The 538,587-nt window shown below is 44.4% G+C and overlaps 9 protein-coding genes across 26 annotated transcripts; 4 read left to right on the top strand and 5 right to left on the bottom strand.

Annotated features, from left to right (window-relative positions):
* The first annotated feature begins 77,558 nt into the window (after nt 1-77,558).
* LONRF1 (LON peptidase N-terminal domain and ring finger 1) lies at nt 77,559-98,659 on the top strand. Its single transcript, XM_035112593.2, has 12 exons — nt 77,559-78,533; nt 82,381-82,499; nt 84,720-84,842; nt 85,115-85,261; nt 86,089-86,317; nt 86,402-86,498; nt 87,690-87,804; nt 89,034-89,155; nt 90,686-90,844; nt 90,924-91,086; nt 93,354-93,506; nt 94,644-98,659. Exons 1-12 carry the CDS (start codon nt 77,900-77,902, stop codon nt 94,800-94,802), a joined length of 2,220 nt encoding a protein of 739 aa, XP_034968484.2. The 5' UTR covers nt 77,559-77,899; the 3' UTR covers nt 94,803-98,659.
* Nucleotides 97,078-169,530, bottom strand: PAICS (phosphoribosylaminoimidazole carboxylase and phosphoribosylaminoimidazolesuccinocarboxamide synthase). Of its 2 annotated transcripts, XM_060278813.1 has the most exons (19): nt 169,285-169,530; nt 155,858-155,944; nt 151,306-151,785; nt 149,402-149,491; nt 149,190-149,294; nt 144,756-144,839; nt 134,789-134,860; nt 132,682-133,041; nt 119,712-119,777; nt 118,315-118,502; nt 110,570-110,609; nt 108,408-108,605; nt 103,909-104,087; nt 102,550-102,729; nt 102,337-102,450; nt 100,788-100,871; nt 100,518-100,698; nt 100,133-100,291; nt 97,078-98,781 (listed from the first exon to the last, which is right to left on the bottom strand). In XM_060278813.1, exons 1-19 carry the CDS (start codon nt 169,406-169,408, stop codon nt 98,615-98,617), a joined length of 2,958 nt encoding a protein of 985 aa, XP_060134796.1. In that variant the 5' UTR covers nt 169,409-169,530; the 3' UTR covers nt 97,078-98,614. The 2 variants fall into 2 exon arrangements, with proteins under 2 accessions (XP_060134796.1, XP_060134797.1); XM_060278814.1 differs by lacking the exons at nt 132,682-133,041; nt 134,789-134,860; nt 144,756-144,839; ... (3 more) ...; nt 155,858-155,944; nt 169,285-169,530 and adding an exon at nt 118,089-118,105 and having other exon boundaries at nt 110,570-110,600; nt 118,311-118,502; nt 119,712-119,844.
* Nucleotides 111,484-189,096, top strand: PPAT (phosphoribosyl pyrophosphate amidotransferase). 2 transcript variants are annotated; one of them, XM_035112602.2, is made up of 11 exons: nt 111,484-111,704; nt 173,072-173,138; nt 175,185-175,391; nt 176,645-176,757; nt 177,488-177,633; nt 179,314-179,386; nt 181,631-181,782; nt 183,110-183,237; nt 183,788-184,009; nt 184,581-184,701; nt 185,092-189,096. In XM_035112602.2, the coding sequence occupies exons 1-11, from the start codon at nt 111,577-111,579 to the stop codon at nt 185,265-185,267; spliced, it is 1,533 nt and encodes a 510-aa protein (XP_034968493.1). In that variant the 5' UTR covers nt 111,484-111,576; the 3' UTR covers nt 185,268-189,096. The 2 variants fall into 2 exon arrangements, with proteins under 2 accessions (XP_034968493.1, XP_060134792.1); XM_060278809.1 differs by lacking the exon at nt 111,484-111,704 and adding an exon at nt 169,664-170,064.
* Nucleotides 189,097-194,986: 5,890 nt separating this feature from the next.
* AASDH (aminoadipate-semialdehyde dehydrogenase) lies at nt 194,987-242,231 on the top strand. Of its 5 annotated transcripts, XM_035112319.2 has the most exons (16): nt 194,987-195,194; nt 195,538-195,858; nt 196,352-196,603; nt 201,440-201,560; nt 210,551-210,861; nt 213,902-214,094; nt 218,658-218,899; nt 219,561-219,667; nt 220,048-220,220; nt 221,539-221,731; nt 222,720-222,835; nt 224,171-224,933; nt 232,152-232,315; nt 232,942-233,067; nt 233,756-233,887; nt 235,744-242,231. In XM_035112319.2, exons 3-16 carry the CDS (start codon nt 196,374-196,376, stop codon nt 236,131-236,133), a joined length of 3,261 nt encoding a protein of 1,086 aa, XP_034968210.2. In that variant the 5' UTR covers nt 194,987-195,194; nt 195,538-195,858; nt 196,352-196,373; the 3' UTR covers nt 236,134-242,231. The 5 variants fall into 5 exon arrangements, with proteins under 5 accessions (XP_034968210.2, XP_034968207.2, XP_060134790.1 ...); XM_035112316.2 differs by lacking the exon at nt 195,538-195,858; XM_060278807.1 differs by lacking the exon at nt 195,538-195,858 and having other exon boundaries at nt 194,987-195,375.
* On the bottom strand, nt 234,697-383,879 carry CRACD (capping protein inhibiting regulator of actin dynamics). 6 transcript variants are annotated; one of them, XM_060278801.1, is made up of 13 exons: nt 383,728-383,879; nt 329,482-329,583; nt 323,654-323,737; nt 291,494-291,659; nt 281,695-281,830; nt 274,259-274,423; nt 271,423-271,491; nt 267,134-267,319; nt 262,239-265,791; nt 260,502-260,692; nt 257,467-257,665; nt 244,482-244,641; nt 234,697-242,660 (listed from the first exon to the last, which is right to left on the bottom strand). In XM_060278801.1, the coding sequence occupies exons 3-13, from the start codon at nt 323,718-323,720 to the stop codon at nt 242,639-242,641; spliced, it is 4,914 nt and encodes a 1,637-aa protein (XP_060134784.1). In that variant the 5' UTR covers nt 323,721-323,737; nt 329,482-329,583; nt 383,728-383,879; the 3' UTR covers nt 234,697-242,638. The 6 variants fall into 6 exon arrangements, with proteins under 6 accessions (XP_060134784.1, XP_060134782.1, XP_060134785.1 ...); XM_060278799.1 differs by lacking the exon at nt 383,728-383,879 and having other exon boundaries at nt 257,467-257,599; nt 257,636-257,665; nt 329,482-329,580; XM_060278802.1 differs by lacking the exon at nt 323,654-323,737.
* A 3,516-nt stretch (nt 383,880-387,395) lies between these two features.
* Nucleotides 387,396-432,684, bottom strand: CEP135 (centrosomal protein 135). Of its 3 annotated transcripts, none has more exons than XM_060278805.1 (26): nt 432,546-432,684; nt 431,080-431,235; nt 430,029-430,219; nt 428,037-428,204; nt 426,776-426,917; nt 426,124-426,208; nt 424,159-424,287; nt 423,062-423,277; nt 415,372-415,437; nt 414,528-414,678; nt 411,864-412,057; nt 410,212-410,355; nt 409,917-410,060; nt 408,412-408,477; nt 407,579-407,730; nt 406,786-406,901; nt 404,794-404,948; nt 403,678-403,733; nt 402,699-402,867; nt 401,793-401,903; nt 399,791-399,976; nt 399,232-399,441; nt 398,680-398,882; nt 397,590-397,694; nt 396,431-396,568; nt 387,396-389,339 (listed from the first exon to the last, which is right to left on the bottom strand). In XM_060278805.1, the coding sequence occupies exons 2-26, from the start codon at nt 431,190-431,192 to the stop codon at nt 389,318-389,320; spliced, it is 3,432 nt and encodes a 1,143-aa protein (XP_060134788.1). In that variant the 5' UTR covers nt 431,193-431,235; nt 432,546-432,684; the 3' UTR covers nt 387,396-389,317. The 3 variants fall into 3 exon arrangements, with proteins under 3 accessions (XP_060134788.1, XP_060134787.1, XP_060134789.1); XM_060278804.1 differs by lacking the exon at nt 432,546-432,684 and adding an exon at nt 431,722-432,211; XM_060278806.1 differs by lacking the exons at nt 428,037-428,204; nt 432,546-432,684 and adding an exon at nt 431,722-432,212.
* Nucleotides 432,685-433,384: 700 nt separating this feature from the next.
* EXOC1 (exocyst complex component 1) lies at nt 433,385-471,006 on the bottom strand. 5 transcript variants are annotated; one of them, XR_009558168.1, is made up of 21 exons: nt 470,868-471,006; nt 468,475-468,608; nt 462,653-462,783; nt 460,749-460,908; nt 458,747-458,934; nt 457,593-457,820; nt 456,451-456,583; nt 456,233-456,342; nt 449,223-449,276; nt 447,523-447,672; nt 446,583-446,688; nt 443,121-443,165; nt 440,442-440,605; nt 439,247-439,357; nt 439,082-439,158; nt 438,607-438,835; nt 437,917-438,100; nt 436,645-436,844; nt 435,350-435,544; nt 433,756-434,356; nt 433,385-433,443 (listed from the first exon to the last, which is right to left on the bottom strand). XR_009558168.1 is itself a non-coding variant. In XM_060278796.1 (20 exons), the coding sequence occupies exons 2-20, from the start codon at nt 468,596-468,598 to the stop codon at nt 434,204-434,206; spliced, it is 2,742 nt and encodes a 913-aa protein (XP_060134779.1). In that variant the 5' UTR covers nt 468,599-468,608; nt 470,868-471,006; the 3' UTR covers nt 433,755-434,203. The 5 variants fall into 5 exon arrangements, 1 of the variants encoding a protein (XP_060134779.1); XR_009558169.1 differs by lacking the exon at nt 443,121-443,165; XR_009558170.1 differs by lacking the exon at nt 449,223-449,276 and having other exon boundaries at nt 433,386-433,443.
* A 3,169-nt stretch (nt 471,007-474,175) lies between these two features.
* Nucleotides 474,176-481,683, bottom strand: EXOC1L (exocyst complex component 1 like). The gene is made up of 3 exons (XM_035114126.2): nt 481,236-481,683; nt 476,671-476,801; nt 474,176-475,078 (listed from the first exon to the last, which is right to left on the bottom strand). The coding sequence occupies exons 1-3, from the start codon at nt 481,354-481,356 to the stop codon at nt 474,809-474,811; spliced, it is 522 nt and encodes a 173-aa protein (XP_034970017.1). The 5' UTR covers nt 481,357-481,683; the 3' UTR covers nt 474,176-474,808.
* Nucleotides 481,684-484,571: 2,888 nt separating this feature from the next.
* Nucleotides 484,572-535,959, top strand: LOC132592607 (cGMP-dependent protein kinase, isozyme 1-like). The gene is made up of 14 exons (XM_060278256.1): nt 484,572-484,852; nt 487,664-487,775; nt 491,483-491,560; nt 497,252-497,340; nt 498,785-498,935; nt 499,483-499,566; nt 511,539-511,603; nt 515,249-515,326; nt 516,600-516,660; nt 517,128-517,182; nt 530,610-530,659; nt 531,965-532,024; nt 532,944-532,991; nt 535,097-535,959. The coding sequence occupies exons 1-14, from the start codon at nt 484,572-484,574 to the stop codon at nt 535,322-535,324; spliced, it is 1,440 nt and encodes a 479-aa protein (XP_060134239.1). The 3' UTR covers nt 535,325-535,959.
* The last annotated feature ends 2,628 nt before the right edge of the window (nt 535,960-538,587 follow it).

The following is a 538,587-nucleotide window of genomic DNA, read 5'->3' as shown; positions in this document are numbered from 1 at the left end:
AAGTTCCTCCTTAGTCTGGTCCATATGACTATCGGACGAATACATCGTTTTCAAACCTTCTAGAAATAGTTTGACATTCTTCATGCAAGGATTCTTTGTTGCGATTAACGGTCTTAGCCACTCCCTGGCTGCCCCGGTAAGGTGTTCCACAATAAACGCTACCCTGTGCTCCTCATCAGGGAACTCAGCGTGGTGCAGCTCAAGAGCATACACAATCTCAGTCTCAAAGCCCTGATATTCCCTCGGGTCTCCATTGAACTTGCTTACTAGGGTCCCGGCTCTCCTTCCTGGCAGCACTTGGACTTGGGGTGCCCCTCCCGCCTTGTTTTTCTCTGCATCCAGCTTGTTTTGGAGGTCTACCGCCACCGCCCTTAATTCCTGCTCTCTTTCCTGTAGCGCTCTCACCTGTTCCGCAAGTTGTAACCGGTCGTCCTGGACCTTCCTAGTCTCTTCTTTAGCTGCCTTCAATTCCCCCTGCGCCTGCAGCGACAGCTGCTGCAGTTCTTGCTGGGCTTGCTCCGCGATCTGCCGCCATTTCTCCGCCTCTGACACGCTCATCCCGGCAACTCCAAAGTAGCCCAAAAAGGATTAGGAGGTTGCTGTCACAGTGGCCGGAGCGGACTACTTCAGAGTAACAACGCTACGCAGCTCTGCATTTTATTCTTTTATTGGTGCTGCGTATTTACAGTGCTAAAGTCATTGCTATTTACACGGAGTGATGTGATCAGTCGGTTTCAGAACCTCCTAATGGCTTTTGGCGCGTCTTTCTCCAACACAAAAGCTTTGGCAGACCCATCCTCTTTCCCCTCCTCTTTCTGCGTAGTTCTGGCGTTGGGGGGATGGGTCTCCCTCCCTTATTCGCCCCTTCCTGTCCCGCCTGGGACCCTGGCTCCTCTACCTTGCCTGAGCCTCGGACCCGACTTCCTGCTTCCCTACTGGAATCGGAACTCTCTCTGCTTTCCCCTGTGCTCGGTGATTGGCTTGAACTCAGGAGGGGAGGGACTTCGCGATATCCCCTGTCCCTCACAGTTTTATTGCATGGTTTTACTGCTTTAAACTGATTTGATATATATTTTTATGATATAGTGGTAAATAAATATTTTCATAAATAACATTTTCCTTATTCTCATCTTGTCCACTTTCAGGCACTCTAGAGAAAGGGGGGGAGGAACTACTACCTTGCATGTAACTTTTTCTCTTCCTGGTTCTTCCACTTTCCTCACAGCAAAGTCAAGTCTCTAAGATGCCACCTCGTAATCCCATTTAAGGCCATGCCCCACCTCTGTTATCTCTTCTCTATAAAATAGCAATTAAGCATATGGTCCAAATAACATATAGGTGGTATATAAACCCAGTCTTCTCTGTATGTATCTATACTGGTATTTCAAGCTGCAAAAGCTAGTGCTTTTAAATCAGTGTGGACCATTGCCATGTGATCTTATCCCTAAACCCCATTACTCTTATAAAGAGCTGGCCTCGCAGACTAAGCACCCTCATATTTTGTTCTTATTGGTCAGTGCTAAATCCCCCAGAGTAAGCAATCATAGCCAATGCGTTTTCCCCCCTGTGTGTACACAATTGCATCCAGTAAAGATCCCAAGATGAGTATTCTCCAAATTAGAATACATATGTTAAGTTATAGGTTAGCGTGCATTTGTGTACAGATATGATAGCAAATCTAGTAGCAGTCCATGAAGCATATTTTGATAACTACCAACTGGATAGGGTATTTGAAGACATTAGGGAGCCCACCTAATTTTTACGCTGAACTAGCTGGCTATAGTACAAAACATTAGGAAGAGATCTATCCCTCTTCACTTGGCACAAGAGAATAGCATAGCACAGCTTGTAATAATAACCTGTTCTTTGAAAGTTCCCACAATTACTTTGAAGCAAGTGGCACAAAGTGGGGGGAAATATACCCAGGATGCTAACCAACTGCTACACTCTTGCCTGCATCACTTGATAGGTGTGTAGATTTTTCTAAAAGTATTCTTGGCTTTGGCACCTCTTACCTGTAGGACAATATATTTGTCATACCAGCCAGATTTATATACAGGCAAACTAGGGCTATGGAAAGATCTCATGCTGGGACCTTCAATGTTTATCACCCCAAGCTTGATGTGAGGATTAGCCAGTTAGTATCCATAAAGCTCTCTGAAGATTATAAAGCATTTTGTTGCATAAGTGTTAAGCATTAAATATGATAATCAGATATTACTGACCAAGAGTCCTTTATATTGTTTTCACAAACCGTAACAGTGCTTTCAGTAGGCTTCTTTTTTATTTATCAACTGGACAAAATCTGTCCCATTAAGGCAGAAGCTGTGGAAGTATTTCTCTCTGTTTTCAAGCTGAACTGAATGTATACTTGCCAGCTTTGCAAAAAAAGGGGGGGACACAGCAAGGTAATTTCCAAAAGTACTAAAGACTGCATTTAATGCTTTGCTTGGTACATTGTCAAATGCAGGCAACACTGGCGTCAGTCTACCTTATCAGTGGGCTATGGGACAATCTATTTAGCTCTGTTGTCTCAGTACATGCAAATGTACATATCTCCACTAGCGTCATGGACTGAGCGCCATGTAATGGTGTTGGGACAAAGTAGGCAAGGGAATGTCTTTTAAAAGCAACTGTTAAGCCTTTGTATCCATATGTTTTCTCCAAACACCTGTGTGGGATTTGTATCTGGGGAAAGTAGTGGAAGAAAAGGTTTAAATTTCATCTTCTCCAGTGCAGTGGTCCCAATACAGTGTAGGAGTTCCAACAGCTGTTTTAGAGGAAATATTATTTTTTTAAAAACCAAGAGATTATCCTAGATCATCCAGGCTGGTTCTCATAAAAGGAATGCCTATAGGGCAGCATCCTGGATACCCACTTGGGCACTATATTGTTCTGTGCACTCCAGTGGTAAGAGATTTCATGAGTGCCAACATAGACCCCTAGTTTGGTTTCCTTGGAATGAAGCTTACCGGAAACAGCGGTGTATTTGGTTTTATTTATACAGGTACATATATACAGACTGAACATAAGGTGGAAGGATTCATAGCATTAACACTTCAACAGATCTTGCTCCTCCATGAGGTTTTTTTTGGGGGGGGGGGTGGTGTCCATAGCTATGGTTTCAGCAGAAAGAGCAAGTCAAGCCTCTCTGTCTCTCATCAGGTCAAGAGGACAGTGGCTCCTGGCAATTTCTCTTTCATACTAGTCATTGACATCTTCAGTCCAAGTAGGGAATAGAGAAAGCCCGACTACCCCTCAGCCTACCTAACGGACTTGGCTGCAGCATTCACTTAGCATAGAGCTCAACAACTCTGTTCAATCCTCAATGACAATGTGTAGATCACTGGACACTGAGGTATAGCTCCGAGGGCCTTCTGGCGGTTCCCTCACTGCGAGAAGCAAAGCTACAGGGAACCAGGCAGAGGGCCTTCTTAGTAGTGACGCCCGCCCTGTGGAACGCCCTCCCATCAGATGTCAAAGAGATAAATAACTACCTGACATTTAGAAGACATCTGAAGGCAGCCCTGTTTAGGGAAGTTTTTAATGTGTGACATTTTAATGTATTTTAATCTTTGTTGGAAGCCGCCCAGAGTGGCTGGGGAAACCCAGCCAGATGGGCGGGGTACAAATAATAAATTATTATTATTATTATTATTGCTGCCAGTTTTTTTATACTGGGAGTAGATCGCAGTCTCTTGGGAGTTGGACGGGCCTGGTATAAAACAACAACAAGCAGTTGTGTAGCCTCATGACATGTGAACAATCCCCTGGCAACCGTATGACTCAGCAAGAGGAATCAGTATTTTGAAAGTGCTGCTTCATACAACGAAGAAAACTCCTCACAGTTCTATCATTCACAAAGCACATCTTTGTTGTTTGAAGGGCACATGCCTATCTGAAAAGATATGCTAAGCACATCTCCAGAAGCTGAAACCGGCCGGAGCTTTTGGGCATATGGTGTTTACCATGATTGCTCCAGATTGTGGCTTTGGATATTCTGAACAAGTGTGGGGAGAGGAAACACATCCCATATGTGCTGCCTTTGCCTCTAGTTGTTAAGAATATTCACAGCCACTCAAAAGTTGCAACTCTAAACATGCTTCCTAATCCCACACTGAATTCAGTTGGATTTAGTATCAAGCAAACATGGATATTCATAGTATTTAATAGAAAACCTCTGCAACCAGGCAACTGTTTTTGTCATCTGTTAGAGCCTGTTTTATTGGTTAAGTTAACAAATTATTTTCCTTCTTTCTGTAATACTTAAACTATTAGGAGAAATAAATGTGACCTCTTCAACACACACAAGATCCAGCGCTTCATGTTGAAAGCACTGGTCTAAGCAACAGTAAAGCGTTTTAGTTTATGTGCCTCCTCATTCCTGGAATTCAACAGAGATTACTCCATTTCTGGCAAGGCAGTTCCAAAAAATATTTGCCTTGTAAACATGCTAGAGTTTTGAAAACACATACTGTATATTAAATCATACTTAGAGCCAAGCTTTTGCCTTCTGATTAAGGCTGACAATTTTCAGTGCTTTCTGTATGGTAAGAATGTTTGCCACTTGTGATTTAATTTTTGTATATCTAGCTTTCCTTTTCTCTTTTGAGATGCTATATATTTAATATCACTGCAGTTTTGAGTGTTGCATAATAAAATCAAAATCATGATTTTCTTTTTGCAACATGTACACTTATTATTTAATAACTGTATTGCTTCTCAGCTGCCCCCTTTCAGCTCTGCCCACTGGAATGTAGAATATCTGATCCAATTCATTTTGGAAACTTCTGTGCCATCTTGAAGAGGCTCATTGGCTTCAAGTCAGTGTTCCAAGTGCATAGATCGGCTTCTGACTACTTTGTATGTACGGGAGGGTTCAGAGTTTGATGGATTTCCCAGTCGGAAAGCAATGACTAAAATATGTCAGTCATGACCAGGGAAATTTTCAAGACTTCCCACTTTAGAAGAAGGAGGTTCTTTATCTGAGAGCAAGCCCTGTACCAGCAGTCGGCCAGGCCAGCCACTGGCAGCTCAGAAGGGTCCCTTGTCAGCTTGACCTGACTGCATGGCCTTGCTGCAGCCCTCACTCCTGTGTGGCTCTTTTAGCAGTGAGCACGTGGTGCTGCCACTGTTGAAATAGAGTGAAGCTCTGTAGTGGCCAACTGCCAGTCTAATTTGCCCAACATACAATGTGCTGGTCTGTCTCAAAAGACAATGGGAATGAAGTCAAACCATTGGAGAATCACAGCGCCTGCTGTGGCTGCAGAGGCTGATCCATCTATAGATCTTTAATTCGGGTTCAACTATACACAGAAATATGTGTTGCTACTGTTAAAGAAACAAAAGAAGAGAAATAGCAGCCACTGTATGTGAGAGGGGGCGGGACAGGGGCCTCTTGGCAGTCCCATGCCAAGGACCCCCTGAGGTCTGGAAATGGGAGTTGGAGTCTAGCAATACTTGGAGGCAGTGGCGAACGGTGCTGCTTGGCTGCCCGGGGCAGTACATACGCAGACCACCCTGGCACATGCGTCGTGACGTCATGACGCACGCACCAGACCGGACTGCGCATGTCCACACATGCGCAGTCCGCGGCGGCATGTGAGGGCGGCTGCAGCGGCTGGCACGCTCTGCGAGGGCAGCAAGCAAGCTCTGCGAGGGCGGCGGCGGGCAAGCTCCGCTCGGGTGGTAGCAGGCAGCGCGTGAGGGTGGAGGGCGGCTGCAGCGAGGGCAGCGGTGTGCTCGGCCAGAGGAGGCCAGGGGCCGGCCAGGGGCCGGCAGCGCTGCCCCCACCAGACTGGAGCCAGGGGAGCCCCGCACCCTGCCCCTCCCTTGCTACGCGCCTGCTTGGAGGGCCACAGGTTCCCACCCTGCTCTGTTTGGTCACCATGCTGGTGAGTACTGTTCACCTCATACTGACTTCAATAAGTTGTGTTGACTTATTGAGCTAGAGCAGGCACATCCAACAGGTAGATCCCTACTCGCTGGATCATCACCTTGTTTAAAGCCACAAAGACCATCTATGGGCCAATAAATCATGGCATATGCCCCCTACACTCAACAGATGGTAACACACTTCTAAAAGATAAAGAAGCTATTGCACTGCGCTGGAAAGAACCTTACCAACATCTCCTTAACTGCAACTCCCCCGTAGCTGCTGAGGTCCTCTCACAAATTCCGCAAAAACAAGTTAGAGATGAGCTTGCAGTATCTCCAAATCTTTGAGAGTTGTGTACAGCTATTAACCAATTAAAAAACAACAAAGCCAGTGGACCTGATGGGATACCTGCCGAAATCTTCAAAGTGGGCAGAATTGAACTTACACAACAACTTCACAAGCTCATCGAAAAAATCTGGGAAAGAAGAAATCCCAGCAGACTTTAGGGATGCCAAAATTATCAATCTCTTTATAAAAGGTGACAGAACTGATTGTGGAAACTATTGAGGTGTCTCTCTATTAGCTGCGGTCGGCAAAATTCTTGCAAGGATCTTAGCAAACCATCTGGTAACAATATCTCAGGTGACCCTTCCTGAATCCCATAATGTTTTTTCTGCCTTCTAGGGGGGACAGTGGACATGATTTTCACCACTCGACAGCTTCAAGAAAAATGCAGAGAGCAAAACCAACCCCTGTATATGGCGTTTATTGACCTGACTAAGGCTTTCGACACTGTAAATCGTAATGCCCTGTGGAATGTCATTCAGAAAATTGGCTGCCCAGATAAATTTGTAAACATCATTCGGCTCCTCCATGATAATATGACTGCAACAATCGCAGATAACAATGGCTCTCAAAGTGAACCATTCACAGTGGGATCAGGTGTTAAACAGGGTTGTGTTATTGCCCCAACTCTATTCATTATTTTCATTGCCATGATCCTACACTTTGTCAACGGGAAACTCCCCACCGGAGTAGAAATCATATATCGAACAGATGGAAAGCTCTTCAATCTGAGCAGGCTGAAAGCAAAAAGTAAGGTTACCATAACTTCTGTCATAGAGCTTCAGTATCCTGATGACAACGTAGTGTGCACACGCTCAGAGGATGACCTCCAAACCATCCTAAATATCTTTGCAGAAGCTTACGAAAAGCTTGGCCTATCACTCAACATCCAAAAAACCAAAGTGCTGCACCAACAAGTACAAAGCGCCACAAATCCAACTCAGTGGTGTAACGTTGGAAAATGTTGATCACTTCTCCTACCTAGGCAGTTACCTTTCCACAAGGGCCAACATTGATGCCGAAATCCAGCATCGCCTGAGCTCTGTGAGTGCGGCTTTCTCCCGATTGAACTGCAGAGTGTTTGAGGACATTCACAGGGAAACCAAAATGCTTGTTTACAAAGCTATTGTACTACCAAAATTACTATATGCTTGTGAAACATGGACCACTTATAAACGCCATCTCCAACTCCTCGAAAGATTCCATCAACGGTGTCTCCGAAAAATTTTACACATCACTTGGGAAGACAGGCGAACTAATATCAGTGTACTGGAAGAAGCAAAGATCACCAGTGTTGAAGCAATGATTCTTCAACATCAACTTCATTGGACTGGTCATGTTGTGCAGATGCCTAATGATCGTCTTCCAAAGCAACTACTCTATTCCGAACTTAAAAATGGAAAGCATAATGCTGGTGGTCAACAAAAGAGGTTTAAAGACTGTCTCAAGACAAATCTTTAAAAATGTAGTATAAACACTGACAACTGGGAAACACTGGCCTGCGAGCGCTCCAGTTGGAGAACAGCCTTTACCAAAGGTGTCATGGGCTTTGAAGAAACTCGATCTCAGGATGCAAGGGAGAAATGTGCTAAGAGGAAGGCACGCTTGGCAAATCCACACCATGATCAACTGCCGCCTGGAAACCAATGTCCCCACTGTGGAAGGACCTGTGGATCCAGAATTGGCCTCCACAGTCACTTACAGACCCATTGTTAAAACCATGTTTATGGAAGACAATCTTACTCGGCTACGAGTGATTGCCGAAGAAGAAGACCGGTAGATCACTGGACATCTGTGGCAGATCACTGGTAGATCCCAGGGCCATCTCTAGGCCCGGGTCCGGTGGCGTGGGGCGCCAGGCCACCAGGGGCGCCACTGCGCCCGCAGAGAGGCACGGCGAAGGCGGCCCCAGGTGCACCTCTCAGCTGTTCAGTGGCTTCAGGCCGCTCTCCGGAGCCGTGCAGGCCTGGAGCCGCCTCCGTCGCGCGCGCAGGGGCGTCGCAACAGTGGGCGGGCAGCGCCCCCAGGACCGGCCCTATGGCCAAGCTGGGTGGCGCAGAGCGCTGGCCCTCCAGGCGGCAGCCGCACTGCGCCTGCCCGCTACGCTGGGAAATGGGGCGGGGGGCGCCGGAGGGATCCATCGTGCCAGGGCACCAGGTATGCTGAAGATGGCCCTGCTGGCTCCCCCCAAAGAAGCTCAACAACTTTGCCTCCCCTAAAAAATGCTCAACATTTTAGCCCTTCATCCCCCCCAAAAGACGGCTTTCCTCCCACCTCAGAAAAGCTCAACAACTCTGACCTGAACCCCTAAAAATGGGACTTCCTCCTTCCTAAAAAATCTCAACAACTTTTGACCTGAACCCCTTAAAAACATGGCTTTCCTCCTCCCTAAAAAAGCTTAACAACTTTGACCTAAACCCCCCAAAAGGGGGTAGATCACTGCCAGTTTTTAACTCTATGAGTAGATCGCAATCTCTTTGGAGTTGACCAACCCTGAGCTAGAGCAGTTCAATACGTCTTGTCTAGCACTGTGACAGATTAATGAATCCTGCATTTAGTCCTGACTCTCACAGTCCCATGACACATGCTTCCTACTGCAGCTATGAATGTAATTCCTTATTTTTCTAATGCAGTAATTTGTTTCCTTCCTTCTTAATCTGATTTTTCAATTTCCGCAGAACTATCTTGAAGGGTTAAGAGCATTAATAAAGTTCAAATGTTTTTAATAAAATGGGTGCCTTTAATTATACCCTTTATTTTGCACTATAAATTATGGCTCTAATAAGAAGAGGAACAGTTTGAAAATGAGTGACTCATGCTCCCTGATTTTATGGAAGTTTACTAGTTGGTACGTTAAGTCACTGAGGAATAAGGAAACACTAATTATATTGTCTGAGACTGACCGGCCTCATTCTTCAAGCAGCTAACTGAGTTGCTTTGTGCATTTATATCTACAATAATTGGATTCTGAGAATCAGAATAGATGCTTTAATTAAATTGTAGAGTAAGGATGGCTTTTTAAATGTTATACAATGTATCACTTTTTTAAATACATGAGGCTTCTACATTTGCCTCCCAATAGTTTTATAGGTCAAAGCCTTGTTTGAAGAAGCTAAATGCCATGCATGAAATGAAGCATGCCCGAACTTCCAAACACACTTGTCAGTTGCTTCCATATTTAAACGGGTACTGTATTTGGATTTTCCTTGCCTTTTTTAGAATCCCATGAAGGGAGCAGTGCCTTGCTTATTCAGGCTGCCTCTCCCTTCCTCTTACTAACCTCTCCTCTGGTGGTGAGTCACTTCCGCTTTGAGACTGCTAAACCTGCTGCTGTAAGGATGGGCTAATACCTGGCAGCTCCTTCTCCTTTCCCAGGGGGCATGGATATTTGGGGGAGGGAGGCAAGAGGTAAGCTGGTACCAAGCGCCTTTTCACCTTCCTCTGCCTACAGTTGCTGGTAGGAGAGTGTCTTGTCACTGTCTTGTGGATTGTAAAACACAGTGGGAGCTCAAATACAGAGGCGCTATCCAACAATTAGTCATGCTCTTTTACATAGTACATGTGCAAGGTTTTTGTGTCAGCGGTCATGTGGGTAGGTTCTTTTTCGCTCTCTCTCGCTTCCTCTCTTCTTCCCCAACCTTACATTGATATGTTGAAAAGGTTCTATGAACGGAAAACAGAGACACTGTATGTACTTTTGTAATTCAAGAAAATCTTTAATAAAAACATTTTAAAAAATACTTATACTCTTCGGCACTATGGCCCCTCCATGCTAAATGCAAATTGGCAGAAATCGCACTTCTGAAATGTCTTGTGCAAACTACCCCTGTATTCAGGTAACAGCTTTCCATGTTCTCCCAGCAGTGGCAGCCAATTATGTGGAGCAGGGTGAGGAATTCTATAATTGTGTCCCAAGTTATATTATCCATGATGATGGGAGGACCAAGACACACACAGCTGCAGTTTTCAGCAGCAGCCACCCATACATAGAGCATATTCTGTTTGGCTCTATGGCAAATTTAAGGCAATGATGCAAATAATAACTTCCAAGACATAATGGCTGAGAAGTGCAATAACACGCAGTGCATTATGGGAGGTTATGCTTCTAATGAAGTACAACATTTTTGCATACAAACTGCTAGGAGCTGAGCACTAAGGAGAAATAACAGGTCAGATAATGCAAGTGAAGTATGGACTATACCTTCTCATGCCATTATTATTAGCAGGCAATGTGACGCACTGCTGATTTGAAGGTATTTGCCCCTTTGTAAATTCCCTTTACAGCAGATGTTAAAAAGAAAGCCTCTGTGGTGCACACAGAAACAGCTTTCTACAAAAACAACGCAGTCAATAGCCAAAGTGCTCTGATTCCCAGGAGGGAATTACACAAGACGTCTTGAATAAGAACATACAGAGCTAGACTGTAATCACTGAAGAGAGAGAGAGAGGTGTGAAAGCTTCTTTGTATGAACTCTTAGCCCACAGGCACTTAAGAGCTTTCCAACTTTTTCTGTGGCCTGGTTACATTTCACAATTCCTGTGATGTTTAGATGGAGAACACCATGTAAACAGAAGTCACACAGTTCACCTGCTCCAATACAGGTAGTTCACACAAAAAGAAAAAAGCAGAGTTTGTCTTGCTCAGAACTCAGAGTCTTTGCCAAGGCTGGCCAAAGATATTTTGGTGCCCAAAGCACAGCAACACAACAGCAAATGGCATCCCTCCAAGTCAAGGGACATATTTTACTTTGGTACCTGTGGCCAGTGTTTAAACTGAGGTATGAAAGCCAGCAGCTAAACGACACCTTAAACCTAGGTTATGGGCGCAACAACAGAATGTCTAGGCATGCTTTTTTGTGAACAAGAACACAAAGCTGAAAATGAATGAACTGCAGCTAAAATATTATGTTTATTTTTCACATGGTCCTTCTGCCCACCCACCCTACTATTCTTTAGAGGGTCTCTTCTACAGTCTTCAGAGAGTAGCTGGAAGTGGGGTGGCAAAAAAAGGTCCTCCTTTCCGTCCACTCTGCAGTTTTAATGTGAAATCTTAGGCGCAGTGCTGTGCCCAGAGCTCAGAAACTGCTCACACTAATGCAATTCCCTGTTGCAAAATGCACCTAGAACAATGGGAGTTTCGAACATTGCCTGTGGCAGAAGAATCCCAGAAACACGCCAGGCACTCCTGTCTTCCACTGCCTCCCGCAGTTTGGTCAAACTCATGTTTGTAGCTTCGAGAACACTGTCCAACCATCTTGTCCTCTGTCGTCCCCTTCTCCTAGTGCCCTCCATCTTTCCCAACATCAGGGTCTTTTCCAGGGAGTCTTCTCTTCTCATGAGGTGGCCAAAGTATTGGAGCCTCAGCTTCACGATCTGTCCTTCCAGTGAGCACTCAGGGCTGATTTCCTTCAGAATGGATAGGTTTGATCTTCTTGCAGTCCATGGGACTCTCAAGAGTCTCCCCCAGCACCATAATTCAAAAGCATCAATTCTTCGGCGATCAGCCTTCTTTATGGTCCAGCTCTCACTTCCATACATCACTACTGGGAAAACCATAGCTTTAACTATACGGACCTTTGTCGACAAGGTGATGCAGGGCCAGCCCTACGGCCAGGCTGGGTGGCTCCAGGGCGCCCGCCCGCCAGGGGGGCGCTGCACAGCTGTGCCCACCCGCCTGCTGCAGAGCGGCGCCCGCCCACCTGCCGTGGAGCTGCACCCCCGGCAGCTGCGCTGTGTGTTGCGCCCGGCCGCGCACTTTCCTACTTCATATAAAACTTTATTATTATTATTTTTCAAATATATTTATTGAAATTTTTACAATAAAAAGTAGAGCACAAAAAATACAGAAACATACAGAAAAATACAGAAAATCCTAAGAGAAAAAAAAAGAAAAAATGAAAAAAGAAAGAGAAAAAATACATAAAATAAAAACATATAGTTAACTTAAACTTATTAATATCTTTCCATCAACTTCCTCGTCCCTCCCTTTCCCGATTCTTATCATTAACTTATTCGCAGCAATCTTATTACATGCAAAATTACTCAACAGTTTCATATTCTTCATATAATCCTATTTCTTTTAAACTTTAAGATTTAAATTCCTTTTAACTTCTTCCAGTTATTTCCTTTAGCCTCTATTTACTCCCTAAAGAATATATCATTTTCCCCAATCCTTATTTCACATAAATTTTCACAAATCATTCTTTTATTTTCCCCCTCCCTCTCCTGGGTAGCAATTCCCTCATCACCACCACCAGGTCCATAATCCTTAATCCTTAATCTTTAATCCATACCATATCTCAAACCTCAAAAATCTGTCCTTTAATTGGTATTTTGTAAAAAGTTTTTCACCCCACTCCCTCCCTTGCACACTCCCTCCCATGCCATTTCCCCCATCTCTCCTTTTGTTGATTCAGATGATCTGCCCATCTCCCTCCCTCCTCTTCATTTTCCTTGTCCCCTATCATCATGAAACTTTTGTCTGGGTTGTGTCTCCCCTCTCTCACTAGAGAGGCACAAACCCAGTCCCAAACACCTTTTTCTGTCACCACTTGATTGTCACTAACTGGGGCCCGGTCTCCCTCTCTCACTGGCAGTCCAGGACCCCATGTTTCTTCTTGGTCTGGAGAGTTTTGCATCAAGTAAAAGTCTTTCAAAACCTCTCTCACAGGTTGTTCTTCATCCAACTGCTCCTTCTTCTCTTCTTCCTGTGGATTTTCCTCTTTATCTTCTTCTTTCTCCTGTTCTTGTGGTTGTAAAATTGTCATTAAGGGCTGCAAGTTCCTGTTGGGGTTACACAGCTCTTGAGTCATCTCCTGGATAAAATCCAGAATCTGTTGTGTGCTGACTTCCTCAGGCTGCATGTTGGATATTTAGTCTGTCTAGCTCCTTTGTCTTCTCATATTACAACAGCAGACACGTAATATGGTGCCAGGGGTGGTACTATTCTCTTTTGTTCACTCCGTCCATTTTGTCCATAATACATGCACCTTTTAACTTCTAAAACCAAGGACTTTTCCCATTCCAAAGTTTCAAACCAGTTCAAATCGCAACTATATATCCGAAATTCACAATACTTGATACAGTCTTTCCCTTCATCTCGTCACTAATGCCGCTGGTAGTGGCTTCAAGGGTCCCGCTCCCAGGATACGTGGGGGGGGGGGATCTTTTGATCTCACTATGCCTTGCAGAGTTCCCAAATTAAAGTACTCTCTCCCCCTGGCTCTGCAACCTGAGGGGAGGGTTCGAGTTCACCTTCTTAAGAGAGTTCTTAGCCTTACGCAAACCGGCTGCAGGCTAGTTAGCTGCTGATTGTTGTATCGGTGGGGGGGGGAGCGACCTCCGTTCCCTCGTATTTTTAACTCCCCTCTCGTGGCCAAATTCAAATAGCTCAAATCTTGCTTCTTTTTACTCACGACCAAATTCTTTTTCTCGGAGGTATCTGGCGCTCATTCGTCTCCGGATCGGAACTTTCCGCCATCCAAGTAGCACTGGACCCAAGGCTCCGTCGCGCTCTCTCCGCTCTCGGCGCCCCCAAAAGGGGGTTTCCGGGCAGCGAACACGACTTTATGGGGCACAGCTGGGAAATCCAAGCCCCCAGAACGCTCAATCTGGGATTTTACGGGTGGTCGCGGCGCTCACGCGACCCTCCCCCTTCTTGGTGGCAGTGGGAGTCTCGGAGACCGAGACGAACCCCGCCGAACGGCGATGGCGGCAAACCGGAAGTCCATATAAAACTTTATTATTAATTATTATTATTTTTATTAATAGTAGTAGTATTACTATTAATAATAATAATCAACACCCTTAAGAATGAACACTTTTCTTTAGTTCTTTAATCTCTTCCTATGTATCAGAACCATTCAGAATAATTTAAAGGGGAACTTGGATGGTTGAGTCTGGGGTCCAAATTAAGTTAGTAGTTAATGAACTTCAGTTTCTCCACCTTTATCTTAGTTCACTTGTTGAGACTTTGCATAGCCTCACCTACCTCTGGAGGAAGATGGAAGATAGCTGGATGCCACCAGCATACTGACAATTCCTCATCCCAAATCACCAGGGCCCAATCTCTCCCAGCACTTTCATGTAGATGTTAAAAAGCATGGTGGGCAGGATTAAACCTTGCATAATAACCCCATAAGGTAAAATGAAGAGCGGCAGTCCCTCAGCACTACTTGTGACCCAGCTGGTCACTTTTAGATCTCCATGAGTGACACTCCTATTAGTGCTATGTGGTCCCGAGATTGGTCTTATGTCTGCCAAAACCAGGGCTTTTAGTGTGGTGGCACCTGCCCTTTGGAATGAACTTCCAGTGAATGTCAGCCAAGCAGTTGCAGTAATAAGGTGTTTTCTTAAAATTCATCTGTTCACCTAAACTTTCCTTGAAGGGAGATCTAGCTGTGATCTATTGATTTTGATTTTGATTTTTTTATTCATTACACATCAATAGATCTCTGTCGTTGTGCACACCCTGTGGAACACCCTCCCATCAGATGTCAAGGAAATAAACAACTATATGACTTTTTGAAGACATCTGAATGCAGCCCTTTATAGGGAAGTGTGAGGGACAGGGGATATCGCGAAGTCCCTCCCCTCCTGAGTTCAAGCCCATCCCCGAGCACAGGGGAAAGCAGAGAGAGTTCCGATTCCAGTGGGGAAGCAGGAAGTCGTGTCCGAGGCTCAAGCAAGGTAGAGGAGCCAGGGTACCAGGTGGGACAGGAAGGGGCAAATAAGGGGGGGAGACCCATCCCCCCAACTCCGGAATTACGCAGAAAGAGGAGGGGAAAGAGGATGGGTCTGCCAAAGCTTTTGTGTTGGAGAAAGACGCGCCAAAAGCCATTCGGAGGTTCTGAACCCGACTGAACACCTAGCTCCGTGTATATAGCAATGACTTCAGCACTGTAAATACGCAGCACCAATAAAAGAATAAAATGCAGAGCTGTGTAGAGTCGTTACTCTGAAGTAGCCCGCTCCGGCCACTGTGACAGCAACCTCCGAATCTTTTTTTGGGCTACTTTGGAGTTGCCGGGATGAGTGCGTCAGAGGCGGAGAAATGGCGGCAGATCGCGGAGAAAGCCCAACAGGACCTGCAGCAACTGGCGCTGCAGGCACAGGGGGAATTAAAGGCAGCTAAAGAAGAAACCAAGAAGGTCCAGGAGGACCGGCTACAACTTGCGGAACAGGTGAGAGCGCTTCAGGAAAAAGAGCAGCAATTAAGGGCGGTGGCGGTAGAGCTCCAAAACAAGCTGGATGCCGAGAAAAACAAGGCGGGAGGGGCCCCCCAACTCCAAGTGCTGCCAGGAAGGAGAGCGGGGACCCTAGTAAGCAAGTTCAATGGAGACCCGAGGGAATATCATGGCTTTGAGACTGAGATCGTGTATGCTCTTGAGCTGCACCATGATGAGTTCCCTGATGATGAGCACAGGGTAGCGTTTATTGTGGAACACCTTACAGGGGCAGCCAGGGAGTGGCTAAGACCGTTAATAGCGACAAAAAATCCTTGCATGAAGAATGTCAAACTATTTCTAGAGGCTTTAAAAACTATGCGTCCGATAGTCATATGGACCAGACCAAGGAGGAACTGCATAATTTAAGGCAAAGAACAATGACAGTTCGCGAATATTGGGCGAGATTCACCATGCTAGTGCACAGACTGGGGTGGGAACTGCACTCGCCTCCGATGGAAGCGGCGTTCTACCTGGGGTTGAATGAGGATGTGAAAGATGAGCTCTCGAGAGGTCCAAAGCCCAGTAATATGGATCAGCTGAGCAAAGCGGCTCTGGCGGTGGGGGTGAGACAGGAATCCCGGTGGAACGACAAGCAAGCAACGCGCGCAAAGCGGGCTTGGTTCCCACGGTCGCAGGAGAAGCCACTCCCCCAACAACCCTTCCAAGCCACGCCTGGGACCAGCCAGGACCAGGAACCCATGCAAATTGATAGCGCGCGCGGGGGGGCTTTTCAAACCCCAGCGGCGACAAGACGCAAGGAGGGAAGGGGCGGGAATTGCTTTCTCTGCAACTCCCCCCAGCATCTCGTCAGAGACTGCCCACATCGCAGAGAGTGGCAAGGAAAGGCGGGAACGGTTGTGCCCTCCCCCACTGACGCAGCACCACAGCAGGGAAACGGGAAAGCCTGGTTGCAGGAGACAAGGGGCAGCAGCCAGGCGCAGTCAGCAGACAACAGCCCCAGCCTGCCCACCCGCACAGCGAGGAGCAGAGCCAGCCCACCCCTCCCAGAGCAGGAGTGGTTCTAGAAGTGACGCTAACGCTCCCAAATGGCTATCCCCTGACAGTCCTCGCCTTAATTGACAGTGGTGCATCTGCCAACTTCTTCTCGAGAAACTTTGCAGGAGAGCACCAAATACAGCTTCTGCAGCTGGACTTTCCTTTGCACGTAGCCACCATTGACGGCAGGGAGCTGCTGGGAGGGGCCATCACTCATCAAACCCCCCCCATGAGAATGACGGTGGGAAGGCACTCTGAGACACTGGCATTCAACGTCACCACCATCTCAGACCCCCCCATCGTCTTGGGCATGAGCTGGCTGGCGCGCCACGACCCCTCCATCAGTTGGCACCAGAGATGCATCACGTTTGGGTCGGACTTTTGTCTGGAACATTGCATGCAGCACCAACCAGGGGAGGGGCCTCCAATAGCCACGGTGGCCACCATGCACGTCAAAGGGGGTGAGGCGATACCCAAGCAGTACTGGGACCTGCAGGAGGTCTTCAGCGAAGCGGAGTCCGACCACCTACCCCCACACAGGCCTTTCGACTGCCAGATCAACCTGGTGCCAGGGGCAACTATACCCCCAGCCAAGCTGTACGCCATGTCAGATCAGGAACTGGAGGATCTGCGCGCTTTCATCGACAAGAACCTCAAGCGGGGGTTCATCAGAGAAAGCAAGGCAGCAGGGGGCAGCCCGGTCTTCTGGGTGGACAAGAAAGACACGCAACAGCGCCGTCTTGTGGTGGATTTCAGACGACTGAATTCAGTGACAGAGCCAGTGGCTTTCCCCATGCCCAGAGTGGATGATCTCCTGACAGCGGCACGCAGGGGCAAGATTTTCACCAAGCTAGACCTAAGGGGGGCGTACAACTTGATCAGGATCCGGGAAGGCGATGAATGGAAAACCACGATGTTCACGCCTCTGGGCTCTTTTGAATATCTGGTGATGCCCTTCGGGTTGCAAGGGGGCTCAGCATGCTTCCAGGCCTTCATGCACCACGTCCTGGGGTCCCTCCTCTTCAAGAACTGCTTAGTCTTCCTAGATGACATCCTTATCTATTCCAATGACCCAGTGCAGCATGTGAAGGATGTCAGGGAGGTGTTGCAGCGCCTGAAGGAGAACCACCTGTATGTGAAGCTGGAGAAGTGCAAGTTTCACACCAAAGAGGTGGACTTCCTAGGCTACAAGCTGTCAGACAAGGGGCTGGCGATGGACAAGGACAAGGTGCAGGCCATCCTGGACTGGCACAGCCCCAGGACGCGCAAAGATGCCCAACGCCTACTAGGCTTCGCTAACTTCTACAGGAAGTTCATCAAGAACTTCTCGCGTGTTACGGCTCCCATCACGGACTGCCTGAGAGGCAAGCAGAAGTTCCGGTGGACACCGGAGGCGCAAGCAGCGTTCGAAAGCCTCAAAAGGGTGTTCGCTTCAGACCAGCACCTGTTCCACGTGGTGCAGGATGCGCCCCTACGCCTGGAGACAGATGCTTCAGACAAGACTTTGGGAGCGATTCTGTTGCAACTGGACGCCAACAGAGAGTGGAGACCCTGTGCCTTCTTCTCCAGGAAGCTGACCCAGCCAGAACGCAACTACACAGTGTTTGATAGGGAACTTCTCGCGATCCACGCTGCGTTCCAGCACTGGCGACACTTCCTGGTGGGCGCCAAGCACCCCATCCAGGTGTGCACAGACCACAAGAACCTGGAGTTCTGGAGAACTGCCAGGGTGCTCAACCAGCGGCAGATACGGTGGGCAGAGTTCTTCTCGAACTTCAACTTCTCTATCCACTACATCCCGGGGGAGCAGAATGTCAGGGCGGATGCCCTATCCCGCAAGCCAGAGTACATGGAGGAGGAGTTGCCACCAGCACCCAGGCACATTTTCCCCCCATCAGCATGGTCCTGCGGAGCAGCAGTGGTGAGCGAGGCAGAACTCACAGCACTGACAGCAGCTGATGAATTTGCCACCCGCATCTTCAGAGAACTGAGAGGGGGGAGGGAGCAGGCAAAAGACTTCACAGACCGCAGGGGGCTGCTTTTCTACAAGGGTGCACTGTACCTGCCCACCACCCAGCTTAGACGTAAGGTCCTCAAGCAGATGCACGACAACCCAACGGCGGGTCATTTTGGAAGGGACAAAACCGCTCACCTAGTCATGAGACACTTCTGGTGGCCAGGGGTGCGGGAAGATGTCAGAGACTATGTACGGGGCTGTGACACCTGCCAACGAGCAAAGGTGGTCAGAGCAGCACCAGCAGGGTTGCTGGAGCCATTAGCCACCCCGTACAGGCCGTGGGAAGTAGTGTCAATGGACTTCATCACAGACCTGCCGTCGTCCAGGGGCAAGACCGCAGTGTTGGTGGTGGTGGACCTTATGTCCAAAATGTGCCATTTTATACCGTGTGCCAGGGCGGTCTCTGCAGAAGAGACAGCCAAACTGTTTGTTGACCACGTATTCAGATTGCATGGATTACCTTTAAGGGTTATTTCGGATAGAGGCCGCCAATTTGTTTCCAGGTTCTGGAGGCGGCTCATGAACCTCCTGCAGGTGGAGGTTAGCTTGTCGACGGCTCGGCACCCGCAGACCAATGGACAGGCAGAGAGGGTCAACGCCATTCTGCAGCAGTACCTGAGATGCTACGTCAGCCAGAGGCAAACGGACTGGGTGGATCGCCTGCCACTGGCAGAATTTGCCTACAACAATGCGGTGCACGTCTCCACAGGGGTGTCGCCCTTTAAGGCCAACTACGGGCGCGACCTCAGATCTTTCCCGGAGAGGGAGGGGGAGGAGGAGGAGGGCCCGCAGGCAGAGGATTGGGCAGAGGAGCTGGAGACAGTGCACCAGCAGCTCAGAGAACACTTGGAGAGGGCCAAGGAAGCGTACAAAAAGGGGGCAGATCGCCACAGGCGACCGGGGGAGGTCATCAGGGTGGGGGACAAGGTTTGGTTGTCCTCGGAGGGCCTTCCCACCAGAGGGAGGTGCAAGAAGCTGGCACCCAGAAGGTTGGGCCCTTTCACGGTCACGCAGCAGGTAAACCCGGTGGCATACAGGCTGGCACTGCCAGAGGACATGAGGGTGCATCCAGTGTTTCATAGATCGCTGCTGTCGCCGTACAGGGAAAGCAGCAGGCTCCGAGGCAGCGAACAAACCCCCGAGGGAGGGGGGGAGAGGGAAGGCAGGGAGCAACTCAATGAGGCCACGGCCATCCTTGATTCACGGAGAGGGGTGGGGGGCCTGGAGTACCTCATGGCATGGGAGGATGCTCCACCGTCACAGAATGAATGGGTCCCAGCCACTCAGATACAGGAGGAATTCCTGGTAGAAGAATTTCACGCCCTCTTTCCCCACAGACCCAAGCCCTGGCACATGGAAAGCGAGGGGGAGGGGGAGGAAGCACGGGAGAGCAGTTCACCATGGCGCTGGGAAGCGGAGTTTGAGGAACCAGAGGACGAGGTATGGGCGTCACCGAGATCCACCCAGTCAGAGGAAGAAGCAGATTGGCAGAACATTTTTACCCCCACCAGCTCTGACGCCACGGACTTTTTAGGATTCCCGTCCTCCCAGGCGGAAGGGGGGGGCTCGCAGGACTGGGGGGAGGTGTTCACACCAACGGGCTCGGGAAGTACTGAGTTCTTAGGCTTCCAGTCGTCACCGACACCTGGGGGGGACCTGGGGAGGGGAGAAGGAGAGCTTGGGAGGGGGGTGGATGTGAGGGACAGGGGATATCGCGAAGTCCCTCCCCTCCTGAGTTCAAGCCCATCCCCGAGCACAGGGGAAAGCAGAGAGAGTTCCGATTCCAGTGGGGAAGCAGGAAGTCGTGTCCGAGGCTCAGGCAAGGTAGAGGAGCCAGGGTACCAGGTGGGACAGGAAGGGGCAAATAAGGGGGGGAGACCCATCCCCCCAACTCCGGAATTACGCAGAAAGAGGAGGGGAAAGAGGATGGGTCTGCCAAAGCTTTTGTGTTGGAGAAAGACGCGCCAAAAGCCATTCGGAGGTTCTGAACCCGACTGAACACCTAGCTCCGTGTATATAGCAATGACTTCAGCACTGTAAATACGCAGCACCAATAAAAGAATAAAATGCAGAGCTGTGTAGAGTCGTTACTCTGAAGTAGCCCGCTCCGGCCACTGTGACAGGAAGCTTTTAATGTTTAATATTTTAATGTGTTGGAAGCCGCCCAGAGTGGCTGGAGCAACCATATACTGTAAATAAATTATCATTGTCATTATTTTATCAGTTTTTATTGTTAGTTTTATGCTGTTCACCACCATGGTATTTCCCCCTCTAATGTTGGCTGTGTATAAACAATTGAAAGTTTTAAAAAAACAGGTAGAGACATACACAGAACTTCTAAGATGCACTGCCTCCAACTCCCACCTCCACTAAGGTACCCCAAACGATGCAACGCTCAGTATTACTTAGTGAATACTAGTACTCAGAATATTCCATTCTTACATCTATGTAGGCCAAATGTCAAACTGGCTTAGAATAAAAATATCTAATAGGAGGAAAGGGCAGGTCTGGTGCTTCTGTTTACAATGCCATGCAGTACAGTAATATGTAACCTTTTTGGTTTAATGTGTCAAATGAAAATTGGATGTAGTAATTTAAACAGGCAAGAATAATATATCCATATAATTAGCACAGCACTGTCATCTTCATCTTGTGTTAAGAGAATTGACCCCAACACTTCAAAAACACTTCAAAGGTTACATTTAATTTCTTCCACCATGCTGAGACAGAGTTTATTCAAATACATTGGAAAAGAATCGAGATGGTTGTCAAGCGGGAAAGAAGCCACATTAAATAAATATATATATAATCTCAAAGCCCACTGTGCTCATCTGTTCTGCTGAGACATCTGTTCTCGAATTCTGTTGCTAACAAGCTGTGAGTACAAATAAGACATTTCAGCCTGAAATAACTACCCTATAATTGGCATCCACACTGCTGGGGCTGAACTTGAACATTAAGTTAATTTCTTTTTTAAAAAAAAATAAAATTAAATAACCATATTATTAAAGCCTCTCTGATAAGCCTATAGAAATCATCAACTTTTCTATGGTGTTTAATTGCTGAGAGAAAGAGTGTTTCATTTTTAAAACTTTTATCTCTTTGCCTTATTATGCATGGCATTTATACCCCATCTTTGAGCAAAAAAAAGGCCCCGAGTGGTTTGCAAAAATCAGTATAGATTTGGAACAGTGGTTTGCAGAGGGGCATAGTTCAGAAGGCAGAAGCGGGGAAATTCTGGATGGGGATCAGCTAGGAGAAGAAACAATGGAAGAGAGAGGGTTAACAGATTTACAGTCTCTGGACAGCATTCCTCCACCCAGCCCATGGTCAAGAAGAGCTCAGAAAGTCTCAGAACAGAAAGCACAGAGGGTACAACTCAGATTACAAAATGTAGGAGTGACGTAAATTAATAGGGACAGAAGGGGGTGTAGTCCTTAATTGGGAGCACCACCATTTCTAGGAGATGTGTTCTCGCTGTGATTATTAACTGGTAAGATATTCCTTTCTTTGATCTTCTTATCTACTGCGGGGGCGGGGAGGAGAGCTGATTCCCCAAAGCCTGACATTAGAGGTTTTTAAGCAGGTGTTGGGATGGCCACCTATTAGAATTGCTGCAGAAATGGATCTCCTGCATCAGCCAGGAGGTGGTGGTGGACATCCCACACTATGATTCTGTTGACCAGCAATCCAACTAACAAAAGAATGATTAGCCAGCAGCTGTAGCAATATGTATCATCGCTTCATGTTTGAATTCTCCTTGGATTTGCACCTTTTAAAAAAAATCTGGTTATTGTCAATGTTTTAATGTTGATGTTTTATTAGGCTTTTAATATTTTGTTGAGAGCTGCCCAGAGTGGCTGGGGCAACTCAGTTAGATGGGTGACATTATTATTATTATTATTATTATTATTATTATTATTATTATTTGTGTGGGCTCAGGTCACCTCCAAAGAATTTAATACATCAGGTAGGCCATATTCCCGATGACATCAAACATACAAGAGTCTGTTCTAGCTGCAAAAAATTCATTAATCTTCCATGCTGAACCTTTTGAAACTTAACAACACTGTGCCGCTGCTACTTGTACCGTGTTTCCCCTTTTTAAAGACACCGTCTTATAACTTTTTTCCCTCAAAAAAACACAGGGTGGCTTACTTTCGGTGGGATGTCTTTTTATTATTATTACCAGTACGGTTTTTACGGCTCAGGGCTCTGCTGGGCTCTCCAGTTCCGGGTGGCGGGGCGACAGGCATCCTTGGCCGGGCCAGGCAGAGGCCGCTGGCTCAGGCGCTCTGCCCACCACTGCAGGGCGCTCCAAGCTCCTTGGCTGGGCCAGGCAAGGAAGAAACAGTGAGCCCAGTGGTGGCGGCAAGCACGGAAGCGGCAGGGACGGCGGTGGACGAGAAGGCAGAGTGCAGGGGTGCAGCCAGCAAGGCAGGAGCGCAATCAGCTGTGAAGCAGTGCTCTTGGAGCGCCGCTTCACAGCTGATCACGCTCCTGCAGTGCCGGCTGCATGGAGTGACTCTGTGTGGAGGTGCCTGTTGGGGTTGGTTTCCGCAGCGCGAAAGTATGGCTTATTTTTGGGGTATGCCTTATATTTCTCAAATGCTTAAAAACCCTGCCATGGCTTACTCTATGACTACGTATTAAAAAAGGGGAAACAGGGTATCTCTATCAGAGCTGGCAACCTTTCAGGCACCAAATGACAAGAAAATACTACCTCCAATTGATTTGTTTACTTAAGATGTTCTTGGCTCCTGTCACCATAAGCCACACGGTACTTAAAAGCAGCCACATTTAATTAAGTTTCTAGGCACCAAAGCCCTCTAATCTGGACACTTCTGAAGCCTGATGACTAAGTGCCAAACCATTATTGATGACTAAGTGCCAAACCTGTCCTCACAGATGTGAATTTTGGATAGGAGCCTCCCTTAAATCTTGGCAACAGAATTCTGGGTTTACGCAGCCTTGCTCATCATTGCCAGTCATGTGGGACCAAAAAAAAATAGATTCCCCCAAAAAAAATTCCCAGCAGAAATGGTTTTCAAATTGCCTAAGTTCATTAGTAACGATGAATGGATACCCGTTGCAAATACAACACTGGCAATCATGGCCATTTCAAAGATTCCAGTTTGCTTGCTAAATCCAAGTACAATATGCCTACTAGAGTGAACATTTTCTGATTCAAAGTGAAAATGCTCTGATGTGAATTAGCTTAATTTGCATAAGGAAAATTCCAAGTCAAAATTTTCCTGAAAATCCACATCGCTGATGATAAATATTGGGCAGTTTTCTTCTGCATCTCTTGCATTAAGTCCTTCTCTGTCTTCCCTGTTGGAAAGGAAGACTGTGCCTTTCCTTCATTTATAGGGACTGAGCACAGCAAAGTGAATAGACTGCTGAATTTCAACCAGGCCAACCTGGATTCAAATTCCAGTTTAGCCATGTCATTTACTAGGCAGGTTTTACAGGCTTGACCTCCGTGGAGGCAGTTTGGTATACAAATTGTGTATTCGAACCCTTGTATTGCCCTTGAAGCAATTTTCATCTTCCATTCCCACCATGAGCCCCTCAAATTAAAATAAAAAATGGCCACTGGTTATAGGAGCACTGGAGTGATCCTATAGTTAAGTCAGGTGACAAAACAAGTTTCTGCCATTATATGAGCAAGTTTGTTTGTTCTTCCTCACATAATTCATTCTTAAAGGTAAATAAATGTATTGTGGGAAAGGTGGATTGTGCTCTTTTAATGTTACTTTTCTCTTTGGTCCTTTTGTAAGTGATAGCTCAATGATGCTCAAGTACACACAATCTGTAGGAGGGCTGGCTAACCTATTGTTCTCCATATATTCCTGGACTTCATCTCCCATCATCTCTGACTGTTGGCCATGCTGGCTGAAGCTGATGGGAGCCTGAGTCCAACATTATCTGGAAACCATCCCTGCTCAGTAACATTGAAGCCCTCGCTGCTAAACCATGCCACATTCATCACGGAGTCTGATCATTCATTCATTCATTCATGAGGGAATTGGTTTGTTGGCAAAATACACTTCAGGCTCCTTGCCCAATGCGCAGATAATCAGAAGACCTGTTCTTTCAGGTAACAAAACCGCTAGCAATCTTTTATGCAAATGTTTTCTCCTCATCTGATAGCTGATGCTGAGCTCTCCTGCATTGGGGATAGTACTAGCAGATGCTGCAACACAACGAAAGGTCCCTTGACACTAACAAAACAAGCCAATTCTGCCTCTGAAGCACAGAATTCGATTTCTTCCCATCTGTTTCTTCCGTTCTGATAATAGTCTGAGTTACAAGTCTCAACAGATCTGCTGCTGTCCCTTTCACAGGGCTGAAAAGGCAAGATCAAATTACATGCTGCCAACAAAGTCAAAGGTCTTTTCCTTCGAAAGAGATGCAGCACAGGTTTGTCCATGGACTGAGAGCTTTGAGCAAAGCCCTCTGATGCATTTTAAAACCTACCTATAGCTGTTCTCATGAAAACATGTTACCTTGTATTTGTAGGCTGCAAATTGTGTAGGCTGGATCAAAATCACCCTCCCCCCAAAATAATATTATCTTCCTTGTTAAAACAGGGCCCAATTTTCTTATGCTTTTCTTTTCTTTGGCATTTTTGCGAGGGGGGGTTCCACTTACTTTATAGGGTCTCAACAGGAACTGCAGCTAGTATGAATCTGTGGAAAGAGCCACTCAGCCACTTCCCATTGACCCCACTTTGTCAAATGCCTTGGGAAGGCTGTGATTGGTGTCACTCCCAATACATTCTGTGAAGTGTGGTTAGTGGGAAGCAGGGAGAAAGCCCTGCAGCAATGAAAGTGGCGTGGTCGAGGGAGGTGCTTCATTTTTACGTTTTAAAAAAGAGAGAGTTAAAAATAGATAGCCCTTGATCACCTTATAGATTAAGTAAAAATTTAAAAAAGCAGCTGCCCTTGCAAAAAACATCAGAGAGTTTTGCCCCTTAAGTTTTCCAACTGCTTTATCTTGCTTCTACTCACCCAACAAATGGACAAAAAGAAAACATTTTTGAAATTTTCAGCACAGCTCTAGCTTGATACAGAAACAGCACAATCCTGTTTCTCAGTTAGTTTGCCTGGAGAGCCTTAGGTGTTCAACTAAGCCTCCAAACTGCTGGGTCTAGGTTCTAGAATATATGCTGGCATTGGGTGTCCTATGGCTGGTGCATCAGTAGAGTAATCCCACCACTGAAAGAGGGATTTGAAAACAGGTGCTATAGAGGGAAGAGCAGGAACATCAATATACTAAGCTCTTTGAGACCCCCAAGAGATGGACTCCTATGATGGCACATTATGCCAGCAAAAGTGGGTTGCATAAGTAGAAACACATACCCCACTGAACACAATGGAGAAGCCAATAACACTGTCATTCTGCTCTGCACAAATGTCATAGATTATTGGATCCTACCTAAACTATGCCAATGTTATGCTTACATTAGCAACCCGCCAGAGTAGCAGGTTCCTTGGATTGCACTGCCCAGCCAAACTACCCTGTCTAGCAAGTTTCAGTTCATACACCATCCCCACAATGACAACAATGGAACACATTTGCAACGGAACTCTCCATGCATTTTAAAAGAAGTGGGAGATGTTTAGAAGAAAATCCTAAAATGATACCCATGCGCTCCAAAAGAGTCTAGCAAAACAAGTGCTCGTATTTCTAGCTCTCTTCCCTCTTCTTTTTAGGCTGTAGATTAATTGTTTAAAAGCATTAGGAGCACAAATTTCTCAGGAAGTGACGCAGGAGACCTGGCTTTCTTTACATGTGGTTTCTACGTATTAATTTTTAATTTAACCAACTATTTGGGAAGCTGTGTTAGCAGCAGTCCTAACAACAGTTTCTTGCCTCAGACTGTCACCCCCACATTGCACATACTTAATAAAACAATAAAATTAAAACTACAGAACTATATGTAGAAGACCGTGTACGGTGTGTTAAGTGTGTTGCAACTTGTTAAGTCAATGGACTTCCTAAGCACCATGCTTGACTGTGAGCCATACTTACTAGACCCAGCACATATTTCATGTGTACTGTACATTGCTATAATATCAGTCACGACAAATTCTAGGAGCTGTTCATGGAAGAATAGGCCCCTGTTAAGCCTACAGCAAGTAGTTTTTAGAGATGCTTTATTCATAGAAGGCCTTAAGCATTCTGTAATAGCTTCCCTCTTATATTGTGTTGGATTCTTTCCAGTCCCCTGTTAGCAAAACCACACAAAACAATCAATGATCTGAATGACGGAAAGAAAGAGAAGGAGGGGAAAAAATCAGCACAGGACCCTGCTGTAGCTATATTAATTGAAAGCAAGAGCTTCATTTCTGAAAAGTTAGAAGAGAAAATTCGTTCACAACAGCTCTCCATTACAGACAGTTGCTAAGGCAACTGCTGCTTTCAGATTTATTATGCTCTCCAAAACCTATCCAGTATAATATTACAAGCCCCATAGGTGGTAAGCTGCTACATAGCAAGACTCCGTTTTGTCCAATGATCATTATTTAATTGGCTCACATGAGAATAGGAGCATCAACCTGACGTCCAGTGAGATTTGTTTCTTTCTTTTTTTCCTATAGAAGAGTTAAGCGCTGGCCTAGGCAGTTTTTTACTGTAGTAAGGTGCTATATATTGAGTTCCCTAAGGAAACTTCTGCGTACACTTAGAACTGGTTTATTTTTAAGAGGGGAGAGTATTTTCAAGCAAATAACCAAAGACTGAAGTATTCATCCAAATGATTATAGAAATTATTCCAATATGTCAGTGTGTAGAGCAGGGTTTCCCAAACTTGAGTCTCCAGCTGTTTTTGGACCACAACTCCCATCACTCCTAGCTAGCAGGACCGGTGGTCAGGGATGATGGGAACTGCAATCCAAAAACAGCAGGAGACCCAAGTTTGGGAAACCCTGGTGTAGAGTATAAAATCATCCAAGATTCCATTTAATGATGTACTAATGTTCATGTGATGATACCACAAAGTGGAGTATTGATACAGGTAGGTAGCCATGTTGGTCTGCTGTAGTCAAAACAAAATTTTAAAAATCCCTCCAGTAGCACCTTAGAGACCAACTAAGTTTCCTATTGGTATTGGTGCATGCACATGAAAGCTCATACCAATAACAAACTTAGTTGGTCCTCCCTTTGAGGGAGAACACAATATATGATACTCTGTAAAAATATTAACTGCTGTCACTGAACACTAACTCATGCATGAAACATTTCCCTTTCTGCATCTTTTTTTGAAACTGGAGATGGGAATGTTGTAAATACATCCTTGCTGAAAACATAATTTTCCATCTGTGTGACATTAGACTGGACAGAGCCCATTTGTCTTGTTGGCTAAACATATCATGCAACAATCACTGTGATATGAAATTATTTAATAGGCTGTTACAAAGGCTCTAATAGTGGATAAAAATAGCATGTGCTTTGATAAATCATGCTTATGTGCTATCTGTATTTTAGCCAACACGTTGACTATTCCCTGCTCAGAGATGGATCCTTACTTTTATGTACTACTGGAAAAGAAAGGGTAATGATTTGCCAACAGTAGTTTATTACATTTGCATCTTCCTGCTCTTCCTCCAAGAAACAAGCAGCATTTTATTCTCACAAGCAACCAGTGAGGATACAAACAAATTAATCAGAGACAATGATTTGATTGAGACCATCCAGTCATAACTAGGCAGGAATCCGAGACTTGATTTCGTCCTTTCAAACCAATTACTTTTTAAAATTATACCACATTGGCCCCAGTTTGCCTATTTTTATGTAAAATTGAGGTGATTTGTGTCAGAGGCACTGAATTATGCTCAAGATTGAGGGGGCTCATGTGCACGTGACATCACACATGTGACACACCTGTGTGATGTTGTGAGTGTAAGGAAGAGGCCATGAGGCCTGGTGGGGCCCTCCGCCACCACAGCCCAGCCCCTCAAGATTGGGGGGCTCAGCCTCCTCCCAACATACTTAGGGGAGGGCTGAGGACAGAGTTGGTGCCTATGGATTGTGTGCAACTTGATTCAACAGGATTGCTCATCTCTTCCCTTCTAGAAAGAAGAGTGATGAAGTTGATTCCTCTGTCTGGACTTCTGCCAATCACATGACAAACACCAGTGACTGACTGGCTTCTTCCTTTCCCAGTATCATGGCTGGATGACAATGTGGTTTAACATTTTTATAAACACCTGCCAATAATGGAGCACAAAGGGAGCCAGGAGGCCACAGACTGGGGAGTTGGTTGCCACCAGGAGCTGCAAAGGAGGTGAGAGGTTTGGGACAACAGGGGATGGCATCTATGAGGGCTCTGCAAGCTTCAGACCTCCAGCCTCAGGCTAAGTATCAAGAGGCTGGTCCAGCATTCCAGCTGGTGGTACAGTAGCCTTGGACTCAGCAGGCTCCTTCTCCTCTTGCCTTAAGATAAATTCACATGTGCTTTTTGGGCTTTATGATCATTTGGGCAGTGCATCAAGAGACATAGTGATGGCCATTACTTGAGATGGAAATGTAAAAGGTTTTAAAATATTCATGAAGGATTGGACCATCAGTAAGTTTTTAACCATGGTATCTACATTTATAAATATTAAATAATAATAACCAACAAATCTCTGCATGTACCTCTCTCAGTTAAAGGCGAACCCTTTTATTAAGACAGAAATTTTATGTCATGGAACTTTGTTGATCTTCAAGCAACTACAGATTCTTTTGTTATTTTCGCTGCAACAGATTGGCCTTCCCAAACCGTACATTTAAAGCACATGGTGTCCCCAAAGAATCCTAGGAGCTGAAGTTCGTTAAGGCTGCTGATCATTGTGGAGGGTGAGCTACAGTTCCCAGCATTCTTTGTGGGAAGCCACTGCTGTTACTAAGTGCTATAAATCTGAGTGTGGGGTGTTGAGAATAAACAACCACAGAAAGACCACTCCCTCCATGCTGTTCTTGTGAGCTTCCAGAGGTATTTATCCTCCTGCTGGACTGAGTAAATCTTGCTAGTGGTGCAGTAGGGCAGATGCTTTGTTCTTCACTATACTGCCAATTAAATGTCCAAATGAGTAAAGTGTACCCAATTCTGGCAGTGCTTAAGAGCATATAGAGAGCCTGCTGAATAGCTCATCTGGTCCAGCATCCTGTTCTTACAGGGGACAAGCAAATGCTTGTTGGAAGCCTGCAAGCAGGACATGAGCACAACATCACTCTGCCTGCCTGCAGTTCCTAGCAACTGGTGTTCAGAAGCATACACTTCTTTGGATGCCCTGCCAGTGAAAGGTCATGGCAACATTTCTAGATTTTCTCTTCTATCTCTTACTTTTTATACAATTGTGAGTCACATGAAAGCCAAAAGAATGTAAGTAGGTGAGTTTGGGTTAACAGCATGGGGATGACAATGACTAACCATTAGTCCTCCTTTTTATATCCCTGAGGACAAAAACAAAAAGAAGCCATTCAGACAAACCAAAACCGATTGTCCACCAAAGTTTAAACATCATTGTGTTACCAGGTTTTCCATTACAAACTTAATCCGTTCCGGAAGTCTATTCCAAAACCAAAGCGTTCTAAAACCAAGGCATGCCTTCCCATAGAAAGTAATGCAAAATGGATTAATCCATTCCAGGCTTTTAAAAACAATCCCTAAAACAGCAATTTAACATGAATTTTACTATCTAACGAGACCTTGATCCATAAAATGAAAGCAATAATCAATGTACTGCACTATAAAATAAATAAGACAGTGTTGTAGATGATTAAAAAAATTCTTGAAAAAAAATTCTTACCTGCACTGATGATAGTCATTGTTTGGACAGGGGGCTTTTATCCATTTCTGCAGTCACACAGTCAATCAGTCAGTAGCTGAACTGGGTTCCACACAGTCACAAAAACAAGTCACAAAAACAAAGTCACAAGCCACAGTCACAAGTCAGTCCCATAAAACGAAGAACAAGTCAGTCCAAAAAACCAAAAAAGCCACACAAACCAAAATGAAAAAAATAGCAAAAACAAAAGCTCCAAATATCACCTCTGTGTTGCATGGGTGCAGCATTAATGCATCATCCTATATTGGGAAATATGTACTTGTTATATATTTATACAGAAGTAAGGATCAGCATGACTTACTTCCTGGTAATAATGCCTAAGATTGCAATCTTATTTATTTATAGACCATCCTGCCCCAAGGATTTAGAGCAGTCAGCAACAATTTAAAATATAAAATCAGAAGGATACTAGACATAAAATCAAACACAGAGAACTTCTGACTAGTTTAATGTGGGGTGGAGGGAGGGAAATACTGGGTTTATGCATTATACGTCCTCTTCCAGAACTATCTGGCTCTCCTTAGACATCTAAACCACTCCACCAATTTCTTTCAGTTATCCACAGCATGCAGTCAATATTTAGCTTAGCTTTACATAAGGTTTGTTCATGTTAATCTATTGCTCCATTTCCATTAAGCAATCAGTGGTGTGGTTCAAAGCTCGAAAGGCCATCTGTGGCAGCAGCTGAGCATGAGCATGATGCTAATTCTAGGGTGTTTGACATATCTTATTCCGGTTTAAAGGTTAAGGGTAAAGGGACCCCTGACCGTTAGGTCCAGTCGCGGACGACTCTGTGGTTTAACCCACAGCGCCACCCACGTCCCTTTTATTCAGGTGCAGCTCCATTCAATTTCAGCAGAAGCAAAAAATGACCCTGTAGATGTGTCCAACACTGTATTAAGCTACATACTGGACTGCAATGAGGGCAGGGATTGGGTGAGAGCTTTGTCCCCTGAATACTCTGTAGCTCAATGTCAGGAAGCAGCTCAGCTTCTCCCACATGTTAAGGTGAAACAAAGCAGCACAAAGCCATTGGGTTAATTTGTTGCAATGATGCAGGTCCTCAAGTTGGGGGCTACAAAAATGTTCTTTTAAAGGTCCAGTTTCTCCTAAATTTGAATAGAATCATAGAGTTGGAAGAGACCACAAGGGCCATCCAGTCCAACCCCCTGCCAAGCAGGAAACACCATCAAAGCATTCTTGACATACGGCTGTCAAGCCTCTGCTTAAGGACCTCCAAAGAAGGAGACTCCACCACACTCCTTGGTAGCAAATTCCACTGTCGAACAGCTCTTAATGTCAGGAAGTTCTTCCTAATGTTTAGGTGGAATCTCCTTTCTTGTAGTTTGAATCCATTTCTCTGTGTCCGCTTCTCTGGAGCAGCAGAAAACAACCTTTCTCCCTCCTCTGTATGACATCCTTTTATATATTTGAACATGGCTATCATATCACCCCTTAACCTTCTCTTCTCCAGGCTAAACATACCCAGCTCCCTAAGCCGTTCCTCATAAGGCATTGTTTCCAGGCCTTTGACCATTTTGGTTGCCCTCTTCTGGACACGTTCCAGCTTGTCAGTATCCTTCTTGAACTGTGGTGCCCAGAACTGGACACAGTACTCCAGGTGAGGTCTGACCAGAGCAGAATACAGTGGTACTATTCCTTCCCTTGATCTAGATGCTATACTCTTATTGATGCAGCCCAGGATTGCATTGGCTTTTTGTAGTTGGATTAGCTATGCACTGAGCGACGCACAAATTCTGTAGGGTAGCATGATGTCAGGATTTTATTTTATTTTTACTTTGCACAAGGCAGCCAGGAGGTAGCTGGATCAGCCCAACCACTTATTACGGTAATCCAGGGGTGTCAAACTCAAATTCATCGGGGGCCGCATCAGCAGTTTGGTCACCCTCAAAGGGCCGGTTGTATCTGTAGGACTATGTGTCCACTCTTTATTATCATAAATTATTGTCACTGCATTAAAGACCTCCAAAGAAAGAGATTACACCACACTCCTTGGTAGTAAATTCCACTGCCGAACAGCTCTTACTGTCAGGAAGTTCTTCCTAATACTGTTGTGTTAGAAAAATCTGGAGTATAATGTCCAGATCTCACCCTCATCCTTCAAGCAAAAATTCACAGAAATTCACAGAAACATATAAATAGAACGAAACAGTTAGTGCTGAACTTCAGCTCCCATCTACAGACTGCTGTTAACGTGCATGAATATTAAAACATGTTGTGCATGTTTATTTATGTGTTGGTTTGATATCCCACCTTTCTTCCTAGGAACGGTATCTACCCGAGATTCATTTTCAACTGTTGCTAATATATTATTGACCGAATTTAACGTTTTCTAAACAAAGACAACAAAAATCACCCTCTTTGCTTAAAAAATAATAATCGGTGCAGGACAGAACTATTGCAGAGGCTTAACTGAATACTTATTGCAGGCATCCCCAAACTCGGCCCTCCAGCTGTTTTGGGACTACAACTCCCATCATCCCTGACCACTGGTCCTATTAGCTAGGGATGATGGGAGTTGTAGTCCCAAAACAGCTGGAGGGCTGAGTTTGGGGATGCCTGACTTATTGGGAACGCCTGAAGAGCCTTCAACAATCTGCAGTGGCGGGTTGCAGGAGAAATGTGCACAAGTCATTCTTGGGGGCAAAGGAGAGATTATTCTGGGGAGCCCCTCCCACCTTTGGTCGGGACATGCTCTGCGCGGAGCTCCTGAAAGAGGGCGCACGGCAGACTACAACTCCCATCAGCCAGCGCGGCCCCGGGGCCGGGAATCAGGGGAACTGGAGTCGCACAAGAACACCCGGTGGGACGGCTCGTTGGGTGCCCTGCAGCGGGCGACTCTTGTGGGCTCCCAGCCTCCGGCCCGCCCACTGCTGTGAGGCGCTTCGCCTCAGCGAGAGGCGGGCGCTGGAACTGCGCCACCGCCGCCCCGCAACGCGGGAACCCCAGAAACACCCCAGAGACACTCGAGTGGAAGTGATCCCTGGAGAAGTTTCAAAACATCCTCGCCTGGTCCAAAAGGCCTCCAAGGCAGAGAGCGGCAGGCAAAGCACAAATGAAAACACTTCACACAGACCAGCACCTCCTGGCTAGGGAGGCTCCCCTGAATTCTCGAGCGGAGAAAAGAAATACCTCTGTGCCGCTGCCACCGGCCTCTCGCTCCTTTTCCACGTCTGGCCGCTGTTCCCCTCAGGCTCAGGACGCTGCTTCTCAGGCTCCGCTTCAACTCCCGCGCAACCGCCGGAGCCGGAAAAAAACTTTCAGCCAATGGGCTGCCTCGCTCCGAACTCCGTTGTCCAATGGCGAGGCGAGCACTGAGAGGCTGAGATTAGCAGCGTCACTAGCCAATGGGGCCTCGAATTCAACTTTGTGTCCCGCCCTTTCCTCCGGAAGCAGCGCCCAGGCCGCCCACGTGACTGCGTGGGCGAGCGGCTGCCCAGCGGCGAGCGGCGGGCGGGCCACATCACGAGGTCTGCCGGGCCGGATTAGGCCCCCGGGCCTTGTCTTTGACACCCGTGCGGTAATCTGTTACTAGCCAGACACAGGACACCAAAAAAGGCAGCCCAGAAAGTTTACTAAAATGACACAATTCAACCCAAGCTAAGCACATTTAAGTGTAATTGATTATAGCATGAGAAAATTAAGCACGGAGCTTCACTTTGGCAAAGAGTGATGTTGCATGCATGCAATGCAAGACATGCCCCCCTCAGTATTGCGACAAATATCAAGGGGGCCAAAGACATATCAGCCTCCTAGGGTTGGCACACCTAATACACATCTTTTTCGTCTTGGTTTCTTTGGGAAAGACTGTAAACGTTTAAAATCAGTGCCAGGTTTATGTATAGGCTTATGTATATGTATCAATTTCACCCACACATCTAAACCAACCATCTCCCGCTTTCCAAAAAACTTACTACATTTCCATTCGTTTTCTAAAAATGGCTCCATTTGTAAAAAGAAATGTGCTTTGGTTTAGTCTGGAAGCATTGTTCTCCGACTCAAAGCAGCTGAGCTGAGCTGTGCAGGTGTGAGTGGGATCATACCTGCGCAGAAGCTCTCCTTCTGCACACTTGTAGAGGCAGCTCCTGTAAACAACCCCCTTATGAGGCAGGAAACCTAGGTTTGCTACTCAGCATGAACTCAACAGGGAGATGCCACCAACCCTGGCTCTCGGATGTGCCTGTTGTACACCTTTCCAAATCTGTTTATCTGACTCATGCAGAGAACTAAAATATATAAAAGGCAAGGTGAGCCTTGGCTCAAAACAATGATGTTCTGCACTTACAGTTAAGAGCCACATATGTTCCCACATCCAAAGCAGTTGAGGTCAAAACTTTTCAAAATAGCAGGAGACATCTTCAACAGTTTATGTAAGATAGAAGCAAACAGAAGTTTCAAATCTGTGATATGACCTTCATCACCATGGGATGAGAAGTATAAAATACCACTCTGCTGGTATGTCAGCAAAACACAATTGGACTCAGAATTTATTTCTCCTGTAAAATATATTTGCCAACCCTCCTGCATGCAGGTACGACCATCCGGGTTCATTTAAAGACCATAAATGAATATATATGTGGCAATTTGCAAATTGAGCTCCTGAAAACATGCATTATTCATGAATCAGACGATACTGAGTCATGCCCGGTATAAACTGAAAAAACAAAATGAGAAACAGGGCATGGAAGGAGTTTTCAAGCACCCAGAGTTATTTTTAAATTTAATCCTGGCCTCGGGGGTTTGCAGTCTTATTTTATGTTTTACGTCAGAGCCAGGAGCATTTCACGCAGGAGAAACGGCTTCTTGCTGACTTACTTTGGGAATTGTCCTCAGCCTGGCTTGCAATGCTGACATTGTAGCAAATGAACAGCAAGGGGAATGGATTCTGCTTTTTTAATGATGATGTGCCTGCATAATATCAGGTCAGGATGGAAAATGAATTTTTTTTGGGGGGGGTGGAGAGGGAGAATGGCATATGGCTCTCAGGAGTGCAGTGCAATAAGAAGAAAAATGCATTTTAGATATATGCAACTGAACCAGAAGTTTGCAAAGCACCTTTAGCTTATGCAACCAAAGACGGACCAAGGTGGCAGGGGGACCTTTTTAAAATTTGTGTTGTATTTATTTTTAATTATTAAATATTTTATTGTGCTATTTATTTGCATATTTCTCCAAGCACCGTTTGTAGAAGACTACAAATGCAAGAAATGGATGTGAGGGCGATCTGGCTGCGACATCTGTCACCCCATTGATCGCCAAGGTTGATTCGGCTGATCTGGCTAGCTAGGTGGTTGTCCCCTTCCTCCCTGACCGCCCCATGTGCGTCCCTGCCGAAGCTGCGCATTCGGTGGCAGAGGACCACCCCAGATAGAAGGAATGTACCGTTCGTCGGTCAAGGGTATGCGATAGCTGCGCTCCCCTGCTAGAACCTCCAAACAAATGTAAGAAATTAATAAATCTGATAGATATAAGTATGAACCTTTTTGCAACTTTCTTTTGAAATGTCTTTATATTTTCAACTACAGTCTTTTTTTTTTTGCAAGCTAATGTGGGACCGACTTTGAAATAACAGTATATGAAGCAATAAACAAACATCAGGAGAAGGTGGATCAATAAGGCATAAGAGCAAACAGCACAAACATACCTGTTTGAGTACACATATTTTTAAAACCCCAGTAACAAATTGACGTCTTGAAATCAATAACTTCTGTGTGGCATTTTGCATCATCAATAAGCCATTTAGAAACCAGCAACATTTTATTTTTTTTATAAATCATCTTTGAATATTGGATTGGCTGTCAGTTGATTAAAAAAAAACCTCATCCATGGATAATGTTTCCCAGAGCTTATTGTATCATTATTTGACAGTAAGTTGTCTATTTTTCTATTTAGCTACATTTTTAAATTTAACCACTATTTCAAGAAGAGAAAATCAACTCTCTCCTAATTTGTAATAATCAAAAGGCACTCAGGATTCTGTGATTTTCTTAATGTGAGCAAATATCCTTACTTAATATCTCTGAATTTTAGGTGACCCCCCAGCAACATTCATTTATTACTTTATATCTAAGGAGCTCCGGTGGCGCTGTGGTCTAAACCAGTGTTCCCCAACCTTGGGCCTCCAGCTGTTTTTGGACTATAGTTCCCATCATCCCTGACCACTGGTCTTGCTAGCTAGGGATGATGGGATTTGTAGTCCAACATCAGCTGGTGGCCCAAGGTTGGGGAACACTGGTCTAAACCACTGAGCCTAGGGCTTGCCAATCAGAAGGTCGGTGGTTCGAATCCCCGCGACAGGGTGAGCTCCCATTGCTTGGTCCCAGCTCCTGCCCACCTAGCAGTTTGAAAGCACATCAAAGTACAAGTAGATAAATAGGTACCACTCCGGCAGGAAGGTAAATGGCGTTTCTGTGCACTGCTCTGGTTTGGCAGAAGCAGCTTAGTCATGCTGGCCACATGACCTGGAAGCTGTCTGTGGACAAACGCCGGCTCCCTCGGCCTATAGAGCGAGATGAGTGCTGCAACCCCAGAGTTGTCCGCGACTGGACTTAACGGTCAGGGGTACCTTTACCTATCTAAGGAGCTCCAGGTAGTGTACATGATCCCAACACCAGCATTTTATCCTGACAATAGCCCAGTGAAGTTGGTTAGTCTTGAGAGACAGCGATTTGGCTCTAAAGCTGCAAACCTATACACAGTGTTCATTGTTGAGCTTATTTCAGAGCAGGCATGATTAGAATTGCGCTACCAGGGGGCTTTGTGACTGAGTGGGATTTGAATCAGAGCCTTGCCATGCCTTAAATAAATTTGTTGTGCCATAAGCTTTTGAGGACTCAAGCATGTTTGTCAGACGCACCACTCTGTAGGATGCTGCAGTTGTATCCTCTTCCAACAGTTTTCTTCAATCTTGGGTGTTGGATTGCACATTTTTAAATACCTGGCTACATTCCTACAAATCTCTTGAGTGTCTAAAAATGTATTATATGGGAAGATTGGAGTATACAAAGCTGATCAAATGGGGGTGGGGGTTGTTTCATAGTTTATGAGTGTAGGGCAGTTCCTGCTATTCTACTACTGCATCCCTTACCACACACACAAAAAGATATGCTCTGATGCAGCTGACTCCAGCTAGAAGGATCATAAACAGCCAGCAGCATTAAATGGATCTTGACTAATGTTTGAATTGCTGAGAGACTCATTTGGAGTAGCTCCATCTCGTGAATATGCCAGCCGTGTGGCTAAGAAAACAGCTGACTGCCTCTTGAGATTATAAAAATCTGTTTGACCCATTTAAAAAAAATCAATGTAATCCCAACCAGAGCAAAAATAAAAACTAAAAATTTATTTTGTGACTTTGGCCCTTCTGCAAACCTTGTACATAAAATAGTTCTTTTCCATCAGTCAGCACATATGTAATACCTTCTCATGTGACTTGGGGCAGGGGACCACCCCTGTGCTACATGGGAGGTGGTCTTTAAGCCACCAAGATTCATACCGTATTAGTGGGGAACATGCAACACTTTCCCACAAAACTTCATGCCTGTTTTTATATGTGACCAGTGGGAGTCACAGAAGTTTCATTGAGTCATAGAATCATAGAGTTGGAAGGGACCCTGATGATCATCTAGTGACTAGTCCAACCCGCTGCAATGCAGGAATATGCAGCTGGGATCGAACCTGCAACCTTGGAGTTATCAGCACCACACTCTGAGCTATCTCAGCTTTGATACTGGCTCATTCTATGCCATTAGGTCAGACTTCTTGGAAGAATTACAAAATGTCAGGCTAAGAGATTATGATGCTCCAAGGACTGGATGAGAAAGTCGATGCAAATTACCATCACCTGATGAACAAACATGCAACTATTCTTCACTTCTCTATCAAGCTTTTTTGTCTCCAAATATTATACGTTTTGACAAGATGGGGGCCTGTATCGAAGCGGAAGTCTTCCAGATGGAGGAAGAACTTGTGTGAGGCCTAAATTCATTGCATTTGAAAGTACAGGGCCACAATCCTATCAGAACAGCACTTTTAAAATCCACATTGTTCTCAGTTGTAGATTTAAGAATGTTTTTAAATCCCTCCTACTGAGAATCTGTAAGACTTGAATATATATTTTTGGCTGGACATCTTCCAAAGGTGGTGAGAAATTTTAAGCCCCAGTCAAGTCTTACTTTATAATTTGAGAAAGTAGAATAATATACCAATGGCAGGGTGGGGAAACTGAAAGGGAAAAGGGAAATGGATTTCCAAATACACTGAGATAGAATCATAGCATTGTAGAGTTGGAAGGGACCTGAAGGGTCATCTAGTCCAACCCCCTGCAGTGTTGGAATCTTGTCCAACATGGGTCTCAAACCCAAGACCCTGAGATTACTGTAAGAGCCTCATGCTCTACCAACTGAGCTATCCCAGAAGGCATCTTTTCAATTTTACAAAGAATTGGGATCAGTGTGTGAAGCCAGCGGCCACAATGCCATTCACACATATCCCTTGTACAGTATTCCCAAATATCTTTATAGGACTAGGAAGAACCATGTTGGTCCTTTGCATCACACTGAACTGGTAGCTGCTTTCAGTTATGATTCCCTGTTTGAGACCACTGATTCTTTACATGAGGGGTCAGCAACCTTTTTCAGCCATGGGCCGGTCCACCGTCCCTCAGACCATGTGGTGGGCTGGACTATATTTTGGGGGGAAATATGAACGAATTCCTATGCCCCACAAATAACCCAGAGATGCATTTTAAATAAAAGGACACATTCTACTCATGTAAAAACACGCTGATTCCCAGACCATCCGTGGGCCGGATTTAGAAGGTGATTGGGCCGCATCCGGCCCATGGGCCTTAGGTTGCCTACCCCCTGCTTTACATCAATATATATGGCGTACCCATTGCTTACAGAAACCATTCTCAGCAAGAATTCATTCTTATACTACATCCAAAGGAGTATGCTCCCTGATTCATCTACCCCGAGTCAACTTACAAGAAACATAAGCATTCTGAAGCAGTAAGTGATTTTTAACTAACGCTTGAATAACAGCACCAGATCATGCATATCCCAACAGCATGACTCATAAAATCACATAATGCCTGGGGGATGTTTAATAATCGACATGGCCCATTTAAATTGACAGCCCAGCCCAAAGCAGAGCAGAACAGACAAAATTGGTTTTGCACAGCTAATTTTGTATATCCTTTACTTATCACACTCATGAGAACGTATAGCTAGCTTTGGACAGTCACAGATCAGCTGCCTGAACAGCTGGGATCCCCCTTTTTGGAGTCATCATTTGTATAGTCTTTGTTCCAGTACTTCAGCTCTTGAGGAGAGCATAACTCATCATCCACATGCTGTACTGTACTTCACATGGACTGTATAATAAACAAGCTATAGATTTTCATAAATTGCCTAACATTTCCGCTTACCAAAACATTTGATTAACCACACTTGTCCTTCAAGGATGAAATTCCCCGGAGCAGCAATGGACAAAGGGGTGGGACAAGCAGCCCCTCATTTCAGATCAGGTGGTGTTTTTTTCCAATGTTTCTGGTCAGTTCACTGGTTCTAGACAATGAGTAACTATTGTTATGAACCATTACATTGTGCAGTCAATGCACATACTAGAGACATTTTTTAACCCTTTGGTTAAAAAAACAAACAAGCCACACACCCCAAATGTTTACCTTGAATTGAAACAATTGCTATTGTTTTTATATAACCGTGGTGATTTATGCAGCATAGAAAGCAGGAAATGCAACATTCGAAAAGGTGGAGCACAAAAGATGACAGATTTGCATAGAATCATAGTGTTGGAAGGGAACCTGAGGGTGATGTGCTAATTTATATGTACATTACTGAAATAAATGCACTTTTCGACGATATTCTAATTTTCCGAGTTTCACCTGTACATATGGAAATATAGTGAGGAAGACTGACTTGCAAGCCTGCAAAGTCTGCTATCCAGGCACAGTTGATGAGCAACTTCAAGCCCCCTGCTCCTTCTTGTATTTCTTTGGACTTGGACTCACCATCCCTTCAAACAGAGAAAGAATGCCTATAAACAGAGCAGCAGTGGCAGACTTGAGGCTTGCCTGATCTACATTGTTTTTTACTAGAACCCCAGCAGATCTACCAACCAGATCTGCAACCATGTGCAAAGGGCATGCAGTTAGAATTTAAAACAACAGTGCCTCTGAGCACTGAGCATAGGAATTTGTCTCCAGCATCGGATCCAAACTGAGCTTACAGTTCCTTCATGCAAAAGTCCACTCCTTCTTAGCTTTCAGCAGCCTAATTTGGGTCATTTTGGCTGTGTACACACAGAAATTTAGTTGGTTCAGTACACCCCACATGTGCCAGTTTTGCATGTTTGCCTGGGCAGGCCGGTCTTCCTGTTTTATATACCTGCTGGGATTGACAAGGCCCCAGTGTTTTTCTTACAATCCCCTTCTCAATGAATTAATCAATTTTAATCTAGCAGGTAAATTCTCAAAACTTTCTTTTTTGTTAATTCGAGCAACTGCTCTCACTTCATTAAAACAGTATTTCTACCTGCAACACATTTGAGCAAAATTGCTCCTCTTCCTTTCACAGATATTTTGTTTCCATTTCCAACTGTAGCTGCACTGCCTCTGATGAGTTATCATTTAACCCTTTGGGGGGAGAATTAGCATCAGATGTCATGTGCATGGAACTTGCCAAATTAATTAACCAACTAGAAGCGTTACTATTAATAGCACCAGTTTTCCTATAACTTGATATGGCTGGATAGTTCTGATGAACTGCAAAAGCATTTTTAGTTTGCTTCCTGTTGCCACCCTGGAACCTCTCTTTTCTGCTTGTATATGTTGATAATATAATTTTGGTTACTGAGAACAAACAAGATTGTACAAAAACAAGATTGGGTGCAGGCCTGGCCAGGACATAGATGTCCTGTGACAAAGGTGACCTGTGTGCTTGCTTGATTAACAGCTGTTAGGAACTTCAAGGTCCCTGCTCTCCCTTCTTGTGGCCTTTATATTGGACCTGGAGACTCCAATAGAGAGCATTCCATGTCAAGAAGGAGGGCAAGTGGGCACCCTATCAAATGACAAGGCAGGAGCTACATGGAACGGGGCCTTTTCACTAGTGGTGCGCATTGTATGCCTTGCTCTTCCCAGACCTGCTCTCTTTTGGCCTGTATTTTGGAGCTTTATAATTTAGGAAGACTTTGGAAGAACTGGTTGACAAGTCTTATCAGTCGCTGACGTATGAGCGGATTTTATTTGCTGCTATTCTGGGCTCCTGGTGCACCAGGGTTTACACCAGCATAATACAGTTGGCCAGGAGGCAAGAAGGAATACAATTTACAAACTTTCCCATTATCTGCATAGCAGGGGGTGTTAAGTCAACAGTGCAAAGGCTAAGCTGAAGTGTTTCCTGTTGGTTACCTGCTTTCAGCAATAGGGGTCGCTGTTTGGTAGTACCCGATTGGTTAGCTGTCTGATTCTAGAGCTCCCTATTGGTGGCTCTTCGGTAATGCCAAAAATACAGAGTCCATTAATAAAACACAGTGTTCATTAATAAAACACAGTGTTCATTCATAAATCTCCATTGCTACATATTGGGTGTGTATTTCAGTGGTTGAATGTACAGGTTTATGGCCATGCTGTAGTGTAGTGCTTATGCGACTGCAAATAAAAGGAGGCTGGGCTCATCGTCCCAGGGTTTTTTGGGCGGTGAGAGGTGACAAAACTGATTTCCAATAAGTGCCCCCCCTTATTTCCATAACAAGTCCTTGAGTCTGTACTCTGCATAGTGACACCAGGGACCTAGAAAGTGCAGGGCTTGTCAGTCCAACCCCTGCCCAGTCTCATCAGGGCTGTCCTTGAGGCAATAGGAGCAATTTGGCCAAATTGGGCCCCGCGGGCCACTCCTAAGGGGCCCGCTGCACCAGGGCAATCTAGATGGATTTTATTTACTGTATATCTATAAAATTTTGCAGACTTTGGCTGTGAACTGGGGCCCTACAAAAAAAAGAAAACACCTAAAGTTGTGCCCCACTTCTTCAAATAGGATCCCACTGGCTAGCCCTGAGTCTCATAGTTGCTGGGCCTGAGTTGTCCTGCCCTTGCATGAAGCCTTGGGTTTGCAATTTTGGGAGAGGGGAGACTGTGGCACTGGGGAGATGGCAGGCTGGCAAGGCCCCCCTAGATTTAGAGGCCTTAGGCTTCAGCCTACTTAGCCTATACATAAATCCGGCACTGGGTAGCAGCTATCAAGCCTGTGCTTTTTAAAAAGAAAAGAACATTTTCCCAATAGAACTGAAGCACCACTAGGTGGCAGCACTTACACAAAGATAATGAGGTAACTCAGAGCTAGGGCAGATTAAGAAGAAACAGGAGCAGTTTAAACACTGACTGCATTGAGAAAGATCAATACAGTGGTACCTTGGGTTACAGACGCTTCAGGTTACAGACGCTTCAGGTTACAGGCGTTTCAGGTTACAGGCGCTTCAGGTTACAGACTCCACTAACCCAGAAATAGTACCTCAGGTTAAGAACTTTGCTTCAGGATGAGAACAGAAATTGGGCGGCCATGGCGCAGCGGCAGCGGGAGGCCCCATTAGCTAAAGGGGTACCTCAGGTTAAGAACAGTTTCAGGTTAAGAACGGACCTCCAGAACAATTTAAGTTCTTAACCCGAGGTACCACTGTACTGAGGAGGTTCTGAGGAGATATTTATAAGATTATGAATAATACTAGTATCTTGAAGCCCATTAAATTAATGGGTGCTAGAACATACGATCCCCCCCGCCCATTCCCTCTCTCCCCCTCCCTTCTTTTCTCCACCCACACGTGCCAGGACTCTCCTGGGCTGCCACTGGCGCTGCTCCTCCGCCGCTGCTCCGCCTCCTCCTCCTCCGCTGCTGCGGTCCATGCCTAGGCAGGGGAGGGGGGAGGGTAGGGGCGGCCAGGGCCCTCTTTCCTTCCTGCCCTCCCTGTGGGCTCGAGCCTGCTTTTGCGAAGGGTTGGCGGGGAAGAATGAGCAGCATCCCTCCGCTGCCACCGGCTTCTTGCTGAACGCGGCGGAGGTGCGGGGTAGCGGAGGAGATGCTTCACGGAGCAGAGATAGAGGGGTGGGCGGCGGGCGGCTGCCACCTGCCCCTCCTTCCCTACTCCCCCCCGGGCTGCTCTTCCTCCCCCCCCCATGCGCTGCCCCCGCTTCTGTCTGCCTCTGACCCTGCACCATGAGGGAAACGGTAGGCAGAGGGGTGGGGGGGGAGCGTGTGTGTGTGTGCATGACGCCCGCTTGCTGCTGGTCGCTGGGGGGGCGCCAGAGGGGAAGGAAAAGAAAGCAGCCTACTCCTCCTCGCGCTTTGAGGCAGTGAGGCGCTTGTCCGGCCAGGAGCGGCGGTTGGCAGCCACAGGGAAATGGTAGGCAGAGGGGTGGGGGGTGGAGAGAGAGCATGTGCGTGTGTGTGTCCAGTCCCTGTGTCCGTGGGGCACATGCGCAGTAGCGCGGACACAGGGACACAGGGACTGGACGCAGAGACACAGGGACTTTATTATATAGGATCTTGGCAAATAGATTAAATCAATTCATTTCTGGGGAAATACGTCAAAGATGATCAAGCTGGATTTGTGAAATGAGAGTCTTAAGAATAAAAATAGTGGTTAATATAATTTATGAAAACCATTTTTTAAAAAAAATCAACCAGCCAGGAATGACAACGTTTAAATACACCTAAACAATAAGCTGGTGAAAACATATCAGCAGAAATGTACAAGAAAATCAAGGTACCCACATAATTCAGAACAGTTTCTAGCAATAAAAACACACAAAAAAAAAATAATCTTGGAAATTTAATCTTGATCCCAACAAAAATTCTTAAACAACACATCTTGAGCAGCAGGTTTTTCTGGATTAACAGCAAGATGGTTAGCAGTAGTAGCTGGAGTCAGCCAGGGCATCACCCTCCCAGGCCTGGTGGAAATAGGCCAGTAGACTCACAGGTAACAGAGATGGTTTTAGGGTAGTGTGACCAGTTTAGCTGCACTGGGCACTGCCCTGCAGGGCACCCCGCAACAATACTGTAGAACTGAGCACGAGAAGCGGGGAGTGACGAATTTTAGCGCCACACAGGGCACTGCTGAAATTTGAGAGCCCAAAGTCCACCACTGCAGGTGAGATGGTTTCTAACCACTCAGTTGGCTTTTAGAGGGCCTGGGTGGCAGGTGGGAATGGCTGCAGTTAGGAATTAACAAAAGGGCCATTTGTCTAGAACTGGGTTTCCCAAGCTTGGTTCTCCAGCTGTTGTTGGACTACAACTCCCATCATCCCTTGCTAGCATGGCCAGTGGTCGGGGATGATGGGAACTGTAGTCCAAAAGCAGCTGGAGACTAGGGCTGTTTAGGGAGGCTTTTAATCTTTAATCGATTATTTTATTCTTCTGTTGGAAGCTGCCCAGAGTGGCTGGGGAAACCCAGCCAGATGGGCGGGGTATAAATTATTACTACTACTACTACTACTACTACTACTACTACTACTACTACGCAGAGGTGAACAGGACAATGTCCTGGCAACTGCTACTACTTAAGGGTCTAAAACTTCTAAATGATGATATTATCAATCACTTCACGGTCACTATCAGCAGCAGGCAAGCCAAAATGCATCCAAATTAAGACTTTGGGTTTGGAACTTGGCTACCAAATGGTGGTATTCTGGACAATCCAAAGTACAGTGATAAATGATAGTGAATACAAATAATCTGCGACTGCCAGAGTGTCAGCAGGCCTACTAGGTGGCAGAAGCGGCAGCAGCCTGGTGGCGGCAGAATCAACAACAGGGGATGGGGCAGAAGCAGTATGATGAACTTGTGAGCAGGATTCGAGCTATGAGCAACAAAAGTAATTAGATTGTAATATTGTGGTTATGATTTGATAGGAGATAGGGTGCAGCTGAAGGGAAGAAACAACAGCTCCATGGGAAAAGGGGTGGGAAGTCGAAAAAAATAAGAGAAAAGACGAAATTGTGTTTTGACCACATATGTCAAAAATGTTGAAACTTAATAAAATATCATTTTAAAAAATAAGTAAGTGTTGTTAGTTGTTTCTGTTGTTGTTGTTGTTTAGTCGTTTAGTCTTCGTGACCCCATGGACAAGAGCACGCCAGGCACTCCTGTCTTCCACTGCCTCCTGCAGTTTGGTCAAACTCATGTTCGTAGCTTCGAGAACACTGTCCAACCATCTCGTCCTCTGTCGTCCCCTTCTCCTAGTGCCCTCAATCTTTCCCAACATCAGGGTCTTTTCCAGGGAGTCTTCTCTTCTGTTGAGGTGATCAAAGTATTGGAGCCTCAGCTTCAGAATCTGTCCTTCCAGTGAGCACTCAGGGCTGATTTCCTTAAGAATGGATAGGTTTGATCTTCTTGCAGTCCATGGGACCTTGTTTCTGTACCATGGTCCAATTAGTGTCCTCTTCAACTTCCACCAGGAACCTCCTTGTCCCCCTCAAAAGCCTATCCCAATATCTCTGGAACCACACCCCAGGACAGATGAGTGATGCCCAAATAAAATATCCTCCTCAAAACAAAAATGTGCTGTGTGTAAGCTGGCCTGATTTCACCCAGTAATGCACTTTATGACCTAAAACTTGAGATGAATACTTCTTCTGTTTTTTATTGTTCTTCCCCGAACCATATAAGCATCTGGTTTATTCTAGTGGTTGCTATGAAAGGAGCAAAACAGCACAATAAAATGGGGGCTTTTTCCACAGGATTGTGAAGTAAACATTGCTGCAAAAAAACATTGTGCAAAGATAAATACGTCGCTGCCAACATGTGGCAACAGAACTGGCATTCTGCAGCATCGGGACGCAAGACCTGTGCTCCATATTTTAAAAGTTTGGCAGAAACACAGCAAAGAGTTGGATAAGGACTCCGGCAAGAGCCTCACAAACATAACAAGTTTAAACAGGATTCAAGCAGGCTGGTGGTTTGCATTGCATAAGCATATTTTATAACCACGAACAGAAATTGTTTAGACTCGAGGACGACAAATAACACAGGCCTATGAAGCTGAAGATACAAACGGCGATTCATTTATACCTTGGCAAAACAATAACGTCAACGGTGGGCTACTCATCATTAAATATGAATATAACTGGATGAGGCTTCAGAAATAGCTACATAATCACAGTGCTTAACAGGGAAGTAGCTTTTTCAGATTAATGAATTGGGAAATAAAGTCAGTGTAGCTCATTTGAAGAGAGGAGGAGGAGGTTTTCTTCACCAAGGCCCTGTCTTCTTTAGCCATGTTACTGCACCAGGTACACTGATAGCACAAGTCAATGATTAAAAACCTACCAGTTTAAGACCGGAGTTAAGGCTATCTTATGATGGCCCAAGCCCCGCAAAGCAAGGAAATTGGAAGATAAGGCTAATGGCTTAAGAGACATGCCACATGATCAACAAGGATGTTGTGCGATGTAATGTGCTTACAGTTTACTGTGGTCTAAACCACAGAGCCTCTTTGGCTTGCCAATCAGAAGGTCAGCGGTTCGTATCCGCACGATGGGGTGAGCTCCCGTTGCTCTGTCCCAGCTCCTGCCGACCTAGCAGTTCGAAAGCATAAAGATCTACATTGGCTCTCAGTACGTTTCCAAGCACAGTTCAAAGTGTTGGTGCTGACCTTTAAAGCCCTAAATGGCCTCGGTCCAGTATACCTGAAGGAGCGTCTCTACCCCCATCATTCTGCCCGGACACTGAGGTCCAGTACCGAGGGCATTCTTGCGGTTCCCTCGTTCCGAGAAGCCAAGTTGCAGGGAACCAGGCAGAGGGCCTTCTCGGTGGTGGCGCCCGCCCTGTGGAACGCCCTCCCATCAGATGTCAAAGAAAAAAACTGCTACCAGATTTTTAGAAGACATCTGAAGGCAGCCCTGCTTAGGGAGGCTTTTAATGTTTAATATATTATTTCATTTCATTTTTCTGTTGTAAGCCACCCAGAGTGGCTGGGGAAACCCAGCCAGATGGGTGGGGTATAAATTAATTTATTATTATTATTATTATTATTATTATTATTATTATTATTATTATTATTATAGATAAATAGGTACCGCTGTGGCCGGAGGTAAACGGCGTTTCCGTGCACTCTGGCTTCCATCATGGTGTTTGGTTGCGCCAGAAGCAGTTTAGTCATGCTGGCCACATGAACCGGAAGTCCGTCTGTGGACAAACGCTGGCTCCGTCAGCCGGAAAGCGAGATGAGCACCGCAACCCCATAGTCGCCTTTGACTGGACTTACCCGTCCAGTGGTCCTTTACCCCCCCCCTTTTTTTTTTACCTTCCATGCACCCACTCTTTTCCTTGGTCTTTCAGGCCCAAATCCAGGTGGGGAGGATGGGAGTGCCTGAGACCAGCCAAGATGCCCGTTGTTGTCTTTCTCCTGTATTGCCTTAGGAAGCACCTGAGCCCTACTGTACCGCAAGAGAAATCTGCCCGTGAGTTGACCCATGAGTTGTCTGTAGGCTCCTTATGCAAGTTTAATGTGTTATTTCTGAGTTGTGGTTTGTGTATGTCTGGGTATGTAGGGTTAGGGGTGTGGGAGTTGTCAGAGCGTGTGAAGTTAGTGTGTGTTGGGGTGTGAGGTTGCAGGGGAGTATTGGGGTTCTGGTCGTATATGTGTCAGGGTATGGGGAAGCCAGAGGGACGTTGTGTCAGAATGTGTGGAGCTGTTTACTGGAGAGTGTAGGGGTTGCAAGAGATTATGTATCTGGTGGTGGAGGTGGCTGGGAGTGTTTGTTGGGGTGTGGGGTTGTAGGGTGGAGCAGGGCGTGGGGAGTTGCACTGAGGGGAGTTGCAGGGACAGTAAGGGCCATGTGGGGCTGTGGCAGGCGGCCCCTCCCACAAGTTTTCTCAGGTTTCCATATATGCTCATAGGCCCCAAAAGGTTGGCACCCCCTCATCTAACCACTGCACCACATAGTTACAGTATTTCATAACTAAAGCAAGAGGCAATGCCTCTGTGACCATTGAAATACTGGCAAAAATATACCCCAATGCTGTGTATGCACCATATTATTTGTCCTTGCTGCCACAAGCTTTAATGGATAATAAATTGGCAGTTTTGCCTGTCCCTGCCAAGTGGGTGGCACTGCCTTTCAGCTTTTCTTTCTTCATCTCAGTGTTGGCCTTGTAACATTCAACGAGGAAGAAGATGGGGACAAAATCAGAACTAACTGGCTCTATCTCTCGTTAGGTTATGCCTGTCTTTGGCTCCGTCTTCACCACTGCTGCAGGTTTTGCATTCGAAGAAGCAATTATAGTTTCTCTGCCCAAAACTATTTCAGTTCTAGGGATTGGGAAATGTGATGCTCATCAGTGCAAAGCGATTGCTTGTAGGAAAGAATCTGGATGCCACACAGCCAACGAGTAACAAATGCACGTGTCTGTTGCATGTAAAATTGCTCAAGTGGTTAAAGGCTAGCCTCTTCGCTCCCTCCATGGCTGTTTCCGTTTCTGTAGCCTCTGACTTTATCAGCCAGTCCACTTTTTGCATGCTTAGCGTGTGGAAAGGATTATACCAATAAACCAATTAAAGGATTGGAGGTGAAGGAGCAATGCAGAATGAGCTAAATTGGTAGTTAACTGAGTAGCAGGCTTTTTATACACTGCAGGAAACATCTAGGAAGAAGATGCTCTAATCTAGTACATCGGCATTATGCAAGAGATGTGAACTAGTTCTCTCCCTTTGGTGGTGGCAAATCAAACTCAGATGCACCGCAGCTTTCACGTCATCCATTCCCACTGAGTGAGACCACCTAAAAGATGTGACCTTGTTGTAGCATGCATGCCAAAATAAAATAATTTACTAAAGCATCCTCCTAAATGTTACAGTGTTCAGAATTCCAGACACTCTGTTCCATTCCTCCCTCTCAACAATCAACAGCCAACAGCATGCTCTGACCTCACTGAACTGCTTTGCGAGCCTCACAGCTGAGGTTTCTCTCTTTCTCTCTTTCTTTCTTTCTTTCTTTCTTTCTTTCTTTCTTTCTTTCTTTCTTTCTTTCTTTCTTTCTTTCTTTCTTTCTTCTCTCTCTCTCTCTTCTCTTTCTCTCTCTCTCTCTCTCTCTCTCTTGCACATCTTGCCCCCCCCCCATGCCTGCTGCTGGTAATGCTGTTTTGGCTTAATCAGGAACAGCATGCAGAGAACTGAAAACACTATTAGTGTACAGAATGATGCCGTAAAACAGCAGCATTGATATTTTTCTGATCATTCTGAAAGCTTTGGTCTGCTGTCTGGAAACTTATCAGACTAAGGGCGGATTGGTTTTTAAGGTTAAGGACTGGTTTTGATAACGCAGATGGACACATGACGTTTTGCTTTTTATGTTCCTAATGTTCCTTGTCTTTTTTTTATCGCTTAATTTTTAATCGTTTTATGCTGCTATATTGGTGAAACACTGCTCATATGTCCTTATGTAGTGTTTCACCTTTGTTTTGTTTTTTACTGCATTCAAACTCCAACTCCCCTCCAATGCTAAAAACATTTTAATTAACAAGTATGCCCTGTGATGTTTTAGAATGATATACCGTATCTAATACCATTCTAATAGGGGGAAATATATGTTAAACAGTCGGCGTAGATCCAGCCTAAGTTACAAATGAGCAACCCTGGTGAGAGCATTCAGTAATCATGATGCCATTACTTTAAAATCCCTTTTCGCTGGTTGCTATCCATAGAATCTTTGACAGTGCAGACTATAAATTATTTTATAATTCAGAATGTCTTTAATGTGGCCTTTATTGGATTGTTAAATTGGAAAACTTAATAATTGTGTTATATATATATATATATATATATATATATATATATATATATACACACACACACACACACACACATATACATACACACACATACATAGCTGCCAAGTCTCCCGTTTTCCCCGGGAAAACCCCTTTTTTACTTACCTTTTCCCGGTGGTCCCCCGTATCACTTCGTCTCCCGTTTTTCTCCATTATTTTCTCCTGCCGGCGGCCATTTTTTTTCTTTCCGATTTGCCCTTCTATGGGCACCAAAAATGGCCGCCGCCAGCTTCAAAAGCCGCATGTACGCATGTCCCATAGCTGCCAAGTTATCCCTTTTTTACAGGGATTTTCCCTTATGCTGAATAGGCTTCCTCGCGAGAAAAGCGAAAACTTGGCAGCTATGACGCATGTCCGGAAGTGCATAGATGTTGGCGGCGGCCATTTTGGTGCCCATAGATGGGGCGGAGCGACACCGGAAGTTGCGTTGGAGCATTTCCTGACATGCGCACGAGCGATTTTCGAAGCCGGCGGCAGCCATTTTGGGTGCCCATAGAAGGGCAAAGCGACACCGGAAGTTACATCGACGCAACTTCCGGTGTCAAATGGCTGCCGGTCCCGGATTCTGCAGTCCGGAACTTGGAAGGTAAGTATATACACAGTACAGACCCGCAGAGAAAGGACTCTGGTTATTATCTTAATGTAGTTTCAAATGGGAGGTCATATAACTTTTTAAAATGTATTTGTTTATTTTTTTGCTTGCTCTTCATTAAAAATAATCACGGAGTTGGTTAGCAAAGATTAGAAGTAGCCAACATTTACTGACCATTGCCACCTGACTAAACAAGCCGATTTTTTAAGACAGAGTCTGAGCAAAAGGACCAGGCTCCTGTTGTCCAATTGGATTGACTTACAAGTTTCAGAGAGGGATCTGTGGTGCAGAATTCTATGTGTCTACATCAGGCACCCCCAACCTGCGGCCCTCCAGATGTTTTGGCCTACAACTCCCATGATCCCTAGCTAACAGGACCAGTGGTCAGGGATGATGGGAATTGTAGTCCAAAACATCTGGAGGGCTGAAGGTTGGGGGCATAGCTGCCAAGTTTTCCCTTTTCTCGCGAGGAAGCCTATTCAGCATAAAGGAATTTCCCTTTAAAAAAGGGAGAACTTGGCAGCTATGGTTGGGGGTGGCTGGTCTACATGGATGTAAACCCCACTGAATTCCGTGGGAAAGAAAGTGCATATAAGAATGCAGCCACAATCCACCGAGATGTTCTCCTGTGTAAATGAGGGCAAACCAAGAACATGGTTGTGTTGAGAAATTTTGAGCAGTGTTATGGAGCCCAAAGGAAGGCAGTGCTTCGAACCACTGAAAGAGCATACAAAAGTCAGTTTAGAAGCATGGCCAAGGAACTGAAACATATTCTGAGAATGGAATCTGTCCGCATCTGTTGGAGATTGCTTGGGGCATTTTGGTGCTTGGAGAAAATCCATGGCAATGAAAATATGTTAATAAGGTGAATGAAATGATGGCCAACTTTCTGTCCTAAAGGTAGGGTGGGGCCCTGGTTTCAGGTGTCTCAGGAGTCCTCAGATGACTTTACCACCCAAAGAAGGAATCAACATTGATCTTCAAATGCACGTTTTAATGTTTTTGTTGCTATATTTTACATTTAAAGTTCTCAAACGTTCACAAAATTAGTGCCATTCAGATGTTCTAATGCACACACATCGAATATACATGGAGAGGGATGTGATCACGACTGCAAATCACAAGTGGTACCTCTGCTGTGCACAAAAAAACAGGAACAACCCCCCCAATCACGTGTATGAGCCTGTACAGTGCTGTGTGTATGCACATGAGCAGGCTGCAGATGTGAAAATTGATACCTTAGGATGGTGATCTTGCCAAAGCAATTCCGCTCCTCCCTACACAGTGCATTATCTATTGTAATCTTCATCCGGGACAGTTATAAAAGCACTTCTACTGAGGTGTTGCAATACGTAAATTTGATTGGTGCACTTGGTGGCCTTCGAAGTGTGCTTCAGAGAACTCTGGGTGGAGAAGGGGGACCACTGGAAGCTTAGTGGCAAAACCAGAAGTGGCAGATAAGCTTCCCTGAAAGACAAGGTTGCCTACTGAAGTGTAGGTGGGCTCCCACGAGGCAAGACACAGTGATAACAGCAAGAACCTTTACTGAACTAACAGAACTAGACAACAGGGGCAAAGCAACTGCTTATATATATATTTCTGAAGGTCTGGGCCACTCCCACTCCCACTCCCAACGTGATTGGCTGTCTCAACTTCCAAGCTGCGAATCATGACTCAGAGTTTAAGGGCCAATGGCAGAGACCCAAATCCTGGATTGGATATCATGTATCAAATCAGAACACAGGGGCTCAGAATCCTTAGTCCAGACTCAAGCTCTGGCAAACACAGACTACTGAATACATGCCTACCACCACCAAGGGTCTCCTAAAACGCAAGGAGTTGCAGGGAAGCGTTAGGTGGGCTTTAGGGTGAACTTCATGTGGAGCAATAGTGAACCCCAGAAGGCCAGACTATGTGTAAACTCAAAGCCATCCTAAACAGGTACCACTCCCTCTTAAAAGATGACTGATCTGGTGAGTGGAAAGGAGGGAGCACTGCTATTTTTCTGGGGAAAGAGGCACAATACCTGACCTCACCATGAACGCCTCCCTTGGTCTCTTAGAATGGCAATGGCGCCCACCTGAGATGGACCAGAAATGAGTTCCAGTGACTTCCAGCTGAAAAAAAAGCCCTGGGAAGGAGTGATTTCAGTAGAATAGTACTGATGGTTTGGACTATAACACCCATCACCCCTAATCATTGTCTATGCTGGCTGGGAATAACAAGAGTTGTAGTCTGAAACAGGAAGCATGAGGCAAGGGAAGGCTGATATACACACTTACTTGAGAGTAAGTGCAATTGAACTTAGTGGGATTTACTTCTGAGTAGACACCCACAGGATTGCTCTGTAAGGCTGCAATTGTAAACATGCTTACTAGGGAGCCAGGCTATTAGACAGAGTGGAATTTACTTCCAAGTAAAAATACATAGGACTGCACTGTAAGGCTGCAATCCTATGCATTTCTGCTTTGGACAGTTGGACTTACTTCCAAGTAGATATGTATAGGATTGGATAGAATATAATATTAATAGTCTATGGCAAGATTGCCCCTACGGTACTAGCTTCTAATATATTTTCCTTCCCATCTCTTATAAAACATATTGCATAAAGAGTTTTGCAACTGTGTGTGTTATTCAATGAACTGGAACGATCAGAGTACAGAAAATTACACCGCAGTTATGGCCTAAAAAGTTATGTTAAAAACAGGATTTTTTTTATTGATGATAGTGACAGTAAATAAAGGAGGTCTGGGAAATCACCTAAAGAAGGTAATGATCCCAAGAATGATTTTTTAAAAAGCAGAAAAGTTTAGTCAATTGTTGAGAGGGCAGGACTCACTTGGTAAGCAGAGAAATCTGCAAAACAAATCCTTTACAAGTGAACAACAAGAACATTACGTCCAGTAATGTGCTTCAAGGGTGCACCTCCTGAGCAATGTTGCAAACGTAACAATGAAATTTATTGTTTAATTTTTAGTAGGGATCTGAGAGAAAAGATGCCTTCCAGTAGAGCGTAAGTGGAGTTTACCAAACAGATCTGTCACAAGAGGTAGAAAGAAAACACAGTGCCTAGAACTTAAAGGAAAGGAAAGTGTTGTTCTGCTACTTAAGACAGTACATGCAATCATTTATTTTTAACTTGGTCAAATAGTACACGCTATAGTTTATTTTTTCCTTGGTCATTGTCATAAAATCTCTCTTCTTGGTTATGTAACCTGTTCACATGTATGATTCTTTTTTTCCCCCTAAGATTTTATTATTATTTTAAACAAAAGTGTAACCATAGAGCAATACTGATGGCCCAGTGATTCACCAACTCTCCTTCTCACCTGAAATGGGAAGGTCTGCCTGGGAACCACATCTCTGTCATCCAAGGTTCCCTCCTGTGGTTGCTAGACTCCAACTCCCATATTCCCCAATTATTGGCCATGTTGGCTAGGGCTGATGGGAGTTGGAGTCCAGCAACATCCAGAGGGCAACACATTGGCTGCTTCTAAAATAAATTAAAGGGCAGGGAGGGAAGGAGGGAAGGAGGGAAGGAGGGAAGGAGGGAAGGAGGGAAGGAGGGAAGGAAGGAAGGAAGGAAGGAAGGAAGGAAGGAAGGAAGGAAGGAAGGAACTGCCACAGCAAAATAATCCAAGTACGGTAACAACGGAGTCACCGCTCAAAGAGACAGCTAAAATAATGCCATATATAACTAGGAAGATGGCATTGATTATAAGCAACCATTTCCTTAGAGTTTTTTGACATCTGTCTGCCTCAAGAGACAATAGAGTGTGCCTCTGTGGGTGAAGTGACCTCCTCAGGGCACAAGCCTCAGCAGTGTGTATGGAAGTCCTGGGATGCCCAAACCACAAGACATCCCCTCCCTGATGTGGTCCAAAGGAAAGCGGAGCAATACGTTTGGCATCAGTTCAGCTTCAGGAGTTGTCAGAAAGAGACATACAAGGTGCCGTCGGTTTAACCATCTTAGGGATTCTACTCCAGATATGTGTAGGGTTTACTCCTTAGCCTCTTCTTATCCTGAAGACATCCTGCAAGGCGGCGGAGGTCCGGATTAGAGTTTTCCTTCTCCTAGATGGGCAACCTTTGCAGGTTGATGTCTGTCCTCACTTCCTCTTCTGTCCTCACTTCCATCTAAAGCACATACAGAAACTGCCTTCTTGACCATTGGACCCACTATTGGTCTCATCAGCTGATTCCTCTGGAGCCTTTCTTCACATGCTGGGGAAGTCCCTAACTCCCTGAGGGTTTGAGGCCCATCAGCTACCCTTACCTGGTTTAGCTGGCCAGTAGAAGCCATTCCTGGGGTGTGGCCACTGCCGTATGCTTCTAGGAGGCACTGGTGAGAACTGAGTGCAGGCTGGACAAACTGACCCAGAAGGAGCATGACATGTCCCTCACCAAAGTTACTACCCATCCCTTAACATCCCACACATCCTTAGAGTAAATGTTTAGCATACCACTAACCTAGAGGTCCACTGAGGGGAAAACATGTTCCAATACTGTGAAGACAATCCTTTTTGGCCACCAAAGCAGCTCCAGAGCAGATGATGTTAATGGTATGGCCAAAAAAAACCAGGTATCATATCCCAGGATTAAAGTATTAACTTTGTGGTTTAGTGAAGAAAATAATTATTTATATCATTGACATCCTCAGGATTCAGACTTTGTGCAAGTGAGCCTCCCTAGGAAAAGGTCAAAATGAGGAGTAAAGATAGGCAGAAATATCAGTTGATGTTGTTTGTTTTATATTTCCTGTCTGGGGACAGAAAAGGAAGAAAGATCCATCACGCAGATGGAAATAAAAATACTTGGAGCAATGAAGCTGAGGAAGCATTGGGTCGGGTGAGGAAATATCATCCCCACTCAGCCATGTGCACCTATTGATAGAAGGTTTCCTACGTTAATCAGGATGGGAAAATGTGGCTTCCCCACATGTTTAATTTGGCTCTCATTTTTTTCCATTTTAGGAGTGAAAGTAGCCAGTAGTAGAAATGCTCACCTACATTTTCTGTGATGTCATGAAAGGCTGTGGAGTAGTCACCTGTCATCTGTCTAACCTTTAACAGAACCTGCCCTGCTTGTCATAACTGCACAGAAGCTGAAAGTGTACAGTCGTACCTTGGGCAAAGTACGCTTCAGGTTGAGTACTTTCAGGTTAAGTTCTCCACAGACCCGGAAGTGTTTACTTCCAGGTTCCGCTGTGCGCACATGCACAGAAGCGATCTGCGCGCTTGTGCTCTATCGGCGCTTCATGCACTATCACCGCTCGGGTTAAGTACTTTTCGGGGTGCGAATGCCACCCCAGAACCAATTAAGTACTTAACCCGAGGTACCACTGTAAATGTTAATTTTTTTCATCTACAATACTGTCTTATTTATTTTATTGTACAGTACAATGATTATTGCCTTCATTTTATGGGTCAATGGTCTCATTAGACAGTAAAATTCGTGTTAAATTGCTGCTTTAGGGGGTGTTTTTCATAGTCTGGAACGGATTAATCCACTTTCCATTACTTTCAATGGGAAGGTTCGCTTCAGGTTAAGTACACTTCAGGTTAAGTACGGACTTCCAGAACCAATTAAGTACTTAACCTGAGGTACCACTGTATAAGGGACGTGGCTGGCACTGTGGGTTAAACCACAGAGTCTAGGGCTTGTCGATCAGAGGGTCGGCGGTTCGAATCCCTGTGATGGGGTGAGCTCCCGTTGCTCGGTCCCAGCTCCTGCCAACCTAGCAGTTGAAAGGACGTCAAAGTGCAAGTAGATAAATAGGTACCGCTACAGTGGGAAGGTAAACGGCGTTTCCATGTGCTGATCTGGTTCGCCAGAAGCGGCTTTGTCATGCTGGCCACATGACCTGGAAGCTGTACACCGGCTCCTTCGGCCAATAGCGTGAGATGAGCGCCACAACCCCAGAGTCGGTCACGACTGGACCTAATGGTCAGGGGTCCCTTTACCTTTTTACCACTGTATAAGGAGCTCTGCTTTCATCCAGAAGCAAACCTTTCTGCAGAGAAGCTGGGATCTGCAGAGCAAGTTCTACATTTAACTGGGTTTGTTTGCTTTTTGGCGAAACTTTTTTTGCATAGCTTAACTTGCAGAAGAAGTCTGTAATTGGGCTTTGTTTGGAAATTAGCAGTGTTTATTTGCACTGCCCAATGTTTATTGATTTTATTTGTCTTGATGGAGCGCTGTACTAAGATGTGATATAAAGCAAAAACACTAGGAATACACAAAGCAGGGAGGTTCAAAAACTATGTCTTGCCATAGACTTATGGATGGCTTAGAAATATGCTCTTGCCTTGTCCCTTCAATCTGATCTGTCTGGCAGCCTTTTCTGTCTCCTTCTCCTTAGGGCAAGATGGTTCTCGATTAGCCACTGGGAGGGGAGGGGCTGCCTCACCTAGAAATAATAGTGAACTTCTGAAGAAATACAGTGGTACCTCTACTTACGGATTTAATGCGTTCCGAACGCACATTCGTAAGTCGAAAAAAATTGTAAGTCAAATCCCATAGGAATGCATTGGGAGAAAAAATTCATAAGTCGAAGCAACCCTATCTAAAAATTCATAAGTAGGAAAAATCCTATCTAAACCGCATCCAAGATGGCGGACGGAGGTCCGTTCATAAGTAGAAACATTCGTAAGTAGAGTTATTCGTAAGTAGAGTTACCACTGTAAATGCTTTGTGGGGCTTTTGATTCAACTGTTGGAGGGGGGGCCCAATACAGAGTTGAAGGATGTGGAACAGATCAAATCAAAGTAGCAAGGTAGTAAAAAAGTCTTAAACACACACACGCAAGTGTATGTATTGCATAATGGTTGACAGTTACACAAAAACAGTGCTAGGTCAAGTGGAACACGCTCTCCTCTCTGCATCCTGGGCATACAAGTCATAAGATAGGGATGAAGTCACACCTAGTCTACCATCTACCCATACAACCTTATATAGGCTCATAAAAAGTATGTGGTACTGATGGTGATGGTTTTTAATACTCACTGTTAATCAGGGGAGCCCAAGGCAAATATGGTAGTTCTCTGTCCCCATTTTATCATCACAACTGCCCTATGAGATATCCCAAAAGAGATAGTGGCAGACAACATTAAACATAATGGCCAAGTAGATATCTGAACCCGGGTTTCCCTGCTCCTAGTCTAAGCTTGGGGGAAACATACAGCTGAAAACTCCCATGTTTGTGTTTTTTTTAAAAAAAACCAACCACTTCACACACACAAAAATCCTAGCATGCTATGGGTTAAACTAAGGAAGAAACTTCCACCTAACAATTCTAGTTTTCCACACGCAAGGGTTTTTGATGTTGGATTTAATCATGTGATCCCTCACATGCATCATGAAGTGGCCATAATCCCCAGAGGGCTGTACCATGTGGTTGTTGTCCCCCCCCCCTCCCAAATAGACAGATCAGCTGCAGTAACAATGCTTTTAAAAGCATGGCTCTTAATGGTATGCTTAACAGCCTTGTTCCTAAACCACTGAATCCAAAATATTTAGATTTCCTGGAATATACTTGCCGTTTTTCAGAGGTTGCTTAAGAGGCTAGCCAGTCTGCCAGTGGGTGATAAATGAATGGATTTACAACATAGGATTACATTTTTAAATACTTTGGAAATCAGAGTAGCTATTCAAGAACATTTCTTAAAATGTCGAGGCAGGAAGCAAAAACAACCATGTTTTCTACGTGGGGGGGGGGGAATGCTTCTACGTAGCCTTTAATCATTGATACAAAGGTTATCAAAGGTTGTTTTGAGTTTAATCCGGGCAGCCAGAAGATCACAGCAAAAACAAAAGTCTCATTTTTTATTATTATTACTTCCTTATGTAAGTGACTGGCAGAGATCCAGCTCTTCCCTTCTAATACATTCCTGAGTCAACAGTGCATCAGATGCTTGGGAGAAATTATAAGAAAAGAAAAGAAATGTGCAACCATCTTCAAAAAAATTCCTGGGAGGGAGACACTTTGCTTTTTATTGGGGGGGGGGGTGCAAGGAGGAGGGAACAGGACATTTTCCATATCAGGCCAATTTATATGTGTTCTCTCTCTCTCTCTCTCTCTCTCTCTCTCTCACTCTCTCACACACACTTTTAAAACAGGATGTTTCCCCAAATGATCCATTCAGATACTGATTTTAATGCCAAATGGCAGTAAAAAAATATTTTTAAAAAACTGGGTTGGGGGAAGAGATGGAATCTGAGAATGAAGGGAAGAATCAGGATAAAAATGATAGAAAAGAAGAAGCAAGAACTGCTAGCGGGGAAAATCTTTGGCAGTGAATTCAGGCTCTGGAATAAGAAACTTACGAGAATTCTGCATCAACAAGATAAAAACATACTGGTTTTATTATTGTAGAGGAGAAACAGCTTAGGCATGCATCTCTTCTAAGTAATTCTGTTACTGAGACACTGACAACATCAGATTGTGTACCATGCAGTGTGGCAGAGAGGACACGGTTAATCTCCAAAAATAAATAGAAATGTCTAGAACAAAATGTGGTGCACATATGCAATAGCTTCATTTAGAAACACCCAGCAAATCTCTTGACCATATCCCTAGAGCGAAAAGGTTTCGAAATTTGAGAAACTGTCATGAGTACACGCTACTTCCTGCCCAAAGAAACACGCAAACCAACTCCCAGGCCCTCCAAGTGTCTATATTTTCCAGGGACGTCCCTGATTTGGAGAAGCCGTCCCAGTTTCTGATTTGATCCCCGAATCTCCCACTTTTCCTTAGGATCCCGATTTTCCTTGGAGAAATGTTGGGAGGGTATGGAGTTACTGTCTGAAGGCAATCCTGTATAGGGAAGGTTTTTTAATGTTTAATATTTTATTATGTTTTTATATATGTTGGAGGCTGCCCAGAGTGGCTGGGGCAACCCAGTAAGATATGTGGGGTATAAACAGTAAAATTACCAGTATCATTATGGAATGGGATGTCCCTATTTTCACCAGAGAAATGTTGGAGGGTATGCACTCCCACAAACATAACCAGGCAATTTCCCCCCACCCAAAAATGACCAAGCAATATGCATCCCAAAGGACAAAACCCACACAAATGCCGGTACACTTGGATAATTCTATAGATCCAAAAGCAAGCCACACTACTAAATAGGCAACACTCTTCAGCGCTTCCTAGGCCTGCCCAGGCACCAGAGGATCCTTTTTTATTTCCCCTTCCCCTTCATGCTCTTAAAAACCACCCCCAGGCATTTATCTGGGCTGCTATACCACCGTCCTTGCTTTCCTATGGTCAAGAGTGCCTCTGAGCTTCTGTATTCTGGGGAGAAAGAGGGGAAAGCTCATTGAGTGGCTGAAACCCGGAGCTCCCCCTCCCCACCTGCACAAAAGTAAAAACAAGCAAACCAAGAACAAAACTTTTTTAAAATAAATAAATAAAAATTATCAGGGTGGGCAGCAGGCCTATGGGGGAAGGGGACACAACCAAAGGAGATCTCTTGGGGGGGGGGCATGGTTGGCAATCCTGTGTCTTAAAGATAAAGAACCGTAAGAAGGGAGAAGAGGGGCCTTAAAGTTTCCCAGTTAGTAGTTAGTACTGATTACCTGATTATTAATGTCACAGGTTCACAAGGGTTGGGTGGACAGACGAGCCCCTCGCCTATGCCGATTCCAGCCGTGTTGAGCAACTGTTTCTGTACAACTTTGCCTGGGCCAATACCTGGGAGGGCATTATGTCTCAGCATCAGAATATCAGTGCTGGGATTCTCATATCTGGTCCCAGAGGGTCCAGTGCTTATGCAGCAGCTCACGAGATCAATTTGCAAGAGTTTCTTTGGACATTAAGATGCTCCTAGCCAGACTTCCGGTTTCTATCGCCACCGAAACGGCAGCACCCTCTGCGAGCTCCGCAACAGGGTGGTTGTTGAGAGAGGATTTTTGGGGGTAACGAGGGCTGCGTGACCCCAAAAAAAGCCAAGGGGGTGACTCTTGGTTGATCGTTTCCAGCGGCGTTGGACGGGACTCTCGGCATTCTCCAGCCAGCGGCAAGAGAGCGAAGAGACCCAGACGCAAAAGGGAATCAAACACCTCTCAACAAGAAGCCCCTAAGCCTGAATCGGCGTGAGAGCGGTAAAAACCCCTTTTATTATTATTAAACCCGAGACGTGTTCTCAGCACTGAAAAACTATAAGGGTGGTGAAGAGACACGGAGGATAATTGGAGTGCATAAAAGGAAAAGAAAAGATAAAACAAAAGGTGCTGAGCTGAAAGGAAAGACTTTTTAAAACCGGGGGACAGTGATTGCTAAAGGAGTTTACTATCTCTGTATTAAAACAACCGGGCACGAAAACTAGAGGCTCAGTTTCTGTTTTGAAAGTTGAAAAGAGAAAGACTCTCTGGAATAGAGCTTAAAATTGGAGAACACAGATTACTCTTAAGATTACTCTTAACGAACTACTTGGAATTGCTGCAGACGACTGCACAGCGTATCGCCCGCAAGTTGTAATAACAATGAAAGGGCTTCGCACAATGACGGAGATAGTTGGTGTGGGACTTTGAATGGTAAGCTACTAAAACTGCGAAGTGAATTTAAGAGCGAGAGAAAAGCAGAAAACGTTACCTGAAACAAAATGGAGCAGCGTGGGATAAGAATGGGCGGAGACTATTAGGCTACTGGGACTGTGACATCAGAGGCAGAGAGAAGAACTGCAGAGAAGAGAGAGACTGTGTAGAAAGGTGGAACGACGGGAGAACAGAGCAACGACATCAGTGGCCATAGCCAGAAATGCAACAAGAGTGCTGCCAAAGGGAATAAAGTGGCAGAAAGAACTGCAAAGGGACTTAAAACTTAAAAAAAGAGAGGAGCAACGACATCAGAAGTCAAGTCGGAACTGTATTAACTGGATCGTGTGGAGGTGGGAGAGGATTAAAATGGGAAGTAAAAAACTTAATCAAAGCACATTGCTTAACCTGCAACAAGCAAGAAGGAACTCTGGGCAAGAAGGAGATATGGAGGTGAAAGAACTGATCCTAAGCTTGAAGGGAGATATAATGGAGATGAGAAAAGAATTTGTTGAACTTAAATTAGATGTAAATGAGAAAATGAGGGGGTTGGAGGAAAAATTGGATAAAATGAATGAAAAAATAGAAGGGAACTCAAAATCTATAAGAGAATTGGAAACGCAGGTTAAAAAAATAGAGGAGGAAAATAAAGAGTTGGGAAAGACAACCCAAGAAAATAAGGATAAGGTGCAGCAGGTGGACGACTTGACTAAAAAAACCTTGAAAGAAGTAAGGGATGGCAAAAAAGAGTGGGATAAAGCTAGGAAAGAAAGAGAGGAACAAAGGATACGTCAGGAAGCCACATGGGATGCGTTGGCCTTGCTACAGATGCAGGCCCAGGAGAAATCGCTCAGATTGAGGGGTGTCCCAGAAGAGTTAGAGGGGAACCTGCAAGAGGTAATAATAAAAGAAATAGCGGCATGGCTAGAAATAGAAGAAGAAGTGGTGACAGGAAATGTGGAGTCACTCTTTAGAGTGAACTCAAAGAAAGCTAAGGAAAATAACTGGCCGGGGGACTGTCTAATCACCTTCTACACAAAAAGACTGAGAAACAGAATGTTGCAGAAAAAAAAGGAGAGGAATTTAAAAATTGGAGGACAAAGAATTATAGTGATGAAGGAGGTGCCTCCCCGCTTTTTGAAAAAGAGGGAGAAATATCAGTTTCTTGCCAAAGCACTCAGAGCCAATTCTATCTTTTTCAAGTGGGAGTACCCTCAAGGTTTATCATTTAGCTACAAAGGGAGGTGGAGAAAATTCGTAACCCCTGAAGACGCTGATATATTTTATAGGAGATACAAATCACAACTAGGTGGAGAAAAAACTCCAATAGAAGGAGAAACCGATCAGGAAAAGGAGGAAGGGGAAGAAAGTGTAGACATTGAATAGAAGAGCTTCAACTGGTTGTTTTTTCCCCTTTTTTCCTCTCTTCTCCTTTTTTTTTTAAGTTAAACCAGTAAATAAACGAACAAATAAATAATTAAAATTTGTGAAAGGTAACGCGTGCTGGAATTAATAATATGAATCTTAAATTAACTACATGGAATGTTAATGGCTTAAATGACAAAAAGAAAAGGAATAGGATAAGACATGTATTAATCAAACAAAAACTAGACATTATATGTCTCCAAGAAACACACATCAAAAAAGAGCATCAAAGATTGCTGATAGACCCAAAACTAGGAGTGGAGTTTATTGCAGCCGACGAAAGGAAAAAAAGAGGGGTGGTGATTTATGCTAAAGCGAACCTAGAACCACAACTACTATATGCAGACCAAGAAGGCAGGATAGTAATAATCCAAATTAAATATTTGGGAGAATCAATTGGTATAGCGGGTATATATGCACCCAACGAAAGAAAGGCGGAGTTCTACAAAAAGGTTGAGGAGAAACTATTAGAATGTATTGAAGGGAAAATGGTATTAATGGGGGACTTTAACGGAGTCTGTAATCCAACGATAGATAAAACCGGGACTGGGAAAGGGAAAAAGATGGGGAAGTTGCCCCAGACGTTTTTTGAGATGGTGAAGATGCTGGATTTGATAGATGGTTGGAGGGTCAAAAACGAATTTGAGAGGGAATATACTTATTTCTCCAATGCAAAAAATGTGGCAAGTAGAATTGATACAATATGGTTGACATCAGAATTGTTAGGAAGGATACAAGAGGTTAAAATTTTACCTAAAACCATGTCAGATCATAACCCAATAACCTTACAGTTGAAACCAGAGTGGAAAGTTGGAATGAGGAGGTGGAAATTGAAAGAATCATTGTTGTACGATGAGAAAATAATAGAAGGAGCCAAAGAAACATTAAGAGAATTTTTTGAATTGAATAACAACAAAGAAGTGGAAAATAGAACTGTGTGGGATGCCAGCAAGGCAGTAATCAGGGGTTACTTTATAAAACAAAATGCCATAGTAAATAAAGCCAAAGAAAAAGAAAAAAAGAAAATAATAGAAGAACTAGAGAAAAAAGAGAAAGATCTAAACAAAAACCCGAATAATGAAAGATTAAAGAAAGAAATTAATATGCTACGAGTAGACTATAAAATTAAAATAGAACAGGAAATGGATTGGAAGATAAGATCATGGAAACAGAACACCTTCGAATTTGGTAATAAGCCTAGCAAATATCTGGCTTGGCAACTAAAGAAAAGGAAAAGTGAGAGAATGATACATAGAATAAGAGAAGGGGGAAAGACAATAGATAAGCCACAGGAGATACTGAAGAAATTTGTGAAATATTATGGAGAATTATATAAGCAAAAAGAGGAGGATAGGGAAGAAATAAAACAATATTTAGAATTACATAGACTGAAAATAAATATAGAAGAAAAAACAAAAGAGATAGAAAACCCAATCACAATACAGGAAATAAAAAGCATAATGAAGAAAAGCAAACCAGGAAAATCACCAGGTCCAGATGGACTTCCGGTTGAGTATTACAAAAAGATGGAAGGTATTCTCCTCAATCCGTTAAAAGACCTGATGAATCAGACATTAGAAAAGGGACTAACACCAGAGTCCTGGAAGGAAGCATATATTACGTTATTACCAAAAACAGAAGTAGACACAGAGATAATAGCAAACTACCGTCCGATATCCCTTTTAAACAGCGACTATAAGATCTTCGCAGGGATAATAGCACAAAGAATAAAAAACATCCTTAAAGAAGTAATACATCCAAACCAGGCAGGATTCTTACCAGGGAGGAAGATTGCGAGCAATACAAGAAATGTAATTGATATTTTAGAATATCTGGAATTTAAAATTGATAAAAAAGCAGCATTATTGTTATTAGACGCCGAGAAGGCATTTGATAATGTCTCCTGGGAGTTCTTAAGAAAGCAAATAGAGATGATGGGATTTAAAGAAAAAATACAAAATGCCATAGGAGCTATCTACAACCAACAAAAAGCTAGGTTAATATTGAACGGAAATGTGACGGATAGCTTCCTGATAACAAAGGGCACAAGACAGGGGTGCCCATTATCCCCCCTGCTATTTATAATGGTATTAGAAGTATTATTAAATAACATCAGAAATGAGGAAATGGTGAAGGGGATAACGGTCGGCAAAAGGTCATACAAGGTTCGTGCGTTCGCGGATGATATAATTATAACATCACAGGACCCTATTAAATGTATCCTGAAAGTATTGGAAATCATTAATGAATATGGGAAGGTAGCAGGGCTAAAAGTGAATTATAAAAAAACCATGTTATTAACAAAAAACCTGGATAAAATGGAAAAGGAAGAGTTACAACAACTAACAAGTCTAGAAATAAGAAAGAAAGTTAAATACCTCGGGGTTTGGATTACAGCAAAGAGCCTAAACCTGTATGAAAACAACTACAAAAAAGTGTGGAACGAGGTAAAAAAAGATATGGAGCAGTGGAGTAAGCTACAATTATCACTATGGGGCAGAATATCAGTAATCAAAATGAATGTACTCCCTAGGTTAATGTATTTATTTCAGGTAATACCAATACTGGGAGGAATGAAATGTTTTATAGAATGGCGCAAAGACATCACGAAATTCATTTGGAGTGGTAAGAGACCCCGTATTAAATACCAACTACTCACTGATAAAAAAGAAACGGGGGGCTTCGCGCTGCCTAACCTTGAATTATATCACGCAGCAGCAGGGTTGGTATGGGTGAAAGAATGGATAACCCTGGAAAACCCAGAACTTCTAGACTTGGAGGGAGCTGACAATCGCTTTGGGTGGCACTCTTACTTGCTACATGAGAAGGTTAAAGCCCACAGGGGCTTCTTAAATCATTTGGTGAGAAAATCTTTATATACAATTTGGATAAAATATAGAGGAATTTTAGAAAAAAACATACCTCTGTGGGCCTCCCCAATAAATATGATAACAGTCAAAAAAACAAATATGGACGAGAAAAGAGCTACCTACCATGACTTATTGGAAATAAATCAAAACGAAATTAAATTGAAACAATATGAGGAAATCAAAGATCACCTTTCGGTATGGCTCCAATATTTTGAAATAAATCAAAGATTTAATGAGGACAAAAAATTGGGTATTGCTAAAGAAAAATCTAAATTTGAAAAAATCTTAATGAATAAAGAAGGGAAACATATCTCACAGATATATGATTTATTGCTCGAGTGGGACCTTATAGAAGAACAAACCAAAACATCAATGGTGAGATGGGCCCAAGATTTTGGGTATAACATTCTCATGGAGCAATGGGAGAGGCTGTGGATAAAGGACATGAAGTTTACCGCCTGTTACAACCTAAAAGAGAACATCTTAAAAATGTTGTACAGGTGGTATCAAACACCAGATAGATTAGCCAAAATGTACAAAAACCAATCCAATAAATGCTGGAGGTGTGGAACAGAAGCAGGTACACAGATACATATGTGGTGGAAATGTCCCATGATAAACAAATATTGGAGTATGATCTATGAGGAACTTAAGAAAATGACAAAAATAACATTTAAAAAGAAACCAGAGGTATTCTTATTGAATATAATACCTGAAAATGTAAAGAACGCTAACAGAACGCTGATGATGTATGGAATAGTGGCGGCAAGAATTCTGCTAGCGAGAATTTGGAAAAGTAATAACATACCCAGCAAACTCGAATGGCAATCGTTAATGAAAGAATATGCACAGCTTGCAAAATTTACAGGAAGGATTAGAGGACAGATGAAACAGAAAACTAAAAAGGAATGGAGAATATTTTATGAATACCTAGAATCAAATTAAATAATAAATAACTAAGCCAACCAGCAGAGTATACCTGAGCCCAAAACAGAACATCTGAAGACCAATGTTGTAGATAAATTAAGAATCGTGTCATGAAAATGAATGTAATTGATGAGATACAGAGAAGTAACTGGAAGTCAAACCTCAACCCTTCTTTTTTCTATTTCCTTTTTTTTTTTCCCTATAGCCTTTCCCCTGGCTTATCTTTTTCCTTGCCTCGTCGTCTCTGAGCTTGCTAGACGAGGTATATATCTTTATTTGTGTGTACTTCTGCATATTGTGATTTACTGTTGTGCACTGTGATTTTTAAATGGAAACCAATAAAATTTTTCTTAAAAAAAAAAAAAAGATGCTCCTAGCCACCCGCACAGCACAATTGCTTTGTGTTTCCAGGGGTTACATTTGCGTGTGTAGACCCATGGGCGTACCCAGGATCAACACTAGGGGGGGCAAGGGGAGGGGCCAAGGCACGGAAGGGGAGGGGCCACAAAGTGGGCGGGGAAAGTGCAGTCAGAGGCGCCGGGCTGATGGGCAGAGGCGGAGCACAGCCCGACAGAGCGCACCGTGGCGCGACCTCCCTCCAGCTGGGAGATTGAGAGAGAGATTGAGAGAGAGAGAGAAAGAGAGATCTGGAACCGCGCAGACGCCCCTCTCTCCTTGCGACCCTGTTCTCAGCAACTGCCGACCCCTGCACGGTTTTGCATGCGGGCAGGTGACGGAGCCAAGCTCCTCCCGCTGCCTCGCGATGGCCCAATCGAAAAGACCCTGGCCAAAGGCGGGCGCCTTTGTCACAGAGAGGAAAGCTGGGGAGGCGCCGGCAATAGTGCAGCCGCCGCTGCGCCAGGAAAGGGGGCAGCAAGGCAGGAGTTCGCCAGGGCAGGAAGGCCCCGCTGCCGCACTCCCTGGTTCCCCGCCGTGCATGGCTTTGCCTGAGGGCGTGACGGGGAGCTGGAGGGAGAGCGCGGCGCGACGGGCGGGAACGGCGAACTCGCGCTCCGCTGGGCTGTGCCCCTCCCTAGAAGCAGGGCTGGTGGGCGAAGACAGAGCCCAGCCCAGCCCAGCGGAGCGCGAGTTTGGCGTTCCCACCCGCCGCGCTGCGCTCCCTGGTTCCCCGCCGTGCTTGGCCTTGCCTGAGCGCGCGCCGGGGAGCTGAAGGGAGGGTGCGGCATGGCGGGAATGGCGAACTCGCGCTCCGCCGGGCTGTGCTCCGCCTCTGCCCACCAGCCCTGCTTCTAGGGAGGGGCAGCCTGCGGCCCCCACTTGCCCCGCGGTGGGTACGCCCTTGTGGGGGGGGGCAGCTGGCTTCTAGAGTAGGGCAGCTGCCCTAACCTGCCCCGTGGTGGGTACGCCCTTGTGTAGACCTTTTAACCACCACCCCCAAAATAATTTCAGACAAGACTCAAATTTTAGGTTTGGTTTTTTGGCAGAATTTAGGCCACAACTTTATTGATTACAATCAAGTGAGTGGTTGCATAGTGTCAGAGGGCCTGATATGGCTACTCTAGAGTAACGACTCCAGCATGGTCTTTTAAGGCTTTTATTAAGTAAAAATGCATCCTTAAGGTGAGGTGTCAGAACCTCCGAATGGCGATTGGCGCGTTTTCTTCCAGCACCAAAGCTTTGGCAGACCCAACCTCTTCCCCCTACGTTTGCGTCGCAATTCGGGAGTTGGGGGGATTGGCCTCCCCCCCGTGCGTCCAACTTCCTGTTCCACCTGCGGCATGGGCTCCACAACCTTGCCTGAGCCTCGGACACCACTTCCTGACTCTCCGCTGGAGGCAGAGCTCTCCTTACTCTCTCCAGCGCTTGGGGATGGGCTGGAACTTAAGATGGGAGGGACTTCCCTGTATCCCTTGTCCCTCACATCCACCCCCCTCCCAGGCTTCTCTCCCCCCCTCCCTAGGGGCTCTCTGCTTGCTGGGGACGAGTGAAACCCCAAGAAGTCTGTGGCATCCGAGCCTGTGGGTGTAAAAATTTCCCCCCAATCCTGCGATCTTTCTCCTTCCCCCTGAGAAGACGGGAATCCCAAGAAGTCAGTGGCGTCAGAGCTGGTGGGAGTAAAAATGTTCTGCCAGTCCTCTCCTGCCTCTGACGTAGTCGACCTCGGTGAAACCCACACCTCTTCTTCCGTATCCTCAAATTCCGCTTCCCATCTCCATGGAGAGCTGCTGCCTGCGATCCCTTCCTCCCGCCCCTCCCCCTCTCCCTCCCTTTCCATGTGCCAGGGCTTGGGCCTGTGGGGGAAAAGGGCGTGGAACTCTTCCACTAAAAATTCCTCAGGTACTTCCGTGGCCGGTATCCACTCATTGTGGGACGGCGGAGTGTCCTCCCATGCTATCAGGTACTCCAGCCCTCTCACCCCTCTCCTTGAGTCTAAAATCTCAGTTGCCTCATTGAGCTGTCGGGCGTCTCCCGTCTCCCCCCCTCCCTCTGGAGGCTGATCGCTGTCCCTGAACCTGGTACTTTCCCTGTACGGCGACAGCAGCGATCTATGAAACACTGGGTGCACTCTCATGTCCTCAGGCAGTGCTAGCCTGAAGGCTACCGGGTTGACCTGTTGCGTGACCGTGAAGGGGCCCAGCCTCCTGGGTGCTAACTTCTTGCATCGCCCCCTGGTGGGAAGACCTTCCGAGGATAACCAAACCTTGTCCCCCACCCTGATGACCTCTCCCGGTCGCCTGTGGCGATCTGCCCCCTTCTTGTACGCTTCCTTGGCCCTCTCCAAGTGTTCTCTGAGCTGCTGGTGCACCGTCTCCAGGTCCTCTGCCCAATCCTCTGCCTGTGGGCCCTCTTCCTCCTCCTCCCCCTCCCTCTCCGGGAAAGATCTGAGGTCGCGCCCGTAGTTGGCCTTAAAGGGCGACACCCCTGTGGAGACGTGCACCGCATTGTTGTAGGCAAATTCTGCCAGTGGCAGGCGATCCACCCAGTCCGTTTGCCTCTGGCTGACGTAACATCTCAGGTACTGCTGCAGAATGGCGTTGACCCGCTCCGCCTGTCCATTGGTCTGCGGGTGCCGAGCCGTAGACAAACTGACCTCCACCTGCAGGAGGTTCATTAGCCGCCGCCAGAACCTGGAAACAAATTGGCGGCCACGATCCGAAATAACTCTTAAAGGCAATCCATGCAGTCTGAATACGTGGTCAACAAACAGTTTGGCCGTCTCTTCTGCCGAGACCGCCCTGGCACACGGTATAAAGTGGCACATTTTGGACATGAGGTCCACCACCACCAACACTGCGGTCTTGCCCCTGGACGACGGCAGGTCTGTGATGAAGTCCATGGACACTACTTCCCACGGCCTGTGCGGTGTGGCTAATGGCTCCAGCAAACCTGCTGGTGGCGCTCTGACCACCTTTGCTCGCTGGCAGGTGTCACATCCCCTTACATAATCCCTCACATCCTCCCGCACCCCTGGCCACCAGAAGTGTCTCATGACTAGGTGAGTGGTTTTGTCCCTTCCGAAATGACCCGCCGTTGGGTTGTCGTGCATCTGCTTGAGGACCTTACCTCTCAGCTGTTTGGTGGGCAGGTACAGGGCTCCCCTGTAAAAAAGCAAACCCCTCCTTTCCTCAAAGTCTTTAGCCTGCTCCCTCCCCCCTCGCAGCTCTCTGAAGATGCGGGAGGCAAACTCATCTGCTGCCGTCAGTGCTGTGAGTTCTGCCTCGCTCACCACTGCTGCTCCGCAGGACCATGCTGATGGGGGGGAAATGTGCCTGGGCGCTGGTGGCAACTCCTGCTCCATGTACTCTGGTTTGCGGGAGAGGGCATCCGCCCTGACATTCTGCTCCCCCGGGATGTAGTGGATGGAGAAGTTGAAGTTCGAGAAGAACTCTGCCCACCGTATCTGTCGCTGGTTGAGCACCCTGGCCGTTCTCCAGAACTCCAGGTTCTTGTGGTCTGTGCACACCTGGATGGGGTGCTTGGCGCCCACCAGGAAGTGTCGCCAGTGCTGGAAAGCAGCGTGGATCGCAAGAAGTTCCCTATCAAACACCGTGTAGTTGCGTTCAGGCTGTGTCAGCTTCCTGGAGAAGAAGGCACAAGGTCTCCACTCTCTGTTGGCGTCCAGTTGCAACAGGATCGCTCCCAACGCCCGGTCTGAAGCATCTGTCTCCACGCGTAGGGGCGCATCCTGCACCACATGGAACAGGTTCTGGTCGGACGCGAACACCCTCTTGAGGCTTTCGAACGCTGCTTGCGCCTCTGGCGTCCACCTGAACTTCTGCTTGCCTCTCAGGCAGTCCGTGATGGGAGCCGTAACCCGCGAGAAGTTCTTGATGAATTTCCTGTAGAAATTGGCGAATCCTAGGAGGCGTTGGGCATCTTTGCGCGTCCTGGGGCTGTGCCAGTCCTGGATGGCCTGCACCTTGTCCTTGTCCATCGCCAGTCCCTTGTCTGACAGTTTGTAGCCCAGGAAGTCCACTTCCCTGGTGTGAAACTTGCACTTCTCCAGCTTCACATACAGGTGGTTCTCCTTCAGGCGTTGCAATACCTCCCTGACATCCTTCACATGTTGCACTGGGTCAGCGGAATAGATAAGGATGTCATCCAGGAAGACTAAGCAGTTCTTGAAGAGAAGGGACCCCAGGACGTGGTGCATGAAGGCCTGGAAGCATGCTGAGCCCCCTTGCAACCCGAAGGGCATCACCAGATATTCAAAAGAGCCCAGAGGCGTGAACATCGTGGTTTTCCACTCATCGCCTTCCCGAATCCTGATCAAGTTGTACGCCCCCCTCAGGTCTAGCTTGGTGAAAATCTTGCCCCTGCGTGCCGCTGTCAGGAGATCGTCCACTCTGGGCATGGGGAAAGCCACTGGCTCTGTCACTGAATTGAGCCGTCTGAAATCCACCACAAGACGGCGCTGTTGCGTGTCTTTCTTGTCCACCCAGAAGACCGGGCTGCCCCCTGCTGCCTTGCTTTCTCTGATGAACCCCCGTTTGAGGTTCTTGTCTATGAACGCACGCAAATCCTCGAGTTCCTGATCTGACATGGCGTACAGCTTGGCTGGGGGTATCGTTGCCCCTGGCACCAGGTTGATCTGGCAGTCGAAAGACCTGTGTGGGGGTAGGTGGTCGGACTCCGCTTCGCTGAAGACCTCCTGCAGGTCCCAGTACTGCTTGGGTATCGCCTCACCCCCTTTGACATGCATGGTGGCCACCGTGGCTATTGGAGGCCCCTCCCCTGGTTGGTGCTGCATGCAATGTTCCAGACAAAAGTCCGACCCAAACGTGATGCATCTCTGGTGCCAACTTATGGAGGGGTCGTGGCGCGCCAGCCAGCTCATTCCCAAAACGATGGGGGGGTCTGAGATGGTTGTGACGTTGAAAGCCAGTGTCTCTGAGTGCCTTCCCACCGTCATTCTCATGGGGGGGGGGGGTTTGATGAGTGATGGCCCCTCCCAGCAACTCTCTGCCGTCAATGGTGGCTACGTGCAGGGGAAAATCCAGCTGCAGAAGCTGGATCTGGTGCTCTTCTGCAAAGTTTCTCGAGAAGAAGTTGGCTGAGGCACCACTGTCAATTAAGGCGAGGACTGTCAGGGGATAGCCATTTGGGAGCGTTAGCGTGACTTCTAGAACCACTCCTGCTCTGGGAGGGGTGGGCTGGCTCTGCTCCTCTCTGTGCGGGTGGGCGGGCTGGGGCTGTTGTCTGCTGACTGTGCCTGGCTGCTGCCCCTTGTCTCCTGCAGCCAGGCTGTCTCGTTTCCCTGCTGTGGTGCTGCTTCAGTGGGGGAAGGTACAACCGTTCCCGCCTTTCCTTGCCACTCTCTGCGATGAGGGCAGTCTCTGACGCGATGCCGGGGGGAGTTGCAGAGAAAGCAATTCCCGCCTCTTCCCTCCTTGCGTCTTGGCGCCGCCGGGGTTTGAAAAGCCCGCGCGCGCGCTCCACCGATCTCCATCAGTTCCGGCTCTGGGCTTGGTCTGGGCGGGTCTGGGGGCGGGCCCTGGGGTGGGGTTTGGTGATGTGGTCTGTCCTGGGAGCGTGGGAACCAAGGTTTTGCTGCGCGCGTCGCTTGTTTGTCATACCATCTGGATTCCTGTCTCACCCCCACCGCTAGCGCCGCTTTGCTTAACTCATCCATAGTCCGCGGTCTAGGACCTCTTGCCAGCTCATCCTTAACGTCTGCGTGCAAACCCAGGTAGAAGGCTGATTTCACTGGCTCACTTTGCAGATCCCACCCCAGTTTGTGCACCAGCATGGTGAATCTCGCCCAGTAGTCCCTAACTGTCGATTTTCCTTGTGTTAAGTTATGAAGCTCCTGTTTAGTGGCCTCCATTTCACTGTCACTAGCGTACATTATTTTTAAAGCTTCTAGAAATAATTTTGCGTTCTTCATGCAAGGATTTTTTTGCGCGATGAGCGGTCTTACCCATTCCCGGGCGGCCCCCGTCAAATGCTCTATGATAAAGGAGACTCTGTGCGCGTCATCTGGGAATTCTGCTGCATGCAATTCCAGCGCATAATTTATTTCTGTCTCGAATCCTAGGTACTCCCTAGGGTCGCCGCTAAACTTGGTGACTAGGCTCTGTCCCCTTCTCACTTGGACTAGCTGCGGCTGGGGCGCCCCCCCACCTCTAGCGGCTTTCTCCTCTTCCAACTTTTTCTGCAGGTCCAATACCATCACCCTTAGCTGTTTCTCAGTCTCCTCTTTTGTCCTCACCTGGTCCACCAGCTTGTTCAGCTCCTCCTGCGCCCCTCGCGCTTCCTCCTGAGCGGCATGCAATTGCTGCTGTGCCTGCGCTGTGAGGTTCCGTAGCTCCTGCTTCGCTGCTTCGGCCTCCAGCCTCCAATGCTCAGCCTCTTGAGCGCTCATCGCTGCACTCCAAAGTAGCCAAAAAAAGATTCGGAGGTTGCTGTCAGAGGGCCTGATATGGCTACTCTAGAGTAACGACTCCAGCATGGTCTTTTAAGGCTTTTATTAAGTGCTGATTATTTACAGTGTTCAGAGCAGTAAAAATGCATCCTTAAGGTGAGGTGTCAGAACCTCCGAATGGCGATTGGCGCGTTTTCTTCCAGCACCAAAGCTTTGGCAGACCCAACCTCTTCCCCCTACGTTTGCGTCGCAATTCGGGAGTTGGGGGATTGGCCTCCCCCCCCCCGTGCGTCCAACTTCCTGTTCCACCTGCGGCATGGGCTCCACAACCTTGCCTGAGCCTCGGACACCACTTCCTGACTCTCCGCTGGAGGCAGAGCTCTCCTTACTCTCTCCAGCGCTTGGGGATGGGCTGGAACTTAAGATGGGAGGGACTTCCCTGTATCCCTTGTCCCTCACACATAGGCTCTGGTTCGGCTAGCTCCCTGCACCCTTGCAGGTAGCGCTGACTCTGGGCACCAACCATAAGTCAGCCTCGGGTGAACACCTGGGACAGTGGCAAGCAGGAGCCCCTGCTAGACCTCCTCCCAGATATCCCCTGGACTCAGGCCCAACGGGCACAACCCCTCACAGGGAAGACCAACCATGAGTCTGTGGATTACTTTAGCGGAATACCCAACGCATAGGGATGGCTAGGCATCCTGCCACCCCCATCACCTGAACCAGAGCCTATCCGCAACCTTACAAGTTGTGACGATTTGCTACGCAGCAGGCAAAACCCAAATGGCATCAGCCAAGTGGGGAAAATTCCTACCGTGCCCCTCTCCCAACAACAGGCAACACATGATGGCATAGCAAGGTCAAGCACAAGCCCTAAATATAGAGAGAGGTGGGCGGGTGTTCCGATGCACTGAGCCCAAAAGAGGAAGCTCAGGGACACGTGCATGGGCTTAAATAGAGGTCCCTTGATCAATTTGACTGGCGTCCTTCTGGCCCAATTGCACCCAGGATCGAGGGACCTCCAATAGGGTGTTGTGGCCATCCAAACATTCCCACCCACAACACCGGGTCTGGTTGCCAGGTCGCACCGCATCACGTGCCCTCTTGTTAGGGAGGACCCGATTTAAGGAGGTAACATTTGAAAGGGAATTTTTTTTCAGATAAGAATCACTGCTTTGAGGGTTGTTGTTTTGGGTGTGTGTGGCCCCCCCCCACAAAAATATTAAATAAATAAATAAAAGTGGGGTATATACATCTGAAACTTGCAATTTTTCCCTGTGCAGCAACTCATCTGTAGTTGAGACTCCAGTTGCAGTGAGGAATTGAGTGGCTGAAGGTGCTCTAAGGCCACACCGACACCATAAATCTACGCACCATGATACCACTTAAACAGTCATGGCTTCCCCTGAAGAAATCTGGAAGTTGTAGTTTAAGGGTTTGGGGAGTTGTTATGAAGCCCCTATTCCAAAAGAGAATTAGTTCCCAGAATTCCCTGCAAAAAGAGATTGACTGTTAAACTACTCTGAAAATTTCAGCTCTGTGAGGGGAATAGAGGTCTCCTAACAACTCTCAGGACCCTTGACAAAACTACAGCTCCCAGAATTCTTTGTGGGAAGCCATGACTACAGTATTTAAAGTGGTGTCATAATGCTTTAAATCTACAGTGTAACTGTGACTTGAAACAGCTATGCAATCTACTCTGTGCCAACTTGTTCTCTAATGGAATCATTTTCTCAAATATGGTCCAACAGCTGGTTTTTATGCAGAGAATAGGAACTCTTTTACAGTTTTGTAAGAGTTAAAATTATATCACACATTTTTTTTTAAAAAAAATGCTTATGTAAAAGGAAATTAGAATGCTTAAATATGCACTCCTTGCCTGTTTTACCTGATAAAAAGAAGCCTTGAGTGCATTTGGTTATGTTTGAGTGCCCTGTACATTATGCAACCCTGCTTTCAAAGGAAATAAACCATTTGTATGCTTTATATAACAGAACAAAAAGCTGCAGTCTCAGTTGACAGATCTCCATAAATGAATTGTATTCTGATTGTAAAGCAAAATGGTTAGAAGTTAGAAACTGCTATCTTTACGACATATACATACAATCTTAATTCTTCGTGTTGGGCTTGGAAGGGGTGATGTTGGGGGAGTTCTCCACAGGATCCAAAGCTTCCCCATTTACCTAAGCTACCCCAGGCAAAGGGAGAAAAACTACACCATCCAAAAGAGAGAGAGGGAAAAAACGCCATCCCTCCCACCTCCCGCTCTATTCAGCATGAGCCTGGCAGGGGTTAGGAAGTAGTGATTCATTTACCACTGACACACACACCCGGCCTCCATGGGATTGCTCTGTAAATGGCATTCTGAGCTCTGTAAATGGAATTCTGGCAGCACTAACAGATTGAAGTGAGTAAAAAAAAGCATGAATAATACTTAATAGGACTGGGCGTAGTTGGAATGACCAGCCAACCAGTAAACACATATATACGCACACACTCCCCACTAGTCCAGATTTAGTTATGAAAATGAATTAATTTAGGACTAGTGTGGCAACTGACATAATTCTGCAAATCTTCCTCATGACATTTCCATGTGCTAGATTTTGTTAAACATTAAAGCTGCCTCTAAGGATTGTTCTCTGTGTGCATTAGCAACGTCACACACTATCCAATAGGTGCTCATGATAGTCATATAAGTACCTGTTGCAGAAGTATTTGACACACAGTGGGGGCTAATTTTGGCTGTCTCCCCCAGAGAACTGCTTGAACAGCAATTTACAAATAAATGTAAAATTAAACTATGATAGGGCAGGAAAGGGTGTTTTTTTCAACTTCCTACTGGTTGTTTAATACAGTACTAACTGCAAAATGAGGGCCGATCAATTAAGACAGAAATAAAGTATGATGGAGGAGGGCAGCCTATGAATCCAGGAGCAGGCATGCTAGTGTCTTTTCCTGCCTTTCCTCACTTTCTCATGGAGAGAAGTTGGTCATACATGACCATTATGGTGCAGGAGAGGACACTGGACATGGCTGGGTGTGTCGATCCTTGGTTCACACTATTCTTGTTCTATTTCAAGCCTAAGGGCCTGATACAGTTAAGTGTAATAAAAAATTGTTTTTGTTTTTGTTTTTAAGGGTTTGAAGGTATAGCAGGAGTTACAGGCAAACACAAATAACAGACAAAAATGTTTTTGATATTTGCTAAAAACATACCAGTAAACATTCTGGTTGTTTAACCTTTCATTTTTTCAAAAGTTTTAGAACGTAAGAAAAGCCATGCTGGATGAGGTCAAGGGCCCATCTAGTCGGGTACCATGTTCTCACAGTGACCAATCAGATGCTTACAGGAAGCCAACTAGACAGATCTGAGTACAAAAATAATCAGTGGCTAGTATGACAGGTACTTCAGACAGTGGCAATGGAACATTTTCATGACAGGTACTTCAGACAGTGGCAATGGAACATTTTCAGTGGCAATGGAACATTTTCATTGCCAGCCTCTTCCTCCACGAATTTAATGCAAATTCTGTGGTTTAGCTAAATGTTGTGCAAAAGGTACTTTCTTCTGCCAATTTTGAATCTGTCCAAATTAAGCTTCACTGGTTGTCCCCTATTTCTAATACTGAGAGACAGAAAGAAATGTGGATGTCATCCCTTCCCGGGGACAACTGGAGCTGCCATCTCTTTTCTGGCAGGGCTCCTGTGTGTTGCAGGAGAAATCCTACAGGTTGAGCATTTCCTGCTGCAAAACCTCTGTAAAGGAAAATAATAATAAAAGGGACATCGGGTATTTCCCCCCTGCCTTTGCATAGTGTACGGCCCAAGCCTGGCAAAGGAGAGTTCCCAACTCCTGCGTCAGTGGATCATTGCGCGTGGGAATGCAAACTAGTCTTTAGGAAGTCAGCAGAAAAAGAGGAGGAGGAGCGCTAAATTCCTACGACCCAACCCTTCCCTATCTGGGCCGACCATCCCGCCCGGCAGCCAGCCACGCCCCTCGCCGCTGCCATCCGGCAAAAGAAAGTTATGGAACCAAGCGCGAGCACGTGGCCTTGTTTTATAATTTCCTCGCCCCGCCCTTTTCCTTTGTCGCGCTCCTCGCGGTGGCCCGCCGGCCAATCACAAGTAAGCCTTGCGCGGAAAGCCGGATGACGCTCCGTTTTATGTAAGGCCATGGCGTCGCCCGCGACGCTCTTGCGCTGAGAGAGAGAGAGATAGGGAGAGGAGATTGGTGTGGTGGGGGGCGCGGACTAGGCGGGGCACGTTGGAGAGATGGAATCCGGACCTTAAGGTGTGGAGGGGGGGGGGAGAGTGCGAGGTGCGGTTGAGGGGATTTGAAAAGAGGGCGGAGCCTCCCGCGAGCGCGCTCAACCCCCAACAACGTCCGAAAAAGGCTGCGCCTGTCGGAGGAAGGAGGGAGTTGGGGGCGCGCGCGCGCCCGGCCTCGTCAACCGCCAGCCGGCTCTGTCGTCGGTGCTGTTACCTCAGAGAAGCGGCGGCGCTTGGGGTCGCGCGCCACACCCCCTCCGGTGAGCCGGACGGATTGGAAATGGCGTCCTCGCCGGTTCCTGAGTCGGCCCCAGAGCCGGGGGGCAGCGGCACCCATTCGGAGCGGGAGCTCCTGCTCCGTCGCGGGGAGCTCCTGGCGCTGGGCAACCACCTGAAAGAGGCTCTGGAGACTTACTCGGCGGCGCTGCGCCTGGGCTCGCCCAGCTCCCGCCGCCGCCTGGGCGCGCTGGTGGACTGCCTGGTGCTGCACTACCGTCTCCGGCAGAGCGGCGAGAGAGCGGGCGACGCGCCGAGGGAGGGCGGCGGAGGGAGAGCGGCGGCGGCGGCGGCAGTGGCGGAGGAGCAGCCGCAGGGGACCGCCGGCCGGGAAGACGGCTCCTCCGCGGGGCTCTTCCGCTGCCCCGGCTGCGAGGGCTTCTTGGGCGAGCCGGTGGTGGCGCCGTGCGGGCACGCCTACTGCCGCCGCTGCGTCCACGAGCACCTCCGCGCCCGCTGCCGCCGCTGTGGGGACCCGCTGGCTTCGTCGCCCGTCGCCGTCGCCCTGGGACACCTGGCAGAGAAGTGGTTCCCGGAGGAGTGCAAGAGGGCTCGCACCTGGCGGCGCCTAGGAGAGATGCTCGTGCAAGGGCAGCTGCGGGAGGCCAGCGAAGCCGCCAGCCAGGCCCTCGAAGACGGTAAGAGCGACGGCCGCTGCTCGGGCCTCTGAAGCAGGAGGGGTGGGAAAGGGGGGTTCTTGTGGGGTAAAAAGGACCCTTTGACTACAATCGTGCGCTTTGGAGAGCCTGATCGAACTCGAATGTGCCTTGGAATGGCTCCAGACGATCGGAATCGGTCCCGTGAAGCGCACCGGTTTCTTGATGGCTTGCAAGCATAAAGGACCGGCTTCCTAAAGAGGCCAGATGCTCCATATCGCCCTAACGCAATACTTCTGGGCGAGCTGAAGTCACGCATTCAGCCGGGAAGTGAGTGTTGCATAACCTAAGCGTAATCCAGATTCCTATATGTGAAACAGCCCCCGGCGCACTTCAGTTGGAAACTGTAGCTAGTTTTCCAGTGAAATTGTGCACATCAGATTGCGAATTTAACATGGCCCTCAGAGGTGGCAGCCTGTATGCAGGACTTTTGGAAGTTCCTGGAGAGTTGGCTTTTTGCAAGAATTTCACAAGTGAAACTCATACTGCAGATTGTCTTTCACCTTTTCAGTGAGTACTTAAGGTGGAACAGTGAACCCTGATGTTTTCTAGGGGGCATTATGGGTTTGAGGTATCATGTTGGTTATTTTGCATAATGTGGATAAAGGCTTTGTTGTGAGTGACCTGAAGAGATTCCCTACTTTGGAGCTGTGAGTTTCCTGTTACCCTTTGTTTTGTAGGGAGGTAAAAATGCTTGTTTTGTTTTTCTGAAGCTATTTTGTAAACTTTTCCAGAGTTTCCAAAAGCTGGCATTTAGATGTACTGTATAAGCAAAGAGGAATCTTTGAAGATGCATTATATGGGATTAGCTTTGTTAGTTGATGAAGTGCTATGGGACTGTCAATTTCAGAAAGGTAGTGAAAAAGTTTAAGCGTCTAAATTTTGGAACCTATTTTCAGAGTATATTACATAAAATTTGGAACCTTGAGTAAAAACCTGTCTATTTCTAAAAGAAGGGATGCAAATATGGGTGAAAGAGCACTCATTCACGGGCTTAGCAACTGTGTTTTGGAGGTGGTGGTCAGAAGAGACTTGGCTGTGAAACCTGTAACACTGAGGACCAGTAATTACTCATGATGAATTCACTTTTACCAGAGGCCTATTTTCAGTCTTCTAAAGTGTTACTGAGACAATTCGCAGGAGGCAGGCTAGTTGCATAAGCAGATGGGGGCGTGGAAGGGGAAAAGGTTGTATAATGCTGGTGACATCACAGATGGGAGTGTTGAGTCTTTCACAACACTGTTTGGTCTAGAGATATGACTAGGTTAATATTCTGGAAGCACTTCACAGTATGTTCAGTATTGAGTACTACTAGTAACACTGTGACATAAACTAAGGAAAGTTTAATTGTGCACATGCTTTTATATCTCTGAAAGATGTTGAATCTGGGCTTGGTGATTGTGTAACTATTCTGGTTTTCTGGTTGTTCAAATCATAATAGGGGTCTAAATTCTCATTCGTTGAGAACACTATACTGTATTCTGTCTTGCACTTTTGCTTCTGTGGTCCTGGTATCTTACTTTTGAGATGCAGAGCAATGACCAACTGAAATCATTGGGCATCCTAGTTTCTAATTTAAAAGCCTAATCCCAATATGTTAGTACTACATGTCCTTAATTTCAAGTCAGTAAGAATATGGGAGGGAACCTCAAGGCCTAGTGAAGAAGTCTTACTCTTGATGCTTTCATCCAGTAGGCTAGGCTAAATTTGGGAAGTGGCCTATTGTGCCATATTTATATGACCTTAGATTCAGTTCCTAATCTCCAGCATGTGGCTTGATCAGTATAAGTGTCTGAGTACTATGTGGGGCATCTGATATAATGGAGCTATAAACAGCCATAAAGACTTAGAAAGGACTTCAGCTGGACTTGTTTGAGTTGTTTTTGGTCTTTCTATGTGTACTAGGAGAGTGTCTCACTGTCCATTCAGATGCATTTGAATACACAGGATGGGAAATGCTAGATATCAGCATTAATTACTGTATTGCTATAGGCAAAACTAGCAACTTTGATGCTCTAGTTCAGCACGGAGTTGAATTTCTGATATTTAGTTTCTTGGCCTGTCTAGTGCCTGAAGTTCGTTGTGCTAATGTTGGTTGTAAACTCGTCTGCCTCCTGCCAGTATCTCATGAAAATGCTACTGTATGACTCAGGAGCTTCTTTTCTTTCTCCTTGCAGTCTCTCTCCGACCCTAAAAACCACCCCCACCCAATATTTTCTAGAGGGTTATGGGACCCTTTTGAGCAGATTTGCAGGGCTGTTAAGGGGCAGAGAGGAAGGTGAAATCTAATTACATGAGGACACTTGCACAACTTTGAATATACATATAGGGCAGTATCTACAGTATGCTGCAGGTCTTAGCAATCAGCTGATCTTTTAGACTGTGTGTACCACTCAGTTGTGCAACCTCAAAGCAGGGGTTAGTTTCCTTTTTTATATGTTCTGTGTTAGTCCCTTTCAGTATGTGCAAACTAGCTATTAAACACTGTCAGCGGTCCTTTACCTTTACGGCATATTAATTTTAGTACTAATAATATTTTTGGAATTGAATTTGTAAGTCATAGAAAGGAAGGCACCCCAGAATTGGGGCTTAATCCTTTATGAAAATTGGATAATTCTTTTAGGAGTGTTAAGTTAGGAGTTATTTACATACTTGTACTGGGAGCAGGGGTATAGCAATTGTATATTTTTTAATATGCCACCTTGGTGGTACGTTTGCCTCCTAGATTTAAAATTGCTATTATAACTCAATGTACAGTAATTAGAAAAAGTATACTTTAATACAAAATAATAATCATAAAGTGTGTTTACTCAGCACCTTGCCCACATAATCAAAGAAAAGAGAAACTTGGAAGCAGTTGATCTCGTTTCATAATTACATGATGTGCCTAGATGCATTTTGGGGCATGATCAAAATGTGTCTTAAGATGTTTGGAAAACTGAGGCCATATCATGTCAGTGTCTAAAACTCTTGAGGTATTTCAAACTGTTGGAATTTAAGGGTTAGAAACAAAAAAGTTGACAACTTGCACAAAAGTAGTGTTGTCTTCTTGAACTGTCAAGCTCTATGGGAGTTAAACAGGCATCTACCAGTACCAGTACCGGTAAATGTGACAAGGTGATATCCACAATCTGTGTGGTTTCAAGTAGTTCATTTTGTTTTCAGAGTGGAAGATGTGATTACAAATTCACTGATGTTGCATCTACTACGGCTGTGCCAATATTATCCTTTTAAGCTTGTAAGCAGTTAATATCTTTGCTTTCACGTCTAAGTAAACTTTACTGCTGCAAGCATAAAGGCTAGAAATACAGTGCCAAAACACTAGTAGACAGAAAACACTGAATTCTGTCCTTGCTTACCCTATAGACTAGGGTGGTTCAAGGATTTGCAGACTGCCCAACTTGGGAGGAGTTTGAAGGAAGATTGGTCTTGTCTTACAAACTATGTCTATACAGATTTTAAGACCACATTGGGTCCACAAAACCAGCCTAAATTTCTGTTTGGGCTTTGTACTACGGTAGCATTCAGATATTTTTATTGGTCTCTAAGCATATAAATAGTTCCTGTAGTTAGGTTAATTGCATTAGGGTCTTTCAGAATCTTTACTATCACCTTATTTGTAAGGGTGTTTTAACATTTGGTAAGTCACAAATCTTTACTAACAAGCTTGTCCACATCAACAGCATGAAATAATGAACTACTTTTTTGGCCTGGCTTCTTGGAAAATGTTATTTTCCACATAAGTCTGCACTGCATGTGTATTTTGGATTATAAAAACATGAGCAGTTTCTATTCAGCTACATGACAAAATCATTGGTTTTTATTTTAGATCCTAGTGATTTGATACTACGGGTTTATAGAGCTGAATCCTATGCTGGCCTCCAAGAATTTAAATCTGCCCTGGATGACCTGGATGCTGTTACTGCTAAAATGCCAAATTGGTCTGAGGTAAGTCTAAATGCAAAGTCCTATTAAGTCATCCTCAGAGTTGATTTCAGTGGTCTTACTTTCAAGTATGACTGATACTGAATATCACATACAGTGTACTTGTTTTATGAAAAATACAAAAACAAGATGCTAGAAATTATGTCAACATTTTCAAACCCAAACCCACCTTTATCCCAGGCATGCATTTGGGAATCATTTCTTATTTTTCCCCATGGATTTGCATGGTGGTAGTACTGCTGTTTTGACCCACCTTGGGTCAGGTTCACTACATGGATTGAGTCTTTCAGCAGGAACACTTCTAGCAGAAGCCCTGTTCTGATTGTAATTATGTTTTCAAGCACAATTGTGCAGAAGTTGAAAAGCTTTGTCGAGATAAAAATGTGGGAGTGTTTCAGCTTCGTTATAAGCACTTCAAGTCAAGTTGAATGATCCCTCCACCCCCAGTTCTGCAACTGGTTTTGCAGTTGGTTGGTTTGTCTATGTGCACATGCACATGCATATAATTTTTCATGAAACAAGAATATATACTGCATTCACACTGTGGATGAATAAATCAATTTTGCATGGTGCAAACAGGTGGTTTTCAGCAGTAGCTGTACATATATGGTGCAGACTAAGGGCTTGTTTGGGGACACGGGTGGCGCTGTGGGTTAAACCACAGAGCCTAGCGCTTGCCGATCAGAAGGTCAGCGGTTCGAATCCCCACGACGGGGTGAGCTTCCGTTGCTCGGTCCCAGCTCCTGCCAACCTAGCTGCTCGAAAGCACGTCAAAGTGCAAGTAGATAAATAGGTACCGCTACAGCGTTTCCGTGTGTTTCTCTGGTTCGCCAGAAGCGGCTTTGTCATGCTGGCCACATGACCTGGTAGCTGTATGCCGGCTCCCTCATCCAATAACGCGAGATGAGCGCCGCAACACCAGAGTTGGTCACAACTGGACCTAATGGTCAGGGGTCCCTTTACCTTAAGGGCTTGTTCACTCTTACGTTTGACCCATTGCTTTCCCTCAGGGAAACCTGCGGTTTAGTGCTGAATCGGAGCAAATGGCAATCTGGTTTTCAGTGGATTGCCTTTTATTTCGATTTATCACTAAAGTGGGGGTTTTCCAGGGGAAAGCAGCAGGGCAAAGGAAAACTGTTCGGACCTGTTCCTAGAAAGCATGGGATAAGCATCCATGCTTTCTAGGCACAGGATAAATAGAAATGTGGATGAGTATGGAAGGGTAAAACAAGGTCTGAAAGAAGTGAATGGAGCATGGGCGTACCCAGGATCAAAACTAGGGGGGTCACACCAGCCACGCCCCCCACCCCCAGCCACCCAATTGGCTGGCTGGCGATGGCATGGCCGGGATCCCCCAAGGAGGCGTGGTCAACATCCACGCCCCCCCGAGGGGAGGGGGCCGTTTCAGCCCACACTCCTTCCATATATGCAAATGAAGTGCCGCGGAGCATTGTGGGGCAGCACTTTCTGTGTTGTGCTCGCTGTGACTTGAAGGAGTGTGGGCTGAAGTTGGCCCAGGTCCAGGTTTTCCTTGACGGAGGCAGCTTCGCTGCCGCTGCTGCTGATTCGCTTCAGCCTAATAGGCTGGGGCGGAGGACAGCTGGCAGCATCCCTGCCTGTCGTGCCATGCTCTCCAGCTGCCCGCTGTGCCTGGCCCTGCCTGGCAGGGTGCCGGACCATGGTGGCTGGTATAGTTAAGACGGCCCTGCCCGCTGCGGCAAGATCGTGTACCCGACCGAGAAGGTGAACTGCCTTGACAACAGCGCGCGCCGCGAGCTGTTTTATACAATTCCCCCCCCCTTTTTTTTTTTGCTTCTGGGGCAGCTGCCCCCCTGCCCCGCGCTGGGTACGCCCATGGAATGGAGTATGTTAAGGCTGTATGCTGTTTATTCCAATTGGTTCTACGGACTGTAGGAAGTAGTGATGGTAGAATGCATAGGATGTGCCATCCTTTGTTTGAGTTCTCTGCTGTTATCTGTCTCATTGCAGGTATTACACTAACTCTTAAAACCATTAGCGCCATTGTAGGTTCTATTGGTTTCACTGAGGCTTTCTTCTATAGCAACTTGTAAGATCCCAATCAAATAATTCAGTGGCATGCATAGGAAGCAAAAGCTCTATTGTACCCAGTAGGGCTAACTTCAAAGGCTCAGGCTTCTAAATCTTTCTGTGATGCAAACCAAATGATTAACATTTAAATACCTTTGAATCACCCTTTTTTAGGTCTACTTTCGGAGAGCAAGAATACTTAATAATGCTGGCTCTAAAGATGATGCCTTACAGCTCCTTCTTCATTGCCTAGCCCTTGATGAAGAATTTATTCCGGCAAAACTAGAAGTTGAGAAGGTATTTATATATTTTAAAGCAATGCTTAGTTTTTGCTTTCAGTTCTAATACTTTTCAAATGTTACTGCCTGTGAAGAGGAAGTTACCAATGTTTGTGTAGAAAACAAAACTTGCATTACAGTTAATTTTTCCAGAGATCTGAAGCCTGGTGAACTACTTAAAAACCTCAGCTGGTTCACTGTAGTATATTAAAAAGTTAGAAGAATGGGATGATTGGATTTACAAAATTTTAGTAATAGCTGGCTAATTCCTTAATATTGTCCATTTCACAGATGCTGTGTGATTTGTTATCACCAGAAAGTGTGAGAAAGAGTCTGAAGGAATCTGCTATGAATTCTTCGCATGTTCGAAGTAAACCATTTATACATGGTTCTGAAATGGAAGAGTCCTGTGAAAATTTACAGCACAGTTCAGAGCCAGTAAGTAATGATTATTATTTTTCCACACATGATATTTCAAATGTTGCCATGCACAATATGTAGGTTGTGCTGTTGACTTGCTTCTTGTTTCATCTTATTCTAGTTTGATGCCACATAATTTTGAAATTTCAGTGTTGATAGGGAATGTGGAAAGAATCTAGAAAAATGTTCAACATTGTGGAGAGGAGAATGTTATTTATATGCTAATGAAAATTATGGGAATGGTTTTTTAAATAACAATTATGAAGTAATATTTTTTTTAAAAAGTTTTTCCTGTATGTGCTTCTGCTCCCAGTCAGAGTTGTTTAGTGGTGCAAGTTAAACAAACGACGAAGCAGTTTAGAGCCAGAATTTTAAGTTTGCTTGAGTTCTGAATTCCAAACAGTTCTTTGTTTCTAGGGACTCCTGAGGTTCTATTTCACCACAGTAGAATGTTGTGCAAGTCTGTATTTTTAGGATATTGCTTTTTATACTCCCATGTGTTTCTGCATTCACACATGGAAGTTGTGACATGGTAAGGTCCCATCTAATGATGTGCCTAGTTTCATAAGTGAGAATGGAAGTAGAATTTTAGAAATACAGAATGACAGCTAATATTCACTTAGGACCAGATATTATTAGTTCCCTGCAAATCATATTAATAATGTGAAACATTCTGAAGTAGTCCACATAAATTTCAAGGTGGCCCTTTGCACTAGGAAATGTGCCTGTTCTGGATAACAGGGAGGGTTTATCAAAAAAAATTGTGACTCTGCTGGCGGATATTGTTGCCAATTTATCTGAAATTTGATAAAGATTCCATTCCCCCACCCATTGTTTTTTGGTAGAATTTAGAAATGCAAGAGCCTGTTGGAGGAAGCCTGCATCGTGCACAGTCTGCCCATTCTCTCAACTCAACAGAAACAAATGCCAAAGACGATGGATTAAAAAGGGTTTCTTCTGAACCTCTGCTTTCCAGCGAAGAGAAAGGTGCTTTATTAAAAAGAAAGTGGTCCCTTTCAGAACAAGATGTTAAAGTTATTGAAGATGGAAGGAATAAACATAAAAAACAAGGAGGTAACTATTTAGTCATGCATATTGATGTCTGATAAATTCAGTATTTCATGCTTTGATAATACATATCCTGTTTTGTTTATTTAGAAACTACAAAAAGGGATGCCACCTTTCCATTCAATTATGGACCAGTTCCAGAGGATTTGATTGATGTTTCAGACTTTGAGTGTTCATTGTGTATGAGGTAATACAGTGGTTTCTTTAATCAACCTTTTTATTACCCATTTGATCATCTTTGTCTTTGATCTCTTCTCCATCTTATGGCAGCTTTTATTTTAAGGTTCTTGCTCTAAAGCTGCTGAAAATTGCTTCTGTGTGCAAATTGCTCCATGCTGTGCAAAGAGCGAAGCACAATATTTAAGTGTCTTGCTACATGTGCTACATGCTCTCAAACTGTGGTCCTTAGACAACCAGTGATTCATAAACTTAATTCAAGTGGTCTGTGCCATGTCTTTGGAAAACCAGTAACAAAAGCAATTAAAATAATACAGCACGTAACACAGCACATTACAATTCCTACAACAAGCATTAAAATTAGTAAGTGGTCTGATGAGACAGCAATGTTCCATCAGCCCCATCAGTTAAAATGTTTGGGAACCATTGGTAAAAGATAGTATTGATGTCAGTTGTGCATTTTTGGCTAGTGCCAATGAGTGAACTCTTCACTCAATCAGGTTGGTACATATGGTGGAAGACTTACAAATATTTCTCTTGGGCAGTAATGTATTGTTTAATAGACATAATAAGGGAATGTTTGCAAGAGAGTTAGGGTTTAACCAAATGACCCCCTAATATTGCCAAAAGTACAGTTTTGGCAACTACTTGTCAAGCCCTGTCAAGAACATAAGTCTGGTTATAAACAGTCAAGCCTACAGGTTCTGTGCAATTCGCTTGCATCTGACTGCCCAAGACAAGACTCCATGACATTTCTCTTCAACACTTCTACCACACAGACATTTCATAGAGCTTGGAAGTCTAATGAACATGCATTGTCACTAATGCCAAATGTCTGCTAGGAGGAATAACAGATCTATTTTATTTTTTAATTATTCTAAGCCTACAACAGCAAGGTGCTTACAAGATAAAAGCATCCTAATGGAAAGAGGATATGCACCTTCATGAATATAGTAAAGGGGACATCAGGAAAAGCTGGATGTCAAGGAAATGGTGTTAAGAGTATTGTGTCGGATCCTAAACTAATTTTTCCCAGAATACTGCTAAGCTTGTGAAGCTCACAGAGGAAAAATTAGTGCAGATAACACAACTACTGGCTGAAAAATGAGAGTTTGTTTTGTTCTGACTTGGCTTAATTTACATGTTTTAATGTTTGTCACTAAAGTGGCTGTAGCATGATTAACTTCTTAATTTTTTTCAGGCTTTTCTTCCATCCTGTGACAACACCCTGTGGCCATACTTTCTGTAAGAATTGTTTAGAACGATGTTTAGACCATTCTCCTCAGTGTCCTCTCTGTAAAGAAAGCTTAAAAGAGGTAATATTTACCATACACAACATTGCTGTTTTCTAAAACAAATATTTGTAATGTGGGATATATACGATTAAATAAAAACTTGGTGGAAGCTAAGTCTTTGTTCGGATGTTTTTCTGCAATGGAAATGGTTTTCAGTATTCCAGTTTCAGAAGCTTCTTTTGTTGAAAGTATCATCAGTAGGAATTAGGGCTGCTAATTTTTGCTCAAGAATAGGACATTTATTAGCTATAGAAAGTGAGTGCATGTGGTAGTATATGTGATTTATATTTTTATTTGTAAACTGCATTAACTCTGATTTTATCATAGAAAGGCAACATATAAATGGCAACACAAAAAATACTGTACACTGATGTCAGTTGCCAGAGAGAGAAAAGCAAACAACAACAATTTTATTATCTATACCCCGCCCATCTGGCTGCATTTCCCTAGTCACTCTGGACGGCTCCCAGCAGAATAGTAAAAGTACAATAAAACATTAAACATTATAACTTCCCCACACTTCCCTTTTCCTATGTCCATCAGAAGCCAGCTAGCTGATTTGAGTGTGATTTTAAAATGTATATCTCACTCTTCTTTATAAAGTTTGGCTGTCCACAATAATGAACACAAGAACAGTCTTGCTTGATCACAGTATGGTCGCCCAACCCAAATGAGTGGCAGCATATGTTCCCAACAACAGCCAACAACTACATACAGAATAAACTGCTGCTTCCTCTCCTCAGCCTTCCTGCAGAAATGGCGTTGCCTACCTTGCAAAAGCAAAATGGTCTCTTTCAACTATCAGTGGGCATCAATAGAGCCTTGTCACTTCTGGTTGAGCTAGCTGAAGTGCAGAGCCAGAAAGTGAAACCTTAAGTGTGCATTGTGAGGTTTATGCTACAAACAGGTTGTTGCACAGGATGGCCATATATTGGGCTAAAATTGTGATTGAGGCATAACTTTTTAATTGATTGAATTGACTAATTATCATGTTGCTAATTAACTAATTAACCCTAGTAAAAACTCTGTTGTAAGAAAATTTGAGGTGCAGTGGATTATTATAAATACAGTAGTTCTAAAGTGAAAACTGTATTCAAGGGAAACAAAGTGGTCAATGTAGGATTGTTGTCTCACCCTGTTTTCTGCTTGATGTCTAGAAATTGAAAGCTGGTATAAAATAATAATTTGGATTAGCAACATCTTTGCAGTAATTAAGCTATAATGACTTAAGATTTTATTTTTACTTCTAGTATTTGGCAAGTAGACAATATAGAATTACACAGCTGCTGGAAGAACTAATAGTAAAGTATTTACCTGCTGAGCTATCAGAGAGAAAAAGAATTAATGATGAAGAAACGGCTGAATACTCAAGGTAAGTTTATAAACTGACTTATTAACAAGTTTAGGAACAAGTACTAAACCATTTCAGTTGTGCCTGCTTTTGAAAAGCTTTCTTCCCTCAACTACGTTTTTACTTAACTCATTTTTTGAAGTGTAGTCTCAGTCTACTTCTACTAGATGGATTTGTTACTGAATCACGACACTGAAGAGAGCAAACAGAATAACATGAATTTGGTACAAGCAGGTACAGTGACCTGTTTGATGCTTGCAAATGCAGGTGGTTCTTCCTGCTTTTTCTTGCAAGAGTTCCTCTAAAGGAGCTCAACATCACATGTTATCCTCACAGCAATGATTCAAAAGAATCAGTGAACTTTATAGCCAGGTAGCAATATTTCAGGCCCAAGCACTGCATAGTAATGGCATATTTTTTATTTTTAAATACAGATCTATTCCAATTATGTATAGAGCAAGGACGGAGGGCTTGATTTTAAGAGCAAAAGGTATGCATAGAGCAGGGGATGTGGAGCCTCCCTGTCCATGGCTTACCTCCTTGTTGTCTGTCCTCTGGTGTCAGATTTGCTTCTAGTACTGTATTCTGGCATGAGGGATGGGGAGAGAACTCCTGGTTGGAAGGGTCCCTCACATCCTGCCCATACACTTCTCTTTCAAAATCATATTCTACTTCCTCTTTATACATGGTTGGCATATGATCACATGGATGTTATTAAAAAGCTTTCTTTCCTGTTGATTTTTGTTATTGCTTAGAAACGTGAGGTCATTCTAATCCAGGCATCCCCAAACTGCGGCCCTCCAGATGTTTTCGGCTACAACTCCCATGATCCCTAGCTAACAGGACCAGTGGTCGGGGAAGATGGGAATTGCAGTCCAAAACATCTGGAGGCCCAAAGTTTGGGGATGCCTGTTCTAATCTGTTTTAGTATTTCAACATTTGTATGTTTTAAAGTAGGGTTGTGATTTTTCCCCTTGATATTACTGTTGTATCTTTTGTAAGCCACCTTAAGGTTTTTCACAATCAGTGGTGTCTAAATTTTATGAAATAATAATTAATAAAATAGTACTTTGGTTTAGAATTGCAAAAAAAACAGATGAGAGAAATTTTTATGCTAATTGAATATCCACATTCCATTTGGATGACTTAAAAGAACTTGAATTAAATTATTTACATAAGTCTTAACAATGCTTTTTTCTGGGGGGGACGCATACCCCTAAACATTTTGTGAATCTTTGTACTTTTGTCCACTTACTGTATTTATTTCTCGATTTAAACTATGGAATGATGATTTTCTTGAGTCAAAATGAGAGTACCCATAAACATTTTTTTAGAAAAAAGCACTGAGTCTTAAGCCTTGTTTCTCTTCATATTGTATACATCTTCATTCCTGTTGATTTCAGGCCTTGTGCTATAGCTTAGCTTTTGTAAGAGGTTAAAGGAGTATATGTACAAAACACAACCTACTATTTACCTGTAGCAAAAGGGAATGGTTGGAGCAATGTAGGTTTTAAAAATACTATTATATATTTTTTTGTATTTTGTCTTCAGCTTGACCAAGAATGTTCCAATCTTCATTTGCACTATGGCCTATCCAACTGTGCCTTGTCCCCTCCACGTGTTTGAGCCAAGGTATCGACTGATGATTCGAAGGAGTGTAGAAACAGGGACAAAACAATTTGGGATGTGTATCAGTGACCCTAAAAATGGGTATGTATGTGTTCCACAATTTATATCTATATAGTGTTTCCTGACACAGTGGATACTGACACAGTACCTCTTTTTCTAGCTTTGCAGATTATGGCTGCATGCTGTACATTAGAAACCTTGACTATCTCCCAGATGGACGGTCTGTTGTTGATACAGTTGGATTAAGAAGATTCAGAGTTCTGCAAAGAGGGATGAAGGATGGCTACTACACTGCAGACATTGAGTATTTAGAAGATATAAAGGTATTGGTTTTCACATTCACTTATTGCTTAAAACAGGATTTTAATAATGCATTTTCTAGACATTAGATATACAGATTATAGCCTACTTGTTCTAATGCAGGCATCCCCAAACTGCGGCCCTCCAGATGTTTTGGCCTACAACTCCCATGATCCTTAGCTAACAGGACCAGTGGTCAGGGATTATGGGAATTGTAGTCCAAAACATCTGGAGGGCCGAAGTTAGGGGATGCCTGTTCTAATGTAAAGCTACTTTGTATATAAAGCATGTGCATTTAACATCCCCTTCTTAATCAGAATAGAAACTTGCAATTTACAATGGATGGTAAGAGGTTTTAATTCCAGATTTTAGGTGAAGACATGTTTTAGATTAGCACTGCAAAAATATATATTTAGGGAACAGGTGTCAACTTCTGCTTGAAAAAATTGCTTTTCTGCTCTACTGCCTTGTGGTTGATTCTGGCTATGGAGCCCAACCAATTTCTAGTTTAAATGTTGAAAGGAACACACAACAAATAAAACAGGTGGTCTTACCATTTGAGTACTATTGGATACTTGAAGAAATAGTTATTGTCAAACTGCCACTTTAAGCAAAAGTATCAAAGGTTATAGTTTTAGGTTACATTAAATGTGTCTTAAAACACTATTGATCTCATCCTATATAATAATATGCAAGTGTCTCTGCATCCAGATTCCGTGTGTCCCGTTTTCGGCGCTACTGAGCATGTGCCCCACGGACACAGGGATTGGACGCAGAGACTGGACGCACACAGAGCCGGGGGGGCGGAATGCGGTTCTCTCTCCCTCAACGGCTTCCCCTCCAAACTGCCGTTCCGCGCCTCGCCTCCTGATTAATGGCGCGAGGGGAAGGGACCGTGAGGGATTGAGCCATGAGCGCGCGTTCCCCGCCGCCGGCAGGGCGTTCGTGTCCCCGCCGCCACCGTTCCCCACCCCCACCCCATCGCCGCATCCCAACCCCTCCCCCCACCCGGCGTGTGGCGGGCTCAGCTCTGGGTGGGTTGGGAAAAGCGAGGAGGAGGAGGCTGCTTTCCCCCCTTTTTTTCTCTCCTACGCTCCCCCCCCCCGACGACCAGCAGCAAGCGGGCGTCACGCACACACACGCTCTCTCTTTCCCCCCACCCCTCTGCCTACTGTTTCCCTCGCGGTGCAGGGTCAGAGGCAGACAGAAGCGGGGACAGCGCATGGGGGGGGGGGAGGAAGAGCAGCCCGGGGGGAGGAGATGTTTGACAGGGAGCAGGGAAGGAGGGGCGGGTGGCAGCCGCCCGCCCCTCTTTCCCTGCTCCGTGAAGCATCTCCTCTGCTACCCTGTGCCTCCGCTGCGTTCAGCAAGAAGCCGGTTGCAGCGGAGGGATGCTGCTCATTCTTCCCCACTAACCCTTCGCAAAAGCAGGCTCGAGCCCAGGGGGAGGGCAGGAAGGAAAGAGGGCCCTGGCCGCCCCTACCTTCCCTCCTCCCCTGCCTAGGAATGGGCGGGGGCAATTGCATGTTCTAGCACCCGTTAATTTAACGGGCTTCAAGATACTAGTTCATATATAAGAGCTTTCATCTTGAAAGTGCTGTTTAGGTGCAAGCATCCCCTGTACACATGGAAAGTTGCTTTTGACATTGGAGCTCATGAACTTTCATGAGAACTCTGTGTTTTGCCTTGCACATGGAACTCTGAATGTGAAAGACATGGCTTATTTGGACAATCCTCCAGAGTATGGTTTTGAAAAAATCACAAGTTCAAATGTTCTCCATTCTTTTCTATGCACAGCTTAATGTGTTGTTTTCTGGTCTGTTTTCCAGTTTGCCATTTTACCCAAACAAACATGCTATGGTTTCATCTTACTCTCCCAAATAGGGTTGCAGACCACTGTTTCATCCTGGTTTGAGAGGCATCCTGGAACCATAACTTGTTTAGATGTAATGGCTCTCATTTGGATTCATTGATTGATTATTTAAGGCAATACGGTAATTTCCTAAGCCCATGCATGAAGGCGGGGGGGGGGGAGGCTTGAGCCTAGGAGGTGATACCCCAAAACATGGTTTGAATTATTGACCCAATCTAGTTTTTTTGTGTGAGATGCTTTGCTGCTAATGGCAGTATTTTGATGAACTACTTCAGCACTGAATTTTTTCCCATTCTCTTTAAATATAGACTGAACTCAGACTCACGATTTTTTCTTTTCTATGTAAATTAACTTTGAAAGTCTTCACATATACAGCTTAATTGTTTTTTGACTATACTGCACTTTCTTCATTCATAGGTTGAAGATGAAGGTGAGATGAAGAAACTTGGAGTGCTTCATAATTTTGTATATAGCCAAGCTTGCAGTTGGTTCCAAAGCTTAAGAAACAAATTTCGTAGCCAAATACTTCAGCACTTTGGTCCAATGCCAGAGAGGGAAGGAAACATACAGGTATTCAGACAGCATACAGTATCTCTCTAGCAATTCTTGGCTTGATATGGGTTGGTTTGTTAGTAAAGGAAGCAGTAAAAAGATTGGTACAGTAACTGATATGGTGGTGGTAATCATTGGGCAAAAAAATGGACAGCAGCTAAAAGAGAAAGAAGCCAAGATGGTGCCAATTAATATTTATTCAAAGAACTGCAAAAAGCCCAGTGTGTATTTTAAATATGTGGTTGTGTTGCGCAATGAAGCCAGGCTTTTAAAAAGCCAGTTCTTGAACTCCTTCCTCTAGAACAGGCATCCCCAAACTGCGGCCCTCCAGATGTTTTGGCCTACAACTCCCATGATCCCTAGCTAACGGGACCAGTGGTCGGAAAAGATAGGAATTGTAGTCCAAAACATCTGGAGGCCTGAAGTTTGGGGATGCCTGCTCTAGAATATTCTTCTATTTACACTATTTACACTTAAGCAATAAATGTTCCTTAACACTATTTTGAGGTTGTTCACTTTCTGTGGCAATAAGGCAACACAAAGTTGCATGTGGCTAGTGGGATGGACAAGTGCTGTTGTCACAGTGGCTGTCAGCATAGGCAGACTGAAGCTTTGCATTGCCAAGCGGCTTTGAGATGTCCAGGACATTTCAACTAAAACATCTGATGGATAGTGTCAACCTGTCTATAATGGTAGTGAAATTTACAGCAGGGAAACGCTTGGCATCTTGATCTTGTGCTGTAAGACACAGCTGCCTTAGGGCAAACACTTTCAGTCACAGACATAGAAGACAATATTTAAAACTTCAGATTGAGATTACTGCTGGAAGTTGTTTTTGTGCAAGCTAGCTAATAAAATCACCTCATTTTACGCTATCAGGAAATCTTGAAAGCCTAGGACCTGGTGGTTGAGACACAGTGATAATGACAATGGAAAATGAAACTGTTGATGCTGTATTGTTTTTAATATTTGGTTGGAAGCCACCCAGAGTGGCTGGGGAAACCCAGCCAGATGGGCAGGGTATAAATAATAAATATTATTATTATTATTATTATTACAATGTATTTTGATCTCTAGAACCTGTTCATTTCACATCTGTGTTGTAAGCCATTTGTTACATATAGTACATTCTAAATTTTTGTTCCTTATTTTTAGGAAATGGCTAATGGACCCGCATGGTGTTGGTGGCTTCTAGCTGTCCTGCCTGTGGACCCTAGATATCAGCTTTCTGTGCTGTCTATGAGATCTTTGAGAGAACGACTAATAAAAATTCAAGATATATTGATGTATTTCTCTAGAGACCAGTCCAAATGACTGACTGACTGGATCTAACTGAAACAATACTCTATTCTAGCTGTAACTACAGCTGGAGTTCTTGCAGCATTTGCACTTTTAGTACTGGTCTGAGAACTGTATCAGAACTGCTTTCTTTCTTCCTTTATTAATCAGTTCTTCACATGGGTCCCCTCAACTTGAAGGGCACCACTAAAATTGCACACAGAAAAATTAAATCCGGAAAAAAACTATGGGGAAATTCTACTTTATTTGCACTATATACAAGTGAGAATGTATCATCCTCTGGTGTATTTCCACTGATTAGTTAAGAAGCATTGGAAAGTGTAAGATTTTAAAATGTCCAAGTTTACAATATTAAGGATGCATTCAAAATCTTGCAAATCAGAACTTGCCTCCGATACAGCACCCTGTTGCTATTTGCACAAAGTATTTAAAACGTAGTATTGAATGTTGCTATAAAAAACTTCTGTTTTGTGAGTGTCTTAACTATAAATATGGCACAAGTTAACTTTCTTGCATACTTTCAAAATAAAAATGATTGTATGAATTTGGAGCCATGTTAAAGAACAATTGAAAAATAGGTTGGTCAAGAAGTTATTGAAACTGTGAACACATTACCTATAACTGTGCATTGTGAGAGACTGGATTAGATACAGATGACTACTAGGTGACTCTTTGGAGTGGTTGCTTTGAGCACTAGTCTTTCCAATATATAACGAAAATATGATTTAATGCACTAAGTATACAACAGTGATTCCTAAACTTCTCTGACAAATGAGCAGATTTGAAAATACTATAAGTGACTGCTTCTCTTTGCTCCATGAGTCAGCTGCAGTTCACTCACCATACCCTTCTAGGCAACTCATGAAAGTTTGGGAACTACTGAAGCATTGCTACAAAAGTTAAGGGTCTAACCAGTTTTTGAAAGTTCAAAAACATTTGGTGCAAATAGGACTTCCATGCCTTATTCATATCGCTATTACACAGCAATGCAAAGGTTAGCATTCTGCTTGCCAATAGGTACTTTTGTAGTTTTCAGTTTGTGTATGTCTGACTTGTATGTGAAATCATTTTGTAAAACTCTTGCTTTTGCTAATATTTAATTTTCAATAAACCTAAAACTTATATTTTTTTTAACTTACAACTATTATTTTTTTCTGTCTCTGTTGGGCTTTTTATATAGCACCTCTGGCCCTAAAGGATAGTTACCAGAAACCTGAATTGTTATATGTGGATCACAGTAGTGTCCAATCCCTACAGCTTGGCTATGTTCTCTTATTGGCTCAACATACAAAAAAAAAATGGGGGCGGGAATGGAACAGTCTTTTGATTCTGTTGTTGGTACTTCATAATCATCAAGGACCTCTTCCTGTATAAGCCCATATCATTGTTTTAAGGTATATATTTGATCAATAAGTACACTATCCTGAAATATTAAGGCCACATCCATACATAGCTTTGCTGCAATCTGGGAGTCTTGGAACTACCGTATTTGAGTGGCATTCAGAGGACACACTTGATGTTGATGGAATGATCTCTTGGGAGTAATCTCAGGAAATGCAGGTCTCTGAAAATGCAGTGGAATAGATTGGCGCCAACTTTTCTGGGTAATCTGCAGTGAGCAGGTTCTAAGAACAATTGCAGTTCTACACTGATACAACCCCATTTGCCATCATACCTACCTACTGTTGCAAGCAGAGATTGAAAGATAAATTTGGGCTTATTCCAGCAAGCTGAGTCATGATGTTATGCCTCTTATTGTTGGAAGACCTTAGAGGCAGGTACCTGGACCAGATTTTTTTTAGTTCATACATTGTGCAGTTATTTGTATCGTTGCTCGGTAGAATGAGATTTTTACCTTTCACCAGTCTTAATGGGTAAAGCCCTTTATGACGGAGCAGGAGTGTATGCTCCATTTTCGAGTGCATTGAAATTCTCATCCTATAATGTTGCTCTTAATGGAGTCCTTTGCTACTGAATGAGTTACCATCAAATATTTCTAGGTGGCCACATGCTATTCAATAGTAGGTGACATGGAACATGCTGTCAGCTGTGATGGTTTCTGCTCCCTGTCTTCAGAAAGCTTATACTTTAATTCAAAGCATGATGGGAAAGAAGTTTAAGTGGAGCTAGGTAAGCAACTGCCTTGCCTTGCCCTTGCCAGCAGCTACAATGCATGCACTATGGCTTAATTCTTCTGTGGATCTTGCTCTTGCCCCATGCATGTGAGCGGAGAGATCATGGTAGTTGCCTCTTAGTAGCCAGCAAGCCCAATCCGACATGTGGCCTTACCTTGTTGGGTCTATTGCTCTGGACTCTCCACCCATAGCACCCAAGCCTTTAAAAGCATGTTTTAAAGTTTAAGGTCCCTGGTTATATGATTCTTCTGTTGAGGCTGAGAAGATTAAAAACAAGGCAGCCCTGATGTTTGAGCAGACCAAACCAGTCAGCACTGAACCCTTCCTCCAGGTGGGCCTATTATGTCTGCACTGTTCCCGTGACTTCAAAGTCCCTCCACCACCCTACTGGGGACAGGAAGTGTCTTAGGTTTTGTTAAAGGAGGATGCTACCATGAGACCTGAGGTAATGCATCATTTTGACTCTTCGGACTTCCGATGAATTTAGTAGCTTCTCTGCTGTTCCTGCTCCTTTGCCCAAGCAAATTCCTCCTCCTGCACCAATAGTCTCTGCAGCTTGCTCCCAACCAAGAGGCCCTACTGGGTTCTATTTCCCCTGAGCTGTTGCAGGCTGCATCACAGCCACCTCAGGTGTTGCCAGCTCAGTCTTCCTTACCTATGGCCTCCCCATCTCTCCCTAGTACCTCTCGGCTTGTGCACAAGGACAAGGATGGTTCAGGGTGTGGAATATAAGGGTGTTCACAGTATAAGCTGGTGAGAGCTGCAAGCAATCTTCCTCACTCTTCAGGCTTTCAGTTGCATTCTGGGTTTTGTTAGTCTATTTGCCAAGCCTTGGTCCCTACAGTCAATAGGACAGCAAAGGCATATCTGAATATCTTGTTTTTGACCAAAGGCCAATCTCTTTCCCTCAGAAGCCCAACATACATAAGTATATATTTTCTAATCCAGGCATAGCCAAACTGGTGCATTCCAGATGTTGTGAACTACAGCTGCCATCCCTGATAATTAGCCAGGCTGGCCGAGGCTCATGGGAGCTCTGATCGAAAACATCTGCAGGGTTCAACATTGGCTACCCTTGTCCCAAGCACTTTTCCAAGGAAGCCATTGCCAGGTGGACAGTGTATTCATAACCCTCTAAGAAGCAGGCAGATTCTAGAGAGATTTGAGAGATGTGTGATACTGAACAGCTAACAACTGCTTTCCTACTTGATTTACACTACTGTATGATTTAAAAAAATACACTAGTGAAAGCTTCTTTTATTCCTATTTGGTAAACACTTTCCCTCTGAATACAGACTTCACAATACTATCTCTTGAAATAATGGCTAGCCTTTCCTCTGCAACATTGTTGCATGTTGAACAGGTTCTTAATTAGAATCTAGGTTAAGACAGTTGCTGTTATTGCTAGCTGTTCAATAGAAACTTTGAGAATTAACATTCTGTTCAGGATTACAAATCAATACAGGTAACTAGCTCTGTTTAATAAGCTATTAAGATGGTTCAGTTAAAAACTACTCCATAATACTTGTAACATTTGTGAAGTTCTACAGCTTTCAGAAAACCAAAGAATAACCTTATGTGCTTGGAACCTGCAGACTCATCTGTTTATGACAGAACTGGTGAGTGTGTTCTTGAGTTAGAAATGGTATGCCAGATTCTGATAGCTGGCAGAACACAGAACGAATAAGTGGTTTATAAATTGCACTCTCTCATCTTTTTGTCAGCCTGCTTGAGCGAGATCCATGTATTCAACATACTTGAGCGCAACTTGGCCCACACAAAGTGGTTATTCAGCCCAAATATCTGAGCAGCAAACTGGGCAGCACCTTCGGGTAAAAGAATTGTGGAACAGCCAAGACCTGTTTAAAAATAAAAAGGGAAGTTATAGCCTTTGTTTTGATTTTACAGCTGTCCATCTATATACAACTGCAGGCAAATGCAGTCACCATAATTAAGCTAAACCCTGATATAATTTTCAATTATAACCAAACCTCAGAAAAGTGGGTTTGGGAGGAAGAGATTTCCAACCACGAGAGGGCAGTACAACACTACTCAAAGTTGTCCTGGTCCAATTCTAAAACTGCTCTGAAGAACCATGATGTATAGTTTTAACTTAAGTCAAGTTTTGAGTTGTACAATGCATCTAGTCTAATGCAGATCTGAAGACTGAAAGTCCTGCTTTTCTGTTTGGAGCCCTGATAGCTCTAGATATTTTTAAAATGTGCCAGAAACATGCTTAACTGCTCAGGCTCTAGGTATGGTTTTCAGGAAATACACTAGGACTCTCTCTTCAAAAAGCTCTTACTATCCTCCCCCCCCCCTTTCCACTCCAACCACTATTCAACAAAAGTCGTAAACTACACAGAATAAAGCAGATATGCCTTATTAACATGATTGGAAAAGTCTGAGCAGAATGTACACAACGATGGCTAAAACTCTAAAATCTATATTTGGGCAATACCTTTTATTGGGCCCATTTTTATTACTATTTCCTAACTGGACTTTATGAAAACACAAAAATACATAGCATAGTAACAAACAAAAACAATACCGTCCTAGTTTAAAAGGCCATAGATTGCTTAATTAGCCAAAGGCCTGGGAGAAGGAGGTGGTTTTTGCCTGGTGCCTAAAGATATGTAACGGCATCAGGCAAGCCTCCCTGGAGAGAGCATTCCAAAAATAGGGAGCCCCCCCAGAAAATGCACATTAACTTTGATGCAGGTGGCACTGTGGGTTAAACCACAGAGCCTAGGGCTTGCTGATCAGAAGGTCGGCGGTTCGAATCCCTGCGATGGGGTGCACTCCCATTGCTCGGTCCCAGCTCCTGCCAACCTAGCAGTTCAAAAGCACGTCAAAGTGCAAGTAGATAATAGGGACCACTACAGCGGGAAGGTAAACGGCGTTTCCGTGTGCTGCTCTGGTTCGCCAGAAGCGGCTTTGTCATGCTGGCCACATGACCTGGAAGCTGTATGCTGGCTCCCTCGGCCAATAATGCGAGATGAGCGCCGCAACCCCAGAGTTGGTCATGACTGGACCTAATGGTCAGGGGTCCATTTACCTTTACCTAAGCCCCGATTAAGTGACAAATGTGTCTGGAGTGAGCAGTTTTGATCAAATTACGGGCAACGGAATAGCTATGCTTTGACCTTGAAATATGCACTGCCTCTTTGCAAACAGCAATTGGTTTCAAGGGCAGGTACCGGTACTTACCACTGGGCAACCTCAGAGATGACCATATATCCTGAGCACCCCAGTCGGCCGAGAGTGGAGGACAGTTTACAACAGGATATGCTGTGTTTCCAGACATCACGGGTCCCAGACCATTGCTTCTGCCAGCTACTGCTACAAACACTGTAGGAATTCCATCACCTAATAATTGATACAAAAAATACTTAGCATCAAATACTATGCATGCCTTCCTTTATCCTCTTCCCAGGAAAACTGTTCTTATGAGAATAGAAATAATCTCCTGTTTGTTATAGTCAAGAGATAGACTGAAATCAGTGCATTTAAGTAACTTAAGTCCACTGATTTCAATGGGTCTAAGCTAAATAACAATGACCATCACTCTAGGTTTAAACAAAATCAGTTTTACCTTCATATTCAGCTTTGATCCTAAGTGTCTCATCTGGTCCTTTGTGAGCAGAGGTCACTCGTAATTCACAAGGAATGCCAAAGTTTCCACAAGCCTTTTTTATTTTTTCGCAGTGGGCAAGATCTGAAGTGGATCCCATTAGCACAACCACTCTGCCTTGGCTCTGTGGTTTCAACAAAAGCTAGCAGAAAGGAAAGTCAAAGGACAATTTTAAGTATTTGCATGAGAGGCAACGAGAATTACCTGTCTCATGCAGGCTGGTGCCAATACCTCCACTCTTTCAGCCACCCATTCAAAGTTCCTCTTCACCATCTGCAGAGCTTCAGGAGTCACTTCTTTGAGGTCGCGGTAAGACTAAAAGAAACAGAAAACAAAATGCATTCCACTGGTTACAGCATCTGACTATGAAGGCAAGCCAAGTTGAGTCTTAATTCAATTGAGGTGCTAAGAAACAACCCAGTTTCACATAATCACAGTAGTGCGTTTTATTTATCATTGGTAAATTTGAATAAAAAAAAACACCAATCAAATGAATTCCATACATTTAAAAATTATTTTCATATTTATTTCACTATTAAAAAAATCAATTACTCACATGGGATTGATAATAGCATTATTTTATTAGTTACATGAGGGTCATTTGGATATTTTTTATAACAAATTATGAAAATTACATTTGAATGTGTGGAATTCATGACATTATGATTATTTTAAGCTATGCTCCCAACAATCAGCAGCCAATTATGCACACACACACACCCAGATCTTGTACCCAAGGTTGGGTCACTAGGTACGAAGGTAAGAAGAGTTGAAATTTAAAACCTCAGTGGATTTAAAAGCTGGGGCTGGGGTGAGCATCCTATTCTGCTTGTAACAGGTGCCAGAGAGAATAAAGACGTTTCTCAACACAGCAAGAATAAAAGTTTTCAAAGACGGTGCCAAAACACAAATTACCACCTTGCTGTACAACACCAAGCAGAGGATTTTCAATTATTGTGAGAATAGAGGTTCATGGTGCCTTCACTCTCCTTTCTCCCTTTAAATACTTTTGGAAGACAAGTGTCTAGTGTACAGTTTCAGTGGCACAGCTCTGCCCCATGGAGGAGGCTATGTACATTCTGGCCCCGTGCTAAGTACATAGCACTCTCTTTATAATGTGCCATACAGGTCAAAGCTTAAGGTGGCCCCTTCACTATACAGTGGTACCTCGGTTCTCAAACGCCTTGGTACTCAAACAACTTGGAACCCAGACACTGCAAACCTGGAAGTAAGTGTTCCTTTGAGAACTGTTTTCGGAAGCCGAACTTGCTCCATAACAGTGTTATGCTTCTGATTTGAGTGCCACGCTTCCGTTTTGAGTGTTATGCTGAGGTCTGTCTGTTTTTGCGATTTATTTTGAGTTTTTGTGGCTTTTTGTTTTGTTTTGACTGTGTGGAACCCAGTTCAGCTACTGATTGATTGTGTGACTGCAGTACATTGTTTATTGCTTTCATTTTATGGATCAATGGTCTCATTAGATAGTAAAATTCATGTTAAATTGCTGTTTTAAGGGTTGTTTTTAAAAGTCTGGAACGGATTAATCCATTTTGCATTACTTTCTATGGGAAAGTGCGCCTTGGTTTTGGAATACTTTGGTTTTAGAACAGACTTCCGGAACGGATTAAGTTTGAGAACCAAGGTACCACTGTGGTTAAGGCAACCCAGGCTATGAAGCTGCAAGCACAGAGTTTCTGCAGCAGTAGTAGAAGAGCAAAAGATAGGAGCTCAGAATACTGGCTTAAAAAAAAACACACAAAAAAAACCATAAGCATAGAATTACCTGCTTGTCTTTCTGCTGTTTTCTGTCTCCAGATGGCCACAATCGCCAAGAATCATTATCAATGACATCAGCAAGAACAATCTCTTTTGTGGCTACATTCACACCAAACTCAACCTAATAATATCCCAAAGGAAGGTGGGGAAAAGTTGAAGTTAGCTAATTTATTGTTGCTTTCAAATTGACACACACTTTTAAAAGATCACTTTATTATACCTTCATGTCCACTAAAGTACAGTTCAGGGGCTGCCATGCTTTTTCAAGTATTTCAAAAATGGCTCGAGTAGACTGGGCCATAATGTCAACTTCAGTCTGCCCAATTTCAAGGCCGGCAAACTTGAACTTAACTTCAATGAGTTGCTCTTCAGACCACTGTGGATCATTGGCTGCATCATCCTGATAAAACAAACAGTGCATTTTATTTAGAACAGCTTCGCATTTTCACCAGGCACCCAGTTCAAAAAAGCACACCATCACTTTCGGGGGGAAAGAACTGGAAATTTTTGGAATGTGTTATTGGCTCAAGTACATCGTTTTTACTTGATGCATCAACTCACTACTTTTGAAAAAGTTGGTATCTCTGTGTTAGTTTTTGTTATGTGAATGGTGCCACTATGCAAAACTGGACCATGCATATTCCATGCGAGTCACATGAGCACTCCCTCCCCCCCCCAAAAAAATCCAGGATGTCCCAGTCAACAGGTATGTGCCATGGACCCCCTGGGTGGGCTACGCGGATCCCTGAGGTCCACGCAGTACCAGAATTACGTATAAGCTAAACAAGCTATAGCTTAGGGCCCAACTCTCTTGGCCCCCTCCCCCCAAAAAATTAAAAGGAAATAAACGATGTAAATTTCCAAAATATAAAATAAAAATAAAATAAAATAAAACCTACATACAGCAACAGTGTTTTGTGTTGTGTAGGCTCCTATGCTGTAAGTAATGGGCCCCGCCTGCTAGCCTGCTCCCTAAAATATCACTGGTTTGCTCATTTCTATATATAGGGTGCCTACATTCTGCATGTGCAAATGGCTTTAGATACCTATTAAGTCCATAAATAGCAGTTCGAAAGCACGTTAAAATGCAAGTAGATAAATAGGAACCGCTACAGCGGGAAGGTAAACGGCGTTTCCATGTGCTGCTCTGGTTTGCCAGAAGCGGCTTTGTCATGCTGGCCACATGACCTGGAAGCTGTACGCCGGCTCCCTCGGCCAATAATGCGAGATGAGCGCGCAACCCCAGAGTCGGTCACGACTGGACCTAATGGTCAGGGGTCCCTTTACCTTTAAGTCCATAAATTACCATATAGCATATATTCAACGCTAAAAACAGTGACAATTTGTTGTTGACAAAGGACAGCTGGGCATATAAAGGGCCCCATTACCTTCAGTAGCTTAGGGCCTCATCACACCTAAACCCGGCCCTGCAAGGACCACCAATTTTTTACTATATTACTGGTTTTAACATATTACTAAAGTGGAATGACTTCAGTCGTTCCCAAAAGTCTATTAGAATCAGCTGATGTCTGGTATCCCATGACCACCACCACACCCAAGCCATATCTACATTACCCACCTTATAAAACATCTCAATCTTAGGTGGGTTAAAGCGGTAGCCTTCCTCAACGCCAGGGTTTCTCTTCAGGAAAGAACCTGTAGCAATTCTTCTGCAAACCCATTCAATTGGAATCATTTCACAGTGAGCAGCGATGAATGCCGTGTCACTATGTTTCCTCACAAAAGCAGTTTTAATTCCTGAAAAGGGAATTAAACAACTCATTAGTCCTATGACTGAAACATGCTTCTAAACCAAGAACGGTGTGTGTGTGTGGGGGGGGGGGGAGAACCATAATCTATACGCCTATAACACAGAAAATACATTTCAAGAGTTTGGCACAGCAATCTTGACCTGCGCAAAATTGACGGGTGAAGCATACAGAAATAAGCAATGTTAGGAGACAAATACTATAGATATAAGAAGCAAATAGCAGCTGGGGGGGATACACAACTTGGAGCAGGAAAAGAAAAGTTACTTTCCCCCTTTAATCTTTGCTATGTCTGGAGTACAGTTATGGATGGTTCGAAGCCAAGGAGGTTTTACAGTGCAGCAAGCCCAAGCATATTAGTTTAGAAGCCCATCCCGGGCTTCCGGGTTCAGCGCCAGCGTCGATCGGCGGGGTTTCGTCTCGTCTCCGAGACGGCCCGTCTCTGCTAGGAGTGGGGAGGGCAGCGAGAGCAACGCTGCGCCCCTTAGAACCTCGGGAAGGGCGTCCCGAGGGCAATTTGCTCGGCACAGACCCAATCCGGACTCCCCAACTCTTCGGTTAGCTCTAATAAGAGCTCCGGAGCGAGGAGGGTAGAAGTCGCGGGGGCCATTTTGAGCGGCAACGTTATTCTAGCAGGGAGAAGCTTCAAGCCGAAGGCGGAGAGCGCTGGATTCTTCCGAAAATAAAACGATTGGAAAAGACTGTAAGTAACCTCACGATTTGGATTATAAAACAATTTGGTCTGGGAGAGAGGGGAGAAAAGAGGAAGCCACCCCCCCCCCCACGGCAACAAAGAGACAGTAAATAGAAACCCGAAGCCATAAACAGAAGATTTGTAATTCAAAAGGATCCCTCAAAGGCATCAAAGAGAATATCCCCTTTGATGCAGGGTGAAAAGGGGAGAGAGACTGTGGTTTATGACTGCCCTGCAGCAATGAGGTAAAGCCTAAGAAAAACCTTTCTTTCCCTCGGGAGCCGGCAGCCTAGGCAATTCAGTGAGTTGATCAGGATTTATAAGTCAAATTTTACTTCACTTTGTGTTTCTGGACTTTGTGGAATTTCTTTTTTGGCTTAAGTGCTTGTGAAATGTGAGTTCGAACTTTATTGTTAACAAGACTTGAAGAATGCAGCCAGCTTGTTAAAATGGAGTCGAGAAAATAAACTGTGATCATATTCCACCCCACGTGATAAGTTTTGACCTTGGCAGGACTGAAATATGTCAACAAAAAAGTGTTCCCCTGAGTTCCAGCGGTCTGTTTTGACCTTAATGTGGGAAACAAGAATAGAGTTATGTCAAGAGGAGACACGACGACAGGAGTTACAGCAGAAATTTCAGGAGGTGATGGCGGAATATGATTTTCTAGGAGATGAAGCTTTTGACACTGAAAAAGAGCAATGTGAGAATGACAATGATGGGGAAGGAAAAGATGAAGATGAGGACTGTGATGATTCAACACAAAATGAAACACACCATGAAAAAAATGATGACTCTACTCTACAAAAAGTTGGATGGAGTGCCCTGCCTTTGAGGGGGGCACGATTGGTATTATTGGAACTCCAGAACGCCCACAGGGAAGAAGGAAAAAATATGCAGAGAAGAGAAGAAATTCAGGGGTCCTGTATGGTGACCTGGATGGCAAGAGACTGTAAACAGGGGGTGGGGTGAAGGGAAAGTGATGTTGTGATTATAAGGATGGATTAACAGGTTTATAACTGGTCTGCTGATTTTGGAATTTGCTGGATTGGGGGGGGTGGAGCCGGTAATCGGGGATGTAAGGTTAAATTGAGAATAGTTATAGTTTTAAAAGTGAATGGATTTTGGAAAATGTGAAAATATGGAGGCTTATAGAGGGAGAAAAAAAAAATTAGGCACGGGAAGAGAAAATGGGAGTTTGAATTTTCAGTGATTTGAATATTAGATGAAAATGTTAACAATTGATTTATAAGTTGTATAAGATACAAAGGTGTATTTTTATAAAGTAAGAAACTGTTGCAGATGATAAAAAAGGGATGAAAACCGGGGAAGGGGGGGAGGGGAAGCCCATAAAATATGGTTTTTCAACTATGAATGCAAGAAAAATTTTTCTGTTTTGTATTGTTTTTTTCTTTTTCTTTTTTTTCTTCGCCCTTTCTTTTTCCCCTTTTTTTCCTATATCTATTTTTCTCTTTTTTTGGTATAACAATAGATGGTTGGATGGATGTCCTCCTGCGTACTGCCCTGGTTTGCTGGAGCTCCCTGGTGGCAGGGGGGAGCTTTGGGGTCAGGGGAGGGGGAGGAGGACAGAAATCCAAGCATAAAATGGACCATTTCTGACTGTTCACAAACATGGGATACTTCTGTGGCAGGGGAGGACCCATGTGGGTGGGTAGGAAGGAGGTGGAAAAGGGGTTTAAGTATGTACCGTTTTTTTGTTTTTTTGTATTTTGTAAAATTAATAAAAAGTATGTTAAAAAAAAAAAAAGTTTAGAAGCCCATCCCATTGTGTCCGTGAGCTTTACTTCCACATGCATAGGATTTCAGTCTCAGCATTCCATGCAAGTTAATACAAGATGTTTGGCAACTACTATGGCTCTCTGAACTCAAACCTGTTAGTTGCTGTCAAGGACCAGGTAGCAGGAGAATATTATGGATCTTTGAGAAGGAGCAGGTAGTATAGTAAATAAACCTTTAGAGCTGGTATAGATATCAGTTGGCGGAAACTGCAGGAGGGGAGAAAACTCATGTCCTGCTTGCAAGTTTCCCATAGGCATCTAGTTGGCCACTGTGAGAACAGGATGCAAGACTAGATGGACCATTGGCCTAGTTCATCCAGCTCTTATTAGGTTTTAATATTCTTTGTGGAAGAGTGGGGGGAAAGGTTAAATGACATAGTTTACACAGCAATCTCTTCCCAAAAGGCATACCATCACATATTCTGGCAGCGCAGCATTAAGTTCAGCTTGGGAATCTGCAGCACTAATCTGGAAGAGATACAGACGTTCTCGCCTCCAAAAAGGTAGGCAATGTTTAAACCAGCAAAGTTTCAATGGTTCAGGGGGGGTTCACTTTGAAACAGGAGAAAGGGCTCTAAACGAGTTAATTTTTAAACCAAAGAGCTTGCTCAATACCGCCATTTCCTCATAGCACACTGGCCTGAAGCAAGTTTGAAAAGCTCATTCTAATATAATGATGCAAGTTTTATTAGAACTTTTGAATAACCTATAGTTTGCAAGGGCTATTCTTTATCCTACAGACTTTAATGTACAAAGGTTGTAATACCAGGCTACTGGCCCATGACTGCAATCATGGCCCACATTCTTCAGAATAATCCACACAGAGAGATAAGGCATAAGGAGACTGATAACACTCACATATGCCACAGAAATTTGCCTGTGCAATGGGATCTTCAGTTTCTTTTCTCGCTCCTAAAATCTGCCCCAGAGCCTCCATCAACCCTTCAGATTGGGGTGGGGGGGGGGGTACACCAGGTGGTGGGAGAAGCCTTGCTGTGCTAGTGGATATTCAACTGCACTGGCATTTGGTCTCATCTGAAGTGTAGTAGCTGGGGAGTCCCTGGTTCAACTCTCACCTCAAGCCACAAACTCACTAGGTAGCTTTAAAATACTTCCCCCCCAGCCTCTGCTATCTCCCCATTAGCGATATTTGGATAATACCAGGATACCTTCTATGGCATTTGTAAGACTTAATGTATGTGAACTACCGTAGTTTGAATGCTCAAAATGTAGTATGAATACATTTAGGGTTGCATCTATTTTGAACAGACAATGCGGAATGCTTTCAAATGCTTAAAATTCATTTGGTCACAAATAAGGTGCAAATACATGCTAAAGCAGGCATCCCCAAACTGCGGCCCTCCAGATGTTTTGGCCTACAACTCCCATGATCCCTAGCTAACAGGACCAGTGGTCAGGGATTATGGGAATTGTAGTCCAAAACATCTGGAGGGCCGAAGTTTGGGGATGCCTCTGCTAAAGCCTACTGCCTGAACAAGGCCTTTAAATGTTATCAGTGGTACTGGAGGACACAGGCATTCCATGTAACGTATGTGTAAGGAATGAGTAGCTTTATCATTTTTTACATGGGTGATTTCCCCCAGAAATGTGGTGTTGCAATCTTGAGAATGCATCCCCTGTGGTCAAAATAGTACCTACTTAACACATACTAGATTCCATATTACCAGGTGGACAGTGTATTCATAAGTTGCAAAGCGATGTAACCTCATAGTGACCGGTTATGGTTTTATTGCTTTAAATTGTTTTGTCAGTAAGTGGTTTCCCCCAATGCAGCTCCATAATTTCCACCACTTACCAGCCTCCTGCAGCAACTGAAACACACAGCTTGTTGTTGTATTTGAGATTGCTGCCTTCCCTTCCATGAGATCCTTTCTAGCTGCATTTCCGGCTGTTATCTGGTCTTTCGATTGAAGCAGAACACATCCCGGGAGATTTGGCAATTCATAGACTTCTTTTGTTTTTCCCTCATTTATTTTTTTGCCAAGTTTAAGTTCTGGAGGAGGATGGAAAAATAAAGTTTTAATTGTTAAGTTCTGAAAGCAGCTTTGCAATCCAATTAGGAAACCTAGCAACTTCATCTTGGAACCCTATTGCATGGTTGTTGTTTTTTTCCAGAAGTAATTTGCACTGTATTCAGTGGATCTTACTGTGAGGTAAACCTCAGTCTCTCCACAAAAGCAGATGCAAATCAGATGGTAAGGATCCCAGTTCAACTAATATGCATGCAACTTTCACTGTAAGGCTAGTTGCATTCACATTTCCAGATACACAGTATTCAAAATGATAAAAGAGACAAATCTATGAAAACTTCAATGGAGCAAAACCTTGGCAGAACTTGCTTATAACCCTACAACCGAACATCAGATGTAATTCTGAAGATGGTCCAGAAACTGCAATTAGTTCAAAATATGGCTGCAAGGGTGTTAGCTGCTACTGGGTGTTACAGCCACATTGTATGTGTGGTTTGCAAACTACACTGGTTCCCAGTTTATTTCCAGACTCGCTTCTGGAAATAAAGTTAGAGATTGAATAGGCCCTTTAGATTTTCTTGCTGTCTGACATACAGAGGATGGCTGCAGAGAAAAGGACCTACTTGCTGATTAAAACCCTCATTATGAAATGCTCTCCCTGGGGGACCTACTTTGATGTCATTTCAGCACCAGAGGCCTTTTATATTACCAGGTTTTTAATACTTTTTTAAAAAAAATCATTTGTACATTCCTTTTATTCTTACTGTTTGTTTCTGTTCCTGATGCCTGCTTTTTTACTATTAATTTAACATTAGCTTTATTCCAATTTTAACTTTTCATCTACACTAGGAACCTTCAGAAGGATGCAGTATAAATCCCTTAAACCAGGCTTCCTCAACCTCGACCCTCCAGATGTTTTTGGCCTACATCTCCTAGGATCCCTAGCTAGCAGGACCAGTGGTCAGGGATGATGGGAATTGTAGTCTCAAAACCTCTGGAGAGCCAAGGTTGAGGAAGCATGCCTTAAACCAAATTACGGTATATTGTACAATAGAAACTTCATTCTTCACGTGTGGATCCTATAAATTGTACTGTTTAAAGTCTTAACCTGTATATTAAGGTATTTCTATAGCTCTGTTAGAATAGTTAATGCTTTGATAATATAAATGTTTTAAGATATTTGTATTGATCTAGCATATTTTCTTTTAATTGTTGAATGGTTTTGTGTACATTGCGGCAGCCTTTGGCTATGTGCAATAAAACTGACCGACTGACACGTGTGGATCCTTACATAGTCCATTAAAACTTGGCTGGCTGGAACTCAGGGCATGAACTCAGGGAATTTGAGGCAGACACTCAAATTCCAGTCATATCTATGAAAACGCCCAAGGGCATTTTAACCTGCACCTCCTGCACAGAAAGCATGCAGAGGATCTCATGCAACACTACATGCATCAAAATAACTGCATGCACTCCTTGTTTTATAGCAAATTTCAACTGCTTGCCCAGCACACACAGACTGTGAACACAATATGAGGCATGTGAAATCAACACAATTGCATGTGTTGTTTCTTATACAAAGGAACTGGGGGGGGGGGAGCACTGGATTATTCACCTTAGTCCTCAGTAGAGCTAGATAAGCACAACTGAAGTGAAATCTGACTAAGCAACATAAAACTTTTGAAACTCCCTTTCTCAAGCAGCAGATCTGTACAGTGCCCACAGAAGAATCTTAGGAGAAAATGTCCTCCATGCAACAGGAATCTGCCTATAGGTATAACGCATATTAAGGCTGCGTACCAGTTTCCCCCCGCAAAAAACTTTTGAAACAAAGCCCGGGGAGTACCGAAGACACGATTCCCCTACAATCTACATGGGGAGGGGGGATACAATTCTACTACGCAGGCAGGTCCGTCCCTGGCGAGGGGCAACTGGTGGACGCCGCCGCCAGCTCTTTCCCTCCGGCAGCACGGGCGAAGCGACTCACCTGAGCGTATGGGAGGCATCGCACAGACCGCCTGGGACGCCTAGGATAGAACAAAACCAAGTTAGCAACGCGCGAGGACAAGCGCAGCACGAGAGGGAAGCGACCCGAAAAAGAAGCGCGCGACATTCCGAGTCCGGAGGCACTTTTGGGGCTGCGTAAGAAGGTGGGGGGGGGAGGACAGCGGAAGGGGGCGGCCAAGGGGGGCGGGGCGCGGCTGCAGAAACCCAACGCTTCCATCTCATTGGAAAGGGAAGGGGTTGGGCCACCTAAAACTCTCCGCCGGGGCCACATCCTGCCTTCCAGCCCCCTTTCCTCCACCCATGGGATGTTTTTAACACACACCCCCACGACCCTTTGGTACCGCTTCTCCAATCTGAGGCGAGCGCCCGCCAACGCCCCCTTCCCCCGCCTCGCGCTCCGTGGCGCGAAAACCGAAGTCCCCTCCCCATCCCTTTATTCCCTTTAACTCCGTTTCCGAAAGGGGGGGGGGGAAACGCCTTCCGCCGCGCGCAAAGCCCAGCTTCGAGCTCCCTCCGCCCTCCGCGGTGTCTTCATCACTTTGGCCACCCGGAGCCCCTGGGCAAAACTCGCCCTCAGAAGCGCGTGCGCGCGCCGAGAGTGGAAAACAAAGTAAACTTGTGTGGGAAGAGAGAAAGAGTGAGAGGGCGCTAACTTGTGTCCACAGACAGATGCAAAGTAGCCCCCCACACACGGAAAGGCGACCTCTCTTGCTCTGCTCTGGGGTGGGAAAACCAACACCACCACGCGGGCGCGCGGAGCAGCCCCTAGGCGGGGAATTCCCCCCCCCCAGCCCCTTCCCTTCGTAATGTATGCATGTAAATGAGGCGGGCGCGAGGGGTGGGCACGGAGAGGAACTTGCGCCTCTGAGGCCGCCTCCTCCTTCCCCCCCTCCCCCCAAACCTAGGAGGCGGCGGCGGCGGCAGGAGGCAGCAGCGGCAATAACAGAAGCAGCTGCGCTGACGACAACACGTGTTCGCTCGGGCACCATGGAATTCGAGGAGCTGGGGATTCGGGAGGAGTGCGGCGTGTTCGGGTGCATCGCCTCCGGCATGTGGCCCACGGAGCTGGACGTGCCCCATGTGATCACGTTGGGGCTGGTGGGGCTGCAGCACAGGTAGGGTACACGGCGTGGCGGGGGGGCTGGCGGTCTGGGGAAGCGGGGGGGAGGGTGGGTTGCTTGGAAGGCCTGGGCGCAGGTTGTGGGGGCTCGATGCACCCTGTTAGGGCAAGCTCCCTATAAAGGCAACTGTTGCATGCAGCCGCGCGCCAGTCCTGTATACAACTGCTTGGGGAGAAAGTGCATTTAAACCGGTGGGAGCGGGATTGGGGTTTTGGGGTTGTGCATTCCTAGGATCGGGCTGCGCCGAGAGGCAGTAAAGAAGCGCACAGCCGTGTCCCACCTCATGCACGCGTATGCTGAGTGGAATTGATTTCTTGGATTTTGCCTTTGTAAATGTATGCAGGATTGCATCCTACGGCCCTCGAGGGCTTTTTGCTGCAGTTCCCTATATTTAAGTCCGGTAGTTGCAGGTAAGTTTAACACTGCAGCGGTATGCAAAACCAGGGCTGGCATCAAACTTGCACAGCATCCAGATTCTAATTATTGTCATAGAACCGTGTGAACTCCCATTATATCCTGCCACAAACTCTATTGTTTCGCCTAAGCACTTGGAACAGCTTAATTTCCTGCTTGGCTAATGCATGCTAGAGCAAAAGCAGTCTTGTTTATCTCGAAAACGTGTTATCTGCCCTGCATATGTAAATGTTTTTACATATGCAGGGCAGGAACTATGCAGAATGCATGATTGTTGCTGTGAACACACCGTGCATTTAAAGCCCATTGCTTCCCCCAAACACGCCTGGAAACTCCGATTTACCCCCTCGCAGAACTACAGTCTCCAGCACCCTTAACAAGCCACAGTCCCCAAAATTCTCAGAGCTGCAAATCCTGGAGTAATTTAACAATCAACCCCTCTTTTGAGGGAACTCTGGAAATTGTAGCTCTGTGAGGGGATTTGGGGGGCAGGCGGTCTCTTAACTCTCAGCCTCCTTAATAAACTACAGGTTCTAGAATTCTTGGGGAGGGGAGAGCCATGACTGTTTATTATAAAGTGGTATAGAATTTTAAATGCAGGGTGTGACTGTAGCCCAATTGCTGCTCATGGGAAATTAGAGGGGTGCGAAGAGAGATAAAACTGTAGCCACAGTAGCTCCAACTCTTCCCTCAAGAAGTACCCATTTAATTAGGCACTACACTTCCAATGTGCTGATCATATCTGACAATGGCTCGTAAGGTTCTGAGCACCTGAACACTGCAATCTTATGCACATTTGCTGGGAAGCAAATTCTAGGAAAGTCAGCAGGACTTGACTTTTGAGTACAGGTAAATGTGCACAGGACTGCACTGCACATCTCTGCTTGGGGCTTGCTTTGTCATCAAAATACTCGCTAAACATTGGCTTGCCTAATCTGGCCAAATATGACCAAACACCCTGAAAATAATAATGGCACACACCACAGTGGTAAAAATAGAACAATATAATAGTTCATTTTGTGTATGCGCTAATTTTACCCTAAAACTGGAGGTGAGCTGCATCCCTCTACTGATAAACCCTACCCCTACATATGAGGGATGTGGGTGGCGCTGTGGTCTAAACCACAGAGCCTAGGGCTTGCCGATCAGAAGGTCGGCAGTTCAAATCCCCACAACGGGCAGAGCTCCCGTTGTTCGGTCCCAGTTCCTGCCCACCTGGCAGTTTGAAAGCACGTCAAGTGCAAGTAGATAAATAGGTACTGGCGGGAAGGTAAACGGCGTTTCCGTGCACTGCTCTGGTTCGCCAGAAGCGGCTTATTCATGTTGGCCACATGACCCGGAAGCTGTGGTCAGCCTATAGAGCGAGATGAGCACCGCAACCCCAGAGTCGTCCACGACTGGACCTAACGGTCAGGGGTACCTTTACCTTTGCCCCTACATATAGATCACACTTCCATAGCTGCCCGACCTTTCCCCCTCTTTTCTGACTTGTCAGTCCTTAATATCTCTTCATACTTGTGCATGGACCATTTAATGTGCCGTGGTACCCTGGGGTGCCTTGAATGATAGTCAGGTGTCACGGGCAACATTGGCCTCTGTCCCTCTTTCCCTTCTTTCTCTGCCCAGAAGACTCCCAAGTAGAGGGGAGAAGAGAGGAGGCTGAGGGAACAGTCACAAGGAAGGGTGTTTGAAAAAGGGTGAGAGGCTGCCAACTCTGCAGGCAAGGGGTGACATAACATGGGTGCTGCAGAAAGAATGTAGTTGGTTAAGGGAGCCGTGGACTCAAAAAGGTTGAAAACGTCTGTAGTAGAGTATATATCAACTTGACAAAGTAAAGTATCCTTGGATGCATTCACACATTACGCTAAATCATAGATCAGTACCACTTGCACAAGAAACACTAGCTTGGTTTGTGTGATGCAGTAAGCCAAGCTTTAGTTTAGCAAGAGCATGTGGACTCCTAGAGAGGAGCTCACAGACACTTTGCTCCACAGTCCTCTTTGCTGCTGTCTTGCACTAGGCCAAGGTTTAGTTTAGCATGCACACCATCCAAACAAGGGACTCATGGTTAAGCTCTGTTCCCCAACCACAAACTGGTTAGCGTTAGCCATGGTTCAGGATAACAAAATACTTTCAAACAGTGGTTAGTGATCCTGGCTTGTTTCAGTTTCCTAAACCATAAATTACCTTGGCCGTAGTTCTTGGCTTGAACATTATGGTCTGGTTTAAATGATCGTTCCATGATTTTTAAAGCCAAGAACAAGTATTGAAGCAGACAGCCCATCCCCTTACTTTAGCACTTCATTTATGGTTTGCATTAAGCCAGAATTCCCTGTTAGCCCAACCTGGGGAATTCTGACTTTAGCATCAGTAAACAGACCAGGAATACAAACCATCCTGGTGATGCAAGTCAGAAGCAAAACACCAAAGAGGTGCAGAAGGGCCTTATCATTTTAGCAGCGCTTGCCCTTGGCCCCCAATGCTCATTCCAGGTTTCACAAACAAGAAGAGGCACCTGGGGCTTGTGCTCGCAACACAAGGCTTGTGCTCGCAACACTAAACTGTGACTTTGTATTACATATGAATAATCAGGCCAATACGCTTGCATAGTTTTAGACATCGAGACATTTCGTTTTTAGCAACAACATATGCTTGCTTCATATGTGACTTGAGCAGAGAAATGAAAGGCGATGGCCCCGTTGCATCTAATTTGGCCCTTTTGAATGAAGTCAGGGTGCAATTTGGAGAAAGACCTCTTAAAATCAAGCTGCAAATGATCTGTTGTATATGTTGCTGTTTCACACAAAATGGCACCAGTTCTGCCATAAATCATATGATTAGACTGGAGATAGTGAAATGCAAGGGGGGGGGGGACTTTGAAGGCATCTAATTTGAGAAAGGCACATTAAAAATAATGGTTGCTTAAGTGTCCATAAACTTTTACATATGGGATGGCATAGGTTTCAGTCTCATGAAGTGAGTGAATAGGCCTTTCAGCCAACAACAGTGTCTGATTAGGAAATCCTTCCTAAAAATAATACAATACTTGAAGTTTGGTATGTTAGTGACCTTCGGAAACATTTCCACAATTAGTGTTTGGCTTCACCATGTACCTTATAACGGGAGCAGAAGCTTTTCTGGAGGTGGGGGCACATCTTAACGGTGTTTTCTTTTTGGGCAAGTCCTAAAGTTTTGTGTTGAGGCCAATTTCTACAAAAAATGTCACAGGTCTCAACCATGTACTGGCAATAACCGATTTATGTGCATCCAATCTATGCATGACTGTGCATGCGCGCATAGGCCAGAAAATGAGGTGGGGTGGGCTTATGCACAGTCCGTCAATGTGCATGGTGACCCAGAATGCAACTCCCATGCAAACAGGGAGTTGCCTGTACATTAGGATGCAACTCAACATACTTGAGGAGTTCTTGGAGGTACGCTAAAGCCTAAATACTAATAACGTCCTTTATAGGACTCATGCTTCATGTGTTCATATACAAAAGCTGTTGCAATGCCTGAAACATACATACTTCATCTGCTATGCAAAACCGCCACAAGCTATTGATCTATCAAATCTAGCCTTTTTGTTACTTGCAAACACGAGATAGGGTTGGTTAGTTATAAAACCTGTTACAAAACTAGGCTGTCCAACAAAGAAAGAAGACTGAGCAATATTATGAATATCTTGATCCAGTCACTTAATCCATGTTAATTAATAAAAGTTGGGTGGGGTGTGGGGTGGGGAGACGTCATGTGAGTCCTTGACCCAAGCTGTTCTGCAGCATGCCTTTTGGAACAAGCTTTCGGTTTGTTAATTTTTTTCCAACCGACGCTCCATTTTGGCAAGAATGAGATGTCCACAGACTATGGGAGTTTCTGAACACATTCCACTTACTCCCAATCAGAACATTTGCGAGGCTGCCTCCCAATCTGAACATCTGGCAGCCAGCATGCATGGTAACATTTTAATGGAACAGCCATGAGTTTTGTTACAAGGAAAAAGGAGGGAAGCGGTGCCCTCACAGTTTGCATTAACCACTGTTGCAAAATAATAATAATACGGTAATTCTCAGGGTGTGTGTTTTTATATATATATGTTTTGGCCCTTTTTGCTTTATGTCATTGTAGAGTAAAGAGATACTTCATTTCAAAAGATAAGATTTCTTGTGCTTTCAGAAAATGTGCTTTATCAGTTCATTTCTGGAGAATAAAAATCCTCACCTGACCTCGCCTACATAAGTTTTAAGGTCCTTGGGGAAATGGCTACAATTTTTTCCTTTTGCCTGAAATTTTACAGGGTCATTTTTGACATTAAGGGTGGTGTCCAGGATTTAAGTCCCAAGCACTGCAACATTTCCTTGTAGTGGAGTCGCTCCACCCCATTTTGGTTGTCCTTTTCTGAACCTTTTCCAACTCTACAATATCTGTTTTGAAGTGAAGAAACCAGAACTGGACACAGTATTCCAAATGCAGCCACACCATAGATTTGTATAATGGCATGATATCAGCAGTTTTCAATTACTTTCCTAATTATCCCTAACATGGAATTTGCCTTTTTCAAAGCTGCAGCACATTGGGTTGACATCTTCATAGAGCTGTCCCCTATGACCCCAAGGTCTCATTCCTGGTCAGGCCCTGCCAGTTCAGACCCCCCCCCCACAAGCGTATATGTGAAATAAAAGATTGCCCTAATGTGCATTGCTTTAAACTTGCTTCCATTGAATTGCGTTTTCTGTTTTACCACCTACTGAGGAGAAGATACTGTCCGAGACCTTTGAATTACTGTAGAATGGGAAATTTTACTAAAGGATTAAGTTTCATACCATATAATGGAAAGTGGGGTGCTGGAAACAAATTTAGACATGCATGGGCTTCTGACAAACTAAAGTATTTGACATTTCAGGAATGCAAAGCACAGAGCAGTTTTGTTGTGATAGCTTGTATAATTAACAGCAAAACCAACAGTTCACTGGCAGCTTAAAGATTACAAAACTATTGTGGCACAAGTGACTGTGAAGTTGAACTGGCTTTGTCAAATGTGGGTTTTTTTTGTGTGTTTTCTGATCCATGAAAGGTTCTGCCAGGATTCTGTGTTAATTCCTTATTTAAACAACAGACTAGCACAATTTACAACTCTGGGGAAAAAACTACAGGAGAAAGCAGGGATTTCTTCATTTTTATGAATTTTCTATGCAATTAAGTTTGTTGATCTGGCCAATAATTTCACTGTTTCTCTGGCAGCAGGTGTGTGTGTGTGGTTTTGGATCATTGGCTACTAGCTTTTCACTGATGTCAACCAAGAGTCGCTTTACTTCTAAGCATCTTTTACCAGCTGTGCAAAAGCTGGGACTGTTTCTGGATCAGAACTTGACCACAGCAGTCAAGCATTGGTGACTTAAAGATTTGATCAATGCAATGCACTCTATGTGGGGCTCCCCTTCCTCTTGATCCAGAGGCTGCAGTTAGTGCAGAATGCTGCAGCACAGTTGGTGACAGGAGTGAGACCATGTCAGTATACAGCACCTTTGCTGGAGATCTGCACTCATTCCAAATCTGTTCCTGGGCCAAGTTCAGCTCTTGGTATATAATTCCCCTAACAGCTTGGGACCAATTGACTGGCAGGATCGCCTTACATCACACGTGCCCTCTTAATGGTTTTGATGTGTAGACCCACCACTGTTACAAATGCCACATAATACTTGTTCCCCACTTATAAGAAATCATTCTTTTAGTGTAAAAGGTAAAGGTAAAGGGACCCCTGCCCGTAGGTCCAGTCGCAGATGACTTGGGTTGCGGTGCTCATCTCGCTTTACTAGCCAAGGGAACCAGCATACAGCTTCCGGGTCATGTGGCCATCATGACAAGGCCGCTTCTGGCGAACCAGAGCAGCGCACGGAAACGCCATTTACCTTCCCGCCAGAGCGGTTCCCATTTATCTACTTGCACTTTGATGTGCTTTCAAACTGCTAGGTTGGCAGGAGCTGGGACCGAGCAAGCAGCGGGGATTCAAACCACTTCACTGTATTCTTTTTGGCATGTTCTTTAAATGTTTTTATTGTTTCCAACTGTTCGCTATTTGCAACACTAATGTTTCTAGTAAACTGCTTAGAGAGGTTTTGTTAGCGTCAAGCAGTATGCAACTTTTTAAAAAACCAAACATGTTTATGGGGGGGAGCGGAATTAAACCAACCTGTTGCACTGCAGGGATGCTGCTATTCATCTGTGTTCTGCTGGTATCTTGCATTTCTTCCTGCTTGTAAAATCTCTCTAGAAGCATCCTTCGGCTCTTGATTACAGTATGCATGCTGTCAGACACACTTTGCGACTGGATGGTTAAGTTATCAGAAACACTTTTCTTAAACTGAATGGGTGAGGGTTCTATAAAAGGGGGGAAAAGCAATTTAAAAGATTAGTGACGAGGTGACCCTACCTTAGCTCATTTGAATCTAGCATGCGTCAATAGTCAAGCCATGAGGACCAATGGAATGATGTATTTGTTAAACTTGCTAGAGTGTGAACAGTAACATTTATTTATCACAGTGTATCCTTCCATTCCTCAAAGGAGCTCATAGAGGTAGGTACTGTACATGGGATACTTTTGTGAGTGGGATCTTCAACGAAAGGTTGCCATGTGGACTGCTCATGTACAAAGTGCCTGCCAGCCATAGCCCTTCCATTCCCCTTCTCCCCAGTTATCTGTTTCTTCCCCCCACTGGCCAGAAATCTGTGGCCATGAACATGCTCAGTTCTCCTTGGGTTATGTTGGGGTTATGTTTTTTGTTATATATATATATATATATATATATATATATATATATATATATATATATATATAGATTGTACTTCTGCAAACTTTGGGATTTTATGTTGGTATGCCGTTGTCTTTTTGAGCTTGCTTGTTAATGAGTTAGTTGCATCATTGATGTAAATCACTGCTGCTTATATAGCTTCATGGCTGCGTTTGCATGTAACGCTAAATCGTGGTTTTCCGTGCTATGTGCATGAGTGCCAATGAGTCCAAGCAAAGTACTGGGCTCACACATTACACCCAATGCATTTCCTCCCAATGCAGCAAAGAGGTAGATTTCTGCTGACTTTATTTGAAGATTCATGTCTTAACATTATGGACCCGGCTGTGTAAGGTGAGGAAGAGGGAGTGTGCAAGCCTGGCACTTTCTTGGGCATGAACCAGAGTATACAGTGGCTCTAGACAGCATATGAAGAAGTATTTACATCTGCTGTGGAAGGCAGAGGAGCATGTGTACCATCTTTTGTATTCTGCAGGAATGATGTGGGCTGGTTTGGATAGGGCTGCATGTAATTACAATTCAGCCTCATGAATCCATAGCTATGTTTGTCAGGCAGCTTACCTGCACGCACAATAGCATCCTTTGCAACCTGTACACACAAAAGGCAGATTTCTTTATCCATTCTTGTTTCCTATCCAGATGTTTGTTCTCTTCAGGTTTAGTGTGCACAAAGCACTTAACACAGATGGAAATGAACACATTAGAGATTTATTCTCTTGTGAATTTGTGCCATCAATCTACCCTTCAAAATAGTGTAACAATGCAAATAAATTCTTACCATCTTGAGAGGCTTTTCTTTTGACGCTCAGTGGGGCTGTGTCTGTGGTAACTTCTGCAGCTGTCTCTTTAAAAAGACAAGAAGTGTTCTGTGACAAAATGTTAAGAAAGATGGATCCTAATAATAAATACATAGCTAAAGTGTTGGCTCGAAGAAGACAACTTGAACCCCTAAGGAAGAAGCAGACTGGGACATCAGTTTTTATTAGTATGTGGATTATTAATAATGGCAAAATGAACGTCATTCTTATTTATATGTAATACTGTCGGCCCAAGTTCAACATGTAGCCAGACAGATTCTCAGTGTAAAGTGAGGTGGGCCTCTTCCCACAAGTTTTTTCTTAATATGCCAGTGAACTTGAAGGAGGGGTGGAATCTTTTCCATCTATGCAAAAAACCTGGAGTAGGGAAGGTATATCTCTCTCTCTCTTTTTTTTTTCAATTTAAAAAGTAAACTTTATTGAATCATTTTTAAAAGCAAGTACAATAAAATTATATGTGCACAGAATCCATACAACAAATATGAAAATAAAACCACTTCCCAACTCTTAACGTGTCGCTTATTTCTCCTATTCACTATATTCTTGCGTTGTCATTTCTCCAATTATATCATATTAATATAATTCCCTTTCCTTTTCACTTGATTCTTTTAACAAAAAACCCCTATTCTCCTCTAACTTAAACAGACCCTTAACTCAGTTTGGATATTCTTCTTCCTAAAATATTCTTCCACATATTCCCACTTTTTAATCAATTTCTGTTTCGATACATTTCTTATTACGGCAGTCATTTTATCAAGATTCATAAATTCAACTAATTTTATCTGCCATTCTGCTACCCCTGGTGCCTCTTCTTTTTTCCAATTCTGACCTATCAATAATCGTGCTGCTGCACATCCATAAAGAAAAATATCTCTTCTATCCTTAGGAAGGTTTTCTGGGAGCAGACTTAATAAAAAGTATTCCGGTTTTCTTTTAAAAGTGACTTTCACTATTTTTTTTAATTCCTCATAGACATCCCCCCAAAATTTTTTAATTTTTATACAACCCCACCAGCAATGCATATAATCACCTATTCTGTTACTGCATTTCCAACAATTTTTATCGGCATTTTTATATATTTTGGCAATCTTATCCGGAGTAAGGTGCCAACGATAAAGCATTTTCAGCATATTTTCTTTGATTCCTTCGCAGGCCGTGAATTTCATTGTTCTCTTAAACAGATATTCCCATTGTACTTTATAAATTGGTTTGCCCAGATCCTGTGCCCATTTAGTCATAACACACTTTATTTCCTCATCTTTTAGTTCCCATTCCAAAAGATATTTATAAACTTTGGATAATAATTTGGTCTTATTGTCAATTATTAATTCCTGAGTCTTGGATTTCCCTTTAGGGAACCCTTTGACTTTATGCTCCTTAAAAAGGCTTTGAACTTGGATATATTGTAGCCAACTAGCACAATTTGACCTAATCTGCTCATATGATTTCAATATTAATTGGTCTCCTTTCTTTTCTAATACATCTTGATAAGTTAAACAATTTCTCTTTGGGATTTTCCCTCCCACTGCTGTCATTTCTAGTGGGGAAGCCCACCACGGGGTTTGAGGTTCCAATAGATTCCTGAACTCCAACCAATTTTTAAATAAGGTTTTCTTTAAAACATGATCTGAAAATTGTTTAAATTTATTTCCCTCTCCCTGAACCAGGTAAGTGTGCCATCCAGATGTATTTCTAAATCCCTCCACTGTCAATATTTCCTCATCTTCCAATACAAACCATTCCTTGAGCCAGCAAAGGCAGGCAGATGCATGGTAAAGCCTAAGATCTGGAACCCCCCAACCCCCTCTTTCTTTTATATCCGTAAGCAATTTGTACTGTATCCTTGGTTTTTTCCCCATCCAAATGAAATTACTTAAATCCTTCCTCCAATTATCGAAAATTTCCTTTTTACCTATTATGGGCTGCATCTGAAATAAGAATAACATCTTTGGGAGTATTGACATTTTAATTGCCGCAATTCTTCCTGAAAATGAGAGTTTCAAATCTTTCCATCGATCAATATCCTTTTTAATCTCCTTCCAGACTCTTCCATAATTATTTTCAAATAAATTTATATTATTTACGCCAATTACAATGCCCAAGTATTTAAATTTTTTTACTATCTCCCATCCTAAAGATTTCTCCAAATTATCCAATTCATTTCCCTTTATATTTTTGACCATCACCTTAGTTTTTTCCCCATTGATTCTAAGCCCCGATATCTCCTCAAAATTTTTTAGAACTTCCCTCAGGCCTTTAATCGTTTCCTCTGGATCTTCTACCATTACCAACATATCATCAGCGAAAGCGCTGATCTTATATTCTTTCCCCTTAACTTTAATTCCTTTAATTTCTTTGTCTTCCTTGATATCAGTTAACAGGAACTCAATTGACAGGACAAACAGCAACGGGGAGAGGGGACACCCCTGCCTTGTTCCTCTTCCTATCTCAAATTCCTCCAACACCTCCCCGTTTAAAATTAACTTTGCAAATTGTTTACTATATATCGAATTGATTCCTTCAAAAAATCTCCCATTTATGCCATATGTCTCTAGCGATTTCTTCATAAACGTCCAACATAATGAGTCAAAGGCTTTTTCGATATCAAGGAAGACAAAGCCCGCTTTTTTCCCCGGGGTCCAGTCTAGGTATTCTATCAGATCCAAAAGGATTCTTATATTTCTAGACATCATTCTTCCTGGTAAAAATCCTTGTTGATTCTTCCCTATGATTCTGATCAGAATCTTTTTTAATCTACTAGCCAGGATATCCGCATAAATTTTGTAATCTGTATTAAGAAGAGAGATCGGCCTGAAATTTCCTACCTGCTTAAATTCCTCCTCATCTTTCGGAATCAAAGTCACATATGCCTCCTGCCACGTCCTTGGCACCGAGCCTCCTTCTAAAATACCATTCACCAATTTTTGATATACCCCTCCTAATTCTTCTTTAAAGATTTTATAATGCTGGCTTGATATGCCATCTGTCCCAGGGGACTTGCCTAATTTAGCTTTGTTAATAGCATCATGTATTTCCTGTAAAGTCACAGGGTTATTAAGTGCTTCTCTTTCTTCCTCCGTGATTATTTCTCTCCTCCTTTCCCTGAAATAATTATTTAATTTTTCTTCATTTATCCTGCCTTTATCATATAATTTTTTATAATATTTAATAAAGCATTTTTGAATATCTTCTATTTTTGTTAACCTTACTTCACCATCCTTAATCCCACTAACTATCCTTTCCTTTTGGATCTTTCTTAATTTCCATCCTAATAATTTCCCCATCTTATCTCCCCACTCAAAATTTCTTTGTTTAGCCCATTTTATCTTGTTTTCTATTTCCTGGCCTATCAATGCGGAGAGCTCCTTCTGTAATATTTTAATTCTCATCCCCAACTCTTTATTATTTGGATCGTCCACTAATTCTTCCTCTTTCTTACCAATTTCTTTCTTTATCTCTTCTATATTTTTCTCTCTTTCTCTTTTTATTCTGCTCTTTTGTTGGATATATAATCCCCTAACAAAGGCCTTCCCCGCATCCCATACTGTTGTTATGTCTACTTCTTCTGAAATATTATTTTTATAGAATTCTTTTAACAATTCTTTCATTTTTTTTACAAATGCCTCATCGTTTAAAATCCTCTCATCCATCCTCCACCTATTAAATTTCATATTTTTCCCTTTGATTTTTGTCATAATTGGGTTATGGTCGGTTATTGATTTAATCATTATTGCGCATTTATTTGCTTTCTGAATTAAGCCAGGTGTTAGCCAAATCATATCAATTCTAGATGCTGATCTTTTGGCATGGGAAAAATAAGTAAATTTCTTCTCAGTCGGGTTATCCCTCCTCCAGATATCTACAAATTCATAATTCTTAATCAGATTTAGAAAATTTTCTGGTAACTTCCCTCTATCCTTTTTCCTTTCCCTTCTATTTGATCTGTCTAGCTCAGGTTGTATTACCCCGTTAAAATCTCCTAATAAGATTATTTCCTCATCCAAAATATACTCTCCCATCTTTTCTCCCAATTTTTTAAAGAAATCTTTTTTACAACCATTTGGCGCGTAGATATTTATCACTACTACATTCTTATCTGGGATAGTTAGTCTCACTCCCACCATCCTTCCCTCTTCATCCTGAAATAATTTCTCCGATTTGATATTTTGTTTGACATAGATTACTACCCCCTTTTTCTTTTTCTTATTGCATGAAAAAAATTCCGTTCCTAATCTTTTATTGACTAATATTCTCTCGTGTTTTTTAGAAATATGGGTTTCTTGGAGTGCAATAAGATTCCAATTATTCTTTTTCAATATGCGTTCTATCTTGTTACGTTTACACTTATTATTTAACCCATTGGTATTCCAAGAAACAATATTAAGATCCATTACTTTATTAAACTTCACACACAAAAAAAGGATTCTAAAAAAAATATTTCTACATAGGCAGATTATTCTCTCGAAACAGCTTTAGTACAAAGTAAAATAAATTTTTCTAAAGAAGAGGTTATGATCCAGTTTGGCACTTCTGCTATTACTCTCAGGGTTACTTGTTCACCTAAACTTACAAAAAAGAAAATTCAACAGATCAGATTATCAGTTCAGACTATTTTTACTAATCTCCCATTCAATCATTCAAGTTCGTCTCCCCCTTCCTCCCCTTCCTTAAAGAGCTCTTTCCTATTTCTATTACAAAATCTCTCCGCTTCTCCCACCGATCTGAATGTTCTTTTTCTACCTTTAAATACAAAGGTGAGCCCCTCGGGATACTCCCAAGCAAACCAAATACCCTGTTTTGTTAGGGCCTCTGTCAGGTCTTTGTAAGCCTGTCTTTTCATCCTGAACCTTCTAGGTATCTCCCTAAATATAGCTATTGTCCTTCCTTCTATAGTTAGATTTTCCTGTTTTTTCTTTTGGAAGATTTTATCTTTCAGAAATATGGAATTCAGAATTAACATGCAGTCTCCTGGCCCCTTAATATTCTTTGCTCTATCAATTCTTATTCTGTACACTTTCTCAATATCCATTGCTAAGTCCTCCTCCTTCACTTGCAGCCATTCAGCCAGTCCTTTAATTATCTTCTCTTCTACTTGTTCACCCACTGTCACAGTGGCCGGAGTGGACTACTTCAGAGTAACGACGCTACGCAGCTCTGCATTTTATTCTTTTATTGGTGCTGCGTATTTACAGTGCTCAAGTCATTGCTATTTACACGGAGCGATGTTGTCAGTCGGTTTCAGAACCTCCTAATGGCTTTTGGCGCGTCTTTCTCCAACACAAAAGCTTTGGCAGACCCATCCTCTTGCCCCTCCTCTTCCTGCGTAATTCTGGAGTTGGAGGGATGGGTCTTCCCCCCTTGCTTGCCCCTTCCTGTCCCACCTGGGACCCTGGCTCCTCTACCTTGCCTGAGCCTCGGACACGACTTCCTGCTTCCCCACTGGAATCGGAACTCTCCCTGCTTTCCCCTTTGCTCGGGGACGGGCTTGAACTCAGGAGGGGAGGGACTTCGCGATATCCCCTGTCCCTCACATCCACCCCCCTCCCAAGCTCTCCTTCACCCCTCCCCAGGCCCCCCCCATGTGTCGGTGACGACTGGAAGCCTAAGAACTCAGTGCTCTCCGAGCCCGTTGGTGTGAATACCTCCCCCCAGTCCTGCGAGCCCCCCCCTTCCGCCTGGGCGGACGGGAATCCCAAAAAGTCCGTGGCGTCAGAGCTGGTGGGGGTAAAAACGTTCTGCCAATCTGCTCCTTCCTCTGACTGGGTGGATCTCGGTGACACCCATACCTCATCCTCTGGTTCCTCAAACTCCGCTTCCCAGCGCCATGGTGAGCTGCTCTCCCGTGCCTCCTCCTCCTCCCCCTCCCTTTCCATGTGCCAGGGCTTGGGTCTGTGGGGAAAGAGGGCGTGAAATTCTTCCACCAAGAATTCCTCCTGTATCTGAGTGGCTGGGACCCATTCATTCTGGGACGGTGGAGCATCCTCCCATGCCATGAGGTACTCCAGTCCCCCCACCCCCCACCTTGAATCCAGGATGGCCGTGGCCTCATTGAGTTGCTCCCTGCCTTCCCTCTCCCCCCCTCCCTCGGGGGTTTGTTCGCTGTCTCGGAGCCTGCTGCTTTCCCTGTACGGCGACAGCAGCGATCTATGAAACACTGGATGCACCCTCATGTCCTCTGGCAGTGCCAGCCTGTATGCCACCGGGTTTACCTGTTGCGTGACCGTGAAGGGGCCCAGCCTTTTGGGTGCCAGCTTTTTGCACCTCCCTCTGGTGGGAAGGCCCTCCGAGGACAACCACACCTTGTCCCCCACCCTGATGACCTCCCCTTGTCGCCTGTGGCGATCTGCCCCCTTTTTGTACGCTTCCTTGGCCCTCTCCAAGTGTTCTCTGAGCTGCTGGTGCACCGTCTCCAGTTCCTCTGCCCAATCCTCAGCCTGTGGGCCCTCCTCCTCCTCCTCCTCCCTCTCCCTCTCTGGGAAAGATCTGAGGTCGCGCCCGTAATTGGCCTTAAAGGGCGACACCCCTGTGGAGACGTGCACTGCATTGTTGTAGGCAAATTCTGCTAGTGGCAAGCGATCCACCCAGTCCGTTTGCCGCTGGCTGACGTAGCATCTCAGGTACTGCTGCAGAATGGCGTTGACCCTCTCCGCTTGTCCGTTGGTCTGCGGGTGTCTAGCCGTCGACAAGCTGACCTCCACCTGCAGGAGGTTCATGAGCCGCCGCCAGAACCTGGAAACAAATTGGCGGCCACGATCCGAAATAACCCTTAAAGGTAATCCATGCAGTCTGAAAATGTGATCAACAAACAGTTTGGCTGTCTCTTCTGCCGAGACTGCCCTGGCACACGGTATAAAGTGACACATTTTGGACATAAGGTCCACCACCACCAACACTGCAGTCTTACCCCTGGACGAAGGCAGATCTGTGATGAAGTCCATGGACACCACTTCCCACGGCCTGTGTGGTGTGGCTAAGGGCTCCAGCAACCCTGGTGGCGCTGCTCTGACCACCTTCGCCCGCTGGCAGGTGGTACAGCCCCTTACATAGTCTCGAACATCTTCCCGCACCCCTGGCCACCAGAAGTGTCTCATGACTAGGTGAGCGGTTTTGTCCCTTCCAAAATGCCCCGCTGTAGGGTTGTCGTGCATCTGCTTGAGGACCGTACGTCGAAGCTGGGTGGTGGGTAGGTACAGCGCACCCTTGTAGAAAAGCAGCCCTCTGCGTTCTGCAAAGTCTTTTGCCTGCTCCCTCCCCCCTCTCAGTTCTCTGAAGATGCGGTTGGCAAATTCATCCGCTGCCGTCAGTGCTGTGAGTTCTGCCTCGCTCACCACAGCTGCTCCGCAGGACCATGCCGACGGGGGGAAAATGTGCCTTGGGGCTGGTGGCGCCTCCTCCTCCATGTACTCTGGCTTGCGGGAGAGGGCATCCGCCCTGACATTCTGCTCCCCCGGGATGTAGTGGATGGAGAAGTTGAAGTTCGAGAAGAACTCTGCCCACCGTATCTGCCGCTGGTTGAGCACCCTGGCAGTTCTCCAGAACTCCAGGTTCTTGTGGTCTGTGCACACCTGGATGGGGTGCTTCGCGCCCACCAGGAAGTGTCGCCAGTGCTGGAACGCAGCGTAGATCGCAAGAAGTTCCCTATCAAACACTGTGTAGTTGCGTTCAGGCTGTGTCAGCTTCCTGGAGAAGAAGGCACAGGGTCTCCACTCCCTGTTGGCGTCCAGTTGCAACAAAATTGCGCCCACAGCTTTTTCAGAAGCATCTGTCTCAATGCGTAGGGGCGCGTCCTGCACCACATGGAACAGGTTTTGGTCTGAGGCGAACACTCTCTTGAGGCTTTCGAACGCTGCTTGCGCCTCTGGTGTCCACTTGAACTTCTGCTTGCCTCTCAGGCAGTCCGTGATGGGAGCCGTAACGCGAGAGAAGTTCTTGATGAACTTCCTGTAGAAGTTAGCGAAGCCTAGTAGGCGTTGGGCATCTTTGCGCGTCCTGGGGCTGTGCCAGTCCAGGATGGCCTGCACCTTGTCCTTGTCCATCGCCAGCCCCTTGTCTGACAGCTTGTAGCCCAGGAAGTCCACCTCTTTGGTGTGAAACTTGCACTTCTCCAGCTTCACATACAGGTGGTGCTCCTTCAGGCGTTGCAACACCTCTCTGACATCTTTCACATGCTGCACTGGGTCATTCGAGTAGATAAGGATGTCATCTAGGAAGACCAAGCATTTCCTGAAGAGGAGGGACCCCAGGACGTGGTGCATGAAGGCCTGGAAGCATGCTGAGCCCCCTTGCAAACCGAAGGGCATCACCAGATATTCAAAAGAGCCCAGAGGCGTGAACATCGTGGTTTTCCATTCATCTCCTTCCCGGATCCTGATCAAGTTGTACGCCCCCCTTAGGTCCAGCTTGGTGAAAATCTTGCCCCTGCGTGCCGCTGTCAGGAGATCATCCACTCTGGGCATGGGGAAAGCCACGGGCTCTGTCACCGAATTCAGCCGTCTAAAGTCCACCACAAGACGGCGCTGTTGCGTGTCTTTCTTGTCCACCCAGAAGACCGGGCTGCCCCCTGCTGCCTTGCTTTCCCTTATGAACCCCCGCTTGAGGTTCTTGTCGATGAAAGCGCGCAGATCCTCCAGCTCCTGGTCTGACATGGCGTACAGCTTGGCTGGGGGTATCGTCGCCCCTGGCACCAGGTTGATCTGGCAGTCAAAAGGCCTGTGCGGGGGTAGGTGGTCGGACTCCGCTTCGCTGAAGACCTCCTGCAGGTCCCAGTACTGCTTGGGTATTGCCTCACCCCCTTTGATATGCATGGTGGCCACCGTGGCTATCGGAGGCCCCTCCCCTGGTTGGTGCTGCATGCAATGTTCCAGACAAAAGTCTGACCCAAACGTGATGCACCTCTGGTGCCAACTGATGGAGGGGTCGTGGCGCGCCAGCCAGCTCATGCCCAAGACGATGGGGGGGTCTGAGATGGTGGTGACGTTGAACGCCAGTGTCTCTGAGTGCCTTCCCACCGTCATTCTCATGGGGGGGGTTTGATGTGTGATGGCCCCTCCCAGCAGCTCCCTGCCGTCAATGGTTGCTACGTGCAGAGGAAAATCCAACTGCAAAAGCTGGATTTGGTGCTCTTCTGCAAAGCTTCTCGAGAAGAAGTTGGCGGACGCCCCACTGTCAATTAAGGCGAGGACCGTCAGGGGATAGCCATTTGGGAGCGTTAGCGTCACTTCTAGAACCACTCCTGCTCTGGGAGGGGTGGGCTGGCTCTGCACCTCTCTGTGCGGGTGGGCGGGCTGGGGCTGTTGTCTGCTGACTGTGCCTGGCTGCTGCCCCTTGTCTCCTGCAGCCAGGCTTTCCCGTTTCCCTGCTGTGGTGCTGCGTCAGTGGGGGAGGGCACCACCGTTCCCGCCTTTCCTTGCCACTCCCTGCGATGTGGGCAGTCTCTGACGAGATGCTGGGGTGAGTTGCAGAGAAAGCAATTCCCGCCCCTTCCCTCCTTGCGTCTTGGCGCCGCTGGGGTTTGAAAAGCCCGCGCGCGCGCGCTATCAATCTGCATGGGCTCCTGGTCCTGGCTGGCTCCAGGCGTGGCCTGAAAGGGTTGTTGAGGGAGTGGCTTCTCCTGCGACCGTGGGAACCAAGCCCGCTTTGCGCGCGTCGCTTGCTTGTCGTTCCACCGGGATTCCTGCCTCACCCCCACCGCCAGAGCTGCTTTGCTCAGCTGATCCATAGTACTGGGCTTTGGACCTCTCGAGAGTTCATCCTTCACCTCCTCGCTCAAACCCAAGTAAAACGCAGCTTGCATGGGAGGCGAATCCAAAACCCACCCCAGTCTGTGCACCAGCATGGTGAATTTCGCCCAATATGCGCGAACTGTCATATTTCCTTGGCGTAAATTATGCAGTTCCTCCTTAGTCTGGTCCAAATGACTATCGGACGAATACATCGTCCTCAAACCTTCTAGAAATTGTTGGACATTTTTCATGCAAGGATTCTTGGTTGCGATTAATGGTCTTAGCCACTCCCTGGCTGCTCCGGTGAGATGTTCCACAATAAACGCTACTCTGTGCTCATCATCGGGGAACTCATTCTGGTGCAGCTCAAGAGCATACACGATCTCAGTCTCAAAGCCCTGAAACTCCTTCGGGTCTCCATTGAACTTGCTTACAAGGGTCCCTGCTCTCCTTCCTGGCAGCACTTGGACTTGGGGAGCCCCTCCCGCCTTGTTTTTCTCTGCATCCAGCTTGTTTTGGAGGTCTACCGCCACCGCCCTTAAATGCTGCTCTTTTTCCTGGAGCTCTCTCACCTGTTCCGCAAGTTGTAGCCGGTCGTCCTGGACCTTCTTAGTCTCCTCTTTAGCTGCCTTCAATTCTCCCTGCGCCTGCAGCGACAGCTGTTGCAGTTCTAGCTGGGCTTGCTCAGCGATCTGCCGCCACTTCTCCGCCTCGGACACGCTCATCCCGGCAACTCCGAAGTAGCCCAAAAATGATTTAGGAGGTTGCTGTCACAGTGGCCGGAGTGGACTACTTCAGAGTAACGACGCTACGCAGCTCTGCATTTTATTCTTTTATTGGTGCTGCGTATTTACAGTGCTCAAGTCATTGCTATTTACACGGAGCGATGTTGTCAGTCGGTTTCAGAACCTCCTAATGGCTTTTGGCGCGTCTTTCTCCAACACAAAAGCTTTGGCAGACCCATCCTCTTGCCCCTCCTCTTCCTGCGTAATTCTGGAGTTGGAGGGATGGGTCTTCCCCCCTTGCTTGCCCCTTCCTGTCCCACCTGGGACCCTGGCTCCTCTACCTTGCCTGAGCCTCGGACACGACTTCCTGCTTCCCCACTGGAATCGGAACTCTCCCTGCTTTCCCCTTTGCTCGGGGACGGGCTTGAACTCAGGAGGGGAGGGACTTCGCGATATCCCCTGTCCCTCACATCCACAGTCTCCGGTACGCCTCTCATCCTCAAATGCAGTTCTTTTTGCTTCATCTCCAGAAGCGCAATTTGGTCCGCTAAGTCCTCCTGTATCTTCTTTCTCTTTTTCTCTTCTTCTTCGTCTTTTTCTCTTGCGGCCTTCATTTCTTTGTTTTCCATTGTCACTTTCTTTATGGCTTCCTCCTGTTTGTTCATTTTAACACTCAAGTCCTTAACAGCTTTATCCAGCTCTTTGTTTTTCCCATGCAGTTCCTTCATTTGGCCAGTCAGATCTGCGATCATTTTAGAATTTCCTTCAATTTTAGATTGGAGATTGTATTCTACAGCCTCTAATTTCTCATTTATAGACTTATTCATTTCCGTTATAAGCTCCTTTATGTCCGACAGAGCATCGTTGTCACCTGGTATAGTCATAGATTGTCTCCTTTGTTGACTTCCTGCCATTGTTGTCGCAGACCCTTGCTGTTCTTTATATTTTTTCAAAGGCATGCTCTGCCGTACAATCTCCTTCCTTTAAGTCTATCTCTCAAATGCTTTCTGTTAGTTTAAGTCCCTTAGTTTGACAGATTCCCCTTTATTCTCTTCCTTGGGAGTCCCCTCTCCCACCTTTAGAAAATCATTCTCTTTGCTTCAGTCTGCTTCAGAAGGGATCAGCGACAAGAGTGGGGGGGGAGCTCTCCACCGACACAGATCTTTATTCTTTTATGGCAGCTTGCCAACAGTTCAGGTCACAGCGCTCCCTCCCACGCCTTTCAACTGTAATCTTAGCTGTGCAAGCCGTGTGAGTTGTCACGTCGCTTTCGCTTTTCCCCCTCTCCTCCTCCTCTTTCTCTCCGTTCTTCCCCCTCCTCTTCTCTGCTCAAAGAGAGTCTTTTTAGCAGAGCCTGGCACTCCTCCAAGTCTCCATTTTGAAACAAGTTAAAACAAAATTCTTAGCTCAGTTATTTGGGGGTTATTCCTTTTATATTATGTATTTCCTCGCTCTTCTGTTACCCCCTGTATTCAGTCCATGGTCTGAAGCACAATTTTAATAACAATCCGCAGGGCTATCGATCGCAAGTCTCTAGCGACACATTAAAAAAGTTCCTTCGACTCTTCCCCCCGACCCGTGCAGTAATTATAGCCCTTTTAAAATGTTCTCCAACTCACGGGTCGGAATTTCCTGTTTTTCCTTCAGCCGAAGAGCTCTGGTGCTTGCTAGGTGGATCTCTGGGGCGCCGCGTCTGCAGTTACTTTGTAGCGATCGCTGCTCTTACCGCCGCTACCGCCGAAGTCGCGTCTGGCTCCTCTCCGCCGCTTTCACCTTTTAGGGGTGCCGCGGCAGAGTTCCGCCACTCTACGCCGCTTTTGTTATCTCAGCAGGGGCCCCGTACCTCTGCATTTCTATGCGGGGGGGATTTCGGGCGCCAAACACCCCCCGTTCTCCCACTAACTGCAGTTTTTCGCTCCGCTGTTATCGGAGCTCTTTCAACCTGATCCACTCGCTAGCGCACCTTCACCGGAAGTGGAAGGTATATCTCTCATTGTGCTCCAGTCTGCTAATGAGCTGAACCACAACCACATGCCTAAACTCCAGCTTCACTTGTTTGTAGCTTTATTCTTACAAAGAATGGGCTGGTTCAGACAGACACAATACCCCTGGATAATGTAATCACAGCGACCCCAGGCACTGGAGCTAGTGCTAGTCAGACTTCCAGCTTAACCAAAGATTTGAGTAAAGTGGGGAGGAAGATTAAATCAGCCTTGTATTTACCAGCTTATCTGGTAGCTACAGGCAATAAGTAATTCCATCCCATGAGTGGGTTGATTGAGGAAGAACAGATATCTGCATTTCTCTTTCCCAATTCCATTTGGTTTCCATGCTGGGTGTGGAGAAAGGAAAGCTTGTTCCTCTGGTCTACTCTTCCTCTGCCAGTTGCTTAGTAATGATCAATGGTCTGTTTGTAGGCTGTATATGCATGCTCTGATTAGTTTTAGTTTTAGGTGTCTTATCAGTTCTGCAGATATGCATACCTGAGGGCTGACTTCTCAAAATGCAGTTGATTTCATCATAAAACCTCATCCTCTTTTTTGCATTGCCAACCTGATCATTTTCTTTTTGCAACGCACGATATTCATATTTTAAGTTTTTGTATTTTGTGCGGCACTGCTTCCAGTCTCTGTCTATTCCAACCTTCATTAGCCTTCTGGCAATCTCCTCAAATATTTCTTTATTCCTTGTTGCTCCTTCAAGCATTTGCTGTATCTCCTCATCGGACCAAATATTTATCAGAGCTTTGACTTCATTGTCACACCAGTGTTTTCCTGCTCCTGTGTCAGTAATTGTAATAACTCTAAAGTGATTCTGTGCTTCATTTAAGGACATTTGATGGTCTGAAAGTTCAAAATAAAATAAATAAATGATAATAGATTAATATTCAGAAACTAAAACAACCACAACTTTATTCTTCCTTTTTAAAGCAGAGGTAAAAAGGTTGGCAGGAGGTTGGCAGGAGCTGGGGACCCAGGTGGTGCTGTGGGTTAAACCACTGAGCCTAGGGCTTGCTGATCAGAAGGTCAGCGGTTCGAATCCCTGTGACGGGGTGAGCTCCCGTTGCTCAGTCCCAGCTTCTGCCAACCTAGCAGTTCGAAAGCACGTCAAAATGCAAGTAGATAAATAGGAACCGCTACAGCGGGAAGGTAACCGGCGTTTCCATGTGCTGCTCTGGTTTGCCAGAAGCGGCTTTGTCATGCTGGCCACATGACCTGGAAGCTATATGCCGGCTCCCTTGGCCAATAATGCGAGATGAGCGCGCAACCCCAGAGTCGGTCACGACTGGACCTAATGGTCAGGGTCCCTTTACCTTTAAAGTACCTGTGGTCCTTCAGATATTGTTGGACTGCAGCTCCCATCATCCCTAACCATTAGTCACGCTGGGGCTGATGGGAGTTGGAGTCCAACTGCATTTAGAGAGCCACAGATTCTCCACCCTTGTTTTAAAGCAGTGTTTCCCAAACTTGGGTCTCCAGCTGTTTTTGAACTACAATTCCCATCATCCCTGACCACTTGTCTTGCTAGCTTGGGATGATGGGAGTTGGAGCCCCAAAACAGCTGGAGACTCAAATTTGGGAAACGCCACTTTAAAGGTAACAGAAAATGTTCTGAATTAGATCCACCACGTATCAACGTGGGAAAGGTCCAAATGGGAAGAGTAAACTTGCTTTCTGAGTGTGCTGTAGACTATTGTATCTTGTATTTGTATGCCAAATACTGTACTACTTTGGCACAGAAATATTTCTGTATTGAACAGGGTGCTCCCGCAAACTGTTTACGGCTGGTCTTCTGACTTTGGCTATCCATATGCAAGATGGGCATAGAAGGCTGGAGTGCATTTTGGTGGTGAACCAATTGTCCAACCATAGCATAGGGCCAGGTTTTCAGAATCCAAGCATGCACCTTGACATAGTTCATAAGAGCTGGTTTACACAGGAGAAACTGGGAAGAACTAAGAGGATGTGCGGCCACAATTCTAAGTACTACTTCTCTTGCTCATGGACGTACTCTACTTTGTAGGGGTGGGGAGCCCCAAAAGAATCAAAGCTTGTATCCAAGGCTGCCAGTACAACCCTAGTCTTGTTTACTCAAAAGTAAATCTCACTTTGTTCAGTGGGGTTTGCCCTCTACATGTGTGTTAAGTATTGCAACTTTTCAGTTATACAGAAGCAATTAAGCTTTGTTAAGTTTAGCGAGACTTAAGCCTCAGGGAAGTGTGTCTAGAACTGTGGTCTTCATGTTTCAGAAAGCTCCTTCAGACATGTAATATAATGTAACGGGGGGGGGGGGAACGGAATCAAATGTGACATTATAGATATTTCCTAATCATAATAATGACTAGATTTGAGTGTGCTTCAGGGCAGCAATGGGATTACAAACTGCACAGGAGTCTAGAATCCTTTTTGGGGGAAAATTCAGTTTCTGCATTGGGAAACATGCATGTTAACACTGAATGTTGCAACAATTTTGTTTGTTTCAAATGTACAATACTGAGAGCTAGGAATGCGTAGAGGCATAAGACCAGGGTCTTGACAGCCTCCTCCTCCCCGCTGCCCCTCAACCCAAAGCAAAGGACCAATCACTTACCTGCCCCTGTTATCTGTTTACACATTGAAAACCCAGGTGCGTCCTCTGAGGTTGTACTGATAGAATCATCATCTATTTTTAAAAAGACATATTTTAAAAAAATGAAGCATAGCTGCTCTTATTGGGCGTTTCTCATCCATCTACATCTAGAATTGCAGTTAAAACAGCAATAATCAAGTAAAATTTGAAGCTGTGTTTCCCACACTTCTACTTTAATATTCTTGAGCAGGATGAGCGGTTTCAGAAAAAGACAGGAATGGTAAGCATGTCTCCTTTCGATTCTCTCCATAACTTTTCCCACCTTCTTTTCAAAATGTTGGCCTGAACATGCAAAGTGTGTAGGCACTATCGTATGCATGCACAATCTGTTATTTTAAAAATAATTTCTCCACCTTGCAGCCTTTGGCAAATAGCATGATAAGCTAGTCAGAGGGCTGCCAAGTGGCCCAGCTGTAGGCCTGGAATCCTAACAGCTGCATTGCAAAAAGCCAGTGAGGTTCCCACAACTGGGCAGAGCTGCAAATAATGTCCACAACAGTTGTGTGTGAGTGGCGCTATAGCCTGGACTGTCATGGTCAGGCTTAATCTATAGCTCCATGGCAGCCTTCCCTCTTCCTTTACATCCCTTCCACTTGCAGTATTAAAAAAATTATAACTCATTAATAATAATCACAATACCCTGCTCATCCGGCTTTGTTGTCTTGTAACAAAATTTCATACTTCATCTGGTAAACAGCTGCTTTCTTAAAAATCACAAAGTATTACCATTAGTAATCTGGTCTGAATCTAACCTAAGAGTTTTGTGCAGCCCAATCCAATCTATGCATGCTTACTGGGAAACTGTGAGCTGAAGAGTTATAGCTCAGCAGTCGTCCTGTATCACGAGGGGCTTATGACGTGTCGTATAGACAGGAAACAGGAAGTAGTACCTGTTGCTATTGTGTATCTGTATATATGACATTGTCTGTTTCTGTTCTGTCTGTTGTGCTGAAGCTTCCATCCAGGATGGATCTATCTTCCCCAGGTTGGAGTTGTTTTAAGAAATAAATCTTACTTGTTTTAATGAACAAGGGAGTGAAAGTGATTTATTTCATAGGCGCTGAAAGCTGGATAAGTTTCCGCTGCTACAAACTGCAATTAAGCTGTTATCTCAACTTCAGAAGGAAGAATTCCGAGATGTTTAGAAGCAGGCTGCGCAACGGGAGCGCACTGGACAGTTATTTGCTACGCAGCTTGGACTTGGATGCAGGCAAATAGATGCCTGACAAGCGTGCTAAGCAAGGAGTTTTTGCTACGCTTCTACTACTCTGCTTAATAGGTTATGGATCCAATCAATACAGCTTTCATAAGCCTATGAACTGCTGTGAAAAAGTTGCTGCTCTTTGGAAAGCCGTAAAAATTCCAGCTGGGAGGTTGTGCAAACAAGGTGCATCAATCTCGCTGGTATCTTCTCTTCCGGAGGTCCGTCTGCTGAAGGAGACTCCAGCCGTTGGAAACGATGTAATCGTGAGTAAGCTGACAGCCCCGAAGAGAAAGGAGGAGGAGTGTTTGCTTAATGATAGCAGCACAAGCTTCAAAGGTTTTTATTTGCCCTATTTGCACATCGTTGCCAGAGGGCATGCCACCCCAGCACTCCTGCTAAATTCCCGTGGCGCAGCATGGAATGCTGTGGTCACGCCCACTCCCAGGGAAGAGAGAGTAAGGGAGAGAAGAGGGGGCTGGCCTGCTGTGGGCAGAAAAGAAGCAAATGCTTTGAGAGGCTTTGCTGAAAGGTGGACAAATGGGAAAGCAAGCAAGTTTGCTACGATCCCAAATGGAGACTTGGCAGTCAGCCAGGATCCACGGCCGATCCCTGCATGCCCAACCCCAAAGGTGGGGGTTGTTTTGGCACAACGCAGAGCCAATGAGGCTGAAGATGTTTCACAGCTGTTTGTTGCTGTTTTGGGGCTTTCCTGTGATGCAAAGGGCTGTTTTGCCACGGCTGAAGGCAAGGCTATTTGCGAGGGCTGTTTTGACCAAGGCATGGAAATTTCCACTGTGCAAGGCTGCTCAGTTCCCAGGAATGCAATGGGGCCCGTGTGCACAGGAGTCCTGGAAGATTCCATTGTTGATGAGCAGGGGCATTGTTCCATCCTACGTCATCTTGAAGAAGATACAGGCCAAGGTCGCCAGCTGGGCCACCACCAGATAACGTGTTCTCTGGAGGAGCCTGTGAATGGCAAGAGGACCACCAGTTTGAGATGTTTGTGTGTTGACAGTCGGTCAGCAGGTGAGTCACTTGTTGCTGCAAGAGATGAGGCCAGTGATGTGCCAGTTGCTAAGCAACGCTCTGGACTCCAGACCCCTGGTGGTGAAGTCCTGAGCTGCAAGAACTTTTTCCCTGGAAGAGGACTAAGTTTTGTAAATGGCATTAAGTTTCACTCTGTACATGCTAATATTGCTAATATTGATGTATTTGATTTGCCATTGATGAAATGTAATTTGTCATCTGTCTTGTCTTTGTTGAAAGATAGTTGCAATGTACATTCTGAGGATGCTATGTGCTCAATGTGCTCAATGGAGGGTGGATTGTTGATGTGTGTGAAATGTACTGGGAATGAGTTTTTTATCCTTGTGACAGGTAAAATCATCTCAAGCACGACTGAGGTTCAGAGTGCCAACATTAGTCCACACCACAATTGCGCCTACTTGTGGCAACAAGGTTGTGCGCACGTAAGTGAAGTGCAGAAGGTACCAGGTACAGGTACAGATACACAACCAGAGATGGGCAACATGTTGACATGCTCTAAGGTTCTTGGTGTTGTTTGTCAACAAGCCAAAGTTACATTATGTGAAAGTTCCAAGTCTGCCAATGTTTCTAGTCAGGCACCTATGCTGACTCAAATGGATTCCTGTAGACCAAGGGAAGCGCTCCGTATGGGCGGAACCCAAATATTTCTGTCAGATGGCCACACCAGAATGAGCTTCACCATACCTCTCAGGAGTTCAGGGGAGGAGTTAGGCTTGGTTAGTGAATGGGTTCAAGCTGTGAAGCTAAAGTTTGCCTGTAAGGTGTTTTGTTTACAGGCCGATCATGGATCAGTTTGTGCTGAGGGCACACTGCAAGGTTTCTTTCCACAGGAAGGAAGCAAGCACAGATTGTCAGCTCCCAGGGAACTACAAGGCTGTGAGGTAGCTGGACAGGATACGATTCTTGGAGAGACGTTGTCAGCTATAGTCTTTGTCGCCAGTTTTCTGAGGAAGTTCTGGCCATGCAATTCGACAGTAGGGTGTGAATCCTATTTGTTGCTGTGTAGCAAGGAACCCGAGGTTTCCTTGAGGTTGTTTGAATGGGGAGTCTTTGTGATGCAATCTGAAGACGGTCCCAGGTCCCGAAAGGTAGTTTTTGTGGGATACGAACTTTGTTCCACGTGTTGGATGTTCGTGCGCCCAGGAAAAATTGATGAGTCACGGGTGATACTCAGCGATAGCATTGAGTTCTGTGAGGCACAGGTGTGGATACCTATCCACTACAGTCCTGATGTGCTTACAGTTTTGGCAGGTTCTAGTGTTGATGGACAGGCTGGGTCTGGTTGTGAACCAGCCAGTACTCCATCCACAGGTACTGTTGTGCTAGGTGCTGGAAACGCGAGCTGGATGCTCAGCGATGCCCAGCGTAATGCACAGCAGGGAGGAGTTCCAAAGCAAGAGCCTAGGAACACTCTCACACCTCCAGTGCCAGGCACTGGTAGACAAGCCATTTGGGACAGGTTGTTCCCGCGCCAAGATTCAGGAGCTAAGAGCACGCGCAGTAGTTCGCGCTATGCATTTCCTGAGGTCATTGGTACTCAAGCAGGTTTCATCGTGACGTGGTCAGATGAGGATGCGAATGCTAGGTTGAGCAGGTCAGAGAGGGCCACGGAAGGAATATCTACTGACAGATATACAGCCACTAGTCTGTGGACTTGTATGGATCAGTATGAGCCAGAAAGCTTCGAGGAAGTTCATCAATTGCCTGAGGAGGTGACCAGGAAGTGGTACAAGGCAATGCAGATGGGGTTAGACTCCATGGAAGCACGGAAGGTGTTTTTCACAGTGGCGCGGCCCGAGGGCCAGCGTGCTATATATAGTCGCGTGGTGTTTAAGCTTAAAACCACAGCAACTGGAGAATCTCAGTACAGGGCTAGGTTTGTAGCCAGAGATGTCTCAAAGCTGGAGGAGTTGCATTCTGAAAGTTTTGCACCCGCAGTACCTGAAGCGCTAGGATCTTTGTTGTCTACAGCTGCTCAGGAAAGTTTTGTTTTTAACATCAGTGATGCTTGTCTGAATTCACCGTTGGAGGATATGCTGTACACGCTATCTCCACAAGGGTTTGAGATCAATAAGCCTGATGTTGTCTTGAAGTTACATATACCCATTTATGGTTTGAAGCAGTCAACCGTAAGTTTGGATGAAGTTTTGGAAAGCATAAGTTTTCAAGAGAAATTTGCTGATAGTTGTCTTTATCTGGCAGGGTCTAGCCAGAAGCAAATTCTTAGGTTCTGTTTTGTAGGTGGCATCATATGCATTGCAAATACAGAGGCACAGGTGCAATGGTATGCACAGGAGCTTGACAGGTGTTTTAAGCTCAAAGAATTAGGTCCCGTGAAGGTTTACCTAGGTGTCAGGATTGACAGATCTGCGGATCACAGTTTCTTGCTGAGGCAGGAAGGTAAGATTGAACAGTTGGTTGCAAAGTTCAAGACGGCTGATAGTGCTAGTATCAGAACACCCTTAGAGATTTGTTTTGTTGAGGATAGTCAGTCCGGGGAACACTCTGAGTCCCAGAGCCCCGCGATGTTCCAATCAGCTCTAGGGAGTTTGTTGAGTTTTTCTCAGGAGAGTAAACCAGTTGGTATGTTTGCTGTGAAGAGGCTTAGCCAGGAGGATGCACAGCCCAGTGTGCATGACCGGAATGGCATAAGGAAAGTTCTTAGGTATCTGGGAGATACTAAGGAGTTGTGTTTTAGGCAGCCAGTTATGAGTACAGCACAGGACACGTGCTGGTCTGGCAGCAACTGGGCCAAGTTGCAGGACAGGGAGTCAGCAACTGAGATACGTGTGAAGTATGATGATGCTCTGATGGAACGCTATTCCAAGCGTCAAAGCTTTATTACTTTTTTCTCTGCGGAGACTGAGTATGACGCTCTTTCAGGAGTCTGTGGAGCGATTCAGGTTTGCCAATGTTTGGTCCAGAGGGTCAACGGAGAGTGTTGCCAACCCATCATGGTTTGGGAGGACAACCGGCTCTGTTTGATGCTTACTGAGACTGGTTGCGTTATAACCAGTGCCAAACGCGCTGACATTCGTTTTCGGAACGTTTGTCAAGGCGTCCACACAGGATTGGCAAAACTGAGGGATTGCCCGAGCCAGGGGAACCTGGCAGTTGGGTTTACCAAATCTTTGAGTTTCCGGAGACGTGAGGGATTCTGCAAAGGTTTGTGTCTTGCATAAGGAAGTCTTTACGCTACCCCTGCGATGCAGGACGAGAGGGGGTGTGAGCTGAAGAGTTATAGCTCAGCAGTCGTCCTGTATCACGAGGGGCTTATGACGTGTCGTATAGACAGGAAACAGGAAGTAGTACCTGTTGCTATTGTGTATCTGTATATATGACATTGTCTGTTTCTGTTCTGTCTGTTGTGCTGAAGCTTCCATCCAGGATGGATCTATCTTCCCCAGGTTGGAGTTGTTTTAAGAAATAAATCTTACTTGTTTTAATGAACAAGGGAGTGAAAGTGATTTATTTCATAGGCGCTGAAAGCTGGATAAGTTTCCGCTGCTACAAACTGCAATTAAGCTGTTATCTCAACTTCAGAAGGAAGAATTCCGAGATGTTTAGAAGCAGGCTGCGCAACGGGAGCGCACTGGACAGTTATTTGCTACGCAGCTTGGACTTGGATGCAGGCAAATAGATGCCTGACAAGCGTGCTAAGCAAGGAGTTTTTGCTACGCTTCTACTACTCTCCGTTCAGTGTACAGAGATCTGCAGCCTTAAACAGATACCTTGTCTTAACCTTTTAGAGGGTCATTATTTTCCTAATTCGCCTACATTGCTGATCTGATTATAAGAAGCTCTGTTATTATGCTCTTTGTATGATACAGTGTACGCTAGATTTCACTATAGATGTCCAAAAGGGTTTCTGGCACATGATGTACGGTTTGTCCCTTAGGAGGAGAAATCCGTCTTTCACGTTGAGCTACTTAAGTGTAGGATACTTCAGAGCACCAGAGTCCAATTAGTTGCCTTGGCTAAAACATTCAAAAAGCCTCCGAATGGTGTCTTGATGACTTTTTGTTTGAAGCTGCTACTGGTCAGAGTAGCTGAATATACAAAAACAACAACACACCAGTATTGGGGGGGAAGGCTAGAAAACCCACTTTTCATTCAACTCACATCTGAGTTCACATTAATCTGTCTGAATAGAAACATCTTATTTTCGCCTACTCCCAAGTACACAGGAACTGTGGAAACAACCGTGGGGGTTCCTTTCATGAGCAGAATGACACTGTTAATGTATAAAGTAAATGAAAATATTGTTTCCCTGTTAAAACTACTATGTCCCAAAACAAGGCTGTGAGTCCTGGAAGACCTTGCAGGCCTTATCCCCACCTGGCCAGGCAGGACAGGGCCCTGACTGACTCCAGTTATAAAAGCTGAGGCTGCTCAACAGACTTGGGTTGGGGTATTTTTTTGGGGGGGGGGTTGTTTAGAGTGTGTGTGTTGCTGATATTAATATGTTTTCCCTTCCGCTCCTTGCCAGAATTTCAAATGCAAACATTGCAATTTGGAACAAAACATGTAAATTGTGTAACATTTATATAAGCCTTCTAGATTGCATAACCAAATTCAGATGCTTTTGGCATATGATATATGCAGCTTCAGTTATACTGCTTCATAACTTCTGAAATCAGGACAGAGGAAGGCATGCACAGAAATAGTCCTAAGTTAGACGTTACAGGGAGAAGCAAAGTTACAGGGAACCAGGCAGAAGGCCTTCTCGGTAGTGGCGCCCGCCCTGTGGAACGCCTCCCATCAGATGTCAAAGAAATAAACAACTATATGACATTTAGACGACATCTGAAGGCAGCCCTGTGTAGGGAAGTAGGGAAGTTTTTAATGACTGATGTTTTAATGTATTTTTAACCTTCTGTTGGAAGCCACCCAGAGTGGCTGGAGAAACCCAGCTAGATGGGTGGGGTAGAAGTAATTATATTATTGTTATTGTTATTATTATTACTATTAATTATAATAATATTTATATTTAAGAATCATATAATCACCCAGGCACAGACCGTACTTTCAATTTTGTTCTAGATTGCACCGTGTGTATGTATGATGAACCTTCCTAAAGTGGCTTGGGAAGTTTGTACTTGTGATGGACAGCTTGTCCGCTACTCGTTGGGTGTAACCTGGGCCTGTATAAATTAAATCTCTTGGCCACTCAGCACAGAAGCATTCAGGAAGTAGGGATCCATCGATTTGGGAACCTCAGATCTCTGCTACCTCATTTCCCACTTCATTTTGGTGCATGGGTAGAACAGGCCTCTGTTGTAATGTGGGAAGGGGCTTGGGGCTCTTGCCTGTGTGGAGAGATGTGTGAATTCCAAATATCTCGGTCCTCTCACAGATTTTGCTCCACGCTCTCTTCATATGGCACAGTAGAAGTGGCACTTATTTTCCCACACTTGCAGTTCCCAGGCCTTACTGCATCATATGCCTTCATACCACACTCTCCAAATCAAGACCATTAGAGATAATGTTGGCAAATATATGGTCCTGACTGCCCCTTTTCTGAAAATAAATGTGGATGTAATTGTGGGCCACTTATAGGGGAGGACTGCAAAGAGGAAGAGCTTCAAATATATCCCACCCTGGGAAGGCTTTCTCCATTAAATGCTTTTGGTTTCAGGACCAAGCTGGTGGCAGGTATGACAGACTGCATCAGGGCAAGGCATTTGCAGAAAAGAATTGGTGAAGCCTGCTGACTCTCCTTTGCAAATCCTTCAGCCCAGCCTACATGTTTGCACTATGAATGATGTTCGCCCCACGTTTGCTTTGTAAGATTTTGTTTAGCCTTCAGTTTTAGAGCCCAGAACTTTGGGGGGGGGGGTTTGATGCTTGGCTTGTTCGGAAGTACTCAGTATTTACCCTTTTTTGAACTACTACTTATGCTTTCTTTTGGCAAAGGAATTTGTGTGCTGCTGATTTCATGCAGCTAATTTCCTCAAATGGAGTGTACATGTCCAAAACAGAGCAGGCATTTTGCAGAAAGGGAATCAGTTCACATGATACTTTATCATTTACATTATCTTTACTTCTGTGCGGAATATTTCATTGCACTCATGTGATGTGATTCTGTCTTTCAAGTTGCACAGATGTTGTGTTCCCTCTATGGAAGCAAGGCTACATTGAGTCCAATGTTTCCTTCACTGAGCTATTTTAATGTGATATTTCACCATTCCTTTACCATAGCATTTATGTGATCTGTACACATTGCTTATTGGTTGTCCCTAAAAACACCAAATTTGTCTTTACGGTCCTTTCACCATAATAATAATAATAATAATAATAATAATAATAATAATTTATTATTTATACCCCGCCCATCTGGCTGGGTTTCTCCAGCCACTCGGGCGGCTTCCAACAGAAATATTAAAATACAATAATCAGTTAAATAATCAGTTCCTGGATTTAAGGGGTTGAGAGACAATAAATATAGATAGCAGAGTGCCGTATTGTAGATCCCGAATCCAGCATGCATTTCTGTGCATGTTTGTGTGGAAGTAAAGTTGATGGCATGTACAGGCGTCCTCCCACTTACGTGCAATTCACTCATTTGTGACCGCATATACCTGTGGCACCAATAAATAAATACCAGGAAATGGGGGAGAGCTGGAGAGTCCTTGTGGCTCACTAAGAGACCCTCCCCAGAGCCCAAAGAGGACTTCAGTGAAGGCGAAGGAATCCCCAAAGAGCCCTGAGAGCTGCTCAGCCTCTCTACCTAGCAGTTGAAGCGCAGAGTAGCACAGCCACCACTGCTCATGTGACCTCCAACCCCCAGCAGGTCCCAGAGCTTCAATTTAGGTTCTCCACTTAAGCGGTTTTCACCTATGCGCATGGAGGGCCCAGCACATAACCTTACAATGGTACCTCGGGTTACGAACTTAATTCGTTCCGGAGGTCCATTCTTAACCTGGAAGTTTATTTTAACCTGAGGCACGCTTTCACTAATAATGCTTTCACTGCTGTTGCTGCCGCCACATGATTTTCGTTCTCATCCTGTGCCAAATTTCGCAACCCGAGGTACTGCTTCCGGGTTAGCGGAGTTTGTAACCTGAAGTGTTTGTAACCCGAGGTACCACTGACTCCTTTAGTAAGTGTGCTTAGGGTTGAGGATTAAGGTGTCTTGCATGACCATATTTAAGGTCTCTCAGTCTTGATTTCCCATGGAAGTTCACTTCAGGAATTCCTTGAGGCCATGAACAGAATTGTCACAGAGAGCTCAGACTTGGAAATAGTCTTGATCATAGGTGTGAAGTTTGCACTTTCTTTGTTCCTTTAGCCCAAGAGTGGCTCACCATTTTTGTCCCAAGGGCCGCATTTGCTCTTGACCAGTGCTCCCAGAGCCACTTGGCTGAAGTGGGTGTGGCCCACTGTAAACCAGGGTTACTGGTTCGCACATAATGCTGAGCCAAGATTTTTTGAAACTGAAAGAAAACTCAGCAGAAATCCTCCTCCTGATGATTTGGAACGGGGATAAAGAAGGAAGATTTGCTGAGATTCATCCACGTACCGCCGAACCACAGTTTAGTGTTACATGAGAAGCACACTGAGTTATACATATAAAAAAGCTAAATAGTTAAAGCTAACTATCTTTAAAAGTAAAACCTCTGTACTGGAGTGAGGATGGAAGAGTTTACAAATTCACATGGGAAATGGTTGACTTACCCACGTCAATCGGCTCTTGCTTTATGTGTGTGATCTCTGTACCTTCGGGAGTACTGTGGGTGGAATCGTCGTCTTCTGGGATTTCTGTGCAAATTCAAAGAAAACTTTAGAAATGCATTTACTAATTATTATTGGGTCCAAGATAGCATATGAGATTTCTAGATACTTTTGTATAGCACATTAGACATAACCTTTCCATGTGGGAATAATGCCTGCATGTGATGGGGTCCCAATATGGCCTAAGTTCGCATTTACCCTCTCAGCATCAGCATGCAGTCAGTGTGCCAGACTGGAGACCGGAAGACCTAGGGTCGTCCCCCATGTAGCCTGTCCAGTTCTCACTCATGGCTCACCTGGAGGTAGTGGACTGCACACGGGTATGGGATATGTACACAGAGTTTCCAATTTCCTTAATAAAAGTTTGGTGTCAAGGTGGGAGGGGAGCGGGGAATTTGGCTTTGTGATGATGACATATGGGGATCTTGCAAAGAAATGTTGGAAACTCAGATATGTAAGTTAATTGCCAAATGGCACCTTAAACCTGGGTTACGGTTGTCACAAAGGAATGTCTAGGTCAGGCATCCCCAAACTTCGGCCCTCCAGATGTTTTGGACTACAATTCCCATCATCCCTGACCACTGGTCCTGTTAGCTAGGGATCATGGGAGTTGTAGGCCAAAACCTCTGGAGGGGCGCAGTTTGGGGATGCCTGGTCTAGGTACCATCCCCCCCGTTATGTTTATTGTTGTTATTTTTGCTGTCGTTATTTGTTTACTTTCTATGCTACTTTAAAAAAACAACCACCTCAAAGCGGTTTACAACACATTAAAACATCAAATAAAACAATCCAGAATAAAACAAATCCAAGCCTCAAGGAGAATATTTCAGATCCTTCTCTAAGTGATATTTTGCTTTCCCTATATTTATGTACCTGCTTAATTTATATAGCTGCCCCATAGCAGAAGTACTCTAGGGAGCCAGGGTGGTGTAGTGGTTAGAGTGTTGGACTAGGACCTGGGAGAACAGGGTTCAAATCCCCACTCAGTCATGAAACTCACTGAGTGACCTTGGGCCAGTTGCAACATCTTAACTTACTTCACAGGGTCGTTGTAGGGATTAACTGAGGAGGGGGGTGAACAATGTACTCCTTGGAGAAAAAGGTGAGATATAAATGCCATAAATAAGCTCTTCTGCTTCCCTGCTTAAGGAAGTTGGAGGAACCAGCCCGGTGGAGATGTCTGTCACCAACCTGGTATCCAGAGATCTCAGCTTGGTCGCAATTGAACCTGTGCCAGTCGTGAAATGCACCTGGCTAATTTCTACAGCTGTCACACGAAGTGACTGTGTTGTGCATAAAGAGGCCTGGTTTGCATGTCATGCTAAGCCAAACCAAACCATGATTTCACTCATGGCGGTGCAGCAGCAGGAGGACCAGGGGAGGAATGCAGTAGCCTCATGCTCACAGCTTTGTGCTAAGTTGTTGTTTGGCTTAGCATTTCGTGCAAACCTGATCATCAAAATGGCTGTGTCCCCAGAATTACATTAATTTAGTAAATGGACCAGTGTGTTACTATACCTTCTTTTTCATTTCGGGGGGGGGGGGGGGGACTGTCCACCAAATGGATTGTGAAAATCATTTTATTGACTGCCAGGGATGCCAACTTGAATAAAATATTGGGCAGGGGGCAGGTAAGCCACACACCCCCCACAAAAAATTGATCACCTGACACAGGACATGCACACCATTTGAATGGCGGTGCCCATAAACTTCGGGGGGTAGCCCCCTCTAGTATTTTATTGTGGGGAACTGAAGACCTCTTGGCCCCTAGTTGGTTCCTATGTTGACTGCAACAGGCTGCAGTCACCATCAGAAAAAACACAGTATTCTTCCAATATTGTAGAGCTATACTCCTGCATCTTTTGATAGCGCAGATGACACTGAGAATTCTCTAATAATATAATTAATTGAAGGAAGACATTTTGGCAGAGCAATCACAGTCATTCCAAATTGTTTGCCTCTTTCTCTATGCACTTCTTCTGCGTTTCATCACGGCGAAGTGGGTGGAATGCTGACCTTTAATGTAATTGGTTTCTGGCTGTTTGATGATGCTCCCCTTGTGATAGATAGGATGCGACGGATCATTTTGTTGGTTACATCAGGGGAGGCTGACCCAGCAAAGAGGTAAATGTCCAAGGCTGTGCAGAGAGGTCAGTGACTGCGTTATCTAACTCCAAGCCATGGTCTCGGGCTGTTAGATAATGCTGTCAAACATTGAGCAAGAAAAGATCACTGGCAGCCATAGCGTTTCACTAAAGGAAATTACTCAAATCCTTTTATAAATAAGACCTTTGATAAATAACTGCTGAATTTGGTATCTGTTTAAAAGGCATTGCTTAAATGGGTTTCTTAGCTACTCACTGACAGCATGGGATTTCTGAAATTGTAGCCAAGTTTTGCTGTCATCAGTTAAAGGTCCTTCACACAGAGCAAACAGGCAAGCCCATAGTTTTTTCTCTTGCATTAGAGGAGTAGGCAAATTATACAGATTTATAGGTTTAAAAAATTCCTTCAGTAGCACCTTAAAGACCAACTAAGTTTTTATTTTGGTATGAGCTTTCGTGTGCATGCACACTTCATCAGATACACTGAAATAGAATCCACCAGACCCTTATGTATATTCAGAGGGTGGGGGGTGGGAATGGGTGATGGGCTGATAGGAGTGGTAAACCTGTTGATGGCTGTTAATGACTGCTGATGACTGCAATTGGTCTTGCGGGGGGGGGGAGCAAGGGCTGAGGCGCTAAAGAAAGCTAGATCATGCATAATGAGATAAGAATCCAATGTCTTTATTCAGACCTGGTCTCTCCATAGTTTTAAGCTTGGTAATAAGTTGCAGTTCAGCAACTTCTCTTGGTAAAGTAATTTGGCACCCTCTGCTGGTGCCAGCATGAGGCTGTTTAAGTAAACCATGTGTAGTAACTATGCTTTTTTTTTGAGAAGTATCTCAGAAACCTGCTGTGTTTGTAGGAAAATTTGAAATGTGACCAGGTTTTGAGGGTCAGGAAACATATTGTACGCTCCAATATAACTCCTCTTTGGTGTTGGTCAGGCACTGACTGGCAATTATTGGTCAAATACGAACTAAAGAGATATACTTCATAACCATAATAAACAGTAGCATTCTATTGAGTGCTCATTGCCAGCTAGGATTCATGATCTTAAAGAGTAGTAAATAAAAGTTAGGGTTGATATGCCTATTGCGTGCATTCTGATTGCGTGCACACACATTGTCTGGTTTCTCTCTCCCCACCCCACCCCAGGTGGCTTCAAAGTTTTACATCTCTACCCTTGGCAGAATTACAAATAGTGTGGGGAAGGGGGAGTGAGAGTGGAGACGCAAACTCAAATTGCACATGATACATAAGGCAACCTGTGACTTGTCTAAAACAGGCATCCCCAAACTGTGGCCCTCCAGATGTTTTGGCCTACAACTCCCATGATCCCTAGCTAACAGGACCAGTGGTCAGGGATTATGGGAATTGTAGTCCAAAACATCTGGAGGGCTGAAGTTTGGGGGTGCCTGGTCTAAAAGGTACTGTTTAGAACCATAGGAGAACATCTAATGATTTCGGCCACGTTCAAAGGTAATGAAAAGCCTGAGTTACCATGATTTGCTGTGACTGAGCAGTGTGAGATGCAGCCAGCCTAGTTGCTCTCACTTTGCCCTTTCCCTGACATGAGTGGGGGATACAAGGAAGCCACGTTTACAGCATGTCTTGTTTTGACATCTGAGCCGGCGATCCTGGTGTTCCAAACAAGCCAGGATCGTAAGCCATCAGGAAACCTTGATTTAAGCCTAGTGATCCAAACCAGGGCTCCAGGTTCAGAGAGCCTAACAAGCCATGTGTAAGTTCAGCTTCATGGTTTGTTTCTTCAGTTCACACAGGGGATGAGCAAAGTGTTAAGCGATCAGGCTGCATGCATGAGTATGATGCTCATTAACAATAAACCAAGATAAGCCAACAAACCTGGCTTATTGTTACAGGCAACCTTTACATGCGAAAGATTGCCCTTTGGTTTTTCATCACTTGACCTCCATGAAGTCTTTGTTTCTGCTATGGACAAAGTATCCCCATCAGGATAGCTAAGAATGAGACTCTTATTCTCAAGGTTGTGGGTTTGAGCCCCATGTTGGGCAAAAAGATTCCTGCATTGCAGAGGAGTTGGACTAGATGCCTCCAGTGGTCCCTTCCGGCTCTGCAATTCTATGATTCTATCGGATGGGATTTGTACAAGTCTCCTCCTTGCCCACCTTTATTGTTGGCCATTGAATAAGCTTGGGCTTGGCTCACAGTTTTAAATTGTCACCTAACATACATCCTCACATTTAACCTTCTGTTGCTTTTTAGTAGATTGTAGCATAATGCTGCTCACCTAAGTCAGTAACTTCTTCTTTTATGTCTTCCTTCACATGTGTGGTAATGGGCTCTTCCAAATCTCCATTTAGATAATTAGTTCGGTCTACTGCGCTGTGGAGCACTAGATGCACAAAAAGAGATAGTTATGCAAATGCTGATATCCTACTGCAGTTATATTTTACTTGTATTTTAATCGAGGGATTCACAAACGGTATCTCTTGTGTTTACCTGGGTCTTTCACTTTCCTTGTGTCTGTGAGCTGCAGATCTCCTGACATACCACTAACAGAATCTTCCGCACCTGTGTCTCCATGTAATTCTGAGTGAAATGTTACAGGTTATGACATTAGGTTGTGGAATTATTATAACAGAAGGAGTCTTACTGCATTTATTCTAAGGAAACAGTTTTTTAAAATTTAAAAAGCAAAAGCAAAACACAATAATAAGATGCTTAGGCATTTTCCTAGATGGCCCCCAGAAAATCAAAAGTGAGTTATCCAATTTTATGTATCACCAACCATGTGGCTTAATTCTGCAAAGTAACTTAAACAAAACCAGGACTCTTGTCCGTAAGGTCCCTGCAACCTACATTTAAATGAATTAGATACACCGGAATGAGGAAAAGAATGAAAGAAGCAAAGATAACAAGGGCTGGAACTTTCTTTTAGACAAACTTCTATTGTTCCCCTTCTAGTCCCTGCCAGTTTAATCCTAGCTATTTATCTCTACTTTGGCCTCCAAGCCATTCTGATAAATAAGGTTTTGTCCCTCAGTTGAATCATATGCTCTTGCAAATGTTATTACGTGGAGGTCAGGAAGCACAGAACTGTAGCTAACTATTTATACTATAAATACTTGTGTTTTTCATTGCCTTATCAGTACATTGTAAACATGTTTCCACCAAATGACCTCTGGCATCTCCAATTTAAAAGAAAGGGGGAGTTAAAGGTATTTAAATATTCCCAGGTGCTTCACACACTCAAATGTCCTCCACACACAGAGTTTTTGTCAGTTTCAGACAGAAAAACCAATTGACTGAGCCACAAGTTACTCAGGACTGGGTGGCAAGGAAGGGGGGTGAATGTAGTTTGGTAGCAGTGGCCCAAGGCTTCACCCCCACCCCAACGATACTTGTGTTTCCATACAATCCACTAGAGACCCTTTTAAGAGTACAAATTCATGTTTCTACATTATCACTATGTCATTGCACTTTATGACATTTGGAGTTATCATAAACAGTAGTTTTGTATTTCTATTCAGATCTTGTAATGGAATATCCTCTTTATGGCATTGAATCATAGAGTTGGAAGAGACCACAAGGGTCATCCAGTCCAACCCCCTGCCAAGCAGGAAACACCAACAAAGCATTCCTGACATATGGCCATCAAGCCCCCACTTAAAGACCTCCAAAGAAGAAGACTCCACCACACTCCTTGGCAGCAAATTCCACTGCCGAACAGCTCTTACTGTCAGGAAGTTCTTCCTAATGTTTAGGTGGAATCCTCTTTCTTGTAGTTTGAATCCATTGCTCTGTGTCCACTTCTCTGGAGCATCAGAAAATAACCTTTCTCCCTCCTCTATATGACATCCTTTTATATATTTGAACATGGCTATCATATCACCCCTTAACCTTCTCTTCTCCAGGCTAAACATACCCAGCTCCCTAAGCCGTTCCTCATGAGGCATCGTTTCCAGGCCTTTGACCATTTTGGTTGCCCTCCTCTGGACATGTTCCAGCTTGTCAGTATCCCTCTTGAACTGTGGTGCCCAGAACTGGACACAGTACTCCAAGTGAGGTCTGACCAGAGCGGAATACAGTGGTACTATTACTTCCTTTGATCTAGATGCTATACTCCTATTGATGCAGCCCAGAATTGCATTGGCTTTTTTAGCTGCTGCATCACACTGTTGGCTCAACAAACCTCATCACAGTTCACATTCCTTCTTATTTTTTGCACTTACGGTTTTGTTTTGTTGTCTTCTTTGACCTTTTAATTATTATTATTTGTTTATTTGTACTTTGAATTAAACAGACTTTTGTAAACAGACCTTTATATATAAACTTTCATATGTGTATATATATTTACTAGTGCAAAACTGATAAAACTAATTTTGATGGCTTAGAACTGTTACCTCTGAAATTCTTTTCTGTTTTAGTTTCTGCCCATTCTGCAGGCTTCTCGCTGTCGTCATTATCCGATCTGCTTGTTTTATCTGCATTGCTGTGGCCCAGAATAGCATCCAGCTCTCTGAAAAACTTCATACTTTTGCTTGTGTTGCCTGAATATTGGGCATTTTTTACACTCTTATATTCATGCTTTAGATTTTTGTATTTTGTCCTGCACTGCTTCCAGTCCCTGTCGATTCCAAATTTTTGGAGTCTAGCAGCAACATGTTCAAATATTCTTTTGTTTCTCACTGTTCCCTCGAGTTGTTGCTGGATGCTTTTATCTGACCAGACACGTATTAGAGCTCTAACTTCATTAATAGTCCAGTGTTTTCCTCCTTCATTTGCTACAGATGGAATGTATGGCAGACTTCTGGTCGCATCTAGTATTGGGGTTGGGTTACCTGCATCAGGCAGAATAGGGGAGAGACTCAGATATGTGTTACCTGCATTGAGTGGGATGGGGTCAGGATAAGGTAAAATAGAGGGTGGGAGAAGAGAGAGAGAGAAAAAAAACGGTTTTGGTGAACTTTTTAATTCCTGTGCACGTTTAGGCTGCAGTCTTATACCCACTTACCTGGAAGTAAGGCTCAGAGAGTTTTACTTCTGGGCACTGTTATAAACATAAATTCAAGGTAGAAAACAAATTGGTTTAGCATATAACAGGCTTTCCCAAACTTGGCTGCCCAGCTGTTGTTGGACTACAGCTCCCATCATCCCTAGCTAGCAGGACCAGCTGTTAGATATGATGGGAATTGTAGTCCAAAAACAGGAGGACAGCAAAGTTTGGAAAACTCCGACATATAAGGTCTCTGATTTAACAAAAGCCAACATTACATATATTCTTCCAGTAGCACCGTAGAGACCAACTAGGTTTGTCACACGAAAGCTCATACCTTTGACAAACTTAGTTGGTCTCTAAGGTGCTACTGGAAGGATTTTTTTATTTTGTTTTGACTGTGTCAGACCAATACAGCTAACTACCTGTAACTATTACATACATTGTTAAAGCAAAGCCATACTGACTGCAGAAACAGAATCTGCGCAGACCCTCCAAGTCTCCCTGTTTTCCAGGGATGTCCCTGATTTAGAGAAGCCACCCCAGTTTCTGATTCGATCCCAGAATGTCCCGCTTTTCCTTAGGATGTCCCTACTTTCACTGGAGAAATGTTGGAGGGTATGGAGTTATCCAACCCCCGAGCCATCTGAAGATAATCCTGTATAGGGAAGTTTTATTATGTTTTTATATATGTTGGAAGCTGCCCCGAGTGCTGGGGCAACCCAATAAGATGTGTGGGATATAAATAGTAAAATTATCCATATGGAATGGGACATCCCTATTTTCAACAGAGAAATGTTTGAGCGTATGATGGGACCAGATTATCAGTGGTGCTCTCATTCTTCTGTGGGGGTCATGGTTTCAGAACTGTGTATAATATAAAGTGTGAAAGATCAGTGCAGTTTGAAATCAGTGGTAAAAATCGGTACCATTTTGAAAGATTCAGAGCACTACCCTAATTCAAAATGATGTCCAATTGTATGTGAACAGAGATGGAGACCTGCTCCTTCACCTCAGGAACCATCATTCAAAATTTGGTTAGGATATCTTAAGAGATGCCCAAATGCATAGCGAGCAAGCAACTTTCCAAAACATTTTAAGTGGAACTTAGTGCAATGCTAAGGCAGTCATTCTGTCAGCGCAAGGGTATACTGTGGAAAGTTGTCCTCCTGAAATCCATTCTAGGGGTTTCTCCAACCCTATGGAACAGATTTGAGGAGTGGGTGTGTGGCACGTGTAAGGAAGGGGGGGAGGAAATCCCACTGCACAAGCAGAAATTATTGTGCTGACGAGGACTTGTTAGTGGAATACCACCCACAGTACATAAAAATATAGAATCATAGAGTTGGAAGAGACCACAAGGGCCATCCAGTCCAACCCCCTGCCAAGCAGGAAACACCATCAAAGCATTCTTTACATATGGCTGTCAAGCCTCCGCTTAAAGACCTCCAAAGAAGGAGACTCCACCACACTCCTTGGCAGCAAATACCACTGTCGAACAGCTCTTACTGTCAGGAAGTTCTTCCTAATGTTTAGGTGGAATCCTCTTTCTTGTAGTTTGAATCCATTGCTTCGTGTCCGCTTCTCTGGAGCAGCAGAAAACAACCTTTCACCCTCCTCTATATGACATCCTTTTATATATTTGAACATGGCTATCATATCACCCCTTAACCTTCTCTTCTCCAGCCTAAACATACCCAGCTCCCTAAGCCGTTCCTCATAAGGCATCGTTTCCAGGCCTTTCACCATTTTGGTTGCCCTCTTCTGGACACGTTCCAGCTTTTCAGTATCCTTCTTGAACTGTGGTGCCCAGAACTGGACACAGTACTCCAGGTGAGGTCTGACCAGAGCAGAATACAGTGGTACTATTACTTCCCTTGATCTAGATCAGGCATGTCCAACAGGTAGATCGTAATCTACCGGTAGATCACTGGACATCTGCAGTAGATCACTGGTAGATCATTGGCTCCCCCCAAAGAAGCTGCACAACTGTGGCTCCCCTAAAAAAATGCTCAACATTTTATCTCCTCCCTGAAAAAACTCAACAACTTTGACCTGAACCCCAAAAAGGGGGTAGATCACTGCCAGTTTTTAACTCTGTGAGTAGATCGCAGTCTCTTGGGAGTTGGCCACCCCTGATCTAGATGCTATACTCCTATTGATGCAGCCCAGAATTGCATTGGCTTTTTTAGCTGCTGCATCACACTGTTGACTCATGTCAAGTTTGTGGTCTACCAAGACTCCTAGATCCTTTTCACATGTACTGCTCTCAAGCCAGGTGTCTCCCATCCTGTATTTGTGCCTTTCATTTTATTTTATTTTTTGCCCAAGTGTAGTACTTTACATTTCTCCTTGTTAAAATTCATCTTATTTGCTTTGGCCCAGTTGTCCAATCTGTTAAGGTCATTTTGAAGTGTGATCCTGTCCTCTGGGGTATTAGCCACCCCTCCCAATTTGGTGTCATCTGCAAACTTGCTCAGGATGCCCTCAAGCCCATCATCCAAGTCATTGATAAAGATGTTGAATAAGACTGGGCCCAAGACAGAACCCTGTGGCACCCCACTAGTCACTACTCTCCAGGATGAGGAGGAGCCATTGATGAGCACCCTTTGAGTTCAGTCAGCCAGCCAGTTACAAATCCACTGAATGGTAGCATTGTCTAGCCCACATTTTACCAGCTTCTTTACAAGAATGTCATGGGGCACCTTGTCAAAGGCCTTGCTGAAATATAATATTTAAATAAATAAATTTGCAGGCTCTTTGATTACTCCTTCTATCGTTTGATATGTACCTGAAAGCACCATTGATCGTCTGATTCCTATCTCAGAGTTTGTTCCAAAAACACACTAGACTGACTTTTTCTGCTTCAACAGAATCCTTCTACCATATGGCTCCTGAAGAGCCCTGGAAAAGTCTGAAAACCTTTGCAGCAGCACTCGAGTCTTAAGAGGTTGTTTCCTGAAACAATGAAAAATAGATACACACCCCTTGCGCTTGCACACACAGAAGCACTTGCACACTCACACATACCAGTAGTCCTCTCTGGATCTCAGCTGATGAAGCAGAAGAGCTTGACCATTTTATTTCATAGCCTTATATCAGTGCCCATGAACTGCATGTTGAGTTGAGTTTTTACTTCCTCTGCCTTCGATGCACACAACCATGTTCTTGTTTCCAATCAAGAACCGAATTGCTGCATAAAATAAGTAATTTCATTTTCTTGTATTTTATGCAGATGTTAAAGCGAACACCACAGAAACCGGGCAATAAGAAACCATCCCTGAATGCCCTAGCCCAGGCACGTCCAGCTTTCAAGAGACTGAGATCTACTCCCACTATATATAGGGGGGGGGGAGGGTCCTGTGATCTACCATGGGCACCCAACGATCTACCAGTAGATCAGTGTTTCTCAACCTTTTTTGGGCCACGGCACACTTGTTCCGTGAAAAAAATCACGAGGCACACCACCATTAAAAAAGTTAAAAAATTTAACTCTGTGCCGCCCTATATTGACTATAATTATGACTGTAAGAAACACTTGCCAATTCCTGTGTTGATTGCAATCTCCTGTAATAAGGCTTCACAAGCCGTCCGGCGGGTCAGTGTTGTTTATTGGCGGCCGCCAGGCTCGTTTGCACTGAGCTTTGGGAAAGAGGAGGAGAAATATTGCTTTCGGGTGGGTGAGTGATGTGTATTGGCGGCCGCCAGGCACGTGACAATGCAAATCGCCCTTCTCATCGCCGCACGTCGCGGCACACCAGCCAGCGTCTCACGGCACACTAGTGTGCCGCGGAACAGCGGTTGAGAAACGCTGCAGTAGATCACGATCTACCTGTTGGACGGCCCTGCCCTAGCCTTTGCAGCATATTTGTTCTGTCCCTCTGACACAATAATATTCCATTCTCAACGAGTATGAGAAACAGAGAATTTGCTGTCTCTTGTTTGCCATCCTTTGTTACCTAGTTGAATGGGCCTGCAGTGGGACATAAAAAGTAGTGGATTTGCAGGGGGGTCTTCCTCCTCTTCCAGTGTAACTGCAACTTCACCTGGGAGGAAAAAAATTTGTTTTACATAGGAAAGGCATCAAAGATATTGTCGTATGAATTATGACTTGCTACAGTATAGATATTTCTAATGCAAACTTTCTATTGAAACCACAACATAGATTCACAGTCATCAGATATCCTCAGCCAGGCTAGTTCCTTGAATATATTAATTTCAAATAGTTACAGCAAATCTTACCCTAACATAACACATTTTAAAATGTAAAAATGTAAAAATGAAAGAAAGAAGAAGAAGAAGAAGAAGAAGAAGAAGAAGAAGAAGAAGAAGAAGAAGAAGAAGAAGAAGAAGAAGAAGAAATAATAATGGATCTTTAGATAATGTGAAGTAGTAGATAGTGTGGCTTTTATCTAAAGAATCTTGAGGAAAACTCTTTACTCCTGAGATGGGGCCTGGCTTCCCACCCTCTTCTGTCTTCCAAAACCCACCCCAGAGAATAAAGAGACCCCCTCGGATTTTTGGAAGATGTGACTGATCCACTTATTCAAGTGTTAGATCCAAGCCAGTATTTTCTCTTTTACATAGCAATTCGATGATGTAGGCCAGGAAAGGACAGGATCACGCAATCTTCATCTAATGAAAGGCTATTTAGCATCTGTGCATTTTTATTTTTATTTTTTGCAGTACAATCCCAGTGGGGGCTTACTAGTTGGGAAGTGAGTATAGGATTGAATCTGGAGTGGTGGTGTTATTATTATTAGTAGTACAGTGGTACCTCGACTTACGAAGGCGATCCGTTCCGCGGCGCTCTGTGTAAGTCGAAACCTTCGGATGTCAAAGCGTCCATTTTGCGCATGCGCTAAGCACGATTTGTGCATGTGCAGACCCCGCGCGCGGGGCGAAAATACTTCCGGGTTTGCCGACTTCTTAAGTCAAAACCTTCAGAAGTCGAGGCATTCGGAAGTCGAGGTACCACTATAGTAGTAGTAGTAGTAGTAGCAGCAGCAGCAGTTGTTGTTGCTATTGTATAGTTATTTATACTCTGCCTTTTTCCCTGACATGGACTCAAGACGGCTTACAGATAAAATAAGAACAGCTAAAACATTTAAAAAACAAAACATTTGTTTGTTTGTTTTTTAATATCCATGCAGTTACGGGACATCGATCTCTGTGGTACGTGAAACGCATGTAAGCAAGGCAAGTTGTATCACATGTTTTAAAAGGAAATGAAAACTACAGCACAATTCATTGTTAGCCAGGACTGATACTCTTACTTCCCACATACTTCAGTAATGAAAAAGCTAGAAGAAATATCCAATCTTCTATTTTCCCCATAATACTTCTGCATTACAATAAATTTATTAAATCTGAAAGTAATTATGTAATTGTTCAAATATGTTCTCATCCACGTAGCATTAAACTATGGCTCAGTGTTGTGTGTGAATGTAGCCCTGTGTTTATCTGGCTGCTCACTTCCTACGTGCAACATGTAGGAAATTACAATGTATGAAGAGACTAACATATTTGTTTTTCAAAGTCATTGTGGTGAGTTTGTCCTTTTTGCATTTAATATAAATATGTGTTGCAGAGCATTTGGGGGGCATTTCAGGCCCTAACTGCTATCAGTGATTGGACTTTAAAAGATAAGATAGTGCTTTAAAATATTCCCCAGCTAAAGTCTGCTGCTCAGACATCAGAATTCCAGGAGACTAAAAACACTCTGAGATGCCTAAAACTAGCTGGCTGTCTCTTTATCTGTCTAAACTGCAGTCTTTCTCACACAGACACCTGAATTATCTGATTATTAGTTGGGAGGGAGGTCTGCCTCCCCCCTTAATTTTTTCCTATTCCAAACATTCAAGGAGCAGTTACAGGTAGGTAGCCGTGTTGGTCTGAGTCGAAGCAAAATAAAAAAATTCCTTCAGTAGCACCTTAAAGACCAACTAAGTTTATATTTTGGTATGAGCTTTCGTGTGCATGCACACTTCTTCAGATACACTAGAAACAGAAGTGTCAGACCCTATATATATACAGAGGGTGGTGGGGGTGGGTGGGAATGGGAGATGGGCTGATGGGAGTGGTAAACCTGTAGATGGGTGTTAATGGCTGCTGATGGCTGCAATTAGTCCTGGGCTGAGGTGCTAAAGAAAGCTTGATCATGCATAATGAGATAAGAATCCGATATCTCTATTCATCCCAGGTGCTTCCATGGTTTTGAGCTTGGTAATGATTTCCAATTCAGCAACTTCCCTTTCCAGTCTGTTCCTGAAATTTCTCTGTAATAAAACAGCTGCTTTGAGATCTTGTATAGAATGTCCTGGGAGATTGAAGTGTTCTCCTACTGGTTTTTCAGTCTTATGGTTCCTGATGTCAGATTTATGTCCATTTATCCTTTGGCGTAGGGTTTGGCCTGTTTGTCCAATATAGAGAGCTGAAGGGCACCGTTGGCATTTGATGGCATACACAATGTTAGAAGATGAGCAATTAAATAGTCCTGAGATGGTATGTTGGATGTTGTTGGGGCCAGTAATGATGTTGTCTGGGTGTATGTGGCAGCAAAGTTGGCATCTGGGTTTATTGCAGGCTCTGGTACCAGTGTCCATGTTAAGTCTGGTGGTTGTATTATTGTGGGTGAGGAGTTGTTTAAGATTGGGTGGCTGTCTGTAGGCAATGAAAGGTCTTCCTCCCAGAGCTTGAGAAAGGGAGCTGTCATTGTCCAGGAGAGGCTGTAGATCTCTGATGATGCGTTGTACTGTTTTAACTTGGGAGCTGTATGTGATGACTAGTGGTGTTCTGTTATTTTCTTTTTTGGGTCTGTCTTGCAGCAGGTTCTCCCTAGGTATCAGTCTGGCTCTGTTGATCTGTTGTTTAACTTCATCAGGTGGATATTTTAGTTCTAAAAAGGTTTGCTGTAGATCTCTTAGGTGAGATTCTCTGTCTGTAGAGTTGGAACAGATACGGTTGTAACGTAGGGCCTGGCTGTATACGATGGATTGTTTGGTATGTTTGGGATGGTAGCTAGAAGCATGTAGATATGTTTGTCGGTCAGTTGGTTTTCTGTATAAGGTGGTGTCTATACGTCCATCCTGTATTTTTATAGTAGTGTCCAAAAAATGTATTTCTTGCATAGATTGGTTCATTGTTAGGTTGATGGTGGGGTGAAAGTCATTGAATGTCTGGTGGAAGGTTTCCAGGGTCTGTTGTCCATGTGTCCAGATAATAAAAATATCGTCAATGTATCGTAGGTACAAGAGTTGGTCTTTAAGGTGCTACTGAAGGAATTTTTTTATTCAAGGAGCAATTGTCTAACTATTTAGTTTCCACGGCAACGTATCTCTTGTTATTTACATAACAAAGGATGTGCCTGGCCAGACCTGGCCAGCAGGTTCGACCAACTTTAAGCATTAAATAGGAGAGGCCCATTAACCCTCTCCTGTAGAACCTCCAGTCTCTCAACTATATACAAATTTCCTTATTTTTATAATAAACATACTTTCATATTGCAGATTATATTTGCAACGTTTTGCCTTTCCAAATTTAATTCTCTGATTTTAAGGGACAAGCAAAATATATCGCATATCATCATACAGGCCTCTGGAAAACATGTAATATTAAGCTGCCTTGCAATGCATATTACTTACTGCTACTGTATTATTTAAAGCGTTTTAAGCCGCTTTTTAGAGGTACAAGCTCCGAAAGGGACATACTGTACAGAAGAGTGAGAGATATGGCACAAATATTCACAGCTGAACAAATTAATATGAGGAGCTGTTCTGAAGACCTCAGCTATTTTTATTATCGCTGTGAAAAGGAAAGAGACATATATATATATATATATATATATATATATATATATATATATATCCCCATCCAAAGGAATATTCATTAACTGTTACTTCAAAAAGGGACAACATCTTTCCATCACTACAAATATGTGTCTTTCAACCTTGGCCCTTTTGTTTTCATTCCACCTGAGCATAAATGCATCATCTGCAGCATTTTAAATTGTATTGCAATAGCATAGCTCGTTCCACAATTATTATTTCTCTTTGGTATAAGCTAGATAGCTGCAAGTATATATATATTATGAACAGTGACAGATAATCCCAATTAAAAAGCAATAGAAATTTGAAAACCCCTGCTCTGATGTTTTTGCTTTCCTTTACAGGAAAGGCCTTGTTATAAAATCATATTGGGGGGGTTGCAGGACACCATTATTAATGAACAGAGAGGGGTAACCACAGCTTGACAGCTACGGCTACCCAGAGTCCTTCGCACCACCATTTCGCCGCCACAGCTTGGCTCTCCTTCCCTCCAGAGACCCGCACCCCCTCCGCAGGGATTAACATATTCAAACACCTCCTAAAATCCAATATAAACTCTGCATTTCCCCTTCGCCTAAGGACAAGCATATGCAACCCTTGCCTAGACATCTGCATTTCCCCTTCGCCTAAGGACAAGCATATGCAACCCTCGCCTAGACAATTATCACAGACAATTATCATAAACTCCACCAAGTAACGCAGCCCATTTTTATACAGCCTTACCATTTTATACAAACCTTATACAAACTTGCTATGAACTTTTACCTTCTCGTGATTATACGCTTGCTTCTTGTGATTATATGTCTGCTGGCCTTATGTGCCTTAAATGTGAGAAACCCCTTATATCCCTTGAAAGGCGTCCCTCCCTATATGCCTAAGAACCTAACCACAACCTCAGTATTACTCTTGATTAATTAGACTAGTGTTCCTCTGTATTAGAAAATAGGTTTGTTAGTATCTCTTTGTATTAGAAAATCACTGTTTTATATTTTAGAACTGTATACGTCAGGATGTATTAGAAATGTTTTCCATACTTATTTTCTGTGCAACCCTTCTCTGACCCCAAGCCCCCCTGAAACCTCCCCATCACCGTCCCATACCCAACGAAGGAAGACACAGACAATAGAAAGATTAGCTTGACAACTTTATTCAAATTAAACATGCCATAGTCCATCTTTCCGCGGCCTCAAGGAAAACACCTGCCGGATGAAAATCACCTCATGGAAATCGTCAGGAAATCGCTCCACTCCTGCGCCCATCTCGAAGGATTGCCCACCTGTCAAAACAAAGGGGAGTACCATCAACGACAGGAGAAGAGAGATTGACATCTCTCCATCTGAAAGGAAAAGTCATCTCCGCACCCAGCTAATCCGATCTCCCACCCACCGCCCTTGTCTCCCCCTCCCTCGCAGTCCAGAGATTTCCATGCAGGAACAGGAGGGTATATAGGGGGTCCTTACCATTTCCCGGGTTCCTTCCTTCTTTCCAGAGGCAGGGACCCTACAGCTGTAGTTTTGCATTCTGCAATAAAGGGATCAGTTTGTTTTTCCTGACAGCATTGTGTGGTCTCTGTCATTTTCCCGGCGGAGCTGAACTTAGTGCAATTTTTGGAGCTTCCGACCCGCGTCTGTCCTTCTTAAAAGGCAACGCATTTTGGGGTACATTTTTCATAACAATATGGCGAGCCAGGGCAGGAGACTCCGTTTAGCCGTACTCTTGGGGCGCCGTGGTTGGGGAGCCCAAGCGCACCCAGCCATTTGCAGGGGGGATCCCCTTCCCCGACTGTCCCTGGAGTTCTGGCCTAACTGGGATCCTTAGCGGGACCACACAGGGAAAACAAACAGGATCCAGACGGCCGTGGGGGTTGATTTTACAAGATTTTTCTTCTCCTGATTGTTGCGAGGTGACCAAGCTTCAGGAAAAGAAGGCAGCGCGCTGCGACGTGAGTATCAATAGGGAAATTGGCTTTTCGGGGTGGGAATTGTCACAGCAATCAAACTCTTTCCTATTTTTCATAGCCAAAAAACCCAAAGCCCGTCGGAGTCTGCCCAGGCTGGAAGGTTTTGCGGCTGCCCTTTTCCTCCCCAAGGCTTGTTGTCCGTCGGAGTTTTGCCCAGATAGCGAGCCTTGGCAACTCTCCCTTCTCTCGCTTAGCTATCCCGGGTGAAGACGCCCCTCTGCCATGGCGACCTTTTGTTAGGTATGACCCATGACCAGAGATTGCAAGTGCGCCCGTTCCCTCTTCCTACTTTGCATTTCCTCAGGTCCGATCTGGCATTGCGTAGGCAAGCGTTCAGTAGGACCTGAGTCTAGAGAGCAAGAGGCAGGGAGATTGCTGTGGCACTATTAAATTGTGGGTGGGAATAAGGAGTCCTCCTCGGAGTGTGTCCACTTTCCTAGAACGTTTTCCTAAGGAGACTTTCCAAACCCCATTTTCCCTTAGAGAGCCCTTTAGCAAACCTTCCCAAACCCACTTTCCTATCGGAGTCGGTCCACTTTCCTATCGGAGTCAGTCCACTTTCCTTAGACGTGCCCCAGGTTCCCCAGGAGTCCCGTGAACCCCGAGAGACCCCAAGGCCCCGTCGGAGACCGCCCAGGGCTAGAACTTGCGCAAGTGCCCCTTCGGAGACTGACCAGGGCAAAAAATAAAAATAAAAAAAAATGGGTGCACCCCTGTCCAAAGAGACAACTCTGCAGGCTTCAGGGGAGAAATAAGCCCAAGGAGAGCTTACTTCCCGTCTGAACTCTGATAAACGCCTCCAATTGTATTTAAGAAATGTTTCAGGGTCTAAAACAAGAAAAAAACCAAAACAAAATGCAAGCTTGCTTAAATAATTTTTATGTAAGGGCTTGATCAACCCAAAAACATGGCAAATATTAAAAAGAGTGGAAGTAGTGTGTAAAGGTTTGTTTTAAAGAGGCTGTAGAAGGTTTTTTTTTCTCTCTCCAAAAGTATAAAGAGGTGTGTGTGTGTGTACCTACCCATTTTTCAACAGAAAAGAGGGGCAGGATGAAGGAAAATAAAGAGTTGTAACTTTGAAAATGCTTGCTCAATGCTTTGAAAAAATTTCGAAACTTGAAAATATTCACTTCATAAACTCCAGCTATAAGTGGATAAGAGATGTACTCAATGTTTAGAAATATTGTGGGGTTGTGTTTAGATTGGCCACAACATCCATAGACTGCCTTCTTAAGTGTGCATAGTTAAAACTGCCAACTTGTTTTAAATTTCTAGTATAAAGAAACAATGTTGAACCAATCAATCTTAAACATGATAAATATGAGAATGAGGTGTGCAAATGTTGTTATTGAGAGAGGCTACAAAGGGGAGTCTTTCTCCAAGTGACTAGAGGAATATTGACTAAAGGAAAATTGAACAGCTATTCCTATAAAGGTGATTTGTTTGTCAAAAGTAGAGCTTCCATAGCCAGGAATTGTCTATCTGAGTCTAGTTTTAACTTTGATTGTGTTGGACAGAAGGGTTATTGTCGGGCTCCTGATATCAGTCTCTTAAGGAAAAAAACTCATCTGCTAAAGGGTTCTGTATAAAGTTGGTATTTTCATTCAAATCTTGTGAATCCTGTATCTTAGAGGGTTAGACTAAATGACCTCAGGGTCCCTTCTAACTTCCATTTTAGAGCTATGTGAAAGGCAATGTGTCTGATGTGGTGATGGGTTGAAATTCAGCCCAGCTCTGCTTTCTGGCAAGGAAAGATTATTGGTTTTCAGAGTTGGAACAAGAGTGTCATTGTTGTTTTTATGGAGTGATTATATAAGTTTTTATCACTTTCTCTATTAAGGTTTAAAGTTTAAGCACATATGAAAGTCTTGAACATTTCCCAATCTTTATCCAATCTTAAGATTTGCTAAGGCTTCTATATAACGTTGGTACTTTTAATCTTCCCCTTCCTTATTTTTCCCTTAGTACACACGTGTGCTTCCGTGATAGGGCATAGCCCGTGTTTCCTTCCCAGTCAGGCATCTGTACTCAAATGTATGTGTATCCTAAGGGCGGTGATAGTGTTGAGATCCCCATATTTCAGAAGGGGTGGACTAGATTACTCAAGCACTGAAAAGTGAGTTTAAACTCTGGTGGCTTAGTGAAATGGCCTGAATTCTGTCAAGCTTTACTCTTTGGTGGAGAAGGATGGAAAGACAGATTTTTTAAAGTTTGGCATGAAGAGTTTGAGGTGCCACTTAGAAAGAGGTAGAGATGGTATATCATACATTGGAAATGAATGTCTGGTGTTTTTCCCCCCCCCACCATATTGTCGGCTATTTTTTAACTGCAAAACTCCAGCCAACAGTTCAAGCACATACAAATTCATAATCAAGCAGAATGAGCCTTGACCATCCCTGTAAATAAAGGCCAGAAGAATTAGTCTGGAAGATGGTGAGGCCGAGATGAGTAAGAATGTTGAATATCATTAAGTCTGCTCTGGCCATATTGCCCATAGATAAGGGGGCAGAGAATTTAGTCTGCCATGGCTGTAATAAATTAATTAAAAACAAACGAAAACATTTGCAATTACGAATTCACCCCGAACCCTGTAGATAAAGGGGGCAAATCAAGATTTATTTTGCCTGGGGTATGAGATGTTTATATAGTACAGTAAACATGGCTAATTAGTGCCATGACTTCATTAAGGAGTTTAATTTGACCAAACTTTTATTGCAGCTTTCTTGTGAAAGTATTGGGTTGGGTTGTCTGTGAAAATATTGGGTTGTCTGGATGTTGAAGTTTTATATATTTAAAGTTTAAGATTTATAAGCCTGCTTCCTAAGCAGCAAGGAACAGGAAGTAAGAGGTGTCAGAAATATCGCAGGACACAAAAGCTATAGAAATGGATTTAAACTGACCAAAAATAATTTAATTTGACCACTTTTTGTTGCTGGTTTGGTGGAAGTGTAAATTGTTGGGTTTCTGTGTAAAATCTAACCTATTCACCCTTCCCTTCCTCTATTCAAATGGTAATTTAGCCAACACCAGCAACACTTTCAAGTGGTACAATGGATTTCTGAATCATGAACTTTGTACATGCACAGAGGCTATGCCAGCTTGAAGAGAAAAATAGAGAGAAAAAGGAGGTTAAAAACAAAACAAAACAAAAACAGCAACCAAATGCTGAAGGGCCTGTGCCATGCAGGGGAAAATTTGTTTAAATTTCCTTATGTGTCTTTGACTCCAGGGGGTCACTTGAGAAAACAAAAGGGTCAAGTGTTGGACCATCATTCCAAATCTAATATGCAAAATTCTTTCCAGAGGTAAATATCTCAGCACTCCCACTTTGAGTTCATCGCTTGAGTACTTTCATCATCGCTTGAGTACTTTTTGTTGTTGTTTGTTTCCCCTTTCAACAGGATACTGATTGTGATTTTAGTCAAGGGCTTAGAAAAAACTCCAGACTATGCAAACCAAGGGTCTGCTCCCCCTTTCCAATGGGTATTCAGGAAGCACCTTCAGATACTTATCTCGCATTTGCATTTCACCCCAAGCATTAACTCCTGCATAACCTCCCCCCTTGCAAAGTTCCAACCTAACATGCAAAAATTATTCTCACAGCTTTCCCAGGAAGAACATTTCTAAAGGATATGTGAACCTTTAAGAAGACTAAACTCCAGTAACAAGTGTTTATTTTTTCCTTTCTCCCACAGCAAAAAAAAAAGGGGGGGGAAGTGAAGAGATACAAACAGTAATTTCCTTTTTCCTCTTTTATTATTTCTCTTTGGCTTTGACGCTTCTCTTTAGCTTACAAATAATCTGCTTCCATTTATTAAATCAGTTTTTCCATTATGTCTATGAAATTAATCTAACCATACTTGTACAACTTTAGATTGCTACTCTTTATTTTCATTTGAGATGCTCATTATTAGAAATTGTGTGTTTTAGCATTTATTTATTTATTTTGGTTCCTCATATGTCAGTGTTTTGTTTTGTTATATTTTGGGGCATGTCCATCAGTCCATCACGTGGAATGCCAATATTAACCTGTGTGGTCTTTATAATGTCTTCATATTATTTGATAATAATTTTTTTTTAATCTGAGATTTTTGTGTCAAGTCCTTCTTAAAAAAAAAAAAAATTGTTGTTTGAGTGGTAATCTAAATATCATTTTGTTTTTATTTATGCATTTTTTCTATTTCTACTTTTTCTTCCTGTACATACGAATGTAGCATCTAAGTCATTCTTTCCTGTAAATAATAATAGTAATAATAATCCCTTTCAAACAGGATACGCGAACCTCAAAGAGAATTCAGAACCACACATGGAAAATGTTAATAACTTATCAATTGTGTCCTAATTAACAAAATTGTTGTCCTCCACAGCCAAACTAGGTGAAGTAAATTAAACAGACTGAGTAGACAATAACAGCAGTAATTAAATATGAATGATAATAATATTTAAATGAATAAAATGCTTAACTATGATCACATATTATTTCCAGCTTCCCAAGAAGAACTTTATAGAATATTTTCCCCTTTATTATTAACTAATTATATCTTCAGGCCCCAACCCCCTACAGGCCTATTTTCAAAAGGATGTTTTACAGGAAATCAAATGCTAATACCATCCCCTCACCACCTTACCAACCTGCCAATGCATCACAGTGGCCACAACAATTTATTCCCATAAAAGACTTGAGAAACTAAGTAATTGAATTATGAAGGGCATTTTATCTCTTAGCTATAATGTTTCAGCAAGGTTTAGAAGTGCTGTTAACTTCCTCCCAGTGACTCAAAGGCAGACAAGAAAAGCCCTTGTGCCCAAGGTTGGAAATACATGCAAAAGCAGCAAGAATTATCTCAAGTTCACCCAATTGCCTCAAGATATACAAATGGTGTAGACCTAACAATGTGAAGGTTTTATGCATTATGTGTTATTATGTAGGAATGCTGAAATGTGTCAAATGGGACGGACAAGGGGGGGAATGAGTTACAAGGATATTTCTTTTTTTATTTTAGACTGTGCCCTCAAGACTGTGCAACTGATATATAATTATGTTTTATGTTACGTGATATTCTGCAGAAACCTTGACCTATGTCTGACAAGTATATGTTATTTCCACAAGGGGGGGGGCATTTTTGTGTGTAATTGCTTTCATGTTTTATGTATAGTAAGTTATTGTATAGTGTAACATTCCTTATGCACCCAATGGTGGTATTATTCCTTATACACCCAATGGAGGACTCGCCCAATGGAGGACTCATGTTTTCTAAAAGATCAGGCTATTGCATAGTCCATTGTTGAGATTTAGATCCATTTATGACCACATTTCCTTATCTCACCTGGCACTTTGTAGTGTGCCAGCCTTCTTTTTACCAAGAAGCAGTTTCAGGATTCATGAAACCAGCAGATACAAGAAGGTGTATATGCCTTGATTTACCTGGAATGATTCCTTATAGAATTAAATTGACCAATTTGGACATGTGCCCTTTTCAGAATGGTTTTTATGGGGCTGTATAAATTATAATTGGGTCAGTTCTAATTGGGCAAGTGAATCCAAGGTGCAAGTAGCTTTCTCCCTTTAAGAGTAACTGAGCAACTCCCTACTACAGTGCAAGACCAGAGCCTATAATAAAAAAATCCCATAGAAAGCCCAAGGCAAAGGCATCTCTCTCATGACATGTCCAAACCTGTGGCAGCTATGGTGAGTGCCAGGTGACATGGTCGATATGAAAGCCCTAAGGGGATTCACCAGGGATTGTTGCTGCTGTGCCATGATGGAGGTGTGAGACCAGAGGAGAGCTAGCTTTGACACCTGACAACACACAAAAAGGTAAAAACAAACAAACAAACTACACTTTCCAGTCAATATTGGTGGATCTTCTGGTAAATGTAAAGCATAGACCACTTGTTTTTCCCATAAGTGCTAGAATACTGCTGCATACAGTGAAATGGAGAATACGTCACTGTCGATTATATGAGGCAATGATTGGTTGTTACACAACAATATTGCCTCAGAGAGGGGACACTGTTATAAAATCATATTGGGGGGGTTGCAGGACACCATTATTAATGAACAGAGAGGGGTAACCACAGCTTGACAGCTACGGCTACCCAGAGTCCTTCGCACCACCATTTCGCCGCCACAGCTTGGCTCTCCTTCCCTCCAGAGACCCGCACCCCCTCCGCAGGGATTAACATATTCAAACACCTCCTAAAATCCAATATAAACTCTGCATTTCCCCTTCGCCTAAGGACAAGCATATGCAACCCTTGCCTAGACATCTGCATTTCCCCTTCGCCTAAGGACAAGCATATGCAACCCTCGCCTAGACAATTATCACAGACAATTATCATAAACTCCACCAAGTAACGCAGCCCATTTTTATACAGCCTTACCATTTTATACAAACCTTATACAAACTTGCTATGAACTTTTACCTTCTCGTGATTATACGCTTGCTTCTTGTGATTATATGTCTGCTGGCCTTATGTGCCTTAAATGTGAGAAACCCCTTATATCCCTTGAAAGGCGTCCCTCCCTATATGCCTAAGAACCTAACCACAACCTCAGTATTACTCTTGATTAATTAGACTAGTGTTCCTCTGTATTAGAAAATAGGTTTGTTAGTATCTCTTTGTATTAGAAAATCACTGTTTTATATTTTAGAACTGTATACGTCAGGATGTATTAGAAATGTTTTCCATACTTATTTTCTGTGCAACCCTTCTCTGACCCCAAGCCCCCCTGAAACCTCCCCATCACCGTCCCATACCCAACGAAGGAAGACACAGACAATAGAAAGATTAGCTTGACAACTTTATTCAAATTAAACATGCCATAGTCCATCTTTCCGCGGCCTCAAGGAAAACACCTGCCGGATGAAAATCACCTCATGGAAATCGTCAGGAAATCGCTCCACTCCTGCGCCCATCTCGAAGGATTGCCCACCTGTCAAAACAAAGGGGAGTACCATCAACGACAGGAGAAGAGAGATTGACATCTCTCCATCTGAAAGGAAAAGTCATCTCCGCACCCAGCTAATCCGATCTCCCACCCACCGCCCTTGTCTCCCCCTCCCTCGCAGTCCAGAGATTTCCATGCAGGAACAGGAGGGTATATAGGGGGTCCTTACCATTTCCCGGGTTCCTTCCTTCTTTCCAGAGGCAGGGACCCTACAGCTGTAGTTTTGCATTCTGCAATAAAGGGATCAGTTTGTTTTTCCTGACAGCATTGTGTGGTCTCTGTCATTTTCCCGGCGGAGCTGAACTTAGTGCAATTTTTGGAGCTTCCGACCCGCGTCTGTCCTTCTTAAAAGGCAACGCATTTTGGGGTACATTTTTCATAACAGCCTCATCAGTCTAGCTAGCTCCAGCAGCTGGTTTAACTACCATCAGGCTTATGTATTTATAGAAACGCTGGTGAGCAGAACCGTCCTCCCCCCCCCCTTCACACACATACACACACACAGATAAGGAGAGAGTGCATTAAGTCAGTTTGTTCTTCCAACTGTGCCATCTGTGGTGCAAAGTGGGGATTGAACCCTAGCAGCCTCTTAATGTATTTCAGGTAAAGATAATACAGAAACAATTTTCTTTTTCTTTTCTTTTTTACCTTCATTGTTCTCCCTGGTGCCATTTATGATGTCATTTGCTGAACACCTGCCGTCTTCTTCCTCTGTTAACTGTGTGACAGGTTCATGTTGCAATATGGCATCCAATTCGTGAAAAAACTTCATGGTCTTTGTAGCATCTCCTGAGTTGTGGGCATATTTAACTGTCCTATATTCATATTTCAGGTTTTTATACTTTGCACGACATTGCTTCCAGTCTCTGCAGATCCCCAGCTCCTGTAGCCTTTTAGCAATGTAAATAAATATTCCTTTATTCCTTAGTGTTCCATGGAGTTGCTTTCTGATGTTTTTTTCTGACCAGACGCTTAACAAGGCTTTAACCTCCTCCTCAGTCCAGTGCCTTCCTGCTCCACTCTCCATGTTGAAAGTGACCTGGAAATGATTCACTATTTCTAGCCAAGATTTTGTTTCCTAGGAAACCAGACGGCTGGTTGTCAGTAAGCTCCACAGAGATGAAAGGATCTAGTTTTACTGGCTCAAGCTGCCTGAGGGGAGTAACTTGAGAAACTGCCAAATAAGCAGGTTCCTTATTAGACGCAGGGAAATAAAGCAGCTCAGGCACAAATGATTGCAAAGTATGTTAATAATTGGCACTCAGAATAAGCTGTTTTCTGCTTGACAAAATGCATTCTTTAACCCTTGTTGTGCGCAGTGCTTTAAAATGTAGTCGCTGCTTTGAAATGAAAATTGAGGCTCTAAATATATGCTGCAGACTGAATTGCAATAGCTTTGGACCCTTGTGCTGTAATACTTGCTAGCAAGTAGGTGCCTTTGATTTCAGAGTATGTTCAAGTTGATTAGGATCGCTGCCATAAGCCTGCGATTCACAATCTGGCATGCTTATACGTACAGTGGATTGATCTAGTCTAACTGCAAATTTAGCAGTTTTAAGTAAATTCAGTATCCACATGTTTAGGCATTTTGTGATTCGTAGCAAACAGAATGGTTGTAGTTTATGTTTTGAAGATTTAAAGGTATTGGTAATAATTTCATGTGGGTGGCATTTATTTGAGTTTACCAACAATGCACAAAAATGAGCAACAACAAAAAAAAAGAACAAATTAGTCTCGGAGAAACCATATTAGACTATTTTATTGTCCAGAAAAGTAGATTTGTCTTTTCCAAATCAAAGCTTTGGTTTTTCTCAAAAATAACGAAATAAAAATACATATTGTATTGAATTCAGACTTGGTCACACTTAGAGTTGACCCATTAAAATCAGTGGAACTTAAGCTGATCATGACGAACCTGAGTTTCATGAATTTCCACAGACCTGCTCTAGCTATGGTTATGCCTATATCCAGCCCATAAATGTTGGTTGTATATAATTAAAACTACTTTAAACAGCTCTTCATTTTATTGTTATGCATTCCTGTCACCATTGCTCCATGTAGATACAGTATTTTGCAGTAAAGTTTGTTTTCTCCCACTTAATCGTCAACATGCACACGCGAGCAATTTAAACAAAGCTTCAATAAAGCCAGTTGCATGTTGCCGATGCTGATTATAGGCATAGCTGCCAAGTTTTCCCTTTTCTTGCGAGGAAGCCTATTCAGCATAATGGAAAATCCCTGAAAAAAAGGGATAACTTGGCAGCTATGATTATAGGTGATATTTCTGTGGTATGGTTTGTTGTTTCCAAATATTCTCATCTGTTCCTGAGAATGGCACATGTATGGGATCTTTGGGGTCCAAGAACGTCTTAGACAACCCCCCCCCTTGAATATTTTATGTCCTTGCAAATGCACAAAAGGTTTCTAGGGGACACACTTTGGTGATCTGTCACCCCGAGCAAAGGCCAAAATTTGGCGCCCCAAAATGGATCTTCTCGATTATGGATTGTCTCAATTTTGCTCCCCCATTGCTTGGCACCCTGTGTGGGGGAACCGCTCACAGCCTTAGGATTCCATCCCCCCCTTAAGATTCTTTGTGCTTTTGCAAATCTGGCACTGTGGGTTTGTGATGGGTGAAAGCATTTCCCGTTGGGTTGTACATAAAGTCCAGCAAGAGAAAGTGACCTGCTTCAGGCTATACCTTGAAGAGTGGGGTGATAGATGAAGACAGGAATCGTTGCCTAAATGGTTTTCTTGCAATATTTAATATGGTTTCCCTACCTGGGATGGGGGATTTGGACTGTGTTCCATGGGGCAAAACATCTTGAGTCAGCACTGGTAAAGAAGGGGATGCCTTGTTGTCAGACAGTGAAAACGTCAATGAATGCAGGCAACAACAACAACAACAACAACAACAATTTATTACTTTATACCCCACTCATCTGACCGGGCCTCCCCAGCCTCTCTGGGCGGCTTCCAACAGGATATTAAAAACACAATAAAACACCAAACATTAAAAACTTCCCTAAACAGGGCTGCCTTCAGATGTCTTCTAAAAGTAAGATATAGGTAGTTGTTTATTTCCTTGACATCTGGTGGGAGGACATTCCACAGGGCGGGTGCCACTACCGAGAAGGCCCTCTGCCTGGTTCCCACAATTCTTTTGCGGAAGCCAGGTGCTTGGTGGGTTTGGCAGCCTTTATGGCCTCGGTGGAAAACACAGTGACCAACTGACAGCTACGACAGGGGTGGGGAAACTCGAGTCCCGATATTGGTTGGGCTCCAGTTCCTACTGGCTGCAGCCAGTGTGACCAATGGCAAGGGATGATAGGAGCTATAGTCTAGGGTTGCCATATTCCAAACAGTGAAAATCCAGACAGAAATTTTATGGATAATTGTCAGAAAATGACATTGCCAACATGGGCTGCCATGCGTACAGATTTTACTGGGCATTTTGTGGATTTTCCGCCCAGACGCCACTGCCGACTGCAGTGTTTGAGATATGTCTGGGAAATTTTCAGATGTATGGCAACCCTACTATAGTCCTGTAACATCTGGAGGGACACAGGTTCCCCATCGCTGAGCTACAGTCTGGAGAGAAAAGATTTTTATTTTACTTTTTCGGAGAGCCCAGGGGCTGTCTAAAAAGAGGGACCACTGCCTATGGTATGTGCCGCTCTCACATCTGGCAAACAGGTTTGGCAGGCTGTTCCGATTGTCTCAAAATTCTGCGGAACCTTCCCAGAAGGGAAGACTAGGACTAAAAATGTGGGTACACCTTGGGAAGTAAAATCTTCACAGCCATGGGCATAGTCGGGGGGGCAGCTGTCCCCCCATCAATAAAAATAAACAAAAATACATAGGTAACGGAGGTTCTGCCCCCCCCCCAACAAAAGGCCTACCCTGCCTAACAAAAATCCTGGCTACGCCTAAGTTCACAGCCCTGCAATTCCTTTTTAGAAATGCCACCACACTTCTTCATCCTTAGAAAAACACAATACAGTGCAGTGCAATATAGACAAGAAAGTGTATTAGTGTCGACAAAAACAAATACAAATTAAATTAAAAACAAAAGCATATTACGTACCCGCTATCACACTGAACATGTTTGTAAGATTTTGCGTTTCTTTGTGTCTCCACCCTAAATACTTCTTTTCTGGAACCAGAGCCTTGTACCCGGATTTGGTGGTTGATGAGGGAAGGTGAAATTCAGGAGGATGGGGGTTCTCTTGCCGTAGGATTCCCCTCTTCCCCTTTAAGGTTATTTGCTTGTTTGCATACAAATATGTTCTCTAGGCATTTTGATACAGTACTTCCATATTGTGTATGGATGGTGCTGTTTTGGCTACATAGGAATCCACCCTTGGATAATATGTTGGCTGTGAGTATATAAATGCCATTGTGGTGCCATCATCTGCTTTTGCTTTTCTCCTAGAGGCCAAGAGAGTGCTGGGATTGTGACAAGTGATGGCGAGTCAGCCCATTCATTTAAACTACACAAGGTAATCTGGGAAGCTTGTTTACTGTTTGTTTATATAGTTAAGAGAAGGTGTGGCTTTCACACGTAGAAACCTTCCGTTTCAGACTCTGAGATATTAAAAATAATGCTGAGAAGCTGAAAAACCATTCGCTGCATATATACCTGAGGTAAACCTCGCAGAAGCTGCATAGCTGAACAAGGTTTTGAATATGAGTTTCCAGTATCTAAGTTATAAATTGTGTATTGTAAATAGCATCACAACATGCTACTTCAAACACAACAGTTTTCCTGAAAGAGGAGCAGGGAAAGTGAGCAAAAGGTATACATCATCACATGTACCCAATTTTTTGGGCCAGATCACCATGTGTATGGAGTCACTAAACCGTTAGAAGAAATGCAGTCTTGCCAAATTATATTATACAGTACCTGTGCTCTGTGATAATGCAGGGAAGATGAGATGGATAAAGTAGGGTTGCCAACTTTCTCAGTTCAATTTTATCCCTACCTTAAAAAGCTTGACCTGTTTATTTCTGCAGATCAAGCTGCTGTTAAGCACACAGCGATTGAATATGAGGCCACTGCCCCCACCCCAACTCCTTATGCTGGAGATCCTAGCATGAAGCCAAGCGGTTTGAAAGCCAGTTCGGATAGACAGTGATTTGCCCAAGGCCAGGCAGTGGTTTACAAACCAAAGCTATTGCCACTACACCACAATAGCGTAACTTTGTTTACCTATTCCAAGTGCCAAATGATCATTACATGAAAATTTGTTGTTGTTACTACTACTACTACTACCACAGTTTATTACTAGCCTTTCATACAATTAAAACACAACATTAATATTAATATAAAATATCACACAGTATTTAAAACTGTTTGAAACAACTTGAAATTACAAAAATAAGGTGGGTCCGAAAATATATATATATACATCTCAAGGGTAAAAGAGGTGCCTCTTCAGTATTTGCCGAAAGCTGTATAGCAGGGGTCAGCCACCTTTTTCAGCCGTGGGCCGGTCAGACCATGTGGTGGGCCGGATTGTATTTTGAAAAGAAAAAGAAGAATGAATTCCTGTGCCCCACAAATAACCCAGAGACGCTTTTTAAATAAAAAGACACATTCTGCTCATGTAAAAACACGCTGATTCCTGGACCGTCCGTGGGCCGGATTGAGAAGGCAATTGGGCCGCATCCGGCACCCGGGCCTTAGGTTGCCTACACCTGCTGTATAGTGAAGGTGCTAGATGCAGGTAAAGGTAAAGGTAAATGACCCCTGGACTGTTAAGACCAGTCAAAGGTGACTATGGGGTGCAGTGCCCACCTTGCTTTTCAGGCCAAGGGAGCGGGCGTTTGTCCACAGACAGCTTTCCGTGATGGAAACCAGAGCACACGAAAATGCAATTTACCTTCCCGCCATAGGGGTACCTATTTATCTACTTGCACTGATATGCTTTCGAACTGCTAGGTTGGCAGAAGCTGGGACAGAGCAACGGGAGCTCACACCGCCACACGAATTCAAACTGCCGATCTTCCAATCAGCAAGCCCAAGAGGCTCAGTGGTTTAGACCACAGTACCACCTGCTTCCCAATATTGTGCTAGATGCACCTCTGTGGAAAGGGAGTTCCACAACTTAGGGGCTGCCACGGAAAGGCTGCCACATCCTAAGCTTCTGAGGGTAGTGGAACAACCAAGAGGCACCCTCCTACGATCCCCAGGGGGTCTGTAGGAAAGGGGGTGGTCTTTCAGACATTTGGGGCCTGAATCTTTTTAGGGCTTTAAACGCTAACATGAGCACCTTGAATTGGGCCAGGGAAATAACTGGCAATCCATGCAGCTGTTTTCAAACAGGGCTTATACGAAATGTGAAGGGAAACCCAGCCAGCAATCTGGCTGCTGGATTTTGGGCCAATTGAAGTTTTCGAGTCATCTTCAGTCTGGAAGTTTGGGGACAGGAGCTTGTTTATGTGTGCGTGCACATGTGGATTAATTTTAGCTTGCTAAAATATTTTGGGCAGTATTGGAATTTGCTCTTAAGAGCATGTAATCATTTCCCATTCTTGTTTCGCAGGGGATGGGTCTGGTTAATCATGTGTTCAGCGAAGACAGTCTGAAGAAGCTGTACATTTCAAATCTTGGAATTGGCCACACAAGATACTCTACCTCCGGAGTCTCTGTCTTGGATAACTGTCAACCATTTGTTGTGGAAACTCTGCATGGGAAGATTGCTGTAGCCCACAATGGGGAGCTGACAAATGCTGCACGTTTGAGAAGAAAGGTACAAATTCCCCAACCTGTAGTTCTTTTGGTCTACAGCTCTTATGGCTATTGCTTTAGACCAGTGATGGCCAAACTTGGCCCTCCAGCTGTTTTAGGACTACAACTCCCATCATCCCTAGCTAACAGGACCAGTGGTCAGGAATGATGGGAATTGTAGTCCCAAAACAGCTAGAGGTCCAAGTTTGGCCATCACTGGTTTAGAAGGATGGGCAGGGCCGGCCCACTCATGAGGCAAGGTTAGGTGACTGCCTCGGTGGGCAGGATCCACAGGGCAGCGGATTCCGTTGTAGATCTTTATTCCCCTCTTGTTCCTGATATAGATCTTCACTCATCCCTTCTTCCCTAGTGGGAGGGGGGGTGCACCATTTTGTGGTTCGCCTCAGGCACCAAAAGGTCTTGGGCAGCCCTGAGGATGGGACATGTAGTCCAACAACATCTGGAGGGCACCAGGTTGGGGGAGGCTGGCCCAGGATTCAGGATTCTAAGCATGAAGAAGCAGAACATGATAGTAAATTTGCATTTATAAGTGGCACATAACCAGGTCTTTGTTATATTTGACGGTAGGAAAATAGTCAAAATAACAAATCATTAGGATGGTAAGCATAAATGTGCACAACTGTTTTCATGATATTGAGATCAGCCACAGATCCCAGGCAAGTGCCACGAAGCCACATTGCTAATTTTGAACACCTATCCTTCCCCTTCTGCAATGTACCAGATCCTTAGTTGTATTTTATTTGCCCTTCAGTTGATTTCTTATCCTCTTGTAGTTCATCCTCTACCATATGCACAATTTGTGATATATAAGCATAACAGTTTATACTGCAGGCGTCAGCAAATATTTTCAGCAGGGGGCCAGTCCCCTGTCCCTCAGACTTTGTGGGGGCCTGGACTATATTTTTTTGGGGAAATGAATGAATTCCTATGCCCCACAAATAACCCAGAGATGCATTCTAAATAAAAGGACACATTCTACTCATGTAAAAATACATGATTCCCGGACTGTCCGTGGGCCGGATTTAGAAGGCGATTGGGCCAGATCCGGGCCTTAGTTTGCCTACCCATGGTTTACAGCAGACATCCCCAAACTGCGGCCCTCCAGATGTTTTGGCCTACAACTCCCATGATCCCTAGCTAACAGGACTAGTGGTCAGGGATGATGGGAATTGTAGTCATGTGTGTTTCTTCTACAGATAATACGAGAGTTGCATATACTTGATTAATGCTGCATTTTGGTCCTTTGTTTAATAGCTAATGCGCCACGGAGTGGGACTGTCTACCAGTTCTGACAGCGAATTGATCACTCAGCTGCTGGCATTCACGCCCCCTTTGGAGAATGACGACTCCCCAGATTGGGTAGCAAGGTAAAGCAATTGGTTTGAAGGGAAATAAGTGAAATAAGCAGCACTAAGCAAAAGGAGTACAGTCATACCTTGGTTTAGGTACGCCTCGGTTCGAGTATTTTCAGTTTAAGTACTCCGCAGACCCGTCTGGAACTGATTAATCCACTTTTCATTACTTTCAATGGGAAAGTTTGCTTCAGGTTAAGTACGCTTCAGGTTAAGTACGGACTTCCGGAACCAATTACACTCATACCTTGGGTTAAGTACGCTTCAGGTTGAGTACTCCGCGGACCCGTCTGGAACAGATTCATCCACTTTCCATTACTTTCAATGGGAAAGTTCATTTCAGGTTAAGTACACTTCAGTTTAAGTACTCCACGGACCGTCTGGAACGGATTAATCCACTTTCCATTACTTTCAATGGGAAAGTTCGCTTCAGGTTAAGTACGCTTCAGGTTAAGTACAGAACCAATTGTGTTTGTAAACCGAGGTACCACTGTACAGTGGTATCTCTGGTTACGAACTTAATTCGTTCCGGAGGTCCGTTCTTAACCTGAAACTGTTCTTAACCTGAGGTACCACTTTAGCTAATGGGGCCTCCCGCTGGTGCCACGCCACCAGCGCGCGATTTCTGTTCTCATCCTGGGGCAAAGTTCTTAACCCGAGGTACTACTTCTGGGTCAGAGTCTGTAACCCAAGGTGTTTGTAACCTGAGGTACCACTGTGTATTAAAAGAGCTCTCATGTTTCAGGATAAAAAATCTGATGAATGAAACACCCACTTCATACTCGCTTCTGATGATGCATAAAGACATCATTTATGCTGTTCGTGATCCCTATGGGAACCGTCCACTCTGTATTGGCCGTCTTGTTCCAGTAGGTGATATTAGTGGAAAAGGTAAGACTTCATATTGTGTTTTAATTTGTTGGAAGCTGCCCAGAGTGGCTGGGGTAATTGTTGTTGTTATTTAAATCTCTAAGCTGCACCAAGTTCTTGTTAGGGAAAAAAGTAGAGTATAAATAAATACAGATGAAATTCGGAAAATTAGAATATCGTCGGAAAGTGCTTTTATTTCAGTAACGCAATTTAAAAGGTGAAACCAATATATGAGATAGATGCATGACATGCAAAGCAAGATATGTCAAGCCTTTATTTGTTGTAACTGTAATTATTTGTCGTTAGGCGGGTCAATTATAAATGGAATGTAATTAATGAAATGTAACAGCGATGTTTATTTCTGTATTATTGTAACTATTTGTTTTATTACTGTGGAATTTCCAAAAGAAAGCATTTGTAAAAATTAAAAGAAATAATAATAATAAGTTGCATTACTGAAATAAGTGCACTTTCCGACGATATTCTAATTTTCCGAGTTTCACCTGTATATCACCATCATCTATTTGATATGTTCATACGGTATGTGAGCTATGCTTTGAGTTAACTGCATCAATGTTCATTTTGAAACACTTACCACTTGTACTCTTTATGCTTTTAATGTTCAACTACATAGATAAACATTGGATTTAGTGGAAGAACAGTAATCCTACATGAAAAGAGGAAACATAAAGTGGAAAAAATACATAACGCCGGAGAAAATAGCGTTCTAGTTACACTGATGCAGTCTTAAGTAACAGTGATAAAAGCCTAATAAAAGTATCAAATAACTAGGGTTGCCATATTTCAAAAAGTAAATGGTAGAATGGAGGAAATATTTTGTTTCTTCTGCTTAAGTTTCTGGCTCAGTTCGCTTGTGATTGCATCATGAAATTTTATATAATATATACCTGAAATAAAATGCTAAATTCTGGGTAATAATGTTATTATTCATCCATAACACCTGAGATATTGGGAACAACATATAGGCAACCAATAAATACAACAAGAATGTGTGTCTAGTTTCATAGGTATCGGTACATCTTCAGAAACACTATAAAGATTAATTCTAATTGGGACATCTTTTGGTACCTAGATCAGCCACTAACTTGTGTTATTATGTTGCAGCAATTTCACTCTTTACATAGCAGTTGTGTTTGCTGCAATTACATCCTGTGTTGCATCTTGCAGTAACCATGAAAAATGTGAAGGAAATATTAATTCCTAAACAGACAGTTGTCATGTGCTGATTAGCTATGGTTGTGCCAGCCATACTTTCACAGACAGCTCCACTGCCTGTTTAGGGATGCATTTCTGTCCTTCACAATAAATATATGCTGTAGCAAACACCAGTATAGTTTTTAACAAACAAAATTACTGTTGAATGCATGACTGAGTTTCACGTTCATATCACTCGTGGTTGGCCATCAGTCTGATAAGATGTTTTACAAGCAATGTCACCATTGGAATAATACTTTAAGATGCTGCATTGATAAATTATCAGCAGTATTATATTTGACTGTTGTTTGAGAAAGCTAACGAGCATTTGCAACAGACCTAGTAATAGAGTTAAGTTGGTACACTGTTCTACTGTTGTTTGTTTATTCTGCAACTCTGTATTACTTTTCCTTTGACAAAAAAAAATCAATTAGAAGGAGTTTTTTTAAATAAATGCTGTTATTACTGTTTTAAACTCTATTACAGGGAAACCTAATGCTGAAACTGAAGGATGGGTAGTTTCTTCAGAATCGTGTAGCTTTTTATCTATTGGAGCAGAGTAAGTTCGTTTGTTACATAGTTACATATGTTACATAGTTTGTTACATAGTTGGAAGTGCATGAGACTCTTAATCTCAGAGTCGTGGGTTGGAGCCTCACGTTGGGCAAAAGATTCCTGCGTTGCAGGGGGTTGGACTAGATGACCCTCATGGTCCCTTCCAACTCTACAGTTCTGTGGTTCTGTGTTTCCTTACACATGAAGTCAAACCAGATTATTTCTGCTATTTTGTACTACAACAACTTGAAGAAAAGGTATTGTTGGTCTGAAAATTAAACTTCCATTGAAGTCAATGACCCATTGCTTTGAAGGGAGCTGAATTGTACACCATCTATATTTAGAAGATAAAACACTGACAAGTGATCTTTGACGACCAACTATTAGCCAGCTAATTATTCATTTTTTGTTTTCATGTTTTTGTATAAGTATGTTACATAAACAAAACAATCATCACGTTTTTGTGTTCAAAGAGGCATGGAATCTCCCTCCCTCCCTCCCTCCTCAGACTTCTAAGGATAGCAACAAAATGTGTCTCTAGAATTTGGGAAGAGAAAATGACAAAAAAAATAGTTTGTTAATGACGTGCAGAATAATGACCAGCAGTTTGTGAAAAAAGGCAAAGGCCATTTAGATTTCGCTAGGTATCTTTTCCATTTGCGGAGAAACTGCACATTGCCGGAAACATGAGATTGCTGGTAAACAATCTTGAATTCTTCCCTTGATCCTTTATAATAAGTAACAACACTTCCAAAATGACTTCTCAAGTTGCATGTTTCTCTGCCTCCACTAGCCTACAGGTGGAATGGATGCAGAAAAATGCATGACATCATAACACACACTAAGTGACACATTACAGCAGTGGGAAGAAAACTTGATCTGGGAATTCTATCTTCTGTGTCATGTAGTAGGTAACTTCTGCCCACAAAGAGTAAAAAGGGGGAAACCAATATTTCACAAAAAGAAGCCTGTGGATACCTGGAGTTTCCCTGTTAAGGCACCTGTTTGTTGCCAGATTTTAGAAAATGGCAGACATGTTTAATTCCATTATGAACTATTAGTCTAATAGGAACTGACAATATATTTGACAAGTCTGCCATCAGGCAAGCATGAAGGTGGCAGCTATAAATAGATTATCAAAGAAGATAAAAACTGATTTAATAATGCCACTATTTTCCAATGACATTTTGACACTTTCAGTCAGTTCACATATGGCACTAAACATAAGTAGTGTTACATAACTGAGCCTTACTGTCGCCAACTCCCTCCTTCTCTCTCATGTCAGCTGAATTCGTTATTTCCGGTTTGTAACAAGCTTTACAACCAGACGTCCAGCTGTGGGTTGCATTTATCTTCCAAATCAGTTTCACATTGTGATTTGCAAACCTGGTTGGATGGCAGCAAAAAAACCCTCATAGGTTAGTGGTTGGCTGCAACACAAAGTAAGAGAAAGGAGTGATCACACTGTGTGCATTCAAACAACATAAAACAATGGTTTGGCACTGCATGTGAGCCAAACCAATGTCTTTCAGTTTGCACGTGTATTAGTCAACTTTTAATATTCGACTTTTGCTTGGTTAACAAAACTATTTTGTGAAACTCTGGTTTTTGTTTTACTCTCTGAGATCAACATTTGGAGTATTGCAATTGCTTTTTCCTCTAAATCACAGTAAATGTTAATTATAGCTACATATCTGTACCATCTGGGCTAAATAAAATTCTTCACCAAGAAAGCTGACTTTGGTGTTCTATATACATTTTCCAGATTGATCACATTTGTTCTAGTTTTCTTGGTCAATATCTCCTAGAAAAGGAGAAAAGGAAGTATACTAAAGGCCTGCCTCTAACCTCTAGAAATCTCATTGTGTAATCTTATGCACATATACTTCAGAGTAAGCCCAATTAAGCTCAAATGGACAGTGTCAGTCATTTTCTTGCAACTGAGATTTCAGCCAGTACTGCTTGAAAACATTGTCTTCACAGCTACAAAAGGACTGAAAACTGAATTTTTCAAATGAGATTTTCCAAAATCTTAGTTCTAGATCACATTCTGAACTTATTTAATATGTCTGTGAAATAGTTGCACGCACAAAATTATTGTGATTTTGTCAGCCACAAAGGAATGCACATGCCCCCAGGTTTTTCCAACCCGAAGGCACAGTATCTATAATAACTAATGCTCTTACAATTGCAGTGTTTCTAAATATCAGTTTTATGAAGATTTATAATATCTAACTTTATTTTCCAGATATTACCGTGAGGTCATGCCTGGAGAGATTGTGAAGATATCCAGAAATGATGTCCAGACATTGGATGTTGTGCCAAGACCTGCGGGAGACCCATCAGCATTCTGCATTTTTGAATACGTGTATTTTGCGAGGCCTGACAGCATCTTTGAAGGTAAGCTATGAAATTTGGTTTATCAGTCATACTTTTAGTTTGATGAAAATTATACCCGCATATTTGAATCAAGATTCACAAAAGCATTGGACAATTTTTTTCAACAATTGAGGGTACATTAGGAAAGTCTCACAAGATCGATTTTATGGCTATGTTTAATGTATTGTGAAATCTAGTTAGGTCTTCGGCATCTGTAGGGAGCAGAGTAGGGTTACTTGGAGAGCTGAGAGCTTTCCTTACAGGTTCTATACAGGGACAGTAAAAGAATCTTCATGATTTTCTGCTAGTTTAAATAATAAATAAATAAGGGGTTTTTTCAGTGTAGTACCAGAAGCTATATTGTGGTACTTTGTGGGTGGGTAGCTGGGTTGAAAAGGATTTACTGGGCCAGTGGCCTGGTTGCCCATTTCCACGATACGTTTTTTTAAAAAGATAAAATAGAGGAGACTATTTGGTTAGTTTGTGGAGCATCATAATGAGCGGTGTATTTCTCCTTACAATATCTATGGTCACACACATCTCCCCCATGCACCCTACTTTTTCTTTGAATGTTGCTTTCTTTGTTTCGTTAAAAAAAATCATTTCAGTAAAAGGAAAGAAATGGTCCTTGTTAACAAAGCAAATGCTGAAGAGATTGGGTAACAGGAGGGAGGCAGCAGTAAATCACACCAAGCAAGTTGGAGATGACTATTAGCAAAAACAAGATCTGCACAGGAACGTCAGGCCTATTGAGCACAGCAACTAATCTCTGGCAGGTCTTGCCTCCATGAAGCAGTTGCTGAGAAAGAAAGTTCCTCCCTCACCACAGCTGCCAAAGTCTCAAAGGTTTTCCCCAAGCAATCTGAGACTGTGCCTGCATGAAGCTAGCTTCTCCTCTGCCCTTTTTGCGCCTCTCCTGGTTCTGGGAGACCAGGGGTGAGGGGAGCCTGTCACAGCAGGAGGGGGAGACACCCATGCCTCTTCACTAGCCAGACTCATCTCTGCCTTTTGGCCTCCCTCTTCTGCCTCTGATTCTGGGTTTCTCTCTGCCACAGACTCCCCCCACCCCCCCCCAAAAAGCCCTGTTACTTCTCCGGCTTCTGATACTTCCTCCCAGTCTTCTCCCTCTGACCCCTCATTGTCGCTCCACTACCACTTCCCGGGCTCTGAGCCTTCTTCCCTGCTGGCTCCTCCTATCATTCCTCTCCATCCAACCAGTCCATGACACTGGATTTAAACTTTTACTCTTGTCTTGGATTTTTAAAGGCAGTCGGGGAAAAAAATCAGTTGAAGATGCTGGAATCAAAACTGTACAGAACTAATGCAAGTTTTTTCTCATTCTCCACAGGTCAAATGGTCTATTCTGTACGGAGGAGATGCGGCCAACAGCTTGCGATTGAAGCCCCAGTGGAAGCTGATTTGGTTAGCACAGTCCCAGAATCTGCAACACCAGCAGCTCTTGGATATGCTCAAAAGGTAATGTGCCTGATTCTTCTCCTTAATCTGAAATCTCATATTTTTGTTGTAGGAATACGCTTTTTTATTTAAAAAATTTAATTGACATAATACCAACTTGTAACACAAAACATTTTAAATGCAGGTGTTTATCTTCTAGCACTAAAAGTTTCGATCTTGCCTTCCTGAGTGCAGTTCAAGCCAGCTTACAATAAAAAGATAAATACATCAAACTAACGAATTACTTTTAAAAACAACAAAACAACATTAACATAGACTATAAATACACATGCAAATAAAATTCAACAGATAAAAATATTACTGCAACCCCTCACCCCCAACCCTGTGTGAATTACTAGCTTTTTACCATTTTCCAAAGAAATTCCCCAAACACCAATGAAGTTCACGTTTTCTCCAAGAGATTGCATAAGTTTATTTGGCTGTTGTAGTTGAACTCTTCCCACTTAGTCAACTCTTTTGTGTATAGAAAAGAAAAGGAATGTTGATGGATAATTTATCTTAGCCACTTTAGATGGTACTTTGACTTTTACATTCTCTCTTTTTTTTCTAGTGTGGACTACCATACATTGAAGTACTGTGCAAAAACAGATATGTAGGAAGAACTTTTATTCAGCCAAACATGAGGCTAAGGCAGCTTGGAGTGGCCAAAAAATTTGGAGTCCTGTCAGACAACTTCAGAGGGAAGCGTGTTGTCCTTATTGACGATTCTATTGTACGAGGCAACACCATTTCACCCATAATTAAACTACTGAGAGAATCTGGTGCTAAAGAGGTAAGAAAGTATTGCTGTCGGTTTTTGAGGAAGGCCGGGACCTCCGGTGCTGCTAGCTGCAATGGCGCCCACCATGTTGCCCCGCTGGAATTCCCCAGGCATAAATCAGGGGACATTAATTAAAATCCGGGGACATTCCGGGTACAGATTTTGTCCAGGGACAGATTGGTGAATCCGGGGACTGTCCCCGGGAACTGGGGACTTCTGGTAACCCTATAATAGTCTCTCAAGTGTCTTGATTGAGGTGGAGGAGGAGGTAGTACTCTGCTTCTCTCCTAAGAGCAAACCCAAATTTATTGGCTCTGTTGCCAACCAATCAGCCCTCTCTCCTCCTTGTAGTGACTTTGAATTTTGCTGGTGCTGCCTGTTGGAATTGTGGGTGGTGAAGGGGGTATTGTTTTTGTTGGTTATTAAGATATGCATTTTGTGTTTTTGTATTGTAAATCACCGTGTGATCTTCGGATGAAGGGCAGTATAGAAATTACATAAATAATGGTAATAATACGAACGAATTGCATAATTGAAACCCTGTCAATATCATAATAGAATTCCCCCCCCCCTTTCTCCCTAGGTGCATGTTCGTGTAGCTTCGCCTCCAATAAGATTTCCTTGTTACATGGGAATAAACATTCCAACAAAAGAAGAACTCATTGCCAATAAGCCCGAATTTCATGACCTAGCCAACTACATAGGTAAAACATTACATTTTCAATCATTGTCAGTAAAGGTTATACATAGAAACATGGACACTCTTTGTGTTAAACAGCTTGGGTGGTGACTATCCTCTGGCAGAAGGGAATCTACCAGTGAAACAGGGAGAGAGACAGTTGTCAGCTATGCATTCCCCAACCCTTTTTAAAGCTGCATTTGAGATTGGAAGACCCTCTGGAGCAGATTTAGGGAGGGTAAACTATAGGGTGCTTCAGAAAGATCACCGAAAATTGGCTCCTTTCCTATTCTGCTGACAGACTTCCATCCACTAGAGGACCTCACCATTGGGTACCACCTTCTTCATCTTTAGGGTGTGTACAATAATGCAGCATTTTTTTAAAAAAAATTTTTTGTCTTTTTTCTCCTCCTAGGAGCTGACAGTGTTGTTTATCTTTCGGTAGAAGGATTGGTGTCATCTGTACAAGAAAGCATCAAGGCCAAACAAGATAATGAAAACAACCTTAAGTCCAACAAGTTTCGGGCGGGGAAAATTGGCCATTGCATAGCATGCCTTGTTGGAAAATACCCTGTAGAGCTAGAATGGTGAATTTCCAGAATACAGTTACCACTGAATTGAAGTTTGTTTGGAACTGACAAGATGTATCACACCCAAAGGTGTGCCATAAATTGCTACCAAGGAAGTTATCAAACCACTCATTTTAGTTAAATCTTTATTCGGGATAGTGAGGACTGTTCAAGAACTTGAAATAAAATGCAAAAATTATGCAGTATGATAAATATTAGTGCTGTAACTTGGGGTTGCAAAGTTTCTTGATTCCTTAGCTGGCCTAATCCTGTCAAGAAACTTTATCTCTTCTCGGGCTTTTATTCACAACCTTGGTTTATTACAAATGACATTCTGAATGAAACTGCGAGCCATTAAGTCATTTCAATTTTTTGAACAGCGTTCAACCCGGGCGGGCAGGGGGGAAATGTGAAATTTGGTTTTATATACCTGACAAATTTTGAATTCATAGAATTCTGAATTCCATGCTTCCCTAGAAATTTTTATCTAGCTGTTTGAGTTCTGTTTAAGAATGAAGTAAGTGCCTGTATTTTGCTTATGTAACTAAATTCATGTGTAATAACTTGCTTCCAAAGAGACTGAATATTATTTTTATACAATATGTTGCTGAGACTGGAAGACTCAGGGAAGTACTAAACCAAAATTCTCTAATACCTTGAGCCTTAACATGAATATATATGTCCTATAGTGCTTTCATTGTGTGTCAAAGGGATTTGACAGGGAAAATTAGGCTGATAACTGTGGGGGTGTGCGGGTGGAGTTCTCTGTGTAAGGCACAGGTTTATTGGGGGGTAATCAATCAAGTGATTTACCACAGGACCACTGGCGCCAGCCTGTCTGTTTACACATCTTCCTTGTTTGCATGAGTCATGTATAGGTTAAAGGTTAATGTTTTTTACAAGGAAACCATCCATAATAAAGGAGCTGAGGCTGAGAGGCAGTCAGCACTCTGCTCAAGCACTCTGCTCATGCTCTCTATCTGAAACTCTTGACTCTCGTCTCATGATTTCCTCGCACCTAAGAGTCGGCTGGTTCTCCGACAAGTGGTGCCCCGTGTGAGGCTAAAAAGTTCTACGCCATTGTTGAAAGGACGCACGTCGTGGTCCTGCATCAGCTACTCACCCGCCCGGCAAGGGTTCAGACGTCTACCTCATCTTCGGATCCCCGGTGAGTTTGGCTCCCAGCTATTGCTTATTTTTCTCTTCCTGCATTTACAATGGGCACTTCGCTTTCTGTGCCACAGAAACGTTTTCTTCAAGACTTAAAATACCTGCTGCCTTCTAACAATCAGCATGCCTCAGAAGACGATCTTATTGCTTTTATTCATACTGCTTATGAGCACTGTCCATGGTTTCCGGAGGATGGAACTTGGGAATTAGATTTTTGGGACAAACTAGGTGAACATTTTCATGCTCATCCCAGCATTGGAGTACGTGTCTTAATTACGTGGGGAAAAATAAGAGCATGCTTGGCACTAGTCGCGCCAAAGAATATCTTTCTGGCAGCTGCTTCAAGCCTCCCTTCTGCACCGCCCGCATGCACGCCTCCCCCACTGAAGCCTTCTGTTTATCCAGCATTGCCTGCCCCCATCCCTCCTGGTCTGGACCCACCTAATTTAACTCCGCCAGGAAAACAGCAACTTTCTTTGTCTGCCACCCCACCCCCTCCAGCCTATGTCTCTCAGGTTTTGCCTGCATTTCAAAGTACCATGCCCACTGTGAAGCAGGAGGGGGGGAATACTACAAAGCTCCAGGAATCTCTTAAAGCAGCAGCTCCTTCGCTGGCTTTTGAGTCTACTGTGATTGTGCCTGCGGGACCTGGGGGCGGGGCACCACGGCACGAGCAATTTGAACTCCGATACATCAAAGAATTGTATCAGTCAGTAAGAGACAATGGATTGCATTCCCCGTATACTCTTGGTCTCTTTGGCACTATTTTTCAACAGCAATTATTGCCAGAGGATATTAAATTACTGGCTAGAACAGTGCTCAAACCAAATCAAATGATGGTTTTTATGCAAAGTTGGACCTGGGCTTGTCAACGTCGAATCCATGATATCCAAACATATTTGAATAATGCTACACTGGCAGCACATGCCAATGCCTTTGCAGCTCTGGCAGCAGGCGCACCTCCCCCTGTCCTGTTAACTCCTGCAGACGTCCTGGATGGTCTCACAGGAGCTGGGAATTTTTTAACAACTGCACAGCAATTGGCTCTGGATCCTCAGTACTGGGACGCCACAAATTCAGCTGCCCAGGAGGCTTTGATGTCTGTTCCTCCTGAGAAGTTAGGAAAAGGGGGGCGATGGGGGAGCGTGCAGCAAGGACCCACTGAACCTTATGGCGCTTTCATAGATAGACTGTACAATACCCTTAGACGCCAGGTTCAAGATACAGCAGCGCAAGAAGTAATCATCAGACAATTAGCCTTTGATAATGCCAATGAAGACTGTAAACAAGCTTTGCGCCCGCTGGTAGCTACACCTAATGTGGCAATAGCCGACATGTTAAAAGCCTGTCAATCAATTGGCTCTGAATCCCACACAGCAAAATTGCTTGCCGCTAAAGACATTCCTGAAACATGGGTGCACCAGCTGACAGAGGATCTCACCTCTGCAGGGCTTAAAATCACCCCGGAAAAAATTCAACGCACCCTGCCTATCACATACCTGGAACACAAGGATACACAACAAGCAGCAGCACCCCTGATACTGCAGCTGCATTTTCCAGCTGTACTCTGGCTGGTGGATCTACAACTGCTGTTAGGACATTCGAATTGGGCAAAATCATACATAGACTTGCCAACATGTGTACTATCACCTCTGTACACTGCCCTGAAAGGACATAAGCAACCGGCAGACATCATATTGGATATGGAATCAGCCCTGGCAACGATTAATCACCATTTGCAAAAATCTATGGTGGATCGCCTGGATTCCACAGGACTATTGTCATTGGCTGTTTTTGCCACAAAATTGCTGCCCACAGCTGTTCTCTACCGGCCTGCAGAATTTTCTCAGTCTCGCGTTTGTCTTGTTGAATGGCTACACTTGCCCCATGCACCACTGCGGAACGTACATACTTCTCCAGCAGCTGTTATGGACGTTGTTATCAAGGGAAGACAATGTGCTGTGGCATTGATCTTTCTTTCCTCTGTCTCCTATTCCCTCCGTTCCCTGTGCTCCCCCTCCCCTATCCCCTTTGCTCTCACCCTCTTCACAGATGGGACAAAGACGAGGGGGGTGGTTGTGTGGAGGGAGGAGGGGGCCTGGAAGACAAGATTTACAACGGAGCAGAACTCCGCTCAGCATTCTGAATTGGCTGTGGTGATCTTGGCATTTGATTTGTTTCAGGATGTGAAGTTTAACCTGATTGTTTGTATTCAGTATGTCTCCAGATTTTTAACATTCTTGTCAGTGGCATACATTTCCCTGCTCTGGATGATGATTTTGTTGCAATTGTCTCTCTCTTTGCAGCAAGAGCAGGTCTTTTCTTTGTTTTTTGACCCTCTGCTGAGCCATGCCACCTTTCACCAATCTGCCAAGGTTCTTGCCAAGTCTTTTCAAATACCAATTTCTCAGGCACGAGACGTTGTCTCGCAATGTTCTTCTTGTTCTAAAGCCCCTACCATGTTTCCTTTTGATGCTGTCAATCCCAGAGGGATTGCCCCTCTTTCAATTTGGCAAATGGATGTCACTCTCACCCCGTTGTTAGCCTCTTTTTTCAAGACTGCACCTCACGGTGGACACGTCTTTGGGCTTCATCTGGGCGACGCCCTTAAAAGGGGAGACAGCCAGGCACGTAATACAGCACACTCTGCGCTGTTTTTCAGTCATGGGAAAGCCTAGCAGCATCAAAACGGATAATGGCCCCGCGTATATTTCTAAGCGATTTTCTGATTTCTGTAAATTGTGGAATGTGAAATTAACTCATGGTATTCCTTTTAATTCTACAGGACAAGCAATTGTTGAGCGAGCGCATTCAACTTTTAAATCTCTGCTTTTTCCACAACTTAGTGGAAAGAACGCTCCTATTGCTGAAATATCTTATATTGTGCATCAAGTGCTTTTTAATCTTTTATATCCACATAATAAGCAGCTTCCTCCAGCAGAATTACATTTTAGAAAAGAGGAGGAGCTGCCTCGCCCCCTTGTGTCTTTCAGGAAACATCCGGATCCAGCATGGCGTGGCCCTGTACCGCTGATTACCTGGGGACATGGATATGCCATCGATGGGGACCCTCTGTGGGTGCCAGCACGCTGTGTACGACCCTGGCAATCATCTACAGCTTCTTCTTCAGCCCATTCAGTCGCAGATGCCGCTGAGGGAGGAGGCAGACCTTTCTACACTCTTTCTGGAGGACAGCACCTGTCACCCGGTCTGACACACCATTGCACCTGGCGGCATCGTGTTCTAAATATGGCTGCACTCCGTTAAGATCACCTTCCATTTATTCGATCTGCAAGCCATAATCGCTCTAGGCGTGCTGCCATTTTACAGAAGTATCAAAGACATGACTCTTATCATTCCATATGGAATAATAATACCTATGTACAGGATATTTCTCAGTTTGCGAAATTGCTTAACTATTCTGATTGTTGGATTTGCTTACATATTCCCTCGTAGTCACGACATTCGGGTATATTACTGCATGGTATTCCTATTAATGATTCTTTTAGAATTAGTAATAATATGAGAGATAATCGTATTAGTTCACCCCCTGTTATATTATCATTATTAGAAGTAGCTCCACGATGTTTTCGTTTTAATCACGATAGTAGCAGATTTTTAGGTCCTTATCCTTATTGTAATTGGACTTATGAGTATATTAATGGTAGCTCTTGTTTTCTTAACATCACTACCCAAAGCAGCAGGCCCAAGGTAACAATTAATAATGTTACCAGATACATGACATATTACCAACAGGCTACATGCCGTGATTTTCATTCATGGTTTGATTGGATGAAGAGAAGTAGGAGATCCACATGCGTGTTACAATCAAATCTGTGGCTTTTGTGTGGTAAGAAAGCGTACAAAGAGATTCCCTCTGCTTTTTCAGGGACTTGCACTCTAGGGGTAGTGATACCACTGGTGTATAAGTTAGATGCTCTCCCTCACACTCGCTTGCGCAATAAACACGAAGTCAATGCCCCTATAACACGATATACTGATACTCAGATAGCTCGTAGTATTTTGCCATTATTAGGAGTAGCAATGAATTATAGAGATTTGCATCACTTAGCTAACTGGACAGAGGCTTTGTTCAATGACACAGTTAAAGGCATGAAATTGATCAATACAGAATTACAGGATGTGATTTTAGCCTCGAAAAGAGGCGTATGTGCCTTAATACATAGTCATTGTTGCATGTATGTGCAAGATAATTACTCATGCTATACAAGAAATGGAGAACTTGGTGGCTGCACGGCCCTTGCAACCTGCCATGGGTTTTGATCCATGGGAATGGCTGCTGTCTTGGTTGCCTAACGGTGCCTGGATCAGGAAAACACTTTTGACGGTTATGGGATTAGCCTGTGGCTTGGTTATGTTATGTTGCTGCATTCAATGTTTACCCTCCCTCTTTGGTCAATGTATGACCTGGTTTCAGGCTGCACGCCTCTCCACTGGAATTTCACATGGAGCCTTCGTTGCGAGGTATCAGCGACTCCCTATCAGGCTTCCCACGTGTTAATTTACCCTGTTGCTTAAAAATAAACAGAAAGAGGTGATGTGGGGGTGTGCGGGTGGAGTTCTCTGTGTAAGGCACAGGTTTATTGGGGGGTAATCAATCAAGTGATTTACCACAGGACCACAGGACCACTGGCGCCAGCCTGTCTGTTTACACATCTTCCTTGTTTGCATGAGTCATGTATAGGTTAAAGGTTAATGTTTTTTACAAGGAAACCATCCATAATAAAGGAGCTGAGGCTGAGAGGCAGTCAGCACTCTGCTCAAGCACTCTGCTCATGCTCTCTATCTGAAACTCTTGACTCTCGTCTCATGATTTCCTCGCACCTAAGAGTCGGCTGGTTCTCCGACAGATAACCATCCTGAGTGCTGATTTATTTTGCTAATTTTCCTCACTATGTTTTCGTTGTGAATACTTAACTGTAATCTGAGTGAATGTTTTTACTGAATGTAAGCCTTCAAAGAAGACTCAAAACATTGAAAAATCATCATGTGGACTTATTTTAGTAGAGTATTTTAATGTATGGTAGTGTTATATATACATATAACACTTTAATATTACTGCTTTGTTCAGTGGGTATTTTTTTTAAATGTTGTGCTTTTGTGAATGAAATCTAAATAATTTTTTGGTGGTTGTAAAATGGCGACCTAGATATCTGAGTTGAATTAGAATTGCAGCTAATTCTAACCCAATTCAAAAATCACTGCTCATGCATTGAATTGACACATGAGTCATGCATTGAATTGACTCATGCATTGAATTGACACATGCTCCTGGAGTCACCTAGCCCATGGCTCCTCAGAGTGAGCATGCATGTCTGTTGGGAAATCTTCATATACCATGAAGCCTTTGTACATTCAGACAGAGGTCTGTGTATGCAGCCTTGCCTTAACACATGAAGCCTTGAATTTTCAGGACACTTAAGAATTTCCGTGAATGTTCCAATGTGGCCTGTGCTGTGCCAAAAAGTGACCTCTTTTTACCGTTCTCCCATTGAGTAATGAGTAAAGAAATTGCATTCAAAAACTGGCAAAGAGGGGAGCTAATCTTTGTAAAATTCTGAAGGTGAGGTGCAGGGTTTTTGCCATAAGGTAAGCCCCAGGGCTTTTTCACATCGGGAAGGGCAGGCAACCAGGAAAAGCAAAGTGCTGAAGAAAGGTTACTGGGTTGCCTACCTTTCCCGATGTTAATTTTTTTACAAAAATTAACTCCTCTCTTTGCCAGTTTTTGAATGCAATGGGAAAACAGTAAAAAGAGGTCACTTTTTGGCACTGCACCACCAGATGTGACCGTCTTTACTTTCCCTGTCAACTTCCTTTTTTTAATCAATGCCTGCATTTCTGGGAAGTTTCCTCTTTTGAAGTCAAATGTGGCTGTACCAGACCTGCTTGGCAAATGCCCACCTATATGTTGAATTTGACAGCACTGTGGCCAGTGACTCCTGCAACAACACATCTCACACCAGGTCCAGGGCTCCACTTACAATGCAACCAAGGGTTGCTTCCCCTCTGGTCAGTTTCAAGACAACTTGGTTGTAGGGCTAAGTCACTTAGGGTGTTTAATATTACTTTGTCGTTACAGGAATCTGTATTTATTTCTCTAGAACAAACACACAAACATGTTAACAGAGAACCAATGGGCAATGGCACATTTTACAAATATTGTTCCAAATAAATGGAGTGAAGATATAAAGGATTGAAGTACCTATGTTAGGAAGATGACTTATACCAGGTGGCTTTATTTGTCCATCTTGCAGAATCCAAGCATATCAGCCAAGAGACTTTTCACACTACCTCCTACTGAGACCTTTTTAAAAGGGGAAATGCCAGGGATTGAGTCAAGGACCTTCTGCCTGCAGAAACACGTGTTCTATCATAGACATATGCCCCCTTCTTTGTAAGGTTATATCTCTACTGTATTAAAGGCCTATTCTTAAAGGTTAAGGGTCTTGCTTGCTCACTTACTGCCCTTGAGAAAATAAAGGTTGGTTGTTCCCATTTTACAGATAAGAAGTTGAGGCTTACTCAAGGCTGCCATGATTTCCCCTAATAAACCTATGGCTGGGCTGCGATTTAAATGTTAACAGTACTCCTGAAGTTATGACCTATTAGCTTTAAACCTAAACAATCCCTGAGTTTCAGGGATCATTTCTTCCTCTTCCCTGCCTCTGCCAGGATTTCTGTTTGGTTGAAAAGTACAGAATTTCAAATTGTATCATTTCTATATTGTAACAAGGAAAAACAGTAATTTGTGGAACATTAACACTTACTTCCCTCAATAATTGTTTCATCATGTCCAGAAAATTATACACCACCTAAATTTTATGTCTGACAAATATTTCTGTCGGATGTAGAATTTACTTTGCAATACACTTACTGTACTTAATTTCAGTGAGGCTTAACTGAGAAGACAGGTAAAAGATTGCACTCCACAAGAAATGTAACTACATTCCTAAATATGTCTGCAAAGAAATAAGCTCCACTGAATTCTATGGGGTTTACTCCCTGACCCTGTTAAGTTGATAGGATCGTAGTCTATACTGGTTAATCTTAAAGGTACTGTACTATAGAAGACTGTGAACAAGAGACCTATTAAGCTTCTAGCCCAGGAGGAAAACGGCACCCTCACCACTTCACTTCTGTATCTTTTCAAGAATGTGGAGTAAGGTAGAAATATATTAAGCGGACTAGGAAATGGGGAAACAAGCATTCAAAACCCCACTCAAGTCATAAAGCTCATTGGGTGACCTTGAGCTTATCACTACCTCAGGATTGTGAGGCTCAAATGGGGAAGTGGACAACCATGAATGCCACCTTCTGGTCCTTGGAGGAAAGGTGGAATATGAATGAGGCCCAACCTCTGCTTAAAAACCTCCCAAGGATCAAGCACAACATCAGTGATAGGGGGTGGGGATGGAGACAGCAAAAAAGCAAAGGGCTGGGGACTGGGGTCCCAGCATAAGTCAGAATCCGTTCTTGATTTGTGGCATGGGGAGGCAGGGGAAGGAGGCTGCCCAAGATGCATGATCCCACAGCAGAAGCGAAAGGGTGTGTTTGTTTTGACCCAAGCAGGTGAGCTAAAATTCGTAAATGTCTTCAACGAGACTGATCATCGGGGCGCTCCCCCTCTCGGTAAAACGAAGTTTACGGTATGCTCCTTGCTGCTTGTGATGCAACAGTGGGAAGCAGCAGGACAAACAGTTGCATAGGAAAGGTAGTTAAGGCAGCAACGCCAATTCTTCTGCCCAGTTAAGGCAGCAACGCCAATTCTTCGCACGCTCCCAAAGAATTACTCCTGGCACCACTTTTTTAATCGTTTACTTATTACACCGCTTGATACAAAAGAACCCGAACTAGTGTACAAAAATATAAAGCAATAAAATATGAGAAAAAAAATCACAGCCGTACTTTAGTACAATGTACGAAGTTAAAATGCTGCAACAGATCAAAATTTTCTTTGCTATCTGGGTAGGCTTGTCTAAACAAAGATTTATTCATTTTTTGCGGGCGCCGAAAAAAGTGCAGCGCAGGCGCCCGCTTGATCTCAAGGGGCGCCGGTGCTTTCGCATAGGAGCAAGGATGCTCTCACGAGCAATCAGCCTCGAGGGCGGTGAAGACACGCGGGAGCCCCGCATTCCGAAGCATCGGCCGGCGCACAAAGCATCCGGGTATCCTAGGGCGGGGACACGGGCGATGAGTGATGGCGTCTCGGTAAGATCAGTAGCAGCATCCGCCGCCCCTAGCCAAAGGCGCGTTGCAACCCGCGCTCTTCCTCAGAACGGGATGGCGTCACGCCCTCCCAGCCACCAGGAAGGTGCGCGCCCCCACCCAATCAAAATGCGGCCTTCCCCTCAACAAATCCCGAGACGCTGCTACAGAAGAATTCCCGTTCCGGCCTCGAGGACAGAGACAGCCCCATCAGGAAAAATAGACCAATCGCGGCGGGGCCTGTTAAGTACGGGGCGGGGCAGAGTAGTCCCTTTTCGCTCAGTTAGAGAGATTGCAAGGGCTGGTGGGGGCGGGGCTGGAAAGAGGAAGGAGCAGGTGGGGGCGGGGCTGGAAAGAGGAAGGAGCAGGTGGGTGCGCGCACGCGGGCCACTCGTCTCGCGCGGTTGCCATTGGAACGAAAGAGTAAACCGAGGGCCTGCGAAGCCGTGTTACAGGCCGTATAATAAACGGTTCCCCGACGGCTTGGCTATCTTGTACTAAGCCGGTGGTAGTGAAGGCGGCTCTTTCGTTTTCTGAACGCTGCTGTTTCGCCGTAAGTAAGAGGGAGAGGGAGCTTCCTGTAGGTCGAAGTTGTGCAGCTTCCCTCTGCCATCTTGACAAGGAAGTGGATGTGCTTTATAATCCTAGAATTGCGGAGTTGGAAGGGGCCACGAGGGTCATCTAATACTAAAACAACCCTCTGCAACGCGGGACTCGAATCCATGACCCTAGGAGTAAGAGTCTTGTGCTACTACTGAGCTATCTCCCATGTTTTGTTTCTCTTTTTTAAACGACCAAACAAACTATATAGTATGTGAGAGGCAGAAGCCGCAATCTTCAGAAGTACGGTTGCTAAAACGTCTGGTGGTTACATGTTTTCCTATTCTTTTCGACAGCTGCAGTTTCTTAGGAAGTCACTATTGTAAAACCTGTGAGATGGCCATGCCCACTGCTGCCGTGTACACTAACCCAGGCATCCCCAAACTTCAGCCCTCCAGATGTTTTGGACTACAATTTCCATCATCCCTGACCACTGGTCCTGTTAACTAGGGATCATGGGAGTTGTAGGCCAAAACATCTGGAGGGCCGCAGTTTGGGGATGCCTGCACTAACCCCTTTGAAGAATTTACCAGGAGGAAATGCATCATCGGCCTGAAAAGCTTTCCCTACCACTGACATGATGGGACCGGACCAGCTGTCTCCAAACAAGTATCCAGGTGAAATAATTTTGCAGTGGGTGAAACTTCTGGCAGCCACACATAGAGCGTTGAGTCTTTTACTGACAGCACCTTCTTGACTGAATTAGTTGTTAATTTACATGGGTATCCCTTCCTTGGATTAAAAATGTGTCCTAGGTTGGAATAGGTTGAAGAAGTTATTAGTTTAGGGTTTCATTTACAATACCCTAGGGGAAATATTTGTATATTTGTGAAAATGCTTATTTCTCTCTCTTAAAATTACGATATACCTTTCATGTTTTCTCCTTATTTGGAAGAATAGTTCATATTTAAAGCATCTCAACTGTTCATTCAGAATGGCAAAAATGTTGGAAGTGGAATTGGGATAATCATCAGAATTGATAAAGGGGTATTATGTATATTTTGTGAAACAGACATGCCTCCACATTCTTTCAAATTTATATTGAGAGTATGCTGTATTTTACAAGGTTTTTTTATTTAAAATATTTAATTATTATTTTCTCTTTTACAGGTATGCAGTATAAATATTTGCAATGACTCTTCAGGAGATTGTTCAGACTGCAGCCAGTTTATATCCTGAGAGAATAGCAGTATGCTTTGATGAATGCATCAATAAGGTTCCAGTTATCTACACTTACAAAACAGTTATTAACCTAGCCACAGAACTTAGCGATTTCCTGAAGAAACATTGTAATTTCACCGAACGATCTGAAATAGGCCTCTACTGCTACCCAGGAATAAACCTGCCTTCTTGGATTATAGGGTATTATTTCTATACATTGTTAATATATAAGTATACCATGAGTACAGAATGTTATACAGTATATGCTATACTGTATATAGAATATGTTACAGTCACCACTTTAAGCCAGCTTAGTTTTTAAAACGATTGTCTGTTTGCATTACAGTGGGCTGGTGCACAGGATAAACTATGGTTTAAAGGTGAACATGCAGTGGGCTGGTGCCCAGGATAAAATCTTGTACACTTCACTTATAATTTGTTAGTCTTTAAGGTGCTATATGACACTTCCTTGTTTTTTTATCGAGATTAACACACACAGTTGCCCCTCTAGAAATCCTATAAATGCTTACTCAGAAGAATGTCCCATTGAATTCAGTGGGACTTACTCTTAGAAAAGTGCATATAGGATTTCACTTGAACCAAATCTCCACACCAGTTTAAGATTTGTTTTGTTCGGGGAAGGTTGCGAAAGCTCCGCGTCGCCCCGTAAGAGCCCCAGATAGAGCGTTCTGGGGACGAAGAAGCTCAGCGGTGTCCCGTTGCGCGATTCCCCAACTCACCGGTAGCCCTAATAAGAGCGCCGGAGGAGAAGGGTGGTAGTCGCGGGGGCCATTTTGAGCACCAGCGTCACCCTGGAGGAGTGAAGCTTCATGCCGGAGGCGGAGAGCGATAGATTCTCCCAAAGCTAAAATTGGCGAAAACTTCACAGATCGTGAGTAATTGGATTTATTCATTTTTATTCAGACAATTTGGACCACGGGAAGAGGTTCTAAAAATGGGAGTCGATCTCTTCCTACTGTTGGATAAGGAAGCAGTAAAATGCCCTAAAGCCGAAAAGAAAGTTGAGTGATTTTAAAATCCCAAAGAAAGACCTTTATTTTACCCCTACAAGCAGGGTGTAGGGGGGCAGACTTCTCTGTTAAAAAAGGAAAAATCCCTGCAAAAGAAGGAGATTGAGGGGGAAAGCCCCTTCTCAACCCTGGTGCCAGCACCCTATGAGGAGCAGCAAGGAAACACTGAAAAGTAATTTTGACAGCTGTCAATAAAAGTTTGAGACTGATGTTATATGTTATGTGAAGAAACTGAATTGGTTTAAGGATTATAGAAATGGTTTTAGCCAAGATGGATTCTACTGTTTTTGAGGACTGAAACTCCATTGTTCTTTGTCCTCTAATCTCCATTCTGCCCTTGAGTTGGAAAGAATGTCAACACCCGGAACTTCTGCTTTCCAACAGACTGTGTTGAAATTATTGTGAGATCTCTTAAAGGGGCAGCCGTTGAGTTGGAAAGAATGTCAACACCCGGAACTTCTGCTTTCCAACAGACTGTGTTGAAATTATTGCGAGATCTCTTAAAGGGGCAGTCTACTGTTAGCAAGTACCTTGGACCAGGCACAGGAATTAAAAGACACTTCTGCAAATGAAAGGGAATTTGAAAAACAAGTTTCAAATGATGCGCAACAAGACAAAGAAAAGGAAGAAGAAAGAGTTCAGCATGAAGAGAAGAACCATCAAGAAACATTTGGGAATTTGGCTATTGTGGAAATGGAACATCAAGAAAGAGAACTGATTTTAGAGGGAAATTGGGAAGAATGGGAAAATGCAATCGGGCAAGGGAGGGAGACCGAGGGGTGGGAGAGGCAGAAGGAAGGGAGGATAAAGACTTGGATTTTAAAATGGGGAAGAGTGGGGGTGGGTTGAGAAAAATCGTAAATTTGTATTAAAAGCAGGTTGAAAAACGGTTTTGAAATCTTGGCTGGATAATGGAATTGTTGTACCGAATGGGGGAAAGAATCCAGGGGAGAGGAGAAGGTATTCAGGAAAAATAAGGTTTATATATGAGCTTAGAGATTTGAATAATTATTTGATATTTCTTGTTGGGGAGGGGGGGAGAAATGGCCTGGGAAAAGAAAATATGATTATTTGGTGGAATTAGATTTATGAAGTGTAAAAATTGTTTTTAGGTTAGTAAGATAGAAATTGTATGTTTAGATAAGTGGTTGGGTGGACATCCGCCTTTACCTCTCCTTGTCAATCTGGAGCCTCTTGTGGCAGGGGGGGTTCTGGGGGGAAGGGAGGGTGAGGTGGGGAGAAACTCAACTACAAAATGGACCGCCATCGGCTGTCCACCCTTCATGGGACTCTCGTGGCAGGAGGGGGCCTGTGGAGGGTGGGTAGGAGGAAGGTGGAAAATATGTTAAGGAGATAAGTTTAGATATTAGGCATAGAGATTGGAATGTGTGCGTAAAGAATAAGAATTGAAATTGGGTTGAAGAAATCTGCTATGATTATTATTAGGAAATTATGAAAATCAGGAAGAAGGGATTTGAGGAAGTCACCAAGATAATGTTAAACAAAGTAAGAGATCGAAAATATGAGACACATTGTTTGTTTGTTTCTTTTTTTTCTTTTTAGACTTTAATGTAAGTGTGGATAATTAGTTGGGTGGACATCCGCTTTTACCTCTCCTTGTCATCCTGGAGCCTCTTGTGGCAGGAGGGGTTCTGGGGGGGATGGAGGGTGAAGTGGGGAGAAACTCAACTATAAAATGGACTACCTTCGACTGCTCACCTTTCATGAGACTCTCTTGTGGCAGAAGGGGGCTCGTGGAGGGAAGGAGGGAAGAAGGCAGAATATGTTGTGTATGTTATTATGTAAAATCAATAAAAATAATTTTTTAAAAAAGATTTGTTTTGTTCAGTAACTTAAGCCACTAGATGGCGTGATGAGCACACTGATGAACCAAACCCATTTTTCTTTAAAAATACTGGGCTTTTGTTACTTCAGGTAGCTTTGCTCACCTAAAACTGCTTTTAATTTGGTGGGACAGGATCCAAAAGGATGCACCCAAGGCCTTGGACATGTAGTGGAATTCTGTACCCCACCCCCCTTTATGAACAGTTACCTCCCCTACAGCACCTGAAATTTCTCGGTTTCAATATTAGCTTGCTGGATCATATGGGTGAAGCTGTCCAAAAAACACAAGATTAGAACCTGAGTATTATTGGTATCCATGCGTAATCATTTATAAAAGTGTGAAATTGAAGCAATTGTAGATAATGAGTTGTGTTGGATTAAGTGATGCTCAGAGTAGATCCAAGACCAATGGATTTGAGTCATGACTAACTTAAATCTGTTGGTTTCAGTGGGTTAACTCAGGGTATGACTTATTTGGGTGCAACCAACTTTTTATGTAAATCAGGACAATAGTACCTTTGGAGAATGGTCTTAAGTAACATTCTCAATTTTTTTAAGTGAAAGAAAAAGTTGCAGTTTGCTCCAATGCATCTAGGGTGGGGGTGGATGGGTGTGTAATCAGATAGTGACATGCACACCCCTTGTCAGGTTGGTGTGTGTGCTATACAATTTATTGCACGTACACTGGTTTTCCATGTACATTTCCAGGCTGAATCCAGCTTTTGGGGTTGAATGCACACTGTCTTTGGAACCAAAAGTACAGCTCCTAACACTTGCTTAGAGATGGAGGGAAAATAAATTGAATCCAGCCCACACTCGCCTCTTCCCACCAGATATAAGTTGACATTGATATCAATATTGATTGGCAGGTAGTAATGTTCACTTCTGGAATTTAAGCATGGAATGTTAGGATGCTGCATACATGCTAGGATAATGTAACATAACTGGAGTAGTCTAGCTAGTTTGTTTTTCACTTGTCAGCAGTTGACACTAGCTTTTAAAAAAATAATTTTGGGAAATTCTATTTTGAAACACGGGTATACAAGAGATGGCTAAAATAATGATAGGTTATATTTATATACCTAGTTGATGTCTTGTTACTAGGTAAGCGATTCATGCAGTTTGCATGCTAATCTCCCAACAAATGAAAATAGAATTATAATGTGTTTGGCATTTATGAGTCTCCTCCACATTTCCTCCTCCAAATGCATGCACCCATTGCGTTATTTATTGATAACGGGTTTATTTCTGCCCTTAGGTCAATTGCAAAAATCTTAGAAAATCTGACATTTGTAATTTATGATGTACGTCATTCATTTTCACTTTGCCTGACAGAAAAGATCTGTGGAAATTTCCAAGTAGATTTCCTTACTCATTTGGGACAGGGGTTATGTTCCGGGTCCCCGCACATGTTGGCGGAACCCACACAAAGCATTCCACCCCACTCCTGTGCTGCCCTTTTAGTGATATTTTAGGGTAACTTCTGTGTTCAGCGCTGTGTGCAGTCACGCGGCAATTGGGCACACGTCAGTCGGTTGTTGCCTGTACAGTACAATAAACTAAAGCCTGTGGCATATTACGTACTTCCTATGCAAAGATGTGCACACCCTATTCACAAAGTTTTTGTCTGTTCAGGAGAAAATCTAACACATGGAGCAGTTCCTGAAGGTCGAACTAGACCTGAATAAATGTATGGAGGAACTACTAATTATGTCAGAGTTTCTTGGTTATTTAATAGTGTAGGAGGGGATTTTTATTTGGCCCATGATACATGGTGAGGGGAAGTTTTGGGTTGGTGTCATTGGGAGATTCCCCCCCCTCCCCTTGCTAATTGCAGCATAGGGCAGAGATCAATAATGGAAGTGAGGGCAAAACTTTGGCTCGTTGTGCTGTCCATATAAAAATGATGTGTTTGTGCAATTTTTTAAACAAATACATCTGATATAATTGGCAGTAATGCATTTGGCATCACATGCAGTTGGCCCTAAAAATAGTTTCATTACGTTAGTAAACTCCGAATGCTGTAACATCTAGCAAAAAGACTACTTTTAATGTAAACCTGTGGATATTTAGATTTTTCCATTTGGGTTCCTGATAATTTTTGCTACAATGTTTGGTAGAATTCAGAATGCTTGCTTAATTAAGGATTTTGTTTTGCTAGAATTCTCCAAGTGCCAGCTGCCTATTCACCTATTGATCCAGATGCCCCTCCAAACTTGTCTGCATATTTTATGAAAATGTGTAACTTCCAGTATGTCCTTGTGGAGAAAGACAGAGTTGATGTAAGTACAAAAGCTTTCAACATGTTTTAATTGGAATATTAAAATGAGATTTGGAATTACACGTCACCTTTCATTTATCAAACATACAGCTTAATATTGCATGTTTTATTAGAAACTAGCTGACCCGGCCACGCGTTGGTGTGGTTTTTTCCTGTGATCCTCCCCCCCCCCAATCCTGTCCCGATCCATGACGTATCCTGCCCCTCCTCCCTCCACCCCGGCTCATTCCTGTGTTTCGGTAGGATAGCCTTTCCTCTGTTGTCCCTGGGGAGTGTTGGCCCCTCCCCCATGTATCTCCATACCTTGGCCCCCACCATTGGAGAAGGAACTGTTAGTTTATGGGTTGGGTTTGTTTAAATTTTTTTTAATGTGATTTGTGCAGTTGTATTTTTGATGAATATAGTTTATCCTGGGGTTGTCCTGATTCTCTGGAAGGTGGAAGTCAGGGGTCAGCAAACTTTTTCAGCAGTGGGCCGGTCCACTGTCCCTCAGACTTGTGGGGGGCCGAACTATATTTTGAAAAAAATATATGAATGAATTCCTATGCCCCACAAATAACCCAGAGATGCATTTGAAATAAAAGGACACATTCTACTCATATAAAAACACCAGGCAGGCCCCACAAATAACCCAGAGATGCATTTTAAATAAAAGGACACATTCTACTCATGTAAAAACATGCTGATTCCCAGACTGCCCGCGGGCCAGATTGAGAAGGCAATTGGGCCGATTCCGGGTCCCCGGGCCTTAGTTTGAGGACCCCTGGTGTAAGTGGATGTTGGAGTGGCCTGTAACCTACATAAAAGGAAACGTTAGTGGAAGCCTTGGTTTGGTGTGGGTCCCCCCCCCCCCGGCCTGTAAGGGGCCTACATAAAAGAAAACCCTAGTGGAAGCCTTGGTTTGCTGTGGGTTCCCCCCCCCCCCCCGGCCTGTCAGGGGCCTACTGTAAGGGGCCTACATAAAAGAAAAGCCTAGTGGAAGCCTTGGTTTGGTGTGGGTTCCCCGCCCCCGGCCTGTCAGGGGCCTACATAAAAGAAAAGCCTAGTGGTGTGAAAATGGCCGCTTTGGAGGTTTGATTTGCTTGGTTGGTGATGATGTCATTTGGTTTGTGGGTGTGGCTTATATTTCACAGGAAGGGAGGGGGTGGAGGAGGGTACTACGCCACTTGAGGGCGCTGTTTGACTTGGTGTGCGATTTGAGGGATTTTTGCCCCCAACAACGCTCTAGGAGTGGCCTGGATCGTTGTGTCAAAATTTCAGGACGATCGGTCAAGCGGTTACGGAGAAAAGTGTCAAACGGAATTTTACGATTTTTACATTTTTATATATATAGATATCCTGCTGAGTTCAGTGGGATGTACTCCTAAGTAAGAATCTATGGGATAGTGATGACTTGCAAAGAGGATAAGACTATCAGTGACTACTAGTCTTAGTATACCATATGTTGTTGGTAGCATGCCTCTTTACACCAGTTTCTGGGAGAATTCTTTGTACAAGTGGGAATATTGCAGTTATGCTCAGTTCCTTCTCATGGGCTTCCCATAGGCACCTGGTTGGGCACTGTGAGAACAGAACTCTGGCCTAATTCGGTCTTTGGTCTGATCCCTCAAGGCTTTTAGGTTCTTATTGCAGTTGAATGTTTATTTGGTTAGTTTTAAAACCCAGTCACCTTCATTTTTATATGTAAACTTTGCATAATACATACACAGTAATTTGTACATCTGTTTAGAAAATGGAAATTTTCCTGTTCCGGATGGAAAGAATCAACAAAATTCAAAACCTAGTATACCTGGAAGTAAATTCAATTGAACTCAATGGGCTGTAGTAAAGACTAGGCAGTTTGTAAACTCCTGGTTTGTCTCCTTGTTGTGGTGTAGTTCTAAGGGTGCACCCTTAGGGTTAAAATGTCTCATTCCTTTGAAGTCAGATTAGGTACCCCTAATCTGTGTACACTAATGCTGTGGCATTGTGTGTGAAATTAGTAAGAAAGGAGTAAGATAGTTGATATTAGAAAGTCTGTTCTGTCTTTATGTATTTTGTGGCGGAATCATCAATGGTGGCGTGGGCGTTGGGGGTTGGGTTTTCTCTTGGGATGTGTGCGGTGGTAGTGTGGAGCGGTCTCTATTGGACGTCGTTGTTGAAGGTTTTGTCGTGGGTGAAGTGTCTCTCAGGTAGTCATGGGACGGTGTTGTTGACAGTTTTGTCGTGGGTGAAGTGTCTCTCAGGGTGGTTTTTTGTTTTTGGTGGGGGTTTGGGGTTACTGGGGTAATGCGAAATGGCGTCAAGTTATGGAGGGTGGTTGGTGTTGTATAGTAAGTGTAAAATGGAGGTGGTTAGGGGTCCTGAGGTGGGAGTTATTGGTGGGTGGGGTTTGGAGGTTAGTGGGGCAAGGTGGGGGGTTAGTGGGGAGACATGGGATGGTGTAAAGTTTTAGAGGGCGGGTGTGGAATGTAGGTAGTCATGGGTCCGAGATGTCTTGTCTTACCTTTATAGTCCTGTGTGGCATGGAAGAGGTGTAGTTGTCTGAGGAAGGTTGAGGTATGTGGGGTCCTATTGTTTATTGGGTCCTTGGGTGTGTTGGTGGTAGCGTCTCCTGGGGCGGATTGGGTTTCGGGGAGGTTGAAAGGTTTCCCGGAGTGGATTGGTTCCCTTGGAGATGGCTGCAGGCTTTTCGGGGTGTGATGGTCGGAGGGGAAGTGGCTTATGAAAAGGTGTTGGTCCCAAGGAGGGGGTCACGGTGGCGTTGGGGTTGTCGGGCGTTGGGGCAGCGTTTGAGGGAGAGGTCTTCCTCCGGAGGAGGAGGCCGCGGTGGTGTCGGGGGCTGTCTGGGGTGCGGCAGTGTCTGAGGGAGTGGGTTGAGGGAGAGGCCTTGTTCCCGAGGAGGGAGGCGCGGTGGTGTTGGGGGGTGTTGGGCGGTGAGACAGCATCGGAGGAATCGGGCTTGGTCTGGAGGAGGTGGCCACGGTGGAGTGGGGTTTGTTGGGTGGTGTGGCAGCGTCTGCGGGAGCGGTGTTGCTCCCGAGGAGGTGGGCACACTGGCGTCAGGGCTGTCGGGAGGTGGGGCAGCGTCAGAGGAAGGGGGCTTGTTCCCGAGGAGGTGGGCACACTGGCGTCGGGGCTGTTGGTGGGGTGCGGTAGTGTCTGAGGGAGTGGGGTTGCTCCCGAGGAGACGGCTGTGTTGGTGTCAGCTGTGTCCGATGCCGTCTTCCAGACCTCTGGGACGGCGTGGGCCTGGCCTACCCAGAGCGTTGGTGGTTGGATCTCCCTGGACGGAGTAGCTCGTGCCGGGGGCGGGGTCTGTGGGGTGTGGGCTAGTTTCCATGGGGATGGAGGAGGTGGAGGAGGTGTGGGGATTTTGCCACTGGAGGGCGCTGTTTTTGTTTGTATAAAACAGGCATCCCCAAACTGCGGCCCTCCAGATGTTTTGGCCTGCAACTCCAAAGGGCCAAAGTTTGGGGATGCCTGGTGTAAAAACACATTTTTACCTGTGTAGGTATGAGGTGTGAACAATCTGAGGTTATACAAACACTCGGGTTGTGGCGTGGACCGTTGCGGTTTCGGAGAAAAGTGGAGCCCACAATTCCGCCGTTTCTACATTTTTATATATATAGAATAGAATACCTCCCCCCAGTCCTGCGCGCCCCCCCCTTCCGCCTGGGAGGACTGGAATCCCAAAAAGTCCGTGGCGTCAGAGCTGGTGGGGGTAAAAATGTGCTGCCAGTCTGCTTCTTCCTCTGACTGTGTGGATCTCGGCGATGCCCATACTTCTTCCTCTGGTTCCTCAAACTCCGCTTCCCATCCCCATGGTGAACTGCTCTCCAGTACTTCCTGCCCCTCCCCCTCCCCCTCCCTTTCCATGTGCCAGGGCTTGGGTCTGTGGGGAAAGAGGGCGTGAAATTCTTCCACCAAGAATTCCTCCTGTATCTGAGTGGCTGGGACCCATTTGTTCTGTGACGGTGGAGCATCCTCCCATGCCATGAGGTACTCCAGGCCCCCCACCCCTCTCCGTGAATCAAGGATGGCCGTGGCCTCATTGAGTTGCTCCCTGCCTTCCCTCTCCCCCCCTCCCTCGGGGGTTTGTTCGCTGTCTCGGAGCCTGCTGCTTTCCCTGTACGGCGACAGCAGCGATCTATGAAACACTGGATGCACCCTCATGTCCTCTGGTAGTGCCAATCTGAAGGCCACCGGATTGACCTGTTGCGTGACCGTGAAGGGGCCCAGCCGTCTGGGCGCCAGCTTTTTGCACCTCCCTCTAATGGGAAGGCCCTCCGAGGACAACCAAACCTTGTCCCCCACCCTGATGACCTCCCCTTGTCGCCTGTGGCGATCTGCCCCCTTCTTGTACGCTTCCTTGGCCCTCTCCAAGTGTTCTCTGAGCTGCTGGTGCACCGTCTCCAGTTCCTCTGCCCAATCCTCTGCCAGTGGGCCCTCCTCCTCCTCCTCCCCCTCCCTCTCCGGGAAAGATCTGAGGTCGCGCCCATAATTGGCCTTAAAGGGCGACACCCCTGTGGAGACGTGCACTGCATTATTGTAGGCAAATTCCGCCAGTGGCAGGCGATCCACCCAGTCCGTTTGTCTCTGGCTGACGTAGCATCTTAGGTACTGCTGCAGAATGGCGTTGACCCTCTCCGCCTGTCCGTTAGTCTGCGGGTGTCTAGCCGTCGATAAGCTGACCTCCACCTGCAGGAGGTTCATGAGCCGCCTCCAGAACCTGGAAACAAATTGGCGGCCACGATCCGAAATAACCCTTAAAGGTAATCCATGCAGTCTGAATACGTGGTCAACAAACAGTTTGGCCGTCTCTTCTGCAGAGACCGCCCTGGCACACGGTATAAAGTGGCACATTTTGGACATAAGGTCCACCACCACCAACACTGCGGTCTTGCCCCTGGACGCAGGCAGGTCCGTGATGAAGTCCATGGACACCACTTCCCACGGCCTGTGTGGTGTGGCTAAGGGCTCCAGCAATCCTGCTGGGGCTGCTCTGACTACCTTTGCCCGCTGGCAGGTGTCACAGCCCCGTACATAGTCTCTAACATCTTCCCGCACCCCTGGCCACCAGAAGTGTCTCATGACTAGGTGAGCGGTTTTGTCCCTTCCAAAATGACCCGCCGTTGGGTTGTCGTGCATCTGCTTGAGGACCTTACGTCTAAGCTGGGTGGTGGGCAGGTACAGTGCCCCCTTGTAGAAAAGCAGCCCCCTGCGTTCTGCAAAGTCTTTTGCCTGCTCCCTCCCCCCTCTCAGTTCTCTGAAGATGCGGGTGGCAAACTCATCAGCTGCTGTCAGTGCTGTGAGTTCTGCCTCGCTCACCACTGCTGCTCCGCAGGACCATGCTGATGGGGGGAAAATGTGCCTGGGTGCTGGTGGCAACTCCTGCTCCATGTACTCTGGTTTGCGGGAGAGGGCATCCGCCCTGACATTCTGCTCCCCCGGGATGTAGTGGATGGAGAAGTTGAAGTTCGAGAAGAACTCTGCCCACCGTATCTGCCGCTGGTTGAGCACCCTGGCTGTTCTCCAGAACTCCAGGTTCTTGTGGTCTGTGCACACCTGGATGGGGTGCTTGGCGCCCACCAGGAAGTGTCTCCAGTGCTGGAAAGCAGCGTGGATCGCAAGAAGTTCCCTATCAAACACCGTGTAGTTGCGCTCCGGCTGGGTCAGCTTCCTGGAGAAGAAGGCACAAGGTCTCCACTCTCTGTTGGCGTCCAGTTGCAACAGGATCGCTCCCAAAGCCCTGTCTGAAGCGTCTGTTTCCACGCGTAGGGGCGCATCCTGCACCACGTGGAACAGGTTTTGGTCTGAAGCGAACACCCTCTTGAGGCTTTCGAACGCTGCTTGCGCCTCTGGTGTCCACCTGAACTTCTGCTTGCCTCTCAGGCAGTCCGTGATGGGAGCCGTAACACGCGAGAAGTTCTTGATGAACTTCCTGTAGAAGTTGGCGAAGCCTAGGAGGCGTTGGGCATCTTTGCGCGTCCTGGGGCTGTGCCAGTCCAGGATGGCCTGCACCTTGTCCTTGTCCATCGCCAGCCCCTTGTCTGACAGTTTGTAGCCCAGGAAGTCCACCTCTTTGGTGTGAAACTTGCACTTCTCCAGCTTCACATACAGGTGGTTCTCCTTCAGGCGCTGCAACACCTCCCTGACATCCTTCACATGTTGCACTGGGTCATTGGAATAGATAAGGATGTCATCCAGGAAGACCAAGCAGTTCTTGAAGAGGAGGGACCCCAGGACGTGGTGCATGAAGGCCTGGAAGCATGCTGATCCCCCTTGCAACCCGAAGGGCATCACCAAATATTCAAAAGAGCCCAGAGGCGTGAACATCGTGGCCTTCCACTCATCGCCTTCCCGGATCCTGATCAAGTTGTACGCCCCCCTCAGGTCTAGCTTGGTGAAAATCTTGCCCCTGCGTGCCGCTGTCAGGAGATCGTCCACTCTGGGCATGGGGAAAGCCACTGGCTCTGTCACTGAATTGAGCCGTCTAAAATCCACCACAAGACGGCGCTGTTGCGTGTCTTTCTTGTCCACCCAGAAGACCGGGCTGCCCCCTGCTGCCTTGCTTTCTCTGATGAACCCCCGTTTGAGGTTCTTGTCTATAAACGCACGCAGATCCTCCAGTTCCTGATCTGACATGGCGTACAGCTTGGCTGGGGGTATCGTTGCCCCTGGCACCAGGTTGATCTGGCAGTCAAAAGACCTGTGTGGGGGTAGGTGGTCGGACTCCGCTTCGCTGAAGACCTCCTGCAGGTCCCAGTATGGTTTGGGTATCGCCTCACCCCCTTTGACGTGCATGGTGGCCACCGTGGCTATTGGAGGCCCCTCCCCTGGTTGGTGCTGCATGCAATGTTCCAGACAAAAGTCCGACCCAAACGTGATGCATCTCTGGTGCCAACTGATGGAGGGGTCGTGGCGCGCCAGCCAGCTCATGCCCAAGACGATGGGGGGTTCTGAGATGGTGGTGACGTTGAATGCCAGTGTCTCTGAGTGCCTTCCCACCGTCATTCCCATGGGGGGGGTGGTTTGATGAGTGATGGCCCCTCCCAGCAACTCCCTGCCGTCAATGGTGGCTACGTGCAGGGGAAAGTCCAGCTGCAGAAGCTGGATCTGGTGCTCTTCTGCAAAGTTTCTCGAGAAGAAGTTGGCTGATGCACCACTGTCAATTAAGGCGAGGACCGTCAGGGGATAGCCATTTGGGAGCGTTAGCGTCACTTCTAGAACCACTCCTGCTCTGGGAGGGGTGGGCTGGCTGCTCCGCGCTGTGCGGGCGGGCGGGCTGGGGCTGTTGTCTGCTGACTGCGCCTGGCTGCTGCCCCTTGTCTCCTGCAACCAGGCTTTCCCGTTTCCCTGCTGTGGTGCTGCGTCAGTGGGGGAGGGCACAACCGTTCCCGCCTTTCCTTGCCACTCTCTGCGATGTGGGCAGTCTCTGACGAGATGCTGGGGGGAGTTGCAGAGAAAGCAATTCCCGCCCCTTCCCTCCTTGCGTCTTGTCGCCGCTGGGGTTTGAAAAGCCCGCGCGCGCGCGCGCTATCAATTTGCATGGGTTCCTGGTCTTGGCTGGCCCCTGGCATGGCGTGAGATGGCTGTTGGGGGAGTGGCTTCTCCTGCGACCGTGGGAACCAAGCCCGCTTTGCGCGCGTTGCTTGCTTGTCGTTCCACCGGGATTCCTGTCTCACCCCCACCGCCAGAGCCGCTTTGCTCAGCTGATCCATATTACTGGGCTTTGGACCTCTCGAGAGCTCATCTTTCACATCCTCATTCAACCCCAGGTAGAACGCCGCTTCCATCGGAGGCGAGTGCAGTTCCCACCCCAGTCTGTGCACTAGCATGGTGAATCTCGCCCAATATTCGCGAACTGTCATTGTTCTTTGCCTTAAATTATGCAGTTCCTCCTTGGTCTGGTCCATATGGCTATCGGACGCATACATAGTTTTTAAAGCCTCTAGAAATAGTTTGACATTCTTCATGCAAGGATTTTTTGTCGTGATTAACGGTCTTAGCCACTCCCTGGCTGCCCCTGTAAGGTGTTCCACAATAAACGCTACCCTGTGCTCATCATCAGGGAACTCATCGTGGTGCAGCTCAAGAGCATACACGATCTCAGTCTCCAAGCCATGATATTCCCTCGGGTCTCCATTGAACTTGCTTACTAGGGTCCCCGCTCTCCTTCCTGGCAGCACTTGGAGTTGGGGGGCCCCTCCCGCCTTGTTTTTCTCGGCATCCAACTTGTTTTGGAGCTCTACCGCCACCGCCCTTAATTGCTGCTCTTTTTCCTGAAGCGCTCTCACCTGTTCCGCAAGTTGTAGCCGGTCCTCCTGGACCTTCTTGGTTTCTTCTTTAGCTGCCTTTAATTCCCCCTGTGCCTGCAGCGCCAGTTGCTGCAGGTCCTATTGGGCTTTCTCCGCGATCTGCCGCCATTTCTCCGCCTCTGACGCACTCATCCCGGCAACTCCAAAGTAGCCCCAAAAAAGATTCGGAGGTTGCTGTCACAGTGGCTGGAGCGGGCTACTTCAGAGTAACGACTCTACACAGCTCTGCATTTTATTCTTTTATTGGTGCTGCGTATTTACAGTGCTGAAGTCATTGCTATTTACACGGAGCTATGTGTTCAGTCGGGTTCAGAACCTCCGAATGGCTTTTGGCGCGTCTTTCTCCAACACAAAAGCTTTGGCAGACCCATCCTCTTTCCCCTCCTCTTTCTGCGCAATTCCGGAGTTGGGGGGATGGGTCTCCCCCCCTTATTTGCCCCTTCCTGTCCCACCTGGGACCCTGGCTCCGCTACCTTGCCTGAGCCTCGGACACGACTTCCTGCTTCCCCACTGGAATCGGAACTCTCTCTGCTTTCCCCTGTGCTCGGGGATGGGCTTGAACTCAGGAGGGGAGGGACTTCGCGATATCCCCTGTCCCTCACATAGAAGATAGGAGTACACTATAGAGAACAGAACAACAGTATGTGCACACGAGTATTATTCAATTAAAATCATTCTTTCTCTCTTTCAGAAATTCACAGTGGCACATGGGCATTTGTTTTGCCATGATTCCTTTGAAATACCAAAAGTCAGTTTGATTCTTTTCCAGAGGAAGGGCAGTAATATTGGAAATTTAAACGATAACAATGAAAGTTCTGCTGTGCCAAGCAGATTAGAGGCACGAGCCTTGGACCAGCTTGAGACAAAACCATTCAAAGACCTGCTGGATGCCAGACAGCAAGGCTCCATAGCATATATTTTACATACATCTGGAACAACAGGGATCCCTAAAATTGTCAGGGTTCCTCATAAATGTATACTGCCAAATATTCTTCATCTTCGGTAAGTGCTTTCCTCCAAAAAACCTTTCATAGACATTTAAAAATAATGGTGACTAGCTTGAGGCCAGGTTATTTATTTATTTGCTTTCATTTGTAGCCTGTCTTCCTTTTCACAGGATCAAAGTCAGCATACCTAATGACTTTCTGCCATAGCTGTCACCAAATTTTGCTTGTAGTAAATATTCAGAATTCAGAACTTGTATCAGAATAACACCATGTTTTTTACCTGACTTCATTTAACTCTAGGTTAATTTTTTAAATGAGCTTGGTGGTAGTTTGTGCTCTGATAGCATGCTTGTAATTAATATTTAACATTGTCAGGGTGGTGAAAGTTCGGCATCTTTTGGACATACAGTATACCTATATATGCATACTGAATAGAAAATGCCACTGACTTCAGTGGGTCTTACTGTCAGGGAATTGGCAGTATAATTGACAGATGTCAAAATGTACATCTGTACAAACATAATGGCCCAGTTCACACTTAAGACTAAACCACAGTTTATGTGGAAGACGCTCCATGAATTCTAATGACCTGTTGGACTCACTCCACCACCCCCATCTCTCACAGCAAGAAGGAGAGAACTTAATTTTGCTATCAAAGAATCTCTGCTTAGCAAGATTTAACCAGGGATTTAGTTTAAAACAAGCAGTAGTTAATTGCTAAGCAAGTAAACTTCAAGCCATGGATAATGAAACGGGCTTTTTTCAGTAACCATTATAGTTTTAAGTAAAAATCCTTGGTTCATATGTAATGTTACGCCAAGATTCTTTAAAAGTGAAACAAAATACTGTAGAAGGCCTCCTCCTCCTCCTCATTGCACAGGGGGAGGTGGGAGTGGATGAGCCTGATTATTTGATCAGGCTCATGGAAACTCATCTACATAGCACCAAACCATAGTTATGTGTTATGTGCAAACCTCAGCCATTGATTTATTTGTGATAGAATGGTATGCTTGAACATTGCAAGAGTAAAACTATTGCAACTTCATACACCTTGCAACAAATGTTGAGTTTCAGAGCTGATGTCTCATTTGAGTACAGTACAGATTTTCCCAGGAGAACCCTGTGTCTGCTGTTGGTTGATTTCCCAGTCCCCTTCAGCCTGACAAGGCTGTTAGATAAATTGGTAATAAATGAAATATGAGCTCCCACAGGAATATGGACCTCTTTTTTAAAAAATGAATTATGCAGAAATTATTAGGGAGATTCCTTGTTCTTCTTTTTGTGGGCTTGTGTTTTTTACTTCCTTAATCAGCAGGTGTGTTGGGGGGAAGAGACAACTGAAGATCGCAAACAATACAGGTGTATCACCCAAGCAATGCAGATACATCCTAGATTGGTGTCTCTTGGGGCTGGTTCACACAATATTCATCACTTTATCCCACCAAGGTTTAATACTACAAGCAGTAGTATTACTGCCATCACCTCTAATGCTGTGCTTTTGAAAGAAGTTAGTTGGCAGTAATCAAGTGTAAAAACCAAAACAAAAAACCAAGTGATGGATGGGTGAAACATCCCCTGGAAAACTGGGAATTTTTTTGGTACAGTATTTCACCTAGTTATTTAACTGCATCTGCAATTTGCAGAGTAAGAAGTAAATATCGTTGTTTTTGAAGATAGATAATCTTGGCATGTTGTTTTCATATTAATCACAATTTATCTTTTAAAGATGTTTCTAATTGTCTTTAAAACTTTTATCTTGCCCCTCACCAACAGAATTTCTGTTTTGCAAGTGCTTTGTTGTAATTCCAGTTGATTGCTTGGATGCACTGCTTTCATAATAGAAATAATAAACCATATGTTTCTTATAGGTGAATTAAGTCATTTTGAGTTCTAAAAAAGAAGAAGCAAAAAGCACAGGCAGCCTTGAAGAAACACTTTAGCTTTTGTATTCTTTTCTTCATTTCAGTTTATTTCCTAACATGGTACTCATTATTTTTCTTCCTTATCTGCTTGAACTGGTTTTTATTTTGGACCATTAAGAACATTTTGGGTGTAATCCAGCAATGTTGGGTTTCATTTATTTTTCTCCCATTCAAATACATGGAATTTGAAAGTGCTCAGCTTTGGCTGGATTGTACCCTACAGCAGTTGATTGTGCCCTGCCTTTTGTGATAGCAGCATTTCAGGATCTGTCACAATCACATAGAAAGTGGGCTAAGCTGGGGTTTTGCTGGTTGAGGAGTACAGAACACTCACCATGGCCACAGCCCCTCTCCCCAGACACTTTCCCCCAAATGAGTGCTCTGATAACAGATGTGATTATGACTAAGGGAAAAAAGCTTGGGGGGTGGGGAGTAACTACAAGGAGACAAGCTATTGGTGGGACAGGAAGAATTTGACTATAGTCACCCACCATGCCTGTTTTAAATTAACCTCAATCTGTGCTGGGTTTGTTTAATTTTACAACATTTTATTGTGCTTTGGCGTTTTCCTGCAATTAAAGTAAAATCAATTGCAAACCTTCCAGTTTCATGTTGAGTTTTTTTTTTTAATGAAGCCTAAGAAACATTCTAGGTTTTAGAAAATAATTATTCAAGCTTGACAGATTTTAAACAAAGAAATATCCTGTCAGAGCTCGAGAACAAGAAGACCTAAAGGGAGAGAGAAAACTGGACCCACAGAATAACTGAATATTCCAGGTGGGGAAAATGAAAGTGGGTAGGGGGCAGTAGAGCATTTTCAACTTGTCATGCCCTCTTATACTGGTGGGAGGGGGTGTCATTGGCCTGTTTGATGCCCGCATGTTTCTGTACATCTCCACTGTTAGATATGTGAGGGGGGGGGGTTCTATCTGTGAAATTGCTACCGTGTTTCTCCAAAAATAAGACACCGTCTTATATCTATTTTTCCTCAAAAGAACACATGGTGGCTTATTTTCGGGGGATGTCTTATTTTTTTTTATTAGGTATGGTACAGTTTAACCTACAAGGTTAAACTGCCTATCACTATGGCTTATTTTCGGAGAAACACGGTAGTTTTGGATTCCAAAATGCATGTGATGGTTGAAGAGGTATTTGTGTGTCTTTTTTCTTTAGAGATGTATTTAAGGTTACACCAGATGATACAGTGTTTATGGCCTCTTCCCTGACATTTGATCCATCTGTGATTGAGCTGTTCATTGCTCTGGCAAGTGGGGCTTCCCTGCTTATAGTTCCTAACCTGATTAAAATGGTGCCACAGGAGTTGTCCAAGGCTCTTTTTCAGCACCACAGAGTGTCTGTATTACAGGTAAGATATGAGAAGTGCTGTTTGCTCTGAATGCTGCTTCTGCACAACACTGGAATACAGTGGTGCTGGTGCTGCCCAGGACTCTCCTGCTGTGGGTGCCCGCAGGCCCTGTCCCTGCCTCTCTCCACCTGGTCTAGGGCGGGGCCTGGAAGGCCTCATAAAGGACTGCTGCCGCTGCTCTGCTGCTGGTGCTGCCCAGGACTCTTCCTGCTGTGAGTGCCCACAGGCCCTGTCCCTGCCTCCTTCCACCTGGTCTAGGGCGGGGCCTGGAAGGCCTCTTAAAGGACTGCTGCCGCTGCTCTGCTGCTGGTACTGCCCAGGACTCTCTCCTGCTGTGAGTGCCCACAGGCCCTGTCCCTACCTCTTTCCACCTGGTCTAGGGTGGGGCCTGGAAGGCCTCTTAAAGGACTGCTGACGCTGCTCTGCTGCTGGTACTGCCCAGGACTCTCTCCTGCTGTGAGTGCCCACAGGCCCTGTCCCTACCTCTTTCCACCTGGTCTAGGGCGGGGCCTGGAAGGCCTCTTAAAGGACTGCTGCCGCTGCTCTGCTGCTGGTGCTGCCCAGGACTCTCCTGCTGTGAGTGCCCACAGGCCCTGTCCCTGCCTCTCTCCACCTGGTCTAGGGCGGGGACTGGAAGGCCTCATAAGGACTGCTGCCGCTGCTCTGCTCTGCTGCTGGTGCTGCCCAGGGGGACTTAAAACAGCACAGAGTTCTTTTTAAAACGCTTTTTAAAGAATTTTTTATGTTTTTATTTTCTTTGGGGTGGTAGGTGGGAGGGATTTTTAGTTGGGTGTGGGAATCTGTTAAATTTTGGTGTATTCACGACCTGATTGTGGATGGAGGATTTGACCTGGCATGTGTGACAGAGACCTGGTTGGATGAAGCCGATGGACCCGTTCTTGGCGCTGCTTGTCCACCAGGTTTCTCTTATGCACAGCAACCCAGGCCATCTGGGCGGGGAGGGGGGGGGGGTTGCAGTGATTTTTAGGAAGTCATTAGTTTGCACCAGGCATCCTATTGGTAAGACTGAGTTTTCTGAGTGCATGTTCTGGAAGTTGGGCAATAGGGGCAGTACAGGATTCCTTTTGGTGTACCGACCTCCCCGCTGCACCAAGGATTCCCTGCCCGAGCTGCTTCAGGTCGTGTCGGATGTGCTCCTGGAGACACCTAGCTTGGTTGTCTTAGGGGATTTTAACATCCATGCCGACACGACCTTACAAGGAGCCGCTCGGGACTTCGTGGAAAGCATGGCCACCATGGGGCTGTCCCTGAATAAGTCTGGCCCAACTCATAGCCGCGGACATGCCTTGGACTTGGTGTTTACCTCTATGGATGTTGGTGATCTGACATTAAGTAAAAGCGAAACAAAAGAAGTGCCATGGTCAGATCACTTTCTGGTGCAACTGGACTTCTCTGCAACCCGTCCCCTCTGCAGGGAGGTGGGACCGATTCGGATGGTCCGCCCCCGCTACTTAATGGATACAATTGGCTTCCAGAGAGTGGTAGGGGATGTTTTATCCCATGTCGATGGCCTTTCAGCTGATTCCCTGGTGGCCCGCTGGAATGCGGAGTTAACCAGCGCTATTGACTGTCTGGCTCCGAAGCGCCCTCTCAGATTGCATGGAGCCCGGACAGCCCCGTGGTTTTCCCCGGCGCTGAGGGCGATGAAAAAGTCGTTGAGACGGCTAGAGCGCTGGTGGCGGAAAACTCATTTTGAATCAGACCGGACACGGGCTAGAGCTCAACTTCGAGCCTACCAAGTGGCAATGGCGACGGCGAAGAGGACCTTCTTCACCGTCTCCATCGCATCTGCAGAAAACAGCAGCAGGAGACTCTTCCAGGTGGTTCGCAATTTAGCGGAACCACCTGCTCCATCCGGGCCCAGTACGGGCCACATGATCTCCTGCAATGATTTTGCAAAGTTTTTTGCAGATAAAGTCGCTCAGATTCGGGAAGAGGTAGACTCCACCGTGGGAGCAGGGCCGGGGCGGGGGAGTGCTAAAGTCCTGTCTAGTCAAGTTTTGTGGGATCAATTTCAATCTGTTACCTCTGAGGATGTGGACAGGCTGCTTGGGCGAGTGAAACCAACCACCTGTCTCCTTGATCCTTGCCCGTCCTGGCTTATAAAAGCTAGCCGGGAAGGGCTGGGCGATGGGCTTCGCGGGTTGGTAAATGCTTCTCTCCATGAAGGAGCCTTCCCAGACCCGCTGAAAGAGGCGGTTATTAAACCGCTTCTTGAAAAACCATCTTTAGATCCGGCCAATATGGCCAACTCTCGCCCAGTCTCAAATCTTCCATTCTTGGGCAAGGTGATTGAGCGAGTGGTTGCTGAACAACTCCAGGCACGCCTGGAAGAAGCGGACCATTTGGATCCCTTCCAGTCAGGATTCAGGCCTCATCATGGGACTGAAACTGCCTTGGTCGCACTGGTCGATGATCTCCGGCGGGCTAGGGACAAAGGTAAGAGCTGTTTCCTTGTTCTGCTGGATCTCTCGGCGGCTTTTGACACCATCGACCATAACATCCTTCTGGACCATCTAGAGGGCTTGGGAGCTGGGGGCACTGTCATGCAGTGGTTCCGCTCCTTCCTCCTGGGCCGTGTTCAGAAAGTGGTGGTGGGGGATGAGTGTTCAGACCCCTGGGCTCTCACTTGTGGGGTGCCTCAGGGTTCTGTCCTCTCCCCCATGCTTTTTAACATCTATATGCAGCCGCTGGGAGAGATCATCAGGGGGTTTGGGCTGGGTGCCCATCAGTATGCTGATGATACCCAGCTCTACCTCTCTTTTAAATCAGAACCAGTGAAGGCGGTGAAGGTCCTGTGTGAATGTCTGGAGGCGGTTGGAGGATGGATGGCGGCTAACAGATTGAGATTGAATCCTGACAAGACAGAAGTACTGTTTGTGGGGGACAGGAGGCGGGCGGGTGTGGAGGACTCCCTGGTCCTGAATGGGGTAACTGTGCCCCTGAAAGACCAGGTGCGCAGCCTAGGAGTCATTTTAGACTCACAGCTGTCCATGGAGGCACAGGTCAACTCTGTGTCCAGGGCAGCTGTTTATCAGCTCCATCTGGTACGCAGGCTGAGTCCCTACCTGCCCACTGACTGTCTCTCCAGAGTGGTGCATGCTCTAGTTATCTCTCGCTTGGACAACTGCAATGAGCTCTACGTGGGGCTACCTTTGAAGGTGACCCGGAAACTACAAGTAATCCAGAATGCGGCAGCTAGACTGGTGACTGGGAGCGGCCGCCGAGACCACATAACACCGGTCCTGAAAGACCTACATTGGCTCCCAGTACGTTTCCGAGCACAATTCAAAGTGTTGGTGTTGACCTTTAAAGCCCTAAACGGCCTCGGTCCGGTATACCTGAAGGAGCGTCTCCACCCCCATCGTTCTGCCCGGACACTGAGGTCCAGCTCCGAGGGCCTTCTGGCGGTTCCCTCGCTACGAGAAGCCAAATTACAGGGAACCAGGCAGAGGGCCTTCTCGGTAGTGGCACCCACCCTGTGGAATGCCCTCCCACTAGAGGTCAAAGAGAACAACAATTACCAGACCTTTAGAAGGCATCTCAAGGCAGCCCTGTTTAGGGAAGTTTTTAATGTCTGATGGATTTCTGTATTTTACTGTTTTGTTCGAAGCCGCCCAGAGTGGCTGGGGGAACCCGGCCAGATGGGCGGGGTATAAATAATAAATTATTATTATCATTATTATTATTATTATTATTATTATTACAATGATGATCAATCAGTACAGTCATTTGTCTTCTGTGCATTTTTAAATCTCTCAATGAAAATGTGCAGTAACTGAAAAATGAGACTGATATGTTAAGGATCATTAGGAAAAGGATTTTTTTGGGGGGGGGGGAATGTGCTGTCTTCATTTTTCCAAGTGTAGCTTCTGTCAATGTTCCATGTGAGCTTTAGGCTCAGTTGACCTGCTTTTATTTTTACAAATGAGTAAAAATAATCAGCGTGTTGCTTCCAAGTAAATATTTTGGATTTGAGCTATATGCGTACTTGGGATATATGCAAACTGTGTTTACAGCTTCTTAAAATTTGGACATTGACTCAAAGAACAGTAACTGAGTAATTGCTGTTTGTAGAGTTTCTGCTTAGGGTTGTCTCAGAGAGAAAGAGGCCACTTAGCCACAGCTTGTCTTCCAGCAGTGAATTAAAGCCCAATCACTCACTGTGAGCATCATGAGACAGTGTCCAGGTGTCCAAATGTTGAGAACCTAGTCTGTATAACCATTGTCCTTGACTAGCAGAACCAGTAATAATGGGTGCTCAGTAGCCACACAACTGATTCTGCTGATTTCTCCTTTCATCCAACATTAATAGTTTCCAAGCAGCACAGAGTGCATAGGAAGTTAAAGTGTTGCCACTCTCACGTTTTAATTTGTGGTACAGAGGGGCCCTAAGTCTAGCTAGTGGTCTGCTGCAGTCTGAATTCTGTCCACAGAGCTTCTGGTTGCCTGTTTCTGCTGTATATGGTAGTACAAGTAACAGAAATAGATTTTGGTGGATGGCAGATATTTATCTGGAAACTTATTTTCTCTAATGCGTAGGCTACACCCACACTTCTGCGCAGATTTGGAGTTCAGTGCATTAAATCAACAGTGTTGTCTGCTGATACGTCGCTGCGAATCTTAGCTCTCGGTGGAGAACCATTTCCTGAACTGAATGTGCTAAGAAGCTGGAGAGGAGAAGGAAACAAAACACATGTGTTTAATATCTATGGTATTACAGAAGTTTCCTGCTGGGCCACATGCTACAAGGTTCCCGAGGAGGTTTTTAGTTCTGATCACCGGTAGGAAATGTCATTCTGTTTTGCTGCCTGCCTGCACACTTTGGTTGATGAATAAATGATAAAAAGCTTAGTAGTACAAATCCTCTGTAGATAGAAAGATCTTAGTGGATTTCTGTGGGTGTTTGATATGAGAGAAAATTTCAAAAGCAGGCCCTTAACATTTGGATAAAATGACCTTAAAGAAGCAGTCACATTTTGAGTAGTGCTTGTGTTGCATTTTTAATCTTAAGAAATAATTCACATGAGCTGAAGCATCTGTCAGAAATGGTTGTTGGTGTATTTCTTTTTCCAGAGATGCTTTCTAACATCTACATGATGTTTAGGCTGAGATGTCGTCAACATGCAGATGAGACAGTTTTGCAACACTTTTCCATCTTCTAATCCCAAGGAGGCAGTGGAAAATCTGAACAGATGTCTGGGAGCTAGATTGGGGTACATGACAATGAATAAGTTGAAAATTGAACCAGACAAGTGTCACGGGTTGGGAAATACGCAACTCTGACTGGTGATCCGGGACAGAGTTGCATTCCTCCAAAAGGGCCAAGTATTTAGTTTGGGAGTAGTCCTGGATCCTTCGCTTTCGATGTTATATTTATGAACTTCTCTCCCTATCTCCTACCCCTACATTACTTTCCCTCTTTTTTTCTCTCCTTGGTTTTAGATTTGATTCCATTGTACCACTGGGAACCCCACTGTCTGGAACGATAGTTGAAGTCAAAGATGCCAATGGTTCTGCCGTTGTAGAAGGCGAAGGTCAAGTGTTCATAGGTGATTTTCTATCTAATATTTTTAATTGTAGAGTTCACTACCTGAAGATGTGAAAGCCATGGGCTTAAATGGTCCTTTAAAAGGATTAGACAAAGCTATCAACAGTTGCTGGTCATGATAGCTATTTCAAAGACAGTATGCTGGAGAGGAGTGAGCAGGCTGTTGCCATCATGTGCTGTATGGACCCTGCTCGATCAAACCAGAGGCACACCTAGACCAGTATTCTATTCTTACCATGGCAAATATGACCATTTGCCTATGGGAAGCCATAAACAACACTCTCCTGTAAAAAAAAGTTTCTTGCTTTCTTTGTTATCTGCTCTTTAGCCATTTCTGGCTCCTGACGTCTGCTTGTGGCACACAATCTTTTTTTTGAACAGGAGGTGAGGAACGTGTCTGCTTTCTTGATGATGAAGTAACACTACCTAAGGGCACAATGAGAGCAACTGGAGACTTCGTAAGAGTAAAGGATACCGAAATGTTATTCTTGGGGCGGAAGGACAATCATATTAAACGTCATGGCAAGCGCCTCAGTATGGAATATGTACAGCAGGTAATGTAATAAATAACAAAGTTCTTAGGTAAACTGAGAGAGCCTGGTCATGATCTTTGTCCTGTCAATCTCAAGTCTGGAGTACTGCAATGAGCTCTACATAGGGCTACCCTTGAAGACTGTCCGAAATAGGCAACTAGAGCAGCAAGATCGTTGTACAAGATGGAATCATGTGACATATTTCCTGGGGATTAGTTCCTTTTGATTATCTTTTCCCAATTCGTAATTCATGTGGACACACTGTACAACAAAACAGGACAAGAGACTTGGTTCTCTCTAGACAAAAGAGTCCCCCAAGATATGCAAGAAAACCCTGCCTTAATAAATCTAGACCCCGTTCCCATACCAACTCTGGCGAGGAATGAGGGCTGCACATGCATGCTACCTTTATTCTGCCTTTGAATGTTGATAATAGAGAGTAACATACGGGCACAAACCCTCTGATAGCCATGGCATTGAAGAGGAGCAAGCAGTCTGCTTTCAGAAGGTGGTACATGACCTTGTAGCTGGCTTCATAGATAACCCACTGAAGACCTGCTTGAGCCCTGTGCTGCTTGTGTTACTAGTAGGAAGGTTGTTGTCTTTGTCTTCTCTACTCATCCCTCTCTATTGTTTTTGGTAGAACCGCATTTGTACTTTTCTGAAATAGTATTGGGTATTCAGTAACTCTTATTTGATTGCTATTGATTCAATACCTTCTTTTCATGGTGTACAATATTGTTCTACAGAAAATGCCCAATAGAAGATGCATTTTGAAGCTCTAAAATTATTCTCGCTGGTTAATAGTGGCCTAGACTCCCCCCCCCCCCCTGAAGATAGTTATCTCAGTCATACTGGAAAATTCAAACAATACTCACAGCCAACAGTATTTATTTATTTTCCATTCACATCATGTGATAGGAATTTATGATATGACTATCTCATGATTAAAATATTTGTATTCATTGCCAGCGTTGTTCTCTCCCCACCTCCCCTGCCTTTCTCTGTAGCTGATAAATAGCTACCTTTCAAGCATTCTGTGTAAGTGGAATATTTATAGACTCCTACACAAATAGAAGTTCAATAAAAAGTGCTTATGCATCTCTCATTGTCTAGGTCCAGCAGTGCAATAACATCCACCAAGCTTTTCAAATTACATATTTTTCTCGTTTTTCAGTGCAATAATTTTTAAAGTCACTAAATTTTATTTGAATTATAAAATGAAGAAAGAGTTGAGGAAAATAGAGGTATCTGATTTCCTTCCATTATATGTTGCTTGTAGTTGTAGCTTTCTGTAATTGTTGCTAGAGTAAGCCAGAATAATTACTTTATTTTGCAGATTGCGGAAGGCTACTGTCAAGTGGAAACATGTGCTGTGATATGGTATCAACAGGAAAAATTAATTTTGTTCATTGTGCCCAAAGGCAATTTAGAAAAGAGAGAGATTTTAAAGAAACTCCAGGAATGTCTTCCTAGCTATGCAGTCCCAGATGAGGTTTTGCTGATTGACACTTTACCATTCACTTCACATGGTAAGATAAATTATGTTTAAATAAATGTCCTTAATAATTTATATTAAGCACACTTCCATTTTAAAAATCAGCTCAAATTGAAAGTATATTATTTAAAAATGCATGCAGGACTATGCAGTGCAAACATCCATGCATACCAAGTTTTGAAAGTATGAAAAAAAACCACAAAACAGTCTAAACATGACAGCAACGATTACATAGAGATCTCACTTGTCAAGTCTCCTTGGGGAGTCTGTCCTATAATTGCAATGTAACTTTGCAAGCAGTATACGTATATTTTTTATTTAACTGTTGTGTAGAAGCCAGATGTGTCAAATTTTAGTGAATCTCAGCAAAAGCAGAGCCATTCTCAGAGCTTTAATTTTCCTTTTCCTTTTTTTGGGGGGGGGGGGGAGCAACAGACATATAAGAAAGTTTTGTAACACTCTCAGAACTGGTTTGCCACACAGACTGAAGGACAAGCTATAGGTAATACTTCACTAAACACATAGAGCTAGCCTGAATTGTGATGGGTAGTGGTCTATGCACACCTCCCAAGCTCCCCCTACATACACATTTTCTGCAGCCTCGCCATCATCACCACCACCCCACTCCTCCGTCCAGCATGGATTGCATTAGGAAAGAAACTCCTATGGGCATCAAGGTGAGGTTTTTTTCCCTAATGCTCATTGCCCTCCTGGGAGGTCAGAGTTGAGGATTTGCTTACCAAGATCATAACTGGGGTTGGAAGATTTAAACCTCCAGCGGTGCTGTGCTTCCAGTGACTTTCATTCCCCTCGCATTGCTTCTGATATTTTATTTTTAAAATACAGTACGATTGTTAATGTAGGTAACATAATGTGTATTTTGTCCTCGAGGTCTGTGTTATAGTAAAATAGATGTGCATGCCTATTTGTACCCAATGAAATTTTGAGCCTTAGCAAATATATTGAAATCCTTACCTTTCATATAATGTTGGTTTTTAAAAAACTTTTTCTTTTGTACAAAGGCAAAGTGGATGTGTCTGAGCTGAGCAGCATTTACAGCAGCCATTTGAACTCTAGAAGGAGTGACAGCAAGCTGAACGAGAATGAATTGTGGGAGAGATTGCAGCATTTGTGGAAGGTAGTGTTTTAAGCTACATCTGTATCATAGCAATTAAAGTTTTCATACATGTTAGGAATGAGGGCGAGGAATATAGTCTAAATGTGTTTTTTTGTCATGTGCAGCATATACTGTAAATCCCTCCATTAATTTGGTGTTTTACTACAGCCTTGCAATAATTATATGGACACCATTACAATGGTACCTCATGTTAAGAACTTAAATTTGTTCTGGAGGTCCGTTCTTAACCTGAAACTGTTCTTAACCTGAGGTACCACTTTAGCTAATGGGGCCTCCCGCTGCCGCTGCGCCGTCACCACGCAATTTCTGTTCTCATCCTGAAGCAAAGTTCTTAACCTGAGGTACTATTTCTGGGTTAGTGGAGGCTGTAACCTGAAGTGTCTGTAACCAGAGGTATCACTGTATCCCTCTCCCCTACCCACCCTCCTGGAAGGCTTAAATGTTTTTTAAACAATTGTAGCAAACAGATTGGCTTGCTGCCATCTAATCTAGCAAAACTATCAGAAAACCATTTCCCAAACCAAAAGAATTATATCAGTACTTGACAACTGGGAATAAGTGGAGCATGGATTTTTTTAAATTTAAAAATGGCCATTATGTAGTGTTTCCTAATATATTTAGCTTCTAATTTTTATGAGCTGGAGCTTGTATACAGATGAACATAATTTTTACCCTGTGTTTCTTAAGATGTGCATGCACTGTTTGATTTTATTGTTCTGTTCCAGCAGATGCCCCTGGCTAAGTTAAGACCCCAGAACCAGGTTGTTGGCAGATATAGCATAAATGAGCACAGAGAAAGGGCCTCCTTATTTCAGTGCAAGAGAAAAGGGGCAATAACAATTGCTTCCTTTTCCTTTCGTCCCAACAAGTTTTGCCCTGTTTTATAGAAATAAATCTGGAGTGAGCCAAGATTTTGGGTTGTATCCAATGTTATTCATACTGAAATTAATGGGCAGAACTTAATTGGGTAATCAACTTTAGTTTGACTGGCCAGCTACTTTTGTTTTGTACTTTTTAAATATAGTTTTATGCTTTATTGTTGTAGACCACTTTAATATTGCAGTATATAAAAGGCAGTATAAACACTTTTATTTATTTTTTAAAAAAAGACTTTATTCCTACATGGGCAACCTTTCAGGGGCCATGTGCCAGTACCGAACAAAACAGAAGTAGAAGTGGGAAGAACCATTGGTACAAAATGCTGCCTTCCAGCTGTGCAAAAGCCAAAGGTTTCTATGCACCCACCCACACCGCTCCATCAAGGCAAGCAAAGAGGCATTATCAAAGTAAAATGTGTGTGCATTACATGTTTTGCTTCTTCCTTTCACCCCCTAGGCTGTTCTGAATTTACCAGATGAATCCGCAAGCATTTTAAAAGAGTCACGGTTTTTGCACAGTGGCGGGGATTCCTTAAAATCATTACAGCTCCATGATGAAATTGAACATATGGTAGGCAAGACTGTCCCTGGCCTCCTGGAAATTATTCTCAGTAGATCCATTGAAGAGGTCTACAGACATATCTTAGAAACAGTTTTCCCAAGCGAAACCCTGAAATTAAGCTGTGACAATGCTGTAAAAGGAAAGCTGAGTGAAAGCAGCAGAGAGGAGCCCAGTAAAAAGTATGTGCAGCTAAAACCTGAAAGATCCCCAATGGTTGAATCAAATATTGTTGGCTTTACTGCCGTGACCCGAGGAAACCGGCTGTTGTCTATGGGTGACCCCTTGAAGAACCACAGTAATAAAGAGCAAGCTGGAGAAAGCGAAGTTTTGCCGAGTGTGCGGGATAAAACAATTGTCAGCGATGCAAATGTGGCAGAAGATGATTCTATACTAAACACTCCTGTACATGAGAATATTGGGCAAACAGCTGAAAAGTTTATGTTGCATCTCAGATGGAAGTCAGACCTGGGCAAATGTGTGGATGCATCTCCACTAGTTGTCACCGAAAAGTTATCTGCCTTTGTATACATTGGATCACATTCTCACGTGATTCAAGCAATTGACCTATATTCAGGAAAAGTCAAGTGGGAGAGAAACCTTGCAGATCGCATTGAGTCATCCGCCTGCGTATCTAGGTGCGGAAACTTCCTCGTTGTTGGTACGTATTTAAGTATCGCTTTTCTCTTTGTCATTCTAAGTGTGGGGTGGCTAACCCTCAGCCTGCAGGTCTTACCTGCTCCCCCAAGCAATTTTGTTCCTTTTCTCCCTCAAGGCCTTAGCAATGTTGGCAGTGGCAGAAACAAAACAAAAGACATGGTGCTGGAGGTGGTTTTTGAGGGGGAGGAATCTTATTGATCAGCGGGGAGGGGGGAATTACAAACAGATCAGGTCATGTGTCCTATATATTTGTGTACAAGGCAGTGGTGTGGGTATACCCACTTTTGGCTACACCCATCATTGGCTTAGAGCAGGCATCCCCAAACTTCGGCCCTCCAGATGTTTTGAACTACAATTCCCATCTTCCCTGACCACTGGTCCTGTTAGCTAGGGATCATGGGAGTTGTAGGCCAAAACATCTGCAGGGCCGCAGTTTGGGGATGCCTGGCCTAGAGTGAATGAGGTCCATGGGCCAAAAGAGTTTAGCCACTGCTCTTCTAATCAAAACTTAACTGAATAACTAGTGATTTTGTAAGAACGCTTCGTCGTTCAGTAGCCGATTTAGTTGTTTTTTTATTCTAATAAATAAATGTGGGATGTACCATGGGCTAGTAGTTTTCTCAGCATGTGAAAAGCAGTGTCCATCAATAGAGACCAGTTTATAAAGAATGTCACGGATGTTATTGTGAGGGACAAGGGGTATCGCGAAGCCCCTCCCCTCCTGAGTTCCAGCCCAGCCCCGAGCGAGGCTGAAAAGAGGGAAAGCTCCAGCTCAAGTGGGGAAACAGGAAGTGGTGTCCAAGGCTCTGGCAGGGTAGAAGAGCCATCGTCCCAGGTGGGACAGGAAGGGGGAAGGAAGGGGGGCAGACCCGTCCCCCCAACTCCGGAATTGCGTAGAAAGCGTTGGGGGAAGAGGATGGGTCTCCCCAAGTTGTTATGCTGGCGCAAGACGCGCCAAAAGCCACTTGGAGGTTCTGATTCAAGCTGAGCAGATGTGTCTTTGTAAATAGCACTGCCATTAGCACTGTAAATACTCAGCACCAATAAAAGATAAAATGCAGAGCTGTGTAGAGTCGTTACTCTGAAGTAGCCCACTCCGGCCACCGTGACAGCAACCTCCAAGTCTTTCGGGCTACTTTGGAGCGGCCGCGATGAGCGCGCAAGACGCTGAGCAGTGGAGGCTGGAAGCTGAAGCCGCGGCACAGGAATTACAGAAATTACAGAACCTGACAGCGCAGGCACACCAGCAATTACTTGCCGCTCAGGAGGAAGCGCGAGGAACGCGGGAGGAGCTGAACAAGCTGGGAGAGCAGGTGAGAGTGAAAGATGAGACTGAGAAGCAGCTAAGGGTGATGGTGTTGGACTTACAGAAAAAACTGGATGAGGAAAGAGCTGCGAGAGGTGGGGGGGTGCCCCAGCCCCAGCTAGTCCAAGTGAGGAGGGGACAGACCCTAGTCACCAAGTTTAGCGGCGACCCGAGAGAGTACCTAGGATTTGAGACGGAGATAACTTTTACGCGTTGGAATTGCATGATGCAGAATTCCCAGATGACGCACACAGAGTCTCCTTTATCATAGAGCACTTGACGGCCGCCCGCGAATGGGTCAGACCACTCATAGCGCAAAGGAATGATTGCATGAAGAATGCAAAATTATTTCTAGAAGCTTTAAAAATCATGTATGCAAGTGACAGTGAAATGGAAGCCACTAAAGAGGAGCTGCATAATTTAACACAAGGAAAATTGACAGTGAGAGAGTATTGGGCGAGATTCACCATGCTGGTGCACAAATTGGGGTGGGATCTGCACAGCGATCCTGTGCGGTCAGCTTTCTATCTGGGGCTACACTCAGACGTGAAGGATGAACTAGCGAGAGGTCCAAAACCTAAGAATATGGATGAGCTGAGCAAAGCGGCGCTAGCGGTGGGGGTGAGGCAGGAATCCAGATGGAACGACAAACAAACAGCGCGCGCCAACAGACCTTGGTTCCCACGCTCCCAAGACAGATCCCACCATCCAGCCCCGCCCCAGGGCCCACCCCAGGCCCAGCCCACGCCAGCCCCAAAGCCGGAACCGATGGAGATCAGAGGAGCGCGCGCGGGGGCTTTTCAAACCCCGGCGGCGCCAAGACGCAAGGAGGGAAGAGGCGGGAATTGCTTTCTCTGCAACTCCCCCCAGCATCGCGTCAGAGACTGCCCACATCGCAGGGAGTGGCAAGGAAAGGCGGGAACGGTTGTGCCCTCCCCCACTGACGCAGCACCACAGCAGGGAAACGAGACAGCCTGGCTGCAGGAGACAAGGGGCAGCAGCCAGGCACAGTTAGCACAAACCGGCCCCAACCCGCCCACCCGCACAGCGAGGAGCAGCGCCAGCCCACCCCCCCAGAGCAGGGGTGGTTCTAGAAGTGACGCTAACGCTCCCAAATGGCTATCCCCTGAGGGTCCTCGCGTTAATCGACAGTGGTGCCTCGGCCAACTTCTTCTCGAGAAACTTTGCAGAAGCGCACCAGATCCAACTTCCGCAGCTGGATTTTCCCCTGCACGTCTCCACCATAGACGGCAGGGAGTTGCTGGGAGGGGCCATCACCCACCAGACCCCCCCCCATGAGAATGACGGTGGGACGACACTCAGAGACACTGGCATTCAACGTCACCACCATCTCAGACCCCCCCATCGTCTTGGGCATGAGCTGGCTGGCGCGCCATGACCCCTCCATCAGTTGGCACCAGAGATGCATCACGTTTGGATCGGACTTTTGTCTGGAACATTGCATGCAGCGCCAACCAGGGGAGGGGCCTCCCATAGCCACGGTGGCCACCATGCACGTCAAGGGGGGTGAGGCGATACCCAAACCGTACTGGGACCTGCAGGAGGTCTTCAGCGAAGCGGAGTCCGACCACCTACCCCCACACAGGTCCTTTGACTGTCAGATCAACCTGGTGCCAGGGGCCACGCTACCCCCAGCCAAGCTGTACTCCATGTCAGATCAGGAACTGGAGGATCTGCGGGCGTTCATCGACAAGAACCTCAAGAGGGGGTTCATCAGAGAAAGCAAGGCAGCAGGGGGCAGCCCAGTCTTCTGGGTGGACAAGAAAGACACGCAACAGCGCCGTCTGGTGGTGGATTTTAGGCGCCTGAACAGCATGACGGAACCAGTGGCGTTTCCAATGCCCAGAGTGGATGATCTCCTGACAGCGGCACGCAGGGGCAAGATCTTCACCAAGCTCGACCTGAGGGGGGCGTACAACTTGATCAGGATCAGGGAAGGCGATGAGTGGAAGACCACGATGTTCACACCGCTGGGCTCTTTTGAATATCTGGTGATGCCCTTCGGTTTGCAAGGGGGCTCAGCATGCTTCCAGGCCTTCATGCACCACGTCCTGGGGTCCCTCCTCTTCAAGAACTGCTTGGTCTTCCTAGATGACATCCTTATTTACTCCAATGACCCGGAGCAGCATGTGAAGGATGTCAGGGAGGTGTTGCAGCGCCTGAAGGAGAACCACCTGTATGTGAAGCTGGAGAAGTGCAAGTTTCACACCAGGGAAGTGGACTTCCTGGGCTACAAGCTGTCAGACAAGGGGCTAGCGATGGACAAGGACAAGGTGCAGGCCATCCTGGACTGGCACAGCCCCAGGACGCGCAAAGATGCCCAACGCCTACTAGGCTTCGCCAACTTCTACAGGAAGTTCATCCAGAACTTCTCTCGCGTTACGGCTCCCATCACGGACTGCCTGAGAGGCAAGCAGAAGTTCAGATGGACACCAGAGGCGCAAGCAGCATTCGAAAGCCTCAAGAGGGTGTTCGCCTCAGACCAGTACTTGTTCCACGTGGTGCAGGATGCGCCCCTACGCGTGGAGACAGATGCTTCAGACAGAGCTGTGGGCGCCATTTTGCTGCAACTGGATGCCAACAGAGAGTGGAGACCCTGTGCCTTCTTCTCCAGAAAGCTGACCCAGCCAGAGCGCAACTACACGGTGTTTGATAAGGAACTTCTCGCGATCCATTCTGCGTTACAGCACTGGAGACACTTCCTAGTGGGCGCCAAGCACCCCATTCAGGTGTGCACGGACCACAAGAACCTGGAGTTCTGGAGAACGGCCAGGGTGCTCAACCAGCGGCAGATACGGTGGGCAGAGTTCTTCTCGCACTTCAACTTCTCCATCCACTACATACCGGGGGAGCAGAATGTCAGGGCGGATGCCCTCTCCCGCAAGCCAGAGTACATGGAGGAGGAGTTGCCACCAGCACCCCGACACGTGTTTCCCCCGTCGGCATGGTCCTGCGGAGCAGCAGTGGTGAGCAAGGCAGAACTCACAGCACTGACGGCAGCAGATGAGTTTGCCACCCGCATCTTCAGAAATCTGCGAGGGGGGGAGGGAGCAGGCAAAAGACTTTGCAGAACGCAGGGGGCTGCTTTTTTACAAGGGAGCCCTGTACCTGCCCACCACCCAGCTCAGGGGTAAGGTCCTCAAGCAGATGCACGACAACCCAACTGCGGGTCATTTTGGAAGGGACAAAACCACGCACTTAGTCATGAGACACTTCTGGTGGCCAGGGGTGCGGGAGGATGTTCGGGACTATGTAAGGGGCTGTGACACCTGCCAGCGAGCAAAGGTGGTCAGAGCAGCACCAGCAGGGTTGCTGGAGCCATTAGCCACTCCGCACAGGCCGTGGGAAGTAGTATCCATGGACTTCATCACAGACCTGCCTTCTTCCAGGGGCAAGACCGCAGTGTTGTTGGTGGTGGACCTCATGTCCAAAATGTGCCATTTTATACCGTGTGCCAGGGCAGTCTCGGCAGAAGAGACGGCCAAACTGTTTGTTGACCACGTCTTCAGACTCCATGGATTACCTTTAAGGGTTATTTCGGATAGAGGCCGCCAATTTGTTTCCAGGTTCTGGCGGCGGCTCATGAACCTCCTGCAGGTGGAGGTCAGCTTGTCGACGGCTAGACACCCGCAGACCAATGGACAGGCGGAGAGGGTCAACGCCATTTTGCAGCAGTACCTGAGATGCTACGTCAGCCAGAGACAAACGGACTGGGTGGATCGCCTGCCACTGGCAGAGTTTGCCTACAATAATGCAGTGCACGTCTCCACAGGGGTGTCGCCCTTTAAGGCCAACTATGGGCGCGACCTCAGATATTTCCCAGAGAGGGAGGGGGAGGAGGAGGAGGAGGGCCCACAGGCAGAGGAATTGGAGACGGTGCATCAGCAGCTCAGAGAACACTTGGAGAGGGCCAAGGAAGCGTACAAGAAGGGGGATGATCGCCACAGGCGACCGGGGGAGGTCATCAGGGTGGGGGACAAGGTTTGGTTGTCCTCGGAGGGCCTTCCCACCAGAGGGAGGTGCAAGAAGCTGGCACCCAGAAGGTTGGGCCCCTTTACGGTCACGCAGCAGGTACCCTGTTTCTCATATTTTAAGACATACCCATAAAATAAGCCATAGCAGGATTTTTAAGCATTCAAGGAATATAAGCCATACCCCGAAAATAAGACATAGTGATAGGCGCAGCAGCAATGCCGGCCGCGGCAGGAGGAGGAGGAAAAAAATAAGACATCCCTTGAAAATAAGCCATAGTGTGTTTTTTTGAGGAAAAAATAAATATAAGACATGTCTTATAATATGAGAAACACGGTAAACCCGGTGGCATTCAGGCTGGCACTGCCAGAGGACATGAGGGTGCACCCAGTGTTTCATAGATCGCTGCTGTCTCCGTACAGGGAAAGTAGCAGGTTCCGAGGCAGCGAACAGCCCCCCGAGGGAGGGGGGGAGAGTGGAGGCAGGGAGCCACTCAATGAAGCAACGGCTATCCTTGATTCACGAAGGGGGGTGGGGGGCCTGGAGTACCTCATGGCATGGGAGGACGCCCCGCCATCCCAAAATGAATGGGTCCCAGCCACCCAGATACAGGAGGAATTCTTAGTGGAAGAATTCCACGCCTTCTTCCCACACAGGCCCAAGCCCTGGCACATGGAACGGGAGGGGTAGGAGGAGGAAGCACAGGAGGGGGAAAGCAGTTCGCCATGGAGATGGGAAGCAGAGTTTGAGGACACGGAGGAGGAGATATGGGCATCTCCGAGGTCCATCCAGTCAGGAGAAGAGGTGGACTGGCAGCAGATTTTCACCCCCACCAGCTCTGAGGCCACGGATTTTTGGGCTTTCCGTCTTCCCAGGAGGAAGGAGGGGGCCAACGGGACTGGGGGGAGGTGTTCACACCAACCGGCTCGGACAGCACGGAGTTTTTAGGCTTTCAGTCACCACCGACACCCGTGCAGCCTCTCGGGAGGGGAGAAGGGGGGCTTGGGAGGGGGGTGGATGTGAGGGACAAGGGGTATCGCGAAGCCCCTCCCCTCCTGAGTTCCAGCCCAGCCCCGAGCGAGGCTGAAAAGAGGGAAAGCTCCAGCTCAAGTGGGGAAACAGGAAGTGGTGTCCAAGGCTCTGGCAGGGTAGAAGAGCCATCGTCCCAGGTGGGACAGGAAGGGGGAAGGAAGGGGGGCAGACCCGTCCCCCCAACTCCGGAATTGCGCAGAAAGCGTCGGGGGAAGAGGATGGGTCTCCCCAAGTTGTTATGCTGGCGCAAGACGCGCCAAAAGCCACTTGGAGGTTCTGATTCAAGCTGAGCAGATGTGTCTTTGTAAATAGCACTGCCATTAGCACTGTAAATACTCAGCACCAATAAAAGATAAAATGCAGAGCTGTGTAGAGTCGTTACTCTGAAGTAGCCCACTCCGGCCACCGTGACAGTTATGAATTGACTTCCTGCATTTGAATGAATGATAAGCATGTGAGGACTTCAAAAATTCAGTAATTTTGTGGACAATTAAATAATTCAGTGCCTATCCAAATACAGTGGTACCTTGGTTTATGAACACAATTGGTTCTGGAAGTCTGTTCATAAACTGAAGCGTTCATAAACTGAAGCGAACTTTCCCATTGAAAGTAATGGAAAGTGGATTAATCCGTTCCAGACGGGTCCGCAGAGTACTTAAACTGAAGCGTTCATAAACTGAAACATGGGTGTAATTGGTTCCGGAAGTCTGTTCATAAACTGAAGCGTTCATAAACTGAAGCGAACTTTCCCATTAAAAGTAATGGAAAGTGAATTAATCCGTTCCAGATGGGTCCGCAGCGTTCATAAACCGAAAATTCATAAACCGAGGTGTTCATAAACCGAGGTTCCACTGTATATCTGCTTTCTGTGGCTGTGATTATTTGCAGGATGTTATGATGGGTTGGTATATGTCCTCAGAAGGAGTGATGGGGAAACACACTGGACATTTGCAACTGAGGATGCGGTGAAAAGTTCTCCAGCTGTGGATCCTTCCACAGGAGTAGTCTTCATTGGATCTCATGACGGTCATGTATATGCTTTAGATATTTATGTAAGTAGTCATGAATGTTAGGCCAATAAATAATGAAAATGCCTCCTATAGCTAATATCTATATAGCGCAAAGCAGGTCCCTTAGATTTTAGTGGAGCTTCTAGCTAATTTAGAATTGCAGTCTTAAGTTAGTAAAATGTAGCTCAAGCTCCACAAGAAACTGAAAGCTACAAACCGTCAGCTGTTAGGGGCTTTTTAAAATCCCAGAGAGTTAGACCTGCTTTAAATGTGGTCAGCTTATTTGGTGCTTACAACCCTAACACCTTAGCCATTTAAAGTTCTTACCACACCACTATTTCCACAATTGTTACCACCCAACAGAGTCGGTATGGCATGCAACACCACCCCATTTTAGCTGAACAGTTAGCAGTTATCTGCCTACTGCTGCTGAATGTGTCTAATGCCGTTTATGAGGTAGAACTGTGAACCCCCTATTTTTGTTCTGAATAGTAATAATGAACTGGGTGCAACTTTGGGTATAAGTAACATCCCAATTAAGCACAAAGATTCATCCACAGTGGAACACATGCTAGCACTGTACCACTTTGAAACCGTGTATTGCACTTTAACATTTAGTTGAGCAATGGAATCATTAACTTGCATTTGTCTTTCTGTTATGCTGACAGAAGAAAGAGTGTGTCTGGAAATTACACAGTGAAGCTGGAGCTGTATTTTCCTCTCCTCACCTAAATCTGCTACCACATCACCTGTATGTTGCTACACTTGGAGGGCTCCTGCTAGCTGTAAATCCAGTATGTAACTTTATTGCTGTTTATGGTCCAGAAATAATACAAATGCAGAATTAAGAACTCAGGGTGGGGAGAGGTAATAGTAAATGCAACAGCAGCTTGCAAGACAGTGAGATGAGAGAAATAATCCTGAGGAGCCGCCATACTCTGTTTTGATAACGCATGCTGTGTTAGTATACACTCACCACAAGAAACACCATCACAAACAGAACTTATTTGGGAATCAAAAAGCTATTTTTTTGTTTAATTCCATTGGCTTAGTTCAGAACCATTTCCCTTCTTGTATAGTTATGTGATTTGTAAGGTGGCGACTAGTACAGGAGAACCATCCCTAATTGCTTAACTTGATTGATGGCATTGCCTTGTTTCAGCTGTATGTTCTTCCCATTTTATGGCAGAATATGTACCTTGGGGCCTGTGAAGTGGGGAAACACGGAGCACTGTGCTAGTTCACTTGTTACTGCATTTGTCACTTTTACCTCATACTGTTAGTGACAAATTCCAAATGGATTGGAATTAGAAGAATGAAGTATCTTCATTGTAGGAGCAGCTACTCAGACGCTAAAGGAAGAATGTTATTTCGTTTTCCTAGTATCAGATACTTCTATGTCTTTGGCCAGCTGCTTCATTTTCCCATTAGCTGAAGCCCTGGGATGCACTAAAACCATACCTTTCATGCATGCATTTTCAGATTACGGGGAACGAAATCTGGAAGAGCTTTTGCGGAAAACCGATCTTCTCATCACCACATTGCAACAAGGACTGTGTATGTGTAGGATGTGTGGATGGAAATTTATATTGCTTTAGCCACTTTGGAGAAAAGGTAAGCACCTGTCTTTATTTTCTTTCCTTGTTTTCAAAACTTGGATTAGATTTAACTCAATTCACTCTTTTTAGCATCCATACTGGCCCAATGAAGCTTGTGTTATGTAAATCTGTTTTTCACAAGTTAAGATGTAATAGAGTCACACTGGAGCAGAGAAAAGTTCTATCTAGCCCAGCATCCTGTTTCACACAGGGGCCAGGCATGTCTGCTATTGCCTTCATGTCATTTTTGCACCAGAGTACATCACATTAAGGGACCCAGGTGGTGCTGTGGGTTAAACCACTGAGCCTAGGGCTTGCTGATCAGAAGGTCGGCGGTTCGAATCTCTGCAGCGGGGTGAGCTCCCGTTGCTCGGTCCCAGCTCCTGCCCACCTAGCAGTTCAAAAGCACATCAAAGTGCAAGTAGATAAATAGGGACCGCTCCGGCGGGAAGGTAAACGGCGTTTTCGTGCGCTGCTCTGGTTTGCCAGGAGCAGCTTTGTCATGCTGGCCACATGACCCGGAAGCTGTCTGCGGACAAACGCCTGCTCCCTTGGCCTATAGAGCGAGATGAGCGCCGCAACCCCAGAGTCGGACACGACTGGACCTGATGGTCAGGGGCCCCTTTACCTTTACCTTTACATCACATTACTAAGGATTGGGAAGTTTTGGCCCACAAGCCAAATGTGGTCCACCGGTTACTTCCATAGAGCCCACAGCTGGTGCAGGTTACCACCACCATTGCAGCAGGTTCAGACAAATTCCTCTTTCAGGCAGTGGAGCCCAGTAGCATTTCTATCAGGAAGCCATCCTTTTTCTTTTTTAAAAAGTTGATGTATGCAGTATCTTCCAGATTAGAGCTGAAAAATTCCAGGCGGTTAGTGGCTTTGCAGAAGCCACGTGATTTTTCAAAACCCACAGTGCAGTCATATACATGTCTACTCAGAGGCAAGTCCCATTGAGTTCAGTGGGGCTTTTTCCAGGTAAATCTGTATAGGATTGCACACTTGATAATGCTTTCTACCAGTTTACTAGAGCTGATAGTGATAACCTAACTGGATTGTCGTTTCAGTCTCTTTCTAGTCCATAAGACTGTTCTGCTTTAACCTTTGGTTTTAATACCTAAATATGTATTTATAAGCATAATTTATCTCAACATGTGCATTTTGATACTTCTTGGAGCCAAGAACTGTTAGAACTTTGAGAAGTCTCTTTACATATATGTGGAGTTCGCAAGCGCTGTCTTTGCTGTTTCTAGTCAGTTCAACACTTCCATCTCACCCAAAGTCCTTGGGTCCACCTAGGATTTAGTATAAGGTCAATTCCCTAGTTCTTGGTTCCAAGACCAACTTGTTCTAGGACATCTAGAAATTTTGCCTCTTAGTCATATCTGAAACATGCATCTACTTAGTTTGTGTGAGTTATCCATAGCTACAGCATTTCTGTTTGCTCTCAAGATCAGTCTGGGCATTGTGCTCAGTGGGGTGAGAGGATGTCACTACTACTATTTTATTTTTACTTTATTTTATTTTTGTACGGGGGGAACTGCTTTTGCTATCAATTGCAGTTCTTGGGAGTATCTATCACTTTTGAGTTTTCTAGTTGGACTCTGTGACTTCATCTTCAAGCCCTAATTCACACATGCATGTACCTGGAGGTGCGTCACTTTAGGTTTCAATTGAGGACTTGCAACTGAATATCTTAATGAATGTTGTGGGTGAAATGAAAAAGGTGGGTCTGCTGGATTAGGCCTCAAATTGTATAATTTGTAAAGTTATTTGTGAGGCAGGTACTCATTTGTGACAGAAGTAAAACATGTGGCTGATTGGTGACACTAATAGAAATTTCAATAACTTCTCAATATTGTCACGCAGAAATGGAAGTTTTCCAGCAATGGACCAATTTTTTCATCGCCATGTATTTCACATTTTTCCAGCGATATATTTTTTGGATCCCATGACAACTTTACTTACTGCTGTAGTACGGAAGGTAATTTATTGTGGAAATTTGAAACAACTTCAACTGTATATGCAATTCCATTCGTTTTCCATCATCATGCCTTACAAGATGAAACACTTCTCGCAGTGGCATCCACAGATGGCAGAATATGGATCTTGAATGCCAAGACTGGCTTGGTAGAAGGTGAAGAGAAGCTTCCAGGAGAAGTTTTCTCATCTCCTGTTGTATGGGGAACAACGATCATTGTAGGCTGTAGAAATAACTATCTTTATTGCTTTGATTTATGTGTTTCTAAAACCAAATAAGGTGCCTAAAATTTCCCTTTTTGGTATTTTTACTTTTGCTTGTACAAAATAGGGCTGGGTGATGTTAGGTTTTCAACATCACGATGTATCATTCTGATCTGAAGATACACCTCAATGTTGAAACAAGCTGCATTTGTAGGGAGAGAATTGCCAATTGTGTTATTGAGCTAGATCTGATCCTATAGTTTGCATTGCTTGCATTGTATGAATTCTGACTGTAGCCCTGGGATGTCTTGCTTAAAATGCTTTCCTCTTTGCCTCTATGCCTCTGTGTGTCAAAGTGCAATCAAGGCCGGATGAGCTGGCCCTGTCTGGAACACAGAAGCGCTTATCAGCTGCTATGCCTGACGCATAGTTTCACTCAAGGCTGCTAGAAGTTGCTAGCTTGACGCGTAAACTGAAGGCTGATAAGGCTACACATTGGCCCCAGCCTGTGAGGCGTGGGGTAAAACTTCTGCGGCTCTCACTGCAGGAGCTGAGGCGCTTTCACCCCAGTGCCTCATGGGCAGGGACAATGCAACTTGTTTGCACTGCTCAGGGACCCCAATGTCTGTTGAGGGGCAGGCAGCCATGTGCCCCTGAACAGAAAAGTTTAAGGACTGCTTCCACTGCTGCTGCTGCTGCACAGCGCAGAGTTCTTTTAAAAATGTTTTTAAATGCTTTTTTATTTCCTTTCACCTTTTTAAATCGGATGTTTGTTTGGGGTTGGGAATTTGTTTAATTTGGGTTTGTTTAATTTTACTTTGTAATTTTCTGTTTTTGGTTTGTATTGTTTTATTGTATTTTTTTATATATAGGTTTTATTTTGTTTTTAAGGGGAGGGGTCAGGGCTGCCTGGGAGTGGGTCCCAGCCAACAAAATGGCTGGGGCAGGTTCCACAGGGGGGGGGGTGCACTGGAACAACGGATCTCAGTGATCATGGGTAGGAGGAGGAGTTATGCTAAGACCAGACGATGTCATTACCGAGGAGGCAGACTTAGTCGTTGTTTGAGGACTATCCCTGCCTCCAAGTCTGGTCCTGACTGTTCCAGGTGGTTCGCAATCTATCCGAACCACCTTCGTCATCGGGGCCTGGTAGGGCTCCAATATCTCCTGTAATGCTTTTGCAAAGTTTTTTGCAGATAAAGTCGCTCAGATTCGGAGGGAGGTAGACTCCACCGTGGGATCAGGGCCGGGGCGGGAGAGTGCTGGAGCTCTGTCTAGTCATGTTTCATGGGATCAATTTCAATCTGTTACCTCCGAGGATGTGGACAGGCTGCTTGGACGAGTGAAACCAACCACCTGTCTCCTTGACCCTTGCCCATCCGGGCTAATAAAAGCGAGCCGGGAAGGGCTGGGCGATGGGCTCCGCGGGGTAGTAAATGCTTCCCTCTATGAGGGAGTATTCCCAGACCCGCTGAAAGAGGCAGTCATTAAACCGCTTCTTAAAAAACCATCTTTAGATGTGGCTAATATGGCCAAATCTTCCATTCTTGGGCAAGGTGATTGAGCGAGTGGTTGCTGAACAACTCCAGGCATGCCTGGAAGAAGCGGATCATTTGAATCCCTTCCAGTCAGGATTCAGGCCTCATCATGGGACTGAAACGGCCCTGGTCGCACTGGTTGATGATCTCCGGCGGGCTAGAGACAAAGGTGAGAGCTGCTTCCTAGTCCTGCTGGATCTCTCAGCGGCTTTTGACACCATCGACCATAACATCCTTCTGGACCGTCTAGAGGGGTTGGGAGCTGGGGGCACTGTTATACAGTGGTTCCGCTCCTTCCTCTTGGGCCGCGTTCAGGTGGTGGGGGATGAGTGTTCGGACCCCTGGGCTCTCACTTGTGGGGTGCCTCAGGGTTCTGTCCTCTCCCCCCATGCTTTTTAACATCTACATGCAGCCGCTGGGAGAGATCATCAGGGGGTTTGGGCTGGGTGTTCATCAGTATGCGGATGATACCCAGCTCTACCTCTCTTTTAAATCAGAACCAGTGAAGGTCCTGTGTGAATGCCTGGAGGCGGTTGGAGGATGGATGGCGGCTAACAGATTGAGGTTGAATCCTGACAAGACAGAAGTACTGTTCGTTGGGGACAGGAGGCAGGCAGGTGTGGAGGATTCCCTGGTTCTGAATGGGGTAACTGTGCCCCTGAAGGACCAGGTGCGCAGCCTGGGAGTCATTTTGGACTCACAGCTGTCCATGGAGGCGCAGGTTAATTCTGTGTCCAGGGCAGCTGTCTATCAGCTCCATCTGGTACACAGGCTGAGACCCCTACCTGCCTGCAGACTGTCTAGCCAGAGTGGTGCATGTTCCAGTTATCGCCCGCTTGGACTACTGCAATGCGCTCCACGTGGGGCTACCTTTGAAGGTGGCCGCCGAAACCACATAACACCGGTCTTGAAAGATCTACATTGGCTCCCAGTACGTTTCCGAGCACAATTCAAAGTGTTGGTGCTGACCTTTAAAGCCCTAAATGGCCTTGGTCCAGGATACCTGAAGGAGCATCTCCACCCCCATCGTTCTGCCCGGACACTGAGGTCCAGCTCCGAGGGCCTTCTGGCGGTTCCCTCGCTACGAGAAGCCAAGTTACAGGGAACCAGGCAGAGGGCCTTCTCGGTGGTGGCGCCTGCCCTGTGGAACGCCCTCCCAACAGATGTCAAAAAGGAAAACAACTACCAGACTTTTAGAAGACATCTGAAGGCAGCCCTGTTCAGGGAGGCTTTTAATGTTTAATAGATTATTGTGTTGTATTTTTCTGTTGGAAGCTGCCCAGAGTGGCTGGGGAGACCCGGCCAGATGGGCGGGGTATAAATAATAAATTATTATTATAAGGGAGGCATCCCACCCCCACCTCTGGCTTTGGTGAGGTGGGGGCTCTGTTACACTTGAGGAAGCCCAGCGAGCTACCTCTTTCTCCCAGGAGGTAGAGGCAACCCGCTCACCCCCAAGTGTAATGGAACCCCAACCCCACCTCCACTGAAGGGTGGGCAGCCACGCACCCCAGAAGTTCAAAGGAGCCATCTGCCTGTGCTGGCTGCTGAGGGAGGAACAAAGCTACATGCCAATGTAGCTTGCTCCTCTGTCAGCAGTATGAGGGCCAGAGCGCAATGGCTGCTTCACCCAGTGGTGAAACGTCTGCTGCAGCTCACCTGCTGGTGACACCCGCAGTATACTGCCAGGTGAAGCAGCCATCGTCATCTGGCCCTGGCTGATATTAATACATTGCCCAGGCCTAGTACAAAATAGAAAACCTTGCCTACAGTGTAAAAACATCTATTAATTTAAACCCCAGCTTCCTGACATAACAGTTACTTGTGTACTTTAATAGCCATGGTCATCAGTGGCTAATATATTAAAATGTACTGATCATGGCTGTGTAAGATGCCATACTATATTTACCAGGGCACTTTAGAATGTGGAATAACTTTTATCCCCCAAAAGGCAGCATATAATGTTTAAGAAAGTGTCATTTGAAATTATGGATTTCCTATACAAAGCATTTCGAAAACATGGCTTGAGCTTTTTATTTGAGAGCAGCATCAACCCCAACACTGATGGCGTGATAGAAAAGTACTGAATATTGCAGGAAAGTATGAGCTGATAGGGTTCAAGGGTTCACTGTTTAACTTTTTATCATATATTGCAAAACCAATATATGTGTGGGTATAAGTGTCCCACCAGCAGAAGGATCACTGCTTGCACAACAGGACTCCCTGCCGCCTCTTCCCCCGCACAGACACATGCAACCTCTGTAAATTTGCTTCAGAGGGTTAAGGGAAGCACCAGAGGAGATTGAGGGGTGTGGGGGGAAGAGAGGGAAAGCCCTGTTGTCTAAGCAGGAATCCTTGAGCTGGCAGGACACTTAGTGCTGCTTTGGCTCATTTCTGTAATGTGCAAATGACAAAACAGAAGTTACATTTGTTCCAGAAAACAGGTAGATGTTGAAAATCAAAGCGCTAATTTTGTGAAACAATGTGCTCTTTCTATTACATGCTATAAGGATCACGCATAGATACAGGACAATTTTTATCGACCTCCATATAGGGTGCTGTTAACAGTTATGGATGAATTATTGTGTGAAGATCACAGGGAGGTATCTAATGACTTCCCTTTCCTGTCTTCCTCACTCTAACTCTCTATGCCATCCTAATCTGCTTCTAAGTCCTCCAAACCCATTAAGCAGATTTTAGGGCCATACAGGGTGGGGGGATGGGGTGGGTAGGGAATGTTCCATTTATGGGAGTACAACTCACTGTTTTTCCCCTGAAATATCACCAACAGGAACGAACTTCTTGTTAAACCTTTTCATGTAACCTTAAAAAAAAACAAGCAGTAATGAATAACCCATAAATGAGAACATAAATAAAAAGTACTTTCATAGCTACATAAACACTTGTCTTTTTTTTATTGAAATAGAACAAATTCTCCATGATTAACCATTTACATTAAAATTTGACGATCAAAAACCAAAAAGAGAAATTGCACTAATATATCCCGTAGTCATAGATCATTTTACTTAGGTTGTATTGTTGGTAAAAACACATAATTAGATACCTATAGCAATTCAGGCTTTCCTTAAAAGATAAACCTGACATTTGTAACAAAAAGACAATGAATACGTACATCTTCTGATAACTTTCAGCAGATTATAATTTAATATGAATTAAAATGACATTAGTATAAGAAACAATTGCACTTTAAAACATTTGAAAAATTAAAAAAGTACACAAAACAAAACCCCACAATTGTACATTTGTTCATAATTTTATACACCACTATATGAACAACAGAGGTTAAGCATCTGTAACCTCAGAAATAATATTTTGTTCCCAAACGTTAGTGATGCCCAACTCCTGTTGAAATCAATGCAACAAAGTTAAGCCCTATTAATTTCAACAGAACTTGGATATGATTAACTTCCTATAGCTTAAGTCTTTTGTATATAAGTTACTCCACTGCCACCAAAAGTTGAGACCATATTCTACATAGTGGTCAGATCAGTTTTTTTAAGTGTTTTGAATAAATGTCATGTTTGTTCAGTAGAAAGGCTGTGACAGAGCTTAAGCAAAGTAACACTTCATTGGTATTTAGTGCAAAATTTTCAAGTTGACTTTACATGAAATGACAATGTTGAAAATATAGGCTTCTAAAAATGTTTCCAAAACAATATTGTACATATCCCTCAACTCTGATCCAGATACTGATTCATGAGTGGAAATGGGAATCTCCCCCTTCCTATAAATGCAACAGAGTGCTGCACTGGACACCCCCCTTCCCCATCAAATGACTGGGGAAATATCTGCAGGGGCAGCACACCTTGCAGTGTAACCAATACATCAACTCTGATGCCCTGATCATGCGTAGAGTGAAGGGAAAGTGGGTTCCTCCCAACTTAAGTCCAGGTGTCCCTTACTGCCTACAGTATGCTCAGGGTTATCAATGCTGATGGTATTCCTGTTGAACATTTTAACAGCAGCAGGGGATGCACAGCCTTCTGGTTTCCTTGGTTCTCTGGATCAGAGCCTCCGAATACTATTTTCGTACACTAGACCCCCCCTTATGCTTGAAAACACTTTGCTTCTGAAGCTTTTGAACTATTTACTCACTATACGCTCTATGCTAACAGTGTGTCTAGAATTATTTGGTAGGTCTTCCCCCCCCTTTATCATGCAAGTAGCACCTTTCCCCCTAAAATTAGTATTCATCCCACCCAACTCTTCGGTTTTCAACCCCCACATTCCCCTTTCCTGCTCTCCTGTTCCCAAAAGTTATTGGAAATGGATTTGAGGAAACAAAGTTGTAATTGCAGTTTATGCAATTCCAGGTTTAAGCACTACTAGATTAAGCGTGCTTTTAAAAAAAACATTTTCTACCACCAGCAAGAGGCTTTTGCACCAATCAAGGCAGGCCTGTACTTTCTTTGTATACAGGCTGAACTATGTGCTACTTATCCCACATTCAGCAGGAGCTCTTCCTGGTGTCAGCAGGTTACCTCTCTCTAAAATAAAGGAGGGTCACCAGTAAGTTTTGCATGCGATGTACATCCACAAACAGACTTTTCCCATCATGCCCCTGCTGGCCAGAAGGAGCCCAATCTGTGCTTGTATTACGTAGGTATATGGGTTTGTGCCATGGGTTAAACAAAAAGCCTCAACATACCTGTAGAAATCTTTGCCGCTTAAGTGGATGCATATAAGCTGTTTTCAATTCTTCAAGTAACTGGCTCTTTATTAACTTGGATTCCCACGGAACCCTAAAGGCTGCTAACAATCCTGAAATTGATGGGTTATTTACGAACGCTTATGGTTTGAATTTAAATATGAAACCAAAAACAACACTGATAGCCCAATGACCACATGGACATCCCTTTGTATAGCAGCTACATAACTGCCAAAACCCCTTTGTGCTTGCAATTTTACAGAAACACAACTGACCTTTCGTTTCCTCTGTAGGATGCCTATTCATTAACAGCATCTGCTGCCTTAAAAATATACTCTGGAGCAGAACTGCAGTTCTCAAAATGTTCCTTGGATTAATTATCGAGTTCTTCCATTCTGGCAAAACAAATGTGGTACTATGAGGGATCCTGTTGAATTAGCCATTAGTTAAGCAAAATGCACCTTTGTCTCTTACAAACAAAAGGGGCGTTAAAAATATAACTAGTTTTATGTGGAATAGTTAGAAGACCCCATTAGCTGTAGAATACACAAACCAGGCAAACTGGAGTTCTGTTTAAACCGGTTCGTATCTACTGGAACAATCTGAATTCCATACCTTGTAGACCTATTTGGTGATCCTTGAATTTGAAGCAATTTTAAAAGTAACCATAAAAAGACATCACTGTTTCCTCCACATTTTAGAGATGAAAGATTTAAAGGGGAGTAAGACTTACATGCAAATAAAGTACACTTATCCCTGCAATGTTCTTTAGCCAGATTTACAATCTGAAGTCTGTTCTATGACTTCCTGTACTGAGTATCTAACAGTAACTACATATTTTTAAAACATGCCATTAACAAAAGTGCTGAAGTCATGTTCTGCCAGCGTAACATGCAGATATGCTGGCACAGATGTTGAAAATCAAAGTGCTAATTAAGTACAGAAAACAATTATTTTCCTGAGAATATGCAATCTAAGGTCCATAAGAACGAAGTCCAAACAGTCTAGTTTCTGCAGTTCAAAAATTCCCCATTTTCACAAAGCTGGAATCATGTCTCCTTTTGTTAATATTTTGGGTTCCTAATATGCAACCATTTAGGCATAGGGATAGTTACAGTACATGGCTAAGTGGGTTTTTGTATAATATTTAAATTACCGGTATGTATAATTTGAAAGATTAGTGTTTGTGGTCGCCCTGCCTTCACATGTGTGTTTAATCCTATTTTTATCTGTGCTGTGCTACCAATCACTGAAAGATGATTACCATATATTACCAGTATAGCTTACTTCTGCACACAATGGCAGTGAAAATATTGTCATGGATTTTGCATAAGAGCTTCTGCATGGTTTGGAGTATCATTGCAGGAAAAGGCATATTTGATGCCACCCTGTTTCAGCATGTTAATTATTTATATATATATATTTCCAGTTAGAAGCAGCTGATAAAGGCAATTTTTCTCACAATGAAGCTTTTTAGAACAAAATACTGAATTTGTGAAAATATCTTGATGGGTTCTCATTACAGGAGAGCTAACTCGGTTACTAGCTCCAAACTGAGAGACGCTACTATATTGCAAACTCTATGGTAGGACTGGGCGTATTGGTGCTTTTATCAGTCACAAGTTAAACTTATTTTAAATTCATCCATAAATTATTTGCAACATTAAGAAAAGGTAATCATAGTATACTCTCTTTACTACTACTAAGGCAGGTCTTCCAGAATCCTGTAGAATCAGTAGAGATTTATAAATTTATCAGTAAATGGTATTACTTTCTCTATTCAAAAGTGGAAACAACATGTGCATTACATTCATTTTAGCAGCTTAAGTGGCTGGAATATCTGCTTTGCAGCAACATATTAAAAAAAACAACCACAGATGGAAATCCATACCATAAGAGCCAAAATTCAGGAACATTTCGGCACCGATCCTTAAAGTGGTATGAACCCCTAACACATTACATCCATATGCTTTCAAGAGATGAAACTTGAGCTTTGTGCCTAAACCTCTATTCCATAGTCCCTAGATTTTTGATGCAAAAGATTCTAAAATGTAGGTGAAATCTGCAGTGAGCCAGGAAAACTGTTAAAAATGTTCTTCATCCTTCAGGATATGCGCTTATTTTTGTCCCAGTTGGTTCTGTCATGTGAAAATACAAATAAAGAGGAGAGAGCAATTAATAAACAGCAGAAAAAGAGCAAAACCAGTATCGTTTACTTAATGATTTGGGGACAGTCACTCCAGGCTTTTGCTTTCCTCTTGGCTAAGGCCAGCCAGGCAGGTTCTGTCGACACCGGATTAGCTTCTGGCGTGGAGAATCTCTTGGTGACTTCTTTAGTCAAGGGTGACGGTGGAAGAGAATCTGAGATCTCCACTGCTAATGAAGAAAAAGAAAAAGTTCCATCACTGCAAAGTAAAATGGCAGAAACTTACCAGAAACATTGTCATGTGCATGTTCAGTGTGGCAGGAGAGGCATTTTAATAGGCATGCAAGAAAGTTGGAGAGAGCAAGATTTCACAGCAAAATTCAAAGGCCTGCCCAAGATTGAATTGGAAAAAGGGAGATATAGCTGAAGTGTATTATTCCTTTTAAAAATAATTCATAACAGCCAGAGTTATAGGTGTTTCTGAGGAATAACCACCCTCTCCTCCATGGTGCCCTAGCTACCGTGTTTCCCCTTTTTTAAGACACCGTCTTATAACTTTTTCCCCTCAAAAAAACACACAGTGGCTTATTTTCAGGGGGTGTCTTTTTTTAAAAAAGTGCTGGTACAACTGGGACCCACTGGCTCAGGACGCTCGGTGCTCTCTTCTGCGCGCTGCTGGGCGCGTTGTTGGCGCTGCCAGTTCCGAGCGCCTGCAGGGTGGGGTGGGGGTGGCAGTGCTTTAAACCCCCAACCCTGTAGAAAGCAATGGAAGTTATGGACCGTAACAATCCTTAAGAGGCGCAGGTCTTAAAAAACCCCTGGTATCACCCTTGAAGCACAGCCTTCCAAAGTCAGGGGGGAAGAGGTCTGTTTAGACAAAGGAAAGGATCGGGGGTGATTCTGCGCCCTGGGACCCACAGAACTACTTTAAAAATCCCAACCTGGGGGGGGGGTCAAATAGTGAAGCCCCATAGCCCTGTAGCAACAGAAGGCACATTCTGAAGCACCCAAGCTGTTCGGTTCCATAAAAAATCCAGGAATTGTAAAATTAACAACAATAATGGGGGGGGGGCACTCTATCCAAAGAGTTAACAAGGAATGGGAAAGTGTTGAGTTATATATGGAAAAATATGGAAAGGAAAGTTAGTTAAAGATAAAAAATAAATAATTATCGCAAGGGAAAAAATAACATCATAAAGGGTAATATTAAATATAAAATAGACAACACAACAGAAAAAGCAAGTATATGACTAAATGAGATCGCACAGGAGTGAGGGAAGTGGGGAGAGAGGGAGGGGGGTAAGGAATGGAAGGAGGCAATGGTTGGAGGAGGGTATAGGGGGATGAATTAAAGGAAAATTAAGACTGAGAAGCGCATGGTTTTTGTTTTTTAAAGATGCAAAGGCTTGCAATCAGCCAAAGTATAGAGCCCAACTTCCAGGAGACTGCGATCTACTTGCGGATTTATAAACTGGAGGTGATCTACCCCCGTTTTATTGGTGTTCAGGTCAGAGTTGTTTTTAGAGAGAGGAAATATCCCATTTTTGAGGTTAAAGTAAAAGTTCCTGACCTTTTTTTTATAATGAGGAAATGCTGCTAAAACTCCGTTCTTCATTCCACGAAGGGGAGAGGGGGCGGGGCCGGGTGCTCAAAGACAAAAGAAATAGAAAAGGAGATAGCGATCAAATGCAGCCTCCTGGGGATCGATGCAGCCGCCGGGAGAGGCAGGGGCTGCAGCCGAGTGCTGCTTCGCAAACAAACGGGGGAAGTGCTTAGAACCCAGAGAATCCAGCTGAAAAACACAAAGCAGCAACAGCAATTGCACACACACCATCCCAAGCCAGCACAGTAACCAAGTCCCAAAAGCAAGAAAGGACTCAGCAAACACTGCTGCGGCCGGCGTTGCTGCTGCTGACTCGGGGAGCTCAGTGCTCTCTTCCACACAGCGCCTATCACTATGGCTTATTTTCGGGGTATGGTTTATATTTCTCAAATGCTTAGAAATGCTGCTATGGCTTATTTTATGACTACGCCTTAAAAAGGGGGAAACACGGTATGTGGGTTTCTTCCATTTTATACTGTATTTTATAAAAATGTTCAGTGTTATCACTGGGGAAGGTAAACTGAGCCTGCCTCAATCTAGACTTTGTCTTTATTGTTGGTTAGTACCATATTTTCTGGCGTATAAGACGACTTTTTAACCCAGGAAAATCTTCTCAAAAGTCGGGGGTCGTCTTATACGCTGGGTATAACCAGACTGGAGAATCTGCGGATGCCGCATATGGTGGGGGGAGCTCAAAAATGGCCGCGGCCGCATCCCTACGGTATGAAAGCAGCAAGGGCGGCGCTGTACAAGTACGGTAAATCCACTCACCAGGAGCAGCGCTGTGCCCACGGAGGCCATTTCTCCGGCCACGAGCCGCCCGGTCACTGAGCCGCCTGCTCGGCAAGTCCCCACGCTGCACCGCGCTAAACCGAGTGGTGCTGAAAAAGGCATCTGTGCACACGCATAAGCAATTTCCAGCTTCTGGGCATGCCCAGATGCCGGAAATCACTTCTGCGCATGTCCAGGCATGTGCAGAAGCGATTTCCGTTGCCGTGCTGCCCATGCCCAGAAGCTAGAAATCGCTTCTGTGCATGTCCGAGCAGAAGCGGTTTCCGGTGCCCCAGAAATGGGCAGCGCAGCATTGGGAATCACTTCTGCGTAGTCTTATACGGCGAGTATATCCCAAACTCTATATTTTAACTGGAAAAGTGGGGGGGTTGTCTTATACGCCCAGTCGTCTTGTGCGCCGGAACATACGGTAAGTTCTGACTCTTTACGTGAAAACCAAGTCCTTCCTCTGGAAAAGGACTTTTGTGGCAGTTGAGAAGAAGTTAGATTGCTACAAAAGCCTAAAATCAGGGGAAATAATTTTGAAGCATTTCTCCATTACCTCTCCTCTGCATGGCCACAACAATGCGTAAGATTGAATTCATCTGAAGCTGCAGAAGCGTTCATCATTGGAAGCTGAATTTATAGCTGTGGACAGCATAAAGGGATTCGAACCATTCACCCTACTTTCTCATCTAAGTTTGTTGGGCATGAATTCTTTCAAGAAACATTACACTCCTAAGGAGAGGACTGCCTACCTTGCTGACATGCTATACTAATGAAAAGTTTCCTACTTATTTGTTAATGGTTATTTTAGGGCTGGTATACTACTAAGTCAGTGTTGGAAACAAAATTAGTTAATTGGAGTTGAACTTACTCTCCAGGTTCAGACATGACAAACCACAGGAGGACTTTTTTTGAATCAGGCAGGGACTGCAGGAAGGGGGAGTCGCATATCCACCCAGGACAGAGAGAGACATTCATGATTAAATCATGCTTAAGACAAACTGTGGCAAATGTGACTTTTTGTTTTTGTCTAATGGGACGCGGGTGGGCTTGCCGATCAGAAGGTCAGTGGTTCGAATCCCCGCGACGGGGTGAGCTCTCGTTGCTTGGTCCCAGCTCCTGCCAACCTAGCAGTTCAAAAGCATGTCAAAGTGCAAGTAGATAAATAGGTACCGCTACAGCGGGAAGGTAAACGGCATTTCCGTGCGCTGCTCTGGTTCACCAGAAGCGGCTTTGTCATGCTGGCCACATGACCTGGAAGCTGTAAGCCGGCTCCCTCGGCCAATAACGCGAGATGAGCGCCGCAACCCCAGAGTCGGTCACGATTGGACCTAATGGTCAGGGGTCCCTTTACCTTTAATGTTCCTCCTGAAGGTGGGGAGTGAACCATGGGAAATGGAGACTTAATGTTACATGCCATATACGATAAACTCTATCATTAGGAAGCAAGAATTGGGGTGGCGGGTGTTGTAAAAATCTTTTAAAATGCTTTAGAAAATTGTTCACTATACACTGGGACATCTCTTGAGATTGTGTAACCAAATCTTGCATGTTGTTTCTGGAGATCAGGGAGCAGGTTTTAATCTATATTTGGATATTGTTGGCTGCCATTTTGAATTAAGATGGCAGACTAAACCTTTCAAAATTGCACTGATATTTTTGGTGCCTTAGAATTCCCATGCAATGCCAGATATACAGCAGTTAGTAAACAGTAAATAAAACAGAATTTCCTTTTCTGAGGAACTTCCTGCAGAGATTCTCTGTTTCATCATAATCTCTTCAAAGACATCTGTAACCTTGAAAAACAAAACCTTTGGAAAGATACAACATGCTTTTGGGAGAAACCATAATTAGTCTTGCATTTCTCTGACCTATTTTTTTACCAGTAGGGATTCTAAGCCTGCAGAAGCCGACTCCTTTTGACTCTTTAACATTTGAGAGATTGGTAGACTTCAAAAGCTTTATAGCAGGGCTGAAATATCTAGTTTCCTCGCTGCACCAGCTGTATAAGCTTTACATGCAAATACTCCAAAATACGTTGATTTTCAAACAATATTCTGAGCTTCAGGAGTAATAAGTATATAATTATAAGGATGCAAGTAGGGTGAGGCAGGTGGCTGGAAGAGGGGGGAGCGGAGAGAGGCACTGGTACTGGGTGACATCAGACACCCTGCCTTCCCTCCTTGTAAAAGCAGCTGCCTTCAAGAGGCTGTTGTTTCTGAGAGGCATTTTCATCAGGACTAGATCCCACTGAGCCTGCTGACCTTCAGTCCGCATGGCTATAACTGTTCAACGCACTCCCCAAACTTGCCCACATTTCATTGGTGCTGGAAAAAGTGACAATCTAAGGCCAGCCTGCCAGGTGTGTGTGTGTGTGTGTGTGTGTGTGTGTGTGTGTGTGTGTGTGTGTTTTGTCAGCGAGGAAACACCAAAAGGGATTGACTATTTGGGTTGTGTCTTTGGGGTCTGATTAGGGCTCTGTTGAAGATTAATTCCCCGTGTCTGCTGTTATGGGATTGTTGTTTATCACATAATGGTGTATGTTTTCATTCCACAGTGGGAAGTGACGACAAGATGTTTGTGTTACTGTGTGTCCTGAAGTGGGGCTATTGTCCTTTGTTCTTTCTCTTTGCTGTCTGATGCTAGAGAGAGAGGGAGCCATGTTGCAGTGCTCCGAGTGTATTATATGTAAATGAACGTAGATTAGCCAAAATGCTGAGTTCTGTTACGCAACTGCAAACTCTGCAGATCCCTAAGTGTACTAATGCTTCTTGGCATTAGTCACTGTGATGTTCGGGCTGGAGAAAGCTTTTGAAGCTCCCAATCGACCAGTAGGAAGAGAACATGCCAGTCGGGCATGTGTCTTTGCCAAGGTCCTACTCGTGTGTAGGAGATCCTAACAGGCTCACCCCCTTTTATTGTTTTCTCAGGCACGGTATGATGATGTTTGCCCTTCTCGTCCTGTTGTTTTGTAGCATTTTATATATAGCATTTAAAATACACCGAACAGACTCAAAACCTGACAAGTCATCAGCGTAGCAAAAATATTCACATTGGCGATTCACCCACCCATCCTTACACTCTGCATAAGCTGTGGCAACAAAAGGAGATACCAGGTTTCAGTTAGGCAGTCCCAACTGTCTGCATGTGGAAGCAATCTCTGCTCTTCCTTACAGAGGAAACTGAAGACTCACCCAGGGCCGTCTCAAGCCGGTCGGGCGCCGTGGCGCGGAGATCGCTCCGGCGCCCCCGCCCTGGTGGGCGGATGTGGAATGAGGGTGTGTCTGAGAACGCCACACATTCAGCTTGTGGAGTAGTCCATTCTCTCCTTGATTTAGAGTTCCCTGGGAAAAACCGCAACCCTCCCAGATCTATCTCCCTTTTGGAAAGAACACAGAAGCCCTCCTTCCCATTTTTGCCACTCATCTTGAAACAGGAGCTAATTGGTTTCCCACAACGTTATTATCCTGAGAAAAGTTCTAAGCGTTCAAAACCAACAGCCATGGTATCAGTTTTTAATGCCAGAGCTCAACCCTAGAATGGATGAGGGAAGGGCAGAAGAAAAGTGCTTCATTTATCCCCTCTGCAAAAATAAATGGTTTGCAAAGCTATGGCTCTATCATGTGAACAAGGATTGCAATAGTAAATAATATGGTGTACATGAAATTTTACTCCCCCTTGCCACCATTGTGTGTTACCCTACCATGAAATAAAATTCATTGCCCCTCTTGTTTCTATCAGCTAATCAGCCTGCAGGTTTTAAAGGCACAGTTTAAGAGTCACACAAAAGAAGCAGTAATTAGGCAGTATAATCTAGGAACTTAATGGTTTCGGTGCGCTAGAGGGAACAACGTATTTATTATACTAGCACATTATTCATTAGTGTCAGAGGGCCTGATATGGCTACTCTAGAGTAACGACTCCAGCATGGTCTTTTAAGGCTTTTATTAAGTGCTGATTATTTACAGTGTTCAGAGCAGTAAAAATGCATCCTTAAGGTGAGGTGTCAGAACCTCCGAATGGCGATTGGCGCGTTTTCTTCCAGCACCAAAGCTTTGGCAGACCCAACCTCTTCCCCCTACGTTTGCGTCGCAATTCGGGAGTTGGGGGGATTGGCCTCCCCCCCGTGCGTCCAACTTCCTGTCCCACCTGCGGCATGGGCTCCACAACCTTGCCTGAGCCTCGGACACCACTTCCTGACTCTCCGCTGGAGGCAGAGCTCTCCTTACTCTCTCCCGCGCTTGGGGATGGGCTGGAACTTAAGATGGGAGGGACTTCCCTGTATCCCTTGTCCCTCACATCCACCCCCCTCCCAGGCTCCTCTCCCCCCCTCCCTAGGGGCTCTCTGCTTGCTGGGGACGAGTGAAACCCCAAGAAGTCTGTGGCATCCGAGCCTGTGGGTGTAAAAATTTCCCCCCAATCCTGCGATCTTTCTCCTTCCCCCTGAGAAGACGGGAATCCCAAGAAGTCAGTGGCGTCAGAGCTGGTGGGAGTAAAAATGTTCTGCCAGTCCTCTCCTGCCTCTGACGTAGTCGACCTCGGTGAAACCCACACCTCTTCTTCCGTATCCTCAAATTCCGCTTCCCATCTCCATGGAGAGCTGCTGCCTGCGATCCCTTCCTCCCGCCCCTCCGCCTCTCCCTCCCTTTCCATGTGCCAGGGCTTGGGCCTGTGGGGGAACAGGGCGTGGAACTCTTCCACTAAAAATTCCTCAGGTACTTCCGTGGCCGGTATCCACTCATTGTGGGACGGCGGAGTGTCCTCCCATGCTATGAGGTACTCCAGCCCTCTCACCCCTCTCCTTGAGTCTAAAATCTCAGTTGCCTCATTGAGCTGTCGGGCGTCTCCCGTCTCCCCCCCTCCCTCTGGAGGCTGATCGCTGTCCCTGAACCTGGTACTTTCCCTGTACGGCGACAGCAGCGATCTATGAAACACTGGGTGCACTCTCATGTCCTCAGGCAGTGCTAGCCTGAAGGCTACCGGGTTGACCTGTTGCGTGACCGTGAAGGGGCCCAGCCTCCTGGGTGCTAACTTCTTGCATCGCCCCCTGGTGGGAAGACCTTCCGAGGATAACCAAACCTTGTCCCCCACCCTGATGACCTCTCCCGGTCGCCTGTGGCGATCTGCCCCCTTCTTGTACGCTTCCTTGGCCCTCTCCAAGTGTTCTCTGAGCTGCTGGTGCACCGTCTCCAGGTCCTCTGCCCAATCCTCTGCCTGTGGGCCCTCTTCCTCCTCCTCCCCCTCCCTCTCCGGGAAAGATCTGAGGTCGCGCCCGTAGTTGGCCTTAAAGGGCGACACCCCTGTGGAGACGTGCACCGCATTGTTGTAGGCAAATTCTGCCAGTGGCAGGCGATCCACCCAGTCCGTTTGCCTCTGGCTGACGTAACATCTCAGGTACTGCTGCAGAATGGCGTTGACCCGCTCCGCCTGTCCATTGGTCTGCGGGTGCCGAGCCGTAGACAAACTGACCTCCACCTGCAGGAGGTTCATTAGCCGCCGCCAGAACCTGGAAACAAATTGGTGGCCACGATCCGAAATAACTCTTAAAGGCAATCCATGCAGTCTGAATACGTGGTCAACAAACAGTTTGGCCGTCTCTTCTGCCGAGACCGCCCTGGCACACGGTATAAAGTGGCACATTTTGGACATGAGGTCCACCACCACCAACACTGCGGTCTTGCCCCTGGACGACGGCAGGTCTGTGATGAAGTCCATGGACACTACTTCCCACGGCCTGTGCGGTGTGGCTAATGGCTCCAGCAAACCTGCTGGTGGCGCTCTGACCACCTTTGCTCGCTGGCAGGTGTCACATCCCCTTACATAATCCCGAACATCCTCCCGCACCCCTGGCCACCAGAAGTGTCTCATGACTAGGTGAGTGGTTTTGTCCCTTCCGAAATGACCCGCCGTTGGGTTGTCGTGCATCTGCTTGAGGACCTTACCTCTCAGCTGTTTGGTGGGCAGGTACAGGGCTCCCCTGTAAAAAAGCAAACCCCTCCTTTCCTCAAAGTCTTTAGCCTGCTCCCTCCCCCCTCGCAGCTCTCTGAAGATGCGGGAGGCAAACTCATCTGCTGCCGTCAGTGCTGTGAGTTCTGCCTCGCTCACCACTGCTGCTCCGCAGGACCATGCTGATGGGGGGAAAATGTGCCTGGGCACTGGTGGCAACTCCTGCTCCATGTACTCTGGTTTGCGGGAGAGGGCATCCGCCCTGACATTCTGCTCCCCCGGGATGTAGTGGATGGAGAAGTTGAAGTTCGAGAAGAACTCTGCCCACCGTATCTGCCGCTGGTTGAGCACCCTGGCCGTTCTCCAGAACGCCAGGTTCTTGTGGTCTGTGCACACCTGGATGGGGTGCTTGGCGCCCACCAGGAAGTGTCGCCAGTGCTGGAAAGCAGCGTGGATCGCAAGAAGTTCCCTATCAAACACCGTGTAGTTGCGTTCAGGCTGTGTCAGCTTCCTGGAGAAGAAGGCACAAGGTCTCCACTCTCTGTTGGCGTCCAGTTGCAACAGGATCGCTCCCAACGCCCGGTCTGAAGCGTCTGTCTCCACGCGTAGGGGCGCATCCTGCACCACATGGAACAGGTTCTGGTCGGACGCGAACACCCTCTTGAGGCTTTCGAACGCTGCTTGCGCCTCTGGCGTCCACCTGAACTTCTGCTTGCCTCTCAGGCAGTCCGTGATGGGAGCCGTAACCCGCGAGAAGTTCTTGATGAATTTCCTGTAGAAATTGGCGAATCCTAGGAGGCGTTGGGCATCTTTGCGCGTCCTGGGGCTGTGCCAGTCCAGGATGGCCTGCACCTTGTCCTTGTCCATCGCCAGTCCCTTGTCTGACAGTTTGTAGCCCAGGAAGTCCACTTCCCTGGTGTGAAACTTGCACTTCTCCAGCTTCACATACAGGTGGTTCTCCTTCAGGCGTTGCAATACCTCCCTGACATCCTTCACATGTTGCACTGGGTCAGCGGAATAGATAAGGATGTCATCCAGGAAGACTAAGCAGTTCTTGAAGAGAAGGGACCCCAGGACGTGGTGCATGAAGGCCTGGAAGCATGCTGAGCCCCCTTGCAACCCGAAGGGCATCACCAGATATTCAAAAGAGCCCAGAGGCGTGAACATCGTGGTTTTCCACTCATCGCCTTCCCGAATCCTGATCAAGTTGTACGCCCCCCTCAGGTCTAGCTTGGTGAAAATCTTGCCCCTGCGTGCCACTGTCAGGAGATCGTCCACTCTGGGCATGGGGAAAGCCACTGGCTCTGTCACTGAATTGAGCCGTCTGAAATCCACCACAAGACGGCGCTGTTGCGTGTCTTTCTTGTCCACCCAGAAGACCGGGCTGCCCCCTGCTGCCTTGCTTTCTCTGATGAACCCCCGTTTGAGGTTCTTGTCTATGAACGCACGCAAATCCTCGAGTTCCTGATCTGACATGGCGTACAGCTTGGCTGGGGGTATCGTTGCCCCTGGCACCAGGTTGATCTGGCAGTCGAAAGACCTGTGTGGGGGTAGGTGGTCGGACTCCGCTTCGCTGAAGACCTCCTGCAGGTCCCAGTACTGCTTGGGTATCGCCTCACCCCCTTTGACATGCATGGTGGCCACCGTGGCTATTGGAGGCCCCTCCCCTGGTTGGTGCTGCATGCAATGTTCCAGACAAAAGTCCGACCCAAACGTGATGCATCTCTGGTGCCAACTTATGGAGGGGTCGTGGCGCGCCAGCCAGCTCATTCCCAAAACGATGGGGGGGTCTGAGATGGTTGTGACGTTGAAAGCCAGTGTCTCTGAGTGCCTTCCCACCGTCATTCTCATGGGGGGGGGTTTGATGAGTGATGGCCCCTCCCAGCAACTCTCTGCCGTCAATGGTGGCTACGTGCAGGGGAAAATCCAGCTGCAGAAGCTGGATCTGGTGCTCTTCTGCAAAGTTTCTCGAGAAGAAGTTGGCTGAGGCACCACTGTCAATTAAGGCGAGGACTGTCAGGGGATAGCCATTTGGGAGCGTTAGCGTGACTTCTAGAACCACTCCTGCTCTGGGAGGGGTGGGCTGGCTCTGCTCCTCTCTGTGCGGGTGGGCGGGCTGGGGCTGTTGTCTGCTGACTGTGCCTGGCTGCTGCCCCTTGTCTCCTGCAGCCAGGCTGTCTCGTTTCCCTGCTGTGGTGCTGCTTCAGTGGGGGAAGGTACAACCGTTCCCGCCTTTCCTTGCCACTCTCTGCGATGAGGGCAGTCTCTGACGCGATGCCGGGGGGAGTTGCAGAGAAAGCAATTCCCGCCTCTTCCCTCCTTGCGTCTTGGCGCCGCCGGGGTTTGAAAAGCCCGCGCGCGCGCTCCACCGATCTCCATCGGTTCCGGCTCTGGGCTTGGTCTGGGCGGGTCTGGGGGCGGGCCCTGGGGTGGGGTTTGGTGATGTGGTCTGTCCTGGGAGCGTGGGAACCAAGGTTTTGCTGCGCGCGTCGCTTGTTTGTCATACCATCTGGATTCCTGTCTCACCCCCACCGCTAGCGCCGCTTTGCTTAACTCATCCATAGTCCGCGGTCTAGGACCTCTTGCCAGCTCATCCTTAACGTCTGCGTGCAAACCCAGGTAGAAGGCTGATTTCACTGGCTCACTTTGCAGATCCCACCCCAGTTTGTGCACCAGCATGGTGAATCTCGCCCAGTAGTCCCTAACTGTCGATTTTCCTTGTGTTAAGTTATGAAGCTCCTGTTTAGTGGCCTCCATTTCACTGTCACTAGCGTACATTATTTTTAAAGCTTCTAGAAATAATTTTGCGTTCTTCATGCAAGGATTTTTTTGCGCGATGAGCGGTCTTACCCATTCCCGGGCGGCCCCCGTCAAATGCTCTATGATAAAGGAGACTCTGTGCGCGTCATCTGGGAATTCTGCTGCATGCAATTCCAGCGCATAATTTATTTCTGTCTCGAATCCTAGGTACTCCCTAGGGTCGCCGCTAAACTTGGTGACTAGGCTCTGTCCCCTTCTCACTTGGACTAGCTGCGGCTGGGGCGCCCCCCCCACCTCTAGCGGCTTTCTCCTCTTCCAACTTTTTCTGCAGGTCCAATACCATCACCCTTAGCTGTTTCTCAGTCTCCTCTTTTGTCCTCACCTGGTCCACCAGCTTGTTCAGCTCCTCCTGCGCCCCTCGCGCTTCCTCCTGAGCGGCATGCAATTGCTGCTGTGCCTGCGCTGTGAGGTTCCGTAGCTCCTGCTTCGCTGCTTCGGCCTCCAGCCTCCAATGCTCAGCCTCTTGAGCGCTCATCACTGCACTCCAAAGTAGCCAAAAAAAGATTCGGAGGTTGCTGTCAGAGGGCCTGATATGGCTACTCTAGAGTAACGACTCCAGCATGGTCTTTTAAGGCTTTTATTAAGTGCTGATTATTTACAGTGTTCAGAGCAGTAAAAATGCATCCTTAAGGTGAGGTGTCAGAACCTCCGAATGGCGATTGGCGCGTTTTCTTCCAGCACCAAAGCTTTGGCAGACCCAACCTCTTCCCCCTACGTTTGCGTCGCAATTCGGGAGTTGGGGGGATTGGCCTCCCCCCCCCCCCGTGCGTCCAACTTCCTGTCCCACCTGCGGCATGGGCTCCACAACCTTGCCTGAGCCTCGGACACCACTTCCTGACTCTCCGCTGGAGGCAGAGCTCTCCTTACTCTCTCCCGCGCTTGGGGATGGGCTGGAACTTAAGATGGGAGGGACTTCCCTGTATCCCTTGTCCCTCACAATTAGTATAACAGCTTTCTCAGCCATCTGCCAGCATTATATCCAGGCACATACCTACCAGTATCAAAGGCCATATTTTCAAGAGGAATTTGCTAATTCCAAAAGGAGAAAGGCAGAATTTCCCTTTCTTTTTTCCAAACCACCAGCAGTAAGTAACCTATTCAAACCAAGCTGTAAAATCTGAATTCATCCAGTTTGTCGAGAAATGTTCAGCTCCATGGGTGTGAGGAGAAACAACAAGAAAACTAAGTACAATATTCATCCAACCTCCATCTAGTCAAACACTGCGGCCACAACTCCCACTAAGGCATATTAGTAATTGGAGGTTAGCTGAGTATGGTAAGATTTGCCTCCAGGTGACAAGATGAGAAAACGTGTGCGAATCAGAACAGGAGTTCTTCCAGGCCGCTAGTAATGTGCAACAACATATGAGTAACCTAGGCACGCTAGTAATAAATCATTTTTTTTTTGTGAGATAGTTAGCTATGAGCACCCTCAGTGCTCATGTCAGGTCAGCAAAGTTATGGAACTTGCTCCATTTGAAAGTGTATGTTTTCTGAAGCACTGAGCCTCAAAAGCCCATGGCACCATGCTGAAAAACAAGCCAGAAAAATAAAATTTTCTCTTCAAATATAGAATGGGGGAATAAAATAAAATAAAATTCCTTCCAGTAGCACCTTGGAGACCAACTAAGTTCATCATAGGTATGAGCTTTCGTGTGCATGCACACTTCTTCAGATACACTGAAACCATGAAAGCTCATACCTATGACAAACTTAGTTGGTCTCTAAGGTGCTTACTGGAAGGATTTTTTAAATTTTGTTTCCGCTACGTCAGACCAACACGGCTACCTACCTGTAGCTAGTATGGGGGAATGGGAGACATAGCATGAGTCAACAGGGGAGCCATTCAGAGACCACAAAAATGTCAAGGCTGTGATATAACCATGACAAAAAAACAACAACAACATACCTGTCACAGATGTAGGAAGAGTGTTGGATTTTTTAAGCTGTTCTCTGCGTTCAAACCTTGACAGAGGAGTCTCAGCTTTCTTCTCCTCTTCCTGGGCTGCAGGTCTAGGCAGTGTACTAGTTCTGCTGCTGCTGCTGCTGCTGCTGCTGCTGCTGCTGCTGCTGCTGCTTTTAGTATCTGTCTGATTGCTGATACTGGCCTAGCGCAAAGAACAACAACAACAAAAGTCACATTACATTTATAATATTTCATTATAACATAGTAATAATATATTTACAGTGCAATCTTATACACGTGTAGCCCCACTGAGTTCAAACTACCACGTAGGTGGGTTATAAGACTGCAGCTTTGGTAATCATAGAATTGCAGCCTAGATGAATTAGCACTCACCTAGGAATAAGCCCCAGACCAGGGGTAGGCAACCTAAGGCCCGGGGGCCAGATGCGGCCCAATCACCTTCTCAAACCGGCCCGTGGATGGTCTGGGAATCAGCGTGTTTTTACATGAGTAGAATGTGTGCTTTTATTTAAAATGCATCTCTGGGTTATTTGTGGGGCATAGGAATTCGTTCATTTCCCCCCCCCAAAAAAATATAGTCCGGCCCACCACATGGTCTGAGGGACAGTGGACTGGCCCATGGCTGAAAAAGGTTGCTGACCCCTGCCCCAGACTGACAAGCAAATGAACCAATAATGTGATAATGTCATTTCCCCCCATTTTCTCATTTGTCCAATTTTAAGTTTTGTTCTCCATGTTTGAACATTAGTTTTTATGTGTTTTTTTAAAAAAAAACCTCATGAAAATTCGTCAGCCTTTTAGTGTGAATTTCTCCTAAAATACATACTTTTGCAAGGCAGTGTCATGTTATATAGAAATCTATGCTATATACATCTCCCAAATGTATATAATTTCACTAACATGCATTCCCCAAGCATACTTAATCCCCAACAGAATGCATTTCTGTAAACATTACATGGCATTGCCAAATTCAGAGAAGTGGCAAATTTCAAAGGGTGGTGGCTGAAAAGTGAAAACAAAGTAGGCTTGCCTTTGCAGGTGTACCAAATTGAATTGTTCCCTCATCTCTGCTTCTGAGTAAACAGCATAGATTGCATTGCTATTTACATTCTTCATTACGGCGTTCACGTGGTTAGAGTGTCAGACTATGACCTGGGAAACCAGGGTTCAAACTTCCACTCAGCCATGAAGCTCACTGAGTGCCCTTGAGCCAGTCTCTGCCTCTCAGTTCAACCTCCCTCGCATAGTTGTTGTGGGAATTAAATGAGGAAGGGGAGAACTATGTATGGCACCTTGGTAAGCAAACAAGATAAAATAATGTAAGCCAGCAGAATCGCCACAAAAAGCTGAAAACTGCAGCAGAGCAAACCAAGCACAGACACAAACTTCCTCTGTCCTCATACGCTTGGCTTTCAGGGTTGCAAGAGATAGTTAGTTGCATGTTCCCTAAGGTATGGGAAGTGCTGCAGCTCCACTTCCCTCCTAACTGCCCAGAGCATAGCTGCCAAGTCTCCCGTTTTTCACGGGAAACCCCCGTTTTTAAAGCTGTTTCCCGCTGTTATCACAAATGGCGAAATATCCCGTAATTCCCCCGGATTTTCAAAGCAGCTCCTGCCAGCCAGGGAGGCTCCTTCTGCGCATGTCTGGACATGCGCAGAAGGAGCCTCCCTGGCTGGCAGGAGCTGCATGTCTGGACATGCGCAGAACCGATTTTGGGTGCCACGCCGCTGCTGATCCCGGATTTTTCAATCCGGGAGTTGACGGATATGGCTCAGAGTTCCTTTCAGTTTGGCTGCACTCTGCATTTAGACTGACCCAAGATTACCGAATTTTTCCATGTATAAGACGACCCCTATTTTGGGGGACTCCAAATAAAGAAAATGGGGGGAGATTGCACAGAGTTATTTAGCTTTTTCTGGGGGGGGGGGATTGCTGAAATTCACTCACCTGCCTGACCAATGCTGCCAATTGCATGCGTCGCCACCAGCAGCCGCCAATCGCCCGCCCAATTGCCGCAGTGGCAGCAAGTCAACAGCAGGCTTTGCCACAGCCACCAATCACCCACCAAATTGCCGCTGACACTCTCCTGCTCACGGCTGGAACCTATCTCACGTCCCCCCTCTGCACTACCTGTGTATAAGGCGATTCCCCCCCCCCCCATTCTTAAAATTCTTTTAGAATTAAAAAAAATCGTCTTGTACACGGGAAATTACGGAATTTACCACTGGACTGTGTCACATGTGGGATGGGGGGAGGGAGGGATGAGAGGAGTGAGAACTGCAGAGGGAAAAGGAAAAAGTTTGAGGTTTCCAGGGTGTGATAACACAAAAGGTTCTCTTGAGATAATTTCACTTAGATTGTATGGACAGAAGGAGCTGTGTGCTGTTGGTGGGGAGGTGCTGCAGTGAGGTGTGAACAGCAGACTTCTGCTGGCCAGCATAATTTGGGGGGGGGGGGCAACGACAAGCAGCCAACTTCTGCTTGAGAGAAGGTGCCAATACGCAAATCCACATGCTGTCCGTGGAAGAGGCTGAACGTACTACACAAGGAAAGATGGAAAAAACCAGGGGAAGAAAGACTTTCAAATTTTTTTTGCCAGCTCCCCTTTAGCATTGAAGTCACATAATGGTTGCTTACTAACAGGAAACGGCTATCTGCTCTCTATGTGTGGACATACTGCTCTTATTCTTTCACCAGCCCCTCAATGAGTATCGTGCAATATGGAAAATGTTGCATTTCTCCCTCCAAACCACAAAACAAGCTTAGAAATGAGGACTCCCAAGATTCTTCTGGTCCCTCAATAGTCCAGTTCTACTATGAATGAAGAATGGTCACGACCAGGACAAAACTACGCATTTCCCCACTGTCTTTACTAGCCAAAGCTTAAATAATTTCAAACATCGGAAGGCAGCTAGGGAGAAAAAAAAAATCAGGGATCATTCTTTTGGATTTGTTAGATCTGCTGTTGCTCTTTAAAGAAAGAAAGAAAGAAATCGCCTGCAGATTTATGTACTTACATTTTCTTTAGCAAGTTTCTCAGCTTGCTTGGCCTCCCTGGCTTGCCTCCTTTCCTCTCTGGTTGCCTGCTGCTCTCGAAAGCCCTTCTGCTTTTGCAGAGCCAATGTGATCCAGAGTGGCTGTGCGGTTTCAACTTTTTCAATCAGCTTGGAGCCGTCTATGGAATGCCTGCTCTGAAGAACTGGCCTTTCTAGAAGAACACAACGCACAAGGGTTTCAATTTGTACGACAGAGATGCATACAAGATATTCAAGAGGAATATCTCACCCAGTATTCTGTCAGAAGTGTGGCTTGGTGTGGTGCAGCGGCCAGAGGGTTGGACTATCATCACTGTGGAGGATCAAGGCTCAAATTCCCACTGCTGTAACATTTCTTTTTAGGGGACTCAATAAGTTCCTTATGATCCCTAGCACGGCATTCACCTTTCCCCCTGCCGAGCACAGGGTCAATATTTTCATTGAGGTGTTTGCCATGACCCCAAAATCCCTTTCCTAGCAAGTCACTGCCAGCTCAGACCCCATCAGTGTATCCACCACTAAGCAGCTGAAAGCTCAGTCAGCAAAGCGTGAGACATTTGAATCTCAGGGTCCTGGGTTCAAACCCCACATTGGGCAAAAGATTCCTGCACTGCAGGGGGTTGGACTAGATGAACCTTGTGGTCCCTTCCAACTCTACAATTTTATGATCCCACAATTCTATGATCTTTTTTAAAAAAGTAGCAAAAAATAGCTATCCTCTCCTCTCTCACTTTCAACATTTCCTGTTAGCCAAATCAGATTTGGCTCCAACTGAGCCTTTTATCCCGTTCTCCTTCATTGTGAGCTTAGCTCCACACTTCTAGAAAATATTTGGATGAGACTTCAGCAGCGCCAACTTTTTCAACACTTTTGTTAACAAGATCTTTGCATCCTTAGATCTCGGTGCAAGCTGTCCTAGAAATGTCAAAACTTGTTTTCTCTGTAACCATCTATTGAGCACCAACACCTCCGTCTATTTCTAGAAAGTGTGTGGGTTCAATTTTGGAGTTATTTGACATGCTATTTTGGGAACATTTGGGCAAACTTTCAAGCTTGCAAATGGCCATGCTGTAGAAAATGAAGTTTAGAAGTCCCACACAAGACGGCTGCCCAAAAGGGCAATCTCTGGAATCATACAGAACTCCACCACTGCCATTCATTTCAATGGAACACAAGCCAAAGGATTAATGCACAGATCTACCCCTCCTGTTGAAGTGAATGCGGAAGGCTTGCATGCACAGGAGCTCTGTATAGGGACACTGCATTTGGATGCAGGGCTTTACTGCAATAACATGACTTGCCAAAGATGTAGATGTAGGAAAATGTGGAGGAGTCCTTATTGGGATATGAGTTTACTGGGATGCATTTTCACACGCACGAACATCTCTAGATTACTCAGATTAATTAGTTGCTTCTATTGTCAAGCACTGTGTGTGCTGCAATGTGACATGATACAAAAAAAAAACACCAACAACTTTCCCTGCTATGTGTAATCTAATTTTATGCAATGAAAACAATCACTTTATGCGTCAGTCCTTAAAGAGACGTGTGAAATCACCCCTGGTGTGCGCATAATAAAACTTTGATGGAATCCAGTAATGAACCTATAAAAACCACCACCGAGGAAATTATACAATACTGTTTAAGGCTGACATTTTGGATATTGATCCCCCTTGCTCACCACAGAGCTATATTTAGGGGCAGTATTTCTTCGCCTACCTTTTTTCAACGGCTCTGGCTTCTTCTCTGTTCTCTCTCTCCATGGCATGGTGAGGGATGGGAAAAATGACCTCTTCTCCCTAGACTCTTCCTCTTCCCCCTTGCTTGCCTCGTGGGCTTGTGAAAGCAGAGCTTTAGCTTCAGTTTTTCTCCAGGTGGTGTCAGGCTCAGTTTTAGCCACCCGTTGCCCTGTGGATTCGGTTACGTGAGATCTGCGCATTTTTGAAAGAGGGGATGATGGCGGAGTTTGGCTAGTGGGCTTTGGAGCCAATGCAGGTTTTTGCAGGAGTGGTGATTTGCAGATGGGTTTCTCTTGACTAGGTGCAGACACATGACTGCTAGCTGCGAGAGATACCGGTGCAGCTGTCGTATAATTCTGATTAATATTAGCCGAGGAGCTCTTCACAGAATTAACCATGACATCTTTTCTCTCTTGGCTTGGGGATTTGTTCTCTTTTAAAAACATATCATTTGCATCTTTCTCATTGTCAGGCGTAACCAGCGGGGTGGGCACACCGTCAAAGCTGTCTCCTGCGCTGTACCTTTTCTTCTTCTTCTGCTCAGCTTGCTGATCATAGTGAAAGCGCAAGGAATAGTTGGTCCTCCTTAATTTCACCCCAAATGGGGACACATTTTCTTCTCCATTTGGGGAAGCACTGTCCAGTTTCCTCATACCAACCTTCTGCTGTGTTTCCATAGCAGCTGCTGCACTTTCCGACTGGGCTACTTCCTTACTTAGAGAATGTGAGATGCCTGGAACAAGGAAAGATGGCAGATCTTTGGCAAATTTACAACCCTCGGTGTTGCCTGCCACTTCGTGATGTATTTCAGTATTTCCTGTAGGTGTTCCAAGATTATTCCCTGCAGCTGATAGTGCCTCTGTATGAACAGTCTCTTGGGTTGAATGGACCGTGGGTGGACCCAACTGCTTGGCTGGGTTTTCTGCTTCAAGGCCAACTTTACTCTCGGCGCTTGCATTAGCCTTTGAGATTTCCGAAAACTTCTGCCATGCAGGAGTTATAGAAAACTTTGCACTTGCAGATAAGGTCTTGCGCAAATTACCGTGGGGAGCGTTTTGTCCTTTGGGTGTCCAATCATCGCTATGCCTACTGAGGCTTCCTTTGTCTCTCTCATTGCGCTTGCCATTTTCTGCACTTTTTAAGATTTTTGACCTAATAGAAGCCCACTCAGCTGGGATGGCTTGGTTGCCCAACGGCTCTTGGGCATATTTCACTTTACTATTCCTATGCTTTGCATCTGGCGATGTTTTTCGTGCGTCCATCGTTTTTATTTCTTCTGTTAAGCCAAGTAGAGATTTGCAAGCTGTATCTTTTATCTGATTGAGGTTGACCGCAGTTCCACAGAGCTGTGCTCCGGTGACCAAAATTGCTGTATGGGGAACACACAGAGAAGTCGGGGGACCGTGAGAACCTTTGCTGGATTTAGGAGTCATCAATTCTTTTGCAGCTGAAGGAGTTGGTGCCTCTTTGGCAGGCGTAACTGGGCTCAGATTTACTTTCGGAAATATAATTTGCTTTTCTCCAGAGGATACTTGGAAGGTAAATCCCCTGGGCATAGTTTGCCTCGCGTCAACTTCCTGCCATCGTAGCTCCTCCCCTAAGATTCTTTCCTGCTCTTGAGCTTCAATGTTCCTTTTCTGATGGTGCCTTAGAGTTTCTTCTTCCTTCTGCTCTTTGTCTGGCTGCTTTATCATTTGCTGGGTAGCTTCTTTAAGTGGAAGATCTTTCTCGGGGCTTTCCAAATATTGCTCTTCCAAATGAATATTTTTGTCCAGTTGCAACGGGAATGACTTGTCTTGTTCTTTTGGCTTTTCCAGTGGTCTTTGTCCTTCTAAACTAGGGGATTTCTGTTCTTCCAGCTTTCGTCCTTCTTCCCTCTCTATCAACTCTTCCTGTTGCATCCTCTTCTCAGGCCATGGCTGTAGTTCGCATCTTTTGTGTTCTGCTGCTGATCTAATTGGTTTATCCAGTTCTTGCTGTTCTTGTTTGTCGTTATTCATTTTCTCTTTTAGATTCTGTGGTAGTTCTTCTGGTCTCTTTTGCTTTTCCAGCTTTATGGCACTTCCCTTCCCTTGCAAACTTTCTTCACCTTCTAGATTCCTTTTTTCCTCTAGATCTTTTTGTCTCAGGTCTGTTTGCCTTTTTTGCACTTGAAGTACTTCCTGTTTCAGTTCATCCTGATTTTCAGCCTCATTCATTTGTTCTTCCAGTCCTTGCGCTTTCTGTCCTAAATTCTGATGCCCTTTTTTTTCTTCCTGCCATTTTTGCTTCCCCTGTTCTTCCCTGTCTTTCCACCCTTGCTGAAAGAGCTTTTTATGTTGTTGCTTTGCCTCTAATTCTCTGTGTCTCTTTTCTTCAACTTCTTGATCCTTCAGTTCCTGCCATTTTTGTTCTTCCAGTTCCCGATGTCTTTGCTCTTCCTCTTGCCTTTGCCTTTCAATCACCAGTTCTTGCCACTTTTGCTCTTCCAGTTGCCTTTGCACCTCCAGCTCTCTGTATCTTTGCTCTTCCAGTTGCCTTTCTGCCTCCAGTTCCTGATGTCTTTGCTCTTCCAGTTGCCTTTGTGCTTCTAGTTCTCGATGTCTATGCTCTTCCAGTTGCCTTTGTGCCTCCAGTTCCTGGTGTCTTTGCTCTTCCAGTTGCCTTTGCGCCTCCAATTCTCGGTGTCTTTGCTCTTCCAGTTGCCTTTGTGCCTTCAGTTCCTGATGTCTTTGCTCTTCCAGTTGCCTTTGCGCCTCCAGTTCTTGGTGTCTTTGCTCTTCCAGTTGCCTTTGCGCTTCTAGTTCTTGATGTTTATGCTCTTCCAGTTGCCTTTGAGCCTCCAGTTCCTGATGTCTTTGCTCTTCCAGTTGCCTTTGAGCCTCCAGTTCCTGATGTCTTTGCTCTTCCAGTTGCCTTTGTGCCTTCAGTTCCTGATGTCTTTGCTCTTCCAGTTGCCTTTGCACCTCCAGTTCCTGATGTCTTTGCTCTTCCAGTTGCCTTTGTGCCTCCAGTTGCCTTTGCGCCTCCAGTTCCTGATGCTTTTGCTCTTCCAGTTGCCTTTGCTTTTGTTCCTTTAGTTCATGCTGCTTTCGTTTTTCCTGTTGCATTTGTTCCTCCGGTTCCTGAAGGCCCTCTTCATTCCTTCTCTGCTCCTCCAGTCCTTTGTGTCTCTGCATTTGAAATTCTTGATGCCTCCGTTTTTCAAGACTTTTCTTTCCCTCTTGACCCTTTCTCTCTTCCATTTTCAAAAGCTGCTCTTCCTCCTGAAGCTTCTGTTTTTTCCCTTCTTTTTCCCTTTGGCATTCTTGAAGTCTTTTGTGTTCTGTGTGGCTTTTTACCTCTGCTTCAGCCATTTCTACTTTCTTCTCAGTCTCCAAGTTTCTCCAGCAATGTTCTAGCTTTCTTTTGCCCTCGTTCTGTTCTTGGCTTTCCCTATGCTCGATAGGCTTGTCTGCAACATGGTAGCCATCATGTTTGGAGAGCTTATCTTCATACAATTGTGGTTCTAGGATTTCTTGTTCAACCTCTGCCAACGCCACACTTTGCATCTCCTAGTGTCAGGAAACAGAAACAGTTTAACTTAACATTTTTTATTTATGCATCCTATGATGTGGGGAGTAACAGGGTAATTAATTAGTTGTTTTAAGTCAATAAGCCTGGAGTTCATAATAAGCCACTTTACATTTTAGTTCTTTTTGCTATAAATAAATGCATATATATACATTTGGTCACAACACTGTGCCATAAATTATGGCTAAGTTAACCAGTCTACACACACAGTTCAAGTACTCTGACTTTGCTCCTCCTCTCCCCCAGCAAGAAAACAAACCACGAAGCATCTGGTTTAGCATTATTTTTCAACCAGTGCTTGTGGTTCTTTTCTCCCAAACATACAATCTGAAAACAAGCTTTGTTTTTACCTTCCCAATCATAGTTTGTTGGAGAGAAACAAATAATGCCAAGCCAAATGTTTCATGGTTATTCACCCCCCCCCCCCCAGGAAGAAGGGCAGAGAAAAGTGGAAGAACATAAGCTGCATTCACTAGCATACAACTTGTAGACAAATGTCTTACCCATAGTTTATGGCTAAGCACTACATGAAAATGTAGTCAGTGGATCATCAAAATACTTTGCCATTCACTAGGAATGACATTCTGGAACAGGAAGGCAAGATCACAGCAGCCTCAGGACATGGATCTACAAAATCCCTTCACCCTGGTGCAACTCTCCCATTTTAATCCCCTACACCAGGCATGTTCAACAGGTCGATCACGAAGGCGTTCTAGGTCGTCTGTTGGATTTTCTAGGTCGATCCCCCCCTCAACAACTCTAAACAAGGTGACTTGATTCTTACTTTATAGCTAATAGCTGGTGGAATTGTCCTTTATGATTATCCCCCTTTTAAAAAGCAAATAAAATGTGTCTAGTTCTATTTAAAGGAACATATAATCAGTTAATGCCGGTGTATAAATAGCTGTTCACCTGGTCACCTATAAGAAACAGAAACTGTTTCCAGGTTACCATGCAAAGGTGGTTTACTAAAATTAACACTCCACCCCTCAGTGCTTTTAGATATCAGTTGGCACACATACAGGTATGCAGGCATACAGGCTATTAGATAATTAGTAGGCTACTAATGTTTATGGACTTATTTCCATGATTCAATCAGTGCTCATCATAGTGTCTGGTGGCAATGAACACCCGAAGCCAATTACATGTTGTCTGATGGTTAATCAAAAACATGAATACTGAAACAGAGTGAAGAGATAAGATTCAAATGTTATACACAGCTCTTAGTTAGTAGATCTGTCTGTCTCACAATCAATGACTAAAACGTTCATCTAAGTTATGTCTGTATCTGTGACTATATAGAAAGCAGATAAATTTCAATACCTGTGATAACCTTCTGTGCTTTTTGGAAACCCTCTGATTTTTTGGCTTAACAGCGAGTTTGTGCTTTGCTGCACTGTTGTCCAGGCGGGCAATTGCCAGGGGAATTGCATCGAGGTTGACCGTTTCAATTGTGCCAGAAGGTGAGTGGTGCCTTTTCGGCCGCGATGATGATTTGACCGGTGTAACCTGTTAAATTGTCGCAAGTGGAAATGAATTTGATTTAAATTGAATTGACAGATTTAAAAGGATTAGCAGATTTAAAACAAAACAAACCCTGAATTGAACAGTGTCTCCATTAATGAACTCAGAGCAAAATCCAGAAGTTTCCTTTTGTGGAAACACAGCTTCTCATGGGGGCACCTCATTTTTCCAGTCAAATGGAAGAACTGTCTCCTCTTCTATTATGTAGCCAAGACACTTAAGCATCATGCTATCCCTATGCAACCCACCAGCTCCTGACATACCTGCCAAGTCTCTCATGGAGAAATCCGGGATCGGCAGCCGCGCGACACCAGAAGTTGCGTAGACGCAACTTCCGGTGTCGCTTTGCCCATCTAGGGGCACAAAAAATGGCCGGCGCCAGAAGTCGTGTCTACGCATGTCCGGAAGTGCATAGACGCAACTTCCGGTGCCAGCGCCGGCCATTTTTTGTGCCCATTGATGGGCAAAGCGACACCGGAAGTTGCGTCTACGCACTTCCGGACATGCGTAGACGCAACCTCCGGTGCCGGCCATTTTCTGGTGCCCATAGATGGGCAAAGCGACACCAGAAAAATGGCCGCCGACAGGAGCCAAAATAAGGGAGATTAACGGGAGAGGAGCTGAAACGGGAGACCACCGGGAAACAGTAAGGAAAAACAGGGGTTTCCCGGGAAATACGGGGTACTTGGCAGCTATGGCTCCTGATGTTTATAGATGCAGGGCAAGAGATCTGGTCTGCCCCCAATGGGGCCACACATCATGGCTCACTGCCACACAACTTAGTACAACCTCTCCCTTTGATCACTCAAGTACTCTGTTAGCAGCAGCTAATATGGACTGGGAATTAGCAATGGGACAGAATCCACTTCATCAGTACAGCCTCACAAGAGAAAGGCTGACTGGATGTATCCCAGTCTCCTTGCCAGCAAGGGTCCGCCATTTGTGTCCCTTCCTCAATGGTCATGAAAGAACCAAGGGAGCAGCGGGGAAGGTGAATTAGGAGCAAGACTAGGTTTGGTAAGTCCTTCAAATACCTGCAAGCCCAGGAGAGCTGCCCAAGATGGCTCGTCTGTTTGCCAACACAGCAAATGTAAGGTATTTCAAGTTGTAGGCAAGTTTAACAGTTCACACAAGGCTGTGTATAAAAAGTGCTTTTAAAAGTTGTTGTTCATCCTAGGAATTATGTTACCCATACTTCTGTTTATTGAGCCAGGACTACAGTAAGCCTCCATTCAGACTTGTGGCTCAGTAATATATTCTAAGCTTTGGATGTATGAGACCCAGTTCCAAACTCTAGCACCCCTCCTTAAAAGAAGTCACCCACTCTACCGCTCCATAGGACCTTATCAAGCAATGCTATACTCGCATTATACCAAGACCAAATCCTGCTACACCACAGTATGCTAGCATCACTGAAATTTCCTACCAGCGTATACTTCATGACATTTTGCCAGTACGGTGAAGGTTCTGTCAAATCCTATAGCTCCTCAACCAGCGGATCTACAGTAGAAGATTGCACCCCTAAAAGACCCACTCACAGAATACACAAGATCCTGGATCAATATGCAGTTGTTTCTCATTTCCTTACAAAACTGTGGCTTCCCTTCTGATTCAGTAACAAGTTCCCTGGCATAGAGGTCTGAAATTTAAAAATTCAGGAAGGGACACTCATTGACTTATCACCAATTAATTCTACCGAGACTAAGCAAATATTAACTGGCAGCCCTACACAAAATTTAAGAGGCTTTTAAAGCTAATATTTATTTGCCCTTGTTTAATAAGCTCGTTAGATCCCTTGCAGAAATTAGCCAAAATGTCATAAATGTTAATAGGCTCATAATCAGCAATGGCAGCAGTAAGTACAGAAATATAAAGAGTGTACCACTTTCCATATTTTAGGTATTCTGGGCTTTGTAAAGCTCTATTTCTTGACTACTGAATCATGTGACATTATATTTATTTTGTCACCCATAGCCAAATATGTGTTTGGTTAGCTTCATGTGTTTGGTTACCCTGCAAAAACCTGAGCCTTTAAGTGTTGCCTGGAAGGGGGAATTTCATCAGGTACAGATTTCTCCATCACAGTGATGTAGTGAGAGGAGAAGCCACACCTGAAAGAATCATTTTACTCCTATGTCCTCTTCCTTAAGACACCCTGGTCACATCTGCACCATACATTTAAAGCATGTGGCTTTCCTCAAAGAATAAAGTCATACCTCGGTTTAAGTACGCCTTGGTTTGAGTATTTTCAGTTTAAGTACTCCGCGGACCCGTCTGGAACAGATTAATCCACTTTTCATTACTTTCAATGGGAAAGTTCGCTTCAGGTTAGGTACGGACTTTCGGAACCAATTGTGTTTGTAAACCGAGGTACCACTGTAATTGGAACTGTAGTTTGTTAAGGCTGCTGGGAATTGTAACTCTATGAGGAGCGACCCACAGTTCCCAAGGATTCTTGGGACGAAGGCGACCATGTGCTTTAAATGTATGATGTGGATGTGACTCGTGTCTCTGGATTTCCTGCTCTTTATATCCTCTACTTTCTGAGACTTCTTTCCAATCAGCAGATTCCCTTCCTGCCCATGTAGTTCCTCCTGCCTATACTATTCTGCTGCCTTTGGCAGAGTGTACATGCAGAGGATGTGCTCACATAGCCAGTGGCAGTGGCTTAGCGTGGGTTGCCAGTGCTCAGGGCTGCCAGAAAATGGCATGCACATTCAACTGCCTAATGGGATCTGTGTCACCCAGGAGATCGCAGCCACAGAGAGTTGTTACGTTGTCTGGAGAGATCACCTCCTGGTTTGTGTAGAGAAGCTGCTTTCAATGGAGCCCATCGACAGAAATGCACAGCTGTATGGGTACTGAAATTTTGCACTCCTAAGAGTTTTGCGCACAAGGCAACTGCTATGCCACTGGCTAGTAGTATGGCCAAAATATCTTGGGGAAACCAGGTGCCTCTTCCACAGTAAACACCTTCCCAAGGAAGCATAGCGGCTTTAACACTATAAGCAGACAAAGGGAAGCCAGGCAAGCGGGAGAGGGGGCCCATTGGCAAAGGAGGAGGTGCTGGGCAAACAGCCCACAGTGGGCCTGGAATCACATGCAGGGTCTAGGAACAGCAAAGCAACTGGCGTTTTTTGGAAGTGGCACTCAACGAAATGAGAAGTAAAGGAAGCACAAAGAAACTGAGAATCAAGGGGCAGCTTAAGCATTACAAACACGTGATTTGCTACTGAGTGCAATTGGTGGCCTCATTCAATTCTGGCTCTGTGGTTACGTGTATCAGTAGGATGCTTAATATTTTCAACCACCTGTTTGTTAGGTTCCAACTACAAGTGGAAACATGCAAATCCAGATTTGCCCTTAGTGTATATAAAGTATGGGGCTTCAACTAACAAATGAGGCATGCAAGTGGAACTATCCCACAACCCGTTCCAGCCGCATTGGAGTCCAGCAGATGAGGAAGTCATGTTGGAACAGAGTTTGAGGGAAGGTTAAATTATAAGCAGGGGAAAGGCTGAGCACCATCTTCAAACTGAGCTCCCCAACTGCCTGCTTATTATATGACTAGCACAGATTCGGCTTAAAGACACAGATCTACCATCATCACATGATGTTTGAGTCCCATATTCACATTTTATGGCTTTAGTGTACATGCTTAGAAATTTCCACTTGTGCTTTTAAAATTGTAACGTAGAAATGTAAGAGTGCAGACTGTCAGTATTTTGCAGGGGTGATTCAAGCATAAACTGGAATGCTGGGTTTGTGCAATTAAACTGGCTTAAAGGGCTCTATTGCCCTAGTGCAACAAATCCACTTTTAAAAAGAATGGTACCGTTTGCAGTTTGGAAAGGGACAGGAAAATGTTTTGAACAGTGTGGGATGTGCAAATGACTAACAGGAAGACTTGTAAACACAATGCAAGCAAATCAGAACAAATGCTCAATGAAGACCAGGTATAATACCGTATAACCGCCATGTAAGCAGACCAGGGCAAAGCTCAATAAATAGGTCCTATGGTAGAACCTTAAATGCAATGGCTATAGAGGTCCTTGAAACAAATGCAATGAACTATTCATAACTATTACCTTATCTTCCACTTCCTGCCTTGTTCCACGCAAACTTGCTGGGCTTAATGAATCGGGTGTGCCACCTGCCTGGAAAAATAAGATTATGTTTGCCAAATATCACAACTATGGACTACCATTATAGAAGTGGTAGAAATATCTTAACGACCCCCCCCCTCCATCTCCTCAGACTCCTCTGTTCAGCAGAGGGACCCTCTAGTTAGTTTCACTGCTCTCAGAAGTTTGGTCTGGGAGAGGACATTAGAAAAAAATATTTTAAATAGTGTTGCATTCTGCCCTGGTGGTGCCATGGGAACTGAGGGTAGATCCACAATTTATACAGCACACATTGTTGCCTGCTTACAAGTGTTATGCCAGTGTGTTCAGTGGCAAACACATGTAAGATTTCATACTCATGCCTTTAAAAACCTGTGTATGCTTATTTGATAGTGAAACAGTTCACACACATGTACAGGAGTGTTAAGACTGCTATTCTCGACTCCTTTGGGAGGAAGGATGTGATAGAAATGAAATGAAATAAATAAAAATAGCTGTGCTTGCCATATAAAATATGGAGCTGCCTTGGAGCATTCAACTCTAGTCTACATTGACATTCAAAGCAATAAAGCCTCAGTGAATGTACTTATTTTCAGAGTTTCTTACACACAGTGGCACAACAAAGATCCACCTAGAAAAAAATATATATGTGTGTACTTGACAATTTCAAAGTCTGTTCAACTGAGCTAAAGATGATGCACACTTTCAAGTCCCCTTAAGAGAGACTTGCGCAATATGCAACACCCAGTGTCAAGACAAGCCTTCGGAATATGTTCTACATATTCTTTCCTGGCTGCCTATCACTTATAATTCATGTGTGTCCCTGAAAGTCTGCAAAGCAAACAATTTATCTCTTAAGTTCAAGGTTGTTGGCACTTGTGGTTTTATAAATAAGTCTCCACATTGCAGGCTTTTAACTCCCTGGATGCTGAAATTGGTGGGGACTGTATTTTCTTTGTCTTTTTCATGAATTCCCCCTTTTTTTTTACAATTGCATTTTCTTTCCTGCAAGAAAATGTGTTTGCCTCTGCCTGTTTACCTCAATTCCCAGTAAACAGCTCTTTAAAAACAACCTCTTTAGGATTAGTTGTCCCTGCATTTATACTATATACAAACTAGTTCCCAGAAATTATGTGGCTCAGCCAGAGATGCATTTAAAGGCAAATCTATATCATTTGCACTTTTTGAAGCAATTCACTAACTGAAAGACAGCAGTCCTTCAAAATTTGAACTTTTCTGAATTTTGCAAACAAAAATGCATATACTACAGTAAAGTGTGCACAGAAATGAATTTTATATTATTATAATTATTACATGTGAATAATATACAAAAACACATTTTATTACGAGAAATTGCTTTGCAAACATGTATCTATTAGGCAAAACTGCATAAAATGTGTATATTGGGAACAATTTGGACTAAAATGCTGGTTAATTTTTAGGAGGATTAGGGTTTTTTTCTTCCTTGGAAAAGACCCTGATGTTGGGAAAGATTGAGGGCACTAGGAGAAGGGGAAGACAGAGGACGAGATGGTTGGACAGTGTTCTCGAAGCTACGAACATGAGTTTGACCAAACTGCGGGAGGCAGTGCAGGACAGGAGTGCCTGGCGTGCTATGGTCCATGGGGTCACGAAGAGTCGGACACGACTAAACGACTAAACAAGGGTTTTTTTAAAAAAAATATGCAAAGTGATGTGGCAATGAAGAGCACTAAAGACTGGAAACATGAGAGAAACTGAAATTGACAGATTTCCCACCCCTAGGATGAGCTCGCATTGTGGTCTGAGGAATATTGGTTAGATCTGTTCTGCTTTCTCTGGCACCCAGGAGTGGCATCCATCATTTTTCCCCCGGTACTTGGTAAGGAGATGAGCACAGAAGGACATTTGAGCCCTCAAATTGATCCTGACGGATCCTACACTAACTGCCAGCGAAAGGTGCCCTGTTCCCAGGGGCTGGCGCTGTCAGACTCCAAAATGACTGGGTATGTGCTGGGTGAGAGAGAATCACACATGACTCCTAGTGCTGAGATATCGAGGAGTGCAATTTGCAAGGACCTAAGCACAAGATTTCAGCTTGCTCACCTCACTCAAAATGCTGTTAATAGGTGAGAGCAGCCAGCTCAACGTGGGCTATAGTGCAAGCAATGGCAACATTATCATCAGCACTTAGCCGAAATGTATAATAGAGCTGGAAGGTCATGGGCAAGTCTTGAGCTTGACATGCACACAGTATGGGATAACGCAGGCATCCCCAAACTTCGGCCCTCCAGATGTTTTGGACTACAATTCCCATCTTCCCTGACCACTGGTCCTGCTAGCTAGGGATCATGGGAGTTGTAGGCCAAAACATCTGGAGGGCCGCAGTTTGGGGATGCCTGGGATAACGCACAGTCATTGCTGATTCACAAAACAAATCATGGGTAATGAAATGTGAAAATATATGTACATTTCTCTATATAGAAACTGTCTTCCATTGTCTGTTGTGTTTTGTTTTGTTTTTACATCAGGAAAGTGACGCTAGACTGGACCAATATTTAAGGTTCTCAGATCAAGCTTCATGACTTGCATGAGCACTGAACTTGTGAACATAGTGGTTGTATCTGAAGTGAATGAGGTCATGTGTGCTGCATTCAACAGCCACATTGCATCATGTTTGATGATTCTGCAGCTTTTTGAAATTAGTTCCTCCAAACTCCACCCCCAACGTGCACCCAGTGTGAGAAAGTACAAACTCACCACCGCCAGCAGCAGGCAACTGCTTCTGACATTTCCCCAAAGTAAGGTATCCAGGACTTACTTTATTATTGCTCTCTGGAAGGACCATGTCTTGCTGTGAATCAGTCTCCATGGGGCTACTGAGTAACACATCTGCTTCCAAACTAGCCTTTGCTTCCCCAACTGTCTTCACTGAAACAGTCACTTGTGAAGGTTGGCCAAATTTAATATTTTTGGCCAACTGTTGCTGGAAAAAACAACAACACCCTGCATATTAGAAAGGAGACACATTGCTGTTCATACCCTCTCCTACACAGTTTATTCCTCTCCAACAGTGATGAGGCCCAAAATATTCAGCATTATCAGATGAAAGAGAAGGCAGTTAATTTTAGTAACTGTATTAGAACAACAGATCACAGGCTACACTTAGCACATCTTGATTTGTGTGAATACTCCCATCTTTTATGTTGACCAATTCCCAATGGGCTGGAACCAGTTGCTTGTTTTTAACCATAGAGCATCCTATTTCTCCTGTTCTTCTGAGTCTAGGCTTCCACAAAATCCAAATGCCTCCAGGTTTCAGATTTAAAACTAGACAATCTTCACGAGGGTGCAGTACTGAAGAAACCCTACTCAATGGCCCCAAAACCGTCAATAATCAAGCTCCCAACAATGGGGGTGGGGGAGAAACAAGACCCAACGCCACAAATAATTTATTGGTAAAAATTGGTTCCGACTGTATCTAAGCTTCTAAGATTCCATTCCAGAACAAAAAAAAGTGATAAATAGGCAGCCCTAAACAGGAAGTATTGTAAGTCAACAACCTTAGGTGGCAGCTTATGGGCAGCAGAATGGGAGACACACTAATGTTGCCACCAAAAACTCACCTAAAAGTGAAATTCAAAGTGGATTTGAGGGAATCTGAGGAATTTAGAATCTTAAGAAGATATCTGCTGGTTCACACCAAAGGTCCATCTACAGTATATTCCTGCGTATAAGACTACTTTTTAACCCAGGAAAATATTCGCAAAAGTCGGGGGTCGTCTTATACGCTGGGTCGTATCTCTTATACATCGAGTATATCCCAAACTCTATATTTTAACTGGAAAAGTTGGGAGTCGTCTTATACACCCAGTCGTCTTATACGCCGGAATATACTTCAGTATTCTGCTTTCACCATGTCCAACAAGATACTTACGGGAAGCCTGCAAACATGTCAAATGAATGCTTCGGGACTTACTTAGGGGGGTTCTGGAGTTTGCTAAAAACAAACGTCCAAGCAAATTTGGTGGTCCCTGCTTCAGGGGAAAATCTGAGAAATTCTGGACGCGTTTCAGAAAGATTTGTAAAATTTCTCAGGAGATTTTGCACAGATCACAGAAAGACAGATCTGACCTTTGGAGTCGAATTCAGCTAGTGCTCTTTCGCAGGTCCCAGTCATTTCAGTGGAACTTGTGCAGGTGAACTTTCAAGCAGAATAATAAGCTAAAGAAAGAGAAGATGCATTCGGATTTTCTACCCCAGGAACCATTTTATATTTGTATCTCTCACTCATCCTAAAGCAGCAAAATATGGATGAAGTGTAGCAGATAAGTTTCCTTGTTCCTCCATAATTACTTTTTTATTATTGGGTTGGTATTTTTTTTTAAAAAATGTAATCTGTTTTCCTTTAGGGAGTGGGTGGGGGTGAGGAGAGGTGATATCTTAAGAGCACTATCATTTAAGAAATAGAAAACGATGAGAAAACCTTCCCGCTTCTTATAACAGCGGCAGTCATTTTATAGCACAATTGCCGCTAGGCCAAATATGTGGCAGACAAAGGGGTGAAGCTCCTGAGGGGGAAAATATACTGTCAAGTGCTGGAAGTGCTCCATCATTAATAAAAATCATTATGGCTTGGGAAACAACTACTAAAAAAAAATAATTTATTAAATTAATATATTATTTGCATTCAGCTGCTTTTAATAAATCGAAGTCAGCCCTATTACCTTCTTACTCCCTGTTAAGTTTGTATACTTCTGGTCATAGAATCATAGAACTGTAGAGGTGGGAGGGACCCCGAGGGTCATCTAGTCCAACCCCCTGCAATGCAGAAATCTTGTCCACAGCTGGTCCTGGATGGGCTCGAAACACCAACCTTCTGATTAACAGCCAGACACACTGACCTATCATGGAGAGTAAAGGGCCAGTGTGTGTGTGTCCCCCCCCCCCGTCCCCCTGAATCATAATGGCCAGATTCCCAGATTTATTTTTTATAAAAAGAAAGCTACTATCTTTTGTAGAACCTGAAAATGTGCAGGCAATTCTCTCTCTCTTTTTTTTTGTAGGTGGGGAGAAAATAGCCTGTTCTCCCACTTCACTTCGCTCCTACCCTGGAAATTTTTTCTGTGGTTGCACTTGCTAAGGGTAAACTCCATTGATCATTATGAAACTTTTTCCTAAGGAAACATAGAATTGCATTGAAAATTAAAAACAATCAGATTCAACCAATACATGGTGCTCACTATTCTTCAGGTATCATACAAGTAGGGCCCTTGCTTATCAATCTTTAGTTATATCCTAAAGTTATACTCCTTGCTATCAACCTTTAGTTATATCCTGCCACCACCCCAACACCAGCTCTCCTTTGCTTTTCTCCTTATTGGCTATACTGTTCAGGAGTGTTCCATTTAATTCTTCCCTTGCTGCTTTAAAAGCCCTAAACAGCCTCATCCCAGTATACCTGAAAGAGCATCTCCACCCCCATCACTCAGCCCAGACACTGAGGTCCTCCTCCAAGTTACAGGGAATCAGGCAGAGGGCCTTCCCAGTAGTGGCACCCACCCTGTAGAATGCCCTCCCTTCAGATGTCAAGGAGATTAAGAACTGGGAAACCCAGCTAGATGGGGCGAGGTATAAATAATAAAATTATCATTATTAGACCTAGCAAAGTCTTTAGAACGGAATAATACATTACACAGAAATGAAGATAGCGTGTGAGTGGCCTGCAAGTATTATTTCTTTACTTCTGCTATAAATAATGTGTGGATTAGTGGATTCCAGAGTAGGAATGACTGCTGGGAGGAGCGAAGGAAGACGAAACGCCACGGTACACCTGCATCAGCACAAGCAAACGCCTGGATCTGCCACGACTGCAACAGAACCTGTCTCTCCCATATCAGTCTCTACAGCCACAGCAGGCACTGTAACTTAATGATGGAGCGCTTCCAGTGCTTGAGAATATATTTTCCCCTCAGCAGCTTCACTCCTTTTTCTGCCATATATTTGGTCTAGCAGCAATTGCGTGGACAGGCGGAGTCCCCCAACCCCCCCCCGGCGACCTGCTGAGTGGAATAAAGACGCATAACAATGTGCTATGGGATTCAAATTGACCACAACTTTATTAAGATTCAGGTGTAGGGAGACCTTGGCTCAGGCATTGGGCGTTATCCTTCCCAGTCCCCAGCCGGGGTTCTGGGAGGCTTCAGGGTTATCAACATGTATGGGGGTTGCGGCTGCCTCTGGAGAACATATGTTCAAGCAGAGAGAGCCCGCCCTGTTTGCCGCTGGAAGGGCGAAGTGATGACGCCTATTGGCATGGTCAAGGCTTCCCCCAATACCTTGCTCTTGTTGCCGCAAATGGGGTGAGGTCTCCGCCTCACGCCCCTCCCTCTAGGAAAATTGCCAAAGAATTCCGCCCAAGGCCTGACACCGTCAAAGTTGTGACGTATTGCTACGGGAAAGGCGAAACCTGCCAATGCAGGAAAATTCCTTTCCGACCCTTCAGCAGCGGCCTTGACGTAGCAGCGCCTGTGTACCTGTGGATAAAAGGTTAACCTGCAAAAGAAACTTGAATGAGGGTGTGGAGGGTGGGAGAAGCTCTGGAACCAACTGGTGCGTGGAGGTAAGATTCAAATTCTCTTGTGTGAGCTGGACAGTCCCTCCCCTTAACCTGGCTATCCCCTGGAAACACCTCCCCAGGCAGGATTGGACGCTGGGCTTGGGTAGGCGGGGACCCCTGGCATACTACCTGGGAAGGCGATGCCAGCCCCGAACTACCAGGGAGTCACCTTATGGGACCAGGGGGCTGCGCGCGTCCACGCAAAAGTCGCCCCCCATTGATGTGTGGAGCTGTCATTGTGCTATAAAATGACTTAAGACCAGTACTTTTTTTCTTTTCTTTTTTTAAAAAGAATATTTATTAAGGATTTTCTTGGTTTACAGAAATATGTGCAATGTCTCTCATAACATTTTTACAGATCAGTTTCATTTATTGAGACATTGGGAGGGAATTTTTAGGGGTACTCTCATTTTGACTCAAGAAAATCACCAATTTTATAGTTCAAATCGGAAAAAATGAATACAGTAAATAGACAAAAGTACAAAGATTCACAAAATGTTTAGGGGTATGCGTCCCCTGTCCCCTCGAAAAAGCACTATGGAAGACAGGTGCCAACCAGTGGATTCTACCTACAGACAGATCTGTAAGCAACACTTGCAACTTACAGGCCTCACTGCCATTGTGCACCGAAATGTACACCCCCCCCCACCCCTCTTTGAAGAAAGGTAGCACTTCTCTGATTGGCACCAAAGGGCTGAATAAATGGACATACATTTCATGTGAAAAGTAAACTCTTTAAAAGGTATTTGGAATGGGCAAATGGAAAATTTAGCCTTTCTTTCTTGAAATAGCTGGATGAATCATACTCAGCTAGGAGAGAGGAGACTGTTAATTATTTTTATTTTGTAAATTACAGGGAAATTTGCCACAAGGTTTTGTCTCTCTGCCTGTCATCTAATGTGTGAAAATCTACAGGAGACGCACGCTCAAAGAAAAGGATACATGCTGATTTTTTTTATATAAATATGAGATTGTCAAATCCAGACAGAGGTTTTCAAAATAGAGGTATTCTTTCCAACAGGGGAGAGATAAAAGATACTAAAGAAGATAGATATCTACTGTATATGAAACAGAACTATGACTCATTTGCTATGTGGCTTTGGTCAAGGTTTCATATTGTATCTCAGAAGAAACGAATAAACCATTGAAATTAAGCTCAGAAAGATCAGAAGACTCCATTTTAAAAAAACACCTTTTTAGACAAAGCAGTAGAATGTTTTAAAAGCAAAAAATCAACACTACCGTGAGATTTATTTGACTAGCATTTTAGATTTTATCTTACTCATTGACTCTAGATTCTGTATTTAATCACCATTCAGCCCCACCTACTATTTTCTGTGAAAGTTGGAGGGAGGGGTTAAGCACCATCTTCAAATATCTTAAGGGCTGTCACATGGAAGATGGAGAAAACTGTTCTTTTCCCTACACCAGAAGGTAGGACTCAAACCAATGGATCCAAGTTACAAGAACAGAGATTCCAGCTAAACATCAGGAAGAACTTTCTGACAGTATGAGCTGTTTGACAGTGGAACAGGCTCCTTCGGAAGGTGCTGGACTCCTTCCTTGGAGAATTTTAAGCAGAGGTTGGATGGCCACCTGTCATGGATGCTTTAGTTGAGATAATAATAATAATAATAATAATAATAATAATAATAATAATAATAATTTATTATTTATACCCTGCCCATCTCCCCAACAGAAAAGTAAACTATTAAACTTTAAAAGCCCCCCTAAACAAGGCTGCCTTCAGATGATTCCTGCATTGCAGGGGTTGGGTCTACAATTCTATGATTCTGTGTCATCTGCTGGCTGCAATATCCACAACACAGTGATCCTGACTGCTTCAACATGCGTGCACCCAATCTGTACTCCAAATTACTGAGTTGAATCCATGTGCTGGCTTTCAAATTCACCACACAAATGTCTGTACATGTGTGCAGCATAACGTGCGGACAGCTCTAACTTTCCCAAAGGATAGGAAGATCTCCAAGGGAACTGGCTGTTGCTGACGGCACCAGAGAGAATGCAGCCCAGTTTCCCTACCTAAGGAAACCTTTAGGCATCCAAGGGCACAGACTGTGCTAGAGATTTCACATCATTCTTCTGTCGTATTTCACATAATGCAGCCAGGGCATCAAGGCACTGATGTTCAAATAGACATCAAATTACTTGTGCTTATGAATAACTATTATCTTGCTGCCTCATTATTACACTCTGTGGCTCATATGTATCCATTAACCATGCCTTTGTTCTCTTCCACCGATTCCTTAAATTCCGGCTTTTGGCAAGAGGCTCATTTAACCCCTTGTCTCTTACTCTTCCTTCATCCTTCTAACATTTGGAACATCAAGCCTGCAACATTTCTACTTGTGCAGTTTCCTTCCCACTGTTCCTTCATACCTTTCAGACTATGAGCCTTTGGAAGATCCATTTGTCATCTTTTATAACTGCAACACTATTTTACTCATCCTGTGTCTGTTCCGACAGGCTGGCCTACACCTCTAAATAAATATGCCTTCTTATAGCATGGGTATTGTGATGTTTCCCCATTCACAAGCTGCTGCAAATATTGATAAAGGCTTATGAATGGAGTTGCTGATAGAAATGTTATGTGTCAAATGAAGCTGTATATGTTCATCTACAATGCACTGGTGCGGGGGGACCTTTCGTAATCTGCAAGTGTTTGAAGTGAAATAACAAAATGCCTCTAGGCATGGCATTTTTATTTGATTTTATCGTGTATTTTGTTCTGACTGACATATATTAGGTGGGACCTACAGTTGTCTTAATATTGGCATTTAGCCAAGCTCTTGGGGGAACTTTCTTCTATGAGGTCCTATTAAATGTTCTCATTAATAAATTTCTGTCAGTTCCCTTTCAATATCTCCTGAGAGCCAGAAACCAAGCACTAAACCTAAATGTTCTAAATCAGTGTTTCCCAACCTTGTTCCAACCGTGGCCCCCTTCCAACCTGCTTTCCTTCCTGTGGCCCTATCCACCAGCAGAACAGACTTTTTGCCTGCGTATCTCCTTCTCACTGCAAACCCTGCAGAGCATATTAGGGAGGAATTTTCTACTTTCAGGGAGATTTTCACATTCAGATACAAACACAAATCTACAGCCCAGGGAAAGCTCTTCCATTTGCTTGTGCTGATTTTAATCAATTTTTTTCTTAGTTAATTGACAGCTTGTGACTGGATGGAACTCATCCTTTGTCCTCTGGAGATGGGAGTGCATTTTAAGGCTGTCTTGGGCGTTGGTTTATATCTTGTCATTACATCAGATAACTGTTAATTATTCAATCCTGATTTAATCAAGATTTAAGTTCCGATTGTGTTCAGTTTAGTGGGTTCCAAGTTGTGCAGACCTCATGTAGCACAAACAACGGTATTTGAACACGTGGTCAGTGCTTCACCTAATTTTATCTGTGGCCTTCATGCTGCAGTAGGGTTATGGAGAACGCTGCCAGAAACTGTAAATTGCAAATACACACACACTTAGAATGAACCCACTTCCCTAACAGCGTGACATTTTGCATAGCAATAGGATCAGCAGAAGGAAGGAAAGCTGATGAAACAAGAAAAATTAAAAGAGTTTGAACTGTAACACCTGTAGTCACGTCGCTTGCTAATTCTTACCTGAAGGGTTTTGACTTTGCCTAGGATGTTTTCTTGTGACATTGCTTGAAGAGACTCTTCACTCTCTGTTCGCCCATCAGGTATAAAAATACTCTCATGGGAAAAGGCCCGTGTTCCCATACTATGATTGGAAGACCTGAAGCATAACACATAGATTTTATTTTGTAAAAGCATTCCTGCCATTTCTCATTGCACTGCTCCCCCAAATTAATATATGTATGTATTTAAAACTGTGTCCTAACTGGTTTTGAAGGTTCAAGGTGGGAGGTAAAATATTTAATTTGCACTCTATTCACAACTTTTCTTCTACAGCTTACATTTTCCACAAGTACCATTTGGTGAATATGGAAAAGGCCAATGAGCACGATATATGTCCGCTGTATACAAATCGTGGCACAAAAAATATACACGGTCTTACAAGGAATTACTGCATACTAGTTTTTAGGCACATGTGATGGTAGCTGACTAGATTATACTCAGAACCCACTGAAATTGATGAACATCAGTTAGTTAGGACTTCAGTTTTAAATACAGAGACTAATAAATAAGCTCAGGTCGATCCGGAATTTGTTTTGTCCAAAATAAAAAGTCTATCCGTGAGGCAGTTTCTTGAATTAAAAAGTTTTAATTTCGATTTTGATCGCTCAAAATTCATTCCACATGCCATTGTATACTCATTCTAATATCAGTTTATGGACTGTTAATATGGCCCAATGCCTCTACACTCACAAGGTCTGTGCTGGCAGTGGAATTGTTCAATCTACTGACATTGCTGAAATCATGGCAGCTGAGCAGACACATGGTTGCTCAAAGCAAGCAGAGCCATGCCCATCAGCTCCGCTTACTCCCAAAGAGACTGTATATAGGATGTGTGAATCAGCCATATGTTGTCCTGCACCACTAGTCTCACATTAATCCGCATGAGTGGTAAAATATATATAATCTAGGGCAATTTACCATTTGCATTTCGAATGCTTGATTTCCTTGAAATGAAATTATGAAGCAAAACAGAGCAAAAGTCAACGGGAATGTAGATTTCAAAGGCTTTCCAATTCCCAGTTATAGGAGAGATGAAAATTTATTCTTGCTGTTATATCATTACGATATGAAAAAGCTTTTGTCTTTGAAAACTTAGTAAACCATGAATAAGAGCCTTTGGAACAAATGCAAATTGACTGAATCATTTTTTCTCTAAATATAAATCAAAGAAGAAGCAAAGCATTATATATAATATAAAATGCAGCTAGTTGTACAAGTTGTCCGCAGAGTTAAGAACTCTCTTGAGCTGGACTTGGCTAGTAAGCTTTGAAATAGTTCAATACATCATGTTATCACAATTTTTGAGAGCTACAAGAAGCACTGGACACCTTCATAAGGCTTGACAGTTTCTGCTTGAGACACTAAATAATTGTTTACTGCTGAAGTCTCCCAGTCATTGAGCATAATCAAGCCAATGTAAAACATGTTGATGTCTTATTTATTTCAGCAGGAGAGGTTTAAGCACTTGCCTGGTTCTGCCACTAGAATCAACAAGCCTTAAAAGTGCTTAACTTCACTAGGATCATACTCAGTGTTGAGAATAACTCAGAATTGCAGAGAATTCAAGACACAAGGGAGTAAAATGCTATGTGTCAATAAAGACAACACAATGTATTTTAGTACATGATATTGCACTATTCATGCATGTAGAGGACTTCGTTTTAGAAACCTTATCTACATCTAAAGAATCTCAATTTGAAAACAGATGGGACAATAATTTGGACATAATTTATTAATATCGTATCAGATTCCAGAGGGGGTAGCCATGACAGTCTGTTGCAGCAAGATCAACAAAGAATATTGTGGCACCTTAAAGACTACTGTAACTAGTTTTTTAAGGCATAAACTTTCATCCTCCCTCCCACCCCCACCCTCCAAAAAAGCTGTGTGCGGCGAATTGCCTGACAGTGCTAGAACTTTCTTTGAAGTTTTCTCCACAGTTCTTCAAACAGCTAAACAGTCAATCCGCTATTTGGCTTAAAAGCGGCTTGCCTTTTTGGCTGCCTTTCTTGCAGCGGTGGAGATGTCAAAGAAAATTCTGGTTGTGTGTGCAGTTCTACAAGTGACTTATCTGGATCACAAGTTCCAATTATAGACTTCATAGTAGCGCTTCCTGATCTATTTGTAAAGAAAAGCATCAACATCTGACCCACTGCCTGCAACACTAGTACACTGATCTAGTGTGCAAGTATTACATAAAAGTAAGGAGCACTATCAGGGACGCAGGTGGCACAGTGGTCTAAACTACAGAGCCTAGGGCTTGCCGATCAGAAGGTTGGCGGTTCGAATCCCCGCAGTGGGGTGAGCTCCCGTTGTTCAGTCCCAGCTCCTGCCCACCTAGCAGTTCAAAAACACATCAAAGTGCAAGTAGATAAATAGGTACCGCTCTGGCGGGAAGGTAAACGGTGTTTCTGTGCGCTGCTCTGGTTTGCCAGAAGCAGCTTATTCATGCTGGCCACATGACCCGGAAGCTGTCGGCTCCCTTGGCCTATAGAGCGAGATGAGTGCCGCAACCCCAGAGTCGTCAGCAACTGGACTTAATGGTCAGGGGTACCTTTACCTTTACCTTTAAGGAGCACTAATAGAGGCCAGAAGTACAGTTATAACATAGGAAAATTCACTTTATCGGTTTAATTAGAGATCTGTGGTTTGTGTCTAGTTGAGAGAAGATGACAATTAAAAAATTAATCATTTGCTCTTCTACACACTTAATTCTCCAGTCCATTCTAGATACATTCCATCTTTAATCATTCCACGATTCTATGATTATGTCCTTTCCTCTTATGATACTTTATGGCTATATCCGCTACATATCCTGATGGATATTTCTACATGCGAGTATGTTTATGGTTCACCTGCAGTGAAAAGAATACATTTCCAAGTATAGCGATTTATCTATATTGCGTCCTGCACAGTACTAAGACCATTATCATCTTTTGGAAACCTCAAGCTGCCACATATTTTTAGGAGTGTAGAAACCTGCCTCCCACTCCCTTATTGAGGCATTCGCAAATACCAAGGAATAACAAGAAAATGGAAAAGAATGCGAGTAACATTCTGCAGTGTGCTCGCACCCATATGCCTTCTTGTTTTCACCAGCTCCAGAAAAAATAATTTCAAAATAATATCACTTTTGGGGTGCATTAAAAAAAATCCTGACAATGAATAAAGAATTGCTTAGAGCAAGGTCCTACTGTGTTAACAATCCTTTTACTAAAAACGACATGATAATACTATGACAACAGTTGCCATGATACATGTGAGTGACTCTTCAGATACTTACGATCACTGCATCCAAGGCTGAGCTCACATTGGTGTTTTTATCAGAAATTTGACTGTGAATTACTGTGGTGGAATGGCTGCTTGCCTCTGCCTGTGGGGTGGCGGCAGCTGCAGTTCAGCCTGAGTCGTGACAACAAACGTCCACCCAAGATCAGAGCAACCAGTGGAGGACGTCATTTCCTCCTCCCATGAACCCCAATGATTTCTGAGAGCTCGCCCACAATTCTAGCCAATCGAGGGTGAGCTTGGGGGTGTGGCTTGGTGAATGGATCTGAGTGCAGCCCTTGCCCCCTGGCTTCCCCCTTGTCTGCTCTCTGGACATAAAAGTAAGCTTTGTCCGGTTAGGTGGCACAGTTGGAATCCTGCCAGTCCAGGGAATCAGGGTGTCCCATTGAAAGCATCCAGGGTGGAGGTGCTTCTGTCCAGATGCCCAGAAGGGGCCTGACAGGCCATAGCTCCACCCAGGTGATCTCGGGCAGGGTCACCCTGATTTGGTGTGTTCCATAGGGTGATCTGTACGCCTTGGTTAACCATGGCAAGAAAATCAACCAGCAGTTGGGTTGGTTGATTCAGGTGCAATGTTTGCACCAAAATTTCTGAAATCGATATGGCTTTGGCTTGTTTAAATCCCCAGTGCTTGTCCTGTGTTTATTGAAATCTGACCTGGGGCTCGCCAGCCACGGCTCCACTGCGCCTTGGGCCCGCAATGCACACCAGAGCTGAAACATGCACTATCTGCAAGAGGCTTAACTACCACGAGAACCATGCAATGCAAGATGCTAAAGGGAAGAAGTATGCACTCCAAGAAATAAACAAGAAATGAAGGCTGGCAATATCATATGTATCTCATATATTAGTCTCATTGCATGAAGCAAACAGGCAAAAAAATATATATGTTGAGAGGCCACAAAAATATACCAAAATGTATTCTCAATCATGTTAAGCGACACCTGTAATTTCACCATTTTCTATGCTTGTAGTATTTGAGTTATGCATTTGCCATTATCACTGCTGGTTCCTTCATTGACTACCTTGGCCTAACTGGTGAATCACTTCCCAGCATCAGTGATCAAGAGAGCAGCTGGAGATTATTTATTGCAGCTTCAACCTTTACAAACATACTGTGGGATGAGGAATAGTTTATGCAACCCAATTTCACAGTTGGAAATATCCTTCCTTATGCAAAAATCTTATGTTATAATAAAAAAAAGGCTGTAACTTTTTAATGATATCATACATTTTGCATCAGTGCCTTCCAGAAATGCTAGATTTGAGAAAATAAGATACTTGCCTGCAGAAAAAAATGTGTTTATAATCTCTTTTGTATTTTCAGAGGCAAGATTGGAGTCAGCTCATATCTGGATTATTGCAGATATGTCCAAACCCTCTGAGATATAACTGGTTAGAGCCAGGATGGAGAACGTATTCCAGATGTTGTTGGACTCCAACTTCTATCATCCTTGATCACAATGGCTGGAGCTGATGTAAGTAGAGTCCAATAAGATCAGGGAGGGCCACAGACTCCATACCATTCGATTAGAATGTTAGACTTGGACTGCATAGATCTGAATGTGAATCCCCCCCTCTCAGCCATGAGCCTCATTTGGTGATCAAGTGTCAAGTTATTCTCCCTAACCTATCTCATAGGATGGCTGGGAGCATAAAGAGAGATAAGTTTCAGACATGCTGCATTCAGAAATGCAGAATACAATTGTGACAAATCATTAAAACCACCTGAGTGCCAAATAGAACTATATGATGAGAAGAAAGGCAAGAAAGGGGAAATGTGCAGCTCCAGATAAATAGCATGTACAATATAGGGCTTAATACCGTGTTTCCCCTTTTTTAAGACACCGTCTTATAACTTTTTTCCCTCAAAAAAACACACAGTGGCTTATTTTCGGGGGGTGTCTTTTTTTTTTTAAAAAAGTGCTTGTACAACTGGGACCCACTGGCTCAGGACGCTCAGTGCTCTCTTCTGCGCGCTGCTGGGTGCGTTGTTGGCGCTGCCAGTTCCGAGCGCCTGCAGGGTGGGGTGGGGGTGGCAGTGCTTTAAACCCCCAACCCTGTAGAAAGCAATGGAAGTTATGGACCGTAACAATCCTTAAGAGGCGCAGGTCTTAAAAAAACCCTGGTATCACCCTTGAAGCACAGCCTTCCAACGTCAGGGGGGAAGAGGTCTGTTTAGACAAAGGAAAGGATCGGGGGTGATTCTGCACCCTGGGACCCACAGAACTACTTTAAAAATCCCAACCTGGGGGGGGGGTCAAATAGTGAAGCCCCATAGCCCTGTAGCAACAGAAGGCACATTCTGAAGCACCCGAGCTGTTCGGTTCCATAAAAATCCAGGAATTGTAAAATTAACAACAATAATGGAGGGGGCACTCTATCCAAAGAGTTAAGAAGGAATGGGAAAGTGTTGAGTTATATATGGAAAAATATGGAAAGGAAAGTTAGTTAAAGATAAAAAATAAATAATTATCGCAAGGAAAAAAATAACATCATAAAGGGTAATAATATTAAATATAAAATAGACAACACAACAGAAAAAGCAAGTATATCACTAAATGAGATCGCACAGGAGTGAGGGAAGTGGGGAGAGAGGGAGGGGGGTAAGGAATGGAAGGAGGCAATGGTTGGAGGAGGGTATAGGGGGATGAATTAAAGGAAAATTAAGACTGAGAAGCGCATGGTTTTTGTTTTTTAAAGATGCAAAGGCTTGCAATCAGCCAAAGTATAGAGCCCAACTTCCAGGAGACTGCGATCTACTTGCGGATTTATAAACTGGAGGTGATCTACCCCCGTTATATTGGTGTTCAGGTCAGAGTTGTTTTTAGAGAGAGGAAATATCCCATTTTTGAGGTTTAAGTAAAAGTTCCTGACCTTTTTTTTATAATGAGGAAATGCTGCTAAAACTCCGTTCTTCATTCCACGAAGGGGAGAGGGGGCGGGGGCGGGTGCTCAAAGACAAAAGAAATGGAAAAGGAGATAGCGATCAACTGCAGCCTCCTGGGGATCGACCAGCCTCGCATTCATGCAGCCGCCGGGAGAGGCAGGGGCTGCAGCCGAGTGCTGCTTCGCAAACAAACGGGGGAAAGTGCTTAGAACCCAGAGAATCCAGCTGAAAAACACGAAGCAGCAACAGCAATTGCACACACACCATCCCAAGCCAGCACAGTAACCAAGTCCCAAAAGCAAGAAAGGACTCAGCAAACACTGCTGCGGCCGGCGTTGCTGCTGCTGACTCGGGGAGCTCAGTGCTCTCTTCCGCACAGCGCCTATCACTATGGCTTATTTTCGGGGTACGGTTTATATTTCTCAAATGCTTAGAAATGCTGCTATGGCTTATTTTATGACTACGCCTTAAAAAGGGGGAAACACGGTATTATACTTAGAAATAAGGAGAAAAGCAATTTGTTAAATACTTCTGTTAGATTATTAATTTTGAATTCACAGATTCAATAGGCTTTGTATGGCTCCCAGTCAACATGGTGGCTGCATCAAGCTGAGAGTTCCCGCAAGCAGATTTGGCAGCCAGTCACTTCAAAGTTAAGCATCAAGTACCCTTGCTTTTAATAATAATAAAAAATGAATGCCTAAATTTACATGCCTAAATCCTCTGTAACTAGGAGATATGAAACAAACATTCCCCAGTATGGAAATCACTACATTAATTCCAATTCAGACCCCAGATCCTCCAAAGTTTGGGCCTACTCAGTTAAGCCACTTTCTCAGCCTTCTCGACCCACAGTACTTCTTTATACCATCTAAATTTATTTGATATTGATATTGGTGGCATCAGGAACCAGAAGGGCTCTGTTAGACCCAATGTTCCAGGAACCCTTAGAAACACAGTTCCCATTACTTTTGCCACCACACTAGGAATGTCAGGAGACCTGGAAAATTAAATGTCAGGTTCCTGGTACTTAAACAATGCTAAACTGGTGCTCTGTCCACCACCGCTGACCCTGTGGATGAATAAGAAAGTGTAGTGGGCTGTGGCAGAGAATAGGGGGGAGAAAGTCGATTCAGTTTGCTTTGAAACCCAAATCAAATCAACACTTTCCTAAACAATATGAGAACAGAAACTCAGGCATCCTTTGAAATTCACACTTACCCGGATTTTGCAATGCATATACTGGGGAAAATGTGCATTTAAATGAATATGTCAGTGAAAATATCATACAAAAATGCATTATATTAGGCTTATATTGCTTGCAAGAATGTCTACATTAGCCCAAACTACATACGAAAATGAGTTTATGAGGGGTGGAGGTCACGCTAAAATGTTGGATAATTTTCATGAGGACTTTTTAAATACACTGGTGCCGCGCTAGACGAATTTAATTCGTTCCACGGGTCTTTTCTTATAACGAAAAATTCATCTAGCGAATCCCATAGGAATGCATTGAATTTTTTTTGAATTTTTTTTTGCCCATAGGAACGCATTAATTGAATTTCAATGCATTCCTATGGGAAACCGCGATTCACTAGACGAATTTTTCATAAAACGAATTTGTCTAGCGAGGCAACCTCCGCTCGAAAAACCCTTTCGTTAAGCGGAAATTTCATTAAGCAGGGCATTCGTTAAGCGAGGCACCACTGTAAAATAAATCACAAATTCCTGCAGAAATGTTGAGAATTGCATTTAAGATTGGGGAAAAAATTGAACCCAAGAGAACCAAAATGTACCGATCCTTCCATCTCTAATGGAGGAAGGTGGCAATAGAAGAAGCCTATTCTGCTGCACATCTGAGGTGCAAAGGAGCTGAGAATGAGTTTGAAAATAGAATGATTTCCTTCCCATTTCAGGGATGGGAATAATTTTTTCTACCTGAGCTCATTTCAAATTGAGCAAGTGTGAGGGGAGAAACTCACCCATCATTACTTACAATTTCTTTCCTCACGCATGTTCTGAACATTTATGTATTTATTTAAGACAGTGTGTTGTTGTTGTTTAGTCGTTTAGTCGTGTCCGACTCTTCGTGACCCCATGGACCATAGCACGCCAGGCACTCCTGTCTTGCACTGCCTCCCGTAGTTTGGTCAAACTCATGTTCGTAGCTTCGAGAACACTGTCCAACCATCTTGTCCTCTGTCGTCCCCTTCTCCTTGTGCCCTCCATCTTTCCCAACATCAGGGTCTTTTCCAAGGATTCTTCTCTTCTCATGAGGTGGCCAAAGTATTGGAGCCTCAGCTTCACGATCTGTCCTTCCAGGGAGCACTCAGGGCTGATTTCCTTAAGAATGGATAGGTTTGATCTTCTAGCAGTCCATGGGACTCTCAAGAGTCTCCTCCAGCACCATAATTCAAAAGCATCAATTCTTCGGCGATCAGCCTTCTTTATGGTCCAGCTCTCACTTCCATACATCACTACTGGGAAAACCATAGCTTTAACTATACGGACCTTTGTCGGCAAGGTGATGTCTCTGCTTTTTAAGATGCTGTCTAGGTTTGTCATTGCTTTTCTCCCAAGAAGCAGGCGTCTTTTAATTTCGTGACTGCTGTCACCATCTGCAGTGATCAAGGAGCCCAAGAAAATAAAATCTCTCACTGCCTCCATTTCTTCCCCTTCTATTTGCCAGGAGGTGATGGGACCAGTGGCCATGATCTTGGTTTTTTTGATGTTGAGCTTCATACCATATTTTGCGCTCTCCTCTTTCACCCTCATTAAAAGGTTCTTTAATTCCTCCTCACTTTCTGCCATCAAGGTTGTGTCATCTGCATATCTGAGGTTGTTGATATTTCTTCCGGCAATCTTAATTCCTGCTTGGGATTCATCTAGTCCAGCCTTTCGCATGATGAATTCTGCATATAAGTTAAATAAGCAGGGAGACAATATACAACCTTGTCGTACTCCTTTCCCAATTTTGAACCAATCAGTTGTTCCATATCCAGTTCTAACTGTAGCTTCTTGTCCCACATAGAGATTTCTCAGGAGACAGATGAGGTGATCAGGCACTCCCATTTCTTTAAGAACTTGCCATAGTTTGCTGTGGTCGACACAGTCAAAGGCTTTTGCATAGTCAATGAAGCAGAAGTAGACGTTTTTCTGGAACAGTGTATAAAGGTCTAAATGGTTTCATGCATGAAGTGCCTGCAGTGTGTGTGTGTGTGTGTGTGTGTGTGTGTGTGTAGGGGGAGGGGAACTATCTCCAAGTTTATCTTTTGTAAAACACCTACATAACTATAGATCTGCCAGTTAACTTTATAGTAATATTTTAACAAACACCTTATAATATCCAGTGTTTAGCATACAGGGATGCAAAAGCTGCAATCCTGAAACCAGTCCCTTGGGAGTCATCAAATTACAGAAGCACTTACTCCAAAATAACTGCACTGAAGTAACAGCTGACAAAATGCAAAACGGCCATGCTTGATTCAAACAAGAATTCTCAGTATAGCTACCATTTTTTCTTCCAGGCAGGCTCAGGACAAAAGGTACAGCAGCAATGGCAAAATGCACATGTTTCATTACCTCAGACCACTGTTTGTCTCTTCATCAGAAGACAGTCCATTGCAGACATTTCCAAAGGAACTGCTCGGTTTCAGCTTGGTGTCCTCTTGGTCTGGGGTTGCCTCCCGTTTTTTCCTCCTACCAAAAAACTTCTTAAAAGGCTGGAATTTGCTGGCTTTTTTCTTGTCTGCAGATAATGAGACAAATGCACACAGGAGCTTATCAACACGGCACCTCTGAGCACCCTTGGTGAACGGAAAGGCAGTTAGTTAAGTACTTGCCAAGGAAGAATGAGGCCAAAGAGCAGTCAAAAGTCTAAGCAAATGTTGTGCTTGGAATTTAAATGCGTGCATTCCACTTACTGCTGAGAAAGGTGCTATATATTAAGAACAAGACTGGAGGCATTAAAACTGAAGGCCCTGCCACTGCAAAAGCAAAATGGAAAGCATTAAAATATCTGCCCTCAGGTTTTAAAGATTCACACTTGGGTGTCAGGACCATAGCTGCCAAGTCTCCCGTTTTTCGCGGGAAACCCCCAGATTTTAATCCGTTTCCCGCTGTTATCCTGAATAGAAAAAAAACACCCAGAAATCCCCCAGATTTCCTACCTGTCAGGGAGGCTCCATTTTGGGTGCCGCTCTGCCAATGTCTGGGCTCCCGGAAATCGGGCAGAGCGACTTCCGGTGCCGCGCCGCTGCTGATCCCGCATTTTCCAGTGGGAAACTTGGCAGCTATGGTCAGGACCAGACTAATATTTAGAAGGGGGGGGGGGAGGACTATATGCAACGACCAGTATGTTGCAGAATTAATGACAGTAGAATTAATTTTTTTGTGCAACGCACTGCTTTGTTGCCGAAGGAATATTACCTGCAACAGATACTAAGCAGAAGTGTGGAAGGGGGAGTTGCAACCAATTTATTACAGTATTTAAATTTCTTAGCGGGGTAGCCATATTAGTCTCTTGCAGCAAAAGCAAGAAAAGTCTTGTGGCATCTTAGTAGGCTAGCACGTTAGGTTTTGTCAACTAAAGGCCACTTCATCCTGAGTTGCAGGTGCATATATACATTGGGGGAAGGGGTGGGTTAGTGAACAGCAAGGTCAGAAGGAAATTAAATTCAGAAAAGTACAGGCTGTGACCGTAACCTTATTAACAATGGCCTATCACAGAAAAACAGTAATTAGAACACAGACATCCTGGCATTGGTAGGACAATTAACACCTGTGGTTTGGTAAAATCCATTGTGTGGATTCAGACAGACAACATTGTGTCTGCCGAAATGAAATGCAGTCCATGAAAGCTTATGCCATGACAAATTTGTCAGTCTCAAAGCTGCCACAAGGCTCATTGTTCTTAATATTTAAATAGTGATATCAGTCAGTATCACACAGATGGCTTGGCTAATGACAAGGTGGGGCAAAGATGGGAGGACTGGGCAAATATGTTGATTCAAGTTTTGCTTGTTTGAGTCAAAGCTATGGGCATCTGGGAGGTAGCTTCCTCATATCCCAGGGCAACTGCTGCCTCTCTGTGTTTATGGGCCATGATACCATTTACGCTGTAATGGCATTTTGGTAAATAAAGAACCACTCCCTAGTTAGAGAGTTGTACGTTTAACTCAATTTAGACACCGGTGAGCCTAAGTTAGGGCTCGGAAACTGTAGCAGCCCAGGATCTCAATTCTGTCTCAGAGCACATATAAGACCAAGTCACTGGTTAAGTGCAGATGCTCAACAAATCACATTGTGAATGTGGGGGGGGGGGGTTCCCTGCTTAAATGTGTGCAAAAGTGCAGGGATACTATGGCTAGCCTTGTAGTACAGTACAGTATTCTGTAGCTGGCGTTGTTGCTTCAACCCTAACTGTTGATTAGCTCTGCACTGCTGCAGCTTATTGTTGTTGCTTCCTGCTTTAATCAATACCTTAACACGGGAATAAAGGTTATTCATACTGATAAAGGCATTGTTTCCAAAAGGTTAATAAAGCATCCTCCCACCTCCTGCTTTTTGGGGTTATTTTAGGAAAGAGGGAAAGGGTTAGAAAGAAGATTGTGTTGCTATTAAACAGGACACTAAATAAAGGGTAAAGGGACCCCCTGACCATTAGGTCCAGTCGTGACCGACTCTGGGGTTGCGGCGCTCATCTCGTGTTATTGGCCGAGGGAGCCGGCATACAGCTTCTGGGTCATGTGGCCAGCATGACTGAGCTGCTTCTGGCAAACCAGAGCAGCACACAGAAACACCGTTTACCTTCCCGCCCGAGCGGTACCTATTTATCTACTTGCACTTTGACGTGCTTTCAAACTGCTAGGTTGGCAGGAGCTGGGACCGAGCAATGGGAGCTCACCCCGTCGTGGGGATTTGAACCACCGACCTTCTGATTGGCAAGTCCTAGGCTCTGTGGTTTAACCCACAGTGCCACCCGTGCTATTACACTATTATATGTAATTACACACACACACACACCACCCAACACACAGACATGGCAACTTCAGAGTTTCTTACTCTGCAGTTTCTTACATAAGCAACAACGAACTTTCTATTACAGTGCAGCAACCCCTTTTGGGCTGGAGGAAGATTCCAGCCTGAGGTTTCCCCACCCCATTTTCCCGTTTCCGTCCAGTACTTCCTAGAAATAAACAGTCATTTTCTTAATATTAAAAAAGTGAGCCTAAATTTTATTTACATATTAAAATGCATACTTGACAGCACACACCAATTCAATACTTTGAAAACTCAGGAAAACTTTGAAGGAATAAATACTATAAAATAGGTAAACAACACCTGAAATAGAAATCATACACTTAAAATCTGAATGTGAAGAAAAAGCAGGAAGGACAAACATTTCCTTAAGACAGGTATAGCAATGAGACTCCATAATAGCTTGGAAGAATCAGATTCTCACTCTGTGTCACCTGCTATAGACGAGCATAGAGACAACCAACTTAGTAACCAGGTGGTTAATGTAGGGAAGCCTTATCATTGGATTAGACCAGGCATCCCCAAACCTCGGCCCTCCAGATGTTTTGGACTACAATTCCCATCATCCCTGACCACTGGTCCTGTTAGCTAGGGATCATGGTAGTTGTAGGCCAAAACATCTGGAGGGCGGCAGTTTGGGGATGCCTGGATTAGACCCTTGACTTTTACCACATACAGTGGTACAGTTTTTGAATGTCTCCGCTGACCAACATTTCGGTTTTTGCATGCCGTAAACCCAGAAGTAAATGCTTCCGTTTTCGAACACGCTTCGGAAGTCTAACTGCTTCCGCTGAGTGTATATGTTATTTTTCTCAATTTTCTCTATTAAATTTGCAGACCGCCCTTTGCGCCTCGGTTTTCGAATGTTTCAGAACTCAAACAGTCTTCCGGAACGGATTACATTCAGAAACCAAGGTACCACTGTATTAGAATACATGGCTATAGAGCTATCACACTATGGTTTCACTAATACTGACAAATGAGCAAAAGCGTGGGTCTATGTTTCAGTGTCATTTCCAGGTTCGGTGTGATGCGGTCACACAAACAGGGCCATCTTAAGCACCTCCGGCGCCCTGGCGCTGTGGTGCGACGGATCCCTCCGGCGCCCCCCCCCCATTTCCCAGCGCGACGGGCAGGTGGGCAGGCGCTGCTGCGTGACGGGCGGGCGGCCTCAGCACGCAGCGCTACTGCCGAGGGCGCTTTTGCACGGAAGAGCGGCCGGCGGGCGAAGCTGCGATGCGCCCCCTGGCGGGCCGGCGCCATGGCGCCCTGCGCCCCCCAGCCTGGCCGTAAGGCCGGCCCTGCACACACATATTGAATGAGCGTTAACAGGGGGCTGCCTGTATATTCTTTTAAAATACATGCTATTTTAGTTCTGTAATTCTAAAAAAAGGGGGGAAAAAGAATAGCCCTACCGAAAGAGAAAGAGAGAGAGAGAGAGTGCTTTATCCCATACCAATAAATGTATGCAATCTTTGTCTTGCTGGAGATAAGCTATCAATTTTCCATGGTGTGCTTGAAACCACTTTTTTAAGCTGGTTGTCGCTAATGGCCTGCCATACAGGAGTTGAAGAGAATAACTCCACTGCTTTGCCAAATTTCTAATCAGATGCAGATGTGCAGTAAAATTCTCATCACTTGCCAGAGCTTTGAAAACCTTACCACACCTTGCTATATTACTTCTTGATAAACGGTTATTTGAATTTACCTATAAAATCCCCCCCCCCAAAAAACCCACTAGCAATGAGAGCAGCTACAATTGATAGACTGAGGAGAAGAATCTGGAAAACACTGCTGGCCAGGATTATTATTATTACGTGCCCACCGTATCACAACTTTTCAAGAGAACAGAGCCATGAGCCATGCAGTACTACAGCACAACAGCAGCAGATGGTATTCCGGATCTGTTCTTGCGTGGGCAACATAATCTGCCTATAAATCTCATCTTATTATTGTGAGCTGCTTCGAGAACCACTATGTTATACAAATATTGTAAACAAACACTGCAACAGCCTATATTTCAATTTCTTAAGCCAGTCATTTTCATTTTGCAAAGATCAAATAATTGTGAAAGTACACCTGGGAACTGTTGGGTGCCAATAGTTTTGTTACTAAATCCAAGAATTATGGGTGCCCTTGCACCTTTTAAAACTCTGCCACCCCAAAACGTAACAAGTGCACTTGTGTTAAACCATATTTTCTGTCAGACATAAAAATCTTTACTTAATTAAATTCAAGGTGGAAATGGAAATAGCATGAAACTAGATATAGTATTTTTCCACTTTTCTGTCTGATCTATAATCCCATTACTAAAGCAATATTACAAAATAAAGCATCTGATCTCGCAACAGATTGCAATTCCTGTGCCTCTGATATCGCATTACTCAAACACCAGGGACAAATTAATGAGAACATTACAGCTAAAATCAAATTACCCTTCAAAATGACTAGCATTATTTTTTTTTAAAAAAAACCCCTCCTAAATACATTTTAAATACAAAATGGATTCAGAATATTCTAGGAAGGTACACATGTAACTTAAACTATGGATTAGTATTGTGGTAGCAACCCAATTACTGTATTTTTCCATGTATAAGACGCCCCCTATTTTTGCAGCAACAACCAATCGCCAGTCCACCCTCGGCACTATCCGTGTATAAGACGCCCCCTAATTTTTGACATCCTTTTAAAGGGGAAAAAACCTAGTCTTATACATGTAAAAATACGGTATTAACTGGCTTTTTGTTCTCCCTCTTCCCCTCTTCTCTGGAGTAACCAAAAGGAGAAGCTTCTGCTTACATTTTAGATTAGGGGCCTTTGGTGTCTTTTGGAGAGTCTGTTACTTAAATTTGCTTTGGGATTTGTACAGGCTTCTTGCTCGTTTGTGGGGCGTTCCAAGGATTGCCAGTTTTTCAAATGGGTAAGCTGTGGCGCTGACAACAGTTTATTACATTTCCAGCATGTCCCTGGGCCCAAAAAAGGTTGGGGGACCCCTGTTCTACCACCCTTCAAGGCTCAGCTGTGTGCCACACCCATGCCTTCAAAGAGAGATACTGTCCCCCGGAATACATTGCTTCTAACAAATAATAATACTTCCTATAGAGATAACTTACCCAATGTCAACTCACAAGACTTAAACAGAGAGCTGCAAAAAATTGCAGTGGTTCCCTCACTAACAATGAGGGGATGTCAGAAGAGACTCAAAGTTGTCTAGATGATATGTGGCTGAAATTCTAGAAGTGCACTCAAGTATTGACCAGTAAACAGGAAAAGTACCCTAGCTGTTTAATCTTCCCTATTTTGTGGATGTTACTATTGCTTCTGAAAATTATACAGATCCCTGGTGCAATTTGTTCTAGTAAACCTAATACCAACCAACACATATAATAGGAAAATAAATGGCTCACCAAGATTAAAACTGACTAACCAGAAACAATATTTGATTTATATAATTTTTACTAAGTGCTTTCCACTCTAGAGCTAAGTGAATAAAAGCTCAGGGTCAAGGCTGGCTTTCTCACTGAAGAACACAGTATAAAAATAATTCAGTGCAAATCAAAGAGGCCTTTAGAAGCAAATTCCATGACCTAAGGCTCCCAGCCTTCACATTTGACAAGCATGTTCCATTATTTTATGCACTGTTCAATAAGCAACACATTTTATCAATGCTTGCCATAAGAAATACTATATCTCCCCAATATATTCCTGCATTTTCAATAACAAATTCTGCCGTACTGCCATTTCCTCTGCCCCCATTACCTTTCACTGCCATATTTCACACCCACTCTTGGCCCTACTGTTCTCAAGAGAGAATAGAAAAGGAAGAAATGGGCATGTGTGGGTGATTGGGGATACAGAATTAACTTCATGAAGTCAACTCCTCTCTCTCATTCCTATATTTGCACATTTCTTTTAAATTGTCAGTCTTTCACTGGCAATTTTTGCCTCATGACAACATTTGAGGAAATAATATAGCACCCTTAAAAAAACACCAGTTGATTAAGCTTAGTTTTAATAATTACATAATTTAACTATGAAAAGCCATTTAATAAATGAATAAATGTATCAACCCGTTACTTGAAGCAAACACTTATCTGCACATATTGCTGGGTCATGGTTTATCAAACTATGGCTTATTTGATCGTCTGAACCCAGCAAGCTAACTTTGGCTTGTTTGTTGCCAACAAAAAACAATTTGAAGCTATAGTTTGTTATTGACCTACAAACCTTGATTTATCTACAGCTTGGTGTTACGTGTGAACCCAGCACCCTCTCTTAACCACTCTTCATTTGGCCACTGAATCCCAGATGCTTACCAAGCATCAAATGCATAAGCAGCTGCAAAACAAGCTATAGTTAGTCTGACCATCAATGGGACCATTTGTGGTTAATCCATAGTTTTTTTAAACAGATATGGCTTAGCCATATGTGCAATAAGGCCACTACCTTCACAGGAGACTGTAAGTGGGCTAAGAAGTATTGGCGCAATGACAATCCTATTTCAAAGCAAACAGCTCAAAGAAAAATGTATCCCAGAGAAGCCATCATTTAACTGCACCGTTTTGATCTATTGAAGTCTGTAGCAATGAAGCATAATCATAGGTGTACTTTGGCCAGCTACCTTGGAATATTGCTTTTGTGGGACCCCAAAGCATAGCTGTCAAGTTCTCCCTTTTTAAAAGAGAAATTCCCTTATGCTGAATAGGCTTCCTCGCGAGAAAAGGGAAAACTTGACAGCTATGCCCCAAAGAATTGCTCCCCAGTTCAGCAAATATTTAGTCATTCACAAAAAAAAATTGTTTAGTGTTGGGTAATCAGGAGTCACAGCAAATGTTTGGCTAAGTTTGATGGGAGTGGCATGCCCAGAGCTGATCCAGGATAAGATGAAAACATGGTACTGTACTGGCATTAGAAAATCACTTCCCTACAGGCAGTGTAGGCTTGTGTGTTGCTTTTATGGACAGTAAATTAACTGTAGATTGTCTACTTACGATGATCCAACCTCCTAGTTTACTCTACCCACCCTCTGCAGCCTCATCCCTTGGCTCAAACAAGGTGCAGCAGACTTCAGCAGCCCAGCCTAGCCAGAGAGCCATGTAAAACATTAATAAACCAGCTGAATTTTTCTCTACTTATGTGTGGGAGTGTTCCAGCAGACAAAATAACTGGGAGCCGGCATAGATTTTTCCTGCAGCAGTCATATGCCAGGTTGGTTCACAATTAGTGAAAAATCCAGTTTTCAAAGGCATCCAGTTGCAATCATTTGTTTATGCAAACATTTCTGATATGCCAGCATTGAATACCAAAGATTTGTAGAGGCAGATGTAATTTTACAGCTATGAATTTAATTGAAAATCTCTGGAAAGAGAGTGAATGTTAACATTTATCGCAAGCAAAATTCTGTATACAATAAAATTATAATTTTAACTGCCCTTGTTTTTCTAGCTATCAAACAACATCAGATTACTGTCAAAGAGGTTGCCAGATTTCCCACGGCATGCTAGGAAAATCCTTTTATGTTCTGAATGGCTGCATTTTCCCTCATCTCTCTTTGTACACGCAAAGCTTTTTTTAAAAAAAGTCAAGAAGCCATGTAAGCAAAAGCATTCAATAGGAAAACCTACTGGATTTAGAAATAGATTTGCACAGTCATTTATTCAAAGGCAACATTACTGGAGTATTTACAGCTTAACTATGAAATATTAACTTAAGAATTGGTAAAGTAGGAACTGTAATCATTTTGGTATAGATACTCTGAAACAATTTTGCTTAATATATTCATAAATGTTTATCTGAGTGCTTATTGTTGCTTTATTTTTATGTAATAGTTGCATGTCATAAGCTTTTATTTAAACAAAGATATAGCTCAATGCCACAAATAAAACAGTTTAGAGATAAAAATGAATAAAAATAAAAACTATGTTAAAAATTAATAATGGTAAAGTAGGGCTCTTATTTTTCACAATAGCCCTATTTATTTAAAAATTGGTAAAATACCTACAGTGGTACCTCGGTTTTCGAACACCTCCGAAGTCGAACATTTTGGAACACAAATGCCGAAAACTCAGAAGTGCCTTGGTTTTCGAATGTTTTAGAACTCAAACAGACTTCCGGAACAGATTATGTTCGAAAAGCGAGGTACCACTGTATTGTGAACAATGTTTATATGTGAAGGGAGAACTAGCACACCGCATAATTCCATGGAGTCCCCTATTGATGGGGCTGGCAATCGTAGGTCGTGGGCAAGTTTTGCTCACTGCAACTATGTTCATGGTGCACTGTTAAATCCCCCCCATAGGAACAGGTTACAGTCATGAGTATGTAAAGGGGTGTGCTTGGGACTATTGCTATTATAGGAGCTCACTTTGCTTCCTACCATGGTGTCAGAGGCGCTGATGTGGCTACTCTAGAGTAACGACTCCTCGCAGCATAGTCTTTTTAGACTTTTATTAAGTGCTGATTATTTACAGTGGTCAGAACGATCTATATACATGCTTACGGTGAGGTGTCAGAACCTCCGAATGGAGATTGGCGCGTTTTCTTCCAGCAAAGAAGCTTTGGGAGACCCAACCTCTTCCCCCTACGTTTGCGTCGCAATTCCGGAGTTGGGGGAATTGGCCTTCCCCCCCTGCTCCCATCTTCCTGTCCCACCTGGGGCATGGGCTCCACAACCTTGCCTGAGCCTCGGACACCACTTCCTGACTCTCCGCTGGAGGCAGAGCTCTCCCTGCTCTCCCCAGCGCTTGGGGATGGGCTGGAACTTAAGATGGGAGGGACTTCCCTGTATCCCTTGTCCCTCACATCCACCCCCCTCCCAGGCTCCCCTTCCCCCCCTCCCTAGGGGCTCTCCGCTTGCTGGGGACGAGTGAAACCCCAAAAAGTCCGTGGTGTCAGAGTCTGTGGGTGTAAAAATTTCCCCCCAATCCGGCGATCTTTCCCCCTCCCCCTGAGAAGACGGGAATCCCAAAAAGTCTGTGGCGTCAGAGCTGGTGGGAGTAAAAATGTGCTGCCAGTCCTCTCCTGCCTCTGATGTAGTCGACCTCGGTGAAACCCACACCTCTTCTTCCGTATCCTCAAATTCCGCTTCCCATCTCCATGGAGAGCTGCTTCCTGCGATCCCTTCCTCCCGCCCCTCCCCCTCTCCCTCCCTTTCCATGTGCCAGGGCTTGGGCCTGTGGGGGAAAAGGGCGTGGAACTCTTCCACTAAAAATTCCTCTTGTACTTCCGTGGCAGGTATCCACTCATTGTGGGACGGCGGAGTGTCCTCCCATGCCATGAGGTACTCCAGCCCTCTCATCCCTCTCCTTGAATCCAAAATCTCAGTGGCCACATTGAGTTGTTGGGTGTCTCCCCTTTCCCCCCCTCCCTCGGGAGGCTGATCGCTGTCCCTGAACCTGGTGCTTTCTCTGTACGGCGACAGCAGCGATCTATGAAACACTGGGTGCACCCTCATGTCCTCTGGCAGTGCCAGCCTGAAGGCTACCGGATTGACCTGTTGCGTGACCGTGAAGGGGCCCAGCCTCTGCTCTGCCAGGGAGTGTTTGGGAGGACTGCTCCCCCTGAAGCCCACTTCCACCTGGGGCTTGGGGCAGGTCCCCCACTCCACCACAGCTTTTGAGGCTCCTGGGAGGCCTGGAACATCAGTGCTGCTGTGAGTACTGGAAGGACTGCTCCCCCTGAAGCCCACTTCCACCTTGGGCTTGGGGCGGGTCCCCCACTCCACCACAGCTTTTGAGGCTCCTGGGAGGCCTGGAACATCAGTGCTGCTGTGAGTACTGGAAGGACTGCTCCCCCTGAAGCCCACTTCCACCTTGGGCTTGGGGCGGGTCCCCCACTCCACCACAGCTTTTGAGGCTCCTGGGAGGCCTGGAACATCAGTGCTGCTGTGAGTACTGGAAGGACTGCTCCCCCTGAAGCCCACTTCCACCTTGGGCCCGGGGGCGGGACCCATACTCTACCACAGCTTTAAGGCTCCAAGGAGGCCTGAAACAGTGCCGCTGCTGCTTTTCTTGTAATTCTGATGTGTTTGTAACTTTTATTGTTTTTGGTTTTTGTTTATCGTTTAGTCTGTTAGTTTGTTTTCTGTATTGGTTTTAAATTCGATTTTAAGGGGAGGGGTTAATTTTAGTTTGTAATTTTGTCTTTGTTTGTATTGTTTTATTGTATTAGTTTGTTTTCTGTATTGGTTTTAAATTTGATTTTAAGGGGAGGGGTCAATTTTAGTTTGTAATTTTCTGTCTTTGTATTATTTTACTGTATTTTTTGATTTACATAGGTTTTAGGGAGGGATTTTTAGTCGGGTGTGGGAATCTGTTAAATTTTAGTGTATTTGTAATTTTTATTGTTTTTGGTTTTATTGTGTTTTTTGTGTTTTTATTTTGTTCTGTTCTTTGCTGTTTTTTACAGAGGTTTTATTTTGTTTTTAAGGGGAGGGGTCAGGGCTGCCCGGGAGGGGGTCCCAGCAAGCAAAATGGCTGGGGCAGATTCCACAGGGGGTGATGCACTGGGACAAACGATCTCAGTGGTCACGGGTAGGAGGAGGAGTTACGCTAAGACCAGACCATGTCATTACCGAGGAGGCAGACTTAGTCGTTGTCTGAGGACTATCCCTGCCTCCGGGTCTGGTCCTGACCGGACGGATATTGGAATCAGCAAGGGATACCCACATGACCTGAAGGTGCTGCTGTGCAATGCCAGGTCGATGATGAATAAGACCACTGCCATTCACGACCTGATTGTGGATGGAGGATTTGACCTGGCATGTGTGACAGAGACCTGGTTGGATGAAGCCGATGGGCCCGTTCTTGGCGCTGCTTGTCCACCAGGTTTCTCTTATGCACAGCAACCCAGGCCATCTGGGCGGGGAGGGGGGGTTGCAGTGATTTTTAGGAAGTCATTAGTTTGCACCAGGCGTCCTATTGGTAAGACGGAGTTTTCTGAGTGCATGTTCTGGAAGTTGGGCAATAGGGGCAGTACAGGATTCCTTTTGGTGTACCGACCTCCCCGCTGCACCAAGGATTCCCTGCCCGAGCTGCTTCAGGTCGTGTCGGATGTGCTCCTGGAGACACCTAGCTTGGTTGTCTTAGGGGATTTTAACATCCATGCCGACACGACCTTACAAGGAGCCGCTCGGGACTTCGTGGAAAGCATGGCCACCATGGGGCTGTCCCTGAATAAGTCTGGCCCAACTCATAGCCGCGGACATGCCTTGGACTTGGTGTTTACCTCTATGGATGTTGGTGATCTGACATTAAGTAAAAGCGAAACAAAAGAAGTGCCATGGTCAGATCACTTTCTGGTGCAACTGGACTTCTCTGCAACCCTTCCCCTCTGCAGGGAGGTGGGACCGATTCGGATGGTCCGCCCCCGCTACTTAATGGATCCAATTGGCTTCCAGAGAGTGGTAGGGGATGTTTTATCCCATGTCGATGGCCTTTCAGCTGATTCCCTGGTGGCCCGCTGGAATGCGGAGTTAACCAGCGCTATTGACTGTCTGGCTCCGAAGCGCCCTCTCAGATTGCATGGAGCCCGGACAGCCCCGTGGTTTTCCCCGGCGCTGAGGGCGATGAAACAGTCGTTGAGACGGCTAGAGCGTCGGTGGCGGAAAACTCATTTTGAATCAGACCGGACACGGGCTAGAGCTCAACTTCGAGCCTACCAAGTGGCAATGGCGACGGCGAAGAGGACCTTCTTCGCCGTCTCCATCGCATCTGCAGAAAACAGCAGCAGGAGACTCTTCCAGGTGGTTCACAATTTAGCGGAACCACCTGCTCCATCCGGGCCCAGTACGGGCCACATGATCTCCTGCAATGATTTTGCAAAGTTTTTTGCAGATAAAGTCGCTCAGATTCGGGAAGAGGTAGACTCCACCGTGGGAGCAGGGCCGGGGCGGGGGAGTGCTAGAGTCCTGTCTAGTCAAGTTTTGTGGGATCAATTTCAATCTGTTACCTCCGAGGATGTGGACAGGCTGCTTCGACGAGTGAAACCAACCACCTGTCTCCTTGATCCTTGCCCATCCTGGCTTATAAAAGCTAGCCAGGAAGGGCTGGGCGATGGGCTTCGCGGGTTGGTAAATGCTTCTCTCCATGAAGGAGCCTTCCCAGACCCGCTGAAAGAGGCGGTTATTAAACCGCTTCTTAAAAAACCATCTTTAGATCCGGCCAATATGGCCAACTATCGCCCAGTCTCAAATCTTCCATTCTTGGGCAAAGTGATTGAGCGAGTGGTTGCTGAACAACTTCAGGCACGCCTGGAAGAAGCGGACCATTTGGATCCCTTCCAGTCAGGATTCAGGCCTCATCATGGGACTGAAACTGCCTTGGTCGCACTGGTCGATGATCTCCGGCGGGCTAGGGACAAAGGTAAGAGCTGTTTCCTTGTTCTGCTGGATCTCTCAGCGGCTTTTGACACCATCGACCATAACATCCTTCTGGATCGTCTAGAGAGGGTTTGGGAGCTGGGGGCACTGTCATGCAGTGGTTCCGCTCCTTCCTCCTGGGCCGTGTTCAGAAAGTGGTGGTGGGGGATGAGTGTTCAGACCCCTGGGCTCTCACTTGTGGGGTGCCTCAGGGTTCTGTCCTCTCCCCCATGCTTTTTAACATCTATATGCAGCCGCTGGGAGAGATCATCAGGGGGTTTGGGCTGGGTGTCCATCAGTATGCTGATGATACCCAGCTCTACCTCTCTTTTAAATCAGAACCAGTGAAGGCGGTGAAGGTCCTGTGTGAGTGCTTGGAGGCGGTTGGAGGATGGATGGCGGCTAACAGATTGAGATTGAATCCTGACAAGACAGAAGTACTGTTTGTGGGGGACAGGAGGCGGGCGGGTCTGGAGGACTCCCTGGTCCTGAATGGGGTAACTGTGCCCCTGAAAGACCAGGTGCGCAGCCTGGGAGTCATCTTAGACTCACAGCTGTCCATGGAGGCACAGGTCAACTCTGTGTCCAAGACAGCTGTTTATCAGCTCCATCTGGTACGCAGGCTGAGTCCCTACCTGCCCACTGACTGTCTCTCCAGAGTGGTGCACGCTCTAGTTATCTCTCGCTTGGACTACTGCAATGCGCTCTACGTGGGGCTACCTTTGAAGGTGACCCAGAAACTACAACTAATCCAGAATGCGGCCGCTAGACTGGTGACTGGGAGCGGCCGCCGAGACCACATAACACCGGTCCTGAAAGACCTACATTGGCTCCCAGTACGTTTCCGAGCACAATTCAAAGTGTTGGTGTTGACCTTTAAAGCCCTAAACGGCCTCGGTCCGGTATACCTGAAGGAGCGTCTCCACCCCCATCGTTCTGCCCGGACACTGAGGTCCAGTTCCGAGGGCCTTCTGGCGGTTCCCTCACTACGAGAAGCCAAGTTACAGGGAACCAGGCAGAGGGCCTTCTCGGTAGTGGCACCCACCCTGTGGAATGCCCTCCCACTAGAGGTCAAAGAGAACAATTACCAGACCTTTAGAAGGCATCTCAAGGCAGCCCTGTTTAGGGAAGCTTTTAATGTTTGATGGATTTCTGTATTTTAATGTTTGATGGATTTCTGTATTTTAGAATTTCTGTTTTGTTGGAAGCCGCCCAGAGTGGCTGGGGGAACCCGGCCAGATGGGCGGGGTATAAATAATAAATTATTATTATTATTATTATTATTATTATTATTATTATTATTATTTATTATTCTTGCATCGCCCTCTGGTGGGAAGGCCTTCAGAGGACAACCAAACCCTGTCCCCCACCCTGATGACCTCCCCCGGTCGTCTGTGGCGATCTGCCCCCTTCTTGTACGCTTCCTTGGCCCTCTCCAGGTGCTCCCGGAGTTGTTGGTGCACCGTCTCCAGTTCCTCTGCCCAATCTTCTGCCTGCGGGCCCTCCTCCTCCTCCTCCCCCTCCCTCTCTGGGAAAGATCTGAGGTCGCGCCCGTAGTTGGCCTTAAAGGGCGACACCCCTGTGGAGACGTGCACCGCATTGTTGTAGGCAAATTCTGCCAGTGGCAGGCGATCCACCCAGTCCGTTTGCCTCTGGCTGACGTAGCATCTCAGGTACTGCTGCAGAATGGCGTTGACCCTCTCCGCCTGTCCATTGGTCTGCGGGTGCCGAGCCGTCGACAAGCTGACCTCCACCTGCAGGAGGTTCATGAGCCGCCGCCAGAACCTGGAAACAAATTGGCGGCCTCGGTCCGAAATAACCCTTAAGGGTAACCCATGCAGTCTGAATACGTGGTCAACGAACAGTTTGGCCGTCTCTTCTGCAGAGACCGCCCTGGCACACGGTATAAAGTGGCACATTTTGGACATGAGGTCCACCACCACCAACACTGCTGTCTTGCCCCTGGAAGAAGGCAGGTCTGTGATGAAGTCCATGGACACTACTTCCCACGGCCTGTGCGGTGTGGCTAATGGCTCCAGCAACCCTGCTGGTGCTGCTCTGACTACCTTTGCTCGCTGGCAGGTGTCACAGCCCCTTACATAGTCCCAAACATCCTCCCGCACCCCTGGCCACCAGAAGTGTCTCATGACTAAGTGAGTGGTTTTGTCCCTTCCAAAATGACCCGCTGTTGGGTTGTCGTGCATCTGCTTGAGGACCTTACCTCTGAGCTGTGTGGTGGGCAGGTACAGGGCTCCCCTGTAAAAAAGCAACCCCCTCCTTTCCTCAAAGTCTTTTGCCTGCTCCCTCCCCCCTCGCAGGTCTCTGAAGATGCAGGTGGCGAACTCATCTGCTGCCGTCAGTGCTGTGAGTTCTGCCTCGCTCACCACTGCTGCTCCGCAGGACCATGCCGATGGGGGAAACACGTGTCGGGGTGCTGGTGGCAACTCCTCCTCCATGTACTCTGGTTTGCGGGAGAGGGCATCCGCCCTGACATTCTGCTCCCCCGGTATGTAATGGATGGAGAAGTTGAAGTGCGAGAAGAACTCTGCCCACCGTATCTGCCGCTGGTTGAGCACCCTGGCTGTTCTCCAGAACTCCAGGTTCTTGTGGTCCGTGCACACCTGAATGGGGTGCTTGGCGCCCACCAGGAAGTGTCTCCAGTGTTTAAACGCAGAATGGATCGCGAGAAGCTCCTTATCAAACACCGTGTAGTTGCGCTCTGGCTGGGTCAGCTTTCTGGAGAAAAAGGCACAGGGTCTCCACTCTCTGTTGGCATCCAGTTGCAGTAAAATGGCTCCCACCGCGCGGTCTGAAGCGTCAGTTTCGATGCGCAGTGGCGCGTGCTGTACCACATGGAACAGGTTCTGGTCTGAGGCGAACACCCTCTTGAGGCTTTCGAACGCTGCCTGCACCTCCTGTGTCCACCTGAACTTCTGCTTGCCTCTCAGGCAGTCAGTGATGGGAGCCGTAACTCGAGAGAAGTTCTTGATGAACTTCCTGTAGAAGTTGGCGAAGCCTAGTAGGCGTTGGGCATCTTTGCGCGTCCTGGGGCTGTGCCAGTCCAGGATGGCCTGCACCTTGTCCTTATCCATCGCTAGCCCCTTGTCTGACAGCTTGTAGCCCAGGAAGTCCACCTCCTTGGTGTGAAACTTGCACTTCTCCAGCTTCACATACAGGTGGTGCTCCTTCAGGCGCTGCAACACTTCCCTGACATCCTTCACATGCTGCACTGGGTCCTGGGAGTATATAAGGATGTCATCTAGGAAGACCAAGCAGTTCTTGAAGAGGAGTGAGCCTAGGACGTGGTGCATGAAGGCCTGGAAGCATGCTGAGCCCCCTTGCAAACCGAAGGGCGTCACCAGGTATTCAAACGATCCCAGAGGCGTGAACATCGTGGTCTTCCACTCATCGCCTTCCCTGATCCTGATTAAGTTGTACGCTCCCCTTAGATCGAGCTTGGTGAAGATCTTGCCCCTGCGCGCTGCTGTCAACAGATCGTCCACTCTGGGCATTGGAAACGCCACTGGTTCTGTCATGCTGTTCAGGCGTCTAAAATCCACCACCAGACGGCGCTGTTGCGTGTCTTTCTTGTCCACCCAGAAGACCGGGCTGCCCCCTGCTGCCTTGCTTTCTCTGATGAACCCCCGCTTGAGGTTCTTGTCGATGAACTCCCTCAGATCCTCCAGTTCCTGGTCTGACATGGAGTACAGCTTGGCTGGGGGTAGCCTTGCCCCCGGTATCAGGTTTATCTGACAATCAAAGGACCTGTGCGGTGGCAGGTGGTCGGATTCCGCTTCGCTGAAGACCTCCTGTAGGTCCCAGTACTGTTTGGGAATCGCCTCTCCCCCCTTAACGTGCATGCAATGTTCCAGACAAAAGTCAGACCCAAATGTAATGCATCTCTGGTGCCAGCTTATGGATGGGTCGTGGCGTGCTAGCCAGCTCATTCCCAGCACTATGGGGGGGTCTGAGATGGTGGTGACGTTGAAAGCCAGTGTCTCTGAGTGCCTTCCTACTGTCATTCTCATGGGGGGGGGTCTGGTGGGTGATGGCCCCTCCCAGTAACTCCCTGCCGTCAATGGTGGAGACGTGCAGGGGAAAGTCCAGCTGCAGCAGTTGGATCTGGTGTGCTTCCGCAAAATTTCTTGAAAAAAAATTGGCAGACGCCCCCGAGTCGATTAACGCTAAAACCGTCAGTGGGTACCCATTAGGGAGTGTCAGAGTCACTTCTAGAACCACCCCTGCTCTGGGGGGTGTGGGCTGGCGCTGCCCCTCTGTGGAGGGGAGGGAGGGAGGGGGCTGGTTTCCGTCGATTGCGCCTGGCTGCTGCCCCTTGTCTCCTGCAGCCAGGCTGTCTCGTTTCCCTGCTGTTGCGTTGAGTCTGTGGGGGCGGGCATAACAGTTCCCGCCCTTCCCTGCCATTCCCGGCGATGCGGACAATTCCTGACGAGGTGACTGGGGGAGTGGCACAAAAAGCAGTTTCCTCCCCTCCCCTCTTTGCGTTTCTGTGGTGCCGGGGTTTGAAAAGCCCGCGCGCGCGCGCGCGCTCCTCCGATCTCCATCAGTTCCGGCTCTGGGCTAGGTCTGGGCGGGGCTTGGGGTGGGCCCTGGGGTGGGGTTTGGTGATGAGGTCTGTCCTGGGAGCGTGGGAACCAAGGTTTTGCTGCGCGCGTCGTTTGTTTGTCATTCCATCTGGATTCCTGTCTCACCCCCACCGCTAGCGCAGCTTTGCTCAACTCATCCATAGTCCGCGGTTTTGGACCTCTCGCCAGCTCATCCTTAACGTCTGGGTGCAAGCCCAGATAGAAAGCTGATTTCACTGGATCACTGTGCAGATCCCACCCCAGTTTGTGCACCAGCATGGTGAATCTCGCCCAGTACTCTCTGTTAATTTTCCTTGTGTTAAGTTATGAAGCTCTTCTTTTGTGGCTTCCATTTCACTGTCACTAGCGTACATTATTTTTAAAGCTTCTAAAAATAGTTTTACGTTCTTCATGCAATCATTTTTTTGCGCGATGAGCGGTCTGACCCATTCGCGGGCGGCCCCCATCAAATGCTCTATAATAAAGGAGACTCTGTGCGCGTCATCTGGGAATTCCGCTGCATGCAGTTCCAGCTCATAGTTTATTTCCGTCTCAAATCCTAGGTACTCCCTAGGGTCGCCGCTAAACTTGGTGACTAGGGTCTGTCCCCTTCTCATTTGGACTAGCTGTGGCTGGGGCGCCCCCCCCCCCACCTCTCGCGGCTCTTTCCTCATCCAACTTTTTCTGCAGGTCCAATACCATCACCCTTAGCTGCTTCTCAGTCTCCTCTTTCGTCCTCACCTGCTCCACCAGCTTGTTCAGCTCCTCCCGCGTCCCGCGCGCTTCCTCCTGAGCTGCATGTAATTGCTGCTGGGCCTGCGCTGTCAGGTTCCGTATCTCCTGCTTCGCCGCTTCGGCCTCCAGCCTCCAACGCTCAGCCTCTTGCGCGCTCATCGCGGCACTCCAAAGTAGCCAAAAAAGATTCGGAGGTTGCTGTCAGAGGCGCTGATGTGGCTACTCTAGAGTAACGACTCCTCGCAGCATAGTCTTTTAAGACTTTTATTAAGTGCTGATTATTTACAGTGGTCAGAACGATCTATATACATGCTTACGGTGAGGTGTCAGAACCTCCGAATGGAGATTGGCGCGTTTTCTTCCAGCAAAGAAGCTTTGGGAGACCCAACCTCTTCCCCCTACGTTTGCGTCGCAATTCCGGAGTTGGGGGAATTGGCCTTCCCCCCGTGCTCACACCTTCCTGTCCCACCTGGGGCATGGGCTCCGCAACCTTGCCTGAGCCTCGGACACCACTTCCTGACTCTCTGCTGGAGGCAGAGCTCTCCCTGCTCTCCCCAGCGCTTGGGGATGGGCTGGAACTTAAGATGGGAGGGACTTCCCTGTATCCCTTGTCCCTCACACATGGTAATCCAATGTTCTAGGAAGAAGTCTCACACGCACCCCAGCCATGCCCCAAATGGTCTCCCATTTACTTCAGCTCCTCAGAGAACTCAATACAGGCTTTTGAAATCAATCAGTCACTATATCAGTGGTGGCAGCTGCCTACTGCAGCTGGTGGGGTGAAAGGTAGGAGCAGGTAGCACCAGGGGTCACAGATAAAAACAGCCATTTTTATCTGTTTCTTGTCATGGTTCCTTGCCCATGCTTTAAACCAGGCATCCCCAAACTGCGGCCCTCCAGATGTTTTGGCCTACAACTCCCATGATCCCTAGCTAGCAGGACCAATGGTCAGGGAAGATGGGAATTGTAATCCAAAACATCTGGAGGGCCAAAGTTTGGGGGTCCCTGCTTTAAATCAAAGCAAACACAACATGCCCAGTCTTTCTGCTGCTTCCTGAGCAGTCTCCAAAAAGGTGTTTTGGCTAAGCTCCCTTGTCTCAGAATTGCAGAATTCTGGCTGACAAGAGCCCTGAATAAATTCTGATTGGCCCAGAGACATGAATCAGGAAGAAAACTGGGCAAAATATTTTGAAGTGCTTGCAGGGCATTGGCTGAGGGCATAGGTTTCGATTTTAAAATAAACCACTTGATGCATTAACTGTGTCCCTATTGGCTAGGTACTGGCCAATCTCAAGGAAAGAAGGCCAGCTGGATGGGTAGGGATATTCTTCCTGAATATTTTAAGATCTCTTCCTCTGAAGAGTGATGGAGGCAGGGTTAAGTCATGGCGATGCAGACTCCAAGGAGGAAGACAGGCAGAGAGTGCATAATTACAACGTGGGAGGAGGAGAAAGGAAGAGTTGGTCTCAAGTTATGGGCTTAAAGGGCAGGGGACAGACCTTGGTAATATGCTACTCTGTGCGAGGTCATTTGATGCCCTCCCCCCAGCCCTCGTGGCACTGGCTTAAACCAGGGTTTGGGAAGGAGGAGTGAGGCTCTGGCTTGGGTTTGGGAAGGAGGAGTGAGGTCCTCTTCTAGGACCCTGTCTGAGCCCCCACGTCTCCTTCCCAAATCTGGGTAAGTGGACTTTGAGAAGGTGCCCTCCTTGGCTGAGTGCCCAGTGCAGCCACACTGCTTGTACTGCCCTAAAGCCACCTCTGTAAAGGGGAACTGTGGGGTTGAGGGAGGCTGCTGTTGCTGTTCCTTTTGCTCTTATGAGCCAACCATCCATTTGCCCTCCTTGTGTATGAAAGGAGACTATAGGGTTGTTGTGTGTGTGTGTTTTATTAAAGGAAACAATGTCTTGCCTATTTTTTTAAAAAAAGCGACCAGGAGTGTTGCACAGAAACCACACAGAATGCAAAAAGAAAAAAAGTTTGTTCTTAAAAGATTCATTACAGTTTAATGTGTTTTGTCTTGTTCAGGAACATCCTACAAAGAATTTGGGTAAAAAATGAAAAGTCAGTCATACGGTAGGCTACAGACATAACACAGTTGTAAATAGTATTATTTAAAATACTCAAAACACTGGAAAAGTAAGTGTTTTGAAAAAAGAAAGAAATTCTAGCCAGCATTTAAAAATAGTATGTTAATAGGACAGCATTTCAAAACTCTCAATTACAGCAAAAAAGTCAGTACATATTTCTCATGGTGCCCGACAGAAAACAGCTATTTCATGGACCCTGAAAGTTTGATGTATTTGTTGAACTAAGGTTTGAAATGGGAGGCGATGGAGAGGCCGAGTGATGCTCCCTTGCTGCTGCAGCCACTGTCGCTCAACCTCCTCCCTGAGCTCTGGCCAGGAAAATAGGGACATTCCGGGATCAAATCAGAAGCGAGGATGGCTTTCATCATTCTGGGACTGTCCGTGGAAAAATCAAGAGACTTCCAGGGCGTGAAATGTGTACTCCGTCTGTATCAGTGGCTATCGAAAGCAGTCAGACATAAATCAAAACCTGCAATCACACCATCTCCACTTACGTTTGGAGAATTTGGGATAATTCACAGCAGCTAGTACTGTAATGAGTCATTCACATATCTTAAAAGAGGAAAGGAAGCCTGTGTTGCTGCCTATGGTGCCTCAAAAGAACTTTCTTTAGCTACCATACAAAGAAGAGAGCTTTAAGTTCACCCGCTTGACAAATGTGAATCTTTTCCTTTGTATTCCGCTAACACCCAGTACTCCCACGCACACTGACAAAGCAAACGCTTCTTTATTATTCAGGTCTGCGGTGCAAGAAGCCAAATAATCATTTAATTTACAGTTCTGAAGAAGAGAGTAGTTAAGTACTCCAACACATTCAGATGTATTTAAGAAAAAAAGAAAAAAAATCTCTCTGCGTTGGCAGCATTCCTGAAGATTGTGGGCACAAGTTGCCTGCTATTAATGGGCAGTTGATATCAGAGGCCCTATTGTATTGCTCGCTTGTATCAAGTGTGCCATGGAAACAAGGAGGCCTCAAAAACACATGAACTGAAGCCAGACTTTGACTCAGGTGCTAACATAGCAGGGAATGAGCTAGCAGGCAGATCAGATTTGCTTCGCTCGCCAGGCGAATGGGAGTGGCTTTGGACGTCACTGAACGGGAAGTTGAGTGGGGAGGGGGCATAAGGCAAAGCAGAAGTTGCACAGTTCAGTCCCCAACATCTGCAGGTAAAATAAACTCAGATCTAGGAAGAAACTAGAGTCAGCAACAAACAAATATTCTGCCTGGCTACTGGCATTTTTGCTTCTTTGTATCAGGCATTGTGGAGTGGGGATGTCTCCCGATTCATCTGAATCTGCCAGGCTCCAATCTCCAAAAGCCAACAGGCGCCAGCCTTTGACCTGCAAAAACTAGCCTCCAGTTCCAACCACTGACTGGGTATTTTTTTTAAAATGATAATGACAACAGTAACAATACCTCCATCTAGAGCAGGTATGGGGAACTGGATTCCCAGCTGGTGGGCTGAATCCAGACCTCTCTTAGCCCTGTGGTCCACTTGGAGGTCACAGAGCCAATGAGAGCACCGGTGTAGCAAGGAGCGGGCCATGCTCCCCCACAGCCTGGCCCCTTACTGTTCTCGCTGGTCCTGCAATCCCAAAATGCCTAATAAATGCAAGAAAGCAAGAAAGCAAACAAAGAAGGCTGCACCAAAGGCCCATCCAGATTTGGCCAGGGGCATTTCTTGTCACATGCAGGAAGGAGAATTTGTACGTTCCCCCTCCTAAGGAGAGGAAACTTGTCCCCTTTGACCATAGAGGGAAATGAACATTATTTAAAAAATGAAATAAAAAACAGACCCATCCAAATGCAGACATCACTTCTGGGAGTGCTTCAGGGCTACATTTAAAGCTGCCCTGCCTCTGAGCAGTTGCTCTGTCATAAAAGAAAAAAGCACAGAGGCAGGGGAGAGTCAAGAAAAGCCCTAGGTATCTGTGTGCTACGCTTGTCCATTGTTACATTCTGTGTGCTTTCTCGAGAACACCAAAACCTACAAAACACATTGGTTGGGCTAGTGGACAGACTACTTAGGGTTATCTCCAAGTGATTTTTGTATCTGTTTTATTTATATAATTTGCTTTAAAAAATTATACCGCTTAATAATAAAAACCTATACAGTGGTACCTCGGTATGCGACCGCAATCCGTTCTGCGGAGGCGATCGCTCCCCGAAGCGGTCGATCCCCGAAGGCATGCTTCTGCGCGTGCGCGAAGCGCCGATAGAGCCCTTCTGCGCAGATTGCTTCTGCGCATGCACGAGCTGTCTGCGCATCCGACGCCGCGGAACCTGGATGTAAACACTTCCAGGTCTGCAGCGGTCACTCGCCGAAGCGGTCATAAACAGAGGTAGGTGTAAACCAGCGTTTCTCAACCGCTGTTCCGCGGCACACTAGTGTGCCGCAAGACGCTGGCTGGTGTGCCGCGACGTGCGGCGGCGAGAAGGGCGATTCGCATTGTCACGTGCCTGGCGGCCGCCAATTGCCAACACTGACCCGCCGGAAAGCAATATTTCTCCTCCTCTTTCCCAAAGCTCAGTGCAAACGAGCCTGGCGGCCGCCAATACACAACACTGACCCGCCGGAAAGCAGTATTTGGCAAGTGTTTCTTACAGTCATAATTATAATATAGGGCGGCACAGAGTTAATTTTTTTAACTTTTTTAATGGTGGTGTGCCTCGTGATTTTTTTCACGGAACAAGTGTGCCGTGGCCCAAAAAAGGTTGAGAAACACTGGTGTAAACCGAGGTTTGACTGTAAGCTGCTTCCATAAAAGCAACAAGAATGCAACAACATTCAACAAAGGTTTCCTAAAAACTAGTATACTGTAGAACAAACCTATATATATCACAATTAAAAGTGGGCAGTGTACAGAACAAGATTCCTTGATTTGACGCTCCTGGCAAAAGCAAAACAAAAAAAGCAACATTTTTGTCATCCTCAGAATGCGGCATCAAAGTCAGCTAAATTCCATGAGTGCTCAATATTTCAGTTTAACACCCACCCACCCAAGCATTGTGTCCAATCTGGACATATAAGAATCATGCTGAAAAGAACAGAGCCTGTCTAGGGGAGAGTGACCAGACTGGTGAGGATCTGGAAACCTATGAGGAAAGGTTGAAAAAGACATGTTTGCTTGGCAGGGAGAAGAGAATAATAGAATTGTTGAGTTGGGAGGGACCCTCAGGGTCATCTAATCCAACCCTCTGCAATGCAGGAATCTCAATGTGTGGCTCCCCCACCCAATTTGAAACCATGCCGGACCCTGCTTAGCATTGCAAATGTGCTAGCTAGACCAAGGGCTGTCACACCAAAAATAGAGCAGATTGCTCCAGAGGACACAACTTGAACCAATGGATGGATATTGTAGGGAAGATTTCATCTAAACAGTAAGACACACTTCTTATCAGCAGGAGACAGCTTTGCAAAAAGGGTTGGCTCTCCTTCACATGAAGTATCTAATCAGAGACTGACAGCCATCTGCCAGGGATTCTGAAATCGTAACCTGCATTGTAGAAGCTGCACTTAGTACCTAGGGTGGATTAAATGGGCTCCAAGATACCTTCCAACTCTATGATTCTATGAATACTCATTGTGGAATATACTGCGTGGTTTCATTCGATAGGATCTGAATTAAATCAATTACCTCCTCTGCTGGTGATTTTTCAGGTATGTAAAAAACAATAATATTGCAATCAATGCCTTGCCAAGAGATGCAACTGCATTAGGTTTGTGCATCAGCATGCTCATCTGTTAAGAAATGTTGCCTTCCTTTGCTATGTCTCTTAGGCGATAATAACTTACCCGGGAGTAAACCTCATTGAACTCAGTGGGATTTGTAGTGTTATTATATCAAAATTACTGGTTACTAATTTTTACTGTTAAAAAAACGATAGTAGCCAATAATTATAAAGGAGTCTAATGACACATGATTACTTGCAGAAGTCAAAGGCATATCAAGACTTCTCAGTTTGTTGCACCATAACGGGTATGAAAGACCTGCCACCAATCTGGTAATCTAGTATCAGCACAGACAAAAAAAAATTTGTAGCCAACTGCGCAGTCCCAAATCTGTCAGGTATACCATTAAAATCATTTCCCAATCCTGCAGCATTCAGGATCAAAAACATGGAAATGGGAATAAAACTATTTGTTATCTACCAGTTGCAAATCTGAATGCCAGTCAAAACAGGTTCCTAAATTCTACACCTACAGTTGATACTAACAGAAGTTACCAGCAAAACAAAACAAAACGCAGCAGCATAATGGGAAACAAATCGATCCTATTACCGCTGTAGCTGAATCAGAGTCTAATTTGCACACATGCTTATGAAAAAGCGTTGTGAACGTGGAATGAAAAGCAACAGCATCTCAGGTTTGCAGATATGAAACACAGCAGGTTATATATTCATCAATCATTTTGCAAGAGAAATCAAACCTAAGCTACAAATCACCAGCATTATAGCAACATGCTTTTTTTTAAATAAAAAAAAAAGCAGCACGCTTCTGAGTCAGAGATCACTGTGTGCTTCATAATTCACAAGAAAGGCATTTTACTTACAAGGTTTCTTAAGCAAATTGATCATTCTGAACGGCAGGTGAGAGGCAGAAGCAGAGAGCCTTTCCTGCTTTGATCCCCTTCAAAGGAAAAACTGAAACTATGAGATCACAGATGGAAAAATTTATCCCAAAATTGGTTAAAGAATATTTAAAAGCAAATGAAGTTTGTGAGGGCACAGCCTGGTGGTTCAAGTTGAAAATACACGGGCTATATTTGGATTTCAGAAAAAAAGAAACGCCCACAGATGTCTTTGGAAAGTAAAGAAGCCTCTAGCAGGAATTGTTCCTACTCAGTAATAAGTCAGCAAGGCAGGGCTCAAATTATATAACAGGAGGAAAAGGGGGGGGACCTTAACAAAATGCACAAGCCCCAACTTCAAACCTCCTCCCCAGTATAATCAAGTCATGACAACTCTATGGACTCCTAAAAAAACAGTAGCTTAAGGGGCCACCAGAAAAAGATTGGGTTGGAGACCTTTTGCCTCCCCACTAATTCAAGCACTACAGAAAAATTTAGCATTGGAATAATGAGCTTGGGCCTCACAGCTACCTCAAATATTGTAAAATATATCCCATTCACTTGCTTGATAACTTAGCCTCACCACATCAGAACAAAAACATATGTGTCTTGATAATTATGGGCTGATTGCATAGGTTGGAACTAAACTTGTTAAAGAACAGAAAGAAAGTGGCTGCTGAAAATAGAAGCCCAGTTTTGTGGTACCTTTTCCTCAAGAACGTATAGTACTATTTACCTCATATCCTGACATCAGCCAGTGGCGTGGAGCAGGAACAGAGAGAGATTCAGCAAAATGATAACAAGGCATGAGGTAAGTTGCAGAGAGGTGGACTTAACATGCCAGCACTTGGAATTGTGCTTGAGAATAAACTGGTGACTAATATAGCAGATTCAAAACTGACTTAATAGTCTCCATCCAGCTGGTCCAAGCCAATAATCATGAAGCAGTATATATTCTGCTAAGGACAGCTTCTGAGCCTTCCTCTGAGGCAGTCCCTACATATAGCATTGAGGACCGTGATGAGGCCATTTCCGTCCCGGAGGGATTGCAGTTAGCACATCAGCCTCAGCTAGTAAGAAGTAGTTGGGAGCCACAGAGGCCATTTGTCCCTTCAAAGAAAACGGCAGATCTAAGTTACACGTTCAATATTTCAGGGAAAGCGTCAACCAGCCCACAACAAGCTCAACATCACCTCCGAGCCCATATGAGTCACTTGCCGCACCCTGTCTTATCTTGATTGGGTTAGTTACAGACCACAGCCCTATTCAGGCATTAGGGCTGATTAGGGAATGTCAACATGAGCAGGAGCTGGTGATACACATGTTGACTCCGTCCCCCAAAGCCCTCATGTGAACGAGCCTCCACTCCTGACTTTCCCATATGGAGCTCTGAAGAGGTGCCTAAGGTTGTTCAAATGCAAACACTGAGAAGCCTCCACACACAATCAGGAACTCTGCCTTATCAGGGCTCCTGAGAACCACAAATGTCTTTAGCCTCCTTCCAACCCCACTGGTGGGGCATCAGAATACATGCCTCCCGTGCCGCCTTCTCCTGTTTACATTCCCTACTCAGGCTAGGCTAGAATTTCACAGCTTCAGCCAAGTTTGATGAAAAGGAGAAATAGAGCAGGGTTCCATCGGCTTAATACTTTGCCCCTAAATCCCTGGAAAACATTACTCGACATACTAATATAGATTTTTTAAAATAGCCAGAGTGACCTATTAAAATAGCAGGAGCATCAACTGCCCATCAAGCCCATTAAAAAGCTTAATTAGCTTTCAAGCTATACAAAAGCCTAGAGAAAAAGATGGCCAAGTCTTCACAAAAGAGCACGTCTGCGCTCTCTGAAAATGTGTAATTAAGGGCAGTTTCCTTGTCCATTCTCTAGCTGTGTCTTTTATATAGGAATAGGGGAAAGTAACTTGGCAAACAACTCTTAGCATGACCTTTGGGGAAATGCATTAGCAGCACTGACACCAATTTGACATTTTATTTCAATTGCCTACTTCAAGGTGAGCAATAGCCTCTGGGCCTGCTAAGAGCTTCTTTAACTAAAATCTAGATATAAATCTTTCATGGCCACTTTATCAGGGCTTATGAAGCTGTTTTGTTCTCTTCTTTCAAATATACATTATCCTCAACCTTAGACAATGGAGTAAGAGAGTCTGAATTGATGCCAGAGTTAGACCTTGAACTCAAGACAACGTGCAGGTTCAGCAAATACGCACCCTGGTGAGGGGGAAGAAAGAAGTTAGCTCCAGATGTCTGTCAGCGCAGATGAATGTTAACAAAATGTAAACCAACCAAAATTCGCAAAAGATTGCAAAAATCACCCCATTAGAAACAAAGCATCATGATGCCCAGGCTGAATGTGTTGTCTTTGAAAAGAACGCCATATGGAATTAATAGGACTGGTTCCAGCGAGAGCACACTTCCCATGTTCTCCTAAAATCTTTAATCCACCTCTCCTATTGCTTTCTCAAGAACCGCAAGCGCAGGAGGGAAGATCGACTGGCGATTCCAAGTTCTAGAGCTGTGGTTCCCAACGTGGCACACGCCCGACAGGGGGGCAATTTGAGAATGAGTTATTAATAGTAAATGGCTTTTTGAATAATAAGAATTATATGTCACCGGGGGGGGGGATATCAGGATTTTAGAGATGTTTAGGTGGGGCATGGCCCAAAAAAGGTTGGGAACCACTGTTCTAGAACATCGTTTGGTGGGCCACACATTCATGGACCTCAGCCTGCCCCATCACATTTGTGCTAGCCACGGGAAACAGCAAAGGATTATTATGTTTAATCATAAGATAGTTATTTCTTCATTTAGGTATCAAATTGAAATTTTATTGATAGGTTATTATTACAGCTGGGCAACTCTGCAATTCATTGTCTGAAACTGGTATGACGTTTAGATCACGATACCAGTTGCAGACTTTTTGAGCTGGCAATATACATCGCAGCTCCCCAACCACCGCCAGCACAGCACATTTTACTCCCAATCTCTTTCCTCCAGAGTGGTCCAGCTCTGAGGGCCTTCTGGCGGTTCACTCACTGTGAGAAGTGAGGTTACAGGGAACCAAGCAGAGGGCCTTCTCGGTAGTCATGGAACGCCCTCCCGTAAGATGTCACAGAAAAAAACAACTATCTGACTTTTAAAAAACATCTGATGGCAACCCTGCCCAGGGAAGTTTTTAATGTTTGATGTCATATTGTGTTTTAATTTGTTAGAAGCCACACAGAGTAGCTGGGGAAACCCAGTCAGATGGGCGGCATATAAATAAATTATTTATTATTATGATTATGTGTATTATTAGGTGGCTCATTCATTAGTCAGGAGGAACCTGTGTAATCATTTAAACAGTATTCCAGCAGCTCCCATGCAATTATGGTAACTTTGTAAGGCCTTCACACTGATAATGGAAGATGTTTGTCTGAGCTTGCTACAGGAGAGAGCAGTCTCTGCTGCTAATGTTCATCCTTGCATTCCAGCAATGACATAACCCTTAAGTATTCATATTTTACTCAAAAAGAGATCTGGCACCTTGCCTTTCTTGTCTAATTAAAGTTGGAGATCCTTTAAGCTCCTTCCAGTATTGTTTTTTCTCATACGTATCTGCTGACAGGTAGATTCCACTGCCACTTTTCATGGATTGGGCGGTTAAAAAAACATTCATGCACAGCCATAGAGATAAAAACTGCAAACAGAAAGAAGTGTAAAACACCGTTGTAAGGGGTGGAAGAAAGGCAATGAATTTAGTGAGGTCACACAGCACGCTTCAACACACAATGAAATTATTCTCTTCAGCTGAATAATTTCATGTCAGTACACTGCACCAATAGTCACAGCAAAAACAAAACAAACCCACGCTATTTGCAATTATAAAGAGACAGAACCATCACAATGGCGTCTGAACCTACTGCATCCATTGGTTCTATTTATGCTTCCACTTTCTCCAGTTCCAACCCAACTATTGGGCCAATGGAACATCTGCCCCAAGCATTGCTTGTGACACAGTGACCAACGGACAAGTACTGAGTGCCCCTGTACTGTACTACCCTATGACCTCTCAGCAGTGTAGATATGAGGGAATTTATACTAATGATCAGTGGGGGGAAAATGAGATAATGACCAGTGGAAAAATAACCAGGTTCAGTCTTCTATTCTGTCTCCAGTTATGGAGTCAGCTTTGGGGAAAGTTATGAGGACAAAATCTCGTATAACATTTTCCAGTGTGAAAAAGCTAAAGTGATGGGCCTTGTCAGTTGGGTGAGGGGATGGCAATATGTTTATAAATTAATGCATGGAGAAAACAGAGAGGAAGTTTTTCTGCCCCTCTCAAAAAACTAGAATTTGGCGCAGTCTTACCCCTCACAGTGCTACAACTCTCAGCATCTGTAACACAGCTAAAGCAATTTGCAAAAATTTTCAGGTGGGGAATGTGCTTTGAATGTATGGTGTTCTCCCCTATGAGATGAAGTGATGCCTTCAAAGGAGAATTAGACCCATTCATGTTGAACAGACCTATCAACGAGGAACAGTTGAGGGAGCTGGGTATGTTTAGCCTGGAAAAGTGGAGAATGAGTGGAGAAAACCATCTTCAAATATCAAAAGGACTGTCAAATGGAGGATGGAGCTCTGCCCTAGAGGGCAGGACCTGAACAAATGGCTTCAAGGTACAAGGAAGAAGATTCTGACTAAATATCAGGAAGAACTTCGACAGTAAGAGCTGCCTGACAGTGGAATGGACTCCCTTGAGACGTTGTGGACTTTCCTTCTTTGGAAGTTTTTAAGCGGAGGTAGGGTGGCCATGTAATGTTGAATGATCATCTGTCCATGTATGATTTAGTCAAGATTCCTGCATTGCAGGGGGTGGATTAGATGGAGGGGTCCCTTCCAACTATACAATTTTATGATTCTACGATAGCCACTGAACATCAGTTGCTAGGGAACAACAATGGAAGAGGGCAATTGCCTCCAGGTCATAGCTGCCAAGTTATCCCTTTTTTAAAGGGATTTTCCCTTATGCTGAATAGGCTTCCTCGCGAGAAAAGGGAAAACTTGGCAGCTATGCTCCAGGTTGCTTGTCAGCTTCCTGGAAGCACCTGCCACTGTGGAAGCAGAACGGTGGGTTAAAATTACTAGACAAACTTTCAGCCTCTCAGCAGGACTCTTACATTCCTTCTTATATTATTATACGTTTAAAAAGCTAATCTTCTGCAAGCATTTTGAGTTTCCAGATCGGGACCGCTTCTGGAATACTGGAATATTTAGCTGTCTGTCAATTTGGGTCCCCTCCCGCATCAGTAGGATTTCCATCTTATGCCCTTGGGCTGTAGTACCATTGGCCGTTGACCTGGCACAAATCCTTTAAGAGGCTGCATCTTTTCTCCAACTCCTTGTATGAAGCAAGTGTAAGCAGGGCATCAATAATTCACAACTAGTGCCTTATTTCCACATCAGCAACAATAATATGTCTCTGTCTTAAGCGTGCATTTCTTGTCTCCCCTCTTTCTTAGGTAGTGAGGCTGATTCCTTTGGAGAGGTTGTGTTCCCCTTCAGGGCAGAGGAAGACAGCCTAAAGAAAAAGGAACAACTCCTTACACATACCCCACCCTTAGTTGTTTTCTGGCCTCGGTGCAAGTTGAACCACGTGCCAAGTTCTGAATTAGCTGCTGTAGCTGTTGCAAACTCTTAAGTGTAGGCAGCCGAAATCCAACAAATTATGAGCTTATATTGCAAGTATATCTGTTCAGGATTTCAATGGGAACACTTCCATGTTTAGCGCTATGGGAGAGAGAACAAAACTCTGACTAAAATAGCAGCAATGGGGTACTGTTTAACAAGAGTATGTCTCTTGATGCATGAGGGTGCAAGGTTTTGAGTGACGTGGAATGCTTCATTCAGTATGTGTTAGCCTCAAAGCTTTTTAAAACATTTGCCTTGCTTGTCTTTGTTTATAGCTTATTCTCTGGGGTAAACGTGGAAATAGCTGCCTATGTTTTGCATTCCTGGTTGGGGTCATCCCATCCCATCAACAGGAAGCGTTGTTCGACTCTGGCTGCCCAAATGACTGGTAGTATTAATGTCACATTTAAAAGCCCATGGCTTGTAAGTAATACCCTAATTGGGTTTATGTAACAAAAATAGTTCATTGCCCTCATAATTTCAGTTCTAAATATCTACTGCGTGGCCCTTAGCACTCGACTACCTGATTTAAGAGTTTCAAGGCCTTATGTGACATCAGGGTACATAAACCAGTTGCAGCCTTCGGCTTTTGTCTTCTTGGGGTGTTAGAAAATAGGAATGTATCTTATTTAGCTCAATATAGTCGTACCTTGGTTTTTGAACAGCTTAGTTCTCAACCATTTTGGCTCCCAAAATGAATGAACCCAGAAGTGAGTGTTCCAGTTTGCAAACTATTTTTGGAAGCTGAATGTCCGATGGGCCTTCCGCGGCTTCCAATTGGCTGCAGGAGCTTCCTGCAGCCAATTGGAAGCTGAGCTTTGGTCTCCGAACATTTTGGAAGTCAAACGGACTTCTGGAACAGATTCCCTTCGACATCCAAGGTACAACTGTATTATCCAGTAGGGCTGTGCACCAGATTGTGCTGAATCCCCAAACAAATTGGGATTGAACCCTCCTGCTCACATTGTGATGGGGGGGGGAGTATCGTTTCTTCCTCCCCACCCCTTCCCCTCCCAACTGTGTGTTTAATTAGGGTTTTAAAAAATCCTAATTGAACATTAGCCCCACCCACAGATTGATCCAGGACAGAATCTGGGTTGGATTTCCCTGGGTTGGCCCAGTTCAAGTAAGGGCTGCTCAGGGTCCCCAGACTGGGCTGCCAGATTGGGTTGGGAAGAGCTGTGCACATTCCCAACCCAATTATCTTTGCCGACTGGTAGTAGCACTAGCTAATTTCAGGCAGGATTCCTTCTCAGGCCTACTTGGAGATGCGACAGATTGTGAGTGGGACCTTTTGCATGTAAAACAGAAGCTCTTCTGTGTCTATGGTGACATTAGACTAGTTCAGCCACTGGTTACAGACAACATTTGCAGCTGTAGGAACCTGTGGGTCTCTGCTGTGCAGATTCTGCCCCCCCCTTTCTTAATGCTTTGGTTGGTTGGCATCTGTCCATCTCAGGAGACAATGGAGGAGTGCGCCTTTCGGGGTGAAGTCAAAAGGTTGGAAGGTTACATAGTGCTGGTGTTTTCCCAAGCAATTTCCAAAAGAAAGTATGCACCATAAAATCAATTAAAATAACACAGATGTGAACGTCCAAAAAGATTAACCAAATCTCAAATTCTGTCTCTTTAATTTGCATCCCAAAGCAAAAGTTTAGAGTTTTGTGTTTTTTTCCAATACCTGCAGCATTGCTACCCAGTCCCTCAGACTGAACATTGTGTTCTGTATCTCTTTCATCTGTAGCCATGGTTTTGCTAAATGATACTGAAACAAAATTACAGCATGACAAAGTTTACATCGATTAATCATGGAATTCAGGTTTAATGCCATTAGACTGCAGGCTCCTTTCAGCATTGTCTGATTAACAATGAAATGAACCATACTTTAGCTGGGTTCCCCCCCCCCCCCCGCCCCAGAAAGGCAATGTACAACAGACAATGGCTGCAACTTATTTTAATGACTTTTCCTTTTTACACAACACGGGAATGGCGATTACCTTTCATAAACAATGGCGAGAGTGTAGTTTTTCTCGTTTATACCGTCATCAGGCAAAACAAATGAGCTTGGGCATGATAAGGTTTGAACTGCGTAATTGGTTTTTTCATTACAACAACTAGTTTATGCCAGCTGCTCACCTCCCCAGGAGCCACAGGGAAGGGAGGGAAACAAAAAAAAAAAGCATCATGCTGGTTGCAAAGAGAAAGGAAGGGTGTGGGGCTGGGGCAAACAGTGGGAAAGAGGAAATGCTGAAAGAACTACTGAGAAAAGGAATGAGTAAGAATGGGAAAGTGAGAAGGAAGGAAGGAAGGAAAGTGAAAGGAGGAGTGAAAGTGAAAAAGAGGGTTTTTTTCTTCTTCTCTAGCTCAAACTCTCTGAAGTTAAGTGTCTAGAGCTGGGGGCACTTAAAACTACAAGCTGGAGCCTAAAGCATAGCAGATACCTGCTCTGGGGACAAGGCAAAAGGGCAAGGCTCCCATTTATACCAGGTCTGGCCAATCCAGAGAATTATTGCAGAGATAAATGTTGCAGACCCAATTCCCTTTTACCCCTGGAGAGAGTGGTAGAGAGTGAACAAAATAGATCACAAAAGGGTGTGCTGGATAAAATAGGACTTTAAATTTATTCCCCGCCACCCAACTGGTTTGGATGACTGTAAGGAGGAAAAACGGTGACAAGGTCATTCATGGATCAAAAAGGAAAAGATAACTATGAAGGAAAGATAGAAAATAGATAGCTTTAATAAAGCAGAACTAAATGTAGGCTTTTCATATTTTGCACCAGACAAAGGAATTAAGACAGAGTAGAAAGTATGCCTGTGTGTGCCTCTGTGTGTGTCTGAAACTATTACCAAAGAGGAAATGGAATAACAGACTTGAGAGACTAGAGGCTTGAACAAACTAAAGAGGATTTGTGTGTGTGTTTGTGTGTGTTTGTGTGTGTATGTGAAGAAAGAGAGCAACAGTAGATAGGTCATCAAAAAGCGAATCCTTAGCCTGAAACAACATACCAAACAATTAATGGCAACAATGGGTTTCAGCACTATAGCAACATGCAATAATTCAACAGACAGCTGCAAAATAAAAATTATTCAGTGTGCTGTTTCATATGGCGCTGCAGCCAATGAAGGATTCTTAAAAAAAAGATTTATCTGCATGGTGACATGAAATAAGTATGGTGGTAAAGTAGATGTATAACTATGGCAATCTGGAGTAAACAGGGTATGTTTATCCACTTGGCTCCAAATATTAAAAACTGTAGGTGATCGGGAATCAGCATATATTTGAAGGAATGCAGAAACGCCAACTCAACTTGCATACTGATTCAACATGCTTGCAAAGAATTTCCTTCCACCTACAGCAGGCATCTTCTAGTATGCATGGCTTCCAGTCAAACAAAAGGACAAGTTATTTCAGCTGCAAACGTAAGTTAATGCAGGAATGGTTTTGCTTGGCGCACTGGGAGGCAGTAGTGCTGCCAGGGTAGCACTTTGGGGTAGAAGCCCAGGACCCTACTCAACACAATGAGTAGGAGAGCTGGCTCATCACACTTTACCAACTGAGTAAAATGATAAACATTACCATCTAAACCAGTGGTCCTCAACCTTGGGCCTCCAGATGTTTTGAGACTACAGTTCCCATAATCCCCGACCACTGGTCCTGCTAGCTAGGGATCATGGGAGTTGTAGGCCAAAAACATCTGGAGGCCCAAGGTTGAGGACCACTGATCTAAACAACTAAGTTGAGAGTCTAAAAGCTGCCTAACTGTACCACTGGTATGTCTGTGTGAGAGAGAAAGGGAGAATAAATGCCACTTAGGGAAAACTAAAGGGATCAATATCCGTTACTTTATAATATATAAAGGACCAAAATTAGTCTTCTGCAAAATGTTTTGCTTATATTTCTAAAACTTTACTTGCAGTGCAAAACCCACAGAGTTCAATAGCGCACACACAGAAACACTACAATCAGAGTTTAGGACTGCACCTTTGTACTATTTGTAGGGAACATGCATCTTCCAATGTCGCAGGCCATAATAGTGCCTTCAAGTTAGGAATTCAGTTCATGAGAGAAAGAGCAGTACTGTACTGTATAGACCAAATGTATCACTTCTCACAGTCCCTGCATGAGAACATTGAAATGGTACAATCCCTGTGTAAGAGCTAGGCCACCTCAACTACACATATCTAACCAACATTACCATTTAAACCTCTCTCTGCTTCTTCTAGAGGGACCCAGGTGGCGCTGTGGTTAAACCACTGAGCCTAGGGCTTGCTGATCAGAAGGTCGGCGGTTCGAATCCCTGTGACGGGGTGAGCTCCCGTTGCTCGGTCCCAGCTCCTGCCAACCTAGCAGTTCGAAAGCACGTCAAAATGCAAGTAGATAAATAGGAACCGCTACAGCGGGAAGGTAAACGGCGTTTCCATGTGCTGCTCTGGTTTGCCAGAAGCGGCTTTGTCATGCTGGCCACATGACCTGGAAGCTATACGCCGGCTCCCTCGGCCAATAATGCGAGATGAGCGCGCAACCCCAGAGACGGTCACGACTGGACCTAATGGTCAGGGGTCCCTTTACCTTTACCTTTACCTTTACCTGCTTCTTTACACCCTCTTTTTATCTGTTAAGAAGCAATTCCCTCGCCATACAACAAATTTCATTCCCCACCCCCTTTCCAGTTCCCCAGGCACCGTAATAGTTGTGAGCTTACTCTCTCTAAATCATGTTTAACTAGCCACAAAATTAGCTGAAGTAAGCTCCCTTTCCACTGCCATATATACACTGGCTCTTTGATCTGCCCTGAAAGTTTATCTGCTTTATTATAGAGTACCTTAAAAAGGTAAAGGACCCCTGACAGTTAAGTCCAGTCACAGACGACTCTGGGGTTGCAGCGCTCATCTCGCTTTACAGGCCAAGGGAGCCAGTGTTTGTCCACAGACAATTTTTCCGGGTTATGTGGCCAACATGACTAAGCCGCTTCTGGTGCAATGGAACACTGAAACCAGAGCAGCGCAAGGAAACGCCATTTACCTTCCCACCGAAGTGGTACCTATTTAGCTACTTGCACTTTTTGGCGTGCTTTCGAACTGCTAGGTTGGCAGGAGCTGGGACCAAGCAACGGGAGCTCACCCCGTCACAGGGATTTGAACCACCAACCTTCTGATCGGCAAGCCCAAGAGGCTTAGTGGTTTAGACAACAGCGCTACCCGCGTCCCATAGAGTACCTAAAGGTAAGGGGACCCCTGACCATTAGGTCCAGTTGTGGACAACTCTGGGGTTGTGGCGCTCATCTCGCGTTATTGGCCAAGGGAGCCGGCGTACAGCTTCCAGGTCATGTGGCCAGCATGACAAAGCCACTTCTGGCGAACCAGAGCAGCACACGGAAACGCCATTTACCTTCCTGCTGGAGCGGTACCTATTTATCTACTTGCACTTTGACGTGCTTTCGAACTGCTAGGTTGGCAGGAGCTGGGACTGAGCAAAGGGAGCTCACCCCGTCGCAGGGATTTGAACCGCCGACCTTCTGATCGGCAAGCCCTAGGCTCTGTGGTTTAACCCACAGCGCCACCCGCGTCCCTACTTGGAGTTAAACAAGTAGCATTGCCTTTTTGTTTACCATTGCCTGCAGCCAGTTTTGTAGTGTCTGTAGCTACAGCTTTCACTGCTCTCCACGACAAGGTTTGAGCACTTTTTGGTAAATATACACAAAGTGCATGTTTAATGGATTCTTCATATAGCACTGTCAGGAGGTACCCAAACCTACATTCATAGAATACCGTGTTTCCCCTTTTTTAAGACACCGTCTTATAACTTTTTTTCCTCAAAAAAACACACGGTGGCTTATTTTCAGGGGGTGTCTTTTTTAAAAAAAGTGCTGGTACAACTGGGTCCCACTGGCTCAGGACACTCGGTGCTCTCTTCCGCGCACATTATAAACACCACACTCTAGCCAACTGAGCTATCCAGGTTTTACTGTCAACCAGGCTGGCAGCAGCTCTCCAGGATTTCAAACTTGGGGGTACCTGGGGGTTAAACCTTGGATCCTTCTGCATACAGAGCACAGGGTGCTCTCCCACTCTGTTATGGTCTTTTCCATTTTCTGCCTCTTCTATTTTTTCCCTTTCCCCTCCTACCCATCCTGAGTCAAGGGCTCTCCTTCCTTGGAGGCTTTTAAGCAGAGGCTGGATGGTCACCTGCCTCGGAGACAGATGTGCACACAGGGGGGGGGGAATTTGTGAGGTGGATTTAAACTTTGCAGGATGCCGGAGCAGGAGGTACACACAAAGCTGCCCACCGTCATGTCGGTGTAGGTAGGACCGCGTTGGTCACAGTCGAAGCACTTGCGGTTGGGCGGGAAGCTGCTCATCTCCCTCAGCAGCTTCTGGTGCTTTTCCTCCTGCTTCCATGGCTTCGGAGGCGGCCGGGGGTGTGTGCGCGTGGAGGTATAGAGGCTGCTCCCCGGGCTCTCTCACGCCGGCCGGGGAATGAGGAGGGAGGCCGTGACCCGTCCCGCTCCGAGACGCTTGTGAGGGAAGCGCGAGGGGGACGAGGCTTGGGCCGATGCCCCTGGCGCGCGCGCGCAACCCCGACTGACGGACCAACTGAGGGAAGGGAGGGATGAAAGGGGAGGAGGGGGAGGGCAGCGGCTTCGGCCCTCAGTGAGGAGGCGGGGCGGCTGAATGACGAGCCGAAGCGGAACCTTTTCTCTGTCGGGGGGGGGGGAAAGAGACGCGCGCGCAAACACACACAGACGCGCGCGCGCAAACACACACCCCGACCGAGAGAGAGAGAGACGCACGGGGGAGAGAGAGAAAGAGACGCACACACAGAGAGAGAGAGTGCGGCTGCAGCGCTGACAAAGCACGAAGCAGCGCTGCACTTAGGGGAAGATGGCCAGGGAGGGGGGCTGCGGGGTCAAGGCAACGTGTGAAAGGGAGGGATGGCGAGGAAGAAGTGGGGAGTGAATTGATCGGGGCTTTAACATGCCCGCACGCGCAAAAGGGAGGCTCGGAATGTGGAGATCGGTTCTGGCTGCTTCTCTTAAAGTGCGCAAGCAACGAACCTCTCTCTCTTTCCTCCTGCCACTCGTGCCCTTGGTGCTCCGTGCGGCGCTGCTTCGTGCTTTGTCAGCGCTGCAGCCGCCGCCGCTTTCGGGCACCGACCCGACCCCGCAGGCTTCCTCCTGCTGCCGCGGCCGGCATTGCAGGAGCTGGGTCCTGCTGGCTGGTGCTCCGTGTGGCAACGTCTGCACGCTTTATCGGCACTGCAGCAGCCACCGCCGCTTCCGGGCACTGACCCGACCCGGCAGGCTTCCTCCTCCTGTCGCGGCCGGCATGCTGGGTCCTGCTAGCTGGTGTGGAAGTATGGCTTATTTTCGGGGTATGTCTTATAGCTCTCAAATGGTTAAAAACCCTGCCATGGCTTACTTTCTGACTACGTATTAAAAAAGGGGAAACACGGTAATTAATAATAGCTTAGCTGTCAAAATATCTTTATTTACAATGTATTCCTTACCTTCACAAAGTTTAATCTTCTTATATACGGGCCCACTCAGGCTTTTCCAAAGTATCAAAACTTTGCACGGATCGGTATGCCAATTAATGCTCTTCTTTCCAGCTGTTTAGGAGAAAAAAGTGATAGTGTTTTAGTTTAGGAAGACAGTTCTCTAAATTTATAGAGCAGAATTAAGTTTCATTCAGGTTCAGTAAGGTTTTCTCCCAGGTAAGCAGGGACAAAATTGCAGCCTTCTTGGCTTTAGTATTTTTGAACTGTTTTAAATTGAAATATTTTGTATATTGAATATTGAAATATTTTGAATATTGTATTGTTTATTGCTTTGAGTCCTTGTGGTAAAACTGTGTACATACTATTATATATATATTTACATTGCTAATGTTAAAACACAATCCATAGGTCATCTCATCATCTAACATGATCAAACAAGCCATGGCTTGTTTCTCCAAAGCTTGTCTTGTCTGCCATAATGCCAAACCACAGTGACAAACCAACCAGAAAACAAACTCTGGTTAATTTGCTGGACTAGGTTCAGGTGTTCTAACAAACCACAGTTTAACTAATCAAACCATAGTTTAGCATAGTGTGTGAACCAGGTCAATGGAGATTTAATTCAACAAAATACAGTCTTGCTAAACGGATCATGGCCTCCCCAAAGAATTCTGAGAATTATAGTTTAGTGAGAGTATTTAAGAATTTCATTACAAATTCCTAGACTTCTCATAGGAACACAGGAAGCTGCCTCATTCTGAGTCGAGACGATTGGTCCACTAGGTTAACATTCTTTACATTGACCAGAGGTAGCTCTCTTTAGGTTTCATACAGGGGACATTTCCAGTCCTACCTAGAGATGCCAGAGACTGGACCTTCTGCATGCAAAGAAGTGCTCTACCTCTGAGCTGCAATCCTTCTGCAAACTTCAATGAACTAAGCTGCCAGGGGACTATTGTTTTAACTACTGGAGTACCGGTACATTGCATAAATATGCCTGAAGTGTTGCCTTCTATATGACACACAGACAGCAGCAATAGTTTTTAGTATAAATAAAACAGCCACTAAATGTGAAGGCTGAAAACTCAAACCTCCGCCTACTATGTTGGGACAATGTCCCCGTTTCCCAGCGTCTCTTTCCCTGACACCGATTGCAATAGCGCTATTCTAACTTTACTGGCAGAGGTGTCAAGAGTACAGCACTCTGGCAACAAAGAACCTGTTGTAACTGAGAGACGACAATTCAATTATTTCTCAGGCTTCCCTCTAGAGGTAGTGACCCTTTTTGGAGCCTGTCATCACAAGCCTATCACGTTTCTTTCTATTCTTTTCATCCTGAAGCTTAAACGACTTCTAGTTAGCCAGTTGCCAACCAAAGACAATGCAAGACCCTGGAGCCTCATCCAATTCTGGGTGGTTGGGAGTTACTCTAAAAATCATTAGGCTATTTCCCCATGACTTGGGGCCAAATACAAGATACATGAGTTACATGTCTACATAGTTTTTAGGACTATTTAAGCCATGCCTCTTTCTTCACAAAAAACAGTCACCAAGTTCCCCCGATCTGCATCAGGACTGCAGTACCAGGGTGAGGGGGGGGAGGCTTTCAACCCTTCCCTCTGTGCTCTTTTCCCACCCAAAATGGTCCCTGAAGGCAGCTGCAGTAAATAGCAACTTGTGAAAGATGTTCAGCAGCGAAGCAACACAAGAGAAAACTTAACCCACCATGCTGTGTTTCCCTTTCAGATTGTGCCCCTCACCAACTGCTTTGCCTTTGGAACATGACATGCCCAGTCCCCAAGCAGATTATTTAAATTCCCCGCCCACGTAAAATTGGTCCAAGACACCTTGCAAATATCTGAAAATGAAGCTGGTTGGCCACTGTGAGAACATGATGCTGACCTAGATAGACCTTTGGCCTGAAGCAGCAGGTCTTTTCCTATCTTCTAAGGAGGCCATGAAGTACACCTCAACACAGTAAAAGCACCTGTCAAAAAAAGTTGGAGAACTTGTCCAGAATATCCCAATTACTAGAAGAGCCCGAAAGGGAAACATGTCCCTTAGCTCAACAGTTAAGACTCAGGACATTAGTTTTACCTCATAAAAAGGTTAAAAAAAAATGTACAGGGGAGGAAAATGTTGGGCCATGGAAGTTCTGTTGCCACTTCACACACTTGAATTAACATGGTGCTGGGAGGGAATTCCCTATAGCATGCCAGGAAAGTGCTTCGTCTGGACAACGCAAGCTTTATTTATTAAAGTGTGCTATATGGTATACAGGAGTAGCTAAAAGGATCCCTTGATGTTTCATAAGCCTGAACTGCCTCTGTAGTTAGAGAAAGTGGGGATCTTGTAAATTAATCACTCCTGACTAGCGCCAGTGAGGCTTCTTTCCTTAACGGGTAAGAAACAAAAGCTCTTCACACATTTAATTGTTTCTGCTTCCTCCTGCGGTGAAAAGTGGTCGACCTACATGTGGTTATCACATCAGCAAAAAGAACTCAAATGTTCCTTTAGGAAGCAAGGCCTAACTTTTGAAATGAACTGTAAGAAATAATGCAACACTGCAATACATACTCCCAGGAGGGTAAAAACTAAGTGGGCCAATATATAGGGTATACAGAGGTCTCACGATTAGCTATTACTAGTTCAGGAGCCAAAGAAGCATGCAACTAGGGGCCCTTGCAAGGGCCCCCCGACACCAAGCTTTATTGTTAAATAAATAAATCTCTAGAATGAAAGTTATGAAGCTAAATGTGCAGGTATCCTTCTGTACTATTTCTGTGAGATTAGCCAGTCCTGCTGCTCCCACCTTCAAGTGCTTTTAGCCAATGAGTGAAATCAAGACTGTGAATGATGAGTGGGGTTGTTTGGACATGAGGCGCAAGGAATCCCTGGGATCTTGAAGAGCTGCTATTTTCCTCTCCCCTTTAGTGCACTCTTATTGCTTCTGCCTTATTTTCTAGTCCTTGGATTCTCAAGGACCTACTTAGATTGCCCTTTCTTTCTACAAAGCAACCAGGATGCATCATTCCTATGATTGGTTTGCCTGAGATCAAGTTCAACTCCCCAGAAGTTGTTTTCTGTAAATATTACCACACAGTAAGTGTGAGTGGAGGTTAAAAAAAATCCCCCCTCCAAAAAAATGAAAAGTACAAAATGTCAAAACTTTGCAAAGAGGCTTAGGAATGTCTCCTGAAATACAGGTACACATTTAGAATATATATATATATATATATATATATATATATATATATATATATATATAATGTAAAATGTCCCCGTTCGTACACTGCTAGCTACCTCCGAAACCGCTTGACCGATTGCGTTGAAATTTTGACACAACATTGCATTCCAATACGTGAGTGCTTATATAAACTTAAGAGTATATAGATGTCACACCTGTGACAGGTAAACACCTGATTTTCTGTAAAAATTGCGCCCTCTATTGGACGTCAAAGGAACAGATGGCATATCCTTTTGTGTAAGAATGTCACCATCTGTTGGCCATCTACGGATCAGATCCTATACAACATATTTCCTCCTAGGATGCCACGGGGAACCTGGGGGCGGGGGAGAATCGGAATATAGAGCTTGGAACCTTCTGTGATGATAAACGAACCAGGAAGTCACTAATTCGTATCACAGCTCACCGCTTCCATGTTTGACTCACCCTTCAGCACCGCTGACACCCCCCCACCCCCTCCTCCTAGTTCCAGATAGCCTACAAGACTCTCACTCAGGCAAGTGAAATAACCCCGTGAGGAAAGTGAATAGGATAAATGAGCAAAGCTTAACAAAATCCCATAGAGCCCAGACCTAAATACATAGTGTGAATGCAACTTCATTGAAATGAATAGGGCTTACTTCCTTTAGCATTTAGGAAAGAGGTATGCTACCTCCCTTCGCCAAATTGTGTTGCTGTGAGGTTACACCAAGCCTAAACTTGATCAACATCTCTAAAATTACCTGAACAGAGTGGTGAATCCAGGGAACTTAATGGAATATGGAAAAGAGGTATTTGCAGCATATCCACTAGTTTTGTTTTATAAGTTTTCATTTTATAAGAGAGTGGGAGGGAACAGGGTAGAGGCAATGTTACAATTGGCACACACAGGCTTTTTTATTTTACAAAAACAAAAATTTAAAATTAAAAGCTGTATAAAGGTAAAGGTAAAGGGGCCCCTGACTATCAGGTCCAGTCGTGTCCGACTCTGGGGTTGCGGCACTCATCTCGCTCTATAGGCCAAGGGAGCCGGCGTTTGTCCGCAGACAGCTTCCGGGTCATGCGGCCAGCATGACAAAGCTGCTTCTGGCAAACCAGAGCAGCGCACGGAAACGCCGTTTACCTCCCTGCCGGAGCGGTCCCTAATTATCTACTTGCACTTTGATGTGCTTTCGAACTGCTAGGTAGGCAGGAGCTGGGACCAGGGCCGTCTTAAGCGCCCCTGGCGCCGTGGAGTGACGGATCCCTCCGGCGCCCCCCCCCCCCGTTTCCCAGTGCGGTGGGCGGGCGGGCACAGCGCGCAGTGCGGCCACCACAGGCGCTGCTGCGCGGTGGGTGGGCAGGCACAGCATGGTTGCTGTGGGCGCAGCTGCGCAGCGAACCGGCAGACCGGCCGGCCAGCGTGCGGGCGCAGCTCGCGGTGCCCTCCTGGTGGGCCGGTGCTGTGGTGCCCTGCGCCACCCAGCCTAGCCGTAGGGACGGCCCTGGCTGGGGCCGAGCAACAGGAGCTCACCCCGTTGCAGGGATTCGAACCGCCGACCTTCTGATCAGCAAGTCCTAGGCTCTGTTGTTTAACCCACAGCACCACCTGGGTCCCTGCAAAGGTGTATACTTAATCACTATTAATATTATCTCACTTTCTTCTGTCTCATTACTGCCCAAGTACTCCAAATGACTGGAAACAGGTAAAATAGATATGAGGGTATGCACCACAAACAATCATTGATTTATCTTATAACCTTCAACTCATTTAAAAAACACCAACTGTTTCCAGTCATAGGTGACAACATCTGACTCGGCCCACTTGCCTGGTAGAGGCCGAGATCAAGCACAGCTTCTCACATTGACATTCCAGCATTCCATAGCAGCAGCGAATAATTTGTAACATTTCTATACTACCTGTTTGTAAATCAGTTTTGCAAAGGAGTTCTGTGGGCCTTATGAAGTAGTAATTCAACATAAATAATTAAAGAGAGCCAGGCAAATGGCCTATTCTTTCCTTTTATAACCAGAGGAGTATGACAGAAATACTCTCCCCACTGAGTAATTGGAAGAAAAACCTTTTGATAGGTAGTGCTCTAGACCACTGGTCCATGGCACACACACATTCATCCTTGTGTTATAGCAGATGGAAGATGCTTTGCAGCATACTCCTAATTTCAGTCTTGTCAGCCCATGATCCATTACAGCACAGAGTTGCTAAAGTGTTCCTGTCTTGTGGAGCCTCTCTCTCTCTCTCCAGAGAACAAACTGTGATCCGTAGCACAGTAATTAAACATGCTGTTTGCCTGATCTGACCTTCACAAAGTATTGCAATAAAGTCACTCACCCAGGGATAATAATTTGATTAAGCCAATGGAGTAACGGATTCATCACTACCATTGGCGGAAAGGTGAATGAGTTTATGATCACATAGTTGGGCTTAAGTTCAGAACAGTTCTGCAAAGTTTTCTGATCAATTGTTGATGGAGGTTGCTCTGCTGTAATGCTACATACTTATCCTGAAATAGTTATTGCATTTTATTTACACACACACACACACAAGAGAGAGAGAGAGAGAGAGAGAGAGAGAGAGAGAGAGCTCTATCCTACAGATTAAAGAATCGGTTTTCTTTCAGTATATAGATAAATCAGAAGTGTGGAACAAAGTTTAAACAGGGTCAGGGAAAAATCCAGAGAGTTTCTTAGACTCACAGAAGAAGCTTCCACTTGGCCAGAGTAGGTAATTTTTGATATTTTTTCTTTGAACATTGCAAGCAAACTTCATACAAGATAAAACACTGCTTTGTAACCTTCCCTTAATTTCCAAAGAAGTTTGCCATGTGATAAAGATGACAGCTATTTAAGAAAACCAACTCTAACCCCACCCCAAGCTTCATTAGTTCTTTGGCCAGTGAATGGGGATGGTAACACGAGGAGGAAAAGATTGTAATACGGAGACATCTAGAGAAGGAATTCTCCAACCCTCGTTTTTCTACATGGATATCACTACTGTGGAGGAAAAGGCCTAATGGACACATCTATGCAGTACTCATGAGTTGAAACAAAGGTAAAACTTATTATGAAGTACGATCCAACCACTGTTAAGCATCTTTTCATTTCCAAGGAGAGAGATTTCAAGTGCGCACTTACTGCTTAACTTGGCTAAATCATTCCTCTTGCGTGTTTTGTCATCCACAGTCTATGTGTGTTGACTCAACAGGCGCTGAGGTCAGTGGTAACTATGAAAGCTTGTATTGTACGTAAACAGAAGTTGGGCAGGACTTCAAAATGACTGATGGATTGCAACTGGCAAGCTGGTTACAGCACCTTGATAGATGCTTCTGTTTGCCTGGCACCAACACACATACTTCTTTTTTTTAACACCAAAGATGTTAGTATTTTCCCAGGCTTTTAAATATATGAATGAATGTTTCGCATGCTATTTATATGTTGTATTTTTATTTTATCTTTTTTTTTGTAAACTACCCTTGAAGGGCTACTTTCAGGCACTATAGATAATAAAATCCACACCACTTTGAAAACCTTGGGAGGTATCCTAGGTACCTTACCCTATAATTCAACTGGGGGGGGGGAACCAAAAAATCAACATTCAGCCTTTTTGCTATTCAGGTTTGTGTCTTTCTTGACCCAATACATCTGGATGCAGATAAAGCCAAGCAGATGATAAACATCTCTGCCATCCATAGCTTTTCAATTTGCATATTCGTTTTCCTCAGGAACCACCAGTTATTCCAAAGAGAGGGAGGGAGGGAGGGAGGGAGGGAAAGTAAAAGGCCATTGAATATTTTTACAGCCTTGTAAAGCAAGCAATTTTTCATTTTAATTATACGAGGAACTCATTAACGCTGTCTACGGCTCAGATGATTTAGTGGGTATACCCTGGATGTCTTTCCACATGGTCTGAAATCTAAATGTTAACTGGAGAAATATTTATTTCTAGACAATTGCTATTTGACAACTCCTGGCCTGCTAAAATCAATATGTCTGTGTTAGGTTAGAGCCGATAACTAATGAGGCTCAGCTGTCGGACTTGGCTGATAGCCCGGAACTGGAAGGGAGGCTTGCTTTGATAAAGGAACTGGCTGGGAGGGGTGAGTAAATGGCAGAAATAATTCAAACCTCAGAAGAGAGTTTGTCCGAGTCTGTTCCTAGTTCTTTAAAGTTACAGGAACGTAGGAGGGGAGGGTTACAGGATAAGAGGAAATGGCAATTACAGAGAGAGAGGCAGAGGGCGTTGTTCGAGCGTAGGAATAAAAGGAGGTGGACTCATGCTAGAGAGCTAGATGAGTCATCATCTGATTAACTAGTGGTCTTGAGCAGGAAGTTGCAGTCTTTCTTGTGGTTACTTGCCTTTGTTTTGTCTATTTGGAATAAATCTCACTATTTCCCAGTAGTGATGTATGGAAGTGAGAGCTGGACCATAAAGAAGGCTGATCGCCGAAGAATTGATGCTTTTGAATTATGGTGCTGGAGGAGACTCTTGAGAGTCCCATGGACTGCAAGAAGATCAAACCTATCCATTCTTAAGGAAATCAGCCCTGAGTGCTCCCTGGAAGGACAGATCGTGAAGCTGAGGCTCCAATACTTTGGCCACCTCATGAGAAGAGAAGAATCCTTGGAAAATACCCTGATGTTGGGAAAGATTGAGGGCACTAGGAGAAGGGGACGTCAGAGGACAAGATGGTTGGACAGTGTTCTCGAAGCTACGAACATGAGTTTGACCAAACTGCGGGAGGCAGTGCAAGACAGGAGTGCCTGGCGTGCTATGGTCCATGGGGTCACGAAGAGTCGGACACGACTAAACGACTAAACAACAACAACAACAATTTACACACAGACTGTGTGCTAGCCATTGCTGTTGCTTACAGCATGACTCATCTAACTTGCTGCTGAAGGGGAAGCACGTAGATTTAAGCAAGAATGGAAGAAAAGGGGAAGCAGCAACCGGCTGGGGATTTATCAGTCGGCGCAACAGCAATGGAGATGAAGTTAGAAGATAATACTGAAGCTCTCTGGGCAGAGAACCAAGAGTTGAAGGCAAGATTAGCACGGCTGGAAGGAGTGACCTCAGAACAAGCAAGACAACTCTCTGACTTATCTGGCAGGCAAGTGGCAAAGAATTTTGTTCCCCTTCCCCCACGTTTTAGTGGGAGCGGTGCAGAGTATGATTCATTTCGGGCTTCCTGCTTGTATTATTTAAGGCTTAAGGGAGAAGAATACAGAGATGATGATGCCAGAGTGGCCCTGGTGGTGGGGCTTTTGGAAGGGAAGGCGCGGCAGTGTATTGCCCCTTACCTAATGTCTAATGACCGAGTGCTCACCAACTTATCAGCCTTCTTGAAGCTTCTGGATAGCATGTTCAGGAATCCTGCACAAGAAGCAGAGTGGGAACAGGAGTTCTTGAGCCTTAAGCAAGGAAAGGGAACTGTAGCACAGTTCTGGTCCTCTTTTGTGAGACTTGCTAGACAACTAGGCTGGGAAGGAAAGGCCTTGGTTGGATTGTTTAAGGCGGGACTCAGTGAAGAGATTCGGGTGGAGTTGGCAAAAAATCCTGGGTTGAAGACCTTGGAGGAGGTGGCACAAGTCGCCTTGCAACTAGACCTGAGGTTCCAATCGCTGGACAGGTTGCGTAGGGGCCAAGGAAGGTCAGAGAGCCGCAGGACATTTGTGCCCTTAGAGCTGCCGGATTCACGAAGGGTGGAGGAAGAAGCACCCATGCAACGTAGTTCTATCAGAAGGGGTACAACACCTAGTATTACACACGCTGAGAGAGAGAGAAGGTGGAGAGATCGGTTGTGCTTTATCTGCGGCTCCCCCAATCACATGGCTCGTCAGTGTACTGTAGGAAGAAACCGAGGTGCGCTGTCTGGCACAAATGTAACAACACCTGGAGAGGGCATAGTGGAGCAGTCGGGAAACGAGATGACCCAGCCCGTTCTGGAGGCCTCGGGTTGGGGGAAAAGAGACCCGAAGGGCTTCCACCTGGACCGATCTTACCAGTAATTACAGCATTCGCAACGCTACGACTCCCAGATGGAAGGGGCGAGCGTGTGGAAGTTCTTATTGATTCGGGAGCCTCGACTGATTTTATAGACATGGACTTGGTGAGCAGGTTGGGAATAGAGACACAATCATTGGAAGAACCTTTAGAAGTTAGAACTATTGATGGTAGAGTGTTGCTGTCTGGCTGTGTGTCAGAGGCCACAATGCCAATTGGTCTAGAACTGCCAGGACACCGAGAGGTCATTGCATTCCATATCACCAGGTTGAACTCCTACCCCGTGATTTTGGGGATGAGTTGGCTATCCCGTCATGATCCGATGATCTCCTGGGGCCAGAGATCGATGACCTTTTCGTCGGTGTATTGCCGACTACATTGTTTGGGAATCAGGGCGGAGAAGAATGGTGAGGCCAATGGTACGCCAGACTGTGGTCCGCTCACTGGGGAAGAGAGACAAATACCCCCACAGTATAAGTCTTTTAGAGACGTATTCTGCGAGAAGGAGGCAGATCGGTTACCACCGCATCGCCAGTACGATTGCAAAATAGATCTGGTGCCAGGGGCCGAGATACCCGCCAGCCGTATCTACGCTATGTCAGAAGTGGAGTTGGCAGAATTGAGGGAGTTCCTGCGAAAAAATTTGGAACGGGGTTTCATACGGCCTACTAAGACTCCGGGAGGAGCTCCAATTTTCTTTGTGGATAAGAAGAACACTTCTGAGAAAAGACTTGTAGTTGATTACAGGAAGATCAACCAGCGCATGATTCCCAGTCGTTACCCGTTGCCACGAATTGGGGATTTGCTGGAAAGATTACGGTCGGCTAAAATTTTTACAAAACTGGACTTGAGGGGGGCATATAATTTGATACGAGTAAGAGAGGGAGATGAATGGAAGACTGCCTTTAACACCAGGTACGGCACATTTGAATATCTTGTCATGCCGTTTGGACTACAGTCGGGCACGGCCACCTTTCAGGCATTTATTAATTACGTGTTGTCCGACTTGTTGGATCGTTCGGTCCTTGCTTATTTAGATGACCTATTAATCTACTCGGAGAGTCTGGAAGAAAAACGTACAACATGTGAAGGAAGTGTTAGAGCGTCTAAGAGAACATCGATTGTACGCTAAGTTGGAGAAATGCCACTTTCACGTAACAGAAGTGGAGTTCTTAGGCTATAGAATCACCCCAGAGGGGGTGCACATGGATCCAGCAAAGGTTCAGGCAGTAGTGTCATGGCAAAGACCCAAGACTCGAAAAGATGTACAAAGATTCTTGGGGTTTGCCAATTACTATCGGAAGTTTATACCAAGGTACTCAGGCCTTACAGCACCGATAACAGATTGTTTGAAAGGCAAAAAGGCGTTTAAATGGACTGAGGAAGCCCAGAGGGCATTTGAGAGACTTAAGAACTTGTTTGTGGAGGAAAGATACTTGGCTCACCCAGACCCGTACAAGCCAATGGTCGTGGAAACCGATGCTTCGGACAAAGCGATTGGGGCGGTGCTTCTCCAGGAAGATGACAAAGGGGAACTGAGACCATGTGCCTTTCACTCAAGGAAATTAAACTCGTCAGAACAAAATTATACTATATGAGAGAGAGAGTTGTTGGCAATAAAGGATGCTCTACAAACTTGGCGGCATTTCTTGGAAGGGGCGCAGCATCAGGTGGAGGTACGCACTGATCATAAAAACCTAGAGTACTGGCAGACGGCTCGTCAATTGAACCAACGACAGATTAGGTGGGCGCAATTTTTTGCCAGGTTCAATTTCCGGATTAAGTATGTGTCTAGTGCTCAGAACCAGCGGGCGGATGCATTGTCCCGAAAACCGGAGTATTCCGAAATAGAGACCGGGTTAGAACGGAGATTGATCCTGAGCCCCGAACAACTGCAGCTAGCAACAATGACGGCATTAGAACGGTCAGACTTTCTCCAACAAACGCAGAAGGATGGGTTCGCTCAAGAGAAGAGGAAGGCAATACGTAAGGGGGAAGTCCAAGGGAAGGAGTTTACTGAGAGAGGAGGGCTGCTGTACAAGGGGGAAGCTCTCTATGTGCCAGAGGGAGAGCTTCGTGTGAGGGTGCTGAGACAATGCCATGACAGTCCAACAGCAGGACATTTTGGGCAGTGGAAGACGGAACGTCTGGTATCAAGGGATTTTTGGTGGCCACGGATGCAGGAGGAGGTCAAGGAGTATGTCCGGGCATGTGAAGTGTGCCAACGGTCCAAAAGACCTCGCGAAACACCAGCCGGGCTACTTCAACCACTGCCCACACCACAAGCACCGTGGGAAGGCATTGCTATGGACTTTATCACTGATTTGCCCGAGTCGCAGAAACAGACAGTGGTTTGGGTGGTAGTAGATCTGTTCTCCAAGATGGCACACTTTGTTCCTTGCAAGAAATTACCGTCGGCACAGGAGACCGCGCAACTCTTCATAGAACATGTGTTCAAATTGCATGGATTGCCGCAGAAGATTGTGTCTGATAGGGGAACGCAGTTTACCTCCCAGTTTTGGAGGAGACTGATGCAATTGCTGAAGGTGGAGGTGTGCCTCTCATCGGCTCGGCATCCTCAGACAAATGGAGAGGCCGAACGGACGAGCGCGACGTTGCAACAGTACCTACGTTGTTACGTGAATTATCAACAGGATGACTGGGTTGGGAAACTAGCGTTGGCTGAGTTTGCTTATAATAATGCCGTGCATGCTTCTACACAGCAGACGCCATTTTTTGCTTGCCATGGGCGACATCCACGGGTGTTTCCGGGTCAGGGAGATGGACTGGCAGTGCCTGCAGCTGAACAGTTCGCAGAAGAAATGGAAGCGTTGCACAGTATTCTGCAAGAACAGCTAGAAAAAGCGAAGGCTCTGTATAAGGCAGAAGCTGATAAACACCGGCAAGTGGGCAAGGAGATAAGGGTAGGGGACCAAGTTTGGCTATCCACTAAAGATTGGCCGAGCAAGGGACGTTGTAAGAAGTTACTGCCGCAACGGGTAGGGCCATTCGAAGTGTTGGAACAAATAAATCCTGTTTCATATAAGTTACGTTTACCGACTTCAATGAAGATGTATCCGGTGTTCCATCGGTCACTCTTATCGCCAGTAACGCCAAGACACCGGTATCAGAAGAGGAAGGAGCCACCACCTTTGCCCATCTGGGTGGAGGGTGAACCGGAATATGAAGTGGTTCAGCTATTGGACTCTCGTAGAAGGGGCAGGGGGGTACAGTATTTGGTGGCTTGGAAAGGGTACGGACCAGAGGAGAACTCGTGGGTGAATGCGAGTGATATACATGCATCTAGGCTGCAGAGAGAGTTTCACCGTAGGTACCCTAATAAACCCAAACCCCGGGGTTGGGTAGATGAGCAGGCAGAGCAGGCAGACTGGGAAGCTGAAGTGAATGGTGGGTTTGAAGAGGAGGAAGAAGTAGAAGAGTCGCAACCGGGCTGCAGTTATTGGGGAAGTGAAGAGGGAGAATGGTGGGAGGTATCTCATAACGCCCCAAGTAAGGAAGTGCGGAGGCGGGAGGAAGGAGAGGAGGCCCCTAGAGGGGGGGATGATGTTAGGTTAGAGCCGATAACTAATGAGGCTCAGCTGTCGGACTTGGCTGATAGCCCGGAACTGGAAGGGAGGCTTGCTTTGATAAAGGAACTGGCTGGGAGGGGTGAGCAAATGGCAGAAATAATTCAAACCTCAGAAGAGAGTTTGTCCGAGTCTGTTCCTAGTTCTTTAAAGTTACAGGAACGTAGGAGGGGAGGGTTACAGGATAAGAGGAAATGGCAATTACAGAGAGGCAGAGGGCGTTGTTCGAGCGTAGGAATAAAAGGAGGTGGACTCATGCTAGAGAGCTAGATGAGTCATCATCTGATTAACTAGTGGTCTTGAGCAGGAAGTTGCAGTCTTTCTTGTGGTTACTTGCCTTTGTTTTGTCTATTTGGAATAAATCTCACTATTTACACACAGACTGTGTGCTAGCCATTGCTGTTGCTTACAGTCTGGTATTAAAAACAACGCTTACTGGGGTGTTTTCAGGCACAAGCATTAAAAGTTGTTATATAAAACGGATGCAGCCCCACCAAAAATGTTCAAGCAATAGATTGGGAGAGATTGGCGAGTTTAGGAGCTGTTTGGGCATAATGTAAGTTGAATAGTAGTGGCAGTATGGTTGTTGCACGTCAAGGCCCCGCACCCCTTCCTTTGATGAATAAAACACGTGAATAAAACACGTGGACACAAGTATTTTAGGTTAATGGGCTTATAAAGGCCACAACTTTACTGGTTACAGAATGTGAGTGGTATTGGCTTTAGGCATTGGACCCGAACCGACTATACCCGACTTCTGCCCGTCATGCAGGAAGTCTAACAAGGGTTAGCCATCAGTAGGGGGAGCCCTGTTGATGTACATCAACTCGGAGCTCCCCCCCCCCCCGGGTCACTGGACAGGTTGTGCCATGGCCCTAGCCTCCACCCGGGCTTCGGACAGGAACCACGACCCACAGATTCCTTTAACGGAATACCCTTAAAGAGGAGGGGTAGGTGATGGCCACAACCTCCCCTCCCATAAACCAAGTTTTTCCAATGTGTAACCGCCAAAGCTTACAAAGATGTGATGATTTGCTACAAGTGGCTGGTGCCAATCTGCCAAGTGGAAAAATTCTTACCAGGCCCCTTCAACAGGCGACCAACCGAAGTCCATAGCAAGGTCAAGGTGATGAACGCAAGAAGAAAGGACAGGAGATCCGTGGAAGTCGGGAGCAGAAGGAAGAGCTCGTGGCCGCTTAAATGCGGCAAATCATGCCCCCCCCCCCAGTTAGCCAGATTGGCTGGTGGTCGTGATGCGGGCCGCGAGTCCCCTGTGACATGGGGGACATGCTGAGGGTGGGAAAGTGTGGGGCCTACACGCAACCCGCCCCTCTCTGAAGAGGAGCGGCTCTGTCATTCAATTTTTATAAAATGACAGTACCTCTGCTGAGCTACTATTGTTGAAATCAACATCCACTCTGGTGGATCATTGGTAGAGTTTGTTAACTGGCTTTAAAGTAGCTGTGATTGTGTATACAAACAGGATGAGAAAACAGAATATTCCACACAGAAAGAATATTAATTGAAGAAAACAAGGCTCATTAATTGAAGAAAACAAGGCCGTTTTCAACACCCTGCAGCAGGATTCCATCCAGTGTGGTTATGCACTTTCTGCCTACCATTGTGTATTTTTATATAGGTACATGCAGTCTTTTGACAGGAAAAAAACAAGCCAACCAAGGAATGCCTGAAGCACAAAGAACAGCCCTATGCAGATGATCAACATCTGGGTACAACACATAGGAGGATTGAGAGCATACCGGTAACTTGCTCACCAGGAAGCAAGCCCTATTTTGCTCAAGTGTTTTTACTTCTGGGTAACGTTTAGTATTGGGAACTGCAGAAATACTTTTTATGACCAGAGAAAACCTAACCTGAAAAATAAACAATAAACGAATATACACCGAGACGGAAAAGCTAACTGAAATTAAATAGGAAGCTCATCAGATGAAGAAATTTTCCATTGTAATCTAACTCTAGACCACACCACGTAACCTAGATTTCGACTGACTATTCCCACCCCAATAAGTGCAGTATTTAGAATATGATTAAAAGAATAACTGAGCAAGAGAAAGCAAACATGACATTTTGGTGCCTGGCATCTACCAGGTAGAAGTGAAGTTTTAATATTAAAGTGAATTCCCCTGAGCAGATGAAAAAAATTATTGCATTCTGCATACATTTCTTTATCTATCACTGCTACTGTTTGCATAAAGAACCGACAGTGTGCTATGCACCACTGGTTTTTATGGATCAAAATTAAGTGCTTCCAGCATCTTATACAGTTGCATAAAGAATAAAGATATCTTTAGTGCACTCTGGTTACACCACATAATTTCGTTTTGGACAGCACACTATTGATTTTCATTTTTATGCAATGAACCTCTATTTGAAGGCTACCAAATTTATCAACAATTGATCTGCAACACAACAGAAATAGAATCATCACTGCCTTGGAGAGTGGCAGCCTGGATCATTATCCAGTACACAGTTTGTCTGATAAAACCCATTTGTTGCCGTTTGAGACACAGGTGGATAACCTGTGGCTTGTACGTAGCCCTTAGCTATTCTAGGTGTGGCCTACCCAGCCCTGAAATGTCCTACTCACCTTTGCCCACTGCCCAGCTGAGCAGCACAGAGACAGCCATTTTGAATGTAACAACAACAGCTTTACTATTTGTACCCTGCCTGTCTGACTGGGTTGCCCCAGCCACTCTGGGTGGCTTCCAATAGAATATAGAAACACTTTCCATCTGTGTTCCAGATCACAAGCAATTATTTCTCAGGAGCAGCTATGTAACTGACTATTTCAAAGTATAAAAAGTATCCCAACAAGCTTTTTAAAAAATGTGCTGGTTCTTGCAATTTTATCTCAAATGCATCCAATACTGGGTACTGAAAACTTGCAATGAATTTTCCACTATTCTTGAAATCACTTTGGTCCACCCATGAAATCCTGAAATGGTGCTTGTCAATTCCAAATGTCACAGTGCAGAGCAGTCAAAGAAGACAGTTTAATAACATACAGCAAAAAGTAAAACCTACCCCTTTTGATGAGCAGGTCCTCAACATTTATATTTTTCAGACCATCACAACAGGGAAGGGGTGAGGAAACAATTATTGAAATGATTAAGGGTGTTCCTGTTTTCCTGAAAAAAAATCTTCATTTTTTGTTGCTGCAGTCATCTCATTCTGTTGAATCTTAATAGTCATTCAAAAAATAATAATTCTGGCAACATCAAATTTTGTCCCTTCTCAATGGGGCATTAATTTATGCAGCCAGTTGATTTTGGGCATGTCTTCCCTCAAGTGAAACTAGAACTGGGACACCCAGATGGGAATTCCACTGTCAGTTGCACATGCCTACAGCAAAAATTGTTGTTGTTACGTTCTGATCTCAGAGGAACTCCAGTGAAAACGTTGCTGAATGTTTTGTTTATTGCTTACTACCCTAAAGAGAGGGTATTTATTGCTTACTACCCTAAAGAGAGGACCCAGGTGGCGCTGTGGTTAAACCACTGAGCCTAGGGCTTGCTGATCAGAAGGTCGGCGGTTCGAATCCCTGTGACGGGGTGAGCTCCCGTTGCTTGGTCCCAGCTCCTGCCAACCTAGCAGTTCGAAAGCACGTCAAAATGCAAGTAGATAAATAGGAACCGCTACAGCGGGAAGGTAAACGGCGTTTCCATGTGCTGCTCAGGGTTTGCCAGAAGTGGCTTTGTCATGCTGGCCACATGACCTGGAAGCTATACGCCGGCTCCCTCGGCCAATAATGCGAGATGAGCGCGCAACCCCAGAGTCGGTCACGACTGGACCTAATGGTCAGGGGTCCCTTTACCTTTTTACCCTAAAGAGAGGACCAATAGTCTAGGGCAGAGCTATCCATTAGATGTAGCTCTGATTCTTTTTTGCATGTGTGTGTGTGTGTGTAGAATTGATATTCTGGCAGGAAAACATTCTCAAGTGACATTTAAAAACCCAATATTGTTTGTGTGTGTACATGCATGGTACAAAATGGCCATTGCTATCTTGATCCACAAGCTCAGAAAAAACTGGCAGAGCTAAAGGCTATGAGAGAAAAAATGGGAGTGTCTAACCTCAAGTTTCCCTTGTAACTGTAATGCAAAGCCAGATGTAACTTTCTCTGCTTACTGATGAGCAGGTAACAATAAACAGTGTTACTAAGGAACTAGTGAGGAGTACCCAGTGCTGCCGGGGAATTTGTAGAAACCAAAAATATACTGTGTTCTTTAAATGGATAGTGCAATTTGTGAGTCTGGACTTTTCACGCCCCTAACTGGGCAAAGCCATGCCAAAGTAACCTTTTGGTCCACCATGTTGATTCAAACTTGCACCTGCCACACAAACTTTGCCAGAGACCTCCATCCCACCTCAGGAACCATCATGCTGAGTTTAACAACAATATCTCAAGAGGCAGCAAAACCTATACCAGAAAACAGACAAAGTAATACCAAAGTGTTGTTTGGGTGCACCATCTGGATTCAAAAAAGCAACCGGCATCCAAGGAGTGGCAGAGTCTGCCGCCCTTGCCTTTGGAGCACTCATGCCAACTCCTATAATGCGGGAACCTTTTGTCCAATGTGGGGCTCAAACGCATAACCCTAGATTAAGAGTCTCATGCTCTAGAGGCAGCCAAACATATGTAGGGACAAAACCCTTTCTAACATATATGACTGAGTACAACAGGTTTTCTCTCCTTTCGCTTCTCGCTTAAGGTGTGCTTAAAGATATAGACTGATCCTTACAGCAGGTGCACTGCTCAATTGCTTCCTCCTCTGCTGATTCTCCATCACAAGGTTCCCTCTATCGTTTTCAAGGTTTTTATTCCTCTCTACGCTCCAAAACCCAAAGCAATGGTCTGTGGACGACTCAGCAGAATTGGCAGGGATTAAACACTCCTTTCTCCTGCCAACCAGACCACCTGTGTGTTTCCTACTTCATGTTAGCTTTTTTTCCTTTTCTTTTAGTAGATTTGGGAACACATGGTTGCTAAGATAACATTTCAACCTGTCACACAAAGATTTAAACTAATTTAGGGCTATTGACTTCAATACAATGACGTACTTCAGTCAGTGGATTGCAGATTAGGTTGTAAGAGAGAGATCTCTCTTCTTGCAGCCTAAAGGTTGCTGCTTTTTTTTTTAAAAAAAAATGATTCATGAGTATTCTGTGCTCTTGCTAAGACCACACAACTATTTTATATGCTTCACCCATGCTTGGGAGTAAGGTGTTCTGCATGAGTTTCCCATGAGAACTTGGTGTTCAAATGGGATCCACTATGAACATTACTACAGCTGTGCATAAAGATTTATTTATTAAATTCAAACCAGGTGAATTATAAACAAAAAATCCATTTTCCTAGAACACCCAGTGACTACAACTGTTACCTATGAATCACTATTTGCAAGTTATCAGATTGTACCTGCCAGCACTTGTCAAATACCTTTCCTGACATCAGAAATCAAGACTGTGTCATAAGAAAAAAATTCATTACAAGATGAGGTGCCAATCCTCTGGATTCATTGTGGGGGTGGCAGTTTAATAAAGGCTAGTTCTGTTCTTGGATGCTCCAAACATTGAGAAAATGGTGGTGAAGGGAGAAAAGACTGGGGCAGCAAATCCAATTTTTGGGCGGGCAATTTCTACTGGACCTTAGACAGGCTTTGCATGTGCTATGCTGCTGCCATGCCTTTGCTGCTGTGGATACGGCACCACTGTAAATCAGCTTTAATATATCGTAAATTTTGGGTTTAAATGTAATTTTGATATGTGTTTTGATATTCCTGTTGCACGCTGCCCTGGCGTATATTTCTTAAATGGAGGGCAGTATATAAATAAGCTAAATAGCAGCAATTAATGTAAAGCACATAAAAATAACATGGTATTGAGTAGAGTTCTGCTTCCCAGGAATCTCAGCTTTCACTTGTTAAAGGACAAGTTCAGGCATAGGCAACCTTTGGCCCTCCAGATGTTTTGGACTACAATTCCCATCATCCCTGACCACTGGTCCTGTTAGCTAGGGATCATGGGAGTTGTAGGCCAAAACATCTGGAGGGCCGAAGGTTGCCTATGCCTGGAGAAATTTCTAGTCCTCAGGGTTCCTACACGACATAGCTATTGTTTTCCCTACATTACCCCAACATACAAGATCTGAATCAGGAATTCAGAATTTGTTTGATTCAGCTACATACTCTGACCAATGCACTTTTGTTCTGTGGAGCTTGTGTGATTTCAATGTGTGTATTTTCTCCCACATAATTCTGAATTTAGAAAATTATAATGGTGGCTTCTTACAGAGTAAAAAAATACCCTTTTAGCTAATAATAGTACAGATCAAACTTAAGATGCAAGATGATCCATATGAAAGAGTGCCAACCAAAAATTGCATCTTTGCTTAGTTCTTTTCGAAATTCATTTCGGATGACAGAATTGCAGTATGTTATTGAAGTGTATGTCCTTCCTTAAATGATTTTTTTAAACAAAAAGCCATGCAGTGAAGACTTCAGTAAATGTTTGCAACTAGCAAGAGACAAGAAGGCAGCATTCGTTTCCCTCTCTCCCATGAGACTGGGTGAAAACCCTAACAATGGAGTGGTACCCATGTGCTGAGTCAGGCAGTTAGCTTCTGCTTTGTATCACATACAGACCAACAGCATCTCTTTCATCCCTTGTGGAATGATGCAAAGGCCTAAATGAACCAGTGCACCTTCACTGCCACATCTGAGTGCCTATGGAAAGGACTACCAATGATGGAATGTACAAAAATGCCTCAGGGTAGCACATGAAAATGAGAGCTCACACCTTCCTTTGTGGGCGCCCTTTGTGGGACCGCGCGCAGCACCTCTGGCTACGTGGGACTCACCAGCTGGTTGCCTCCCTGTGCTAGTTATTGGGGGTTCCCACCAAACCCCAGTTAGCCTATCAGAACCTTTGGGAAGCATGGCCAGTTGCATAAATAAGAGGCGGAGCCGGCAGCAAATCAGGGTAGCACATGAAAATGCTGATGAAGATCGGTTGAAGGGAAATGACTAGGGATATATTGTAGCAGGTTTTTTTCCCCCTATGAAGGACTAAATGGGTTTTCTTGCCCCCCAAGAAAACAAAACAAGGCTGCAGGCGCATATTTTCTTGGGAGGAAACCCAAATGAACTCAGTACTTCTGAGTAGGCCTGCACAGGATCATGGAAATCTAAAAGTTTGGAACAGATTTGGAGAAGTATTGTGGCCAGGCTTAAGTCTTCTCAAAATGCAGGCAACTCCAGGAAATACATAAATGATAAATGCTGTACCTACAAAGTCTATGTACACATGAGCAGCTTGAATTGCACTGAGGTAATTACTCCCCCCTCCCCACCAAATGTCCCACCTGCCTTCACTGAAGTTGCAGTGGATAATTGAATTAAACTGCCAGTCCACTGTGCAGTGGTGAAAAACTCAACAGATATTGAGGTGGGAAAAGTTGCAGCAAAGGGCAGTCAAAGTGATCAAGGTGTTGTAACACTTCCCCTAGGAGAAAAAGGCTAAAACGCATTTGACGTTTTCATTTGGTATGAGGACATGAGTAAGTTAAGGGCATGAACAAGGTTATAAAATTATGCACCTTACACAAAGAACTTGTTTCACATAATACCAACCACTCTGGACACCCAGTGAAGTTAAGGGCCTGTGGATTTAGGACAGAAAACACTTCTTCACACAACACATAACTAATTTACAAAATTTAATTTATGTTGTTGTTGTTGTTTAGTCGTTTCCGACTCTTCGTGACCCCATAGTAAAAGTAAAGGGACTCCTGACCTTTAGGTTCAGTCGTGACCGACTCTGGGGTTGCGGCGCTCATCTCGCTCTATTGGCCGAGGGAGCCGGCATACAGCTTCCAGGTCATGTGGCCAGCATGAGAAAGCCGCTTCTGGAGAACCAGAGCAGCACACGGAAATGCCATTTACCTTCCTGCTGTAGCAGTACCTATTTATCCACTTGCACTTTGATGTGCTTTCAAACTGCTAGTTTGGCAGGAGCTGGGACCGAGCAACGGGAGCTCACCCCGTCGCGGGGATTCGAACCACCAACCTTTTAATCGGCAAGCCCTAGGCTCTGTGGTTTAACCCACAGCGTCACCCGCGTCCCTTCATGACCCCATAGATGACTTCAAAAGAGAATTAGGACAAATTAATGGAGATAGCTAAAACCAGCACACATTTTCTGAGGCAATATGCTATTCAATGCCAGTTTCTGGAGCCAATCGTGGATATTCTGTGTTCTCCTGCCTTGCACTAGCTGTCTACCAGTTTGAACTTATATTTCTGATGAGTCTAAAATGGGATAACACCCCCCCCCCCATATATGCCACACTGAAGGGCAGGATACAAACAGGGGCAAATAAAGAGCTCTAGGCAGGAACCAGATTTTATAGTTTTGCATAGCAAATGAAAAACAGGAAGCGTTCCCACCTAATGGCACCGTGAAATTACAGCGATCCCTTGCCCTTTATGCTCCAAAACTTCAGCTTGCAAAAACAATGTTAGGACGCGACTGCATGGCAGAGCTTTGTAATATTATCGAAAAGAAAGGTCAAATAAATGCCAGTGCGCAGAATGACTGGGGGTGGAGAGAGGATTTCGAAACAGGCTAGAAAAGCAAAATGGGAAGTAAAGACCGCTGTGCACACATTCAAAACACATTCTGTCTCTCAAAGAAATTTGGGCACTATAGTTTGCCCCATAGTGTTACAGTTAACAGCGACCTTTAATAAACTACAGGGCCCAGGATTCTTCGAATGAAAGCATGTGTTCTGAATGTGCTTTAAAGGTATCATTGTGTACACAACCTATGACAACAAATGAAGTGTTGCCCATGGGTAATATATTGAGGTAAAATGTGTCTCTGGCTAAATACAAATGACCATATACGAAGTACAGTAGACATTTAGTACAGTAAACATGCTGCCACTTGGTAACCTAGAGCTCATTTTGTGATTTCTTCCTTTTGTCTCGCGATTTTTTTTAGCACGGGTCCAAGAGGTTTTGCTATGACCCGTCACTTCTCCTGACAGAAAAGTGGGAATATGTTTTTTTATTTAGTTATTAAAAATATTTGCTGCCCTTCATTCAAGAATCACATGGTGGTTTACAATATGAAAACATAAAAATGCACAACATAGAATAAGAGTTTGGTTTTGATATCCCACTTTATCACTACCCGGAGGAGTCTCAAAGCGGCTAACATTCTCTCTTTCCCTTCCTCCCCCATAACAAACACTCTGTGAGGTGAGTGGGGCTGAGAGACCTCAGAGAAGTGTGACTAGCCCAAGGTCCAGCAGCTGCATGTGGAGGAGCGGGGAAGCGAACCCGGTTCACCAGATTACGCGTCTACCGCTCTAAACATAAACAATACTACCACCAGCATCCCAGTCAGGCGTGGTGAATTTTTCAACTTCCAATTTCCAAGTTGCAAAAAATGAGTGTGCAGGGAATTCAAAATATATTTTGGTTTTGCAGTAACCACACCAAGACCTGTGGGTATAGAGTGGTATACAAATTTAATAAATAATAATCCTGAGAACTGTAGTGTGTGAAGGGTGCTGCAAATTGTAGCTCCATTTCCCCCAAGATTCTTTGGAGCAAATAATGTGCCTTTAATGTACATGTATGGTGCTTACACAGTCCTAGACAACCGTTCCTTTCAGGTGGGAATCATGCACATACTAAAATAGTCAGCTTCTGCAATAATAGCAGATTGAAAGGTCTTACACAACAACTTCCCCCAAAAGACTGTACTTCCCCCCAAAACTGGACTTTTAGCAATAAAGTGATGGCAAAATGTACTGGGAGCGTGGGGGGATAACACCTGAAACCCGCTGTTTGCTGCTGAATCGGAACAAATGGCGGTCCTTAGAAAACTCAACTGACATTTCCTCCAATTCAGCAGTAAATAGGTTCTGCTGGGGAAAGTGAAGATACAAAAGGAAAAAGCCTCTCAAACCTGGGCCTAGAAATCACACACCCCACAACAACTTGGGACCTAGAAACCTCTCACCTAGTTCCTTAGAAGACTCCCTGGAAAAGACCCTGATGTTGGGAAAGATGGAGGGCACAAGGAGAAGGGGACGACAGAGGACGAGATGGTTGGACAGTGTTCTCAAAGCTACCAACACGAGTCTGACCAAACTGTGGGAGGCAGTGGAAGACAGGAGTGCCTGGCGTGCTATGGTCCATGGGGTCACGAAGAGTCGAACATGACTAAACAACAACAAGTTCCTTAGATTGGGGGACGGACGGACCCCTTCTCATTGTTTCACCACAAGGGAGTGAGATGGGGCACACAAACACTCCTCAAGAAGGCCCTGACTATCATATCAGGAAGTAAGTCATTTCTCACAGTGCAACCTGCCCTGGGATGAACTGATGAAGGGTGGCTTAAAAACTGCCCATAATAAATAAAAGGGAAGTGCTTGCTATGTCATGGATAGGAAAGCCCATCCTGTCCCCCCAGGACATGAAAGTCCACTTCCACATTTGGCACCTGTATGGCTCTAATTAATCTGTTCAGTTCTGTCAAATTAGCTGGGCAGTCGGCCAGGTGTGGTCTGGCTAAAGAGGGCTCCTTGCAAAACCAATCTGTGAAGAGTGAAGGGCATTTCAGCAGGAGATGAAGAAGAGCATTTGAATTTATTCTATTTGTAGGAACATTGGGGGAGGGTCACATTGATCAGAATGAGCATTTTTTAAAATGCAATTTTTGATACATCATTGAGTCACTCTTCATGTCATCAAAAAAGGAAGGACTTCCATGTTTTCATTGCCAGTTGAGCTTACATTTCCGAGACGTCGCTCAGCACCATTCTAGAAGTAGTGTGTATGTAAAATACACCTTCCAGTTTCCTCTATGAGCCAAGAATACACCTCAGCATAGCTGCCAAGTTTTCCCTTTTCTCACGAGGAAGCCTATTCAGCATAAGGGAAAATCCCTTAAAAAAGGGATAACTTGGCAGCTATGCACCTCAGATTTCTTTGAGAAAATAACTCAAATTTGCGGAGGCACACTCAACGGTGTCCTTGTCTTCTCCCACTTAGGACTACCTTGAGGTGGCAATAGTGGTCAAAAAATCAGGGAAGAAGTTTTTTTAAATAAACAGTGTGACTGACTGGCCACCAGTTGAAACTGACCATATTATTACGAACTCCCTGCCCAGATGTTTTTCAGCTCCTGAACTGCATAACGTACAGCCGCAAAATATGACTGACAAAACTAGTCTCCTTGCTCTTCAGAGAGCAAAATTTCTGGCCTGTTCCTGGGGCATTTTCTCAAAGAAGTAAACAACCATGCTAAAATGAGCTTTGTTTTCACCCATAGAATGGTGGTGATGGTAGCCTCCGAGCGCTCAGGGAAACACCTCTTCTATCTGCTCAGCTGTCACATATGAAACAAGTGGTTTTCTTTGATTTGTCTGAAGGCTGGGGACTTGCGCTGGTTTGGAATTATAATTGACTACTATTTCAGTTCTACAAAGAATAGGAAGTGCCATTCACGATAGACAATTAATCGTATCACATATTTGCAGGCACACACTCATGCATTTGGAAAAGGGAAAGCAAAATATCTAGTAAATCTGCCTCAAGTTAAGTCAGACAATCATTGGTCCAACTAGTCTATCTGTTCCGACAGGCAGTAGCTATCCAAGGTTTGAGGCTGGAGCAATTTCCAGCAACCGCGCAAGATCTTTTAAATTGGAGATTAGAACTATGCCATGCAAAACTGCAGCTCAGGTTCATAACATTACTTTCTGGACAACTATGTAGATACAGCCAGTAGGCCTGCTTTGGTGACAAAAATCTGACTACCGACACCAGATGCTCATGAAAGAAGTGTGGTCTTATTCTGTTCTCTAAACCTTGGGAGCCAGACCAATTACAATACAGGCTTCTCTTTATACAGTGGTACCTCGGGTTACGTACCCGATTCGTTCTGGGGTGTGGTACGTAACCCGAAAAGTACGTAAACCGAACAACCACTTCCAGGTCTGCCGAGTACATAACCCGAAATGTACACAACCCGAAGCGTACGTAACCCGAGGTTCGACTGTAATAGGTCCTTATCCTGCAGCAGAATGAAAGTCAGTTCATGTAGCTACTTCTGTTCACTTTTCTGTAAACTCTTTCTTGTGGAAACATCATGTTAAGTCTTTTATGCTTTTGGTCCAGAGGTAGCTAAGCATCTAATGCTCTCAGCCCCACCATGAAATAAGAACCATCAGGACATTCTCAATGGAAGTTCTGCAATTGTGTAACTCACTTATTGGGGAGATTCGCCAACTCCCTTTCCTCATGGCTTTTTGAGGTTTCCTTGAAAGATATTCATGTTATTGGAAGGCCTTTTAACCATTTAAATTTATTTGATTCCGATTTTTTTTCTTTTATTGCTTGTTATATTTAGTTTAATTGCATTTCTGTAAGTTTATTATAAGCCACGTTTTGATTTGAAAAGCAGAGTACAAGTACTGTACCCAAATTTCCTTGCTTTATTACAAGGAAAGTAATAAAGGCCATCATCCTTGATTATCACAGAATTTTTTTGGCAACATGCGGTTTTTTAGGTGTCACAAATGTGTTTTATATGCTTGTAACAAATATAAGAACATAATTTGCCTACCACCCACAGTTTTTGAGTTACAAACCACATATTACCACATAGGTGGCAGCCCTTGTTGCCTTGCTCTGTAGGCCATGTTTTAAATGTGTGTTTGTAACTAGATGGAACACGTCTATATTTGTTTATACTGATGTTGTGAGGCACATATGTATGCTGAAATATTCAGATGTTGCATGATTAGTTATCCATTAGGTTTCATCCAGTGCTCTAGTACTTAGCAGGTGTGTTGCGTTGCTGTTATCAAGAACCAAAATATTTCCTTTGCACCACGGTTCCTCCATATAGTACTTGGATGGTCCTTGTGCTTCTAGAATGCCACAGTTATTCACCCAGTTAGTTTCTGCTATGTGCTTGGGAGAATTAACATCAAATCTCAGAAGTCAAGTTTCACTCCACTTGTGCGTAAGGAATACAAATTTTACTTCGGTATTCAGATCAAGACCATGGGCCCCACATATTTGTTGTAAAACATACATAACCCTGCTAACACCCTGGCTAAAAGATGAATCTCGCAGAATGCAGTTTGCTGTACTCATGGTTTGGAGAGAGCGCGGATAGACCACGCCATAGACTGTTACTTGTGCTTGACTCAACTTGAAAGCAGTGATGCTTCACATAGGCAACAAATACCCTTCTGCTCCACTAACTTATGCTATCCATATGAAGGAATTGCATGACAACGTTTGTTAGGGGGGACCTAGGCCTCTTCCTCTTTCCCCCTTGACTTCAAGGTTTTCAAGATGGAGGTGGAGGGAACAACCGTTGTCACCTGCAATTCCTGTGCAATGTTTGTTTTCTTGCCAAAGGATGTGGGTAGCTACACGTGCAACAATTGCAAGTTGGTTGCCCTACTAGAAAACAAGGTTGCCCTTCTGGAAGAGAAGGTGCAGCAGCTTCAGGGGCGTGTATCTACGCTCCAGAGAATTAAAGAGCTGGAGCTTTTCTTGGATGCAGCAGAGCACACTGTCTGCACCAAGGAGGAGACAGGGGATCTCCCTGAGGAGGAGGTCAGTTCCCCAACACAGCAGCCAGATGTATGGAGGAACGTGACTCATAGAAGTAGAAGGCCCAGGGATCACTCTGAGTGCTTAGAATTACACAACCGTTTTGAAGTGCTCATGGAAGACGAGGAACAGACTCCACCTGAGGATCTCTCCCTCATCACAGTTGATGAGGAATATGAAGACGAGCAGCAAAGTCAGTCCTCCGGGAATATGCAGGTAACCTTGGAAGGGACAGCACATGGAAGAATCCCAACCAAGCCTATGAAGAGGCGTGTAGTGGTGATAGGGGATTCCCTACTGAGGGGTACAGAAGCAGTGATCTGTGGGCCTGACAAGATGTCTCGAGAGGTGTGCTGTCTACCTGGGGCCAAGATCAAAGATGTAACAGAACGGCTGCAAGGAATCATAAAACCCACCGACAAATACCCCTTCCTTTTGGTGCATGTGGGAACCAATGACACTGCAAGCCATAGCTTACAGAAGATCAAAAATGATTATGAGGCTCTGGGCAGGAAGTTGAAGCAATTAGATGCACAAATTGTCATCTCTTCTGTCCTCCCAGTTGAACGACATGGCCCAGGGAGAGAGGGAAAAATAGGGGAAGTGAACAACTGGCTTCGCAAATGGTGCAAACAGGAACGGTTTGGATTCCTAGATCACGGTCTGCAGTTTCTTGAAGATGGACTTCTGGCAAGTGATGGACTGCACCTCACAAAAGTTGGGAGGAATGTTTTTGCCACAAAACTCAAAAACCTCATCAGGAGGGCTTTAAACTGACTTATGTGGGGGAGGGAGACAGTGGTCCTGAAGGTAGGAGTCTATCAAATGCTGAAGATGATCATCCAAATGTCAAGGACCAAATGGAGCAAGCAGCATGCAGACCTAGTGGTGGGACGAAAATATCCTTAAATAAGAGACATGGGGGAATGATCAACGGTCTTCAATGTCTGTATACTAATGCACAGAGCATGGGAAATAAACAAGATGAACTTGAGCTCTTGGTACAGCAAACTAAATATGACATAATAGGCATCACTGAAACCTGGTGGGATGAGTCTCACGACTGGAATGTAGTAATAGAGGGATACAATCTATTTAAGAGAAATAGACCAAACAGGAAAGGAGGAGGAGTAGCTTTATATGTTAGGGATATGTATACCTGTGAAGAGATCCAGGATTTAAAACTTCAAAGCCAAATTGAGAGTATCTGGGTCAAAATTAAGGGAGAGAAAAACAACAGTGATCTCATTGTGGGAGTTTACTATAGATCCCCAAGCCAAACTGAGGACACAGATGATGCCTTCCTGGAACAGATGGCCAAGCATTCCAAAGGAAGTGAGATAGTAGTAATGGGGGATTTCAACTATCCTGATATTTTTTGGATGTCAAACTCAGCCAAGAGCATGAGGTCGAACAGATTCCTCACTGGCCTTGCAGACAACTTCATTGTCCAGAAAGTGGGAGAAGCAACAAGAGGATCAGCCATTTTAGATCTGGTCCTAACCAATAGTGATGACTTGGTTAGTGGGGTAGAAGTGGCAGGATCATTAGGTGGGAGTGACCATGCTCTTCTGGAGTTTATTATCCAGCGGAAAGGAGCAACCAAGCATACTAAGGTCCAAATTCTAGACTTTAAGAAAGCCGACTTCAGAAAACTTAGGGAAACGCTGGGTGAAATCCCATGGACACTAATACTAAAAGGGAAGGGAGTTCATGATGGTTGGGAGTTTGTTAAAAGGGAGATATTAAAAGCACAACTTCAGGCAATACCAATGAGACGGAAACATGGAAGGTGCCTAAAGAAGCCAGGCTGGCTATCTAAAGAACTTTTGACTGAGTTAAGATTTAAAAGGGATATGTACAAAAAATGGAAAAGGGGGGAAATCTCCAGAGAGGAATTCAAACATATAGCCAGCACGTGTAGAGACAAAGTCAGAAAAGCTAAAGCACAGAATGAACTCAGGCTCGCTAGAGAGGTTAAAAGCAACAAAAAGGGCTTTTATGGGTATGTCCGTAGCAAAAGGAAAAACAAGGAAACAGTGGGGTCACTCAGAGGAGAAGATGGTGAAATGCAAACAGGGGACAGAGAAAGGGCAGAACTCCTCAATGCCTTCCTTGCCTCAGTCTTCTCCAAGAAAGAAAACAACGCCCGACCTGAAGAATATGGAGCAGATGATTCAGCAGGGGAAACACAGCCCAGAATAAGTAAGGAGGTAGTACAAGAATACTTGGCTAGTTTAGATGTATTCAAGTCTCCAGGGCCAGATGAACTGCATCCAAGAGTATTAAAAGAACTGGCAGAGGTGATTTCAAAACCACTGGCAATAATCTTTGAAAATTCCTGGAGAACAGGCGAAGTTCCAGCAGACTGGAGGAGGGCAAATGTTGTTCCTATTTTCAAAAAGGGGAAAAGAGAGGACCCAAACAATTACCGCCCAGTCAGCCTGACATCAATACCAGGAAAGATTCTAGAGCAGATCATTAAGCAAACAGTCTGTGAGCACCTAGAAAGAAACTCTGTGATCACTAAAAGTCAGCATGGGTTCCTGAAAAATAAGTCATGTCAGACTAATCTGATCTCATTTTTTGACAGAATTACAAGCCTGGTAGATGAAGGGAACGCTGTGGATGTAGCCTATCTTGATTTCAGCAAGGCCTTTGACAAGGTGCCCCATGAAATTCTTTTTTTTTTTATAATCTATTTTTATTAATTTTCCAATTAAAACACGATTATATCACATTCATTATTTCGAATTATACAAATACATATCAATTAAACCGAATATTATGCCAAATCATATAATATTTTCTGGAGTTCCCATGCTTCAAAAATTTGGGGATTCCTCGCACCCGTCTACTGCCGTCTTTTTCTAAAGTCCAAATCTTCTCTCAAAATCCAAAATAAGCCCGATCATTCCCCACCAGTCACTAAAATATTTTCTTCATTCATCCGATTTTTCCACAGCTGCTGAAATAAGTATCAAACGAGAGTTCACATATATTCTTTCTCCTGTGTGAGTTTTAATCGTCCTGCCCCCCCCCCCATATATCTTCTGTCCGGAATGTCCTGTTGCGCCAGCCTTTCAACACGGAGCAGCGCCATCTTAAAAAGCTTAGATCACTTTCGTTTTCTTAAGCTTTTTATTTTTTAAACCACCGATCTTTGTAAAATTTACAGCTTTTTCAGGCAAAGAAACAGCAGTCACTTTATGCATAGACTCTTGATAAGTTTGTAGCTCTCCTTGCCCTGTAGCTGAACTTAGCTTCAGATCGCTGTTCAAATTCAAAGTGCGTCACAACCATAAATCCACTGAGCGCATTCCAGGGACTCCGACCATCCAGTTAAAGGGGGGCTTCTCTCTTCAGTAGTTTTCCAACTTCAAAGGATATGCTCAATAAAATAGTTTATAAAGTTCATTACTCACTCAGGTATTCTTTATCTCTCATTTGTTCCAAACAAACAAGGACGTCCCGTCCGGGAAGGTATGGAGTAACTCGTAGAGTATATGAAAAAAATAAAAAAGCTCGCTTCCCTTCTCGTTACGTCCCCATCAATCTTTCTTCCAGATAACATACAGCTTTGACTTCTCACCCTCAGCAGCACAAATTCCTTGGCAGTAAACAGAGCTTCTTCCCCTCCTTCCGAAGCATGTCCATGAATACGCCTAATTATCTTCTTTAATCATGGAGATCCCGCCATGCAGGTTAGCGTCCGGGAGTGCCGACATTTCATGAGTGCTCTCAGCCCAAGCCCCCCCCCCCACTCCTTAATCGGAGTGGGTTTGGGGGCATCGCGGGCCCGCGGGCCCTCTCCGTAACCCCGGAGAGGTAGGGGGGTTGCCTTTAACTCCCCTGGCAACCGCCGAATTCCTCATGAAGGTCGGAGAGATGGAACAAGGGTCAGCCATTCCTGCAGGCGGAAGCGGAACTCTCCGGTGCCCCATGAAATTCTTGTAAAGAAGCTGGTAAAATGTGGGCTAGACAATGCTACCATTCAGTGGATTTGTAACTGGCTTACTGACCGAACCCAAAGGGTGCTCATCAATGGCTCCTCCTCATCCTGGAGAGTAGTGACTAGTGGGGTGCCACAGGGTTCTGTCTTGGGCCCAGTCTTGTTCAACATCTTTATCAACATGTGATGTCTTCTACAATGCATTCAGTATAATAGCTATAACAACAATGCTTGGCACATCTGCAGTGATCTGAAAATAATTGCACTCCTCCTCAGTTTACAACTAGGATACATGAAATACACAAGATACTATTGTTTTAGTTCGAGTGGGACAGTCAAGCCTGAACTAGTATCAGCATACTTTCAGATTGCTGTGGGGCATAAGTAAAATATAAAAGTGAAATACAGATGCAAAACAACATCAGCAAAAAATCAGGTGTGTTCATAATTTAATTAAAAAACCCTACTCCCAGATATTTTTTGCCTCACTTACTTAATAATAAATTCTTCAGCATAACAGTGGTGGGCAGAAGACAAAATCTGAATCCATTTCCAAGTTCAGCACCCTATTTCGTGCAAGACAAACAATATTTCTTGCACATCACAAAAATTTTGTGAGGGGTTTTTTTTTGTCACAGAGTGTTTGATTCTACTTCTTAACACACAAGGCCTCAGATCCGGTGATTTCATTTACTGACTATGGGCAATATCTTTTGATAGATATTTCATCTATGGATTTGACTGACACTAAGCCATAGATGTGGTAGAGTATTCCATACATTAAGAATATATTTCTTGGGTCTCTCCCAAACTTACAGTAAATCATCTTTAGTGGATAAGCCCAATTGCTGCTATTATGAGAAAAATCCCTTGCTCTATCAATTGTTTTGACACAGTCTTTTTTAAAAAAAAATAAACATCTATTATGTCCTCTCTGTCGTTGTGGCAGCTTCTCTTCTCCCCGTTCAACCTTCAAAAGGTTTTTGTTGTTGTTGTTTAGTTGTTCAGTCGTGTCCGACTCTTAATGACCCCATGAACCAGAGCACGTCAGGCACTCCTGTCTTCCACTGCCTCCCGCAGTTTGGTCAGACTCAAGTTGGTACCTTCGAGAACACTGTCCAACCATCTCATCCTCTGTCGTCCCCTTCTCCTTGTGCCCTCCATCTTTCCCAACATCAGGGTCTTTTCCAGGGAGTCTTCTCTTCTCATGAGGTGGCCAAAGTACTGGAGCATCAGCTTCAGGATCTGTCCTTCCAGTGAGCACTCAGGGCTGAATTCCTTAAGAACGGATAGGTTTGATCCTCTTGCAGTCCATGGGACTCTCAAGAGTCTCCTCCAGCACCAGAATTCAAAAGCATCAATTCTTCAGAGATCAGCCTTCTTTATGGTCCAGCTCTCACTTCCATACATCACTACTGGGAAAACCATAGCTTTAACTATACAGACCTTTGTTGGCAAGGTGATGTCTCTGCTTTTTAAGCTGCTGTCTAGGTTTGTCATTGCTTTTCTCCCAAGAAGCAGGCGTCTTTTAATTTCACCATCTGCAGTGATCATGGAACCCAAGAAAGTAAAATCTCTCACTGCCTCCATTTCTTCCCCTTCTATTTGCCAGGAGGTGCTGGGACCAGTGGCCATGATCTTAGTTTTTTTGATGTTAAGCTTCAGACCATATTTTGCGCTCCCCTCTTTCACCCTCATTAAAAGGTTCTTTAATTCCTCCTCACTTTCTGCCATCAAGGTTGTGTCATCAGCATATCTGAGGTTGTTGATATTTCTTCCGGCAATCTTAATTCCAGTTTGGGATTCATTCAGTCCAGCCTTTCTCAAAAGGTTTTGCTTCCACTCAAAAGAAGGACGGAAATGTCCTTGTAAAAGAATCAGCCGCCACTATCTGAAGAAGCTGAGTGAAAAGAATGCCCTCGCCCCACCCACAGGAGCAGAGCAGCTGTAGCTGCAAGGATTACAAAGGATAAGTGAGAGTCGGACCTTGAAATCTACCTGAGTACTGGGATGACATCAAATAAGTCTCTTCTTCCCTTTCAGTGCTGAAATTCACACATGGCTCTGCTTTCTCAGAAACGACTTTAGAGTTCAACTATGGTTACCAGGAGTTTCACATGCATACCATGTTAAGTGACCTAACCTAGTTACTTCTGGTTATTTCTTAGTCTGTGTACAAATCACACATTTAAAGTATGCTCTCTCCCCTCCCCAACTATCCTAAGAACTATAGTCCACAGCTCACAGAGCTACAATTCCCAGCACCGTTAATAAACGATAATTGCCAGGATTCTTTGGGGAGGGGAGGAATGTGCTTTAAGGCAGGGTACTCACCATGCATTTCAACACCTTTCTAAGTTCATTATCAAACTGTTTCAGCTGTTCCAAGAAAACATCATGATGTAAGGCGAACTGATCGACTGTTGCCCCATCTGAAGGCAGCCCTGTTTAGGGAAGTTTTTAATGTTTGATGTTTTATCGTGTTTTTAATATTCTGCTGGGAGCCGCCCAGAATGGCTGGGGAAACCTAGCCAGATGGGTGGGGTATAAATAATAAATTATTATTAAGGCACCTGCAGTTATCCAGAATATCCTACAAAACGATTACTGTACATATTTTGAACTTCACTTGCAGCACACACCCCAGAAAGGATGGCAAGCAGTGACTTAGATTAGCCATTTTCAAACTTTCTACCATCATCAAGCACTTCCTTATGTTTAGTCAAAATCACATATTTCCTTGTAATTTGAACATTTTGCCTGAGCAACAGAAAATAAATTTGCTCCATTATCTTTTGAGCCCTTCAAATATTTCTGGATGGCTGTCATACAGTTTCTTAATCATCTCTTTGCTAAGCTGAACAACCTGGATGGTTGAGTCCAAACACTTGGGAACAGGGCCAAGGCCTTTCTGTTCTTTGTAGCCATTTAGGGGCTTCAAGTATTTGGCCTTTTGAGGTTTGATAATGTCATGATATTTATGATATTTAACTTGCTTTATCCTCCCGTTGACTTTTTAATGCTATATTTGTATTTTGTTTATCTCTTTGACATCTGATGTCAAAATGCGATCAAACAACTACACAACTTTCCAAAGACATCTGAAGGCAGCCCAGAATTGGGAAGTTTTAAATATTTGACTTTGCTGTGTTTTATGATGTTGAAAGTCACCACCCAGTCAGATGGGTGGGGTAGTAGCAGTAGTAGTAATCATCATCATCATCATCATCAGGGCCGTCTTAAGCATATCTGGCGCCCTGGTGCGAAGATCCCTCCGGCGCCACCCCCACGCCCCATTTCCCAGCACGGCTGTCTGGCAGCTCAGCGGACATTACACCAAGAGAACCTCAGTTATGGGGCATAAAAAGTACCATTAATACTCAAATAATCCTCAAAACAAAATACTTTTCAATGACAAGTGCTGGAGTAAATGGCTTGCTACAACCTGCTGGGCATCAGCCCCGCAGTGTGCATTTGATAACATAGTTTTAGATCCCCTACAGTAAGGATGGGACACCTTTGTAGCTTGGTTGGGCAGATTTTTATCTCCCTCTACCCCACACACCAACTTTGACAGGTGGGCAGGACTACCTAACTGTCAATCATCTGGCAGTATCATTATGCAAGATGATTTGGCCACCTGTCCAAAGTTGGACCACGGAGATGATAGCGAACAAACAAGACTGACCTTTTTCCCCCTGCAGGGTTCAGGTGTGTGAGCTCTCTCTATGGTAACTCATTACTTCAGGTGTAGGGCACGTGGGTGTGGCTTTTGAATAACAGTCTCAGTGAACTACAGTTCCCCTGCCCTTGCTCAGCTGGTTGGATATTTCAAGTTTTAGGAATTTCTGTTGTTGCCAAAGCTTATTATTTGACGTTACCATGCCATCTTACTTAAACCATATGAGACTTTTAAAAAATAGCTCAAATAAATATATCAAACTTGAGAAGCATCAAGAACTACAGTAAACAAGAATACTGCTAATTTGCATTACTCGGTTGCATGTTGACAGGATTTGATCACCATCTGCATTGCAATCGCACACTGTTCTCTTCTCTCATCTCTTATATTCATTTCCCCTTTGTCCTTTGGCTCACCCCACTCACCGCACCATTAAAATGTGCTACATAAAATCATCACAGCCTTCAAAAATCCACCCTAGCTGTGAAATGCCATAATCAACCCACAGCCCAGTCCTATGTGTGGGAGACCTGAACATATATGATATTCCCTTGTAGTTTCAATTTTTCCAAAAGAGATACTGGTACTGAGGAAAGTTTTTTGGGTTTTTTAAAAGAGATACAGAACAGTTATTTATATAATCAAATAATGTTTACATCTCCTCTAAGCAATGCTGGAGAAATGTTAATTACGGCCTTGTGGCGGTTCCCTCACTGCGAGAAGCAAAGCTACGGGGAACCAGGCAGAGGGCCTTCTCGGTAGTGGCACCCGCCCTGTGGAACGCCCTCCCATCAGAGGTCAGAGAGATAAACAACTACCTGACATTTAGAAAATACTTAAAGGCTGCCCTGTTTAGGGAATTTTTTAATCTGTGATATTTTAATGTATTTTAGTGTGTGTTGGAAGCCACCCAGAGTGGCGGAGGGACGGGGACGGGTGGACAGATGGGCAGGGTATAAATAATAGTTGTTGTTGTTGTTATTATTATTATTAATGTGGGGGTATAGTAAAGCTGAGCTTGCCACAAATTGAGAAACTTCATTTCTTGGAGACAATTGTCATAACTCAGCAGAAACACTGTGAAGTATCATCAAGAGTATTATAGTACTTTCTAATCTGAATGATCCCCAACTGCCTATGTGTGTGTTTTATAGTCAGAGCTTCTTTTTATCCACTTTGATTCCATTCCCCCCCCCCCCCCCCCATGGTAAGGCTTCCAGAAATCTGGTCAACACTCTTCTATTGTTCTATTCTTTTTCACACATTTACTACTATATGAGGTTTCTGGGTGCCAGACTCCTGTAATCCCTAGATCAAACTGCGGCCCTCCAGATGTTTTGGCCTACAACTCCCATGATCCCTAGCTAACAGGACCAGTGGTTGGGGAAGATGGGAATTGTAGTCCAAAACATCTGGAGGGCCGAAATTTGGGGGTGCCTGCCCTAGATTCACCAAGTGTTAGAATTTAATCTAGATTTGGTCTGTTAAACTAATCCCTAATCCCTGGATCCAGATTAAGACAAAATAGCTTCCTGTGCTGAGGTGAGCACCTGAGTGATAGGCCATTAAGAGAACAAAGGCTCAAAAGGCTCTTGCGAAAAAGAAAATGGGTGCCCCCCCTCCCTCAACAGATAAAGTTTAGAGAGTTTAGGAGTACAGTGGTACCTCGGGTTGCAAACACCTCGGGTTACAAACACTTCAGGTTACAGACTCCACTAACTCGAAAGTAGTTCCTTGGGCTAAGAACTTTACCTCAGGATGAGAACAGAAATCGCACGGCGGCAGCAGGAGGCCCCATTAGCTAAAGTGGTACTTCAGGTTAAAAACAGTTTCAGGTTAAGAACGGACCTCTGGAACGAACTAAATAATGTGAGATGGATGCAAAATGCTGGAGGCTGGAAAGGCAGAGTCAGAGCACAATGTTTGCTTTCCGCTTGAATCCAAGGCTGTGGTTATGGGAGAACCAAGACCCTTTTGGGGTGTTAATGCGGTGAACCTCTCAATCATAGGGTCAGGTTGTATTTATGTGTAACTAAACCATACAACATAAAGACACCAAAGTCTCTGCTGTGCCTCATTCCAAAAGGAAACACGAAGCCTGGGAAACCTTGGAATCTTGCACTGCTCGGAGATTGGGGTGGCATGCAACAATATATATTTAATCAGCACACCAAGGAAAAATAAATTGCTACAGTGAATGAAGAAGTCCTTTTACTTGGTGAAAAAGCTGAGTGTGCCTTTTTTATTTGCTAGGTTATTATTTATATCGTTTACAAACATAACCCAAAAAAGGCAGTTTCCTGCTCTGAGGAGCTTACAGTGTACTTTGATGAAGGAAATGGAAGAAAGGGGAAGGGGAGGTTGACACTTGGAGTGAAAGTGAGCAAAATGGGCAGACACAAGATCTTCTCATTTGAAAGATAAATACAGTGGAACCTCGGTTTATGAACACCTCAGTTTATGAATTTTTGGTTTATGAACGCCGCGGACCCATCTGGAACGGATTAATCCACTTTCCATTACTTTCAATGGGAAAGTTCGCTTCAGTTTATGAACACTTCAGTTTAAGTACTCCGCAGACTGTCTGGAACAGATTAATCCACTTTCCATTACTTTCAATGGGAAAGTTCGCTTCAGTTTATGAACGCTTCAGTTTATGAGCAGACTTCCGGAACCAATTGTGTTCGTAAACCGAGGTACCACTGTATCTACTTCTATCCTAGTAGAACTATTAACTAAACTACATTAATCCACTGCCAGAATATAGGGCAACAGTTCCTGTTTGCTGAGGCAGTGATTGTGCAGGAAACATTAAACAGACTGCTATTTTGCACTATGAGAATATAAAATTGCCAGGCATGCTACTGACTAGGCAGCCTTTTGACAGGTTGATGGGGGGGGGGTCCTTGGAAAGACATAGTTGCAGAACTGTATCTAAAATTGCCCCCAACGGAGTCGAATTGCCAAAGCAGGTTCCAGGCATGGTGGCTCCATTTGCAGAGACAGAACATGCTTTCTATACAGGAAGGATGTGTTGGGCTCTATATTGTGACATCTCAAATCAAACAATTATACAGCAATTACCCCCTTGTTTGGCAACAATTTCACGTGCTTCAATTTGAGCCCTGACTAACATCTTTGTGATTATGATATTAATCATAAATATCTTGATGCTGCATCTTAATAGAAATTTAATAGAATTTGTTATCACAGATAAAAGTATTGGTACACTCTCTTGTACAGTCGTACCTCGGAAGTCTAACGGAATCCATTCTGGAAGTCCATTCAACTTCCAAAACATTCGGAAACCAAAGTGCAGCTTCTGATTGGCTGCAGGACGTTCGGCTTCCAAAACTTTTTTCAAAAAAAATCGAAAGTCAGAACACTCACTTCCGGTTTTCAATCATTCGGGAGCCGAAACATTCGACTCCCGAGGCGTTCAGGAGCTGAGATGCAACTGTACTTCACTCTTTAGTCCTAGTGCTCTTCTTAGCTAACACACCTGCTCTTACAAAACAAAACAAAAATTGCAAAGGAAATAATAATACTGCCAAAAGTGGAGCGCTATCACTGAAATCCTCTGGCTATTCAATCCCTGGAAGCGGTTGAAGTGCTGCTCTGTGGGCAGATAGGGGAGTGTGGCAGTGGAACAAGATGCCCAGCACCAGACATCTGGAATACTTAAGGAAGGGTTCAGTGGCTGGAAGACTCTGCTGGCCAAATTTGAGTTTGCTGCAAGTTGAACAAGGTAAAGGACCCCTGTGGACAGTTAAGTACAATAATAATAATAGTAATAATAATAATAATAATAATTTATTATTTATACCCCGCCCATCTGGCCGGGTTCCCCCAGCCACTCTGGGCGGCTTCCAACAAAACAGAAATTCTAAAATACAGAAATCCATCAAACATTAAAATACAGAAATCCATCAAACATTAAAAGCTTCCCTAAACAGGGCTGCCTTGAGATGCCTTCTAAAGGTCTGGTAATTGTTGTTCTCTTTGACCTCTAGTGGGAGGGCATTCCACAGGGTGGGTGCCACTACCGAGAAGGCCCTCTGCCTGGTTCCCTGTAACTTGGCTTCTCGTAGTGAGGGAACCGCCAGAAGGCCCTCGGAGCTGGACCTCAGTGTCCGGGCAGAACGATGGGGGTGGAGACGCTCCTTCAGGTATACCGGACCGAGGCCGTTTAGGGCTTTAAAGGTCAACACCAACACTTTGAATTGTGCTCGGAAACGTACTGGGAGCCAATGTAGGTCTTTCAGGACCGGTGTTATGTTGTCTCGGCGGCCGCTCCCAGTCACCAGTCCAGCGGCCGCATTCTGGATTAGTTGTAGTTTCCGGGTCACCTTCAAAGGTAGCCCCACGTAGAGCGCATTGCAGTAGTCCAAGCGAGAGATAACTAGAGCATGCACCACTCTGGAGAGACAGTCAGTGGGCAGGTAGGGACTCAGCCTGCGTACCAGATGGAGCTGATAAACAGCTGTCTTGGACACAGAGTTGACCTGTGCCTCCATGGACAGCTGTGAGTCTAAGATGACTCCCAGGCTGCGCACCTGGTCTTTCAGGGGCACAGTTACCCCATTCAGGACCAGGGAGTCCTCCAGACCCGCCCGCCTCCTGTCCCCCACAAACAGTACTTCTGTCTTGTCAGGATTCAATCTCAATCTGTTAGCCGCCATCCATCCTCCAACCGCCTCCAAGCACTCACACAGGACCTTCACCGCCTTCACTGGTTCTGATTTAAAAGAGAGGTAGAGCTGGGTATCATCAGCATACTGATGGACACCCAGCCCAAACCCCCTGATGATCTCTCCCAGCGGCTGCATATAGATGTTAAAAAGCATGGGGGAGAGGACAGAACCCTGAGGCACCCCACAAGTGAGAGCCCAGGGGTCTGAACACTCATCCCCCACCACCACTTTCTGAACACGGCCCAGGAGGAAGGAGCGGAACCACTGCATGACAGTGCCCCCAGCTCCCAAACCCTCTAGACGATCCAGAAGGATGTTATGGTCGATGGTGTCAAAAGCCGCTGAGAGATCCAGCAGAACAAGGAAACAGCTCTTACCTTTGTCCCTAGCCCGCCGGAGATCATCGACCAGTGCGACCAAGGCAGTTTCAGTCCCATGATGAGGCCTGAATCCTGACTGGAAGGGATCCAAATGGTCCGCTTCTTCCAGGCGTGCCTGAAGTTGTTCAGCAACCACTCGCTCAATCACCTTGCCCAAGAATGGAAGTTTTGCGACTGGGCGATAGTTGGCCATATTGGCCGGATCTAAAGATGGTTTTTTAAGAAGCGGTTTAATAACCGCCTCTTTCAGGGGGTCTGGGAAGGCTCCTTCATGGAGAGAAGCATTTACCAACCCGCGAAGCCCATCGCCCAGCCCTTCCTGGCTAGCTTTTATAAGCCAGGATGGGCAAGGATCAAGGAGACAGGTGGTTGGTTTCACTCGTCGAAGCAGCCTGTCCACATCCTCGGAGGTAACAGATTGAAATTGATCCCACAAAACTTGACTAGACAGGACTCTAGCACTCCCCCGCCCCGGCCCTGCTCCCACGGTGGAGTCTACCTCTTCCCGAATCTGAGCGACTTTATCTGCAAAAAACTTTGCAAAATCATTGCAGGAGATCATGTGGCCTGTACTGGGCCCGGATGGAGCAGGTGGTTCCGCTAAATTGTGAACCACCTGGAAGAGTCTCCTGCTGCTGTTTTCTGCAGATGCGATGGAGACGGTGAAGAAGGTCCTCTTCGCTGTCGCCATTGCCACTTGGTAGGCTCGAAGTTGAGCTCTAGCCCGTGTCCGGTCTGATTCAAAATGAGTTTTCCGCCACCGGCGCTCTAGCCGTCTCAACGACTGTTTCATCGCCCTCAGCGCCGGGGAAAACCACGGGGCTGTCCGGGCTCCATGCAATCTGAGAGGGCGCTTCGGAGCCAGACAGTCAATAGCGCTGGTTAACTCCGCATTCCAGCGGGCCACCAGGGAATCAGCTGAAAGGCCATCGGCATGGGATAAAACATCCCCTACCACTCTCTGGAAGCCAATTGGATCCATTAAGTAGTGGGGGCGGACCATCCGAATCGGTCCCACCTCCCTGCAGAGGGGAAGGGTTGCGGAGAAGTCCAGTTGCACCAGAAAGTGATCTGACCATGGCACTTCTTTTGTTTCGCTTTTACTTAATGTCAGATCACCAACATCCATAGAGGTAAACACCAAGTCCAAGGCATGTCCGCGGCTATGAGTTGGGCCAGACTTATTCAGGGACAGCCCCATGGTGGCCATGCTTTCCACGAAGTCCCGAGCGGCTCCTTGTAAGGTCGTGTCGGCATGGATGTTAAAATCCCCTAAGACAACCAAGCTAGGTGTCTCCAGGAGCACATCCGACACGACCTGAAGCAGCTCGGGCAGGGAATCCTTGGTGCAGCGGGGAGGTCGGTACACCAAAAGGAATCCTGTACTGCCCCTATTGCCCAACTTCCAGAACATGCACCACTGTATCTACTTCTATCCTAGTAGAACTATTAACTAAACTACATTAATCCACTGCCAGAATATAGGGCAACAGTTCCTGTTTGCTGAGGCAGTGATTGTGCAGGAAACATTAAACAGACTGCTATTTTGCACTATGAGAATATAAAATTGCCAGGCATGCTACTGACTAGGCAGCCTTTTGACAGGTTGATGGGGGGGGGGGGTCCTTGGAAAGACATAGTTGCAGAACTGTATCTAAAATTGCCCCCAACGGAGTCGAATTGCCAAAGCAGGTTCCAGGCATGGTGGCTCCATTTGCAGAGACAGAACATGCTTTCTATACAGGAAGGATGTGTTGGGCTCTATATTGTGACATCTCAAATCAAACAATTATACAGCAATTACCCCCTTGTTTGGCAACAATTTCACGTGCTTCAATTTGAGCCCTGACTAACATCTTTGTGATTATGATATTAATCATAAATATCTTGATGCTGCATCTTAATAGAAATTTAATAGAATTTGTTATCACAGATAAAAGTATTGGTACACTCTCTTGTACAGTCGTACCTCGGAAGTCTAACGGAATCCATTCTGGAAGTCCGTTCAACTTCCAAAACATTCGGAAACCAAAGTGCAGCTTCTGATTGGCTGCAGGACGTTCGGCTTCCAAAACTTTTTTCAAAAAAAATCGAAAGTCAGAACACTCACTTCCGGTTTTCAATCATTCGGGAGCCGAAACATTCGACTCCCGAGGCGTTCAGGAGCTGAGATGCAACTGTACTTCACTCTTTAGTCCTAGTGCTCTTCTTAGCTAACACACCTGCTCTTACAAAACAAAACAAAAATTGCAAAGGAAATAATAATACTGCCAAAAGTGGAGCGCTATCACTGAAATCCTCTGGCTATTCAATCCCTGGAAGCGGTTGAAGTGCTGCTCTGTGGGCAGATAGGGGAGTGTGGCAGTGGAACAAGATGCCCAGCACCAGACATCTGGAATACTTAAGGAAGGGTTCAGTGGCTGGAAGACTCTGCTGGCCAAATTTGAGTTTGCTGCAAGTTGAACAAGGTAAAGGACCCCTGTGGACAGTTAAGTACAATAATAATAATAGTAATAATAATAATAATAATAATTTATTATTTATACCCCGCCCATCTGGCCGGGTTCCCCCAGCCACTCTGGGCGGCTTCCAACAAAACAGAAATTCTAAAATACAGAAATCCATCAAACATTAAAATACAGAAATCCATCAAACATTAAAAGCTTCCCTAAACAGGGCTGCCTTGAGATGCCTTCTAAAGGTCTGGTAATTGTTGTTCTCTTTGACCTCTAGTGGGAGGGCATTCCACAGGGTGGGTGCCACTACCGAGAAGGCCCTCTGCCTGGTTCCCTGTAACTTGGCTTCTCGTAGTGAGGGAACCGCCAGAAGGCCCTCGGAGCTGGACCTCAGTGTCCGGGCAGAACGATGGGGGTGGAGACGCTCCTTCAGGTATACCGGACCGAGGCCGTTTAGGGCTTTAAAGGTCAACACCAACACTTTGAATTGTGCTCGGAAACGTACTGGGAGCCAATGTAGGTCTTTCAGGACCGGTGTTATGTGGTCTCGGCGGCCGCTCCCAGTCACCAGTCTAGCGGCCGCATTCTGGATTAGTTGTAGTTTCCGGGTCACCTTCAAAGGTAGCCCCACGTAGAGCGCATTGCAGTAGTCCAAGCGAGAGATAACTAGAGCATGCACCACTCTGGAGAGACAGTCAGTGGGCAGGTAGGGACTCAGCCTGCGTACCAGATGGAGCTGATAAACAGCTGTCTTGGACACAGAGTTGACCTGTGCCTCCATGGACAGCTGTGAGTCTAAGATGACTCCCAGGCTGCGCACCTGGTCTTTCAGGGGCACAGTTACCCCATTCAGGACCAGGGAGTCCTCCAGACCCGCCCGCCTCCTGTCCCCCACAAACAGTACTTCTGTCTTGTCAGGATTCAATCTCAATCTGTTAGCCGCCATCCATCCTCCAACCGCCTCCAAGCACTCACACAGGACCTTCACCGCCTTCACTGGTTCTGATTTAAAAGAGAGGTAGAGCTGGGTATCATCAGCATACTGATGGACACCCAGCCCAAACCCCCTGATGATCTCTCCCAGCGGCTGCATATAGATGTTAAAAAGCATGGGGGAGAGGACAGAACCCTGAGGCACCCCACAAGTGAGAGCCCAGGGGTCTGAACACTCATCCCCCACCACCACTTTCTGAACACGGCCCAGGAGGAAGGAGCGGAACCACTGCATGACAGTGCCCCCAGCTCCCAAACCCTCTAGACGATCCAGAAGGATGTTATGGTCGATGGTGTCAAAAGCCGCTGAGAGATCCAGCAGAACAAGGAAACAGCTCTTACCTTTGTCCCTAGCCCGCCGGAGATCATCGACCAGTGCGACCAAGGCAGTTTCAGTCCCATGATGAGGCCTGAATCCTGACTGGAAGGGATCCAAATGGTCCGCTTCTTCCAGGCGTGCCTGAAGTTGTTCAGCAACCACTCGCTCAATCACCTTGCCCAAGAATGGAAGTTTTGCGACTGGGCGATAGTTGGCCATATTGGCCGGATCTAAAGATGGTTTTTTAAGAAGCGGTTTAATAACCGCCTCTTTCAGGGGGTCTGGGAAGGCTCCTTCATGGAGAGAAGCATTTACCAACCCGCGAAGCCCATCGCCCAGCCCTTCCTGGCTAGCTTTTATAAGCCAGGATGGGCAAGGATCAAGGAGACAGGTGGTTGGTTTCACTCGTCGAAGCAGCCTGTCCACATCCTCGGAGGTAACAGATTGAAATTGATCCCACAAAACTTGACTAGACAGGACTCTAGCACTCCCCCGCCCCGGCCCTGCTCCCACGGTGGAGTCTACCTCTTCCCGAATCTGAGCGACTTTATCTGCAAAAAACTTTGCAAAATCATTGCAGGAGATCATGTGGCCTGTACTGGGCCCGGATGGAGCAGGTGGTTCCGCTAAATTGTGAACCACCTGGAAGAGTCTCCTGCTGCTGTTTTCTGCAGATGCGATGGAGACGGTGAAGAAGGTCCTCTTCGCTGTCGCCATTGCCACTTGGTAGGCTCGAAGTTGAGCTCTAGCCCGTGTCCGGTCTGATTCAAAATGAGTTTTCCGCCACCGGCGCTCTAGCCGTCTCAACGACTGTTTCATCGCCCTCAGCGCCGGGGAAAACCACGGGGCTGTCCGGGCTCCATGCAATCTGAGAGGGCGCTTCGGAGCCAGACAGTCAATAGCGCTGGTTAACTCCGCATTCCAGCGGGCCACCAGGGAATCAGCTGAAAGGCCATCGGCATGGGATAAAACATCCCCTACCACTCTCTGGAAGCCAATTGGATCCATTAAGTAGTGGGGGCGGACCATCCGAATCGGTCCCACCTCCCTGCAGAGGGGAAGGGTTGCGGAGAAGTCCAGTTGCACCAGAAAGTGATCTGACCATGGCACTTCTTTTGTTTCGCTTTTACTTAATGTCAGATCACCAACATCCATAGAGGTAAACACCAAGTCCAAGGCATGTCCGCGGCTATGAGTTGGGCCAGACTTATTCAGGGACAGCCCCATGGTGGCCATGCTTTCCACGAAGTCCCGAGCGGCTCCTTGTAAGGTCGTGTCGGCATGGATGTTAAAATCCCCTAAGACAACCAAGCTAGGTGTCTCCAGGAGCACATCCGACACGACCTGAAGCAGCTCGGGCAGGGAATCCTTGGTGCAGCGGGGAGGTCGGTACACCAAAAGGAATCCTGTACTGCCCCTATTGCCCAACTTCCAGAACATGCACTCAGAAAACTCCGTCTTACCAATAGGACGCCTGGTGCAAACTAATGACTTCCTAAAAATCACTGCAACCCCCCCTCCCCGCCCAGATGGCCTGGGTTGCTGTGCATAAGAGAAACCTGGTGGACAAGCAGCGCCAAGAACGGGCCCATCGGCTTCATCCAACCAGGTCTCTGTCACACATGCCAGGTCAAATCCTCCATCCACAATCAGGTCGTGAATGGCAGTGGTCTTATTCATCATCGACCTGGCATTGCACAGCAGCACCTTCAGGTCATGTGGGTATCCCTTGCTGATTCCAATATCCGTCCGGTCAGGACCAGACCCGGAGGCAGGGATAGTCCTCAGACAACGACTAAGTCTGCCTCCTCGGTAATGACATGGTCTGGTCTTAGCGTAACTCCTCCTCCTACCCGTGACCACTGAGATCGTTTGTCCCAGTGCATCACCCCCTGTGGAATCTGCCCCAGCCATTTTGCTTGCTGGGACCCCCTCCCGGGCAGCCCTGACCCCTCCCCTTAAAAACAAAATAAAACCTCTGTAAAAAACAGCAAAGAACAGAACAAAATAAAAACACAAAAAACACAATAAAACCAAAAACAATAAAAATTACAAATACACTAAAATTTAACAGATTCCCACACCCGACTAAAAATCCCTCCCTAAAACCTATGTAAATCAAACAAATACAGTAAAACAATACAAAGACAGAAAATTACAAACTAAAATTGACCCCTCCCCTTAAAATCAAATTTAAAACCAATACAGAAAACAAACTAATGCAATAAAACAATACAAACAAAGACAAAATTACAAACTAAAATTAACCCCTCCCCTTAAAATCGAATTTAAAACCAATACAGAAAACAAACTAACAGACTAAACGATAAACAAAAACCAAAAACAATAAAAGTTACAAACACATCAGAATTACAAGAAAAGCAGCAGCGGCACTGTTTGAGGCCTCCTAGGAGCCTTAAAGCTGTGGTAGAGTATGGGTCCCGCCCCCGGGCCCAAGGTGGAAGTGGGCTTCAGGGGGAGCAGTCCTTCCAGTACTCACAGCAGCACTGATGTTCCAGGCCTCCCAGGAGCCTCAAAAGCTGTGGTGGAGTGGGGGACCTGCCCCAAGCCCCAGGTGGAAGTGGGCTTCAGGGGGAGCAGTCCTCCCAAACACTCCCTGGCAGAGCAGCAGCAGCAGCAGCAGCAATGTTCCAGGCCTCCCAGGAGCCTTAAAAGCTGTGGTGGAGTGGGGGACCCGCCCCAAGCCCCAGGTGGAAGTGGGCTTCAGGGGGAGCAGTCCTCCCAAACACTCCCTGGCGACCATGGGATTGTGGCGCTCATCTCGCTTTTCAGGCCGAGGGAGCCGGCATTTGTCCACAGACAGCTTCCTGGGTCATGTGGCCAGCATGACTAAACCGCTTCTGGCACAACGGAACACTGTCATGGAAACCAGAGCACACAGAAACGCCATTTACCTTCCCGCTGCAGCGGTACCTATTTATCTACTTGCACTGGTGTGCTTTTGAACTGCTAGGTTGGCAGGAGCTGGGATAGAGCAATGGAAGCTCACCCCGTCGCGGGGATTCGAACCGCTGACCTTCCGACCGGCAAGCCCAAGAGGCTCAGTAGTTTAGAACACAGTGCCACCTGAGTCCAAAGGACAGGATGGTACATCTACACAAACTCCTAACCCCTATTACTGACTCCAGTGGGAGGGAGCAGGGTAAATAATAACCACTCTTCCTGCCAACCTATTTCTGCATTCCCACCCCCACTCCCTCTAAGATGGTGCAAATTTACTCCCAGCAATCTGAGAATGGAGCTTGCAGCCAGAGGATTCCCAGTCATAGAACGGTAGAGGTGGTTTTCCATTATATGCTATTAACAGCAGCTATTAAATAGAACACTTGTCAAGAGAGAGAGAGAGAGAGAGAGAGAGAGAGAGAGAGGAGCACCACTCTTTTACATGGCCTTTGCAAACTTTGGAATGTACAGACTGAGCTCAAAAATATATTTTGTTAATTGATTGTTAGGCTTCAAAATCTAGGGCGACTAGAGATGTAAATTTAATATATTGCTTACAGGCATCTACATCTGTATATAAATGGCTTCTCTAGCAAAAACATTTCCTATCTATTTACTTAGGACTCGAATTATGAACATCAAAAACACAGATTGCTTGGAGCTTTCGAACTATTCTCCTTGTTGCAATTTAATAACAGCTGCTACAATTCAGGTAGCATTTATAGCATGGTTGACCAACTGCAGTTCTTGTAATTATAGTCAAGCACCAAGATTTAAAGAAAATTAATCCTGAGGAACACAAACACTGCAATCAGTTAACACTATCACCGTTGTTTTCCATTCTTAAAATATATAGAGACAGAAGAACCACTACATAGGCCTACAATTTATAGGAGACAGACAAAATTTCTCCTTATGATGGATCATGGGCATAGCCAAGGGGGGTCAGCTCCCACCCCAAATCAATAAAAATCAATACAAACTTGAGGTTCTAACCCCCCTAACAAAAACTGGCTATGCCCATGTGCTGGACCATTTCATTTGTTCATTTCCAGTGTGGCACTATGTCACCATACATTACTTTTTATTACTACAGTATTTGCAAAGTGGGAGGTGTTTAAACTGCCCAAATCACCATGTCAGCAGGATGGCCAATCAATCAGGCATTTTGCTTTTATGTAGGTAAAAGGAAACACAACACGGGTGGTGCTGTGCTCTAAACCACCAAGCCTCTTGAGCTTGCCGATCAGAAGGTCGGTGGTTCGATTCTGCACGATGGGGTGAGCTGCCATTGCTCTGTCCCAGCTCCTGCCACAGGCAACTGGCCAGTAAATCCAGGGAGGATTTATTGAGGAGGGGTTTTACTACTGCCTCCTTCAAGCAGGCAGGGACCTCACCCTCTCACAATACGACATTAATCTCCACCCTGGCCCAGCCAGCTGTCCCCTCCCTGCTCGTTTATCAGCCAAGAGGGGCAAGGGTCCAGAGCGCAAGTGGTCGCCCTGACTGATCCAAGTATCTTGTCCATGTACTTGAGTCTTATTAGCTGAAACTTATCCAACATAGCATTGGTTGGCCTCTGTCTTGGGAGACAATGGAGGACTGTGCCTTTGGGGGTGAAGTCAAACTGTTGGAAGGTTACAACACCTGCTGTACATAACAGGACTAAACAGTGTTCTGGACCCATATATATTTAGAGAAAGAGTGCGCACACACACACACACAACTTTAGAATAAGACTTCATGCATCTGACTTAGTGGATTCCAATCCAGGAAACTTTATGCCATATGCAAATCTTTAAGCTACCACAGAACTCTGTTTTTGAAAAGGCCTGACGAACCAGAGAGAAATTTTGAGAGGAACTGGAGAATTCCAAGCAGATAATTACCTGGATTATCAAAGACAACTGGAGAGTGTTTATAAAAGAATTCGTGGAATATTAGCCTAACATTTTCTGTTTTAGCGCAATGTCAACAAAACCACTGTACAAAAACTGCATGTATACCTTTTTAGATTCTTGGACTCCAGGGCAAATGCCATCTAGGCAGGAAACATGGAAGAGCCTGCTATTTAAAGGAAGAAAAACCCCTCAAGAATGTCCTTAGACATGTTTCGAGACAAAAATGTACAAACCCAGAGACTGAGGCCACTATTAAAGTTCACGGTGTTGGTCGAACAAACCAATGTCTCAAACTACTCATTTTAATGTAATAGCCAAAAGTGATATCCATGCATTGTTTAATTATTTGTTCTAAAGATTCGATGCCGCTATCTATAAGGCTACTTGTACAATAAGAGTCAGTGGGCCTATACAACAAAAGAACTCGAAACACAACTGACAGAAGAAACACTACGCCCTCGAGCACCTGGGGAAAATGTATGAACAGCTGCATATAATTAACTTAAGGGATACGTTAGGGGTCCATAAGTTCAAATTTTCCATTTTTATTCCCCCCCAAAGTGCTGACTGAGGGACTATTCAAACAACTGGGATTCAGAAACTATTCCCTGAGGGTTGTCATCCTGAGTCAGCCCTGCCTACGCTGGGAACTCTTCCACAGTAGTTGCTGTAGATTATCATCATCACCCATTGTCTGGAATTGCTCCTCAACCCTGCCCTGTTTTGGAATGCAGACTGGCCGGACATCTCTTGAATTTCCCTACTCAGATTGGCTCTTGCCTCCTAATTAGTCCTGTAAAAATAAGCAGGAAGAGGCTATTGCATGAGTAGGTAGGCAACCTAAGGCCCAGGGGCGGAATCTGATCCAATCACCTTCTAGATCTGGCCCAAGATTCAGCATATTTTTACATGAGTAGAATGTGTCCTTTTATTTAAAATGCATCTCTGGGTTATTTGCGGGGCATAGGAATTCGTTCATATGTATTTTTTCAAAATATGGTCCAGCCCCCCACAAAGTCTGAGGGACAGTGGAGCGGCCCCCTGCTGAAAAAGGTTGCTGACCCCCATAGCTGCCAAGTACCCCGTTTTGCCTGGGAAACCCCCGTATTTTCTTACGCTGGTCTCACGAATGGATTTATCTCTCGTAAATCCCCCAGAAAGCAGCTCCTGCCGGCGGCCTTGTTTCTGGTGCCGCTCTGCCCATTTCCAAAATGGCCACGCCGTCAGAAGTCGCTACTACGCATATCCGGAAGTGCGTAGAAGCGACTTCTGGCACTGCAGATATTTTGGAAATGGGCAGAGCGGTGCCGGAAGTCGCTTCTACGCACACCGACTTCCGCTGCTGCGCTGCTGCTGGTCCTGTATTTTTCAATCCGGAACTTGGCAGCTTCTTGGGCGGAGAAGCAGGGGCCGGGGGGGGGGAGAGATGGGAATTATATTAATATCCCTGGGTTATAAAGATCAAACTAGAACGAGAAAAAATGTTAACAGTATGGCACTCTTAAAAATTACCTTCTGAAAAGACTCTAATCAGAAATTTCTGTCCTTCTTAACTATTTCCCATTGAATACATTGTATATAAAAAAGTGATATGCCACTCTTCAGTTAAAACTCTTAGGACAGCTTATAGCGAAATAATGAAACACCATAATGCATAGTACATTGCAAAAATAAGACCATAGAAGTGGCAATTAAGACACACTTGGGAAAAATCAACAGAATGAATAAAAACATACTGTAAGTTAACTGTGTTGGCCTGGTTTGCACAGCAAGGCTAAACTAAACTGTGGCTTACTGAGAACATGCAAACATGTTCTTGGAGAGACACTCACAGGCATTTTCTCCTCCCCCCCTCCCCCCGGTCTTTTTCATTCTAATAACACACTGAGCTAAGCCAAGGTTTGGCTTAGTGTGTCATCCAAACTTGGGCTTCCTTGCTGGCTACAGCTTGTGGTCAATGATGAGAGCGCTTAACCATGAGCCCAGATTCAGATGACATACTAAACCAAACTTTGACTTAGTTCAGCACGGTGCAAGAGTAAAAAAGACCAGGGAAGAGCAATGCTCCCTTTCAAGTCACTTCTCTCTCAGCCTCAGTTTCTCTTCCCAAATGAGAGAATAAGAGAGAGCTTTCATAAGGCGCAATAACTAAAGAAATAAAAATCAACTACACGGAAAACACTAGAAATCACCCCTCTTTCATAAACTAATGCCCATACTGCTGTACCCTTTGCTGTCTCCACTGAGGTGACCTTATAGATCTGAAATGACACGTTTGAATAATAGCCCTATTTTGTAAATCAGCAGAATCAGGTACATCAGACCTGCATTGAGAAACCTGAACTCTCAGGCCATCTTTTCTTCCCTTTTAAAATGCTAAGTTGAACGTACACAATCAAGACTGCTCTGACTGCTGGGTAAAGAAAAGGGAGCAGAAAGTTTAGAGCAAATGGCCAGTTCTGACAGTGAAGGGAAATCGAAACAAAATAAAAGAATTCCTTCCAGTAGCACCTTAGAGACCAACGAAGTTTGTCATTGGTATGAGCTTTTGTGTGCATGCACACTTCTTCAGATACATATGTGCATGCACATGAAAGCTCATACCAATGACAAACTTAGTTGGTCTCTAAGGTGCTACTGGAAGGAATTCTTTTATTTTGTTTCGACTACAGCAGACCAACACGGCTACCTACCTGTAACTGAAGGGAAATCAACGGTGTGATTCCCTGAAGGATCTGCTTTGGGAAGTCAGGGGAGGGCAGTAGTGTAGCCAGGCAAAGTGTGAGGCAGCCAAGTGAAAAGAACTCTCCTCCCACCACCACCCAAAAATTTCTTACATCTTGGTGAATCAACATCTAAACAGAACGAGAGATTCTCACAGCTGTCCATGGAGGCGCAGGTCAATTCTGTGTCCAGAGCAGCTGTCTACCAGCTCCATCTGGTAAGCAGGCTGAGACCCTACCTGCCCATGGATTGTCTTGCCAGAGTGGTGCATGCTCTGCTTATCTCCTGCTTAGACTACTGCAGGGGTAGGCAACCTAAGGCCCGTGGGCCCAATCGCCTTCTCAATCCGGCCCACGGACGGTCTGGGAATCAGCATGTTTTTCCATGAGTAGAATGTGTCCTTTTATTTAAAATGCATCTCTGGGTCATTTGTGGGGCCTGCCTAGTGTTTTTACATGAGTAGAATGTGTGCTTTTATTTAAAATGCATATCTGGGTTATTTGTGGGGTATAGGAATTCGTTCATTTCCCCCAAAAAATATAGTCCGGCCCACCACATGGTCTGAGGGACTGTGGACTGGCCCACGGCTGAAAAGGGTTGCTGACCCCTGGACTACTGCAATCCGCTCTACGTGGGGCTACCTTTGAAGGTGACCCGGAAACTACAACTAATCCAGAATGCGGCAGCTAGACTGGTGACTGGGAGTAGCCGCCAAGACCACGTAACACTGGTCCTGAAAGACCTACATTGGCTGCCAGTATGTTTTCGAGCACAGTTCAAAGTGTTGGTGCTGACCTTTAAAGCTCTAAACGGCCTCGGTCCAGTATGCCTGAAGGAGCGTCTCCACCCCCATTGTTCAGCCTGGACGCTGAGGTCCAGTTCCCGGGGCCTTCTGGCGGTTCCCTCGCTGAGAGAAGTGGGGTTACAGGGAACCAGGCAGAGGGCCTTCTTGGTAGTGGTGTCCACCCTGACCTATCAGATGTCAAGGAAATAACTACCTGACTTTTAGAAAATGTCTGAAGGCAGCCCTGTTTAGGGAAGTTTTTTTATGTTTGATGTTTTATCGTGTTTTTAATATTCTGTTGGAAGCCGCTCAGAGTGGCTGGGGAGACCCAGCCAGATGGGCAGGGTATAAGTAATAAATTTGTTGTTGTTGTTGCTGCTGCTGCTGCTGTTGTTGTTGTTGTTGCTTGTGTTCAGCCTGCAACCTTAACCCAACTTACTTGGGAGAAAGTCTCATTCAACTCAGTGAGAATGACTTCTGAGTATCCAAGTATAAGATTTGCACTGTGAAGTGTAAAGGAATTCAGATAAAACCCTAACCTCACATGCATTGACTGGATCTAACCTGGCAGTGACTGACTAGGAAAAATATATTGGGGTTATGGTGGATCCTGCAGTGAAAAAGCCAATCCGATGTGTGTGTGTGTGTGTGTGGTGTCTGCGAAAAACCCAAATGCTATGCTAAAGATTGACATAAAGGAATTGAAAACTACAAGTACGGTAGTGTAATGCACAAGATAGCCAGTAATTTAATGCAGGTCTATCAACATATGCCAGCCTGCATTTGGAATAATGGGTACAGTTCTAGCCATTCCATATAGAAAAAGGGTATATTGTAGAGCTAGATGATGCAACACCAATAGGAGGGACCTTATGGGCAAAATAAATGGCAGCCATCACCTGGCAACTGAGGAGTGCCAACCCCCTGCTCACCTCAATTCCTCTACAAACAATACTATATCATTGCGTAACATTGCTCAGAGGGCTGGTGGCGGCTCATCACAGTAATACAGGAGGGGAAGTTTGGCAAGATGGGTGTGTACCATTATGGCTCAACACCAGCAATACCAGTTCTTCCTAAGCAAATGCTGGGGGAGGCCACCATCGCCACAGGTGGAAGCATGATGGCAGATTAAATGGATCTTGAGTCTGCTCTTGCGTTCCTCGAGCTACAAGTATTCATTTCTTAATGATTTTCTGCGGTCTGTTTATTTCCCCCCCCCCCAACAAATAGCTGAGTAACACCTAGTGAAATACACACTGCCCTTTTCCTTTTTGCGTGTATGTGTGCGTGCAGTAATGTGAATGCTATTCTTACAGCGCAACAATACTTTTTATTAGGACAAGAAAAAATGCCACACGTTAAGTGAACATTTTTGATACCTCTAATAAACTTTCCTGTGACCTTTAGGGGTTTTGGTTTTTTTTAAGATTTGCACTCTACTCAGCTTGCCTACTGTGTTCCTGAATATTGATTGCAAATTGGATTTATTGTATAAAGATTCCGCTTCCGTTCTCGTATCAACCCCCTAAAACACACAGACATTATTGATATCATCAGAGCTACTTCTTTTGAGGAGGAGACAAATGAAAAAGGGGCTTTAGAGTACTCCTTGTACTCTGGGCATGCTTCCCTTCTCTCTACTACTAACCTCTTCCCCTCCCCCAGCTTCTCAATTTCAGCCACACTATTGTTAACCATATTAAAATTTCAACATGTACGGTTGTGGCTTCTAGTTTTCCTTTAACCCTCTTGGGCAGACGAGCGCAAAAAAAATTTGGAATATTTCCTAAATCCCAAAGACCGCTTGCACAGTTCTTAAGAAAACCTTGAATTTGCAAAGGATTCCGACCTTGATCACCTGCTTCCTTGAAACAGCAGCATTTGTGCAATTCAGACTTTCCAGCTGTCTGGAGAAAAGAAGTGAGGAAGTAAGGGCAAGAAGGGCAATCCTAAAACCAATTTACCAGGGAGTAAATTTACTCACTGAGCTCAGTGGGATGTGCTCCTGGTGTAAACATGTTTAGGATTGTCCCCTTATAGTCAGGGTTGTTTTTTTGCAAAAAAAAAAAAAAGTATTATTATGAATGAAAAGCCTTGACGGAAAACAGACTTCTAATTCCAGATAGTGCAACCTTTAGGGCGCTTGATCTAGTTATTGGGTGGGTGGTGGGTTCGCAGGAAACGAAACCTTCTGTCTTTCAACCATGATAACTAGCAGATTTCACAGCTCATTAAAATATGGTGACGGGAGTTCCATGATAAATGGCCTTAGAGAAGGTTAGACAAAGCAATGCAGCTCTCGAGCTTTGTGGGAGATGGAGCAAGCAAACAAAAGTCATCCCTTTCTCTCTTGCCTCCGGGAAAATTAATGCAAGAATCAAAGAAAACACTAACCCAAGGGATTTTTTTTTTAAAGGAAGAAATTCAAAAGTCAGTGCACACTGAAATCTATAGGGTATGAAAGTACTGCCAAAGCAATCCTTGCCAACATGCATAGCTCTGCTTTTATTTAATCCTTTTAGGAGAGATGCCAATGTGTACGTTCATCACAGATGCCTTTCATTGATGCTCAAGAAATACCCTGTTTTCAGATAGCTGACACATCCCCTAGGACGGTTGACTGGCAGCCTGCAAGCCAGCCTTCCACGCAAACACAGACCCACACACCACCCAAGGAAATAGCAGCCTGCAGTCTAACAATAGACAGGCGCGGAGTCCCCCTAAAAAAAACACAAGAATGGATTTCGGGGGTTAACGGAACAAGAGGTGCGAACGCCTGAAAGCGACAAGGTCAGGAGACGCAAACCAGACGGCAGGATTCAAACCCACGCCTCGGCGGCTTCTGAACAATGCTTTTATGCGTAAATACGCGTAAGAGAGAAAGAAGACAAAAGGGGGGGGGGGTTGCGAAGGTCCTACCTGGATTTGGTGACGAGAAATTGAGTCGGGCTTTCCCATCTGCGGTCCAGCCAGCCAGCAGCAGCAGCCGCCCAGCCTCGTCCCTTAAGCCGCCTCCATTGCTGCCCGCGCTGCTGCCACACCATGGCAAGGCGAGCCAATGCGATGCCAGCGATCACATGTTCGGGCTCTCTCCCTGCAACCCGGCAGCCTCAAGTTGAGAAGGGAGGGAACAGGCTCCGGGGAGGTCGAGGCGCAATCGCTCGCTCGCTCCCCCCCCTTTAAACTAGGCTTCTCTCTCTTCGGCCCCACCCCTAAGCCTCGCCTAATAATAGGTCATTCGGTAGAAAGGAGGCTACGTGAGCGTTGTTCGATTCCCGCGTGTGATTCACCTTCGTGGAACCGCAATGCTTGTTCCAGGGAGTCAAAAAAAAGGAGGTAGGGCTTTCTGAAATAAGGGGCATCGTTAAATTGCTGTGGATCAGCTGCTTCCTCAAATACCCCTTAAAATAAGCTGGCATTTAGTCTCATTACGCTACCTGCATATTGATAAATGGAGATAGCGTACCCATGTCGACTGGTTTCTCTGGTGTGTGCTCTCTAGTCCCATTGTCTGTATGGAGAGTTTAAGGTCTAGTCGGCAAACTGGGCTTAAAATACTTGAACGGCATAAACCTGGCTCACCTGTGGACCTCCAGGTGTTGTTAGATTACAGCTCCCATCATCCCTGACCCTTGAATACACTGGCTGCAGCTGAGGAGTTAACTAGATAGAACTGTCTACAGATTCATTAGGCTGGCATTGCCTCTTTATTTTAACTATTATACAGTGGAACCTCAGTTTATGAACACCTCGGTTTATGAATTTTCGGTTTACGAACGCCGCGGACCCATCTGGAACGGATTAATTCACTTTCCATTACTTTCAATGGGAAAGTTCGCTTCAGTTTATGAACGCTTGTTTATGAACAGACTTCCGGAACCAATTGTGTTCATAAACTGAGGTACCACTGTATGACCGATCTTAGAAGTACACCGTGGGGAACATGAAAAATACAATGGCGAAAGAAACCTGGTGTATTGATCGCTAGACTTAATCATAGATTTTCAGCTATTTCTAGTCAGCCGAACAACAGGTTGAGTTGCAAAGTCAAAACAATGCCTCTCAGTTTTGCCTATCCTGATTCAGACTTCCTACCCACAGAGAATACCTTCTGCAGAACACACTGCAGAAAAACTGGAGGAGCATCATAGGTAGGGGTTTTGTAATGACACAGCAGAACAGTATGCACAGTGCATTTGTTGTGTAGTTTCCAAACAGAGGTATGAAAGTGCACACTGAAGGTAGTTTCTATGGTGTTTTCTGCACATCATACATGCAGAGGGTCCAATGTACAATGTCCACTCGGCTGGGAAGGACCACTGCCAGTCAGTGAGCTAGAGGAACCTATAAGGCAGCTTCCATGCTCCTATCACATTAAAACAAACTGTGGTTTATATTGGGACTACACAAATATTTTCTTTGCTCCTCCCCAGTCCATAAACAAACATGTGTTTTTTACTCCTGCACAGTGGTGAGCTAAGCCAAGGTTTGCCTTAGCATGTCATCTGAAGCTGGACTTGTGGTTAAGTTCTCCTTGCTAATCGCACACTGCATACCTTGGCTACAACTTTTGGTTAGTGTAGAGAGGAGAATGCTTAACCAGGAGCCCATGTTCTGATGACATCTTAAGCCAAACCTTGGCTAAGCTTTAGCACTGCACAGGAGTTAAAAGACTAGGGCAGGGGTGTCAAACTCAAATTCATCGGGGGCCGCATCAGCAGTTTGGTCACCCTCAAAGGGCCGGTTGCGTCTGTAGGACTATGTGTCCACTCTTTATTATCATAAATTATTGTCACTGCATTCAATTATTACTGTTTTTTGTAACAATGTAAGCTCATTCCCGCCCCCACACGGATCACATTCCTGCGTCGTGGTGCGTGTGTGGGAGGGGATGTAAACGAGGGAAATTTGAACAAAAGGTGGGGATCGATGGCTTCCCGGGGGGGGGGGGGGCTCAACTAAACCTTCGGCAGGAAGGAGAAAGCCACTGCTGGGATTAAAAACCTGCAGATGGAAAGAGGGCTTCCCTCTCCCGCCCTGCGCACACCCAAACCCCGCTAGGCAGGATGCCACATGCTGCAACCCACCCCATGCTTTGGAGAGGGGCAGGAACATGCGGTGCAGCGCCAACTCCCTGCTTTGCTTTTGCATCCTCCCTCCTCAGCGCCAGAGTCCCTTCCCCTCGCGCTGAGGGAGGGCAGCGGATTTCCCGAGGAGGAAGGCGGCGGCAGCCCCAGCGGACGTGCATCTTCACCTCAGAGCTGCTCTTCCCCCCCACCCGCGCTGTTGTCGTCTTCGCCGCCGCCTCTCCCTACCGGGACTGCAGGCAGAGGAGGCTTGAAAACCTCCCCCCCCCAAAAAATTCCCCTCCCACCTACTGAAACCGCGAGGTGACTCCATCTGGAGCCCTACATCACGAGGGGCTGAGAGGAGGCGGCGGCAGAGCGGGAAGAGCAGGAACCCGTGCCGCCGTCGTCGCCTCCCTCCCGGCCGCCCCCCGGGGAGCAGCTCCGCCGGAACTGAGCAAAAGCCAGGCATCCTCCCAAGTGTCTATGAGGAGAAAACGGGTGAAGAGGGAAGAGAAACCCGGCTCCATCAAGAGAGCGGCTGTTGCGCTTCGCCTACTTCCCCCTCAGGCTCACTCCGCGTCCCTTTCGCCCGCTCGCTCGCCCACCTCCCGGATGCAGCCGAGGAGAGGAAGGGAAGCGGCGGGCGGCGGCTCCCCAGTGCAGCCTCACTCGCTCTCGGAGACAACAGCAAAGCCTGCCAAAAAAAAATCCAGCGCTGCTCCGTCCCGGCACCAACTTTGCCGGCGGCGCCTGTAGGGCTTTCCTACCTCCTCGGCGGGCTTCCTCCTCCTCCTCCTGCATCTCACTTTCCCGTCTGGCCGCTGTGCCACCGCCTCCCTCAGCCTCATTCGAAATTGAAATTCCCTGGCCAAGGCCGTCAGCGCGGCTCCAGCGCCCCGGCCTCCGCCTGCAGCCCCGCCCCCGGTTTTGACCCTCGGCCAATCGCAGGCTCCAGAACTACTGTCAGCGGCTACTGTCGGTGGCAGCTACGCGGGCCACATGACGAGGTCTGGCGGGCCGGATTAGGCCCCCGGGCCTTGTGTTTGACACCCGTGGACTAGGGGAAAACAAAGTTCTGTCTAACATGCCTGTATAGGTATGTCCCTAGATGGATTGTTGCATAAACTTACACACAGAGAATAGGGAAGTTTTTGTGCAGGAGGATTGTTTTTTAATTTATCTACAATGTAGTGCTTGATTTTCATGTCTAATATTTTTCTAAAAATAAGCAAAATGGTTCAACCATTCGGAGGCCACCTTGAGCTCTCCACACTTCGTTAAAACCAGAGACACATTTTAGACATTTTTATTTGCATTGCTTACAGCAGACGTAATTATTACCCTGTGCTTATTTTGTAAGATAACATCATATCTTTAAAAGCAGAATGGCAGAAACCACCGTTTCACTCCTTCACGACACTGGTGTTTCACATAAAAAAGGCAGCACATAGAATAAAAAGCTGTTTTTCAGCAGTGAAATTCACAACGGTCCATTTCAAATGCAACAGGAAACGTGCAGCACCCATGTCGAACACTGGGGCTCATGTGCCCTCCCTCACCTCTCTCCACTTTCATGGTTACGATGAGGTTTCTTTAAACTAGGATCCAGTCTGATTCTGTTTGAACTAATTAAAGAGTTTTAAAACCAGTTACGTCCAAACTTGGGTTACATGCTTCCAACCTCATCTGTTAAAGGGAAAGGGGAACACATGAACCTGAGGCTTAATAAGCTTATGCATCTTGCAGGAAAGCATGGTTTCCTATTACATTTGAACTGGTCAAATATCTTATTAATGATTTATTAAGTTTTATAATAAAATAAATAATAACTACAATATCTTCCCAAGGGATTTGTTCTTTTCTCTTTTTTTGTAGTTTTTAACCTAAGCCACGTGTCAGCTGAGTTTTCATCAAGTACTGATGCTGACTTGAAAAGCCAAAGGAAATGTTCAAAAAGATTTATGGCATATTAAGAACATGTTCACCATTTCTGAGTGTGTTCTCTGTTACCACTTTCACTGTGAATAATGTGAACGTATGAAAACTTACCATACTAATGTGCTGTCAATACCTTAAAAACAATATATGGTCATCCTTAAATTTAACACAGCATTTCTGCTGAGACTATTGTTCCAGTTAATATATATTTTATTTATTAAAACAATATGTTTTCACAGTTTTATTAAAAGCAACCTAGACACAGCCAACTTCAGGATTTGGGGCTTCCATTTTTGTCGTATGTCATACTCCTTTTCTGTTCTTCATAGCAGTTTCTATAATGGAAACTGGAAAATATGTGCTTTTGAAGAAAAGTTTTAAATCAGTCTGCAATTATTGCTTGGAAAACTGAAGTTCCTTCACATTAAACATTAGTATATTACTGTGTATTATACCATTAAGTACGTATGTTACAGCAGAAGTATGTTAAACAACATTAATATACTGGAGACAATTCAGATATACCCTTAATCCAGAATTCTATTCACACTGAAACACAGACAGATCAGCTTTGCATATGGAGGTCCCATAATTAAGATTTCTTTAAAATGAAACAAAACTAGAAAAAATGAACGAGTTGTGGGCAGAGGTAGCTCTGTGCTTAATGTATGCTTCTTTACTCTGAAAAGGTTAGTGGACAGAGATGACACACAGTCAACATAAATAAAGTTGACTGTTAAGCAGAACCTGCTATTATAATATGACATTATTGTGACAATAACTTCAAGTTTATCAGTCTTTTTGCAGTAAGATTCTTACTTCACTTACCTAATAGTTTTTCTAAACTAGCCTGCCTTATTTTACGCCATTAAAAGCTGCAGCTCAGCTGTGGCAACTCCTCAAACTTTATCACTGAACTTTAAAAAAAGAAAGAAAAGTGTTGACAGTTCCATGATAAGCATATATATTGCATTATTACTAACACGATAATTTAATGCAAGCAATTGTAATTGTTTTTAATAAGCGCAAAATTAAAGTAATTTTCATAATACAGGCTCATCTCTGAAGTGTGTTAAAGATGTATATGAATCCTTGATCTGCTATTTTTGTAAAGTTTATAGACAATGGTAGGTTAAATTGAACATTATTTAAGACTTACAGGTTATATAAAATTAGTGGGGTGTAAACAAAAGAGCAAATAAATGGTAGCCTAAAAGGCTCTTCATGACCAGCCATCTTCACTTGGTTTTGTAGTAAACAGCTTGCATTTGAAAATGAGATTAACATTCACACACTTTGGTCGTAACCTAAAGACAAGACTCATCCATATATTTAAGAAATATTGTGTGATAAAATAATGTTCCAAGTTTTGATCACACATTCATTTTTCTCAATGTTTTAAATGATTTAACAATGTTTAGGAGGTAGAGTTCATGTCAGTGTTGACAACGAGTCCAAACATGTTAAAACTTCTATTACTGTTCTTCTTTTAAAGTAATTGATTAATCCTTGAAGCCCACACCTCTGAGAAGGAAAAGATTAAAGTTATTATATTACATTGTCACTATACTGTCCGTTTAAGACATGAAAAATTAATATTTTCTGTGGAATCTGTCACTCAGTACTTCAAGTCAGACTGCAGTACAATAAAAACTATTAATAATATACACTGGTATAATTTTTTTTAAATAAATGTTTAATCTTTATTAAGTTTAAAATCAATATAAAACAAAACAATTCTCTAAAATAAAAGCAAAATCAATACATACATATATAATCATACAAATTCAAACAAAGCTTACTCCATCTTCTCAAATATATCGTCAACTTGTCTTATATATCTTCCATTCTGTCTTCACATCTTCTTTTGTAATTCGACTTCCCCTTCTCTTCTATCCTGACTATAAAATTGTTTATCCTCCTACTGCTTACATTAACTTTCCTCCTTGGAATACTACAAAATATTGGTTTCAAACCCAAGTTCTTTTAAGTATACTCCAAATTTTCCCCAATTATCAATAAATTTTTTATTGGAACCGCCCCTAATTGAATTCATCAATCTCGCTAAATCAATATAACCGATTAATTTCTCTTGCCAATCTCTAATAGTGGGTACTTCCTTACTTTTCCATAATTTTGCAATTAAAATTCTCGCCGCCGCTACCGAGTATAAAAATATCTTTTCATCTTTTTTTTGCCACTTCCTCTTCAACCATTCCTAATAGGAAAGATTCTGGAGTCTTCTTTATGTTGTATTTAAATATTTTCTTTAACTCTTCTAACACTCCATTCCAGAAAGGTTTAATTTTTGGGCACTGCCACCAGATATGTAGGAACGTACCTACTTCTCTTTCGCACCTCCAGCAATGATTATCTTTAACTTTATACATTTTATAAATTTTGACCGGCGTCAGATACCACTTATAGAACATTTTTATTAAATTTTCTCTAATTGTTTCTGACGCCGTGAATTTCCATGTTACACTCCAGAGTTTTTCCCACTTATCCATTTCTATTGCTTTCCCTAGATCCATTGCCCACTTCGTCATTGTCTCCTTCACGACTTCATCCTTCACTTCCCATTCTAGAATGCTGTTATACACTTTGGATATAATTTTCCGTTCACTATGTAATAGACTTTTTTCAAGTAGGGATGGTTCGGACATAAACCCTCCTTTTTTCATATCTTCTTGAAACCTACTATTTAATTGATAATATTGGAGCCACCCTGCCAATTGCTGCTTAACATCTTCATATTTTTTAATTTTAAATACCCCTTCTTTTTCCTCTATTAAGTCCTTATACTTTATCCATTTTCCATCATTATTTACTTTTTTCACTGTTATTATTTCGATAGGTGACAACCATTTTGGTGTCTTCGGTTCCATCAGAGGTTTATGTCTTTCCCATACCTTCAATAGAGATTTTTTGATAACATGCGTGTTAAACCCTTTATGTATTTTTACCTTTTCATCCTGCAAGTAGGCATGCCAACCCCATCTATTTTGAAATCCCTCTAGATCTAGTAGCTCGTGATTTTCCAAGGTAATCCATTCCTTTATCCAAAGAAGGCTTGCGGCATCATGATAGATTTTTAGGTTAGGGAGCCCCAGTCCTCCTCTCTCTTTTATGTCGGTTAATAATTTAAATTTTACTCTGGCTGGTTTATTGTTCCATATAAATTTGGATAGATCTTTATTCCATTGTTTAAAAATTCCACTTCCTGTTCCTAAGATTGGGAGCATTTGAAATATGAACAGCATTCTCGGTAGAACATTCATTTTAATGGTCGCTATTTTGCCCAGAAGTGATAAATTTAATCTTTTCCATATTTCTAAATCTTTTTTAACCTCATTCCAAATTTTGACATAATTATCCTTTACCAAATTATTAGTATTATTAGAAACCCAAATTCCTAAATATTTAGCCTTTTTAACCACCTTCAATCCTACTCTCTCTTGTAACCTTTCAATCTCCTCTTTCCTTAAATTTTTGACCAACATATTCGTTTTATCTTTATTTATGCTAAACCCCGCTAACTCCCCAAATTCTCTAATTTTCTCTAATGCTTGGGGTACACTTTCCTCTAGGTCCTCCAATGTAAGAATGATATCATCAGCGAACGCTTTTAATTTATGGGTGTCTCTTCCCCTTGTTATTCCTTTAATCCTCTCATCCTCTCTTATGTTTTTTAGCAGAAACTCTAAGCACAGGATAAATAATAATGGGGAAAGAGGGCAGCCCTGCCTTGTTCCTCTTTGTATCTGGATTTCCTCTGTTAATTCTCCATTTATAATCAGTTTGGCTCTCTGTTTATTATAAATTGCTCCTATACCTTTTACAAATTTTTCTCCAAAACCCAATTTTTCTATACCTTTTTTCATAAATATCCATAGGACTTTATCAAATGCTTTTTCTGCATCCAATAATAAAAGGGCCGCTTTCTTATTTATTTTCACACTTAGATACTCCAAAATATCTATGATATTCCTCATATTGTTATACATTGATCTCTTTGGTAGGAACCCCGTTTGGTCTTTGTTAATTAATTTTCCTAATATAATTTTCATCCTGTTTGCCAATATGTCTGTAAATAATTTGTAATCATTATTTAACAAGGATATAGGGCGAAAATTTTTAATCTGTGTTGTGTCCGAATTTGGTTTGGGAATTACCACAATGTAAGCTTCTTCCCACGATTCTGGGATTGTCCCTTTTTCTAGGATGTTATTCATTAATTTCTTTAATGGATCTAATAATACCTTACCAAATTTTTTATAATATAGTGATGGTAACCCATCCATCCCTGGTGATTTTCCACTCTTAGCTCTCTTAATTGCCTCCTGGATTTCTATATTTGAAATACTTTTATTCATTAACTCCATCTCTCCTTCCTCAATTTTAGATATATTGGTTTTTTTAATATACTCTTCCACTTTTTGGCAATCAATTTTTCCCTCTGTATATAATTTTGAGTAAAATTGTGCAAATGTTTTCGAAATTTCTTTGGGCTCCATTATCGTCCTTCCCCCTTCTACTAATTTCGTTACAAGTCTTTCTTTCCTCTTTTCCTTTAATTGCCAGGCTAAATATTTTCCAATTTTATTAGAGTATTCAAAACTTCTTTGTTTCAAATATCTTATCTTATTTTCTATTTCTTTGTCAAGTATGTTCGATACTTGACTTTGCAACACTTTTATATTTCTTTTCAAATCTTCTTTATCCATTTTACTCACTTTCCCTATTTCTAATTCATTTTTCCTAATTTCTTTCAATAAATTGCTTAGTTTCTGTTCCTTTTCCTTCTTTTTCCAGCTACTTTGACTTATGAAAAATCCCCTAATCACTGCCTTTCCGGCATCCCACACTGTGTTTATATTTGTTTCTTGATTTAAATTTATTTCCAAATACTCTTTTATTACATTCTCCGCCTTTTTAACCACATTTTCATCTTCCAGTAATAACTCATTCATTTTCCATCGTTTGATTGTCTTTTCTATTCCTGCTATTTCCATCAATACCGGGTTGTGGTCAGATACGGTTTTGGGTAAAATATCAATTTTTTTACATCTTAATAATATATCCTTGGTTGACCAAATCATGTCAATTCTGCTTTCCGAATTTTGTGGGTGGGAAAAGAAAGTGAATTGTTTTTGTGTTGGGTGTAAGCATCTCCATATATCTGTTAGGTCTAATTTATCTACTAATTGGAAGAAGGTTTTTGGGAGTTTCCCTTCTTTTTTTCTTTTTTCTTCATTTGATTTATCATAATCTGGAGTTACAATTCCATTTAAATCCCCCATTACAATATGTTTTTGATCACTATATTCCATTAGGATATTTTCTAATTTTTGATAAAAAACAGCTTTATTTTCATTTGGTGCATATATTCCTGTTATAAATATATTATCCAATTTTTTTTTGTATTTTAACAATATTAATTCTGCCATCATTATCTTTATAAATTTGCACTGGGTTCAATTTGGGATTTATGTACATTACCACTCCTTTCTTCTTTATTGTATCTGAGGAGATAAATTCCTCCCCTAATTTTTTATTAATCAATAATTTACGGTGCTTTTTGGCAATATGCGTTTCTTGCAGACATATAACATCTAATTTCCTTTTAGCCAATAAATGTTCTACCCTATTCCTTTTCACTTTGCTGTTTAGCCCATTCACATTCCAAGTAATAATTTTTAGATCCATCCTTCACTCTTGATTTATTTAGTCAAATACCTTTATTTATTCCTGTTTCTTGTTTTCTTTAGCTTAAGATAAATTTTGTTTCTTCCACAAGAGGGAGTTTCAATAAAGAAAGAAAAAGTAAAAATAGAGATAATAGAGAGGGAAATAAGAAGAGATAAAAGAAAGAGGAATAGAAGAGCAAATAGGAGTAGAAAAAGAAAAGAAAAGAAATAATAATAATAATAATTGAATTAAAGAAATAAAGAAATGTATTCTACATTTTATCTCTGAAAGGCACTTTGTTTAAAAACTCCTTATACCACATCCATTAAGCAAAGAGTATCATCAAACTTTTCTATTTCAGTTCACTCTTTCTCACTGTCCGATCTGTCTTTGTCTCCTTTCTGTTCAACCGCTTCCCCCCCCTTTAGAAATTTTTCATATTTTCTCCAAAACTTATCCACTTCGTGTTCGGAGGATAGTTTTCTCCAGACTTGCTTGTACGTAAAGGAAATCCCTTCCGGGAATTCCCACTTATAAAATATCTTGTTCCTCTGTAATGCATCAGCCAGCATCTTATATTTGGATCTTTTCTTCAGCAGCCTTGGTGGCACCTCTCTCATTATCACAATTTCCTTGCCCTCTATTATCAATTTCTGCTGCTTTTTATGTTGCATTATTCTGTCCCTCAGAATTCTGGAGTTCAAGAAAACTAAGCAGTCACTAGGCCAATTCCCTGCCCTCGCTTGTTTGGATTTTGTTCTAAATGCTTTGTCCACACAGACGGAGACATCTTCTTCTTGTAGCTCCATCCATTCCGCCAGGCTTTTTATAATAGTAGTCTCCACATTCTCATTTGGGCTTTCTTTCAGGCCTCTTATTCTCAACGTCAGGTCATTCTGCCGGAGTTCTTGCATCGCGAGTGCATCTCACAGGGCCTCTTGCATATCTTTTATTTTTTGTAATTCCTCTTTCACTCTTTCTTGGTTTCTCTTACATTCTCTGCAGTCTTCTGTGTTTTTTTTAACTATTTCCTCCTGTTTATTTAACTTTTCCGTCAGTTCCTGGGTAACCTGCTCCATCTCATTATTTTTCCCCTTTAACTCTTCTTGTTGTTTATTCAATTCCGCTATTGCTTTTGAATTCTCTTCAATCATTTTCAAATTTTGATCTATCTTACTACCCATTTTGTCAAATTTTTCATTGAGAGAGTCCATTTTTTCATTCATTTCTGTTTTCATACCTAATAACAATTCTCTTATGTCTAAAGGTTCAGCCTCCGCCGTCGATTGGCGTCTCAGATGTCCAGCTGTTGTAATAATAGATTGGCTTTTCACTCTTTTCTCTCCCATTTTTATTTAAGAGTTACTTTTATCTTTAAGATTCTGTTAATATTTCTATCTGTGTTTATCTTGAGATGGAGCTGTCTTTAATTGGGGGGGGGGGTAGTTTCACGTCTATGCCTTCATTTCCTAGAGGGGCTTCTTTTAAAGTTTTCTTTCAAGTATCTTTTATAGTGGGTTCACGTTGGGGGTCGGTTACACGGGTTATTTCAATTCTTCCTTTCCCTTCAGGATCTGCTTTTGCAATTATTCTGATTCTCCACCAGATGTCACCGCGCTCTCCTTGCCTCCTTTCTCTCTCCGATTTCACCCCTCCTTTCTTTATCCTCTCCTTCCTGTTCTTTTGATCTTCTCTTCCTGCTTATACTGACTCAGCATCTCCTTGTCGCCATTACGCATAAAATTTGTTTTTAACCCCCAAGTTCCTCTAATGATTCAGTGCCTTTATCTCCCCTCTCCCACGCTGTTTTTCGTCAATCCGCTTTCCCCCCCTCCGTTCACCTTTTTCTTTCAAGTTTTATTCTCTCTGCTCTTTGTTCCTTGTCTCTTTGCCTCTCGTTGGCCCTTTTAACTTACTTGGCTTGTTTATTAAAAACCTTCAAACTCCCTCTTTGAGTCAGTCAGTAGCTCCTTTCCAGCCACTTGTAGCAAATATAGGCTAGATTGTCGCAGGTAATAGATAGTTCGTGTCTAAAGAAGAACGCCTTCTCTCCACACCCCTCCTCCTCCTTCTTTATCTCCGTTGTATCTCCCTGCCTTGTCCTTTCCCCTCCGTGTCCTGGGTACCTCCAGACTAGGCTTGGGTTGAGGGGAGGGGGGGGGGCTTAGCTTTCTTCTTTTCTATTACTTGGGTTTCTGGAGTCTTACCGTGTTATCTTGTGTTTCCCCTCGGCTTTCTTCGGTCGCAGTTCTAGCGCACGCCGGGATAAAGATAAGCTCCTTTTCTCCTTCTTTGTTTATTTTCTTCTTCAGTCCTTCCCTTAGTTTAGCAAGTCTGTAAAAAATCGTTGACTAGCATATTCCTAGCTCAGTCTTGCTCTGGGTTCATTTTCTTGCCGCTGTAGTAGTTGCCGCCTGATAGAGCCCGGTCTTGAGGCTTGTCGCTGGGGGATGGGTATTTCAAAAGCGCGAGGGCTCCGTTTCTTCCTTGCTTCTTTCCGATCAGATTTAAGCCCTTTTCCGCGCCGCTTTGCCCTTACACCTCGAAATTTTCCTTCGTAGGTGCTTCAGGAACCCTTGCCCTAGGAATTCCTTTATCTCCTCCGCTTTTGAACCAAAATTGGGGGGTTTTTTTTCGCTCCCCCCTTTTGATTCCTGACTCAGCTCTGTAGCGGCTAACCCGGAAGTCGGTATAATTTTAATTATCGTAGCTATACAAGACAAATCAGCTCCTTGCATACAAGAATCTCTCCCCCCTCCCCCATTACATTCACATGGAGGGGCCACAGAGCAAACACTTACTGTTGTCGATCTGTAACTTACTCTTGGAAAAATGCTAACTGCAGACATTTCATTTTACGTTTCATATTATGAAAACTAATAACATGTCAAAAAAGTAAATACCCAATCTATTCAATGACATACTTGTCTGCTTGTTCTGTTACCACCGTAACTGTTCTTTCTGGAGAATGTGAAGTTTTAAAAGTTGAACTAAGTGGGGATGAGGCACGTCGTGAAGTAGTAGAGAGACCATGTCGACGCATCTCTTGAATGGCACGCTCCCTATTAAGTAAAAACAAGAAATTGTGAGCGTATTTCCATGCATTTTGCCACATTGGAAGCAAGTTGAAGCTATACAGAGAGCAAATAATAATAATAAGCCACAGTTCTATACAAAAGAAGAAAAAGCAGTGTCATTGAGAGAGTTTAACGGTTGGAGCTGAATATGTTCAGATTCCCTCTTTCCCCGTTCACCCAGAACCCAAGGACAACTTTCAAAACTTCACATTTATTTATTCACCTTCCATCCCAAAAGGAACCTGTTCATTAATATGTTCAGAGGAGGTGGTGAGGTGGTTACTTAGGATAGCATGCCAAAAATAAAATAACATTACAGAAAACAGCAAAGCAAATGAAAAACCAAACAAACATGGAACATGATCCAGCCAAAACAAAATACTGTTTAATTTTCAATGGGTTAATTGGATTAAAATGTTTTAACTTTGACTAGATCAGCCAAGGTTTTATTTTCTACAGTACAGGAACACACCAAGTTATTTTTATTTACCTTTAATTTGTGAATTTTGAGAGGAAACTGCAGAATTTTCCCTATTGTTTTACAGACTCCCACCACCAAAAGGAACAGTAAAATGTGACTAAGCTAAGAAAACAAGGGGCAAATTAAATGTTTTCAAAATAATGGGCAAAATTACAAAGGGAATTGTGGTCTCTTGAGCCTCAGTAAGAGGACAGAGTTGCAAGTGCTAGGCCCTTTGATCCAGTGGAAAGTGTCAATTAACGAAGGGAATATCTTTGCTTATTCTCCCTTTTCCTGCAGCTCCCAGCACTCCCAAAAAATTGCTCTGGAGATTTCTCCTGCTTCCTCCGTTAGTGGATACTTGTGTTGGAAAAACAGCATTGGTAGAACTTATTGGATTCCACTCATAATTCTGTAATCAGATTTTTAGTCAGCTGTAATATTAAATATTTTCTGCAGAATTGTATCCACAGTACTTTTATATTTCTTCACTTAAAAACATAGGATTTGTGACACTGGGCACTTTTATAAAGCAAATTCACTTACCTTTCAAATCGTTCTGTTGTCAGCTGCCTTTTTACAATATCATAATCAGCCTGCAGCTGTGCAAGTTTATTTCGGGTTATTGAAACTTCCCTATTAATGCTTGTTCTAAAAATATTGCAAACAAAGAAAGTTCTTAACAATTGCACAGTTACAGATGGCATCTTATAGGAACTTTAAAAATAGCAGCAACAAGGCAGATAAACAAGGAGCAAGAAACAAAAACAAAAAAACCCATATATGCAGACATACAAATGTGTACACACAAATGCAAACACACACAATGAAGATATTTCTCAACTGTAAGTTTGTAACTATTCTTGGGGAAGATTCTTATCAAGGTCAGTCCAGTTAAAGTATTATGCTTGGAGGTAGAGTCACCTCAATATGGAACTTAAGACCAGCTCACATTTGCTCATGTTGCTAATTCCTTCCATATCTTTGAGATTTCAAGTGTGAGGAATCAGAATATGAATCAGAAACTCAGGGCTGCATGAGACTGCACTGAGTACCCCAAACATCTAGAGCAGGGGTTCCCAACGTCCAATAAACTGCGATCTACTCCCACTATAAAAAAAACTGGCAGTTATCTACCCATCAAAGTTGTTGAGCTTTTTTGGGGGGGCGGGTTCCAGGGGCACCCCGTGATCGACCTGTTGGAATTTAGAGGGAATTTAGCACTCCTGTTTGCATGAATCAGTCTCTAAGGCAGTTTCACTAGTTCCTTTAATTTACCATGGCTGAAGTCAACACCTGACCCTATGGATGTATGTGCAGTGAGAGAGTACTACAAAATCATCGTTGAAAGAGCATATGATGCTACCTTTAATTCAAAGTAAATGTCATTATCTTTGGGCGCAAGTCTAGGAGGACCAAGGGCTGAGACAAAAATAACCGAGACTTAAAAGAGTTTCCAGCAACTAAGTTATATAGTTTGTGCAGAATGGTGTCAGAAATTTAGGATTTTATCAGGTGAAAATGGTTATTATATATACAGCTAGGTTTCTCATGAGGCCAGATATGTTTGTATGAAGTTATAAACAGTAGCTTTAAAATGTTGTAAGAATAGTTGTTCTGCACTTTACAAACATACAATTTACTCTCCGAGAGTGTTAACTTGTCCTTAAGTAGCTGTATTTCTGAATCTTTCTCATGGGTTATCAAATGATTCTGAAAATCTTTGTCTCTGCTGGTAGACAAGAGTGTTTCCAAGTTCTGTATTGTAAGCCGCTCACTGGACAATTGTTTTTTTAACAGCTCTGTTTCTGCTTTTGCATCTTCACATTCTGATATTACCTAGAACATAAAAACAATTCATTCTAATTAAAAGTTTCAGGTTAAATATTAAAGGTCTTATTCATAGGCATCCTTTCATATAGACAATTTCTATGCAGATGCTTAACTTTATGTTTCTGCTAACCCAGAAATGGTATCTCGGGTTGAGAACTTTGCTTCAGGATGAGAACAGAAATCATGCTGTGGCGCAGCAGCCGCAGGAGGCCCCATTAGCTAAAGTGGTGCTTCAGGTTAAGAACAGTTTCAGGTTAAGAACGGGCTCCGGAACGAATTAAGTTCTTAACCAGAGGTACCACTGTATTGAACTTATTTAGATGTGTTGTTCTAAGAGCTAAATTCTTCCTCTTACCCTCTCAAAATCCATAGATTTGGATGTTAACTGACGTGAGAGACTTTCTTTGCTGGACTCCAGTTTGGCACACAACTCTCTAACAGAAACCACATCAACAGAGATGGATGACTTTTCTTCTCTTTCGCGTTTGAGAGTCTCCTCCAGTTTGGCCATACTTTTTGCCATTGAAGAGATCTGTGATTCATAAGCTTGGTGGGCAATGATATGCTAAGTGAAAGACAAATGCAACTCTATTATTACATGCAGGCATGTGACAGTCCGTCGCACCGCACGCTAACCAAAATTCAAGCTCTCTTGATCACTGAGTTAATATAAAGAAAACAGCCCCCACCAACATGCCCACCCCCCAAAATGCACTTATAATCATTTATAAGCCCTAACATGCTTCAAGAACAGAAATAGCTCTGAAATTAGTGTTCCCATGAGCTGAAACCAATTATTAATTAACATACCTTGTCCTTTGCAGAAATCTCCAATTAATGCAAAGGCATATGATTAAGAAAGCACATTAGGAAAAGGGACTAGGTAATAAAGTTCAGCTAGTGTCAGTAATTACCTCCTGGATTTCTTTTTCCAGTAGTTCCGCTCTCTCTCTAAGATGTCTTCTCTCAGTATCAACAGAAAGGAGTTCCAGTCGTACAGAGCTGCTTTGCCCCTCAGCTTGGTGGGCCTTTACTTCCCAGCTTTCAGCTTGGTTATAGAGCATCTGGAACTTTTCCAACAGCTCCTTGTTTTCTCTTTCCTAGTTCAAAGCAGAAATATATACCATTCAGCAATGAATCACTGTATCAAATGCTTTCTACCCACAAGAAATCATCACACTGCTTCACTACACATGGTAGAAGAGTTTGAACCTGAACTTGCACTCTTCTCCATATTTTACTTGCACCCCAACTCCCATTTCTCTCCTTCCTCTTAAATAAATCATATTTTTTTTACATCCTCATCTTTGTTTACAGTGAGGCTGAGTCCTTGAGTTAGAACCTCAAAGCATTTAAAGCAGGTGTTGCTTTTACAAGTTGATACAAATTCTGATGATTACACATAAGAAGGGTGTCATATTTTATGCTGTCTGTTGTATAAATTTTCAAGGACTAAGGGGGGGGGGCAGGAATAGTCCTTTGCTATGATCCAAATGTATGCACACATAAAACCTGTAGCTCCAGCATGTGTACAAGTTTTAAAAGCATTTTGGATGTTTGGTGTTAATAGATCTTTAAAGTAGAACACACAGAAACCCCAAACTCTTTCTCAGTCTAACTGAATATAAAAAGCTATCTGCTGATTTGGAATGCGAGATACAGAAAGATTCCCTTTCAGAAGAACTCGTTGCTCAGAGGTCTCTGGGTTATATCCTTTGTCTTTGCTGTTTAAGGAAGTTTTTAAGGATGGATGTTTTATCGCTTTTTAAATTATTATTAATATTCTGTTGGAAGCCACCCAGAGTGGTGGGGGGAAACATAGCCAGATGGGCAGGGTATAAATTATTATTATTACTATTATTACTATTATCATTATTATTACTATTATCATTATTATTTGCTACAAGTAACAAACTGCATGTAGTAGGAATCTGTAAGTTTGAGATATTCTGAATAAGATTTTGATTTTTAATCATTTTAAATACCTTTCACAAGCAGAATCTTAAAAACAATGCTGTGCTACATTACATGATAGGCTTTTCATGGACTATGCTAATTGCAATCACATTGCATACATGCAGAGTCTGTTACTGGCTTCAATTTAACAACCTGAGAGTGGGCATGAGTCCAGCCCTTTGGACGGCGCTTGAAAGCTAGGGCTCCAATACTCAGTACAGTGGAACCTCTATTTGCAACCATAATCCATTCTGGAAGTCCGTCCAGAGGTCGAAACGGGTATCTGGGAGAGGTGCCATTCTACGCACGTGCGGGCAGCGATTGCTGCTCCTGAGCATGCACAAACGGCGCAAACCCTCCGGTTACTTCCGGGTTTGCTGCGGTCGCAACTTGAAACGACTGTAAGAAAAGGTGGTGGTAAGTAGAGGTTTGACTGTAGTGTGCATGTCAGCTGCTGAAAGAAAGCAGGCTACAAAACCTAATATGCTGCTGTATTGCCTGCCTAGTCAGGTCTTGAGATGCAGCTTCTAAATGCAAAAACCCTACCCAGGGCTGCAACTTCTGTTGTAGCCAATAAAAGAGGTTGCAATGAGTGCTTGGTTGGTGTGTATGTATGTGTGGTGTCCACAACAGTTGCTCTGGTTTGCAAATGTGCCGATGGGCCCAAAAAGGTTAGAGATCCCTGGTTTAGCATTATGTTTGAATGCAGGCATTGTGCTGGCAGTACAATTGTTAGGCTATATCAAACAGTATTAATATCAAAATCTGTACCTGAAGCCAAATTGTCACCTTTGGAATGTATAAGCTGAATGTTTATTTCATGTTTAGTTTTAATAGTTTCCAACCGTCTCCACCTCTGCAGCACTCCGTGATGCTAGGCCATGCCTGATCTCAACTCTTAAAACATGATACACCTGATTAATCAAATATTCATGGGAACTTCCAAATGCACTTCCTCACCTTTGAGGCCATTAAACTTTCAAACCTGGAGACTTCCGTTATGTGATTATGAACTCTAATTTTCATTTCTTCTTTATCACGTAATGCTGCTTCCAGTTCAGATGAGATTGCCTATTTAGATGATAAATTGTTACAAATAATATTACATGCAAATAAAATAAGGCTAGCTCTCCTTTGGTAACCCTGTGCCTGAGCTGTACCAGACTTCAGGCTTCAGGTGGGGATTTGTATATGTACTTCTGCATAGAAAAGAAATTCCCTATACATAGAACTTAAGAGATCAGGGAAACACTCATTTTCTATGTTTTGTTTTTAAATAAAGGAGCATTCCATCATGCAGGTCCCCCATCTGCAGTCTGAAATAGAAAAAAGCCCAGACAAAAATTAACTACCCTAAAGGGAGAACTTGCCCAATAATGGCTAGATTCTAACTTAATGTTACTTGAACAATCACTTGATGGCTATTTTAAAATCTCACACTTTTTACAGCTAAATTTAATCTGAAGAAAACATGTAAAGAAACACAGTTCCAGGGTAGAAAATCTGGACAGATGACATTCCAAGTGGATAGCATCACATTTAAGCAGGGTTTGACAGTTCCTACATACATGGCATTAGTATACAGATGTCTACATCATGTTAATCCTCCAGGTGTATGCACCAGTGATCTAGTTTAAATATGATGTTGGTTGGCTGCACATAATCCATAAATGTTTTATATATATCTAGTGTCATGTTTATATCACCACCCCTAAAGTAAAAAAATATAGCTTGAATGTAATACTGCCACTCTTAACAAACACACTAATTAAAATTATCCAAGCTACAAATCACATCAAAGATAATTTCAGGTACCCAAACATTATTTAAAGCAATTGTGACATGTTTAATTATGAACTATTGTACCTGGTTTTCTCTGACCATTGTGGATAGATCATCCTGTAATCTTCTGTTCTCTTTCAAGGCCAATTCTTTCACCCTGCTGACTTCACCAAGCTCAGAATGTGCTCCCTCGATCTGGCGACGGACACTGGCTAGTTCTCGGTCTTTACCGCTTAAGGCATCCTTTAATTGGCTAGCAAATGGGGGATTTGGAAAACCTTAAACAGAATTTATCTTTTTGCATTATATAAATCTACGTAACAACTACATTCCAGTAACTAAGATGAATCATCTCAAGTGTTTTTAACTTTGCATTAGATAGTAATGATAACGTTATTGTACAATTCCATCTTTGCAGTCTACATGGGCTTCTCACATTTATTAGCAATTTGATCACCAAGCATTATGCCTGAAATTCTGGCACAGCACTATGATTGGTAACATGGGCCACATAACAATAATAATAATAATTCAGAAGTACCACCAAGTTATAGTTTGTTTTAACCATATAGTAAGGCAAGACTTGGCGCAGATGTTCAAACTGCAGTTTGCTTTGCATAATATTAGTTCTTCTACTTACCCTGCAAATACTCAGTTGCTATACTGAATTCCTTTGTAGCATTTGAGTATTGGCAAGGCACCATCAATTATTATCATTGGTTGGCTGTGGAAAAGATCAGGGAACATTACATTTTCCTCCTTTGAAATATTTTGGCATGCTCCTGAGCAAAAAAACAGCCCTCCACTGATTCTCATGTAAGGTGCACAGAATTTCACCTTAAAGTACATCTGCAAGTGCCGAATTAGGATAATCGTAATTGCCTTAGGTTTCCTCCCTCCCCCAAATGGCCATATTTTAGCCTTCTTCAGAGGAACTATCTTCTTCAACTGCAGTTCACATGCAAAGGTTCAATTATGAGTATATTAGCTTATTAAAATACTTTGATTGCTATAAGATGAAATTTCAGAGTCAAAAGTAATAATTTTCATGACTATTACTTACTCTAAGGACGACTCTAACTGAGTAAGAGTTTGTCGCAAATTGAGGATAGTTTTTTCCTATGGAAAGAAACATGATTGCAAAGATTATTGGTTTTATCTTATCCTAATAGGTATGATCAACAAGCGAAATACAGATGTAACAAATATATAGCATAATACAGTAGTTACCAGTCATTCACTAGCAGTCTCTTGTAGTTTAATATTTTAAGGATAGCTGAAGCAAAAAAATTGGGTACCTTCAGCTTACTAATGGTCAATGATATTCAACATTCATTTGCATTTATTTATTTTCCTTTGCACTCGATTTTTCTTTTGGCCATCACTACTTATGGCCTGAAGGGACTGAAGTGTGAGGTTATTGGTATACCACATACCTTCCCAGGAAAAAATGTGGCCTCTTGTAACCATCCTAAGTTCACAGTTTCTTTTCACAGTGCTGACAACACAAGATTCTGACAGCAAGGCACAGAGAAACTGGAGAGCAGAGGTGGAAAAACTGTTGTACAAACCCCCTCCCCTTTTCACATTTGCTTCACAAAAGTGCTTTTCCTTTTCCCTACTCTCTCTTGCATAAAATAAAAGCAGCAAAGGAGCATGTGGGCCATGTGTCAACATTTCTCCTCCTCCTGCTTCATGCCAGCAGTCAGAAAGCTGGGGGAGAAGGAAGGAAAGAAATACACGGAGAAGGTAAAGCTGAAAGAATCTCAGTAGCAGTTTCATTTTATATTTTTATTACTAAATACTCATTTATTATTCCAAGCCTCTCTGTATTCATTAGATTGTGAGCTCTTCAGAAGCACTTACAGGGGTGCTGTTTTTGGTGATTCTGCTGAAACTTCAGACTATAAACAATTCCCCCCCCCAACTCATTTTTTAATCTTTAATGTACAGTTTGATTTTTTTATTATGTTTTAAGGAAGCTGTTGACAGTTACTAATTTTGTTGAGTTCATAATTCTTTTGTTGTCTTTTATCATTATGCACCATTCAAGACTTACAAGTGCTGACCTGAATCAAAAGTCAGGTAAGCAGAAATCTGCTAGTACAGTAGGCCCTCTCCTCCCAACTCCAGCCCATGTGTCCCCCTGATGTGTCTAGTCCATGCCCCGTGTACATACCTTATTGGCTAAATTGTCATCTAGATAAGCAACTCTTTCTGTCTTTTCATCTATATTTTCCTGGAGGCTGTCTTTTTCCTTAGCTAAGACATTAATTGTACTTCTGAGCACACTGATGGTCTCATCCTGTGCATGGTGCTTATTACTGAATTTACCTGAAAATAAATAAATACTGTTTGAATTATGGAGAGCAGGGGCTCCCAAAATGTGGTCTGCAGACTACATTCCGGTGGGCTTCAGCATGTCTGTGGATTTGTGGTTGAAGATGGGAAACAGTATATTCATTGCAATGAAAAGTCACATTTATTTCAACTGTATTTTAATCGCTTCTTTTATATCTTCTTTTGTATGTTATTGTACTACAATTGGAATCTATGGAATACAATAAAATATAATTTATGAGAAATAAAAGAAGCAATAAAATGCAGTGAGAAAACCATACAGCATCTAGAACAGCACATTACAATTGATACAAAAGGTAGAAAAATAATTAAGCAGTTAGCGAAGACTCTTAACAATTTTCAAGCAGTCCCTAGCGGGGAAAGTTTAGGGATCTATTGATGTAGGGCTTAAATGTTGTGTGAGCAGACATTCACTCATGTAATGGAACGTCTCCTTCCCCCTGCCACTTTATCTCTGACCCCCTCACCCAACAATATCTGTTCTGGGGAGTTGGGGATCACCTGGAGTAGTATTTTGGGACACCCAAAGGGCTACACCGGTGTGTGTAAGACAGAGTTTGGCTGTGCAAGTGGAAATCCACAACTTGGCAAATATCATCAGACAACTTACATTTATGTATGATATACCTTTTTGCTCTGTTTGTGGCACCTTGTTCTAGACTTTAATGGTTGGCAAATCTTTACTGCGAAGTTATTGTCAATGGAAGTGAAGGAAGAATGCTGGGCAAACTCACCTCACTACAAACGCCTGCCAACAAAGGTATTTTAAAGCTAGTCCCTTGCTCTTTGATGGCTTTGAAAAACTAGAACCCTGCCAGAGGGTACATGCAATAAGTGGGCTTCTCCGCAATGTCTTTCACCACCCTCTGAGTTATGAAAAACAGCAAGGGAGGTATTTGCATGAACAAGAAATAACAGGGAAATGTTCTTGCTTGCAGTCCTCCGGTTCCCCTCTCAAAATCTTTCTCAGCTCCTTCTCACATTTTCCTGCCTCTGTTTCTTCATTGCCAAATGAGGAATGGCTGAGATGGGAAAAGCGTAAAAGCACAAGAGGACCCCCTATTTCATGCCCATGTTTCTTTCCCTACTTCTAAATCTAGGGGTGGGGACTCTCCAGTTCATGGGCCAATGTTGGCATATCAGGGTGTGCAATTGGGCCTGTGAGTCCATTCTGCCAAACCATGCCCACCATAGCTGCCAAGTTTTCCCTTTTCCCGCGAGGAAGCCTATTCAGCATAAGGGAAAATCCCTTAAAAAAAGGGATAACTTGGCAGCTATGATGCCCACCTGTCACAAAGGTGGCATCACTGGGTGATAGTAGCTAATGGGCAGGGTTCAATTCTGCATTGGCTGCACCTGCCAATTCCCCATAGGTGTAAATCTTGTTCAGACCCCTGCAGAGAGCAGGATTGAAGTCTCTGCTCATTAGCTGAGTGCTGCTTCTTCCACATGTTCTCTGTGGGGAAGGCACTGGCAAAGAAGTCACCTGATGTCAGATGACTGACAGGCTGGCATTCACATCCACCTGTCAAAGTTAGCCTTGGGATGTGGGGAGATAAAGACTTGGCCCACTGGTTCGAATAAGTTTGCTGCTTCTGCTCTAATCCCTGTTAGCAATTAAACACTAGAAAGGTAGGATGCAATAACGGGGGACCAAATTCAATGCTACATTTGACAGTTGTTGACCTCTTGAGAAGAGGAAAGGCAGATGGCTCCAATGTTCTGTGCCAGGAGTTAAACTAGTCCCAATCTCTTGACTTTTCAGATTAAGTCATAATTTTTTCACTCTAAGAAATAAAACAGCATTCACCTGTTTTTTCTTCTAGCAATAAAATTTCTTCATGAGCCAAATGAAGTTCATCATCTTTAAGAGCCAACTGATGCTGCACTTCATCTAAAGACTTTTGTATCTGTTCATTTAGTAGTCTGCAGAATTGATATCCATTTTGGAGGAAGGGAAACAGGTGCAGGTTTTTAAATGTAAATAAGTTAGAATATGATATGCACAACCTGAAAACACTGCAAAGCACAGAATTATGCAGCAAAGGGAATGACACTTTCCACTTTATCTTTATTGCAAATTTAAGTTGCTTACTGAGCTTACAAAACAGTTCTGAGCTTACAAAAGCAGCAATTAGTAACTGTACCTTTTAAAACTTTTTTTTAAAATAGCCTCAGAAAACTAAAACCATGCATTGTGATATACCAGCTAGAAATGTAGAGACACTGAACATTATACTTTTAAGGAATCCAATCTTTTATCTCCTGACACAATTTGGGGCTTAATTCAAACCAACGCACAGCCCAAACCTCTTGCTTCATTATTAATAAAATATCTGGACTGAACCCTAGGATGTGTTAAATAATACTAAATTGTCTTCAAGCATATTCAGTGTTCCTTTCCATCATTACTGAGCAACCAGAATGTCCACATATTATTTTGAATTAAGGAACACAGCTTTCAATATGACTTTCAGGCAATTATGGAGCCTGCATCTCTATTTAGGCCCTGACAATTCATGCAAAGATTTCCTGTAAAATGACATAAATAAATAGATTTGAGCACGACACCAGTAAGATATTAAATACACGGCTGAACTTACTGAAGGGAGTTTATTTCTGTTTTAAATTGTGAAGCATCTTCAGACAACTGAGATATCTGATGAGACTTAATATTTGATTCATCTTCTAAGCAGACTATTTTGTTTTTTAACAATGAAATAGTAGTTGTTTGATCAAGATGTTCAGTTTCCAACTGCAGCAGAAAACAACACACAGATATTATTTTCTGAATCTGCTAAGAGCAGCATTTTTCTTGAGAAAAAAATTCAGTATTTAAAAAGCTAAGCAAAATCCTAACAAAGACCAGTTCACTCAAATTCAATAAAAACTGCAAAACTACAGCTGCAATCTTAAACTCCTTAGAATCATAGTGCTGGAAGGGGTCACAAGGGTAATCTAGTCCAACCCCCTGCAGCGCAGAAATCACAGTTAAAAATCCCTGACAATGTGGCCCAGTTTTTTAGTTTTGGTCCAGTTCTCCAATCTGTTAAGGTAATCCTGAATCCTGAATCCTGAATCCTGATTCAGTCTTCTGAGGTATGAACTACCCCTCCTAGTTTGGTGCCATCTGCAAATTTGATAAGCACCCCCTCATTAGGGTATTTCTTCATTGTGAACTCCACCAAAATCTTTTAGATGTTAAGGCGCAATGTAATGGCAGTAAAGCTTACAATAATGTAGCTGCCATCAAGAATATGAAAAGGAGTTGCTAAAAGTTCACATGGTGTCTATAACAAACCTGGTCTTGCAAATGATCATGAGAAGTAAATGGGCAAAAGCCATAGTCTCAATCATAATTTGAATAGTCAACGCACAAACAATTACATTCCATCACTACGCATTAATAACGCCAGCAATAATTTAAATCACTTACTCTGTGAACAGTGTTTTCCAAGTCTGATATTTCCTGTTCTAACTTTGATTTTTCATCCTGATGGATCTTATGAAACAAAGAAAAACAACTCATCAGAGGGCATTGTTTAATTGTCTGGTTAACCTTTAAGCATCTGATTGTCTAGGGAGCATGGGAATTAGGAGACACAAAGAAAACTGCACCTACTCTTTAAGCCTTTAGAACACTGAACTTGGCTAATATATGTGGTATGTGGAAAGGAGAGCTGGAGTCAAACTCAGGCCAGCAAGCAAGAAGCAGAGTTTGTCAGAGAAGTTAACTCTTTATTCAAAGAAATGGTATACAACTCAGCAATACTTCCCAGCAAGTCCTGCCCCTATAGAGCAGCTGCCAGGACTGAACCTTCAACCTCCTCTAAAGCTCCTCTGCTGGATGTTTCCCAAGCAGCTTCAAACTGCATCTAGGCATCTCTAATCACATCATTTTGCATGTCCTTGGAGACAAGGGTGGAGGGGAGCTTGTCATAGTAGGGGAGGCAGGTTCCCTGTATTCTTCTGCAGCCTCTTGCCCCGCCCCCTGCCCCTAAGTTGGAACTGCTCCCTGTCACAGGCTCCCCTTTTCACTAAATCCAGTTGCCCCTTCAGCATCCAACAACAACTTCCACTCTTCTCCCTCTGACCTCTTCTTGGCGTCCCGCCACCAATCACCAGGAACCTGCTAACAATTACCCCTTACACCTGCTAACAATTATACTCTGGCAATGTCACCTGCCCCCACCTCACAACCAGAGGCTCTTCACTCCAAAATGGGTGCCGGGGGCGGGGCGGGGGGGGGCGGGACAGGACATCCCTTTCAAGCTGAACTGCTGCTTTCGGCTGGCTCCACCTTGCCTCCATTTGTTTCCTGCAGGCTCAACTGATAAATAATTCATTGGGAGCAGAGTCCTGGTGTCAGTTGTTGAAGCCTCTCCTCTGCTCCATAGCAGCTCACATGGATACTCACGCAATGTTAATATTAACAACAATAGAAGCAGTGCTCTTTTTTTCTTTAAAAATGTTTAGGGGTACTCTCATTTTGACTCAAGAAAATCACCATTTTATAGTTCAAATTGCGAAAAATACAGTAAATGGACAGTAGTACAAAGATTCACAAAAAAAATTAGGGATATGCATACCCCTGCATCCTCCTAGAAAAATCACTATATATATAGGTCCAGAACACTATATATATGGGTCCAGAACACTAGAAGTATTATATGCAACATTGCAGCTTATTGACTTCATCTGTAGCATGGTGTCCCCCCAAAAAAACCTGAAGCTCTAAATTATTCACAAGATATCAAGGCAGTTCACAAGATAAAAATGTGCCTTAGAATTTTTTTAATGGCTTTGGCTGGAATTAGTGACTTGACTGTCCTGCTTAACTGCACCATCAATGGGAGCAGCGACTTTTGTGAGGTAATAAAGTAGCCCTAAGTTATCACAAGATGAAACATTACAAAAAAGCATTATTTGTAAAATGATTACCTTTAACTTCTCTCTTAGTCCTTCTTTCTCTGCCACCATTCTTCTGAAATCAGACAATGCAATGTTTCGCTCCTCTTCTGCGTAACTTTGGGTCATTAAAGAAGTTTTTGTTTCTCTCCGTAGACGGTTTAACTCATCTTGAGACTTAAAAAGTAAAAAAAATCACATTTTTAGTGTATCAATAAAATGAATATTCAGTACTGTATATGCAAGATACCAGAGCATGCAAATCTCGGGTCTATTATACATGTTATGTCCTGACAGTCAGTGGCCCTACCTATTAATTTGGACTTACCCGTTCATAAAGAATACTTAGTTTGTCCCTTTCTGCAGTTAAGAGTTTGACATTAGATTGAATTTCTATCATGTGCTTTTCAAATCTTTCTAGCATAGACTGTAGCTCATCTCTTTCTCGGGTAACCAATCTTAGATCACCATTCTGTCAAAAAAAAGGGGGGGAGGAAAATTACACATCAAAAACTATATTACTACTGTAGTTGCCTGGCACAGATACTGTTACTGATGGGTGCTACTGATGTAAATAATCAGCGCTGAAATCCTGGGTTAAATTATGATAAATTATAATGAAGTAATTAAGACAGATAAGTCTGATGGCAGGATTATACCTCAAACTATGGCTGAGTTCAGACAATCATTCCAGGCTTCATAAACAGATTAGCATGATAATAGTGGGTCTATGTGAGCCCTGGGCATAAGGAATATTTGTATTTTAGGCTGTAGTCCTCTGCATGTTTAACTAAGGAAAAAATCCCACTGAATTAAGTGGAATGTACTTCAGAGTACATAAGACAGTAATACTACTGAATAGTAATATTATCTTACTGCCTCATATTTAACCCATTTAACTCCATTTTTGGACAATATCAAATTGCTATTAAAGCCCAACAGATACCTTTCAAGATCCAGCTGGCAGTAAAATTGATTTGATTTAAAAACAATTTGTTTAACATCAAAAGACATTTTATTGACACCACATTTCAAAAACATAGTTCAAGCACTAAATTTACTGAGATACAATGTTTACTTGAATTCTTCATTGGGCTAAAGCCATGAAAGATACAGCAGAAGAGAAAGCAAAACAAAAACAAACAAAATGCTTAGGTGAAACATTGCACTCATAGTAAATAATGTCCCCAGTGGCCTAATAGGGATTTTCAAGAATAGAAATCAGAAAGCATTGTCACATATTTGCACTATAAGTATAAATGTGCTCCAAGCTGGATTTCAACTGATGACAAAGTTTTCCTGAAGTCCAACTGCACCGAAACACTTTGCAATGTTTTGGGTTTGGGGCTATTTGTTTTATTTTTGCACACAGATGAATGTAGAGGGGGGAAATATTACAAAGAAGGGCGGTGGGGGGGGAGGACCTATTCTAGGACTTCTGAAGTGGTCTAAACAGGAAAAAAACAGCATTTGAAAAATGCAATTTTCTATACCATATTCTGAGAATTTTCTGGGAATAGAATGGATCCCAGTTAATGAAGGTGTTTGACAGTTTCTCTCTTCGATTCACACTGGTAAACTAGACAGATAGCTTTGTAAAGCAAACTTTTTTTTCAAAATTGAAAAACAGGAGTCAAGGGTAAAAATGAAACACAAACACTTAAGTGACCCCATATTCTTTGAATAATACATTGAATAAGAAGTGGTTCAGGTTTGCTAAAAAGTTTTACAAATATTTTGAAAAGCTGCTGGGGTCTGCAGCAAATCCACTGGCATACAAGCATTAAACCTTGCACTTATATTGAAAAACATGTTTTCCCTTACTAAAACAGTATGAATTCAGTCAACCACTGACTACTTGAGAAATGCTTCCTCCTTACTACTGGCAGTCACATCTGAGTAGTGGGGCAGTTGTAAACTGGGGGACCATATGAAAAAGGTTACTAGGCATTATAATATATTTAACAAAAAAATTATTACCTTTTCTGGTGACTTGCGTAATGGGCTAGATCTTTGTTTAATTATTTTTTGGAGACACTCTAGTTCACGCTTATAGTAGTCCCTGTCTTCTTCTATAGTTTTTATAAATGCATCCAGACGAGAAGGTGATTTGTCCCCAACTGCTATACCGCCTTCTAATCTCATTTTCTCTAGTTCTACAACAAGCTCCTGATCTGCATGAGAAAATAACCAACAAGCATGAATTAAGTTAGCATATACCAGAGGTGGTCAGTTTAAAGAAAACCAGCACATGGTTGAAGATATACAATGAAGATGCTAGAAGGAGCAAAGTCAGACAGAACTGCATTCATCCATCCTCAAGAAAATATGGACTAAAGGAGGAAAAATGCATTTTAAAAATTACTATCTTAAGAGGCACCCTGACAATCTTTTAAGAGTGGACAATACCAAGGAAACAGGTTTTACCCTATATGATGAAGAAAGGAAAAGAAAAATTGGGCTCATTTCGAAATGGGCATCGCCAATTGAAATAATTACAATTAAGAAAGTAAATTCAAATGGGAATTGGGGAAGGTATGCAGACTTGCTGCAGGAACAGGAGGGTAAATTCGGACTTAAAAATATGAAGAAGTAAAACAATATTTAACAGGGTGGTTGCAGTATCACCAAATAAATAGTAAATTTAAAGAGGATTATCTTAAAAATGGCTTTCAGACTGAACCCTCTCTATTAGAGGTTAATTTATTACAAGGGGATCGAAAAATTATAAACAAGATGTATAAATTATTATTGGAGTGGGAACTGAAGGATGAAATTGTAAAGGAAACAATGATTAATTGGGCGATAGATCTGGGGAAACCGATTCAAGCGGAGAGCTGGGAAAAACTTTGGAGGAACTCATGGAAATTTACGGCGTCTGAGGTGATTAAAGAAAACTTGGTGAAGATGTTTTATAGGTGGTACCTCACGCCGGTAAAAATCAAAAAAATGTATAGAAATAAGGATAATCTCTGTTGGAGATGTAAAAGGGAGGTAGGGACATTTGTACATATATGGTGGCACTGCGACAAAGTTAAAATATTTTGGAATGCAATATTGGAGGAATTGAAAAAAAATTGTAAGTACAATATTAAAAAAAAGTCCGGAATTTTTCCTACTAGGAATGTTAGGGGAGGATATCAAAAAACAAGATGAGAAATTATGCCTATATGCGACGGCAGCAGCAAGAATTTTGCTAGCGAAATACTGGAAAAAAGAAGAAACCCCCAACATTAAAGAATGGCAGGAAAAATTATTAGGATATATAGATTTGGATAGATTAACAAATATAATAAGGGGAGGGAGTTGGGAAAATTCGGCAAAAAATTGGAGGAAATTGGGAGATTATTTTAGGAAGCAGTGCCCCATGATAAAAACTTGGATTTGCTTTTAACAACTCGCATAGAAAGAAATGTGATAAATAAGGGAAACAATGTAAAAGGGTAGAAAACTGTAAACCCGGGAAAAGGGCAAGCGGAAGTCGACTTACAGGTGAAGTGTGGCTAAGTATGAATGTTTTGTGTATATATGAATTTATAGATTATGAACTTATTGCTCATGAAATATAAGTGCTATAAGATACAGGGATTAACAATTGGGTTTATTTATATTTGAGTTTGCATATTAGAATACAGATTTTGTTCTTATTTCTGATATGACCCAAATTTTGAAACGAATTTTTACGTTATGCTTTATGTTATGTTATGATTTAATTTGTTTATTAATTGAATTATAAGTTTTTTGTACTTATATATCAATGTATTTATTCATTTGCTCTTTTTCTTCTTCTTTTTTCTTTAATTTTCTGTTTTTTTTGTAGTTTTTGTATGTTGTGTATGTTTTGTATGTTTGTATTTTTTTGTATGTATTTTAACTTTAATAAAACTATTTTATTTAAAAAAAATTTAAAAATTGGGCTCACCTTGTTGTTGTTTAGTCGTTTAGTTGTAAAATGTGTAGGTAACTCACCAGTGAAATAAGTTGTGAAATAAGTTGTATATGTTAAAAGTTCTGTTATCTTTAGTGGATTTCCCCCAGCATTTAAAATACAGTACAAGCTATCACAGTGGTCCCCAACCTTTCTGAACAATTCTCATAGGCACTACAACAGAATGGCTGCAGTGGTGGTGAGCCTAGCACAAGACACCCATTTCACAGAAGGCAAACTGTTTCCTGCCTCTCCCCACCCCTATCTTTATCACTCTGTTCCTCTTGGCCCCTTCCCAGCACTGCTACTTCCTTTACCACCATCAGAGCCCCACCCCACCCCCCCAGATAAGGCTGAGAGGGAACAAACAAACAGCAAAAGTAAAGCAAAGAAAAAGCAAAACTTCAGAATAGAAAAGAGTATTCCATAAGGCACATTGCCTTCCACGACATCCCAGCTTTTGCCCTGCCTGTTTTGTTTTTTTTCTGTTGGGTTGGAGTCCGCAGGAAGACTTCCAATTGGGCCACATTGTTGCTATGGCAGCAATAGGGTGGATAGGAGCCACAGCAACTCCAAGGAGTGAGCTTTTGGGGACCCAGGGAACTTCTTGGTAGATACTTGGTAGGTACAGGTACTATGCTGTGGATTTCAGGGCTATCTTGTCTTAGGTACAGGGATCTGACAACATGATCCACCAGATCCCTTAAAACACATACCTATTATTTCAAGGTCTTCAAGTTTTTTGGCCAGTCTATGGTTCTCTAGTTGAACCTGGTTTAACAACACCTCAAGATTTTGTTTTTCATCAGTTTTTCCATAGAGTTCTTCAGTCAGCCTGTCTTTTTCTCTCCGATATGTAGACAACTCCTAAAGTCAAATGTGTATTTTTCAAAATAGGATAGTAAAATAAATATAGTGTTTGTAAAACAATATTTCATTGACATAGGTATTTCTACTTATACATGATGCTTAAATCTAAATTCTAGTCATCTTCCAGACAAGTTATAATAGCAAAATGTGGCATAGTGAAAGAATGTCTCCAGTAATGGGAAAGTGCAAACAATGTCTTTGTCCATGGAGTTAGAGAAAGACAATGTACTTTTAAAATTCCAGGTTTGGGGAAAGCAGAGAACTGCTTTCTCAAAATCTACTTGTTTCCTGTTGAAATCATGCGACTTAACATGCTTAACTGACTGGATTGTGCACACTCTCATTAATATGTGTAGCTTTCAAGACACAGTAGTTAGTTTTTTGTTCTGTTTGCAACAGAGTTTAATCTAATCTGAAAACCAGAATACTGCTCTACCAAATCATGTCCAATAAAGGATATCACTTATTTTCTCTTTTCTTCTTATACATTATCAGCTTGTACAATATCAGCTGTTTGTCAAGTAGTAGAAAAGCAGCACGGCTATCAAAATACTGCCACTACTACTGCTTTCCTTTCTTGTTCTGTTAAACAGATGTCTTTAGCACACACATTATATTTAGCCTAAGTATCCAAGTATTAAAAATGCATTGAGTTAAATAAACTTATTCTACTTTAAAATTGTTACTTACTGACTTAAGCTTCGCTATAGTCTCTTCACGATCCTGGATTTCATTGTATTTTTTTTTAATCTCTTCCTATAAATCATAAATGTTTATAATGTTTATAAAATGTTCATAAAAAGAGAATGGTCTTTATAAATATGCCACCATATTACACAGAAGTAAAAAAAAATATTTTAATATTTTTACGGTCATATTTCTATTTAAACATAAAATATATCAAGTAAGTCCACATGGTAATTAATATCTATTACAGTGGTACCTCGACTTCCGAATGCCTCGACTTCCGAAGGTTTCGACTTATGAAGTCGGCAAACCCGGAAGTCTTTTCGCTGCGTGCGTGTTCTGCGCCTGCGCAGAAGCGGCGTGCGCGGTCTACGCATGCGCAAAGCGCAAAATCGCGCTTCGCACATGCGCAAAATGGACGCTTCTACATCTGAAGAGCACTGCGGAACGGATCGCCTTCGTAAGTTGAGGCACCACTGTATATCTAAAACTTTCATTCACATAATTTACAGAAAAAGAGCAGGGAAGTACAAAACTGTCTGCAAAATGTTGTGTAGGTTTATATGCATCATAAATGAGCTCATGTAGCAGAGTACATACAAGGCCAAGCTACAAAGTTAGTAAGTTGAAATCTAGTCTACATCTGAACTCTGTATGGTCTCAAGCAAGCTACTCCCTCTCAGCCTCAGGCTCTATCTGTAATATAAGAGAATCTGACCTACCTTGTACAGTATGGCTGTTGTATGGTTTACAACAGAATGCATGTTAAATGCATCAAATGTTTGAAAATGTTATACAGTATGTCACAGTGGCCGGAGCGGACTACTTCAGAGTAACGACGCTACGCAGCTCTGCATTTTATTCTTTTATTGGTGCTGCGTATTTACAGTGCTGAAGTCATGCTATTTACACGGAGTGATGTGATCAGTCGGTTTCAGAACCTCCTAATGGCTTTTGGCGCGTCTTTCTCCAACACAAAAGCTTTGGCAGACCCATCCTCTTTCCCCTCCTCTTTCTGCGTAGTTCTGGCGTTGGGGGGATGGGTCTCCCTCCCTTATTCGCCCCTTCCTGTCCCGCCTGGGACCCTGGCTCCTCTACCTTGCCTGAGCCTCGGACCCGACTTCCTGCTTCCCTACTGGAATCGGAACTCTCTCTGCTTTCCCCTGTGCTCGGTGATTGGCTTGAACTCAGGAGGGGAGGGACTTCGCGATATCCCCTGTCCCTCACATCCACCCCCCTCCCAAGCTCTCCTTCACCCCTCCCCAGGTCCCCCCCAGGTGTCGGTGACGACTGGAAGCCTAAGAACTCAGTGCTTTCCGAGCCCGTTGGTGTGAACACCTCCCCCCAGTCCTGCAAGCCCCCCCCTTCCGCCTGGGAGGATGGGAATCCCAAAAAGTCCGTGGCGTCAGAGCTGGTGGGGGTAAAAATGTTCTGCCAATCTGCTCCTTCCTCTGACTGGGTGGATCTCGGTGACACCCATACCTCATCCTCTGGTTCCTCAAACTCCGCTTCCCAGCGCCATGGTGAACTGCTCTCCCGTGCTTCCTCCCCCTCCCCCTCCCTTTCCATGTGCCAGGGCTTGGGTCTATGGGGAAAGAGGGCGTGAAATTCTTCTACCAGGAATTCCTCCTGTATCTGAGTGGCTGGGACCCATTCATTCTGGGACGGTGGAGCATCCTCCCATGCCATGAGGTACTCCAGTCCCCCCACCCCCCACCTTGAATCCAGGATGGCCGTGGCCTCATTGAGTTGCTCCCTGCCTTCCCTCTCCCCCCCTCCCTCAGGGGTTTGTTCGCTGTCTCGGAGCCTGCTGCTTTCCCTGTACGGCGACAGCAGCGATCTATGAAACACAGGGTGCACCCTCATGTCCTCTGGCAGTGCCAGCCTGTATGCCACCGGGTTGACCTGTTGCGTGACCGTGAAGGGGCCCAACCTTCTGGGCGCCAGCTTTTTGCATCGCCCTCTGATGGGAAGGCCCTCCGAGGACAACCACACTTTGTCCCCCACCCTAATGACCTCCCCCGGTCGCCTGTGGCGATCTGCCCCCTTCTTGTACGCTTCCTTGGCTCTCTCCAAGTGTTCTCTGAGCTGCTGGTGCACCGTCTCCAGTTCCTCTGCCCAATCCTCAGCCTGTGGGCCCTCCTCCTCCTCCTCCCCCTCCCTCTCTGGGAAAGATCTGAGGTCACGCCCGTAATTGGCCTTAAAGGGCGACACCCCTGTGGAGACGTGCACCGCATTGTTGTAGGCAAATTCTGCCAGTGGCAGGCGATCCACCCAGTCCGTTTGCCGCTGGCTGACGTAGCATCTCAGGTACTGCTGCAGAATGGCGTTGACCCTCTCCGCCTGTCCATTGGTCTGCGGGTGTCTAGCCGTCGACAAGCTGACCTCCACCTGCAGGAGGTTCATGAGCCGCCGCCAGAACCTGGAAACAAATTGGCGGCCACGATCCGAAATAACCCTTAAAGGTAATCCATGCAGTCTGAATACGTGATCCACAAACAGTTTGGCTGTCTCTTCTGCAGAGACCGCCCTGGCACACGGTATAAAGTGGCACATTTTGGACATGAGGTCCACCACCACCAACACTGCGGTCTTGCCCCTGGACGACGGCAGGTCTGTGATGAAGTCCATGGACACTACTTCCCACGGCCTGTGCGGTGTGGCTAAGGGCTCCAGCAAACCTGCTGGTGGCGCTCTGACCACCTTTGCCCGCTGGCAGGTGTCACAGCCCCTTACATAATCCCTCACATCCTCCCGCACCCCTGGCCACCAGAAGTGTCTCATGACTAGGTGAGCGGTTTTGTCCCTCCCAAAATGACCCGCCGTTGGGTTGTCGTGCATCTGCTTGAGGACCGTACGTCTAAGCTGGGTGGTGGGCAGGTACAGTGCCCCCTTGTAGAAAAGCAGCCCCCTGCGTTCTGCAAAGTCGTTTGCCTGCTCCCCCCCCCTCTCAGTTCTCTGAAGATGCGGTTGGCAAATTCATCCGCTGCCGTCAGTGCTGTGAGTTCTGCCTCGCTTACCACTGCTGCTCCGCAGGACCAAGCTGACGGGGGGAAGATGTGCCTGGGTGCCGGTGGCGCCTCCTCCTCCATGTACTCTGGCTTGCGGGAGAGGGCATCCGCCCTGACATTCTGCTCTCCCGGGATGTAGTGTATGGAGAAGTTGAAGTTCGAGAAGAACTCTGCCCACCGTATCTGCCGCTGGTTGAGCACCCTGGCAGTTCTCCAGAACTCCAGGTTCTTGTGGTCTGTGCACACCTGGATGGGGTGCTTGGCGCCCACCAGGAAGTGTCTCCAGTGCTGGAACGCAGCGTGGATCGCAAGAAGTTCCCGATCAAACACCGTGTAGTTTCGCTCTGGCTGGGTCAACTTCCTGGAGAAGAAGGCACAGGGTCTCCACTCTCTGTTGGCGTCCAGTTGCAACAAAATGGCGCCCACAGCTTTATCAGAAGCATCTGTCTCCACGCGTAGGGGCGCGTCCTGAACCACGTGGAACAGGTTCTGGTCTGAGGCGAACACCCTCTTGAGGCTTTCGAACGCTGCTTGCGCCTCTGGTGTCCACCTGAACTTCTGCTTGCCTCTCAGGCAGTCAGTGATGGGAGCCGTAACGCGAGAGAAGTTCTTGATGAACTTCCTGTAGAAGTTGGCGAAGCCTAGTAGGCGTTGGGCATCTTTGCGCGTCCTGGGGCTGTGCCAGTCCAGGATGGCCTGCACCTTGTCCTTGTCCATCGCCAGCCCCTTGTCTGACAGCTTGTAGCCTAGGAAGTCCACCTCCTTGGTGTGAAACTTGCACTTCTCCAGCTTCACATACAGGTGGTTCTCCTTCAGGCGCTGCAACACCTCCCTGACATCCTTCACATGCTGCACTGGGTCATCGGAGTAGATAAGGATGTCATCCAGGAAGACCAAGCATTTCCTGAAAAGGAGGGACCCCAGGACGTGGTGCATGAAGGCCTGGAAGCATGCTGAGCCCCCTTGCAACCCGAAGGGCATCACCAGATATTCAAAAGAGCCCAGAGGCGTGAACATCGTGGTTTTCCATTCATCGCCTTCCCGGATCCTGATCAAGTTGTACGCCCCCCTCAGGTCTAGCTTGGTGAAAATCTTGCCCCTGCGTGCCGCTGTCAGGAGATCATCCACTCTGGGCATGGGGAAAGCCACTGGCTCTGTCACTGAATTCAGTCGTCTAAAATCCACCACCAGACGGTGCTGTTGCGTGTCTTTCTTGTCCACCCAGAAGACCGGGCTGCCCCCTGCTGCCTTGCTTTCTCTGATGAACCCCCGCTTGAGGTTCTTGTCGATGAAAGCGCGCAGATCCTCCAGTTCCTGGTCTGACATGGCGTACAGCTTGGCTGGGGGTATAGTTGCCCCTGGCACCAGGTTGATCTGGCAGTCAAAAGGCCTGTGTGGGGGTAGGTGGTCGGACTCCGCTTCGCTGAAGACCTCCTGCAGGTCCCAGTACGGCTTGGGTATCGCCTCACCCCCTTTGATGTGCATGGTGGCCACCGTGGCTATCGGAGGCCCCTCCCCTGGTTGGTGCTGCATGCAATGTTCCAGGCAAAAGTCCGATCCAAAAGTGATGCATCTCTGGTGCCAACTGATGGAGGGGTCGTGGCGCGCCAGCCAGCTCATGCCCAAGACGATGGGGGGGTCTGAGATGGTGGTGACGTTGAATACCAGTGTCTCTGAGTGCCTTCCCACCGTCATTCTCATGGGGGGGGTTTGATGCGTGATGGCCCCTCCCAGCAGCTCTCTGCCGTCAATGGTTGCCACGTGCAGAGGAAAATCCAGCTGCAGAAGCTGGATCTGGTGCTCTTCTGCAAAGTTTCTCGAGAAGAAGTTCGCTGACGCCCCACTGTCAATTAGGGCGAGGACCGTCAGGGGATAGCCATTTGGGAGCGTGAGCGTCACTTCTAGAACCACTCCTGCTCTGGGAGGGGTGGGCTGGCTCTGCTCCTCTCTGTGCGGGTGGGTGGGCTGGGGCTGTTGTCTGCTGACTGTGCCTGGCTGCTGCCCCTTGTCTCCTGCAGCCAGGCTTTCCCGTTTCCCTGCTGTGGTGCTGCGTCAGTGGGGGAGGGCACAACCGTTCCCGCCTTTCCTTGCCACTCCCTGCGATGTGGGCAGTCTCTGACGAGATGCTGGGGGGAGTTGCAGAGAAAGCAATTCCCACCCCTTCCCTCCTTGCGTCTTGGCGCCGCTGGGGTTTGAAAAGCCCGCGCGCGCGCGCGCTATCAATCTGCATGGGTTCCTGGTCCTGACTGGCCCCAGGCGTGGCTTGAAAGGGTTGTTGGGGGAGTGGCTTTTCCTGCGACCGTGGGAACCAAGCCCGCTTTGCGCACGTTGCTTGCTTGTCGCTCCACCGGGATTCCTGTCTCACCCCCACCGCCAGAGCCGCTTTGCTCAGCTGATCCATATTACTGGGCTTTGGACCTCTCGAGAGCTCATCCTTCACCTCCTCATGCAACCCCAAGTAGAACGCCGCTTGCATTGGGGGTGACTCGAGTTCCCACCCCAATCTGTGCACCAGCATGGTGAATTTCGCCCAATACGCGCGAACTGTCATATTTCCTTGGCGTAAATTATGAAGTTCCTCCTTAGTCTGGTCCATATGACTATCGGACGAATACATCGTTTTCAAACCTTCTAGAAATAGTTTGACATTCTTCATGCAAGGATTCTTTGTTGCGATTAACGGTCTTAGCCACTCCCTGGCTGCCCCGGTAAGGTGCTCCACAATAAACGCTACCCTGTGCTCATCATCAGGGAACTCAGCGTGGTGCAGCTCAAGAGCATACACAATCTCAGTCTCAAAGCCCTGATATTCCCTCGGGTCTCCATTGAACTTGCTTACTAGCGTCCCGGCTCTCCTTCCTGGCAGCACTTGGACTTGGGGTGCCCCTCCCGCCTTGTTTTTCTCTGCATCCAGCTTGTTTTGGAGGTCTACCGCCACCGCCCTTAATTCCTGCTCTCTTTCCTGTAGCGCTCTCACCTGTTCCGCAAGTTGTAGCCGGTCGTCCTGGACCTTCCTAGTCTCTTCTTTAGCTGCCTTCAATTCCCCCTGCGCCTGCAGCGACAGCTGCTGCAGTTCTTGCTGGGCTTGCTCCGCGATCTGCCGCCATTTCTCCGCCTCTGACACGCTCATCCCGGCAACTCCAAAGTAGCCCAAAAAAGGATTAGGAGGTTGCTGTCACAGTGGCCGGAGCGGACTACTTCAGAGTAACGACGCTACGCAGCTCTGCATTTTATTCTTTTATTGGTGCTGCGTATTTACAGTGCTGAAGTCATGCTATTTACACGGAGTGATGTGATCAGTCGGTTTCAGAACCTCCTAATGGCTTTTGGCGCGTCTTTCTCCAACACAAAAGCTTTGGCAGACCCATCCTCTTTCCCCTCCTCTTTCTGCGTAGTTCTGGCGTTGGGGGGATGGGTCTCCCTCCCTTATTCGCCCCTTCCTGTCCCGCCTGGGACCCTGGCTCCTCTACCTTGCCTGAGCCTCGGACCCGACTTCCTGCTTCCCTACTGGAATCGGAACTCTCTCTGCTTTCCCCTGTGCTCGGTGATTGGCTTGAACTCAGGAGGGGAGGGACTTCGCGATATCCCCTGTCCCTCACACAGTATAAATGTTATTTGTATTATTCCTATAAACCAGGGGTCAGCAAACTTTTTCAGCAGGGGGCCGGTCCACTGTCCCTCATACCTTTGGGGGGGGGGGGACGGACGGACTATATTTTGAAAAAAAATAATGAACAAATTTCTATGCCCCACAAATAACCCAGATATGCATTTTAAAAGCACACATTCTGCTCATGTAAAAACACACTGATTCCCAGACCGTCCGTGGGCCGGATTGAGAAGGCGATTGGGCCGGATCCAGCCCCCAGGCCTTAGTTTGCCTACCCATGCTATAAACTGTAGCAAAAAAGCTTTGCAGTTGAACTACCATAATCTGTGGGTATAGGGTGGTATATTATTATCATTAATAATAATAATAATAATAATAATAATTCTATTTACTTGTCAGATGGGGATACAAGGAGCAGAGAAAACCAGAAATTACTGTAAATAGTACATATTTTGAAGCCGCTATGGGACAAAGAGACCTGGAGTGCAGCAGAAAATTTGATGGAACTGGAGAACAGTTGAATGATATCGGAGGTGTCTGGTGGCAAAGGGGATATCAAATGACTTGGAAAAGATCTATGTGAGGAAATCTACAAGAAGGTCTCCAGATCCCTTCTGCAGAATAAGGGAACCCAGCAGGCTAAAGAGAAGTTCTCTAGCAAATGTGCAGCATGTCCACAAGCTGTCCTTAGTAGGAAAGAAAATATCAAAACACTCATCTGACATCCCCAAAGGTCCTTTTGGAGGTTAAACTAATCCTTCTTATAGGATATGGTTACTCAGTTCCTTGGCCAATTACAAAACATACCTCATTCCACTATAATCTGCAAGGGCCTGTTACAAACATTGCAGATACAACAAAATATCAAAATCCATACATTACAGCAATGATATGGAAGTAATGGCTCTCCAGATGTTGCTGGTCTGAAAATTCTCTTCTGCACTACACTTTATGAAATTTAAAATACAAGGGCAAATGCATGCACTTTTAAAAGCAGATGCAACTCCTGAAACCTTTCATTGGGAGTTGAGACATTTTCTTGATGTTCCACCAAGTTACAGAATTCCCTTACCTTAGCCTGTCCAATTTCTTTATCTGCAGTCTCAAGCACAATTTCTTTGTGCCTTTCCAACTGTTGTGCCAAATGATCTATTTCACTCAATTCTTGGCACAGTTCTTCATTTTTATTGCTTAAATGAGCCACTTCACTGGTGACATCTTGCTTACTGTCCAGCAGCTCTTGTATGCGCATTTCAAGCTCTTTGTTTGTTTGCTGCAGAAATTCAATCTGAAACACATTCCCACCACACAAAATGTTTCAAGTTAATAAAACAGTAGAAGCACAACTACAGCCAAACAAAAGCTAGCAATTAGTTCTCAAATAACTTTCCATTATTAGCTGTAGTACTTCATGTTCTTAGAACGTAAGAAACATTTGAGATCTGTGGACATTTTAATTACCTGAATAGCCAAGTCATGAATTTAGTTCCCAAACATTTGGAGGAAACAGCCTCCAGAACATTTCACCCATATTACCATTGCTAAATAATAATAATAAATAATATTTTTTTATTTATACCCTGCCCATCTGGCTTGGTTTCCCCAGCCACTCTGGGCGGCTTCCAACAGAATATTAAAATACAATAATTTATTAAACATTAAAAGCTTCTCTAAACAGGGCTGCCTTCAGATGTCTTCTAAAAGTATGGTAGTTGTTTTTCTCTTTGACATCTGGTGGGAGGGCGTTCCACAGGGCAGGTGCCACTACCGAGAAGGCCCTCTGCCTGGTTCCCTGTAACTTGCCTTCTCTTAACGAGGGAACTGCCAGAAGGCCCTCGGTGTTGGACCTCAGTGTCCGGGCAGAACGATGGGGGTGGACATGCTCCTTCAGGTGTACTGGACCGAGGCCATTTAGGGCTTTAAAGGTCAGCACCAACACTGAACTGAGCTCGGAAACGTACTCGGAAAAGTTTATCGGCTGGAACACAATGACCACAAAAGGAATAAACTAACTTATGAGTAGGTGTAGGATACAGGCAGTAAAATGGGACGTGACATCTTTGATCACAGTTATGGATGGATTTGGAGTTGCAGCACTTCACAAAAGCTTTATCGGGAGCTGAGGAATCTTACAAAGGTTTCTAAGTGAAAGAGACTCAAACATGTTACCTGTAAATTTAAGTGAGCAATAATTTTTTCATTACTTCTGCTTCTGGCTTCCAAAGATATGACATCATGAGAGCGACCGCCATCCAGTGCCAGGCCTAAACGCTCAATCTCACTGTCTCGCAGCTCAACCTTTGGAGATAAAATCATTATTCTTTTAAAATGATTTAGTGTTGCTGTTATAAATGTCTGGCCAGAACTTCTCCACTTAGAACATAAGGATATGGGACTGTTCTGGGGATCCTATGATTTCCAATGAAAATACTCATCCTACCAGAAATTATCCTCAACACCAGTCTGATGTATGGACCATTTGTGAATGTGTTACCAGAGAGGCTGTGATAGCATGCAGGAAGGGTCCTCCTCAAGTGTTCTAGGGGCCTGTCAAGTTCATCAAAGCCACACATGCCAACACAACACAGGTAAAGTGCAATGAGATTAAGTTTCTTTGAAAAGGAAACTGAATATTAATAGGAATCTCTCCTTAGGAAGCTGCCTTGGGGTTTGTTGTAGAACTGGTGATGCTTACGCACAACATTTTATCATTGTAATCATCAAAATGCCAGCTAGGATTCCCCCACAATTAATTGGGATTTCCGTTTACAGTCAAACCTCAGTTGTTGAACGTAATCTGTTCTGGAAGCCCGTTCAGCTTCCAAAATGTTCAACAACCAAGGTGCGGCTTCTGATTGGTTGCAGGAGCTTCCTGCACTCAAGCGGAAGCCGTGTTGGACGTTTGGCTTCCAAAAAACCGTTCAAAACCCGGAGCATTTACTTCTGGGTTTTTGGCTTTCAGGAGCTGAAACGTTCCAAAACGGAGGTGTTGGGGAGCTGAGGTTTGACTGTACCACAAAAATTATCAGATAACCCATTATACACGTCCGGTCACTCCTGGTGTGGATGCTCACTAGCACATTTTCTTGTGGATGATTTGTCACATGTTTTGGTGGGTGGTTTCTAATACCACACACCTACTTCTGTTTGCTCCTCACTTGATACAAGTGCGACAGTTTCCACCAACTGTCTTATGCTGGAGGAGTGTCCAAATTTCGACTAGCCAGTTAGGAGGAGTTGTTCTCTCGAGATGTCTACACAGTACAAGTAGGGTATTCACTCAGAAACTGTAATCATAGTAAATACATCAGGCACTTTTGTGCAAGTCCTCAGTATTGATTTTTTTTTTTTAAAAAACTAAAATTAAATGCAAATCGATACTGCCCAGTTTCTCCCTCATCCCATCTGTAAAGAAAGCACATGCCTCAATTTTGTATTTTGTCAAATATGGTAACTTGGGCTGGTAACATTTTCTCTCCTATGCTTCCTGCTTTATTTTGTTTTGTTTTATTAAAGGAATACATGCACATAGTTACAAAAATATTGTGTGCATGCCCAGAACAGAAAAAGGTAATGGAAGGGAAGGGAGGAACAAGTGAGAAGGATAAAAACTCCTCTGTATAAATTCTGTCAAGCTCTACCCACTGAGATAGATGGATGGTGCTATAATATCAGTGAATAGCCCGGGAAGGAAAAAAACAGGAGTTTGGTGAAAGCTAATGTGCCAAAACCATACACAGAAAAATTGGACCAACCTCTTTGCAATATAGGGACCCTAACTGAAATGACCCATATACAGAGTCAGAATCCTGACCCATCTTGGTCAGTATAGTTTACACTTGACTGCAACTCTCTAGCATTTCAGACAGAGATTGCAGATTGAGTCCGAGATGCTCTGCATGCAAAGCATGAGCTGTACCACTGAGCTACATTCCCCACTCTGTCAGCAGAATGAATACGGAAGTAGCTATGCCAAAGCAAGCCACTACTGGCTTTTAACCAGAACATTAACAAAATGCTGACAGTTCCTGGGGGAAATGCTGATCTTAAGATCCCTTCTTCAGCAAAGAGAAACTGTAGACTATACTGAAAAGTTAAGAAGCAAAATACACACCCCTTAAAATATTAGTTTACCTGTTTGCTGTAATTTTTCACCTCACGTTCCGCTATCTCTAGCTTTTCTTGCAAGTCCGACACTTCTAACTGCAGTTCATGAATTCTGAAATATATTTTATATGAATGTGAGTTTCATTCAGGAATTATACATTAATAAAATATTTTCTGCAGACAACTAGTTCTCTTATTATTACCTGTTCTGCAGTCACTCAAAATCTTAAGTCATGCAATAGCTTGCATACATTTAGAAGCAGAAAAACTTAAAGTAATTAATACAATGTGTTTTACATTAATAACCCCCTCAAATAGGCATAGTACTCACTAAGAAAAATATACTGAACTTTGTAACCTTATAAAACACTGAAACCTAACATTGCTAATCCTTTGTTTTTTGATCACAGTGAAGAAGTCCGAAGGAAGGCCAAAGTGCAATACATAAACTGTTCTGGTTTTTAAAAATGTATAATGAATGCCATAGTAACTTTTGATTTCTTGTGATTTTCTTGTGATTTTGACGGCGATTAAAGAACTAAGTAATTCTTCCCAAACATTTTCTCCCACAGAAGTGGGAGGGGAAGGGTTAGAGACTAATTCTCATTCATAGAAGACTGGAGGGAGATGTCAGGATGGCATTACTAGTATGTCAAGATTTTAAAAGACCATTAATCACCTGTTGTCAGCCACTTGAAGAAGATCTGCAATATATGGGTCATCTGGCTGAGGAATTGGATAAGCATCGATTCCTGAGGGAGGGACTGGTTGGTCTATCTGCATACGCTGACGCCTGAATGGAATATTTCTTTTCCTACCACCTACAAAGATAAATGCATATTACTAAGAATTAAAGAGCCTCAAGAGTTCTTCTTTATACTGAAGAACCAAAGAAATTCCTTTGTTACTGGAATAATACTTTTAAGCAGTAGCTAATTATATGAGTGACGAAGAATACATTTTAAAAAATGTTCATTAAAAAAAAAGCTTAAATGAAATCTACATGCTATATAGACATAAAACTACATTAAAGCCCTCAAAGACTAAGAGCATGCATCAATGTCATTATATTACTGTGTTTGCAAGCATAAAATTGTGTAAATCTGTCCTTCATTGATTTCAACGGGAAATAACAGTGCAATCATAACCATGACTGCTCAGAAGTCCTTTCAATTCAATGGTAAATGCATATAACTAACAGTGGGGTTAGGATTATTGCCTAAATTCAAGTAAATTCTATAATTCCTATGTATGTATCCTAAACCCAATTGTATTCAGTGGTACTGAATAAACACGCTTGTGATTGGGCTGTCTCCACCCAACACCATATTTTAGTGTGGCTATACAAGTAAAAGTCTAGATTTTGCATATAATGCCCTAAGAATAAAGATGGTAATATCTCAGCCTGAAAGCACAGAGGCAAATCTTTACTAAATGCTCATAGAGCTCTGAGAGATTATGTTTTATCCGCAACATGTGTCGTAATCTGGCAATTCCTTGTAGGCACCAGTGGCCATTGGTCACGTTGGCCATCACCTTGTGGGCTTCCCCAACAATTTCAGCTGAGGAAGGGATAGATACGTGGAACTGACTTCTATCCCAAAGAAAGTAGGTAATGTCTATTTATTTTTCAAAAAGTATGCCTTGATTTACTTTATAAAATAAAATAGTGGTTTTAAACTGTTAACTAAATAAATACAATGCACAGTCAAAATTATTAAAATCAATTTAATAAAATAAAGCAAAATAATGAAAAAACAAATCAGCATAAAAACAAGGAGACAGATATTTAACCTGTACAAAAGTATCAGTGAAATAAAGTTATAGAAGCTCACCTAAAGCTTAAAAGAGGGGGAGAAAACCAAACCTCTGTAAAGGGAGTTTGATAACCGAGGTTCTGCAGCAATTATTAGTGCAGAATCTGAATCTGATAAGTGTACCTGGTGTCTGAACCACTGCTTGCAGATTTTTCTCTTGCAGTTGCTGGATCTTGTCAGTCTTGGCTTTGTTCTCTTTCTCTAATGATCTAATTTTATGTATATACTGGTTATTCAAAAATTTCATATCTGCATTCTCATGTTCAACTTTCCTCAGTGTAGTTTTCAAACCTTTAAGGAAGAAAAAAAATCAACAGTATTCTTCCTTTTTATTCTACCTGCATACTAGGAATAACAAACAGCTCAATATTTTTCTTCTATCTCCAAGTGCTAAAATGCACATGTGCTGCAAATCTCAATTTGCCTGAACATGTTTTTAGTTGCTTGTCTCTTTTAAAAACATGACAACAACAACCACTTCCTAAACAATCATCTCAAGGTGATTTACACGAGATAATATAAAACAGTTAAAACCACAAACACAACAGATCCATTTAAAGCAAGACTACAACCCTAACAAGTAGAGATATTCATGGTATTCCTGCATTGCAGGGGGTTGGACTAGATGACCCTTCAGGTCCCTTCCAACTCCACAATTCTATGTTTCTATGGTAAAGACCCATCACAGTGTGTGTGTTTGCAGTCACTGCAATAAAGCCACTTAACTAGTTTAAAATGAAGTGGCTAAACACACACATATGTGCACTTCAAACTTAGATCAGTTTTGGGGATCGTATCAAGTATTATTGTTTTTTATTATTATTATTTATTCAATTTATATACCACCTTTTAGCAAAAGATCCCAGGGCTGTGTACAACATTAAGAAGACATTTTACAATGAAATATTGCTTGAAGCAGCCTTAATCAGTTAAACTATTTCTCATTTCCTTGACTCTTAGTATCATAGCTTCTCATGGAGAACACTAGCATGCTGTGGTTTCAAACTTTATGTATTTATTTATAAAAATATTTATATACCGCTGTGTCATAGATGTATCACATCAGTTCACAACAATATAAAAATGTAAAACCAATAAAATCATTAAAAGTTAAAAACAAGCAAAAAGAAATTTATAACATAAAAAGACCACTGTGGCCTGCATAGGCCTGGCAGAACAGAAAAGTTTTCAGTGGACATTTAAAAGTTGGCACAGAAGGTGCCTGCTGAATCTCTATTGGTAGGATGTTCCACAGGACTGGGCTGATGACACTAAAAGCTAGGTTTCACCTACTCGGGGAGCAACCAAAGACGTTCCTGCAGATGATCTCAGTGATCAAGCTGGTATATAAGGATTCAGGTGATCCCTGAGGTGTCCTGGACTCAAGTTGTTTAGGGCTTTGTAAATAAATAAAAGAACATTGAACCTGGCTTGGTAGCAGATGGGCAACCAGTGCAGCCGTTTTAACAATTGTGTCACTCCCACAAGTGGTCTGGCTGCAGCATTCTGCACTGGCTGGAGCTTCTGAATCAGACCCAAGGACAGCCCCATATATAGTGCATTACAGTAGCCTCGAGATTATCAATGGACTATAGTGGTCAAGCTATCCCTGTCCAGGAATGGCTGTGGTTAGAGAACCAGATGAAGCTGGCAGAAGGCACAACTAGCCACAGAGGACAACAGGGCCCCTAGTGAAAAAGATGCATTTGGGAGTGCCCCCAAACTATGCACTTGCTCCTTCAGAGGGAGATTCCCAAAGAGCTTCCGTCTTCCCAGGATTCAGACAGTTTATTGGCCCTTATCCAGTCCACCACTGCATCAAGAAACATAGTCTTTGGGTGGCATTCAATGCTGCCATTCTGCTTTTGAAGTAATGGAGAGAACCACAAAGATAAAAGGTAAGGTGATTTTTGCAGATTCCATCTTCCTGCTGCGTCACCAGCGCAAGTGCTTCCAAAACTCACCAAAAAGGGTAGAGTGCTACCACCAAACTTATTAGAGGCAAGACTTGTGGGATCAATGGCAACCACAAGTTTTGGCTAACTAACAATGATAGTCAAAATTTGTTGCCCTCCTTTCTAAGAGACAAATAATCAGTTAGGTTTTCAATATTACCTTTGACCTGTTTTTCCAATTGTTCTTTCAGTTTCAGAATTTCTAAATGTAGTTCATTGTTTTCACGGGTGAGCCTAGCATTTTCTTCTCGATAAGGTTCTAGAATAACGTCAAAGTTGCTGTATTCTTTTTCAAGTTTTCCAGCAGATAGCTTAGTACTCCGGAGGCTCTCAGTTGTATGAACAAGGTCACTGAAATGGAAGGAAAACAAATTTTCAGGCTTGAGAGAGGAATCCTATAATGGCCAAAACTAGTATTTTGTATAAATACCCTGCTCCAGTCACCCCCTAGGCCAGAATAGAGGCAGATTTTGGCTTGGTGTACTAGCCAACCAGATTTAAAATAGAACATTTCATCTATTTCCCTATGTCTATGCAAGTATGCATGGACTACAATCTTAACCTTACTTAAATGGCCAAGTTTTCATTAAAATCAAAAGGGGATTTACTTGTACACGCAATAAAGGAGGAGACAAGCAGGCAGCATTTCTAAGATTAATGTGCAACATTTGGTTGGCAGAATTTACCCCGACTTTGTGGCTGCATATACAAGACATCCCACTTATGCATGAAACCAAACATTTGTTTTTTCAGGATGAATGCTGCTTACAGGAACAGCATTCACACCATTCTTTAAGCCGATTGTTCAAATTAAACCCTATTTTTATTGGCTAGGACATTTAATATTGTACACCAGGGTTCCCTTATGTCACAGGAATGTTTCTGTTACAAATTTTTCTATGCACTGAACTCAGACATCTGTTCTAAAACAGTTGCTTATTACAGCTAATTTTAGGCATGCTTTTAAAAGCCAGTTACAATACATTCTAGTGAAATTTGAAACTGATGTCTTTAGATTGTGTACAGTGAGGTTACAAAAGATTACTTTAAATTGCATTTCAGGATTAACATAGGATATTTGCTTTGACAAAGCCACCTCAATGCATTTCACAGAAGACAAATTTTCACCACTAGTGTAATGTAGTTAAACAGCAAATATCAATCCAATAGCACCTATGAGTACATTTTGCTATTCCCTTTTGTTTTGATACCTAAAAAGCTTTTCCACCAAAGGCAAACTCTCCACTCCTAATGGTTGTCGATAACCCAGCTGATCCAACCGCTTCCTTAGATTAACGAACTTTCGTTCTGCAGCTGTGCTCATTGTGAAGATATTTTTGAACTGTCTTTTGTGAGAAAAATGGGATCTGCAAATAATTTAAGCACATGTTAGCTTACACCATTACAACACAAACATGCAAAACCAAGCTCCTTGCATTCTGGCACTTGGTCATGACCTGATACAAGTTAGCATGGTATTCAGGCAGCTGAGACATTACTTTTTACCAGGAAGAGGGTGAATTAGAAGAGTATGGATGCAAACTGGAGTGTCCCTGACATATCAAATTCAGAAACCAACAACAGATTAGAGTTCATAAGATGTAGCCATTGCATGTGGTGCAACCAGTCAACCACAATCCAGTACCAATTCAGAACACACACTAGTGACTCACAAAATGAGTTGAAGAATAAGCACTGTGCATGGGGTTTCATTTTGTGATGCCAAAACTGGGGGAAACCCGCCTCTTGCCTTCCACTCTACATCATAGTTGCAGCATTCCCCGAGGCTCTGCGCCCAGTGCAACCAAACCGGTTGCATCCGGGGCCAGCCACTGTCTCTCAGATTGACCTACCTCATAGGGCTGTTGTGAGGATAAAGTCGGGGAGCACGGATATCACATATGCCAGCCTGAACTTCGTGGAGCACATATAAGTGTGTGTGAGATATATATATATATATATATATATATATATATACACACACACACACACAACAGAATTATAGAATTGTAGAGTTAGAAGCGACCCCAGGGGTTATCTAGCCCAACCCCGTGCAATGCAAGGAATGGCAACTATAGCATACATGACAGATGGTCACACACCCCTCTGCAAACAACAATGGGGTGTGTGCTGTTGTTTTTCGAGAGCAACTATTCTACAGCAAGGAATTATAGGAGAAATATAGATATGATGGGTCAAGAAGCAAGCAGAAGAGCAACGACGTAGGAGAGAGGCGAGGCTGCGGTGAGCAGCTGCAGAGACAAAGGGATCGCAGTGAAGGGAGCAAGGGGGGGTGCGACTGGTGCTCTGGGCGGGAGGGTCAACCCAAGGGGGGCGGCGAGGAGGGGACTAAACATGAAGCAGCGATTGTGGGACCAGGGGGGGGGAGGTCTGGCCAGAGCCGCAAGGCAAGGAACCCGAAGTGGCCGCTCTGTGATTGCGGAGGACGAGGGCGCCAGCGCTTTCTCAAGGCAGCCTCGTTCTCAAGGCCCCAGGAAGCGTCACAGCAGCTGAAAGGGCTGCTCCCTTCGCAGTGACGTCACCACCCCGCCGTCGCCATGGAAACGGGCCCTTGGTGAGGCCTCTCTAATAAATCTCGGCCATTAAACCCGCGGCCTGGTTCTTCTCCCCCCACCGCTCGCCCTCGGGGCCCCTCCTGGGTCTCGGGCTACTCTACCTTCGCTTCTTTCTCCCCCGCAAAAAAAGCCTCCCAGGAATTTGGAGCGGCGGTGTGGGCCGAGGCGGCCGTTTGAAAATGGCGCGCGAAGCGTCCGCCGCCGCTCCGCTTCCGCCCGGCGTCGCCCCCAGAAACGGCCCTCCGAGCGCGAGCGCGCTCTGGGGAACTTTTAACGGACGAACCGGGGCTCCGCCGCGCGCTGCCGCAGCGGCCTCTAGCGGCGGAGGCTGGGAGGACAGGTTTCGAGAGCCTTTTTAAGGGTCACTCGCCCGGCCAGGAATCCCCAGATGCGCTCTAGAAACTACTAGAACTTAATTCTCTCGTTCTGCCTAAAAAGTGAATAAATAGTAATCTGCAATGGATTGTTAATGCCAGCATACCAGAACAGCAAAAACATTAAGGAAGAAACAGAGATGGCTGAAAAGGCAATCAAAACTATTTTCACTGCAGCATCACTTCTTTTATCTGTACTACTTACATATTGCATATTCCCCCCCCCCCCAATTGTTAGTGCTGTGCATAAGGATCTAAATATGGTTTAAGTATCTTATTCAAAACTCCTTTTAGCAATCCATTTCTTATGCAATCCAGGTGTACAACCATAAGGGGCAGAAGTTCTTCCCAAGCTTAGGCAGAAAAACAGATTCAGGTAGGCTTTCTCTCCAGCTGAGTACCGAATTTAGCAGTTTTCTTCATCAATGTGATAACCAATTTAAAGTTCTAGTCCTTAGAATCAAAGAGTTAGTTCAGTGTTTCCAGGGAAGCTTCAACTAATGTATGCATGTAAAAAGTAAAAACACATAACTTAAATATAGTATCTGAATCCCTCAGTTGACTGACAATTTTTTCCTTTTGTGTAATGCACGTCATAAGATAGGTAAATAAATACAAGGAACTCCTTTGTAAACAGGTAGGTAGCCGTGTTGGTCTGAGTCGAAGCAAAATAAAAAAATTCCTTCAGTAGCACCTTAAAGACCAACTAAGTTTATATTTTGGTATGAGCTTTCGTGTGCATGCACACTTCTTCAGATACCTGGACTTCCATTTCATGCGGCTCAATGTGGTGCCTTCCATAGTTCTAGTTACAGGTAGGTAGCCGTGTTGGTCTGAGTCGAAGCAAAATAAAAAATTCCTTCAGTAGCACCTTAAAGACCAACTAAGTTTATATTTTGGTATGAGCTTTCGTGTGCATGCACACTTCTTCAGATACCTTTGTAAACGTTATTTTTATCTTGGATCAGAAGAATTACAACCATAAAGTCATGTAAATAGATTATTGAGAGCATGCTTGCAAGTTCCATCAATCCATATATTAATACATTTTGATACAGAAACCCTTTCAGCCTTGTACAATAATTTTAATACTTTAACATAATTACTGGACGCTGCAGGAAAGCCAAAGAGTTTAGGATTTATACAAGGCTAATCAACATGGAAAATAAAACAAGCCAGACTGTGTTACATGTGAAAAAGTATGCTTTAACATTGTTTCTATCAAGTAAGTAAGCAACATTTCTCCTCAGGCCATCAACTGATGGGCATAAAGATAATTAAGGACATTCCTCAAAATTCCATCTCACAAAGTAACAAGTCTTCAGTGCTAAAAGTTTCTTCCCAGCAAATTCATTAGTTTATCTTGCTTTAACCCTTGGCAGATATTAGTGAGACTGTGCAATGCTGGAGAAGTAGTCTAAAATGTCTTGGATAGTGAACTCCATAGTAATTCCAGATCCAGGATAACAGCGTGCTATTAAGCCCTCAAAATGCTTGTACTGACGTATGAACTCATCTTGCATAGAATGCCACACCACCTACCAATAAAAGAAGAAAAGCAGAATTTCAGTAATGTAAATATTATTCATGGTTACAAATCCATATCACTAAAGGCCTGTCCTCCTGATTGGCTTCACTATTGAGGACAGCTCTGCACCTTCCAAGGAAATGTGTGTGTGGAGCCATTTCCAACATTTAGCGCCATGGTTAAGTATATCGGCACTGTCTCTTTTGCCATCTCCCTTTTCCTAGGACCTAGGAGGACAGTGGAGTTGCTGTTGCTATGGAGAGGCAAGGCAAGACAGATGGGTAAGAGTCAATTCCTTGCACACATGCATCGAAAACAGCAGGATGAACCTTCTCCCTGCTCAGCTTTTGCCAGTATATGTACTTTTATATGCCTTCACGTGTGACACCATCACAATCCTTAGCCAGTTATTTGCTCAGGAGTCCGTTTACAATTGTACCAATAAGACAGCAACGTCCTAAAGGCTTCTTTACTTCAGATTATAGGTGAAGGTTCAACACTAGCAAGTGAAATAGAAAACAAGGCTAGAACGTTTCTCTTTGGCATGCAAGCTTCCTATGTAGAAAGAGACTCTGAAGTATTCCATCAGGTGAGCCTCACCAAGTGACATAGCCCAAACACAGTCTTCCTTCCTCCCTTCTTCTATGTCAATGTGGATTTTCTGTTGCTTTTATTGCTGTTAGGTGCCTTCGGCATCCCCCCCGCAAATGGAAATGTGGGATGTAAATGCAACAATTATATAAATTAACCTGGTTATTGAGTCTTCACCGTGGCTTGTAAGGCTGAATGCGTCCTGCACTTCCTCAAATGTTCTCTCTCCCCCCCCCCCTGGCTTCACCCTTTATCTGGATGCAGTTCTATGATCTACATCATTTTACTGCCAGACATTTTCTACCTCAAACGTGTGATGTTCTACCTTAAACAAGAGACAAACCAAGGACAGCAAAAACATTTACACAGCATTAACTGGGTTTATACACACTCTTAATACCTATTATATTACCTGAAGTAGGTTTTCCTCTTCACACAAGTGTTTATCCACCTTCTTATAAAGATTGTCCAACCCCTTTTTCACTTCCTTGCCGGGATACTCCTTTATAACTTTTCTTAGCTCCTGTTTATTGAACGCCAGCTGGTAGCTCACTTCCTCTTCTCTTACACCTTGCGCCACACGAGCTTCAACGCCCTCAAAGAAGTGCTAATGTGAAGTATTCAAATATATTAAAATCCACAAACAAAACGGTGCTCAGCCTTAAACACCTGGTATTAAGCGTGGCTTCTACACTATTCTCGTTGGAAAGCAGTTTTTCCTGCTTATTTTCGAAGTATGAAACTGACCAGATTTCTCTTACTTGCTATTGTAAGAGAGGTCAGGTGCCACCTAGATCAGCAAAATGCAACTCATCACACTCAAAGCTCTACATTCTATGCCTGTGCCCCATTGATATATATGTAGCCTATATTGTTATTTCTGCTTGTACACATTGGTTAAGCTGGACTTCTCCCTAGAGCCACTGCATCATCAATTGGTCTTGCAGGAAGGATTCCAGGAGAGAGAGGGCCATAGGCAAAGACCTGTCCAAGTGGACTTCAGCACCACAGCAGCTGTACTATGAGAATCATCCCAATGGCTTTTCATAGGTTGATATTAAGAATGTGTGTTTGTGTGCTTAAATGAAGTTTATTTTTTTTATATAAGCTACCGTTGAAGGATATGCATCCTGAAACTTGGGATATAAAAAAATGTAATAAACAAAGCCTTTCGTATTTTATTTCAGCCCATTTACAACAATAATGTAGTTAGATAAGATGCTGACTAGCAACAGTACCCCATTTCACAATGTGGATATTTATCAGATCAAAACACCACATATGTTGCTCATTCTACTCTCGATGATTAAATACAATCTACAAGCTTGCCTCTCCATAACTTTTTGAGATGCGTAGCGATAACCCATGTCATAATATGCCATTCTTGTTCCTATCACAACTTCCATCTCTTCTTCAGTATTTTATTGCAAGAGAGTAGGTGAAACAAAAGAGCTTCTGCAGCCTTTGTGAAACCTATTTTTGTTAGGAGTTTTAGTATGTACTCTATTCTTCCATCATCATATGCTATATAATATTACAGGGTGAATGCTAAATTTATGAATAAAAGCAGGTATAAATAGGTCTTCCATACTAATTAACAATTGGAATGTGCATCTTGGGCTGTAGAAGTCTGCTTCTGACAGCCTTCTAAATTTAGTATTTGTTTTTTAACCCCCAGAATTGAAGTTATAGAAGGACATGTCTTACATTTAATTTCTCAAGTGGCTGTCCCAAAGAGTAGATGACGTAGGACTGCAGGTGATCCGTATATTTTTGTTTAGCTTCCTTTTTCTCAGCCTCCAAACACGAGATTTTCAACCGAGAAAGAGTTGCAAAGATATGGTGAAAATTCTCCATCATGACCACATCCCGCGGTGTCTTTTGGCTTTCATTTGCTACTTTCTCCACTAAAAAAAACCCCAAACCAAATGACACACATGGTCACACCAACAGCAAAGATGGCAAAGAATCAACACATGCATCTCAACACATAAGCATAAACCCTCAGCACATAATTTCTGAACAGCATATATTTAGTTTCAGGTAGGAAGGTAATATCTATGTCATTTTAAAACCAGACAGTAGGATTTCTCGGGTGGAAATAAGATAACCCACTCTAAAAAGAATCCTGAAGTGGCTGTGTTGATAATATACAAACACAAAAGGAACTCTCCTGTCAAGTAAAGCACTTTTAAATGCTACATAGTTTAATGGAAAAGTTATGCACTTGCTTATACAAGTCTTAAATTTTGCTAAGTTGTGCCTTAATTTTTTTCCTGTTTGATGACATGCCATAAATACAAGTATACAACTCCATATGGAAAACAGCTGTCACTGTGTTTCTATTAACTAAAAAGGCAAGATAGTGTCCTGATTTGCACATCACATGAAAACAAACCATGGCTTAGCATGAAAATGCAGACTTCCAGAGAGGTCACAGCTGTTTGGCTCACCCCTAGTTATTTCGCTGCTGCGCTAAGTATTGTCATCTGCATCTAGATTTGTGGCTTATCTCTTGCTAGACAAACCATGAGTTACAACCCAGGTTAGTCCTATGGTTTACAGCTTGTGGTTTATCCAAGGGAGCTGAACCATGAGCCTAGGTTTGATAACAAACCATGGCTCAAGCTCAATGTAACACAGAAGCAGAACAACCAGGAAGGAGTAAGTGGCTATGTTTGCCTTTCCTGGACCCTGTGTGCTTGCGTCAAACAATAATTCACCTTAGCACGGTGTGTGAACCAGGCCAATATACTGAATGCAATGCTTCCATTTTCAGTTTTAAACCATGTTATAATATAAATAGCTGGCATACGAGGACAAATCAGGGTTTAGTAACAGTGATTGACAGGACAATCAGAGGTAAATTCCAATGAGTTCAAGTGAGGGTAGGACTGGAGCCTTAACCCATTTCATCAACAGGATGACACTATATATGAGATACAACAGAAAAAGGACTGATTATGAGGCAGACCTCACCATTAGTGAAAACTCCCCTAATAAGTTTTAGGTAGGCTTTATCTAGGTCTCCTCTGCGTTCAGCATTTCTAAAAATGGATTCAGCTAAGGCTGCAAACTCTTCAAATTCAGCAACAAAGGGGAGAATTCCAACTTTACTCTTCTTGGATATCTTTACATCTTCCATCTGTTTGATTTGGTTACTCTGAAGAGGAAAAACAAAGATCGCAGACCATAAGTTTTCGTTTTAAACTGAGGAAGGGAAAGAGGCGATACGAAGGCAGATGGATCCAAACTGCAACCAACCAGGAGGCAGGACATGTGCCATCGTTCCTCTACCCCAGCCAAAGAGATAGTTTATTATACGGTGCCTTATAGTTAAACGTGAGTTAAAGGTCAATGCATGGGGGGGGGGGGGACACGACGACGACGACCCACTGAGCCATAGGACCTCAGTGTATTCCGCATATAGACAAAATAGATTCACACTGCACAAAACATGCTTCTTATGTGTGATCCTACCCCACCTTGTTCTGCAGGGCAGGGATTTCAAGTTATTGGGCGTATATAGGTAGGAATCTATGCACATACACAGCACTGCCATCTGATATGGCCAATTCACTGAGGCAAGGGGAGCAATCCTACTGCCTCACCAAATGTGAATTTCTACCTGGTTTGCCGAATGTGCGATGAAAGCCGCTGAAAACTTACAATGCACTTGTCAAAGTTCCTTTTGACGGTCACTAAAACGTTTCCAAGTGTTGTGCTGAGGAAGGACGTTGGATCCACGTTTTGGGCTGTCCATACGTGGTGACTCATTTTCACCAGCATATAAAGGGAATTAAAGCTATCAATCTTGTCCCCAAGAGCGATAAGGTTATTCAGTTCTGGCTCAATGCAGCGAAATATTTTTATCATCATCTGCCGGATCATGTGATTCCTGTAAAATACAGTGTGGACATTAGGCAAGTGCGGTACTTACTGAATAATTAGTTTTAGAAATCTAGGTGAACAATTAGTTCCCAGATCTACTGGTGCAAAGTACAAAAGGGGAAAAGGGGCTTTGCTTCATTTTAACGTGACACTGCCATGATCTTAAATAATTCCGCTTTTAGAAGCTTTACCTGTCATGATTCTAGAACCTAGGAAAATACATTATTTTGTTTTTGCTTAATACTGAACATACTCTGAAGACATTGACTGTAGACCACCAGTATTGTGTGCCCTTGATAAAGTTCCTCCATCCACCTCCTCTGCATCACTCTGAAAAAAGAAGGGATGGTTTAGAAGGAGATCGCTCCTTGTAGCAACTCAAGTTTTTGAGTCCACAATATTTAAAATGGAGTTGTACCATGGGTGTTCCAGGAATGCTAAGATGCTGTTGAAGTTTGAAGAATTTACTAATGAAGTCTTGTTCTGCCAGACACAAGGGTTCCAGTTCACTTAGGACTTGTTCAAAAATCTACAAAAAACAACGAGAAAAACCCCCATACATTTAGCATACAAATGACTGCCACTCTTGATGGCCCACAGTCAAGAAGCACCATATCTATTTCCTTCGAAGGTACGTTCACACATGGCTCTTGTCTGTGCAGTTAAAAAGCTTCTCTGGTCTTCAGCTTCATGCTGGTAGCATCCACACTGATGAACAAATGCCTAAGCTACTGTTTAACAATGATAGGATCTTGGTATCCTTTATACTATGGTTGAGCATCCCTTAGTCGGCCTTATGCTAGAGCTTGCATGTCAATTGCAGGCACGGCCAGCCACACAACACATACATAGACACACAATTATTGCACGTATTTAAAGTCCTTATTTCACCAAGTGTCAGGTATTTCACCAAGTGTTGTGGCTACTCTCGAGTAAAGACGCTCCAGTCCATGCTGTCTTTTAAGGTTTTATTGTGCATATTATTTACAGTGCAGAGATAGCAGAAAACATGGCCTCTTAGTCACTCGCAGAATCCGGCAATGGCGCCCTTCTGCTCCGGGGCCAGCATAATAGCTTGGGCATCCCAAAACGCCGCCCTCTCGCCTTACTTTTGGGCTCGCGCCTCAAATTGGGCGCTGGAAACTGCTGAGCTCCCTGTTCCCCTTGTTGGCTGGAGCAGTGCCTGGGCTCTGACACATCGCTGAGCCTTCCCCTCCTCCATTCCGATTCCCCCTGACCCGCTGCTACCGCTCTCGCTGGGCGAAGTGCTGGTCAGGATGTTGGGGGGAGGCTCCCTGACACCAAGGTTTGCCAATTGCCCGCTGCGCCATGCTTATTACCTACCATGCTGTTCTGGGAAGACCCCAAACCTCTGGATTAGCTTTTCAAGGGGCACAGGGGAAACGGGCAAAAACTACTCCCCGCTTCTGTTATTGAAGGCATCTGCTGGATCAAAAGCCCTTTTGTAAGCAGGGGGGTGCAATGGGCTCCAGAGGTCCTCGTGCAACATATGTAACACAAGAGCGAAGGCCACAATTACACCTAGTGTGAAATGAGCGTTGTTTAAGTGCAGTTATAACACGAAGCACCAGCCAATGTGCTTACATTTTTACCTTATCAAACTTTGTTCTATCCGCCACATCGAGGTCAGATGCAGACATGTTCCCCATATCCAGCAAAGAGGAGGACTGAGACCTGCGATTTCCTGAACTCTGAACTGAGAGTTTGTTTAGGCTAGAAGTGGAGCCTGTCAGCTTCCCAGAACTTCCATGAAGACCTAAGGTGATAATGAAAGCCCCGTGAGGAATTGTGCTCTATGGAATAATGCGCCACAATACAAATAAGCATTGTCTATTCAAGGTTAGCATTCCCCCGTCCATCTAAAGACTGCCAGTACTTCCCCTACATGACAAGCGGACTGTTGTGCTCACGCATTTCTTCACCTACAGGTGAAACCCACATGGTTCAGGAACAAACACGTAGTGACAGACATTTGGGCTCAGCAAATGCAAGGACTACTTTAGTGCTAATAACATTCCAGAAAAGAGCACAGATAAGGGTGGATAGACAGAACCAGGTGCGATTGATAAGGGGCGTCTTCTAGAAGCAAAGCAGAACAAAGGCAAGAAATTACTATTTTCTTAACAAGAAAATAGTAGCAAACACCTGCTTGAAAGATAAGGAAACATTTTACCCCCTTGAGGCCTCTTTCAGTAAAATTATTTCAACTGCAGGCTGCCCTTCCAGATAAACTCTAGCAATGAATATGGTATTTTGATCTTTGACCTTCCACAGACTTATTCTGTGGTTTTCCACTTCAGTTGCAGGAAACTGAAAAGCAGTAGTGTTTTATGCAACTATACTACTTTCAATATGGAAAGAAGCCACCACTGTGCTTTTTTTGTGAGAATATGTAACAGCAAAGGATTCTGGCTTGAACTGTTTGTAAATTGTTTTTTTCTACCTTGCTCTCTCTTGCTTCACTCTATCAGTGGCTTTATCTGGCTACCATGCAAAACCCTAATTTCATGTTAGAAGAATGAACTTAGAATAAAAGATTAGAACTATTTTCCTCCTCTTCTGTGTAAGATTAAACCGCATATTAAAATGCAGTTAATCTTCGTTAGTTTAAACAAGAAACCTTCATAAACTAGGTTTTGAGCTTGGTTTGTTTAATGTTCACTATGGTGCGTGGAAACAAACTGAGTTCAAACCCTAGTCAAGTTCAAACCATACTGGCTTGCTTTCACTAACCATAGTTAAGATTAATCAAACTTAGGTTTCGGGTTGGGCAAGGTGCAGTTTCTCTAAAATGGAAGTGAAACTTTCAAAACTCTCACTGCTGCAGCAGACAAGAGGGGGAATACACAAATCTAAGGCTCATCTCGATTCATTATTGTACCCAGTGTTCAAAGTAGTGCAAGAGGCTAAGATTACCCTCTGAATGAGGAGAAATGTCTTCCATTTGTGTAAAGGCACTGTTGGATCCAAGCCAAGTCTAAACATATGGCTGGATCCAAGAAACTACCTGCTGCATGGTGGCACCTTAAATATTCATCCTGTAGAACCTTGAGCATTGTGAAGAGCTGGTCACTGTAGCCTCCAGCCGTGTGTTGCAATGACTGTTGCCACAAGCCTGCAACCAGTCATGTGTATGGTGATTCCCTCTGCATGAACACTGCATGGTGGAGGTTACACATGACAGCACCCATGGGTAACCACCACGCTATAAAGTTTAGGACTAGAGAAGTTGGTCATCCCTGCTTCTAAGCATTTGAAACAGATGTTAAGTGGGTATAAGGGGAGAGTAAGATCACTGAAGGCTGGGGACATCTATTTAAAAAAAACACCAGATACAAATGGCTATGCAAGTTCACGCAGCTACAGTTTGAACTGTAGCATAGACAAGCTCTTAGTGGAAACATGATGAGACACTCATGACTGCCATTTCCACAAAAATGAAAGAGAATGTGCTTCCCACATGGCAAGCATTATGTGGTGCAGAAGAATCTAATGGCAATATTATTCCTCTGGTAGCACTGTCTGTAATCCAAAATAGGCCTGTAATCGTCAGGGCAGATGAGCAGGAACTCCCCATAGACTAAATCAGAGCTCCATTGTGAAATTTTCATGGGGGTGTTTGTCTTGCCTCGAAAAAGCATCCTGTGCAGACATGGCCTGGGTTTAAAAACAAATTTCAAAATACGTTTCTATTGTATTTTGCCTATAAATGAATACCACACTGGAGATCTCTTATAGAGGGGGGGGGAGAGGAAGAGAGACCTTCAACCCATGGGCTTAATTAGGCCCGATATGGGACCTTATGTGGCCAAGACTGGTTCTCCAAAACCATCTGCCCCAAACCTGATGTCATATACTGTACGACATCAGGTGAAGGGCAAGCAGAAACAGGAAGCTTACAGGGTAGTCCCTATTGTGCATTGGCAAGGGAGGCTTTCTGTCAGTGCCAATCAGCTGATGGCTGGCGAGAGCAAGCCAGTTGGGATTGGCTACAAAACGGGAGCTCCCCCCGGAGCTGAGAAGGTCCCATTCACCCAGCCATATTTGTCCAGCGAGGGATAGGTGAGAAAAGGATCTGTCTCCACCCCGCCTTACAGGGGTCCATTGTCAGGTTTTGCTCCTTTTTATGATTGCTGTAGCACTCACATATTTGTGCAAAAACGTTGCATCTAACAGAATCCTGGTATTAATAGGTTTTTGCCATGACAATTACGTTTTACACAGACATGAATGCACTGGCAATAACCATTTAAAGCGCTCATCATACTCACTCTCCGTTTCCTGTTTGACAGCACTTTCTTTTCGAGGCAGTGTAGCTGGGATGGATTAGGTTGCAAGCATCAAAGACAAAGACAAGTTAAAAATGCATTTTGCACAAACCATGCACGAGATGCAAGTTAAGCACTAGCTGGAAAGAAACATGCAGATAACTATGAGAAGCAAGTAACTACAAGTTGCAAACAAACATAGCTGGGGAGGTACCCATCTAGAATTTTTAACTATGCGGGAAAATGTAGATTATGCTTCGGTAGCACACTGAAGATTTTCCAGTTTGTGTTTTGTGTGTGTGTGTGTGTGTGTGTGTGTGTGTAAACTCGACTGTGCAGGGGGGGTCCTCCATTTTGCCAGCTATGGCAGATGGAATACTAGGCATTCATAAGATACAGTATGATACAAATGAGAGGGCAGATGATGCTGAAGACATTTGGGTTGTCCGGAGAGGCTGTAGTATGTGAATTGGAGACACATGTCCCAGGATCCCTTAGGGACACCACAGGGGATTCTGCCATCGTTTTGTTAGCACTGGCTGCCCACGATCCAGTAGTTCTGCCCCAGCATCCTCTGAAGCATGGCAAGGGATGTGAGGGCTGCTCTCAATGATTCATTATTTCCTCTTGGTCACCTTCTAAGGAAGGCCAAGCATCACTTCAAGCCACTGCTTTAATGCTTGCATGGTTGGATTGGTCTTGACAATGGGAGACCTCAACTTCTATGCACAGAGCTGCACTGCTGCACATGCACAGAAAAGCCTAAACTAACACTCACTGTTCATAGATCCTCCGTTGTAGAAAAAGCAACTTCTACAATCTGATGACGGCTGCGGCATAGAAGTTTCATTGTACAAAATCAGACCATTGGTCCTTCTAGCTCAGTATTGTCTATGCTGAAAGGCAGCGGATCTCCAGATGTCTCTTACAGAAGTCTTCCCTAGCCTTACCTAGAGATGTTCCGGACTCCACCTGCAACCATTTGCACACAAAGCTACAGTGCTTCCCCAAGACTGTGAGACACTATCTAAATTTCAGTCTCCTGTATATCTGGTAAGTCTGGAGTATTGTCTCATTACTAGCAACTTAAGATGCTTTTTAATGCCATAACCATCGTTTCCATGTGGCATGTTGAGATAGTACACTAAATGCCTTCCAAGCTCCAGATGCAATTCACAATGAAAGAGTTTAGTGTTTCACTTCAAACACACATTACACCACACACTGCAGAGGATTTTTTTTCTCCTCCTTCCTACCATGCTACCTTGAGGGCTGGGGAGGCGGAGGGACTGAGGCAGGGCAATATTTCTGCAGGCAAACTATGTTTACTATGGGTTCACAATAGTTATTATTAATATTTCCACCCCATTTTTACAGTAACAGCGTACACTTGTCCACATAGAAACCTGGTAAGATTTACGCACTTTTGGAGAGGACAAAACTGTCAGGCCGCAAACACAAAACCACAGGACACAAGGTTACTTATTACTGAATGCGACTTGGAGGTTGAATTCCAATCTAGTAGCAACAATTGGAGAGACAGGTTGCATACACAGAAGATTTGATGTGCAATGTTCACAATAAATACAATACTACATGTAAAATAATGGCTTGTTAAGAGCCATGAGATCTGGGTTGCAGCAACCAGCTCAATATCTCTTCACATGATGAGCCTCTATGGTAGACTGAGGTACAACAATAGGCTTGATTACCTTCCTCACAAGGTGAAAGGGTGTAACCTAGCTAAGCCTGGCAGGGCAGCTTACACTATGACATTAACCCCTTCATGCATTAATTAGACTTAATCATGTTGGTTATGAGGCTGGTTATCCCACACAAAGTACCTAAAATTTCCCAACCCTGTACATATATTAACAAATAAGATATTTTGCGAGCCTATGGGCATGGACTAATGCAAAAAAAAAATGGGGAAGAAAGAGGAAAGCATGTGAACATGACTTGCAGCTGCTAGGTCACTGTCTTTGCATATGTATGTGGGAAAATAATATCTATTTATTGTGGTCCTTCCTCCTCCTCAGTGTTTTCAAATTTACACGTTTACCAAGAACATTTTGGGGTGGGGTGGGGTAGATAAATAAAGAATAAACAAAATGAGAAGAGGCACAAAAAATAGAAGGCTCGCTCCCAAACACTAGAAATCATTCCTGACTAATCTCTGGCATTTTGATATTTCACCAAACACTGTTCATATATGTCTGTGCTTGAGCTCAACTTAGCAGCCTTAAGGGCTAGCAGTGTGCCTTAAAAAAAAACAAAAGAGGACAAGCTGAAATTCCCAGGATGCTAAATTCTGCACCCAATATTAATTGGGGCAGTATGATTGCATATTTACAGAGTACACAGAGCCCTGGCTATCAGAGACACTGCACTGTGGGACAGGGCGGCCTACATTATTGAAAATGCAGGAGGTCACTGTATGGAAGGAGAGATTTTAAAACAGTCAATCTGCGAAGGTGCAACACCCCATACATTGAAGATAGTGGCTTATCATGGGCCATTATCTAAAAAGATCCCTTTAGGCAACACGTAATATTCCACTGCATTATAGCTTACATAATCATGCCCTGCATTTCTGATGTTCAGACTGCAAGTGCCGTTTCTTATGTAGCCAAAATGGAACCTTCCATCCCAAGAGAGAGAGAGAGAGAGATATCAGTAGGCTTGGGGAAAACACTGAGGTTTGTGAAAGTACAAACCATCTTTTAGGGGCTGGGGAACACCCCCAAACAACCCGGTGAGTACTAAGTGTACTAAATAGCCATGGAATGCTGCCTGGCTGTTGGAGCAGAGATTGAAAACTGGAAGAGAGAGAATGGATGAGGATGGAGTGTTTGGAATCCTGAACAGGATTTTGCTGTAAGCTCCACTTGGCTCCATGAAAATCCTTACAGGGTTTACTATCAATTGCTTGAAGTTTTCTTTGATTTAAATCATATTCTATTCCGAAGGGTACAAGTTACGTTACACAATTTATTTCCAGTTCTGTCCATAAGCCTTTTACGTACTATGCTCTCCTCAGGACAGAAATTCCGACATCTCCAACTCCCTACTGCCATAAGTGAAACTTTGAAAAGTCCTCATGATCCATTCCAAATATTTATGCTCATGAATATTTACTATTCACTAAGACCTCTGAGCATAACCCCAGCACCATCAATATGAGCTTTCATACAGAAGACTCACTGGATCACATCTTCAGAAATATCAGGCAGCACTGAGAGAAACAGACTTGCTGCTGGTCCCCTTGCCACTTGTCAGGCACAACACCGCTAGAATTTTAGGCTCCAAATTTAAATTGTGACACCTACACCCCTTACTCAAAACTTCATAAAACACTTTTGCAGCCACTGCTAAAATATCTGCTGTCAGTCGCAAGAGTAGAAACCTCCTTAGGCTCATTCTGACACAAAACTGAAAAAAAGGGAGCATCTGTTGTATACTTACCAAACTTCTTCCCTTCCTTCGTTGCCCCAGTCATTTTAATCTTGGCAACTTCAAAGAAATCCTTTATTTCCCTGTCATACAACCGTGATAAGTAGTTCATATAGTTCTTAAAGAAAAATGAACACACATTAAAGGTTTAGTGGCTTCTCGGGAAGAGAAATATATGGCACATCACTTCAAAAGACGTCAATTTGGAATGCACAACATGTGCCTGCTGTGATGTCATGCACGATGCGTGCCAGGCTCCCTCAGTCTTGGAGGCAACCTGGCGCACCTCTGTGAGGGGCTTACATTCCTGGATACCGCACGTGTAAGTGAAATTGTGTATACTGGGAGCACCATCTAAAAAGACTCTAAACCCCCATTTGACCTCTGGAAACCCTAGGAAAACACTTTAAAAAACCAACACCACCTACTAGACTCCCTCCAAACCTCCTTTCTCAAGCTCCATCTCCCCACAGACCTCAAAGGTTGGTGCAAAGGCTCATGGGATTGCACCTGCAAAAGCTCCTGGGATTCCGAGCTGCTCTTTTTGTGCCATTTTTGCCCTTTCCATGCCATTTCTGGGTTTGAATTGAATTCTTTATTTATTTCGCGGCGCGGCGCATGCACGAGGTTGCAAATGAGTGTGGAGTTGCCTGGATATGCAAGTTATCTCTACAGATGAAGAAACTGAAAATGCAACTCTGAGCACCAGAGGAAGCCTGCAGCATAAGGCAAATTGTGTTGCAATTTTATCTTGAGACTCATAATCTCAATAAATCAAAAGGAATAAACTTAAGACTGAAGAGGGCACAGTAGTGGTGGAAAGGAGATTTCCTATGTATTCGAGAGCTAATAATCCCTAGACTGCTGCATCATCTCACACTGCTAACTAATTTAGCAGAATAAAAGACTGTTTGATTACCTCCCATATGATATTTCACTTTGAGCCACTCACCGTTGTTAGCCCTTCATATTTTCCATAATCTGTGTTCTTTAACCACTCCATAAGTTTGGCATAGCGCAACAAGTCTCTGTGAAAAGGATGGTGGTTCGGTAGGGTCAACTCAATGGAGTGCTGAGCAAGAGTGGAACTTTGGTCATGGCCCTTGGCAGAGGAAAGCAACAGAAGAAAGTTGTGTGAACATAACAGTAGAATGGCAAACCTGGATACCCTGGGAATTTGCCAGTTTGTCAGATAAAAGATCTGCCTTGCCATTTAGCAGGTATGCTTTTGCAGCTGTTCTTTGTTCCTTTCAGTACTTTGAAAGAAAGAAAACAGACATAAAAAACCACAAAATATTCAAAGAACAAAATAAATGCTGAGCTACAGATTATGTGTTAGAAATCACAATGCACTCTCATCAGGACTTGCGTTTTCCGTTTGAAATTTCAATATTGCTCTCATTAACCTTGTAGCGACAGCAAAGATACTGTCCCACCAGATTCCAAAATCATTTATGGTATATAGAGTGAAACAAAGCCCAATTTGTTAGATTTTGGTTGAATTTCTTCAATATTATTTTACACAGTAAAACAATATAAATTTGATGATATGCTTTAAAAATGCAACTCCAGATAAGATGATGAATAGAAAAGTGCCAGTTAATAGAAATCATTCACAAACATGTAAGCCATTCTGTCACCCATTCATTCATCTGTTTAGAGAACTACATCATCACTCTATAATATGCCCGAGAGAGTCAGTATCTCAATTTCACTGTTAGACACAATTTAACAAAGCTATTCAAAGCTGGTTTCACTCCCTTTTGAGTTATATTATGTTAACAAAATGCTAAATATGATCAGCCCCAACATTCACATGTAGACTTCACAGGTACCAGGAAAACCAGGTATCCTATATACTAATTGCAAACTCATTCTCTTAATGTGGATCCTTATGTATGCCAAATGGCATTATCCACGCACAAGAGGGGGATATCAGCAGGTTCCAGAAGTACTCAAATCTTTGGAAAAAATCCTGCCAGAGGCTGGGGTTGGGGGATGGGAAGAGACCCAAAACAGCCCAAAGAAGACTAAGCATGGTCAGTGGGCATGGAATGCTGACTGACTGCAGGGGTTGGGAGGGTGGATGGGGGACAGAAAGCCTTGGAGAAGGGGGAAGAGTGTGGCATATCCTTAAAAAGGTATCCCTGGCTGGCAATTCAAAGCAGGAGTACTCCGAACTGCAATATTTTGCAGCAGGTCCTGCTTGTTCTCTATTGAGGACAATAATGTGACATTCAAGAATGACTTCACTACAATTTAATTTCTAGTAGTGAACTGTGATTGTCATACGAAGAGTGGTATAAAAATTTAATAAATAACAGAAAGTAAATAAAACCAGCAGTTTCCATTCACCTTCCCTGCTACCACCCACCCACCTGTGCAAATCACATTGACGCAGCTCTAACCCAGTCTATGTTGATTCAACATCTTTGTGCCTAAGTTGTGCATCTTTTACAAAGCGCATTAACAATACATAGGAAGCTTTGGTGTCGAGGTAATCCTCAGAAGGACTTGTTTCCTCAAGTCACAGAAGCCATATTTTCTTATTTTGCAGAGGCAACACTGCAGGACATACATTAGGCTTAGCAAGCTTTTTAAAAGACGACTCAGTAAAATTAAAACAGGTTGATTCAAACTCTCTGTACTCACAGGAACTGAAAGATAGTAGGACCTGTTAATGAGACCCTTCTCCAGCTCTATAAACTATTTGGAGATAAAATGCAGGGATGTAAACACTGTATTGAATAGAGATGCCCACACAACCCATTCCTAACATTAAGCTGTGCATGTGACAACTTAAAAGCTTCAAAAACAAAGGTGATACAGAAGTTAGACCAAATATTAATTTGTAAGTGCCACACAAAGAAAATATATAAACATCTCAGTCGGGATAAAAGTTTGGTCTCTTAACAGTGACCAATTCCCCTGGGAAGCTTAGCTCACAAGGAATGCACTGTATTCCTCCCACAATAGGTAGAAATCAAAAATATATTGGCTCTAAAACATGTTCCATTTTTGCATATTGTAACTAAAAAAAAACATGTTCCATTTTTGCATATTGTAACTAAAACCCAAAAACAGGCCTATCCCGGCCTCCACTCATTATTTTGTAAAGCCATCTAATCTCTTGGCCATCTCCATCTCCTAGCAGTGAATACAAGGAAAAGCAATGCTCATATCCTATTTCTTGCACTGCAGAGAACCAGGTAGCATCAATTCACCAGAATATTTGTGCACTGGAGCCGTAATACTGAGATGCCAGTGTTTAGTTAATTTTCCACATAAAGGGTATACATACCCTCCAACATTTCTCTGATGAAAATAGGGACATCCTATTCCATCATCATCATCATCATCATCATCATCATCATCATCATCATCATTGTCACAGTGGCCGGATGGGGCTACTTCAGAGTAACGACTCTACACCGCTCTGCATTTTATCTTTTTATTGGTGCTGCGTATTTACAGTGCTAAAGGTAGAGCTATTTACAGAGACACATCTTCTCAGCTTGAATCAGTACCTCCGAATGGCGTTTGGCGCGTCTTTTGCCAGCATAACAACTTGGGGAGACCCATCCTCTTTCCCCTACGCTTTTTGCGCAATTCCGGAGTTGGGGGGCTGGGTCTGCCCCCCTTTCTTCCTCCTTCCTGTCCCACCTGGGACGATGGCTCCTCTACCCTGCTAGAGCCTTGGACACCACTTCCTGTTTCCCCACTTGAGCTGGAGCTTTCCCTGCTTTCAGCCGCGCTCTGGGCTGGGCTGGAACTCAGGAGGGGAGGGACTTCGCGATATCCCCTGTCCCTCACATCCACCCCCCTCCCAAGCCCCCCTTCTCCCCTCCCGAGAGGCTGCACGGGTGTCGGTGACGACTGAAAGCCTAAAAACTCCGTGCTGTCCGAGCCGGTTGGTGTGAATACCTCCCCCCAGTCCCGTTGGCTCCCTCCTTCCTCCTGGGAAGACTGAAATCCCAAAAAGTCCGTGGCCTCAGAGCTGGTGGGGGTGAAAATCTGCTGCCAGTCCACCTCTTCCTCTGACCGGGTGGACCGCGGAGACGCCCATACCTCTTCCTCCGGGTCCTCAAACTCCGCTTCCCATCTCCATGGCAAACTGCTCTCTGCGACCTCCTCCCCTTCTCCCTCCCCCTCCCTTTCCATGTGCCAGGGTTTGGGCCTGTGTGGGAAGAGGGCGTGGAATTCTTCCACCAAGAATTCCTCCCGTATCTGAGTGGCTGGGACCCATTCATTCTGGGATGGCGGGGCATCCTCCCATGCCATGAGGTACTCCAGGCCCCCCACCCCCCTTCGTGAATAAAGGATGGCCGTTGCTTCATTGAGTGGCTCCCTGCCTCCTCTCTCCCCCCCTCCCTCGGGGGGCTGTTCGCTGCCTCGGAACCTGCTACTTTCCCTGTACGGCGACAGCAGCGATCTATGAAACACTGGGTGCACCCTCATGTCCTCTGGCAGTGCCAGCCTGAATGCCACCGGGTTTACCTGTTGCGTGACCGTAAAGGGGCCCAGCCGTCTGGGTGCCAGCTTTTTGCACCTCCCTCTGGTGGGAAGGCCCTCCGAGGACAACCAAACCTTGTCTCCCACCCTGATGACCTCCCCTTGTCGCCTGTGGCGATCTGCCCCCTTCTTGTACGCTTCCTTGGCCCTCTCCAAGTGTTCTCTGAGCTGCTGGTGCACCGTCTCCAGTTCCTCTGCCCAATCCTCTGCCTGTGGGCCCTCCTCCTCCTCCTCCCCCTCCCTCTCCGGGAAGGATCTGAGGTCGCGCCCGTAGTTGGCCTTAAAGGGCGACACCCCTGTGGAGACGTGCACCGCATTGTTGTAGGCAAATTCTGCCAGTGGCAGGCGATCCACCCAGTCCGTTTGCCTCTGGCTGACGTAGCATCTCAGGTACTGCTGCAAAATGGCGTTGACCCTCTCCGCCTGTCCATTGGTCTGCGGGTGCCGAGCCGTCGACAAGCTGACCTCCACCTGCAGGAGGTTCATGAGCCGCCTCCAGAACCTGGAAACAAATTGGCGGCCTCGATCCGAAATAACTCTCAAAGGTAATCCATGCAGTCTGAATACGTGGTCAACAAACAGTTTGGCTGTCTCTTCTGCAGAGACCGCCCTTGCACACGGTATAAAATGGCACATTTTGGACATGAGGTCCACCACCACCAACACTGCGGTCTTGCCCCTGGACGAAGGCAGGTCTGTGATGAAGTCCATGGACACTACTTCCCACGGCCTGTGCGGTGTGGCTAATGGCTCCAGCAACCCTGCTGGTGGTGCTCTGACCACCTTTGCTCGCTGGCAGGTGTCACAGCCCCTTACATAGTCCCGAACATCTTCCCGCACCCCTGGCCACCAGAAATGTCTCATGACTAGGTGAGTGGTTTTGTCCCTTCCAAAATGACCCGCCGTCGGGTTGTCGTGCATCTGCTTGAGGACCTTACCTCTGAGCTGGTTGGTGGGCAGGTATAGGGCTCCCCTGTAAAAAAGGAGCCCCCCGCGTTCTGCAAAGTCCTTTGCCTGCTCCCTCCCCCCTCACAGCTCTCTGAAGATGCGGGTGGCAAACTCATCTGCTGCCGTCAGTGCTGTGAGTTCTGCCTCGCTCACCACTGCTGCTCCGCAGGACCATGCTGATGGGGGGAAAATGTGCCGGGGTGCTGGTGGCAACTCCTCCTCCATGTACTCCGGCTTGCGGGAGAGGGCATCCGCCCTGACGTTCTGCTCCCCCGGTATGTAGTGGATGGAGAAGTTGAAGTGCGAGAAGAACTCTGCCCACCGTATCTGCCGCTGGTTGAGCACCCTGGCTGTTCTCCAGAACTCCAGGTTTTTGTGGTCTGTGCACACCTGAATGGGGTGCTTGGCGCCCACCAGGAAATGTCTCCAGTGTTTAAACGCAGAATGGATCGCGAGAAGTTCCTTATCAAACACCGTGTAGTTGCGTTCTGGCTGTGTCAGCTTTCTGGAGAAAAAGGCACAGGGTCTCCACTCTCTGTTGGCATCCAGTTGCAACAGGATCGCTCCCAAAGCTCTGTCTGAAGCGTCGGTTTCCACGCGTAGGGGCGCATCCTGCACCACGTGGAACAGGTTCTGGTCTGAAGCGAACACCCTCTTGAGGCTTTCGAACGCTGCTTGCGCCTCCTGTGTCCACCTGAACTTCTGCTTGCCTCTCAGGCAGTCAGTGATGGGAGCCGTAACCCGCGAGAAGTTCTTGATGAACTTCCTGTAGAAGTTGGCGAAGCCTAGTAGGCGTTGTGCATCTTTGCGCGTCCTGGGGCTGTGCCAGTCCAGGATGGCCTGCACCTTGTCCTTGTCCATCGCTAGCCCCTTGTCTGACAGTTTGTAGCCCAGGAAGTCCACCTCTTTGGTGTGAAACTTACACTTCTCCAGCTTCACATACAGGTGGTGCTCCTTCAGGCGCTGCAACACCTCCCTGACATCCTTCACATGCTGCACTGGGTCATTGGAGTATATAAGGATGTCATCTAGGAAGACCAAGCAGTTCTTGAAGAGGAGGGACCCCAGGACGTGGTGCATGAAGGCCTGGAAGCATGCTGAGCCCCCTTGCAAACTGAAGGGCATCACCAGATATTCAAAAGAGCCCAGAGGCGTGAACATCGTGGTCTTCCACTCATCGCCTTCCCGGATCCTGATCAAGTTGTACGCCCCCCTCAGGTCGAGCTTGGTGAAGATCTTGCCCCTGCGTGCCGCTGTCAGCAGATCGTCCACTCTGGGCATTGGGAAAGCCACCGGTTCTGTCATGTTGTTCAGGCGTCTAAAATCCACCACCAGGCGGCGCTGTTGCGTGTCTTTCTTGTCCACCCAGAAGACCGGGCTGCCCCCCGCTGCCTTGCTTTCTCTGATGAACCCCCTCTTGAGGTTCTTGTCTATGAACGCACGCAGATCCTCCAGCTCCTGATCTGACATGGAGTACAGCTTGGCTGGGGGTAGCGTGGCCCCCGGCACCAGGTTGATCTGGCAGTCAAACGACCTGTGCGGGGGCAGGTGGTCGGATTCCGCTTCACTGAAGACCTCCTGCAGGTCCCAGTACGGCTTGGGTATCGCCTCACCCCCCTTGACGTACATGGTGGCCACCGTGGCTATTGGAGGCCCCTCCCCTGGTTGGCGCTGCATGCAATGTTCCAGACAAAAGTCCGATCCAAACGTGATGCATCTCTGGTGCCAACTGATGGAGGTGTCATGGCGCGCCAGCCAGCTCATGCCCAAGACGATGGGGGGGTCTGAGATGGTGGTGACGTTGAATGCCAGTGTCTCTGAGTGTCGCCCCACCGTCATTCTCATGGGGGGGGGTCTGGTGGGTGATGGCCCCTCCCAGCAACTCCCTGCCGTCAATGGTGGAGACGTGCAGGGGAAAATCCAGCTGCAGAAGTTGGATCTGGTGCGCTTCTGCAAAGTCTCTCGAAAAGAAGTTGGCAGAGGCACCTGAGTCTATTAACGCGAGGACCGTCAGGGGATACCCATTAGGGAGCGTTAGCGTCACCTCTAGAACCACCCCTGCTCTGGGGGGGGGGTGGGCTGGCGCTGCTCCTCGCTGTGCGGGTGGGTGGGCTGGGGCTGTTGTTTGCCGATTGCGCCTGGCTGCTGCCCCTTGTCTCCTGCAGCCAGGCTGTCTCGTTTCCCTGCTGTGGTGCTGCGTCAGTGGGGGAGGGCACAACCGTTCCCGCCTTTCCTTGCCATTCCCTGCGATGTGGGCAGTCTCTGACGAGATGCTGAGGGGAGTTGCAGAGAAAGCAATTCCCGCCTCTTCCCTCCTTGCGTCTTGGCGCCGCTGGGGTTTGAAAAGCCCGCGCGCGCGCGCGCTATCAATTTGCATGGGTTCCTGGTCTTGGCTGGCCCCTGGCATGGCGTGAGATGGCTGTTGGGGGAGTGGCTTCTCCTGCGACCGTGGGAACCAAGCCCGCTTTGCGCGCGTTGCTTGCTTGTCGTTCCACCGGGATTCCTGTCTCACCCCCACCGCCAGAGCCGCTTTGCTCAGCTGATCCATATTACTGGGCTTTGGACCTCTCGAGAGCTCATCTTTCACATCCTCATTCAACCCCAGGTAGAACGCCGCTTCCATCGGAGGCGAGTGCAGTTCCCACCCCAGTCTGTGCACCAGCATGGTGAATCTTGACCAATATTCGCGAACTGTCATTGTTCTTTGTCGTAAATTATGCAGTTCCTCTTTGGTCTGGTCCATATGGCTATCAGACGCATACATGGTTTTTAAAGCCTCTAAAAATAGTTTGACATCCTTCATGCAAGGATTTTTTGTCGCGATTAACGGTCTAAGCCACTCCCTGGCTGCCCCGGTAAGGTGTTCCACAATAAACGCTACTCTGTGCGCATCATCAGGGAACTCATCATGGTGCAGCTCAAGAGCATACACTATCTCAGTCTCAAAGCCATGATATTCCCTCGGGTCTCCATTGAACTTGCTTACTAGGGTCCCTGCTCTCCTTCCTGGCAGCACTTGGAGTTGGGCTCCCCCTCCTCCCTTGTCTTTCTCTGCATCCAACTTGTTTTGGAGGTCCACCGCTACCGCCCTTAACTGCTGCTCTTTCTCCTGAAGTGCTCTCACCTGTTCAGCAAGGTTGTGCCTGTCCTCTTTGACTTTCTCCGTTTCTTGCTTAGCCGCCTTTAATTCCCCCTGTGCCTGCAACGCCAGTTGCTGCAGGTCCTGCTGGGCTTTCTCCGCGATCTGCCGCCATTTCTCCGCTTCTGGCGCGCTCATCCCGGCAACTCCAAAGTAGCCCAAAAAAAGATTCGGAGGTAGCTGTCACAGTGGCCGGATGGGGCTACTTCAGAGTAACGACTCTACACCGCTCTGCATTTTATCTTTTTATTGGTGCTGCGTATTTACAGTGCTAAAGGTAGAGCTATTTACAGAGACACATCTTCTCAGCTTGAATCAGTACCTCCGAATGGCGTTTGGCGCGTCTTTTGCCAGCATAACAACTTGGGGAGACCCATCCTCTTTCCCCTACGCTTTTTGCGCAATTCCGGAGTTGGGGGGATGGGTCTGCCCCCCTTTCTTCCTCCTTCCTGTCCCACCTGGGACGATGGCTCCTCTACCCTGCTAGAGCCTTGGACACCACTTCCTGTTTCCTCACTTGAGCTGGAGCTTTCCCTGCTTTCAGCCGCGCTCTGGGCTGGGCTGGAACTCAGGAGGGGAGGGACTTCGCGATATCCCCTGTCCCTCACAATCATCATCATCATCATCTTACTATCTATACTATCTTGCCCCAGCCACTCTGGACAGCTTGCAGCATATATAAAAACATAATAAAACATTTAACATTTAAAAAACTTCCCTACACAGAGCTGCCTTCAGATGGCTCGGAGGTCAGATAGCTCCATACCCTCCAACATTTCTCCCATGGAAACAGGGACGTCCTAAGGAAAAGCGGGACATTCTGGGATCAAATCAGAAACCGGGACGGCTTCTGTAAATCTGGAGTTGTCCCTGGAAAACAGAGACACTTGGAGGGGCTGACTTATTTCACTAAATTTTCTTTGCCACTGATCATTAAGGGAGCAAAGTGATGCAAAGCAGTCAGACAGCTTAAAGGAAGCCTTCCGTGAAGTATAGAATTTATTGAAGTCTCTGAAAACTGAATCGAGCACTCATCTTCAAAATATTTACAGAGTCAAAGTACCTGCTGAACAAATACATTGTTGAGGTGGCTGGCCAGTCTCCGTGCAAACTGCTCTCGCAAATCGCTAAACCGCTGCTGCTGCTGCTTCACAGCATGGAGCATCTCATGCCCTATAATCAGAAGAGGAAACCAAAACAACATACTGCTTCAGTAAGGCAAGTTTCAGAAAAGAGAAAAGCACTGGGGAAAACCAGTGTCTTGATTATAAAAACACTTACCTGGCTGAAGAGTTACACTCATACACTGTAAGAGTGCATCTGCCGCATTAGTGCAGGCCTCAATGCCCCGGGAGGATGAGAGGTCTCCTTCCTGGAGGGCCTTGATGTGACCTTTTGCCAAATCCATATGGTTCTGCAAGAACAGATGTTTACACTGGGAGGGCAAGCACTAAACTTCAAAGCCTTATTTATCTTTCACAGTCTACAGAAAGGAGCTCAGATTATTATTTTGCATATTCCAAACAAGCACCGCTAATCTAATTTCCACCCACCATAATGGCCCTTGGGCATGGACTTGCATGTTAGCGTTTTTTATCAATTTCCACCACTGCCGCTAACAAACCAAAAGTAAACTGCACGGAGACAGAAAGCCCATTTCGCCAGGTGAAGTGCCCACCGCAGACAATGGAAGTGCAAGAGGCAGCACTCTGTTTGGCTTAGCATGACTTGAGAAGCAGACCTACGGGGAGCTGCCATTGAAATACAGCTATGCATTCAAAGGGCTTGAGACCAGGTAGGGCAGTCTTATCCCACATGCATTTTAAGATCTTTGAAGAGACCCTGTTCTATGTTCTGCCAACATCTGAAACGCTTTCAGTAGGAACACAAGAAAGAGCCAGGTGCATTTAGGCTTTATAGTTCCTTCCAAGGGAGACCAATCTCTTTGCTATCCCTATGCAAAGAAGTGACAGTCTTCCTGAGCCTTTAGCCTGGCTGAGGCAATTTTAACTGGGCTCCTGGTTTGTTTTTTAACACCTATCAGCCGCTAGTTTAAAACTAACAAATCAATTTTAAATCTGTTTGAAGTTTTAAATCCGTTGTTATTTTTATTACACACACACACACACTTTTGCGGTTATCTGTTTTGTGCGCTTCATTACAAAAAAGGCAGAGAAGAAATTTAATAAATAAATATGGGGAATAGTCAAAAAGTGTCCTGGGCATGCCAAAGTCCCTGGACACACTTAAAGTAGCTCACTGAACCTAAAGCTATGCAGCTGAACAGCTAAACGTGTTTTATTGGCATTAAATATAATGGCAGTGTGACAACTACTTTTTAATCTATTGTAATTCACTCAAATTTTGGTTTGGGTTGACTGTGTGTTTGAACAAATAAATACGTAAGTATGTCACACACTTACAACAAGGAACTCTATCTCTGAAAGTAATTTCAGGTTGTTAGTGTTGCTAAGATGAATTAGATGGTTGCTTTCCGAAATCTGGTCCATTTGTTCTTTCACACTCTGGAGCATTTCCTCATAACTGCTCAGCTTCACTTCAATTTGGTCCACCTCTTTCAGTGCCTCATCCAGCAGCTTCATCAAGATGTTCACTTGTTTCTCAGAGGCCATGATCGAGTGGATGTTTGCCTGCAAAGGAAATAATATCCATTACCGATCTTACATCGTATTTCAAGAGTTGGTAGTCACTAAATGCAATGACACCAAGTTGGAACACAGCCGATTAAAAAAACAACCATAACTCTCAGATTACACCAGCATTCATGTGCACCAACCTGGAGCCCTCCAGAAGTAAGTAAGTAAGCAAGTACCATATATTCCAGCGTATAAGACGACCCCCAACTTTTCCAGTTGAAATATAGAGTTTGGGATATACTCGCCGTATAAGAAATACGACCCGGAGTATAAGACGACCCCCAACTTTTGAGAATATTTTCCTGGGTTAAAAAGTAGTCTTATATGCAGGAATATACAGTAAGTAAGTAAGTAAGTAAGTAAGTAAGTAAGTAAGTAAGTAATGTTATTACTAAGTCCATCTGACTGGGCAGCCCCAGCCACTCTGGGCTGCTTCCAACAAATAGAAAAGCAACTGTTATCATCCCTGAACATTGGCTATGCTGGCTAGAGCTGATGGGAATGCAAGTCTAAAATATCTAAAGGGCATTAAGTTGAGGACAGCTGCCACAAACCCTGGTAAGTAGCAATGGTAGAAGAAACTTTGGCCCACCAGGCTTCCCTGTTTGGTCCCCCTGGCTGTTTTGTCCAAGCCACTCATCACCTGATGTGAGGCATGGACAAGTAAAGGTGTGGATTCAAGCAGCCCCAAATTCAAGGCATGGCTGCAAAGGAGGAACCTTGGTGGTCCCTCCAAATGTTGCTGGGCTACAGTTCCTATCGTTCCTGATCACTGGCTTTGCTGGAGTCCAGAACATCTGCAGAGGACCACAATGGCTGCTCTGAGTCTAAGTCCAAACCAAAGCGTATTCTGCATAAGCTGAGAACCTTTCCATTATCTCTTGCAAAGCACACTGCCATATTTCAAAATAAATCATTACCCCATCGAGCACTTGCAGTTCTCTGGACAACTTATCTGCGAAGGCCTCTGCATTGGAGATGGCATATTCACAGCCTTCCATCATTATTTCGATGTCCTGCTCTTCTCTTGCATTTAACTCTTGGTATTCGTCCACCACCTCTTCATCTCCTCCTGCCACATTCTGATTCTCACCGCTTGGAACCGATTCTTGAGAGAGCAGAAAAAGATTGTGTTCATGAAAAATGGATAGAAGGGCTACCGTCTTAACCTAGGTGATCAAAATCTTTTTGAATGACTGACAAGACCACAATGCCAAAGAAAGTGGAAGAGAGCTGTCCATACAATGTAAGCATCATGAGTTTTCTTCAAATGGTAAGTTAGAAAACACTATTATTCTCCAAGTCCTTTTCAATATAAAAAAGAGGCTAGTGTCATGTTTGACATTCTGCTCTAATTCATTCAGGCTCCCTTTGGTACAGAATATGATAACTGGAATTTATTGAATGGTAAAGGCTTTGACTACATTGAAGACCTACTCCTGGAACCTTACCTGGGTAGGTAATTTTTGCCCCTGCCAGGATCCTACCTAAAACCTAGGTAGGATCCTGGCAGGGGCAAAAAGGCAAGCATAGGCAAACTCAGCCCTCCAGGTGTTTTGGAACTACAACTCCCACCATCCCTAGATAACAGGACCAGTGGTCAGGGATGGTGGGAGTTGTAGCCCAAAACATCTGGAGGGCCGAGTTTGCCTATGCTTGTTTTAAAGCAGCAGACAACCAAACCTTTGCTATGGTAAACAAAAACTGACTCTTTTCCAGTGTCCATCTCTAGACTCCTTGCTCACCTTTAAGAAGTCACATAAAAACATTTTATCCATCTGTACTAAGGTTTGATCTCTTTCCCCTTACTTGCCATTTTCTGCCCTTGCTTTTTAAATGGGTGCTTGCTTTACAAAAATAAAAGTACTGATTCTCTCTCCATAGTCAGCTGAATACAATCTATGACCTCTGTCCAATACAGTTCGATTTCAGCACAGCATTACCAGGTAATTAAATAACTAACATCATTTGCATTGCATTGTGAAACAGTACTTTCATGACATTTCTTCACATTTGGAGATGTTTCAGCTGCTCCTTGCAGCATTAAGGCTTCAAAGGGTTATGAATTTTAAAAACTCTTGAATAGTATTTCCACCTGCATTTTCAGTACATTCCTGAGTGACCTGAATAAATGTGTTTTGCTTAACAAGATAGGTCATAGGCAATTTTAAGAAAGCAAAAAGCAACTGAATTAGTCACACAGAAGAAGAAAAACAGAAAGAAAAGGTGTTACGCACCTTCTGCGACTTTAGGTAGTTCTGGAGAATTAGAAAGGATTTGAAAAGCAGAGGAAAGGAAGCAAAGAATATTAGCTAAGCAGTGAACGAACACAGAATTTTTCAGAAATGGCAATAAATTGTCACAGGGTCAAAGCTTTGAAATTAAATAGATTACAAAGCAGATTTCTTCATATACATGCAACATCTGGTAGATCACGTGTTTTTTTATTAAGCTTTTAAACATACAAGCATGCAGGCTGTGTAATTAACAGTTACCTTAGTATTCTAAACTTGTATTCAGTTGCTTTTCTCAGAATGGACAGGTTAGACCTGCCAAGCAGGACACATTAAAATTGATCTGATAACCATTTAAACTTAGCTTTAGCAACTAATAAGTTACATAGGCTCTTCAAGTACGATGTACAGGAGTCCAAAAGCCCAAGATTGCAGAATCTCCCTGGCAAAACATGCTTCAATCCTACACTTACCACGCTAATTAATTTCAAAAGAACTTCCAGGAAAGTGGACCATGTCCTAATTTAGGTCAAAGACATATGAAGCCAATAAAAGCCTTAGTTATTGTTAGTATATGCATGAGTAAGGGCAATACAAACAACTTGATTTTCTACTACTTTTAAAATATGATGAAATCAATATTTTAACTAGAATACAGAATTATGAAAGATTCAACTGAAGTTTTTACCTTCTAGAAGCTGAGAACTAACATTTATGAAGTCGATCTTCTTTCTAATATACCGCTGATTGAGTTTCCAAATGCATGAAATGAAAGTGTTCTTTTCTGCTATACTGCTAGCAACCCATTTGTACACTTTTTCAAAATGCAGGTCAAACTCAGGGTTTTCCTGAAAAACAGGGACAAAACAATGGGGGAAATCACAATAGTACGTTCCCAACATAATGGTTTAGATTCCAAGGGCAGATCTAAGTAATACATTTAACACATATTCAATGCACACGGCTTCTTCTAAAGAATCCTGTGAACTGTAGTTCTGCGAACTACAATTCCCAGCATTATTTTAAGAAAGTCAGGCGCTTTAAAGGTGCGTTGAATATGCTTTAAAAGCATGGTGTGGATCTATAAAAAAACTTCAGCAAGCAAAGCGTTCCATCAGTTATACTCATGGGATGCTCCCACTAACGGAAGCAGAGGTGGAGACTTTCATCACTATAATATTCCCTCTTGAAAATCTGCTGTAGAGGGCAGAGAAGCCTCTGGAGCAGCATGGGGGGGGGGTGCAGGGGGCAAAGGGGAAAGAGTGATAAGTGAAAAATGCAACCCATCCTGTGCTCCAACAGGAGCCTCTGCTGGATCCAAAAGCCCTTCTGCTTACAGAGGGCTGGTTAGGATCCAAGCCAATGTATTTTCAAACAACACAATGTTCTTTGGGGTTCTTTACAATACAACAGGACATGGGTGGCGCTGTGGTCTAAACAACTGAGCCTAGGGCTTGCCAATCGGAAGGTCAGCGGTTCGAATCCCCGCAACGGGGTGAACAGCTCCTGCCAACCAAACAGTTCGAAAGCACGTCAAAGTGCAAGTAGATAAACAGGTACCGCTACAGTGGGAAGGCAAACGGCATTTCCGTGTGCTGCTCTGGTTCGCCAGAAGCGGCTTTGTCATGCTGGCCACATGACCTGGAAGCTGTACGCCAGCTCCCTTGGCCAATAACGTAAGATGAGCACCGCAACCCTAGAGTCAGTCACGACTGGACCTCATGGTCAGGGGTCCCTTTACCTTTACGTGTAAACCAGTATGCATCACCACGGTTTGAAGTGGGATTGAATTTACCCTGATTAAACATTACAGCTGACCTGTCGCTCACTTTTACCATAACTTATCTTAAGATTCAAGCCAAAATTTCTTAATTTGAGGAAGTTCACATAAAATAAGACTTGTGTCCTTGCCTCTGTGAAATGTTGGCAGGTTCTCCTAAACATTGTGGGATATGATGTAGGGCACTGCAGGGGAAGGCGTAATTGCTCAGATTTGGTCTTGGATCTGAGCTAAGTGAACACATGGAAGTTCATGGAATGTTTCCCACTCCTTCCTCCCCACAGTAGCCTCCAATGCCCAAGAGCTCAAGAGCTCTTCCTCCACCCTCTGAAGAGGCTTATCAGGGGCCACAGCTTGCTGCAGGGGAGTGGAGGGGAAACTTTCCCTACTTGCACTTTCTCAAGTGAACCCCAGAGTTGGTCACAACAGGACCTAATGGCCTGGGGTCCCTTTATCCAGAATAAAGGTTCAGAGTGATGCTTGGTTTGATTTTAAATGTCTATAGACAAAGAAAATTCTTGTGCAGTGCATGAAAGAAACAGAAAACCATCCCTCTGCACATTGCACCTTTTCTCCAAAGGAAATTCTCTTCTATAGAAGTTAGATGTGCAAGCTGCTTCTCTATACACTTACTCAAAAGTAAGTCTGAGCCTTCAAAGAGTTGCTCGTAAGTGTGCATATGAGGGCAACCCTGGTTTCCAAGTCCACTGAAGTTAGCAACTTGCCAAAGGCATGGCAATATGTCACAAATGAAAGTTGCATTTACTGCCCATGCAGAGTGAAGATTTTAAGCCATTATAATGAAGACATACTTTGATGGCATCCTTGGCATCAACGACAGCAAGATCTCGAAGCACCCATGCAGTCTGCCTCTTGTAGAAATCTCCCTTGTCAGATTTTTTCACCTTTACCACGTTTACCTGCACCGGGCGTTCGGTTGTCACTGTGGAGTACAATAAATTGCTGATCACCACAAGACCCAAGCACCAATGTAAGATGGATAATGCCCATTTTCCCACAGCCACAAGTAAGAAATCCTAAAGCAGATATCCCACCCCCACATTTACTTTATATGAAAATGTAAACCTAAGAGATACTCAGAGCGCAGAAGGCAGCCAGGCCCTCTCAAACGTGGAAGCAGACATAGTCAGCAGCTGCTAAGCAGGAAGGAAACATTTTGCTGTTTGCAGATATTAAAAGCAATTGCCATATTTACTCAATGCGCCATTGAATCTAATGCACACCTTATTTTCGCAATGTAATTTGGTCAAAAAAGGTGAGCATTAGATTCAAGTAAACATGGTATAAAAATCAGTGCAAGCCACTGATCTCATGCAGATGGCCCCTTAGGAAGCCTCTTTATGGCAAACAGGACTCAAAACATTGCAGCACCTAAAATGTTGGTGCTGGTGCACAGAACACTTTATATTTTCTTTTTCAGAGGAACAGACATGTTAGTCCATTGCAACAAAACACAACAAGTCTTGTGGCATGTTGGGATTCTGGACAGCAAGGAGTTAAAAAACCCTCTCAGGCGTTCTTATTTCTCTGGGTGCTAGCCCACAGCTGTGCGCTGATTGCTAATTGCCGTGTAGTCATAAATCATGCTCTAAAGAGAATGCTCTCTCTCTCTGTCTGTGTGAAGTTTGAGTCGGAGCATGAGAGCAGAAAGTTAGGTGAGAGGAGTGTTAAGAGATAAGAGTGCTGCTAAAATGCAGCTTAGTTCAGTTGGTTTAGATGTATTATGTTAAGCTTCAGTAAATAAAGTTTAAGTTAGTCTTTGAAGCTACAGTGTGCTTGTTTTCTTGAAGACACCAGCAAACTGCTATCTGGTTCCAGTTGCGCAGTAACTCTGCTAGATACAAGAAGAGGATTTTAAACTGGCACAGCGGGAACGTGGCTGGGCACCATTGCAACTTGGCAGCGTGGGTCCACAAGTGTTTTATGACCCACTAATGAACTTTATAGCACCACGATCATAAAAACATCAACAGGTTATGGTTGTTTATGCCAGCACACGGAAAGATAGCAACGCTTTGATGGCAGCGCGTCCTGAGGTGATGGATTGCCAGGACAGGAGGTCGGAGTGTCTTCAAGAGCCGGTAGCTTAGAGAAGCCCAGCTGGAGGCCTGCCTGTGCATGCTGTTAAGGCACAGGTCAGTAGAAACTCGCTGGTGAAAGCAAGCCATTTTCCGGAGCTGGGAGCTGAGTGCTGAGAGCTGGAAGCTGGAGAGAACAGTGCAGCGGCAGTAGTGTGAGTATCACCAGCCCCAGGGGGAAAGATGGCTGAGGCTCAGGAAACTTTCGTGGTGCCATTCCCAAGACTGATGGGGAGTAATTGGGTGGACTGGTCTAAGAAGATGGAGGTTTTTTTAGTGGCTAAAGGGCTTTGGGCACGTACACAGGGTCCACCCGCACAAGCACCTCCAGCTACTGCGGCTGCAGAGCTGAGGCAGGACCAGAGAACTGTCGCTTATTTAACCATGGGAATTGATGAATCCCAGATGGTGCACATAGACCAGGCCACGAACGCCCATGAGATCTGGGAGGCTCTGCAACGCGTATATCAGCGTGATACAGCAGGGGCCAAGATTCACGTTACCCGGCAGCTGTTTGATTTGCGTTTGGAGCCAGGGGGCTGCGTAAAGCAGCATATATCCCAGATGCTGGCATTGTTTAATAAACTGAGGCAACTACAGATACCCTTCACAGAGCAGCAGAAAGTCTACATTTTGTTGAGTTCTTTAGACCCCAGCTATGAGACACTTTCTCTCACGTTGGAAGCCATGCCTCAAGATCAGCTTGATCTAAATTATGTGACAGGCAGATTGGAGGATCATCAGAACAAAAGGCTGAGAGAGAAAGAGAAAGCTGCGAAGGGAGGTTGCCCAGCATCCAGACGTGGGGGTGCAGAAGTAGCTGAGAACTTTGTGCATGCGTTTGAAGCTAAGAGGTGCTATGTGTGTAACTCTGAGCAACACCTGCAGAGAAATTGCCCCAAGGCCGGTCTCCATGGTAACCGGGAGATAAGGAGAAGAGCACGTCCTGGAAGAGGCCAGATGCGTCGGGGCAGAGGCAGCGGTGCTGGAACACATCAAAGGACAGCTGCATATGCTTTTGTTGGACAGGCCAAAACCAACTGTAAACAACGCTGGATAATTGACAGTGGCGCGAGTAGTCACCTAGCCCCACCTAGTGACCAGATGAAAAATTGCAGGAAAATTCCAGCTGGGACTACAGTCACCTTAGCTGATGCTACAAAGAGAGACATTACAAAAGTTGCTGTTATGTTTATGCCCTGTTTAAAATCTGACATTGATGTATACGTACTGGATGGTATGGAATGTGGGTTATTGTCTGTTTATGCTTTAGACCAGGCTGGTTTTCAGGTGCAGTTTGGGAACCAGGTCTGTACCATCTCCAAGGATGGTGAGCAGTTAGTCCAGGTACAAGGCCGTAAGGGTCTGTACGTGCTGGAAACAGACAGTGGCGCCTCAAAGGGGGCGCAAGTTGCTGAGGTGGGCGGTGCTAAGTCTAAAAAAGCAGAAGCCAGGTGCGCTAACATTCCCGCACATGACAAATGCCTTCATTTATGGCACCGACGTTTTTCACATGCAAACTGGCGGTATGTGCGCAAGCAGGTGGATTGCGCCATTGGCTGCAATATGAAGGACTGCTCTAAGTTCCTGGAGTGTAGAGCTTGCATGAAATCTAAAGTCCACACGGCCAGTTTTCCAAAATCTGATAGAGTGGCGAAGCAAGCATTTGAGCTTGTTCACGCAGATCTTTGTGGGCCGATGCCGGTGGCTAGTATGGGGAATTCCCGTTACATTTTGTGTCTAACGGACGATTTCTCTAGAATGTCTTGGGTTTTTACGCTTAAAGACAAAAGTCAGGCAGCCAATGAAATAAGAGAGTGGGTAATTGCAATTGAGCTGGAATTTGACACCCGAGTCAAATCGTTTCAGACAGACAGAGGTGCGGAGTTCTTGGCCTCTAGTTTGCAGGAGTTTTTCCGGAGAAAAGGAATCAAGCATAGGATGACAGCTCCTTACTCTCCCCAGCAGAATGGAGTTTCAGAGCGAAAAAACAGGGTGCTTCAGGAAGCAATGGAAGCTCTACTGTTTGACTCAGGGCTACCAAGGTGCTATTGGGCAGAAGCTGTAAAGGCCGCAGCGTTCACGTTGAACCGGACGTTCAACTCAGTGGTAGGAAACACGCCGTATTTTATGCTTCACGGCAGAAAGCCTAAAGTACATTATTTCAGAACATTTGGCGCAGAAGCATGGGTATTGATCCCCAGGCCGTTGCGCAGGAAGGGTGGCCCAAGATCGCGAAAAATGATTTTTTGCGGATACGAGCCAGGATCCAAGGCCTGGAGGTTTATTAACCCAGGGGGTGATCGGTCCAAGGTGACAATCAGCCGAAATGCTGAATTTTGCGAACAGAGTGGCTGGACCAGAATTCACGCAAACCCTGAGGTACTTAGAAGCTGGATCAGTGGTTTAGATTCAGCAGAGAAAAATGCTGATGGAGCTGGTGGCAGTGAACCTGCTAAGGATGTGGTTCAGAGTGTCAAGTCAGAGGGGGCAAGCCCAGACAGGGAGGTGAAGCCAGACCGCAGGAGTCCATTCTCTTTGCCGCAGGAAAGGCCTGGCAGGCAGAAGCGCAACAGGTCTCCCTTGTCACCATCAGCCAGAGCCAGTCCAGGGGGACGTGGCAAGAGAAGCAGGTCACGTGGTGGTTCACCTGGTATGTCAGACTCACAGGCAGAGTCCGGTACAGGTGCGTCTGGGTCAGAGGAGGAGTTGGTTGAGGTGCCAAGACGATCTAAGCGCACCACCAAAGGAAAACCTCCTGATCGTTTTTCAATGGCCAATATATACGCAGGGTTTGCACAGTGTGAACCAGAAAGCTTCGCAGAGGTGCAGAAATTGCCTCAGGCAGAGTTCGGCAAGTGGCAACAAGCCATGGAAAAGGAGATTGGTTCCATGGAATCTCTGGGGGTTTACACACTCACAACCCTGCCGGCTGGCCAACAGGCAGTGGGCTGTCGCTGGGTGTACAGGTTAAAACCTACCCCAGGTGGAGAGCCACAATATAAGGCAAGATTGGTGGCCAGAGGCTTCAGCCAGCGACCTGGGGTCCATTATTCTCAGGTGTATGCGCCCACAGCTAGAAGTGAGACAATGAGGTTGCTCCTAACAGTTGCAGCGCAGAGAGGTTCAGAGGTCGCACATTTTGACATTGATGTGGCATATTTGAACTCCCCACTGCAAGAGGAGATTTATATGCAACCTCCGCCTGGATTCGAGGGCGATAGGCCGGGACTGGTATGGAGACTGCACCGTTCCATTTATGGCTTGAAACAATCGGCCAGAAATTGGAACCAATGTCTCCATGAAGCTCTGAACAAGCTAGGGTTTCAAAAGAGTCTGGCAGACAGCTGCCTGTACCTGAAAGGGTCAGGCCCGCAGCAGGAACTAGCTCTTGTGTTCGTTGATGACATTATTCTTGTTGCCCAGACAAACAAACAGGTGCAGGAGTTTGCTAGGCAGCTGAAGCAGCACTTCAGACTCAAAGAACTAGGTCCTGTGAGTATATACCTAGGAGTTCAGATCCAAAGAGAACATGATGGCAGTTTTTTACTAAGCCAAAAGGCAAAAATAGAGCAATTACTGCAAAAGTTCAAAATGACAGATTGTAAGGGTGTGAGAACACCAATGGAAGTGTGTTTTCTCAAAGACATCCAGTTAGAGAAAAAACCAGAATTTGAGAACCAGGCACCCCAAAGACTCACAAATTTATTGTAGCATAAGCTTTCACGGACTCAAACACACTTGATCACCCTGGGTATAGGGCAGTATATCAATTCAATAAATAATAATAATTGAGCAAAAACGAAGTGAAATCTGAGTTGACCGCTATATAAAGTAGAAAATGGCAGTGTGGGTTGAATAGAAATGAGATACAAAATCACAGTCAGGATCCTTTGAATTTACATATATGTGAAACAGGCACACCTTTTACAGTAGCAGGTTGGTAACAATTTACTCAGCACTGCTAATATTATTGAATTAGCACTTGTATTGTGGCAGGGAGCCATTCACAAGAGAGTGCTAGCACATAGATCCTGGCATTGGTAATATAATTAACATTTGTAGCATCTGTTGCTACCCCTATGTAGGATAGGTCAAGGCCAAGTGAGACTTAGGAATCCCAAGTCCGCAGCAATATAACCAGTCAGCTGACAATGTTTTCCAGCTGAGAACCCAAAACTTCTTGCCTGACATGCTTGACAAGAATCCCTTCTACAGTAGGCAATAGCAAAAGCACAAGCTTTGGGGAGTTCCCTTTAGACATAACCTATCAATTGAAGTTAAGTGCTGAAATGCTATACATACTTAAATCATAAAAACACATTTTAGAGGAAATATACAATAATTGTACAGTGGCTTTTCCTAACAAACCAGGTTATTGTTTTTATTTAGAATGCACACATCCTTTAATCACTACACTGTGTATAGGTGAAACTGCACAATATGTAAATAAAGTACTGTATCAGCTTTTACCAATGAGCTTAATTAGGAGTTAGAAAAAATGTTTGCCCATGCTTAAAACGAAAACCACATACCTGTGGCACACAAAAAGCAGTTTCTCTTCTTTTTTCCTGCTTTGCAAACATTAACAATACTTAGTAAACGTTCATCATTTGGAGTGAAAATATCCCTCTGTAAGGCATGCTTGATTGCAGTCATTTTCTCTGAGCTGTAAGATATAGGCAATAATAATAACATTTAAGTACTTTTCTGAATAGATGAACTCAGCCACCACCTACTGGACCCAGGAATTGAGGGTGTCTGGCCCCCGCAAACTCATACCAATATAATAAGAGAACAGTGTATTTGATCCTGTGCATTGGTTGATGCAGGATTTTGAAGTGGGGTTCGGACGTGGCTAAAATCAACTTACAAACATAACTAAATTTAAGCTAGTGCATGAACACCCTTAACAGGCCAAGTGTAGCACTGTATGCTGTGCTCACAAACACATGTGCATATTGAAAACATTTTCTTTAAAACCAGATAAAACCAGATAAGCTGCCTGTGGTAGAAATCTCGTCCCAACTCATTTGGAAGGGCAACCATTAATGAGTCAACACCCAAACAAAAAAGCTACACCCAAACAAAAAACAGGCTGAGCAAGATTTAAGTGTTTAAAATACCAAAGTAGCTGAAGACAACATGCTGCTTCCACTAGCTTAACTACACAAATAACAAATTTTAAAAGTCAAACAATTGGGGTACGTTTCAGCTGCAAGCATTTGTGGATCTGACAGTGCTTTGAAACAAACTGTACAGATTATCACTTAACTACAGTGTAGGTCACGACACGGTGGGGCCAGTCACAGGGATGACCCAGGGTGGGGGGAAGAGGAGGTGTGATACGTCATGTGATGGGACAGGTTGGGGGGAATCACAGGGGAAACCCGGGGTGGGGGGGAGGGGCGGGATACATCATGGATCGCCACAGGGTGGTGGCAGTCACAGGGATTAGCCACGGCAACGCGTGGCAGGGCCAGCTAGTGATTTATATTCCCATTTTGAAAATAAAATAAACTTCTTGTTCAATTTCAGTTTATAATTCTTGCCTGCTCATTGGGGTTTGGTGGGGAAGGGATAGGGTCAACACCTGTCCTGTATACCGTATTACCGTATCATTCCGTATTTCTATGTAAAATGCTATGACCGGTATTAATAAATAGTTTTGTCCTGCACCTCAGGTCTCTGTGCCAAGTTAGGAATGCTCTCCAAATGCATGTGTTCGAAAGGGTGCATGAAAGGTCATGCATTTAACCTCTGGGCAGCCAAGCACAGACAGGTTTACAAATTCCAGAGGGACCATCCTGTTAGGCTGCAACTGATCGTCAGGGATTGTTTTGAAGCCTACCAGAGAAGAATGGCAGATGAAGTTGATGGACTATGCAGAAATGGCTAAAATGACAGGAAGAATCAGAAATCAGGAAGTCCAAAATTTTAGTAAGGAATGGGGAAAATTTATAACTTATCTTAAAGACCATTGTAAACAGTTAAAATTGTTCGTAGGATTGGAATATCACTTGTAGCTTAAGGGTGAATTCTGGACACAATGGAGATGGAAAAGATTTGGATCATCATAAAAGATGTGGGAGGAAATGGTTGATAAGAATAGGACCCACAAAGGGGAAGATGGAAGTTCTTTGGAATCTTTTGGGTTTGTTTGTTTTTAAATACTTTACTGAGCTTAAAAAGAAGTAACAAACAAAAGGATTATCCAAAAGAAAGAAAAGAAAGTGGTCATATTTGTTACATCCCATCACAACAAGTTCTTCTTGTTTCTAGCAACTTCTCGCCACCCCATCATGTAGCTACCACTCAGTGTAAGTCAGGCATCCCCAAACTCGGCCCTCCAGATGTTTTGGGACTACAATTCCCATCATCCCTGACCACTGGTCCTGTTAGCTAGGGTTGATGGGAGTTGTAGTCCCAAAACATCTGGAGGGCCGAGTTTGGGGGTGCTTGGTCTAAGTGATAGACTAAGTCCTTGGAATCTTGTTTTTAATGATTTATGTTTATCTCTGTGAAATTTTAATTTTTTAAAAAACCAAATAAATAATTATTATTATTTTTTTAAAAAAGGATTGCTTTGAAGCCACTTCAGCACCAGATCAAACAAACAAACATCGCCCCCACCACCGCCCCTCCCCGCCCTTTGCCAAAACAAAGGTGGCCGCGCTAGGATGGGGCCGCCTGGAGCTTAGGAGAGGAAAGCCAAGGCAGGCGAGTCCGGGTTCCCGGTGAGGGATTCGGGACCCCCTTCCGAAGAAGAGGGGCGCTTCGACAGCAGGCCGACCGGGGGGGGCGGTTGAGTAAAGGGCGTGAGGCGAAGGGGCCACGGCGAGAAGCACCGGAGGGGCGGGTAGGGAGGGGAACCTGCCGGTGGAGCGACCACCCTATATGCACCCCCATGCAGAGAGACCCCTCTCACCCCGCAGTCTGGGCTGGGGAGAAAAGCCCTTTCCCGAAGCTGCTCCTCTAAAGCCACCGGCCGCTGTCAGGCTCCGAGGAACCGCTGCCTCGTCCCTCCCCACTCGCCTTTCCCACTCCTGTCACCGAACAGAACCGGAAGTACACGGAGTAAGGACCGTAACACGTGATGGAAGAGCGTCCGCCGTCGCGGAGATCAGCGGGGAGGGTGGTAAAACCATAGATGTCGAAAAATTAAGAGTGACACGGGGGGGGGGGGGAGGCCGAACCGTTCTGAGCAGCTGTGTTTCCTTTCTTGCTCCTTTCAGTGTTTCTGAACTTGTGCGCTGATGATAACTTCGAATAAAACCAGGCTTAGAAAAAGGGCAAATTCAATGATATTTGGAATCCATTCTTACAAATACTGTAATAGGTTGAGATCTCGTGAAGTACAGTAACAACTTTGTAAAGTATACAGTTTTTGGTTTTTCCCTCTTCCGCACTTAGAACAAAAGGCTAAATTCCCCCCAATTTACGTAGATAACTCAGTTAGGGCATGGTGCTGATCATGGCAAGATTGCAGGCTCGATTCCTGTACAGAACAACTACATACCTCCTGCATTGCAGGGGGTTGGTTCTCAGGGCCCCTTCCAACTCTGCAATTCTATGGTGGATATTTTAATAGACAGCTGTCATGGTGTGTGAGAGAGAGAGAGTGAGAAAGAGAGCGCGTGTGTGTGGATTTTGACATACTGTACCGGTAACTTCCAATGCAAGACCCGGAAACTCTCCATGCACGTAATTGCATGGGTCATTCTATTCTTTTCTATCTCTGTGAGAGGGAAAGATGCAAACAGGAGGCGCAAGACCAAAAAAGGGTGGAGATGGGCGTTGATTGTGAATAGAGGGCGGGGTTATTAAGCGTTCTCTCTGCTTCGCTCCTCCGACCGCGGGCAAAGGGGCATGGCGAAAGCCCATGGCATATATAAGCAATGTGCAATGTGGGGAGGAGAAAGGGCTCCGGATATTTATTGGAGTACAGTAAATGCTTTGCGTGCTTCTTAGTTCAGAGCAGCTGTGTACCTGGGTCCCCATCCGCTTCTCCTGAGGGGAGGCGGTTAAAGGCTTCTCAGTACTGGGTGCATGCAGTGATGTTAGTGAAGAAAAATAATAATAAGGGCGGGGGGGGGTGGTCCCGCCAATGCTGCCCTAGACAAGGTCGATTGTGGTTTGCATTCAGTCAGATTTATTCCATGTTTTCCGCCATTTGCACTTTAGCTGTGTTCTGTCTTGTTTCACTGTCTTAGTTCTTCAAAAAAACCAAGCAGCTCATTAACTGATCACTCGCGACCTCCAGCAAGCAATCAGCTTTCAAAATATGCCACCCTCCAGCCAGGACAGTAGTCATGCAAGAGTATTCATTGCAGGATCAGTTTTCTTCGGTGGGTAGGTGGGTGGGTATTATGGGTGTACAAGCACACAGTTTCAGTCACTGAAACATCAGACCCTTCAAATTTGAAACCAGCTGTCCAGTCAAACCAAACTTCCCTGCAGCCCACCATTCTGCAAATATGCTTGATCTACAGCAGGGTGGTCCAACATGTGGTTGGAGGGCTACATGTGGCTGGAGGACTGCATGAGGCTCTCACTGCCTTTTCTGGTGGCCTTTGGCAACATTTTATGTTTCCCCCAGCCTTCACACTGCTTTTCCAAAGCTGGTAAGCAAGGTGCTGGGCTTTGGGAAAGACGTTTGGGGGCTCTAACAAGGCCCTAGATTCCTTTCATCTCCATTGCAATACCTAGTTAGCGCTTCCCCAGCTTTGGGAAGGAGCCAAGTGTAGTAATGCCCTTTCTTAACAATGCCACTTCAACAATTTCTCACAAACTGTGTGTGTGATTATTATTTTACAATTGAAGTACAGTACCGGAAACTAACCCTTACTTCTATCGTTTCACCGCCCCCCCCCCCCCGTTTTGTCTCTGCACTAAATTTAAAATTCAAACCCAGATCTGCCACTGAGTCAGATAATGACTGTAATCATTGCAGTGCAGTGGTTAGAGCATCAGACCACAGCTGAAGAAATCCAGGTTCAAATCCCCCACTGGTGACTTTGAACCAGTCATCATATCGCAGGGTTGCAAAGATGAAATGGAGGGGTGGGGGTTGGAAACCATGTACAATGCCTTAAACTCCCTGGAGGAAAGGTGGGATAGAAATGTAATAGACAAATCCCTTCTCCATGAGAAGTGGCTGATTTGCGCTAATGCAAATGGGGGTTGGGTGGGGGGGTTGTATTTTAAGATACAGGCCATTCGTGCTGGTTGATCCTAAATCAAACCAATTAAAAATATAATGTTTTAAAAATTACATTGCTGTAATAACTTAAGAATTCCTGAGCTATTGTGCTCCGAGAACCTTTATGATATTTAGGATCAACCTTTATGAATGAGGCATCATAACGGTTCAAATCAGCTCACTTTCACAACAGAGTGTGCAGAAATGCATATATGATATCCAGTTCATAGCAGTATTTTGTATTTTAAGTATACATTGTATTTTAAGTATACATTGTATTTTCATGTGAATCCTGTTACCCATACAAAGAAGAACCAAGCAAGAGCAAAAATAGTTGAATGTAACAAATATGTAGTTACATAAAGTAATCAGTTCCAAGTACACCAAACAAGTCTGTCGAAAATATCTGTTCATTTCTTAAGAAAGAATGGAAGGGAGTATTTACAGTTCGCTTTTTGTTGTTTCATTAAAATCTTACTAAAGGGACTTCCTCCTGCAGCTACCAGTGCTTCCATATGCATGTTGTATAAAATTGATAGCAATATGTATCTGCTGCAGGCTGTTTTCACGTGTAAAACTTAAAATAAAGTTTCGATTTGCTTTTTGAATAAAGTAAGCTGCCATCTATCAAGTTAGACCACTGAGTCTATGTATCACCCCACATTGTTTAAAGCACATTCAAGACACATTTAAAGCACATGGCTTCCTCCGAAGAATACTGGGAACTGTAGTTTCCCTCTAACACATCTGCAATTCCCAGTACCCTTCTCAAACTACAGTTCCCATGATGCTTTGGGGGAAGCTATATGCTTCAAACATGTATAATCATTATATAAATCCAGACTTTTACCCACTGGTCATGACTATTTGCAATCCAAATAGAACTGCGTTATTCCCAGCACATGCTGTGTAACTCTTCTGATTCTTTATTTATTCATTCTTGTTGTGGTAAAAGGGGACACAACTTGTGACCTGCAGAGCTGAACATTGTTCTCTAGCTCTGCTTCAAGTCTGGGAAATGTAGGACGAAGCCACATTGTCTGTTCTTTTTATAGGCAGCAAGAGCCTGTTCCATCTTGGCTTGGTGGGCACAAATTGTGTATTGTAGGAATGTGCATATTTGTTTGCTTTGTGTTCTAAGGCTGCTAAAGATCAGAGGTGGCAGAAATGGAAAACCATCTTATAAAAATGCATAACACGACTTGTCTTTGCTGCTCCTGCCCACTGCAGTTTATTGCATGCACAGTAACAAAGGGACAGGAGACAACTCCTTGCCTCCTAAAGCACCAACACATGCCAGACTAGAGTTCCCAGGTTTCTTTGGGAGAAGCCAGGCCAGTTAGACCGGTATAAAACATACAGTTTTGTGTAGCTATAGCTATATTGCAATCTTATACATGTCTATTCAGAGGAAACACCATGAAGTCCAATGGGGTACGTGATTACAGGAACAAAGCCTGAATATGTGTTTCAATTGGGTGAAATAAGTGGATGGAAATAGATATTTAAGCACATACATATATTGTCAAGACTCTCTCTTTGAGATGAACAATTTATATAAAAAATTGTAACCATTTATGAAAAATCGAAACCCTGACAGTAAGGAATTGAACTATTTAAAAACCTTATTTTGAAATTGTATCCAAATCCGGAGAGAGTGATAATAGTCAGACAGGCAGAGGGCACAGAGACAGACACAAAAGGTTGGATGCATAGAAGCAGATTCTCATAAGTACTAAGCAGTCATCCCCATTGTTAGATGACCAGAATGAATCATCATTTATGTAGGTAAAATCAAAGTTGACTATCTTCAAGTCCTTCTGGAGGTACATCTCGTTCAGTTTATTTAATGTCCGCGCAAAGGCGTATTTAGATGCACAGCTATAAGCTTCCCAGCTATAGACTTTCTTGAAATGCATATCAAACCACGGATTATCCTGAAAAGAAAAGGGGGAAAAAAGAGAAAAATTATTACTTGTACGATAGTGTCTAAATCTTTATTGCACTGCACTCAATTGCCTTGTAGCTTGGGCATGTTATTGTGGATTTAAAAAGTATTGATCCAAGATAGATTTTGGAAATATTTCCCAAACTCTTGAGTAGTTCTAATTTGTATAACTTGTGTCAGTTCTTTTTTGGGGGTGGGGGGGGTGGGGGTGGGGAGGTAATCTTTCCAAACAGTCAGCAGAAATTTGGATGAAATAGAAATATTTCAGTAGTTATAATTTGCTTCAGATATGTTCATTGTTATTAAAAATTAATTCTGAAATTTTGAAATGGTGTATGTCATTGAAATAGAATCAAATGAGAGTGAGAGTCTCTGTCTGTCTCTCTCTTTGACAAATCAGGCCTAAGTCTTAAAGCAGTGGCTTACAACCAGTGTGCTATGGCACCCTGGGGTGCCTTGAATTATGGTCAGGGGTGCCGCAGGAAGCACTGGCCTTTGTCCCTCTTTCCTTCCCTCCCTCCTCTGATGCCCTCTCACATCTCTGCCTCTCAAAGGGTTGTGCAGCTGTTTGTTGCAGCAGCCCTGGCTACAAGCTCCCCAGGCAAATGGTGCCTCTGGGGCTAGCTTTGGGATGCTTCCCAGGCCCCTGTGGGGCAGTGTGAGAAGGAACCTCTCTTTGGGGCAGGAAGACAGCTCAGAGACCAGGGGCAGCAGCTGCGGCTGCCCAGATGACTCCCAAAAGAGAGGGGAGAGGAGAGGAGCCTGAGGGAACACTCCACAAGGGTGGGTGGGTGTTTGAAAAAGGGTGAGAGGCTGCCAGCTCTGCAGGCAATGGGTGACATAACTGGGCTCCTGATCCCCACAGGGGTGTTGCAGAAAGACTGTAGTTGGTCAAGGCAGCCATGGACTCAAAAAGGTTGAAAACCTCTGCCTTAAAGTATTTGAAGTTCAGTTAGGCCAAGAGGTTTAGAACTTAAGACATAAAAGGAAGCAGGAAGTAGATTTGAGAGACATGGGGTGGAAACCCTGGTGAGTAAAGAAATTGCCAACTTTTATTTCTAACTTCATTTTGCTCAATAAATTAGCCAATTAAAAGTAATAACGTAAGTTGCATGTGAATTCCTGCCTTTCTAGATGCTGTGTAATTTCCTATTAGTGAGCATAGTTCTTCCTTCTTCATTCAAAATGTTTGTATTCAATTAACAAAAAGTCTGGTTTACCATGTTGCATGAATGAATTTCCATAGTAATTTGAGCTCCAAGATGGCAGTGCTGAAATTGACCATAAGATAACGTACTATATCAATACTGCTTAAATAAGACTGTAATTTCCCCACATTTTGGAGCTTGAGAGAACATGGAAAGCCCTTAAACTCAAAGGGTTCTTTTTGTTGCTGCTGCTAATTGGATAAGGTTCATAGAACTGAAAGAGACTGCTTAGTGGTTTTGGCAAGCAAAAGTTGTATGTGGAGCAATCATGATGTAATTTTAAAGTAATAACTTCTTGCGTTAGTGTTTCATTCCAAAGATTACATCACAAACTGCAGTACAATGATGCCTTATAATAAAATGCAGTCCTTACAGTATCAGCTTCTTTCCCATCAATCATCTCCAAATCGTCAAGAAACCATTTTTCAGATATTTCATAATTCTCATCGAGGCCTATTCTAAAGTGTTTCACCATAGTTATTTGTACTTCTTCACCTTTTGTTACTGCAAGACAAAAAAAGAAGATTTTGCACAGATGATACATTTCTGCACTTATCTGAAAATTAATTCCCTGTTATTTTTAGAAACACTGTATGATTTCAATTAATGAATAGGACTCAGCAGTGTCTGAAATTTGTTAAGTTTGGATACATTTAGCAGGCATATTTTATCTTGTGCAATAAGCATGCTTATTTGGAAGCAAGTTCCAAATGGCACTTACAAGTAAATGTGACTAAGATTGCCACCTCAATATACAAACACTTCAATGGCACTGAAACATCCTGTACAGGCTGGCTAATGGACGTACAATGTTATTGATATATTAATATAAGATTGTGTTGGTAAAGTTCACACTGCCTCCAGTGTTTTGTGCATTTGTCCACTCTTAGATTCTCTCACACTGATGTTGCATTCATGTTGCATCCACTAATTTGTTGTTGTTGTTTAGTCGTTTAGTTGTGTCCAACTCTTCGTGACCACATGGACCATAGCACGCCAGGCACTCCTGTCTTTCACTGCCTCCCGCAGTTTGGTCAAACTCATGTTCGTAGCTTCGAGAACACTGTCCAACCATCTCGTCCTCTGTCGTCCCCTTCTCCTAGTGCCCTCCATCTTTCCCAACATCAGGGTCTTTTCCAGGGAGTCTTCTCTTCCCATGAGGTGGCCAAAGTATTGGAGCCTCAGCTTCAGGATCTGTCCTCCCAGTGAACACTCGGGGCTGATTTCCTTCAGAATGGATAGTTTTGATCTTCTTGCAGTCCATGGAACTCTCAAGAGTCTCCTCCAGCACCAGAATTCAAAAGCATCAATTCTTTGGCCCATCTCCTTTATGGTCCAGCTCTCACTTCCATACATCACTACTGGGAAAACCATTGCTTTAACTATACGGACCTTTGTTGGCAAGGTGATGTCTCTGCTTTTTATGATGCTGTCTAGGTTTGTCACTGCTTTTCTCCCAAGAAGCAGGCGTCTTTTAATTTTGTGACTGCTGTCACCATCTGTAGTGATCAAGGATTAGTGATCCACTAATTAATTAGTGATCCACTAATTTACCAGTACCTAAATCTGGCTGCTGCTTCAGAGCCAGTGATTTCACCTCTTTACATGCTACTACGGTATATTAATATTATTATTATTATTAATAATTTTATTATTTATACCCCACCCATCTGACTGGGTTTCCCCAGCCACTCTGGGTGGCTCCCAACAGAATTAACACAATAAAACATCAAACATTAAAAACTTCCCTAAAGTTTGTGGGGGGAAAGGGTTAGGAAATAGGTGCTTGCAGGAAGAAGCCCATATGGGAAAACACAGTGTCTATCGCTGTCATGTTTGATATCCTGAGAAAGATGCACTCTACCCCAGACCCATGCCATTTTCTCTTCACCTCTGTACTGCTCAGGTTGCTCATCCTCTCTTCACTTTACCAAGTAGTGGGAAGGAAGCAAACAGGTCAATTTTTCTTTCACACAACCCCCCCCCCCCCACAACATTGCTACCTCCTCTAACCAACTGGCTCAAGGCCAGGACCATGGTAACTTGCTTGGAGTACAGTATCTGCAAAGCCTAGGATGCATATGCAAGTACTTTACTTTGCACACTTGGGTCTTCCAAGTTTTGCTTAGTTTCAGTGGAGCTGTCCAGGGTGCTGAATGTTGGAAGATGCCATATGCCCAGTGAAGAACTGGTGTGTTTGTTGTGGTTTACCTCACACATTGACTCAGTCTTCTGACAAGCATATAAAGAATGATGTATACATATGCACTTTGTAACTGATGCACTTTGTGTGATTTGCAGGATGCAACACGTGTGCGTGTATGTTTAAAAGCCCAACTCTTAATATACTTTTTTAAAATAAAAAGTGCTATGAATATCCACAGATAATCCTCAGCATACTTACTTTGAAGTTAATCCTATTAATTCCAGTGCGGTTTATTTCTGAGTACAGCTAGATCTGTCACTTTGAACCATGATCCTGAATATATTGACTGAAACCTAAGAGCTATTTTAAATACATACACAAAGGATTGGGTATGTCCCATTGATTTTTTTTGACATTTCCTGTTCAAAAGAGCAGACTTCCATACCATATCAAAAACTGCTTTTGGAAATTTTTCACTTACTTGCTGCTTGAGAAGCACCATTCCAAATCCCTTTGTTTGTATGCAGCTAGTTTGCTGCTTTGGAAACTGGCCACTGCTTTGCTAAATATAGCCTTCCCTTTTAAAACAATTTTTGGAAGACAAATTACATAGTTTTTCTTTGCACAACCCAGTTGTCAAGCAAATTGATTGGAACCAAGTTGCCTTTTAAGTTAATAGGAATGTGGGTGCATTGGCGGACCTTGGTGTCTCAAATTTCAGTGGCAGGTTGTGTGGTGCCAAAATCTGGTGCCCCCCCCCCCCGCATCTCGCCTTCCATTGGATGTAAGAGTGGTGGCGCCTGCTTTGGCACCCCAGAAGCTCTGTGCCTGGTGCGACTCCGCTGGTTGCGCTCCCCTAGATCCGCCTCTTGTGACTGCCAGGGTGAAGCTCTGGGTAAAGCAAATTGAGGACTGTGAATATCAAAATGAATTCCAGAGGCAGCAGTAGGTTCTGAAACTCCACAGTGACTTACTGAATCTTGTTTTGGTCTCTATATTAATTTTTGCCCAGCAGTGAAGCAAACAACCACTGGGTGTTAAGTGAGAAAAATGCAGATAGTGAAGGATGTTGTTTTGAGGGAGGTTTTGCAGATGGCACCTGCAAAAGGGCAGCTTGAAGGAAGCTAGGGAGATCAAATGTGTCTTCTAGGAAAAGAATCTCTCATGACCAGCAATTCCATATATTCTGGGCAGAAACAATTTCTTCACCCCCCTTTTGTACAGTCGTACAATCTGAGGTGGTGGCCTTTAATGGTGTCCTTGCTTTTTCTTTCCTAATATTCTGGGCAGAAACAATTTCTTCGCCCCCTTTTGTACAGTCCTATTGATTACAAAAAATGTTGCTTCCCCACTGTTTCAGAAGAAAAGTCGTCCCTCTGCATTCTCTTGAGGTCTTGCATTTGGAAATATTTAGCAGCATGAAACAATGCAACCAGAAGATCTTCATATTAGTGGCATACCTCACCCCAACATGGGTGATAATAGAGCACACTGACCATACATAATATAGGTGATAAAAATATTATAAGCAGAAGATAATCAAGGATATTAAAGTCTTTGAATTTGTTGGGGTACTTTAAAAGTACCGCCACTACAAAATTATTACAGGTGCTTATATTATCTTATTGGGAAGAAAAGAGGATAATCTTTCCCTAGGGTTTTGTAGGAAATTTTGCACACATACAAACTTCTGCTTAGCATCTCTGTTTAACTATCAGAATAGCTCTATTGGCGATGGTTTGTGGTGATAAATTATTGCATTGCAAAAACACCTAGTATCAAGGCTCAAAGCAGTGCAACAAATATCTAAACCATTTGTAGCTGCACAGTACTTACAAAAGAAGGAAAAACTAACAACTCCTCTACAACAGCTACCACAACTACAATTCAAACAAAACCCACAAACTTACAATATCTTCTAGCTTCACACATTTCTCAATTACTGGAAGATTTATGGAACCCGTAAACACTGTTATGAGTTGGGCCAACTTGAAGTGTGCAGGGAGATGTCAACAAACAATTAAGTCAAGTCAATCCTGAGCACATTGGCTTGAAAATGAATGCAGTAAGAATCACATCTAATCGGAAATAGGCTTAGTACTGCAGATTGAAAAGGAAGATGCCATTTCACTGGCACAATATTAAATGCAGTCTGCCTACAGCTGACACAGTGAGATGTAAATAAGCATTTACAAACAAATTCAAGCTATCAACTAAAGACCCTTACTTAGGAGTAGGCCCCATTAAAATAAGAACAATTGAATTCCGAGTAACCATGCGTTAGAATTTACTGTAAAAACTAGATTACTATTCTTTTTCTTGGACTTGTGGGAAGCACCAGCCTTTTAACTCTAAACACATTCAAAGTCCAATCCCTGACACATTTTCTTTGAAGAAAATTTCATTGATTTCAGTGGATCATAATTCCAAGCAGATGTGCTTAAAGCTGCTGCCTTACTTGGAAATAAATACCATTAATCAGAATACATCAGATTTATTGGAAATGGCATGACATTGCAGCCAGGAGACCCCCTGTCAAATATAAATATTTAACATTTGTGTTGGATTTTTTCAAAGCATCCCACACACATTATATCAGAAACATCCGTTATATTACCTTTCTGCTGCAGACTGAGGCTGAGAGAACTGTGGTTTCTCTACAAGGCGCCACATTAGTTCATGACTGAGGTGAGCTTTGAATCAGAAATTTCTGACTCCCAACTCACACTCTTAGTCATTACATCAGGTTGGAAAGCTTTAGCCTGGACCTTGTTAGGTCTTTTCCTGTTTACCTGAAGCACAGAGGTAGAAGCGATCTTTGCCCGAACACTCAACTTCAATGAACTCATACAAGCTTTGCCCGAGGGATTTGAACAGCTTCTTATTGAGGTCCTCTTTCACCAATGATGACATTGCCTTGGCTTTGATCACGAGTGACCGAGGCAGATGTTTTGTTTCCACACCTCTTCTCTCTCTTCCTTCTAGAGGTCCTTCCAGGAGTTAGGACCGGAGTTCAGTGTCACACGGCAATCAGGCCACAGCTCCCAGCTTGTTGGCCAGAAGACCAGCGGCCCCATTCAGAGTCCTGCCCAGCAAAAGAGGTTCCTCTTCTCTGACATAGTTTGCTGATGTGAAGAGAGATTCTCTTCTGTGGGTTTCAGCAGCCCCCTGACTCTCACAGGGCAGAGGCATCTTTAATACCAAAGCAGCGAGGAAGCCCCATTCGCACTAACTCATTTTGATTCCATTATCCCAGTCAGTTAACAGCTGCCTGGAGCTATTGATTGGGATGATCTTCCATTAAGGATATTACCACTGGCGAAAGAAGAGACAGGAGCAGCAGCTACATCTCCTCGCCCGCCCTCATCTGCAGTGCCGCTGCTGTTCCTGAACACTTAACTTTTGCCACAAGTCTACGTGCATCGCTTCAGAAATGAAGGGAAGCCAGACAGTTCTGGCTCCGAAACCACCTGCCAGTTCGGAAAGGGCTTCAGCACTAAATCCAGATCTTCACTCTCAGGACACCAGAAAAAAAATAAAAATCCACCATCCGGGTTATAGTAATTCTGGAAAGCTGGTTTTTCTCAGGTAACCCTTTCCATGCTAGAGTTTTGTTCCAGTGCTATACAAATGTTGCAAAACATTTCGTTTATGAAACACTCTGTTCGCCCTTTCCCAAAGCTAATCCCTTCCACAAATATTTTTTGAAACCATTCAATTCTGCGTAGTCTTAATGACTTCCACCTGCTTCATTTCTCTCTAAGCCAGTGGTTCCCAGCTTTTCTTTTTGCCATGCTCCACCTAACCATCTCTAAAATCCTGACACACACACACCCGTGACATATATTTCTAATTATTCAAAAAGTGAGCTCCTATTCATGTGGAGGAAGCCTAAAATGCCATTAACTTGGTGTACCCAAGCTTCCAAATGGCCCCCTTAAAAATCAAATTGCCCCCCTGTGGGGCGTGTGCTTCATGTTGTGAACCATGACTAAGCCAGAGGTCAGCAACCTAAGGCCCATGACCGAAAGCAGCCCATGAGGGTCACTTAACCAGCCCATGAGCCGCCCCCAAACCGAGCCGCCCGCTCGGCGAGTCCTCACATGCTGTGCTAAACTGGTGCAGCGCGGGGACTCTCTTCCGCAGCTCTGCGCATGCCCAGATGACGGAAATCACTTCTGCACATGCCCAGAAGCCGAAAATCGTGCAGAAGTGATTTTCGGTGTCTGGGCATGCGCAGAAGCGATTTCTGGCCCCACGGACATGCACAGATGCAATTTCCGGTATAGCGCTGTGCCGGTCTGGCCCATGGAGTCTCTCCATGGGAGTGATCCGGCCTATGCCCGGTAAGCCTTGCCAACCCCTGCTCTAAGCTCTATATTTTGCCTGTTGGGTTCAACACAACATATCTCCTGTTTTTCAGAGGGATTAGTCCCATTTGGGGGGGGGGTGCTCAAAAAGTGCTAGACTGGCAAGCTACCCTCAGCTGATGACCTGAGTGGAAAGAGCATCTGTAAACACTATTGATTTTAAATAATATCTTTAATCTTGCTCATTAGCAGAATTGCTTTCTCTTTTCTAACTCCCCCACTCCCCCAGGGAGGCTATTAACAGCACATTTAAGCCATTTTCACAAATGATATTTAAATCAGTTTTGCATTTTCTCTGCTGCATGGAGTATTTACTAGTTAGAATGTGCCTTCCGTTTAAAATGATCTCTCATCCGCTTTCTATGTTCACACAAATAGAACAACCGGAGTAAGGAGTAAGTACCATCACACTCAGGGTCAAATAGACAAAACTAATGAAACATCAATGTGATGACCCATTTTATTTTTAAAATCTGCTTTAGGAGGAAGTTACTGAGAGTGGGGAAGCATTAGTGGGGAGGGGGTGCCAATCCTTTCCTCACCTGACAAATCAATTATCTCCTAAAGTGGCTTTTCAAGTCAAAGGAGCCTTTGGGCTGCCATTCCATGCATCATGTGCAGTTTGGCCCTCAGCTGGTCTTACTTCTGATGACCACCTCAGCTTTGTAACTGAATTATGCTTCTTCTCCCTACACTTTTATATCGCCCTCAAAGACACTTGTGCATAAACACGAGTACTGTACTATTGAACTGCAAGCAACCATGTGTGAAAGGTGCATTTTCACGGCAGTTTCCTGAATGCTCGGTAGATGTTTTATAAAGAATTTGTGTTGAAGGAGGAGCATGGAAAGTAGATTGAGAGTATATCAGTAAAAAAATTGTAGGAGAGGGGCACAGCAGTGACCTTAATGTGGGTGTCTGCTATAGACCTCCAAGAGGACTTGGATAATGCCTTCCTAAAGCAGATTATCAAAGGTTCAGAAAAGGAGAGAGAGATATAGTAGTCATGGGAGACTTCAGCTACCCTGACATCTGCCGGATTCCAAACTCTGCCAAGAATGCAAAGTCCAACAAATGCCTCTCTCTTCTTTTTGGCAATCACTTGTAGCCGAGTAAGATTGTCTTCCATAAACATGGTTTTAAAAGTGAGTCTGTAAATAACTGTGGAGGCCAATTCTGGATCCACGCATCCTTCTACAGTGGGGACATAGGTTTCCAGGCGGGAGTTGATCATAGTGAGAAGGTTTACCAAACGTGCCTTCCTCTTAGCACATTTCTCCCTCCTGAGTTCGAGGATCTTCAAAACCCATGACACCTTGGGTAAAGGCTGTTATCCGATTGGAGCGCTGGCAGGCCAGTGTTTCCCAGTTGTCGGTGTTTATGCTACATGTTTAAAGATTTGCCTTGAGAGAGCCTTTGAACCTCTTTTGCTGACCACCAGCATTAAGCTTACAATTTTTAAGTTTGGAATAGAGTAGTTGCTTTGGAAGAGGATCATCACTGCCTTGTTGACAAGGTCATTTCCCAGAAGGTAGGTAGAAGAAGCAACAAGGGGGAGGGGAACAACGGGGGAGGAGAAGCTCCTCCACCTGTTGAAATTCTGCCACGCACAGCTGTTTTAAGATACAGAACCTGGCGAGAGGAGGGAAGGGGAACACTGGTTGTTGTAAAGTTTCTCTCCCTCTCTGCCGTTGCCCGAGGTTTCCGTGCCCCAGGGTGTGTGTTCGCGTTCCCGCCCTTGCGCCCAGGGCGAAAAACATGCCCAAGGCTTCCCTGTTCCGCCTTCGTGTTGCCACAGGAATGAGCCCGGGGCGAGGCTGCTCCTCCCCACGAAGTGTTGGAGACGGAGCCATGGCCACCTCGCAGCGAGAGGCAAACCCTCTCTCCCCTGATGGGGATCGCTCTCCTGCCCGCCATCGCTCTCCCGCGCCCGCCTCCTTTTCACTTCCTTGCCAGGGAGAGGCGCCGGGACGCCGACGGTTCCGCAGAGCAGCCGCCGCGGTCGCCCATCTCTGCGGACTGCTGCTGAACAGAAAAAGGTAACTCGCCCTCGGCCGGCTCCACTCTGTCTTCCCTTAAGACCCGCATGCTGAGGAGACGGAAGGCCAGTTGTTTCAGCGCCTTGGCCAATGGGGGGGGGATGGTAGTGCGCTCTGTGCATGCCCTGGGACTACTGCACATAAGCGCGCGCGCGCGCGCTGCCTGCTGTTCGCTGCCTTTCTTTCCGCCCCACGGGAGCCATGGCTAAAGAGAGGCATTTGCACAGCTCTTTTAGTAAATAAACAAGTTAGATCAGAAGATCTAGAACAGGCACCCCCAAACTGTGGCCCTCCAGATGTTTTGGCCTACAACTCCCATGATCCCTAGCTAACAGGACCAGTGGTCGGGGAAGATGGGAATTGTAGTCCAAAACATATGGAGCGCCCAAGTTTGGGGATGCCTGATCTAGAACTCATGACTCCTTGATTTAGAGCTCAATTTCAGAGAGCTGACTCCCTGGAATGGCTGTGGAAAACTCCCTGGAATGGCTGTGGAAAACTCCCTGGAATGGCTGTGGAAAACTTATTATTAAATAAACACACAGATCCCATACATTTGGGTGGATGGCGAAGCTGCATCTAGTCAGTCTTCTCACTTTAGGAAGTGTTCAGTCTAATCCTATGGAAGCAAGCCTCACTAGGTTCAGTGGGATTTCAGCAAAGTGCGTTTAGGGGTGCATCTTTACGCTGCCACCATGTTAGGGCTTTCTTCTGAGTAGGCATGGATTGCACTGCAAATAAACCCAGGGAGCATAATAGAGTAAGAAATAAGTCACAGAGTTAGAGGGAATCCTGAAGGTCATCCAGTCCAACCCCATCTGTTCCATCACCTGTTGATGGACACTCATATAGCAGCTATCTCTGGGATGGCTGCCACTGGCCTGAGTGAAAGGTGGCGTATCTGAACCCAGAATGTAGATAATGAATTGCTTTCAAATACATTTGCAAGCCAGCAAGACCTATCCCCCACAACAGCATACAAATTGATATGTTTAATTTGACCCAACGCACACACACACAAGCAAAACACAGCACCCTCCAGACTCTCACAGCACCAGCAGAATAAAATACCTGTCTACATAATGCTGACACAAAAAGCTTTTCACATGTAGCATGTACAAGAATGTATTTTCACTGTCTTCCCCTTTCCACCCCTCTTTCCCCATGTCTCTTTTCCAATAACCTCATATTTCCTATAATAATAATAATGTCTTACCTCGAACAGGACTGTTTTGTTTGACTAATTCAATGACTTGAAAGCAGAGACTCTGTGCATTCTGCTATTACCCAAGAAAATCTTAATAAAAGCATTCAAAAATACAGCTTTCAGGATGTGCTGTTTTGTTTGTTTGTTTGCTTTCCCATTATCTTGAGCTCTCACCTCCATAACTTGGAACAATGTACCTCGGCTTAAATGTGATGTGCACCGCTGCCAGCAAAAGTTTGTTCCCTACCATATTAAATTAGTCTCTAATTAGTGAAATTCTATGCTTGTTTAACTCAAAAGAAGATCCTGCTGAGTTCACCAATGCTTATTCTAAAGCAAGTGTACAGAGGAATGCAGTCTGATGGCTCTTTTAAATAACATTCAGGGATACTTCCTGATCCCAGCCTTCCTCTTCTCCTTGCTTCTACAACTAGTAGTTCGTCCCAGGGAATTGCAGCCTGGATGGGACCCCAAAATAGTGTGAAGCTTGCATGCTAGTGCTTTGCATGCTACACGCTGGCTGTGCATTGACACTGCTTCTTCCGTGCTTTGCTTAATATGAAACTACAGTAGTACCTTGGTTGTCAAACTTAATCCGTTCTGGGAGTCCATTCGACTCCCGGAGCCATTCGAAAACCAAGGCGCGGCTTCCGATTGGTTGTAGGAGCTTCCTGCACTCAATCAAAAGCTGCGTAAGCTGTGTCGGACATTTGACTTCAAAAAAACATTCGCAAACCAGAACACTCACTTCTGGGTTTGCGGTGTTTGGGAGCCGATTTGTTTGGGAGGCAAGCCATTCGACAACCAAGGTACCACTGTACCGTCAAAGTTTGTTTGTTTGTTTAATGTACAAATTGCTGAGATGCAAGAATAATGAACAACTGTTTCACACACTGCCTTCCTTTCTGAATAAGATGGACTAACAAAATGCCAGCTGAAAATAATCTGTTAAATTGAAAGTTTTAAAAGTAGACTGAAATCAGCTCAATAGTTGGTTTTAGTTAGAAGAATTTGATATTTACAGAACTGACAGTAAAACATACTTGTTCTGGCAATTTTACCAACATGAAAGGAGGGTGAAGCCTTGGGGGGGGGGGTAGGCTAACAACAAGCAAGAATGTACTGGTATATATATTTTGTTTTGTTTATTTAACAAAATTTATAAAATGCTTGATTGTTAGAAACCTCTAAGCAGTTACAAATATTCACAATGAAACATTAAAATTACAGATTAAATACAGGTGTTTCGGAATATTCAAAAGATGATTCAGTTGTACGCTTTTTCTCTATGGTTTAAGTAACTTCCTTATAATTTACCAAGTTAGCACATGAGCCCTGTATCTTTGTATCTGCCTTATTTAAGTATTGCTTTATCTTCACCGTATTTTAGCCATTGTATGTACCATTTATTTATCTTGATTAACACTGGGAAATTTTTGCTGTTCTCAATAATTAGAAACTTTTTAAAAAGAAAGAAAGAAAGGAAAGTATACTGACATGCAAACCACGATGTCTTTTGAGAAAGGGCTAGATAAGAATAAAAATAGATAACTATTGTGTAAGCTCCAGAATAGCTAATGCCACACTTTTTTTTTCTTGCACAGATATATTGAAAGGAGTCAAGCAGTGCAATGGGCAACATTTTATCTGGAGAGGCAGATGAACTTCAAAAGTGACTACTTGTTCAATGTCAGTGATTATTCTAAAAAACAATTTGTGAGTATTTTTTTAATGTTTCATGAGTCGTTAAATCTCTAAAAGCCTGGTTACTGTGTCCCTTGCCTGCTAGCCATAATCAGTCTGCCATCCATTTATAATATGAGGATAGTAATACTGTCCTGTGCTTCAATACTTTTGTAAGGAGTACTTAGAACATAAAAATGTGAATTGCTTGGAAAACTTGAAATGTGTTCTCTCTATCTGGTGCTGTCATTACTGGGGCAATTCAGAGCTGATCTGGGGTACAGAATACAATCTGGGGTGCAATGGGCCACATTTTATACCCATACAAGTTTATTTCTATATGAATAATTCTGTTAGATTTAAATAATGTTCAAATAAAATTCTTCCTATGCTCATCTTCTAACATTGTGTATGCCATCAAATGCCAGCAGTGCCCTACAGCTCTCTATATTGGACAAACAGGCCAAACCCTACGCCAAAGAATAAATTGACATAAATCTGACATCAGGAATCACAAGACAGAGAAGCCAGTAGGAGAACACTTCAATCTCCCAGGACATTCTATACAAGATCTCAAAGCAGCTGTCATATTACAAAAGAATTTCAGAAATAGACTTGAAAGAGAAGTTGCTGAATTGCAACTTATTACCAAACTTAAAACCATGGAGAGACCTGGTCTGAATAGAGACATTGGATTCTTATCTCACTATACATGATAAAGCTATTTTTAGCCATCTCACCCCTGGCTTTTTCCCGTAAGACCAATTGCAGTCGTTAACAGTCGTCAACAGGTTTACCACACCTATCAGCCAATCACCCATTCCCACCAGCCTTCTGAGTAATACCCCTCCCCACCCTCTCACTATATATAAGGGTCTGGTGACTTCTGCTTCAGTGTATCTGAAGAAGTGTGCATGCACACGAAAGCTCATACCAACAACAAACTTAGTTGGTCTCTAAGGTGCTACTGGAAGGAATTTTTTTATTTGATTCCTGCATTCTGTGTAGTTGGGGTGGGGAGGAAAATACAATGAACTGCAGAGCCCTGCTTAGGGAAGGTTTTTAATGTTTGAAGTTTTATTCTGTTTTTAGTGCATAGCTGCCAAGTCTCCTGTTTTTCACGGGAACCCCCCGTATTTTAAACTGTTTTCCGCTTGCAGCCCGGATTGGAAAAAACCCCGTAAATCCCCCAGATTTCCTACTTGCCAGGGAGGCTCCGTTTTGGATGCCGGCGCCGCCTGATTTTCGGTGCCCAGACATGGGTAGCGCGGCACCGGAAGTTGCTTCTATGCATGTCCGCACATGCGTAGAAGCAACTTCCGATGCCGCGCCGCTGCTCCCCTTTTGTCAGCGGGAGACTTGGCAGCTATGTTTTAGTGTTCTGTTGGGAACCGCCCAGAGTAGCTGGGGAAACCCAGCCAGATGGGTGGGGTATAAATGATTAATAATAATAATAATAATAATAATAATAATAATAACAAAGCGTTTTCACTTTAAATAGCTTGAAGTTACCAGACGCATCTCTAGGTTTGAAGTCATCATGACTCATTCCCCTGAATGTTGGATACGTACCCAGAAAAACTGGATTTCCATTCTAGCTTCTGCCATTGAGTGACCCAAGTGGCAGATCATGAACTCAAGTCTTATTTCCCTACCTGCAAAGTGGAAGTAATGGTGCCAAGTGCTATTTAGGGGATTGTTTCTCAGTTGTAAGCATTTGCACGAAACATAATATTTTGTAATGTCATGCCCATTGCCTATTGCTGGCTGGCATGGCCCATCCAAAGCACTTATTTTTCTGGCAGAGCAAATCAAATGATTTGACACTATTAATATAGCACTTTTGTAATGAGCATTAACAGATGAGGTGTAATTCTGTTAACTTTTCTTTTCTTTTTAAAGTGGAAAATGTTGCTTTGGATGAGAGTGTATTTGTTCAGAAAATTTCTCTCCTTCTCTTAAGTCCAAAGAGTTACAGAGTTGCTCTGTTTTGTTTTTATTAACGTCAGGACTAAGTTCATTACTGGGAGAAGTTAAGGACATCAGGTTTTTATTTGGGAACAGAGTGATTAGAATAATGTAGGGCGAAACCTAAAATTGGATGTGTTTCTAGTAAACAATGAGTTGGGCTCCAGAGAGTCCATTACATGAGGAAAAAGAACTTCCAGCTCCATTTGCTACATTACACAGCATAAGTGTTATGTTTTTGGCCTCTATTAAAACCTGTTTTTATTTACTTGGGCTTTGCAATCCACTTGCGCCTCCTCTATTCTAGTTACTGTATATGCTACTCTTATGTTAATCTGTTAGTTATTGTTATTTTATGTGTATGTTTTATTTTTATTTAACTTCTATGCTGTTCTATATTCAAAATAAATCTTTAAGTGATTTATATCTAATTTTTTATTTGAAACATTTAAAGCAACACAATTAAACCAAAATAAGGTAGAAAAACAACCCCATAAATATCCAAATACATCAAAATGCAACATAATTCGTATTTATCAAAGAAAAAATTAGATACTACTAAAAGGCCCTAACATGTTGTAATACAACCAGAAATTCAGGAACCATGCTATCATACCCAGTCACTCAACAACCACTTTCTTCTTACACCCACCACATCAGTCCACCCAATCAGTTTTCACTTCAATAAAAACCTGAGTATTCAGCAACCAATCATCATGTATATGCAAATAGGTCCACTGAAGAGCAATCCAATAAGGGAGCAAATATAATTTCTACCCCACCACTCACCTGGAACGATACAAACATTGTCTCCTCATTTCTCACCTAAGGAGACTTGAGTCTTTCCCAACTTGTGGAGAGTTGAGCACATCCACCAAGCACACCTGAGACTCACCTTAGATTCATGAAGAGCACCCCTGTCACGCTAACAAAAACAAAACAAATCTTTCTTAAAGAGCAAGAATGCTCCAAGAACAATAGTTTTTAAAAAGACATGATCATAGGCTGAAACTGGATGGTGCTCTCAGGATCTCCAAGGGGTCTAGGCTAATTGTGGGATCATGTTTGCTACAGATAGAGCAATTTTGCTCTCAAAAGTGTTTCACAAATCTTTCGCAGTAGGCTTTAGTTCTAGGCATGCCTGTTTGGGTATGATCATTGTTAAATTCAGTGGGTTTTACTTCTAAGAAATGCAGAGGTCTATTATATAGATCCAGTATACCTGAAGGACCGTCTCGACCCCCATCGTTGTGCCCGGACATTGAGGTCCAGCTCTGAGGGCCTTCTGGCGGTTCCCTTGCTGCAAGAAGCCAAGTTACAGGGAACCAGGCAGAGGGCCTTCTCGGTAGTGGCACCCACCCTGTGGAACGCCTTCCCACCAGATGTGAAAGAGAAAAGCATCAACCAGACTTTTAGAAGACATCTGAAGGCAGCCCTGTTTAGGGAAGCTCTTACTGTTTAACAGACCATTGTATTTTAATATTTTGTTGGAAGCCGCCCACAGTGGCTGAGGAAACCCAGCCAGATGGGTGGGGTATAAATAAATTATTATTATTATTATTATTAGTGGAATGCGTTCTTGAAGAATTATGTCTCTAAAGGATGTTGTAACTCATTTTTAGAAAACAGTCAAACCAATACAAATATAGAGTTGAAAGAGATACCCATGACTGCAATGAGTGCCTTTATATACTGTGTGTATGTAACTAGGGAATAGCTAGGTTCAGTCAATGAAAAGGCTATTGGATAATGTGTACATTTTCTTTGTATAGCCAAAGAAAGGTTTTGAAAAGCTTAAGCGTCTGTTACATATTTGTCCGAACCAAAGAAGGCAGGAAGACATTCTAAAGGTGAGAGAGAAGAAATACTATGTACTGCCATCATATGATAATATTGATATTATTCGTTTTTGTGATATTATTTTGTAATTTTAATTGCACGTTATTTTTGCAATATTTTAGTTGAATGACAGGCTGAAAATGCAAATAATAAATGAATAAATAAAATATCTGAAGCATTAATATGGAAAGGCATGTGCTGAATTTATCACCTTATATTTGTAAGTAATTATTGCTTTTGTGTAAATATTTAGCTACAGTACTGCATTTTGTTTACAATACTTATTTATACATTTTTTTAAAAAGTTCTCTCTCATTTTGCCCCCAAATCCCCAAATAGGTAGCTGTCATTTAAACAAAAGTTCTGTCAATGTTAAAAGAACAGAGTTCCCCCACCCAATAGCAGTTGATAACACATACATCCTGGCAGTTGTAAACCAATTACAGGACAGGATCAGGAATTGGTTAAGTACCGTAGTTGAAAACTGACAACCATTTTGCAAAATAAAGATAATAATACAGTGGTACCTTGGTTCTCGAACTTAATCCATTCTGGGAGTCTGTTCGACTCCAGAAATGATTAGAAAACCAAGGCATGGCTGCAGGAGCTTCCTGCACTCAATAGGAAGCCGCATCAGACATTTGGCTTCCGAAAAACGTTTGCAAACCAGAACACTCACTTCTGGGTTTGCTGCATTTGGGAGCCGATTTGTTTGGGAGCCAAGCCGTTCAGAAACAAAGGTACCACTGTATAGCCAGTGGGATCAAAGTTCAACAAAGGATCTTAAATCTACATAAATGTGCTTAGGAATGCAGACCTGAAACCAGTATCCTGCAGGAACAGCTTCTAAAGTGTTATGTATAGGACTTTGGTGTCAGGACCGAGAACCACTTTGGCCACATCCTTATGTTAGAGCACGGGTGTCAAACACAAGGCCCGGGGGCCAAATCCGGCCCGCCAGACCTCGTCATGTGGCCCGCCGAGCGCCCCAGCCAGCGGGACCCAGCAGCGAGACCTTGCTGCTGAAGCGCCGCGCTGACAAAGCGCCGACAAACAGCTGGGGTGGGGGTGGGGGGTTAGAAAGGCGGCCAGAGCAGCGCTGCGTGGAGCGCCCCGAGCCACAGCAGGAGAAGGAGGAGGCAGCTTGCTGGGTCAGCGCCCAGCAGTGCCGCATGGAGAGTCCCGAGCCTCTGGCATGCAGCAGTGCTCTTTAGCACTTTGAATCCTCCTCCTCCTGCCACGGCTCGGCGCCTGGAAACGGCTGCTGCTGCTGCTGCTGAAGCACAGATAAAGCACCCAGCAGCGCCGTGTGGAGGAGGAGGAGGATTCAAAGTGCTACAGAGCACTGCTGCGTCCCAGAGGCTCGGGACTCTCCGCACGGCGCTGCCGGGCACCGACCTGGCAAGCTGCCGCCTCCGCCTCCTCTTGCCTCACCTCCTCCTCGTCCTGCCGCGGCTCAGCCTCATGAACGTGAGCTCATCAGTGGCTCAGCCTCACGAATGTGCAACTCTGAGGCTTTATGCACTTCTTCTAAAACGGACACCCGCTGCCTCACGCTGCACGGGAAATGCTTTTTGCCCCTGGGTCCCTTCGCACTCTTTTCTGGCGCTGAATCAAGGCAGCGACCCTCCCCTTCCCTTTCTTTCTTTCCCTCTCCTTCCTTCCTTCTTTATCTCTGTCTTCTCTCCCTCTTTCTTTTTCTTTCCTTCTTTATTCCTTCTTTCCTACTCTTCTTTCTCTCACCTCTTTCCTTCCTCTCTCCCTCCTGCTCCCTCTTTTCTTCCTTCCTTCCTTCCTTCCTTCCTTCCTTCCTTCCTTCCTTCCTTCCCATCTTTCTTCCTCTCCCTCATTCTTATTCTCTCTTTCCCTCTACTTCCTTCCTTCTTTCTCCCTTTCCGTCTTCTCTCCCTCTTTCTTTTTCTTTCCTTCTTTATTCCCTTCCTTATTTCCTATTCTTTCTCTCCCCTCTTTCCTTCCTTCCTCTCTCCCTCCCACTCCCTCTTTTCTTCCTTCCTTCCTTCCTTCCTTCCTCCCCTCCCCTCCCCTCCCTCTCCCTCTCCTCAGAAACATAAGATGCTGCTTTATAACTTCTGGCCCTTAAACCCTGGAACCAGGAGAGCAGCTCCAGTGAGTCAACCTCAGCCGGTCCCTTTGGTGAAGGGTGGTGGCTCACTGGCAGAACATCTGTCCTGCATGCAGAAGGACCCCAGCATCTCCAGGTACTAGTAGCTCTGCAAAGGTCCTGCATGAAACCCTAGCGAGCCTCCACCACCAAGTGCAGTTACCAAAAATCATTTTTCAATAAATTGTACAATAATTGTACATTTGAATATCTACTTGTCATTATTCTGACTATGTTTCTGCTTTCAGAGCTAGTTATTACTTACATTATTACAAAAAAAACGGTAATAATTGAATGCAGTGACAATAATTTATGATAATAAAGAGTGGACACATAGTCCTACAGATACAACCGGCCCTTTGAGGGTGACCAAACTGCTGTTGCGGCCCCCGATGAATTTGAGTTTGACACCCCTGTGTTAGAGACACTAGAAAAACATAGTCCTCTTGAGAAAGGGAAGAGACAGTCTTTAGTCAAATGCAGCCTTTAGTTATTTCTGTTTCTAACAGAGAATTTCCAGTGTTTGTCTAATATAGATAGCTATGAAAAAAGTAGGGTTCAAATTTAACGAGTGGTGGCCATATTTCTCCTCTCCATCCTCTAAGGGGTTCTATGGGGAAGTTATAGTTTTAGCTCATCCTCCATATGCAAGCTGCATAATCACCTGTCACATAGTAATGTATAAAGAAACATTTTGTTGGCTATCTGTAAAATAAACAGGCTTTTAGAGCTCATAGATTTTTTTTGTTTAAGTGTTTCAATATAAAAAGCCTTTTTTGTAAACGCAAGTCTCATTGTAAGGCATCTGACAAATATTGACAAAACTTTCTACCTCTTAAAGTTGCATAACTAAGTGTTGCTTTGTTTATTAAGGCAGCAATCAACAACCTAAGATGTCTTTTTTGCATCAGATCCTATGCCAGATAGATATTTCTTTGACTCATTAAACATGTTTTATATAAATAGTTGTGCGTACCCTTATCAGTAATAACAAAACAAACCATACATCAACTGATAGTTGCTAATGCAGTTATTTAGATTCCCCCCTAAAATTGTATAATAATTAATCAAATAAATAAATAAATGATTTCTTATTACAGTATTTATAACCTGCCCATCTGGCTGAGTTTCCCCAGCTACTCTTGTAAACCAGTTGCCAACTGCCGCTTCCTTTCCATCCTGGAATCTCCCAGGCAGGAACAGCACAAGATATTTTAGCACATGAGGCAAACCACAAAGAGCCATTCTCCCAACAGGGAAGATTGGGGGGGGGGGGGATGAATCTCTTCATCAGGGACAGGGCATGTGGGGAGTGAAGATGTACATGGGATGTGTTCCTCGGAGGCTGGATCTGCTGCCCCTGTTACCCCACCTTGCCTCATGAGAGGGAAGGCCCTGCTCCCAGGTTCAGTAGGCAAGCAGAAGTCAGAAGAGGGATAGAGTGGCTTGCAACCAGAACAGGGTAGGTTGCCACCCTTTAAGTAATTAGTTGCAAGGCCGGACACCTGGTTAAATGCAGTGATCTTTTTTTTGCGTATCACATTGTGATATTCCTTGAAGCTTCAATGAAAGAAGGAAACGTGAGCCCTACCATACACCACAAATTATTAAGTAATCGCCAGAGTTCAGAAATGATATTTTAAACAGAGCATAGGGGATGACACTAATGGCTTTACTACGTGACTCAACACCAGCTTCTTACCACTTTCCATTAACAATCTCCATTAACAATCTAGCACAGAGTTGGAGAGAATGTTAAGGGGAAGTGTATTGAAAAGGTGTTAGTAGCCTATGGTCAATAGAAAAAGGAGATGTGAAAAAACAAGTATATTTAGCCAGGCAGGCTGAGGTGGTGTTGGTGGGGCATGGACAGCTGTTTCGGCACATGAGCAGAGGCACATGAGATGGAAGCTCAGCTGGTTAACTTAGATTGCAAGTAGAAGCTCAGGCCTAGATTGGGGAAACTGAATTGGAGACAGTGTTATTGAAAAGATTTTGACAGGCAAGAATAAGAGTGACAACAAGGGTTTGAATGCTAAGGGGATCACTGTACATACAACTGGTCCTTGCCACATTAAAACCAGTGGTTTTGGTGTACAATTAAGGATTTGACAGCTCAGTATCATCTGGGGGACAAATCTGGAACTTAAACTCATTTAAATCCGATGTGCTTGCATATTCTATAATTCTTGCCTCAGCGTCCCATTTGTCAATGGAAGTACCCGATATTCCTTTATTCTACATAAATGCTGTGAGGATAAATAGTGAGATTCAAAGATAAAAGAGAATACCAACATTGGGGCAGTTGTGTGGGCAGATAGGGTTTTTAACAGTTGTATAGAAAATATAATTTCAGCAGGTGTAATTCACATGATGATGGATCACAGAGTCCAGTAATGACCAGGACACTGAGTCAGAGATTATAGTGCTACCAGCTGAGCACAGTTTACGGTATGTTGGTGATTAGAGGTTTCCTAAACCTGAGCTGGCTAGCAGAACACTGAACTATACCCCACAGCAGTAGGTCTGAAAGAGCTAGAACCAATACTCTCATCAGCAGCTTCCTTCAGGCTTTGAGTCTGATAGCACAGGGAGTGCAGTAGTTGGAGCACAGAAAAAGTGCCCATCTTTGGGACAGAAGGCTGGGTCTTGTCTCTAGCTCTCTGAAACAGAGTAGACTGTAATCAGAAGGCTGCAATTCACTTCCAGTCCCTGCTGCAGCAAGTTGTTCACAAGAAGCTCTCTTTGGTGCTGCAATAACTGACCTGCCTCGCTCTGTGGGAGCAAAATAAAACACCTCCCTCATGTCTGAATGAAGACTTGGAAGTGCAAGCCCAATGCTCTTTGTGGCTGATTCTTGAAATGCTAAAGTGTAGTTCATGTCTGAATCGTGCCTGCTAGAAGGAAAAAAACAAAATATAAAAAGGAGAATTCCTGGATGCCAAGATTCAAGTTTGGGGCAAGTGCTCTTTGATGAGAGAACCCCAGCAAAGATTTAAAATCATAAAATAGACAGCAAACTAAAATGTGGGAATATAGGCTGTTAGACCTTAAAATATGACCTTCCAAAATTCCCCAATAGGGAAGTTAAAAATGGTTTATTTACAAACTCTCCAAAGCTCAGATTCAGGTGCTTTTCCATACAGCATTCAGAAAAAGTTGCACAGGCAATAAAACTTGGCTTAGGTGGAGTGGTGGAAGCTCATAAATGATTGTTCTAGGAATTCAAGAGTGGCTTGTAAGAACTTTGTTGTCTCAGCTTGGAGCAACCAACTCAGTCCTCTTTATACATTATGTTTCTCATGTAGACTGGGGAAGAATAATAGGCCTGATTACCTAGTTCCTCCCAAGGTGGGTGGGAGTGAGCTAGCTAAGCCTGGCAAGACAGCTTACTCTATGGTGTTAACCCCTTCATATAGTAAATAGATTTAAGCATGTTGGTTATATGATGCTGGTTATCCCATAAATTGAGCCATGGTCTTAATGACAGAAAGTTTCTAGTGTTGCATGTGTAGCACATAGTTAATTCAGCAGCATCCATGAGCCCAGCTTTTAAGTATAAAATATGCTCTTCTTCCAGATACAAGCATGTTTGAAGACAAACAGAGCCTTTCAGTGCTTGCCTAGCGAAACACAACTCCAGCTGTGCCAAGCTTTCATCTACCAAGAGTAAGTAAGAAGCCTGGGCGCTACTTGTGTATTGAGGATGGGATCCATTCCATAAGCTTCCTTCAGAAAGCTGGGTCAGAAGGTGAACATTTTTCAACAAGGCTGAAATCCTTTAGATTAAATATTTATCATACTTCAGAAATGCCCTGCCCTGTTAAAATAAAATATTGACAAGTGGAAGCTACATAATTCTTCTCTGGTATTCTATGATTTCAACAAGCAGTCTTCTAATGGAGAGCTTCTGGACCTTTGGTGACTAAGACAAAATAAAGCAAAACCCAATTTAGTTAATAGGAACTGCTGCTCTCACAGAATAACTCACAAAGCTGCATTAAAATTGCACACTTTACGGCCCTTACCATGTAAAATGCAAATCAAGCTTTTTCATTCTCGCCACACTTAATTGAACAACGGAAATTTTGTTGTTGTTTAGTCATTTAGTCGTGTCTGATTCTTCGTGACCCTATGGACCAGAGCACACCAGGCACTCCTGTCTTCCACTGCCTCCCGCAGTTTGGTCAGACTCATGTTGATGACTTCAAGAACACTGTCCAACCATCTCGTCCTCTGTCGTCCCCTTCTCCTTGTGCCCTCAATCTTTCCCAACATCAGGGTCTTACCCAGGGAGTCTTCTCTTCTCATGAGGTGGGCAAGTATCAGAGTCTCAGCTTCAGGATCTGTCCTTCCAGTGAGCAATGGATAGGTTTGATCTTCTTGCAGTCCATGGGACTCTCATTTTATACACAGAAAACTGTTGTGGTGAATACAGATGTTACTTAAGGATACAAGCCACAGCAGGCTCTGCACCCGAGCTGTGAGCCTAGTTTTGTAATTTGCATGATACACACGCATACCCATGGCACAAATCGCTGATCAGTCTTGTCACTCGTATTCAGATAGTCTGCCTTCTCTCTCTCTAAAAAAAAGCCCATTCCATATATGTTTATCTGTTCATCATTTATTTATTTTTTAAAGAAACATGCATTATTTGAAAATTTGAGGAATAGGGTGGGGAGTGGAGATTCATGACCTCATCAACAGAACCAATTAAGTTCTTTCCAAAGGTGTATCTTTTTAATTCAATCTGCACCGCATTGCGTAACTGTACACGCTTAAAAAAAATGTTTACAAAGCTGCCTCTGCCATTCTTGCAGCAGTGCCTTTGTAAACAAGACTCAGCAATTGGAAGTGACTTGTATAAACTCACATATCCAGGAAATTTCAGGGGTGCTATTTTAAGAATATTTTTTATTCTTTTATTTGCACTCTAAGATGGTTCTGTGGTTAGGAAGAGCCACTGATAGGATAATAAATATTTTTAAAAATGATATTCACGCCTTAATGAAGGTTTTCATTTTGGTCACCAAACTTCTAATAGCTGCACACCCATCCCTTTATTTTACCTGCAGTAATTTCTGTTGATGTTGTTATATTTTCAAAACAGGTATGAAGCTGGGACAATCATTATCAGTCAAGGACACGTAGCAACGGAATGCTATTTAGTGTTGTCTGGAAAACTGAAAATCGTTATAGATGATGCAACGATTTTAACCCCTGAAACATTATATGAAATTGAAGAGGGGAATTTTATAGGGGTAACTATTGCCGTCTATGTATTGTTGAACAATTTGTGAGAAATGCTGCTTTTCAGTGTAGAGATATGAAAGAGAAGCTCTTCAGTGATACTGTATTTTCTTTTTGGGAGGGATAATTCTAAATACATGTTTTAAATAATAAGTCACCTCTCTACTCATTTGTTTTCTACCGTAGATGTTTTCTCAGTTGGATGTGGGAGGCATAGTTTGTAGCTCATTCTATATTCTAACATACTGTAATTCTGGTACAGTGGTACCTCTACTTACGAATAACTCTACTTACGAATTTTTCTACTTACGAACGGAGCTCCGCCCGCCATCTTGGATGTGGTTTAGATAGGATTTTTTCTACTTACGAATTTTTAGATGGGGTTGCTTCGACTTACGAATTTTTTCTCCCAATGCATTCCCATGGGATTCGACTTACAAATGTGTGTTCGGAACGCATTAAATTCGTAAGTAGAGGTACCACTGTAGTAAACTCTTGTGCATACTGCTGTGCAATCCTATATGAAGATAAACTTGAAACTCCTTTTACTCCCCGAAGGAAACCTGCCTGTTGACTAATACAAGACGCCCTGCTTCAGTTATATGTAAATCTGATTCAGAACTTGCTGTGATTGACAAGGAGGTATGTACACAAATCATCCCCCTCAAATGGCACATGCATATATTTTGGCTTACAGTGAAATGAACTGATTTTTTTCTGTAAAAGGCTTTAAATCAACTTCATAATATGGTTGTATTAAAATAATAATAATAATAATAATAATTTATTATTATTTATACCCCGCCCATTTGGCTGGGTTTCCCTGGGCAGCTTCCAACCGAGTATTAAAAACAATACAGCATCAAACATTTAAAACTTCCCTAAACATGGCCGCCTTCAGTTGTCTTTTAAAAGTAAAGTAGTTGCTTATTGCCTTGACATCTGCTGGGAGGGCAGGCGCCACTACCAAGAAGGCCCTCTGCCTGGTTCCCTGTAACCTCACTTCTCGCAGTGAGGGAACCGCCAGAAGGTCCTCGGAGTTGGACCTCAGTGTCTGGGCTGAATGATGGGGGTGGAGACGCTCCTTGCATTCTCATGGCAGCGGATATAAATATGATGGTGAACAAAAGAAAAATACAGTATATAATTGGCACAGAAGCATCTATCATTAGCAGAAAATGCAGGTCAGCTAACATCACATAGATTCAAATGGTAACCATGCACATGAGGATGAACACAGCTCAGTCTTGCCTTAGCACCGGCTATCAAAATGCCTCCTTATTTTCAGTCGCAAACAAGTTCTGTTTTACAGAGTTGATGGTTCTTCAACAGCTGGTGGAGAAATGTATTTTAAACTGATGGAGTTATAGGCCAAGAAAACAATTTTAACCTTTGTGGCATATACAAGAGCCAAATCAAATTAAATGGGACTTCCTTCAAAGTAAAGATGCTTAGGATGATACTATAGAAACTCTCTTCAGCATGTTGTCACCCATCATCTGCTTATGATCCTGTACTGAAGAAAACCATATGATCTAATCTGTATTGGCAGGCGAATTACAATTTGTCATATGAAGAACTCTAATGTCGAAGTTCTTGCTTGTTTTTACAAGAGCATGTTTTTTTTTACTGCTGGGTCTTGGGCACATTATACACTCAGTTTCATAAGCAAAATAGGTGAGAAATCTCTCTTGGCAATATGAATGGCTCACTGAAGCTAGGTATTTAAGTAATGAACCTGTGATTTGTGAGTATTGATATCTTATGTAGAAACATTTGCCATTCTCTTCATCTACACGCCCTCCCCCCACCCATTGTACTCTTCATTTTTTCTGGTGAAGAGGGAATGAGTAGTATTAATTGTATTAGGACGTAACAGGGTAACATGCCTTTAATAGCTGTCATATAAAGTTATGAATATATTATGTTCAGGTTGCAATTCTGTGCACACTGTCCATAGGGCAAGCTTAACTGAACACTTTGGGACTGACTTCTGAATGGACATTCATAAGATTTTAAAGCAGTAACAGGGATAGGTAAAGGGACAGAATTATCAGGTTCGATTTCTTTTTAAAGGGACACAGGGAATGCTGCAGAATTTCTTTCCAGTCATGTAAGAATGTGTAACTCAATCCTGCTTAACCATATCTATGCCAGCTACTAGTTCCTACTGAATGCCAGTTTCCTTTAGAAAAAGTAGAGAAACAGGGTTAAAAATAACGATAAATATTGCTAAGATTGTATCTGTATAATGTGTTTTATGGAAACACATTGCTGCATGAGTAATAGTGTATTATGCACATTTATTGCATTATCTTCCATTACTCCTAGGTACACAAGGTAACGTCAAATTTTCCAAATAAGGAGATCAGTGCCAGCCTTTCCCCCTCCATTTTACTTAAGTATCAGCAATGTGCTATATACCCACAAATTCCAGTTGCTTGAAGTAAAAAACAGAAATGAGAGTTACCCTTTCCAAATATTTTAAGAATGAGAACGTTCTTGATTTCCCTGGCTTATTAAGTTCTGGGAAGAAAAACAATGTATTAACAATGAATACTGCAATCTTGCGTCTTACCTTCAGGTAAGGCCTGATGAACATATTGAATACAATATAATGAATACATCCGAATGAATAAGGATTAAGCTGCACCTCACTTTAAAATTGCTAGTAATCTGGAAAGGATATACTAATCATTAGTATGTTAACTTTGAAACTGTCACGCACCTGTAAAAAAAAAGTCTATTTTGTTTTTTAAAATGAGAGAAGGGTAAAACGTATTTTATTAAATGAACTTCATGAGAGATATAGTTCATGATGGTAGCAATGCAAGTGTTTAAACAGAAATTCTCATTCTACCGTAGCAAAAAGGTGTAAGAGGTCTGATGCAAAGTCTGTAGCAGAGGAATGGCGTAGACCAGGCATGTCCAACAGGTAGATCGTGATCTAACAGTAGATCACTGGATGTCTGTGGTAGATCACTGGTAGATCACTGGCTCCCCTCAAAGAAGCTCAACAACTTTGGCTCCCCTAAAAAATGCTCAACATTTTAGCCCTTCATCCCCCCCCCCCAAAAGACGGCTTTCCTCCCACCTCAGAAAAGCTCAACAACTCTGACCTGAACCCTTAACAAATGAGGCTTCCTCCTTCCTAAAAAATCTCAACAACTTTGACCTGAACCCCTAAAAAAACGAGGCTTTCCTACTCCCTAAAAAAAGCTTAACAACTTTGACCTGAACACTGTAGATCACTGCCAGTTTTTAACTCTCTGTGTAGATCGCAGTCTCTTCAGAGTTGGCCACTCCTGGCGTAGACGAACGCTGCTGGAATTTTGTGTTTGTCAGTTAGGGTGATGACTTTTTTACAACCTCATTTCCCTGTATCATAATTTGATGAGCTTTCATTAAAGATTAGATAAAATCTTACTTTCAAAGAGATTTGATTAAAAAAAACCCTCACGCACAAAATGATTTTGAAAATTTTATTTATCAGTTTTTTGACCATTTTTGAAGTCACTGTAAGCAGATATAAAATTGAACCCAAGCTTTAGAGTCACATATATACAACATTATATAGGGTCATCGAACACACAAGTAAGCTTTTTTTAGCTGCAGTAACAGTATAGACGCCGCTAGAGGACGATGTTTTGCTACCTCTCCTGTAGGTTCTTTTCCCAGCATGCCCGGCAGGGTCTGCTGGCTGAGTTTTGAGGTCCCAAAAAGGGGCTTTTACCTTGTGCAGGTGTGACATTTGTATAACCCTCTGTTGCTAAGAACACTCCCCATTGTGGAATGTGGTGTTGTGTCCAAATTTGATATGAAATATATATAGAATTGTTAATACAATTTTATGAAATGGTAAAACTGCATATAAAAAAATAAAAACGGTTTGTGCGTGACCTTTTTAAATATTTCAATGGAATATACCTCATTTTAGTCATTAATAGGCAAATTTCATCCATTTGTGCTACAGGAAATAATTTTTGAGAAAAAAAATGAAAAAGTCACCACCGTATAATGTCGGTAGAATCCTCCAAGCATATTACATATCCATCCTTAAATTTTAGTGGAACTTGTGTGGTATTCCTATCTAATCACCACTTTGAAACAAATTGAGACAGTCCGGCAACAACAGTAGATGAAGGGTTGTGTGCAGTATATGTTCTTTATTTATTGCATTATGAAAAATATCTCCCTCCTCGAATAATTAGATTTTAGCAGGTTATCTTCTTCCGAGAAAGGGAGAGTGTTTGCCAGTCACCTATAGGAACGTTTAGCTCCACTAACCTTTATGTATTATTAATATTTTAGACTCAGCAGTGCCTTCATTCCTCTTGTTTTATATTGCAAGAGACTGAAGCTTAAACTCTATAGGAATATGCCTACTTAGGGGAATTGAATAATGGAATAAAGAAATAAAAAGGTACTTTAAAAGCCTTCTAAACTCCTGGGGCTGGGGGGGGGGAAGGAGGAGGCCTTTATAAATGTTTTCACTTCACAACTGCAAGTAGTACAAATGAACAGCATAGAAACAAAATTCATGGCCTTTCTAAAGGAAGTTGACTGTATTATCCAAGATGATTTACTATCCTGGCGCTTAGGTGTAGATTAGAGCTACTCTGTTCATCAAAATTACAGCCTAAGCCCGACCTAGAGGGAACACTTTTTAAAACAGAAACATATTTATCATTTAGACAGAACAATCCTTTGCCATTTTACAACCCCCCTCAATGTCTGAATTTCAGGAATTCATTTCTATTCCACACAAGAACACCACCGGGCTCCTCCAGACAACCTATTAATTCAGTATGCATCTTAACTTGCTTTCACAAAGCTTACGCAACAGGGAGATTATTTCTGGTCTTTATTGAGCATTTGTCCTGATTTATTTACAAGGCGGTTATACAGCAATGAACAGTCATCTTGCATGCAACATAATTTGCTTGCAAGGTGTCCCCGTTAATCATTTGTTCATTCCAGCACTTCCCCCATCACTTTCCTAACTGGAAAAAGTCTGGGGGTTTTTTGTTTTGATTTTTGAAGTGGGTTTGTTGCACTAGGGTAAAAAAGCACTTTAATCAGTTTTAATTGCATACGCCTAAAGTTGCATTATGGACTTGAGCCTCTCCCACAAATTAATGGATTGTCTATTAACAATTTAATACTGCTTTATATTATATTATCGCTGAAAATGTTGTAAAAATTAATAAGTTCCCTTAAAGGGAGATCAGCCTCATAAGGAGGACTGAAATCCTCTAAGGAGCAGATAGACCTAGGCTCCTTTTGGTCGGGATAAAATGACAAAGACCAAAAACCTGGGGCTTGTAAAGCAAAGCGTGATCTTTATTAAAAACAACAACAACAGAGGTCTGTTACATAAAGAACGGTAACATAAAGAACTGTCTTAGAAAAGCATTGATACTTTGTAGCTGTGGGGCAGGCCCACACTTTAAATCACTATCTTACTGATAAAACACTGTGGCGAGTTACACTGGTAAAGGGTCCCCGGACGTTTGACGGTCTATAGACCCAATACCTCCCTCGCCTATTTCTTCCCTTTTTGCTGCCACCAACCAGTATATCTGTGTACTGGTACACAATTGATTTGAACTCAGTCTGTTGAACAGGGAACAAATCAATTAAGTTTATTTATTGTGCAGATCTTACAAGCATATTAATTCGTATTGGTTTCTCAGTTATGTTTTCTTTAAGCTTAACCGTTAGTCTTAGTCCCCCCCCCCCTGTTCTCCCTAACTGACATTCTCTTCTTAACTACGGTATTATAGATTCTCCCCACCGCTCACCTCACTAGCTTCTCTAACCTTCTATTTCAAAATCCTCTCTACCTCTCTCATCTAATCCACCTCCACTCAACTCCTTTATCGCCATCTAACTCCCCTCCTGTCTGCCTGCTTCTCCTTATATATCCCCTGCTTCTGCCTGGAGAGCTCCCATTGGCCGTTTCCCTCCCTGGCAACTTAACTCTTTCTAGACCCTCTAGAGGTGAAACGCCACAAACACCTTAACACTTGGCTTGAAAATATCATTCCTGTGTACGTAGTGTTTTATTTCTAACAAGGCATGGGACAGAAGTTTGCTTGGAAACCATATTTACAGGCCTGGGAACCCTGTTCCATAGTCACAGCTGTCTGAGAGCTGGCTTTGGCTTTTCTGTGGTACAAAATAATAATTATACTCTGTTTCACATGTACAAATCCTTGGCTGAGACCTGGCTTTGAAACAAATTCTGGGGCTGAGCTCTGACCAGCCCTGCTTCAAAGTAAGTCTTGTGTAAGTAGTTCATGCCGTGCCTTGCTGACTGTTAAGATGGGTAAGAGTAAGTTGATGTATGTTTTATAGAGGTCTATTAATCAGAGCTTGATGGATCCTGGAAGTTTATTCTTCAAAACATTTGGATGGAGAGTTGTTTAGAGACACTTAACTACAATTGTTTACTAATGTTTTATGATTCATCTCATAAAATCCCTGTCCTGTGGACTTGGAAAGCCTGTTGTATTTAAAAGATGAATGGTAAAAGCTGGATTTTATCATGTCTTCTTCTCACTATGAATCGGATTAAATCATCCAGCATAGTGCTCCTTGCATTCATGTAGCTCTCAGTAGGCTATATTGGGCCACCTCTCAGTTTTACTACCTTGCAGCTGGAAAGAACCAGGAAAGCCAGCTGAGCTCAAATGGAGGACGTACGGAATCATATAAACATGATTAACAGAATAAATGAATTAGTTTTGCTTCTTTCTCATTATTCTGAAACCCCAATCAGGTTGAATAATAATACTGGCCTTTTCCAGCTCTTTCTCTCTTTCCACTAAAAAAAATCTCCCTTTCTTGAATTTTGATGTTTAGAAGTTGTGACTGCAAAATGTCCATGGTGACCCTACCTCCTCCAAAAGACCTACCGTATATTGTTGATTTGACACATTAGCCCTAATGGCAGCTGGATCCCAAATGGCCTGATTCAGTGAAAGTGGGACAGACAGTTCATCGTGTCATAAAACTGATTCAGGGCTTTGCCACTGGAAACTATAGATTGGGTAAATCACAATTAAATGCAGTCTTTTTGTTTTGTTTTCTTCTTTTAAAAGTTGCTTGCACACGGAAAACCAGATGTCATAAAGACATATAATCTACTATAACTTCTCTGACATGTTGAGAGTTTCGTGTGTAAAATATGAGAGGAGCACTAAAACTAGCAACCTCACACTTGCAGGTCTGAAGCGGTACAGTCCAGGAGTAGTTTTACATTGTTTTCTATAATGGGATTTAAACATGATTACTTATAGGAAAATGATGTGACAATATATTAGTTTACACACACAATGTCTTACATAACTTTTGATGCTTTAGTCCTATATCACTCTCTTTTGTGAAAACATCAGTTCATGTTCTGATTTGTGTTGTCAACACATTCAGCATAAACCACCAGGAGTGGAAGCCGTGTGAGTTTAATATAATTAAATGAGAGTTATACAACACTTAAGCTGAATTTGTATTAAATTGTGTTCTGCGTTCTAAAAATTACTTTGCAAGCTGATAAACATCTTCCTGTGGTTAACTACAAGTTACAAATTGTGGATCGGCAATATAATTTTATGATTGTTGCTGAGGAAAGATACTTCCAAGAGATGAAAATGAGCTTTCAGGGAAAACAAAGAGTTGGATTTTCTTCCCTTCAGTCTCTAATCCCATTCTGGTTTGGATCGAACATGCACTTAAATGTACTGGAAATGAAAGCTGGTGGTTTCTCTCTTGCACGCGGGTACATTTAGGGTCCATTAGCACATATTGTTCATATATTCCTGTAATGATTTCCACACAGAAGTGCTGTGTGCGAATGGTAGCAGTGAAGAAACACTATGCTAGTAAGCCTTAAGGCTCATAGCTGCCAAATTTTCCCTTTTCTCGCGAGGAAGCCTATTCAGCATAAGGGAAAATCCCTTTTAAAAAGGGATAACTTGGCAGCTATGTTAAGGCTGCAATCCTGCACCTACTTTCCAGGGAGTAAGCCTCATTGAACTCAAATGGGTAGAGAGATAGGATTGATTTCTGGGAGCAAAAATTAAATGGAACAAAAACTCCTGGAAACATTTGTGTCATGTTGAGCTGCCTGCCTCTACACCATTCACACAGTGCATTTGCACAGGAATCCCCCTTGTGGCATGAGGTGTGGAAACAGAAAATATGACATTTGGGGCTTGGAAAGCTACTACCCGCGTCAATTTTTCTGAGAAAATAAATGTCAGGATAGGGCCAGAAGAACCATGACTTTGAAAACTGCACCCTATCAGACCTGCTTCTCTGTCGGGCACGAGGATGCCTGCAAAGTGGGATTGTGTTCCTCCTGGTCATAGCTGCCAAGTCTCCCATTTTTCATGGGAAACCCCCGTATTTTAAACAGTTTTCCACTGGCAGCCCAGATTGAAAAAAATCCTGCAAATCCCCCGGATTTCCTACCTGCCAGGGAGGCTCCATTTTGGGTCCTGGCGCCGCCCGATTTCCGGTGCCCATACATGGGTCCGGACATGCGTGGAAGCGACTTCCGGTGCCGCTCCGCCCATGCCTGGGCACCTGAAATCGGGTAGAGCGGCACCGGAAGTTGCTTCTACGTGTGTCCAGACATGCATAGAAGCGACTTCCGGTGCCGCGCCACTGCTGATCCTGCATTTTTTGGAAGTAGACTTGGCAGCTATGCTCCTGGTGCCAAAGGAAGAAAGTACTACCCAAAAGATAGTTGTTTGCTCTCTATCTCTTATAGAGGGTTGGTTTGTTTCCTGCCTTCTCTCAAAGCAGATAATTTTTTTTCATATTTGATGCAGCCTCTTCTAGCCTCTTCCTCTGTCTACAGTTGTGCCTACGATGCTTAAAGTAGGGGGGGAGGCATGTCTGTGAAATTCTCACCCCACTCCCCAACTTTGCCCTTTCCTCTCATCTTTTTTATGTGTCAATTGCTCCCTCAGTAACAGTCTCCTCTTGAGTACTCTCGGTTTAGCGACAGCCCATTGTGCTTGCCTGTATTTTATACTTTCCCTTTTTACATTTATCTGCCATGTTCCACCCCAGGCATAGGCAACCTTGGCTCTCCAGATGTTTTGGAACTACAACTCCCATGATCCCTAGCTAACAGGCCCAGTGGTCAGGGATTATGGGAATTGTAGTTCCAAAACATCTGAAGAGCCAAGGTTGCCTATGGCTGTTCCACCCCAAATGTGCCGGTTTGTCATTGTCCTTGCACCTCAGCCTCCTGCTTCCCCAACTTTTGTCTTCTGTGTTCTTTCTCAGCTGTCGATTGTGAGACGTTATGCCAAAAGCTTTGAAAAAGATATTTCTCATGTCCTCTTCTTCAGAGGCGTGCGTGCTTAGAGAGCTGACTGCTATCTTGGCAGTCGCGGTGGCACAGGCTGCCAAAAGATGATGGCTCAGAACGCACCACTCTGGCCACCATTTTGAGCAGGCAGTGAGTGGCTCGGAACACTGCGCAAGGCCCTGTCAGGTCTGCAGTGGTGGCGGCAGACAGGAAAACCATATGAGGCCCAAACGGCATGGCTTGGGTGTGGTGGGCAGGGGTTCTGGACTATTAGCACCTGTCCTGGCTCTCACTGGAGGATGAAGAACTCAGACCCGGCGTATGGTATCTGCCCAAAACTTTAATGCATAGTGAGGTAAAGGGACCCCTGACCATTAGGTCCAGTCGTGACCAGCTCTGGGGTTGTGGCGCTCATCCCATGTTACTGGCCGAGGGAGCCGGCGTACAGCTTCCAGGTCATGTGGCCAGCATGACAAAGCTGCTTCTGGTGAACCAGAGCAGCACACGGAAACGCTGTTTACCTTCCCGCTGTAGCAGTACCTATTTATCTACTTGCACTTTGATGTGCTTTCAAACTGCTAGGTGGGCAGGAGCTGGGACCGAGCAACGGGAGCTCACCCCGTCACAGGGATTCGAACTGCCGACCTTCTGATCAGCAAGCCCTAGGCTCTGTGGTTTAACCCACAGTGCCACCTGCGGCATAGTAACTAGGGCTAAAAGGCACAAGAGGTGCTATGCACGGCTATGCAAGCTGTTGATCCAACTAGTGACATTCTCATTGGCACCCATAGTATGGGAATGGCTGGTTAGCCGGTCAGGGGGTGAGCGGCTGTTGCGGCCTGTTGCAGAGAACTCCCACCCCCCAGGGAGCAACGCCTGGGGACCAGCAGCCAGCAAATTGGGGAATTCCCAGGTCAGCCACTGGGGATTGGCAGGTTTTTCCGCCAGCTGATTGATTTGAATTCCAGCTGGGCTGAGTGGATGGGATTTGAGGAGCCCATAAAGACCAGCTGCACCTGACCCCAGAGACCTCAGGTATATGTTTGTTTATGGGATAGTCTTACATTTCTTTAAAAACAAATTTACTTTTTTAAAAGCATTATATTGAATCTTCTGATAATGGCTGGGGGAATTAGATCTGCATCTGACAGAAATTTACTCTGACAGGAGTATGCGGGGGGGGGGGCAGGGGGAGATGACTGTGTGTAGCAGAAACAAACAAAAAGGCGAGAAAGCAGTATTCAGCAAATCCATGCCCTAGAAAGTGAGAGGCTCCTCTAATGTGTGTTAAGTGTTTGTTTCTCGGAGGAAACAAGAGTTATCAGGTCAGGAAGGTGAAAAAGACTTCTGGAAAAAAAGATCACCCCTTCCAACGCTGCTTACGTCGAAATGAACATTTAAAGAAGGGGAATATTAATACTTATAGAATTTCTTCATGCATTTTTAATAACTCCTAGCTTTTGTAGCTGAATCTGTAGTGAATGAAGGTACAAGAGGTTGAGTCATCACACTGGTAGCTGGTGCCAACTTCTAGGCATTAACGTTAATTATTTATGGGATTTTGCTGATAGAAGTTATGGCACATTTTAGAAAGTGAAGATTCTGCCTTGCTCAAGCAAAAGGCCTATCACCTGGCTCAGTGGCTGAGGTTAACAGAGGGAGAAATACTGCCTTCACTTTTGCCATCAAATCAGAGCTGCTTGTTCGTATCTTTGCTCTTTTTGGTCTGGTCCATAATCAGTAACTACAGTACTAATAATGTTTCCTAATATCTTAATCATTATTAAAGGATTGAGAGCCATCCACAATGTTCTCCTTCCACCTTTCTGCCATGCAAAACCCCCCTTCCCTATCCCATATTATCCATGATGTAATGTTGCATATGCTCCGTGGCTAATGCCAAGTTCCTTCTGAGCCCGGGGTCAGGATGGCAGGCACCCAGACAGGCACAGCAACTGCAGGTGGTTTGTGGCGGTAGTGGCAGCATGGTCAGGGCGCTCGCTCTGCCTGCCTTTCTCCCTCCTTCTTCCAGCTGCCAGCCAAGTGCCTGCATCTCCTTTGCCAGCTGCTGCTAACCAGGTGCACTCGTCACAGCACTCTGGCTGCAACCGCAGTATTTGGGGGGCTGTCCCTGCTGCAGGAAGGCGCCGTCTCCCCTAGCTCGCCCGACTGCCCGCCTCTGCTTAGCTGCTCAGGGCCAAATCACACAGAGGAAAGGAGCAAACAAGTGGGGGAAGGAGGGACCAGCGTTGGTTGGCATGGGCCAAATACTGACGGGGCTGGACCCCCAGAGAAAAATTATGGCAGGGGGCCAAGGTTACCCAGCCCCACACGAGTTGGCGCGCCTGATGCTAAGAAACCCTGGATTCAAATTTTTATTTCATGTTAACCATAGTTTGCATTTAACCTGCTGCAGATAGAATCATAGAGTTGGAATAGACCACAAGGGCCATCCAGTCCAACCCCCTGCCAAGCAGGAAACACCATCAAAGCATCCCTGACATATGGCTGTCAAGCCTCTGCTTAAAGATACAGTGCTACTCCACAGATGATGCATAAAAGGGAAGCGAGTTTGAATTCACACGGGGGAGGTGGAAGGGAAGGGGTGTACAATCTATGGGATCCACGTTGAACAGATTGAGATGTGTTATATCTTTACCCTATCACTATGGAGGCCCAAATTGCCTAACAACGTAAGATGTTAACGAACAAAACAAAACACCACCCTGGCACCACCAAGTTCCTCGTTATCAAAATATGGAAACAAAGCCATGGTAAATTATTTTATCACACTGATTTAAAATATTTGTCGCCTGCTCTTCGTTGTAACAACAATCTCACAGTGGATGCATTAGATAACTTTAAAAGACGAAACGCAAGAAACAAAAATGTTATTCGCAATATTGACCGCCAGTAAAATAATGAGCAAACAGCATTAAACCCCAACAAATGCCTGAGTAAACAAGCGTGTCTTTTTGCCGGCTGCTGAAAACTTGGTGACAATTCTATTTCAGAGGAGGAGGAGTTTCCTATTAGGGCACCACCACCGAGTAGGTCCTGCCTTGGGCTGCTACGTAACAAGCTTCAGATATCTGGCGCCCCTCGGAGAGCCTCCCCCACAGGCAGGTCTATGTGGGAGAAAGCATTCCATCAAGTATCTAGGTCCCATGTTGTATAGGTTTTCTACTAGTCAAGTTTATATATAAACTTTATATATAAAATTTGGTGCTGGTATATGACACAATTAAGATTACTTCCTTAAATATAATTTTTGTTTTTTGTTTAACAGGATTTTAAATATATCCTTGCCAACTTACGATGTGAGCAACACCGCACAACTTGTCTCTTTTTAAGGTAACTTACTTTTTATCTCAAAAAAACCAACAACAGTGCTTTTTTAGATTATGACTGTAACCCTAAAATGAATAACATGTGTGTAGCCCATGCTTGGCTGTTGGATAGATGTCTGCTGCCTGAAAGTGAAGGAGAAAAACAACAACTCTTTTGCACATTAAACTATATTCTTCTGAGATGTTTAATATTTCATATATAGCTGGGTTATTTTTGCTTCAAGACTTAAGGTCCATAATTAATGTATGCCTGTTAAGGTGTACAGCTTGTCAAATATTCTTAAATTTTAAAGGCAGTCAACCAACACTGACAGATGTAAAATGAAATAATTCAACTCTTAGATTACTTTTTATTTCTACTTAAGGTGCCTGTATTGGGAGGCAGGAATCATAAGGGAGCGATACTTTCATTGGAACAACTTGTTTGCAAACTGCAAACGCAAAACAGGTTTTAAAACTTTGCAAAGCTCTTTAAAACACAGTTTGAAACCTTATTCTGTTTTTTCTCATTTTCAGTATATGCTGTCATCTTATTTTATCTTATGTTTCTGATTTTATAGGAGACACCAGTGATTTCAGTTATCCTAGCAATGTGTTTTTGTGATGATATTGCCCAGTAGATGGTGCTGGGCACATTCAAATAAAATACTATTTGGACAGAAGGGGGAAAGACACAGTTTAGGAGCCAAGATGTGAAATAAGAGAGAATGTGTGTAGCATCTTTAATAGAAGATAGATATGAGTGATCAGCTAGTATGCAAATCTTACATTGGATTTCATGAAGTTGACTGTGATCTTAACAAGGTAGAATCTGTGACTCACATTCTTTTATTTTGTGAATTTTATAGTGAAGAACGAGCTCGACTTATTTTACCCCTTTTGTCAAAATTTACACCCTTGCAATATTATTTGGAATTTCCCCCCGAACTCTTACGAAAATTCCTTCTGGAAGATTCCTCAAACCCAGTGTCATATGACATGGCTAAATTCTGCACTTTAGCTATCAAGAAACGTAAATCCCTCCTATTGAATGACACATTGCAAATTCCTTTTGTGTAATTGTTTTAGTTCTGGTGATGTTATTGCTGATTTTCTTTCGTTTGGAATTATGATATTCTGTATTGCTGGCTTTTGCTGTAATAAAATTGAATTGAATTGAAGTTGACTGTAAATAATAAATTGAGATTCCTAATTTTTCCTTGAAAAAATAAAAAGAGGAAAATGAGGAACAGTGGACCTTGGTTCTCAAACTTTTTCCATTCTGGGAGTCCGTTTGACTCCCAAAACTGTTAAAAAACCAAGGCACTTCCAAACGAAAGCCACATCGGATGTTCAGCTTTCGAAAAATGTTCGCAAACCGGAACACTTATTTCCGGGTTTGCGGCGTTCGGGAGCTGATTTGTTCGACAACTAAGCTGTTCGAGAACCAAGGCACTGCTGTATTTAGATAATTTTTCTCCTCCACAATTATTTAAACACCAACACAGAGCAATGAAGCTGCGTGATTCCTATCAGGAGGGCCTGAGGGCTACACATAAGACAAAGAGCACTTTAGATCAGCAAAAATAAGTTATTTTTCCCCCTCCCTCATGAATATTAGAAAGGTAAGTTCTGCCTCAAACACAGGATGACAAACTAAAGGCTGCACTTCTATGCTAGACAGACTTTTCAAGAGCATAGATTTGTCAGCAGCCTTTGACATGGTCGATCATGATCTTCTGGAACACCACCTCGCCGACGTGGGGATACAGTGCATAGCCTGACAATGGCTGTGCTCTTTTATCTCTGGTCGGGGGCAGAGGGTGGCACTAGGGAGAGAGATGTCGTCGTGCCACTCCTTGGTGTGTGGAGTGCCGCAGGGCGCAATCCTCTCCCCGATGCTTTTTAACATTTTTATGTGCCCCCTCACCCAGATTGTCCAGAGCTTTGGGCTGGGTTGTCACCAATATGCTGATGACACTCAGCTCTATCTGTTGATGGATGGCCACACCAACTCGGCCCCAGACACACTGACCAGATGCTTGGAAGCTGTGGCTGGATGGTTTCGTGGGAGCCGATTGAAACTAAATCCTTCGAAGACAGAGGTCCTCTAGCTGGTTCGGGATGGCATGGGGATGAGGGACCAACTCCCTTCTCTTGCGGGGGCCCAATTAGTGCCACTGCCTTCCGTTAAGAGTTTGGGTGTAATCCTTGATGCCTTCCTTTCCATGGAGGCACAGGTTACAGCAACAGCCAAGGCAACATTTTTCCACCTTCGCTGCATCAAGCAGTTGGTCCCTACCTTTCCCGCCCCGATCTGGCCACAGTGATCCATGCGACGGTCACCTCCAGGCTTGACTACTGTAATTTGCTCTGCGTGGGGCTGCCCTTGAAGCTGTCCCAGAAACTCCAGCGGGTGCAGAATGCTGCAGCGAGGCTCCTCACGGGGTCCCTGCCATGGGAGCATATTCACCCAGTGCTTTTCCAGCTGCACTGGCTCCCGGTGGAGTACAGGGTCAGATTTAAGGTGCTATAAAGCCCTTCACGGCCTAGGACCCTCATACCTACGGGACTGCCTCTCCTGGTATGCCCTGCGGAGGACCTTAAGGTCCATAAATAGCAACACTCTAGAGATCCCGGGCCCTAAGGAAGTCAGATTAGCCTCAACCAGAGCCAGGGCCTTTTCAACACTGGCTCCAGCCTGGTGGAATGCTCTGTCTCATGAGCCCAGGGCCCTGAGGGATCTGATTTCTTTCCACAGGGCCTGTAAGACAGAGTTGTTCTGCCTGGCCTTTGGCTTGCAATCAACTTGATTCCCTCCCCCTCTTTCCTTTTTCCTTGTGTGATGGAACCCTTATTTGGGGACTTCCGCCCATGTAGGACCTGCCTTGGTGGATAGTTGGCCTTGGTGAAGATTTGACGTTTTCTCCCCCCAAACAGTTTTGAACTGAGCTTCTACTGAAATGAGGCTGCATTTTAAGTTCTATTTTAATCCTGTTTTTAAGTTGTATTTTAATCAATTGTTTTTATACCTGGTGTTAGCTGCCCTGAGGGCGGGGGAGGGCGGGGTATAAATAAATTTTATTATTTATTTATTTATATTATAAGCATTAGTGAGCTCATTGAAACTTATTTCCAAGTAGATGAGGTTAAAATTGGGCTATAACGCTGAAATGTAACCAGATCACTCACCTTTCAATGTTCCTGTTTTTGTTGGCATGACAGCATAAAACCACTGTTATTTCCCTTAATGCTGCTACAGAATTCTATACTGTATTTGTATCCTTTCCCTACTGCTTTTTATTTATTGTTATATTAATTTATATCTTTAACAGAGATGCCAGTGCAGTTTAAATCTCGGAGACAGCCTACTGAATAACAATAGTCTGCTCTCTATCCAACGTTGGGTTAAGCCTAAACTGTTTAAAGGCATTTCAGGCCACAGCTATTGCCTGAGAATTCAACAGCAGTGCTGGGTCTAGAGACTCTCAAGTTACAAACATACTCCTTAGCAAAGTGTGTGGTCTCCTCTACAACAGTCATTTTCACAACCTGAAAGGCCACCAAGTTTGCTACTACAGTATCAAGTAGTTTTATTTTGTGTATTTCAGCTATAGAACAGATACTTCATTAACAGTTCTAAGATATGTTCTGCCTGTTTTCTCTGCAGAAACCTTCCACTGTTTTCTACATGGCCATCAGGAAAAATAGACCACCTTGTCCATTGCTGTCTATGGAAATTTTACAGGTTGTCAATAATAATTAAAATCTGCCTTTGCAAAAAGTTTATAACGAATGGCAAATTTGCTACAGTTGTCTGTAGATTTTTCTGTAACTGGTCCCATCCATTTTCCTGGGCCTCAGATGTTCCGTTTCCATGAGTTATTAGATTTGTGTGTGAGTGATCTTAAAAGTTTCATCAAGATAAAAAACATGTGGCTCTCAGGGGTTACTTTTTATATGCTTATCTGCTCATTTAGAGCAGAATCTTATATTGTGCTGTCAGGTGGAGTCCCCCAAAGCCCCAGGCAGCCCCCGAGCGGAATGATGACACAAGACCACGTTCTATGGGAACTTTATTAAGAATTCAGATGTAGGGAGACCTTGGCTCAGGCATTGGGTGTATATCCTTCCCAGCCCCAAGCTAGGGATCTGGGTAATTTCAGGGTTATCCAGCATGTGTGGGGGTTGGGCTAGCTCTGGAGAACATATGTTCAGGCAAATAGCCCCCCCCCCCCCCGATCGCAGCTGCTGGAGGGTGAGGTCAATGACAGCCTATTGCGTATGGTCAATGCCTCCCCCTTAGCCCCATTTACAGGAACCCTGTTATCGCCGCCGCAATGGGGGTGGGGGTCACTGCCCCATGCCCCCCCATTTATGTAGATGACTAAAGGATTCCGTCCAAGGCCTGCATCCGCCAAAGTTGTGACGAATTGCTACGGGAAAGGCGAAACCTGCCAATGCAGGGGAAATTCCTTTCCGGCCCTTCAACAGCAGCCTTGTCGTAGCAGCGCCTGCATGCGTGTATGCCTGTGGAAGAAAATAACCTGTAATGCAATCATTAATTTTTTGGGAGTGGAGGGTGGGAAAGCTCTGGAGCCACCGACTGCTTCCCAGGAATGACTCTGCAAGGTTACCTCCTCCTGCCTGGCCAATCCCCCTGGCAACGCCTCCCCGAGCTGGATTGGACAGGTAACTGTGTGGGTGGAGTCCACCAGTATCCAGCCCGGGAAGGCAGAACTTCCAGGGCTGCCTCAGGGATCCCAGGGGGCTGCGCGCGACTGTGCAAAATGCGCCTCCCCTTTTATGTGGGGAACGGTCATTCTTTATCATCTATTTGGGCTCGAGTTCAGATTGAGTATAGCACAAAACCAAAAATAAGAAGCACAAAAGTCTCTCAAGTTAAGGGTCCATTTAAATCAGATTTGTATGTATCTGAGTCGGACTTTAATCTGAATCATGGGCGTCCAAAATGTATACGTATTGAATCGATGCCATTTCATTTCTTTCACTTTATGCAGGGCTGGTACAACTGTTTTAGCTGACACCCTGAACTCTTACTTTCTGGTTATTGTGAAATCAGTAAGTATCTTAAAATAAGCTAGCACAATAGCAATGCCATGTTGGGTGGGAGGTTATCCCACCATAAAATTTATATTGGCCACATTGAAAATGAAATGTACATTTTTTTTAATACCAAAAGCCACTTTTTGTGGCTTTAGAAAGTTAGGATATCCATATAACAATTCCAAGGGGTTAGCTGTATTTCTTCTTGTAGCAAAATCACATCCAAAAAGGTTGTGTTGCACTTTAGATACCAGGTTCTATGTTCATTGTCATAGGATATGCAAACAAACCCCTTTTTTTGCTTTTCCAAACCAATTTAAACGCTTGCGCCATTCTTTTCCATTGATGTATTTAACTCTGGATAATGCCCAGTTTGTAGTTTAGCTAATAAAGGGGAATAATGGTTAAAGTTAAAGAAATACTATTATAGTTAATGAGTTAATGCAATACAATATAATACAAATATTTCTCTATTCTTGTAGGGCCGTTGCACGGAGGCAGCAAAGCTGGATCCAGAGACAATTAGCACCCGGGATGGTGATTGTTCTAATCTTCTTAATCAAATTTTGCCCAAAGTAATTCAAAAGAGAAGATAGAGTTCACTAACTTCCTTACATAACATGAGCACATCCTGCATTAGACAACTTTTACTATACTCTGGGCACATTTTCAGTACATCGTGGAAAGAGTAACAGGCTCCACTAATTTGGAAACAACAAATCGAGCAATTGCTGACAATAAAAACAAGTGTAAGCATTCAGAACTGACTGGCTAATTGCAAGATTACTGCTTCTAATTTGCTAGTGGCAACCTGTCAGAATGGTCTCCACTACCTGGTGACCACTCTTACATTGTGTGCCACAAAATAGAAGCCAGATTTGTGTTTGTGTGAAATGAAGAAGTAAACACATACCATTATGGCACATTCTTTTATCTTAGTCTCTGGCATGTCCCTTCTTTAGCACCTACCAAAGCCTCTCTTTTGTTCTTCAAAGAAAGTTCACAATGATAGCCGACAGTCCTCATTTTGTGAACATGGAACTTGGGCAGCTTCTTCAGCATGCAGAAATATATACCACAGTCGTACCTCGGAAGCCAAACGCCTTGCGACTCAAATGTTTTGGCTCCTGAACGCCGCAAACCTGGGAGTGACTGTTCTGGTTTGCGAATGTTCTTTGGAACCCGAACATCTGACGTGGGTTCTGCAGCTTCCGATTGGCTGCAGGAGCTTCCTGCAGCCAATTGGAAGCTGTGCCTTGGTTTCCGAACATTTTGAAAGTTGAATGGACTTCTGGAACGGATTCCGAGGTACGACCGTACTGACTTTTTCTAGGACTTTCATATGTATGGATTTCTATCATCACAGTGTCATGCATCCCCTTAGGTAACAAGCACACCATCCATTTAAGGCACATTTAAAGCACATGGCTTCCCCCAAAGTATCATGGGAACAGTAGTTAACCCTAACAGAGATACAGTTCCCAGCACTCATAACAAACCACACTTTCCAGGATTCTTTGAGGGAAGCCATGTCTTTTAAACGTATCGCGTATATATGTGACCTTGCTGTCAAATCAGAATTATTTTCTAGTATGCGAATGAATGGTTGATAGATGCAGAAGAGATAAGTGTTTATCGTCCCAGTCTCTGAGCTCATTTTAGTATATTTACTGAAAATAAGCAGGAGCTTTTCGTATAAACTGTATTTTAGTCTGAAACCACAAAAAAAATACTATAATAACTGTCACAGTGGCCGGAGTGGACTACTTCAGAGTAACGACGCTACGCAGCTCTGCATTTTATTCTTTTATTGGTGCTGCGTATTTACAGTGCTGAAGTCATTGCTATTTACACGGAGTGATGTGGTCAGTCGGTTTCAGAACCTCCTAATGGCTTTTGGCGCGTCTTTCTCCAACACAAAAGCTTTGGCAGACCCATCCTCTTTCCCCTCCTCTTTCTGCGTAATTCCGGAGTTGGGGGGATGGGTCTCCCCCCCTTATTCGCCCCTTCCTGTCCCACCTGGGACCCTGGCTCCTCTACCTTGCCTGAGCCTCGGACACGACTTCCTGCTTCCCCACTGGAATCGGAACTCTCTCTGCTTTCCCCTGTGCTCGGGGATTGGCTTGAACTCAGGAGGGGAGGGACTTCGCGATATCCCCTGTCCCTCACATCCACCCCCCTTCCAAGCTCTCCTTCACCCCTCCCCAGGTCCCCCCCAGGTGTCGGTGACGACTGGAAGCCTAAGAACTCAGTGCTTTCCGAGCCCGTTGGTGTGAACACCTCCCCCCAGTCCTGCAAGCCCCCCCCTTCCGCCTGGGAGGATGGGAATCCCAAAAAGTCCGTGGCGTCAGAGCTGGTGGGGGTAAAAATGTTCTGCCAATCTGCTCCTTCCTCTGACTGGGTGGATCTCGGTGACACCCATACCTCATCCTCTGGTTCCTCAAACTCCGCTTCCCAGCGCCATGGTGAACTGCTCTCCCGTGCTTCCTCCCCCTCCCCCTCCCTTTCCATGTGCCAGGGCTTGGGTCTATGGGGAAAGAGGGCGTGAAATTCTTCTACCAGGAATTCCTCCTGTATCTGAGTGGCTGGGACCCATTCATTCTGGGACGGTGGAGCCTCCTCCCATGCCATGAGGTACTCCAGTCCCCCCACCCCCCACCTTGAATCCAGGATGGCCGTGGCCTCATTGAGTTGCTCCCTGCCTTCCCTCTCCCCCCCTCCCTCAGGGGTTTGTTCGCTGTCTCGGAGCCTGCTGCTTTCCCTGTACGGCGACAGCAGCGATCTATGAAACACTGGGTGCACCCTCATGTCCTCTGGCAGTGCCAGCCTGTATGCCACCGGGTTGACCTGTTGCGTGACCGTGAAGGGGCCCAACCTTCTGGGCGCCAGCTTTTTGCATCGCCCTCTGATGGGAAGGCCCTCCGAGGACAACCAAACTTTGTCCCCCACCCTAATGACCTCCCCCGGTCGCCTGTGGCGATCTGCCCCCTTCTTGTACGCTTCCTTGGCTCTCTCCAAGTGTTCTCTGAGCTGCTGGTGCACCGTCTCCAGTTCCTCTGCCCAATCCTCAGCCTGTGGGCCCTCCTCCTCCTCCTCCCCCTCCCTCTCTGGGAAAGATCTGAGGTCACGCCCGTAATTGGCCTTAAAGGGCGACACCCCTGTGGAGACGTGCACCGCATTGTTGTAGGCAAATTCTGCCAGTGGCAGGCGATCCACCCAGTCCGTTTGCCGCTGGCTGACGTAGCATCTCAGGTACTGCTGCAGAATGGCGTTGACCCTCTCCGCCTGTCCATTGGTCTGCGGGTGTCTAGCCGTCGACAAGCTGACCTCCACCTGCAGGAGGTTCATGAGCCGCCGCCAGAACCTGGAAACAAATTGGCGGCCACGATCCGAAATAACCCTTAAAGGTAATCCATGCAGTCTGAATACGTGATCCACAAACAGTTTGGCTGTCTCTTCTGCAGAGACCGCCCTGGCACACGGTATAAAGTGGCACATTTTGGACATGAGGTCCACCACCACCAACACTGCGGTCTTGCCCCTGGAAGAAGGCAGATCTGTGATGAAGTCCATGGACACCACTTCCCACGGCCTGTGTGGCGTGGCTAAGGGCTCCAGCAATCCCGGTGGCGCTGCTCTGACCACCTTTGCCCGCTGGCAGGTGTCGCAGCCCCTAACATAGTCTCGAACATCTTCCCGCACCCCTGGCCACCAGAAGTGTCTCATGACTAGGTGAGTGGTTTTATCCCTCCCAAAAAGACCCGCCGTTGGGTTGTCGTGCATCTGCTTGAGGACCGTACGTCTAAGCTGGGTGGTGGGCAGGTACAGTGCACCCTTGTAGAAAAGCAGCCCCCTGCGTTCTGCAAAGTCTTTTGCCTGCTCCCCCCCCTCTCAGTTCTCTGAAGATGCGGTTGGCAAATTCATCCGCTGCCGTCAGTGCTGTGAGTTCTGCCTCGCTCACCACTGCTGCTCCGCAGGACCAAGCTGACGGGGGGAAAATGTGCCTGGGTGCCAGTGGCGCCTCCTCCTCCATGTACTCTGGCTTGCGGGAGAGGGCATCCGCCCTGACATTCTGCTCTCCCGGGATGTAGTGTATGGAGAAGTTGAAGTTCGAGAAGAACTCTGCCCACCGTATCTGCCGCTGGTTGAGCACCCTGGCCGTTCTCCAGAACTCCAGGTTCTTGTGGTCTGTGCACACCTGGATGGGGTGCTTGGCGCCCACCAGGAAGTGTCTCCAGTGCTGGAAAGCAGCGTGGATCGCAAGAAGTTCCCGATCAAACACCGTGTAGTTTCGCTCTGGCTGGGTCAACTTCCTGGAGAAGAAGGCACAGGGTCTCCACTCTCTGTTGGCGTCCAGTTGCAACAAAATGGCGCCCACAGCTTTATCAGAAGCATCTGTCTCCACGCGTAGGGGCGCGTCCTGAACCACGTGGAACAGGTTCTGGTCTGAGGCGAACACCCTCTTGAGGCTTTCAAACGCTGCTTGCGCCTCTGGTGTCCACCTGAACTTCTGCTTGCCTCTCAGGCAGTCAGTGATGGGAGCCGTAACGCGAGAGAAGTTCTTGATGAACTTCCTGTAGAAGTTAGCGAAGCCTAGTAGGCGTTGGGCATCTTTGCGCGTCCTGGGGCTGTGCCAGTCCAGGATGGCCTGCACCTTGTCCTTGTCCATCGCCAGCCCCTTGTCTGACAGCTTGTAGCCCAGGAAGTCCACCTCCTTGGTGTGAAACTTGCACTTCTCCAGCTTCACATACAGGTGGTTCTCCTTCAGGCGCTGCAACACCTCCCTGACATCCTTCACATGCTGCACTGGGTCATCGGAGTAGATAAGGATGTCATCCAGGAAGACCAAGCATTTCCTGAAGAGGAGGGACCCCAGGACGTGGTGCATGAAGGCCTGGAAGCATGCTGAGCCCCCTTGCAACCCGAAGGGCATCACCAGATATTCAAAAGAGCCCAGAGGCGTGAACATCGTGGTTTTCCATTCATCGCCTTCCCGGATCCTGATCAAGTTGTACGCCCCCCTCAGGTCTAGCTTGGTGAAAATCTTGCCCCTGCGTGCCGCTGTCAGGAGATCATCCACTCTGGGCATGGGGAAAGCCACTGGCTCTGTCACTGAATTCAGTCGTCTAAAATCCACCACAAGACGGCGCTGTTGCGTGTCTTTCTTGTCCACCCAGAAGACTGGGCTGCCCCCTGCTGCCTTGCTTTCTCTGATGAACCCCCGTTTGAGGTTCTTGTCGATGAAAGCGCGCAGATCCTCCAGTTCCTGGTCTGACATGGCGTACAGCTTGGCTGGGGGTATAGTTGCCCCTGGCACCAGGTTGATCTGGCAGTCAAAAGGCCTGTGTGGGGGTAGGTGGTCGGACTCCGCTTCGCTGAAGACCTCCTGCAGGTCCCAGTACGGCTTGGGTATCGCCTCACCCCCTTTGACGTGCATGGTGGCCACCGTGGCTATCGGAGGCCCCTCCCCTGGTTGGTGCTGCATGCAATGTTCCAGGCAAAAGTCCGATCCAAAAGTGATGCATCTCTGGTGCCAACTGATGGAGGGGTCGTGGCGCGCCAGCCAGCTCATGCCCAAGACGATGGGGGGGTCTGAGATGGTGGTGACGTTGAATGCCAGTGTCTCTGAGTGCCTTCCCACCGTCATTCTCATGGGGGGGGTTTGATGAGTGATGGCCCCTCCCAGCAGCTCCCTGCCGTCAATGGTTGCCACGTGCAGGGGAAAATCCAGCTGCAGAAGCTGGATCTGGTGCTCTTCTGCAAAGTTTCTCGAGAAGAAGTTGGCTGAGGCACCACTGTCAATTAGGGCGAGGACCGTCAGGGGATAGCCATTTGGGAGCGTGAGCGTCACTTCTAGAACCACTCCTGCTCTGGGAGGGGTGGGCTGGCTCTGCTCCTCTCTGTGCGGGTGGGTGGGCTGGGGCTGTTGTCTGCTGACTGTGCCTGGCTGCTGCCCCTTGTCTCCTGCAGCCAGGCTTTCCCGTTTCCCTGCTGTGGTGCTGCGTCAGTGGGGGAGGGCACAACCGTTCCCGCCTTTCCTTGCCACTCCCTGCGATGTGGGCAGTCTCTGACGAGATGCTGGGGGGAGTTGCAGAGAAAGCAATTCCCACCCCTTCCCTCCTTGCGTCTTGGCGCCACTGGGGTTTGAAAAGCCCGCGCGCGCGCGCGCTATCAATCTGCATGGGTTCCTGGTCCTGGCTGGCCCCAGGCGTGGCTTGAAAGGGTTGTTGGGGGAGTGGCTTCTCCTGCGACCGTGGGAACCAAGCCCGCTTTGCGCGCGTTGCTTGCTTGTCGCTCCACCGGGATTCCTGTCTCACCCCCACCGCCAGAGCCGCTTTGCTCAGCTGATCCATATTACTGGGCTTTGGACCTCTCGAGAGCTCATCCTTCACCTCCTCATGCAACCCCAAGTAGAACGCCGCTTGCATTGGGGGTGACTCTAGTTCCCACCCCAATCTGTGCACCAGCATGGTGAATTTCGCCCAATACGCGCGAACTGTCATATTTCCTTGGCGTAAATTATGAAGTTCCTCCTTAGTCTGGTCCATATGACTATCGGACGAATACATCGTTTTCAAACCTTCTAGAAATAGTTTGACATTCTTCATGCAAGGATTCTTTGTTGCGATTAACGGTCTTAGCCACTCCCTGGCTGCCCCGGTAAGGTGCTCCACAATAAACGCTACCCTGTGCTCATCATCAGGGAACTCATCGTGGTGCAGCTCAAGAGCATACACAATCTCAGTCTCAAAGCCCTGATATTCCCTCGGGTCTCCATTGAACTTGCTTACTAGGGTCCCGGCTCTCCTTCCTGGCAGCACTTGGACTTGGGGTGCCCCTCCCGCCTTGTTTTTCTCTGCATCCAGCTTGTTTTGGAGGTCTACCGCCACCGCCCTTAATTCCTGCTCTCTTTCCTGTAGCGCTCTCACCTGTTCCGCAAGTTGTAGCCGGTCGTCCTGGACCTTCTTAGTCTCTTCTTTAGCTGCCTTCAATTCCCCCTGCGCCTGCAGCGACAGCTGCTGCAGTTCTTGCTGGGCTTGCTCCGCGATCTGCCGCCATCTCTCCGCCTCTGACACGCTCATCCCGGCAACTCCAAAGTAGCCCAAAAAGGATTAGGAGGTTGCTGTCACAGTGGCCGGAGTGGACTACTTCAGAGTAACGACGCTACGCAGCTCTGCATTTTATTCTTTTATTGGTGCTGCGTATTTACAGTGCTGAAGTCATTGCTATTTACACGGAGTGATGTGGTCAGTCGGTTTCAGAACCTCCTAATGGCTTTTGGCGCGTCTTTCTCCAACACAAAAGCTTTGGCAGACCCATCCTCTTTCCCCTCCTCTTTCTGCGTAATTCCGGAGTTGGGGGGATGGGTCTCCCCCCCTTATTCGCCCCTTCCTGTCCCACCTGGGACCCTGGCTCCTCTACCTTGCCTGAGCCTCGGACACGACTTCCTGCTTCCCCACTGGAATCGGAACTCTCTCTGCTTTCCCCTGTGCTCGGGGATTGGCTTGAACTCAGGAGGGGAGGGACTTCGCGATATCCCCTGTCCCTCACAATAACTAATCAAATTTATGCACACAGACATGAGAATAGCCATTGCGAATGATGATTTGGAGGCCAGAGCCCCCTATTAGAGAAGCCACTTCTACACGCATTGCCCTAATTGGCACGGTAATGCAACCTGAATGAGCCAACTCTGCTTCCTGCTTGATTTTATTTTGTCTTTTTAATTAAAGCATAATTAAGACAAGTTCTGCAAACATCAAACTGAACCCTGCACACTGCAATTCACAAGCAATAATTTAGTGTCATGTTTTCTTTTTTTAAAAAAAAGAAAGAAAAGAAAGGCCAAGGGGTCACATGATCTGTGGCAGTAGTAAACTTTAATACGGTCAAAGACCAGCAAAAGAATGATTCAGTTCATACATTAAAATTAAAATTAAAATTAAAATTCAGTTCATACAGTATAATATTATTGGGCACTACACAATTTTAAAATTTTATAACATATTACATGGCTGTTATAAAACTGAGCCTCTGTCATCTCTCCATCTGCTATGAGTTAACTAGGAAGTTTATCTTTGGTGGTTGCTTTCGTCATGGCATGTCTTATTCTTGTTGCCAAGTAGCAGTATTTAGCTACAGCCCTAGTGGTCTCTATATCTGTATCAGCTAGCAGGTAGTTGGTATAAGCTTCTCCTGATCGGCCGGGCAGTTTGGCTAGGAGCGGTTCAATTAGCTCTTTTCTCTTCTCTTGGTATAATGGACAGTGTAGCAGGACGTGCCCAATTGTTTCAATCTCTTTGTTGTTACATGGGCATAATCTTTGATCAAAGGGGGTCCTGTTATACCTACCAGCTAACAGCGCTGAGGGGAGAGCGTTGAAGCGGGCCCTAGAGAACGCCCAGCGATGTTTAGGATTATCTACCGACTTAAGGTAATTTGCCAAGTAAATCTTTCGATGGTCATATAGGTGTTGATAGTTTGTAGCAAGTCTGGTAAAATCATTTTGTAATTCGTTGTCGGTGATTCTTTCCTTGATTAAATTTTTCGCCCTCTCCATTTCCAGACTTAGGAGATGCCCTGCTGAGAGTCCGTATCGGGCCAGCTGCCTAAGGATGCTCTTCTCCCAACTTGATTGGAATTTGTCACTGTTTATCAGAGGGAGAAGGCCAGTTGGTGTCATGTTAAGTCTTAGCCACAGGTAAAAGGCAGATTGCCATACCTTTGCTTCAACTCTATGCAGGCCTGTTTCCAAACGGAGCGCTGCGTTCGGCACACATTTGGGTGTTTGGAAAATTGTTCTTAGGAACCCTGATTGTATTTTTTCATATGTGTCCAGGTTGGCAGTAGGCATAAGTGGTGCACCATATAGTAATTGGGCTAATGGTTTAGCCACAAATAGTTTAAGAGCAGCTGGAATATAATTCCCTCCCTTTGTTCGATAGAAGCTTACAATTGCTGACGAGCTTCTTCGCGCAATTGACGAAATATATTTGACATGGGCCTTTTTCCTCCCAGAGGTTTGAAAAACAACACCCAGGTATTTAAAGCAAGGTACCTGTTCGATGATTTGCTTGTCAATGTACCAATTATATATTTTCCTTTTATTGGAAAAAACCATAATTTTAGTTTTTTGGTAATTCACAATTAGATGTTCCTCTCTGCAGTACTGAGTGAGTTTGGTAAGTGCTCTCTGAAGGCCTATCCGCGTTTGGGAGAGGATGACCGCATCGTCTGCATACAACAGAATGGGTATCCTTTGGTCCACCAGTTTTGGGGCGTGAATGTCTGCTCCTTGCAGATGCGCAATTAACGGGTTTATGTAGATGTTAAACAAATGAGGGGCCAGAATACACCCTTGTTTAACTCCCTTATATGATCTGATGGTATTAGAGAGCTGCCCCTCCCGGTTGCATCTTACTTGTAATCGTGTATTGCTATATAGCTTGTATATTAATAGGAGCAGGCGTCGATCTATTGATAGGATGCTGAGCTTGTCCCAGAGTCTGCTTCTTAGGATGGAGTCAAAGGCCGCTTTGAAGTCAACAAAAGCTGCAAAGAGCTGAGGGTTATGCTGCGTGGAGTATTTTTCGACAAGGTGTTGCAGGGTCAGGCAGTGGTCTAAGGTTGATCTATTCTGTCTAAATCCAGCCTGTGCATCGTCTAATATGCTCTCCTTTTCCATCCAATTGCACAATTTTCCACTCAGGTATCTGGCGTAAAGTTTACTGATGGTATTTAAAAGGCTTATAGGTCTATAATTGGCGGGATCATCCCTAGGTCCTTTTTTATAGATAGGAATGATAATTGAGAGCCCCCAGTCATCGGGAATCTGAGTTGTTCTATCTATACAGGTAAAAAGAGCAGCTAATACAGGAGCCCACCAGTCAGGATCAATTTTAAAAAGATCCGTTGGGAGGAAGTCATTACCTGGAGCTTTCCCATTCTTCAGCATACCTATCAGTGTATGTATTTCCTGGGGTGACACCGGTGGCCATGGCTGTAGATGGTCGTCTGGTATATCTAGTGAATGGGTTGTATTAATAGCTTCCCCATACAGAGCGTGAAAATGAGATTGCCAGGCTGTCACTGATATACAACAGGATAGAGGTGAGTGCTCATCCGTTGGATGGCCCACGACTAATTTCCAAAATATTGATGGATTTTTTAATTTAGTAGCTTCAATTAATTGCTGCCAATGTTGCTTAATTGCAAGTTGTTTTTTCTTAACCAGTAGTTTTTTGTAACTTTTTTTGGCGTCCATCATACATTGCCTTTTATTATTTGAGGGATCTTCCTTATGATCGATAAAGGCTTTAACCAGTGTCTTTTTAGCGGTGATGCACTCTAGGTCAAACCACTTTTTAGAAGGTATCCTGCACGTTTGGGAACCAGGGTGTGTTTTTGTGACAAATTCTTGAAGTCTTTTAATAAGTATTTGGTATTGGGTAAATACGTTCATATTGTTCATCGCCTCTCCTGTACATCCCTCCTGTATTGCTCTGGACAAGACCTGGCTCTCTGCCGATTTATACCAGCTTGCAACAAGTGCACTCACTTGGTCGTTCCATTTAGCTTTTTTATGCCCTGCGTCTGTCGTTAAGATCGGTCTATATCTGAATTGAGTTGATGGTTGATTGAAAGGCAGCACGCACCTTAGGACCATTGGAAGATGGTCACTTTCTGATCTTGCTATTACTCTGAACTCAGCAATCATGGGGATCAACTCTGGCGAGACAATACAGTAATCAATGACTGAGAGTTTTTGACCTGACCAAAAGGTGTATTGGCCTGGATAATCTCCTTGTATGGCACCATTTAGTATAAATAGGTTTTGTCTGTGCACCATATGCGTGAGGTTTAATCCTCCTAGGTTACAGCTCTTATCCGAGGAGGCCCTGGGTAGCAGTGGTGGGGGTATTTCCAAATCCAGGGGCCATTCATGAAAGTGTGCAAAAAGGTCGACGTCAGTCTGACCAATCCTCGCATTGAAGTCTCCTGCTAAAATTATCATGGCTGACGGGTAATGATCTCGACATTGATCAACATAGGCTTCCACCTCTTTCCACAGTTGGTTGACTTGTTTGTGCAGACGGTGGACGGGTAGGTAGAAATTAATGCATAACAGCTTAAAGCTCCGGAAATCTAACATTGCCGCGACCACCCAGTCCGCATACGTGGGTAACTGGGTAATAACCGCCTGTAATTGGGTTGCGATAAATAGGGCGATGCCACCTTTCGGTCTACCTCCTCTTTGACTGGGAGTCGCGCTAGTTACACATGTGTGGTAGTTGTCCAACTGTAACTCACTGGTTATCCAGGTTTCTTGTATAAATATGATATCGTGCGATGTTAGAAACTCCATTAAATGCAGGTCTTTGCTTTTAGTTCCCCACCCTGCAATGTTCCAAGTAACAATGGACAATTTATAATTAGTATTTGTTTGAATCTCCGGGGTCCCTCCGACCCTGGCATGGCCGTATGGGAAATCAGTTGGGGAGTCATCTTTTACTTGTGCCGCCGCTAGAGGTACTAGGTGTTTATTTGGAAGTCGGGAGGTATTCTGCGCTGATGCTGTTGCTATAGATAGATGGTCTCCTGTCTCCAAGTTAACATTCCTAGTTTCTTTGTCGGTATGTCCATTCGACGGATCCATACGTCATTCTGCCGCGTGGATAATGTCTAGTGAGCCTTGTTCATCTATAAAGATAGAGCCATTCCCAACCCTTGGAGGAATAGCCAGCTCAACTTGGTGCGTTTTTATTCGAGGTGCTAGGATAGGAGCGGGGGAGCCCAGTTCTTTCGGGGCCAGATACAGGCTTGATATCCATTCTTCGTTAGATAAGGGTTTTGAGGTGTGTGTGGCATAGTTTATTTGGCGGTTTTGTGGGTGACTGTCTGCTATATTAAGCTCCGGAGTAGATGTAGTTTTAGAGGTGATCTCGCTACATTTTTGGTCGTCCTGCCTGGTGTCTTTATGCAGGTCTTCCCCCACCAGTCTGGATTTTAAAGTTTCTAGTCTTTCTATTATTTCTGCTTGAATTGGGGGCGGGAATGACCAGAATTTGCTTATTAGGATGTTTTCTTCTGCAGAGAAATTGGCCCGTCCCTCACTCTCAGGGCATTGCGGATCGTGTGGAGGTATGCCTTTCCCCTTTAGATTTGGAGTCTCATGTTTACGATGCTCATGCCAGCCCTTTGTGGGTCGATTCTCCATTTTGGGCTTTTTCTGGACCTCCTCTGCCAACGGCTTGGCACGCTTGGTGTCTGGAAGGAGGGTCAAGGGTATCCTGTTTTCAAATAATCTTAGAATTGCTATCCCTTTCTTTAGGGACAGGTACTTTGATCTATAAACTAGTTTGGCCAAATCTTGATCCCGAAAGGTGATCATTGCCCTTACCGAGTAACCGTCGTGGTACAGGTACTCAACAGAGACTATGTCAGATGGCTTCACTACTCCTGGCATCACCTCATTCAAAATGTTCAGGAAGTGCATTATACGTTCAATCTGCGAGTGGAAACCCCTTGGCTTTGGGTAATTGACAAAAACAAGTTTTTGTGGGATTAGTGTCAGGTTCCAGTCTTTTTTCTGGGATGAGGTCTGCCCTTCCTGTGGGGTTTCGTCCTCAATGTTATGGGCCACGACCTCTTTAGAACCCATGGTTGAGATGGAGTTCTTTCCAGGGCTCTGGGTTGTTACTTCTGTCACTATGTTGAGTTCGGCGCTTTGCGACGGGGGTTCCTTCTCCGACTGGGTGGTTACCATAATAGGTCCCTGTTTGTCTCTCGCTTTGCTGACTCGTCGGGGAGATTTGTTTAGGCCAGGTGTAGTGGATGATGGAAGTAGGTTGTAGAGTTTCTGCCAATGTTTTTTGCTAGTACGGTGAGTTATCTTCGGTTTCCTTAGTGTTTTGATATTTTTGCTTTTCTTTTTCTTTACTGCCAATTTTCTTCTTTGTGGTTTCTTACTAGTTGCTGGATGGTTCATATCTAGTGGTGTAGATAAGGATGGATTGTTCATTGGCTCAGTACTGCTTGACTTTGATGTTGTTCTCTCTTGAAATGTGAGGTTTTCCACTAAGGTCAGAAGTAACCCATTTGTTATTGTGAGGTATTTTTTTATGTTGGAGATATCCGTACATAAGAGGTGGAGCTGGTCCTGTAGATAGCTGTCACAGTCCTTTGTTTGAGAACATTTGGAAGCAACTTGTTGGCCTTGTGTGTCCTCTGTAGGTGGCCTCTGCGTTGTTGTATCATTCAGATTTGCCATAGAGGATCTTTCTGCCAGAATCAGTTCTTGGGCCAGGCTGGTTGTGTTGTTGGTGTTTTCGAGGTTTTGATGGAGCCCTTTAAGATGGATTGTCCAGTCTATGACATTAGAGGGGAGGGGAACCACCTCGTCTAAAATTCGCTCGTTAGTCTCGTTAGTCTCCTGCTTTTGAAGAAAGTACTGCGTTATTTTGCTCTGCCTCCTTCGGCTTTCTGGGGAGCTGGTTGACAAGTCTGGCTTTATTCCCAGATCTTTGCAGTTCTTTCTGGTAAGTACCATGATAATTGGATCGTCTGACGGTGATTTGCAGGAGTCAGTTAGCTTCAAATGTAACAGCCTTGGATTTGCTCGTCAGTACCATCCCACTGGCGATTAATCATCAACATTTAACATTTAATCATCAACATTTAAAAGTCCAAAATTTAAAATTTAGGCTGTTTCTCTTCATTTGTTTGGTGGCTAGAGACTTTAAGCTTTAAGCTTGGTTCGGCCTTGCATTTGACGCTGGCCGGCAGAGTGCTCCATGATCTGTGGCAATGATGCTGGAGCCTGGATATGTAATAAGCATTATGTATTCTGATACGTAGGGTGGTGGTTTCAAAAATACGTATATTTTAAAGCATTCTGAATACTAAAATGTTTTTAAAAGCTATTCTTTTTATTATGATTTGCTGCATCTTTATGGACACCTCAGCTCCACTGAGAATGACACATAGATATACATCTGAAAAACAAAGGCCACAGGTAGGACAATGAAGTCACTTTATTTCCTTTAAGTTTGTGTACATAAGTATATGAGTGCTTCTGGGGCATGGAATTCCATAATCTGGGTCCCACACCTGTGGAGCACGCCCTATATTGCATTCCTACCAATCACATACCAGTGATTTTGGAGTGGGGCTTCTGAAGATAGCCTATGTGAGAAGACAATATAATATAATATAATATAATATAATATAATATAATATAATATAATATAATATAATATAATATAATATAATACACTCCTTTAAATATCTTGGACTTGGGCACAATCTGTTTCATTTAAAGTTGATCACCAATACTTTGGAAAGCCAATACTGTAAAGACTGACACACACACACACACACACACACAGAGAGAGAGAGAGAGAGAGAGAGAGAGAGAGAGAGAGACTCGTACCTTGAATCCCGAATGCCTTGTGAGTCGAATGTTTTGGCTGCTGAACGCTGCAAACCCGGAAGTGAGTGTTCCAGTTTGTGACCGTTCTTTTGGAACCCAAATGTCCGTGGCTTCCGTGGCTTCCGATTGGCTGCAGGAGCATCCTGCAACCAATCAGAAGCCGCGCTTTGGTTTCCCAACGTTTTGGAAGTCAAACAGACTTCTGGAACAGATTCTGTTCAACTTCTGAGGTCGAACCAGTGTATATATTCTAACAGTAATATATTCTGACAGCAGTCTGGAAGCAGTATTTTGCACTAAGTTGGGCAGGCATCTTGATTGAACTCTGAAAATACAGCTGCCCCTTAGAGCCATGGCAATTTCCAGAGGTTTTAATTGTATGTTCTGGACAATAAGCATGCTGGTTTTATTTTATTTTTTCACGTTCTCTTCCCCCAACCTCCATGTGACCAGAAAAGGTAGAATCATTCTACAAAATGAGTATATAAACGTGCTTAAGCTGTGTTTTACAGGATACACAATTTAGCTTTCCTTACATTCAATTTGGATTTGTTTTGCACAGAATTAATATTTTTAACACAGAGAACACAAATTACAAATTTGACTTACAACTGCATTTATCTTCCTTCCTGGAAAACTGATAAAGCTTTATTACTCTCTTTTATCCCAAAGGCATTTCCCCTCTCTTAATTACAGCAAATAAAACAAATTAACACAGATTTTCCCCTAGTGTATTCAGTTATGTTCTAGTTAACTTTCCATGCATCTCCCTCAGTCCAGTCAAAGCAAAGCCCTTGGTAGTTAACCTTTCTTAACTTGACATTTCCATCCTTAAGAGTAAATTGCTAGCCCATTGCGGCATTTACCACATTTTTCTTTTCACAACAGGTAGCTTCATTAGCTCCCCGTTTCCTAAAGATTAGGAATCTTGAACAAAGTGATATTTTTGTGAGTATCTGAGTGGCACAAACCTTATTGAGATGGAAACAGCATGTGTTTGAAAAATTGCTCCAGTTGGCCAAGCCTGAAGAAAAGGCTACAGGACAAACTAGAAAAAGTGCTTAGAAAATTAGTTCCATGATAGTCACCTTATTTTTGAAGGTAATAGCCCTCCATATCTTAGGCTGAAGGTTTGTTGCAAATTTTAATGCAGTTCTTGGTACAAATTCTTCTAAGATATATGGAATGGCCATTCTTTTAATGCTAATCTGCTCCACGTGGAAAAGCAAAATGGAGCAATTGTCATTCTTAGTGACTGACAGGAGCCTGAATTCTGAAGTGTAGCAGAGGTGGGGAATTGGAGCTACCTGCCTGGCCAGAACCAGAACTTGTCTAACCTACCCCTCAATGCTCACTGCCCACCTGTCAGTTACAGGATGTCATATGACATTATTCAAAGCTCAAACTGTGTCTGCAAAGCCGCAATTCTTCTTTTGCATCTCCAGCCACAGAGGTGAATAAAGCTCCTTTGTGTTCCCAGCTTGAATTCAAGTTGGGGATGCAAAAGAATCAATGGGAGTCCACTTAAGAGTGTGCACTGCCAATCTTCAATTGCAGTTGCAGCTTGAATTGAAGCTATGGCTGCAAGGGGAGCTTCTTCCTTGGAACTTTCCCACATCTGACACCATGTGATCTCAGGTGTGAGAATGGTGGGTGTGGCTTGCCCAAAGCAGCCCATTGGGCCAACTTCCAAGCCAAGGCCTTGTGGGCCTAATTATCCCATGGGCCAGAGGCTTCCCACCACTGTTCTGTAGGAACTGGCTGGGGGAATTTGGCTGGCACAACTCCAAAAGATTGACATGTGAAAGAAAGTAAATTGTTTTTAGCATAAACGCATCAGTATTAAAGTGTATGTTTGCCATTACAGGGATTGACCGAAATAATGGACAAATTCTGTGACCTTCAACTCAGTTTGGTAAGAAATTATTTTGAACAATGCAGGAAAAACCATGTTCCCCTGTCTCTCTCCAACCCCATATGCTTTATTTAGGCTTTTAAACCTTTTTAATATTAGGACTGGGAACCAGTTGTCTCATCCTCAGATTGAAGGGGGGCGGAGCTCTCTCTATGCAAAAAGTTTTAATCCAGTTCCTACAAGTGGAACACCATGAATTACAAATTACATACAAATGCAATAAACAGTACCTGATGTCCCTTTTCTGTTTTAAATGCTGCTTTCCAAACCTGTGTTTCCAAAGTAAACTTGATTCTGGAACCCCAGTGGGGATAAATGTGGTTGAAGGAGGGATGTTTTCAGGTAAAAGCAGGAGGTAGGGGAATAGTTAAGCATCTTCTTGTCCTTCCTCAATGGCAAATCACCTTCCCTCCCACTATGACAAATTGAGTGGATAAAGTATCATCAGACTTACATCGCATACAGCTGCTATATGATGTGTATCTTTCTAAAAGGCTACAATGCCTCTGCATGGGGCAGGTGCACAGGGATCAATGTGTACTTTGCTGATTGACAGGGTGTTGTTACTATTTTTATTTTGTTTATGTTGAGGGGTTGAGACCCCAGCGTACAATTTCCTACTTTGATTTTATTTATTTTGCTTTATTTATTCAACACTTTACCAGAAGTTGGGAGGGACACACTTGGCTCTTGTAGGAATTTGTGAAGCAAACACAGCATTGGGCAGCATAGTTGTCAAGTTCTCCTCTTTTTAAAGGGAAATTCCTTTATGCTGAATAGGCTTCCTCGCGAGAAAAGGGAAAACTTGACAGTTATGATTGGGCATTTATATATTGCTTGATGAATTAGCTTTTCTGAAACACTCAAAGGGGAAAAGGCAGCCTGCCTTGGTTTAGTGGCCTACAGAGAACATTTCTAGGTGTCCATAATAACACTCAAATGGTGACATGCAAGCAAGGATATTTGACATTTAAGTTATGAAACACAAGACTAGCACTGGAGTAGTGCTCCTGCATATACACCTGCCAATCTACAAGTGAAGGAAGGATGTGGGCAAAACTACAGAAATTTATATTGGGCGGTTGAACCTACACTTTCTCACTTCCTTCTCAGAGTAGCCTTTTGGCAAAACCAGTAGCCGATCATAAATATATGCCTTAGAAAGATTTCTTGGTCTGCTCCGTGTCACATCATTTCTTGTTAGCTCACAGCAGAAGTCCAGTTTCTTCCTGAATTAAATTATTTTTGTAGCAGGCGGCGGTGTTTCTTCTAAAAACGACTAGCTGTCCCTTATTCCTTGTTGTTTTGTTTTGTATTTCTCAGTTATAAAGAATTCCCATTGTGTTTTGAATTTGACTGGTCAAACATTTGTCATTTTTCAAAATAAAATCTATACAGTGCACACCATGTAACTGCTCCCCCAGAGTCACATAATTTTTTTTATGACGAGCAAGCAATGAAGAATAATATAGAAAGGGGCACTGTCTCGAGACTATAATCTTAAGTGCCACAGTTGTGCCTTTCCTTATCCACTTAAAAGCTGGGCAGTACATTCAAATAAAGCAGAACATACCCAAGCTTTCAGACCAAACCTCAGTTGTGTGCTTTTCCTAATGGAATATTTTTTAGCCATGCTGCTGAGTAACTATACTTCGAACCCTAGCCAATGCATCACAACTACACATTGTGAAATGTCTTACTCTTATATAGTCTTCTGCAAGTGGGAAGACAAACCCCTTTTGAAAAGAAAAGCTGAATTTGCATACCACCCAAAACTCTTGAGTGGCATGAAATTGAAAGGGATCCAGGTGCGTTCCAAAGACAAGTACTGTATTTTTCCGTGTATAAGACTAGGGTGTTCCCCCCCCCTGAAAAATAATGTCAAAAATTAGGGGGCGTCTTATACATGGATACATCTCCCCCCATTTTCTTAAATCTGAGTCCCCAAAAATAGGAGCTGACTTATACATGGGGGCATCTTATAGACGGAAAAATACAGTAACTTTTCCAGGAACCTGAGCCCAATGCAGCCCAATTATTTGTATGGTTTCAGAAGAAGTGTGAAGTTCGCTCTGAATTCTGCATTGCTTTCCCTGCTTTCACAGATCAGCGAAGGAGCAGAGTGCATATTAATTCCCAAAAGACTTTTTCTTGAGGAAGCACCCCTTAAATCCAGGCAGATAGCTCTAGAGATGGCGAACAGCTGCCCCACAAAGAGTACGATCCAGGAGAGCTACATTATACATCAACTATGGAGCACCTACAAGTTGCAACTTGTTAAACAACACCTTGAAAGGCGTGGTAGGCTACCTTCAGCAAATATTAGTGGCTAATTGGCATGTTTGGTGGACAGCCCTAAGTTTTCTGGATTGCTAAGAAAATTTGTTATTATATTTCAGTTCTGCTTAAATTAATGATCAAAGCATTTTGCACGGCGTCTGAATAAAAACACATAAAACCTAATAAAAATCAGCATTTAGACAAAATGTCACAGCTATAACTAACAGATTTGCCAACACTCTATCCCCAGTACAATGGCCTGAATATGGCACAGGTCTGCTGATTATGAAAGACAACAGAGCCTAGCCTGGGGATTCTTGCTTCTCTTAGCATAGCTTTACCAGTTTAGAGACAACGATTGGTTGATGCAGGATCACAAGTGTATATTTACAGTACAAATGTTGCTTTTATATTGATTTAACTGCCATGGCACCCCTGAAAGAATCCTGTAGCTATACCTTGGTCAGGGTTTTGAGAATACATTTTGGTGGTAATTTCTTCATTATGCATAATAGGGAAGCGGGTGGCGCTATGGTCTAAAAACCACCGAGTCTCTTGGGCTTGCCAGTCAGAAGGTGGTGAGCTCCCGTTGCTCTGTCCCAGCTCTTGCCAACCTAGGAGTTTGAAAGCATATCAGCGTGAATAGAGAAATACGTACTGCTGCAGCGGGAAGGTAAACAGTGTTTCTGTGTACAGTACTCTGGCTTCTGTCACGGTGTCCCATTGCACCAGAAGCAGTTTGGTCATGCTGGCCACATGACCCGGAAAGCTGTCTGTAGACAAATGCCAGCTCCCTTGGCCTGAAAACACAGATGAGCACGGCACCCCATAGTTGAATTAGACTGGACTTAACCGTCCAGGGGTCCTTTACCTTTTATCTTTACCTTTTACTAGCCAATCAGATTCACATGAACATCATTGAACAGCAAAAGAGATTCTTACTGGATTGAAAGTCGGATTCAAATCCATATATAGGAGACTGGAGAAGCATATGGGAAAATAGATAAAATATTGAATCTGCAAAGACATTTTATTGTTTGCATACTGCTGATGTTTTTATTACAGTGGTATCTCAGGTTAATAACTTAATTCGTTCTGGAGGTCTGTTCTTGACCTGAAACTGTTCTTAACCTGAGGTACCACTTTAGTGAATGGGGTCTCCTGCTGCTGCTGCGCCTCCGCCACACAATTTCTGTTCTCATCCTGAAGCAAAGTTCTTAACCTGAGGTACTATTTCTGGGTTAGCGGAGTCTATAACCTGAAGCATCTGTAACCTGAAGTGTCTGTAACCACTGTACTGTAAAGAGGGGCTGGTGTGTTATTTTTGTTTTCTCAATATAGCCTATTGAATATTAATGTATCATATGACCTCCCCCTTTTCCATAGTGCAATATACTTATGCATAAATTCCGTGTAAGTCACTTTGAGATCCTTGGGTGACAAGCAACTAACAAGTTTAATTAATAATGAAACTGTAATATATACTGTAGCCTTTCTTTTGCAGAAACTCTTTAATTTGTTGATTACTTGAGTGACATTTTGCTGGCCTTTCCCATGTAATGTGAAGGTTTTAGTGCCTGTTTCCCTTGTGCAGGGTTATTGAATTTCCTCCAGAAAGAAAGCCCAGAAGTCCTGGGTCTGGGATTATTATTATTCCAAGGCTCCCCAACTCAGACCTGGAGTTTGTTGTTCTTTGACTCATAGTGTTGTGGCCCATACTAAACGGCTGTGAATCTGTTTCCGTAATGTATAATGCTTCCAGGAGGCATCCTCCAGTGCCCAATTATCTCCCATCTGGAGAGGCAGTATTCATGATTTCCCTTCCATTTCTATCTCTCCTAAAATAGCAATTTGATAAAAATAAAAATTTAGTAATTTTAAAGGCCCCTAATAATCCCCTTTAGATATTGTCACTCCAGCTAATATGTTGTATGTTAAAAACAGATGCTTGATTTCCGCTGAGGTTATCAAGTATGCTTCATAATTTCTGACAAAATGAGAAAAGGGTCAGTTGCCAAATGTGGAATGTGGCACAAATGGCTTTAGGAAAAAATACTGCAATCAATGAAAACTTTTGTGTGCAGTTATTGCTTAAAAATTGGAGAAAATCAGGATCCACTCTAGAAATATATCTGCTTAAACTACATGCAAAGTAACAGAAGGGAAGAGCAAGCTTGTATACTGTAGTGCTGAAATTTTATCTTTTATCAAGTATGTTGCTGAACTGGAATGGATCTACAGAAAAGATGCTAGTCAGCAGAGAGAAATGCTGAAGAACTTGGGTTGTGTTTCCACTCACCTTAAATTTACTTTGGTTCTTCTTTTATCAGCATGATCTGGGTGGGTGGAAGATGGCCCTCTCCCGACTCCTCCAATGATTTCAGAAATGAAGGGAAAGGGTGACTTACACCCAGAGCTCTTCACTTCAATCCTGTAGAATGGCTTGAAGGGGCATCAGGTAAAGCTCCTCGATGGCTAGTTCCTCTCACCCTTTAAAAAGAGTGTGTCAAGGCATGCAAAAGCTGTCCAGTCTTTTGCAGGACGTATGGGACTGCTGGAACTTTGAACAGCAGCCCCACCACCAAGGCAGAATTGCCAACCACACCAGCTTCTTCCACTCCACTGTCCCACACTGACTCTGAAACAGCTTCCTCAGGTTTTGATACAGGATACTGAGGGCATCCTTTATTCCCTCCTGTTCATTTACTGTTGTGTGATTAAACTGGGTGTTTGCACCATTCAGGAAAGATGTGGGCTGTACCCAACTTGTAAGAACATAGTCGAGTCCTGCTGGGTGGCTCAAAAATCCATCATTTTGTTTCCAACAGTGGCCAGTCAGATGCTTCTGGGAAGCAAAAAACAACAACGTTTCCTATCATTTATCCCCCCCAGCATCTGCTATTAAGAGATTCCATTTGGTAATAGTGACTAATAGTGACTGATAAATCTACCCCCGTGGAGTTAGTTAGACTTTTAAAAACAAGAATTTGACTAAGAGAAACTAATACTGGGCTCCACAAAGTTCCTCTACACATCATAAATTAATTCCAGTATACAACTAATCTGAATTTTGAATTAAGAAAAAACTCCCAATGAGGAGAACATCTACTTAAAATGTACCTTTACAATAGATACAACAGGAATCAATAGAAAGTGAGGATGCTACTAAACTGCAGGCTACCATGTATTTAAAAATAAAGTGAAATAAAAAGCCCAGTGGGAGAATAGTTCTTGAAATGACCTGAAGATGAATCTGAAATTCGTATTACTATTTTGACTGGAGGGCTGTTTTCCTTCATCTGTCCCCCACAGAGAG

Source organism: Zootoca vivipara, chromosome 9 (genome assembly GCF_963506605.1).
Source record: "Zootoca vivipara chromosome 9, rZooViv1.1, whole genome shotgun sequence".
Lineage (NCBI taxonomy): Eukaryota > Metazoa > Chordata > Lepidosauria > Squamata > Lacertidae > Zootoca > Zootoca vivipara.
The sequence above is the reverse complement of the archived record's forward strand: the minus strand, read 5'-3'. Positions and strand labels throughout refer to the sequence as shown.

Bases quoted from the DNA above. Each gene is read 5' to 3' on its own strand.
- PAICS (XM_060278813.1), bottom strand. From the start codon at position 169,408: ATGAAGTTTTTTCACGAATTGGATGCCATATTGCAACATGAACCTGTC. The intron at 149,492-151,305 runs GTAACAGTTCTA...CATTTCACTCAG, and splicing joins AACAGAAAAGAATTTCAGAG to AATTACATGGAGACACAGGT. The intron at 108,606-110,569 runs GTGAGTCGCTTC...ATCCTCCTCCAG, and splicing joins GATGCCTCCCATACGCTCAG to AACTTAAACTTGGCAAAAAA.
- CRACD (XM_060278801.1), bottom strand. From the start codon at position 323,720: ATGGCTACAGATGAAAGAGATACAGAACACAATGTTCAGTCTGAGGGA. The intron at 291,660-323,653 runs GTATTGGAAAAA...CATTATCTGCAG, and splicing joins ACTGGGTAGCAATGCTGCAG to ACAAGAAAAAAGCCAGCAAA. The intron at 267,320-271,422 runs GTAATAGTTATG...ACAATTTAACAG, and splicing joins GGCAGGAAGTGGAAGATAAG to GTTACACCGGTCAAATCATC.
- PPAT (XM_035112602.2), top strand. From the start codon at position 111,577: ATGGAATTCGAGGAGCTGGGGATTCGGGAGGAGTGCGGCGTGTTCGGG. The intron at 176,758-177,487 runs GTAAAGCAATTG...CTCATGTTTCAG, and splicing joins TCCCCAGATTGGGTAGCAAG to GATAAAAAATCTGATGAATG. The intron at 179,387-181,630 runs GTAAGTTCGTTT...TTTATTTTCCAG, and splicing joins TTTTTATCTATTGGAGCAGA to ATATTACCGTGAGGTCATGC.
- EXOC1 (XM_060278796.1), bottom strand. From the start codon at position 468,598: ATGACTGCAATCAAGCATGCCTTACAGAGGGATATTTTCACTCCAAAT. The intron at 439,159-439,246 runs GTACAACTCCAT...TTCTTTTTTCAG, and splicing joins GCATTCCTGGAACACCCATG to AGTGATGCAGAGGAGGTGGA. The intron at 438,101-438,606 runs GTAAGTTTTCAG...TTTCCTCTTCAG, and splicing joins GGAACTTTGACAAGTGCATT to AGTAACCAAATCAAACAGAT.
- AASDH (XM_035112316.2), top strand. From the start codon at position 196,374: ATGACTCTTCAGGAGATTGTTCAGACTGCAGCCAGTTTATATCCTGAG. The intron at 219,668-220,047 runs GTGATTTTCTAT...TTTTTTGAACAG, and splicing joins CGAAGGTCAAGTGTTCATAG to GAGGTGAGGAACGTGTCTGC. The intron at 232,316-232,941 runs GTAAGTAGTCAT...TTATGCTGACAG, and splicing joins TATATGCTTTAGATATTTAT to AAGAAAGAGTGTGTCTGGAA.
- EXOC1L (XM_035114126.2), bottom strand. From the start codon at position 481,356: ATGTCATCATTGGTGAAAGAGGACCTCAATAAGAAGCTGTTCAAATCC. The intron at 476,802-481,235 runs GTAAACAGGAAA...TTTGTCTTGCAG, and splicing joins CTTCTACCTCTGTGCTTCAG to TAACAAAAGGTGAAGAAGTA. The intron at 475,079-476,670 runs GTAAGGACTGCA...TTTTCTTTTCAG, and splicing joins ATGGGAAAGAAGCTGATACT to GATAATCCGTGGTTTGATAT.
- LONRF1 (XM_035112593.2), top strand. From the start codon at position 77,900: ATGGCGTCCTCGCCGGTTCCTGAGTCGGCCCCAGAGCCGGGGGGCAGC. The intron at 87,805-89,033 runs GTAATATTTACC...TTTTACTTCTAG, and splicing joins GTAAAGAAAGCTTAAAAGAG to TATTTGGCAAGTAGACAATA. The intron at 90,845-90,923 runs GTATGTATGTGT...CTCTTTTTCTAG, and splicing joins ATCAGTGACCCTAAAAATGG to CTTTGCAGATTATGGCTGCA.
- CEP135 (XM_060278804.1), bottom strand. The intron at 426,918-428,036 runs GTACACTTATCA...TTATCTTTGTAG, and splicing joins AGCAGTGGTTCAGACACCAG to GTGGTAGGAAAAGAAATATT. The intron at 404,949-406,785 runs GTGAATGCTGTT...ATTTATTTTCAG, and splicing joins ATTGCTAGAAGAAAAAACAG to GTAAATTCAGTAATAAGCAC.
- LOC132592607 (XM_060278256.1), top strand. From the start codon at position 484,572: ATGCCCAAGGCTTCCCTGTTCCGCCTTCGTGTTGCCACAGGAATGAGC. The intron at 498,936-499,482 runs GTAACTATTGCC...TACTCCCCGAAG, and splicing joins AAGAGGGGAATTTTATAGGG to GAAACCTGCCTGTTGACTAA. The intron at 530,660-531,964 runs GTAGGACAATGA...TTTTCACAACAG, and splicing joins CTGAAAAACAAAGGCCACAG to GTAGCTTCATTAGCTCCCCG.